This window comes from Phascolarctos cinereus, unplaced genomic scaffold, assembly GCF_003287225.1.
Source record: "Phascolarctos cinereus isolate Bilbo 61053 unplaced genomic scaffold, phaCin_HiC Scaffold_4;HRSCAF=312, whole genome shotgun sequence".
NCBI lineage: Eukaryota > Metazoa > Chordata > Mammalia > Diprotodontia > Phascolarctidae > Phascolarctos > Phascolarctos cinereus.
This window is the reverse complement of record NW_027555847.1, coordinates 362,840,076-363,416,791: the sequence shown is the minus strand read 5'-3', so window position 1 is coordinate 363,416,791 and position 576,716 is coordinate 362,840,076. Positions and strand designations below refer to the sequence as shown.

The 576,716-nt window shown below is 37.6% G+C and overlaps 1 protein-coding gene and 2 pseudogenes across 7 annotated transcripts; 2 read left to right on the top strand and 1 right to left on the bottom strand.

Annotated features, from left to right (window-relative positions):
- The first annotated feature begins 99,136 nt into the window (after nucleotides 1-99,136).
- NEDD4L (NEDD4 like E3 ubiquitin protein ligase) lies at nucleotides 99,137-552,865 on the top strand. Of its 7 annotated transcripts, XM_020994788.2 has the most exons (31): nucleotides 99,137-99,824; nucleotides 235,613-235,686; nucleotides 347,314-347,395; nucleotides 350,705-350,743; nucleotides 354,036-354,089; nucleotides 444,977-445,027; nucleotides 452,681-452,742; nucleotides 452,887-452,989; nucleotides 458,192-458,358; nucleotides 470,204-470,336; nucleotides 471,440-471,616; nucleotides 477,144-477,218; nucleotides 479,420-479,479; nucleotides 486,871-487,002; nucleotides 487,518-487,637; nucleotides 488,841-489,038; nucleotides 501,762-501,839; nucleotides 503,194-503,248; nucleotides 510,008-510,066; nucleotides 512,477-512,542; nucleotides 515,273-515,502; nucleotides 516,835-516,956; nucleotides 518,126-518,196; nucleotides 519,476-519,571; nucleotides 526,591-526,664; nucleotides 527,466-527,526; nucleotides 531,520-531,579; nucleotides 533,784-533,891; nucleotides 536,810-536,906; nucleotides 537,649-537,721; nucleotides 547,535-552,865. In XM_020994788.2, the coding sequence occupies exons 1-31, from the start codon at nucleotides 99,777-99,779 to the stop codon at nucleotides 547,635-547,637; spliced, it is 2,928 nt and encodes a 975-aa protein (XP_020850447.1). In that variant the 5' UTR covers nucleotides 99,137-99,776; the 3' UTR covers nucleotides 547,638-552,865. The 7 variants fall into 7 exon arrangements, with proteins under 7 accessions (XP_020850447.1, XP_078009367.1, XP_020850457.1 ...); XM_078153241.1 differs by lacking the exon at nucleotides 479,420-479,479; XM_020994798.2 differs by lacking the exons at nucleotides 99,137-99,824; nucleotides 235,613-235,686; nucleotides 347,314-347,395 and adding an exon at nucleotides 348,922-349,121.
- Nucleotides 242,110-242,209, bottom strand: LOC144457249 (U6 spliceosomal RNA; annotated as a pseudogene).
- Nucleotides 266,765-268,011, top strand: LOC110214115 (non-POU domain-containing octamer-binding protein-like; annotated as a pseudogene).
- Nucleotides 552,866-576,716: the final 23,851 nt, after the last annotated feature.

Below are 576,716 nucleotides of genomic sequence, written 5' to 3'. Positions count from 1 at the left end.
GATAGGACATAGGGTATCTTCTGCAGACAATAATTATCTTTTGAATAGTAACTTCCTTGTTGCCTCCACAAAACACCTCATACTGTTGTTATTGTTCCAATTCTACATGGGAATTATGGCATTCCAAAATTGTTTATGTCATTATCATGGGACTTATTTGTCCCTAAGAACACTTTGTCCTGCCTTATTTTCCAATAACCATTATCCAACAAATATTCATCAACTTGGTTGTCTTTTTTTTCTTCTAGATAGTGATGTCAATTCCATGCACCATTTGCCTTTAAGTATAAGTCATTTAGTTATGCCTCCTCTTTGTCAAGGATGGGGAGCTAAAAGGAACAGCTCACAGAGATTTTGAACTTGGGTCTTAACTTATCTTTTAGCCCACTGGCCATTTCAGTTCTAGAGACATGTGAAATTTTTACTACACTTGGTGAAAAGGAGGGAATGAATAGTAGGCAAGCCAAATAAATTGCAGTGATTCACTGGGCTGAAAGTTAGCCTGTTATTAAAAGCTAATTACTGGTCAAACTGGTCTAGAAAGGATTTTGGAATTGTTAAGAAATTGACTAAATGTTCATGATCTTTGATTTAGAGATTCCACTGGTAGATATATACCCCAAAGAGGTGAAAAAGAGAGGTCCCATAATATACCAAAATACTTGTAGCAACAATTTTCAACATCGCAAAGAACTAGAAACAAAGTAAATGCTCATTTATTGGGGTAGAGTTAAACAAGTTATGGTGCATGTATTTTGTTGTTGTTTAGTCATTCAGTCATGTCAACTCTTCATGACCCCATGGAGCATAGCATGCCCCACCCGTCTATCCTTCACTATCTCTTGAAGACTGTCCAAGTTCATGTTCATTGTTTCTTGCTTTTTTTTTTAGACAATTGGGGTTAAGTGACTTGCCCAGGGTCACACAGCTAGTAAGTGTCAAGTGTTTGGTCTGAGGACAGATTTGAACTCAGCTCCTCCTGACTTCAGGGCTGGTGCTCTATCCACTGCACCACCTAGCTGCCCCTCATTGTTTCCATGATACTAATCTATGCATCTCATCCTCTACCATGACCTTTTACTTTTGCCTTCAATTTTTCCCAACATCAAGTTCTTTTCCAACATGTCCCGTCTTCTCATTATGTGGCCAAAGTATTCAAGCTTCAGCTTTAGTATTTGACTTTCCAGTGAATAGCTTGAATTAATTTCTTTAAGTAGTGACTGATCTGGACTCCTTGCTGTCTAAGGGACTCTCAAAAATCTTCTCCAGTACTGCAATTCAAGAGTATCATTCTGTGGCACTCAGCTTTCCTTATAGTCCAACTCTCACAGCCATACATTGATACTGGAAAGACCATAAGTGAGGGGTAGTGCCCTTGAAAAGCTCTGGAACTGATGTTTCTTGGTGTGTCTTCACCTCCTAATGCCACTGCAGATACCAGTCACTTACTGCTTCTGGGACACTGCTACCAATGTCAATGGGTAGCCCAAATCTTAACACTTTTCAAATATCACAAGCTTATCCTCTGGTAAGGAGAGCCTTCCCCTGCCTTGAGTTCTCATTAGGCTGCCCTGCTATTATAATGCTGGATTCTGAATCAGCTTGCTAGTTTACCCAAACTCCACAGGGCTAAACTGAGTCTCTTCAATCTACCACAAGCAACTTCTTGTGTAATATAATTTACTTTAATCCAATGACCAAAATATTTCACTTTTATCGATTTTTTAGAGACTTGGTCTTTAACCTTTGACCGATCGATTAAATGAATAAGTGATTTGTATGCACCTTGTATGCTTATACTTTTGATTGGTTGGTTCAGTCCAGAAGGCTAGGATTTCTGTAAATTTAAGAATGGGGTATAGAATACCTCTTTTACACTAATGTTATGCCAAAGTTACACAGAATAAAGAGGGAGCAATTTTTTTCAAAAACCATTAACTTATTCATAATCTTCACAGGTAAAATCAGATAACAACTATTTTAAATGAAGAAAAATCAGATTAAAAGAGTTTTGAAATGTATTTTAAGAAAACACTCTTGAAATCAAAAGCCTTTGCTAAAAATAATAAAGTGATGATCATTACAAATAAGAATTGCGAGGCGGTTTTTTGGGTGTTTTTTAGGGAGCTGCTGGGGGGAATTTTACATATAGCAAAAAACCTAGTTAACCAAATCAACATGGAAGCGTAACTCCTCCGTAAAAGGGGGAAATTTGGGGGCAGCTAGATGGTGCAGTGGATAGAGCACTGGCCCTGAAGTCAGGAGTACCTAAGTTCAAATCCGGCCTCAGACCAAACACTTGACACTTACTACCTGTGTGACCCTGGGCAAGTCACTTAACCCCAATTACCTAAAAAAATAAAAGGGGGAAATGTTTTCATTCCTTAAATTGATAATATACAATAATATCCAGTATTCCCCTTTTACAATATTGCTTCTGGGTGTGTAACTAGCATCTCATTTTGATAAATATCCAGTTGTGAAAGTAAACAATTTACTGCAAGATATAACAGAAAATTATTTGAACATTTGCCAAATGTGGGATTTGCCTAATACTTAAGTCTGCTTGGGGAGAGATCTTCTTTCAACATGGAGCACTTAAATAAGTACAGCTACTTATTTATGTTCTGTATCAAAGCTGTTCCTTGCCACCAAAGCTTTTCAATATCAGTATTCTCCCAGTGCTGCTCAATGACTACAAGTCCTGGAACATCTTAATCTTCAAAAAAATAAAAATTGCAGATGATCCAAAGGGTAATGGAAAGACTGATGGTGGGTGTAAGTAGGCTATGGCAAATTACAAAGGATAACTTGAGTAAAATACCTTACTGAACACAGCTATAGAATAAAAAGGAGGTGGGTCAATCAAGTAATGAGAGTTAGGGATAACAGATCCAAGTGGACTATTGGATTCTTTAGGGTATGAAATGCCTGGAAGAAGGCTACCAGTATGTTAGGTATATGCAAATACATAGTCAAGAACTGAATAGGAAAAGAAGGGATAGATAGATTGCAATTGGTACTGAAAAGGGGTAAAAGAGGATGAATTTGTTAAGGAGGGCTTCCTAGCTGTCTGCTGTTGAGGCAGAAATTACTCAGCCATCCATCATTCTATGCTGTGCTATGCTGTTTGTCATTTAACGCTTTTTCACAACCTGACTCACTTCCATCCTTTCCAGTCCAGACCAACCAGATGACATATTGGTTAAACGTAAAAGAAATTTCATCAGACAGCACAGTAAAATAACTGACAAGAAAAATTCTCCCCTAACATAGAAAGATATACTATCTCACAGCCTGCCACCACCAATAAGAGGAGAACCACACAGAAAACAAGCATGTCCAGGAAACTTGGATGTATAGAGAAACTCACATCTCTGATATTACAGAGCTCCTGCTGTTATCTAGTGATACTGCTCTTCTCCTCATTGGGCATCTCCAATTGCAGTCATTCCATAATCTTCTTCTGTGATGCTGCTTCTTCTTAAAATTAATTTTTTTAATTAGCTAGAATCTTCTTTCGCCATTTCCACTTCAAGAGAGAAGAAAATAAAGCCATTGTAGCAAATATTAGAGTCAAGCAAAACAATTTCTGCATTGGCCAAATCCAAAAAAAGTCTCAATGTATACTTTGTATCTATCACCTCTCTATGAAAAAGAGGTTGTCATATTTCATCATGAGTCTTCTGGAACTGTGGTTAATTATTACAAAGATCAAAGTTCTTAATTCTTTCCATGTTGTTTATTTTTATAATATTGTTATAACTATAAATTATTCTCCTGGTTCTATTCACTTGACATAATAATTCCAATGTTTCTTTAAAATCATCTCTTTCATCATTTCTTAGAACAAAATAGCATTCCATCATATTAGTGAACCCTAACTTGTTTAGCCATTTTCTAATTGATAGATATTCTCAGTTTCCACTTTGTCACCACAAAAAGAACTGTTATAAATATTTTCTTACACAAGATCCTTTTTCTTTTTTCTTTGATCTTTTTAGAACTATAAACCTAGTAGTGGTATCACTGGGCTGAAGAGTATGCACAATTAGCTTTTGGAGTAGAGTTCCAAATTGACTTCCAGAATAGCTAGACCAGTTTACAGCCCTAAAAGGCATTAATGTACCTGTTTTCCCTGCAGCATTTGTCATTTTCCATTTTTGCCAACTGCCAATCTGATGGGTATCAAATGGAACTTCAGCATTGCCTTAATTTGTATTTCTCTAACTATTAGAGACTTAGAGCATTTTTTAAAATATGGCTATTAATAGCTTGAATTTCTTCTTCTGAAAACTGCCTGTTGCTATCCTTACATGTCTTAGAAATAAGACTTTTATCAGAGATGCTTGCTACAAATTTTTTTTTACCCCATTTACCTGTTTTGCTTTTAATTTAACTGCATTGGTTTTGTTTGTACAAAAACTTTCAAATTTCATGCAATCAAAATTGTCCATTGTATCTTCTGTAAGCCTCTATCATTTGTTTCATCATGAACTCTTCTCCTATTTGTATTGCTCCTCTAAATTGCTTATGATGGAGTCATGTACAAATTTGGAGCTTTTCTTGGCATACAATGTGAGATATTGATATATATCTAGTTTCTGCCAGACTGTTTTTCAGTTTTCCCAACTATTTGTAACAAATAGTGAGTTCTTACCCCAATGGCTGGGATCTTTAAGTTTATCAAACACTAGATTACTGTGCTCATTTGCTCCTGTATATTGAGTACCTAATCTGTTCCACTGATCAATCTCTTTATTTCTTACCTACTAGTAAATTGTTTTGATGATTATTGCTTTGTAATATAGTTTGAGATCTGGTACTCCTAGGCTACATTCCTTCCCATTTTTTCATCATTTCTCTATAGATTCTTGGTTTTTTATTCCTCCATACAAAATTTGTTATTGTTTTTTCTACCTTTTCAAAGTAATCATTTGGTAGTTTCATTCATATAGCACTCAATAAATAAATTAATTTAGCTAGCATTGTTATTTTATTTAATATTGGCTCAGTCTATCAAGAAGCAGTCAATATTTCTCCAATCATTTCTATCTGCACTTGTATTAAAAAAAAGGTTTTGTAGTTGTATTCATTATGATATAGCTTCTTCCCTGAGCCCCCTGTGACTATTCTCTGCTACTATTTGCTGACCATTAACCAGAATTTATTTTTTCTGTGAGCTGGAATTGTAAGGTATTTGCTCTGAAAAATTCACCTAAGTTCAGTTCTTTTGGTTGCTGAGCCAGTCAGCTATGCTCAAAATCTTAGTTATCAAAGCTCTTTAGCATTTAAGTACGTCTTTTGAATTCCTTTTCTCCTTTTGACACAAGTTTTTTCATTCTAAACTTTTATTCAAATGATAGGGGGAGAGGGAAATCCTTGGAACCTTTTTCCATTCCTATAATGCCTCTTACAGCAAATGACACAGAGCAGCTGGGTAAAGAACAAGGAAAGGAGCTGATAACAATTGCTCTGCAAACAACGAAATTGCTATTAACTCTACACAAACAATCTCAGATCACCTCCAACCTTTAAAAAAAAATCCAGACTCAATCCTACCATACATTGAAGATATCATGTTTTTTCATTTCATGCCAAATTCCTAGCCAAGGTCATCTGAACTAAATTGCATGACTTTCCTCAGCACCCACTTACTTCAAATCTTACAATATTATTTCTGACCTTATTTACTGGTAACCTCTCAAAGATTACTAATGATCTCTTTTTTAAAAATATTTTATTTTTTCCAATTACATGTAAAAATTTCAACATTCATTTTTGAGTTGAATTCCAATTTGAATTACAGATTCTCTCCCTCCCTCCCCTTACCTCTTATTGAGAAAGCAAGCAATTTAACATAGGTTATATACATACAGTCATTCAAAATATATTTCCACACTAGCCATGTTGCAAAAAAAAAAAATTAATAAAAAGAAAGAAGCATGAAGAAAGAGAAAAAAAGTATGCTTTAATTTATACTCAGAGTTTATCAGTTCTCTTCTGGAGATGCATAGCATTTTTCATAATAAGTCCTTTGGAATTTTCTTGGATCATTGTATTGATCAGGGTAGCCAAGTCTTTCACAGTTGATCATTGTTACAGTAGTGCTATTACTGTACATAATGTTCTCCTGGTTCTGCTCACTTCACTCTATATGAACTTTTTGTTCACATAAGTCTTTCCAGGTTTTTCTGAAGCCACCCCACTCATCATTTCTTATAGCACAAAAGTATTCCATCATAATTATATATCACAACATGTTTAGCCATTCCCCAAATGATGGGCATCCCCTCAATTTCTAGTTCTTTGCCACCACAAAAAAGCTGCTATAAATGTTTTTGTATATATAGGTTCTTTCCCTTTTTAAAAAAATCTCTTTGGTATACAGGCCTAGTAGTGGTATTGCTGGGTCAAAGGGTATGCAAAGTTTTATAGCCTTTTGGAAATAGTTCCAAATTGTTCTCCAGAATGGTCGGACTATTTCACCAATTGGACAACTCCACTAATGGTGCATTAGTGTCTCAATTTTCCCACATCCTCTCCAACATTTGTCATTTTTCTTTGCTGTCATATTAGCCAATCTGATAGGTGTGAGGGGGTACCTCAGAGTTGTTTTAATTTGCATTTCTCCAATCAATAGTGACTTAGAGCATTTTTTTCATATGACTATAGATAGCTTTGATTCTTCTGAAAACTATCTATTCATAACCTTTGACCATTTATCAAATGGGGAATGGCTTGTATTCTTAAAAATGTGACTCAGTTCTCTATATATCTGAGAAATGAGGCCTTCATCAGAGAAACTTGTTGTAAAGTTGTTTCCCAGTTTTCTGCTTTCCTTCTGATCTTGGCTGCATTGATTTTGTTTATGCAAACCCTTTTTTATTTAATGTAATCAAAATTCTCATTTTACACCATGTAATGCTTTTTACCTCTTTTTTGGCCTTAAATTATTCCCTTATCCATAGATCTGACAAGTAAACTATTCCATGCTCACCTAATTTGCTTATGGTATCATTCTTTATGTTTAAATCACGTATCTGTTTTGACCTTATCTTGGTATATGGCGTGAGAAGTTGATCTATACCTAGTTTCTACCAAACTGTTTACTAGTTATCCCAACAGTTTTTGCCAAATAGTGACTTCTTGTTCCAAAAGCTTAGATCTTTGGGTTTATCAAACACCAGATTGCTATGGTCATTACTTACTGTGTCTCATATACCTAATCTATTCCACTGATCCAGCACTCTATTTCTTAGCCAGTACTCGATTGTTTTGATGACTGCCACTTTATAATACAGTTTGAGATCTAGTACAGCTAAGCAACCTTCTTTCATCTTTTTTTTCCATTGATTCCCTTAAAACACTCTTGACATTTTGTTCTTCCAGATGAATTTTGTTATTATTTTTTCTAGTCTTATAAAATAATTTTTTGATAGTTTGATTGATATGGCTCTGAATAAGTAAACTAATTTAGGTAGAATTGTCATATTTATTATATTGGCTTGGCCCACCCATGAGCAATTAATATTTTTCCAATCATTTTATAGAAGCAGCTAGATGGCACAGTGGATAGAGTGCCAGGCCTGGAGGAAGACCTGAGTTCAAATCTGGCCTCAGACACTTATTAGTGACCCTGGGCAAGTCACTTAACCTTGTTTGCCTCAGTTCCTTATCTGTAAACTGAATTGAAGAAGGAAATGGAAAACCACTCCAGTATCTTTGCCAAAAAAACTATATATGGGGTCACAAGGAGTAGAACATGACTGAAATAACTCAACAACAATGATCTCTTAAAAGCTTAGTCTGACAACCTTTTTAAAGTATTCATCCCCTCAGCCTCTCTGAATCATCTGAAATTGTGAACATATCCTATTCTTAGACTCTCTCCATTTCCCTTCTCCTTCTTCTTCTCCTCTGTTCTCCTCCCCCAAATGTGTCTGTCTCCCAGGATTTGATAATGGGTTCTCTTATGTCTTTAAAACTTTAAAGAGCTACATAAATGTCAATTGATATTATTGTTTTGATGGTAATCATAATAATATCATACTCTTTCCCTTCCTAATTTCATCTACTTACATTGGCTTAATGATCACTTCTATGCAAAAGGTTCCTCCCCTCCTTTTTATTTTTTTGGTTTAGGCATAATATCCCTCCTCAACTATAGTTCTTCATCTGAAGCAACTGAACATAAGAGTAATATTTGACAAACCCAATTCAGCTCATCTCATTCTTCATCCATTTACAAAAATCTTCAAAAATTGTTCATTTTTTATAATGATGTTATTGTTCTTCTGGTTCTTTGATAATAATAAAATTGTAATATAAATTGTTCTTCTGGTTCTGTTTGTAAACACTGTTGCCAGTTCATACAAGTATTTTCATATCTTTTTTAAATTCTCTGTTTCTTCATGTTGTACAGCACAACAGTATTCCATCATATTCATATACCACAAAGTATTCTGTCATTTCTCAACTGATGAATATTCTTGTACACATAGGATCTTTTCCCTCTTTCTTTGATCTCTTTTGGATGTGATTTGGAGTAGGATAGCTAGGTAAAAAGGCATACATTTTTTAGGGTTTTTGTGTATATTTTCAAATTGCTTTCCAGCCCCTCTAACATTTAACATTTCCTCTTTTTTTTTGTCATCTTTGCCATTCTGACAGGTGAGAGTGAGGTAGAATCTCAGTATGGCTTTCATGTACATTTCTCTAGCTAATAGTGATATGGAACATTTTTAAAAGATGGTTATAGATAGCCAAGATTTCTTCCTCTGATTACTACCTGCTTATATGCTTAGACCATTTACCAATTGCAGAATTCTTATTTTTGTGAATATGAATCAATTTCTTATATAGCTTGAAAATTAGGCCTTTATCAGATAACTTTGCTGCAAAAATTTTTTCCTAGGTAATTATTTTTATCTTAGTTTTATTGAATTTATACAAAAAATCCTTAATTTTGTGTAATCAAAATTACTCATTTTATCTTCTATGATCCTTTCTATTCCTTGTTTGGTCATGAACTTTTATCCATAGATCTGATAGTTAAAATTTTCCATGTTTCTCTAAACTGTTTATAATGTGAACTTTTATATCTAAGCAACATATCGAGTTGGAGTGTATATTTGTAAAAGATATGAAGTGTTGGTATAAAACCATTTTTTTCAATACTGCTGTCCATTTTCCCCAGCAGTTCCTGTCAATAGTGAGTCCTTATTCCAGTAACTGGAGTGTTTATCTTTATGAAACACTAGGTATTAACTATATTTGCTTCTCTATATCATAAACCTAATCTGTTCCACCGTGTCATAGCTAATTTTTTTTAGCTGCTAACAACCCGTTTCAAGAATTTCTGTGTCATAGTACAGTTTGAGAGCTGGCACTGATAGGTCTTCTTCATTCCCCCCCTTTTCATCATTTCCCATGAGATTTTTGACGTTTTCTGACTCCATATGAATCTTGTTATTATTTTTTTTTCTAATTCTGTAAAGCAGTGGTGTCAAACTAAAATAAAAATGGATCCTTCGGGCAGTGTATTGACTCAGAAAACCAGAAATCAACATTATTTATGTTGTATTATATTTTTATTTATTTTTTTTAAATTTCTCTTATTACATTTTAATCTGTTTCAGGCCACACTCAATACTTCTGCAGGAGTATACGCAGTTGGTAAGTTTGATACCTCTTCTGTAATCTTTTGATAGTTTGATTGATATGGTACTGAAAAAAGTGAATTGATTTATTTAGGAAGTATTGTCATTTGTATTATACTTCATCCTACACACATTCTAATTCATCCAAATGTCTTGTATCTGTATCTTTATCTATCTTGGTAAGTATGTTCTGGAGTTATTTTAAATGGAATTTCTCTTTCTGTCTCTTCCTATTGCATTTTATTGGTATTATATAGAAATGCTGATGATTTGTGTGGATTTATTTTATATGCTACAAGTTTGCTAAGTTATTGGTTGTTTCAATTAATTTTGTAATATGTTATATTATCTTTTTTTAACCAATATTTCTTTTAAAATTTTTGTATCAATGCTCATTAGGAATATTTGTCTATAATTTTCTCATTCTAATTCTCCTTGGTTTATGTATCAAGACCACATAGATCATCATCATTGAAAGAACTTGAAAGGATTTATCCCCCTTTTTTAAAAACCATTTTTGCAGTTCATATAATAATAGAATTAATTGGTTTTTGAATGTTTGATAGAATTCATTTGGGACTCCATCTGTTCCTGAGGTTTTTTTTTCTTTTGAATGTTCATTCATGATTTGATCAATTTCTTCCTCTAAAACTGGGTTATTGAAATTCTTTATTTCTTGTTTTGTTATTCTAGGTATTTCATATTTTTACAATTATTCACTTATTTCATTTATGTTGCCAGTTTTTTGGCATATATTTGGAGAAAATAATTTCTAAGGGTTTCCTTTATTTCTTCTTCATCTATTATGAAATTCTACTTTTTCATTTTTGTAGTGGCAATCTGAGTCTTGTCTTTCTTGTTTTTAATCAAATTATCTAATGATTTGTCTATTTTATTCATTTAAAAACTAGACCCTAATTTATTTAGTCAATAGATTGTTTTTGCTTGCAATTTTATTAATTTCTTCTTTGGTTTTCAGGATTTCTAATTTGGTGTTACATTGGATGTTTTTAAATGTATGGTTTTCCAGCATTTTTAGTTGCATTATCAATTCATTAATCTGATCTTTCTCTTTTTTTTGTTAATAAAAATATTTAGAAATGTAAATTTTACACTGAGGACTGCTTTGACTGCATCCTAAAAATTTGGAGTATATTATCTAATTGTTATAATCATCTTTGATGAAATTATTTATTATTTGTTCTTTAACCATCCAATTCTTTTGGATTGAGTTATTTGGTCTCAGTTGGTTTTTAATACTTTCTCCCAATGGATATTTATTTGACAAGATTTTATACCATTGCAGTCAGTAAAAGATGTATGTATAATATTTCTGCTTTTCTACATTTATTTATGAGGATTTTAGGTAGTAAGAGATGATCAGTTTTGGTAAAGGTACTCCACACAGCTGAGAATATGTATATTCCTTTCTATTTCAGTTCAAAACACAGAGGTCTATCATATCTAATTTTTCTAAATTCTATTCAAGTCCTTAATTTTCATCTTGTTTATTTTTTGTCTGCATTTATCTAAGGTTGATAGGGTAGATTGAAGTTCCCCTCATTATAGTTCAGCTATTTCTCCTCATAATTAGTTTAGTTTCTCCTTTAAGTATAAGTTAGGTATTGAAATCAATTAATTGTCTGTGTTACTTTTTGGCAAAAATTATTTTCCCTCTTTATCTCTTTTAGTTAAATTTATTCAAGCTGTTGCCTTATCTGAAATTATAATTTTTACTCCCCTTTTTTGTATGTATCCAGCTGAGATATAACATATATCTCCAAATCTCTTGTATTAACTCTGTTACTTTTTGTTTCAAATATATTTTTTGTAAAAAAAAGAAAGAAAGAAAGAAAAACAAAAAAAAACATATTGTTGGATTTTGCTTTCTAATCTATTCTACTAACATCTTCCATTTTATGGGTGATTATATCCCATTTAAATTCAGAGTTATAATAACTGTTTTCCTACATTCTATTCTCTTATACTTTTTCTTCTCTATATGCTTCCCATTTATTTCAAGTTATTACCTTTTAGTTTTATCTTTTTATTATCTCCTCTCCAGGCTTAGGATTTCTTTTTTTTTTTTTGCTTATGACTAGTCATAAGCAACTTTACTCAATTTACTTTTCTTATAATTCCCTTTCCTCTTTTTTTGTTCCCATCTGTATTCTTTTTGAGTTGAGTATATCCCTACAACAAACTCTGTGTGTGTGTGTTCTGCCTTGTTTTGACCAATTTAGATGAATGAAAAGTTCATATGACACCCACTCCCCTCTTTCCTTCCACATTTGTATTTGCACAACCTGATTTTGTATGTCAATAATTTCCTCCATCTTTCTTTTCATTCCCCCCAATGCACCCTTCCTCTCTACTTTTTCTTTTTCTTACATCATCTTCAAAACATAAGAAAACTATTTGTATTTTCTATGTCAACCAACTACTTCTATGATCCTTTGTGGCATTAGGATTCTAAATAACCTTTTTAATGTGCCCCCCCCACATTAGAATGTAAATAGTTCATCCTTCTAAAGTTCGTTCTGCTTGCTAATTTGTATTGACTTTTTTATTTTTCTCTTGATTTTTTTTTAGGCAACTGGGGTTAAGTGACATGCCCAGGGTCACACAGCTAGTAAGTGTCAAGTGTTTGGTCTGAGGCCAGATTTGAACTCAGGTCCTCCTGACTTCATGTCCAGAGCTCTATCCACTACGTCACCTAGCTGCCCCTTCTCTTGATTCTTCTATTTGCCTTTCAAAGTTCCTTTTTGTACATATTTTGTGGGAATGGGATTATTGTTTCATTCTTATGTCCCCTGTGCCTAGCACAGTTCTTGTGACATAGTAGACCCTTTTAAAAATGCGTATAGATTGTCTCTTTTTTAGTATATATATTATTGATGTGGATAGCATATAAGCTCCTTGAGGGCAGAAGCCATTTCATTTAGCTCTGTATCCCCAATGCCTATTGCATGATCCTTGATTATTTCCTTTATCTTCCTACTTATAAGCCCTGTCTACTACCATAATATCTCTTGTATCCATCCCCTTTTCTCTACTTGTACAAACATGACCTTAATTGAGTTCCCCATCATCTCTCACCTGGACTCCTGTAGCAACTTCTATTCTGATTTCCCTCTAATTTCCTCTAATTCATTCCCCACATTGCTGCCAAAATAAAATCTTTTGAGGCACAGGCCTTACTATACAGTTTCCATGCTCAAAAACTTCCAGTGGATTTCCATTTGTTTATAAGATAAAATATAAACTCATCTTGGCTTTTAAAGCTCTCTATAATGTGGCTGCAACTTACCTTTCCAGTTTTACTTGTTATTACTATACTTCATGCAGGCTCCATTACAGCCAAACTGAACACCTAGATGTTTCTGAATTCTACTTTTTGCTTCCACCTACATGCTTTCATACAAGCTGTCTGCTATATATGGAATACATTACCTCTTCACCGCCTTTCAAAATCTTTGTCTTCAAGACTCAGCTTATTTCTCAGATTCATCCCAGGTGTTATTCTCTCTTTTGTCTCAATTTCCCTTGTCCTATGAATATTTGTGTATAAAAAATTGTGTGTCCCTTCTGGGAGGAATAAGATCCTTCAGCAAGAACTGTTTTGCTTTTGTCTCTTTATCTTTAGTACCTTCCGCAATATTTTGTAGTGTCAAAGATTACTAGATGCTTGGTGAATTGAATTCAATTGCACTTTTGGAGGGAGTGCCCACAGCACATTACATTCGGAAATATTAAAAAAAAAAGTATGAAACAGCCTTTGTTTTGGTACCAATGGCTATAAAGACATTACAGTTACAGCACAACTAAGGTACTTACCACTTGAAGAACATTTCAGTATTTTAATTAAACAAAAAAATTCTTCAAGTTTATTTCTTTGAGGATTACATTTTTATAGTAAATGCATTTCTGGATTGTATTTAAAGAGCATATCTTTCTTTTGGAAAATGATCTCAAGGCTTTTTATTTGCAATACATCGTGTACTGTTAAAGGCACTTAGAGTGGAGAGGCTTAATTTCATCTCAGTAGTAATTGCTTTGGTGTGAAGGAAAGCTCAGTTCAATCTGAGAAATGGACTAGTGAGTTATTCTCTTGTTTCTTATAGTCCCAGGCTTCTTAATTAGCTGAAGCTGAAGTAAGTAAATACAGAGCAGATGAGCCCCACTCCAAGGAGAAAACATAACTAAAACCTCATTGTTACATAAAACCTCAATACCCAAGGTCTGGGAACCAGTAGCCTTTTGAACTATCTATAGATGAAGGGTTTGCTAAGTAAATTAATGGCATAAAAAAAGAGCATAAGATAAAGATACTAAGTACTGAAGATAATCAGATTTTTTAGGACAATCCATTTATAATTATCACTGAATTGCTTATTAAAATTAGTTTTAAATAATTTTAATATGCTCATGAGATTAAATAGCTTGAAGATAATCTAGACCAATTCTCACTTTACAGATGAAAATACTAAGGCAGGAAGAGTGGGAGTAGTTTACTTGAGGTCATACATGTAGTAAATATCAGGGTTGCATTTGAACCTATGTCTTCCAAGTCCAAATCCATGACTTTTTTCTCCACTATTTTACATTACCTTCATTAGGAGATATTTTTATATCAGAAAAAAGTCTTCAGTTTACAAAGGGTTCATGGCAGGGAACTTTTAAGTTGCTGCTCTCTAGAGCATTTAAAAGATGATCTGATTAGGAAAAAATAAACAATATCCATAGGCAACTTTTGTTCAACTATTGTGTAAAGTAAAAATACCTGCATCACTGCGGAGATTATAGCCAACCTGAAAGTAAAGAGAAGCATTTCTAGAGCTGTCTGGGTAGAGAACTGAGAGGCAAAATGGATGGGAAAGATATCGTATGTCTGGTTGAAAGGGTCTCTTGGAAGAGAATCAAGGAATAGGAGTCCTTTCCTACACGTATTAGGAGGGTCAAGAAGTCCATTTAAGTACCTCCCTGATTGTTTTTGGTACATTTTGTGGTACTCAGCCAATTCTGACAGGGAGCATGTTATGTCATGACTTCTTTCCACATCTCATTGTCCCATCCATGTTATGGAGGGCAGATAAGGTTATTGCAACAGGTAATATGATTGGGGCCTAGTACTAGAGACGAATAACTTAATGACAAAAGGAGTAGCTACCCTAAGGCTCTTAGGTTGAAGAGTACACAAAACTTTATTTGGCATTACAAAATGCGTTATGAATGTGACTCCAGTCTCCAAACCCGTTGGTACTAGACTCTTTCCTCATTGGTGGAGAGCAGTACCTTGCACCTGTACAAGGGGTAGTGTGGAGTTTCAGTTGCAGCCAGGTTCTCCTGGCTTTGAGCTTCAAGAGGGGAGATGGAAGAGGCCATCCGAACTTCAGGTTACTGAAGGAAAATATTCTGGGAAGACATAAGAAGAGCTGGAAATCTCCATCATGTCCTGATCCCAAACTTGCTATACCAGAGACTTTGGAGAACTTCCCCTTGAGTAAGATCGAGGGTCCTGTCTCTTAGGTGAACTGAGTTATTTTGTTCCTAATGGGAGAGCTCCTTTTCTTTGTATTGCCGGGCATATATTCTCTATATACCTTCTATGATTTCTGTTTTGCTATGACTTGGATAAATTGGTTTTTATTCACTCATTCATTTATTTTTACTAAATGCTATATGTGTTATTTGTAGAACTAATACTTGGTGAGACAGGGGTCAAGACTTTGACATAAAGCTTGGGGTCTTCCTTCTCCTCCCAATAATTAAACAATGATCAGAAGTTAGTGCGAACATGATCATATCCTCTAAACCAGGGTAGGGAACCTGCAGTCTTGAGGCCACATATGATAAGATGATTGAATTTGACTAGGAAAAATCTTTTTATTAAGGGGATTTGTTCTGTGAAGTTTGGATTCAGTCAAAGGGCTGAACTTGAGGACCTAGAGGGCCACATGCAGCCTGAAGGGTATAGGTTCTCCACCCACACTCTAAGTTGTCTCTTGGTTCTTCCCCACTCCATGAAAGAGGTAAGAGGAAGTACCATACAGCAGCACTTAAAACATACTCTACCTTAATTATTTTAACACTCAGGAAGCAATCTGCAAATTCTAGACTGTCAGTGGGGAGTTTGGGGCTTGTCTTTTTCCACTACAGCATCATAGCAACCTCACCTGTGTGAGGTTAATCAACTAGATTAAGTTCCACCTGGGTCACAGGCTGCCTTTTCTGCTTTTGTGTTTGCTTTTTTCTTGATGTTAGGTGAACAAATATCTATCTCAAGAAATATATGTCTAGACTTGAAGGTGAGTTTGAATTTGACATGGAGTAGGTACAGAACCCCCACCCCTGTAGGCCCAGCAGGAGTTACTCTATGTTAAAGTGAGATTCAAAAGGTTAGGAACTTGTCCAAGGACACATGGCTATTTACATTTTTAAGTGCGTGAAAAGAATCAACAGGATGATAAGAGGATAAAACCTCACTAACTGGACCCCCGTCATTACTTTAAGGGCTTTTATTGTCCAGATCTATGATTTTACTGGGGTATGATCTAATTCCACTGATAAGTTATGAGCAATTCATTTTTAAATGCCTGAAGCATTAAGAGATTAAGTGACCTGTAGTCACCCAGACAATGAGTCAGAGGCAAGAATTCATGTGTTCTTGGCTGCAAGGTTTCTGAACTACATTGCCCATCCAATTTACATGTAAGCATAAAGTTCTAGGCAACTCAACCTGGGCCAAAACAGAACACATTATCTTTCTTCTCCTCCCCCCCCAAAAAAATCCATCCTTCTTAGAAATGTTCTTATTTCTGTTCAGATATCTCCTTTCTTTCAGTATTCTACTTTGCTAACCTCATTAATTGTCCGGTCTTCATTTTCTCTCCTCCCACATATCCAATCAGTTGCCAAATCTTGCCATTTCCATCTTCATAACATGTTTGGCAACCAACTCCTTTTCTCTAATCACACAAGCACTACCTTGATTCAAGTATTCATTATCTCTTGTCTGGACTATTGCAATGGCTTCCTAATTTGTCGTCCTCCAACCAGACTCTTCCTATTCCATTCCATTCTCCACACAACTGCCAACATTATCTTCCTTAAATACAAATCAGACCATGTTACACCCCTACTCAATAAACTCCTATGCCTCACTACTGCCTCCAGGAAAAAAAATCTATTTGACTTTTAAAAGCCTTCACAATCTGGACACAAAGCATCTAGCAAACTTCATTAAACATTATTCCTATCCCTCAACCTTACAATCCAACCAAACTGATTTTGTCTTGATTACTCACACATAGAACTCCACCTCCTGGACTTGTTCCTGACCTTTTAGATTTAAAAATCATGTCTCTATCTCTCTCTTCTCCTACAACTTCTGTCATTACCTGTGCTCTCCTTGCCATGAAATGTCCTATCACCCTTGCAGTCTGCTCACCATGAGATTTCCTTCCACAAGTCCTTTCTGCCTTCTCCCATTGGTGAGTTTCTTCTATAGCCCCCATTTTGTAAAAGTGCCCAGGCTGACCTATCTTCATTTCTCACTTGTCCCTGCTCCTAACTTTCTGAACTTCAAAGTCATGCCCCCATGCTGAGTATCTTCATCAACCCCCATTCTCTCCCTGATTTTTAGCTCTCTTTTGTGTTTTCTCCTCTCATTAGAATGTAAGCTGCTTGAAGGCAGGGACTATCTTTCTTTTTACTTGTATTTGTATCCCCAGCACTTAGCACAATGCCTGGAACATAATGTGTTTAACAAATACTTGTTTCCTTTTTTTCTTCCTTCCGTCCATCTCCATGCCTTTTTATTTTCCATTCTCCATATTTGGTATGTGTTCCCTCTTCACCTCCACCTCAAAGAATGTCTCTCTTCCTTCAAGAAGAAGCTCCAACACCAACTTCTGCATAAAACTTTGCATTGAGTAGTTTGTATGTATTTTGCATTTGTTCTGTAGATATTTGATTCAAATTCAACAAGCATTTTTTAAAGCAATTACTATATGCCAGGCACTGAGCTAAGCACTAAGGATATAAAGAAAAGTCCTCAAGGGGTATGTATTCTGATGGTACAGACAACATATTAATAAGGAAATATAGATAAGCTGCATAGAGAGTAGATATAAGATCATCTGGAAAGGGAGACTCAAGGGACAGGTAAAGGACCCTGCAGAAGACAAGTGTTCAGCTGACTTGAAGGAAATTGAGAAACTAGGAGGTGAAGGTGAGAGGGCAAAGAATTCCAGATACAGTGGTATAGTCAGTACCAAACCACAGAAACAGGATAAGAGGATGCCAGTGACCTCAACAGGAATAAGGAAGTTGGGAAGAAAGGAAGTTTGGGCAGAAAGATGATGAATTCTGTTTTAATATGTGAGTATGAGGTGTTTAAAAGGCATTTGGAGGTGTATAAGTTTATCTCAGGAGAGAGACTAGGGGTGAATATATAGATAGACATTATCTTTATAGACTAATAATTGAATCCAAGGGAACTGAGGAAATAACAAAATGAGACTGTATGAATTGGAAAGAGAATGGGCCCAGGACAGACCCTTAGGAGGCATCATCCATGCTTAGAGGGTGGGGTTTGGCTGAGGAACCAGCAAAGGTGACAGAGAAATGGTAGAGTAGATAGGAAGAGAGTCTGGAGAGCACTTGAGAATACCTTGAGTGGAGAGAATATCAAGAAGAAGAGGGTTACCAAGGCTGCAGAGAGGTCAAGAACTGGGATTTAGAAAAGACCATTAGCTTTGGCAAACAGATTATTTAGTAACTTTGCAGATGGCACTATCAGTTGAATGACAAAGGTGAGAGCCAGATCCAAGGACTTTCAAGAGGGGGAGATGAGCGAAACTGGAGGAACCAAATGGAGATTGTGTTTTCAAGGAGTTTAGGGTTGCTATTTTCCCTAATATAACATAGGTTGATTAAGAATAGGGGTATCATTAGTATTTGTATTTGTATACCTAGTACCTAATACAGTGTACAGCAGTGGTGTCTTTGCCCATTAGAATGTAGAGCTTAATAAATGCTTGTTAATTGACTAATAGGCAAAACTGTGAAGTAGGAAAGTTTGTCTTTAATACTTCCATAGCACCCCCTCCCAATTCCATTCTGTTTTCATCCCTCAGAATGCCAAGTTCCTCTACCATTCTCAGGATTAAAACATCTATCTTCAGGGCAAGAGTAGATTTTGAATGGTTATCAAAGCCTTAAGCTAACTATATGAAGTTTCTATGTTAAAATATCAAGGAACAGGAAGGGATTATTCTCCCTGTTCACCACCTGCCTGCGCCTTTGAGATTATACCACAGAAATCACCTGTTTGCCTCTGCATAAGGCCAGCCTTCATTTGTATAGTAGTATTCTTATATTTTTCAATATATTTTCACACAAATGATCTCATTTCTTAACCTTTTTTCCTAAAGGTATGGAAATCCTGGTCCAGAGAGGTTAAGAAATTTATACCAAGTCAAACAGTGAGTTAGGGGTAGTCTGACTAGAGTCCTAGGACTCTTCCTTCCCTACCACCCTATGAAAGCTTTAGCTTTCTTTCTTTTCTTTTTCTTTAGCTTCTTGGTAGGTGTTAACAGTGGCTTCTAGATGCTAAAGAGGGGCAAGAGCTCTTTAGGGCCTGGGAAGGAAACAGGGTAGCTGAGGGCTTGGAGAAAGGAAGAGTTAAATTAATAGGGCAATTGCAGTAGAGGAAAGAGAACTGGAAATCAAGGAGAAGTTAAAGGGGGCAAGAGGAGACTGAGTTGTCTTTATCAAAGTATTCAGTGCAAGGTGATAGGGCTCAGAATGAACTGACTAGTTTTTAGCGCTTGTAGTTTAAGTCATTATGAGCCAGACAAAACTGGCTTCCAACCAGCACTATGGGAAACCTCTGCACCTAAAAATAAAGAAATTTCATTATGAAATGATGCCAACTGCTTCTTTTCTAACTGCACGGTCTACACAGGCTTTTCCTGTGTTTGAGCTACAGAAAGAATATTTAAATAGTATTTTCTGCCTCTTCCCTAAGTATTAAAGATCTTCAGCACTAAATCTATTGGTGGGTCAATCAGTAAGCATTTATCAAGCACCTACTATGTGCCTGACAGGCATCATGCTAAGCACTAGGAATACAAAGATAAAAGTCTTTGTCCTCCAGCAGTTTACAGTATATTGTGAGAGATAGGTACATATGTAACTATGCACAAAATTTATGCAAAATTTATATTTACAAAATACAAGATAATTTAAAGGAGGAAAAGACACTAGCATCTGGGGGAACGAAAGAAAGGCACATGTACAAGGTGGCATTTGAATTGAATTTTGAAAGAAGTCAGAGATTCTAAGGGGAGGAGTGGAGGAGGGAATGCATTCCAAGAAGAGGAGACAACCTGTGCAAAGGCCTGGAAATGAGACATGGAGGATCATGAAGAATAGTAATAAGGTCAGTTTAGCCGGACTGTGAGGTGTATGAATGAAAGGAATGTATAATAAGTTTGGAAAAGAAGGTAAGAACCAAATCATGCAGGATTTTAAATGTCAGAGTCATTTACAGTTGATCCTAGAAGTAAGAAGGAGCCACTGGAATTTACTGAGTAGGGCAATGTGCAAAGCATTATGCTCATACAACTAACATTACATGCATTTCTCTCTGGGGTTGAGAGGTATCAATTAAATGGTATAGGATCCTCAGTAAAACCGCAGCTTTTCCATCACCAATTCAGAGCTCAAGTATCAGCTTAGAGCAGCAAAGAACACTTAAGGCAGCTGTCATTTGGATGGGGTGACCAGTACTCTTTCCCCCAGGGCACTGATCTATAGTACTGGCAGTCTCTGAAGTCCTTTCCAAAGCTTAGCACATAGTTAGCAAGAATAATTAGTTAAAATGGATGCTGTCAGATATTGGACCGGGGAAAATTCCTCCCTCACATTAGCCTGCTTCCCACCCATATGGAAGTGAACCCCAAAGCAGCCTCCCACCTCTGGCTGGTGTCCCAGAACCTCACTCTCACCCTACCCCCATTAGTTGATATTGTCCTCTCCTTTCTCTATATATGGCTTATGGTATTTGCTCCAGGAATAAACATTTCCAGACATGGCTCTGATTTCCAACATTAGTTATATGTCTTTCATTCTCCCAAAACGAAGAAAAATGAAGAAATCAAAGAAATAGTATAAATCACAATTTCATTTGTCATTTGTAATTCTATTCGACTATCTTTCAATGGAATAATGTTGAGTTAACTCTTTCCCTAGAATAGTTATGTAAGAACTTTTCCTTTCATATACTTCATGTTCATTCATACTTCATCAATGCTATGTTCTAGGCACTTAATGTTGCCAGCCTGCCCTCATTTTCTGCAGTTACATCACTATGTCAAGGTTACGAAGATGGGGCAGGTGATGGAGAGTGAAGCAGGGGTGGGGAACCTGCAGCCTTGAGGCCGCATGTGGCCCTCTAGGTCCTCAAGTGTGGCCTTTTGATTGACTCCAGACTTCACAGAAGTAATTCTTTTCCTTTGATCGCTTTGGGATACAGACGTAGCAGTGGTATTGCTGAGTCAAAGGGTATGCAGTTTTATAACCCTTTGGACATAGTTCCAAATTGTTCTCCAGAATGGTTGCAATCTCTGAAATTTACTAGACCATGTGCAATCCACTTAACCTCCATGAATTGAATTTTAGTTTCCTCATCTACAAATGAAAAAGAGTAGCATCAGATCGGCATAGATGACCAAAAAAGGGGAAGTGTGCAAATGCTGGAGAGGATGTGGAAAAATAGGGAAACTGATCATTAGGGGATTTGTTCTGTGAAGTTTGGATTAAGTTAAAGGGCTGCACTTGGGGACCTAGAGGGCCACATGTGGCCTCGAGGCCACAGGTTCCCTACCCCTGATGGAACTTCTAAAATTGAAAATCTGAGTAACGGGATGATGGTATTCTAAATGGAGGTAGGGAAGTTTGGAAGTGGTCTGCTTGTCATGTACAATGTCTATTGATTCTTTTTATTTAGAAAATATTCATGATACATGTGAGACTCTCATGTGGTTTACAAAGTTTTGACATTTATCATTTCATTTTCCTCAACTCATGTTTCCCAATAAATACCTTCCCGTCTTTACTTTTTCCCACTTCCTCTTTGAAGTCACCAAGTAGCAAAGTACATGTTGATTTAATTTGGAGGGTTTTATGGAGTTGTTAGTCAAATTTGTCTGCTTCTTTATTCTCAGCAACAGATGTTGGGACTCAAACTTGGAATTATTCTCATGGTGATGTTTTTTTAAAAAATACTCATAATGAGTATGCTGCAATGTGCAATGACTAAATGTACCATAAAGGGATGTTTCTTATTGCCTTTGGGTGCAAAATAAAATCAACTTCATGGGTTCCTTTATTTGCCTTTCCAAGCAGTACCTGGGAGTCATCCTTCCATTTAGCTGTAACTTCCATCTTTCTGCTGGTTTTGTTCACTGCAAGAATGTTAGGATTGCAATGATTCAGCTCCTCTAGTACAATTTGTACTCGTTCAGTCAATAATGATCCCACATTTAACATACCAACAAGTTAGAATTTACAAATGGTCTGAAACTACGATTCTTAGGATCCTCTCCCTGTTTTTTGTTACTATCACGGTCCCTTAAGAAGCAGAATGTGGAAAGCACCTAAGAATAAGGGTCATTTCATATTTTCCCCCCATAAGTTGTCGCAGTCATTTAATAATTTATCACCAAGTAAACCACCCTCCTGGCTCTGAGTCTCTTTACTTAGCTATGTGGTTCCTCAAAAAGCAGATTTAATCTGTTCTTGAGACCAGTATGACATAGTGACTAGAGAGCTATACTTCAAGTCAGGGAGACTTTAAGTTAAGTCCCATCTCTAAAATTCACTATATTATGGGAAAGTCACCCAACCTTCCTAGACTTTGGTTTCCTCATCTATAAAATGAAAGGAGTGGCATCATATTAGCATAGTTGACCAAAAGAGGAAAATGACAGATGTTGGAAGGGATGTGGAAAAATAGGAACACTAATGTATTGTTAGTGAAGTTGCGAACTGATCCAACCATTCTGGAGAATAATTTGGAATTATATCCAAAGGGCTCTCAAACTGCATATCCTTTGCCCCAGCAATATCACTAACTAGGTCTGTATCCTAAAGAGATCAAAGGAAAAGGAAAAGGACATGAAGGTACAAAAATATTTATAATAGCTATTTTTGTGGTGGCAAGGAATTGGAAATTGGATGCCCATTAATTGGGGAATGGCTGAACAAATTGTGGTATATGATTTTGATGGAATATTATTGTGCTGTAAGAAATGATGAAGGGAAAGGTTCTAGAAAAAACAAGACTTAGACGACCTTATGCAAAGTAAAATAAGCAGAACCAGGAAAACATTGTACAATGTAACAGCAACATTGTAAAAATAATTAACTGTGAAAGATTTAGCTATTCTGATCAATACAATGATCTAAGACAATTCCAAAGTACTAGTGATGAAAAATGCTATCCACCTCCAGACAAAAACTAATTAACTCTAAATACAGATTGAAGTATATTTATTTTTACTTTATTTTTCTTGGGCTTTTTTTTGGCAATATGAATAATATGAAAATGTGTTTTGTATGACTTCACATGTATAATGGATATTGTATTTCTTGCCTTCTCAATGGGTAAGGGAGGGACTGGAGATGGGAGAGAATTTAAAACTCAAAATTTAAAATGAATATAAAAAATTTTTAAATTTAAAAAATTAAAAACACTTTTAAAAACAGATTTAATCTGTTTCTGGGATTATTCTTAGATATGATGCAGCCTGACCTAGTCACTCAAGTGCTGGACTTCAAGTCAGAAAGACTTCAGGCCAAGTCCCATCTCTAAAACTTACTAGACCATGTACAAATCATTTAATTTCTTTGAACTTTGGTTTCCTCATTTGCAAACAAAAAAGATTAGCATCAGATTGGCATAGATGACCAAAAAAGGAAAGTGACAAATGCTAGAGGAGATGTGGAAAAGTAAGGAAACTAATGCATCATTAGTGGAGATATGAAGTGGTCCAACCATTCCAGAAAGCAATTTGGAACTAAGGCTCCAAAGTTATTAAACTGTGCATACCCTTTGATCTGGTGATACCATGATTAGGTCTATATCCTGAAGAGATTAAAGAAAAGGACTCATCTGGGGGAAAGAAATTATAGCAGCTCTTTTTTTGCAGTGACAAGGAATTGGACTCTGAGAGGATATCCTTCAATTGGGAATGGCTGAATAAGTTATGATATATGAATGTATTGAATGTTATTGTGCTGTAAGAAATGATGAAGGGGATGCAACCTGAGAAGATTGTTATGCACAGATGCAAAGCAAAATGAATGGAATCAGGAGAACAATTCATATGATAACAATACTATTGTAAAGACAAAGAACTTCGAAAGGCTTGGAAATTCTGATCAACATAATAACCTGCCATAAGTCCAGAGGACTCATGGTGACTCAGGCTATCCAATTCCTGATGAGCTGAAAGTGCAAACTGAGATATGCTTTTGAGGGGGTTGTTGGAGAACATAGCCAATGTAGGCATGCTGCTTAACTCTACATGTTCTGATAGAGATTTTGTTGTTGCTGTTGTTTTCTTTCTTAAAAGGGTAAGGGGAGGTAGGAGGGAGAGAATGCAGATTTTTGTTGATTTAAAAAATGTAATTTCAAAAATTAATGAAATGAAACAAGAGATTGAACTAAACCAGACGTGTTAAATATGGCTGCAAAATTCCTGAGTGGGTCTGAACAAGACTAAAATGTAACTGGAAAATGTTTAACAAAATAAATAAAAATATAATGCAACGTAGATAATGTTCTTTTGTGGTTTTCTAAGTCAATATGCAGCCGCAGAGATCTTCTATTTGAGTTTGATGCTACTGGACTAGATGATCTCTAGAGGTCCCTTTCTGCTCTGAATCTATGCTTCTGTGGGTCTATCATCTGGTTCAAATGCCTCATTTTACAAATGAGGAGAGGCCCAAAGAGCTAAATAACCTGGCTAAAGATGTGCAGCTAATTTAATTGTGGCTCTGGAATGCAAATGTCCTAGCTTCTAGCCCACAGTTCTTTCCATTTCACAATATTGTCTGTCTTCTATAATCAGGAAGCTCACTGATAAGCCAAGAATGACCCATGGATTTCAGAATTAGAGAATAAGCTTGATTAGAGGAGAGACAGTAGAAGACAGAAGAAAGAGTATTTCTTCTGTAGTTAGATAATGATGACACTTCTGTAACCTGAGGCAAATCATTTATCTGGGTCTCAGTTTCTTTATCTATAAAATGATTTGTAGGGTTACATCTAACTCTGAATTTAGGATCCCATGATTCGACATAATCAGGATGGAGATATTAAAAAATCATTAGGAAAAAAAAATCAGTGGGGGAGGAAGGGGCAGTACGTCGTCTACATTTTAGGCACAAGTCTGCTGGAAACAATTTTTATTTAATTTAACATCATTCTAAACCTAAGCATTTCTAGTTTAGAGAGAGAAATATCCAAAGTGGAACAGTTCTCCCATGCCCTCCACCCTAAGACAATCTAAGGTAACTTTTATAGGAATGTCAAATAAAGAAAAGGTCACAATATCTTACAGTACAATTTTGGCTTAACATTCCAGAACATTAGTCACTTAATCTTCAACTAGAACTAGGTTTTCTTCCTAAAGATTAGAAAGGGCATCCTCCTCCCAATCATTATCATAATCCTTGAATGGAAAAGAGAAGGTTACCCTTAGATGAATGACTTAGCACCAATTACTTCAGGTGGGAGGGGAAAATTAATTATCTTAACTAGATAAAAATGAGGTTTGGTTATCACCCTTAATCTTTATTTCCACCACCTTAGCTTTTCTTGACCTTCTACCCACTTTCCTAAAGGGAAAATAATGGGAAATATTTTTGACCAAAGAAAATATTATTTAAGATTTTCAGTTGTAACTAAAAAGGAGGTTTTTAATATGCTTCCACAATTCCCTCTTTTTGTGCCCAACACAATTGTTCCTAAACAGAATTTATGTTCACCAATTCTAGTATTTCTTTGTGTGCTTCTGTTTCTCTTCAAAATGCATTACTCTATTATAAATATGAAACAATTTACATCTTCCTTTGATAAAGTGAATACAGACAAAAAGTAAGAGAAAAAGTCTTTTGCTATAGCAGTATATCAGGTAGAATAAGAAGTTTGCTAGAATTACCTTGAATTGATATACAGAATGCAATGCAGAGGATGAAGACAAGCCCTAATGTTCAAGTATACTTGAGTCTCCGCCCCCATAATCTCTTGAAGGCTCTGTATATTTACATACTGTCTGGGATCAAGTTTGTACAATTTAAATGTGTTCTGGCCTCACCAGACTCAGGTCAGTCCCATAGTAGTTAAGGTTCCATATCTGAATGAAATAACATATTGATTGATCATGCAGCAGTTATCAAAAAGAGATTTATTTAGCCATAGTAGAAGGATATTCAGTAAGGATAGGCACTGAGGACACCTTGAGTTGATGGAGCTGAGTAAAGCTCTGTTGCCAGGTGGCCCATATTACCCACTAGCCAAGCATCAAAAAGCTCCAGAGCTCCTTGTGGCTACTTTTTACTCAGGTGCCCAGGAAGTGATAACAACAGCCTAAGCCTTGAATCATACTCCAATCCAACCAAGTCTTATTTATTTAACCTAACTGGAATTATGGGTAGTATCTTTGCCATAAAAGGCAATTCCAGCTATCTACTGGTGATTCTTTTAGCTATCGCTACTACAAAAATAGATTATCTGAATCTGAACCTTCAAACTGATTCTGCGAATACAGCTATAATTCTCATCTGGATACTTTGTATTCTTTGTTCAAATTTTTTTGTTGAATATTATGCAAATTATGACTGGATGGTTGTAAAGAATAGAAAATCCACTAATTCCCTATTTCATACCAAATATCTGGTATTATTCCAGGAATACTTAACTATGTACCAAGTAGGCCCCCCGCACGTTTGAGCTCCCACATATCATGATGGACCACTCAATCCCACCTTCATATTTCTAAGGGTCCCTAAGTCAGGATATAGTAGGAGCAATATCCCAGCTCCCAGCTGAAGAACTCATTCACTCTTTCATTTTTTTCTGATATATTCTAATCAGTAGCACTTCTCTGATTTCTCTTCATTATTTGCTTGAATAAATTGGTTTACTCAATACTCATTTTTGGTGGCCATTTCTGTAATTATCATATAGTGAGGAAGAGCTGAACTGGCAACAGACAGAGGGCAGATGCTTTTTAATTGATACAAATAAAAATGTAATTTAAAAGGGAAAAAAGGCATTTTGACAAGATCAAATATATATATATATATATATATACATACACATATACATATACACATATATATGATATGCTATATAATTTATGCATATACACACATATATTTACATAAACATATGTAACATATAAATACCTATATAATACCTATTTAGTTAATCATATATATTTATACTCATATTTGTATGTGTCAGAAGAAGGCACTACAGATCTGCAATGAGCTGGATCCAGAATTAAATAGGAGAGAGAGACTGGGGGGAGTTGAATTTGAGAAACTGCACAGTGCTCTCATGATCATGAGGTACTTCTCACTATAAAATCCTCCCGCTTTTTTTTTTTTATTACCAATTACCACATCTGACCAGAAAAGGAGGTGGGTCGGCCAGATAAGAGCAAAAGATGAGCAGCCCAGTGCTGCTATGCTAGCGATGAGGTATTAAATAAATTAGCAAAAGCCCAACTACCATCTGTCAGATCCTCTGTAGAAGAATTCTGGAAAGACATCACTAGATATAAAACAGGATGAGAAGTGAGGGAGGGAGTACTCTAGCACTTCAGGTATATGAGTAATGGAAACTAATAGAAATTGCCTTTAAAATGCAATGTGTACTCTGTGATCTAGGAGGTGATATTGTAAAATAGTAACTTGAACTGGGTCCAAGAAGGGGGGAAGGGGGAGGGAGGAAGGAGGAGAAGAAAATAAGAGCTGAGACAGTTATGAGCAGATGATGCCCTGGAGATGCAATAATGCATAACCCTTTGGGCAACATAAAACCAAAAGAAACTAATGAAGGAGGAAGGCCAGGTTGTAAAACAAACAAACAAAAAAATTAAAAAGACTTTGAGGAGCAACAGAAAACAGCACCAGGGATGCAAGCTGATGGTTTAAAAGTGTATAGAGTGGAAACAGGCAAAGAATAAAGCCCATGGCACAGACCAGAGAAAGAAGAGAGAGAGATTACAAGAAAGATGAGGAAGGGGGAAGAGCAAAAGGGACTGGAGACAGGGCCTGAAAGGGACTCTGACATGGAAAACCTAAGCAGTTACCCCACTCCCCCAGCCTCCCTTCATTGGCATCAAGGTGAACTATGCCTTTAAATTTGAGCTCCGGTTGATGGAACAATGTATAACCAAAGGTTGACAGGATCTCAGAGGTTTGTCCCTCAGAGGAGTTGAGAGAATTCTCAGAGGTTGCACAGTCCTATACAAAATGTTTCTCTGCTACATACCCAACAAGTGGTCATCTAGTCTTTTCTTGAAGACCTCCAGTGAGAGGGAAGTCATTACTATCCAAGGTAATCCATTACACTTTGGGGCAGCTCTACTGGTTAAGAAGTCTTTTCAAAAATCAAGCCTAGGTCGCTCTTTGAACTTTCACCCACTTAACAGTTGAGAATGAATATAAACATCGATTGTTTTATGCTCTAGCCAGAAACTTTGAGGATCCTCTCCCTCCCTGATTGAAAATTTTTGTGATGGTAAATTAGGCCACCTTCTGTATCAATTCTTACCTGGCCCTTAGTCACTGAATGGTCATTGCCTCTGACAATTGCCTCTGAGGCTTAGGAAAGACCTTAATTTAGAAAGGCCAAGGTCATCCACTGCATCCTGGGCCATCACCAGCTGTCTTGACCTTTGTCTTGACACTGGACTTTGATGACTCTGGAGGAGAGAGTGATGCCTTTGCACAGCCCTGCCTCACCTAAATCCAAGTCAAGCAAGTCAAGACATCCCCCTCATGACCTCATTGGTCCTCTTCAGGAATGAAGGATAAACAACAGCACTGCTCCTAGGTCTGCCATCTGCCTCCAAGTAGAACAAGTCTAACCCTCTTCCATGGGGTAGCCCATCAAAAACTGCTATCGTGACACTTTGCCCCTCCCCACCCAAAAAGAACCACCCAAGTCTCCTCTTCCCCAGGTTAAACATTCCTGTCTCTTCCACTTGTGAAATAGCCTCAAATGTGCACTCACATATAATTCCCTCAAGCTCTGTGGTCAAATTTAATTGGGCACCAAAACTGGCTATGTGTTGAACTGCAATAGACAAAGGTATGTAAGCAAAATATTGCCAGACAAGACATTGAAAATGGGGACAAGGCTGGTACCCAGGAATATGAATTCCCGCTTGTATCCTTTAACTGATGGGAATCATGACATAATTGGGATAGTGAAATAAACCCTGCTACATTTAGGAATTTCATAATTTTTATTCCTTGCAAAATTTCCCCTTTATTCTATATTATTTTGTGTTACTTTAAACTGTAAATTAGCCTGACTTGCTATTTTCCCTCCAAGTCTCTCTGTGTAGATATTTCCATGTGTACTAGGCTACAACAAGTTGTCATGCTTTGGTATAGAGCCCTTCTCCCTAAGCCCTGGAATCAGATGCAGTGTTCAGGTGGTTAGATCATTGAGCTCATTATCATTAGCCTGAGGTTAGAGGCTCAGTCCCTCTGTGAGCAAGTGAATAACTCTATTTCACGGCCCTCTGGCCATCTGCAGGAAGGACAAACTATCTGCTATTGGTAATCAGTGGCTTGAGAAGAAAGTGAATGAATCAGCCACATTCTCTTCTACATAAACAACTCAGAACTCATTCTACTGAGGGTGAGTCACTAACTTAAACATCATACCAAAAAAAAAAAAGCACATTTTCATTGTTATTCTTTTGATAGAGTCCTCTATACCTGCAAGGTCTGAGGATTAACTTCATCCCCTACTGAAATTCATCAATCCATGCTACTCTTGCCACTTTTTACCCTGGGAACACCTGCTCACTTTCAAACTACTGCCTTAAGCTTTTTCTCATTTTAAACTTCTCCTGGATTTTTCTCCATCCTCCTCCAACCCCCCGCCCCAAGTGCTTTCTCATCAAGTACTATTAGTGGGTCAGTAAGTTTGATTTTTTTTCTGTCAGTTTTTATTAACCCTAATCAATCTAACCCAGAATTGATCCTGATTAATCTGTGATACCTTGAGACATTTTAATCTGGGGACTAAGTTATGCTGACATATGTACATTGATAACATCAAGCACCGGGAATAACATAGTTATATAGAGCATACTGAAGGGGTCTTCTCTGTACCATTGAAAACAGAGTTATTGACTATTCACTGAAAGGTCAGCACAGCATAAGAATCTCCATGATAAGCACAGAGCCAAGGCCATCACCCTGTATCACCATGTCCACACACAGCCCAAGTAGGAAATGCCAAAATGGACCACAGAGTCATAGAATGTTAGAGCTAAGAGAACCATTATAAACCATATGATCTATTCCCCTTATTTCACATAGCTTTAAGCAGCACCATAAATAGGGCATGGTAATCAAGACTTTGTCCCAGGGTATGGGTAGGTAGAACAGTAGGAAGCACACTTCTTTCCCCAGACTCTGTCCTTAAGCCTCATAGTCCTCCACTGACTCCATATCATGGCAAACCCCACTCTCCCAGGGTTCACCTCAGATTATCGCACCCTCACTTGCCTCTTCTTCTCCTTTTATTTCTTTTTTTAAAATTATTTATTTCATTTTTAATTTATGAAATAAAACAAGCATTTCTATAACATAGTTGAATTTTTTTTTTAAATGATGATTGCACATGAAACTGCAAATCTATTATACACAACTTGCTATTCCTTTTAAATATATTATAAAGTTATCATATAACTTTTCCCCCTTTTTTCTTCCCTGCCTCCCCACGCTAGAGATGGCTACTATTAGGCACGCATGCGCACACACACACACACACACACACACACGTGTGTGTGTGTGTGTGTGTGTATAAAATCATTCTATAACTTCTATTTATCAGCTCTTTCTCTAGATGCAAATAGTACCTTCTTTCATAGGCCCTTTGTAGTTAATCTGGGTATTTTTCATAGTCAAAATGACTTAGTGGCTCAAAGTTGTTCTTAAAACAATATTGCTGTTATTGTATGTGGTTTTCTCTTGGTTCTGATCATTTAACTCTTCATTATTTCATGCAAATCTATCCATTTTTCTAAAATCAAGGAGTTCATCATTTCTTATAGCACAGTAGTATTCCATCACAATCGTATACCACAATTTGCTCAGCCATTCCCCAATTGGTGAGCATTACCTCAATTTCTAGTTCTTTGCTACCACAAAGAGAACTGCTACAAATATTTGAGAACATGTAGATTCTTTTCCTTTTCTGCTGATCACCCTGGGAAACAAATATAATGGTGGTATTACTAGGTCAAAGGGCATAGAAGTTTAATAACTCTTTGGACATAATTCCAGATTGTTCTCCAAAATGGTTGGGGCCTTTTATTTCTTTTACAAGTTTTTTTTAGGGGGAGGAGTTGTCAAAAGTCATAATCTCTATAGCAGGGGCATGGGATAGTCTCTGTGGGGGATGAGCTACCTATCCCTTGGTGTAACTATACCTGACCAGTGTGGATTCAGCTATCTATCTAACCCATCTTGAAACATTGTCCAAATCTGGGACTTGCACAAAGGCCATGCATGCATGATAGTTGAGAAAGGATTCTGAGGCCTTTCCATACTGGGAGGACTACTCTGAGACAAAGTTGATCCTCCCCAAGAGGTAGCTTTGTGGGGTTCAAAGGGCAACTCTCTTGGGATCTCTGACTCCTAGAATCTCTCCTTATTATATAGCCTTGCTCTTAAAGTCTAAGATCTCTTCCAGGGCTCATAAGATCACATATTTGATCTAGAAAAGACATTGGAGGCTATCTAGTGTCACTTTCTTTATTGTACAGATAAGGAAACTGAGGACCAGAGAGAATAAGTGACTTGCCTGTGGTCACACAAGGCAGTATGTATCAGAGTCAGAATTTGAACCTAAGTCCTCTGATTCCAAATCCAGTGCTCTTTCCATTATACTACTCTGCCCTCCTTTATCTAAATATACCCAGGTGCCAGAATTTGCTTTGTTTTGTTCTGATAATCTTAAAAAAAAAAAGAAAGAAAAGGGAAAAAAAATGAGTATATCAGAGAGAAATGGGGAAAGGACACAGAAACTTTCTGTCTCACAAAATCTGCTTGGGTAAATAGAAGACCATATAAACAGGCAGAAAGGGATGGGATAGAGCAGGTGTCATTTAAATCTCACATTAATCAGAACACAGGTAGGGTAGAAATACACATAAACAGATAAACAGTTTGGTATAGAAATGTATTCAGCTCAATAGGGCAACAGCACAAAACTGGGAGATGGAAAAGGGAGGGTAGACTAAGGAAATGAGTAGGCATAAGCAAAACAAAGTTGAATCTCATAAGGTAAATCATGAAGAGGATTTAAAAGGAGAAAAGAGTGAGAACTTATGATTGGGGTCTGAGCAAGGAAAGAGAAGAAGGTAGGATAGGGGAAGTAGAATGCATCAACACATATCACTAGTGTTGTAAGCACCCCTCACACACCACCTTCTTCTTTATAAAGAGGAGACCGGTGACAAATAAAGAGGAGTTTGAGAATACGATGGATGGAAATACACAATTAACAATCATTAAAAAAGAAGTGAAAGGTGTTGATTAAACCATAAAATGTAAAACAGCAGAAAGGAAAACAGAGTACAATAATATATTCTTTACAAGAAACACTTAAAACATAAAGATTCCCACACAGGGTTCAAATGAGAGGCTAGAACAAAAGTTATTATGCCTCAGCTGAACTCAAAAAAACAAGGGTAGCAATCATGGTCTTTGGCAAGGCAAAAGTAAAAACAGACTTGGTTAAAAAGGTAAATGAGAAAACTACTTACACTTAAAGACACCATAGACAATGAATTAATATAAATACTTGACATGCATGTACTGAATAACATAGAACCTAATACTTAAAAGAAAAGTGAAATAAATTGTAAGAAAAATAAATAGTAAAATTGATGGGGGAGAACCTCAATTTATTCCTTTCAGAAATGGACAAACCTAGCCAAAAATAAACAAGATGAAAATTAAGGAATTGGATAGAATTTTAGAAAAGTTGACTACAAGAAATCTCTGACAATTACTGAATGGGAATAGAAAGGAATATATGGATATTTCTCAGCTGCAAATGGCATCTTTACAAAAATTGATCATGTATCAGGGTCTACAAGCAAATGTAGAAAAGTAGAATGTTAAATACATCCTGACAGACCAGAATGCAATAAAAAAAATGCCCTATAAAGTGCTTCTGAAGCACTAAACTAAATAAATTAATTGTAAAGAATTGGTATAGCAAAAAAGAAAACCAATAGAAAAATTTTGTCAAAGAAAATGACAAAAATGAGAGACAACATATCAAACTTTGTAAACTACAACCAAAGCAGTTCTTGGGGGAAAATTCTGGCTCTAAATACTTTGATCAACAAAGCAGACTAAAAGCATATCAATGAATTTAGTATGTAGATAAAAGTAGAAAATTAACAAATTAAAAACTCCAAATAAATGTCAAAATTGAAATTCTGAAACTCAATGAGATTAATAAAAGTGAAAGTAAAAAAATTAATCAGATTAGTAAGACTGGGATCTTTTTTAAAACTAGATAAAATTAGCTAATTTAACTTTATAACAACAACAACAACAAAATTACCAGCCACAAAAATAAAAAGGGATAATTTACAACAATGAAATAAAGGAAATCATTAGAAACTATTTGACACAACTATATGCCAATACAACTGACAACTTAAGTAAGATAAATAAATTCCCAAGCAAAAAAATCCAAAGATTTACATTAACATTCAAATAATAACTAATTTGATGTTATGTAAATTTTTTGCAAAAAAGGAAAAAACAGCATCCTTTTAAATTTCTTCCATAATACAAATATGGTACTGATACTTAAAGTTGAGAGTCAAAACCAAGAAAGAAAACTATACACTAATATTTCCTATGAATATTGATGCTTAAGTTTTAAACAACATATTAACAAAGAGGTTACAGTAACATATCAAAAAGATTGTACAATGTGGCCAAATTAGATTTATAATAGGAATGCAGGGTTTCTTCAAGATTAGAAAATCAATCAACTTAATAGACCATAGCAATAAAAATCAAACGATTATATCAATATATGCAACAACAACAAAAAACACCCTTTTAACAAAATGCAATGCATATTTCTAGTTTGTTTTTTTTTTACACTGACATAAAGATAACTGGATCTTTATTTAATATGGTAAGTAGTATTTATCTGAAATCAAGAGCCAATATTATATGTAATGAAGATACATTAGAGCCCTTTCCAATAAGATCAGGTAAAAAACAAAAGGATTCATTATCACCAGTACTATTTGATATAGTGCTAGAAATGCTGATTATAGCATTAAGATAAAAAATGAAGTTGAAATTATATGCATAGGCAAAGAGGAAACAAAGTGATCAGTTTTTGAAGATGCTATGATAGTTTACTTTAAAAACCCTATAGAGGGGCAGCTAGGTGGCATAGTGGATAGAGCACCAGCCCTGAAGTCAAGAGGACCTGAGTTCAAATCCAGCCTCAGACCAAACACTTGATACTTACTAGCTGTGTGACCCTGGGCAAGTCACTTAACCCCAACTGCCTAAAAACAAGAAGAAAAAAAAAGGAAAAAACCCTATAGAGTCAACTAAAAATTAATGAAAATGATTACCAACTTCAGAAAAAATTACAGGATATAAAATAAATTCACCTAAACCATCAGATTTTTTGTTTTACCTGCAAAACCCTAACAGCAAGAAACATTTAAAAAATCCATTTCAAATAACTATATACTAGAAAGTCTGCCTATCAAGATACACACAGGAACCATATGAATATAACTACAAAAATTTCTTTACAGAAATAAAGACAAATGGAAACAATTGGAGAAGTAGTAATTGCTCATGACTAGGCCAAGACTGTATAATAAAAATGACAATGCTCTCTAAATTAATTGTCCTATTCAGTTCCATAATAATAAAACTACCAAAGGATTTCTTTAAAAATCTTAAAGAATAACAAAATTTATCTAGAGGAACAAGATAAAAAATCTCCAAGAAATAATGGGGAAAAGGAGGAAAAAATGGGGACCCAGAAGCACCAGATATCAAAATATAATACAAAGAAATCATCAAAACAATTAGGTACTGGATTAAAAAATAGAGAAGCTTATCAGTGGAAAGGATTAGGTATATAAAATACAGAAGAAAATGAACCCAGTAGTTGTGTTTAATAAACTCAAATATTGCAGCTACTAGAGTGGAGAGTTACCAACAAACAAGTCTGGGAAGACAGCAATCTGGCAGAAATTGGATTTAAACCAACACTTCATACTGTATACCAAGACATAAAGATACATGCCTAAAATATAATAGATCACATAATAAACAAATTAGAGGAGCAAGGAAGAAATTTCCTTTCAAATATAAAGATAAAAGAAGTGTTCAAGACCAAACAAGAAATAGAGAGAATCACAGAAGATAAAATGGACACTTTTGATAGCTGTTCAGTCATTTCAGTCATGTCTGACTCTTCATCACTCTATTTGAGGTTTTCTTGACAAAGATACTGGGGTGGTTTGTCAGTTCCTTTTCCAGATCATTTTACAGAGGAGGAAACTGAAGCAAACTGGGTTAAGTGACTTGCCCAGGGTCATGTAGCTAATAAGTGTCTGAGGCTGGATTTTCATTTAAGTCTTCCTGACTTCAAGTCCAGAGCCAATCAACTAGAGGAAAAATCTTTGTGATAAGTTCCTTGATGAAGTTCCAATTTCCATGATACATGAGGAAGACAGCACAGCAAAGATGGTAGAGTAGGAGGATGAAGTATAGGCAAATTCTCCAATATAATTCCTCCCCCGGAAAATCTAGAAAATACACCAGATTAAGTCCTGATAAGGAAATCAAAGGAAAAAATCAAATGATTCATATTTCCAACCTAGATCATCATAGGGAGACAGATAGAGAGGTCTACAGACACTGGGTATGGGGTTTGCTGGCTGTGCACTGTCCAGAACATTCCAGTGTTGGAAGAACTGAAAGAAGACTGAGGCTATGCACCACGGCAACAAGAGGTGCCAGTTTCATACAGGGGGGCCAACCTTGTCCAAAATTCAGAACTGGTTCCAACTGACAGCTCCATTGCTCACTTTCTTGTTCTGGATCACAGATCCAGGGCAGATTAAGGAAAGAATGATCACCTAGGAGTGGCATTCCAAGGTGAGGAATGGTTGCAGGCCCTATGCAATATACTGAATGAAGAGCAACTTCAAAAGCAAGCAATAACTGTCTGGTTCTGATCCCAGAACAGAACAGGAACTCCATTCCAGTTTCTAGCCAAGTTTAAAGCCTATAGTGGAATAACCAGGGCAGCCTGACCAAAGGGGAACCTATTCTTCTCTCACTCTGAATCTGCAGTTTTTCAACTACTTGATATATTTGAGTCTACCAACAGTCTCTGGAACTACAAAACAAACAAGTCAAGAATTTGCAGAATTTGATCCAGGAAGGTAGTGATCAGACTTTGCACTGGATTAAATGACTTTGAAAGCATTGAAAACTTACCAGTCCCCAGACTGAGCTGTTCCTGTTATCTGGGAATAACACAGCATTCCATACATAAAGAAAACAACAGAAGTTTGTCCAAGAGGACAAACTCAGCCCAGATATTCCCTCTAGAATTATTCAGGGCCTAGCCCTAACATAAAGTCTGAAGTCAGAAATGGGCTGAAATAATTAGAAAATGAAAAAAATTCATTATAAAGAGCTATAATGTTGACAGGGATACTTAGGACAAAAACCAAGAAGAAGAAAATTGCTGTAAAACCTCAAAGGAAAACAAAGGTTAGCTGCAAGGTCAACTAGAATTCCTGGCAGAGATGAAGCAAGAATTAAAAAGAGAGCTATAGAAAAAAGAACTGGAAAGAAAATTAACAGCTTGGCACAAGAGGTACAAAACCTTTACCAAGCAATAAACTCCCTGAAAACTAGAATGAACCAAATAGAAGTTAATGATTCCATGAGAAACAGGAAATATTAAAATAAAGCTAGAGGACTGAAAAAATAGAAGAAAATATAAGATATCTCATAGCAAAAACAACTGACCTGGAAAACAGATTAAGGAGAGAAAATTTAAGAATCATTGGTGTACTTGAAAGCCATGACCAAAAAGAAAGCCTATATATCATGTTTCCAGAAATCATAAAAGAAAACAACCCAAATCTCTTAGAACAAGGGAAGGCAAATGGAAATAGAATCTACTGGTCATCCACTGAAAGAAACCTCAGAATAAAAAGTCTCAGAAACATCAGAGCCAAAATCCAGAGATTCCAGATCAAATAAAAAGTACTGCCAGCAGCTAGAAAGAATTCAAATACTATGGAGCCACAGTCAAACACGTGCATGATGTAGCATCTATCACATGAAGGATCAAAGAACATGGAATTCAATATTTCAGAAGGCAAAGGATATAGACTTACATCCAAAAATAACTTACCCAGCAAAACTGAGTATATAATGCAATATATATGAAATGTGGACTTGCTTTGCACATGCTTAGGGAACCCAAAGTGGGATTGAATTGGGCTTAGAACCAAGTCTCTGCTCTATAGAAAATAAACTAAACTGTCAACCTAATCTCCTTCCCTTCCTTGGAGACTGAGATGGTACAGAGGGAGTGAATTCAGCCCCCCACATCTTAGGGAAGTAAATTTGTGTATTTATCATTATTTCTTTGAAGAAAATATTCCTTTGTAAATAATAATAATAATCTGACTGTGGTTGAATGGAACTGGAGTGTAAGGGACTCACCCCCAAAGAATACAATTGGTGGGGGCTTGGAGCTATTGGCAGAGAGCCTAGATACTCCAAACCCTTTAAGAGTACTGGAGAACCTTGGAATGGGGTGAATGTAATGGAATATTATTCCACGTAATATGGTATAGTATGTGGAATATATTCCATGTAACATACCTGGACTTTAGACAGTGGAAGTCAAGGTGGAAAGATGTTTTATGTGTATAAAGAACTTATTCAAATTTATGAGAATAAGAGCCGCCCAAGGGATAAGTGGCCAAAAATTTATAAAAGGAAGTGTTTCTCTTTTCTTCTCTCATTTTCTCTTGGCCAATGTGGAAATTTGTTTAGGTTGACTATGCATATTTATTACAAGAGTTTTGTTTTCCTCTTTTTTCCCAACGGAATGGTGGTGGTGGAGGGAAGGTAGGAAGAAAATAAAATGAATGTTTGTCAATTGAAAAAAAAAGTACAAAAATATGTAAACCAAAAGTCATTTGCCCAAATTCAATTTGATTAGCATTTATTAAGTGCCTCTTGTGTTCAAGGCATTATGTCAGTCCTAGCATCACACAAGTAGTTCAGTATCATCAGTATTTGAACTCAGGTCTTCTGATTCCAAATCTCATGTTCTTCCTGCTACATCACACTCCCTCCTCTTCCTAGTCTTCATATTAATTGAATTATGGTGACTAAACTTTTGAACAGTTCTTCTGTAAGGAAGAACCAGTTGAACAAGAGAGCAAAGAGTAGAAGCTGTGCTAAGTTGAGGATGCCTCAGTACCCCTTGGAGAAGATTCACCCCTTTGAACTGTATACATGTCATAAGTGCTCTTTGTGTCTGTCCTATATTAATAAATTATCTTTCTTTTAGTTAGTCTCCAAGTGAGTTGGAGGTAAACAACAGAGAAAGAACAATAAACAAAAGACAAGTTAGAAGTAGTAGGAAGCCTGTGTTGCAGAGGAAAGCAAAATTACTTTGGAGTCATAGCACCTGACCTGGAATCCCATCCTTAGCACTGTTTTCTGTGTGACCTTTGGTAAGTCACTAAGCTTCTCTTTAATTCAGTTGGCTCATCTATGAAATGAGGAGATTGAACTGGATGACCTCTAAGGTCTCTAACTGCACTAAATGCATCTTTAAAATTACCTTGAAGATGTAAAAGCCCAGAGTGAGGAGAGGTTTCTGTGAAAGCCACTGCTCAGGCAGGAGCAGCGTGGGGCCAAGCCAGGGAGTTCACCTGCTTTGTGACTTCAAAATACAGGTTAGAGAGAAACATCGGTGCCATTTGATAGCTTCCTCCTTGAACTAATTATTTGCGCTGATTAGTTTCTATACTGTTGATGAAGTCAAGTTGACATCAAAATATAAAGGTAATCACAGAAAAATTGAACACTCTTTAAAAATCATTACTTAAAATTATTTATCCTCTAAAATTTTGTACTCTGGGCAAAACTTTGGTTTCCCCATTTTAGTTATGGCTCACTTAATAGGTTTGTATGAAAGTCACCACTTTGCCTGATGAGATCTCTAAGGATGCACTGGGATGAATGTATCCAGGCTCACTGATGGCCTCATTTCCTTTCCTATCTCATCAGACATGGTGATTTAAATTCCATAATAGGTGTTATATAATCTTAACAGCCAAATCTTTTTGTTGTCACAGTCAATTCAGCTGCTTATTTTGCTCACTTAGCACATTCTGGTGAGGTCAGATCTACTAGCTTCGTAATACCTTAGATTATATAAATCTTGAATCCCAAGAGGTATGGGAAGCCTTTAGTCATGTATGTGCCTTTAATTTGTTTGGAAAACTTCCTGAATCTTAATAAATCTATCTGAATGCTCTGACTTGTTCATGTCCTCTTTAATTTGGTCATAATTCATTCATCTACCTAATTTTCCATGTCAAATAAATCTGCTCTGATGGATTTAAGTTTTACATCTCATTTAGTTTTGATTGATTTATGTAATATGTACTTGGCAATCTAACAACATGGAGGAGGAAATCAGAAACACAGCAGTTTACTCTTGAGTTCAGTGAAAAATCTATGTCTTCATCAAAGAGATATTGATGCAGGGATGGGGGTGGGGAGGTTGGACAATCTTGAAAAGGAGACAAGGAAAATTACCAAATTAGATGACTTTGGCATTCTCTTGTGCATTATTGGCCAGGCAAAGAGAAGACTTGAGAAGAAGCAAGCCATTCATGCTTATCCCCCTTTCTGTAAAAAGGCAAGAAGGCACTATCTTCCAAAATGCTATACCCATTCTTATCTTTTTGATCAAATGAGATAACATAGGTAAAATGCTTTACAAATCTTAAAATGCCATGTAAATACTATTGCCATTGTTATTACCATTATTATTATTGTCATTGTTATTACTTTTATTGTCATTGTTATCACTTTTATTCCTTTCTCCTTTCTGCCAATTCAATTCTTTCAGGCCCAATTTAAGAACCATTTCTTCCATGAAGTCTTCCTGGATTATAGAGATGTTAACAACTTATAGTACTTACTCTCTTTACAATTCATTTGGCCATCTGATTATGAGTTATCTTGTTCTTGGTTTTATTTCCTCAGTAAGATGAAAAGTTCCTAGAAGGCAAATGGGAGGCATGATCTGCAATACTTTCACTTCCCAATCCAACAAATGGCATGGTGCCAAGTACATATTAAGCAGCCTCTCACTATATACCTGTTGAAGGAATGTGCTGCCTCTTCAGGAATGTAAATTTTGATTGCAGAAACCTTGAAAGATATCTTGGGGTTTACCCGCTAGACTTTTTCTTAAGGACCACACCTCATTTCTTTGCCTCATTTCTTATCTAGCCTTAATTACTGAATGGGAAACTGAGACATGGGAAAGACCTTAGCTTAAAAGGGCCAACGTCTCCCACTGACTCCAGGGCCATCTCCAGTCATCCTGTATTTTGCCTTTGGATCTAGATGGCTCCAGAGGAGAAAGTGAGGCTGGTGACTTTGCACACAGCCTTCCCTCACTTAAATACAATTCACTTGCGAGTCCTAATATCACCTTCCTGATGTCGTGGTCCCTTTGAGAATGAAGGACAAACAATAGAGCCTAGATAAGTCACCAGACATCTTAAGAAGTTTCTAAGATTCATTTTTGGTTGAGAGATGGGAAGTTGAATGTGACAAAGCACTTGGACTTGCTATTCAAAGCACATGCATTTCTTAGCAGATTTTGCCTCAGGAAATCTTCCAGAAGAATACCTTGCAGTGGAAGCCAGAGATGGAACAGTGGGTGGCCAAAATTACCACTCTATTCCATCTTTGTGGATACAACTTAAGAGAGTGTATTTCATTTTCTGGGAAATTACAGGTCTTAGCAAAGCCAGCCATATGTGAAACTGTGATATAGGAAAAGTTAATCTCCAATCTCCTCTGCCTGTGCCTTTTTGGCAGTTCCCCTCTCATTACTCCTTTTTTTCCCTTCTATTCTCTATAAAAACCTGCTCTCAAGGAAATATCTTAAATCCATTCACATTATTATATGAATAATAAAATATTAAGACTTCTTGGATCACTTGCATTTTAATGTATTGTTGTTCAGTCATGTCTGACTCCACTGGGGGTTCTATTGGCAAAGATAATGGAGTGGTTTGCCATTTCCTTCTCCAGCTCATTTTACAGGTCAGGAACTGAGGCCAACAGGGTTAAGTGACTTGCCCAGGGTCACCCAGTAAGGTCCAATTTGAACTCATGAAGATAAGTCTTCCTGACTTCAGGTCCAGCACTCTATCCACTGTGCCACCTAGCTACCCATTTTAATGCACACCTAAGCCTAAAGCCAATCAAATAACCTCCATATCAGCTAGATGAGGTAATGGGATTTGGGGAAAGAGTGGCAAGGGTAGGCTTTTCTTTTACCTTTGAATTCATGCTATCTAGAGACAATGCCCTATTATACTTATTCATACACTGGCACTAATTTTGATGATAAAACTTTTCCTGTGTTTTTGCATCTATATGCTTCATTTCCCTACCTTTTCCAAGTCAGACCCAGGGAATAACACTTAGCAAGTGAATGAATAATGTTGTGTTCATACCTCTAAGAACTAATTGTTTACCTAAAATGTGGTCCTTTGATAATAGGCCTATGCTGACTATAAGTGAATGAAACTAGATCTTCAATTCACATAAGATACACAACTCCAGAAAGTCTCCTTCCACAATATCATCTAGTAAAAATACTAAATAGGAAGTTGAACATGGAGTCAGGAAAACCTCATTCAAATCCCCCTTCCACTTACTAACTCTATGACCATAAGCAAGTTACTTAATATTCCTCAGCCTCAGTTTCCTCCTCTGTAAATGTCAAATGAAGTTGTTTTGAGGCTCAAGGGAAATTACAGATGCAAATTCTTTGCAAACTTTAAAGCCATATATAAATCTCAGCTTTTAGTAATATTATAAATACCTCTGGTCAAGGTACTCAATGCATGATGGCCTAAAGTTTAGCTTTGAAATAGAAGGAAGAGGCTTATTTTGAGGATTTGGAATTGGGGAGAATCTTAAAGGTCATAGTTCAGCCCTTTTATTTTATCAGTGAGAAAACTGAGGCACTAAGGGGTTAAATGGCTTGATGAAAAAAGAGATTCCATATACACCAAAATATTAATAACAGCATTTTTTGTAATCACTAAGAACTGGAAACAAAGTTGATGGCCAGCAAATTGGTAAATGGCCAAACAAACTGTGGCACATAAGTGTAATGGAATATTACACAAACTGTAAGAAATGAGGAATGTGATGGATACAGTGAAGCATGGAAAGACCTTCATGAATGGATGCAAAGTGAAGTAAGTAGAGCCAAGGAGATGATATTCACAATAACTACAGCTATGCCAATGATGGATTCTTAACCTGGGGTCCATGAACTTTAAAAAATGTCTAGATAAGTCTATTTCAATATAATTTTTTTCCCTTGATAGTCTTTTGCATTTAAAAATATTATTCTGATTAGGGGTCCATAGGCTTCACTAGACTGTCAAAGGAATTCTTGACACACAAAAAATGTTTAAGAACCCTTGTTATAAATGGAAAAAACAATAACCACAAATGAATAAAAAGTGAATGTTGCAAAACCTAGGCAGTTAGTCAGCTTCTTAGATATTGTGTTAGACCTGGAGATAGAAAGACCTGAGTTTGAATCCTGCCTCAGGCACTTGCTAGCTATGTGCCCCTGGGTAACTCATGTAGCTTTTCTGTGTTCCAATTTCTCAATCCATAAAATGGAGATAATAAAAGTACTTACCTCATAGAGTTGTTGCAGAGATCACATATAACAATATACTTAAAGTACTTTGCAGTAGCAGCAGCAGCAATAGTAGCAAGTACAACAGTAGCAGTAGGAGGAGGAGGCACTAGTAATAGGAGTAACAATAGCAGGAGCAACAGTAGTAGTAACAGTAGCAGAAGCAGTAATAGTAGTAGATGGAAAAGCTTTCATTAAGCATTTACTATTAACTATTACTGTTAATGTGCTAAAAAATTTTAGGGTTAAAAATAAAAAAGGGGTTAAACTTTTTGTTTTTGGGGTTAAAATAGAAAAGCAAAAAAGTCCCTCTTCCCAAGTAGTTCATATCCTAATTGGAGAGGACAATACATCTAGGAAGTTTAAGCTGCAAGCCAGATGAAAAGGCTCCATGGTCCTTAGGGTACAGCATCAAAGTAAATGGTAATGCATCATCTTTAATGTCCCTTCCAGTAATAAAGCCATATCCATTTCTGATGTTGAACCATTTGATAGAATCAAATATGTTAGTGGTGAGATCAACATGAGGTCCTTCAGGGCAGGAATAGTTTCTGCCTTTCTTTTTATCCCCAGTGGTACATGGATTGGCACTTTATAAGGATTTAATAATTACTTGTTGACTTGACTTGGGTCTTCAGTAGCTGTGGCTACTGAGGAGGTGGGGCTACAGCACCTACAGAGGCAGTAGCCAGGTCAAATTTCACAAGGGTTGCTTCCTTGGATGATGGCTTGGGGGGCTAGGCAGGTCTAGCGGTCTGGAGTATGTGTAGGGGGGGAGTGCTATTACTTCTGAGGCTCCTGGGCTTACTCACTCAAATCAAAGCAAATACTAGAGAAATGATTAGTAATAAGCAATGCTTTGGGGACATTCAGATTTTCCCTTTTTCCTATTATCCTCACTTCAAGACCTGTCTCTGAAGGTTAAGCTAACCTTCTCTATCTGATCCCATCCAACTTTACAAGGAATCTCTAATCTAAGGTGAAACTACCTTCTGCTCAGGCTTGGGTGGGGCATAAATCCTTCAATCTATTATTCTATTATTCAGTAGATTGCCAAGGCTGGGGGGAGAGGAGGACTTAGAAGTGGATGGCATAAGAAAAGTTCAGGTCTACCCCTCATTGAAATATTCATTCTCTCATTAATTATTAACCAATCAGAGTTGATTGTCACCCTTTTGAACACTCCTCTTCCAAAAGAACATATAATCTGTGAGTCTACCACCATGATTGTCTTTGCTCTGAGAGAGAGGCTGAATGACCATCCTTTTACTAAAATGCTGGCATTATTAATAAACTTATTAAATTACTCAGAAATCATGCCTCTCAAACTTTTTAAACACCACAATAACATAAGAAAAGCATTTTGCAAACTTTAAAGCATTATACAAATGTTGCGATGATGATGATGATGATGATGATGATGTTGATCCCATCAGTGACTGCTGATCAGTGGTAATGGTGATGATAAAAATGACTGTAAGAGCCAAGGTGAAACCAAGTCCTGTGTAAATTTTATTGTAATGGGAAACATTGCCCATTTGCAGTGTTTTTAGGTTCAGGGTCCTTGGCTCCTCCATCAGGGTATGAGAGGAAGTTTTGGTCAAAGTGGTCATAGTGTTTTGACATGTTTAGCACATACCACTTCCTGTCTCCTCCTCAGGGTGCCCTGCTCTTTAAGCTAGGCTGACCTGCCAGCATCGAGGATGGCATGGTTGGTAGATGGTGTTCATGGAAGGGGTTGTCCCCCTCCATAGTAGTTGTCGGGAACAGGCTGAAAGTAGGACTTGTCATTTGGGGTCAGGGAGGATTGTCATTTTTAGGACTCAAGTTCAGGCTGACTCCATCAGACATTTACATATTGCTTTAAAGTTTGAAAAGTCCTTTATGTAATCAGGATATACATGTAAAGCTTTAATAGCTTTAAACTGCACTAAAACTTTTGGGACAATGTATTGTCACATTTGAGTCTCACAACAATCCTGTGAAGTAGATACCACAGTTATTATCTTTATTTTACAGATGAGAAAACTGAGGGTCAGAGAGGTTGAATTACTCAACCATGGTTATACAATTAATGAGTGTCAAATGTAGGATTTAATTCAGGTGACTCCAAGTCAATTACCTTATCACACTCAGTCATGTATTGAATTAAGCCACTACTGACAAGTTAATTTGAGTGAACCCATGATTTCCTTCCCCCTTTCCTAGTTGTTTATGCCATTCTCTCTTATAAGTGGTGACCACAATGAGTGCCAATCCAAAAGCAGGAAAGGGCAGTCTCGCGAGCTTTGATACCATTTTAGAAATGTGCATCTACCAGGATAGTAAACCCATCTCTGAGGACGCTAGCCCACCCCCTTTTAGCAATTCGTACCTCTCAGCATTGTCTTCTCTTATTATGAAATTCATCTATAAAAATAGCACAGGGCTTGAATTTAGGTCCTGGCTGAATTCAACACGCTTTTGTCTTGGGTGCTACAATAAACTTTAAAAATAATTTTTTTCCTGCTTTGCTTCATTATTGAAGGCAAGGCCCAAACAAAGATTTTCTTTTAACAATTTTTGGCAAACTCAGCTAGAAGGATCACTGTACCCAGGGGCTGTCGCTGGAGAATTTTACTCAGATTCACAGCCAGCACTGGGGTTTTTGCCCTATCTCAGTCCAGAGTGGACTTCTTTAGCAGTTAATCAGACATGAAGTTATTGGAAGGATAAGGAGAAATAGGTCTGCAAATCTAAATTTTGATTTTTTTCTCATTTGTGCATAAAGGAGTGGCACAGGAAAGAAGCAGGTAAGAAAATGGGCTTGCAGGCACCACTCATTTGCAAGGGAATGCCAGCTTCCTGTGGGCTCCTGGGTAAACAAGCTGTTAAAGTTTGGGGTAAGGAAATCCCACCAGTTGTGTCCACAATTGAGTGATTGAGGCTCAGTAAGGACTAGGGAAATTATGGGAAGAAAATTAGGCCAGATAAAAGTTGGAACCTTGAATACTTAAAATAATATTTAAAAATCAATAGACTAGGCAAAAATGAGATTTTTTAATGCATCAAGAAGGACTTTGAAACAGAATCTGCCTTCATCATACAACAAAGATCAGAATACCTCAAGGGAAAAGATAGAAGAGAAGGGATTAAAGAATGGAAAGGGAGATTTAGAAAACAGAAAGGGGCTTGTGAAGAAACAGCCAACACATGGAATTGACAACCCCACTCCCATCATGGCCTGGGCCCCAATCTTGTTGTGAACAATGGGGATAAATAGTCATTCACGACAGGAAGACTGAGGTGGTTAGGAACTAGAGGTGTCTTTTGGGAAAGCTGACGTATAATACCTCCTCATCACCCATAAAAACTTCTGTAAGACACCACAGAAAGAGAACTGAGAATCAGAGGAGATTAATGAAATCTCAAAACAGATGTATTTACTCTCACTGACCTTTGATCAGACTCTCAGTAGAGGATAAGGAGGAAACCTGTGAGAGTCTTTCTTCTTTTACAACCCCTGGCCAGGTTGGAGACAGCAGAGATAAAGAATGATGAGAAAAGCAAGGAATGTTTTGTTCCTTTTTCTCTCTTTTTCTCCTGGTTTGTGGAAACCAATTGGAAACGGTTCAGCAGAATGTAATGCTTTAGGTAAATTAGTAGGCTCTAATCTAAGTCTACTGGAGGGTTATAAAAAGAAAGGAAGAGAGAAAGTTTAAGCAAGTAAGGGTAAGAGGAAATAGGTAGAAAGTTAAAGTCAGTTTTGTACTGACTATGTGACTGGAGGTTTGAGGGTAAGAGAGTTTGGAGTTAGGAGAGAGGTTGCAAAAGGGTTTTTGATTCCATTAAAAAGGATTTGAGAAAACTTTTAAAGAAATGCCTGTTAGCAATTTCAGACGGACAATATCCTATCTAATTATAATGTTTACTAACTGAAAGCCATGGGCTCTAAAACTTGAGGTGCAGGAAGTTTACGGCCTTTGGATGAAAATTGAAGTTCTAAATATTACCATAAACCCAAATTTGATTTGTTTGAAGTTTTGTCCTGAAACTAAATTGTGCAGTGTTTTTTATAAAGAGATGTGTTCTCCTATTAGGATAATCATGGTAAATTAGAACTTAATGCAAAATACATTTTATATTTGGCGATAAGGAGATATGTTCAGAAACTACATGGATTAGAAAGCCTGAGTTCAAATCCAGTCTCAGAAATTTATTAGCTATGTGATCTTTAGCAAGCCATTTCACCTGTTTGCCTTAGTTTTCTCATGTGTAAAATGGGATAACAACTACCTCCCAGGGTTGTTGTATCAAATGATATAATAATTGTGAAGTGCTTAACACAGTGCCTGGTGCATGGTAAGCACTATAGAAATGTTAACCATAGGGAGCAGCTAGGTGGTGCAGTAGATAGAGCACCGGCCCTAGAATCTGGCCTCAAATGCATAACATTCACTAGCTGTGTGACTCTGAGCAAATCACTTAACCCCAATTGCCACACCAAAAAAAAAAAGAAAGAAAGAAAGAGAGAGAGAAATATTAACCATTATTATTATTTTTTAAAAATTTAATGTAATTTCTCCTTACTGTATTAATCTATCCTGGGTTTTAGATGTGACTAATATAGAAAGCCAAAAGTGATAAAATGAATGATTTTCTATGTACGATAATTTGGAATGCATTCAACTGAATAATGTCATCTGACCAATAATAAGTTTTTGTTTCATGTTTCAAATACACAATACTGTGCACGTTACCATTGTGTTAGTAAATTTTTCCTTATATTATGAAATTTGGGGAACCATTATATCAGAAATGCTGTCAGAAAAATAACTTTTTTTCTAGATGCTGTTAGATTATGAATTGAGCTGTTAAAAGAATCTGGTCAAAATATTTAAAAACTGTTAAATATTTAATTGGATATATTTTGCTTTAAAAACCTAACTATAACAAATATGTATAATATATAACTTAAATATAGCTGATAACTTACTATTGAGAGAAAAAGTAGCAAAGGCCTCTTTAAGTTATTCTTATCTGTGAGGTTCCTTGGAACTTTCTTCCTGGGCAAGGTCGTAAGATCTTATCAGCCCTTATCAGTATTGTAAAGTACTGAGAAAGCTAACTTTATAGCAATAGACTTTAGATTCAAAGAATTTATTTTGCCTTAGATGTCAACAAGCAGTAAAAAATTGGTGGCTTGCTGTACTCAGCATTTGTCTGGGGTTTGGAGTCAACTATTGTGTTTTCAATGTATGTATGAAACTCCAGAATGTAGTTGTTCTTATATTATAAACGAAGGGTAAATGAGATGTGCTTATTGAGAACTATTCTTGCAACATGAGAAAAAAATATCATACCCTGGCCCTATGCTATGACTTGTTGCCTAATTAAATTTACCATTTGAGGTAAACTCTCATGGGACAATAGTTTGATATTGTTCTGAGTTTGATTTCAGGTATGATTGTCTGAAATGCTTGTAAGCCAATAGTTCACCATTCACAAGGAATACTATGTGAGGTTTGGGAACTGTTACAGGTGAATGTGTGTCCCTGGGGAAAGTTAAGTGGACAACCTTGCATAAACAAAGGTAGGATCCTCTTGACTCATTTCCCATTGTGTTATTTCCTTTCTGAGAAAGAAATTTTCTGACCCTGGCTGTCATACCCTGTGAGTAATGTGGAACTTGGCTACACAATTGGCTGTTAAATATAACTCATGCCTGGAATCAAACAAAGCTAAGAGAGCTTTTTTTCCCCTGTTATGTCAGGCTTATGTCAGGTCAGTTTGTGTCCTTAAATTGACATTGTCTCGAATTGACATTGTCATAAGCATGTTCCTCTTTTGTGCTTTTGTAGCAAATTTCTATTATCAGGGCAGGTAAACAGTGACAATTTTGTCATTGTAATACAAAATCTATAAATTAGCATGTTAATACTAAAATATCTGAGTTACTATAATAGGATGTATATATGAAAGTTCTTACTGCTTTGATCTGAATTTGTGGTCAATTCCATATCCTGAGCAACTAAGTAAATGAATTCTTAGACTTGCTATCCCCTTGCTGACAGTTATGTATATTCATACAGCAGATTAAGCTCTTGAATTATATCATTCTTTCTGGATGATATGAGGAATATATATCTTTATCCTCAAAAGAGGAATAGGATAAAGATGTAAAATTATTTTTTAAAATTTGCTAGAGTAGTAAACTTTGAGAAAGCAATAAGATTAAACTGTTAGAAATCTAAGGACTAGGAGATACATATATATATATATATATATATATATATATATATATATATATATACACACACACATACACATATATATGTATGTATACACACACACACACACACACAGAGCTTTTAAAATGTTTCAAAATGGAACACACTGGCTTTGAGCATGGTTGGAAAGGACCTCTCAAAATATTTTGATTAAGGGTTTTATGGTAAAATTGCATTAATAATTATAAAGAATTTATAAGTCATGGGTTCCCCTCCCTTATTTTGAAGTATTTATATATTACTAAGAGAAAGAAGTGCTCATTTCCCAAGTCATTACCTTATGGATCCCTTTCAAGAATAGGATTAGATCCATAGTGTCTAATTAGGTTTTCATCACATGAAATAATTACTATAAAACCAATCTGATTAGATGTTGTCATAATTTACTAAATTACGAAAAATCTTATCCCTAGCAGATTTTAGCGATATTATCTAGAGAATCTCCACAAGTGACATGGAGCCTAGAGATGGTCAAGAAAATGCCTGTACACACATGCCCTGATCTATATGCAGCTGTTGGAGAGATGCACAGAAAGTGCTTGCCAGACATCTGAAGATCATGGACTCTGCAAAAGGACTTGACACCCTAAAGCTGCTGCTAAGTTGGGGTTCTTTATCACCCTATTGCAACCTTACTTGTTATGTTAGTCCTATGCTTGTTAAGGATTGGTTACTTATTCTGTACCCTGCTTATTATTTCTGCTTATGTGCCAATGTAGGAACTGAGGCCCTTGTACTGCATGTTTACAGGTCTTGGTTTGCCCACAGTGTTTATGCAAAGGCTTTTCATGTGGTTTCTAGCTGCCTTTCCAGTCAAGAGTGTAGGAATATTACTGTGCTATAAGAAATGATGAGCTCACTGATTTTAGAAAAACATGAAAAGACCTGCAGGAAATAGTGAAGAGCAAATGAGCAGAACCAAGAGAACATTGTATGTATTGTTTTAAGAACAACTTTGAGTGAATAAATTATTTTGTATGTTATAAATATCTAAATTAAATATAAAAGATATATGAAGACAGATACTATCTGCATCCAGAGAAAGAACCAATAAATAGAAGTATATACAGAATAATTTTAAACATATATACCTATTTGTATCTAATAGTAGCCATCTCTAGGATGGGGGGGGGGAAGAGAAAAAAGAAATTTACATGATAATTTTGTTCTATATTTGAAAGGAATAGCAAGTTGTACATGGTAGATTTACAGTTTCATAAGCAATCATCTGTTTTATCGTACTATGTTATGGAAATATTCATTTTATTGCATAAATTAAAAATAAAAAATTCTAAATCCTCATGGAAGAAAACTGTGATAAAAGGGTGGTAAAAGTACGTACCCCACCATTTGAACACCAGAAAAGTGACAGTAGTGAACTGCTAGAATCTATGGGCTACAAATACGTTTTGGTGTATAGAAACAAATTAAATCACTGGGTAGAAGACTTTCCAGCAACACATGACACAGCAAACATAGTAGCAAGAAGTCTGACAAAAGACATAATCAAAATTTGGCCTGCCATGTACTATTGACTGTAATCAAGGACCACTTTTTTTTTGTAAATAGTATTTTTTTCCAATCACATGTAAAGATATTTTTTAACATTCATTTTTGTAAGATTTTGAGTTCCATTTTTTTTCTCCCTCCCTTCCTTCATTCTTCTCCAAAATGGCAAGCAATGTGATATAGGACATATATGTGCACTCATGTGAAACATATTTCCATATTAGTCATGTTGTGAAAGAAGAAATAGAACAAAAGGGGAAAAGCATGAAAACAAAAACAAAAAAGTGAAAATAGTGTGCTTTGATCTGCATTTCAGACCCTATAGTTCTTTCTCTGAATGTGGTTGGCATTTTCCATCATGAGCAAGGAACACTTTTTTTTACCACAGAAATACCTAGACAAGTCTCGAAGTGTTTGGGGATAAACTTGAGCTTACTCACTTCACCCTTTATCACTCACAATCATCAGGGGGAATTGATTTGGCTAAATAGGGTAGTTGGGACCCTTTGGGGAAAATTGTGCTGGGGAACACAGTTAAAATGGCCTCAGGTACTTCTCCTGGCTTTGTTCCAACTTAGAAATCACGGTAGGTAGGATTGTGGTTTATCACCCTTTGAAATTCTATTTGGTAAACCACCGACTACTACTGGGGGCTAGACCCTCAGAGCCTGAGCCTGGCCACAGGGGATGAAAGACTGCTAAGACATCTGATCTCTCTGTCTAGTTCTCTTTTACAGGTCTGGAAGGAGGCAACCTTGACACAAACTCCACCTTTTGGAAGAGTTGGTGCATTCATTTGGGCCACGGGACTACATGTGGATCCAAATTTCAAGAAGACATCTAGCTTCCAGCCATCCTGGAATGGACCTTTTCAGATCCTGCTGACCAGTCATCCTGCCATCAAGATTGCTGAGAGGATTACTTGGATACGTCATTCATACGTGAAGCCTGCAGTGATTGACCTCAGCCTGGCAGAGGAAACAACTCCTGATTAACATTTAAAACCAACTAGGCTGAGAAAGGACCCTAACACCAATCAGTGGTTTTTGGTTACTGGTTTATTTGACCTTGATAATTAGGATCCAATCCCTCATGTGATCTTTATCTAGTGCCTTTGTTATTTGTACTTCACACTCTGTTTTGTTCCTTTGGGAACATGGGAAAACCCAACACAGGGATAGGGAACGTGTGGCCTTGAGGCCACATGTGGCCCTCTAGGTCCTCAAGTGGGGCCCTTTGACAGAATCCAAACTTCAATTGTTCTGTGAAGTTTGGATTCAAAGGACTGCATTTGAGGCCACAGATTCCTCAGCCTTGGCCCAACACATATATGTGTCTGATCCAACATGCCAATCATGCCTTTAACTGGACTGACTACTGGGTATGTGCACATGACCCTTGTCCTCAGGGGAAACAATCTCCCTGTTGTTGCTAGGGGAAGACATTCAAGACTTGTATGTTCTTTTGCAATCAATAAGGCTAACTTAAATACAGCACCAAATTGTACTGCCACAGGCTATAAAAGGGAGTCTTCCCACTCATTCACTTTCAATTGGGAAAAGATCACTAACCTTTCACGATTCTCACCTCCTTTAACCTTACAACATATTATCAGGCCACCAGTTCTGTGTCATTAGCAAAGTGGGACACAAGGTCAGACAACTCAGTGACTAATGGGATGTAATTACATATACCCTGTTCCTGAGACAGAATGTAACTATTTGAGAAGGAAAGAGCCTTCTGAGAATTGGTATTAAACTAGGGGACCAGGTATATACAAGGAGGATTTTAGATAGCCCCATAGGGGGTTTTTTCCAGTGTTACAAAAAGTTGGATTACTGGCTCCCCCTCCAACTGGATGGGCAGATGTGAATTAGGACAGGTGCTTTTTACCTTCCCTGTTCTGCCTCCTACCACACACTTAACAAAGTAAGTGTTCAGGCATCCAAGCTTCTGCTACACTTAGCCCTTCAGTGATTGAAACTAATCACATTTTTTCCCCTCATACTGCCCATGTATGGGACCAGATACAATATGACACTTCTGAATAAAATGAACAAATTTTTGCAAGTATTTGTTAATGAAACAAAGGCCTTACAAAATAGTATAGCTCTGAATTTCCTCCCAGGAGAGAGGGGAGGGGTATGTACACTTATAGGTCAGGAGTGCTGCATCTAGGTTCCTGAAAACTTCAATGACGTATGAATTCATATGGAATCAATTTGGAATGCATGGAACAAGTTCCAGGAGTAGGGGAGGGAACCCTGGTCCCCATAAGAATAGCAAACCTCTTGGCTCCCAAATCTTCCATGGCTAAAGTATCTGTGGGGTTTCTCAAAGGTGTCCTCAAAGGTGTTGAGTGCTGTTTGTGTTTATAGTGCTTCCCCTGGTGCAAGAAACTGATTCCCAAGTTAATTCCCAAAGTACATGAAGCAGAGATTAGGACGATGATGTTGAGCATAGAAGAGTGATGGAAGTTCAATTGTGATGCCACACCATGAGTATGGGTTAGCACCAAATGGAGGAATAATAATAGAATATAAATATAGAATACAGAATATAGCCACCACTGCCAAGTTAATTTGAGAGAACCCATAATTTCCCATTCCCATTTCCTACTTATACATGTCAGCCCTCTCATAAGGAGTGGCCGCACACAGTATGTGCCAATCCGAAAGTAGAGTAGCCTCAGCACATGCCAACCCAAGTGAGGGAAAGGGCAGCCACATGAGCTTTGGTCCCCTTTTAGAAACATACATCTACCAGGATTGTAAACTCTTTTCTCTGAGAAGACATTAGCCCCTCCCCTTTCAGAAATGTGCTCTTTTAGGATTATCTTTTCTTATTATGAAATTCATCTATAAAAACTTTGGGGCCTGGGCACCACAATAAACGCCATTAAATTTTCTCTTCCTGTGTTTGCCTCATTATCGAGGGCAAGACCCAAACAAAGATTTTCTTTTAACAGTCAACCAGCAATTATATAACACCTACTATGTGCTAAACTCTGAGGATACAAAGAAAGGCAAAAAACAAACAACAGTAACAATAACAACAACAATAACAAAAGTCTCCTCTAGAGGAGCTTACAGCCTAATGGGAGAGACAACAGGCAAGCAATTTTTGCATAGAGATATGTAACGAGCTTTCGCTGTGGGGTCAGAGGACTTTGGTTCAATACTTACCCCTGATGCTTACTACTTGTGTGATCTTAGCTTTTCTTTGATAATTCCCTTAATATCCCTGGGCCATAGCTTCCTTATCTGTCAAATAATTGGGTTGGAGCAGGTGGCCTTTGAGTCCCCTTACAGCCCTGGATCTCTGATCCTCACCTTAAAAAATTCTAATCCAACTCCCTCACTTCACAGATAAAGGACCTGTAACACAGAGAAGTTACATTACTGGTTCCAAGTCACATAGTTAATTAGCTAGTTAGTAGCAATACCCAGATTAGCACCAAAGGTTTCCTCACTACAAATTCAATTAACTTCCTAATCTCCTATATCACAGCTCTGGGCCTACAGATAAGCAACAGCAATAACAACAAACTGAGTAGAGAGGCTTCTGCTTCCCCACACAACAACAACCACCACAAAACTTTTCTACAAATTTTCATATAAAAATTCCACAGACATTGTTTTTGCTCATAAACACGGAATGTATTTAGCTGCAGACATAATTCAGTAACACAGGAGCTAATAGAAAATAAAACATTAGCAAATGTGGACAAAGATGATTTTTAAAAAAAAATCTCTGGAAGGATGCTCTAGCTGCTTCTTGACATGACTCAGAGCAAGGAATGAGGAGGTAGAAATCGAATATATATGTAATGGCGTGTCACAGAGCAATGAGCCCAGAACCAAGCACTCAAGAAGACAAGAATGAATATTGCTGATAACCATGGTGATAACTACACTTTGGGCTACCCCAAAAAGAGCTGCAGACCAACACATGATGTCTTTTCTTTTCCAGGCACTAGGCTCATCTAGGGATCCTCTGAGGGTTCTGCGGTTGAGCTGGTGGGGTATCTTGTTCTAAACTGTACCCTGGCAACCAGTTCAGGTCACAGCCCTTGACAAATGACTTCACCTTTTCAATACACCCATTTCCTCAAGTGTAATGGGGGTGGTGGATGAGTGGTTAATGAAACTGATTTAATTGGCTAGGTAATTTTGAAAAGCATTCTAAAGAACTTTGCCAAGAGAAATATCTTTAGAAAATATCTGGGCAATAGAAGATCAATTAATATCACGTATTAGTTAGCTTTGAGGTTGTCACTAGAAATTGATGGATGCTAATAAATGATTAATACATTACACAATCAGAAATTGTAATCCTATTTACTTTATATAAGATATATTTATATATTCGGACGCAAATGGAGATACATACATGTGCACATACATGCACATGTGTAAATATGTGTGTATATGTATATACACCTTATTAACCCTCTCTCCCAGAGAATATAAAGCTTCTCTTAGGCAGGGACTATTTCATTTTTTTGGTTTTTGTATCCCCAGTCCCTGCACCTGGCACATAGTGGGCTCTTTATCAATGCCTGTGGATTGATTACTATGATGGGTTAACCTCAGGGGTCTGTTTGCAAAGCTTGCTTCAGTTGGAGATGAAAGTGGCCCGTGGGCTTTGAGAGGTTGGCACCAGCCTCCAGTGCCCAGACTGCCCCTGAGAGGCTTGGAGCTCTTTGGCTCTGCTCAAAGGCTACAGGTGATTTTTGTGTTTTTTCCTGGCATTGCTAGTGTGCTCCTCCGCCCTCTTTCTAAAGCCTTGTTAATCTGCAGCTTTCCAACTCCACCTTTCAGGTTTGGGCTCCGGCTTTATTGATCCCAGAGTAAACACTGAAGGAGGTGGAGGCAGTGTCAATACTGTTTTAAAGTGCAGTTAATCTCAGGAATGAATTAAATCAGATACCAACGACACCCACATTGTTCTTCCATTCCTTCAGTTAGCCACGCTCGAAATTCCGTTCTCCCGGCCTGTAAATCAGTGTATTGTGGCAATTATCCTGGGAGAGGACGAGCCAAACCTGAGTCTGGCATGGAGCAGAGACTATTTGACTTTATAAATCAATAACTCTCGTCAAAGCCATTATTAACCTCTAAGCAGCCAATCAAGTGCCGGGGAAAGGTTAAGGTAAAAACGTGGCCGGCAAAATGCAAACCTGTTGGTTAAACATTGGCTGAAAACCCTGTAACCAGCCTCAGATAACTACTCTAGCCCCTTGTCCTTCTCTGTCTAGCCCTGGAACTTGTGGGAAGAAATCACTACCCAGCCCAATCAATTCAATCTCAGAGGTATAACAATGAACCGATTCTTTGGGGTGGGGGAAGGGGTGGGTGGATAGCATTCTTTTGCTGTTGGTAGGTCCTTTCCTCCTGGAGATTTGTGCTTGTCATCCCACCCGAGAGTCTTTGTTTTCCTTGAGCCCTCTAGGCTCTGGCTAGGCTTCAAAAAGAAAGGGAGAGGTGAGGTTGGATTGTATTTGGTGGCAAATTTGATAACAACCCTTTTGCAGACTTCCAATTCTGAGCAAAGCCGGGTAGAGGCGGATTGAAACTCATTTATAAATATCTTCCTCCAAATTTCTCCCAATGGGAAAATCATGTAGTAAGCCCAGCCTACAAAAAGGAAACACCTTAGGGGCAGCATTATATCTCATTCATACCTTACTTTGATCATAAAATCTTTTAGGCACCTCTGAGTTTGGAGTTCTCAGAAACAGGACCAGTAAGAAGAAGGAAGGCATTTGGAAGGGGAAGCACCTGGACTTTAAAAAGCCAGGATATGCTTAATGGCAGTACTAGAGGGAAATTAATAATAGTTAATAATAATAGTAATAGCTAACATTTATATGGGGGTAGCTAGGTGGCAGTGGATAAAGCACTGGGCTTGGAATCAGGAAGACTAATGCTCATGAGTCCAAATCCAGCCTCAGATGTTTAGTAGTTGTATGACCCTGGGCAAGCCACTTAACCCTGTTCGCTTCAGTTTCCCCATCTGTAAAATGAGCTGGAGAAGGAAATGGCAAACCATACTAATATCTCTTCCAAGAACCAACACCCTCAAAAACAAAAAGGGGGGGATGTGTCATGAAGAGTCAAAAATGACTGAACAACAATACAGCCCTTACAATGTGCTAGGCACTGTGCTAAATGCTTTGCAATTATTGCCTTACTTACATAGAAAAAAATGGCAGAATCAAATTATGAATTGCCCGGTATCCTAATGGGTTGCTTTGGAAGACTACAAACCTCAGCTCTACTGTGTGCTGTGAGAAGCAGAATAATGCGGAGGATAGCAAGCCTAGCCTCAAAATCAAAAAGTCAGTCAATAAACTATATACCAGGTGCTGTGCTAAGTGCTGGAGATCCAAATAAATACAAAAAAGACTCTCATTCCTCATGAAGAAAGATTACAAAACAGGTGCATACAGTGGCTGTGATCACTTATTAGAAAATCACCCTGATGAAATAGCAGATCTTATTAAAAATATTGAAGAATGTACAAAACTGGGGAAGAGTCAAAGATGACTAATACAGGGTCCTGCCTCTAAGGAGGATAGATAGATAAATAGATAGATAGATAGATAGATAGATAGATAGATAGATAGATAGATAGATAGACGGACGGACGGACAGACGGACGGACGGATGGACAGAGACAGACAGACAGACAGATAGATAGATAGATAGATAGATAGATAGATAGATAGATAGATAGATAGATAGATAAAACATTAAGTGCTTACTATGTGCCAGGCACTATGCTAAGTGCTGAGGATATAAATACATGAGCAAAAATGATAGCCCTTACCTTCAAGGAATTCATATTCTAATGGAGGAGCTGGAAAGCTGTTTGAGGTAGAGGTAGAAGGGAGAAAGACTATGTGAGGACAAGTCTAGTGGGGAGGAGGTGGAAAAGTCCAGAGAGTGAGGACTGGAGCCAGGAGTGAAGTAAACATGGCCTAATGGTGGTCCAGACCAAGGACTGACTCATTAATCAAAAGACAAGACTGCAGAGTAGAGGCATCTCCAACATGAGAAAGCAGCTGGTGAGAATGTGGGAAAGTCTGGAGAATAAGGAATGCAATCTATAGTCTAGTAAGAAACCTACAACTGTGCACACGTATTTACAATACAGGTAAATACAAATTAGATTGTAATGGTAGGTGGGTAGCCCAAGGTATTTTGAGAAATTCAACAAATATCCAAGGAGAGAATTTTATCTCCTTAGGTGGGGTAGATCAGGGAAAGCTTCATGGTGACATATAAACTGGGTCTTAATGGATGAGGATTACAGCAAGCCTAGGTTGAGGTGTACAGGAGATGGTTAATAAAATGATGGGTTACATTTTCACAAAGGGATCAGAATAAGCAAGAGCATGCATGAGGAGTTTGAGAAATGGCGAAAAATCTGAAACCCCAAAATGTGGGTGAGATGGTGTTTAGATGAAAACAAACTCTTCCGTGTACCTTTGCTGAGCACTCACTTTATTCTCCTGTGTTTAACGTTAGCACATAAATGAGAGAAGCAAGTCCAAAGTGAAAGATGCAGAGTTATAGAAAGCACTTTAAGGTTCCCAGTGTGCCATTGTGAAGGGTTATCTGATTTAGATTGGCTTAAGTTGGTGATAAATTTTTAGAAAAGTCACACTGGTCACTGAAGTGTTCCTCTTGGGCATACGCACTTTGTGGTTATTTCCTACAATGAGTGGCCATAGTGGAATGGAAAGCACACAGGAGCTGAAGCCAGAAAGCCTGGGCTCTCAAATCCTGACTTGATTACTGTTACTGTTGTTACTGCTGCTTGTCCTTCTTTCTCAAAGAGGACCTGTGACATCAGGAAGGTGATTTCTAGCTACAATGGACAGAACAGTCTAGTAGAGTGTTAGATTCCACTTGGAATCAAGTGGAAACATTACCTGTCATTTACTAGCTGTGTGAACATGGAACCCATCTAAAATAAAGTGTTAATCCACAGGGTTCTTGCAAGGCTCAAATGGGAGAATGTATATGAAGCACTTTGCAAACTTATAAAGCACTGTACCATAGGTAGGGTGGGTATGTTGTGTCTTTTGCCTGTGTAAGTTACGTGTGTCCACTTGGGGCTGTTTGGAGAAACAGACATCTCTAGATTCTTCTCCTCCCACCATTCTCCAAGACAGATGTCAACTCCTGTCAGGAAAGGAACAAGAGGTTGAAACTAGAGGCTGGCTATTATATCCAAAGCTTGACTCTTCTCCCAGCAAATGTCAGTTCAACAAGGAACACCCATAGCAAAGAGGAAATCAACCCATTTATCCAACCTTATAGCAAACCAAAATTAGAGAAAGTATATGGATGAGGATATATACCAGACAATTCAAAGAGTGAATGAGTTCTCCCACTGGGAGCAAAATATCTTAGTTCAATAGGAACAGGGAAAGAGAGAGAGAGAGGGAGAGAAAGGTCCCAGATTTCACCCAGAGAGAAATTTCCCAGATTCTCTAGGGTAGTAAGCCAGAGGCAGAGACATGATCAAGGTGCTGTCTTTTTTTAAATGTTGGCTTCTCCCTAGAGTCTTCCTCTCCTTTTAGGGATCTGAAGAAAATCTAGAACCACCCATCTTCTTTCCCAAAGCTGGAAGTCAGCTTTCTTTTTTTCCAAGTTCTCACTAACTCAGTCCCACCGGTAGGCATGGAACATTCAGTAATCAGTCTCCACAAATGAAGTGAGTATTATGCAAATAGACTTGGAGCCAATGGTTAAATTCATCCTTCGGGCCAAAACTTTTGTAGTCCTTTGCAAAGCTCAGCAGTAGTGAGCTTGAAACCTGTAACTAACTATACAATATTAACACAAATATTATAATTTTAAAATATGGGTGATTTTCTTAGCATCCCAGGTAACCAACCTATGGTACTGTTGAAAGAAAATTAAAACAAATACACATTATCAGTACATACAATAGACATGATACTATATAGAGCATTACCTGAAAGGTGCTACAGTGATAATATTCCTAACTATACACATGACATAATATATTCACATTTGAAAAGTATTCACATATCCATAGTACACAGCAATTAATTATAAGCCACAAATTTGTTAACTAACAAATCAAAGCTAGCTAGCTATAAACAATGAAATTATCAATAGGCCTATATCAAAAATACAGCTTAAAACATAGTGTTAGCATATAAGCAAAATGATTAATAGACATTGTCGTAGTATGAACATAACACAAAACATACTCAAAAGAGCACAGATTAAGCAATAAGCATACTCAAGGATTCAATCATTCACACATGTAGCAATAAGCATGCAATTATGTGAAGATACATTTCAATCTCTAGTATTGTTACTTAGATACACATATAACTATATCTTCAGGTTTACCTGTAATATTATATAACTTAGCCTAGTGACTGGTCTGTTGGATCTTATTTTCTTAATTTGTTGGATTCTTCTGTTCCTATACCTGAGCTAGTAGTTGACATGAGTTGACCATCAGGATCATTACAGTCTTATTTGTCTACGCCTGAGCTAGCAGCCTTGTCAGGTTGGTTATCTGTATGTCTTGCTTGATGAATCTGTGCCCTGTGTCTCTGTAGCAGTTTTGGGCAGGAAAGGAGTTGCCTCAGGGTTCAATTCTCATGCCCTGTAATAAGACACATAGCCTCCTTCACTAGATGGGTCGTTTTCAGTGCTCACATCTGGGTCTTTGCATAGCTGGTGGACAGCCTCTTTTTTCAGCCTTTGTGTAGATGAGTGTCCATCAGTTCTCTCCACCTGCTTGTGAGAAAGTTCATCTAACCCTCACATGGGCAATAGGTGGCTATGGTGAACAGCACTGATAAGACCAACCCCACTATCTGGGACTTTTTTTATAAACAGGAAAGTTGACCAGTGTCTCAATAATGTTACATGGATTAGTTTTCCATTGGTCAGCTAAATTGTGAGTCCCCTGAATATCATGATTTCTCAATAGAATTCTATCTCCTTGTTGCTTGCATCATCTCACTAGAATTTTTAAAAGACTAGGATTAGTTCCAATCAGCTCTGATACTCCAGGTTGTTGTTGGAAGGTCTGGACTTCCCAGAATCATAGTGTCCACTATTTTGTTGATGACAACTTCCTTTGGAGAATTCAAGCCATCTTGATGAATCCCAAGTCCAAGCCCTGTCCTAGGCTTTAAAGGAATTTTAGCCAAATATCTATCATAAAGAGATTGGAAGGGGGGCGGAGCCAAGATGGCGGAGTGAAAGCAGTGACTTGCTTGAGCTCTCTCCCAAACCCCTCCAAATACTCATAAAAAATGGCTCTAAACAAATTCTGAAGCAGCAGAACCCAAAAAAAGACAGAGTGAAACAAATTTCCAGCCCAAGACAACCTGGATAATTGATCAGAAAGGTGTATCGCACTGGGCTGGGAGCACAGTGCAGCGTGGGCATGCAGGCCACAGCAAACCTGGAGCAGGCCTCAGAGGACTGAATTGCGGGCATCTGTGGAGGTTTTCAGACCCCTCAATCCACGAATGCCAAAGACAACTTAGAAGGTCAATGGGAAAAGTCTGTTTCTGTCGATGGTCAGAGAGGAAGGCGGGGTTTCAGCTCCACTCCCCAAGAGCGTGGCCCTGGGGGGGCGGGCAGCTGCTTCCCGAGCTTCTGGCCCACAGACTGAAGGGGAATCCAGTGGCTGATCAGAGAGGGGCTGCAAGGATCTCTTTGACAGTGCTGAGGCAGGAATCTCTTGCTTTGCCCGTGTGTGGATCTAGGTCACAGTTCTGGGCGGCAGTGCTGGGATGAGGAGGAGCCAGCGGCTGGCGTGGTGGAGCTTGTAGTGGCTGTGGAGAGGAGCCCCTCCTCACAGTTATGGGACAGAAAGGAATACTTGTGGTCACAGGCCAGGAAAGGAGTAAACACCTCACCCCTTATCATACCACCTTGGAAGAACTGAAAATTTACAGGTCCCTACAAGTATCTCTGAAAACAGCTACGCAAACCCCTGAAGCTTGGGACAGTACACTCTCCACATTGGAAGCAGACTCTTACCTTAACAAAGAGTTTACAACTCAAGTAATTGGCTGGGATCATGAGCAAGCAGCACAAAAAGAGCCAGACTATATTATCTTACTTTGGTGATAAAGAAGATCAAAATATACAACCAGAAGAAGACAACAAAATCAAAGCTCCTACATCCAAAGCCTCCAAGAAAAATATGAATCAGTCCCAGGCCTTGGAAGAGCTCAAAAGGGATTTTGAGAAGCAGTAAGGGAAGTAGAGGAAAAACTGGGAAGAGAAATGAGAGTGATGCAAGAAAATCATGAAAAACAAGTCAACAGCTTGCTAAAGGAGACCCAAAAAATACTGAAGAAAATAACACCTTAAGAAACAGCCTAACCCAAATGTCAAAAGAGGTCCAAAAAGCCAATGAGGAGAAAAATGCCATAAAAAGAAAAATTGGCCAAATGGAAAAGGAAGTCCAAAAGATTACTGAAGAAAATACTTCCTTAAAAATTAGAATAGAGCAATTGGAAGACAGTGACTTTATGAGAAATCAAGACACTGTAAAACAAATCCAAAAGAATGAAAAATTAGAAAGCAATGTGAAATATCTCACTGGAAAAACAACTGACCTGGAAAATAGAACCAGGAGAGAGAATTTAAAAATTATTGGACTATCTGAAAGCCATGATCAAAAAAAGAGCCTAGACATCATTTTTCAAGAAATTATCAAGGAAAACTGCCCTGATATAGTAGAACCAGAGGGCAAAATGGGAAATTGAAAGAATCCACAGATCTCTTCCTGAAAGAGATCCCCAAAGGAAAACTCCTAGGAATATTGTAGCCAAATTCCAGAGTTCCCAGGTCAAGGAGAAAATATTACAAGCTGCCAGAAGGAAACAATTCAAGTACTGTGGAAACACAATCAGGATAACACAAGATTTAGCAGCTTCTACATTAAAGGTCCGCAGTGCATGGAATATAATATTCCGGAGGGCAAAGGAGATAGGGTTACAACCAAGAATCACCTACCCAGCAAAACTGAGTATAATCCTTCAGGGGAGAAAAATGGTCATTCAGTGAAACAGAGGACTTTCAAGCATTCCTGATGAAAAGACCAGAGCTAAACAGAAAATTTGACTTTCAAATACAGGACTGCAGTGGAACTTGAAGAGGTAAACAGGAAAGAGAAATCATAAGAGACTTATTAAGATTGAACTGTTTATATTCCTGCATGGAAAGATGATATTTATAACTCATGAGAACTTTGTCAGTATTAGGGTAGTTGAAGGAAAAAAATTGTATGTATGTATGTATATATAGATAGATAGAGGGCACAGGGTGAGTTGAAGATGAAGGGGTCATATCTGGAGAATAAAATTAAGGGATGAGAGAGGATGATACTTGGAGAAGAAAGGGAGAGGTAGAATGGGGTAAATTATCTCACACAAAAAAAGAAAAGTCTCTCACAGTGGAGGGGAAACAGGGGAAGGTGAGAGGGAATGAGAGAATCTTATTCTCATAGGATTTGGCTTAAGGAGAGAATAACATACACATTCAATTGGGTATGGAAATCTGTCTTACCCTACAGGAAAATAGGTGTAGAAGGGGCCAAGAGAGCAGGGGGGTGATAGAGAGGAGGGCAGATTGGGAAAGAAGGTAATCAGAAGCAAATACTTCTGAAGAGGGACAGGGTCAAAAGAAAGAATAGAATAAATGGGAGGGCAGGATAGGATTAAGGGAAATAGAGTTAGTTTTTCACAACATGTCTACTAAGGAAGTGTTTTGCATAACTGCACATATACAACCTATATTAAAGTCGCTTGCCTTTTCAATGAGGGTGGGTGGGGAGGGAGGGAGGGAGAAAATTTGGAACTCAAAGTTTTAAAAACACATGTTTTAAAAAAAATGTTTTCACATGCAACTGGGAAATAAGAAATACAGGAAATGGGGTACAGAAGTCTATCCTGCTCTACAGGAAAATAGAAGAGGAAGGGGATAAGAGAAGGGAGGGGGGAGAGACAGAAAAGAAGGCAGACCAGGGGAAGGGGTATTCAGAATGCATGTCATCTTGGGGTGGGGGGAGGGGTGAGAAATTTGGAACTCAAAAACTTGTGGAAGTGAATGTTGAAAACTAAAAATAAATAAATAAAGATTGGAAAACGATGATAACGAGATCCACTGTTCAGGACAGCATTGCAATCCACATTTGCAACTTTTACTATCACTTCTGCATGAGTTCCAGTCTGATGAGTCCAGGCAGAACAGATCCCAAAAGAATTAAGGCCAAGGTCAATGTCACTCTCCTTGGGCCCCATGATGACTTCATTCCCTGACCCCAACCTGGCTTCCTAAAGATAAATCAGAAGATTTTAGTTCCTGCATGAATAGTGCCAGACTCTGTTAGAACATCCAACATAACTGTGGTTGTCTAATCTATAATTATAACAGAAGGTGGATCCATTATTCTGATGATTATTTGACAGATATGTTCTTATGTCAACATTTTGTGGTGCCCTCTATTCCCTTGTTCCTCTACTTCTCCTGGTTGTGCCTACAGCTCAGTGCCAGTGGAGCTGCTGTTCTGCTTTGTTTCTGTGGCCCACCCTCAAGATAGCCAAGGTACTGAGGCTGAGTCCTGCAAGTTACATTGACCTCTGAAGTTCAGGAATATTTGTTTTACTCAGACATCGGTGGCAATAGTTTCTGTGTCTGCATAGCTGTGATGACATTGAATACACAAATATCATGTACAAAGCAATGGCTTTTTACTTGCATTTTTAGGCTCTATAGTTCTATCTGTATCAGTTCTCTGCACATGTTTTTCTACCCTGAGTAGGAACTCGACAGACTTTTGTCCTTTGTGTCAAAGTCTCCACTGTAGTAAGTTGGGAATAGAAACGTGACCTTGGCGTTAGCTCCTCTACATGTTGGCTAATTCCCAGAGTCTTTCTCTCCCTAAATAGAAGATGGAACCATATGTCTAGTTTATTTTTTTAATATTTAATTTATTTATTTTGGTACATCTTGAGTTCTGAGTTGTCTCCTTCCCTCCCTGCCTCCCAACACTGCATTGGAGAAGGCCAACATTTGATATAGATATTTTTGTGGAACCATAAATACATACTTCCATGTATTAGTCTTTTCTCTGGAGAGGGATAGCATTTTCTTTCATAGTTGATTTGAATGTCATATTACTCAGAATAGATTAGTCATTCGTAGTCACTCTTTGAACAATATTGCTGTTACAATGTTCTCTTGGTTCTTCTCATTCCACTCTGAATTATTTCATGCAAGTCTTTCCATGTTTTTCTAAAATCAACCAGCTCATCATTTCTTATGACATTGCAGCATTCCATCACAATAATATACCACAACTTATTCAGCCATTCTCCAATTAGTGGGCAACCCCTCAGTTTCCAGTTATTTGCCACCACAGAGAGGGGTACTATAAATATTTTAGAACATCTAGGGGTTTTTTTGCTTTTTCCCTGATCACCTTGGGAAACAAGCATAATAGTGGTATTGCTGGGTCAAAGGGTATGCACAGTTTTATTATAACTCTTTGGGCAGAATTCTAGATCGCTCTCCAAAATGGTCAGATTAATTCAGTTCCACCAACAGTATATTGGTGTCCCAGTTCTTCCACAACCCCTCTAACATTTGTCATTTTTCCCCTCTATCATTTCAGCTAATCTGATGGGTGTGAGATGGTACCTCAAAGTTGTCTTAATTTATATTTCTTTAATCAATAATGATTTGGAGTATTTTTTTCACATGACTGTGTATATCTTTGATTTCTTCTTCTGAAAACTGCTTGTTCATATCCTTTGACCATTTATCAATTGAGGAATGACTTATATTCTTTATCCAAGAAATTACCTATAAAAAATTTTCCCCAGTGTTCTATTTTCCTTCTAATCTTGACCATATTGGCTTTATTTGTATAACACCTTTTTAATATAATCAAAATTATCCATTTTACATCCCACAATACTTTCTATCTCTTATTTATTCATAAATTATTTTCCTATGCACAAATCTATTAGGTAATATGTTCCATATTCTTCTAATTTACTTACGACATCTCCCTTTATGTCTAGGTCATGTATCCATTTTAACCTTATCTTGGTAGATGGTATAAGATGTTGACCTATACTTAGTTTCTGCCAGACTGCTTTCCAGTTTTCCCAGAAATTTTTACCAAATAGTGAGTCCTTATCTCAAAAGCTTAGATGTTTACATTTATTAAACACAAGTTTACTATAATCATTTACTATTACGTTTTGCATGCCTACTTGGTTCCACTAATTCATCATTCTATTTCTTAACCTATACCAGATGATTTTTATAATTACTATCTTATAATATAGTTTTAAGATCTGTTACTACTAAATCTCCTTCCTTTAAATTTTTTTCATTAATTCCTTTGATATTCTTGACCTTTTGTTTTTCCAAATGAATTTTGTCATTATTTTTTCTAGCTCAATAAAATAATTTTTTGTTAGTTTAATTGGGATGGAATGGAATAAATAGATTTGTTTAGAACTGTCACTTTTATTGTATTGGCTCAACCCACCCATGAACAATTAGTACTTCTCCGATTGTTTAAATCTGACTTTATTTGTATAAAAACTGTTCAATAATTATGTTCATATGGTTCCCAGGCTTTTCTTAGCAGGTATACTCCCTGGCATTTTATATTATTTGTGATTATTTCAAATGAAATATCTATTATTCTCTCCTTGCAGGTCTTTGTTAGTGATATACAGAAATGCTAATGATTTATATGAGTTTATTTTATGTACTGCTACTTTCCTAAAATTGTTGTTTCAACTAATGTTTCAGTTAAATCTTCAGGATTTTCCAAGTATACCATCACATCATCTGCAAAAAGAGAGTTTTATTTTCTCATTGCCCATTCTGATTCCTTCAATTTCTGTTTTTTCTCTTATTGATATTGCTAGTATTTCTAATGCAATGCCAAATAATATTGGCGATAAAGGGCATCCTTGTTTCACTCCTGATCTTATTGGGAAGGCTTCTAGATTATCCCTGTTACAAATAATGCTCGCTGATGATTTTAGGTAGATGCTTCTTATGACTTTAAGGAAAAATCCATTTATACCTGTGCTTTCAAGTGTTTTTAATAAGAATAAGTTTTGTGTTTTGTCAAAAGCTTTTTTTGCATCTATTGATATAATCATATGATTTTTGTTGCCTCTGTTATTGATATAATCAGTTATGTTAGTGTTGTTCCTTATTACATATCTTCTTTCAAAGCTGGAAGCCAGAAGACCAGGATCTCTCTTCTGTAAAGTTCTAACCAACTATGCACCTCACACAAATGTGAATAATTCAGTAATTAAACATTGAGTAATTAATCTCCACCAAAGAGGAGAGTCTTATGCAAGTGGGCTTTGAGCCACAGGTTACATGTGCAAGATTCAGTTATTATTACTATTACTTCTAGTAGAATGATTATTGTCATATTGCATGTAAACAGATCTTGGGGAAGTAAGTTGGTTTCTCTGGGCCTTAATTTCTACATCTCTAAATACTGGGAAGATTAGGGCAGATGATCTCTAGGTTTTCTTTTGGTTATAGGTCTCATGATCCAATGCATTTTCTCAAGCACTTGCTGGTCCTACCTCTTATCCAGCACCAGGAACCATGACTGGCAACATCTTGGGAATCACTGTTACCTTTCCAGCTTCCTCCCTATCTTGATTCCCTTACCAATACTTCTGTATTTCTGACTTAGTCCTGGGTCTGCAAGTCACCTCAACTCTCTGAGCTTCAATTTCTTCTTCTAGAAAACTAGTAACTATTACATCAATTAGACATAATCATGATATTAGCTCACATTTGTATTGCAATCTAGAATTTGCAAAGTGCTTTTATCTTGTTCAATTCTCACAACAAACCAATGAGTTCAATGCTATTATTATCCCCATTTTACAGATGAGAAAACTAAGGTTGAGTGAAGTGACTTTCCCATGGTCATATCACTAGTAAGTATCTCAGGAAGGATTTGAACTGAGGTCTTTCTGACATTCAGGTCAGTATTCCATTCACTGTCTCACTTAACTGCAGGCAGCAGAAAGAACAATAACTCATCACAAGTGAGTGCTCTTTTGGTCATCATTCAATTAGACCTACTTTCTCCTTACTACTTTTGTTATTTTTTAGTTGTTTCAGTTATGTCTGACTATTCATGATCTCATTTGGGGGTTTTCTTGGCAGAGATACTAGAATGATTTGCCATTTCCTTCCCCAGCTAATTTTACAGATGAGGAAACTGAGACAAACAGGGTTAAGTGACATGCCCAGGATGACACAGCTAGTAAGTATCTGAGGCCAGTTTAAACTCAGGAAGATGAGTCTTCCTGACTCCAGACCTGGTGCTCTATCTACTGCACCATCTAGCTCTTCCTTCCTACTAGCAGATAGAAATCTGATGACAGAATTATGGAGTGGGTGTAATTTAAGGATCAAGCAATTCTTTTGCTCCTCACTGAATAACTACTTTGATCTTTTCAATATATTTAGTATTTATGATTACTCCCTCTATCAGTGCATATTGCAGCCTATCTATATGTTCTCTTCTTGTACCCTCTTGTCCATTTCCTCCTGTAAATCCTCTACAGGGTTGATTTTGACATGTGAGGAGGCTTGCCTCTAGACCTCTTGACATAGTATGAATTCCCCAAGATCTGTCATAAATGTTACTCAATAAAAACCTATCTGAAACCTTTGGTGACTTCTGTCCCATTACATGGGACATTACACAGTTATGTCCTTGCCAGCCTTGATCTGATGCAAAGAGGTGAAATCAATCTTGTAGATTCTGAGACTTGATGGAATGTGGTTCATGATTCATAAAAGGGCTTACTTTACTCAAAAGGAATAGGTTAACTAGAAGTAGTAGTGAAAGAGCATCGTACATTAAGAACCTATGCTTGTGTGAAGAGAGCATGGTACATTGAATTTGGTGATAAGGATCAATGGAAGAAGAAATAAAACTACTATTGCTGTGAGAGTATTCTGTCATCAACTCAGCTAGAAGTGGGAAACAAATGATGAATCTAAAAAATAAATCAAAATCCTATCACAGTGGCATGCTTTATTGGTGATGGGAAACTTCAATCACTGAAGTATTTTCTGAGGTTATTTTTACTACTAAAAGTAGAGCAGCTGATAAATTCTTAAATTTCCTTAATAACTCCATTCTTCAAATGGTAGAGGAAGCAATGGATTGTTACTTTGGACCTAATTCTGATAAATGGAGAGGAATTGGTTGTCAAAGAAGAAATTATGGGAATCTTGGGAGCAAGAGACCATTCCATCTTTGAATTCTTGATAGATAAGAAGGAGAAAGCTAGGTATAGCCTGTCATGCAACCTAGATTTGGATGGAAAGATTTCAAAGGGTTCAGAGAAGGGAAAGGTAGAAAGTTAGACCAAAAGGGAGGAGACATTCTCAAGAGTGAAATTTTGACAAAACTACAATTTAACAAACATTTATTAAAGGCCTCCAACGTGCAAGGCACTAGGCTAAGCAATGGGGGTACAAGAAAATACAGGTGTTCCATCAGCCACCACCACACCATCCATATGTGGAACCATTGGTTACAGCAAATGGAGAAGCTTTAAATGCTGTGAATAAGTTCACTTACCTTGGTAGTGTACTTTTCCAGGGATGCACACATTGATAATGAGGTTGACATACATGTTGCCAGAGCTACTTCCGTGTTTGGGAGGCTCTGAAGGAAAGTATGGGAGAGAAGAGGTATTAGATTGACTACTAAACTAAAGATCTACAGAGCCATTATGCTGACCTCATCGTTATATGCCTATGAAACCTGGACAGTCTACCAGCGCCATGCCAGGAAACTGAATTGCTTCCATTTGAATTGTTTTAGGAAGACTCTGAAGATCATCTGGCAGGATAAGATAGCAGACACTGAGGTCCTTTCTCAAACTAAACTGCCAGGCATTCAAACTTTGCTTCAGAGAGCACAACTCTGATGGGTTGTTCAAATGCCAAATGTACGCTTGCCAAAAAGATTATTTTATGGAGAACTCACACAGGGAAAGCATTCACATGGTGGTCAGAAGAAATGATGCAAGGACACTCTCAAGGTCTCTCTTAAGAACTTTGGAATTGATTTGTGACATGGGAGATACTGGCACAGGACTGCTCAGCATGGCATGCCCACATCAAAGAAGGTGCTGTGCTTTATGAGCAAAGCAGAATTGAAATAGCTCTAAAGAAATAAAGGATGCACAAATTTAGAGAATCTACTCCAAATACTCACATGGACTATTTGTGCCTGAGCTGTGGTCGAACATTCCGAGCTCATATTGTTCTGATCAGCCACAGTCAGACACACTGAAACTTGACTCTAGCATAGTGATGTCATTTTGGTCCTCTTCCAGAATGAAGGACAGCAACCAGAGGTACAAAGACAAAAGCCAAACAGTTTTTTTTCTGCAGGAGCTTTTAGTCTCCTGAGGAAGCTGCAGTACGTACACAGAGAAGCCAATGCAAAATAATTAGAGGAGGGGGAGAGCACTAACCAACTGGACCATCATGAAAGACCTTTGCTGGCAGTGGTATGTAAGTTGAACCTTGAATGAAGCTATAGATGCTAAGAGGGGAAGTGAGGATGGAATACATTCCAGATCCAAGCAAAGCTAAGGAGATGTGAAATGTCAAATGTGGGGAACAGTCAGTTAGTAGACCAGTTTGACTGAATCATTGAACATATAAAGTTAAATAATATGAAGTCCAATCCAATAAATATTAAGTGCCTACTATATGGCATACATGGTGCCAAACACTGGGAGTACAATTAATAAAAAGGACAGCTCCTGCCTTTAAGAAGCTTACAATCTAAAGGAAGAGACAATGCACAGAAAGAAGTAAGAAAGTGCACTGGGGGATACCAAGGGGTACCCAGCATGGAAATGTCTTCAAGGAGTTGAAACCAGGCAGAGCAGCAGATGCAAAGTGGAGTGAGCTGAGTCCAGTTTCTACTTTCCGTAAAAGAAAACATTGGAAAGAGTTAGGTACTCTCCAGCCTTCCAGAAAGGAGAGAACTGTTTGGAAAAGTGATAGGTTAGCCAGATTGTGGGATACTTTGTATGTCAGGCTGAATTTATATTTTACCTAGAGGCAATAATAAGGAACCACTGAATAGTTCTGAGCAAAGGAGTATCATGATCAGACCTGTGTCTTAATATGGCAAATATGTGAAAGATCATTTCAGGGGGGAAAAGACTGGAAGCAACAAAAATATAGAAGAATCCAGTAAGGAAGAAAAGAAGGAATGGCATAAATAATAGAGTGGTTCTCCAAAAGGGACTTTAGCTAGCAGATTTTTTAAAGATTCATGCTGGTCTTAGAAGCAAAAGCAGATAACAATACAAAAGTGGTAAATGTTTTCTGTGGCATAGAGAATTGTTAGCTACTTATTTTACTTGTCTTTTCAACTCTAAATATCATTCAAAAGTTAAAACACAAACAATTCTAAATAACCCCATAGCTATTAAATTATTTTTTCAAATTCTCTTTATATTTATTTACCTTTATGATGCATTTAACTAACACTAAATAAAATGGGCATTTCTGTGTGTGTATATATATATATATATATATATATATATATATATATATATATATATATGAAACAGAACAGAACAGAAAAAGAGTATTGTAGGTGGTACAGTGGATAGAGCACCAGGCTTGGAATTAGGAAAACCTAAGTTCAAATATGGCCTCAGACACTTACTAGCTGTGTGACCCTGGGCAAGTCACTTAACTCTGCCTCAGTTTCCCCATCTGTAAAATAAGCTGAAGAAGAAAATGGCAAATCACTTCAGTATAACTGCCAAGAAAACCCCAAATGAAGTCATGAAGAGTCAGATATGACTGAACAACAATAACGTGTACCACAGATCTCTATTATGTACAGGTTTTCTTTTTAAGCATATCATGAATTCAACCTATAGCTTTCAAAGTTGTCTTACTTGTCTGTGCTTCTTTTTATTCTCTTCTGTTGATTTTTAAAATAGGTAACTCAATGATCTTCTTTGCTTCCTTTTTTTTCCTTTTTGCTTTCCTATCCCTAAGCCTTTTTGCCTTCCCAGTCTCCTCCTCCCTGCTTTCACTGGAAAAAGAAAAAGAAAAACCTAGTAATAAATGTGTGGTCAAGCAAAACAAATTCCCACATAGGTTATATTAAAATATGTCTACCTTATTCTGCATCTTGAGTCCATTAGCTCTCTGTCAGGACATGGATATCATGCTTTATCATCAGTACTCTGGAATTATAGTTAATCATTCATTGAATTGATCAGATTTCTCAAGCCTTTATAATATTGTTATTGTAGAAATTACTGTCCTGGTTCCACTCCCTTCACTTTGCATCAGTTCATGCAGGTCTTCATAGCTTTCTCTGAAACTGTTCATTTTGTCATTTCTATGCTGCAATAGCATTCCATTAAATTAATATATCTTAATTTGTTTAGCCATTCTGCAATATATGGGTACTTCCTTAGTTTCCAGTTCTCTGCTTCTACAAAATGAGCTGCTGTAAAAATTTTTGTATGCATAGATACTTTATCTTCTTTGTTCTCTTCAAGGGTGTAGGTCTAGTAGTGCTATAGCTGGATCCAAAGGTATAGTATGCAGGTTTTCATTATTTGGGGGGGCATAGTCTTCAAATAGTTACCATTCATTGTAGCTTTAAGATTTTCAAAGTGCTTTACATATGCTATCTCCTTTGATCTTCACAACAACCTTCTAAGGTAGATGCTGTTATTGGTCTCATTTTGCAGATGAGGAAACTGAGGCTGAAAGAAGTTAACTTGCTCAGGGACAGACAGGTAGTATTTGAGGTCAAATTTAAACTCAGATCTATTTGTCTCTAAGTCTAGAATTTTACCCAGTGAGGCACCTTGCTGGCTTAATTGCTTTACAGAATGTCTGGACAAATTTACAGCAAATTTCCCTCCGCCTCTCCTACAATTATCATTTGCATCTTTACCAATATAACAGGGATGAGATGGAAAATCCAAGTTGTCTTAATTTGTATTCCTCTAATTATTACTCATTTGAAGCATTTTTTATACAGTTATTGATAACTTGTATTTCTATTTTTGAAAACTGCTGGTTCATATCCTTTGATCATTTATCAATAGGGGAATGGCCCCAAGGATCTGAAAACTATACACTTCAGGCATATTAGAGACAAAATTCACTTGACTAAATTAGGTAAAACTATGACACCATAATCAAATATATTTATAGTATTTTTCATTTTACTCTTAATGTGCTTCATATATATGTGATAATTAATCTTCAAAATACCCACATATGATATTAACCACCGTGACTTTTGTTTTCCATCAAGCTGTACAGTAATTATTGGAAATCTTTAATTAGGAACCAGGAGTTCTGGATATTTGTTCTCAACTCTAGCCAATCTCAGAAATCTAATTTGAGTTGGAGACTAATGAATATACCTTTCAAGCAAAGATTCATTTTGGGCAACTAGGTGTCTCAGTAGATAATTCCTGGCCTAAAGCCAGGAGAATGTGAGTTCTAATGTAGCCTCAGACACTTACTAGCTGTGGGACCCTGGGCAAGTCACTTACCTCTGTTAGCCTCAGTTTCCTCATCTGAAAATAATAATAATAATATCATCCACCTCCCAGGGTTGGTGTAAGGATCAAGTGAGATAATAATTGGAAAGTGCTCAGTCCAGTGCTGCACTGTATAAGTATTAGCTACAATTATTAATTTCAGAATATTCTATATAGAAAATTACTTCTAGCATCCCCCCCCAATAAAAGGTGTTGTCATGGAGATCCTTGGCTTGCCTGCATTCTTCAATTTCCTTCATTTGAGCAGGTCCATAAGCAAGAAGATTATCTGAGGAACAGCACAGGTCATTATGGTGAAAGTAATGTTTTTAATGAGCTATATTACAAAACAGTTCACCTGCTAGGATCAAGAGAGAGTCAAAGGCATGAAAATGATGCTATACTCGATAATTGCCATCTCCCATTCTAGCTGGCTTAAATCAGACCTCCCTCCAAAATCAAATAAACTCAATTTATTTCAATTTCCCTTGGGATGGACAATGATGACATTTTCCTTCTTATTTGGAATTTGAAAATTGAAATCCCTTTTGCTAACTAGCGTTTTTGAGAGTCTGTTTGCAAAAAATCGAGAATGAAGGTAGTTATAGCCCTGTGACTCCATGTTACAGGGTTATAGGGAAGAGAAGAGCAAATGATGATAGATGGCAAAAGTACTTTTAAAACTGTAAAACACTTTTGTTATCATACAGAAATTTTAGATTTCAAAGCTCAGTGTCTTTTTTAGTCCAAAACAGTTGGACAGCTGCCATTACCCTTCCTGTCACTCAGGCTGCAGAGAGCTAGTCAGGGTGTGATTTAATATCTGTGGCCAAAATGTTCCACAAAATTGCAGGAGCAGAAGATTTTGCATTTTGTTCTCTGAATTTCTCTAAATACAGACAGGAAAATCAAGGACTATATTTGTATTTGAGGCAAAAAGAGCAATTATGTAACTAAGTATTTTTTGAAACTGTAGGCATGAATAATATTGGAGGAGAGGGAAGGTACCACTTTAATCACTGACTAGACCTATGATTCCCAATTATTGCCCCGTTTTGCCACCTATTCCTGTTTGTTGGATGTCGAGACATTTCCAGGCCTCAAAGTGCTATTATATATATATACATATATACACACATATACATGTACATGTACACACATATATAGAAATACAGATATACATGTATATGTGTGTATATATATATATATATATACATATATATATATATATATATATATATACATACATATCTAAAATGAATTAAGCTTGGGGTATCTCACAACATGTCCCCTAACATTTATGACATCCTTGGAGTACTATAGAACCATTATTGGAAATCCTATATTCAAGGTCTAGATCAGTGAACCAAGTAGTTTTCTCTCTCTGGTGAGAAAAGAGAATGAGAAAAAAACAGGAAAACCATATACACAGTGACTACAACAATGTAAATGGAAAGAACTATAATAACAAAATTGAAATTCAATCTGTTATTATAATGACAAAGGGCAGCTGGGTGGCACCATAGTACACAGAGTGCTGGGCCTCTGAGTTCGGATCTGGCCTCAGACACTTAACTAGCTGTGTGACCCTGAGCAAGTCATTTAATCCTGGTTGCCTCAGTTTCCCTATCTGGAAAATGAGCTGTAGAGGGATATAGCAAACCACTCCAGTATCTCTGCCACAAAAACACCAAATAGGGTTAGGAAGAGGCCAATTGGACTGAAAGAGCCTCAACAGCAACCACAGCATTATAATGACAAAGTTCGGACCTGAAGGAGAGATAAGAAAATACACCTCCCTCTCTCCTTTGTAGAAGTTGTTGAGTCTGAAGCTGAAGAACAGAATGGGACAAGCATAGTTAGGAAGTACTTTGTCTGGAAAAAGATTAAGAGGTTTTAGTGGACTGCAAGCACAGTGTGAGTCAGCAGTGTGATGCTGCTGCCCAAGGAACTAATGCAATCCTTGGCTACAGAGAGGAGCATCAGTTCCAGAATGAAGGAAATGGTAGCCCTTTGAATGCTGCCCTTATCAGACTTCATCCCAAGTCTTGTTCAAGGAGGTCACAGTTTAAGAAGGACATTGATAAACTAGCGAGTGTCCAGAGAGGAATCATGGGGATGGTTAAGGGCCTTGAGTCTATGTCATAGCAGCATATGTTGAAGGGAACAGGGTAATTTAGCCTAGAAAGAAAGGAGATTCAAAGGGAGTATGAAAGCAGGGACTTCCTACTTGTATCCCCAGCTTTTTTGCACATGCCTTTGTATACAAGAAACAATAAATGTTATTTTTCATCCATTCATTCCTTCATTTATTCCTTCACATACTTGAAGGGATTTTACATGAATTAGACTTGTATTGTGGCCCCAGAGGGGAGAATCAGAAGCAGTGGGTGAAGGTTGCAAAGAGCCTCATTTAGGTTTCAATCTAGGAAAAAATTTCCTAGCAAGTAAGTGCCATTGAAGAGTAGAGACCATTGCCTTGTAGGTGATGAGGTTCCCCTCACTGAAGGTCTTAAATCAGGAGTTCAATTACCAACTGTTAAGTCTGGTTTGTACCAGATGTCCCCAGAAGTTCTTTCTCTCAGAATCCTGGGAGATTTGTGGCTGAGTGTGGAACACTGTCAGACTTCATTGATGTGTTGGCACCGAGAGGGTAAGTGCAGTCACCCAGAGTCTAGTAGCCAGTATGTGTCAAGAGATAGGACTGCACCCCAGGTGCTCCTGATCCTTAGGTTAGCTGTCTCTCTCTATTACTCCTCTCATTTCTTAAGATATAATACTATTGTATTACTTTCATATACCATTGTTTTTTCAGCTCTTACCCAATTAATGACCACCCACTTTGTTCCCAGTTATTTGTTACCGTGCTACGAATATTTTGATACATATTGAAGCTTTGTTTGGCTTCTTTGGTGTATATGCCCAAGAATGGGATTGCTCTGGTTAAAATGTTTGGACAGTATAGTCACTTTTCATGTGCGTTTCCAAAATTGATATCCAGAGAGTGGGATCACTACGATCACCTTTATTTTTGAAGGATAAAGTCAGAATATGCAAAAAACAAAAAAAAATGTGATCAGAGCTTCTCTGATCTGAATCACAGCTTTAATAAAATGATGAGACCCATTTATAATGCTGGTGTTAAAGGACAATAATTGGCACAAGGATCATACTGGCTATTCTTTACATAGGAAAACTGTATCTTTGCACTAAGGGTCTTCCATACCTGGAATTCTCTTTCTTCCCTCAGACTCTGAATCCCTGGCTTCCTGCAAGATTCTCCTCTAGTGCCACCTTCTTTCTTGGTCCTACCTGTTGTCCTCTCTAAAGTTCCATTGTATTTATTTTATACATACCTAGAATGTATCTATGTGTATACATGTTATGTCCCCTATTAGAGCAGGAGGTCCTTGAGAATAGGAACTGTTTTCCATTCTCATTTCTATTTCTGGTGCCCAGCACCCAGGAGGCACTTACTAAATACTTGCTGATTGAGAAGGATGCCATACTGGCTTAGACCTGTGATCAATATTCTGACAATGACACAAAGGGTCATTTGTGGGAAAGTACTATTGCCTTCCATTTCTTTAACTTCAGGAGGTTAATAATCCCTATCCAGTGCCTGACAGCAAAGTAGGTGCTTTAAAAAATATTCCAATTGTGGCACAGAGGTTTCTTTGGGTCCTCAGAGGATGCACAAGCCCAGTAAAGGGCTAGTTGTCACCTGAAATACGAACAACCCAAGTTCAGAAAGGCACATCACCAGGTGATGGTATTGTCTGAAGATGGTATTGCCATGAAGACTGTCTGCTGAGGCATAAAGGGATCACCATCTTGAAGGGAGCCCCCCTGTCAGTGAAAGTGTTTGAAGATCTTTAGGAGTATTTGAAGTTGATGATCATTAATAATACAGTGTCTATATGAAATTGTACTCTACAGATCTATCTCTGACTTTCTTAGCTCTCTTTTGACCAGTACAACCTTGCGGAATAATGAGTTTCATACATTTGATACTTACCATATATGCTTTTTCAAGCTTCCAGGTGATATCTACTAGTGCTAGCATCCAAAGATTTGATATGAACATTAGTTTATCCTTCCAGTGAATTTTGTCATCTCTATGCTGGGGTCCCAATTTTCCAAGTCCATTCTTACATGGAAACACTTGCCTTATATTAAGCTTTTATTTCTTGGGATAAAGTATACAAGCCGTATATAGATTTGAGTCTATTAGTAAATAAGCTTCCCTCTCATTCCCATTCACAAACCCAGATCAAAGCCTTTCATATTTATATTCTTTGTGAGGCTGGAAAGGCTAGGTTAATCAGATTTGCTTCCCCCTGTCCCTAAAACAATTCAGCCTTGGGGGAAAGCCCTGTCTTTAAGGAGATTTCCCTTTGTAGATAAGGACCTTAGAGCCACAAAAGGGTCATCTTAGCCCAGGGGGCTGCCCATTCCCTGCTGAGCTGAGGCTGTGATTTGTCTACTACATAGGAGAGGAAGCTCATTTACTTTAGCTGACGGTATAGTCCTATTACCGTTGCCCTAATGGCGGGGAGAGGGGGAAGGACGGGTTTAACAATGCAAGGATCCAAGCTCCATTCTCATCTTCAGAAGGAACTGAGGAGGGCTTTAAAACCTTTGCATCCTCAGCTGGTTTGAGAGCAAAGAGAACCCTCTGTATTTTTGTTTGCACTCACAGTAAGACTGATTTTAAACCTGCGAAAGGAAATTAGTTCAATACAACAACCAAGAAGGATCGATATTATTAATACAAGATTAACACAGGAAATTTGTTGTCATAAATTGATAGCAATCAATAAACAAGCAAAGTGCTTACTATATGCCAGACATGTACTGAAGACAAAAGTGAAACAGTACCTACTCTCAAAGAGCTTATAATCTAGCAGGAGGGATAATACATGTATAGGCATAAAGGCTATTTAAAATGGACACCAGATCCTTTGGAAGGGGACTGAGGAAAGTATCAGCAGTTGGTAGCATCAGGAAAGACTTCATATGGAAATAAGCTAAGCCTTGAAGGAACCGGAATTCTAAGAAAAGGAGGTGGGGAGGGCGTACATTCCAAGCCTAAAAGATAGCCAATGAGATGGTATAGAGGTGATTGGGGGAATGCATTGCTGTGAATCAGCAATAGTAAGCAGGCCAGTTTGGTTGGTCCATGATGTGAAGGGGGGTAATATGTAATAAGGCTGGAAAGGTAGGGGGTAAGGGGTTTTCAATGATGGAAGAGTTTTTATTTATCTTAGAAGCAATAATAGGGAACCACTAGAGTTTATGAGTGGGGTGGTAGTAGTGGTGGTGATGGTGGTGGTGGCATAGGTAGAGAGACTAAAATGATTCAATTTATTTCAACACACATTTTATAAAGTATCTTTAACATGCAGGTTGCTAAGCTAGGTGAATTGGTAATTTATGAAGTTATGAAATAGGGTCAGGCATGCCCTGTTCTTTAGGCACCAGGGGAAAGATCACAATTGGCAGCAGAAAACAGCAATATAAAATACAGAGGGGGGCGGGCCAAAAAGCCCAAAAAAGCAGAGACAAATGGTGAAAAGTGGTGCAGATACAGACATGGGGACAGGGAATGGGATGGTGAAAGAAAGACAGCAGTGTGGAGATGAGAATGGGGAGGGGGAGAGGCAGAGAATATCACTCCAATAACTGTGGACTAGAGTTGGGAGCACTAGGCAGCATGGGTGTGATAGAGATGGAAAAGGGCTTAGGAAGCAGGGTTTGACGTCTCATTTTACAGAGTTCTTTTTCTGGAAACAGGTCAACTCCTATTTGTGCCACCTTGGGGTTAATTCATTAACATATCCAAATCATCTCAAAGTTATAGATAAAACTTCAAAGTTACATCTTAAATTTATCAGCAGCTGTTCTGTTGGTCCGGAATTCTGGGAGTCTGGATTTTATCTGAAATTTATACATCATAGGACCAGTGCCTAGATGGCTTCCCTTGATTCAGCACATATTACCAAGATGTGAATTTAGGCTAATTTTTGTTACCATTTGTAACACATCATCTTTGGGATGGTTTATATGGGACTTCCAGTTTCCCCTTTACAATCCTATTTCCTGCTTCTTCTTGTTCAGTCATTTCAGTTGTGTCTGACTCTTCATGAGCTCGTTTAAGATTTTCTTGGCAAAGATACTAAAATGGTTTGCTATTTCCTTCTCTAACTCATTTTACAGATGAGGAAACTGAGGCCAACAGGCTTAAGTGACTTGCCCAGGGACACATTGCTAGGAAGTGTCTGAGGCCAGATTTGAACTCAGGTCTTCCAGACTCCAGGCTCAGTGCACTATCCACTGTACCACCTAGCTTTCCCTTTATACTGGCTACCTATAAACTTACTATACTGACCAAAAAGGGGAAAATGGCCAGGGGAACCAGAGCAAGATAGAATTTTGGCACAATAGGGATAAAAAGAAAAAGCATTCCATGACTCGAGGGCGCTTACATTTTGATGGGAGGAAAGATGTTAATACCTTTTACAGGTCAGTAATACAGTGAATAAAGACCTAGGCCTGGAATTAGGAAGACAAGTTCAAATCCAGCCTCAGACACTTAATAACTGTGTGACTCTGGGCAAGTCACTTCATCTCTGTTTGCCTCTGTTTCCTCAACTGTAAAATGGTGATCATAATAGCACCTATCTCCCAGCATTGTTGTGAGGATCAAATGAGATAGTATTTGCAAAGTGTTTAACATAGTGCCTGGCACGTAGTAGATGCTTAATGAATGCTTGCTTTCTTCCCTTTCTTTCCCTAATTTGATTCCTACCACTAACAACTAGGAGATTGTCCTGTGAGCCAAACTTGAAGGAGTCATTTTAGCCTGATTGGGAGCACTATTATTACAAAAGCACTTAATACTAACAATTAAAGTTCATGAGAGACCAACTGGAATAGATCTGTGAAATACTAAGAGGATGTTGACAACTATAGACTGTGAATTACTGGAATCCTTAAGAGGTGTCAGGGCCTTGCCCCAGCCTAGAATTTGACAGTGGAAAGTTGAAGCCTTCTCTATCCCAAATCTGAGGACAGGTGGAGCAGGGAAAGGGAAGGTAGAAGGAAGAAGGGAAACTATTTTTACTGGGACTCAGAGTAAATAGCCTTTTTGTTTTTGTTTTTTTGCTTTTTGATGAGGCAATCAGGGTTAAGTGACTTGCCTGGAGTCACACAGCTGGTAAGTGTCAAGTGTTTGAGGTCAGATTTGAACTCAGGTCCTCCTGACTCCAAGGTTGGAGCTCTATGCACTGCACTACCTACTTGCCCCAGTAAATAGCCTTTTATAAAGTTCTTATGGATTAGTCCTAGGGATTTTCATGATAGAAATCAGATAGTATTGTCTCATTCTCTAGACTAGTAGTCCTCAAACTTTTTGGCCTCAGAATCCCTTTACACTCATAAAAATTGAGGCCCTCAAATAACTTTTATTTATATGGGGTTATATCTATCAATATTTACTACATTAGAAGACAAAACCGATAAATTTTAAAAATCAGTTATTAATTCATCTAAAATAATAATAAACCCATTATGTGTTAAATAAAGAACGCTGAATATTTTATTTTTTACTATTTTAAATATATTTTCCAAAACAAAAAAATAGTGAAGAGTAGCATTATTTTATACATTTTTATAAATCTCTTTAAAATCTGACTTAATAGAGACAGATGGATTTTCATGTCTGCTTCTGCATTTAATCCATTGTGATATGTTGTTTTGGTTGCAGAAGGTAAAGAGATTCCAACCTCATACAGATGTGTCATTAAAAAAAGGAGTATTTTAATAGCCAAATACTTTCTTTGTATTATCATGAAAATAGTTTTGACCTGGAGACCCCCTGGAAAGGTCTCAGGGATTATACTTTGAGAGCTTCCTGCATAAGCCAACACAGAGATTCTAGGTGCCTGTTTACCCTCTTTATATTGGGCTTTTCTTTGTCTTCTGTCAGTAAACTGTTAGCATACTTCAGCTTCTGCACATGAAGAATGATTCAAGACTCTCTGCAAGCTTTGCTGCTTGTTTTCAAGTGCTAGAATTGTGCTCTGGAGATGTGTGAGGTCATTAACCTCCTTCAAGTAAGCAACACACTCCTGCTTCCTCACAGCGATCCATTATCCTCCACGTGATGCTGTCCCAAGACGATCCCACAGGTCATCAATACAAAAAATGAAGCTAGAGATCTCAGTGAGAAACCTGAGGGAAAAGCACTCTCTGTCCTAGTGCCAGTCTTGATTTAAAAAAAAAAATCCTGGCTCTGCCTCCTGCTTGACTTCTGTGGGGAAAGTTCTGATTCCATCAAAAAGCCAGCAAGTAAGCTGTCAAACCTGGAAACCCTTGCTTTGGATTTTGAAATACCTTTCCTTCTTCCAAAGTGAATCTGAGGTTACATTCCACTTTCTGAAAGGAAATAAAAAGGTCTTTGAGGTCCCCATGATGAGTCACAAACTCAAGTTCTTCAGCTATACCCCTACATTTGTCATAGGTTGTTAGAGCTAGAAAGGGCCTTAGAGATGATTGAATGCAACTCATTTATTTTACAAATAAGGAAACTAATACCCAGAGAAGGCTCAAGCTTCACTTTACCCACTACTCACAACCTGGCCAACTGTCTTGTCATCTATATTACCCTATGCCTCCCTATGCTCCTCTACTTCTGGAACCATGAACCATGATCAAATCAGTTCTGACATTTTTCTTGAATGGAGAGTACCCATCTATTCCCCAATGGCCCCACTTTACATCCCTATAATTTCCTAGACCAAAGTACCCTTCTTGGGTTTCAGGAAAATAGGCATATTAATGGATTGTTGGTGGAGTTAAAAATTGATGCATCCATTCTAGAAAGTAATTTGCAATTATACCCCCCAAGATCACTGAACTCCTCCAAAAAGATCAAAGAAAAAAGGACCCATATGTACAACAATATTTTAAATAATATTTTATTTTTTTCCAACTACATATGAAGACAATTTTTAACATTCATTTTTATAAGATTTTGAGTTCCAAATTTTTCCCCTTCCTCTCCTTTTCCCTCCCTAAGGAATTTATCATAGGTTATATATATGTAATCATGTAAAACATATTTCCATATTAGTCATGTTGTGAGAGAAGAAACAAACAAAAAGGAAAAAAAACATGAAAAAAATAAAGTGAAAATAGTATGCTTCAATCTGCATTTAGACTCCATCAACTTTTTCTCTGGATTTGGATAGTATTTACCATCATGAGTCCTTTGGAATTGTCTCGGATCATTGTATTGCTGAGAAGAGCACAGTCCTTCATAGTTGATCATTGCACAATGTTGTTGTTACTGTTTGCACATCTGTTTTTGTTATGGCAAAGAACTGGAAACTAAGGTTGTTACCATTAAATGAAAAATAGTATCATGGTGTATGAATATAATGGAATATCATTGTAAGAAATTATGAAATGACAAATTATCAAAACCAAGAGAATAATTTATATTATAACAACTAATAAAAAGAAAAGATTTTGAAAGATTTAAGAGCTATGCTCAATGCAATGGCCAGCTATAATTCCAGAGAACCAAGCATACTATTCAACTCTTGACATAAAGGTGGTGGACTCAATAAGCAGAATAAAATATGTGTATATGCACACACACATATATAGATATACATATACATATATACACACGTGTGTGTTTTTCATTTTTCAGTTGTGTCTGACTCTTTGTGACCCCATTTGGGATTTTCTTGGCAAAGATACTGGCATTCTATCCATTGCTCCACCTAGCTACCATATATATACGTACATATATACATACAAATATGTACACATATACATATACACATATATACAGGTGCATTAAATTTATATTTATGTTATATGTATATTTTTAGATATACTTATCTTCTAATGAGAAAGTAGGCTCATTGTGAACAGGGATTCTTTCATTCATTGTACTTATGATCTCCAGTGCCTACCACAGTTCTTGGTATATAACAGGTGCTTAATAAATACCTGTTGGTTGATTGAAAGATAGATTAGGGCCAGGTTGTATGGGACTTTAAAAGTTAAGCAGAGGAGTTTATATTTTATCCTAAAGGCAATAGGAAACCCTGGAGTTGGTTGAATAGAGGAGTCATATGGTCAAATCTATTCATGGAAAATTACTTTGGCAACAGTGTTTAGGGTAGAGTGGAGGGGAAAGTCACTTGAAATAGGGAGACCAATCAGAAGACAATTACAATAATCTAGGCAAAAGGTGATGAAGGCCTGAATCTAGTTACCTGAGTGAATGGAAAGAGAGGATTGTATGTGAGAAATATTGAAGGTAGAAGTGGCAAGACTCTATTTGCTAGTATACTTTGTTCTTCTGAGCCTTCAAAGTCCCAAAGATCATTCTGTCTTCCATCCTCTTTCCCTTAAGAATAGGAAAGCCAAGATATAACAAGGAGAGAAGGAACAGCAGGTTCATACATTGAAAATAGAGTATTGGTACTACTTCTCTCCTCACCTGAAGACTTACAGTACCCCTTCCCTAGATTGCATCAGGAAAAAAATAGGGATCCAATCTACCAACTTGTGTTTACATACTCAAGTCCAGCTCAGTGGCCAATCAAAAGTCTTTTCTTCACTATTTATTAAGTGGACAAGAAGCAGTCACAGAAAGCATGCTTAGATCCTACCCTTCCATTCCTTATCATCATGAACTCTCCCAGAAGTAGTCACCCAACATCCACATAATGATTCCTCAGCACATGCTCGAAGGACTGTGTCCTTACTGGCCACTCTGTTGTTAGGCATGTTTTTTTTAAAGCAAGATGTATATAACAAAGATTTGGTTTCATTTCCCCCTTCTTTCCCCCTCTTCTATAATGTTTATGAAAATACTGATTTTATGAAATATTTTATTCAAAATGCTGTTAAAATTAAGGGAAAAATTACTACATATTTTGCACCTTTTAAAAAAAGGACATTTCCAGCCTCCACTCTCCTTTATGTGGTCTCCCTCCATTAGAATGTAAATTACTTGTCTTTGCATTTGCATTTGAATGCCCTGTGACTAGCAAGCACTTAATAGGTGCTTTTCAAAGAATTAACTATCTTGCCCTTGGACTGACAGATCTTCAGAGGTAGAGTCTGAACAAAAATTCAGGCCACCTAATAAATACTCTTTGTACTTGAGAGAACAATAACAAATTGGACACCTCTTTAGCCTTATTTAGTGATGCTGGCAGTAAATTTGAATATGGTTTATGCTACCAGCATGTATTGAGTGCCTATAGTGTTCAGCACATTGACTTTGAGCAGAATATCAAACCTTCCATGCTTTGTGTTTAGATAGTATTGGCTCAGATTTCTATAGCACTTCCCCCAAGAGAAACCTGTGAGACAGGTAGAGCAAGGCAAGTGTTATCGCCCATAGTTTACAGATCAGAGAGTTAAGTAGTATCAGCCTGAAGTCAAGCAGCTACAATGCATTTGTTGGGGTAGGGTTTTGCTCCTGATCCTTGGTCGAGTCCCCTACTATTTCTATTACACTATGTGGCAGCATTTCACCCTTTTCCCCAGGGTTTACTGCACTGGCATCCACTAGGATTAGTTCCTAGACTCCCTCCTCTAAATATCCCCAATTCTCTGCCTCCTTGGTAGGCTGGAAGATCCATTTTTAGTCATTGGCTCTTGAATCTACGTAAATCTCTCCTTCCCACTGTTGATATGGCCTCTATGTAGGGATTTTGTGTGTGTGTGTGGTGTGTGTGTGTGTGTGTGTGTGTGTGTGTGTGTGCTGGGCTGTATCTGGTCCACTCCTGGTTTTTCACTTCTCCAATCTAAAAAGTTGGTTTTTAAAAAGTAAATAATTATGCATAATCATGCTGTTAAACACAACTCTGAGATAGCTCAGACAAAGGCAAGCATAACTATATGGAATTTCCCTTCTAGCTATGTAGACTCACTGAGGGGAGGGGTAAGGAAATTGGAATACTCCCTTTACCTCTGTGGAGCACTACACCATCCTAAAGGTTGAGTATGTATATGTGGATAAAGTGCTTGCTTCTTAAGTTCATTTCATAGTCTTGGGTCATAACTATTAGCTGGGTGTCACCTTGACTGTTCCTTAGATATCCAACGAAATCACTCTGGCTGAATTACTCCTTGCTTCCTAGGCATATTCCATACTATGGAAAATATTATCCCACTAGACACAAGTGAAGGGCAGCTAGGTGGTGCAGTAGATAGAATGCTGGGCCTGGAGCCAGGAACTCATCTTCCTGAGTTCAAATCCAGCCTCAGACACTTCCTAGCTATGTGACCCTGTGCAAATCACTTAACCTCTAATTGCCTGACAAAATGGATCCATTGGGAGAAGGAAATGGCAAACTACTTCAGTATCTTTGCCAAGAAAATCCCAAATGAGGTCACAAAGGGTTGGATACAATTGAAACAACGGGACAGCAACAACAATGAAGATTTCATTCAGTGGAGATTTCTTCCAGTGATCCCTATAAAATGTGACGCTCAGAAATATTGTACAGTACTTACATTAGGTAGAGAGATTCCTTTAGCTATAGACCAGGAGTTTACGACTTTTTTTAAAAAAATCACTTCACTCCTAGATTTCTCACATTAGAAGTGATAGGGTTGGGATCTAGACCCCAGAAAGGAAAAACCCTGGACTTTCCCCACTTGGCCAAATCTCTGGCATTGGCCTGAGGCTATAATCCCATCAATTGGCCTTTCCTTGTGGCTACATCCAATCTCCCCTCCATTGTCTTGCCTCCCTATGGCCACAGGCCACTTCCCACCCTTGGTAATTCTATTACCTCATGGACTACTTGGCCAGGCCTAGATCCCTCCCACAGTCTTTCTGTACATGAGGTCCATCTTGTCTCCACTAAAACGCTTAGATTCTTATAATCTAGCCAATAGCTTACTAATGTTCAGACTCTTTAAGAGTCTGCCCAATATGATGAATGTTCTAACAAACCTTGTCTTTGGCTGAAAGAAGGCTTAGGTCGAATTCATTTAGGTAGGACCTGCGTGTTGTGATTTTGGGGTCCCAGGACTCCTGAATCCCTAAACCGCATCAGAAGAACCCTCCACCACAGAATCTCTCTTTTAAGGAAGCTTCATTCCTTTCTAGGCTGTACTTCTGAATCTTTGGATTTTCTCTACAATGTTCCCAAGTGGATACGTTTTCATATCTTACCCCTTCCTGATTTCTTTCAGCTTCCTTTAATGTGATCTTCCCCTATTAGAATATAAGGTCTTTGAGGGCAGAGACTGTCTTTGTGCTTGCTTTTGTATTCCTAGGACAGCATTGCCTGACATAAAGTAAGTGTTTAATAAATGCTTGTTGACTTGACTTGTTAAAATGACTACTCTTTGAGCACTCTGGTGAAATCTGTGGACTTCTTAGAATGTTTCAAAATGCATAGGATTATGGGGAAAATACATTATACTGAAATAGTCATCAAAATTTGTGTATATAGATAGATAGATAGATAGATAGATATGTGTATGTATTTATATAAAGTTCCACAGACCCAAGATTATGAACTCCTGCCAAGCAATAAGAATTGAAAAGCCTGTTCTCATTATTGAAAGGGGGAACTTATAGAAAATACATACTTTATTTGTAGAATGACCTGGAGAAGTTAGTGTGATATACAGGAAACCATGAATCTTGAAACTGCCAATCAGGAGTACTTCCTCCTTTGTTTTTTTCCCAGAATACTCTTCTCTAGATTATTTCCCACATTCCCCCAGGACTTTTGGGATCTTTTTTATTTAGGGACTGAAACCCATGAAAGATGAAAGTAAGGACTTAAACTATCAAGGAAAAAATCCAAGAGTGCCACAGACTTGTTAAAGAAGAGTGGCAGAGAGGATAAAGATCAGAATGAACTGAAGCTTGAGATAAAATTCTAAGGACCACAAAGAGGACTTTTCAAACTACTGTCTAGTAGAGAAGTGACCAAAGGATGGATCTATGGCCTGGGGCTGTTGTGATATTATTGGACAAAACAGAGGAAGTGGAACCATGTTCTACCACTATGATCTTCAAACTGGAAAGAGCAAATTAAACCAGATTAAGAAGGAACTGGAACACAGGAAAGCTGAGGAAATAGCAGAAGTCATAGCAATTGTAAGGTAGTGCAAGTCTCCTCACTCAGGAGAATTTACATTTCATCATGCTGAAAGAGTTTGCAGAGGGGATTGCTTAACTGCTGACACTATTGTTGATTATCTTTGCAGAATACTAGAAAATATGATGGGTGGTAGAAGCTTGAGAGGAGCAAATATTCTAGTCTTCAAAATGGCGTCTGATGTTGAGGCAGTGTGGTTTTCTGGGAAAAGTACTGAGTTTGGAGGTAGACCTCTACCTTCGAATCCCATTTTTACTATTTCCTGTCTGTTCAACCTTGGGCAAATCATTTAACCTGTCTGTCTAATGTAAATGTATCTGTAAAATGAAAAGATTAGAACTAATGACCTTTAAGTTCCCTTCTACCTTTAAATCAATGGTCTTACTATTCTACCATCATAAGATATTATTTATCCTTTTAAGCATCATGTAATCTGCACATTTGATAAGCATGTCACCAATGCCTTGAAGGCAGATCCTTAAAAAAGCTATAGAATGGTGAGCTTGCTATCCTGTCAATATTCTAGAACCAATGATTAAGTAGATTATCTATGAACACTACAAAAAGATATGGGTGATTCCTAAGAACCAAGATGGATGTCAAGAACAAGTTATGTCAGATTAACCTTATTGGTTTTTTTTGTTTTAAACAAGATTACTAGATATCTCAATTGGGAGAATGTCATAAACATAGAGTATCCAGATTTCAATAAAGAATTCAGAAACTCCTTGTGCTATCCTTGTGGACAAGATGGAGAGCTGTGGGATGGATAACAGAACAATCATGTTAATTTGGAACTAAGTAAATGGCCATATAAATATGGTTGATTAATATAACACAGGAAGGTCTCTAGTGGTACACTAGAGACTTTGTCCTTCATATTTTGATACTCAACATTTTAAATCTGTGATTTGGATCAAGACATTGGCAGCATACTTAATCAAATCTGTGAAGAATATGAAGATGGGAAGGAGAAGGAAAATGGTATCTCAATGCAAACTTATGTTAAGAGACTAGAACAATGGACTGAATCTCACAAGATTAAATCCAGTAGGGATAAATATAAAATTCTCTATGAGGTTTTAAAAAGCCACAATCAAATAATCAACCCAAGATAATCATGTGGCTTAAAAGGCAATTCAGGTAAAAAAAAAAGATGTGATTAAATGAATGCATTCTCAGTTTGAGTAAACAGCACAATGTGGCTGCCCCGAAATATTGTCCGCAGAACAAGGGGACAGGAGGACAGGCCCACTAGACCCTAATCTGGTCATAAGACATTTTCAGTATTCCATTAATTCAGTTCTTGGCATTAGATTTTAAGAGAGACATTGACAAACTATAGCATGTCCACAGGAGGGTGACCAGATCACAATGGGACTTGAAACTATGCCACATGAAGAAAGGAATACATTCCTTCTGAAAAAGGAATTTGTCTTATCTTATATAACTTCAAAGTTTCAAGGGGATGGCATGGGAGCAGAAGGGAATAAGCATTTATTAAGCACCTACTACATTGTGCCAGTCACTGTACCTTAGCATAACAAATATCTTAGTGCAGCAAAACACTTTACAAATATCCTATTTGACCCTCACCATAATCCTATGAGGTAGGTGCTATTATAATTCATATTTTATACTTGAGGAAACTGAGGTAGACAGAGGTTAAGTGACTTGTCCAGGGTCACATAGCTAGTAATTATCTAAATACAGATTTGAATTCAGGTCTTCCTGACTCTATACCCAGCATTCTACTCACCAAGCCACTTAGATTAGAACCTAGGAATAATGAAAGAAGTATGAGCGAGGCAGATTTCAGATCACTCTAAGGAAGAGCTTCCTAACTTAAATCTACACCTCAAATGGATTGACCAGCTTGGGGAGATTTAGCAAGTTCCACATAATCAAATATCTTTAAGTAGAGGATAGACTTGTTGGGGATGGTGGAGGTGATTGATCCTTCAGGGTATAAAGGCTGTAGATCCTGACAGTTTTAGGAATGTGTGAACCTATGATTTAATGCTAGCCTTAATCAAATCATGTAACACTCTTGCCTGAGTGGTTTTATTACTATTTTCTATTCCTAGATCTGTGATTTCCTTAGATTAGGGAGCTTCCTGATGAGGACATTCCTTCTGTCAATGTAGATTGGTGGCCCTGCTACAGATTTAGACAGATTTTAGACATTTAGAGTTTTATACAGTTGCTAGAGGCACTAAGAAGTCAGGGGTCTTGCTCTTGGTCCCTCAACCACTGTATAATTAAGTACTGATAATATAGTAAAAGAGAAATATATACACATGTGCTTATTCTTTAAATTCGCTTATTAAATGAGATAGTCTTAAGATGAAAACAGAACATGTTAACTTTCAAAATAAAGTATAAACTTTGAGGCACCTAGTGGAGGTATTTTCTTTAGCGTACAAGTGATAAAATGTACTTGTAGAAAGTTAATTTAAAAAGCTATTTTTGAGATTCCACCACCAAGATGAAAGCATGCCCTTGAAAAGATGAAAATTATTGTTTAAAAAATCATTATTCCTTATTGTTACTTTAATTTGAACCATAATAATTGGTCATTGTGGCAATTCAGATAAGGGTTTTCTGATGAAGTTTACCTTTGACTTTTTTGATATTCAAAAGATTGAAAGATTCAAAAGTCAAGGTTTTGACTGCTTACTTATTCTCTACACTATAGTTGTTCATCCTTTCTCGAAGAGGACTGATGACATAGGGAAGGTGATATCTTAACTTGCAAGTGAACTGGATATAAATGAGGCAGGGCTGTGCAAAATCATCAGCTCCCCCCCCCCCCCAGTCATCAGAGTCCAAGACATAGGTCAGGATGACTGGCAATAGCCCCAGAGGCAATGGGAGATCTTGGCTTTTTAAGCTAAGGTCTTTCTCAGGTCTCAGTTTGTCTGAGGCAATGCCCATTCATTGATTAAAGATGAGGTAAGAACTGAGGCAAAAGATGGCCTAGTTTGCCTTCATAAAATAATCAATCTGGGAGGGAAAGACCCTCAGAGTTTCTCTCTACACTATAGTAAATGTTCTTTAGTAGTCAATGGGGCCGTAAAAATTAAGTGCCAGGTGGCTGAATGATGAACTTCTCCACACTTAGTCAAGATAATCTGCCTAGGCCCATAGGAGTTGGGTGTGTGTGTGTGTGTGTGTGTGTGTGTGTGTGTGTGTGTGTGTGAGTGAGAGAGAGAGAGAGAGAGAGAGAGAGAGAGAGAGAGAGAGAGAGAGAGAGACTGAGAGACAGAGATAGCGACAGAGACTGAGACCTTCAGGGAAAGGTCTGGAATCATGGAAAAGAGTGGAATCTCCAAGGACCTGGGTTGTCCTGGTGGTGGTAATGACTTTTGAGATTTAGGAAGGAACTAGAGGAGGGGGTGGCAGCTTCATATTGGCCTTTTGGAAGCACCAGAGCAACGGATTTGCCAGAATGGAGTTGCCTTTTTTGAAGATCTGATACTGGCATTTGTTAGTGTCTAGTTCATTGTATTGATAAAGTTGACAGCTGTGTCATCACATATCCATTGCTGTGTTCTCCAGAACTCAGCACAGTGCCTGGCAAATAAGTGCTTAATAAATTCTTGTTGATCTACTGAACTCCCAGATACAGTAGCCTTACCTTCAAATGTCCCCTTGCTCCAAAATTAACCATGTCTTCTCTCTCCACCAAAACTATTATTTTACCAGTGCAGCATTCTTTACTAGGGTTTGGATGGAAAATCAGTCTGATAAAACTGTCTCACACTAATGCAGGGAACCTATGACCTCCAAAGTGGGTGTTCAGTGGACTTCAGTAGAAAGCATCAGAAAACAACAAACATCTGGACAAAGAGGCATTCATTTAGTCGAAGGGTAATTTTCCTCTTGAATTTGTTTTGCCTAAATATACATAATGCTTACTCCTGAAGCCCTACAGAGACAGGGCACCTGTAGGACACCAGCCTGGGGTGTCTTCTCCAGTTGTGAGATGATGCAGTGAGCCGCACAGATTTGAAAGAAAAAAAAAATGGGAGGCACCAGGGACCACCCTGACTACTTCTGTTCACTGTGTCTAGATCCCTTCATACTCCCTCGCCATTGTACTGTTCTTCAGGAGCCCAGAGGCCCAGAACCAACAACAGGTAACACCCCCAGAATCAGGTCTCTGTGCAACTCATTGCTCTGCTTCCATAGTTCCAAGCCTAGCTGCTATTGACAATTTAAATATGAATGACCAGAGTACCTCCCAGTAACTCCCCCATTGGTTTGGGCAATCCCAAAGGAGGATGCCTTTGGTGGGTTTTAGGCAGTATAACAAATTCAAGGGGACAAATTTCAGGTATTGAGAGAGAAAAAGAGTTTTGGGGCAGTATGCCTGGTTTAAGAATTCTCTTCCTTCCTTAAGCTGTTTTTTGCTTTTTTTCCATCTTCTTCTCTCTTCTGAGCCCATAGATGCTCCAAAAGTTCCAAGTGTTTTAACCTACATTACATCCAACAGTGAAGGAAGGAAAGAAGACAGAAGGAAAGGGGGCAAGGGCAGTTACATGTATACATTTATATGTGTTATATATGATATATGTTTTATAACTGTTTTTATATATCTATATTTCATATATAACCATATTTATGTATTTATGTATAAATGGTTTTTTCAGACAGTATTTTTAAATCAGTGATTATCTGTATTTAATTTTTTAAAGTTGTTTTATTGATATCTTTCAGTTTTACATTAAAGTCATTTCCTATTTCCAGTTCTTTTCTCAGATTGAAGAGGCAGTGTGACCTGTTTGAGATGTAGCACTGGACTTGGAGTCCACCAGACCTGGGTTCAAACTGACACCATTTTTAAAGAAAGCATGGTTGTTTTCCTTGAATTGTTAATTATCTTTGCCCTAAAAGATTCCATTTCATCACCAAGAACTTGTGAGACAATTTAATATTACTTACGTGTAATATACACAAATAAGTGATGTACACTAATTCAGTCTTTAGGTACTTTCCGGAGGTGGTTAAGAAAAAAATTACTTCTCCTAAACTAAGTCTGGGATTAATGAAGTGACTTGGCATTACATTGTTCCTTCTTTGTCATTGCAAAATTGTGCTTCAAAGAATCATGAGGCTTTCTTGCTGTTTGGCATAGTAGAAGGAGAACTAGAATAGGAATGAGGAGAGCTGTTCCTAGTTTTGGCTTTGCCTGTGTGCGTGACCTTGGGAAAGTCACTTAAACCTCTTTGGACCTCAGTTTCCCTCACTATAAAATGAGGGAATTGGACTTTATCTTTCTAGTGTGAGTTCTGTGTCAAAGGTTAATACCTCTAGCAATTTAGAAGATAAAGCTTGAATTTAAAATGAAACCAAAATAAAGACAAAATAAACAGATGAAATTCATTTAGGGCATAGAGAAGGGAGTTTAATATTTAAAAAACAAAATATCAACACAAGTACATGTTTACATTTTGTTTCTAATTATATTGAGCTACTTTGAGTTCAAGGATGGTGCCTTCTGCTTCTTCTGTATCCTCTCATTCTGACTAATACATTGCTGTGCAAACAACAGGTAATTTTAAAAATGCTTAATGAATGAATGAATGAATGAATGATGTGGGGGTGGGTAGGAAAGGAAGGCTTGAAAAGACCGATGGGATATAGCAGGACATGAGCTAATTCTTAGTTTCTGTAAACTTTTTTTTTAAAAAAAGCTTGTGAAATTCCATTATTTGTCAAAAGGACTAGCATTTGCTTCAATATTTATTAAACACTTACAATGTGGAAGGTGATTTACTAGGTACTGGAGGAATAATAAAGACAAAACTAAAACAGTCCCTGCCTTTGAGGTCAAATTTGATAGTGTTTGTAAAGTGATTAGCGATTCCTGGCACATAGTAGGAGCTTAGTAAGTGCTTGTTTCCTTCCTCCCTTTCTTGAGCAGCTTACATTTATGGGGAAAGGGAAGGGAAGGGAAGGGAAGGAGGCACTGGGTACAATGCAAACATAAATTAACACAAAGTAATACAAAGAAACTTTTTTAGAAGCTTTCTTATTTGCTAATTCTAATTAGTCAAACCTTTATTAGACTGCACTAAGTTTTGTTTTGGGTATTTGAGATAGGTGTGGAGAAACTGGAAAAGGTCCAAAAAAAGTAATGAATGATGGAGATTGAAAATGCAACTGATGTGTGAATGTTTAAGAGGGTTTTGTTGTTGCTGTTGGCTTTTTTGTTTGTTTTAAAGCAAAAGACAGGTTGAAAAGTGATTTTAAATGTTTGAGGGGTTTGAGGAAGAGAGAGATGAACAATTGAGAGGAAAAGGAGAAAGGAATTTTTTTTGAAGTCTTATTGGTGCGTTTCATTTTTGCCTGTAAAAGCCATTTCCCAGCATAGACCCTTGCTCCCACCCTTTCCCTTTTAACTAAAAAAGGTATATGCAGCACTTTGAACCCTTTGTACTCTCACTTCTTTATTAAGAGGAGGGAAGAGTGTTTCAGCATCTGGCACCAATACTAGTCATTGCTTTTAATCCTAATCCAGCTGCATTTTAATGTTGTTTTTATTTGCATTAATGTAGGCATTGTGTATATTGTTCCCATGGTTGCTTTTTTTCACTGAATCAGCTCATGTATTTCTTCTAAAGTTTTTCTAAAATTTGTTCTTTCCTTATTTCTTATAGTATCACTTAAAGTGATCTTAAACTGTGGGTCGTGACTACATATGAGGTTGTGAAAAATTTGGCAACAATAAAAGGTTTCTGAAAGCAATAGCCAAAAATTAACTAAAAATCAAAGGCTAAATGAATCCAAGGTGTTTCTGGCAGCACTTGCCCGTGTTTCATCGAACAACTTTACTTCAGCCTTGGTTCTGAACACAAAGTGTGGGCACTTTTCACTCAGGCCACACAACACCAATGGAAGCTGCCAAAATGTGAAAAGGGGTCACATGGGGAAAAAGTTTAAGAAGCCCTGGTGTAGAGCAAGGGGTTCTTAACTTGTGTTTTCTGAACTTTTTTTTAAATAACTATTTCAGCACAATTGATTTCCTATGTATTACCCTATGTATTTTATGCATTTAAACATATTCATTCTTAAGGAGTCCATAGGTTTCACCAGCCTGCCAAAAGTTAGTGACATATAAAAAGGTGAAGAACCCCTGAATCCTTTATAATCCACCTTAGAGAAATGAATTCAAATATGCATTCAATTCGATAAAGTCCTATTTAGATACTTCATGGTGGTATGGGACTGACCATAGGTGGGTGAACTTGGAGCAGGAGAATGTCTGTTCCAGCAATGCTTACCAGATTGGATGGGACTGAACCTGGGATTTCTTTGGTATAGAGTATTGGCAGGTGGGGGAGCTACTTGTATGAATGCAGGTCACATTATGAGCAATTTACAGTTTTAGTTCAGGAGTTGTTCACCTTTTTTAATATGATAGACACTCATCACCCCCCTTTTTTTTGGCAATGTGATGGAAGACATGGACCTCTCCTCAAAATAAAGTTTTTAAGTGCATAAAATAAAATATATAGAATTTCAAAGGAAACCAATTTTACTTAAATAAAATGATCAAAATATTTTTTAAAAGACAAGCTTATTGATCTAAGAATAAGAACTCCTTTCATAAAGAGTTGTCTGAGGGTATTGGGAATTTAAGTAACTTTTTGTTGTTGTTCAGTCATTTTTCAGTTATGTCTTACTCTTTGTGACCCCATTTGGGGTTTTCTTGACAAAGATATCAGAGTAGTTTGCCATTCCCTTCTCCAGCTCATTCTGCAGATGAGGAAACTAAGGCAAATAGGATTAAGTGATTGCCCAGGGTCACTCAGCTAGTAAGTATCTGAGGCTGGATTTGAGCTTAAGTCTTCCTGACTCCAGGCCTACCATCCCATCCACTGAACCATCTAGTTGCCTAAGTAACTTTACTAGGGTCATGAAACCAATATGCATCAGGGGCAGGCCTTTGAGCTCTCTATCCTTTATACTATTCTGCCTCTCGATTAAGTTACTAAGGTTTCAAGTGCAGGTTTTGTGGTGGACTCAAGCTCTTGTCCACGGACTTGCGTAATTAAGTTTTTAAGAGTTGGCTATGGATTGATGCATTTCTCAGCCACAGAAATTCTCAAAGACCATTAGAAAAATTTTTGATGAAAGGGCCTGGTGTAGTGGAATGTTTGCTGGATTTAAAGTCAAAAGACCTATGTTCAAATCTCAGTTCTGTTACTACCTGTGTGACCTTAGGTAAATCATTTAACTTTTCTGGACCTCAGTTTTTTCATCTATAAAATGAAAGGTATAGTCTTGTGATTTTGAGCATAATATGGATATATGATATAAATATATAACCAGGAATCAGGAGATAGGACTTTTAGTCCTTCATTAACTATTTTGTAACCTTAGGCATGTGATTCAACTCCTCCGGTTTTAATTCCTTCTCTGAAAAATGATATTGTACTAAATAATATTTCATGTTTCTACAAGTTCTGTGATAGTAAATAACTATCCTTTATTTCTGCTGAAGCCAGAACAAAAAGAAATGAGTTAAGAAGAGTTTTATGTTCCTAGAAAGTGTTTTTGGATAATCAGTTATTAAATATACGAATGTTGTTGTTGATCATCCTTCATTTTTGAAAAGGACCAGTGACCACAGGTGACATCTTGACTTGTGTGAAAATTGGACTGAAGTGGGGCAGAGTTGGACAAAATCCTCAGCCTCACTCTCTCTTGCAGAGTCATCAAAGTCCAGCGGCAAGACAAAAGTTAAGGCACCTGGCAATGGTCTGGGATATAATGGATGACCTTAACTTCTTCCAGAACTAACCAAGCTCTAAGCACTCCACAGCTTCTGTTTCTGCCACCTTTGTGGTCATTGAGACAAATTGTTGTCATCTGCCCATTCTGCTGAGGGAAGTCATAGTGTGCTTGGGGTAGGCATCTCTCTAACTCACCAAAGGTTTCGCCCATCTGCTGAGACAGTTTAGCGGGGTGTGGCTGCTGTGCTTGCTACAGCTTTTTGGAGCTACAGGTGACAGGTGGACACCTACAAGAATTACAGAATTTCTATCCTGAAAAATAAGATAGACGGTCATGTGAAGTAGATGATTTAGTTATAGGAGAGACAACAGGACATAGTGAGCAAGACATTATTTAGAGTCAGTTGCACTTGAGTTCAAATCCTGACTCATTTTCTCATTAGTGTAACCCTTACATTTAACTTCCTTATAAAATGAGAGGACTGAGTTCCATGGCCTGCCAAGTCTCTTTTAGCTCATAATCTATGATTCTATGATCCTAGGAAGCTGGAGACTGTAGCTAGATGATTGCACAATACCCATTGACTTAGGGTTCTCTTCTATTGGAATCACTTTTAAAGAAAAGAAATAATAAGCAGGAAGTGTATTTTGAATATTCCTACAAAAAATTCTTTAAGAAAAATGCAGAATTTTCACCTTTTTTATATTCTTGAGGTCTGCAGTGTATCTTTTCTATTGCTTTCATGATAAATTGGGGTCTGTTCATTTTCCAAGTTCTATTCTGTTGCATATCCATTTAGATAGTCGTGAAACAAAAGGATCCAGAAAAATCAGATTGATCCTTTCAATCTTTAAGTGAAGAAGGAATGCTAGGAATGTAACTTAAACTGTTTTTCAGGACTCCTTTTAAATTATCCAGTAAAAGGATCCTTGGACTTTAGGGAAGGGGGGGTGCACACTCTCTAGCCATTTAAAAATCAGTTGCTTAAATGTTTCCCAATTCTCTGAGTGAATGATATTCATTTCATGGGGCTGTCTGAAAGACACCATATATCAATTAGTGTTTGTGAAACCATCACAATAGTGAGGTACAAGAGAGCTCAAGTTGGGATCAGCACTTACAGGGTTTAAGACCTTGATACTTTTTTTTTCCTTGAAAAAGATGTGGCCCTATTTTAATGGATGATTGGGGAAAGTATTCTTTGAGGCTATCCTAGAGACAGCAATGTGGTTATTCCAGTCTCACTAAACTTCCTCTGGGGAAACAATAGGATCCTCCCCTAAACAACTGGTCTTTTTATTTGCATTAATGTAGTCGTTGTGTACATTGTTCTTGTGGTTCTTTCTTCACTGCATCAATTCATATAAGTCTTTCAAAGTTTTTCTGAATTTCTCTCATTCCTTATTTCTTAGAGTATACATCTAGGGGTTCTTAACCTGGGTTCTCTGAACTTGTTTAAAAAAATTTTTTTAATAACTGTATTTAAAGAGCATAGTTGGTTTCCTGGTATCAAGAATCATAACCAGTATCAGCAATCTAAAGTTTAGTATGTTAATACCTCAGAAGGCACGATTCTGTTCACTTTCCAAAGGTGAGGGGCATGTTCTTACTGTTAATTTTATCTACATCAGTATTTATTGCCTAAAAGCATGCCTTTTTGAGAAGAAAAGGGCACCTGAAAAATTCGTGCGCCATGTTTGTTTTTAGTTACTCGTCAAAGTCTTATATCGTCCCTTGCATTTTTATAAATCCCGAAGAATTAAATGAATTGCTTTGCTAGGCAGCAGTCCAAGTTCTTTCTTTTAGTAGGTGTGCTGTGGGAGAGCCCCACATTACCAAAGAATGTCTTAACCATTTGCTCGTGCAAACGGAAAACCTGGAGTTAAGATTTGGTATTTAAGGTCGAGGTTTGAGAGATGATTTCCTTGGGATATGGAGCACCCAACAACTGTTTTTAAGTGGATGGGTGAGTAGCTTTGGGTCCTCAGCCTTTCACTTCGCCAGGGTTGACACCGGCACTGGCGATTCTTGGCCACACCGGGGCAGCCTCTCCCTGGCTGGGGGCTGGGGAAAGAAATCTGTTCCAGCAAAGCTGACAATGTAGCCAAGTCCGTATTTACCGTGGCTGCCAAGAATCATTTAAAGGGGAAAAGAATACCAATTTTTAACAAAATTAGCCCAAACCCAGGGCTGTAAATAAAACAAACGAAAAGCAACAGGCCAAGGAGATGGACATCTCAGCGTTCTCTTGGAAGGAAATCCTTTCATCCCGCAGTCTCAAAGGTCTATCCAGCTCCTTTACCCCTCACCGCCACCCCCCCAACACAAGGGAGCCCCGGAGTACAGGTTGGTTCCCAAAAGGAAGCCCCACACGTCCACGCCCCTTTAGACTCATTCCAACACCCCATCCCCTAGGGTAACAGGATTGCACTCAAACCAGGGGAATGGGGGTGGGGGGCGAACCAAACCAACCTACCCTGACCGCCTATCCTCCCCCAAAGGCTGAAGCCTGTGATTGGCTTGGTGGGCTCTTCTTCCCGCCCCGGTGAGACTGGGAGGAGAGAATGAGAGGGAGGGAGGGTCCCCTCACTGGCCTCGGGTGGAAGTAGGAGGAGGAGGAGGAGGAGGAGAGAACTGAGAGGAAGGGGGTTGTGGTGGGGAGGATGTGAGCCGGGTTAATGTGAACTGAAAGCCAGCTAGGAGAGGGGGGCGGAGAAGGGAAGGAAGGAAGGGAGGAAGAAGGAGGAAGAGGAGGAGGAGGAGGAAAAAGAGGAGGAGGAGGAGGAGGAGGAGGAGAGAAAGCCAAACGGCTCAGAGTAGCAGCACAGTCTCCGCAGCAGCAGCAGCGGCAGCTGGGAAAGCCGCGGGGAGGCAAGCGGCCCCGCGTGTGCGTGCCGGGCAGGCGCTCACTCCAGAGTTGGGCAGCTGTAGCAGCAGGAAGAAGGGACAGCAGCACCGGAGCCAGGGCTCTCTTAGGAGAGCCGGCGAGAGTAGCAGTAGGAAGAAAGAGCCTAGGGACTTGCTTTAGAGCTTTTCACATCCCTCCTTTCTCTAGCCTTCTTTCCCTTCGAGTCTCATCGCCAGCCCGCATTTCCCCGCAGCCTTCCGGCTTCAACAGCCGCCCCAGGAAGGAAGCGGCCCCGGCTCGAGTGGGGGAGGAGGTCGGACTGGACCGTAGGGGACTTCCCTTACCTGCTTTGCACTGACCCCAACTGCGTTGGCGTTCCCTCGGGCTACAACTTCCCCAAGGGACTAGAGTGCATTCCGGGGGCGGCCAGGAAGAAAAGTGAAGTCCGAAGAGTAGCTCTCGCATCCGCTGCGGGCTCGCCTTAGCATTCCGGAGAGGGGAGAGGGCTGCAACCGCCTCGTCTCCCCCGACCCCAAAAGTTGGGGGTGCTCTTACCCCCAGGCTCCATGGCGACCGGGCTGGGGGAACCAGTCTATGGACTTTCCGAAGATGAAGTAAGTGATTTACTCCCCCATATCGCTCGTGAGTTGGTATGCTTGCCCTGAGTCCATCTGTCACCGTCGCCCCACCCCCACTCTCTTCCACTTCCCGGGGAGCGAGGGAGTTTCGCGTACGCGGGAGGGTTGAATCCTCCGAGGGTCAGGTTAGAGGGTAGGGGTCTGGGAGCTCTTTGTCTGTTCTCACTCTCCTTTATAAAGGGGCTAGGAGGGCGCTAATGCTGGAGCATGTGTACCTAGGACTCCGAGTGAGGGGCGCAGTGGCAAGTGAGTGAAGAAGGGTCGCGAGAGTGCCGGGTAACTGCACCGGGGCCACCCGGCAGCTCGGATTTCCCGGAGCTGGACGCAGTCGTCCTGGCTGCTTCTCTTCTCTTCCTGCCGGCTGCTCTCAGTCTTTGCTGCTGTCTTTTTCTCCCCGCCCAGAGCGCGCGTTGTTTGTAAATAAAACGGCGGAACTCCTGCGCACTGGCCGGGGCACTGGGGCCCAAACACTTCTTTGTACTGGGAAGGAGAAGTAATATGCGCATGGTGCCCTTGTCCCACTATAACGGTCTTAAAGAGGAGTCCCCGGGGCATAGGGGAGAAAGGGACCTTGGGGCTCTCAGCAAACTTTCCCTCTTGTTTCAGGCTTTATTATCAAGTGTCTCCTCCGTCTTAGGGGCCAGTGGCAGGCTCTCGGTGCGCCGGGGTTGGGCAATTAAACAAATGGATTCTTTAGAGAACTTCCCAGTTAATGTTACCTGTTTTAGAACCCTTCGACGTGTGTGTGAGTGTGTGTGTGTGTGTGTGTGTGTGTGTGTGTGAGAGAGAGAGAGAGAGAGAGAAAGAGAGAGAGAGATTCATCAGTGAACATGAGTGAAGAGGTTTGGCTGTGTATGCATATGAATACACAGATTTATGATACACAGTTTGGTTGGAGGACTGATATTGTTTATGTATGAGCGCGTATATGCGAGGGTGGAAGTGAGGAGGATAGCAGGTGCTTTTAGGAAACTTGGATGGGTGGTTGCCGCCCAGCCATTTTTCTTCCTAAGGATCCAGAGGCTAAGATCTCAAGAGGTGGATGGATTAAGAGTAAAGGAAGATCATTGGATTCCTTTTTTTTTTAGTTAATAAAACATACAGACAAATCCACAACCCAAACAATGTTTATTTAAATGAAAAAGGCTTTGTTTTTATCCTTAGGAAACCTCCCCTCACCCCCACCCCTCCGTTTCCCAACAAGCCTGGTAAATCACAGCTCAGCCCTCTTAGCAAGCTGTATACTCGGTTCTTATTGGTGTATTTCCATGCCAAAAAGGGGAGTGGGAGGAATATCACCCTGGAAGCCGGAGTGACAGAGAAGCTGTATGGAGCAGGTAGGAGTGGTTTCCCCATCTGGCTGTGTTTGCGTGTTCAGGTTTGTTTCTCTGGAGAGGTGAATTTACAATCCATGAAGCATTACTCAGCAGGGAGGTATTTCCTATCCTAGTCGGTTGTGCATTTCATGAAAAGTTGATGCCTGGAAATTCAGGCTTTCTTGGTTTCTCTTTCTTCCCTCTTTCTCCTTTCATTCTCCGGGGGAAGGGGTGGGGTTCAGAGAGAGGCTATTATCCGGGATATGCCCACATTATGGCTTCTCTCACAGAGATGTAGGCATCTGTTACCCACCTACTGTTGGCACCCTACATGTATATGTGTGTGAGTAGACTGGGGAAATGTGTATGGGCATATGAACCTGTATGCAGAAATGTGTAAGGTGTATAAATCTATCTGGTAATTCTTGGTACGGATGGATTGCACTTTATTCTTAAGGATGGTTTAGGAAACACCTGTGATTTCCTTTATCTGATGATAATGCAGAAATCCATGGATTTGTGTGTTGGAATACTGTGTTTAAAACAATTTCACCTTTTTTGAAATTAATTGCATAATATTGTTACTTGATGAAGCTGTGGAATTCCAGAATCTTTGGACCCGTCACTCCTTCCTTCCAGTCTGTCTTCCTTTTATTCTTCCTCCTCCTTATTTATTAATATCAGTAGAAAGAAGACAGCCTCCAGGGCTGGTAAGATAAAGACATTTCCAAACAAAGAGACTGGGGCTTGGCTGAGGTATTGTGGGTGAGAGTCAGCTGCAGTTCTGTCTCATTAAGATTATTAACATAACATGATTGTTGGAAAAAACTGTGTGAAAATATACTTTTAAAAATACTCTAGTAATGTGTAGAGTGGTTTATTTTAGATCATGCTTGGCTTTCAGGAGGGCAGTAGATGAGTAGATTTCTTAGCTGTGGTTTTTATGTGCTAATGTGCTTTGTTGATATCTAGAACCAGCTTAAGAATTCAGTGTGCTCTTGAGAGATTGTCTTATCACCTTTTTTTTTCTAGGTTGGTTAATAATGTTCTTAACTCGACTAGAGCAAAAGGAAAGGCCGAACATATATCTATATTTATAAACTGTATAAATACATATATATGATATATATCTATATCCATTTTTCTATACCTATTACTTCACAAGAGTATTCTGGGGCTTTGTACATATAAATAACTAACATACTATGACTAACAGGCTATGAAGAAATTGAATTTATTTTCCATTGTGGACATTTCCATCTACTGCTACACTGTTTTTGAATGGATCAACAGGATAAATCTCATCAGTCTTCTCTTTTCTGAGCAATGCTATTTTGATGAGTCTTTATTTCTTTGGCATTTTGTTTGGAGGAGAGATTTTTATACTGTCACACTTTGGCCATTGGAAAGCCAAGGAATGCTTCTGCAAAATATTAACAGCAAATTGTAGTGGTATTAGAGTTAGTTTAGTTCTCTAGATTCCTTGCAGTTAGTCTGGAAGAAAAACAGATACAGTTTTTGAAAGAATAGTGTCTAATGAAATTTAGTTCTGGGCCCTATTTGGTGTCCATTCACAACATGGTCCAAGTGTATGTACTACATCTGATAATCTGAGTAATGGGCATAAATCATCTAAGTAGCTTTTCCAGTGTAGATTGTTAGTCCAGTCTTTTTTTTTTTAATTGAGGAGGCCCTGCAGTGTCCTGGGGCTTAATAGAATGTGTACTGTGTTATCCTCCAACCTCTCATATCTATTAAAATGTTTTCCTAATTGCACTGCTCAGAAGTGTGAAAGCCATTTTCCATGGCAGTGGTGAACACTTCTCTCACTTGCTTTCTTTCATATTGGTAAGCTGAGAATCTTAACAGAGTTTTTTCAGTGGTTGAATCCATCAAGAAATCATATATCATCCATATTGGTGGAATTTTTGGAGAGTCTTGAAGACTGCATTTTATTCTACCAAGTCAATTTACCCCTCTCTATCACAAACAATAAACAGGGTGGGATATTGTATTCTTCATACCTTTCAGTCAGTTATATAATAATAAAGATGGAGACTACTGTAGAAAAATCATGAATGGATACCTGTCTGTACCTTAAAGTAGCTGTTTTTCAAAGGCATTTTAAATACAAGACTTTCTCATTTTTATAAAATAGATTTGAATAAATGAAATTTTATTCTTAAGTTGGGAGTAAATCAATTTTGTAAATCAAACTAATTATATTTTAAATGAGCTTTGTAGTAAAACAGAACTATGTCTAACTTATCTTTTAAGTAAATCTGGATGTTTATATATTAGTTTTATGTAACCCTTCATTCCTCTTTGTTTCTTTCCCTCCTCTTTTTTTGTGTGTGTGTGTGTGTCTCTACTTCCTAGCCCAGTGCTTGGAACATAATACATGCTTAATAAATGCTTATTGATTAAATAACTGATTCTTGAAGTCTATTACTGTCATAAATACACTAGGTAGTCCATTAACATCAGGTGATAAGACTGCTTTGCTTGAACCTGTAAAAATAGGTGCTGGAAGGGGTGGGGTCAGAGGGCAGTGCCACCCAGTGCTTTGGTTTTACTATACTTACTGTAGTAAGAAAAGGGGAGAGTAGGTTGGACAGGATCAGTTTATATTTATGGTAGGTGAGTTCACATCTGTTCTAGTTAAAATTGAGCATGATTAGAATCTGTTCAATTTGAGTTAGAAAATGCCATCAGCTTATATTTTGGCAGGGAGGAAATGGGTGTGGTTAGACATTTGTTGGACGTTCAATAAAGACTTAGAAAGATCAGTTTAGTTTGAAAGAATCCATTTGGAACAATTTTTGCAATTGGCTTGAGTCCTTGACATTTTTTGGCAGTCATTGGCACTTTGGGGCATGTTTTTCTCATGAATATAACACAATATTAACTGTAATTCTTTGCTTATTGACCAACTGACTTCAAAAACCTAAGTAAGATATTTGAGGAGAATGATATATCTATCAGGCAAAATTTCTGTGGTTTCACTGGAATAAGGATTTCAGAATGCTAGATTTAGTATCTTTTTTTGGTGGCTACAATGATATGAGCCTTGGGCTGACCATGGGGTGGCCTGCTGGTTTCTCTCTTTTCTCCCGCTCTTAATACAACTCATCCATGCCTTGAACTGAGCAGTTAGTAGCCATTTTGGCAAGCAGCACAGATGCCTCCTAAAATCCACAGAAACCCTGGGATTCTGGTCCCCTGTGTGTAGAAAGAGCTCAGGATACTGAAAAATTGATGCGTAGGAGGCTGTTTGTGGGGTTGGGGGTAGTTGGTAGGTGGGAAGGGGAAGCAGGATGAGGGCAAGCCTAGAGAGAGCTTGCAAGCCTATTTGGTAAACACATATTTTAACCAATCTTGCTAAGTTCAGGTGTTTCTATGATGCTGAAGGATTCTATTATCAGCATCCTGGGGCAAAGCTCCAATAGCCCTCTCTACTTAGATGGGGCAGACCAGATGACCAGAACTTTGCATGTTAATACCAAATTACCCATGTGTTACAAGCATAGAGTTGAATAGAATTCATATGTGATAATGATACTTCATTTTATCAGTGCTTTAAAAAAAAATGTAAGTACCTGCTCAACTCATATATTGGAAGTTATTCATATTTCTTATCCTATGTTCTTGTATATGTGCTGGAGGCCTTTTTCTAGTTCTTTTTATCTTTTATATCTGTTATGTTGAGTTCCCATTATATGACAGGCTCATCTGCTTTTCTAATTGTACATGTCCTGGATGACATCTCCTATTTTCAGTTATTGCATATACTACATCATTAGAAGTATTCTACAGCCAGCTTTTGCCCACCATGTCTTTCCTGTTGCCTTTTTGGGTTGTCTACAACCTTTATTCCTTGCATATTAGGGGTTTGAAAGATTTGTGACCAATCCAGCAAATAAATGAGAAAGCAGGTTAGGATCATTAAAAAGCATTGGGCAATTTTCCAAAAAGAAGTGTTATTACTGAACCTGTGATTTCATTGGTACAGGTGAAGAAGGTCCCTCTATCAATACAGGTTTCTACCTTTTCTATAATTTATAGGCTTGGATAGTTGTCTGGGGGATGTTGAGAGGTTGAGTGACTAGCTCAGGGTCACACAGCCAGCATGTCTCAAAGCTGAGACTTGAGTCCATCTGTTCCTGGTTTCCATGGCAGCCAGCTGCAATGCAATGCCATGCAGGTGCATTTATTAATATGCAAATATTTTAATGCCCATTGTGGAAATTGTTTGCCATCAGTTTTAGTGACACTTTCATTCAAAACTTTTGTCAGAGGTGCAAATCTCATTGGATTTCCACTTTCCCTTGTTAACCAAGACTATCCTAGGAAAGGGAACTGGTAAACTATGAAATGATATAAATATTTTACAAAGGACAGAAAAATAAAGAATAATACACAAACTGGCCACTTTGTAGGTTTTTTCTTATATCTTTGGCTGTGTATGCATTTATATATCTCAGTTTTGTTGATGCATATTATGAAGTTTAAATTAAATTACATGTGCCTCATGAAAGGAAGTATAGTTTAGTGGAAAGCCTTGGACTTCGAATCAGGCAACACTGGAGTTCAGATTCTGCTGCTGAAAATTAATAACAACCTTATGACTTTGGTTAACTCATTTAACCTGTCAGTTTCTGTAAATCAGGGATGATATTTATAGAACCTACCTCATAACCCTTTTTTAAAGTGGAGATTAAATGAGATAATGAACGTAATGTATTCCGTAAGCATTAACTACTAACATTAGTTACTAGGGCTGTTATGAGTATTATCACTTGAAAACTACTCAGTTGGTAAGACAAAGTTGAATTTTGTGGTTTTATTTGAGAACTTATCAAATTGAGCTCAATGATTTCACTGAATAATCATTTAATCTAATGCCTGTTGTATACACATAAATGAATCATAGAAAGTAGAGTACATAAGCTCATAGTATGTGCCATAATTTGCTACAGTTAACCCCCCCCCCAAAACTCAAAGAGGCTACATGTTTGGTATCTCACTTATTAAGTACTTATGTAAAGGCCAAACTCCTTTGAGCGGTTACAGTTCTTTTCAGCATTCGGGTGTAACCAGCATGATGTCACCTGCAAACAGGACCATCTAGAGGACTTCACCATCCATAGAGAATCTCTTTTTAGCTTAAAATTGTGCCCTGGATGTCTTCCACCAGTGGTGAAGCATCCATTGTTTTGTGCTATGACTTGCCTGATATAATTATCAGAGGGTTGAACAAGGTTATATCATTTATGGAATCTTTTAAAAAAATTTTATTGATTTTGTTTGTATGTCATCTACATTTCCCACCATATCCCTCCCCCATGCCATCTCCCAGAGCCATTCCTTATAATAAAGAATTTTTGAAAGGAAGAAAGGAAAAGAAGTTTTGAAAAACTAACCTGAATATCAGAAAAGTATGATATCATACGCAGTTGTTCCACACCTCTGGTCCCCTGCTTTGTAGAATCTTGCATAATTTTGATGTTGAGAGCCTTTAAAGCAGGTTTTTGCCCTTGCAGATCAACTAAGTCAATAAAGAATGCTTTTTGTGCAGTTTATAACATGCAGTTAGGTGGACAGTCCATGTCACTTGTCTGTCTCCACATATGTACATTTATATATGGATAGAGAGTTGGGCCCAGAATCAAACAGGAGGAGGAGAGAGGGCTGGGTTGTCTTTGATTGGTCAATGCTTCTTTAATGACTCCAAACTTCTTTCAGAAACAAAAGCCCATTTTTAAAATGCTGTTATTCTACCTATGCTGAATGGCTGGAAGTCATGGAATACCACAGTCTCCAAAGAATTAAAAATGAGTTATGTGGAGGGCAATGAAGAAGTGCATGGTGGATGGAAACAGGCTGGGATACCTAACAAATTAGGGGTTATGATCAGGACCTAGAAAAAAGGATGTTCTCAGGAAAATGTCTGCACAAAAAAGAAGACGGTCTAATCCTGGGGGAGGGGTCAGAGGGATAATCATTGCATAGCGGCTGTGCTTCACTGACATCCTGTGATGTCAGGAGGCAGTGAAGATAGGATCCCAACCATATTGTATGGAGGAACCCCGTGTGGTGAACTGAGGAAAATCATGGACAAGAGTTCTAAGTGATGGGCAGTCTTGAAAATTGAACTGTGCCATTTTTAGAAGATGATATTTTGTTGGTAAACAATTACCATGAGAACCAGGGCGAGGATGTGTGGGAAGATGTGCAATGAGTTTGAAACTTCAGTTTTGGTGAATTTTTCTTTTGAACGCTCAAGTGTTACTACAACTTGCAAAATGAATATCATGTAAATAAATAGATGTAGATATCAGATGTCTGGGATGTAGTGGAAAGAGCACTGGATTTGGAGCTGAGATCCGAGTTCAAATGTGGCACACTGACTAGAGTGCTGGGCTTGGACTGAGAATGCTCTTGTCCAGTTGTGGCAAACTCTTTGTGACCCCCCATTTGGGGTTTTCTTGGCAAAGATACTGGAGTGGTTTGCCATTTCCTTCTCCAGCTCATTTTACAATGAGGAAATTGAGGCAAGCAGGGTTAAGTGACTTGCCCAGGGCCACACAGCTAGTAAGCATCCGAAGCCAAATTTGAATTCAGGTCTTCCTGACTCCAGGCTGGGCCCTCTATCCACTGTGCCACCTAGCTGTCCTGCCTAGCTGAGGAAGAACTGAATTCAAATCCTGCCTCAGACACTCTTTCTGTGACCCTGGGTAAGTCAACTTAACTCTCAGCCTCAATTTCTGTATCTCTGAAGTGAAGGGATTAGATTTCGTGGCTTCCAAGGTCCCATCCAACTCTAAACCTTACGGTCCTATGAAATTGTCATGGCCTATTTAAAAGATATGACAGTACTAAATGATAACTGATGTGAAGCTCATTGTCTTGCTTGATTCTTACAACATCCCTATGGGATGGTAGCTACCACTGATATTATCCTCATTTTGTAGAAGACAAAAGTGAGACTAGAGAGGTTAACTGATTTAGGAACATTTTAGGGAAGGTTCAGGGTCCAGAATTTTTCTGTAGTAATTTTTTGACTCTTGTTATTCAGAAATTAACTCGACTCAGAAATTATTCAACTCAGAGATGGAAGGGGCCAGAGTCTAGGGTGAGAGGGCAGAGACAGAAGCAGACTCAAAGGCAAAAGAAGGAATTAATATCAAAGCAGACCATAGGAGAGATATTGAGCAGTGTCAGAGAGCTGATTGTCAGTTGCTGTGTTAGGCTTCCATGGATATAATTTGAAAGATCCCTCTTTTTACTGAGCATATAAACGGACTGGCATCTGAGATGACTCTGCAGTACACTTCTACCTTTATTAGCTACAAGTGGTGTGACCTTAATTAAAGGTGGCTAGTGACACTTAACTTTAACAAGTTAAATCTTGTGGATAACTCTAATGAGAAAGTGATGGTGGTCATTCCTCAGGCTTAAACCCTGCCTTGATTCAAGGCAGAAAGATTAATTAGAAAGAGTAAAGACAAAAGACAAATCCCAAAGGTCAGGCACTTTAAATAGTGGACATAATTGAAAAATCAGACTTTAGTCAAGGGCTGGTGTTTTTAAGTACATAAGTCTAGGATAGGTAGCAAAATCCCCTAAGGCTAGTGTTCTTAACCTGGAGTCCTCTTTGTGGGTGGATTTCCTTGGTCCATGAACTTAGATGAGAAAAAAAAAATTACATCTTTATTTATTTAGCTATCAATTTATTATTTGCCTCCAAAATTTAATATTTTCTTTCATTATGAATATAGGCAATAAAAATTATTCTGAGCAGTCGGTTGGCTTCACCAGATTACCTAAGGGGTCCATGATTTAAAAAGATCAAGAACTCATGCCCTGAGGCTCCTTCTACAGGCAATCTTGGTAGAGCAAACTACATTGTACTTAGATTCAGCAATGAATTTGGACCAAGATTCAAATACAACTTCTGATATTTGCTAACTGTGAGGTAAGGGCAAGATCAATTTCTTCATCCCTAAAATGGATTTAATAATACTTCCTTTCCTACCTCTTATGGTTGTGGTGAGTGCTGTATAATTGTGAACTAGTACCACTAGCTTAATTTTCACACTTTTTGGTCCACTGTCTGACAGCACCAGGACTTCCCAAGTTTAATATCTTTGCTATCCAGTTACTTTGTGGTAACTTTGTACAGTACATGGTGAATTCTTTGGCAAATAGGTTTCCATTGAAAGATGAATTCTAGTTCTTTTTAACCTACTTTCTCTACAAGAGAATTTGCATTTGAAAATCAGGACCCATGGATCTTTTAAAATGTTGCTGACCTGTGTTGTTGAAGCACAATCATCTAGAGTTTAAGACATGTAGAAAGAAGCCTCATAGAACTAAGAAACTTCTCAAGGAAAGGAAAAGGATTTGTTATCTCTTAGGATTCAGAGTTTCTGTCAGCTGCCATAGTTGCCTGGCCACTCAAATTACCTTCCTTTTTTGCAGCCTCCTAAGTCATTCAGTAGTGTGCTCATTCTTTGTTCAGTGAGCAGGGAAGACAATGCAGCCCTCTGCCTTTTGCTTTGTTTGGTCTCGTAAGGTATTGTGCAGAATCATGTGACGTTTCTCAGTGGAAGAATAAAGTTTTGTGCTGCATTGCATTTTTTCCTGTATTCTTGCAAATTGCCTTGGATCATAATATCACCTCTTTCAGTAAGATGATTCTTGCTCCCGCTCTCCTACCCCTTTCTGCCTAGGTCATTAGACAACACACCTGTAAAGTGGATGGCAGAGCAAGAATTTCAGCTTTGGGGTAAATAGTGGCAGTGGAATAACATTCCACAGTAAAACATCAATTCAGGAGTTAGGCAGAGGAGCCAATGCCCCCTCTCCCTCTGACAGGGAGATCCAGTTAAAGTCAATAGGTATATACGGTATTAAGTGCTTTGCTATGTGGAAGGACACCACCAAGCTTGGTACTGGCACAAGTAGGTGGCGAAGTGGATAGAGTGCTGGGCCTAGAGTCAGGAAGACTCATCTTCCCAAGTTCAAATCCGGCCTCAGGCACTAGCTCTGTGACCTAGGCAAGTCACTTAACCTACTTGCCTCAGTTTCCTCATCTGTGTAATGAACTGGAGGAGGAAATGACAAATCACTGCAGTATCTTTGCCAAGAAAACCTCAAATGGGGTCAACCAAGAGTCAGACACGGCTGAACATTGGCAATACTTTGTCTCTTGGGAATTTGCAAAGTGTTTCCATAATGATTTCTGCTCTCTCCCTATCTTCAACCGCATTTCTCCCCAGTTTATTTGTACTAGATGGTATTTTTAAGGGAGGTGGCCTGTATTTCTTCAGTCTAGGGGTTTGGGATCCTCATCTTATGGGCTCACTTCTTTGTCAGTCGACAGGCTGTATGTCACCAGAAACCAGGTGGGATAGATTTAAATGCCAAGCTATGCATAGCTGTGATTACCCTTTCCAAAAAAGGGTCAAAATGAAGGCAGCAGGTGCTTTGTTCTGCTGAAAGCTGTCTGACTGCAGTTTGAATGTTCTGGAGGCTTCAGGAATGCCAGTAGCCTGGAGGGAGCTGTTTCCTCCTGCTTGTTTAAACGGGAGGCCACAATTATAGCTGTAGTATTGTTCATTTGGATTTTCTTCTTACTAGTTTGTTTCTAGTAAGTAAAAATGCAACAGTATAAACAATTCACTCAGAGTTGCCTCCCTAAAATGCAAGGTGTTCAGTAAATATGAATGAATTTTCTTTGTAGATGGCTGTGGATAGAGAGAGGGCTGGACCCTGGAATCAGGAAGACCTGAATTCAAAACTTGGGCTCAGATACCTATTCAGAGCAGCTAGGTGGTACAGTGGATTGAGTGCTGGGTCTGGAGTCAGGAAGACAAGTTCAAATGCGGCGTCAGACAGTTAGTAGCTGTGTGACCCTGGGCAAGTCACTTAACCTGTTTGCCTCAGTTTCCTCATCTGCAAAATGAGGATAAAAATAGTAACAACCTCCCAGGGTTGTTGGGAGTACCAGATGATATAATAATTGTGAAGTGCTTAGCACAGTGCCTGGCATATAGTAAACACTATATAAATGTTAGCTGTTATTATTGTTACATATCTCAAGTGGTATTTGGCTCTATGAGATGATTTGGAAGTGTATTTTCTAAATATATTTATGTGTAACACATCATTAGAAGTTGATAACCTCAGCGAAGTGGGTGATGTTCCAGAGAGGAATGTGCATTGAAATATTTTTCTGGAAAGTAAAGAGAACAGGCCAATTCAACAAAATTGCCACCAAAGCTCAACTTTGTCACTCATCCTCTCCTGGTTCTCCTTGTCTATTGGACTTCTCTTTAGTTGTTTGCTGTGTCCTTATCCTCTGGGCAGGGAGGTGGGAGATCTTCATCCCTAGATGCAGATGTTGTCCAAAGCTTTGTCTGGGGTGCCTTTCTTTTCTTTCTGCTTTTTCCCTTGGTGATCATATTGGTACCTCTGGATTCAATTACCATCTCTATTCAGTTGACTCCAAAGTATATATTCTGCCCTAATCTCTCTCCTAAACTCTAATCTTGGTGTCCCAGTACTTGCTGGATATTTCCACTTGAATATCATATTGGCATCTTGAATTTAGGGGCAGCTAGGTGGTACAGTGGATAGAGTACTGGGTCTGGAGTCAGAAGGACCTGAGTTTAAAACCAACCTTCAGACACTTACTGTGTGACCCTGGGCAAGTCACTTAACTGGTTTACCTCAGTTTCCTCATCTGTAAAATGAGCTGGAGAAGGAAATGGCAAACCACTCTAGTATCTTTGCCAAGTAAACCTCAAAAGGGGTCTTGAAGAGTGGGACGTGACTGAATAACAATAACCTTGAACTTAAAATGTCCCAAATTAAACTCATAATGGGAGATGTTGTGTTGGAGTGGGCTGGATTTGAACTCAGGTCCTCCTGACTTCAAGGCCAGAGCTCTATTCACTGCACCATCTAGCTGCCCCTTAAACATCTTTTAAAGCTTAAAACTGCACTAAGATTTTTTGGGGACACTTGATATAAGGTGCTATTTAAACAAAAGATTAATATACAAATGTAAACTATTATTATTAATAGTTATAATAAGAGAAAACAACATTGATCATAAGCCATTAGTTCATGCATGCATATGTATACACACACATATGTATGTGTATGCTGATGAGGAAAATGATGGCAGAATTAATACCTGCTACAAATCGGGTCTCTGAAGGTGGCAACTGGGAAGTGGGAATAATAATAGGGCCCATCCCATAGGGTGGTTTGTGAAGCTTTGAGCCCAGTTCCTGGCATATCATACATGCTTGGTCTCTCCTCCCCCACTACCAATCTACCGTAGTCTAAGCGGGTCATAGATTTTGAACCAGTGGTGTTGACCCTGTGTGACCCAGTGAACTGTAGCACGCTAATACTGTCCATGGAGTTTTCTTGGCAAAGGTACTGGAGTAGTTTGCCCTTTTCTTCTCCTCCTAGAAGGAATCTCAAAGTTCTTCTAGTCCATTCTTGGTTTTACACATATAGAAACTGAGGACCAGAGATGTTAAGTGCCTTGCCCTGAGGTTGCACATGTAAGAGGCAGAGCACAGATTCCAGCCCAGGTTTTCTGTCTCCAAATCTCACACTCTTCCAGGTATTTATGCCCTGGGGAGGTACCTGTTTGGTGTGACCTAGACCTAATGTTGATTCTTTTTGGAGTCTTGGTAACCAGTAATACAAAGAGTCTTGAGGGAGATCGGTCATGAGATTTTAGATCTCAGAAGAAATAGAAGGCAGTTTGCTTTGTGCTTAAGGATAGAGGAGTTACTATTTAAACTATAGTATAATTTGGACAGAGCCAGAGAAAGGTGAAAACCCCTCCACACTTTGCTTAGTGGGTTGATGATCTAAGAACATAGGTATTGGTGAGCCTGGATTAGACTGTGGAACTTTCTTGAAATCAGGCATGTGGTCATTCCTGTCTCTTTACCTTGGAGGTACTGATAAACATACCACTGATAAAAGGAGGATTCTGGAATTGCAAAGTGTTTATAGAGGGGGAAGGTATTGACAGAGAAATGAAAGGGTTGTGAAATACTTAGAATTCGACCCACTTACTGATCAGGCAGAGTAAGTATTAGAAAAGAGCTAGGTGTTACCCATTATATTGATGTATGCGGTTAAATTCTTTATCTCTCACTCCAAGGATTGCCAGAAAAAGATTATTCAAAATGAGAATTGCCATCTTGGACCCTGATGCATGCTGACTGTGTGACCCCTGGGCAAATCACTTATGAACTCAGTGGCAAGCAATTCTTATAAGATTTTAAGTTGTTGGAGAACAATTACTCATCAGTGTTGATAGGGTAGGTGTCCTGTGTAGGGAAAAAAAGAAGAAAAAAGTTAACTATGTTAATGTGATTTCACCACCTGAAGAGTGCCCCCTAATGGCTAGATCTTGAAAGCAACTTCATGCCAAATTCCATTGGTCTACCAATGAAATAACAGATCTGGGGGAGCACTGGGGTGGATATGGGTGAATCATCATACAAAGTCTCCTAGTCTTAGTGTACTTTTAAGCTACTGAAGCTGTTAGTAGAGTTTTAAACTATTAAAGCTCAAAATATTAAAATTATTGAAGTTTACACTAAGAAGTTCCCCCAGTCTTAGTGTAGTGTTAACTCCTAAAGCACAATACCACATTAAGATTTTTGGGAAATTCTGTATTAGATAAGACTCATCCAACAAATATTCTCTTTCCCATAGTGGCACTCAGGATTTCCTTTTTTGGGGGATGGGGAGGGAAGTAAAGAGGTTTGTTATATGTGTATATATATGTATATACATACATATATGTATATACATACATTCATACATACATATAGGATATCAGTCTCAAAAAGGGAGACAGATTTTCCCAAATATTTTTCTTTTTAGGGATATCCAGGAATTTTTATAAGTTTTTAAAAAAAATCTTTTTAATCTTTTCAAAGTATAATACCTTTTGGGCCAATGATTCTATAATACTTTTCCTCCCTTAAATTTAACTCTAGCAATCTGTGAGAACTCTTAGCTGAAATATAGGAAATCCACAAAGTTTGAGTGGTCTGTTCCAAAAATCCATAGTATCATCAATTTAGATCTGAAAGGAATGTGTGATATCATTTGGTCTTCTCTCTCTCTCTCTCTCTCTCTCTCTCTCTCTCTCTCTCTCTCTCTCTCTCTCTCTCTCTCTTTCTCTCTCTTTCTCTCTCTCTCTCTCTCTCTTTCTCTTTCTGCAAGGCAGTTGGGGTTAAGTGACTTGCCCAGACTCACACAGCTAGTGTTATGTATCTGAGGCTGGATTTGAAGTCAGGTCCTCCTGAGTTCAGAGCCATCTAGCTGTCTCTCTAATCTTATTTTACAGATGAGGTTACAGAGACCCTTAAAGGCTAAACAGCTTGTCCAAGGTGATACAAGGTCTATAGAGTGGAGCCAGGGATTAAAACTCGGGTCCTCTGAGTCCAAGTTCTGCAGTCTTTCATTGTTTGCAACATTATATGTGGTTTCCCAGGCTAGACCGTAGAAATCTATTTAAGCCACTCTCATGATGTCATCTATCATTTTCAATTCAGTTCAGGTGTTTGTGTTGTTGAATCTATTGAAACAAATTTCAGTACATCACCCCTTCCAGTAGAGAGACTTTTTATGTCAGTGGTAATGAAATTCAACCAGTACTTACTATGTGCTGGGCTCTGTGCTAGGCTGGGGAAAGAGACATAAATAAAGTAGTCCCTGCCCTGCAGGAGCCCACATTCCATCCTCCAAATTAGTAAACATCAAATAAATATGACATTATGCAAAATACTTTGAAGAGGGAGAGGCAGTCTTTTTTTTCTAAGTGATTATTTCCCAAGTGCCAGCTCCTAATACTAATAAAAACCTTCTGAGGCATTCACATTAGATGGACCTAGCAGATTCTTACTGTCTTATGTACAGAATACCCAGGACAATGGAATAAAATTCTGCTTGAGTGACTAATAATCAAAGGGAACAGAAATGTGACTTATAAATCCACTTTGACTGTCAACAGTATTTTGCATCTCATGTCAGTATAATGAATTGGGTAAGACAGTCCCAGATAACATGGTGGCATTGATGGCTGCCTGTTGGCAGTCTAAGTGAGATTCATTGGTTCCATCCCAGTAGTCTGTAAAGAAGGCAGACTGGCAATGCAATACTTGGGAATTCTTGTCCTCTAGTTAATTATACACTAGAGCTGATTTTTAACATTTCCTACATCATTGATGGAAAGTCAATTCAATTCAATAAGCATTTTTTGAGTGCCTTTTATAGTCAAGGTATTCTAGGTGCTGTGGGACAGAGACAAGGGTATGACACATGATCCCTACCTTGAAGGAGCTGAGAATCCAGTAGGAAAGGAAGGATGCACAGAGATAACTTCATTAGTGGTAGTGGAAGCAATGTTCTGATGTAATACTTTTTCCCTAACCTTCTGTATTTCATAGATGGACAGCCTGTGGCCATAGAACTATGTGCAGCTCTTCAAAGCTCCATGTGTGGTACTTGAAACAAGCATGTAGGTCTAAAAAAAATTAATCAGAGAAGCTATGTTGAAAATCTCTGCTGCTTATAACCAGTGGTGGCCTTGGACAGACAAGCTATTTTATAACTCGCTGGGTCTCAGTTTCCCTCTCTGTAAAATGAGGTGCTTGACAGCCTCTAAAGTTTATTTCAGTCTTAAATCTGTGTTTCTGTAACGTATAAGGTGCTGTTCCAAACAAAAATAAAAATAAAACAATAAAAATGAACAAAACAAAAATGAAAAAAGTCCTTTCCTTTAAGCTGCTTGTGTTTACTGGGGTGGTACAACATGTAGACAGAGCTAAATGTAAACCCATATCCAAAGTAGTATGTGACAATTTTAAGAGAAAGGGAATTCTACCAACTGAAGGAAGGGGCTTAAGAAACACCTAGGAAGTGGCAAGTTTTTTATACTTTAAAGATATCTAGGAGTTTCTGTGAGGTATCAGTGGGGATCATAGTGTGTTATAGATGTGGTCCCAGAAGCAAGGGCTGCCTAATAAATATCCCACCACTGGCTAGAAGCCTTCATCACTGAATTATGATACTTAAGAAATCCCCCTTCTGTGGCTAGAAGGATGGATTCCAGAACTCTTAAACTTGACATTTGTTCCAGGCAAGTTCTGCCCAAGAAATCTTCTTTCTTTGGCTAGAAGATGTGATTCTGTGTCATGATGCCTTGGGAAATCCCTTCTTTAACTGGGAGGCAGATGTTTAGCAACTATTTGGTTCTAGAACTCCCTTCTCAGACCATTATCTGAAAAATAAAAATTTCTCTCTATTCTTCCTTCTCTCCTGGAATTTGGAGTTCCAGGACCTGAGTTCAAGTTCTGACTCTTCTTTTTACTACTTACGTGACCTGGATTATAACATTTAACTCCTCTGTTAAGTTTCCTCTTCTATAAAATCAGGGATGGTGGGGGAGGGTGAGATTTGTTTTAGATAACTGCTGATGTTTTTTCTAGGTCTGGTTCTATGATCGGATGATCTTTTCTTCCCTACCCTTCTCAAAATATCACTTGTTCTTAGTGGTTCAACTATTTCCTGTATGCAGAAGGCTCTCAGATCTACGCTTCAATACCAACTTCCCTATGCTTCTTTGATGTTTTTATAAGGCTGGCCCTCCAGCAACTCCAGTTTAATATTGGAAAAAATTGAACTCATCTCCTTCCTACCCAACCCTAACCCCCGTACTTACTATGTCTCCTTCTCCTGACTCCCTATTTCTGTCAATATTGGTACCAGGCTAGCAGGGAGAATTGCAGTGCCATTGACAGAAATAGGAAACTAGCTTGCAGATAGTATTCAGTATAAATTTAGTAACACACTAAAAATTCATAGGTTAAAAAAGATACCCCCTTTTTATTCCTGGCTGTTGGAAAGCAGTGTTGGATATATCTTCAATGTAAACTTTTAAGTGGCTATAAGTTGGTGGTGTGAATGTTCTAGCCAAGTAATTCTTGGTGAGGACACACTTGCTTACAGAACAGTCAGGTCTCAATTGTTTAACTTTCAAACAGGAAGTGTTTCCTGTTGTATCAAACATCAGTACTGCTTTTAAAATGGTGGTAGATATCCTATTGAATTTATACTTTTAAGATTAATCCAGATAAGAATAACAACAGTATGCAAGAGATAAGTAAGAAGTCTTTGATGTGATCTGCCAATGGAGCTGTGGTTGTTTTGGTTTCCCACATTTCATGAGGGACTTGGAGGCTCTCTGGGGGACTTGGATGGCTAACTCGGATATCCAGAAGGTGCATTTATAGAAAAAGAGGGATCTCAGAGGGATGCCACTAGTTAGCCTGCCTGGAACTGTGCAGGCGTTGTCGGGACCTTTGCAGTAATATTAAGGGAAAAAGTCAGTGAATATCCTATATATGTTCCCCCTCCACATCCAGTCATTTGCTTTTCTCTAGGGCAATAGCCAGGATGAATTTGTCAGGTCTCTGATACCATCAAGAGTTCTTCAACAATTTAGTTAAAATTGGTCAGTATATGACAGCACCTTGATGAAAAACTACAGAAAAATAAGAAGAAACACAGAGAACTAGAGTCTTAGGTAGAATGGTGGTAATGACAGGCAAGGAAGAGAGTGAGAAACAGAGGAAAAGCTATGAAGAGAAGGAAATGTTAAAGCCTTGTGTCATGATGGAACCACTCCCATTCTATTCCTCTGTGCTGTTACCTCCAAGGAACTCCTGCTTTATTATAAAAAAAACCCTCCTGTATCTTCCATTTTTTCCTTGAATATGCCTTCTTACTTCTGACCATAATTTGAAACTAGGTTTCTCCCCTAATGAGAACATTTCCTCAAAACTCTATCCTGGCCAAAGGCCATTTATTCATGGACTCTGAGAGAAACAAATATACACACATTTCTACTGCCATTTTTAGACTATTGTTCCCTCCATCATTGTTTTTTTTTCTTTTTAAATGTTTATTGCTTTTTTGTTTTTCCCATTACCTTCATTTCCCGATATATTCCATTCCTCTAGCCCACCCTTTGAACAAGGAATAAAAATTAAGGATGGAGAAAAGAAGCAGTTTAGTTAAACAAACTAATACATAAACTAAGTCCAGCATTATATGTAGTGTTGCACACCCACAGGTCCCTCACATCTGCAAAGAATCTGCATTCTTATCACTCTTCTTTTGAGCGAATTTCATTACAATTGCACAACATTCAGTTTTAATTTTGTTGTTTCCATTTACATCATTGCATCATTGTGTGTTTTGTTCTTCTGGTTTCGCTTATTTCAATTTCTGTAAGCTCATATAAGCATTTCCGTGCTTCTCTATATTCATAATTTTCATCATTCTTTTATGTCATAGCAATATTTCATGTAAGTCACATATCAAAAATTGTTTAGCCTTTCCCTAATCCATGGCCATCCATTGTAGTTCCATACAATGTGCTTCTATAAATAGTTAGTTTGTTGCCTTTCAACAACCTCTTCTTTTTAAAAGTCCAGTCCTTCAAATCCCAGTTCAAATGTCAGATTCTCCAAAATTGCTTCTATGATTCACTTAGGTAGAAGTGTTATTTCCTTTTTCTGAGTATATTACATGGTACATGATAAATTTTATCCCAAATTGTACCTATTTTTATATATGTCCTATTCATCTGAAGTACTCAACTCCTTTGACTTCCATGACACTACTCTTTCTGGGTTCTCTTCCTTCTAGTTTGACTGTGCCTACTCATCTTTCTGTGCTGGATCACCATCTGCAGCTAGATTTCAATTAGTGCAAATAATGAATCCTGTTGCATGTGTTTGAATTCACATCATTTGAAGTTATAATTGTATAAAATATGGTAATTGGTTCCAACCCAATGTCAATATGCAGAACAAAATTGAAGAAGAATAACTTCATGAAATGTATTATTAGCACTAATGGGGACCTAGCTGTATGCTTATCCTCCTAAGCCTTAGGTTCCTAAGGTTCTGTGCTGGACTCCTCTTCCCTCTGTTTTCAGTCCTCTTCAAGGGATCAACTAACACCTGCATTTCTACATAGAGGACTACGAATTTTGTATGTCTCACTCTGCTTTTAGTCTCTCCCTTGTGCAATACACTTTTTACTCAGTGGTCAAAATCTTCTTAAAGTGCAGGTTTCACCATCTCACTCTCCTTTTCTTAAATCTTCATATGGCTTCCTCTTTCTTCAAAGATAAAATATAAACTTCTCTTAGCCTGACATTAGAGGCCTTCCACAGTCTGACCCCAACTTATGTTTCCAATCTTATTTCATTTTAATCTCCTTTGTATACACTGAATTCCAGGAAAATAGTCTAAATACTATTCCTCAAACTTCCCTTGTCTTCTCCCACCTCTGTGCAAATAGAAGCTTTCCCTGTGCCTGATATTCCCCTAAAATCTTTGCTTTTCATAATCCTTGAACTTCCTTTGGGACTCAGTTTACCTGATCTTCCTAGTCATTAGTACTATCTTTCCAATTACCTTGTATTTTCTTATCTTTGTACAGCTTATATTTTCTTAGCTTCTTCAAACCAGAGACTGATTTTCTCATTGTGTCCCAAACACCAATCAGGTGATAGGCCTTTTTTACTGATGTTTGCTGAATTATGGTTGAATTTTTAAGTCCAAAGTACCTACATAATATCTCATATATAGGCATACACTAAATTTTTGTTGAGAAAACAAGCTTCTAACCTTTGGACAAAAGGAATTTAGAAACTAAGATAAAGATAATACTAGTAGAGAAAAATTGCTAAAAAAGCAACTTAGTATAAAGAGGGTAAGAAATATCCTGGATGATGGATACATCAAGATGTATGTTTGTGAATTCCTTGAGATTCTTATTTGGCAAATGATGGCACAAATGGATGGGAATAAAATATATGAAATATTGAGGAGGAGATAGAACAAAGTAGGTCTTCTAAGATAGGGAGATGGAAACCATATGGAAAATAGAAGAAAAACCCCCACTGTTGGCTAACTTAGAAAAGGGCAGTTGTGGAAGTAAGAAGGCAAAGAAGTAAAACATGCTAATTCAAAGAAGACAAATAGGACCAAATAATAGGTTGGATGGAAATAGACTTAACCACAGCTGATAAATGAAAGTGTAACAAATACAAGGGTGAAAGGTTAGGAGAGAAAACACTATTAGAATAGACTCAAAAGAGTCTTTCTAATCAGCTTCACCAAGGTTCCACACCTTCTGTCTATCCAACATGCATATTCCTGCCAAGGCTTCACTTGATTCAACAGATCCAAAAGAAGCCAGCCCCAATGTGACACCAAACATTTTTTAATAGATGAAGAAATGGTACATTCTCAGCCTGCTTTATCTTACTCTAATTTGAGTCATTAGTGGTTAACATGAACATTTTTTTTAATCTAAAGGTATTTATCATGATGGTATAGTAAGAGATGACACAGAACACCCCCCCAATCAATCAGTAATTATTTATTAAGTACCTGCTATGTGCCAGACACTCTGCTAAGCACTGAGCATACAAAAAAAAAAAAGGCACGAGACAGCCCCTGCCCTCAAAGAGCTCACAGTTTAATGGAGGTAACAATAAGCAAACAAATACGAACAAGTTATCTACAGGATAAATAGGAAATGATTAAGAGAGGAAAGGCACTAGAATTAAGAGGGATTGGGAAAAGTGCCCAGAGCTGAGAGATGGAGTGTCTTGTTCCAGGCATAGCCAGGAGGCCAGTGTAACTGGATGGAATAATATGTGGTAAAGAATAAGGTGTGAGAAGACTGGAAATGGAGGAGGAGGAGGCTAGGTTATGAAGGACTTTGAATGCCGAGCAGAGAATTTTGCATTTGATCCTGGAGGTGATAGGGCGCCACTAGAGTTTATTGAGTAGGGGGATAATATTAGGAAAATCACTTTAGAGGCTGAATGGAGAATGGATTGGTATGAGAAACAGACCCACTAGCAGGCTATTGCAGTAGTCTCAGTGTGAGGGGATGAGGATCTGTTGGCAATTGTTTGGATGTGGGGAGTGAGAGATAGTTAGGAGTCAAAGATGACTCCTAGGTTGTGAGCCTGAGGGACTGACAGGATGGTGATGCCCTCTACAGTAATATGGGAAGTTATGAGGGGGCACATAGTTTAGGGGAAAAGAGAAATTCTGTTTTGGACATGTTGAGTTTAAGATGTCTCCTGGACAACCAGTTTGAGATGTCCGAAAGGCAGTTGGAGATGCAAGATTGGAATTCAGCGGAAAGGTTGGGGCAGGGTAGGTAGATCTGAGAATCATAAGCATAGAGATGGTAATTAAGTCCATAGGAGCTGATGAGATCATCGAGTGAAGTAGTATAGAGAGAAGAGAAGAGAAGAGCATCCAGCACAGAACTCTGAGGGACACCTGCAGTTAGAGAGCATGATCTGGAGGACGATCCAGCAAAGGAGACTGAGAAGAAGAGAGCAAATAGGCAGGAGGACAACCAGGAAAATACCTTGTCACGAAAACCTAGAAAGAAGGAAGTATCAAAGCAGAGAGGGTGATCAGCAATATCAGAGCCAACAGAGAGAAAGGAGAATGAGGATTAAGAAAAGGCCATTGTATTCGGGAATGAAAATATCATTGGTAACTTTAGAGAGAGCAATTTCAATGGAATGATAAAACATAAATCCAGGGGCATACTCCTGCAAATCCAAACAGGTTCATGGGAAGAATGGGCTCAGTAATAATAGCTATCATTAATGTTGTCGTTTAAGGTTTACAAAATGCTTTACAAATATCTCATTTTATTCTTACAACAACCCTGGGAAATTAGTAATATTATAATCCCAGTTTTACAGAAGAAGAAGAAACTGAGGTAGCCAGAAGTTAAATGACTTTCCTGGTAAGTAACTGAGGCAGGACTTGAACTTGAGTTTTTCTGACTCCAGATCCAATACTCTATCCCAGGGGTAGGGAATCTGTGGCCTTCTAGGCCCTCAGGTAAGGCCTTTTGACTGACAAATTTTGACTTGACAAATTGACAACAAATTTTCTAGAACAAATCCTTTTATTAGGGAGATTTGTTCTGTGAAGTTTGGATTCAGTCAAAGGGTTGAACTGGAGGACCTAGAGGGCCACATATGGCTTCGAGGCCTCAGGTTCCCCACCCTTGCTCTATCTACTGTACCATTTAGCTACTTCAAACTTAGAGCAAAATGGTAGTGAGGCATAAGTATAGGGTATACTTGTGGCAAAGAGCTAACTCACTGCTCTTGGTGTTTAATGTCCTAGCAGTCTTTTCTTGAGTATATCTGGCATTCTTCTTAAATGCAAGGGGTCATGCTCCTCGAAGCCACCTTTCCTCTGGTGAGTATTGCTCTCAGCTGAATGTGTTGCAGAAGCCCAAATTTGATACAGGCCAAGCCTATTTGTACTACAGAATGAAAGGAAAGAAATCTGAGTATTCAGGAAGTAGCTTTATCAGCAAGTTTTGAAGAAGTGGTTAGAGATCCAGTGTTGTCCCCAGTACTGACTAAGCATTTCATTTGGCAAAAAAATAGTGTAGAGAGAGCAGTCCTTTCTTTTTCCGAGAGAAAGTTACTCAGTTTAATAAACATGAACTGACCAGACTACTAGAGAATATTTTTCTTTGTTACTTTGGAGCGTGCTTGAGTGGAAATGTTACCTGTGCTAGTGTTCTGTGGCCTGGATCTGTAGAATAGTTCCTTTGTTGATGATACATACCACAAGAATTGCAAGCAGAAAGTTGGATTCATGGCCAGGCAGGGCAGCATATGAAGGTTTCATAATCTGAGTCATGGACACTTTGATTTAGGCTGGCAGAATTTGCTTTATACATCAACTAAGTGGTTTAACATGGCAGACCTTTAGATTTATTGCTTGATGGCTTGTAGTACACCTACTTTTTATTATAGGGTATAGTATATAAAGAAAGCTGGCATTGTTTTAATAGCCTAGAAACTTGTTAACTTTTATTTGGGTATTGGTGATTTGAAGTTAATGTGATCTGGTGGAAAGAACACTGGTTTTGAGGGCTTAATCTGAGTTCTGACGCTGACTCTGTCTCTTAGGAGGACCTGAGTTCCAGTCTGGCCTCAGACACTTACTAGCTCTGTGACTCTGGGCAAGTTACTTGACTTCTTTTTGCCTTAGCATCCTCAAATATAAAATGAGGATGATAATAATAGCACCTTCCTCTCTGGGTTTTTGTGAGGATCAAAGGAGATAATAATTGTTAAGTGCTTAGCACAGTGCCTGGCACATAATAAGCACTAGATAAATGCTTATTCTCTCTCCTTCCCTTAGAGGATCATAAATGTGGTACTAGAAGGGACCTTAGAGGTCATGTAGTTCAATGCTCTCATTTTACAGATGGCAGAATGAGGCCCAGAGAGGGGAAGTGATTTGCCCAAGGTCACACAGCTAGTCAGTGGCAAAGCTAGCATTCTGACCGAGGTGTTCTTATTCTAAATCTAGTGTTCTCTCCACTAAACCATGCTGATTTCTAATAATAAAGTGTTTCCAGAGTTGTGCTGGTAAAAGTTTAACAGCCTACTCTCTGAAAAAATTTTTACACATGACACACTTAAAAATTATTTATATAAGCATTCTTTTAAAAAATTTTGAGTTCCTTTCCTCAGGCCCCTCTTCCCACACGTTGAGAAGGCAATCAATCACTATGATATCAATTATACATGTTGAGTCATGCAAGACATATTTCCAAATTAGCCATGTTGCAAAGAAAAAGGCAAGAAAAATAAAGTGAAGAAAATATACTTCAATCTGTACTCAGAGTACATCAGTTCTCTCTCTAGAAGTATATAGCATTTTAAATCTTGAGTCCTTTAGAAATGTTTTAGATCATTGTAAATAGCCAAGTCTTTCGCTGTGGATCATTGTTACAATATTGTTGTTTCTGTGTACAGTGTTCTTCTGGTTCTGCTCACTTCACTTTGCATCAGTCAGTTCATTTAAGCCTTAGCAGATTTTTTTTCTGAAACCATCCCTTTTGTCATTTCTTAGAGTACGATAGTGTTCCATCACAATCATATACTATAACTTTTCAGCCATTCCCCAATGATGGGCATCCCCATAATTTCCAAATTTTTGCCACTAGGAAAAAGGGTTGCTATAAAAAAAATTTCTTTCTTTGATCTATTTGGGATACAGACCTAGTGCTGGTATTGCTTGGTCAAAGAGGATGTATGCAGTTTTATAGCCCTTTGGACATAGTTCTAAATTGTTTTCCACAATGGTTGGACTAGTTCGCAAATCCCTGAACATTGCATTAGTGTCCCGATTTTTCCACAGCCCCTCCAGCATTTGTCATTTTCTTTTTCTGTCATGTTAGCCAATCTGTTAGGTATGAGGCAGTACCTCAGAGTTGTTTTAATTTTCATTTCTCTAATCAATAATGATTTAGAGAATGTTTTCGTATGGCTATTGATAATTTTGATTTCTTCTTCTGAAGACTGCCTGTTCATATCATTTGAACATTTATCAATTGGGGAATGACTCTTATTTTTATAATTTTCTTTATCTATTTTAGAAATGAGGCCTTTATGAGAGAAACTTTCTGTAATGTGACACACTTTAAAAAAATTCAATCTGCATCATTAATATTTTCTCCATCACTTTTTAAAATCTAGACAATCAATAAAACAATACATGAAGCCATGATTTATAGAGTCTGCCAATTTATGAGATGGTTGCTCATACTGAAAATTTTACCGTTGTCTCAAGCTAGCTATAACACACCCCTGTGTGTTTCCCATGCTGGGAAGTGAATGCCTAGGTGAACAAGGAACTATAAATGTTATATTGGAAGTCATTTAACCTCTCTGGGCATGTCAGTTTCTTCATCTATGAAATGAAGGCATTGGATTAAATGTCCTCTAAGGTGTCTTCCAGGTCTATTTTCCTTTCCTCTTATTACAACCCTAACAATACAAGTAATGCATCATTTCTGAAATTCAGTGAGAGTTGGGGTGTAGGTATGGGAATGGAATGGTGAAAAATTCACTTTTCCTCTCCATCTTTTTAAATACTGTCAGGACTTCTGTTCTTAGCATATCCCAAGTCATCTTTTGGCTAATGAGGTTCATAGACTGCTACAGCTACATTCAAAGAACTTTCAGTGATTCTGGAAGGCAGAAGATTAAATTCTGTATCTTCTGAGTCCTATCTAGTCCATTGTTTTTCCCAGGGAATACCTCCCCTCCAACCCCGACATAATAGGGAAGATGAGAATCAAACTTAGACAAGACCATTTTCTCCCAACTTGAATATGAGTAATATGTATTAAGTACCTACTATGTGCCACTCTGTTAGGTTCTAGGAATACAAAGTTAAAAATGAAACATTCCCCAGTCACAAGGAATTTATAACCTATTGGGGGGTGATGTTTACATGCATATGTACATACATAATATGTGCAAAAAAATGGGAGGTGGGTAAGAGAAGGGATTTATATAGTACCTACTGTATGCAAAATACGGTGTTAAGCCCTTTTTACAAATATCTCATTTTAGATATGAGGTAACCTTGATGGAAGGTTCAGCAAACAGCTTTGTGTGAGGGGAAGTGCTTGAGCCAAACTTTTGAAGGAAACCAGGCATTCTAATTCTAAGGTGAAAAGGGGGAGTGGGCCAGGTGAAACGGCTGTGGGTTAGTTTGGTGGCCTTGGGAGTAGAGAGAAGGGGAGAGATGGAGGTAGACATCACAGAAATTATAAACTGATTGAATATGGGCTGGGGGAAGGAAGTGCAGAATTGAGGGTGACTGCCAAGTTGTGAACCTCAAATGGAAGGATGGTGATACCCTAGGCAGAAGAAAGGCAAAGATCGTGAATTCTTTTTTTTTTTTTTGCTTTTCTGGTGAGGCATTTGGGGTTAAATGACTTGCTCAGGGTCACACAGCTAGTAAGTGTTAAGTGTCTGAGACTGGATTTGAACTCAGGTCTTCCTGACTCCAAGGCCAGAGCTCTACTCACTGCGCCACCTAGCTGCCCCTCGTGAACTTATTTGTAAGCTTGAGATACAAATTCATTGAATTGAAAGCATTCCATTGGAGTAGGGCAATGTTGATCTAACGCTCAGGAGAGAAACTAATGTTGGATATCTGGATCTGGGATATATGTGTATGTATTCTAATGCCTTATGCATTCTTGATAATTATTAAGTAAAAACTAAAATTAATGACTTCTTCATCTTCCCTGGACATCTTTATCAGTTTAATGGGATGTGCTTTGTAAGGAATAGCATTAGTATTCATTTGAAAAAAGGATGTAATAGGAAATTAAACTGGTTGTATTTCAGAAGGTATGTTTTTGGAATTTGAAATGAATTTTTTTCCCTAAAGAAAAATTATCAAATATTGTGTATTTTACCTCTTTATCAGGGGTTCTTAACCTGAATCCTACAAATCCCAAAGATGGCCAAGGATAGATTTTAGGTGGTCCAAGAATTTGGATGGGAAAAAAAAATATTTATTGTCTCCAACCTTTGGTTTCTTTTGTTAATCCTATGTATTTATTTTACACATGTAAAAACATTATTCCAAGAAGTCTGTAGGATTTACCAAACTGCCAAAAGGATCCATGATGCAGAAAAAGTTAAGAACCTCTGCTCTGTAATATCTCTTCCATCTGTCTTCTTCCATTATCCTAGTTTATACCCTCCCTCACTACTTTAAGGCACCTACCATGTATTATGTTGGTATTTCTTATTTCCCTACTAGATAGTAAATTTCATGAAGGCAGATACCCTGGTTTATCTCAATTGTTTGTGTTTCTTCTGTTGCCACGTTTAGGACTTTCCAACCTGGGGTACATGTTCCCCTGGGAGTATGAGAAGCTTGTTAAGGGGCTATAGAGAATATTTGGTAAATAAGTATATTATCAAATTAAAATACTCCATATTTAATAGAGTTAGTGGAAAGCTGAGGGCTAAAACAAGAATGGTGAAGAGGCAGGAGTAGGATGGGGAAAAAATAGTATTGTAGTACATCTGAAAAATTTGAAGTGACACGTTGAAGGAATAATTTCTAGTGACTGAAACCAAATGAGTGAAGTTTGCGTATTAAGCTAGGAAAAAAAGTCATCAACAACCCAGTGAAAGATGACTTGATTGATTACCAGAATAATTAGAAACTCTAAACTGATTTCCAATATGAAGTTAGAAAGTTTTTGGAGTACCTTTGGAGAAGCCTCTCCCATTGTTGAATGCAGCTAGGTGGCACAGTGGATAGAGTGCCAGGTCTGGAGTCAGGAAGACTCATCTTCCTGCGTTCTAATCTGATCTCAGGCACTTACTAGCTGTGTGACCCTGGGCAAGTCACTTCATCCTGTTTGCCTCAGTTACCTCATCTGTAAAATGAGCTGGAGAAGAAAATAGCAAACCACTCCAGTATCTTTGTCAAGAATACCCCAAATGGGGTCATGAAGAGTAGGACACGAGTGAAAAAAGACTGAACAGCAAATTCAGTTGTTAATAAGCAAACATAAATCAGGATTCTCAGTCCAACAACTGGAGGCTGAACATGATACATAAATATCTCTTTGAAAAACTACACTGAGTATAATACTATGGGTTAATAAGAAACAGGATGAAGGGTCTTATTTATTTGACTTTTGATAAAAAAAATTTAGTAATGTATAGTATTTAACATGTACACAGTATAGAGTTTTCTTAGTGAAAAATTCATCATTTTTACTTTTTAAGTGCATTTTTGGGGTAGACTGTAGAATTTATTTCCTTTTCTATTGAATAGAGTATACTTGAAGGTCTACTGGAAGCTGAGGGCTATGGACTGAAAAAAGTTGGAGGCCCATGGCTTAGTGCAGTGCTCTTTATAAAGCAGATGCTTGATATAGGGTTCATAGGAGAGCATCCTAGTTCTGGAGTTGGAGGGGATCTCAGAGGCCATCACTTCCTCATTTTACTGATGAGAAAAGTAAGGCACAGAAAGGTGAAATGACATTCCCATTGTCACCCAGACGGTAAACATCTGAGGTAAGATTTGTACTCAGGTCCTCTGACTTCAAGGCTAATGATCTTTTGTTTAATGAATGTGTGGGTGTTGGTGTTTAGTTGTTTCAGTCACGTCTGACTCTTTGTGACCTCATTTGGGGTTTTCTTGGCAAAGATCCTGGAGTGGTTTGCCATTTCCTTCTCTAGCTTATTTTACAGATAAGGAAACTGAGGCCAACAGAGTTAAGTGACTTGTCTAGGGTCACACAGCTAGTAAGCGTCTGAGGCTGGATTTGAACTCAGGAAGATGAGTCTTTACTTGCACCACCTAGCTGCCCTGAATGAATGTAGAATACTACTTTAAGAACTTCTGACCAAGTTTGCTTTAAAACTCTTGTACTTTTAAAAATTGTAACATTCAATAACCAACCTATAATATTTTTTCTCTATGATGTGGAAGACATATAGAACTGGACAAATATTGTAGAAAGAACATTGAATTTGGAGCTAGAGACCCTGGATTTGAATCTTGGTTTTGCTATTTATTCATCATGTGATCATAGGCAAACCACTTAATCTCTAGGTTTCAGTTTCTTCATTCTTGATGAATGAGGGTATTGGCCCAACTAATCTCTAAGGTCCCTTCTTAGGTCTCTAAATCCTGTGATCCAAAGGCTTAATCCTCAAGGCTAAGCCCTTCACAAAGACAAGCTACCATTGTGCCTTTGACACAAATTCACTTTCTCTTGTTTTTCATATCCTTCCTATTTTCTTTTAGTGATCTCTGTGCTATTCAATTATCTTCTGAATTTTATTTAGAATTTACATTTTATTTAGAGTTCCTGGTGCTGAATCAATATTTGTGTTATAGCCTACTTTGTGAATCACACACACATGAAAACATATGCTCTGGAGTGTTAGGTGGGAACAAGTTTATTAGCTGCTTCTCATTTATACAGTCTATTGTTACCCTCCTTTGACAGACCAGTTATAATTCTCCCTACTACTGAAAGTAAATACAGTCAACTTGAGTGGTTAGGAAGAGGGCATCCCATTGATGTATTATCCAGGCCTTTTGCTGCAGTTTCTACTTCTCCTTGTCTAGTTTTTGGCTTTACATTATTATATTCTATTGTTTATTGTCTCTCTCAGTGGGGGAGCATGGGAACTAAAAGTAGACAAAGGTCAAATCACTGCGCTCTGGTTTAACGCTGACATTTTGATTATCTATGAACTTTAGCTGCTAAATCTACTTTATGTCATCCTTTTGAAGAATTCGATTCAACTACAATTCACAATATGTGCTTGATTTGGGGGTTAGGAAAACAACAGATAGCCGTCCCTGCCTACAATGAGCTTACATTGTACTAGAAGGGAACACTATAGAAAAAGAGTAAGTGCAAAATCAATGATGTAGGTAACTGAGTTGACATACTTGGGTGGTTTGATGTATATAAGGTTACCACAATAAGCTTTTCAGTCCAATTTCATTAAATACCTACAAAACCTTCCTATAAGACTTACCTTTTATTTGGCTATGAGTCTGCATCTAATGAAACTTGCTAATTGATAGACTTAAATGGACCCATGAAGTACCTTATTTCTTGTTGCTTGAGGTGATTTTTAAAAATATATTGTTGCTTAAAGTTTTATATAGATAAAGACTCTTGAATATCCTTATTTTCAGAAGACAATTCCTTCTGCTCTTTGCTGCAGCTTAACCTTCCACCTGCCAAGGTCCAAAATTATAGGATTGATATTTACTATCTAATCATAAAGGGTGACTAGGACACCAGGCAAGTGTTAGTTCTGTTTTCCTCACCTTGTGGGGAAATGAGGGAAGCAGGATATTGACGGTATAAAGAAGGTGGGTACCACGTTCTTTAAAGCCAAAAATTCAATTATTTATTGTCCATTCATGTGTTACTATCTGCTGGATGGACTTTAGCATTTTGAGTTGTTTCCATGGGGAAAATTCTTTTTTCTCCTTTTTTTTTGTGTGAAAGTTTGTTTATTGAGGACTAAGATTGTACAAGGTAAGGGTAGCTAAGTGACACAGTGGATAGAGCACAGCCCTGGATTCAAGAGGACCTGAGTTCAAATCCAGCCTCAGATACATAACGCTTACCAGCTGTGTGACCCTGGGCAAGTCACTTAATTAACCCCATTGCCTAGCAAAAAAACAAAACAAACAAACAAAGATTGTACAAGATAATTGATATGAATCTTAGGTGTCAAAGTTAAGGCAGGGAAGATATTGTTATACTTACTCTTTATTCTTATCATCTTCATTTCTAAATGTATTCCTTCCTTTTCCCCTACCCAGAGGACAATCTCTTTTAAGAAAGAATAAAAAAGAGAGGGGAAAATACCTCAGTAAAACTAGATATAGGACATCAGCTGACTGTCATATTTAATATTTCACACCCATACCCCACCTCTGCAAAAGAGAATAAGTTCATTTTCTTGTCTCTCTTTTGGGAACAAATCTGGTCATTTTAATTATATAGCATTAAATTTGGAAGGTTTTGTTCTTCCATTTGCATTATAATCATTGAATCACATTTAGTATTAATGAGACAATTCTAAATGTTAGGCAAAAAATATAAAGGTAGGAATTTGGTTCATTTGTCATAGTTTCTCCCAAGTCCTAGGATTCTCAGACTCTGACATACATAGGGATACAGATGTCATTGCAGTATTCACCAGATGGTCAGTGACCATTGTGTACAGATGACCCCTGCCAAGATAACCCAGGGGGTGTATGTAAGTGCAGACTTTTCATATAGTTGACAGCATGAATCAGCACAAACCCTCCATCAGTCAGAGCATATTGGTGGCTGAAAAATCAAATGCCGATAGAACACTGCAACACAGCCATTCATAGGTAAACATGAAGTCTTGGCCAATCTGAGTTATACCAATACTACAAGACCCAAAATGGGGGCCAATTATATCTGCCTCTTCTGCTTATGCCAGCTAGATCCTCTGGACCAGTTGAGGGGTGGGGAGTGGGAAGCTGTAGACAAGGGTGAGGGGGACCCCTGTTTCCTTCTCTGCCTTTTCCCGTTGTGAGTGACAGGAATATACTGAAGAGTCAGGAGCAAAACAAGTAGGCCAAAGCTACTCTACTAGAGCTTAGGAAATGTTGACAATAAAGGGCCCATACTGTGAAAGTTGGTAGGAACTGAGGACATAATGCACAGTGTGAGACAATAGAGTTTCTAAATAAATCCTCTTTTTCCCAAGTACAGCTATTCAAGTTGAACTAACACACACACACACACACACACACACACACACACACACACACACACACACAGACACACACACCCCTTCAATCACTTTTTTTTGCTTGATTTTTTAGTATCACAAAAATGTTTTCCTTTATTTTTTCATTGCAATTATAGTGTTTCAGCAACTTTCTGGAATTTAAACATACGGAATAAGGATACAAGGGATATTTTTGTCACTGCTGTTCATTCAGGGTAGGTAGAGACTTCAGAAGAGAATGGAGAATTTGGTTAAGAAAATGGTGTTAGAGAATGGGATTTGTATTTTCTGGGCCTTGGCTTCACATATAGGAATGGTAGAGAATATATTGGACTGTAGACTTATAGTTCTGATTAAGAGGTCTGAAAATGGAGAAGGACATTTGTATGTAAAATTACCAGACTGGACATAACAAGTAGCAGCAAATTTGATAGGGAAAAATTAATTGTGATGTTTATTGCATCAAGTGCCTACTGTATGCCAGGCACTGCGCTAAAATGAAGATTAAAATCTGGAGATTAAAAATGTCGAAAGTCACACAGTCTTTGCTCTTGAGGGATTTACATTCTACTGGGGGAGACAGCATGAAGAAGACTTATACAAATCTATTAAAAAGTAATTTTAAGAACAAGCACCAGTGGTTGAGGAAGGAGATGACCAGGAAAGGTCTCCCACAGGAGTTACTGCTTCCCTTGAGTCTTTTTTTTTTTAGGCAGTTGGGGTTAAGTCACACAGCTAATAGGTGTCAAATGTTTGGTCTGAGGTGGGATTTGAACTCAGGTCCCCCTAACTTCAGGGCCAGTGATCTATCTACTGCACCACCTAGCTCCCCGTGCTTTCCTGGAGTCTTAAAAGAAACCAGGAATTCCAGAAGCCCTAGGTATGAAGGGAGAGCGTTTGATGTATGAGACACTATCAGTGCAAAGTGATTGGAGAAGAGAGCATTGTGGGTGAGGAAGAGCAAGTAGACCAGGGTGGCTAGATTGTAGAGGTTGTGGAGGTGAGTAATGTGTAAGAAGACTAGAAATTTAGGAGGAACAAGGTTGTGAAGAGCTTTAAATACCAAATGAAGTTATATTTACTCCTAGGAGCTGCTTGAGTTTGAGTAGGGAACATGACATGATCAGATCTGCACTCTGGAAATTCACTTTGGCAGCTATGTGAAAGACAGATGGGAGTCTGGAGAGACATTAATTTTTTAAAATATTTAACCTAATTTTGTTCATGCTTGCTTTGGGATAGGGAATAGGTTGTTCAATGAAAACATACAGTAAAAACAAAATATGTCTTACCATATACAACTTGTAACCTACAATAATGATGTCCCTTAATTATGTCCAGGCACACAAGTATAACATTGCAACTAAAAAAGAAAATAGGCATGACTAAGACTTGTAGGAACATTTTATTATTCTGGAGAGACTTTAAAGAAGGAGATTGAACAGAATGCTATTGCAGTAGCCAAAGTGTGAAGTGATAAGAGCTTGAACTAGGATGGTGTCTCAACCTAGAGAAGAGAACATATCTGAAAAATGTAGAGATAGAATCAGCAAGATTTTTCAACTGATTGGCTCTGTGGAATGAGTAAGAGTGAAGAATTGAATATGATGCCTGGGTTGCTAACCTTTTTGATTGGAAGCATGGCAGTGTCTTTGATAGCAGTTAGGAAGTAAGGAAGAATGATGGTTTAAGATGTCATCTGGTTTGAAATGTCTAATAGACAATTTATAATTTTTCACTGTAGCTTAGGTGATAGAGTAGCACTGTATATATAGCTTTGGGAGTCATCTGTGTAGGGATGATAAATAAACCTGTGGGAGTTAATGGATGCCGAATGGCAAAAGAGAACCAAATCCTCGTATGCAAAAGGCACACCACTTGTCCAGATAAGCTGTTTGAATGGTAAATAATAAATTACTTCTTAATATCCCCATAGGAATTACTTTTCAAGTTTTGTGTTAACTTAAGCCTTAAGTTGGATGTAACTCACCTGAAGGGCTTGTCTTAGGTGTTGGCTAGGGAGTAGACCTTGGAATTAGCCAATCTGTGTTCAGTTCTTGCCTCAGACACCAGCTGTGTGAACATGGTCATGTCACTTCAAGTGTTAAAGGCTTAGTTTCTTCATCTGTAAAATGAGGTTAATAATACTTATGCTAAGTACTTCACAGGGTCATTGTGAAGAAATCTCTTTGCAAATCTTGAAACATTGTAACAATGTTAGAAGTTATTTTTTTTCTGTAATTAATGTAATTTTATTATAATATAAATTACAATTGTTCTCTTCTTCCTCACACCCCAAACGGGAACTCTGCTACTGTTTCTTTTGGGCAATCCCAGTTAACTTTTAATGCTTTTAAGAATAACGAATCCAGAATCATCAAGATATCAGAGAAGTAATGCACTGTATAACTGATAAGGGAGTACGTCTCAGGCATTTTCTCCCTTGTGCAAGATTCAATCATCTGTGGGCTGGTAAACTTGATACACACTCTTGGCAAAATTCTAGAATAGATTGTTAAAAGTTTGGTTCAATCAACCAATCAACAAGCTTGCTTAGCGCTGAGGATGGAGCAGGCACTTTCCTTATCTGTAAAATGAAGGGGTTGGGCTAGATGATCTCATTTCCAGGTCTAAATCTGTGAATTGTGCTAGAAATGGTGCTGGTCACACTTTTCTTTTATAGAGAAAGCAATTTTTCTTTCTCAAAGACTCAAGTATCAAGTCATTACAAAACTTACTATAATCCAAAATCATTTTGACAGTTTATGTGAACATGGGAAAGTGGTTTTGGCTTTTTCTGGTAGAACTGCTTTTATTCATTCATGTCATACTGATTAACATTACATTCTGTTTTCCAATTTTAACATTACACCTTTCTTATGAGTCATTTTCTGCTCCTCCTTGTTAATATGTAATCCTTTGTTAGAAATAAGATTTCTTGAGTAAGGGTCATAAGTGTAAGTTAATTTGTGTTCTGTTTCTTTTTTAAAGAAATATATTTTATTTTATTTTATTATTTTATTTTATTTTATTTTTAGAGAGATTCAACTTTTCTCCTCCCCACTTCTCTTCCTTCCCCTCCTCATTGAGAAAGCAAGAAAACTGGCTGCAAACATATATAGTTAATTTAAACTAATTCCTGAATTGACCAAGTTAAAAATGTCTTATTTTGCACTTTCAGTATTTTGGTGATTGTCATGTTTCATTGTGAGTTCTCTGGAATCATGGTTGATCATTATGTTGATTGGAGCTCCTAAGTCTTTCAAAGTTGTTTGTCTTTGTGATATTGTCTGTTATTATATAAATTATTCTCTGTGTTCTTCTCACTTCTCTCTTCATCAGTTCAAAAAAGTCTTCTCAGGTTTCTCTGAAACCATCTCCTCATTTCTTACAGTACAGTAGCATTCCATCACATTCATATAACATAACTTGTTCAGCTGTTCCCCAATTGATGCATGCTCCCTCAGTTTCCAGTTCTTTGCCACTGTAAAAAGAGCTACTATAAATATTTTTGCATCATTGAGTTCTTTTCCTCTTTCTTTGATCTCATTGGGTTATAGACCTAGTAGTAGTATCCCTACATCAAAAGGCATGCACAGTTTACATGCTTTTGAGTGACAGTTCCAAATTACTTTCCAGAATAACTGGACCAGTACACAGCTCTACCAACAATTCATTAATGTACCTGTTTTCCGATAGCCTCTCAGCATTTGTCATTTTCCTTTTTTGTCAACTTTGACGATTTGGTGGATGTGGAGTCGCATACTTGTTTTAATTTGAATTTATCAAGTTATTAGTGTTTTAGAGCATTTTTCATATGGTTACAGCTTGAATTTCTTCTTCTGAAAAGTATTAGTCTACCTTGCTTATTTTACAAATTTACTGAGGCCAAGGAAAGTTAAGTAACTTTCTCACTGGCTCTCATTTAGTAAGTGACCCAACTTGGATTTGAAATTTAATAGATTTTAATAGATTTTAATTAGATTTTAATAGATTTAATAGATTTTTCCCTACTTTGTACCATGCTGATAATTACCAAACTAATTAAATAATTAAGTTCACCAAACATTATCAAACATATGTTTGCTTTGTATAAGGCACAAGCCAGCTGCTGTGAATACAAAAGCATGAAGGAAAGAGTCACATACAGATCTAGAAGAGACCTCAGAGGCCAGTTAACTCAGTCTTGTCATTTTGTAGGAAATTTAGGCCCAAAGTTAGTAAGTGGCAGAGTGGAGATTAACACTTTTCGCCTCTAACTTCAGATCTAGTGCTTTCAGTACTATTATAACATACAGGAGGGGCAGCTAAGTGACGCAATGGATAGAGCACTGAGCTTGGAATCAGGAAGACTCAACTTCATGAGTTCAGACTAGCCCCAAACACTTAGTAACTGTGTGACCCTGGGCAAGTCGCTTAACCCTGTTTGCCCCAGTTTCCCATTTATAAAATGAGCTGGAGAAGGAAATAGCAAACTACTCCAGTATCTTTGCCAAGAAAATCCCAAATGGGATCAAAAAAAGTCAACAACTCAACAACAATAACATATAGGCAAGGAGAGACCACTTCTGTTTGAGGGCCTTCAAGGGAAGGCTTTGTAGGCAAGGTAGAACTGGAATCACTTCTTGAAGTATGGGAGGGTATAATAGAGTAGAAGGATGTGAGCCAAGGTATGGGATAGGAAATTCGGAAGGTACTTCTGTGAATTGGGAATTAGAATATGGAATAATAAGAGATGAGGCAGGGGTTGAATTGTGGATGTTCTGCAGGGCCAGCTGAAGGATCTGGATTTACTTCATAATCACTGGGAAGCCATTGACAATTTTTGAACAAATTTTGGAGCAATTTTGGAGTGACATGATCACTTCAGAATTTTTTAGTAGGGTTCTGGTGTTGGCACAAGAAAATTGGTTGGGAAGGGGAGAAACTGAAGCCAGGGAAATCAGTTTAGAAATGATTCAGGTGTGAACAAAAAGCCTACATCACATTTGAATTAGTGGGAGTGAACAAGAAGAAACTGGGCCAGGAGAGGAATTACGGTGAAAAAATTAGCAAGGGTTGATGATGTGACGGTGGTGAGCACCTGCCAGCATGAAAAAATAAAAGATGACAGATTTTAAACCTAAATGACAAGAAGAATGATGGTTTTGAATAAGAAAATCAAGAGGAAGAACAGTCTTTTCAGGTACATTGAAGAATTTCCTTTTTTTTTTTAATTCTTCCCCTTTCCCCCCTCCCCTCCACCTTTTTTTTTGTTTGGATTTGTGATTTCAATAATGTAGGGAATTCCTAGTCTTGGGACTCCTACCACAACTCGTCTGTAATTTATAATCTTAGGAAAGTTGCCTGGGGGCACTGAAAGGCTAAATGAGTTACCCAGAGTCAAATAGCTGGTGTGCAGCAAAGGCCAGACATAAATTAGAGCTTCCTGACTCCAAGGCACTGCACCTCACTCTTATGAACTGGATTTTTGAACCTGTTGAGTTTAAGATGGTGTTTGGACTCTCCTAATAGAAATGCAGAGAGTGCAAAGGAAGTGAAAACTGGGCATGTAGGAGTCCAGGCTTAGAGATGTAGTTGTGGGCACTTTTTCCTCAAGGTGATAGTCAAATGAAGGAAGATGGATGTTCAGTAATGAGTCTTGGAGAGTGCATATAAGGAGGAAGAGGAGCTGTGGAGGAAAAGGGTCAGAGCTGTAGGAGTAAGGCCAGTATGGAGGCATATTGCAGAAAGTAAGGCAGCATTCTGAAGGGGGAGTGGTCATCAGCATTAAGTGAGGTGGAGAAGTTATAAAGAATGAGGGCTGGGAAGGAGCCATTGAATTGATTTATTTTTGACTTGGAAAAGAAATTTAGTCTGGATGATTTCTGTCTTTCTGGAGTGCCATTTCAATAGACTACTGAAGACAGAATCCAGATTGAGTCAGTGGTGAGAAAATGGAGGCAGTGAGTACAGACCACATATTTGAGGTTTGGCTGGGAAATTTGGCAATAGAAATTATTTAATAATTTTTTAAAATGGACTTATTTTGCCCACCATAAGTAGCCATAAATTTATCTACATTCAGAACCTCTCAGCCTCAGTTACCTACTCTGTAAAATGAAACAATTGGCCTGTCTGTGGTACTAGGGTCTTGTATAACTCTGCAAACCATGATCTGATGGGAATTGCTGAAGAGATCACGAGATCTCTATTGGATAAAAGCATTCTTCTTTCTTAGCCCAGGTTGCTAGCAGTTAGGTATTTCCTAAAGAGTCACAGTTTTAGCATGGGGTGGGGACCTGAGTGAAGCCTCCAGTTCAGGTGCTTCATTTTGTAGACAAGAAAGCTGAGGAGAAGAAGCTTGCCCTAAGACCCAACACCAAAATCCCAGGCCTACTTTATTCTATTCACCAGCCTTTTTCCCACTGTACCATAGTAACTTGCCTGATTTGAAAGCCCCAACCATTATGGGTAGGGGAGGAGGGAAGTACAGTTACCCTTCCATATCTCAAGAGTTATGGGAACAGTGCCCCTGCGATGTGGAAAATTCATATAAAAATTTTTGTCCCTATGATCCTATGAGAGAAGTCTGAATTTGTTCTTTTTCTTTCAGGGGGTGTTTGCAAAACCTTATTGTAAAATTTGGGTTAAGTGTTTGGTCATAGGCTCTATGTCATCTGCTGGTCTTCATGTGTTGACTGTGGCTTCTGCAAAACTCCCCAAATTTCCCCTTTAATTTTTTATGCCAATATAGTGGAGTTATGATGGGCAAAATTGTGATGTGGAAGGGATAACTATAGATATGTTCTCTCTGTCCTTGAAAGGTCTAAGAACCATACCTTTCAGTATTCTGAAGGACAAGATAGGAAAGCTCACTTTGGTGGGTTGCATCCCCTTTTCCCCCTCTAATATGACAAGGTAGCCAGTATTCACAAGGAATAAAATAGTCCCTTTGGTTTGATTTCATCATCTATTATTTTCTGTTTTTGATAATTTAAGAAAGGGTTCATTTTAATACCCTATCAACATCCTTCTGTCTCTCCCCAAGGCTCTTTAGCTTCCAGCCATATTTGAAATAACCATTAATTGAGAAGTCACAATCTGCTTTCAGTCCTATGGAACCTAATTTAACATTCAGTCTAATACAGAAATGATGGCTCTTAAGGACTGTGATTGCAGTCGAGAGAGCCACATGAGAAACTGTTGTCTTTGTAATTTCTCTGAATTCTGCTTTCTGCACTTAGAGAAAAGTTGATTAAGGTCACTGATAATAACCAGTGATACTGGTAGTGGTACATACTAGTGATACCAGTATGTTTTTCCTTATTTGGGTATTGTAGTAATTCTTCTCTGAAGGTGAGCTAGGTGAATTTAGCTCCCTTTCTTACCTCAACCCTGCCTAATAAAAGAGAGGGAAACCCTCATTTCCATCCAGAAGCCTCAAAGCCACCATCCAAAGCTTGAAATGCTTTCTTTGAGGCACTGAACAAGGAAGGCACGTATATGCAAGTGGGTGGTTGATGTGACTAGGAAATGCCATCAGCCTCTACCACTCCCTACTCAAGGCTCCATGGAGAGGTACCACCAACAACCTTCTATAGTTATCCCTTTTACGTCATGGGGGTTAGAGGTGCAGCGACCCTGTAATCTGGAAAATCCCCATAAAATTTTTTGGCCCTCCCTTTGTACCAGAGAATAAATCTGAATTTTTTTCATTTTCTTTTATGGAATGTCTACAGTACCTTATTGTAAAATTTGGGTTGATATTATACAATACTGCACATATATTTTATGCATTTCTGAGTTTCTAAACATTTTCTGTATCATTTGCTGGACTTCATGGTCATCTGCAGCTTCACAAAAGTCCCAAAAAATTCCCATTTAATTTCTTACGCCAACCCATGATATAGTGAAACTACGATGGGAAAAGTTGCAATGTGGACATGATAATTGTCCTTCCTGTCTCAGTAACTTATATTGTTAATGCACTTCCCCCTTCTTTTCTCCCTCACCCCCTATTAATACTAAATCTTTGTGAAGATTGGAGGATCTTCTGGGGGAGTGGCTGCAGTTCCTTGCTATGAGCACTTAAATGCTTGGTGAATTAAAGGCAGTTTTTTCAGAAGTACAGATGGGTTGTTCTAAGCCATCTGTGTTCTTCCTGGTCTGTTCTCCCTTACTGGTAAACATTTGTGAGACAGCGACTGGGGTGTTGCTTGTGGTCATGCAACAGAGTTTTTCTAGAGTTCATGAAACATTAATGGACTCGTGGGAAATTGTTCATCTGTGGCTTTGGTCTTGTTAATCATAATAGTCCTGGCGATGGAGATGAGGTTGGAAGGGACTCATGCATTACTGCACTTCAGTTGCACTTTGCAAACATATTTGTAGCTGATCTTGGACTCTTTGGATAGCAGGAGTCACTAATTCCATTTCTATTTATGTTTTAGGCAGTGTAGTAGAATGAAAACAGTGCTCCATTTGGATTCAGAGGGGCTTGGGCTTAAATCCTAGACTTACTCTCTGTGTGAACCCGGGCAAGTCACTTCCTTTTTCTGGACCTCATTTTCCTTATCTCTAATAAGAGAGAATTGGACTAGATTTGTTTCTTACAGCTCTAAATCTATCATCTGATGAGTGTTAGCTCAGAACTGGAAGACCTAGGCTCAAATCCTTGCTATCAATCTCACTGAGCTGTATAATTGTGGGTAAGTTACTTAGCTCTTCATTCCCTGTCTGTAAAATGGGGGTGGTACTTAATATTCCAACTTTATAGGGTTGTTGTGAGGAAAATGCTTTGCAAACATTAAAGTACTATCTATCTATCTGACCTCCCTAATATATCTATATCTATTTAAAAATATCTTAGTATCATGTCACCCATGAGATATTGCAGCTGGCATTCTACATACCATTACTATGCAATGTTTCACTAAGGTCATTTGAATTACCAATGAATACAACAAGAATATTGGGGGGGGGAATAGGGATATTGTTTAATTGCTTGGAAATTGGTTAGATTTTGATGCTTATGAGACTAAGCCTGAGTTTGTGTTAGATGGGACAGTTAGCTATATACTTTTGGATCATATGTTTCCTATGCATGTGATCTTGGGCACAGGAGTGTCCAGATGAATGAATCATTTTTAAACCCATGATGACCAGAAAGACAGCTCAAAGCATATGCTGTCCAAATAGTTAGTGGTTTGATATTTTTGTGTAAGAAAGGATAGCACAGTTTTTTGTTTGTTTAGCAGCAATGGTAGGTTGTTGTCTTTTGCTCTCAGAGGACCAAAATGACATCACTGTGTTAGAGTCAAGTTATAGTGTGTCCAATTATGGCTGATCAGACCAATATGAGTTTGGAATGCTCTACCACAGGTTGGGCACAAATAGTCCATGGGAACATTTGGGGCAGATTCTCTAAATCTGTGCATCTCACGTTTCTTTTGAGCTACTTCAATTCTGCTTTGCTCACAGAGCACAGCACCTTCTCTGACGAGGGGCATGCCATGCTGAGCAGTCCTGTGCCAATGTCTCCTATGTCAAAATCAATTCCAAAGTTCATAAGAGAGACACTGAGTGTCCTTGTATTGCTTTTTCTGACAATCATGTGAGCTCTTGCCCTGTATGAGTTCTCCATAAAATAGTCTTTTTGGCAAGTGTACATTTGGCATTCAAACATTGTGGCCAGCCCAATGGAGTTGCTCTCTGAAGCAGTTTGAATGTTTGGCATTTTAGTTCAAGAAAGGATCTCTGTGTCTGGTATCTTATCCTGCCAGGTGATCTTCAGAATCTTCCTAAGACAATTCAAATGGAAGTGATTCAGTTTCCTGGCATGGCGCTGGTATACTCTCCAGGTTTCACAGGCATACAACAATTAGGTCAGCACAATGGCTCTGTAGACCTTCAGTCTGGTAGTCAGTCTAAGTACCTCTTCTCTCCCACACTTTCCTTTGGAGCTTCCCAAACACCGAGATGGCTCTGGCAATGCGTGTGTCAACCTCATTATCAATGTGTACATCCCTGGAAAGTATACTACCAAGGTAAGTGAAGTTATCCACAGTATTCAAAACTTCTCCATTTGCTGTAACCGATGGTTTCACATATGATGGTGTGGTGCTGGCTGATGCAGCACCTGTGTTTTCCTGGTGTTAGTTGTTAGGCCAAATTTGGCACAAGCAGCAGAGAATCGATCCATACATTGTTGCATCTTAGCTTCAGAGGCTGCATTGAGTGCACAATCATCTGCAAACAAAAAATCATGCACCAACACTCCCTGCACTTTGGTCTAAGGCCCACAAAGAAGAAATGTGGCCATCACATGACCATTTTGGGTGCCATTTGCTTCCACATATAAAACAATGGAAATGATCTTAATTTTTTAAAAATTAAAAATACTTTTACAGTTTTTGTTGATGATATTCATGTTTATGTCAGTCATTTCCTGGTATGCTTGTACCATTGAGCCCCACATTATAGCAAAGAAAAAGTTTAGGCAAAAATACCCAACACCACAATTTCATATGAAGCTAGCTCCCTCCTTCTTTCTTCTTCTCTTCTCCTCTCTCTGCACCTCAGATATCTATATCTATAATAATATATCTCTATTTCTGTCATCTATCACTATTTCTATAGTCTTGACCTTTCCACTCTACCAAGAGAAGGAAAGTCTTATTTTACCATCTGGAATGAGATTGGTCATTACAATTAAGTAGAATTTGTATTCTTTTTTTGTTGTTTTCTTTTACATTAAAACGGATATGGTTTTTATAATTCTACTAGTTCTACTTCCTTCACTCTGCATCAGTTAATCTAACTCTTCCCTTGAGTCTCTGAATTTCTCATATTTTGTGAGTGGCAACATAGAGTGGTGCATAGAACACTGGAGTTGGAGTCAGGAGACGCCTCTGGTTTCATATCCTGACTCTGATAGTTACTAGCTTTGTGACCATGAGCAAGTCACTGAGTCTCTCCATGCCTCAGTTTTCTTGTCTGTAAAATAAGGGTTTTGGACTTGATGTCCTTTAAGGTCCCTTTTAGCCCTAAATTTATGATCTTATGTTCATAGTTTCTTCATAATGTAATATTATTCCATTATATTCATAGACCACGGTTTCTTCAGCCTAATCATTCAATGGATACATACTTTATTTCCAATGGTTTTAACTTTTTAAATTTAACTTCCTTGATCCTATTTTTATGACACTTTTCACTAAACATGAGATTTCATGGCCTTGCCCCATACTGGTCAAATTACTACTTGAATTCTTATTATTGACCTTATACTTTAATATCAGTTTCTCTGTGGAAGGTCCATGATGTCTAAAATTTGGAGTCACATCTAAATTTAACAAAGTCTGTTTATGACCTTTAGAGCATAGCATAGGACCTTTCTTACCCTGTGTTGATGACAGAATTTTTAGCTGTTGGATGTAATAAGCATTTTATTTTGACTTTTAACTCACTGCTCAGAATTATCCTTCAGTGAAGCTTGAATTAATTAAAAACAGTGTCTACTGCCCACATTTACTTATTTTTGTGTTCTAAAATTCATTGGGTCAATCTTTGACCTACAGAGAGAAATTATTGGGATGGAATTAATACAAGTCATTGGTTTTGAAGCTGGCTTTTAAAAAATATGATGATCAGATAACAGCACTAGCTGAAAGGAGTGAAAGTGGAGGTTTGAAATGCTGGCACCTGAATTCTCTGATATCTTGGCTTTTAATTACATCTCAGAATGGTGAAAGGTTAATGGAATAACTGTGGTCTGTGGGGGCTAGAATTAGAAATACTGGGCTTTTAGACAAAATCATCAAACTGAAGGTTTGCAGTGGTATGCAGTTTGGCTCCTGATCTACATGGGTAAGTTTACTTCTTAGAAAATATAGCTTTTCCTTTCTCTCTTTTTCTAACTGCATTTTTTTAAACTTTTAGTGATTGCCTAATTAATCAGGTAGTCTGCTACCTCTACTGACATACATCAGAGCTCTTTCCTCCCTATGTAGTTCTCATGTTTTACCATAGACCAGTCACCAATTTTGTTAGAGGCTTTCCTCATATTTGAAATTTTTTTCCTGGGGGAAGGTGGTTCATATTTCTTGAAGGACAACTTAACGTTTTGATGAATACCATCTATCATCTCTAATTCTTTCTTTTCTAGTCATACTGACCATTGGTGAAACATCCTTCTTGCATGCAAACTGTCTTTGAAAAGCTGTAGCCCCAGTGCATGTCTCTGTATTTGCCTTTGGGGTTTGTGATGTTAGTTCTTTGAGAGCTTTGTATTCCCTGATTCACAGCCATATATCACCAGGGGAAAGACATTGGCGTTGAAAACATCAGTTGTTGTAGCATTGTGAAGTTTGTGGACATCAAAAGAGCATCATTTACCTTCTGATACTCAATTCTGTCTCTTCCTGCTATTCCATTTTGGGCCAAGGATGTCATTGTTATAGCTCACACTGAGCCTTAAGAAACAATTTATGTTTATTAGCTGATTTGATTCTCACAAAAACCCAGTAGGCAGTAATAGGAATTACCACTACTTTGTAGATGAAGCAACTCAAGCTTGGAAAGTTCATGGTTATTGTTGTTGTTGGTCTTTTCTTCTCCAAGAGGATCATTGATGTCAGGAGGGTGATATCTTGACTTGCAAGTGAATTGGATTTAAATGAGGCAGTGTGCAAAGCCATCAGCCTCACTCTGTCCTCCAGAGTCATTTGGAGTCCCATGGCAGGATATAGGTCAAGATGATTGGTGATGGATAGTCAATAAGTGTCAGAAACAAGATTGGAATGTAGGTCTTTGCTAATTCCTAAAGTAAGGACTCTTTTAACCAAGTCACGCTGCCTTGGATTGTCCATAGTATGTGTTCATGCAAAGTTCTATTCCAGGGCCTCCAGTTATGGCTGTGATCCTGGATTCCCTAAGGCTATGACCCTGGAGTACAAGCTCTGGCAGATCCTACCATACTGGCAAGGCTTTGAATATGGTCTCAGGAAGAGATGGCATCTACCTTCTGAGGGAGAGTCAAGCTAAGTCTGAGGAAGAGTCCAGCTAAGTATAGAGAGGCCCATCTCCAATTGTCTGGTGGCTTGGTGATAAATTCTTTGGCTTTGGCCAACCATGAAACCAAGAAAAATACAAAATGGCCCTTAATCTTGGGTGGTCACTTTCTGCTTCTGCAGTGATGGTAGCAGAGTGTGCTAAGAATTATCACAGTTTTTAGTTGATCTAAAAATATTAACTTAGCTGTTGGTGCTCTAAATGTGACACCTTCATCCAATAAACAAAAGGACAAAGAACTGTAATTCTTATATGAATCTTGATATTCTTGCCATAAATGAACTTTTAAGACAATCAGAAGTTACGGCTAAATGGAGGGATGGCTCATGGGCTCTAATTGCCTTGAAGAAGCAAATAGAGAAGTTGTCAAGAGTTAGTTTTATTATATGTCCAAAAGTGAGAAGAAACATAATTTCATAAGACAGTTACTCATCTCATATTGAAGTGCTATTCATTGGCTTTTACAAGGAGATAAAAACGAAATACATGGATATGTGAGTATTTATATGTGAAACCCAAATGAGGTATTATATGTAAACTGCTTTGTAAACCTTAAAGTCCTAAGTGTCAGAGATTTTTATATTATGTATATTTGGTCTGGACCTGTGATTTCACAGGTGGAGGGATCTCTCTCAAGGAGAAAACTCCCTCTAAAAATAGTAAAAATATCTAACATATCAATAAAAATCCATTAAAATTAAATTGAGGAATTTTAAAATAGTTAACACACATGTATACACATTAAGTTTTGCAAGATATTTTACATCTATCAACTCATTTAACCCCCCAGTGACCCTGTGGGGTAGATGATCTTATTATCCTCATTTTACAGATGTTGATTGGCCAATGGGCAATTGTCCTTAACAGTCATGGAGAGTTTTCTGGGGGGTGGAGTAGGACCAAGAGGTTAAGTGACTTCCTCAATTACTGTCAGAAGTGGAACTTGAACCCAGGTCATCATAAGTCCAATTCAAATCCATAGTAATTATGTAACTCTGCCTCTTCTACATAGATACATTCATACCAAATATAGGGTATATTTCTAAAATGAGATCTCATTAAAAGGAAAATTGTATACACACATATTGTAAAATAACTGATTATAAGCCATGCTTAGGTTTTGCTGAGGCCATATTTGGAAGAAAAAAAATGAAGCCTAGATTTGAACCAGTTCTATTGACTATGAATTAATTTCAATGTATTATTCATCTGGCTGCACATTTATCCAGATAATGTTTATTTAAAAATTTTATTTTTCTAGTATTGGTGGTTTGACAAATTCCTTTCATATGACTGATTTTAGCTGAGGAGACTTGGTAAGGTCCTGGGTTTGATGTGTTAATTGGAGCATACTCAAGGTCACACAGTTAAGAAATAGCAGCTGGGTTATCAATGAACTCTAATCCTTTGACTTGAAATCCATTCTGCTTTGCAGTTTACCACACTGTCTTTTATCTTTTGTGACTGGAGAGTATCTTTGAAGGACATTATATCACCCTGTTTAATACCTTGCCTGATGTCAATGCCCAGCTGCTGGTGTCTTCTATGAATGTTGATTATTGTCTGTAACATTAGAGGCAGGTTTGTTGCTGCTATATGTAAATAGTTTAAAGTCCTATGTGGGACCTTCCCAAAGTTGAAGGTCTATTTTAAAATAGAGGATTGTGCTGAAATTCCTTCTGGCTGGCTCCTGTGGGTCAGTGCAAGAACAGTTGTCTGACTATTTTTTTTTTTTGGCAAATGTTTCTGTGTAAGACTATTTTGATAGCCTTTGGTTCTCTGATGCATTATCTTTGTCTCTATGGGTCATTATCTAAGACAGCAGTGATCATTTATTTCCTCCGTGACTTTCATACTTCCTAAAGTGTTTGTGTGTTAAGGACGAGTTATCTAAAAGAACGATACCCTGTGGTGCCATTGGGCCACTGGAGAAGTCAATGGCTTTGCAGTACTTTGGGAAGATTTTTGAATACCATGTGAACAAAACCTAGATGAAGCAGAAGACTGGTGAAGTCTTTACACTCACCTGAAAAAGAAGAAACGTGGTAAATATTTAAATATGGTGAGTGCTGCTGAGCACTTGACTTAGGAACACATAATATGTTAGAAAGTTCTCTTTCCTCCTCTCACCAAAAGGATAAAATGATGAGAGAATGGGTGAAAAGCTACCAAAGACATTTTTCCTTGTACCTGCTCTTCATTCACAACCACCAATTAGTAGAATCAGGTAGAAATGACTTTACCATTTATTCACTGATTCAACAAGCCTACTCTCTGCAGATCTATACCAGCATCGGTGAAGATAGGTTTCATTTCAGAAGACATAGCTCTTCCCACAGATGGATTTACCAAGAGCAGCTATACATAGTTGCATTAATAAGGAGAATGATATAGAAATTTAAAACTCAGACAAAATTTAATTTATTTGGAAATTTGGGAGTGCATAAATTTTTCTTTAAAATGAGAGAGTGGTCAGTGAGATACTGTGTATCCCCAAAACTATTTCATTAGTGTGTGAGTAGTTTTTATTCAATAGTTATAGTAGCAGTTTTTTATTTCAAGAGTTGATTACTCAAAAAGATACTTAGCACCTATCATATTATTGTGCCTGTCATTTAATCAATCAACAAGCTTTTGTGCTTTCTATGTCTTAGAGATTGTGCTAGACTCCACACAAAGAAAAGCAAAACACCCTGTCCCTTCGCTCGAGAAATTAACATTGTAATGGGAGAGACAATATGTAAACAGCTAAGCAAGTACGTGATATACAGTGTGAATTTCAGGTAGATAATCTCAGAGAGAAGCAAGTCCAACAGTGGGGATCAGGACTCATATGGAATGTGGGATTTGAGCTGAGTCTTAAAGGAAGCCCTGGAAGCCACGAAGCAGATATTAGAATGGAAAGTGTTCTAGGCATTGGAGACAGCCCAAGGCAAGGAGTTGGGGGATGGTGTGTCATGGGAGAGGAATAGCAAGGTCAATTTTAACCGAATTGTAGAGTTTGGGAAAAGGGATAAAGTATAAAAAAAACTGGAAAGCTAGGAAGAAGTCTAGGTTGGGAAAGGATTTAAAAGCCAAACAAGAAAGGTCCTTAATAAATGCCTGTTGATTGATTAAATGACGCAGGGGGCACATCTTCACACACTGTGAATAGCAAGTAGAAGGTTTTATTTCTTGGACTGAATTGTAAACCTCTTGAGGGCAGTGACTTTGTCTTAGACATTTCTGCATCACCCAAAGTTCCTTGTATTCATTCAGCAAATGAGTGAACAGGAACTTAAGGCTATTGACTTGGTAATAAGTTTATAGCAGAGAAGATAGAGTCAATTTTCAACTTTTGTGGGGCTAATGTGCCTAGAAAATGGTGTGATAGTAAAAAAAGGGGAATGTTGATATACTGAACCTATGAGAAATAGGGGTTAAGTTCCCACAACCACCAAAAACTGTAATCTTTTGATAGAGATTGCTGAAAATGCACTTTTCTGAATAAAATTCTTTATAACAAAACATTAATTCTGGCATGTGCTTTTCCTAAAACAGTAACCATGAAATAACCCATGAAATGCAATACACAAAATGAAATTGGTAACATGCAAAACATTTTTTCTTACTAGTGATTCCCTAGGATTCTGTGACCTTTTGTGCTAACATCTCAATAAAATAAACATTGATTTGAGACAGTGTTCACTTTTCATAACACATGAAATCTACAGTACCATAAGTATTGTATAGAAAATAGAATTCTTAAAACTAAAGCATTTTTAAACCTGAATCTTACCTTTCTCTATGCGAGATGGCAGTGTGAGGTCATCATATGGTATGCTGTATTGCTATAGCCCTTTCTACCTAGGCCGTCCTCTGAAAACCAAGGGAGAAATTATTGGGACTTTAGTCGCTGCTGTCAGAGACAATCTTGACCTCACTTCTAGCACTCCAAAACTCTATCTCTACATCTCATTGTGTAGTAGATGGAATATTACTGTGCTGTAAAAAATGTTGAGCTCACTGATCTTAGAAAGTCATAGAAAGACTTGCACAAAATGATGAAGAGTAAAGTGAGCAGAACCAAGAGAAGATTGCATACAGTAACAATAATATTGTTTTAAGAACAACTTTGTGCAACTAAGTCATTTTGACTATTATAAATGCACAAATTAACAATAAAGGACCTGTGAAGAAAGCCACTGTCTGCACCCAGAGAAATAACTGATAAATTGAAGTATTTATAGAATAATTTTACATATATCTATGCTTATTTGTGTCTAATGGTAGCCATCTCGGGTGAGTGGGAGGAGGAAAGGAAAAAAGGGGAAAAAAAGAAATTTACACGATAACTTTGTTGTATATTTGGAGAGAATAGCAAATTGTACATGGCAGATTTGCAATTTCGTGTACAATCATCTTTTTTATTTTACTGTGTTATGGAAAAGCTTGTTTTGTTCTATGAATTGAAAATAAATCTTAAAAAGTGAAAGTAAAAATGAGGTTACTAATAAAATTGTGCCAATGCTTGAAGTCAGAAAGTTAAAAGGGGGAATGTTGAAGATCAACATTTCATGGTTTTGTTTTTGTTTTTGTTTTCTTTTGTTATTTGACAAAAGGTTAGAAAAATGTGTGGTGAGATATCAATATTTTTGTGATCCCTCTAAAGTTCTCTGAAGAATTCAGTATTCTCACTGGGGATGAGTACTATCTCTGGGTCAAAGGGAGATGTACGCTAAATTGCCTGAGGCTACATTTGCCCATCATTTAGCAGCAGAGTTTGGATCGAAACTGGTGAGTTTTCAGTCCTGTGTCTAACTCACAGTGGCCATTGTTCCTTCTGTTAGGCAGCAGCAAAGAAGCATCTGTCTCATTCCTATTCCCAGTATTACCCACCCAGGAAAGCCAAACTAAAGTCTCCCAACTTCTCCATGAGGCTTTCCCTAAGGACGGGAGTCAAACAACATTTATTAATATCCAGCTATATTAATGGCATTGTCCTAGGACCTAGGACCTCCTTTTTTGAAGGGGATTTGTTCTGTGAAATTTGGAGTCAGTCAAAGGGCCGCACTTGAGGACCTAGAAACACATGTGGCCTCAAGGCCGCAAGCTCCCCACCCCTGTCCTAGGTGGTATGCAATTTAACTATGGCACAGTCTCTTCCCTCGTCGACCTTGTAATCTGAAAAGAAAAGAAAGGAGATATCCTGGTCCTGCCCTCATGTAAGGGGAGGCTGAGAAAATATCTAGGATCTTGTAGATTGGATGAATCTAAGATCTTACGGTCTGGAGGCTGCTTGGGATCCAAAAATGATACTGGTGGGGAAGCTAGATGGCGCTGTGGATAGAGTACCAGCCCTGAAGCCAGGAGGACCAGAGTTTAAATCTGACCTCAGACAGATAACACTTGCTAGCTGTGTGACCCTGGGCAAGTCACTTAACCCCGATTGCCTTGCCAAAAAAACCCAAAACAAAAGCAACAAAAAAATGATGCTGGGATGAAAATAGTCCTTCCAGCTTATATAACCTTTACCCATCATGCTCTCAAAATTGCTGTCCATGTTGAGGATGTGGAGAAATTACTTAGTCCTTGGAGCTGTAGTGACCAGGCTTCTCCACTCAGACTGAGTGCCTGCCCCTGCAGGCCTGGGACTGAGTGATCAGTGACTGGGAAGCAGGCATATTGTCAGGGAAGGAGGGCTGGGCTCAGAGGCTCCAGCCTCAGCTCTGACACATCCTTCTTATTTGTGTGACTGTGAATAAGTCATTTGACTTCTCCAAGGCTTGATTTCTTCCATAAAATGAGAAGTTTGGATTAGATAATGTCTATGATTCTTTCTAGCTATAAATCCTATGTTCTACTTGTTGCCTGTGTTTCTGGTAATTAATAATGGATTTCTTTATAACATTTCTCATAGTTAACTGATCTGTCACAAACATAAATAAAAATAATGAATCATAAAATTTTAGATTGAATTCTGATTTCCTAACTAGCTAGATCTGCAGTCCTAATCAGGATTTGACTAATGCTGGACAGAAAGGAAAAGTGTTATTTCCCAACTTTAGCCTCTTTTAGACTATATACTTAATATGCTGCCCTCAAGAAACTTATGACTCAGTCCAATCATTAATATCTACCACTTGCTCTTTATAATGTGTGAATATTTTATCAATAAATAAGGTTTTATTAAGCAACTATTATGTTTGGCTTTTAAGTCAAGTAAGGACACTGTGTTGCCCAGAAATCTATCTATCAGGTGGGCCATTTTGACTTTCAGGTTCTTTGTTGTCATGCATGTGCATCTGAACATACTCTTATATTTATCCTCACTGAATTCCAGGTCTTGGATCAGTTACTAGATGTTGGAAATATTTGGGAAGACTCCCTTACAAAGTATTGGTGTCATAGCATTCTTACTCACATTTTAAATCTAGAATAATTGATTGGTCAGACAATTGAAAAAATTATCCCTTAGGCTAGCCTGTATTGCAGCTGGACAGGTTTTTCTTGAAAAACTAGTACTGTAAAGTATCTGCTGGCTGGGTAAAGGTACAGGCCCCCCCCCCCCATTGATGTTCCTTTTTTTCACATTCATTATCTTTCAGAAACTTCTCATAATAAAGATATTTGACTGATATGCTAAACAAAAAAGGCAGGGCATTCTTTTCTACTCTATGTTCTTGTCTTTTCGAAACCTAAGAATTAAAAGTTTATTCAGAAGTGCTGCTTTCTTTCACATCCCCTACCCCCCACAGCTCCATCTTTTGTCCAGGATAACACTTGTATGAGTGATGTGGTTGTAACTTACCAAATGAAGATAATTTCATCAATGAGCTTTCTTACAATAATGAAACCATTTGAATCTTAAAGCATTAAGGAAATTTATTTGAATTTTGAAGGGGAATGGTATATATTATCATCAGTTGATTGATACATTTCTATTTGGGGGAATCAACAAGTATTGATTATTTACTGTGTACCTAGTTACATGCCATGGGGTGGGAGGAGTGGGAAACACAGTATAAGCATCAGACTTGGTTTCTGTGCTAAAGGAGCTTGCCAGTATAGTTTTGTAAATCTTAACTAGAAGCGATTGCTCCTTTCTTTTAACCTCTTCTACCAACATGATCTCTCCTGTGCATATAATATTATTCCAAGTTGTGTCATATTTGCATGTGTGTACTCTGCTTAATAAGTGTTGGTTGAATTCATTGAATGAAAGATTTATAGTTTAGAGGGCTCTTACAGTTTATCTAGTCCAACCCTCCAATTTTCAGATGAGAAAACTAAGGCCCAGAGAAGTGAAGTTGCTTGCCTAAGGCCTCAGAGGAAAAGGAAGTAGCAGAGCCAGATTTCAAGCCCTGTGCTTTTGCTCTAAATCCCAGTGTGTTTCATAATACTAGCTGGCTTCTTGTTGTATGAAACTATTTTTCTCATTTAGAGAATAATTCATAATAGTGTGTGATGAAGTAATAGATTTTCTGGTACATAATAAGAAATATGATCCTGAGAAGGCTTTATGATAGAAGACACAAAACTGAAACTGGGCTTTAATGGAAGGTTAGCGCATAGGACATTCAAGACCATTGGGACTGGAGTGCTTAGAGTGTTGTTAGGAAAGAATGCAAAATAAGGTCCTGTTGATAAGATGAGGCAGATGTGTGGAGGGCCTTCCCAGCTGGGCAGAGGAGCTTGGAGAGCAGATAGGCCATGAGTGCACACTTGGACAGATGATGGACTTACTTTGGCTAGATTTGAAGACAGATGAGGCATCAGGAGCATTTTCCTTGAAATAAAATTGCTGTGTTCTGAGGATAGTTTCAGTGTTTTGTATTCAAAAGAAAAAGTTGTGGTTTTTTTATTGTCTGATTTAAATCAGTGTAGAATGTGTGGCATCTATAATATCATTGTGTTTTCCCTGAGGGTCATATCTAGATATTTAAACTCATTAGTCATTAGTGTGTATGGTTAAAAATGTACTTAATTCATCTAATGTGAATTGTTTTTACTGTTGGTCTTATCTATCCTGATGTGGTTTTATGTGAAAATTTTAATTTTCTCCTGAGGTTTGCCATTTTTCTGTTTTCCTTGTTTAATTTCTCATAATCCATACACAGAACCATTGCATCTTAGCTAGGTGATCCATAGATCAAGGGTCCTTAACCTTTTTTGTACCATAGACCTCTTTGGCTGTCTAGTGAAGCTTGTGGATCTTTTCTCAGAATAATATTTTTAAATGCATAAAATAAAATAGGGTTACAAAGGAAACCAATTAAATAGAAATTTTCCCCATCTAGGTCCATGGACCCTTTGAAATCTGCCCACAAATTATGGTCCCTAGGTTAAGAATACCTATGTTAGATAATGTAGTCCAACCCCTTTATTTTCTAGATAGGGCAACTGAGTCCAAAAGAGATGAAACAACATATTGAAGTTACAGAGCTAATAAGTGGCAGAGTTGAGACAACAGGCCTTCTGAACCTAAATTCAGTGGTCTTGCCTACTAGAATGGACTCAACATCATTCTTTCCAGAATTAATCAACCATCTACAAGCATTTAATGAGTATGTGCTATGTGACATATAGAAGTATAATAAATGTTTCAACTTAAAATATTTCTGTGCAAGGCACTGTACTGGCTTAGATGATCTATAGGACATAGAATAACAAAATATATTATCTGTTCCCCCAAGCTGGAAATAAGACATGCACAAATAGCTACAGTACCTAGTATTACCTTGGTGCTAGAGAAGCATAAAAGAAAAATCACCAGTGGTGTGGGAGTCAAGAGACCTAGGTTTGAATCCCAGCTTTGTCCTACTTCTGGGATGGTGAACAAGTCAGTTAATCTCTTTCAGGTTTTCTGAGTTTTCTCGCTTGATAAAATGAAATGGGTAGGCAACATCAGTGGGAAAGTATTATCTGCAGACTCCTAGGGGTCCTCCCAGTGATCCTTAGAGGGCATCCTTGAGGTCAAAAACTATTTTCATAATAATACCAGAATACTATTTGTCTTTTAAAATACTCTTCCTTTTTCCAATGACTTGTCTGTGTAAGGATGGATTTTCTTTCTATACTTCAACCAAAACAACATATTGCAACAGGTTAAATGCATAAATAGATGTGAGCATCCAGCTGTCTTCTATTAAATCAGGCATTAAGGAGATCTTCAAAAATATATAAAATGATGTCACTTCTCACCAGTTTTTTTTTGTTTGGCAAAATAAGTTATTTTTCATAAAATGTTATGTTAATATGTAATGGGTTTATTATTGTTGTTTTCATATGAATAAAATAGCTTTTAAATTATTGGTTTTAATTTCTAATTTGGTAAATTTTGATAGATATAATCCACATAAACAGAAGTTCTTTGGGTCTCTCAATAATTTTTAAAAGTGTAAAGGAGTCCTCAATTTTTAAGATTGTAAAGCTTTTTGGGCCAGAGACCAAAAAGTTTAAGAACCATTGCACTAGACCATCCCGAAGGTCCATTCTACCTCTAAATCCTACCATCCCTTTGGAAAGGGGACAAGAGAAACTCAGGGAGAAAAGAATAGAAGGATTGCTCCCAGATAGGATGATCTAAGAGAGTATCTCAGAGAATGTAGCATTTAAGCTGTGTTATGAAACAGGGGAGACTTTTGATAGGTGGTAGATGGATCATACCAGGTGGAGGAAAATAGAAGTGATAAGGAGTAGTGGTTAATGGCAACTAATTCAGATTGGATCTTATATTTTAAAGTCCATATTGTTTTTCGATCTGCCCTGAATGCCAGTAGGCTAGGAAATAATCCTCTGTGATGATGGCAATACTACTTAATCTTAAACCTTACAATAACTTTGTCACTTTTGAGAAATGTATTGAGGAAAATGTCACTTTTACTCATAGGATGTTTTCTGTTTAGCTTTTTCTCCTTTACATATTCTACATTCAGGATGGTTGGAGGTAGCCATGTAGGAATTCTGCCATCAGTGATTGACTCTTTTGTTTCAGGCAGTTTGAGATCAAATTGACATCTGAAGGGTTCACCAGTTCAGTTGTAGTGCTAAAAGAGTGAGAACTGCTAACAACGAAAACCTGGTGGTTTGTTCGTGATATTCATTACTCAGTTCCTCTACTAGCAACTTTTTTATTTTTTGGAGGAAGGAAATGCAACTATTGTGGCATAAACGACATTTGAGTGTCAAATATGTGACTGACTCATGCAGTTAAGTAATAGTATCTAATGAAACTATTGAATTTCACAAAGAAATCTTTCTGAACCATAGGGTTATTGTTTTATAAGTTTAGAGTGAAAAGTAACCTTAGAAGTCATCTAGGTGAATTATCTCACTTACAGATAAGGAAACTGAAGCTAGAGAAGGGAAGTTACTTGTGCAAGCTCACGCAGGTAACAAAGGGCTATGATCTGAACAAGAGCTTTGATGCCGTCATTCAGAGTCAAGTAGTGTTTTGAATAGGCAAAACATTCTTTTTCTATGATGAACCAAAAGAAAACCTTTGAAAAGATATGCATTTTTTCCAGACAGTCTAGTTCTAAACAGTAAGAAGTAGAGGAGGGAAAACTGATTAAGAGAAAATTTGGCATCAGATCCAATTAAGAAAGAATATCTCAAGAGCATTTAAGAATGATTTTAAAGAGGACACCATAGAGATGAAAACCAGAAAAGATCTATCAAATTTTCATTTACGAACTTTTATTCAAATATGGTGTAGAATCACAGAATTTGGACTCTAGCCTCTCAGTTTCCAATATGTTATATGAGGAAATGAAAATGGCATTAAAGAAAACTAAAGTGGGAAGAATAGCTGGATCAGAACGAGGATAGACTGAGAAGGCGTGTGCTGGGGCCATCAAATTCTGATGGCAATAGAGGGAGCAATTCACAAGTTTATCTGAAAAATAGGAAGATATCAAACAACTGGAGAAAATTGCAGTGTGTATTATTACTGAAAAAGTGATGAAGAGTACGTCAGTATCCATCTGCTTGTTTTCTCATCTCTACAAAACATTTGAGAGGAATTTGCACATTTGTAAGGGTATTCTTCCTGAAAATATGAGAAGGGAAAAGGCAAATTTTCACAAATGATCATCTACAGCAGACCAAAACTTTATAATCAGTGATTGACTGAAAGGTACAGAACAATATGAGAGCTTTCTATATTTATTGTTCACTACTTTAAAAATTGAACAGCCAGGTGCTGCAATGGATGGAGTTCTGGGCCCAGAGCCAGGAAGACTCATCTTCTTGAGTTCAAGTCTGGCCTCAGATGCTTACTAGCTGTGTGACCCTGGGCAAGTCACTTGACCCTGTTTGCCTCAGTTCTTTATCAGTAAAATGAGCTAGAGAAGGAAATGGCTGACCATTCCAGTGTCTTTCCCAAGACAACTCCAAATGGGGTCACAAAGAGTCGGACATGAATGAAACAACAATTTAAAAAATCATTGACTGTCAAATGCAGTCCATTGACTTTTCCTATGAATATATATTTCTTTGATGGACAGCATATATGCATTATAAACCAGGCTTAGTTTTAACTAGAAGGAAGATCATAAGCTAGATTTATTTTCAGAAATTGCATAGTGCTTTCAGCAATTCCAGCTGTCTTACTGAGACCCAAAACCCATTATTATAAAAACTACAGTATTCTTTTGATATTGCGAAATAGCTGTGAGTCATGGGATACTACAGATTGTAAGCTCCTTGAGGGCAGGAACTGCCTTTTGCCTTTTATTTTTTTAGCACAATGCCTGATTGAAAGTAGGTATTTAATAAATGTTTATTGATTGATTGAATAAAAACTCCTGATCACTCAACGAGCCATGGTGAAACAGGTGGTAGGCATAAATAGGCTGTTGCATATCACTAATTATAACTTGTATACAAACGGTGGCGTGGAAACATTACCAAAGAGATCAAGAATAGTAGATGGACATACTGAATAACTCACTTATACCCAAGAAATGTTAAGGATCTAGCGGAATGTTTCTCCTTCTCCCACAGAGGGAGTTGGACCACTTATGGATAAAAGGATGTGGACAAAAATGGCTGGGTTGTGATCTGTGGCATTTAAGGGGGATGGCAGCACCGAACTGATGAGCTTACAGGTCCATTGAAGAATTGGAGAAAGACTCTGTTTCTACCTAGTAAGGAACACTGGAAACATATGCTAATGTCCTATGGTGGCCCGAGTCCTCGATTATCTGTAGGGAGTCAGAGAGATAGGGTGGTTTTTGGTGATTGAATGTAAGGTGTAGGCCTGAGAACCTAAAGTCATTTCTTAGGAGGGTGTTTGGTGTGTTGTGTGATGGTGTTGTTTCACACGTAATGTTGGACTACAAATTAGCAAGGGGAGTGGGTAAGAGCAGGGTTTGGGTGGAGAGCACATGTTAACAGCTAGGACCCAGCTGAGGAAAGCAATTTTTAGTTGAGGGAAAATTTTTGACTTAAAAAAAAATAGGAGAGAGGGTAAAGAAAGGTCAGAATAGACCATGTGGGAAAAGTGAAAATAGGGATACAGTGGTATCTTTAGAGAATCCTAGAGAATCAAGAAAAAAATTAATTGAAACAATTAACTTCAGCAAAGTTGCAGGATATAAAACAAATCCACATAAATCATTAACATTGGTATATTACCCAACCCAACAATATTTGTTGGTATATTACCGACAAAACTCAGCAACAATATCTAGAGAGAGAGAGATTCCTTTCACAATGACTATAGAAGCTATAAAATATTTGGGAGGGTACCTACCAAGATTTATTCAAGGACCATATGAATACAACTATAAAAAACACATCGTAGGAATGAAGAGAGAACTAAATAATGGTAGAAACATTAATTGCTCATAGGTAGGTTGAGGCAGTATAATTAAAATGACAATAACTACCAATGATAATTTACTTAATCAAGCTACCAAAAGAATGTTTTATAGAGTTAGAAAAAAAAACCCAACACAGTTCATATGGAGGAAGAAAAGGTCAAGAATCTCAAGGGTACTAATAGAAAACCTGGGAAGGAAGGTAGCAGTAGCAGATCTCAAATTGTACTAGTTTTTATCACTAAGTCTTTATTGCTAAGATGATTTGATAATGAATGGTCAATTAGAAAAGAGAGCTTAATGGGTGGGTTAGGTATACAATATACAGAAGCAAACAAAACACTGTAGCATAGTGGTCAATAAACCCAAAGATCCCAGTTATAGGGGGAAGGACTTACTGTAGGACAGAGACGACTAGGAAAACTGGATAGCAGTATGACCGAAGTTAAATTTAGACCAAGCTGTCACACCATACACTGAGATAAGCCCCACATAGATATGACATGTAAAGGATCACATTATAAACAAATTAGAGGAAGAAGGAAGAAATTACTTTTTCAGACTTATGCATAGGGGAAGAGTTCATAACAGAGAGGAATAGACAACAGAAAATGAACAGTTTTGGTTATGTAAACAAATTTTAAATTTTTACATGAATAAATCTAATGTATTAAAAATTAAAAGATAAATAGATAACTGGGGGGAAATTTTTTGTGGTAAGTTTCTCTGGTAAAGGTCTCATATCTAAGATATATAAGGAACTGGTTGCAATTTATAAGACAAAGACATTCTCCAAAAGATTTATTTTCAAAGGAAAAACTACAATCTATCAACAACTACATAAAAAAACACTAAATCACTATTAATTAGAGAAATGCAAGTTAAAGTAACTGAGATTTCACCTCACATCAGACGGGCAAAGATGACAAAAGAGGAAAATGACAAATGTTGGAGGCACTGTGGCAAACAGGTACACAAGTACATTATTGGGGGAGCTGTAGATTGGTTCAGCCATTCTGGAAAGTAATTTGGAATTATGCCCCCCAGATGTCTAAATGATTCATACTCTTTGACCCAGCTATCCCACTACTAGCTCTTTACCACAAAGAAATCAATGAAAGAGGAAAAGGACCTGTATGTACAGAAATATTTTTAGCAGCACTTTTTGAGGCAGCCACAATTGTAAATTATGGTAGTTTGGGAAAATGGCTAAATAAATCATGATATATGAATGTAGTGGAATAGTGTAGTGGGCATAAGAAATGACAAAATGGATAGTTTAAGAGAAAACTGAAAAGACTTCTATGAACTGATGCTAACCAAAGTAGACAGAACCAGAACAGTTTACACAATGGTAACATAATAGAGAAAAAGAACTTTGGAGTACTTTAGAACTTTGAGCTAATGATAGACCACCACTACAAAACAACAACAAAAGCCATGAAATGTACCATTCTCCTTCTACCAGAGAAGAGAAGAACTTAAAATGTCCAATATGGGAAAGTTTTGCTGGACTATACAGTTATATATTGAGGGCTTTATTTTTTGTGCATATGTGCTTTCTTTCTTTTAAAAACAATTATCAATGGTAATAGGAACAGATGAATTTTTTTAAAAAGGTATTTATGTTATGAAGCATCATATTTATTTCAAAATGATTTAATACTGTGCAGTGGTGTTGCTCTGAATTAATACTTAGGCATTGTACGACACTACCAAGGAGACATGCCAAAAATACACTGCAACACCTTTTAAAAAATATTTCAGTGTTCTACTTCGGTGGAGAACTGCTACTGATATTATTGCTATTTGGAATGAATGAGGAATGTTTATTGAAAAAATGTGTTAAGTGAAGGATTTAAAGTGAACAATATTTGCATTTTTAAATTATTGCATTGCTAAGAGACATACCATGTATTTAATTAAATTCTTGTGCTTAAACACTTGTATTTACTAAATGCACTTTTACTAAAATTCAAATGTGATAATATGAAAACTTATTAAATTCTGTCTAGTAAGATTACAGCATATAGCTTATTACTCACCCATTGAATCTATTCCAGTATTCAAGTGGATACCAAGAAAAGGTGCGTGAAAGGCTGATAGGAACATTTGAATTCCAGTGCGTTGCATCCTCTTAGGATAATGCCCTGTTTCTAACAGGTACAACAATTCTTTTGTGACACTAGGTGATTATTTGGCTCACAAGTGAAGGCCTTGATTCCATGTAATTCTAAATTCTAAATCAAGCCAATAGTGCATTAAATGTTCCTTTCATGTACTTCATAGCAACTGCCCTAGATCTTTTTCTCTTTCCTTAAGAGGCTCTATATTAAGTGCCACCCTACCCCACTTGCCTTTCAGTAGACCACCTCATCTTCTTTGGTTTTGGGACACATCTCTCCTGATTCTCTTACTGGTCTGACTATTCCTTATGAAGGTCTTTTGTTGCATCCTCGTCTCCTAAATGTAGGTATCCACCTCTAAGACTCAGTCCTAGTCTCTTTTCATTTTCTCTGTATTGTTGTTGGTCTCCTCAGCTCCCATAGGTTTTATTATCACCTCTATGTTATAGAACCTCTTATCTCCAGCCCTAATTTCTCCAGAACTCCAGTACCATGTCTGCAAGTGACTCCTGGATCTCCATTGAAATGTCTCACTGCTACTTCAAACCTCCTCTAAACTTCCCTGGTTTTGTTGAGAATATTGTCATATCTAGTTATTGAGGTATGAACATCTCAGTGTTAACTTTGATTCTTTTCTGTCTCCGTTTTACCCCTTCTATACAATTAGCTGTCAAGTCCTGTATATTCTACCACAATAAATCTTGTAATTGGCCCTTTCTATCCACTCATTGGACCAGTCTTCCTTTTTACCTTGATTGCTGTATTAGGCCCCACATTGGTCTTTCTCTTTTATGCCCTATGTCTGTCAAAATCACAAATTACTCTAGAATTAAATTTATACTCCTTCGCCTGGCATTTAAGACCATCCATAATTTGTCTCCAAATTACCTCTCCTGGTTTGTTTAATATTACGGTGCTTCAAGCTGTGTATGTTTCAGCCAGATTTAAGTATTAAGCTGAAGAGAGACTTTGAAAGTGTCCTTTGGAATTGATGGTGTGACATGCCAGCCACTGGCACAGAACCACTCAGCATGGTGTGCCCTTGTCAGAGAAGGTGCAGTGCCCAATGAGCAAAGCAGAATTGAAGTAGCTCAAAAGAAATATGAGATGTGCAAATTTAGAGAATCCACCCCAAATGTTCACATGGAATATACGTACCTAACCTGTGGTAGAACATTCCAAGCTCATATTGGTCTGAGCAGCCACAGTCAGACACACTGTAACTTGACTCTAGCATAGTGATGTCATTTTAGTCCCCTTGGAGAATGAAGGACAACAGCCATACCAAACTATTAAGGTTGACATCTCATCCTGATTTTTTACATTTATGTAGGCCTAGAATGTACTTCTTACTCAATTTTGCCTTTCACAAGCCTTAGGCAAGGCTTATCTGCTTTCAGGGCTAGGTTCAAGTGCTACCTGCTCAGGGCTGCCTTTTTTAGTTTTCCCAGCTGAAAGACTTCTCTTCCCCCTCAAATATTCCCACCTGGACATTGCTTATCCAAACTCTTACATCTTTCTATTAATACTATTCATGTTTTTCAGTGTTGGTAACAAGAACTTCAATAAAAACCATAGAAAGATATGGCCAATTTAGTAAATTCTCTAATTTCCTTTCATTTTCATTACCTTCAAATGACCACTTTATCACTTTGATTTTGTCTTTGCCTTGGAGGGGTGAGCATGTCATTTGCCAGGTCATCTGTAGTAGAATATCAACTCATTTGGGGTGGGGACTCGGTCATATTTATCTCTGTATCCTTAGGACTTATAAAATAACTTGCATTGAAGTGCTTAATCAATGTTTGGATTGACTTGGATTATATTTGGTGATATTCATATTATCCATGAGACATTAGCTTTGCAGAAGAAACTGAGGTGCAAACTTTATCACAACACTTGTATTCTCAACTCTCTCTTTTGTTTTAGTTTTTAGGCAATTAGGGTTAAGTGACTTGCCCAGGGTCACACAGCTAGGAAGTGTCAAGTGTTTGGTCTGAGGCCAGATTTGAACTCAGGTCCTCCTGACTTCAGGGCAAGTGCTCTATCCACTGCACCACCTAGCTGCCCCCTCAGCTCTCTTAAAAGAAGTCATCTCCTTGTCTCCACATGGAATAACCTCAAACAAAAAGCTTAATGTTGGTTTTCTGAATATTCTGTTTTTCTTTGTTGTGTTTTTTTTGTTTGTTTATTTGCTTTTACCTCTGGCTAAAGCCAAACTGAATGCAAAGTCATTTTGAAATGTTTAGCCCAATTTTTCTCAACACTTTGGACAATGCGTGTGTACTTGGATTTTGCTTATTCTAATCTGTTGCATTTCCCTCGTAGTGTCATTAACATGTTTCAGCATTTGGAGCAAGAATGCCTATAAAAACCATAGAAAGGCAACATGACAATTATTAGCTCTCATTTTTATGATCTTCAGTTCAGTTTACTCTCTGATGTCTTTGTGTGTGTGTGTCCAAATTGATAGATATTATACAAACTGTTTTAAGAGTACATCTTTTCATCATGCAATTTAGTATATATATATATAAAGATTTATGGTTTCCCTTGTCAACAGTGCAGTACTATTTCCTCTAAATATTCAAGGGGCATTTCCTCCCATTTGTGTGACCTCTGGGCACCCACCCCCAATACAATAAAAAACATTACCCATATAATTCAAGGTAGGAAGTAACTTCGATTTTGTTTTGGTTTTGTATTCACCCTTTGCCCTATAGTAGCTACTTAAAAAATGTTTACCAGAAGTTGAGGGTGTGAGTGGTTTTAAGCAGAGTGTGAATACTGTTTTTCTGAAGGTGAGAGCTAGTGCTGACTTCAGCATGAAGACCAGAGCATCTTTTGGCATTCTAAGTTATAGTTCAACTATATCTATAGGTAGAGTTCTATAGTTATAGTTCAACTGACTAGTCTGAAAGCCAATATCTGTAGATAAAGGGCATCAAAAATTGAGTGGTGTGAAGTAGTCTAGGAGTATGTCAGGACCGAAGTCCATTGGGAATTAATTGTCTCATGACAAAAGCTCCCAAGACCCCTCTTCTTCCTCCTCCTCATTATCCCTTAGATTCTTGATTTTCATTTTTTTTTGGATGGATGGGTCTAAATATATCATTATAATTAAAGCATTTAATAATTTGATTTCCAAATTTTCAGATTTTTCTGTTCCAGATGGTGAAGGAAGCACCAATCCTTGCCTTGCTTGTGGTTTTGTGAATATTGTTCTAGCTAATGAAATTAAAATTGCATCTATGATTAGTGAGGTAGAATTGTAGAGATTTAGAGCTTCCAGGTGGGACTTAGAGAATATGTAGTCCAACCATTCCTCCTCATTTTACAGATCAAGAAACTGAGGCATGAAAAATGAAAATGGCTGATCCAAAGTTGAGTGACTAATTGGTCATGAAATTAGGAGTTCATGTCAATTCTGTTGATTCTTGAGACAGGGGTCTTTCCATCATAGTACCATCATCCACGAAACTAAATAGAGCCTCATCATTCAAAAAAACCAAAAAAGACGATGTGAATACTTAGGCAGCTAGATATTCAGTGTTAAAATACTAGAGTTGGAGTCAGAAATATCTGAATTCTAAACCTTACTCAGACTCTAGCTGTTTGACCCCTGGACAGGTTACTCAGAAGCCTCTTTAAGGCTCTATTTCCTCATCTGTATAATGAGGGAGTTGGACTTCATGGCCTTTAAGGCCCCTTCCATCTCTAACTCTGTGATACTGTGACCGTACATATTTGACCCTTGCTAAAATGAGAGCATTTTTTCATAAAATTATTCTTTCAGGATGTGCCTGGCACTGTGTTCAGCACTACAGAGACAAAAAGAGAGCAATCTTTGCTGTTATATTGGGGAAACAAAGCACATGTATAAGAAAATAGAAAAGATTATCAATTAATTATCAATCAAATATTTATTAAGTACCTACTGTGTGGCAGGCACTGTGCTAAGTGCTGGGGATAACATAAAGAGTCAAAAAGACAGTCCCTACCCTCAAGGAGCATACAAGCACATTACAAAGTCCACCAGTTCTCAATATTCTATAATTAATACATCAGTCATAATTTTGAAATTACTGATTACAGTTCTAGTCTCTAGCAAGATGGGCAGTTCTTATGAATTGGGGAGAGAGTATTATAAATGGGGAGCTAAGAGAGGGGCACCGGACTCTTCTTTTGGATGGCTGTCTCCATTATTGGTTAGTGGAAAAGGCCACCAGGATCTCTTAGCTCCAGTTTGCTGAGCAAAGTCTGAGAACCAATAATGTTTTCGTAACTATGTGGAGTGAAAGATTAATGAAAATGGATTTTATGTGAAGTTTTAAAGTTCCATGGAAGGTGTCAAAGGAAATTTTTTAAAAAATTAATCTTATTAAAGAAAGAAATCTTGATATTGCTTTGAAAATGCTTGTTAGAGATGAAGAAAACTGCCCTTTTTTCACTCATTGATCTTAATTTAACATAGTTTACTTAACTAGCAAGACACAAAAGTTTTAAAACAGGTTGTTCTGAAAACTGAGCTATTGAATGTTTCCTTCTCAACAGGCTTAGTGCTGTACAGCTGTATTTCTTTGGAGGGGTGTTAGCATCCTTTAGATACTGTGAATGATTGAACGTATTACATGCCTTCTATAATATGTTGTTTCTGAATACAGGTTTTGTTCAGTTTGGATAATTTGCATTTGAGATCCAGTGAGAATAGTCATGGAAAGAGCAGGTTTTTGTTTTGCCTGATGAATGAGGAGGTTTTGAAGTATTTCTCAGTCTAGTCAGTGTCAAGTACCATTTGAGTAATAAGGGACTTATTACTCATTGATCTTCTTTAGTAAATGTCCACTTAAAATTAAAATTTTGCATTCCCCAATCAGTTTGCTCTGTGATGACATTGTGGAAAAAGGGGGAAAAAAACCCTTCTTCTCATAGATGCATATATTATGTAGTTTTTACTTGTTAGATTTCAAAGGCAGATTCTCACGTCTTCTGTTATGATGGTTAAATTCTGTCTTTGCTCACTTTTCTTAACAACACAGAAAGGTTTTTCAAATGAAATAGTTGCAGTGGGTTGATATGGTATACATGCATGCATACATACATATAAATAGATTAAGAGAGAGAGAATGTGTCAAACTTTGCTTTTACTATCTAATTTTGTTGTGTATCAGCATAGTTAAAGAGTATTTAATAATTGTGATAGAGCATCTGACTTTAGAAGCCTAGACTCCAGTCACCTTTCCTAGGCAGGCAGACCTTAGGTATTTGGCAGCCTGGCTGAGCTTCCTTCCAAGAAAGGGGAAGAAAAAAAAAAAGACTAGTTCTTGCCTGGACTGTTGAGCTTGCCCTCTGAAGGGGCCCTGCCTAAGCCAAGGGGAGATTGGAGAAGGAGGACATGAGTGTGCTGGCCTGGGGCATGGGTCCAATAGTACCATTGCTGTGGGTACCCAGTGCAGGGGTTAGCTTATGAATACCTCAAGTTGCTGACAGCCCATAAGAGGGAGGTCTGGAACTTCTTCGTGGCAGAGGGGACAATGTCAGCAATGAGTATTTTTGTGAGGGACAAGACCAGGATTGTCTGTCTTGCAGACCATTAGATTTGACTCAGCTTCCCACCATCTAGTTGGCTGATCATATACCCTTTGAAGCTGCACCAAAGTCCATGCTTTGGGGGATGGTGGATGCTTTAAGTATTTGAATGGAATTATCTCTGGTGAATGGGTACTAGCCCCCCCAGGCCCTTTCTTCTTTTAGTCTGGTAGTACAGTTGTTTGCTAATGCTAGGGAAAATGCATTATTTGCCTTCAGGGCTTAAAGGGTGGTCTCTTTTGAAAATGGACAAATGCTAAAGGATATCTTGAATTTTCCTCCTGAATGGATGTTAATACCTGAGGAAAGTCCAGGTCAAAGCACTAGTGAACTCAACAGTCAACTGTAAATTGTGCAGAGAATTGGGAGATCACAGCTTTCAGTGACAGATGCTTTGTGTGTGGGGGCGTAGGGATGTGTATGTGTGGGTATGTGAACATATTCCTAACAAAGAAAGAGAAATTGGGGATTTTGGGGCTTTTGAAAGCACAAGGTGACCTTTCATTGTGGAGTTCTCTTTAATAGCTGTACATATGGATGGAATGTGCATTCTGGCTGTATTGTGTAACAATGCAGTTAAGACAACCTGGACCTGAACTTCATAAATGGCGTTGTTGCAATAGAAGATACAAAGTTAACAGACTTTTTTGTTTTTAATTTTACCGGGCCTACAACCTTGCACTTTAAATAAATTTTTTTCTTATTTTTCCTTTCAAACCTTTCTAATATAATAGCAAAAAAAGTGGAATGTGTGAACATGGCCGTAGAATATGCTCTGGCACAGTTGTGGGGGACCTGTGGCCTTCAGGTCACATATATGGCCCTCTAGGTCCTTGAGTGCAGCCCTTTGACTGAATCCAAACTTCATAAATCCTAGTCTTGTTGAACTGGAACTTATGTGAGAGATAGCAGTGGTGTGGCTGGATGCTCTAGGCTTCAAGTCAAGGTAGATTTTCTTAGATGGAGATTTGAATCCTGGGAATTCTGGTTTAATCACTTCAGTGAGCTATGCTTGTTTAGCCTTTTTTTTTTAAGTTGTATCTGACTCTTCATGACCCCATTTGGGGTTTTCTTGGTGAAGATATTGGAATGGTTTTCCATTTCCTCCTCCAGCTCATTTGTTATAAATGAGGAACTGAGACAGAGTTAAGTGACTTGCCTGGAGTCTGAGGCCCAATTTCAACTCAGGAAGATAGGTCTTCCTGACTCCAGGTTGGGCACTCTACCTTCATCACCACCTTGATGCCCTAAATGCTTGCTCCCTTGAGCCAATTATTGGGAGACTAATGTGTGAGGGAAATGATTTGAGAATTTTTAAGCCTATATAAATGCAAGTTGTTGTTAGACATAGGGATAGAGAAATTAGAGGGCAGAAATTCAGAAGTAGGAGGGAAAAAAGTGTATTGAACTACAATCCTGATATCTTTCCTATTCTTCATTCAGTATTTCCAAAATTCCCTCTAGACCAAGTCTTGCTTATTTTTGAGACTGGGTTTCCCTGTTTCAGCCAGGATTGGAAGTACAGTGGCCACTCATGGACCTAATCCCAATTCTGATCAGCATGAAAGTTTTAATCTGTTGCTTCTTCCGTTTTTTCTTTCTTTCTTTCTTTCTTTTTTTTTTGACCTGAGCCTGTTTACTTTTCTTTAGGCAGACTGATGACCCTTTGCTGGGAGTAGGAAGGAAGGTCTCACTATATTTGTACAGCACTTAGTGAAGACATCCAATTGGCTTTTGTCCTGCTGTAACTCATAAATGGCACTGTTACAAAAGAGAATTGAAAGTTAACAGATGGTCACTTGAGTGACCATCAGGCTTTCAGTGGCAGCAACAGGGAATATGGGGCTGGACCACCACATTCAGCCAGACCAGGAATTCTTAACATGGTGGTCCATAAATTTCCTTAAAAACTTCTTTTGATAACTGAATTTCAGTATCATGTTTATTTCACAATCACGTGTGCTTTATTTATGCATTTAAAAGCATTGTTGTAAGAAGAGAGCTGTAGCTTTCACCAGACTGTCAAAGGGGTCTAGGATATTAAAAAAAAAAAGGTCAAGAACCTTATTTTGGTGTTGTAATACTCTAAGAGGTTGGCCTAATCAATCAATCAATCAACATTTATTAAGTAAGCACTAGGTACCAGGGACTTTGCTATATGCTTGGAATGCAGAAAAGTGACAAAAAACAGTCCCTGCCCTTAAGAAGCTTATAGTATAAGGGGGAGCCAATAAGCAAACAAATAAATACAGGGCAAGCTAAATACAGGACAAATGGGAAGTAATTAACAGAGGAAAGGCACCAGAATTAAGAGGGATTGGAGAAAGTTTCCTGTAGAAAGTGGGATTTTAACCACCACTCTCTTAGTTCACATGCCATTTTGGGATGAAATGAGAAGGCTTTTATTTCACCCCTAACACAGCAATATGCATCAAAAACACAGTAACATTTAGCTTCAACTTTGGAAGGTGTGGCCTCCCTTGCCTTCTTATAGAAACCCATCTGGTCAGTAGGTCACCAGGGAAGGGTATGGAGACTCAAATGGTCTCAGGCACCCACCAAGTCTGAGAGACTTCCAGTCTGCCTTCCTTTATTGATTAGAGGAATGCAAATTAAAACAACCTTGGAATGTCGTTTTACACCTATCAGATTGACTAAAATGATTGAAAGGGAAAACACAAATACTGGAGGTGATGTGGAAAAATTGGGATGCTAATTCATTGTTGGTGGAATTGTAAACTCATCCAACCATTTTGGAGAGCAATCTGGAATTATGCCCCAAAAATTATTAAACTGCCTATATGCCCTTTGACCTAGCAATACCACTACTAGGTCTGTTTCCCAAAATGGTTAGGAAAAAAAGAAAAGGAGCTATATGTTCTAAAATATTTATTTCAACTCTTTTTGTGGTGACAAAGAACTGGAAATTGTGGGGATGCCCATCAATTGGAGAATGGCTGAACAGGTGGTATATGATTGTAATGGAATAGTACTGTGCTGTAAGAAACAAGGAGCTCAGTGATCTTTAGAAAAATGTAGATAGGCTTGCATGAAATAATGGAGAGCAAAATGAGCAGAACTGAGAGAACACTGTATACAGTAACAGCAATATTTTTTTAAGAACACCTTTGAGCCACTAAATCATTTTGCCTATTATAAATACCCAAATTAACTACAAAGGACATATGAAGGAAGACACTATCTGCATCCAGAGAAAGAATGGATAAATAGAAGTATGTATAGAATGATTTTACATACACACACACACACACACACACACACGTACGTACATTTGTGTCTAATGGTGGCCATCTCTAGGGCAGAGCAGGGGGAAGAAAAAAAAGGGAAAATTTATATGATAATTTTATTTTATATTTAAAAAGGATAGCAATTTGTACATTACAGATTTGCAATTTCATATGTAATCATCTTTTAAAAATTATACCATATTTTGGAAATACTTGTTTTATTCCATAAATTAAAAAAGAAATATCATTTTCTTCAAAAAGCTTTTGTCCTACCACATAATGTTTTGTGTTTGAGTTATTTTTATGTATCTTTTCTTCCCTCTTTCCCTGTGACCTGTCTGAGAGTAAGGGCTATGAATTTTGTGTTGTAGTTAGTGCCTAGGACTTTATAAGTGCTCAATATGTATTTGTTGAATGGATGAATGAATACTTAGGAAAATGTGCTGTAGTCTAAACATAGACATACAAAATGCTTAAAGGCCTAGCTCCAGACATTTTCACATATGCTGTACATCCAGAAGACCTTGGGCATTTAATTCAGGAACTAGTAGAGAATTACTGGAGCCAGAGAAGCTTCATCTGATGCTTAATGAAATAGGCACAACTTGAAGCAGGAGGGAATTAGTAGGTCATTCCACATGGAAGGGGTGGGGTTCATGCAAAGTGGAAAAGTATAGAGAGAGCACAATGGGTTTTGGAGATGACAGGTTTCTTTTTCTATAATAAGACCAGAGTCAGGGCAGTGGGCATGAAGCCCTTTTGATGGGACTTTCCAGTCTCTGTTGCCCTGTTAAAAATAAAATGTGGCTTATTCTTTGTGCTTAACAGAGCACATGTCTTTATGAAAACTCAGGTGATTAGACCATCAGACAGGAAAGAAACATAACCGAGGTGTGATCAGATTGTCCTCTTCAAAACATGTGGCTGCTTTAGGTACAAACTGACATTTTTGTCCTTTGAGGGCTGGGACAACTCCCAAGAAGCTTGTTGTACATCCCCCTAAGCCAGACTATGTCCTCTGTTTGCTATACCATCAGATAGAATGGTGTTCCTCTTTTGAATTGGACAGTTCATCCCACTATAGTAGTTGTGGGCTTAATATTAGAACTTGACAGCTAAAAATATTTAAGGAAATATAATATCAGGATGATTTATATACATGTGTGAGTAGATAATCAAATATTTTGTATAATAATACAAATTAATTTATGGTAGCATAAATAAATTAAACAATATCAGAAAGAGCCAACCAGAACAAAATGCATAGAAGCCAAGTGCCAAAATTTACATTTAATTAGGAATAAATGAGAAGGCTTATATTTAGGTTTAAAAATATTGTCCAAGTACAGGCTGGGAGGACAACTGGCATGGTGATAGTTCAAGTAGAAATCATCTGGAGGCTTTGCTTTCACTGTAAACAATATGAATATACAGGACGCTGGGGTTGTTGGGTGAAAAAGCTGTGCTAGTGGAAATATAGCATCCAGGTCATGAGAAACAACAGTCCCACTGTCCTCTGTACTTATCAGAACATGTTTAGACAGTCGTGTTCAGTTTTTGGCATGATGATTTAAGGAGAGGCTGATAAATTAGAGAATTTCTAGAGGAGGGCAATCTGAATAGTGAGGAGTCTGGAGACTGTCTTAAGAGGAATGGTTAAAGGAATGGTCATGTTTAGCCTGGAGAAGAGCAGACTGTGAAGTGTGAGTTAAGGGGAGGTACTGTGGTTCCTGTTTATTGATTCCTTTCACATGGCATGACTCCTCATCCAGCTGGGGCAGTTAAACAGATGTGCCCTTGAAAGTTCTGTCCTTGGCTTTTTTCTCTTGAGTTTAGGGCGTCTTACAGCAGTGGTTGGAATGAGGGCTCTGGGTGCATTGGAGGAGATTTAAAGTGAAAAGACGTATTCTTTTCTTCCTACCCTAAATTTGCCTCTCTAAGTGAGTGATTATGTGGTAACCCAGTCTCTGCCGTAGTGAGGGAGAAAGGAGAAATCCCACAGTAAGGCACATTAGAGGATAATCTTTATAGCCCACTGGAGATGAGAGAATCCCCAACTTCCTCAGCTGCCATTGCTACCTGAGCCCCAATTCTTACCACTAGAGTCTGCCACTGTCAAATGACTCAGAATATAAAGGGTTTTATCAATGGAAATGATACTGAAGAAAGACCTATGATCATCTGCCTTGCTATTACCACTAAGCCTTTCTTTCTTTCTTCCCTGAGGCCAAACCCTCCTCTGTGTGTTGTCTCTTCCATATTTGAATGTGAACTCTTAAAGTGGAAGAGCCCTCTCACTTTTCTGTCTGTATCCTCAGTGCTTGGAACCTAGGAAGTTCTACCAACTCTCCCAAAATTCTGGAAGTTGAAGAAGGGTCTAAAGAAAAGAGTTCACATAACTCTCCAAATAGAACTGAAAAAAATCATTTCATGAAACAGGTATGGGTCAAAGAGCACTGAGGACCAGTGAGTACCTGCTTTTAGTCACATGGTCATGTTAGTTTCTTGGTCATGTGACTGAGCCTTGGTTTCTCCATCCATAAAATGGCCATCATGCTTGTATTATCTAAGGAAAGTGCTCAGTAAGAACTCTACTGCTGGGAGTTACTCAGGGTGGTGCTTGGGAAAGCATTGAATTAGGAATCAACCTGTGTCTTTTTTTTAAATTGTCATTCATTTGTTCATTTATATCCCCTAGAGGAAAGATAGCACTTACAGTTACAAAATTCTAAGAAGCAAGTGTATCCTTATACACATAATAAAAAAAGCTTCATAGAAATCACAAATCAGACACAATGAAACCAGTCATGGTTTCATAGGTTCTACTATGCCCACTCTGGACTTTCTGCTTTGGTGATACATTCATACTGTTTCAAGTGATAACCTTGCTTTGTAGATGGGCCAGTGGATAGAGCAACCAGCCTGGAGTTTGGAAGACTTATCTTCCTGAGTTCAAATATGGCCTCAGATACTTACTAGGTATGTGACCATGAGCAAGTCACTTAATCCTGTTTCCCATCTGGAAAATGAGCTGGAGAAGGAAATGGCAAACCACTTTAGTAACTTTGCCAAGAAAATCCTAGATGGGGTCACAAAGAGTCAGACATGACTGACATGACTGAACAGCAGCACCACATTAGTGCATTTCCATTTCCAAAACGGCATAGCGCCATCATCTCCCCAAATCTGGCCCCTGCCCTTCACATCTCAATTTCTATAGAAGGAAATCTCACTTTTAGCTTTCAATCTTTCCTCTGATCTCACCCCACATATCTATTCATTTGCTAAGTTTTATTGGTTTTACATCAGCAATACTTTTCCTATTTGTAATCTCATTTTCAAAACCATTGTTACTATGCTAGTCTAAATGCCTTGTCATTTCACTTGAACTTTTGTTAAAGGTATCCTAATTGGTCTTTCAGTCTTTCTATAATCTTTCTACTGAACCACTCTGATATATTAATCCTCTACTCAATGCCATTAAGTGACTCATCCTTGCCTGCTGGACAGAGCTTCCTATCCTGGCATTCAGGGCCTATCACAATCTAACTCTAACTTACCTGTCTAATTTTTTCATTTACAAAGCCCCTTCCAGTAAACTATATTCTGGTTAAGCTAAATTACCCTTCATTCTTGTTCTGTTCTTTTCCATCTGCTAATTCTGCCCTTTTGTGGCATACTTGAAATAGCCTTTCTTTTCCCTTCCCCTTCCCCCATCCCATTTTCCACCTTTTTGAAATCCCACCGTTCCTTGAAGGCCCAACTTGGCTGGCTGCCATCTCTTCCAGGAAGTTTTCTGTAACACCTATTCTTCCTGTGAAAGATGAAAGTATTCTCTTTTTCCTCTGATTTCTTGAGGATTTTGCCTGAACCTCTCCTTTGCCTTTACTATTTTTTAAATCTTGTTTTGTAATTAATTGTATACATATCTTTTTTTCCATTAGATTGTAAGTCCCTTGAAAACAGGATTGTGTCTTCTTTGCATTTCCAGTGTCTAGCAGAATGCATAGTTGGTGCTTAATAAATTCTAATTGGAGATAGAATGATGGAGTTGGAAGGGAAGTCAGAGATCTGTCAGCTCTAACCTTCCTCATGTTTGTGATGAGAAAGCTGAGGCTGGGGGCAGGGGGGAGGTAAGTGGCTTCTCCAAGATGACGCAGGTAGACAGCCAGTGGTAAAGCCAAAGACTTGAACTTGGGTCAGTCCCAAAGTCAAGAATTGTCTTCCTAGTTACAGCTTCATGTTGCTACTCCCTTTTCCAAGGATTGGTCTGACTATATGTTAGCAATGTTATATAAGGGAATTCCTGCCTGCCTGGAAGGTGAACAAAATGACCTCTGGGGGCCCTTCTGAATCAGAGTCCTGTGATTCTAATTTCCCCTCATGGTGCCCTTAAAAATATCCTTGTGATTTTTATGGGTCATGTACATGGGATAAATTTTGGCTTGACAATTTGTGATCCAATTCAGCTATATGCCATCCCCCTGGCCGAACACCAAGCACAGCTGACTCAATCATCTTTTCACCCAAATAACCATATGTAATTTCTTCAGGAGATAAGGCTACTAAATTAGATCTTTATTTTTCAATCTGGCTAATTATTAGGTGATCTACTAGCCCTTGTATACCTGCCTGCCTGAACTGTTGAACAGATAGCCAGATATAATTTTCAGAAGCTGATTGGGAAAATGAAAAATGAGAGTATTATGCTTTATTATTTATAAGATTTGAATTTTACAACAAATGGTAAATAAAGGCATGGGAGCGAAGAAGCATTTATGATTCACATGGTCCAAAGTGCTTAGTGAAAATGTCTTGTCCTGTTCTGAGAGCCAAATTCAAAATTCTAGACATTTAAACTTGACCAGGGTTCTGGAGGATACCCAGTCTCTATCTCTATCTAGCAGACAAGTAACCAAGCTTTACTGCAGCCTAAGGTACTGATGAAGGCAGCATGGTATAGTGGAATGAATGTTGGATTTTGAGTCAAGGGATCTAGGTCTGAATACAAGTTGTGACATTTAACTAACCATGTGATCTTAGGTCCCTTCCCCTTTTGTTGCTGGTTAGTTGTTTCTCAGTCCTGACTCTTTGTCAGATTTTTGACAATTTGGAGTATTTGTTGGTATTTTTTTTGGTGAGGGCAGTTGGGGTTAAGTGACTTGCCCAGGGTCACACAGCTAGTGTTATGTGTCTGAGGCCACATTTGAACTCAGGTCCTCCTGGCTCCAGGGCTGGCGCTCTATCCACTGCGCCACCTAGCTGCTCCATTGGGGTATTTTTTGGCAAAAATACTGGTCACAAAAATACTCAGGGTCACACAACTAGGAAGTGTTTGAGGCTAGATTTGAACTCAGGAAGATGAGTCTTACTGACTCCAGGCCAGGCACTCTATACACCGTGACACTTGACGGCGTCCCTTCATCTTAGGTGTCTTCATCTAGATAATTTGGGTGTTGGAGTTGGTGGCCTCGATGTCCCTTCGACCTATATATCTACGATCCTGTATTCTATTCCTAAGCCTCTGTTTCCTCAACTATAAAATGAGCCGGTTAAACTAAGTGACTTTGGAAGTCCCTTTCCAGCTATAAATCTATAGCAATTTATGTTTTAGCAGGTATGTATATTAAAATTTATGCTTGGTTGTTGACCACACATATCCTATAGATTTATCTGTTTTAAGGGCAGACAGCTATTTCTCACTCATTATTTTCTGGGCATAGATTGTATGTTGTGACTCTGAAGTAATGAAACTCATTCTACTTGTGGCATATAAAAGTTAGTCTAATAAAGTTATAGTGTCCCAGATTTACCAGCAGTTTATTTGGGCAGTAAAGATATTAAACTGTCTCTTTCCATCACCCTGGCACTTATTTACATGTCCATTGCTTTAAATGACCATCTAAAGATGTTTTGGTGATATTTAATGTCTAAAGTAAGTTCACATTGAATTTTTGCACGTGTCTAATGCATTAATTGGGCATTTTTAAATTATTTGATGTTAGTTTTGTATAGGTTATCCAATTTCTAGTCTGTAAATTTCTATAACATTAGGATTCAGGATTTTCTTCTTTGGACTTGGGTAGTGATTGACAACTAGGTGGCATAATTGGTAGAATGCTGGACTTGAATTCAAATCTCCCTTGTTCCAGATCTTGACTTGAACTCTTAGGACCTTAGGAAAGTCACATATTCTCTCAGCCTCAATTTCCTCATCTATGAAATGAGGATATTAACAGTACCTATCTCTAGGGTTGTTGTGAGAGTCAAGTAAGATAATATAATAATATATGTAAAGTACTTTGCAGACCTTAAAGTACTATATAAATGTTAGTTATTTGGTATAAGTCTCTGGACACAGTAGTAGCTTTGGTGAATGAAGAGATGTATGAAATAATTTTTAAAAATTATAGGTAAATTTCCCACTGAGTCATTTGACTCCAGTACCACAGGGTCACAAAATTTAGAGCTGGAAAGTACTTTCCAAATCTTCTAATCTGGTGTTTACAGATGAGGGGACAAAAGCCAAGAGGCAGGCTGAGTGCACATCAAGTAACTATGGGAGCAAGGATTCAGAAATGCTTCCCTTTGTTGCTCTACTTTCTCTTCTGTAAGATGCCATCTATCTCTTTTTTGTAAAATGCAATATTTGGTGAAGGAATCATTATTTAGAGTTTTAGAACTCTAATACAAGCTTTTCTGGGTCAATTAAAAATCTAGATGGTATTTTACTAGTTGTCTATCTTCTCATGAAAGAGTAAAAGGAAAACCAGAAAGGACCACTGAGTCTTGTGTTCTTATCTAGTAGGTAAATAACTTGCCAGAAAAACAAAGGGGAGACCCCTCCTGCTTTTCCTGTCTTCTCACACCTTTCTCATTGACATGTACCCTTCAATCTAGTGACACTGGCCTCCTGGCTATTCTGAGAACAAGACACTCCATCTGTCAACTTGGGCATTTTCTCTGGCTCTCCCCTAGGCTTGGAATGCTCTCTGTCTTCAACTTCACCTACTGACTTTCCTGGCTTCCTTTAAGTCCTAACTAAAATCCCATTTTTTACAGAATTCCTCTCTTAACTCTTCTTAATTCTAGTGTCCTCCGTCTGTTAATTATTTCTTATTTATTTTGTACATGGTTGGCTTTGTATGTATCTGCACATTGTCTCCTCTATTAGATTTAAGCTCCTAGAGAGCAGGGACAGATTTTTTTTTTGTATACCTAGTGTTTAACACAGTGCCTGGCATGTAATAGACACTTAATAAATGCTTTTGACTGATTTGAAAAGAAACTCCTTGACAACAGTGTTGGCCAGGTTAAAAACAAAATTTGAAAATGCTTTTGTTGTTGAGTGACTTTGGGCATAGAGTGAGGTTGAGGAGTGTGGCTGATATAAAGAAAAAGTTACCAACAATTACAACACTAAAACAGAGTGGATAGAATTCTGGACTTGGAGTCAGGAAGATCTGGGTTCAAATCCTACCTTGTATGCTTATTTAAGCAGCTGTGTTATCTTGGGTAAGTCACCCAATCTCTCTAGGCTTTATTCTCAATCATCTATAAAATGAGACCGCTGAGGCCCTTTCCCTATAGATCTATGAACCTATGAAAGAGAAGAATGGGCAGCTGTAGCCATAGGAGGTAGTAGAAAATCTCAAACAAAGGCTGGATAATGCTGGCAACTTGGAGGGAGTGGTTCAGGTAAGAGTTAGAGTAAATGAGCCTTTAAGTCTGACACTGAGACTCTTGGAAGAGACAAAGCCTTGATCTTCTTATCATTGTTGTATGCAGGACATTGTGGAGTTAGAGAACTAATATTTCTATGAAAACTTCACAAGGAGTTGAATGAAGGCCTTTCTTGTAGTCCTGGCCCAAGAGGCAACAATCAACATTTATGAAGCTGCTAAGAGTTTGAAAAGCCATGTGTTAGACTTCAGAGAGGCCCAGTTCCCAAAGTTGCTGATAATCTTGTCAGGGAAGGATGGGTACACAGCCCTGTTGTGTGAATTAGAATATAACAAGTAAAGTGTAGAACATGATTTGAACAATTGGACTCGAGAGATTCAAGGGGAAAAAATGTTTCCTGGAAGGGGAGAGGAGTGGAAATCAGAGAAGGTTTCAGGAAAGAAGAGGTAACTCTGAGCTGGGCTCAAAAGATGGGAAGGATTTCAACAGGCTAATGAACCCACTTGACACCTCTGGGTCTCATTTTATCATCTGCAAAATGAGATGCTTAGATCTGATCATTCTGGTTCCCTTCTGGCTCTGAATTTCTGTGAAAAGTAGCATTAAAAAGGTGTTATTTGGTTCTGTCTTTTTTGGAGGGGAGGCAATTGGGGTTAAATGACTTGCCTAGGGTCACACAGCTAGTGTCAAGTGTCTGAGGCCAGACTTGAACTCAGATCCTCCTCACTCCAGGGATGCTCTTATACACTGTGCCACCTAGCTGCCCCAAACATTAGCTCCCCCCCCTTTTGGTGAGGCAACTGGCATTAAGTGACTTGCCCAAGGTCACACAGCTAGTAAGTGTTAAGTGTCTGAGGCTGGATTTGAACTCATGTCCTTCTGACTCTAAGGCTAGCGCTCTATCCACTGTGCCACCTACTGCCCTTTGTTTTTTTTTTTTACTAATCTATTTAAAGTGCTATTTATGTCTGCAGTATAGATTCTCAATCTTCATAGTACTTTTAAAAATTTCATTTTGAAATGAATTGGGTTTTTGGAAGATTGTAAGACTCAAGAGAAAAAAGATTTTGATCTGAGTTCAATCCTGTCCTTGCATTGCCTTGTGTAATATGTAGCTGACCCACTCAAGTGTTTATGAAATGTCCCCCTCTAGTGGCAGCTAGATGATCCCAAACCATAAAACATACAATTAGACACAAATTGGAAGTATTTCAAACCAATTTCACTCAGCTGATGAACATGTGATCATCCCTCAGTTGCTGATAGGTGCTGAAAAATATAATTGGGCTCAGGCCTTGGTCTGACTTTTATACACCAGGCCTTCCCTAGTGGAATTGTAATTTCATTTTATGAAGACTTTTCAAATGGAAAACTATGTCCCTTTATAGACCGCTTTCTTTTGTGTGCGTGTGTGATTCTCAAAATTAAATATTTTATTTGAAATGTAACATTGAATATCAATATAACTAATTAAATTTGCTTAATGTAAATTACTTAAATTAATTTCAATGTACAAAATTTCATAACAGTTTTCCCATCATTTCCTCTTATGTTCCTATCAGGATTCTTTGTCTATTCATTTACATACACATTTCCTCTCGTGTGGTCATAATTAGTGTGTACTCCTTTCTTTTACTTTTTTTTTCACTTTACGTTATTCCATAAAGGTCTTTCAAGATTTCTTTTATATTCCCTACACTTGTCATTCTTAATTTTTTTCCTTTTTTAAATCACTTCAAATTTTATCGATGTTTTGTTTTTTACATTACATGCATTTACAGATTGTTCACACTTCAAACGATCTTTTGTAACAAAGTAAAACAGTTAAGTAAAGCTAATAATACAGTGAAAATGCTTGCAACATTTTATATCTGTAGCATTCCCCTACCTCTCTATTAAAAAAAAATGAATAGAAATCCATTTTCTCTCCCTCTCACCTTTCACCTCATTGAAGAAAAGAAAAAGAAAAAAATTCCTGTAAAAAAAAAATTGTCAAGCAAAACATTTTCCCTCAGTGGACATACACAAAAATATGTGTTTCATTCTGTAAACTACATATATCACCTTGCTGTCATGGATGGCATGTTTCATCATAAATCCACTGAGAATCCCTGTTGTGATGCAGGTATTCCCTCAACCAGGGGTGGGGAGCCTGCAGCCCCCAGGCCACATATGGCCCTCTAGGTCTTCGAGTGCAGTCCTTTGACTGAATCCAAACTTCACAGAACAAATCCCCTTAATAAAAGGATTTGTTCTATAAAACTTGGACTCAGAAAGACTAGAAGGCCACATGGGGCCTCAGGGCAGCAAGTTCCTCACCCCTGCTGGCCTCAACTGATATTGAGTGGATATTCCCTTGAGTGGTGCAGTTCACCATCCAACCATGCCTGCCTATCCCCAGGACTCTCATCTGTAACCTCCCATAAATACAACTTCCACCATCTGTCTCCTGACATTTTGTGGATTCCGGTGGAGCTCATGAGATGATTATCTGTAGTTCTTGCTGCATGACCAGCCCATTTCCCCCCTCTTCGTACATTGATCTGAAAACTTCTTATGCACAACCCCTCCTTTGTATTGTTTTGTTGCCTATTCATACCCCCCATGTGGCTCTCCATTATCCTTAGGGTGCACTTCTTTTCTTTTTTAAATTTCCATATTAGTCATATTGTGAAAGAAGAAACAGACCAAAAGGGAAAAAATTTAAATGAAAATAGTATACTTTGATCTGCATTCAGCCTCCATCATTTCTTTCTCTGGATGTGGATGGCATTTTCCATCATGAGACCTTTGGAATTGTCTTGGATCATTGTAGTGCACTTCATTTCTATGCTATTCCATAATTGGAAGCTCTATGTTGCTACTGGAAGAACATTGTAAATTATAAAGCAGCATGAGCTTTTGTTGTTCTTTATTTACCTTACTTTATTTCCCAGCGTAAAATTTATTAGAAATTTCATGATTCAAGCGGCAGCTAGGTGGCACAGTGGATAGAGCATCAGCCCTGGATTCAGGATGAACTGAGTTAAAATCCGGCCTCAGACACATAACGCTTACTAGCTGTGTGACCCTGGGCAAGTCACTTAGCCCCATTGCCAAGAAAGAAAGAGAGGAAGGAAGGAAGGAAGGAAGGAAAGAAGGGAGAGAGAGAGAGAGAGAGAGAGAGAGAGAGAGAGAGAGAGAGAGAGAGAGAGAGAGAGAGAGAGAGAAAGAGACAGAGAGAGAGAGGGAGAGAGAGAGAGAGAGAGAGAGAGAGAGAGAGAGAGAGAGAGAGAGAGAGAGAGAGAGAGAGAGAGAGAGAGGAGAGAGAGAGAGAGAGAGAGAGAGAGAGAGAGAGAGAGAGAGAGAGAGAGAGAGAGAGAGAGAGGGAGAGAGAGAGAGAGAGAGAGAGAGAGAGAGAGAGAGAGGGAGAGAGAGAGAAAAATTTCATGATTCTTTCCTGGTTTTTGAGAAAGATAAATCTGACCCCTTTTATTTTACAGTGGAAGAAACTGAGGGCCTGGGAGGTATAAAAAAATGGATTGTCCAAAGTCACAAAGCTAGTCTGAGGTTGATTCCCTCTTCTGACTTTTGTCCTTAACCTCAGTTTGAGGTTTTAAAGAATTAGTCATTCAACTTATTAGAAAACATGCAGAATGGGGAGTCATATCAAAGGCTTGTTTCTTGTAGCTGTGTGTAAAATGAAGGGCTATTGATGTGTTTTTGTTTTTCTGGTGAAGTTGGCCTTTGGTTAATGAGAGAGCTCTCCTTACTGTACTTAGTTAATGATTTCCTATCTACAGTAAGGCTTTCTGCTGTCTGCACAGTGTGTGGCATGCTTAGTTCAAAGCCATAGGACTTTGGTTAAACATGCATACAAAGCTGCCCTTATGAAACAAGGGCCATGCTTTAGGTAAGAAATTTGCAGCATCATTTCCTCAGAACTCTTAAATCCAAATGTATGGTTGAAGGAGATTTTTATTGGTGTTGCACTTTATCATTTTATTTAAGGCACGTAAATGTTGTGGGTCTCAAAGTTGTTCTACTAGTTGCTTATAGCTTCTCACGCCTCAGAACAACTTAGGAGTAGCTAAACCTTTTCTGTTGCAGCTATTAAAACCTTATTGTGTCTAGTCAGTTTTCAATTTATTCACTCTGAGCAGAATGTGCAGAGACATGGATAATTCAAAATGACAGAAAATCCAAAAATCCCATCTGTATTTGTCTTTGGAGTGTGATTTTATATGAAAATTTGAGTGTAGGTGTGTTGGATTGATGTTCTGAGAATTCTTTTTTTTTTTAAGATGGAAACCGTGTTGTATGGACTTGACTCAAGAATCTTTTCCTAGGCCCCATCCTTCTCCTCCTCCTTCTCTCATTCTGGAAATAGGCAGTATCATGCCTCACACATGCAAAGCACCAGAGTGTGGGTCATTAAGTGGTTTGGTTCCTAAGCCATTTCTTGCTTCCTATTTGACGTGAAGAAGCAATACAACCTATGAGGTCAAGATTTAGACCTAGAAGTGTGGTTAAAAATAATCTAGTCTGAAAAATGCTATCTAACTGAACTGATGTTATCTGAATACAGACTGAATCATACTATTTTCTATTTCTTTTTCTTTCTTTGTCTCTCTTTTTCCTTTCTTCCTCCTTCCCTCCCCTTCTCTCTCTCTCTTTATTTTCTTTTAAGCTTTCTTTTACAAAATGACTAATGTGGAAATGTTTTACATGATTATACATGTACAATATATCTGATTGCTTACTGTCTCAGGGAAGGAAGATGGGAAGTAGGGACTTGAAACTTTAAAAAATACTAAAAATTCTTTTTACATGTAATTGGGGAAATATTATTTTAAAAAATGCAACCAATAAACAAAAATAATCTAGTTCAACTTTTCTCATTTTAGAAATAAAGGAACTGAGACCCCAAAAGATTAAGTGACTTGTCCAAGGTCTACAGATAACCAGTCACAGAGCAGGGATTTACACTAACTGCAAATTCACTTATCAGATGTCAGCCAAAAAAATAAATAAATAAGTAGAAGAAATTCTGTTTACAAGTACTTGTAAGAAAGCAAAAATGTCCACAGATAGCCCAAGTGTAGGTGGTGGGACCTTGTAATTAAGAATTGAGTAAGCCTTTGATTGGGCTTATTGAATATTTTAAGAGTTTCTTATGCCTCAACAAATGTTTCCTACACTCATATTGATATTTAACTAACAGCTTTTTATATTAAACACAATTATCCCTTGATATACTGAGGTTGGTATCTTCCTGAACTTTTATGCAAAGTGAGATTTAGCATATTGAACCCAGCTTTCCCACTGGCTTCTGTTGTCTCATTCAGAATGTGTTCTTTTTTCCCAAAGTGGTGAAGGAAAGAAATCCAAGCTATCAGTATCCATGCAAAAATGCTCTAAATTAGTTATAAGTACAGAAATGCACATTAAAACAACTTTGAGGCTTCACTCCACATACTTCAGATTGACAAAGCTGACAGAAAATAAAAATGGTGAATGCTGCATGGGCTATAAGTAATCTAGCACCATTGGTGAATTAGTTGAGCAGTTCTGTAAACCATGTCCTAAAAGCTATTAAGCTGCATACATCCAGCAATACCATTACTAGATCTATGCCCTGAAGACATCAAAGAAAGAAGAAAAGAACCCATGTGTTCAAAGAGATCAAAGAAAGAGGGGAAAAAGCTTCTATTTAAATATATGTGTATATATGTGCATGTGTATAAATATAAATAAATGAATGAACGTGTGTGTGTGTGTGTGTGTGTGTGTGTGTGTGTGTGTGTGTGTGTGTAATATATTAGCAGTGGCAAAGAGTTGGAAACTGAGAGGTTGCTTTTCATTTGGGGAATGGCCGAAAAAGTTATGGTCTATGAATGTGATGGAATACTATTGTACCATAAGAGGATGAAAGGGATGGTTTCAGAGAAACTTGGAAGGACTTGTATGAACTGAAATAGAGTAAAGTGAACAAAACCAGGAGATGATAAACTAGTTCTCATTAAAAGACATGGTGAGAGAGGTCACATTCTAATTGTAACTTGAAGTAACTTTTGCAAAAAATGAGGAGGTGAGATGTGGACAGGTTTGAACTTGGGCCCTTTCTCTTGCTGTTGTTATGTAATGAAGAATAAAACTCATTGCAATTTCCCAAACCTAAGAGTAGAGGGTGAACTACCAATAGTCAGACAGTAGTCTTCAGTCTATTGCAACAGTCATCGGCTTTCTAAGAGCAATTTGTACTTGCAGATTTCAAGGAATTGATTAGAATTCAGAAGTTTTATCTTAGATAAGACGTGTCCATCTCTGGCAATCCTTTTCCTTCTCTGATGTGGGCTGGGTGGGTATGGTGAGTAGACAGGTAACATTTGTCTTTAACCCATAGTCAACTCAATTATCCAGTTACCAACTTCCCAGTTTTTGCTTATTTAGCATCTTCCCCAAAATGAATAGTGAAGGTTGAATGAGAAGGACTCAAAGCTTAAATTAAGATGGCTGCTTCTTATTGAAGTTTGCAGGAGAGGAGTTTTGTGCCTTTGAGCCAATGAGTTTTCATATTGATTCTTCAGGTTTTTTTTAAAAATACAATTGAATGGACATTTAGTGAGATACTTTGTCATGACACCCTGGTATGTACCTGGCATACAGAATTGGAATCATTGGCATCCTGAGTTAGAATGGATCCAAGACCGTCTTGTTTCAACTTGTAGATGAAAAAGCACACGCGCATGCGCACACACACACACACACACACACACACACACACACACACCCCACAATCATATCTGGCAAATAATAATTTAACCTTCTCTTGAAAACCTCCTTTGAGGGGAAGCCCCTTACGTCCCAAGGCATCCTTTTACTCTCTTGAACACCTCTGATTATCAGTATGCTTTCTTTATCTCAGGACAGAATCAAACTTCTTTAAAATTTCAATTCAGTTGAGTATTCATTTATCAAACACTTGTTAAAAGCAAGACACTGCATAAGCATTTGTTTATGTGAGTTTGCAGAGAGGTGCCTTTAATTTTTATAATATAATTATTTCTAGATAAACATTCCCTACCCCTAGTTGAATCCCTGTAACTTGGAAAACCAGATTAACAAAACTAACCAATTCAGTGACTGTCTGACAGTGTATACAGCATCCTCCCCCTGTAAGTCCTTCATCTCTTCGGAGAAGTAGAAGTTCTGCTTCACCTAATGAGTTTCTGTTTTGTTTTGATTTTTAGATGCTCTCTGGTTTTCAGGCAGTGTGGCTTTATGGGTGTGTTAGGTAGCTTCAGAGTCAGAAAGATTTGTGTTCAAGTCTGCCTCTGATGCATATTAGCAGTGTGATCCTGGGTAAGTCTCTCAACATCTCAGTACCCTTGTCAGCTCTCTAAAACTGCAAGAGATGAGGTCAGCCTCTGTTTTTGAAGGGCCTTTCCTCATTCAAAATTCCATATACTGATTGAGATCAGTCTTGTCCAATCCACCAAGAAAAAAAAATCCCTGATCACTATTATTCTGGCTAGTGGAAAGAAAATCGCCTATAACATAACTGTAAACCAAATGCAATGGTCAACCACTAACAAAGAAATAATCCATTTTCCAATTTGGAGTCTGCAGCTAGTTAACACAGTTGACTAGACATGATGCTGATGAGGCCAAAGTCATAGGTTCCATCCTAGTGTTGACTAATCATTAGCTTTGCTCTGTCCCATAGTCACTGATTACCTCCATATTCAGCCAGTGATAACTCCCATTTATATAGCTTAAAGATTTACAAAATGCTTTATATATGTTATTCCATTTGAGAGCATAAATGTGTGCCCTTGATTACATAGGGGACAGGTGAGTGGTGTTTCATAAGTCCATTTTCCTAATGGAAGAATGAACAAGTGCCAACCCATTCATTCCCTGCTACTGGTGAATAGAAGATGAGTGAGCCTTGGGTAGCATGGTGGGGATAGTATTTGTTTTACAACTCTTTAAGGCAGCAGGGAGTTGGTCCAGGGGAAAAGGGATATAAAAATCCCAGCTTGTCTGGGGGTTGAGCTGAAGTTTTACTGCCTTGCAAGGGAGGCTTTTTTTTACCTAGCAGTTGCTATTTCCATGCCCTGGTGAATTTAGTATACTGCATTAACTAGGAATTGTATCCTTTTAAACCTTATTCTAAATAACTTTGTTTTCATTGCATTTTATGGTCTGCAAGTGTTACATTACATTCCAATCCTGACCCTGACCTGGCCTAGGGTAGGTAGCACATGTTTAGCCTCTCTGCCCACACCCCTTCCTGATACATCAAGAGCTTGAAACTGTCAAGACTTTTGAACCATGAAATCATTGTGGCCTTTTTCTTTTGAATGGTGAACACTATTAAAATGAAAACTTCTTCTTTTTGGATGATGCTATAAAAAGCAAATTAAAAAAAAAAAGAATAAATGTTGAGAACCAGGATCTCTCTTGTCTTGCTCTGCTGAAAGTAAGACTAGTTCAAAGCTAGAGTCACTTAGGTGTAATAAGGAAGGGCATGTTTTATGAGCCCTCCTTGTGTCAGGCAGACATACCTTAGTTATGGGCTAACCTAAGGATGAGGGCATGGAATTCATAATTCCTTAAGGATCCTTCCAGACATAAGATTCTGTGATTTATTTTAGAAGAGGCACTCAGTTTTCCTCTCCGTTGCTGCTGCCTCTCCTGTTTAGCTCCCGTATGACAGAGATGGTAAGGCAGTGTTGAAGAGGCTATGTCCTGGTGCTCTTCATAGAGTCACTGCTCAGAGCTGAATTCGTGTTTGTGTGGTTTGCATTCTGTCCTGCTCCATTTCATACTTTGTAACTGATGACCTCACATCCTTGGTCCAACAAACCTTTGCCCACTACACATAAGTAGTATTTTTTAGATGAGTAAATTAAAATTATTTAATCAAATTCTATATAGTTTTGAAAAATAATACATCTGGATAATTAGCTGTGATATAAAAGAACTAGTAAGTAGAAGTATGTATAGAATAATTTTACACATATATACTTATTTGTGTCTAATGGTAGTCAGTTGTAGGGCGGGGAGGAGAGAATAAAAGGGGAAAAAAAGAAATTTACATGATAACTTTGTTGTATATTTGGAGGGAATAGCAAGTTGCATGTGGTAGACTTGAAGTTTCATGCGCAGTCATCTTTTTAATTGTACTATGTTATGGAAATGCTTGTTTGGTTCCATGAATTGAAAATAAAATAAATTTTAAAAATAAATAGCTGTGATTCTACCGTGTGTAAATTAATTTTTTATGTACAGACACAACTTGATTAACTCTGAAAAATCTATGACATTTTATCTTACAGTGGAAATTAAAGTATTAGGGACTTAGGTACCACATTCCCTTCCATAATGTAAACAAAACTGGGATGAAATTCCTCTTACATAGAAATAATGCGTACATTATTTTTAAAATGTTCATTCATTTTGTATGTATTTTGGCAATCATAGAATTTGAGTTGTTAGGGACCTCAGATATGTTTCCAATCCATACTTGAAAAGAATCTCCACTATAATATACTTGTTAAGTGGTCATCCACCTTCTCTTTAAAGTCTCCAAAGAAGAAGAATCCAACACTTTTCTTCCTTGATCTCATCTCACCCATATCTGACCTGTTTCCAGGTCTTGTTGATTCTGTCTTTGCAACATTTTCTATATACACTCCCTTCTTTCCTCTGACACTACTTCAATCCTGGGGCAGGCACTACTTCACACTTGGACTATTGCAATAGATTCTCAGTTGGACTCCCTTCTCCTGAGTCTCTGTATTTCAGTCCATCCTCCACTCAGCTACCAAAATCATCTTCCTTAAGCCCAGGTCTAACTATGTCACCCTGCTATTCAGTAGGCTCCAGTGGTTCCCTATCACTTTCAGGATCAATTGTAAAATTTTCTGTCATTTAAAGACCTTCATAACCTAGCCCCTTCCTGCTTTTCCACTCTTTTTACACCTTATGCCACTCTATGTCTTCTACAGTCCAATGACAGTGGCCTTTTTACTGTTCTTGGGGCAAGATACTCCATGTTCTGCGTCAATGCATTTTCACTGGCTGCAATTTTCTCTTGCTTCTTTTCCACCTCTTGGCTTCCATCAAGTCTCATTTAAAGACCCATCTTCTGCAAGAAGCTTCCTCTTTATCTTAGTCTTCTTTATCTTAGTGCCTTCCCTCTGAAATCATCTCTAACTCATCCCATATACATCTAGTTTGTACATAGTTGTTTGAATGATATCTCCTGCATTAGATAGTGATCTCTGTGAGGGCCTGGTCTGTTTTTGCCTTTGTTTCCTTAGTGCTCAGCATAATGCCTGACCCCTACTAGGCACTCAGTACTTGTGGACTGGACCTCTTTCCAGCCCCTTCCTCTTTTGGACAGCTCTAGTTGTTAGCCTTTTTACTACTTCTAATCATTGTTCTAGAGGGTTCTACCCTCCAAAGTCAATGATAACAATAATAATCATAATCATAATAAATAAATAATAGCTGACATTTATATAGCACTTACTGTGTGCCTGGCACTATGCTAAGCAGTTTAGAATTATTATCTTATTTGATTCTTACAACAGCCCTGGGAGGTAGGTGCTATTGCTATTCACAATTTACAAATAAGGAAACTGAGGCAAAAAGAAGTTAAGTGACTTGCTCAGGATCCCACAGCTAGCTAATGACTAAGACAGGATTTGAACTTGGGTCTTCCTGACTCCAAGCTCATCCCTGTATCCTAGCCACCTAGTTACCTGATTGTTGTTGTTCAGTTGTTTTCAGTCATGCCTGACTCTTCAAAACCCTGTTTGGGATTTTCTTTGCAAAGATCCTGGAATGGTTTGCCGTTGCCTTCTCCAGCTCATTTGACAGCTGAGGAAACTGAGGCCAACAGGGTTAAGTGACTTGCCCAGGGTCATAAAGATCAGTCTTGTCCAGTCCACCAGGAAAAAAAAATCCCTGATCACTATTATTCTTGCTAGTGAAAGGAAAATTGCCTATAACATGACTGTAAACCAAATGCAATGGTCAACCACTAACAAAGAAATTTAGATTTGAATTTAGAAAGGTGAGTCTTCCTGATTCCAGGCCCAGCATTTTATTCATTGTACCACCTAGCTGCATTATAGAACAAGTCTGATCCCTCCTCCACATATATGTTTGAAGGTAGCTATCATATTGCCTCAGAGGCTTCTCTTCAGATTAAGCATGCCTAATTCTTTCATCTCATCCTCACATGACCTGCACTAATGGTTCTTAACCATCTAGATTTACATCCTTTCGATACTCTAGTTATCAGTTCTCTTCTTAAACTATGATGGGTAGAACTGAACATACCACTCTGATTGTGTCTGACAAGAGCAGAGTATAGTGGCAAGATCACCAATAGATTCCTTTACCTACACACTTTCTCTCTTTTTTTTAATGAAGCATAATATCATATTCATCTCCTTGGTTGTTGCATTATGCTGCTAACTCATTGGGTCTGCAGTCTACTTAACCCTCAGAAGAAAATCTTATTTTTTTAGAACCATTGTTTAAGTGTGTTTTGTTCAGCTTGTATTTGCCGTGAAGTTAACTGTTTTTACCCAAGACTTTACATTTGTCTCTGTTGGATCCCTTAACTGCTTGTACCCTCTCTACCAAAATGCCTTGTATCTTGTATTTATTTGCTTTGTGTTCATAACATACAGGAGTATTTATACATATGTGTATGTGTACATGTATACACACAAACACATATGCTTTCTTCTTCATTAGAGTGTAAGCTCCTTTGGAGTAGGGATAGTTTCATTCTTTGTTCTTTATCCCTAGAACCTAGCACAGTGCCTGGCACATAGGAAATGCTTAATAAATACTTTTTAATTGTTTTATTGATCTTATCAGATTCAGTCCAATTTTCAAATACATTTGGATCCTGACTCTGTTGTCCTGTATATTAACTCTTCTTCCTAGTTTTTATCATCTGTAAATTTCCTGAGTATGCCACTATGCTTTTTATCTGAGTTATTAATAAAATAAATAGAAATAAACACAAGGTCAAACATAGATCCTTGATGATCTCCACTAGAGCCTTCCTGCCATGTTAACATTTGTGCCACTGACAATGATTAGTAGTTACTCATTGAGTCTAGACATCCAACCAGTTTGGCATGCATTCAATCCCATTACTCTCTAACCCATATTGCTCCATCTTCTCTACAAGAAGTATCTGAGATGATTCATGTAGGTAAAGTACTTATAGGCATAGCATTAACTTTCACTTACTAGCTTAGTAATCCTTTTCAAAAAGGAAATGAAATTATTCTTATATGAATTGTTCTTGATTAAGCCGTTGTTGGCTTCTTATAATCATCACTTCTCTCTAGATGTTCAGTAACTGTCTTTAATCATTCGTTCTAGAATTTTCTCAGGAATTGAAGTCAAACTCACTGACCCAACTCTGTACTTTCATTCAAAAAAATTGGAACATTTTCCCATCTCCAATAGTTGATACCTCCCGTTTTGAATGATCTTTCAGATATCACTGACCGTGACTCACCTGTCATCTCTGCCAATTCTTTCAGGCACGTGATGATGCAGTTAATTTGAACCAGGTGACTTTAATTCATCAAGGGAGGCTAAGTACACTCTTTCTATCCCCTTACTTATCTTGGGTATTAACTCTCTGTTAGTCATTGTTCTGTCATTTCTAGTGCAAAGGTCTAACTGCTAGGTAGAGAAAATAAGCAAAAGAAAATTTTACCAGCTCTGTCTTCTCTCCCAGGTCTGTTATCATCATCCTATACACTCCAAGCAAAGGTTCTCTCCCTTCATGTATCTTCTTTTTTCCACCTACGTAGTTTAGCCTTCTCCTCCTCCTCTTTGATTTGTCCTTTGACAATAGCCTCAGCTAATTCTGAACTTTAGCATTCCAACACTATCATATCACATCTTACATATTTATTCTCTGTTGCTGGCCTTGCTTCCATCTTCTGCACATATCTTTAAAAAACATTTAAGTTACTTGGCAAGTTCTTGGAGAGGGAAAGGTTGAGTAGATGTCTGGATAATAGAAGTCCTCCTTTATTATATCATGCCTCTGCTCCAGGAATGATCTGTTTCCCAAACACTCATCATTACCTTTCCTTCCAGATTGCCTGTAGTAATACTCCAGTGGAAATTACTTGTATTTCTTTAGCCAATGACCTTCTGTCAATCTTCGGCTTCCCCTTTCTAGTTCCTGGATTTCCTCACATGAGTATATCTTCTTAATATATGGTGCTCCTCATCCCCAGGTTCACTTATCGTCATCATCAGTACCCCCTTCCTTAACTCCCTGTTTCTTCTGAATAAACTATAATACTCTTTAAGAGCCTTGGTCCAGTAATGAGTTTCATCCCACCAAGTCTCAATTGTATCTATGAAATAAAATTCACCTTCTTGCACTTTAGGACCAACCTTGGATTTTTGTATATAGACAGCAAAGCTATGGTTGTTGCTATTGGTTCCTTTCTTAGATCTTGTCTATTGTAAAATTTGGGGTATTTCATCTGTTACCATTTTCAACATGAAGTTTTTGTACGTGCTTCATAGTACTCATTTTGTGAAGTAGGTGCATAGTAAATAGTTAAGTTACATGACATTTTAGGAGGAGGCATTTTGCCCTGTGTCCATGTCCAACCACCAGAGATGCATTCCCTAAGGAATAAGCTAATTTTTTTTCCTTGTTGTTTTTTTCTTTTGTTAACTTTGTGGACTGGTTGTTTTGGTGTTAGTTTTTTTTCCACCTTCTTTTTTTAATCTAAATAGCTCAGTCTGTCAAACATAAGTGGAACACTTGAATTAGGTGTTTGGGGCTACTGAGCTGGATATCAACAGTACTGAAGTATTAAAAAAATATACTTCCATCTCCCAGTTTCATAAACCTGTTGAATTGAAGGCAGATTGGATGATTATAATATTTTAATTTTGTGGGATGTCTTCAAACTTTTTTAGCAAGTTACTTTCTCATTGTTACTGTCTTGGAGAAATGACTAAGTATCATGTGCTGCATATTCAGACTATTGATCACTTCCTTCAACATCTTTAATCTGTTTATTGGCATTTGTGAAGTGTTCCCCTGCAAAACGTTTTTTTTTAAAGCAAGACCTCCTTAAGAATGAGGTTATGCTTACTTTAAAAAGAAACAAAAGTAAAAACAAAAAAAAATCTAAAGCCAAAAAAAAAAGATATTTCATTAAAAGTCAGCTAGAGAGTTTGAGGTTCTTTTCTTGCAGTTTTATATTGTCAGTGTTAGTAATATGCTGGTATTATGAATTACCAAAAGTTTAGATAATGCTTGCTATGTTCATTGTAGATTTGGAGCTGGAAGGGACGTTCAGAAGTCATATTATCCAACTCCTTCTTTTTACAGATTAAAAATCTCAAATCCAGAAAGGTTAAATGTCATATCCAAGGTCTCACAGGGAATAAGCAGCACAACTAGGTTCTGAATCCAGGTCTTCTGTCTGTAAATCTGTCTCTCTTTCTGCTTGGGAATGCGATAATGATAGTAATGAAATGCAAGTAACCTTTTTATTCCTGCAGGTCAAGGTCTGTGTTAAATGGTCAGCAGGGCAGGCACATTTCACAAAATAATCTTACAGAATGCCATTGAGAAAGGTACCTGTGATAGAGTGTTAACAGTAAAAGTCTTTTGCGGAAGAAGCTTTTGAAACCTAAAATAGGCAAGAGTTTTTTCTTGGTTTGTTATAATGCTCATTTATAGTATTTAGAAAGGTATTGTTTCCCTTTGTAGACACAATGGCTTGCTTTGGTTATATTTGCAGATAGCATTAAAAGATGATTCAGAATGAATGCTTAAAGAAAAACATGTACATGTGCACAAACGTGTACACATCAGTGGCAGAAGAATATTTTAGCAAAATGCTCCCAGCAATACCAATGAAGAAAATCTGTAAATGTGTTAATTACATGAGTAAAACCAATAAGCAGTAAGTAGGGAATTTATTAGAGCACAAACAAACTTTATATTTGCTTTTCTTATCTTCCATCTAACTGACCAGGTCATTCCTATTAGTATATTGCTCTCTGATGCTTGATTAAATAGCTTCATCCCTGTTTTTAGGAATTGTAGAGTTAATTTAATGACGATCTGATATTGTGTATGAGTCTCTTGTGTGTCTGTGGCTTATGCAAGGCTGGACTAGATACAAGCTCATAAATATGACACCTTTATTTGATTTGCCTTCATATCTGATTGTAACTTATCATTTGAATGGAGACCATCTGGGCTAGAACACATAGATACAAATCATGTTTGTCTTTCTAGGAGCTATGCAAGTGTAAACCATGAGATTCCCAGTAGTGATCTAAATCTTTCTACAAAAACAGACCTTTGGTATACTTTGGCTGAAAGCAAATTCTTTCTAATAAATTCCCTACTTACCGCTTATTGGCTTTACTCATGTAATAAACACATTTACAAATTTTCTTCGTTGGTATTGCTGGGAGCATTTGGCTAAGATATTCTTCTGCCACTGATGTGTATACGTTTGTGAACATGTGTGTGTTTTTCTTTAAGCATGCTTTATCAGGGAAAAGTCAAAAGCAGGACTGGGTGTGGGGAGAACCAAAGCAGATCTCTAAGGAGGAAGGGATCCCTGGGAATAAAGAAAATATATAAGGTTTCTAACAGTTTTCACCTCTTTGTTGTGCTCTGTGATGTTAATGCCCTTGTAGTTAGCCAGGAAGTTAAACGCTTTCTCCCCCAAGTGGATAAAAATGAGTAGTTCTATTTTAAAGCTTACTAAAAAGTTTACTTACTTTAAACTCTCTCTCTCTCTCTCTCTCTCTCTCTCTCTCTCTCTCTCTATATATATATATATATATATATATATACACACACACATATTTGTTAGGGAATAAAACAGATAGAAATTGTTTGTGCCGCATCAGTAGGTCCTGTAAGCAATGAAGACCACACCCACCTCATGTATTTGATTCGTTCTTATTAATCATTTTGTCATGCTTTGAAGAGCAGGTTCCTATATTCAGATTTAGAGATAAGTAGAGTGTTTAAGGAAACATATTGGTTTGGTGAATAGAGGCCTGAGTTTCAACCCAGAAGCTAAAGCAAGCCTATGCTTGCCCCTAACTGGAGAGGGATAGCTTTCATAGTTTTGGTTTCTCAAACACCTACTGTTAATTATGGTCAATTTACTCAAACAGCAATATTGTGAGAATTTTAATATCATGTGTTCAGTCTTACAATTAGGACTTCTCCATCATGCCCCCACTTAAGGCATCCTCTGCCTCACTTTTTTTTTTAATTTTATTTTTAAATTATGGAACAAAACAAGCTTTTTTATAACATAGTATAATTAAAAAGATGATTACATGTGAAACTACAAATCTGTTAAGTACAATTTGCTATTTCTTTTAAATATATAATAAAGTTATCCTGTAAATTTCTTTTTCTTTTTTTTCTTTTTCCTTTCCTTCTTTCCTTACCCCCTCCCCCCCAGAGATGGCTGCCATTAGACACACAGATACATATATGTACATACACACATTTGCCTATTTGTGTGTGTGTGTATATGTATGTGTGTGTATATATATATATATATATATATATATATATATATATATATATATACGTGTGTGTGTGTGTGTAAATAATTCTATACATACTGTTATTTATCAGTTCTTTCTCTGGACGCAGATAGCATCCTTCATCATATGTCCTTTGTAATTAATTTGGATATTTATCATAGTCAAAATTACTTATTTGCTCAGAGTCATTCTTAGAACAATATTACTGATACTGTATACAGTGTTCTCTTGGTCTTGTTCATTACTTCATGAAAGTCTTTCCAGGTCACTCCTTTTCAACTTACTGCAGTGTGTTATCTTCCTCCATTAGATTTTAAGCTCCTGGAGGGCAGAGGCTGCTTTTATTTTATTCATTTTTATCCCCAGTACACTTGGCACAATGCCTGGCATGTATTAGACCTTTAATAAATATTTATTGACTTACTGACTGAAAAAAAAAACAATCCTTAATGCATCTATCCTCTGCAAAGTGCTATGGTAGGATGGTGTGATAAAAATATAAAACATGACCTAGTTTTTCTCAAAGAGTTTCTTTCTATGTTAGGGGAAAGAAGAATATTTGGGAGATATATTAGAAAAAACAATGGCCCTGAATGACTTGAGTTCGAGTGTTCACTATGTCCCTTTGACCTTGAACAAGTCTCTTCAATTACACTGGGCCTTACTTTTCTCCTGTAAAAAGAAGAGGGCTTGGCTAAGCGATTGCCTAAAGCCTCAGGTTCTAGCTCTGTTACTTGCTAGCCATGTGACATTGGGCATATCATTTAACTTTTCTGAACTTAGTTTCTTCAACTGTAAAATGAGGTCTTGGAGCGCAATGATCTCAAAGTACTCTTCCTTCTCTAAATTTATGGTTCTATGATTATTCCAACTCTAACTAAACTCAACTAAATACTTTCTCAACTAAAATAACACAGTTTATGTGTTGTACTGCCATGAGTGCAGCTGGAGTTGAGAAAAAGACTAGATGAGCTAGTTTGATGGGAGATAAGATTTCAGTTAGGCTATGAATATTAGTTAGGGGTTAGAGGGTAGAAAAGAGCAAACCTGAACAAAAGCATTTAAAGAGAGAAAAAGAAAATTAGAGAGTGGAATTTAATCAGAACAGTGGAACTGGGTAGGAGTCAGTAGTTCCTTAAACCCCATTATCTGAAGGAGTTACGCTTTCATGCACTGTTGGAAAGAATGAAGATTTCTTCCAGCTTAACTTTCTGTAAAATCAAAAAAGGTGGCTTTGTTTAGAAGCAACCATGAGTTTTTTGAATGGGAATATTTATTTTTATTATCCTAGCAACTCTGTGCAGAGTATTTTCATGAGCAATTCACTGAAAAATACTGGGTGGTTAATACTTCCACCTCCATTTTGTATTTGATGACTATGGGAAAGCACAGAGGCATTGTGTTTTGATCAAATGTAGAGCCTCTAGATAATTTTGTGAAACTGGAATTAGAGTCAGGACTTTGCTGCTTACCTTCCTGAGTCACTTTCTTTATATGACCTCAGAGCTACGGAGGAGATCTTTTAATGTTAAGTGTTTTAAAACATAATAAACATGGTTAAATACTATCCTGAGGTTCCTTTCTTGATTACTCATTCTCTCTCCTACTTTTCTCTGTCCACCATTTATCTGACTCTCTCCCAATCTCCTTGCCTGTTCATTGAGTAGTGGATATAGTGCTAGACTAGGAGTATGGAAAACTTGAGTTCGAATTTTACCTTAGATATTTACTAGCTGGGTGACCTCGGGCAAGTTTCTGAATTTTCTTGTCCCTCATTTTCCTCATCTGTAAAAAAGGAAGGAGTTGGACTCCATGGCCTCCACAAAAGAGCTGCTATAAATATTTTTTGGATTTCCGGGTTCTTTTTTTCTTTCTTTGGGTCTAGGTTTACTAGTAGTATCTCTGGGTCAAAGAGTGTGCACAATTATTAACTTTTGGGACATAATTCAAATTTTCTTTCCACAGTAGCTTTACCAATATGCAATTCCAATAACAGTATATTCATATGCCTATTTCCTGTAACCTTTCCAATATTTTTTCCTTTTCTTCTTTTTGTCAAGTTTACCAATCAGATGGGTATGAGATGAAACCTCAGAGCTGTTTTAATTGAAATTTCTCTGTTAGTGCTTTGGAGCATTTTTGTATAAGGCCTGGATTTCTTCTCTTGAGAACTACCTTTTCCTTTCCATGATTCATGGCCACAAGGATATTAGGAAACTGCTAGTCTTGAAAAGAGGGACCTTCACTTGAGCAATAGCAAAACACACACTGCTGGAGTTGCCCAAACTTGTCCCACCTCAGTCTTCTTCCTTTTATTCATTTTGGGCTCAGTTGGTTTGTCTCTCTGGGACACATTTGAAATTAGATGTCCTGATGAACTAACTCAGAGGATTACCTATCCAGGTTCATGTCCTAAACTACAATTATCAGCCTTTTTTTTTTTAAGGAATGATAGATTTGGTTCTAACAGAGAAGGCCTTTTAAGCTTGATGCAGTCAGCACAATATACTCCTGAAGCAGGAGAACAACCTTATCTATTAAAAAAAATGAATGAATGAATAAATAATGTGTGTATACATATCTACACATACATACAAACATACATACACACATATGTATATGCCTTTTTTTTTTTACTTTCCACTGAATATCGTCCATGATGCTGGTGATTATCTTTGGCAAAACTGTTTCTTGTTTGATGTTGACACTCCTCTGAGTGTCAACAGTGCTGAACAGTGATACTTCTGTCATGTCTTCTTGTCTGATTTTAGCCTAACTCATTCTCTCAGCTGCTTGTCCAACCACTTAGTCATTTTTTATTTCCTAGGTCATGTTATAATATGGCTAAATAACATCAACCCCCCACCCACATCTACTAATTTTAAATTAAAACAAAGGTGTTTGTTTCTACATCACTTTCATTTCCAAATACACACTTCCAGCGCCCCTACCCAGAGCATCCTTAAAACGCAGAATGAAAATGAAAAGAGAAAAAAACAACCAAACAAAACTAATGCACACATCAACCAAGTCTGACGGACTTCCATATCCAGAATCTTTCACCTCTGCAAAGAAGGAAGGTTCATTTTAGCTTCCTTTTTGGGAGGGCCAAACATTGTCATTAAATTTCCCTTTTTTGTTTCCATTTCCTTTGTATAGTGTTTCTTAGTTCAGTCAATCAGTAAATATTTGTTAAGCACCTATCTTGTGTAGGGCACTATGCTAAACACAAAAGAGGCAAAAGGCATTAGATCTCAAGATCTAATGGGAGAGACAACAAGCAAATAAAAATGTACAAATAAGCTGTATATAGGAAAAATAGGAAATAATTAAGAGGGATTGGGAAAGACTTCTTGTAAAAGATAGGTTTTAGTTGGGCCTTAAAGGCGTCCAGGGAAGCCAATAGGCATAGATGGGGAGGGAGAGTATTCCAGATATGGGAGACAGCCAGAGAAAATGCCTGGAGGTGAGAGAAGGAGTGTCTTGTGCATGCAACAGCCAGGTAAGTGTCACTGGATGGAAGAGTTTGTGGTGGTGAGGTATAAGAAGACTATAAAGATAGAAGGGGGCTAGGTTATAGAGGACTTGGAATGATAGAGATATTGTATTTGATCCTGGAGGCAACAGGGAGCCATTGCAGCTTATTGAGCAGGATAACGACAAAGTTGGGAGCCTATGGAACTGAGAGGAATTGTTGTGCCTTCTACAGTAATAGGGAAAGTAGGGGAGTGAGAGAGTTTAGGGGGAGATAACTTTTTTTCCAAAAATCTGTACAGTTCTCACAGAATGACTTACATTGAAATGTGTTTTGCAAGACTACACATGTGTAACCTATGTTAGATTGCTTGTCTTCTCAATGAGGGGGGGAGGAAAAAGAGGGAGAGCATTTGGAACTCAAAATTAGGGGAAAAAAAGAATGTTGAAATTGTTTCTACATGTAATTGAGAAAAAATAAAATATCAAATAAAAAATTTAGCTAAATAAAAAAAATCTGTACAGCTCTAAAGAAGAACTGACATTTATTGATTTCTCTAGGTTTTGGAACAATGATTCAAAAACTTTGTCTCATTAATGATCATATATGTTTTAAAACAAGAGTAATCTGAGCAATTAAAATTATAATGCCTGTAAGTAATAAAAACAATAATCTAGGATAAAATGCCACTTATAGAACTTACATGACATGCATGGTGGAGAAAGTCTGAAGAGTTGTGAGTGGAGCCCAGATAGGAAAGGAAAAAATTCTGGACCAGGAAACCTGTCATGAAGTAGAATGGATTGCCTTAGGGGGTAACTCGTTCCTCATCATTCAAGGCCTTCACCCGGAGGCTGGAGGACTCCTTACTGCAACTGCTGTTGTAGAAGTAATTGCTATCGAGTTATATATTGGACTTGATACCTATAGAAGTCCCATCCAGCTCTGTGATTCTGTAGGATCAGAGTGGTCATGGAGCTCTGGTAAGAGGAGAAAGAGGAGGAAACTGGAGTTAGAAAAAGGAAAGGAAGCCGAGGACTGATTAAAAAAAAAAGAATTAACGATTTTATGGGGAGCATGGTGCCAGCCAAAATTCTGTCTACCTAAGACAGAACTTTGATTATCTTGTATTTTGTTTTTTCCTTTATTCAACTAAAAATTCTTATTAGACTAGCACAGCACATTGAATAGAGTGCTATATTTGGAGTGAGGAAGATAAGAGTTTGGAATCTACCTCAAACACTTCCTAGTTGAGTTACCGTGGGCATGTCATTTAACTTACCTGATCCCTAGTTACCTCATCAGTAAAACAAGGATAATAAGACCTGTAGTACCTGCCTCTTTGGGTTATCATGAGGCTCAAATGAGATTGTAAGATGTTTTGTGAACCTTAGTACTTTATAAATGTCAGCCATTATTACTGAGCATTTATTCTGTGTCCAGAACCTGGGTAGATGTTGTGAGGGATTCAGAAGAAGTAAAAGGCACAGCCTGTACTTTTTAGAAACTCATGGGTCAGTAAGAAAAGAAAAAGAAAGTGTGAATAACACTAACAATTTAAAATGCTTTGTTGTTATCTTTTGTTTTACATTAATCAATATACTGTCTCACCTCCAACCCAATAAGCCCTCTCTTATAGCAAAGAAAAACTGGCAGCCAAAAGCATCCAATAAATCTAAAGACTGCATCTTATACTATATCTTACATTTTATGTCATTAACCTTTTGCCTGAGAGCAGCTAGATGGCACAATGGATAGAGTACTGGGCCTTGGATCAGAAAGAGTCATCTTCCTGAGTTCAGATCTAGCTTCAGACACTTACTAGCTGTGTTACCCTGGGCAAGTCACTTAACCCTGTTTGCTTCAGTTCTTCATCTGTAAAATGAGCTACAAAGTAGATGGCAAACTATTCCAGTATATTTGCCAAGGAAACCTCAAATGGGGTCATGAAGAGTCAGATGTGGCTAAAACAATTGAACATGTCAGTTAAACCATACATATAAATAGAAAGTACATATTTACATACTGATACATATAAAAAATGTCCAGCAGCTAACTTAACCTCAATATATCCAAATTGGTACTCTGTCTTTCCCCCTAAATCCTTCCTGGGTCCTACCTTCCTTATTACTGTAGAGGGTAACACCATCCTTCCAATCCCTCAGGCTCACAATCTAAGAATCATCCTGGGCTCCTCACTCTCACCCCTAATATCCAGTCTGTTGCCAAGGCTTATAATAGCCTGCTGGTAGGTCCCCCTGCCTCTTTTCCAACTCCAGTCCATTCTTCATTTGGACACCAAAGTGATTTTCCTGAAGTGCAAATCTGATAATGTCTGTCTGTCTGTCTGTCTGTCTGTCTCTCACACAACACACACACACACACATACACACACACACACACACACCCTCCACTCAATAAATTCCTGAGCCCTTTTAAAGCGCTTTTTAACTTAACACTCTCCTACCTTTCTAGTCTTCTTATACCTTACTCCCCAGCACATACTTTTTTTGTTGTTGTTTTTTGGTTTTTGTCTAGGCAATGGGGTTAAATGACTTGCCCAGGGTTACACAGCTAGTAAGTGTTATGTGTCTGAGGCCGGATTTGAACTCAAGTCCTCCTGAATCCAGGGCCCATGCTCTATCCACTGCACCACCTAGCTGCCCCCAGCACATACTTCTTGATGTAGTGACACTGTTCTTCTGGTTGTTCCAAGGGACAAGACACTCCATCTTTTGCCTCTGGATTTTTCTCTGGCTGTTCCCCATGCCTGAACTTTCTCCTTCCTCTGCTCTGACTACTGCCCTCCTGACTTCCTTCAAGTTCTAACCTACCTAAATCCCACTTTTTTACAGGAAGTCTTTCCCAACCCCTTTTAATTCTAGAGCCTTCCCTCTGTTAAGTATTTCCTATTTATATATACATACATTTATGTATATGTATAATGTATGTGTGTGTTTGGTTTATATATATTTGTTTGCATGTTGTCTCACCTGTTAGTTTGTAAGATCCTTTAGGACAGGAACTGTATTTTGCCTCTTTTTGTGTCTCCAGCACTTAGCACAGTGCCTGGCACATAGTAGGTATTTACTAAATGTTAATTAATTAATTGAAAAAGGAAGATTCCATTCTATTTAATATGTAAGTTTGTTCAGTCATTTGTCTGCTTGGCTTCCCAAGTAGATGAATTCTAAAGCAATAAACAAGTAAATGCAAGCTAGTGTGTTGGATTTGGGATTAGGACCTGGGTTTATAAGGTATCCTTGTATCACTTAATGTCTTGATATGCAAAGTGAGACAATTGGACTAGATGGACTTCTGAGCTTCTTTCCAGTTCTAAATCTGTGTCTATGATTCCACCTATTAGAAGATCATTTTTAAAAGGTGACATGAAATAACTTGTCAAAGTTTTGACTAAAATTAGTGGTAGGATCAAAATCCAACCTTCCAAATCATATTAAAGTTCATTGCATGGCCCATAAGTTTGAATGAATGAAAAAAGGAAAACCACTTACTGAACACTTGGTATGTGTCAGACAATACGCTAAACACTGGGGATAAAAATACAAAAGTAAGACAGTTCCTGCCTTCAAAGAACTTGCCTTCTATAGAGGGAGAAAGCACATATGTAAGAATGAAAACACATCTGTTAAATACTTCCTATGTGCCAAGCATGGTACCAAGTACTAGGGATACAAATAGAAAATGTTAGCATCTCTTCCTTCAAGGTTCTCCTACGTTACTTGAAAGAGACTACAAATAAAAGAAAATTCAGCTGCAACGTAGATGGAAAAGCCCAGAAGTCCTAAAGGTGCAAGTAGGTCAGTTGCACATACTAGGAATCTCAGGGCATGGAGGCAGGGCAGACAATAGGGCCAGGTGATCCTCATTGGAAGGAATAGAGTTGGTATCTCTCATCTGATCCAAGTCATCTGAAGAGTCAAGCCCCTGGATGACTCTTCCCTGATTAGTGGGGGAACTCAAGTGGGCAAAGGCATTCTCAAAGGCATTTGCTCCTTTCAGGAGGAATGTTTTTGGAAAGTTATAGGTACTGGTAAGTGGAACCACATAGAAATAGATTGACACTCCTTTTCCAGTAGTTGTGGTGGTATTGATTTAATCTGATTATGGTTCCAGAGCTGGAAAGGAAGGTATACATCTGACAGATAGCAGGGTAGAAAATGTCTCCTGTGTAAAGTGAAGCATAGTTGGGGGCTGGTTAGATACAGAAGACCATGCGAGACACAGATCAAAATGGGAGGAAGGGAAAGTTCTAGAGCTTAAAGAGTTGTCCTCTAAGCATGCAGTGTGGATGATAAGATGTCCAACTATAAATTGAAGCCCTAGATATTTGGTGCCATTAGAGATGAACCTGTTTCCCAGTGTTCCAGAGTCATTATAAAAATATATTTCCGTGCTGAATGATGTCAGAATTCCATTTACCTTGATGCTTTTCAGCAGTAGTCAATGGAATTTTCTGTTCATTCTAACTAAAGCACTCCTTTACATTTCTAGTGAAATATTACAAGGATTTCTATCAAAGCAGAACCACTTTCTTTTGAGCTATCAAAGCTTTGTGCTGGTTGTATTCTTTCAGTGAATTAGTGCTCTCTTCTACACCTAGCCAGTGCCATTTCTCCTTTGGCTGAGTGACAAGCAGAATCCAGCACTGCTTAGAATCATGGATTGCTTTTTTTTTTTTTGGCGGGGGGAGGTAATTGGGGTTAAGTGACTTGCCCAGGGTCCCACAGCTAGTAAGTGTCAAGTGTCTGAGGCTACATTTGAATTCAGGTCCTTCTGACTCCAGAGCTGGTACTCTATCCACTACGCCACCTAGCTGCCCTATGGATTATTTTCCAAAGATTACTAAAGGACTCTGGAGGGAGTGTTTTGGCTCACTTTTCCTTGAGGATATTATGAAACTTAACTAGTTTCAAAGATGTGATACCCATTCTTCACAAATCATCCCATTTTCTTTCTCTTCAAATCATTGTTCATCCACAATGTATGTCTCATTTGTGTACACACACACACCACGTATATGTATGTGTATACACACATTGATAAATCAGCTTTGAAACACATGTAGTTATCAGTATAGAATCATAGCATTTTGGAGCTAAAATGACCTTTATGAGCCTTAATCCAACATTCCTATTTTACACGAGGCTCAGAAGTTAAGTGACTTGTTCAAGGTTATGCCACTATTTGCCAGGCAAGTGGGAACTAAAATTCCTAGAGCAAGTAGTCAAATACCCTTTCTACCAAAAACAATGCCTCCTTGCCATATAGGATGCCAGACAGCATGTACTAAAAAGACTAAGGATTTGTTGACTCAAGTTAGATATAGTACCCGACTGTAGTGGGGAATCATAGAATCTTAGCTTTGTAAAAGACCTTTGAAACCAATACAATTAAACTCCACATTTCATCAGTTAGAAGCAATGATAAATCTAGATAAGAAATATTTGTAAGACATAGAAAACAGATGAGAGAATAAGGCACAGTTTTTTTTCCAAGAAGTGAGGATTAATATGTTTTTTGGAAATAACATGAAATGTTAACAGAGGCAGGGGTACTAGAATGGAGCTGGAGGACCTGGATTAAGATTTTGGCTCTACATCTATGATCTAATAATTAGTTGTTTTGAGTTCATCAGGAAAGGACCCCTGAAGAGAATCAATTTTGACCTCATGTCATCAGACCATGGAATCATAGGTTTAGAGCTAGACAGGAACTTAGAAACCTAGTCCAGCCTCTTCATTTTACAGATGAGGAAACTGAGACCCTCAGGAAAAGTGAATTGCTCAAGGTCATACAGATAACAATTGGCAGGGTTGAGATTTGAACCATGATCCTCTCATTCAAAATCTACCTCCTTTGCCATACTGTACTGTGTGATGTGTCACACATCTGTCAGCTGGAAAGGGTAGAAAAAAAATGAAATATTTACTCTCTTATCAGCTGGATCTTACCAGCAAACTGGTGCTACTAAATCCAACATCAGAACAGTGTGACAGCCTCCTCTGGAGAGGATGGACAAGGGATGCAGAGAGAGGGTATACAACAGCAAGTTATTTTTACCTTCTAGTTTTAGTTCATATGCTTGATAGTGAGGTGTTCTTTAGACCAGAATTCTTCATTTTGTGTGTGTGTGTCACAGAGCCCTTTTGGAAGTCTGCTGAAGCCTGTGAATCACTTCTCAGAATAATATTTTAAAATTCATAAAATAAAATATGTAGGATAACCAAAGAAACTACTTATTAAAATATAGTTATCAGAATATTTTAAAAAGATAAGCTAATGGACCCCAGATAGAGAACTAATAATACATTCTAACATATCAAGAAGCTTAAATAAAGTTGAGCAAAGTGCATGAATGTCTATATTTAATATGAAAGAGTAAAATGTTTTCAATTCAACAAAAATTATATTGGTTTTTTTTCCTTAAAACTTCAGTCTAAGTAAATTTTATGGGAAAGTAAATATGAGACATTTCTATTATAGATAAAGTCAGTGTTTGCAAATTACCCCCTTTTCCCATGCCCCCTTTCCAATTTTCAAATAAAAATCTTAGAATAATCCCAGAACTAATGCCTGTGGTTAGGAGACTTGGCAATCTTCTCACATTCCAGACAATTGGCTGATGAAACTTGAATTGCTTGTGAAAACAATGAGACACTGTTTTATGAAAGTGAAATATGAGGTTATCATGGTGATGAATTTCAGTTAAATTTGAACGTGACCAACTAGTGGTTTTGTCTTTCTCCTTTAAAATATTTCTAATTGATTTCAAATGACCTACTTTTTGATTCTTATGACTATTTAATGGCTATATAATTTTTCCTAAGGAATCAGAAATCTCGGACATTTAAGTGTTTATCTGAAACCAATACTGACCCATAAAGCTATTTTGCCCACATTTCATAACCTTAGAAATGAAATCACGTGTGTTAGATCTTGGATGTATTCTGAAGGAATTGTGGTGTCGTGGGAGCCAGGAAGAGCTGAGTTCAAGTCCTGCTTCTGACATTTACTGGCTGTGTGACCAAGGTCAAGACCTTTAACCTCTTAGTTCCCCAACCAACTGTAATTTGCAGTGAAAGGTATTGATAAGCATTACTAAAGAAGTTCCTGGAGCAGCTAGGTGGTCCAGTAGGTAGAGCACAGGCATTGGAGTCAGGAGGATCTGAGTTAAAATCTAGCCTCAGACGCTTACTAACTGTGTGATCCCGGCAAGTCACTTAACTCTGATTGCCTCCGAAGGGGAGGGAAGGAGGTGAGGAGAGGTCCTTCCTCCCTGGGAGCTCCCTACACTGGTGAAATCACAGGCCTGATTCCCTCCAAAATGTATTAAACTAAACTTAGCCTGTAAAAATCTTGTTAGAATCCTTTCTTGCTATACATTTGTTTGACTCTGCTTTGTAGAAATTTGACTTACTGTATTTCTCATCCATTTGTTTGCTTAACCACCTCCCATGTTGAGAGAAGAGACCTATTCTTTCTCTTTTAGTAATAAACAGTGGCTTATTACTAAACTGTCCAGACAAATTCCCAAACCAGATAATTCAGTGTCTCGTCTCCTGTTCAGCAACAAAAATGTAATTTGAGAACTGCCCATGTAAAGCTGATCCTTTCACCTGCATTTGTGATTCCAAGTGGGATTGTGTGTGTGTGTGTGTGTGTGTGTGTGTGTGTGTGTGTGTGTGTTGGTAAATTTAGGAAGTGATGAGAAGTCTTAGTAATGGATAATGACTTGGATGATGAAATTAAAAACTGGCTTATAAAATGTCACTCATGAATATTGCAGAAGAGTTTGGGGGGGGTAGGGGGTACAGGGAAAGGAAGGTTGTGAGCCAGACTGAGCCTCACTTGGGAATATAATATTGGGATTATTTGAGAAGGTGAAATGAGCACTGATTTAAGAGATCAAAAAGATTGGATATGAGTCAAGGCTCTTCCGCTTAGTTGTAGCTGTCTGTTTGGGCACTTTGTTTCACATAAGGGACTTCTCTGTAAAATGAGGGGCTTGGACTTAAGAGGTTCTTAACCTAGTGTCTGTGAGTTTGTTTTCTTTCTTTTTTTTAAATTTATTTTCAATTCACAGAGCAAAACAAGTGTTGTGGTTTGGGATGCTAGGAACCCTGAAATGCAAGGGTACAGGGCAGGCCTGCCTCAAAAGAATTTGACCACTCAAGCCTTCTTTCAGTCAAAGTAGCGAGATTTTAGTATAACACTAGCATGGCAGGCAGATTCCTAGTAAGTCTGCAAAATTGATGAAAATGGGACTGATACTTTCATATAGAAAAAGAGTGTGAGAAGATCTGGATGGGATTAAGGAGTGGCAAGTAGCTTGGGGTGGGATAGGTGCAGAAAATGAAAGGCTAGACTGGATCAGAGAGCCACAATGAAAGGACAGTTGAAAGGATTATTGAGTATCTAGGTAGAAATGTGTGGGAAAGTTCAGGGGCAAAGACATGGTCTTTTCCTTTTAGGAGCCCAGGTCCTATCCCCTATCACAAGCATTTCCAAAACATAGTAAAATTTAAAAATTTGCACATGAAACTGCAAGTCTATTATGTACAACTTGCTCTTCCCTACAAATGTACAACAAAGTTATCATATAAATTTCTTTTTTTCCTTCCCTGCTCCTACCTTCTCTGTAGAGATGACTACCATGACTACACAAATAGGGGTGCATGTGTGTGTGTATAAAATATGTGTGTGTGTGTATAGATAGGTCGATAGATATATTATTCTATACACACTTCTATTTATCAGTTCTTTCTCTGGATGCAAATAGTGTTTTTCTTCATATATCTCTTATTTTTAATTTGTGTATTTATGTTACTCAAAATTACTTAGTTCAAAGTCATTTTTAAAACTATTGCTCTTATTGTATGTGATGTTCTCTTGATTTTGCTCACTTCATTCTTCATCATTTTGTGTCTTTCCATGCCTTTTTAAAATCATTGTGCTCATGATTTCTTGTAGCCCAGTAGTATTCCATCACAACCACAACCACAGCCTTTCCTCAATTAATGGAGATCCCTGCAATTTCCAGTTCTTTGCCACAGCAAAAAGAGCTTCTATAAACATCCCATTCACATTCAAAATTATAATTACTATTTGTGATGGTAATTGATAGTTTTCTTAAGAAATAGTTTGATAACTGTACCTCAATATAATTGGTTTCCTTTGTAATTCTATATATTTTATTTTACTCATTTAAAAACGCTATTCTGAGGAGGGGTTCATAGGGTTCACCAGACTATCAAAGCAGTATGTAACATACAGAAAGTTAAGAACCCTTGCCCGAAGTCCCCTTCCATATTCAGTGCCCCCAAAATGCAAGTTTAGGCAATGTAAAGACTTAGGGACTGGTCCAGGCTTTATCACTAGCTAGGTAGCTCTGAGACAAATCATTTTACCTCTCCAGGCCTCTTATTCCTCAAGGGATAGGCTCTTCCAGACTCATACTAAGAGTAAAGATAATAATATATACTAAGTGTACCAAGCACAAGGTTAATGATAACAAATTAAGCTAGCATTTATATAGCACTTTAAGGTACAGAAAATACTTCAGAAATATTTTATTTTATCCTCGCAACAATGGTGGGCAGTAGCACTGGGAATTATTATCCCTTTTTTTTTTTTTTGGGTGAGGCAGTCAGGGTTGAGTGACTTGCCCGGAGTCACACAGTTAGTGAGTGTTATGTGTCTGAGGCCAGATTTGAACTCAGGTCCTCCTGACAAGCTGGTGCTTGATCCACTGCGCCACCTAGCTGCTCCTATCCCTATTTTTACATATGAGGGAACTGAGGCAGGCAGTGGCTAACTGCCTGGTTGGATTCAAACTCATCCTCCTGATTCTAGGCCCAGGGCTGTATCCATTGAGCCACCTATTTGACAACCTGTGGCCTTGAGGCTACTTCCCCACCCCTGGCCTAGGCAAACAGAGGTTAAGTGACTTGCCCAAGGTCACATATCTATTAAGTATCTGAGTCTGGATTTGAATTCAGCTAGGTCTTGATTAATATAAATATCAGATCCCTTGAAATGGTCACATGTATTTTAATTCATACTCTTTGAAGTAATAATTAGGTAAAGTATGGTATTAAGTTTCAGTCCAATGGAAATATGCAGTGAGAATTTGAATAATACAACCAAGTCAGGGAGCTGATTATATATACTAATTGAATCCCTACTGTACATCTTGGCCGTTTCTACTGTAAAGAAAGAAATAATGGTTGAATGAAAGTATAACTCAGAGGACAATGTCAGGGTTATAGCATACAGCAAAACAACGTGCAAGAAAACAAATCTACTCCTATTCGAAACTTCCCTGTTTCTGTTGAGGTCCCACCATTCTTCAAGTTACCCAGGTGCAAAACCTAAGAGTCATCTGTTCTCGGTCCTCTCGTACAACCTTTCCTTCCCCCAACCCCTGCCATTTCTGATCAGTTACCAAGTCTTCTTGATTCTATTCCCTTGATACCTCTTACATCCATCCACCTTCCTCTACTCATACTACGACTATTCTAGTCCAGATCCATGTCACCTCCTGCTTGGGCTATTGCAGTAGCTTGCTGATCCAAGCTCTTTGTTCTTCAACCCATTATCCACCCAGCAGTCAAACTGATATTCCTAAAAATGAATGTCTGATTGTCCTTCCCTAGGAAGCTCCAGTAGCTTGCTTTTGCTGTTAGGATGAACTACAGATTTCTCTGTTTGGTATTTCAAGCCCATATGCTTTTTCTCTGGCCAAAGTGGAGGGAGTGGTGGGGATGTAACCTAGGCCTGGCTCAAATGCTGTCTTCTCCCCCAAGTGACTACTCAAGAGATGAAACTGGAATGTTCTATACTAATTTACCACTTGGTGTAATCTATCCTTGATTCTAACTAGCTGAATGCTTTTATACAGGACCCAGAGGATATGACAAAAAACCTTCTCTAGTTGGAACAGATTTCCTATCTGGTATCCTTTCACTTCATCAGAAGACTTTCTTTCTAAAAAGTGTTTCAGACTCTATTAATGAAGTCCATCTTTAACCTTATATGGCTAGGCTCAGATTTACAGGATAGGTCACTCTGGGATGCATCCTGAGCTCCTGTGCTCTTCAGAACACATTATTCCATCTTTCCTCCTTTTTCTAGTTGGCATGGAATAGTTTTGTGTTATTCAACTGTCTTTTCCTTTGTATTTGAAAGTCTTTCTCTTGATGTCTTGAAGAACTTAAAGTTTCCAAATTGAATTGTTGAATTTAACTGCTATGTGTCTTGGAGTTTGCAGCCTTGGGGTTTTTTTTTCCCTCCAGGCAGTTTTTTAATTCTTAAATTGGTATTTAATTTTCTGTGTTGGGAATTTCTAGACAATTCTCTTTTATTTCTTTCATTATGATGTTAAAATTTTGTCCTGCCATGTTCTTCTGGGAGATCTTTTTATTTATTTTTTAATTTAATTTTTTTGTGAGGCAGTGGGGTGAAGTGACTTGCCCAGGGTCACACAGCTAGTAAGTGTCAAGTGTTAGAGGTCAGATTTGAACTCAGGTCTTCCCAAATCCAGGGCAGGTTCTCTTATCTACTGCACCATTTAGCTGCCCCGGGACATCTTTAGGCTTTCTCTATGCACCCTGTTTCCAAAAAACGTATATTTTGTTTACGCAGTGAACATATCTCCCCCCACTAATATATTTCAATTTCATTAAATATTTGTCAGTGATATGTAAAAATTTTTAACATTCTTTTTTAAAGTTTGAGTTCCAAATTCTCTCTCCCTCTTCTCCCCCTCCCCCATTCTTAAGAAGGAAAACAATTTGATATCAATTATACATGTGAAGTCATGCAAAACATATTTTTGTATTAGCCATGTTGCAAAAGAAAACACAGATCCCCTCAAAACAAAAAACCAAGAAAAATAAAGCAAAAAAACCCAAAGCAACCATGCTTCAATCTTCATTCAGACTCCATCACTTCTTTCTCAGGAGGTGGATAGCATTTTTCATCATAAGTCCTTCAGAATTATCTTGGATCATTGTATTGATCAGCTAAGTCATTCACAGTTGATCATTGATTAATATTGCCATTACTGTGTACAATGACCTGGCTCTGGTGAGCATTTATTCTTTTAATGTCCTGTTTTAATTTTAATTTTTTTTTTTGCTTCTCTTCTAGGTTGTCTTTCACTTCTGTATTTGCATTTCCAATTTATTATTTTCTTATTGCTTTCATGAGGCTTGCCATTACAGATGAAAGTTTTTCCATTCTGCTCATTATTTTTGCTACATAGGACACAAATTCTGCTCTCATAATGTTCATTTCTCTTTTAAACCACTCAGGAACAGGATGTTATGGTTTCATGTTTTCCTCAACTTCCACAGAGTCCTCTCTCATTAAGTGTTGGGTCATTTTCCTTTATTTTATATTTTTTATTCATAGATGCTTGAACTCATTTACTAGATCTGGAGGCCATATTTCCTTGGCTTCTTTCCTGTTTCTTTCCTTCCTATCTAACTTTCGGGTGGTCAGAAGTGGTCTCAGTTGAATGCTGTGTTCTTTCCTCAGTCTCGGTGGAATGCTGCCCAGCTCCTCACAAGCACAATGTCCTGCCCCAGTGAACTGTCCCACTTACTCTGTTCCTTATTTCTTTGGCCTGGCACTAGCAGTTCACACCCTGCTTTCCTTGGCACTGGCAGTTCAGAGTTTTGCAGAGTTGGTACTTCCGGGTTGCAGCCCCAGCAGGCTTTTGCTCCTGAAGGGCTGTGGCCAAGCTGGCTGTGGATTCCTAAGAAAATATCCATACACTGGAGCTGGGGTCTCTAATGCACTGGAAGGAGGAAGGTGAGGACCAGGAAAGGTGGATTTTGTTGTAAACCTGTGTTGTGTCCTTGGGTCTGCTAGTGAGGCCTTCCTGCAGGTAGCTTGCAAGGCGGGAAAAGGTTGCTGAGTGAGCTCACGGTCACTGAGCATTCATTCCTGAGGTTGGAGAGAAAGTTAGCCTTTTCCCTTTTTTGTGTATTTTTTTCTTCTTTCCTTCCTTTTTTTCCCCTTTCTTTCCTTCTTTCCTTCCTTCCTTCATTTTTTTTTATTCTTGATGTCTTAGCCCATGGAAACAGCTGAACTTGCTTTATCTTTGGTGCATAATTTTTGGGAAGGTTTGAGAGGTCATGGTGACGAGAGAAAATGTCTAGTCTAATATCTTGATACTTATGTTACCAATAAGTCCCTCCAATAGCTTTCAAAGATTTTGCATCCTTAATCAAAAACTTATGATTGAGATTGGGCAACTTATTACCCCTTACTTTTGAGAGAAATGATTATTTCTTTCATATATTAATAGCTAATTATTGAATTAGGACCACTTTCCCCCCTTTTCTACTTCCTCATCCAGAAATCAACTAGTATGAGAAATCTTGGGCAGAGACTTAACCAGGCTAAAATCTAAGCAAAAACAGTAAAGAAATTCTAAGTCTAGGCAAATGAGTAGATTTCCTGCTCATTGTGTTTACTTGGACAGGCCTGGGAAAATGTGGATTCTCCCATTTGTCAGACTGGTGATATAGGCATTGATAAATCTTTTTTGACCAAGATTTGAGTGCTCAATGCCATGTACCCTAAGACCCTCATTGAAATAAGCCCACCTCACATTATAATATTCATTTTCTCATTAATTGTTAACCAATTAGAGTTGATTACAACCCTCAGGACTGTATCACAAAGGACAAACAACAACAATAACATTAATAATAACAATAATATTACAATAGCTAACATTTATATAGCACTTTATAAATATTATCTCATTTGACCCTCACAAGAACTTTGTGAAGTAGTTGCTATTATAATCCCCATTTTACAGATGGGGAAACTGAGGCAGATAGAGGTTAAGTAGCTTTCCCAGGATCACACAGCTAGTAAGTGTACAAGGACAGATTTGAACTTAGGTTTATCTGATTCCAGTCCCAGTGCCTCTATCCACTGTGCCACCCAATTGTTTAAGGACCTCTTCATTTACAGCACTTTCCTAGGTTGTCTTGGGCCATGTGACATTGGCTTCCTTGGAACTTGGGATTGTTGGTCGCTCCTTTTTGACAGTTATACCTGTTTTCCTCATGACATCTGAAATGTGAAGATAGTTCACCCTGATAAATATTTACTCAGGGAGCTGAGACTGTGGTAGTTGATGAGACCTTGTTCTGCCTGTTTCTTGTGTATTGGAGGGAAAAAAATCACCTTTTCAGGTCTCTCTGACCTGGTTTCCAGTGGAAAATTACTGAGCTCACCTTGGATTTGAAGGGAGAAAGGGGTGGAGAGGTAAGATTTCCTGAAGAGAAAACTGCCCCAGTGTAGTGAGAATAACATTTTCTTGGGAGAAGAGTTACCTGGTTACCCGGACAATGGAAATTTACTGTTCAAGTCAGCCGACAACTTCCGCATACTGTTCAGTACTGCTTGAATTTTCCAGATACTTAGCTGCCTTTTATGGTGTATAGTCTTAAAATCGACATCATGCCTTAAGAAATGCCATTTGGTAAGACTTTTCTTGCTTGGGAGGGAGAATTTAATTTATAATTTTTTTAAAGAGCTCTTACAATTCAAATGTAGCTGTAATAGTTTTATTATACTAAACTTAAAACTTGAAATATATTTCTCTAATTTTCGAAGTGATATAACAAAGGCTTTTTTCCCTTTGAGAGTGATTTTTGTTGGGATTGCAATGTAATAAAATGTGTCTTCTTAGAACCAAGCTCAAATTCTTCCTATGTAGATATTTGCTTAAGTGGTGAGGGGTTTTGTCTCTCCTCATTTTTTCTTTTTTAATGAAAAAAGGAAAAACTTGATAGGAATTTTTTTCAGTGTTTGTGTGAGTGATAGGAAAATACTCTTTTGAGTCCAGACCTGTGATTTCATTGCTGTAAGGGCCAACCCCTTTCCTCAAACTCTTTCCACAGATACAGATCATCCTTGTCTGTGATTTACAATCCTAGAGAACTGCCTGGGATTTTTGACCATGGTCACCAGACTAGTATGTGTTAGAGACAGGGCTTGAAACAAGGTCTTCAACTCTTGTTTTCCTGACTCCAAGGCAAACACTCTATCGACTCTCTCTTTGCTGTTCCACAAAAAGAAAACTAATATTTTGCTAAGATTCTCCTTTGTATTGTGTAGAGGAGAATGGGTATGGGTAGGTGGGGTGTGAGGGATGACCTCCTGCCTCTGAGCATGTTGCTTATTTTTGTGGGTTTATTTTTTTGTTTAATATCAAGTTTAGTGGATTTATTAGATGAATGAATACAAAAGCATTTCTTAAGCCTTTATGGTGTGCCAAAACTGTGCTTTGAAGAAAAGTAGCTCTTCATTTGGAGACTTTATAATGGCTTATACTGGATTGCTTTAAGAATTACTAAAAATGTAAATGTCCCTCATCTGAATTACATAATACTTATATGAATTAGTGATGCCATCTTAACAGTCTATAGAATTATTATATCAATTTAATAGCTATTTAGGTTGCTGGGATGTCTCATGATTGTTTTCTTTCTTGATAAATATTAACTACTTCTCTAGAATTTTTGTTTTCAATGGCTAAGGAAGAAAATTAAGAACACCTATCATTTGGATCCAGAAATATGTTTTATATATTAGACAACTAGATATTTCCTAGGTTGCTTCCCTAAGATTTATTTTGGTCCTAATAGGGAAGAGGAGGGTAATTTTGGAATTGGGAATTTTTAATCAAGAAGAGTATTTTACTAGGATACCACTTTTCCATGTAAATATGATTCTGCTTTACATCCTCAGCATTTAAGATGACATGTGGTATATAGAAGATGCTTTAAAATGCTTGTTTGATGACTGGCTGACCTTCTGCATACTCTCTGCTCTCTGGGTTTTCATTACATTGTTCTCTCTTGGTTCTCCTATTTTTCTAACTTTTCAGTATACTTAGCTAGTTCTTTATCCATATCACACTCACTAACTCTGAGTGTTCCTCAAGACCCTCTTCCTGTGCTCTTTATTTTTCTCCTTCTATACCATGGGTTCAATTATCATCTCTTTGCAGATAATTCCAAAATTTATATATCTAGCCCTAACTTCCCTCCTGAGCTCACCAACTGAGCAGTTCCACATCACTAACTGCCTTTTGCACATCTTGAACAAAATATCCCACAGGCATCTCAAATGTAACACATACAGAGGAGAGCTCACTATCTTTTCCCCTGAACTCTACCAATTCTTTACTCTCCAATTAGTCTAGAAAGCATTACTAATGAACCAGGCTCACAGTCTTGGTGTCTTTCTTGATTCCTCACTTGCACTTCATCTACACATCCAGTCCTTTGCTAAATGTTGTCTGTCTTCACAACATCTCTCACATATCTTCTTTTTTCTTCCCTAACACAGCCACAAACCTGGTATGTCACCTGGACTATTCTAGTTGCCTTCTATTTGGTTTCCCAGCCTCAAGTCTCTCCTTACTCTAATCCAGCACTCCTTAAACTGTGGGTTGCAACCTAAAGTTTAAGAAGCACTGAGGGGGTCGTGAGTGGGAGAAGTTTAAGAAGCCAAAGTGATTTTCCTAAAGATAATATGATCTGATCACATCATCCCTCTCTACTTAAACTCCAGTGGTTCTTTATTACCTGCAGAGTTGTTGGGCATTTAAGGTTCTTTATAACCTTACCCCTTCTTACCTTTCCAGTCTTTTTATACACACACACACACACACACACACACACACACACACACACACACACACACACACACACACACATACACACACACATTTCTCCTCCACATACTCTAGGATTCAGTTAAAACTGCCCATTTGCTGTTCTTGCAACATAACACTTCAATCCCCTCACACTGTGCCCTTGTATTAGCAGTTCCCATGCCTGGAACATGCTACCTCTTTACGTGTACCTTTTACCTTCGCTAAGCATCCCATTATATCTATTCTCCATGCATGTGGTATGGTCATAGTTACTTAATGACTTCCCCATTAAAATAGAAACATAGATTTCAATCTAGAAGAAACTTAGAGGCCATTGAGTACAACATATTCATTTTATGGATGAAAGAAATTGAAGTCCAGAAAGATTGTGAGAATTTTTAATCCATAAAATTAAGAAAGATTTTGCATGAATAAAATCAATACAAATAGAAGAGAAACTGTCAGCTGAGAAAGTTTTTAAACAAATATTTTTCATACAAGTATGACATACTAGATATATAGGGAATAAACATAAATTAATAAAAGCAAGAGCCATTCCCAATGAATAGGCAAAGAATATGGATGGTTTTCCAAGCAAGAATTGCAAAACATGAACAGCCACATTTTTTTAGAAAAGCTCCAGATCTCTAAGAAGAAATGCAAATTAAAATAACTTGTATATAGCAAATTGGCAAAGATGGAACAGATAGTACTATTCAATGTTGGAGGTGCAGGAATGTAAGTATACTAATGCAGTTGGTGGGAGTTGTGAATTTATTTATCCATTCTGGAAAATGATTTGTAATTATGTAAGAAATGTAACTGAACCGTTCAAATCCTTTAACCCAGGGATCCTACTGTTGAGTTTATTTCTAGAGGAAGTCAAAGGCAGAAAGAAATGGTACATACAGATCAATATTTCATTGCAGCCATTTTTGATGTAGTAAAAATAAGCTAACTTGGAAAACACAGAGAGCAAAAAGCAAGAAAAGTGCTCAAAACAGAGCCTTACAAAACACTCATGCTTAGGGACTGTGAAACAGAAGAAGAGAACTAAAATGGAGGAATGGGCCAGATAGGAGGAGGACCAGGATAAATAACAGAGTGACAAAAATCAAGTGAAGTGCTATCCAAAAGATGATTATAGAGATGGTGATCAACTGTCAGTGTAGTCAATATGGCAAAGAAGTCAAGAAGGATGAGGACTGACAAAGAGGAGACTCAAACTCAGGTCTGCAGAACACCAATTCCAGCTCTCATATTCCCTGTACTCCTCTGCTTCTCAGCCTTTATTTTCTATAAAGTGTTACTTTGTAATTGTATTTATATAATGTGTCCTGGTAGTTTAATTTCCTCCAACATTCTTAGCATTTTGTAGTTATTTTGAATGCTATTTCTCTTTACATTATACATTGTTAACTTTTGCTATCACTTCGTAAAATGCTGATGGTTTTTATTTATTTATTGTTTATCCTGTTATTCAAGTGAAGCTATTAATGATCTTAATTTATTTCTTTGTTGATTCTCTTGGGGTTTCTAAATAAGCCATCATGTTACCTGCAAATGGAGATAAATTTATCTTCACTTTGCAGATGTTTATGCCTTTAATCTCTTACTCTGATATGAATATTATTTCTAGTACTATGTAAATAATAAAGAGAAGAAGGGCATTTTTGCTTTATCTAATATTTATCAGGGAAGCTTTTAGTACTTCTCCATAAACCATGCTAGCCATTTTATTTTTTAAACATATTTATTATTAATTTATTTTAAAGCATTTGCTTCCAAAAAATTTGTGTTCTAAATTCTCCACTTCCTTTCCCTCCCTCTCCCACCTATTGAGAAGGCAAGAAATTGATAGCAATTATACATATGATATCACAAAGGGAAACGAGTCCACCAGCTATTTTATTTAGAAATGTACTTTTTTCATAATATTAAAAACAGCCCTTCCATTATTGCATTTTTATCATTTTTAGTATAAATGATTACTGTTTTGTCAAGTTATTTCTGTATTGATAAAGTTGTGCATTTTAAAATGATTAAATATGCTAATTATTTTCATAATATTGAACATGGTTTCATAGTATAAATTCAACTGTCATGAATACCTTTTTGAATGTATCTACTCATCATCTATCTTTACAGAAGATACCTAGGATTTAATTTGTTTGTTTTTTGCACTACTATTCATGAATTAACTGATTATGCATTTCTTTATCTGCTTTATTTTTCCTTGGTTTATGTATTAAGATCTTATGTAACTTTGGTTTTATTTGCTTTTTAAATGCTTGAAATTCCCTTGTAAATCCATTTGGACTTGGGTTTTGTTTCTCTGGTAATTTATTTATGACTCATTCAGTTACACTTTCTGAGATTGGGTGAAGATCAATCTTGTTTTATTACCTTGGATATTTTTATATTTAGCTAGCTATCTTTTTCTTTTAAATTCTCAGTGTTGATAGCATATGATTGTGTACAATAGATTCTGATAATTTTTTTAAATGCCCGCAGTTTTAAATTTATTTTTTCATTTGTGAGTTTATTAATTTGATTTCTTTCATTAGCTAAAGGTTTGTTGGCTTTATTGTCTTTTTTATAAAAAGCTCATTTTGTTTCTCATTTATTGACTCATTCATTGTTTGGGATGTCATTATTTAGTTTTCATTTAGACCTATATCTTTTACTTGTGTTCCCTATATTTAATTACTGTTTTAATTATATTATGATATATAAAGTATCAGTTTGCTATTTCTGTTTTTTGTGCTTATAATTTTTCCTGTACTGTAGCACATACTAAATATGGTATGATCCATATATATATATATATATATATTCCTTAATGTTTTAATGCATTAACAAAATGCATGAGTTTCAAATTAATTTTTTCCAACAGTCTGTTTCTATATTTTACTTTTTATTTTTGTTACATTTATAATAATTATTGCATTATCTATGTCTTTTCCAATTCATGTAACATAACATAATGTAAAGATGTTTTCTTGTGTAACAGTATGAGCTATCAGATGAAAACTGCTGGACTCGGAGCAGGGAAGACATGTTCAAATCCTTCTTCTGGTCCTTACTCGTTATGTGACCCTTAGGAAATCCTTAAATATCTGAGTTTCAAAGTCCTCATCTGTAAAATCAGGGAATTGGAATAGAATACCTCTCTTCCACCTTTAAAGTTATGATCCTATATTTTCTCTTGACATTATTTTTATAGCAGGACTTGAACTACTTTTTTTTTAATGTCTGATGCTTCAATAATTTCTGTTTCAGCTTGTCAGTTTTTCATTCTATGTGTCTTTATTTTCTGTTTTTTTAATGTTGAATTTCATGATCTTATTCATTCTGACATTGTCTCTGTCTTTTTTCCTCTGTCTCTTTTGTGTACTTTTTGTCTCTCTCTATCTCACCATGGTCTCTCTTGTTGAAGCCATTCCCTTGCATTATAATGGTCAGGTTTGCATTTTATACACACACACACACACACACACACACACACACACACACACACCCTTCTTTTTTGCTTATTCTAATTTGATTCCAGTTTGTTCACACAGCCTCTTCATCATCCCCCTTGCCATTCTCATTCACCTATTTTGTTCCAAGTTCCTTGACTTTACTCAAATTGTTGGTTTAGTTTTCTTTTATTCCCTTTACTTCCTCTCCACCCTCCTTCTTCAAAATCTTTTAACTTTATTTATTAAAGTGTCCATTAACCTTATTTCTGTCTCCATCTAACTTATTTTGAATCATACTGTCCTTCCCCTGTAACTGATCTCTAGTACTGCTTTCTACTCCCTGACCATTTATACCTTTTCCTTTGGTGCCAGAGATTCTACCCCACACTCATGCTTCTCTTATCTCTGTAATGGTTCTTTCATTGCCTCATTCACTGGCCCCTTGACCATCTCATTCAGTCTCACAAATTGCCACTTCACAGATGACTCCGTTATCTCTCTAAGTCTAGTGCTGAACTTTCTTTCCAAGTTTTCTCCCACTTTCCATTTTTACCATTGGCTATAGGACATTCCCATATGGACGTCACATCACACTCAACCTGTTCAAAACCGAACTTAATATTTCCCATATTGGTACCACTATTCACTGAATCTCCATGCTTGAAATATCAGTGTTGTCTTTGATTCTTCACTCTTGCTCATTTGTCACAATCAACTGCTTACCAAATATTGTCAATCCTGTTTTAATATCTTTTCCATCTATACCCTGTTTTTTTCTATTTCTCTTTCACCACCGTAGTAAAGATCCTCATTTGTACTGTTTGTCCAATGTGGTAATATTCTAATAGATGGTCTTTTATCTACCATCTTTTCCTTCTGCCTTCAGTTTAATTCATACTAAGAACAAGGTATTGTTCTAGGTATTAGGGAAGGCAAAGAAAAAAAAAAGCAATCCTAGCCCTCAAGAAGGTTGCATTCTAATTTATATCTTTATAATCTATTCTTAATTTTTCTGCCAGGAAAGTCTTCCTTATGGATAGACGTTGCTGAGACATTCTTCTACTCAAAAATGTTAAGTAGTTTCCCATTACTTTTGGAATAAAGTTAACCTTCCTTCCTTCCTTCCTTCCTTCCTTCCTTCCTTCCTTCCTTCCTTCCTTCCTTCCTTCCTTCCTTCCTTCCTTTCTTTCTTTCTTTTTTTTTCTTTCTTTCTTTCTTTCTTTCTTTCTTTCTTTCTTTCTTTCTTTCTTTTTCTTTCTTTCTTTCTTTCTTTCTTTCTTTCTTTCTTTCTTTCTTTCTTTTCTTTCTTTCTTTCTCTTCCTTCTTCCTTCCTTCCTTCCTTCCTTCCTTCCTTCCTTCCTTCCTTCCTTCCTTCCTTCCTTCCTTCCTTCCTTCCTTCCTTCCTTCCTTCCTTCCTTCCTTCCTTCCTTCCTTCCTTCCTTCCTTCCTTCCTTCCTTCCATTCTTTTGCCATCAAGGTCCTCCACAATTTAGAGTCACCCTACTTGTCATGATGCTTGTGAGCTGGTATGTTTTCTGGACAACGTGTGTAGTGAGAGCATACTAGATTTGCTCTTTTTCAATTTCTCTGACAACAATGATTCTGAACTCTTCTTTGATTGAAGGGATTCAAAATCATATTGTGTGATGAGTGGTTGAAGGAACTCAAGATCAAATGTTTTAAAAGAGCTTATGATATCTGTTTTCAAGTGGCTGAAGGATCATCACTCAAATTTAAGAGCTCCTGTACAACTTCAGAAGCCAAGTCTAGGATCAGTGGGCAAACGTAAGTGACAGATTTCAGTTTAATGTAAGGAAGAACTTCCTAACGATTAGAATTTTTTTAAAAAACTTACTTTGGAAAGGAAAAGTGTTCTCCATCCTTAGAGACATTTCAGTGTATGGTACCTTCAGGAAAACACTGTGGTATAACAGAAAGGGTAGGGGATTCTGAGTCAAAAGACTTCAGTTTGGGGCAGCTAGGTGGCACGGTGGATACAGCTCTGGCCTTGGAATCAGGAGGACCTGAGTTCAAATCCAGCCTCAGACACATAACACTAGCTGTGTGACTCTGGGCAAGTCACATGATTGCCTCACCAAAAACAAAACAAACAAACAGACATACAAAAGAAAAAGGACTTCAGTTTGCATCCTACTTCCCTTACTAAGTAGTCACTAACTGTGGTCTTGATTGAGCCACTTAGTGCCTCTGGGCCTTAATTTCCTTTTTTATAAATATGAGTGGGCTGGATGAGATGTGCTCTAATGTCTCTTCCAGCTTCAGACAGGTGACTTATGAAAATTTGATCTGGTATGTTATGGAATGATTTCATGTATTGCTCATGCTGTTGGGCTAGTAGACCGATTCTAGGATTCTACAAATGCCCAGGTTCTTGGAGGTTGGCAAAGTGTGGGAAGTTACACAGGAAGCATTGTGGCATATTTTAAAGAGATTTGGTAGTCTAAAGACTCAGACTTAGAGCCAGGCTTTGCAGGTTAGTTATGCCACCTTGGGCAAGTCACTTATCCTTGTTTGGCCTGGTCATTTAGATAGAATTCTAGGCTTAGTAAATGCATAGCACTGGTTTGTGTAGCAAGGAGTTTGGATGTTCAATTGCGTGTCAGTCCTAAAGCATGGATTTAAGAAAAAGTGAAGTAGATGAAAACTAAGAGTGGCAATTTGAAAACTGTGTAATAAGAAATAAGAGTATGTTGTATAACAAAGAAAAACTAAAACTCCTCATTCTCAAAGTGTGACAGCTTATGCTTCTTTTCATCTAAGATGATGAACTCAGAAAATAGGGTTAACAGCCTGTAGTAGGGGCCGGGGAGGTGGGGGAGAAGGTTGTGTCATTAATGTACTGAAGAAATCCCAGGTAGAACTGAGCTGTGGAATGCCTGCATTGTTTTGTTTAAATGGAACCAGATATCAAAACCCCAAGGAAAAATTCCTCAATGCTTGCTTCAGGAACAGAAAGGATTTCATGCAATCCTGGACCTAGAGTTAGAATGAACTGCAAAGGCTAGTGACTCCAGATCATTTATTCTACAGATGAGGAAATTGATACTTACAGAGATTCAATGACTGATCCCAAATCACACAGGAATTGAATCCCAGAGGTGTGCTATACACTCAGAACCAATGAATGCTCTTTCTACAGTACCAACCACTCTTCCCACAAATACTGTGGATAATGAGAGAAAAACAGAAAGAAAAACCCTAAGCCATCAATCATTTTGAAGGAATTCCTGACTTGTATTTCTTTTAAGAGTATCCTTCTGTATAGATAAATTCATTTAAAATGAAGAGTATTAGACTCTTAAAAAGTGAAAGAATTTATTTCAAACTTAGAAAAATACTAAAAGGCACTTTGTCATATTTTTAAAAAGCCAGTAAGTAAGCTATCATAATCTAGCATCTTGCAGCTGTCACCAGAAAGGATATCTTTAATTTCCTTGTTTCCCCCCTCCCCTCTCCCCCAACATATCTCCTTTTCTGTTTGAAACAGTCTGTGGTCTTTTGGTACAGGAATTTCTTTCATGAGATTTTCTTAAGCAGGACACACCCATGCTTAGAATGAAATTAGCTTTTGTAAAAGCTAGATTTGGTCTCCTAGAGCCTTCAATTTTAAGAGACCAAAGAGACTGTTTAGTAGGTAGGGCAATATTATTGTGCCTTAGTTTCATCTATATTTCCATGTGAGAATAGAAACAGAAATATATTAAAATAGTTTTTATTGAAATCTTTTGTTTTTACATTATGTATTCACTTAAAACCTCTCCTTCTCAAAGAGGTTTTTTTCAAAGATAGAAAAAAGGAAGATTAAAACATTCTTAAAAACTAATCAGTACACCAAAAAAAGATTCACATTAAAAGCAATGTTCTACATTTGTGACTCTCCCCCCCCAAAAAAAAAGTAGTGGGGGGAGCATGTCTTCTCATATTTCTTCTTTGGGGCAAAATCTTGTTCTTCATAATTTTGCCACATTCATTCCCCCCAAAAAATCAGTCAACAGATATTAAATGCCTACTATGCACAAGGCACAGTGATAAGCTCTTGGGTATTCAGAGACACAAATAAAATCATCCCCCTACCATTTAAAAATATACATTTTATTGATATATTTATTTTTTGTATCACCTAGATTTCCTTCTATATGCTTCCCTCTCCTCAGGGTCATCTCATAAAAAAGACATTTTAAAAAGAAAAAGTGGAAGAACAAAACCATCAAAATTTATCAAATATATAGAAAAAAAAAATCTGACATTACAGGCATCTCTGCAAACAGATGGAGGGGGAGGTGTGTTTTCTTCCTGGGGGCCAAGATTGTTCTCTGTCATTTTGTGCCGTTCATTTCCATTAATATTGTTATAAGCATCGTATACATTGAAAAATAGAAATATTTTTAAATGATCTTTCCTATCTTGTTGGTCATTTCTTTTGACTCAATGCACTCAAGGCACCCTTTACAAAACTGGTAAGTTAGGCAGTGCTGTTTTTCAACATTATTAGTTTGTTAATGAGTTGTTGATAGTCATCACCATTGTCGGTTGAACCTTCATGCTTTGCAATAACAAATTGGCATTTCTGAGTAATGAGACTGACCAGAAATGTTAAATCTGATTATGTATGTTTTCACATTTGAAGCAAGTGAAGCTGCAGTGAACCATGTCTCCTGTGGAGTCATAACTAACACTAATAATGTATTCCTGTACCTCCATGTGGTGTCCTAACTTGAGTCTTTCCCCTCTGCACCAACCATTGGACCCAACTGTCTTAACACATGAAAAACGCTGCGTTAGTTGGTTAACAATATTTAGTTATGCCTAACTATAACTATAATACCAACAAACATTCTGAATTTTGGCGAAACATTTCTGATTTTAGGAAAGAATGTACGCTTTTAAAAGACTTAAGAAAGAATTATCCCGTGCAAGAGCACATGTCCTGATTTTTAGCTTAGAAACAGCCAGAACCTACTCGTAATTCATTTAGAAGAGAAAAAAGGATAAAGGGGTTGGGGGAAGAGGATAAGAGACTTGTTTGTAATTTTATATCAAGTGGATATAGCTGTTGTCAAATACACCTCTGGCTGTCCTTTGTGGTTGGAGAACATAGCTACTCTAACTTTGTAGGATACTGTTTTATTAATGATCTATTGATGCTTAGGAACATGCAAACACATTATCATCATTCTCAATTCACCCCCTACCCAATAAAACTGTTTGTAATAAAGAGGAAACAGTTAAGCCAAACAAACCACATATCCTCCGGGCTGAAAAGCCTATAGCTTTCAAACTGGTGATCCACCAACTACCTCTCTATCAGGAAGAGATAAATATACTTAATTATTGGCCCTCAGGAATCAAGAATGGTCATTACATCAGTCTGAATCCTGATGGCTTTTAATTTTGTTTTCCTTTATGTTACAGGCACAGTTTATTTCCGATTGCCTAGATAACTCGGTTCCCTCCCATTTGGGTAGCCTGGGGCTTTCCCTGCTCTGAAGGACTTGTTCTTTTACGTTGTTTCAAGCAGTGCTTTTCAGGTTCCCTTGAGGAACTCTGTGTACCTTCCTGTGTCCATTACCTTCCTTCAGTTTCCCTCTTAGCTTCTGTGCTCTTCTGACACCACTGCTTGTGGTTATAAGGGAATAAAGCCCCTTGCTGCTGAATGAATGCTATGCTTCCTAAGAAGCTTTTCGAAACATTACTTCTGTGGTTTATATTTACACAGGGACTTAACTGTCAGTTCTTTCACTTTCAGTAATTGTTGAAGTGGCTGGGTTTTTCCCCCCCCTCTACAAATAAGGAAACATTCTAACAAATGAATAGACCCTTTGTTTCTGTTTCTCTGAGATGGATGAGAAATTGTCACCTCTATTCTGATTTTGTGCATCTAAAAGGATGCTATTCTAGATGATGAGTGTCTTTGTTCTCAAAGAAATCTACAGTTCCCTCAAAGTGCAGGTGGATTTTATACTTGATCTTCCACTGCAGTAATAGAAAATAGCTTCTTAATTTGAGGTCCTATCTTGGCTCACTGGGTTTGACTTAAAAAAGAGTTTGGGGGAGATAGAATAAGTGTAGAAGGCACATTTTATTAGGTCTATTGATAAGTTATGCATGCACTCCAAAACATCTGCATTTAAAGCAGCGTCTAAGCAAAATTGTGAAGTAGCTAATATTTATTTCTTTTGTGGTCCCTAGGCTGGTCCTCTTCAGATTCCTTCTTTCTGGCAATCTTCAAGGAACCAGCTACCACCAACTGCTCCCTTATTAAAATTTGGTCTCTGGAAAGAAGCCGATTTTAACCATTAATGGTTTAGAGTGAATTTAAGTTTACTAAGTCATAGATTCTGCACTTAAACCTTATCTTTAATTCTAAGAAGGAAGGTTTTGTCACCTCTTAAGAAATTCCTTGTAGTAGTTGTAGTAGTAGTAGTAGTAGTAGTAGTAGTAGTGGTAGTAGTAGTAGTAGTAGTAGTGGTGGTGGTGGTGGTGGTGGTGGTAGTGGTAGTAGCAGCCGCAGCAGTAGTAGCAGTAGTCGTAATAGTCGTCGTAGTTAGTGGTGGTGGTGGTGGTACTAGTTAGTTGTAGTAGTAGTATGTGAAGAAGAAGAAATGGGGGCTTTTTCTTCTTGGTCTCAGTCTGGCTCACTCTCCTCTTCACCTGCGTCTGTACTTTCCATGGCAAACCGCCTCAAGGTCTGGGGGGGGGGGGAGAACAGCACTGTAACTTTTAAGCCAACAATAGTGTACTTCCTATGTAAACAAGTCATCCAAAATAACCATTTGTCTTAATCATGGAACATTTAATAACAGAAGATGAAGAGGTAATAATCACAACCTAATGGTTCCCACATAAATCTGGGTTGTTTTCCAATCAATGCACATGGTGTTTGTGGAGGAGACTGGGAACAAACATGTAGTAATCTATCTGTGAGCCACATGATTAGGGAAAGTCATAGGCCCAAGGCAAAGCACAACCCTCTGTTGTAGGCCTTGATGTCCTTTGCCTCAATAGGGAATAGTCTACTTTATATAGTCTTTCTTCTTTGGGGCCTCTACACTCTTGTCTTTGGGAAAACGTCTTCTTTTCTACTCTTGGACTGTGGAAGTGATGTTAAACTCTTAGCAAATGACAGCCTTAAGCATGGGATCTACTGAGCTTCCCAGGGATACTGCCTTGGTTGGGCACTGAGGAGAAATTAAACTCTGTCATTGAAAAGCAGTTCTGTTAACCTTGAGACCTTCAAAGCTATTTGGGCCCACATTTCTGGGCTTGGAGAGGATTCTTCCTCTTTAGTCATAGAGGGGAGTAAAGGACATAAGCCATAAAACATTGGCTCTCCTTCAAAATGTAGGTAGTGCCAGAGAGCAAGGCAGCCTTTCCCCAGTCAGCTTTTCAAATAGAGGATTCTGCTTTTCCTAATCAGTTGCTAGCATCAAAACTTTCCTCCAGTCAGATTAGCTCCTTGCATCAATTGCAAAGCCTGACTGTCTCTAGTCAGGAAGTCTCAGATATGCTGTACATCCGTCAGCTTCTCAGCTCTGTTGGCTTCAATCACCTTTTGTGTTCCATCTTACAGTTCACAGTCTAGCTTCTACTCTGGCTTTTCATGCCTCAAATACAAAATCCTCGTGTGTAATAAGCCACCCCTCTGTCACCTTGAGAAATCCCAAATGCACATTTTTGTCAGGTCACACAAATAGTTAATATACTATTATCCCACAATACTGAAACAGTTCTTTGATTTAGTGTTTCTTAGCAGTAAAATTCCATTTCCTAAATAAGAGCTGGGATAAAAGGCATTGCAGCGAACAGTCAGTACTTTTGCCTCAAAAAGGTGCTGCTTTCACTCAGAACTGTCTTTCCTTAAGCTATTTTTCTCTGTTTCTCATATGAATGTAATTTTTCCGACCCTTTCAGTAAATAAAATGTTCATGTAGAAAAGAGGGAGTACTTTCCAGTATTATATGTAATACTGCATATCAGTCAAACGCTGCCAAGATTTTTCTTTTAGCCTTTTTGTGCTGTTCATGAACTGGCATCCTAGACGTTAGAAAGTGATGGGTGTTTTTTTTTAAGTAATTGTTTATAAGTATCCTTAAATTATCAAAGAGATGTCAGTGCTTTCTGACTTTGTTTTCATGGTCATTGTTTACTAGGGCCATTTTTAGAATCAAAAACAGAATATAATTCATTCTGCCCTGGTGGTCCAAGAGGAATTTAAAAATGCTTCCTGTCCTGTGATTAGAGGTTCAGAACAATAGAAACATTTATAAAAAGATTCTTTGATGACCTTTTCCATGCAGCTTTAGCCATAATTCTGGTGGAAAAGGAACCTTTAATTGAGTAGAAATGAGTGACTCTACCCTTTGAGTTAAAATTTATGTCAGTTCATTGATTTAATGGGTTTTGCTTTCACTAATTCAGACTAATTGTGGGGAGGGTAATCAGAATTACTGGATGAAACAGTCAGAAAATATTTATTAAATACTCAAGGCTCTGTGCCAGGTGCTTATCATACAAATGCAAAAGTGAGACAGCCCCAGCCTATCCACTTGCATTTTAAAATGTCTGTATTATTGATTTTTTTAAAGATAGAGCTTTATTACTTTAAAGCACACATAGCAGCAAAGGCTAATTGAATTACTCAACAAAGCTAAAGATATGTGAATGTCCAGCTTTAGTGACTCAGAAACTTTTCTGTTTAGCACCTTGATTCTTTGCTGATTGTGTCATTGAAGTATTTTACAGATATTTGTAGGAGAAGATCTTGGTGGGGGAAGTTGAGATTGTGTGTGTGTCATCTCATTTAAGCTCTCATTTATATAAGAATTTAATGTTTCTCACAGGTTGTCATTTATCTTTTGCCTCAACACTTCTAGTAATAAGAAGGCAATCTCTTATGTCATTCAGCTTAAGGTTTTCCTTACAAATAGAAGTCCCTTTGCAGCCACATAGATCAAGACAATCCCTTCTTTGACATGATAGGCCTCCAAATATCTGAAAACATTGACCTTCCCTAAACTACCACTGCTATCTTTTCTTCCTCAGGCTCCAAACCCTCAGAACACCCCAACTTTTTGTCATAGGATTTGTCTTCACATGGACCCTCTTCAAGCATACTAGAGTTTATCAGTTAGCACAATGCAGTGTTCCAAGTATATTCTGAACAGTGCAACTACTTGCCCTCGGTGTAGACACTACACTCTTCTAATGAAATGTGAAGGCTGCTCTAGATAACAAAGTTTTAACTGTAAAGGAAGCATCAGTAGGCTCTGCATTTAGCGCAGCTTTATTATTTAAAAAAAACTTAAATCTTAGACTAAATTTAGAAGTGAAAAAAACATCCACAGTTATTTGCACATGTTATCTACTGTATATATAAACGCTGTCTTATGCATGGAGGAGAAATGAACTGAGTCTTGAGAAAGTCAGGAGGTGAAGATGAGGAGGGATGGAGAGTAGTCTAGTCTGGGAATGGGGGATAGACAGTAAAAAGGCACAGAGTTAGCACAGAGTACATGAAAGACAGTAAATCATAGGAAGTCTTGAAAAATAGGAAAGCACCTTGAAAAATAGGAAGGATTTTTGTAATTTCTTTTCCACCTAATGGTTAGTACTATGTATTGCACATCCTAGGTACTTAATAAATGTCTTAATGAATTCTAGTGAATTCTTAAATGCAAGATGTGTGGTACAGAAAAAGGGTGATATAAGTGCTTCTAAGTGGGTAAAATCTTTTAGGCTGGAGCTAGACTTTAAGGGAAGTATATTAATTAGGTGGTGCAGTGGATAGAGTTCCAGGCCTGGAGTCAGGAAGACTCATCTCCCTGAGTTCAAATCCAGCCTCACACACTTACTAGCTGTGTGACCCTGGCAAGTAACTTAACCCTGTTTGCCTCAGTTTCCTCATCTGTAAAATGAGCTAGAAAAGGAAATGGTACATTACTCCAGTATCTTTGCAAAGAAGACCCTCAAATGGGATCATGAAGAGACACACATGACTGAAATGACTGAACAACAACAGTTCAAATAGGAGATCAATGGAAGTGAAGGCTTAAAGATGGGACAGTGAGCCTGGCATTTTGCAATCATGGTAAGGAGACTGATTTGGCTAGAGAGTATTATTTTTGCTAGAGAGTAGTGGGAAGACAGTGTTGTACAGGTAGTCAGAGGCCATGTTATGGAGATCCTTGAATGCCAAGTCAAATAATTATCAAATTATTGGGTATTTTTATTGTTGTAACTCTTCTATAAAATGTATTTATAATATAGGGGAAAAAAAGATGATATGCCACAAGATCCATTTAAATAGCAAGTGCCCCTTGTACATTTAAAAGATAATTCAGGAAACTGGACAATAATAAGTAACCTGTTAATCATCTGGTGGCCTGTACTTTCTGGCTTTAGTTCATCAGCTTGTCACTTGGTTATAGAGATTTCAAATTCTGAAGTCGCACAGAAACGATTTGTTTTTGAAAATTTGTGGAATGTGACAAAGTTTTTTTAAAATACAGATTCATAGAAGGGACCCTGGTGACCATCTAGTCCACCCCTCCCCCTTCCATTTAACAGATGAGAAAATTAAGCCTTGGAGAAGTTAAAGTGAATTGCCAGAGTGCTCCCTGACACTTATGAGTGGCAGAATTTGAGTTTGAGCTTAGATCGTGTGCCACATTCTTGGTATTACTTACCCTTTTTGAAAGCAGGGTTTGTGCCTTAGTAAATCTTTGTTCTCTTAGCATGTGGCATAATGCTTTGATCAATAAAGATGAACGCATTCGATAAACAATTGTTGGCTGAATGATTGTTCTGTTTCTGGTATGGTTCTTTCTTATAAACATAACATCAATAAACATGGTACTACAAACTTAAAGATAAGATGATACTTTGAATATAAAAAATCATAAGTGTCTTAGATTTAGAACGGGAAAGGACCTCAGAAGCCAATCTTCTCATTTTACAGATGAGGAAACTGAGGCCCAGAAGAGTTAGGTGACTTGCTATGAAGCCATACAGGTAGTATGTATGAATGAATATATTTTAAACATTATGCACATATTTTATGCAAAGCATTGTGCCACCAGAGATGCAAGGAGATAGAAAGATAATTCTTGCTCTAGAGAAAAGCTCACTCTCTTATAGGAGGAGATGATACATTTAGGGCTACTTGAATGGAAAGGCCAGTGGTTATTAGGATGCTGTAGCAAAGCAAAAGGTAAACACGTCTTCTTTAGTGTTAATATCACTGCTAAAATAATCTCTGGAGAGCCCTTTGACAGTGCCTAGGACTTTGGTTATGAGATATTACTTTCTGATTGTTCAGTAGGTATGACTGCTGAGGAGGTAGGGGCTATAGCACCTTCAGAGCCATTCACTGTATCTCATCTCCACAATGGTCGTTTCCCTGAATGATGTCTATGAAGACTAAGCTGGATGCAGAGCCTATCATCTGCTGATACTATTGTTTGGGGACTCAGCTGAAGTTTTTGGTGATGGGAGCTGACATTGCAAACCCTTTCTCTAGGAATTGGTCTCCTGGATGATGGCTGCAGGGGCCTTATTGGAAATAGAATAGATGGTCTGAAGGGTACAGCCTCTGACTCCCAATCCAGCATCCTTTCCTTTGTACCTACCACTTTACCTCTTCTCCTTGGGGCAAGCATAAGCCATACCCCTAAAGCTTAATCTCTTGGAAAGAAAAACATGCAGATTAAAAAGGCATACACTGAAAAATAATATCAGTTATGCATTGTGCTCAAGTATCATATAAATGAGATTTAGGAATAAAGTACATCATATATTCCAAGCAATGCCGTAGTAAGCTCATGAATATTCCAAATAGGAAGAAAATCAGGAGTTTCATGAAGACACCAAAATCTACACCACTACCACCCCTTTTTAAAATGCCTCCTGAGAACTCGAGGAGGCTTCTTTAGAATCCCAGTCTCTTTGCTTTCTGCTTTGTGGATTGTTCTAGAATTAGACCCAGTACACAGAGAATTGTGGAACAGATGGAATGGGGGAAATTATTAAGTGCCGATACACCAAGCACTATTGGGCATTGGGACTACAAATAATCTCTGCTTTCAAAAAGATCACATTCCAGCTGAGGGAAACACCATATATAGGAGAGTTCAGCCCCACGCTAAATGGAAAGGTCTGGTGGTACTTGGGAGCAGTGGCAGATGGCAATTCCTGGGGCACTTGGAGGCTGCAGTGGCAGAGTAGTCCTCCATCATATTAGATACAATGTAAAGGTGGCTTTCTGCTCATTGAAACAGTGTGAACAGCTCCTCCTTTTCTCTATTCCCCTTCTACCAGCATCATGAAAGGCGGTAAGATGCAATAAGGCTGATAAGATATAGTGAAGTGAGTTTGGGAAGGACTTTAAATATTGACACTGTTCTGTACTATGTACATCTTAAGTTAGGCTTGTCTGTCTTATGTTTGTCAAGAAGCATTATGGGTAGACCAAAAATACAGGATAATGGGAACAGTAGAACATGGCTGTAGAAAGCCACAGATATTATACTATTAAAAACCTCAGAGGAGCCTTAGTTAAGTAATTTTTGTCTTAATTCTTTTTCATGCCTTTAGGATAGGTGCTAATACTAGAAGTATCTGTGATTTCCCCCCCCCCCCAACTGGGGAGGCTTGTAAAAATTTCCTCTACCGGTGGAATTTGAAACAGGCCTATGACTAGGAAATGATTCCCAGGAAGTTACAGGAGACATAGAGTTTAAGAAATTTGCCCACAGTCACATGCCTAGAAAGTGTCAAAGTAGAATTTGAACCCAGCCTTTTTGACTGCAAGCCCGCTACCATGGGCTACCTCAGATCCTAATAGTGTTAGGTTATTTCACCAAAGTAAGACTATAAGGGGAAAGAATGAATTATCTTGAGTCGCCATCATCTTGGTCTCTCCTAAGCTCTTAATCATAGTATATAAATTTATATTATATTTATTTGTATGTCTCATTCCCACCAGTAGATGGTAAGCTTCTTGAGAACAGGAGTTCTGTTCTACTTATCATTATGTCACCAGTGTGCTTAGTAAGTATTTTTTTTAGTCAATGTTTGATGAATTGGTGAATTTCAGGGTAGTCTGGTTGACTCAAAAAGTGGAAAATTAGCTGCAGTATTATGGAGTGTCTATTGCTATTATTAAAATCAGCATGTAGTGTCTTAAGTCTATATTTCTGGGAAATGCACAGTAGGGACTTGTGATTCTCTGTGGCTAAACTCAGAGTGAATGGGGTGGGACTTGAAGTTGAGCTGAGATAGTAATGCCAGATAAGGGAGAAAAAGTAGGAACAGTGGGAAAATGAGGTGGGGGGGGAGGGAGGGAGGATTAGATGAGGCTGGGTGGTATAGTCAGTAGAGCAGGTGGACATAGAATCAGGATGACTTGAGTTCAAATTTGGCCTTAAACACTTACTAGCTGTGTGACCCTGAGCAAGTCACTTATCTTCAGCTTGCTTCAGTTTCTTCAACTGTAAAATGGAGATAATATTAACACCTACTTTCCAAGGTTGTTGTTAGGATCAAATGAGATAATATTTGTAGAGTGCTCAGCACAGCTTCTGGCACATCATAATCAATAAATACTTGTTTTCCTTCCAAGTAGTGAAGAGAGGTGGAAGACAAAAGCATTGTAGTCATTGGGTTGAGGGCAAGGCCAAAGAGATTCAGAAAGAAAAGATGAGTAGTCAGGTCAGAAATCTAGGTGGAGGGTACATTATATAGGTATAATGATCATGGAGAGAGAGGGAGCAAGGGAGGTGAGGGTTAGATGGATTACGAGTGGATAGAACAACAGACAATTGAGAGGGTCAGTCAAGGGAAGAAGGACCAGGTGAAATGCAGAGGAAACAGTGAAGAGGGTAAGAAGTGACTATAGATGGAGTGGGACATAAATGTGATGCTCTGATCATAGCTTGTGACTGCCGTGATAGGCTTGGGACCTGGGTCTTCTATTCCCTTAGTTTAATTCTATTTTTATTGTATGCAAGTATTTTCTGGTGCAATATTTTGGATTGTAGGTTATTCTCTAGGGAGTTGAAAGGAGAGGGGAGATGGTTAGATATCCTTTCATGAATAAAATACTAAATACAATTTGTACACTCACTGTGGAATTGGAGTATACACAAAAGTGTTTTGGTCTTATCTTGATTTCCCGAAAGTAAAAAGTCTAAAGAAAGATAAGGAGTGAGCGTCATACTATAAGGAAGCATGTGACAAAATGTGTGATTATCAAAACAATTTATCAGTATCAGTTGTGTGTAGTAGAAAGAAGGAGACAATGAAAAATAGGCCGTGGTAAAGAAATGCACCAGGTCAGAACTTGAAAATTCACAGGTATTTAGGGCAAGCAGAAGGAATGTATATGCAACATAGGTGATTCAATGTTTGACACAATATTCCTTTAAATTCAGGAAGTATTTATTGAAAACTTACTGTGTACTTGGCACTGAGCAAATATTTCGTAGGTTGTAGCTAGTAATATAAATATAGACTTTAGAATATAAAGAGTAAAATGTGTGTATGGGGTTGGCAAATGGCTAACACAGTGACACTCCCTAGCTTGCAAATACTCATTCATAGGAATGATTTGCTTAGCACCATGTTAGGGTGAGGGTAAGAAATGGTCTTTCTGCCAATATAGTCTTCAATGTTTTCTTGCTTCTGGTAGGCTATTGAATCTGGTAGTGGTGGTGTGAGGAGTAGTTAATACTCTTCTAGGAGAGGAGTTGCAAGGATGACAGAGCAAAAAGTGGTAAGAGCCACATTCCTGGTATCCAGAGTTTTGAATTAGAAACAGTACTTGAGAGTTGTGAGGAACCGTCGGAATCATCTACTTCAAATCCCTACTTAACAACTGAGAAAACTGTGGCCCAGAGAAGTGAAAGGACTTAGAATACATTTTTCAATAGAGACATGCTACACTTTGGATTAAGTTGATTTTAGGGCTTGGACTGTAACTAATAATTATAATTATTTTGGGCCTGGGACTAGTGATCGTATTCTATTTTTTAAATAATTTTAAAATAATTTAATAATTGTATTTATAGGGGGAAATGTTCTGGGGTCCAAACAACCAACAAAAAAGAAATATAATAATCTGCTTCTAATTTGGAGACGTCCTATACTTTAGTACCATTTGTTTTTAAGCCCTTTGATGAAGAATTAGAGAATAAAATAAAGTGGACTAAGAAGCATGAAAACAGACAAATAGACCAAGCCAGTTGTTTTCTAGCCTTGAACAAGCCAATATGTAAAATGGGACCCATGAGTGAGAAATGTTTTAATCACTTGAGCCACCTTAGTTAAATATTTAGTTCTTCTGAAGTCACAACCAGGGTCCAAAGTGTCATGCTATGATTTCATGAAAGTAATAAAATGCTTCAGAAAGTACAGATATTCAGCTTGGGACTGTATCTGATAAACTGTTAACGATAATCACACATCTTGTCATGTGCTTCCTTACAGTATGACGGTCATTCCTTATCTTTATTTAGACTTTTCACTTTCGGGAAATCAAGATAAGACCAAAACACTTTTGTGTATATTCCAATTCTACAGTGTGTGTACAAATTATATTTAGTATCTTATTTATGGAGGGATATCTGACCATCTCCCCTTTCCTTTCAACTCCCTAGAGAATAACCTACAATCCAAAATACTGCATCAGAAACTTGCATACAATAAAAATAGAAATAAACTAAGGGATTAGAAGACCCAGGTCCCCACCGTACCATGCCAGTTACAAGCTATGATCAGAGCATTAGAGAATTTTAACAAGGCTATTATTGTGAATCTCCATGTGAAGATTTATATTCAGTCCAGTTTAACAAATATTAAATGCCTACTACATGTCAAACACTGTGCTAGGTGCTGGGAATACAAAGACAAAAATGAAACAATCCTTGCCTTGAAAGAGCACATCCCTAAATTAATGTGCTTATTCAATGTCATACCAATCAAATTACCAAAGAATTATTTTATTTTGCTAGAAATAAATAACAAAATTCATCTGGAAGAACAAAAGGTCAGGAATACCAATGGAATCAGTGAAAAAAAATGTGAAGAAAGGCAGCCTAGCCATACCTGATTTCAAACTACATTACAAAGCAGTAACCATCAAAACAAATCTAGTACTGGCTGAGAAATAGAGTAGTGGATCAGTGAAATAGGTTAGTTGCATGGTACACAATAGTAAATGACCATAGTAGTCTGTTTGATAAACCCAATGATCCAAGCTTTTGGGATAAGAACTCACTATTTGACAAATTGCTGAGAATACCGGAAAGCAGTCTGGCAGAAGCTACGTATGACCAACATTTCACACTGTATACCAAGATAAGGTCAAAATGAGCACATGATTTAGACGTAAAGGATGATATCATAAGAAATTAGGGGAGCATGGAAAATTTTACTTGTCAGATCTATGGATAATGGAAGAATTTATCAACAAACAAGAGATAGAGAAAACCACAGGAAGTAAATAAATAATTTTTTTGCACAAAAAACCAATACAGCCAGTGTTAGAGGGAAATCAGAAAACTACAAGGGGGAGGACTTACAGCAAATTTCTCTGATAAAGGCCTCATTTCTCAAATATATAGGAAACTAAGTAAAATTTATAAAAATAAGACATCTCTCAAATAATAAATGGTCAAAGGATGCAAACAAGCAGTTTTCAGAAAAAGAAATCAAAGTTATCTATAGTCACATGAAAAAATTCTCTAAATCACTATTGATTAGAGAAATATAAATTTGAACAACTCAATTTGAGGTACCACTTCAAATCTATCAGATTGGCTAACATGATAGAAAAGGAAAATGACAAATGGTAGAGGAATGTGGAAAAATTGGGGCACTAATACACTGTTGGTGGAATTATGAACTGGTCCAACAATCTGGAACTCTACCCAAAGGGCTACAAAACTGTATACTCTTTGACTCATCAGTGTCACTACTAGGTTTTTTTATTCCAAAGAAATCAAAGGAAAAAGACCATTATGTACAAAAATATTCGTAACAGCTCTTTTTGTGGTGTCAAAGAATTAGAAATTGAGGGGATACCCAACATTTGGGAACTGGCTGAATAAGTTGTGACATGTGATTGTGATAGAATGCTATAAGAAATGATGAGCAGGATGGTTTCAGAAAAAAAACCAAGGAAGAATTATATGAACTGATGCAAAGTGAAGTGAAGAGAACCAGGAGAACATTATACATAGTAACTGCAATATTGTAATGATGATCAACTGTGAAAGATTTAGCTCTCTGATCTATAAAATGATCTGAGACAATTCCAAAGGACTCATGATGAAAAATGCTGAACATCTCCAGAGAGAGCAGTGATGGAGGCTGAGTGCAGATTGAAGAATATTTTTTTTCCTACTTATGTTTCTTGCTTTTTTTTTTTTGCAACATAGCTAATGTGAAAATGTTTTGCATGATTTCACATCTATAATGGATATTATATTGCATGCTTTTTCAGTGGTTAGGAGAGTGACTGGAGGGAGGGAGACAATTTGGATCTCAAAATTAAAAAAGCCTGAATGCTAAAAATAAATAATAAATTTAATTTAAAAAAAAAGAAAGCTTATTTTCTTCTGGAGCTATTCAATATAGTCAGATTAATAAATACAAAGTGTTTATATACACACATACCCATATGAATCATAATATAAAGTAATTTAGTGTGTTGGGGAGAGTACTAAAAATTGGTGGGGGCCCATACATCCTTTTTTATCTTATTGACTCTTGTCATGTCCTCCTGTAATTCCTTCACAGGAGATCCACCTGATATGGTGGGGAAATTCTTCCATTGTATGCCATATAGATACCAGTACAACATTTGGGATTTCTTTTTCTCTTGCTACATGACCAGCCCATCTCCTAATGGTCATGCATTTCTTTGATGTTATTGAGTGGAAAGAGCAGGGGTTCTGGAGTCAGCAGAGCAGTCAATCAAACAATGAGTATTATTAAGCACCTACCATGTACTAGGTACTATGCTAGGTGCTGGGGATACAAGTGTAAAGAATGAAGCAGTCCCTATTATCAATAAGTTTGCATTTTGGTGGAGGAGACAAAGAGTTCATATAAAATATATCTGAGTTCTAATCTTGTCTCTGACACTCTCAACACCTTTGTTACCTTTTGCAAGTCACTTAACTACCCTAGTCATCAGTTTCCACATTTGTAAAATAAAGAAGTTTTATTTATATAGCTTTTGAGATCCCTTATGGATCTATATCTATGATCCATTGATGTTACTTGGATTCATTCATTATAATATCCTGAAGTCATTTTGCACTCTATAAAAATTATAATAGAAGCAATATCTTTAAAAAGAGTAAATAAAAACTTAGTATTCTCTCTCCCTCTCCCTTTCCCTCTGCCTCTGTCTCTGCCTCTCCTTCTCTTTACCTTTGGTTAACATGAGATCTCATTCCCATTCAACTTGTTATTTTGGTGTCCTGACTGAATACAGGAGGATTATGTGGCTAGATTATTTGATGATTCTTGGGGATATGATGGGCTTAGGGGTTGTGGAGACAGAAATAGATTCTTCTTGGGGATGATGATGGTTTCTTTGACAATAAGGCACCTTATGACTTTTTCAGTTTTTCTAGCAAAGTAGGTCCATTGTTGAGAAAGTTTTCAAGGAGATAGTATGCTTGGTCAGATTCCTGTAACCTGGGCTATTCACTCGTGAGGATGGGATTCTCTTAGGGGAGAGAAGTGTTAAATGGGTGGGGCTTTATACTATTTTTCACTTTTTTCTTTCTTTTTTTTCTTTTATTCAAGTCTTGTATAAAATGACTAATATGGAAGTGTGTTACATGATTGCACACGTATAACCTATATCTAATTGCTTACCATCTTAGGGAGAGAGGAGGAACAGGAGGGATAGAATTTGGAATGCAAAACTATTTTAAAAAAGCTAAAAATTCTTTTAACATGCAATTGGGAAAAAATAAAATATATTAAATACAAAAAATAAGTGGAACTTTGATCACTGAGGAATTGAAATGAGGTCCAAAAAAGGGCAATTTATGTTTTGATTTAAAAACTAGAGCTTAAATTAAGAGCATATCTATAGTAGAACAGCTTTATTTCTCTGCTATTAATGAAGCAACTTGAGTTAAATTTATGTGTAATACTGATAGCTATTACAAACATAGACTTTCTGGAATAGTGCCTCTAGTTTCAGGTGAAGGAAGCCTCAGTTGTCAATTTTTCAAGGCAGTTAATCCTGGGTCAATGATCGCATTCATGTATGGTGGTGTGATGGGGCTGGGTTATCTCCTTACTGAAGGTCATTTGACTACATTAGCTTCTAAAGTTAAGACATCCTTTCTCTTGTGTTTTTCCCCTTAAACAGGGAGAGTCACGCATCCTCAGAGTGAAAGTTGTTTCTGGAATTGATCTTGCAAAAAAAGACATCTTTGGAGCAAGGTATGTGCCATTTTTAATTATTCATAAAGCAAGGAAAACCAAACTCAAGAAGGGAGTGGGGGGTGGGGAAGGCATATTCTCCCTTTACTTGTAAAGTGGTTCTAAAGAGTCCCACAGTTTGCAGCTTCAGAATTTAGCAGTGTTTGTGAGTGTTTGGGACTCTGGCTTTTTTGGGGGAGGAGGAGGGGAAATGCCAAAAGGAACATGGCTGTTGTATATACTGTTTATTATAAATGTGAGAATGTTGCCATTATGGGGGGAAAAAAGCATTATGTTTGATATTAGAAGTGTTTGAAGTTAGTTGAAGAGTAAAATTTGTTTGGAAATGTTATTATTTTAGTTTATTTTGCTAGAAGTTTTCCTAAAAGAATTTTGAAGAAGGGTGTATAGCTTGTAATGTCCATCTGCTTCTTATTTAATAGATCTGCAATAATTAGTATATATCTTTTAATCTAGTGAATTAAATTAACTAAATTAATGGTAGAAAAAGTTTGAATCTGATTTGCATTAGATTTCTAACCAGATTTCATAGAACACAGAATTTTGCCTTTTTAAAAGCTTTGAGGAAACCTTAGGGATGATCCATTTCAGAGAAAAATATTTTAGGTGAAAGAGATGGAGAAGTTAATCTAATTTAACCAGCAAGATTATATTAACTTGCACAAATTACTGTAGAAGGCCTTGAATAGCCAGGAAAAGTTTTGATTTGACTTAACAGAGAAAATAGGGATCCATTAAAGCTTCTTGAATGAAAAGCCTTTGACATTATGTTAAATGAAACATTGCCAGATTAATCTTCCTGAAATATTGACTTTATTGCATTTTTTTCCTCTTTTCTTTTCCTTGGTCACCTCATTTACTCCCATGGCAGTACAATTTCTAAATCTCTACATCCAGCTATAGTCTTACCTTTGCACTGCAGGCCTGAAGCTCTATTTGTTGTAGCTACTGGGTACCGCACATCCCCGGCATCCTACACACTGCTGCCAAAGTAATTTTCTTTAACTACAGATCTGACCATTTAACTCCCCTACTCATTCAGCTGTCTGTTGAGCATGAGACCTGGTGTCAAGAATACTTGACTTCAAATCCTGCCTCAGACATTTACTAGTTGTGTGTTTCTGGGCAAATTGTTTATGCTACGTTTGCCTCCAATTCCTTATCTGTAAAATGGGGATAATAATAGCACCTACTTCCCAGGGTTGTTGGGAGGCTAAAATTAGATAATATTTTAAAAGTACTTTGCAAACCTTAAAATACTAGGCTAGCTATTTTCATCATCTTCATCTTCATCATCATCATCATCATCATTGTCAACATCATCATCATCATCATCATCCAAGATAAAATAAAACTCCTCTGGCTTTGAAAGCCCTCTGCATCCTGTTCCCAACTGGTCATTCCAGCTTCATTTCATATTACTCCCCTTCCTGTACCCTGTGACTGGCCAGTCTTTACTCCCTAATATAGCTATGTATAAATGTGTATGTGAAAGTATATTTTCAATAGCCAGTGATATTGATTCATTTTTGCTTCTCAAAGTGAGGGAAGATGACCTGAGTTACAGAATTCTAAAAAGCAAAACCATATCCTTGTACATATAATAAGAAGGAGTCATAGAAACTTTAGAGACCAAAAATAAAAAGCATTGCAGTAATTCAAGATTTGTTGGCTCTGCCACATAACATGTCAATTAGTCTCTGGAAGGAAGGAAGGAAGGAAAGAAGGAAGGAAGGAAGGAAGGAAGGAAGGAAGGAAGGAAGGAAGGAAGGAAGGAAGGAAGGAAGGAAGGAAGGAAGGAAGGAAGGAAGGAAGGAAGGAAGGAACAATAGAAATTGGCAACTAACTGAATATAGAAGATGAGAGAGCATGAGTGAAGAGGTGGCTGAGGGCAGCACATAACTGGGAGGTTGGTGATACCTTCCACAGTAATAGGGAAGTCAGCAGGAGAGGAGGATTTTGGAAGGAGCAGTAACAAGTTAAACATTTTTGAGATGTTGAAGACGTCCATGACATGCCTGGTATGAAATGGCCAATAGGCAGTTAGAGATGTGAGATTAGAGGTTTGGAGAAAGGCTAAATCTGGACAAATAAATCTGAATCATCTGCATAATGATAATAGTTGAAACCATGGGAGCTGATGAATTCAAGTGAAATAGTACAGAGGGAGAAGAAGGAATAGTATATAACAATAATATAATAAAATAGTATACTGTCATCCAATTCATAGATGAAAAATATTAAACATCCCACAGCCAATCAAAAATTCCTGGATCTGTAGTTTCCCATTTTGCAGAAGAGGATTCTGAGGCTTATAAAGACAAAGCATCATAGAAGAACTAAACATCAGAATAGCCTAGTGCAGAGGTGGGGAACTTAAGGCCTCAAGACCTCATATGCCCTTCTAGGTCTTCAAGTGCAGCCTTTTACTGCATCCAAACTTCACAGAACAAATCCTCTTAATAATAGTATTTGTTCTGTAAAACTTGGACTCAGTCAAAAGGCCATACCTAAGGACCTAGGAGGGCCACATGTGGCTTTGAAGTAGCAGGTTCCCCAACCCTTGCCTAGTGCAGCTTGTGTTTGTGAGAGAGATAAAAGTTTATCCATAAAAGCATAAATATAGATTATAAGAGCTTACAATAAATAACTAAATAGAAGAGAGCATTTGATCATAATTAAGAGACTGCTTCCCCCCCCCCCAAACCTATCTCTAATTGGGACAATAAATTATTTATAATGTAAAGACATATGTTTGGCGTTTTCCTTGTTCAAGTCGTTTGGTTAGCATATGGTAGCATATGCCATGGTTTTAAGCTCAATCCTGCCCTGCATGGGCCACCAGCTTTTGGGAGGCATCATGGTACAGTGAAAAATGTGTTGAATTTGGAATGTGAAGACTTGACTGGGTTTGAATATCTTTGACTTAGTACCTATGTAATATTGGGCAAGATATTTAATATCTCTAAGTTTTAGTTTCCTCATTTATAAAATTTAGAAATTGGAGTAGATAGATGGTGTCTGAGGTCCCTTTGTTCTCTTAACCCAATATGATGATATAATTCCTTTTTTCTAAAAAGAAACTATTAGGATGAATTTATCTCAAAGATTGAACTTTCTGTGATTTCATGTTAATAGAGAATATTTTTGTGAAAAAAAGCCTAAATGATTAAATTGTATGTTATGTCTGTCCTACTCTGTTATACATTCTTGTTTGATTAAGCTTACCCCTGATTCCATCCTACTAGGCATCGTCATTCCACTGTTGGCAGCTACACCAAGTATAGGGATTGGGGAAGGAATATTAGAGAAAGGGAGTTCTCTTCTATAAGACTTTCTTTTTGGGTATTGTTGTTGTTGTTCAGTCACTTCAGCCCTTCATGATCCCATTTGGGGTTTTCGTGGCAAAGAGGCTGGAGTGGTTTGCCATTTCCTTCTCTATTGTATCGCGTGGAGTCATTTTCCTCATTCTGATGCTGATTGTAGTGACTAAAATGACATCACACATTTAAACTCAGAAAACAGGTATGAATAATGGACAGACTTAATTTGATTTTTTTATTCTAAAGTTTCAAAGTTAAGCAAAAATAAGACCTCATTAGACCTTGGGCTCCTAGAGAAGATACACTGTTTTTGTTTTCTGTACATCATGCTAGGAATTTATTCATCCCTTATTTATGAAGCATCTATAAGAGCCACCCACTTACCCCCTTCCTCATTAAAAGATTATGCCTTGTTTTGCTGTGGGGAGAAGGTGGATGGCACTTTTCCCCTCCCTGTAAGTATACATCTCTGATTTTACAATGGAACCCTGAAGTAAATTGGATTCATTTGGCACAGGTATATTGTGTGGTTAACTGTAATGCAACGTTTTTTGGTGAGGGCACAGACCTGTGATTCCATTAAATATGGAGAATTCTCTATATAGAATCTGCCTCCATTGATGTTGATTGGCAACCTTGGCATATTGAGAGAGACTCAGTGGCTTTTCCATGATCACGAAGCCAATATGTTGAAGAGGCAGAACTTGAACCCAGATCTTTCTGATTGTAAGACCAGTTCTCTATCAATTACATTATGTCCTGTCTCAATGGAATATATCTGTCCCAGAAAATGAAGGATATCTATTGAATATAGAAAAATGGATAAATTACCCTACATAGCTGTAGAATGTTTCCATATGTATACTATACACAGTGACATGTGCAGCAGATTCATTCAGAGAAATTCACTTGCCTTTACTCATGTCTGGCCCCATCTTCTCTTGATTTGACTCATATTAAGAATCATTGGAACCTTTGGCAGAGGAGTGGGAATAAGGCAGGTAAGTAGGAATTGGGACACAAATTTCACTGTTGGTGGAGTGAATAACTCTGGAGAACAATTTGGAATTATGCCCAAAGGGCAATCAAACTATGCATACGCTTTGATCCAGTAATACCACAACCAGGTCTATATCACAAAGAGATCATAAAAAAGGGAAAGGGACCTACCTGTACAAAAATATTTATAGCAACACTTTTTGTGGTGGCAAAGAATTGGAAATTGTGGGGATGCCCATCAGTTGGGGAATGGTTGAAGAAATTGTGGTATGTGAAATATAATGGAATACTATTATGCTATAAGGCATGTAGGAGGAGCATATAGAAATTCAAGATCAGGACCATGGTGTCTTGTGGAAGTTAGCTTTGAGACTGGGCCGTTTGATAAGTGGAGAAAGGCTTAGTGCTTTGATGATAATCCTGTTATAAACAATTTGATACTGAGTTGCTGTACTATATATGGACAGATGGTCTTAAAGTGTTAAATCTGGGCGTTGTATCACAAGAAGAGGGATGGGAATCTGGGAGTGGGACAGAAAGGTACTCAATAGGCATGGGAGGGACTGGACCCAGGATATGTTGTGAAATGGTGTCATAAACCAGGCAGGTAGGCTGGCAGTAAGTTTATAGGTACTCAAGGAGATAAAGTTAATGCCTTTGACTTGCCCATCAGAAATCATGTGAACAATTAAAATAATAAGACATTAGTAACAAAAGAGACCTTGAAACTAAGCCATAAATGACTAAGAGATTAGACTGTTATAGAAAGAACAAAATAATGATGTGGAGCTCCAAAGGCCCCTTTTTATGTCTGACTGGTGGAAAATGATGGTCATCTCAGTAATGGTGTTTGCTTAGGTGAATCAATTAGGAATTTAACTGGATTTTCCTCTTTAATATTGAGGGATTGTGATGAAGAATCCTACATTATTCAAATAATTGCCCATATTCTCTTCTTGACCTTTTCTGAAGATTTTTACCTTTCATTTTAACTGGAGCAAATGTTTTATTATTAAATTTGGGGAAAAGAAGAAAGGCAGATAATAATGAGATAAAAGAATGAAATAGTTGTACGTGTCTCTTTGAAAGTTTCCTTTAAAAAAAAATACATAGGCTCATGGGATCATAGCTTTAGAGCTGGAAAGGACTTAAAGTCTGACACCTCATTTTACAGATGATGGTAGTGAAGCCTTAAGAGGTTAGGTGACATGCCCAAGGTCGCATAGCCAGTGAGTGTCAGAATATTTTTGTCCTGTTGTTTAGACCTGGTTGACAACCTTGACTTTCTTTGTTTTCAGCATAAGATATTGCCATTCAGAACTTGGAGAGAAGTGTATACACAATGCTGGTGTTATTTCTAAAGTGAATTTGCCCAATGGGATAGTTTTGAGGTTTTAGAAACTGCTTTACCTTGAAGGATTTGGGGGCCTGAGTTCTAATTTTTTCATGTGATTCTACTTCCTATGTGACTTTAGACAAATCATTTCACTTCCCTGATACTCAGTTTCCTTATAAGTATAATGAAAGGGTTAGATCAGATGCTGTCTTTCAGTTCTGCCTGTAATCTTATTAGATCAGATGAGGAAGAAGGAGGTTTAATTCTTACCTTCACAAAAACCAACACATTTCCTTTAAAAATACTTTGAATGGTATTACATTTTCCCAAGGTACATAGACTATCTGCCATGATTTTCTCATTTATAGTATCATAGGACTTGGAACTGGAAGAGACCACGGAGATCATCTAGCCCCAAGGACCCATTTGTTTATATAGCTGAGAGCTAGAGCTTAAGATATTGACACACCTAAGTTAAAGAAGCCTATTTGTTAATAGTAGAATTTGGTTCAGTCTGTGTCTCTTGATTCATTGTACATTTTACTAAACTAAAATCTAAGGTAGTTTCTGCTGATAAATAGGTCATGTCTTCCAACAATGTCTTACTCTACAGATACTTCTGAAAACCTGGCATGTCTTCCATGTTATCAAATATGCACTACCATGCCAAGAAGTACAGAGATATGTGTCACATTTTCCCCTTTCCCTCTCCAAAAGTAAAGTCTTGACTTAGAAGCAGACACCATGACTTCAACCCTTCTCAGCCAAAATATGGAACACTTCACAAATTTGCTTGTCATCTTAGCACAGAGGCCATGCTAATCTCTGTATTGTTCCAAGTTTAGTACATCTGCTGCCGAAGCAAGCACGGTAGTTTCTGTATATATATGTTCTGTCTCCCTAGTTGGGCTGTAGATTCTTGGACTGCAGAGAACATATGTGTTTTTTATTTTTTTTGAATTTTTCACCTTCCCACCACTGTCCCTCCTCCTCCTACTCCAACAGTATAGTATAATGTAATACTCACTTATCTGGAGATTATTTGTTGAACTCAGCCATATGAAAGTAAGCAAGCAACTGAGTTGCTTTGGTGAAATTACCACTGTTGTGGAATCTTCATCTTCTCATTTGTAAAATGAGAGGATAGCTCTGTATAATTTCTTAGCTCCTTCAAGCTTTCAGACCTATGTGACATTCAAAACCCATACACTTAACTGATAAGAGAACTACTTAGAGCCCATTTACTCTTATTTTAAAACGTATAGTTGTAATAAATAGGCTCTCCTAGGCTATAGCAGAATAGAAGCTGTTGTTCCCACTGAAAAATCATTACAAAAAGTTATGTAAAAGACATTTTTCTACTTAGGAGAAACTAATTTTTTTTTCTAAAAATAAGCAAATAATACCCTCAATCCTTAGGGCAACAACACAAGTTAAAGAGAACCAGCCATTTTGGAAAACAGTTTGGAAGTATGGCCAGCAGATTACCAAGATGTGCAAGTCCTTCGACCCAGCCATACAGCTACTATATCTATAGCCCAAAGAAATCAAAGAAAAGAGGAAAAGGTTCTATATGTACAGGAATATTTATAGCAATTCCTTTTGTTGAGGACCTAAGTGGTGTAACACATAAAGCACTGGATTTGGAGTCAGGAAGACCCGTGTTCAAATCTTGCTGTAGTCATTTACTGGCTGTTTGCCTCTGAGCAAGTCACTTAATCTCTCTCAGCCTCAGTTGTTATCATCTGTAAAATGGGACTATGTCACAGAGTTGTTGTGAAAATCAAATGAAATAATTTATATAGACTGTTTTGCAAACCTTAAAGCACTCTAGAAATCTTAACTATTATTTTGTTTCTTTGTAGGCCCTAATTGGATGCTAACAGGGTGTCCTCTTCTTAACTAATGGCTAAACCAATTGTGGTATATGAATGAAATGGAATATTATTGTGCCATAAGAAATAATGAAATGGACAATTTCATAAGGACATGGGAAGACTTCTGAATTTACTCTGCAAAGTGAGAACTAGGATAACAATTTACAGGAGAACATTATAGATAAAAACCAATTTTGAAAGACTTTAGCACTCTGATTAACACAATGATAAACCATGAGTTCAAAAGAATGAAGATGAAACACCCCATTCACCTCCTAGCAGAGAAAGAGAAATGATGGATCTCTACACTGAGACATACATTTTCAGATGTTACTAATGTGGAAATTTATTTTGGTCAACTAAGTCATTAAAATGCTCTTAGTGGAAGATAGGGACAGTGGGACAATTTTTTAAAAAAATATTTGTTCTTTGAAAAATAGAAAAACACCCTCCCATACCTCCAAGAGTAGATATTTTGATTGACAAATGTGAAAAAAAAATTGCTTTTCAGGGCAGATGAGGGGACCAAAAGAAATGGGTTGCTTTCACTTACTTCTCTCCTGTAATATTGTATTTAATAAGACACAAAGTTCAGAGACCTCACCGTCACAAGAGATCTACCCCCTACTGCCCTGCACCACCAACTTGTCTTCTCTGTAACACCAAACCCATGAACCAGTTCTGAAGTTTGATGTTAAAATTTTTTGGTGAGGGGGATCTCCAAGAGATGCTTTCCCATCATTCTTCTTGAGCAGCTCTTTCCAAAGTTTTGGGATGCAGGAGGGGGAATAAAAAGCTTAACAATGAGGTCCATATCTCTAAGAGACAAAGAGCAGGTGGTGATGCAATGAGTCAGTGGGAATAAGGAAAGCAAAACCTACTTTACCTTACTTTATACCCCCAGCAGGGATTTCCATCATGGACAGATCTGGAACTAGAAATTCCTTGTCTAGGTCAAGAAAAAAGTCACTTGGGAAATGTTGGGGCAGAGGTAGAGGTACCCCAGGGCATGAGGTTTTGCAGGAGGAGAAGCCCTGCCAGGGATACTGGATGCAGCTGTTTGGGAGGCCAATACAGGGGGAAGGAGTGTGCCCAGTTAGAAGATTCCTATTTTAATTATTGTTAAACCAGGGGCAGAGGTGGCGCAGTGGATAGAGTGCTGAGCTTGGAGTCAGGAAGACTCTTCTTCCCGAGTTAAAATCTGGCCTCAGATATTTGCTAGTTGTGTGACTCTGGACAAGTCACTTAACCCTATTTGCCTTAGTTTTCTCATCTGTAAAATGAACTAGAGAAGGAAATGGCAAACCACTTCAGTATCTTTGCCAAGAAAACTCCAGATAGGGTCACACAACTGAAACAACTTAACAGCAAAAACCAAATGCCAAGTTAGTTGTTTTTTTTTCCCCCTCCCATCCAACAGTGTCCTCTAAACTTTGATGCCCTGTGAGCAAAGCCCTAGATAACATTCTGAGCACGTGTATTTTCCAGCCTTTATGTGTGTCATCCATAGGAAAGCAATTGCTACCGATTTTGCTTCTGGTAGGAACGCTTAAGCTTTATCTATAACAGTAAGAACTTGATTATAGGCTGCCTTCAGGTTTGATATAAGTCAGATATTTGGGGAAAGCGTGGTCTGTATTTGGATTGATATAATACAAGGAAGTTGTTTCTAGATGCCTGCATACTGCTAACAGCTCAGACTGATGATGATAGTTGACTGCCTGATGGGGGATGGATGGATAGGGAGAGAGAAGAAAAAGGCAGAAAAAGAACTTGGAAAGCTTGGCAGGCAGGAGCCACGCAGTGTAGGACATTACTGTACTATGTATAGCACAGCATATAGTGTGTATTGTAGTGGAGGGCAAACTGTTTCCTTTACTGGTTCCTTGAGGTTTCAGTGTGCTATGGTACTGGACAATACTCGTCTCCCTCCCTTCTCCTTTGTCCTGCCAAGACTTTAATGCTTTCTCTCTTTTCTTTCCTTGCTCTTTCCCCTCCCTTTTACACACACTCAATCTCTACCCTCCCCTTTTGGCCTTTCTCTGTGATCCCCGCGTGTCTATTTTGGGTTCATTCGCTAAAAAACAAAACAAAAATCTGCTCACACCTTTTGTTTTTAACATGTTCATCTCTGGGTAGATTTTCTTCCACTATCCCCATAGAATTTTCCCTCCTCAAGAAGAAAAGCAATGAGTAAAACAAGCTGGATACAACATTCTCTATCTGTAGTCCACCACCGAGGAAGTATATTTTTCAGCATCATGTTTTTGTGATGTTGTTCTCCCTCTCCCCACCCCCAACCTATTTTATTTTTCTCTTCCAGGCCCTGCCTTGCCCCCACCCCCATTTTCCCCTTTTGTGTCTCCTAGATGGTTTTTTAAGAGCTATAATATTAAAGTGTGTTTTTTAAAGTCTCTCTCTCTGTTGGTTTGGGTTTTTTTTTTTAACCAATTGGGGTTAAGTGACCTGCCCAGGGTCACACAGCTAGTAAGTGGCAAGTACCTGAGGCAGGATTTGAACTCAGGTCCTCCTGACTCCAGAGCCAGTGCTCTATCCACTGTGCCACCTAGCTGCCCTTTAAGTCTCTCTTAAAAAAAGTGGACTTGTGACTTCATCTATTTGGGGAGTTCCAGAGGAGAGAAAAGGTGGTGATAGAGAAGGACAGGAAACATCAGGTTTGTTAGGTGCCTTTGCCAATTAGAAATAACCCTGTGACCTTCAGGAACCTAGAAATCGTAGCCCAAGATTTACACATCCTTACTAGCAAAGCTGTGAAGTGACTTGAATCATATTGTGCAAGGTAGAAGCTAGGTCCAAGACTATCAAAATAATGGTACTATTATTGTGGAAGGTGAAATTCAGTTCTTTATAAAAGTGAGATTGTCAAAAAATGAATGAGTCTAGAGCCCTTTTTTTTTAAAGAAAAGAATTTCCTATTGACAATGCTATTGCTTTGCATTTTCTCAATAGATAGGCTGCATTTTTAATCTTTTATCAAACAAAATTCCATAGATTCAAAGACCTACTGCAGACAACTTAATTAATATTCTATTCTGAGAGCCAGGAGCCAATGTTGGGGGTATAAGGTTGAGGGGGAGTGGATTTTTAAAACAGATGCAATTGCTAACATATATTCCTTGGTGAAAAACATCTTGAGAACGACCCATGAAAAATAGAGAAATTTAGAGTCAGGACTGCCATTTGTGTTTGACCTTGAGCAGTCAGCCATTAAGGTCTGGTTCCACAGAGCTGTTGTAACCATTAGGTTACCCATCTGGGGACTGTGGCATCTTTGGTGTTCCATCCTTTTTCAGTCTGTTCAGTGCTATGCACTTAAAAAAAGATACCAATGCAATATCATTCATATGATACTAACTTCTAATACTGCAAGTTGAATACAGTTGATAAAACATTGTTGTCTTGTAGGAAAATAATTATTCCCACTATATTGTGTAAAAAGGATTATTAATTGCTATAAATAATTTTAAATTAGTATGTGTGAATAGAGGAAACACTTATAATTTAAGATATGGTAGTGTATTCCACTTAAAAACATGGTGATTTGTTTTTCTTTTAATAAATCTTCCTCTCCCTTTAAATTTATTGCTCTATAGCAAGAAATGTTTTTGTAATGAGGAATATATGTTTTAAACACTCATTAAAGCTGCAGAAAGAATTCACACTCCTATTGTGTAACATCAGCACTAGGGATATAAAACACACCTAACCCATAAATGATGAGGCGCTACCATTTTCCTTCTAGCATATAGAGGACGTCAGAATGGGTGATAAATGCGCCTCAAAGGTTGTTTGTATTTTTGTCTTTTGGTGACATAGGTAAGTTAATATGTGCCCTCTATAAAGAAGTCATGATTATTTAAAATCCTCATTCATATTCTTATTCTGTAGCACTCATATTTGTAGCAGAAAGCCCCAGAAAATGTTGAATTGAATACTCATTTTTTTTCCCTAGTCTGAACTAATAGTAAGAGTTGAGGTTACATATTGATGCATGTGTTGCTGCTTTGGCTGCCCCTCAGTTTTATTGTTGCTCAGTCAGTCACCTGAATCCTTCAAAAGATAGATGATTTCATCATTGTGGAGTATTTCCTCACAAGGCAGGTATTGCAGATTTTGCTGATCTCTGCCTTAGTAGACTTTCGCCCATAGCTGGAGTCAAGCAGGATCTGCCTTGAGACAACCTTCTGGTGATAACCTAGACATGTCTGAAGATAGTATCCTGTCACTGGGCCCATGCTTGAAGGCCTTCCAGCTTGGTACCACCTGCCAGAGATTTTGCTTGTGGGCATGGTCTTAGAGAATTCAGAATCACTTCCAAGGCAGTGATGAAATCAGAAGACTTTAGTGGAGAGAGCAGTTCGTGGCTTATGAAATGTTCAAAATCCATTTTGTTATTTGGAAAACAAACAACTAGATTTCTTGCTTAGAGTAGGATATTAGTATGGCATAGACTTGCAGCGCTTCTTAAACTGTGGGTTGCGACCCTACAAAAATTTGGCAGCAGTAAAAGGTTTCTGAATGTGCAATGACCAAAATTTAATTCAAAATCAAATGTGTAACGAATGCCAGGTGTTCCTGGCAATGCTTACCCGTATTACATCGGCAACTTCACTGCAGCCTTGGTTCTGAACAGAGAGCATGAGCACTTGGCACTGCACATGCCCTCAGGCCATGCAGCTAATGCTGTGAAATGGGAAAAGGGGTCACCAGTGGAAAAAGTTTAAGAAGCCCTGGAGAAGAAAGGTTAGAGGATCTTAGAGTCAGAGGACCTGGGTTCAAATCTAACTTCTGAATCTTACTAACCTATGTGACCTCCATGATCCACTATTCTCTTCATAAGACACTCGGTCTTCTGACTCCAGGCATTTTCACTGATGGCCCCCCCATTCTGGAATGTTCTCTCTCCTCATCTCTGATTCCTTGTTTCCTTCAGGTCCCAGCTAAAATCCCATCTTCTACAGGAAAGCTTTCCTAATTTATCCTGTACATAACTTGTTTTTACATAAGTTGTTTGCATGTTGTCTCCTCTATTTGACTGTGAGCTTGAGAGCAGAGATGTTTTACCTTTCTTTTTATTTTATGTGATTAGCACACAGTAAATGCTTAATAAATGTTTATTGTCTAACCGACCTAGTACCCTCATTTATGAAAGAAGGAGTTAGATTGGCTGATCTCTGAGGTTCCTTTCGGCTTCAGACCTATGATCTTTTGATCCTCAGATATTATCCTATGAAAGCGTGCTATATTCATTTGTTAGAAGAAACCTGGAGCAGTGAATTGGGCTTAAGTAAATTTAGAACAGTGATAATTAAAAACTGTCCAGAGCATATAGTCAATTAAAGAGTTTTATCTCCCTAAATGTTTATTAACTTGCTGTGATGTTAGCTTATTTTCCTTTGTCTTGCTTTCTGTGGCCATAAGTATGTTTGTGAAGCTATAGACTTAGAAGTAAGAAGAGACGAGTGACCAGATCAATTACCTTGGGTCCTCTGGCTCTCTAGCACCAGACGTGGTGCTCCCACCATGAGTCTTCAGATAGTAATAATTTTATCTTTTCCCTCCACTGAAATCACCACAGAGTGATTTAAAAAAAATATCACTCTCACCTTAATAAAGTTCTTTAAAGAGAAAGAACTATAAAGTACCCTTTAACTCTGAAATGGCATGCCTTTCCATTGTGTTATGTATGAGGGAATTGGAGCTCCCTCTGGTGGCCAAATCATCAGGTGCATTTTTGTTTATTGGTACTCAAATCTGATGACTGGATAGTAACTGATTTTAGTCATTTTTTAATTCAGATATTTATTTTGGGAGGGATTCTGGTTTATATTGTTGTGGAAAGAACGGCTCATTCTATATGAGTGCTAATGCATTTTTGTTGATGAAGATGCTAATCCTTATTTGTTGTTCTTCAGTCACTTAATGACCTGGTGGACCATACTGTCCTTGGGGTTTTCTTTTCTTTTCTTTTTCTTTTTGCTAGGCAATTGGGACTAAGTGACTTGCCTAAGGTCACACAGCTAGTAAGTGTCATGTGTTGTGTGTCTGAGGCCGGATTTGAACTCAGATCCTCCTGACTCCAAGGCTGGAACCCTATCCACTGTGCCGCCTAGCTGCCCTTATCCTTGGGGTTTTCTTGGCAAATATACTGGAGTGGTTTGCCATTTCCTTCTCCATTGGATTAAGGCAGCAGAGGCTAAGTGATATGCCTAAGGTCACATAACTAGTAAGTATCTAAGCCTGGATTTGATCTCAGGTCTTCATGACCCTATGCCCAGTACCCTATCCACTGTGCCACCTACTGGCTCCTGCCACTTTTTATAAGTTACTTTTAATACTACTACCACCACGCCCAGAAACCTCTTCAATAACAAAAACATCAAAGCATAATGCAATATTGATTTGGTGTTGGACAAAGATGAAATTCTTCATTAGAATTGTACCAATTTTCAGCTAAATCCATGATCCAGAAAAATCTTGATTAACTATAATGATTGGCTAAATTTATTAATATTAAGTTTATTAAAATTTTCAAACATATGCTTTGGTTCAAAAAATCAACTTAAATATAGTGTGGAGGAGATTTAGGTTTTGTTACAAAGATAAATGCAATATGAGTTAACCATGTGACATGGCCACCAAGGAAGCTAATGTCATCCTAGTTTACATGAAAAACAAAATGGCATTTAAAACAAGATAGATCATAGCTCTGTTACATTCCGTTCTGGTCAGGTCACATATGGAGTATTTCACCATTTTAGAAAATCACGGGCAAGCTGGAGTATGTTCAGAAGACTTAAGAAAGTGATGGCAAAAATGTTAGTAATGCAGGTTAAACTTATAAGCATGTACATCTTTTTGGGCCAGAGAGCTGGTTGTTAAACATATACCAGCCACATCCCTGTGTATATATTTATATCCTTGCACACATATAGGGCTTCCAGGATGATAACAATTAAAAAAAAAAGAAATTGCATTTAACTCTTTCTATGCAAATAGAGGGGAAGATGAGCATGAATAATTCAGTAGTCATGTTTTGGTTTTGGAACGACTTCGATACTCTTATCCATGAATATTTATATTTCAGATATTCTGGAAATCCATAACACTTCAAACAAAATAAGACATAATGCATCTTAAATAAATGAGGAGGCACTATAGAAGATCACAAGCTTATATCTCCATTTCAGATTCCATCCTGTAATTAATCCCTTGCTGGAAATAGATAATATCATCATTCAAGTGGATAATAAGCACTAATACATGCTGACCCACCCCTTCTAAGTTTGCTAGTTCTTTGGCACAAATTACAGAGTTAGATAAGGTATAATTATTGTTGTTACAATTAGCTCAAATTTATATATGGGTTTTTAGAGTCACAAAATGTTTTATAGCCATGGCATTTGATTCTCACAACTGTCCTATGGAGGAATAAAGTTATTGGTTTTTATTCCCATTTTATAGATGAGAAAACTGAGGCACAGAGTGGTTAAGTGAATTGCTTAGAGTAGTACAAGTGTTTCATGAAAGAGCCTGAGTTCTTGAACCTGGTTCTTTTGAGCCTTAAGTCTAGTATTTTTGCTGTATTACTGTTCAGGTGATGATGTTATCAATCAATCAGTGTTTATTAACCCCTCCTGTGTGCCAGGTACTCTGCTATCCATGCAAGATGCAAAGAAAAAAACTGAAATAATCCCTGTCTTCAAGTTGCTTCTATATTTACAAATATATATAAATGTAAAGTAGTTGGTGGGGGGAGGAGGGAGGTAATAGTAGCAAGGGGCATCAGGAAAGATCTCAGGAGGTGGTTCCCGAGCTGAATTATAAAGGAAGTAAAGGATTCTAAGAGGTGAAGGCGAGGAAGCATTTCAGGTTTGGGGGACAGCCCTTTCAAAGGAATAGAGATGAGAGAGAGAACTTTGTACACTGAGAAACAGACAACTTTAGAAGACTTTGAAAACCCTCTTAAAATAAGAAGTGTTTGAGTAGGGAGTCAGGACTTCATAGCATAGCAATGGTGGGAAAAAGAACCAGGAAGCAGGGTGGTTAATAAATCTAATGATTTTTAAGTAAGGTATAGTCGTTAAACATTTTGTAATTTTCTCTCTTCTTCAAGTACTAACTGGAATCCCATCTTTTACTGGAAGCCTTTCCCAACCCCTTTAATTCTAATGCCTTCCTTCTGTTGATTACAAACCTACTTCATTTTATTGTGCTTCCCTTTTTTGCCCTTTGCAGATAATGTGGTTTTTTTTTTAAACAAATTGAAGATTAGTGGCTATCTTGCATCGACCAAGTCTACCAGCACCATTTTTCCAGCAGCATGTGCTTACTTTTTGGTAATTGTCGTAATATTTCAAATTTTTTCATTATTATTACATCTGTGATGATGATCTCTAATCAGTGATCATTGATATCAATATTTGTTTTGGGGCAACACAAACTGTGACCATATAAGGCAGGAACTTAATTGATAAATGTTATGTGTGTTCTGACTGCCTCTCCTTGGGCCTCCCCATTGCCTGAGGCACGGCAATACTGAAATTAGGGCAGTTAGTAACTTTATAATGGCCTCTAAGTGTTCCAGTGAAAGTTAGAGTCAATTGATAGGGCAAACTTCATTGTTCTCTTATTTTAAGAAATTGCCAAAGCCACCCCAATCTTCAGCAACCACCACCCTGCTCAGTTAGCAGCCATCAACATCCAGGGAAGACCCTCCACCAGTAAAAAGATTATGACTCACTGAAGGCACAGATGACGGTTAACATTTTTTAGAAATAAAGTATTTTTGAATTAAGATGTACATTGGTGGGTTTTTTTGGACTTAATACTGTTGCACACTTAATAGACTACAGTATAGTATAAACATAACTTTTCTGTGTACTGGGAAATTTTTTTAAAATTATGAGATTTGCTTTATTGTGATATTTGCTTCATTTCGGTCATCTGTAACTGAACCCCCAATACCTCCAAGGTTTGCCTATATTTTCTATTTTTCCTGTAAATAGGCCAGCTACTTTATGCAGTAGATAGAATGCTAGACCTGTAGTCAAGAAGACCTGAGTTCAAATTTGACCTCAGACACTTACTAGCTGTGTGACCCTGAGTAGATCGCTTAATCCTGTTTTCCTCAGTTTCCTCATTTATTAAATAAGCTGGAGAAGGAAATGGCAAACCACTCTAGTATCTTTGCCAAAAACATATAGCTTCCTTTGTCATATGTTTGCTTGCACATTGTCTCCTTCATTAGAGTGTACACTCCTTACATCCAGGGATGTCATGCCTCTTTTTGTATCCCCCACACTTGGCATAGTGCCTGGCTGCCATTAGGTGCAATGTAGCAGGTGTTTAATGAATGCTTATCTGTTGATTATTAACATTCATTTCCCACCTCTATTAGGACAAGATTAGGAAAGAAGGACTTCTTTCTTTGTTGCCTCATGAAGTTATTGATATGTTAAGCACCTGCTTTTGGAGTGGGGACTGAGGGTAGAGAGAAAGGGTGTAAAGGCATATGAAAGCAGGAATGTTTCTTAGAATCTGAAAATCATAGACCATTCAAATAGGAATGTACCTTAGGTAGCATGTAATCTAACATTCTCGTTTTATACTTGTTTTTTTCTTACCCCCTCCAAATAATTTTATTTGTGAAAGAACAATCATATTTAATACGCATCTAGTTTCTATACTGCATCTTAATAATAATAGCTAGCATTTATATAGTGCTTTAAGGTTTGCAAAGAGTTTAACAAATATCTCATACTTAAAGCAACCATGGGAGGCCTGCTATTGTTATTCCCATTTTGCAGATATGGTAACACAGAGTCACACTGAGGTTAAGTGACTTGTCCAGGATTACACAACTAGTAAGTGTCCTATGTTCTATCCACCTAGCTGCCTAACATGCATATTACTCGAGCTACAAAACCCAGAAATCTTAGCTTAAAATATGTCCAGGACATGTTCTGGGCATTTCTTCTTCTTCTTCTTCTCCTCCTCCTCCTCCTCCTCCTCCTCCTCCTTCTTCTTCTTCTTCTCCTCCTCTTCCTCCTCCTCCTCCTCCTCCTTCTCCTCCTTCTCCTCCTCCTCCTCCTTCTCCTCCTCCTTCTTCTTCTCCTCCTCCTCCTTCTTCTTCTTCTCCTTCTCCTTCTTCTCCTCCTCCTCCTCCTTCTCCTCCTCCTTCTCCTTCTCCTCCTCCTCCTCCTCCTCCTCCTCCTCCTCCTTCTTCTCCTTCTTCTTCTTCTTCTCTTCTTCTTCTTCTCCTTCTCCTTCTCCTCCTCCTCCTCCTCCTCCTCCTCCTCCTCCTCCTCCTCCTCCTCCTCCTTCTCCTCCTCCTCCTCCTCCTCCTCTCTCTCTCTCTCTGCATGTTGTTTTGATGACCTCATCAGCTCACATGAGTTTAATTATTATCTCTGTGTAGATGATTCCTAGATCTATATATCCAGTCCTAGTCTCTCAACTAAATTCCAGCCCTTCACATAGGATCACAGATACAGAACTGGAAGGATCTTGGAGGTCATCTAGTCTGAGTGCCTTATTTTACAGATAAGGAAAATGAGGTCCAGAGTATAAGAAACTTACCCAAATTCACACAGATGTAGGATTTGAACCTGTGTCCCTTGACTTTGAAGCTATGGCTTTTTCCCACTATAACCAGTTGTTTCTCAGTTCACCAGCTGCTTGTTAGACATTTTGAACTGGTGGGTGCAGTGGATAGACCACTGGGCCTTGGAATCAGGAAGACCTGAGTTCAAATCCAGCCTCAAATATTCACTACCTGTGTGATCTGGGACAAGTCACTTCTCTTCTATTTGCCTCAGTTTCCTCAATGATAAAATGGGGATAATACTAACACCTACCTCCCTGCATTGTTGTGAGAATCAAATGAGATAATATTTGTAAAGGATTTAAAAGCACAGTGGCTAGCACATAGGAGGTATTATATAAATACTAGCTATGATGATGATGATGATGTCATCCTATAGGCAGTTCAATTACAATATGTATAAAACAGAACAAGAGCACTACCATCTTTCTAGTCACTCATGTCTACAACCTTGGTGTGATCCTCAACTACTCACCAGCTCAACTGGTCTTCCTCTTCCAGCAATCCATTTCCCAACTCTGTGCCTTTCCAATGCTTGGAATATACTCTCCTCACCTTTGCCTCTCAGAATTAAGAGTTTCCTTAAAGGCTTAGCTCAAGCACTGTTTACATGAAGCCTTTCCTCATCACCTTCCCAGTTGTCTGCATTTTCCCTAAATAACCTTATATATCTATTTTGTACATTCCTCTGTATGTCCACATGTTATCTCCTCTCATTATAGTGTAAGTTACTTGTGGGAAGAGGCTATTTATTCTATGTTTTGGTATCCTCAATCTAGCACAGTAGGAGAGGTAACAAATGCTTGGTTAATTGATTGCTTGAATCAGGAAATTATGCAGGCGGAGTCAGATTTTTCCCCTGTCTTCTCTCTCTCATGTCCCTTTCACTATTAACTGACTTTCTTTTATTTTGATGGACACTCCTGGTGAGAGGGTCTGTTCTTTTATTTTGGGATATTGTTGTTGTTTGTCCTTCCTTCTCAAAGAGGACCATGACTTCAGAAAGGTGATACCATGACTTGCAAGTGAATTGGATTTAAGTGAGAGAGAGCTATGCAAAGTCACCAGCTTCACTTTCTCCTCCGGAGACATCTGGGTCCAGTGGCAAGATATAGAACAGGAGGACTGGAGATGGCCCAGGATGCAGTGGGGACATTGGCCTTTTTAAGCTAAGGTCTTTCCCAGGTCTCAGTTTGACTGTGGCAGCACCCATTCAATGATTAAGGCTAGGTAAGAAATGAGGCAAAGAATGGCCTCTTTTACCTAGTTGGGGAAAAAAAAATCAATCTGGGAGGGGAAGACCCTCAGAGTTTCTGGCCAAAATAAAAACAATGGCTATTTACATTCATTTGGAGCCATCCCCCAAAAAATGACCAAGGGGAGCATGGGCTGGGACCTATTGAAGTAGTGATAAAAGAAGATGGGCTGGTCAAATGGGAAGAGCAATCAACTGAGAGAGAGAATTTGTGGACAACCCTACACTGATATCCTTGTGGTGTCAGGTGAAAGCAAAGAAAGCCCCCAGCATGTGCTCCTGTTGGCAAACTCACTGGAAGCTGGTACATAGGCAAAGTTTGCCCAGAATTGGTAAGCCTAAATAGGTTGCTAATTCATCCCAGAGGGAATATTTACATTGATGAATTCACAGATCCATTTGAGTGTAAAGTGATGTTCCTAATTGAAGTGAGGTCATAATGCACTTGGTCTTAAGGAAGTTATTCATCAATACTGCAGGCAGATATGTGATATCCCAAAATGCTAACAAATACTTAGAGAGGAAATGAAGTACTTTGGTGTTCTTTTGAAGAAATCAGTTCATTGAAGAAAAAAAAAAGAAATCAGTTAATTGACAAGAATACGTATTTATGGTTTTTCGGTCCTTGCCCTCAAGGAACTTACATTCTAACAAGAGCCAACACACAAATAATGAGATACATACAAGTTGTATACAGAATAGAATAGCTTGCAATGGGTAATTGATCGAAGTAATAGATGGAAGGTAATCTGAGAGGGGAAGGCATTAGCAACCAGGAAGATTAGGAAAGCCCTCTTGGAGTTGATGAGATTTTAGCTGAGCATTGAAGGAAACTAAGGAAACCAAAAAGTGGAGGTGAAAGGGTAGAGCATTTTAGTCATGGAGGATAGCTATGCCAAGGCATAAAGCTGGGATACAGAAAATCTTAATCCAGCTGTAGTTAGAGGAAATACAAGTAAGCCAGTGTTGTTGAATCATAAAGTATGAATGGTACCTGGGAGAGCTAGGTAGCACCATAGTGCATAGAGAGCACTGGGCTTGGAATCAGGAATTCTAATCATCATGAGTTCAAATTTGGCTTCAGACCCTTACTAGTTGTATGACTTGGGACAAGTTATTTAACCCTGCTTGCCTCAGTTGCTCATCTGTAAAATGAACTGGAGAGGGAAATTGCAAACCACTCCAGTATCTTTACCAAGAAATCTCCAAATAGGACCACAATGAATCAGACATGACTAAAATAATTTAACAGCAACAACATGGTGGCACAATGGATAGAAACTTGGACATGTAGTCAGGAAGACATAAAATTCTAATCCAGCCTCATTCACTGTCTAACCCCTATCTCAGTTTTCTTATTTGTAAAATGGGGATAATAGCACCTACCCTGCAAGGTTGTTGTATGGGTGAGACAGTATTTATAAAGTACTTTGGAAACCTTAAATCACTATATAGATGTTACTTATCATTGTCATTACCATCATTGTTAATGAAGGAGTGTTAAATAAAAGAAAGTTGGGAAGATAGGAAGGGGCCAGGCTATGAAAACATTCTAAGTGCCAAACAGAAGAGTTTTTATTTCATTCTGGGGGTAATAGGGAGCCACTAGGACTCATTGAAAAAGGGGTGGGTTAATAGTCCAGGTGAGAAGAGATTAGGGCATAAATTAGGATAGTGGTGGTGTGATTGGAGAAAATGGGGTATGTACAAGAAATCTGAAGATAGCAAGGACAAGATTTGGTGTAGTGAGAGTGAAACGTCAAGGATGACATCTGTTGTCCACCTGTGTGCGTGGGAGGATGGTGGTACTCTTGATTATAATAGAGGAATTAGGCATGGAAAAGGGTTTGAGGGAAAGTTAATGTGATCTGTTTTTGACATGTTGAGTTCCAGATGTCTCTGGGACATCCAGTTCGAGATGGCCAAAGAGCAGTTGGCCTGTTCTTTGTAATTTTGGAACATTCACTTTTGAATTTTTTTTGTGTGGTTGTTTTTCCCATTCATATTGTAGTCACTGTGTTTGTTTCATAAAAATCCATGCTTCTCTGTGTTCGTCACATTTATAATTTCTTCGAATCAAGGTAATATTCCATTACATTCATGCACCACAGATTGCTTAGCCATTCAATTCATGAGCATCTCTTTGGTTTCCAATTCTTTGCTGTAAATATTTGGACATATGAGGATTTGTTTTCATTGGACTCCTTCAGGTATAATCGTAGTAACTAGAATCTCCAGGTCAAAGGGTAGGTATGGACATTTTAGTCCCTTTATTAGCATGATTCTAAATTGGTTTCCCAAATAGTTATAACTGATTCACAGCTCTACCAACAGTGCATTAGAATGCCTGTTTTCCCACAGCCCTTTGAACACTGATGATTGCCACTTTTTGTCATCTTTGCCAATTGACACAGCTGTTTTGATGTTCATTTCTCTTGCTGTTAGTGATTTGGAGCATTCTTTCATATGGCTTTTAATATTTTGTAATTCTTCCTTTCTGAACTGGTTGTTCATATTATTGGACTATTTATCTGTTGGGGATCGTCACACAGCATACTCCTTCTCTTCTCTGTGCCTTTGCACTAATCATCCCCCATGCCTCAAATGCCTCCTCATCTCTTAGAATCCTTTGCTTGCTTCAAGACTCAGCTCAAAAGCCACTTTCCATGAGTACTTCCTTGTGCCTTCCCAATCTCCCCACCCCCAGGTGTTAGTTCCTTCTCCTATAAGATTACCTCCCATCTATTTATCTTGGATAGATAGATAGATAGATAGATAGATAGATAGATAGATAGATAGATAGATAGATAGATGATCTCTACCATTATTTGAATGTGCTGTTTTTACTTTTTCTTCATGTCCCCAGTGCCCAGCACAGTGCCAGCCACACAGTAAGTACTTAATAAATGCCTGTTGACCAGTTTCAGGGCATGCCTTCCCATACACCATGGCCACAACAGTAAACAAAAATTGCTACCTTGAAAGGCTCTGAAGACAGGATTCATTTCCTTGAGTCAATATTTGAAATTAGCAAGCAAAGTAGAGTGGCATTCATGTTGTTTGGAGATTTTGGCCAGAGAGCTTAGTGCCCTAGTTTTATTTCAGTAGCTCAGTTTGATAGAAAAAGGTAGCAGTTTGTTCTCCAGTGAGGTAGTCCTTCAGTATCCAAGCTTTGTGTTTCTGGAAATCTAACCTTTAAGTGTCAGAAGAAATGCTTTTAATTTCTTCCCTGGAAACCTTCCATCTACTCATATTAGTATCAGAGATTCTCAGGCTGTTCCAAAACAAGAGCACCTCTTAGCTGCTTGGCACACATGCTCACTGAGGCACCAGGGGTTAGCTCTGCCATAATGCATGGCAGCTGATATAAATGCCACTGTCAGTACATAGGTTATTTGTACCTGTATCCAGCCATCCAGATGTATACAGAGCCTTTCTTTTTAGTATGCCTAGCATTTTATTTATGGAAATTTTAAAGGTAGAAGTTGGAAATGGAATTTAAAAAGAACCCAGAAGGTAGAGTTATAGGGCCAGGTAGGTATTGGGGAAAGCATGGTGGAATTTTCTATAGGATGTGACTATTCCATTTATATACCCTCATCCCCATAGATTTTTATCTTTCACCCTACAGTGTTCTATCTCCCTGCCTTCCTGTCCCTTTTGTTCTCTAAGAGAGTCTAAATTAAATCTTAACTCATTGATTGAGCATTTTTAAGTTTAAACATCAATGTTCTGCTGTTCCATAGGGTTTCTTTCGGATTGAGTATAATGGGATGGTTTAATGGGATCTGAGTGAGAAGGCTTCTGGAAGAGATGGGTTTTTAACTGGGGCTTAGTGGACGAGGAGCAGTTTGAGTAGATGATTCTTGTCTTAAGGAGTAACAATTGACTCAAGTAGATGGAAATTGAGAGTGGTACTTCTAGGCAGAGTAGGGAAAAATGATAGATAAGAGTTCCTTGAAATTTTCCAGTGATAACTTGGTCTACTAGATAGCTGTAAGCTAGAGCAAGGTTTTGAGGATGGGTAGTATTTAGATAATCATAGAGAGAGAAGGGATGGTATTTGAGGCTAAGTGAGCATAGGCAGGAAGGGCAGCTAGGTAGCACAGTGGATATAATGCCTATTCTGGAGTCAGGAAGACTCATCTCCCTGAGTTCGCCCTCAAACATTCACTAGCTATGTGACCCTGGGTGAGTCACTTAACCCTTTTTACCTCAGTTTCCTCATCTGTAAAATGAGCTGAAGAAGGAAATGTCAAACCATGCCAGTATCTTCACCAAGAAAACCCCAAATGGAGTCAGGAAGAGTCAGACACAACTGAAGAACAACACAACAGAGCATAGGCAGGAGTAGGGACATTGGTGTATTGAACAGTGTTGTATTTGGAGTCATGATCCATGTTCAGATGTCATTGTGGGACATATACTAGATATTCTACCATAGGCAAATCATTTAGCAACTTTGGAGCCTCAGTTTCCTCATCTGTAAAATGCAGTCATATTTGTACTATCTACCTCACAGAGTTATTGTCTGGAAGGCATTCCTTATGAATGACATGCTAAATATTTTGAAATGGGGACTGTTTAGGAATTTCATGATTGTTGTTGTTGCCATTGCATCCTCCAGCTTATTTTACAGGTGAGGAAACTGAGGCAAATAGGGCTAAGTGACTTGCCTAGGGTCACAGAACTAGTAAGTGTCTGAGGCAAAATTTGACCTCAGGAAGAGGAGTCTTCCTGACTCCAGGCCTAGCACTCTGTGCACTATGGCGCCACCTAGCTGTTCTTCATTCTAATTCTACTGTCTACCAAATTCAATCTACTTCTGTAGACCCATTTCAGGAAGAGATGATCAGTTTTTGTTTTTTGTTTTTTTTAATTCTAAAGAGTAGTACTTTCTTTGGGCAGAATGGTTGCCCCAGTCTTAGCCTCCAGCTTAAATGCCCAGGCCCTTCTAGAGTAAGTGAATATAGAGTTGAGGCAGGAAGAAAAGAAAGGTGGCTGATTAGTTGAATTGACCTATGTTTCTCTTGCTCAATTAGGAATTTCTTTTAAGAATAGACAGGAATTGAAGACTCACCTACCAACAATTCAGAGACCCATATATTTCATCCACTTAGTAGACTTATTGAAATTTTTTAATGAGTTTAAATCTGAAAGGGTCCTCAGAGGCTGTCCTCAGTTTATACATACAGATAAGACCCTAAGAGTTGTAGCATATAGGTAGTAAGTATCAGAACTAGGATTTAAACCCAGATCCTCTAATTTCAAACCAAATGCTCTTTCCACTCAACCATGCTTGCCCAGGCTAGTGGGATAGGCCCAACTTTCTCTTGGAGGGGAGGGGTACACCACATACATGTTGCTCAAATATGGACAAAACATTTCTCAGTTATATTTTGGAACTCCAATGCCAGTCCAACATTGTTTAATGGCCTTGAAGAAAGATTTTTCTTTTACTGTCAAAAAAAATGGGATTTTGTCCAACTATGGGTTGAAGTAGATTTCTACAAAGCTCTTTTCTGGTTCTGAATGTCTGGGAGTCTACAAAAGGCTCGTCTTAGGCGCCTAAGTTTAGATTTGCAAGGGGCTGTGATCTAGTCTAACCTGGTATCACAGATGAAGGAATTGAGACCCAGAAAGGTGAAAAAAAAAAAAGAAGAAGAAAAGAAAGGTGAAGTGAATTGCCCAGAGTCAACCCAGGTCTTCCAGTGTCAAGTCCAGAATTGTTTCCCGTGCACCATTTTTCTTTTGTCCTAAATCCTTAAGGTAAAGAATTCCTGCAAAGGATAATTATTAAAATCTCTTGAGTCAATGGTGCCCTTTCATTTTCTATCTCATCATGCTCTTTATAGTGAAAGTTGCCATTTCATGAGGTTATTCAGGAAGTGAAAGAAGAATATGGTAGATTCTGTTGCTAGATTGGTGCTAGATAAATTTGAAGTGACCACTAAGGAGTGGGAATTAAGGAAAAAAGGAGGGAAGCAACTTAGTGTGTCTTGAAACCAAGAAAAAAAATAGGGCTGTTGTGGGGAGTTACCTGGTTAAAAAATATATGTATTTATTTTAGAACTTTGTAAGCCAAGAGAATAGTGCAGCTATATGGCACAGTAGATAGAGTGCCAGGTCTGAAGTCAGAGAGACCTATCTTTGTGAGTTCAAATGTGGCCTCAGATACTTACTAGCTGTATAATCTTGGGCAAGTCACTTAACCCTGTTTGCCTCTATTCCTCATCTGTAAAATGAGCTGCGGAACAAAATGTCAAACCACTTAAGAATCTTTGCCAAGAAAACCCTGAAAGGGGTCAGTCAGGAAGAGAGTTGGACATGACTGAAATGGCTGAACAACAACAGACTAAGAGAGTAGTAAGAAGAAAGTTGAAATGGATTTAAGTTCAATAAACTTCATTATTGCCAATTGTTCTTTATTCCTTATTTTCCAATGTAGACAATTAACTAATTGGGACCACTTGTTTTCCCCTGTCTCTAAAGGGAGGCACAAAAGGGGAGATTTTATGTAAGTGCTATTAAATAATATTTTCAAGCAAATGGTATTAAAGTCAGTAGTCCTTGAAGATAGTGCCTGGGGAAAAAATGTACTTTAATAGTCATTAGTGAGTTCCTATTAGGCTGATAAAAGCCTGTCAGCCTGAGACACTGAATCAGAGAACATTATTATATTTTTAAAAGAAGCTGTAATGATGCCCTTAGTTTTGACACCACAGCCATTTCCAGACTTTTTTTCCCTTCTCCACTCCCTGTCTTACTTAGCAAAGAAAAATAGCTAGGCAAAACCAGGTGATCTATTGACCACATCTGAAATCATTTATCACTTTTTGCTGCGAAACATATGGTGTCATCATCTGTTCTCAAACAAAGAAATTGTTCGCAATTAATCTCATCTTAGCTATCTTATTTTAGCAATAATTTCATTTACATTTTTATAGTTATGGTATATTTTGTTTACCTGGTTCACTCTTATGAATTCTTATAAGTCTTCCCATGTATCCCTGAATTCCTTAGCCATCTTTTTTTAAAGTATAATAAACTGCTACCTCATTCTTATACCATAATTTGATTATCTGGTCCCCAACCAATAGGCATCAATGTTGGGTAACATCTTCTGTTCAAAAAAGATTCCCACACTTTATGTGAAAATAACTTTTGAAGTCCCTAAACACGAGACATTGTTATGCTCACCATTCATTTCAGTTGTCATTAGTTGAAAACTTTCTATTTGTACTAATGTAGCTGTCAATATCTACTTTATTGAAATTTAACCAGCAAAATGATTTCTATTTCATTGGTGATGGAGAGGATATCCATGCTTACAGGAGGGTGCTTTGCTATTCTAGTGAAGTTGTTTCTGCTTATTTGAAAGTGGAACCCTCACCTATTTCAAACCTCAATCCTACAGTGGATTTGTCACCTTCTCCTTTTTTCTTACATTTTCTTTGAGGGAGTGGGGGGAGGGTAAATTACACTAGTAGTGTAATCATGGAAACTTCCATGGAGTAATTGAGATTTGAGAAGAATCTTGGTGGACAGAGTAAGATAATTTGATAGATATGTAATATAATATTGCTTAAAATGTAAAAACTAGTGTGGGGAAACAGGCAAAAAATTGTAGCCTGCCAAAAGTATAGACTTAATGATGTCATTGGGAGAGGCAGTAGGGTGTCATGAAATTAACACTAGTTGTAGAATTTTGACCACCACTTTATTGCCTCTAGACCTCAATTTCATTATCTCTGAAATGAAGGGGTTAGACTAACTTACCTCCAAGTTCCCTATAGTCCTTAGACTAGAATGAAGCAACCTTGAGCTATTTCCATTAAACTATACAATGATCATTCCCATGTTCTTTCACAGTAGGGATGATATGAGTATATGTTTTGTTTTGTTTTGCTTTTTTTAGTGAGGCAATTGGGGTTAAGTGGCTTGCTCAGGGTCACACAGCTAGTACGTGTCAAGTGTCTGAGGTCAGATTTGAACTCGGGTCCTCCTGACCCAAGGCCGGAGCTCTATCCACTGCATTATCTAACTGTGCCTGTATGAGTATATGTTAATAAGAATCCTAAGATCTTAAAACCGAAAAGGACTTCTATAATCTAGCCCAAGCAAATCATTTTATAGATGAGGAAACTGGCATTAGAGAGAGTTGAAGGGACTTGACCAAAGCTCTGTAGTTTGTTAGTACTAGAGCTAGCAGTTTGACCTAAGATTTCGACTCATAATCACTGACCACTGATCTTTTCATTGTTACCACACTGTCCCATGTTAATAAATATTTATACTTACATTCATGGAATCATAGATTTAGAACTGGAAGGACCCCATTGTCCACCCTATTTTTTTTTCTGTTGTTGTTACTACTAAGCTTTCCTTCCTTCTTAAGGATCTATGGATATTAGCTACTCTTCTGGTTGATAGTATTTTTGCATTTCTTTTAATTACATCTGATTTTAGACAGATATTTTCCCATGAAAACCTTTATGTGACTATTTTTCATAAACACAACTGCAAATAGGACCTTAACCAAATGAACAAGACAGTCTTTGTTGCTGCATGGACTATTAGGAGTATGAAAAAGAATGTTACACTTGGAGTCAGGAATCTGGGCTTAAATTCTGCCTCAGAAATAAGCTGTATGGTGACAGGAAAGTCAAACTCTCAGTGGCTCAGTTTCCTCATCTATAAGATGGGGATAATATTCATACCACCTCCCTCACAAGATTGTTTTGAGGAAGTGTTTTGCAAACCTTACAACACTACATAAATAAAAGGCATTGTTATTAACTCTTTATCAGTTGTGACATGTATGTAATGAAACAACCCAAACAAGTAACAGGTTAAGATGACTATAGCAGGTGGGCAGAAGGAAAGATGGGAGCAATGATTTGGGGGCAGATGGGATGAGACAGGATACTCTAGCATCATTATGCCGTTCTTAACTTGACCATCTAATTTGATCTTACTTTTCCCTTGATGGTATTTTTTCCTTTAAATACCAAATATAATCTTAGTTGTTGTTGTTGTGGAACATGATTTTCTTCTCAGTGGAATTAAAGGGGGAATAGAAATGTGGGTTTCCTAGAGAACCAGAAAGGGACTTCATCACCAATAAGACTGGTACTGGCCAATTAGAAAGGAAATGATATGCTCTCTGAGAAGGGTTCAACTGTGAATTCTTTCTTCTTTTCCTAATTCTTACATCAGTTGAGGACATGGTCACCTATGAAAAAACAGAGTGTATTTGTATTTCAGGATCTGAAAGTGGGGGTTGTTTAGGGATTTGTGGGCACTCAATAAATGCTAGTCACTCACATTCAGCTGTGTTGTATAATTTTTAAAAACTGTGCTAATTGTAAACTAAGCTTCCTGGTATCTGTTTACATTGCTTCCCAGCAAGAGGGCCCATCTGAACTTCCTCTAAACTACAAACTCCCACTGTGAGAAATGAGCATCTTTTTTATTGAGCAGGGATATGGAAACGGGGATGATGTAAACTGTAAAGAGCTCTAGGGAACCATGTAATCTCTCATGAGAACTCACAGTGGGCCACCTAAATTTCACTAGCTTCATGTGAACTGTCATTAGAAACTGAATCAGTTGCCCTCTGAATGGACCTTGGAGTGAATGTGTTCCAAAACCTCATTTTCTTCCTTCCTTCCCTTCCATCCCTTCCTTCCCTCCCTTCTTCCCATCCATCCTTCCTTTTTCTTTCTCTCTCTTCCTCTCTTTTCTCTCTCTTTCTCTCTTCCTTTCTTCTCCCTGCTCTGTCCCTCAGCCTCCCTCCCTCCTTGGAGCCCAATAAATAGCATTCTAGCATTACAGTGATATTGATAACCTCTGTGGTATTGTAATAGAGAAGGCAAGAGCAAATACATTATTTTTCTTCATAAGGAGCTTATAGAAATGCACAGAAAATGGAGCAAACACAAACATGACAGAAACATATTAAATTAATACAACTTTTGCAGATGAAGTGTGGTACTTTAGGGCACAAATTTTCTGGACAAGAATGAAGTTAACTCCTGAGAACACTGTAGTAGGGAACAGGGAAAGGAAGAAGTGAGCCAAGATTTGGCGATAAACAGATTCTAGGTAGCAATAAAGAGGGAGAAGTCAAATATGACTCCAAAGTTACATACCTGGGGTTATTGCAATTAATGGTAGTAAAGGTGAAAGGGTCGGTGAAGGAAATGTGGTTTTTGACATATTTAAATGACTAATAAAAATAACAGCTGATATTTTATTGGACTTTAAGATTTGTTAAGCACTTTACAAACATTATCTCATTGGATTTTGTATGCTGTTGAGGTAGAAAATGTCCTGTGGACAATGAGAATTTTGGAAATTGGTTAGGAGGTCAAGGTATCAGATTAATAGCAAGGCCCAAGGGCTAGAGCTAGAGACTTGAATTACAATCCTAACTCTGCCATTAGCTTGCTGTAGGATCCTAAACAAGCCATTTTTTTTCTCCCTTTGTAAAAGGAGGAAGCTAGACTGGATTGTCCCTAAATCCTGTCCTTACCCCTTCTCTCCCATGCATGACTATGACCTCTCTTAAAATGTATTCAGAAATGGGTTGTGGTAGGATAAATAAATGCATTTAATGCTTTGTTTTGGTCTGGACTCCTGATTAGAAAAGTAGATCGGTAATTACTCTGAACTTTATTTGTCCCAGAGAGTTGGGGGGGGGGGGATAATTGAGAGGTTTAAGTGACTTGCCCACGGGCTGCCTGTACTTGGTGTAGAGACTGCTTTGCTTCTGTGTGGGGAAATGCAGAATAAAAAGGCTTGACCTGGATCAACTGAATATTATTAAATCAATCAATAAAAGTTCACTGAGCTCCAACAGTATACCAGGCACTGTGCTAAGCCCTGGCTATACTAAGAAGACAAAAGACAGTCCCAACCCTTAAAGAGTTTACAGTCTAATGGAAGAGATAACATGTAAACAAGCATATAAAAAGTAGTTATATACAGGATAAATAGGAAATAATTAACAGAGGGAAGGCACTAGAATTAAGAGGGGAAAAGAACCTACATATTCTAAAATGTTTATAGCAGCTCTCTTTGTGGTGGCAAAGAACTGGAAATTGCAGGGATGCCCGTTGATTTAGGGAATAGTTGAACAAATTTGTGATATGTGATTGTGATGGAATACTACTGTGCTATAAGAAATAATGAGCTTAATGATTTTAGAAAAACATGGAAAGACTTGCAGGAAGTAATAAAGAGTGAAATGAGTAGAGCCAAGAGAACGTTGTGTACAGTAACAGCAATATTGTTTTGAGAACAACTTTGAGTGAATAAGTTTTGTCTATTATAGATACCCAAATTAACTATAAAAGACATATAAGAAAGATGCTATCTACATCCAGAGGAAGAATTGATAAATAGAAGTATGTATAGAATAATTTTACATACATACATATATATCTGCATATATCTATTTGTGACTCATGGTAGCCATGGGGAAGGGGTAAAGAGAAAAAAAGGGGAAAAAAGAAAAAAATTTACATGATAACTTTAACTATATATTTAAAAGGAATAGCAAGTTGTCCATAATAGAGCAATCTTTTTTTTTTTTTTTACTATACTATACTATGTTATGGAAATGCTTGTTTAATTTCATAAATCAAAAATAAAATTATTTTTTTAAAAGAAAAAAAAAGAGGAATTGAATATGGCTTCCTATAAAAGATACTCCAAGGAAGTGGCACCAGCAACAACAACAGCAGGAGCTGCCACCAGCAACATCTGCACCTTGACAACAGGCCAACAGTCTGAATGAAGGCTTGACCAGATTGAGAGTGGGGAGAGAGAAGAAGAGGGGAAGATATGATGTAGTCATGATGGAGAGGTCTGAAGAGGGCCAAATGGGCTTGCCTTGCAGTCAGAGGGTCCAATCAGAGGGCAGAGGGCAGAGGGCGCTGATGAGATATGATTCAATCTGATCATTTGAATAGATATGATTCAATCTGAGGAGGCAGGTTTAGCCTTGCAGGACAATGAAATTTCCCAATGATGAAGTTCCTGGGGAAGGAAGGCATGATGGAGATGCCCTGGAGAATTCTGAAAAATGTCCAGAAGCCAGAGAAGACTCTGATCCTGTGTCACCGCCTAGTTGTCAGCAATCTCCCTCCTGACATCACTGAAGAGGAGGGAGGAAACTTTGAGAAACAGGGAAAGGCAGAAGAGGACAGGTCTTCATACACAAGGACAAAAGCTTTGGGAACTTGGGAAGCTGGACTGTAGCAGAGATGGCTAAAGTGGAGATGGACAATATTCCCCTGTATAGAAAGCAGGGTGTGTGTGTGTGTGTGTGTGTGTGTGTGTGTGTGTGTGTGTGTTTGCCATGGCTCATCCCTGATAGTTGAGAACTTGCTTCAGTTTGTGTCCAGTGAACTGTAAGAGGAGGCATTTCCTGTATTTGGCCAGGGGGAGGGCTATCATGATTGTGAATGATTGAGGGCATTGTGGAATTATCAGGGAAGCCAGCTATCAGAAAGCTTTGGGCAGATTCAGTAAACGGTCCTCCCTGTTAATCACATTTCCCAGGCCTGTGACATTTCCTAGGCCTAATGACCAGCCAGATCGATGAAGAAGCTCTCCCAGAGAAGTTGGTCTTCCAGAGCTAGCAGTTTCGTAAGCAACAAGAACTCCCACCTCTATTTGCACAGCCTCACTCTTTTGAGTGTAAGGATGCCATGCCCTGGAAATCCCTGATTGAGATGAGAAGCAGTGGCTGAAATATCCAGGAAACCAGGGAGAAGCTGGAGATGGAGAGTCATACAGATGAGACATCAGAAGAGTCTCAAGGGATGGGGAAGCTACATAATGAGGAGGTGCAGAATCCAAGCAACTGAGCTCAAGCAGAGAAGGAGCGTAGACTTGTGAGGAGGAGATGAAGGGGCAGCTGCAGAAATGGACAGAGGCAGCAGGATGGCTTCAAAGCAAACTTCCTCCTTTAAAAGAGCAGGAGGTCAGATAGGTCAGATGGATTTAGGAGTCTACAATAGAAGATCCTTGTGAGGTGCAAAGCTCATGCCCCAAGGGATCCAGGACCCGGTCCAATGATGCCAGATAGACCCATAGGAATGACTCCATTACTCAGGGACCACTTTGGCCAGCATGGTGCAACGGAAGGCTTTGGGGTAATAGGTGGAAGCAGCCCAAATTTAACTGAGGAACTCTTGGAGACAGTTTTGGCTAGAGTTACAGTGTTGAGTTTCTCCAAACCCTGCAGAAAAGGATCCTTTTTGGCAGCTTGGTAGTGTCTGAAGTCAGGAAGACCTGAATTCAAACCTAGCCTCAGACACTTACTGTGACCTTGGACAAGTCACTTAATTTCTTCCTGCCTTAGTTTCCTCAATTTTAACATGGGGATAAAAATAATACCTCCTTGCCAGGGTCGTTGTGAGGATGAAATAAAATAATGTTTGTAAAGCACTTAGCACCGTATCTGGCATGTAGTAGGCATTTAATAAACATTTATTCCCTTCTCTTTCTCTTCCCCTTCACCTTGAACTAGCAAAGATTCCACGGAGGGTTCTATTCCTCCTACTCATTAGGCCTTCACACTTACACTACTACAGGTAGGAATTTTGCCGCAGGCAGAGAGGAGTTAGGGAGGGGCAATTAGGGAACCAGTTCTGTGTGATGCCTTCCTAAAATTTCAATATGAAGGCTATACAGGCCCTGGGGGAAGGCCATGCCACTGGCAGACCCAGCTATGTTTCTGTCCCCTTGACAAAGGGTGGGGAACCTTCATCCCTGAGGCCACATGAGGTCCTTAAGTTGGGCCCTTTGACTGAATCCAAACTGTGAAGTCAGTCAAAGGGCTGCATTTGAGGACCTAGAGGGCCACATGTGGCCTCCAGGTCGCAGGTGCCCCACCCCTGCCCTTGACCATCCACCTTTCTCCCCTCACTGGTCTGTCAGTAACTTAGCTTCGTTCCTTCTCTGGTTAGGATGCAAATATGTCCATAAAGTTCAGGCAACAATACTAGAAAACCCTTTTCATCTCCCTAACCCCAGGTTTCTTTATATCCTGGGGGGGGGGGAAGGTATTGCTATTTACTTTTAGGTTCCCATTATCCATCTATATATTTTTTTTCAAATTCTGTGTTTCTTGGATGGGAGAGGAGGGGCGGCGGCCCAGAACTTGGGAGCTTTCCCTCCTACTTGGAGGTGTCATGGGGTTAGTGTGCACATCCTTTCTTGTTACTCCAAGTACAAGCTTGGGGACAGGGGCAGGGGTGGGGGCACTGTGTATTGATGCTCTATCAATTCATGTAGCTCTTAGCCTTACTTGTTTTCCTGGAACTGAGCTGCACAACCTTCGCTGATGTGTGTAATCTTTGACCCTCTCACAGTCTGGAGTTTGAGAAATGGGGACATTACTATTATGAAAAACGGATTTTTAAAACAAAGTGACTTTTCTCAAGGATCACGCACAGTTAACATGTGTGAGAAGTAGGACTTGAAACCAGCTGATTTTGACTCTGAGGCTGACTCATATGTACTGCATGCTGTTGTCTTTTTATTTAAAAACAAACAAAACTAATTCAGCTCAAGTGGTACTTGCTTACATTTGGCTATTGCCAGTGGCTAATGTTGCCTTCCTCCCTTTGAATACCAAATTATTTTGACTATGTTTTGTATTTCACTTTATACATAAGTATTGTTCCTTCCCTCTCCCCCTTAAAGCTAATGTTCCTTGAAGGCAGACGCTTTCATTTTTGCCTCTGTGTTTCCACAACCTAATACTATGCCTGGCATATAGTAGGTGCTTAAATACTTATTGAATTGTTCTTGAATTGAGTGAAATGTAAATATTATTTAGCAAAAACTCCTTTTTAGTGGTAGTTCTGTTATGTGTAAAATTGGACTTATGTATAGAATGGATTTTTTTCTTTGTTTTTTGCAAGGCGATTGGGGTTAAGTGACTTAGTGACTTGCCCAGGGCCACACTGCTAGTAAGTGTCTAGTGTCTGAACTGAGATTTGAACTCTGGTCCTTTTTCCATTGCACCATCTAGCTGTCCCTAGAGTGTTTTTTGAAAAATTGGTTTAGAGCAGGAAGGTGCTTTATAGGTCATCCAGTACAACCTGCTTATTTTAGAGATGAGGAAATCCAGCACCACTCTTCTCCACCCCACTCCCAGCTCCCCTGAATTGGCATTCCCAAGGTCATATAATGGGAGTAATTATCTGAGGTGGCATTTGAACCCAGGTCTTCTGACTCTACTCCTTTAAGCATCAGGCACCTTCTGAATTGAAGTGGTTGCAAGCTATAATGTTTTTTGCTTTCTGTCTCTGCTGAGAATTACTGAATCCTGAATCTTTATTTGGAAGTACTCTTCTAAATTAGAGGCAGAGAGCTAACCTTTTCTCATAAACCCTTTTGTCATGCTCTGAGCCTAATGAACAAAAGGTATTTCTTTCACCTGTCCACATCTCCCTCCTGAGTTTGAAATTCAAATACAGTTGAAAATTCTTTATGCCAGCCAGATATCTAACAAGCAGCTGACACCACCTGGGAAATGCAGGAGCTGTTCACCCAGGAAGTCTTTCTGTTTGAGGTGCCTATTTTTAAACCTCTTTACAAAGCCTCTAGCTTAAGGTCTCTTCATTTTCTCTATTATTAAGCATTCTTTTTGAAGACTGACAGAATCTCTTCTCCTGAAAGATCAGCAATTCTGGGATACTTACTGTCTTCCTCTAAACTGAAGGCCCTGGAAGACTTAAAATTTCCCAGGTAATCAGCTGTAATGGAACATATTTTTCTTTCTGACACTACCCTCCCTGACACCCTCCCTCTACAAAAATGCTCACCAAAAACAACCCATTTAAAAATAGTCTTTTAACACTAAAAGAACCAGACTTGTAAATTAGTACAAATTTTAATAATAATTTTACTCTCCTATTAGTTGTTTGTTTTATGAGTCAAAATACTAATGTGTAATCAGCTTATCAAATGCATATATTTATAATTATTCCATCTGGTATTACATTGAAATAAAGTATCTAAAAACTAAGGAACCAGATTTTCTTGTCTTGGTCTCTCTCTTCTATATTGAGTAATTTCAGGGATTTTTTAAATAGATTTATATGTAGGTAGGAAACATGGTAATGGTGAAGATGATAAATCCAGTTTTACCATTGGAAGTGGCACTATTTCCTTTCTTTTAAGGTATCTTTAATTTTTTTTCCCTTTCAAACTTCTGAAATAATCTACTTACCTGTCAAACCATCAAATTATCTCTTTCTCTTCTCATTGAAACAGTCCCTCTGATTCCCCACTCACTCCATAAAGACTTCCTGCGTTGATTACAGAATGGCTAGAACCTGAGTCTTCCCTTTGTGGTATTAATACTCTCTCCCTACACTAAAAATGCTCTCCACCGATCAGTCATTCCAGAAGTATTAAATATTTCCTAGACTTGTATATTTTAGCATGGCAGAAACAGAAAAGAATACAATCATGACTCATTTACCTGGTATTATCAGAGATTCCACATAAGTAAATTTCCAGATAACTGAAGTTTTCCCCATACAAGCAAAAACTGTATCTTAAAAAAATTATAGGTGGCAGCTAGGTGGCATAGTGGATAGAGAACTGGCCCTGGAGTCAAGTGGACCTGAGTTCAAATCCGGCCTCAGACACATGACACTTACTAGCTGTGTGACCCTGAGCAAGGTCACTTGACCCCACTGCCTACCCCCCCCCAAAAAAAAATTATAGTCAGTTTAAATGGCAATGTTTCTAAAATGCTTTAGACACCACCACCACTACCCCCACCTTCTTTGTGAATATTGATCGCCATGAAATTTCATTGTTCTATAGTGGACAATTGATTTTGCTCCTACTATTGAATTTTACTGTGTTCTTCTTCCTTGTCTGACTGCTGTCACCTCCCTTTGTTTTGTAGTAATTGTTTCTACCTTCTACAACTCTCCTTATGTCCAAATCCCATCTCTGCTTTGTTGCTTTTAATTTTTGGTGGGCTGGATTCAGATAAACAATCTTGTAAAGAGTAGTAATTTAAATATGTGCTAGTGAGGCTCATGTGTAGGGATTTTGTGACAATTATTTGAGTGCCCAGAGGACCTTTTCTACTTAGTTCAGATTTTGAAACTTTGTTCTGGAGGGTTGACATTGTTGCCAAAAATTTTCCTTCAAATGAGTACAGTATTCTATTATAGTATGCAAATCTTTCCTCTGGTGGAAACAGACAAAGATAATGATCTGCATCATCCTATAGAACACCTAGTTATATACTATGGGTGTTGTAAGAATTTAGAAAAGGGAGGCTTCCCTGTAGGTCCTTGGGTGCAGCCTTTTGACTGAGTCCAAGTTTTACAGAACAAATCATTTTGTTAAGGGGATTTGTTCTGTGTTGGATTCAGGCAGAAGACTACACTTGAGGACCTAGAGGGCCTCATGTGTCCTCAAGGCTCCAGGTTCCCCACTCCTGGTAGACAATTCAATCCAATAAATACTTGTTATCTAGTGACTGCTATGTACAGGCATGGGAATGCAAAGACAGAAGGAGCTGATATTCTAGTAGAGGGAAACATGTATACAGAGAAATAAATATAAAATAATTTCAGAATTGAGGGGCTAATAATGGCAAGATTCAGGAATGGCCTCTTGTGGGTAGTGGCATTTGGTATTATGGAATCAAATTTTAAAGCTAAAGGGAACTTCACTATCATTCAGTCCCATCCCTTCCTCTTGTATTCATGGGGACTGAGGACCAGAGAGCCCTCTAGCCTTGGTGGTTGTAGATCCTACTGACCCGCTTGGCATAACTTTAGATACACACACACACACACACACACACACACACACACACACACACACACACATTTTTGGCTTGGATTTGTGATTTCTTTTATGTGGAGAACTCCTAGCAACTCATCTCTAATTTATAATCTTTTTTTGTTTGTTTTCTCGCCAGCAATGGGGTTAAGTGACTTGCCCAGGGTCACATAGCTAGTAAATGTCAAGTGTCTGAGGTCAGATTTGAACTCGGGTCCTCCTGACTCCAGGACCAGTACTCTATCCACTGTGCCACCCAGCTGCTCCTCTAATATATAATCTTAGAGATTGATTTGGGGATCCTGATAGGTTAGGTGACCCATTGCCTTCTATTTGTTGGACCCCAGTGTCCCTCACAGAGACATGCCTGTTTATGTGCCTCTACATAGTGACATACATACAGATATCTTTTGGATTAATGATTTGCTCTGCTACCTGTTGCAAGAAATGAATTTTTTGGGGGGTGATGTATTATTAGTATGTCGTGATAAAGCTATTTAGATACATCTGTCATATCTTTTTGTAACCCAGATTACAAATTGAATTTAGAATGTAGATTCCAGATTTTTAAAGTTGATTCTTAAATTTCTAATGTTTGCTCTTCCCTCTGTCTACCTGTTGCGTTGCCAAATATTTTAAAAACTAATTTGACTGAACGCTGTCACATTATAATAAGCTGTATCAGCATTTAGTGGTGTGTGTGTGTGTATATGTGTGTTAATTGGAGTAATGTCTGAGGTAAATATCAGGGAATGGAGAATTGTTAGAGCCATCTCTGCACAGGAAAACTCACTCTGGCTGTGTGGCTGTCAATGTGATGTATGAGTTGTATATATTCCCTTGAAGGTAGGCATATTCCTCAAGCTATCTCTTATATGTCTGATTTTTAAAAAAAGACAAGGCAATATAAAATTTGCCTCTTCAGTTATTTTGCTACAAAACTGCTGAGAATACACACCCACCCCACCCATAATATATTGGGGAAAGGGGCAGGGAATTTTATATAGTGTCAGTCTTGTTCAGTTCCTATGTTTTCATCATCTGAAAGCAGATTTTCCATTCTCCTCCATGGTTTGAAGTTTCTCTCCTATTTTTCTTTTTATGTGGCTCTTTTTCTATAAAAAAGCCTCCATCCAGTTCACCTGCTAGGTTTAATGAAGAGTGCTTTTGTCCATGGTAGGCACCTGAATGAGATTGGTCCATACAAGTGTTTTAGTGTGGGCATGGGAGGCTGGGGAACTGCTTTGGAGTACTTTTTCTATTATTTCTATTACTCTAATATTATTTCTATTCTATTATTTAATATTTCTATTTTTCTATTATTTGAAGCACTCTTTATTCCTCTTACTGTCATTACAAACACCTTTATTACACAGGTGGTTTTTATAGAGAGATTTCCTTCAGTATTTTGATTTGGAACCATGTTTATTAGCTAGTAAGTATTCTTTAGGACTTTGGAAATGAGATACTGCTATAGGTGAATAAGTTTTCCTAATCTGGCAGACCATTTGATTATTTCTTGCTTGTGAGATGGCTAGCATAGAAGTAGCCTCTTCACTGACGGGTGTGGGATGAGTAGAATCAGGGTTGTACTTGAGGATACTTAGTAGCTGTGTGGCCATGGGCAAGTTTTTTAACCACTCTGAATATTGTCTGCTTCAAAATGCTCTGGGTAGGGGCAGCTAGGTGGCACAGTGGAAGGGGCAGTTAGGTGGCGCAGTGGATAGAGCACTGGCCTTGGAGTCAGGAGGACCTGAGTTCAAATCCAGCCTTAGACACATAACACTCACTAGCTGTATGACTCTGGGCAAGTCACTTAACCCCAATTGCCTCACCAAAAAAATAAAAAAAATTAAAAAGTAAAATAAAAAATAAAAACAAGATGCTCTGGGCAAATGTAGAGTACTCTCTACTATTTAAATGTTAAACTCTGGCTCTACAACTCCCTGTGATTATTACTGCTACTGATCATTATTGTTGTTTGAATGTATCACCGTTGCAGGCATCATCACTGTGAGCTAGAAAGGGCTAGTATCTTTTTTCAGAGTTTCATTTTCCTTCATCTTCACACCTACTCTGTACCATTTCTCCAAGCTATTACACCTGGCTCATTTCTCTTTTCTATAATCAGCTATTGATTATTTAGGAAGCCAGTTTTCTAGATTCTTTAGGTTCGCTATTTTCTTTCTCTTCTAGTGTTTACAAACTGGAAACTTAATTGGGAATTTAAATAATTTTGATTTCTCTGCTAAGGAGAATAGTATTTAGACCAGAGAAGACAGAATGAAGTTGGCTAATAAGAAGTTGAAACTTAGTGTTAGGGGTATGGTGAGAGCATTTAATTGCCTATGAGTCCAGGTCACCAAATTCAGATGAAGTTCATTCCAGGATACTGAAAGAATTGACTTTCTGAGTCACTCTCTGGAAGATTGAAGAGAACAGAAGGACTGAAGAAAACCAAAAGTAGACTTGATTTTCAAAAAAAGGGAAAAGAAAGGAATCTACAAAGTATAGGTTAGTGAGTTTGATATGGATTTCTAGGAAAATTCTAGAACTAGTTTTGCAAATAGATGGTTAATGAATAGACAATGAATATACAATAGAAAAAGGAAGCTCTGGGTATCATCCAATAGAACTTCTAGTTATATACTATCAGGGCTACAAGAATTTAGAAAAGAGAGACCTCACTTCAGCCTGCAGAAAGTTGAGAAAGATTTTGGGGAAAAGATGGGCTCAGAACCTGTCTACATTAGTACTATGTGAAGCATTGCTTCATCAAGAATAGATCATGCTAGACCAGGGGTGGGGAACCAGTCCCGAGGCCACATGTGGCCCTCTAGGCCCTCAAGTATGGCACTTTGACTGAGTCCAAACTTCACAGAACAAATCCCCTTAATAAAAGCATTTATTCTGTAAATCTTGGACTCCATCAAAAGGCTGCACCCAAGGACCTAGACCATATGTGGCCATATGCAGCAGGTTCCCCACCCCTGTGCTAGACTGACCTCATTTAATTTTTTTTTTGACAATTTACTGGACTAATAGATGAAAGAAATGCTTTAAGTAAAGTCAATTTAAGTTTTAGCAAAACATTTGAAGAAGTCTCTCTAACACTGTAACAAAAGATGTCAATATGTCTGCTCCACAAGTGTACTATTTGCAGTTAGAGAATCTGAATTTAAAATTTATCTCTGTCATTGTGTGACCTTGGACAAGTCACTTAACCTTTTTGGGTCTCAGCTTTCTCACTTGTAAAATGGGGTAGGGTATTGATAGATTACTTTTGAGAGTCCTTAAAGCTATACACATTCTATCTTGTCATGGTTAGGTTGATTCAGAACCAGTTGAATTCTCAGATCAAAAGAGTAGGATCATATATAATAGGACCTTAGAAGTCACTCAGTTAAAACTTTTGTTTTAGAATCCCTACTAAAATCTTTCTCTGCTATTCTGTATAGTGCTAGGGCTGCTAAAATATCAAATGATGATAATTTATTTCCCAAAATTGTTAGTTTAATGGATACTAATGCATAGATTCTTGCATACTCTGGGTTTAGATTTCTCCCTAACTCTGGATAAATATGAGCATAAGTAGCATTTGTAATATTTCCATGTAGATACATGGGAGTATTAATAATAATGGATCTTGAAGCATCCTGGGATTTGGAAAGAAAAATGGAACATCTTTTTAATGCATGTGGTATTTCTTTTTCTGCTTTTCTAAACAGTACAATGGAAAGAGCACTGGGCTTGAAATTATCAAACTTTGGGGCAGTGAGGTGGCACAGTGGATAAAGCACCGGCCTTGGAGGCAGGAGGACCTGAGTTCAGATACGACCTCAGACACTTACTAACTGTGTGACCCTGGGCGAGTCTCTTAACCCTGTGTGCCTGCCCCCTCCCCCAAAAAAGAAAGAAATTAGCGAATTTCGGTTCAAGCCACGGTTCTGCCATTACCAACTTCTGTGACATTGGTTATGCCATTTCACATCTATGAGCCTTAGTTACTTCATCTGTAAAACGAGAAGCCTGCGTTAGATGGCTTCTTGACTCTAGATAGATGACTGTAAGGTTTTGAAGGGGCAATGAGAATTGTCAGTGAGTTGCTACGCAGAACAGGGATTGTCCTTGTTCTTCTTGGCCCCAGAAGGCAAGATCTAGGAACAGTGGGGTGGAAACTGAAGTCAGTCACTCAACAAATATTTATTAACTGTCTCTGATTGCCTGGCACAATGCCAGGTGCTTGGCAGTGAGGAATATTTGGACTTGGTTCCCAGAAAAAACTTGCTATCAATTAGAGTTATGAAAAAGGAGTAGAGACTGCCTCAGGAGGTTGTGGGTTTTTCTGTCATTGGAGATTTTCACCCAAAGACTGGCTAATCACTTGTTCAATATGTTATTGATCAGAATGGATGGTCTCCCGGTTTTGAGATTCGGCAACCCCTCTCCATCTTATCCAACAAGTGGCCATCTAGAGTTTTCGAAGACCTCAGATGAGGGGAAATTTCTGTTATTGTTTAATTACTCCATAGCACCTTCACCAAACATTAAGCAAGGAGAAGAGATTAGGGGCAGCTAGATGGCACAGTGGATAGAGTATTGGCCCTGGAGGCAAGAGGACCTGAGTTCAAATCCAGCCTCAGACATATGATATTCACTAGCTGTGTGACCCTGGGCAAGTCACTTAACCCCATAGCCTCGCCAAAAAAAAAAAAAAAGAAAAAAGAACTGAGGTCCCATCTCCTTTTGGGGCAGCTAGGTGGCACAGTGGATAGAGCATTTACAAAAGAAGAAATGTGGTTTATATGGATATAGAAAGCACCTGCTGTGTGCCAGATACCCTGTTAAGTATTGGTGATAACAAGCCCAAAGTTAAAATGGTCCCTGGCCTCAAGGAGCCTCTGATATGCATAGAATGATACAAGGCAATTTTGAGTGGAGGTGGGGAATCACATACCTGAGAAATTCAGGAAAGGCCTCGTGTAGAATGTAGCACCTGAGATGAGTTTTGAAGGAAACTATGGATTCATTGACCTAGAAGTGAGAAGGGAGTGTATTCTAAGCTTGGTAGATGGCCTGTACGAAGGTTGTGTCCCTCCTGAGGAAGTGGGAGATGGAATGCTGTGTATGAACAGTAGGACAAAGGCCCATTTGGTGGAACTTCAGGGTGCATAAAGGGGAATGATGTGTACTGAAAGAAAGGGAGGTTCAGGCCAGACTGTGAAGAGCTTTAAATGCTAAACAGAGAAATTTCTATTTGATCTTAGAGATAATATCAGATAAGGCAGTTTATTGAGTAGGAGAGAGTGACATGGTTGGATTTTTGCTTTAGGAAAATTTGTCAGCTGTGTGATAGTTGGATTGAAGCAGACTAGTCTGCGGCAATGAATGGGCAAAGGTTAGATATCAAGAGCAGCCCCACCAGTTTAGGTGAAGTTGACAGTAAGAGGAGGAGATGGCAATAGGCCAACATGTACAGCCAGACTGCTGGACACCGCCCATCATGTGCTTTTTGAGTTCAAGAGGAATTCTGATGGGTAAAGTTTAATTTTGACAATGCAAAGTGCCCCAGTGAAGTATGACACTAACTTAATTTTGATTTATCAGGTCCTTGCCTAGGGTTAGCATGAAAAGGTTAAATTACTTTCAGGCTATTCTTAGAAAGCAGGGAAGCATGACATTCATTTTAGAAAGCTTTCCACCCAAAAGAGAAGAAATTCACACAGGATGAGGATGTCTTGTGATCAGTCCCCATAGAGGGAACACCCACATAGATGAGGTCACATCAAAAACTTATCAAAGTCTCCATCCAAAATAGTTAACATTTTGAAAATTTGGGTATTTGAAAGGATAAGATTTAGTCATCAGGAAAATCCATTTACATGGAAGCCCCTTTTTATCCTGATATGGCTGGGAAGGGAGCTAACCTCCAACTGATTAAAAAAAAGTTTATGATTTTATTTTATATTTGTTCAACTAGCAACCATTTATTTTCTCTCCCTCTTGCCACCCCCAGTGGGAAAAGAAAAGAACGTTCTTGTAACAAATATGCATCAATTGACCTCCTTCTTCTAGCACTGTCTCTGCCTTCTACACTTTTAACATCCTTTGATTTACTTCCTGAGTGAATTTGCATTCCTTTTGGCTCCTGTTTTTAACCCATGATCATCTGTCTGGTACATAGGTTTTTAATGGTAATCATGCCACTCAAATTTGTGTGTGTGTATGTGTGTGTGTGTGTGTGTGTGTGTGTGTGTGTGTGTGTGTGTGTATGTCTCTATCTATCTATCTAAGAGAGAGATGTCTCTTTCACTCTCTCTCTCTACACACACACATACACACACACACAGAGTGTGTTTTCAGTGGTGTAAAGGCGCTTTCTGCTGTGATGGTTGCTTTACATTTCTCTTTCTGTTTATAGATCTCTGTAAGTATTTATTAAAATTGAGAATCTGATTACTGAATTCCTAGTTCAAAAGATTTTATTTTTATGAAAATTCTGATGGTGATGGTGATAGGGTAAGGGGTGTTTTACAGACTCCTGTAATGTGAACTCTGTTGATCGAGGAATCTTAATGGTTCATTAGAATGCCAATGTGTATATTATTTTAATAATTTGCAGTAAATTATTAAAACATACTGAGATTTATTTTATTGCCATACAATACATAAACTATCATTTGAACGAGTATAAATGACAGGAAGCCACCAGTTGATTTTTTTGGCCCTTGCCTCAAACACAAGTTTTTGGCCCTATTGTGCTCAGTGGTAGTAGCATTGAAGGCCTTGTAGATTTTCTTAAGTATTCATTTATAAAAGCTTTTCAGATAAATACATAATATTTACTATGTTATAAAATAGTCTAATCACATACTCCCCATAGATTTCATAAAATATTGCTCAAAATGTTCATTATATTTAGTGTTGTGAGAATTTTGTATGGAAGAGATGGTGGTAAATTCCTTTGACTGGTACTTCTCCCTGGCTTCCTGCTTCATTTGATTATGACAATCAGAGAACTGTTAAGTGAAGCTCTCTCTGTGGTGGCTTCTGTCAAACAACTTCATATAATCTTGACATGCTCAGGTGACCCTTTATTGGAAGAGGGCTTCAAAAGCTTCCTTTTTCTCTCTTTGGTCAAATAGTCAGTTTTTATTAAATGCTCACTGAGTACATGCATTGTTAAGCACTTGGGTGTCAAATCCTTTTTTGTAATCAATGAACATTAAGCACAGAAGGATTTTGTATTCCCTGCACCTTTCAGTCAGTTGTGTCACTTTGAGTAGTGGTACCCTCTAGAATAACAGTGCAAGAACCTGTGTTGTTTTTGTTCAGTTGTGTCCATCTCTTCATGACCACATTTGGGTTTTTTTAATTTGTTTTTTGGACAAAGATACTGGAATAGTTTGCCATTTCCTTCTCTAGCTCATTTTACAGATGAGCAAACTTAGGCAAATAGGGTTAAGTGACTTGCCCAGGATCCCACAGCAAGTAAGAGTCTGAAGCCAGATTTGAACTCCAGGCCAGGCATTCTACCCACTGTGCCACCTAGCTGCCCTGCAAGAACCTATGACCCTTTCTAACTTTCATCCAGGATATCTTCAATAGATGTGTAGACCATTCTCTATAAAGATCTCCTGGAGATGAGAACATAGGAACAAAGGTCAGTAGTTGGTAATATTCTCTCAATTGCCCTCTCTCTTTTAGTTTTATTTTTGCTAATAATATGTATGTAAAATTTCCACTTCTTTGGTATCTTTTCCTTCTTTGAAATATCTTGAAAATTGATCCAACCATGTTTTCACAATTGTTTTGCCTCTAGAATGAATTTCTTTCATTTTCTCATAAACAAAATTGGGTACTGAGATAGAATTGAAGTATACTGTCTTGATCATAGACGATGAAGCGTAAAAGTGGCATAAATGATATCATTCAAGAGATATAAAGCCAGAAAAGGAGATGGGGTAGGCCATGTAACAAAAGTAAGGGATGATATGAGCTGAACAGCCCCAAAATTGTGCTGGTACCCAAGAAAAACTGAGAGATTCAAAGAAGGCCATAAACACATTGGGTAGATCCTCACTGGAGGATTTATGAGAAGATCTTGATAAGAATTTAATAACTGGAGGGTTTTTGGTTTGTTTTTTTTTTCTTTGTGTGCTCAGTACTTAACATGATTCCTGGCATATAGTACATGCTAAAGATTATTGGGCAGCTAGACAGTGCACTGGATAGAGTGCCAGACCTGGAGAGGAAGACCTGAGTTCAAATGTGACCTCAGACACTTACTAGCTGTGTGAGCTCAGGCAAGTCATTTAACCCTGCTTGCCTCAGTTTCCTCATCTGTAAAATGAGCCAGAGAAGAAATTGGGAAACCACTCCAGTATCTTTGCCAAGAAAACCCCAAATAGGGTCATGAAGAGTCAGACATAACTGAATAAACTGAACAACAACAAAGATTATTGACTGATTGATGGTTTTGCTGTCTCTACCATTGGAAATGATTTTCACTTTGATGAGATTGCAGATCCACTGAATTATAAGAAATGGTAACTAGTCCTATTACCTCCAGGAATTATATAATCATTAAGCGCCTCATCACAAGAACAGAGATGATAAAAGTATTATATAATCACAGGCTTTTAAAAATGTAATTATTTTCAAATATTAATCAAATTAGATTAAATGAGAAAGTTTCTAGGAAATGAGGTAGCACTTAAAAGCAAGAATTAGAGAGAGGAAAGTCTAACTTTAATTTGGAGTCTATTATCTTTCCAAGCTTTTAAAATTGAGTTCAGTTTAACAAATATTTATTAAATATCCACTGTATTTGCCACTCTGACCTAAACTTTGGGTATTCTTTCAGGAGTTAAGAGATGCATTTGTAGTGGCTGGACCTCATGCTTCTTGGACAGAAGCCTTCTGGGAGCAGTTGTACTGCCTTAAGATTCTGACATTATCTGGGCTATACTTTCTCTCTTTAGACTTAATCAGATGTTCTTATTAAAATAGGAGTTTCTGTTTATTCTCACCAGAATTTAAAAGGAAAAAAGATATTTCCCCAACAGATACTTTTTAACTGACTGACTGACGAAAGACATGGTGGTTGTGCCTACTCTGCCTGCCTTCCCGGTCCCCGACTTATATTGTATGGGATCACAGGAGTTCGCATATGATTTTTTGTCTATAACTGATGTGCAGTTATTTTTAAATGGACTTTCCTGGATGACTAAGAAAGGTGTTAACGAATGGAGTGGAAGGAATGTAATTTCCACTAAACAATTAGTCATACTCATATGTTTTAGAGCTGGAAGAGAGGCCTTCCATATCCTTTAGTTTAGTAATTCTTCACCTGTTTTATGTCATGGACCCCTTTGGCAGTCCATGGTATATGGACCCCTTCTCAGAATGAGGTTTTCAAATGCGCAAAATAAAATACAGCTGCAATTATCAAAAGCAATTATCAAAATATTAAAAAGTTCATGAACCCAGATTAAGAATCCTGGATTTAGTGCAGCTCCCCTCATTTTACAGGTAAAGTGAATAAGATCCAGAGAGAAGTCACTTGCATGAGGTCACATTAGTATTAAGTAGCAGAACTCAAGTCGTCTGATTTCAAAGGCATCTGTCATACTTGGTCACTTCCTAGAAGAGAAAAGAAGACACATTTGCTGCAAGTGGTTATGATTAGTGGTGAGGAATAGGGAGATCCTATCAATAGGTAAGATCTGTTATAGGATGGGTGAGTACAGATAAGAGAAGATATCAGTAGTTATTAATGGAAACAAATGTATCCAAGTATTTCTTATTATTTCTCTAGGAGAAGTTAGCTTTTCAATCTACTCGGTTTGAATGCTGTTTGATATTTGGATAGCTGTGTTGTATGCCATAATCCTTTCCCTTTGTAGGTCATTCACTCCTTCTTACCTTCTTTAGTTCCTATTCATCTGTCTCTTACAGAGGACCTATCTCTCCAACGTGTTGGAAGCTTTATTCTTGTTCTTATTGGCTCTCAAAAGAGTACCGTATGCTATTTGAGTGGGTACTTTGCCTTTTTTTTTAAAGGGAAAACTCTCCCCAGGGGATTGTTTCACAGTCAGTCAGTCAACTAGCAGTTCTTACACATAGAACTAGGGTCACTGAGTTACTGTCAAGCTATGCCTGCAGACTTCTTACCTGAAAAGACTGAAGTATTTGTAGTCTGACATTTAACTTTATAATGCTGTTTGCTGCTGGGGTAGTGGTGGCAAAGCTGTGTTTTCTGCTGCCTTTTTTGCCTCTAGAATCTACAAAATTCCTCATATGGTAGTTGGCCCTGGAGCCTCTGAAAATGCTGCTTTCCTCTTCCCCACATTTGAATTTTCACTCTGTTCCAGATTCCAGCTCGGTAAGCAGCAGCTTCTAGCCTAGACAAGCATAGCGCAGCACCACCTGGCACACAGCTAGGGGGTGGCTGGGGGTGGCTCGCAGTTCACTTACCTGGGCTATGTGCTGCTCACATACCAAGGGAGGCTGCCTACATGCCACACTGCTCTCCTCGTGTTCCGGGCGATGCCACTGAGAAGAGAGCTTGTGGAGCCAGGTCTCACTGTGGAGGATCTCTCTGACTACCTGGCTGAAGAAACAGGCAGGGGACTGCAGGTTTACCTTGAGCTTTGCCACTGTGGCTAACTAACTCATCTCCTGCATCTGTAGAGCCAGCTCCCTAAGCCTTTTTATTCTTTTAACCAAGAGTCTTCCTCCTGCCATCTGGTAAGTGGCCCTCTAAATGTTCAGTTCTTCTTGGTTATGCAATCCGTGCATATTTTAAACATTAAGATGTGATTCTTATAATATCGATTTATTCAGCTTTGATCTAAATTCCCTATGATTTAGGGGGTTATTTTTAACTGTAGGAAAAGGGAAGGAATTATGTGTGTGCACAAACTGTCATGTTACTTGGAAATGATTTCTCTTCAGAATGACATTATGAATCCTTCCATGCACAAATCCTTCCATGCCTTTGTTGCCCTCCCCACCCCTAGATGAATATATGGTGACATTTGTCATTTGTGTTCTTGAATTATTTTAAATGGACATTGTGAAAAGATCTATCATTCCATGTCTTGAAGTCTTATGGTACCTAATTAGCACCAAGTGAACTGAGGAGAGATGTTTTATTTTTTATTCTCTTATTTTTACCTGTTTATAAGCTTAGTCTTATTTTATTTAAGTGGGACTAAAACTTTAGAGTTTGGAAAAATTAAGCCTTTCTCCATTCTTGTTTTCTTCACTGCAGCTTAATCCTCTAGAAAACATAAAAAGTCCCCTCCCTCCCCTTATGCTTTGCTGCTCTCAGGCAGAGGTGGCTGAAATTTGTTTCATATGGCTTACATGTAGCCTCACATAAGCTTTCCTCTGTGTGCATGGACAGGTGAGATCCCTGTGATGTAGCTGCTGGGTTGAGGTCTGGTATTTAGTAAAGAGTTTTCGAATTTGGAGATGACTTATATTGTGAAGAGGTCTTTTGGGTAGAAGCAAGTGTTGATTCATGTACATATGCAGTCTAATAGTTTTCCTGCCCAATTCTCAACCCAAACTGGTCAACTTTTACTCCTTTTGGAACCTAACTTTGGTCTTTAATCTTTAATGTGATAAAAGGGGTATGGATTGAAAATTCTAAGGTGACCCCACTGAGAAGCAGTCGTGGTAATAAGTTGTTCACTTACTCTGTGGAGTTTGTATTTCTTTCCTCTCCCTCCACAGTGAAGGTGTACAGGCTTGTGGAAGTATGTTTTCTGGACACCTGCTCACCTCACACTTATTTGAACAGAAGTAGTGATTTTTCGGTTTTACACTGGAATTGCCCTGTGGATACAGGGCATTCAAAAAGACTGAATTAATACTCAAGTGGAACATATCTTCACAGGTTTTTCCTCCTTTTTATATAATGCTATAAACAGTGAGGAAACTATTCCCCGAGTTTACCCTCAAGGTTATAAAACCACTTCATTATTCAGTTAGCATTATTTCTACTTCTCCCTTGCTGCTGAATGGAAGAGGAGGATATTGGAAAAAAGGTCAGGCTGTACATGTAGCAGCTTGAAGCATGACTAGAGATGGATTTGTCAGAAATCTTGAAAACTGGGGCAGTCAGACTAGGTTGGCAACATGTTGTTTTTGCTCTTCTGCCTGAATTTGAGAAGGTACTTATGACTAAGTAGGTGGTGGGAAGAGTTAGCAAAAATGGAGATAACTCTTGGACTGATTGAGTCAGAGACTTTGTGGGGCTCTGGAAAAGTTACCTGAAATGTTGCCCATAGTGAACAAAAATGAAAAGAATAAATAAGATTACATTAAAATACTTTTAAAAAATAAAGAAACGAATGTTTTCAGTTGTGTCTAACTGTTTGTGACCCTATTTGGGGTTTTCTTGGCAAAGATCCTGGAATGGTTTGCCATTTCCTTCTCTAGCTCATTTTCAGGTGGAGAAACTGAGGCAAACAGGGTCCAGTGACTTGCCCAGGATCACGCAGTTAGGTAGTATCTGAGGTTAAATTTGAACTCAGATCCTCCTTACTCCAGGCCAGGCGCAATATCCACTGTACCACCTGGCTGCCCAAAAAGATACAAATACTTATACCAATAAGCTGTTTCTTCTAAATTTGTGTTTATGAATTAAATTTCCTATAGAAAAATAGACTTTAATACATAAAGCGCAATTGTATCTCTAACAAAAAAAAACCATGAGAGTAATTATTTTCAACAAAGAAGAAAAATCCAACTATTGACAAGTTAAAGAGTCATAAAAGATGACAGAAGAAAAGGAAAAAATCTACCATGCTTCTGATATCAGGGACAATGCCCTTCTCCTGAAATGACCCAAACACTTTTTGGCAACAAAAAGCTGCTACTTTATCTGAATGCATTTTTCTGCTAGTGAACTCTGATCTGTTCCCAAAGGGCCACTCAGCCTGGTTAATGATCCTTAATGTAAATGATTCCAATGCACTTAACCAGGCCAGTTGCTAATCATTACAGCCCAGGTTGAACTCTGTGTTTCTTCTCTATGATTTCATTTCTGCCAGCCATCCACCAACCAGTGAGAACTGGTTAGCTTGCTGATGCCTTGTGCTTGCCCTGTCTCTTGGGGTAATTTAGAGTCAGATGAGGTAACACAGCAGAGGGTGCTGTAGTTCAGGTTGCCCTGTGCCAGCAGGGCCTTGTCAAAATCTCAGGTTCCTAAAATTATCTAGTATTTCATTCCCTACTTTGTGCCTCCCCAGGCTTTTTTCCTTAAAAACAAATAATAAAACCAGTCTTTTATTTTATTTAAAAAATAACAAACTTTTATTTCTTCCATATCCCCCTTCCCAAGTGAAAAAAGAAAAGAACAGGAAAACCTTTGTAAAAAAAAAAACTACATGCATAGTAAAGCAAAAGAAATTCCTGTATTATCAATGTCCAAAAATATACATTGTTTTCTGCATTACGAGTACATCAGTCCTCTGTCAGGAGGTGGGTAACATTCTTCATCGTTGACCAACTAGCATTATATGGTTAGTCATTACTTTGAACAGGGTTCTGAAAGTCCTTCAAAGTTGTTTTTCTTTACAGTATTGTTGTTACTGTTACCGGTTTTGCTCAGTTTGTACAAATCTTCCCTAGTTTCTCTGAAACCAATGCTTTCATAATTTCTTATGGAACAGTAATAGTATTCATTTACTCTAATTTGTTCAGTGCTTTTCCAGCTAATGAATCCCCCACCCTTAGTTTCCAGTTCTTTGCTATTACAAAAAAGGGCTTCTACAAATATTTTGTATGTGTGGGTCCTCTTTTTGTTTTTATATTTCCTAGGGGTATTGGTATGGCTGAATCAAAGGGTATGTTTTAATTAGAATTGGCATAGAATAGAGACCATCTAATCAAATGTTCTTATTTTTTAAAAAAAGTGAGGAAATTTATACTAAGAACCTAGGTGCCCTGAGTCTGAATCCAGCTGGCTTTCCACAAGGCATATTTTCTACTTAGAAGTCAAAGTCAAAAGACTTGTAGAACATAGTTGTAGAACATTGAAGCTGGAAGGCCCTTAGAATTCATCTAATACAACCCTTCATTTTACAAATTGATGTGAAGGGATGCAGAATGACTTGTCTGATAATCACACAGCTAGTGAGTAAAGCACAGAGCTATAACTTAGTTTTCCTATAGTCTGGGCCAGGTTTTTTTCCACTACAATTTTTTCCCCCTAGCATATCATTGTTTCCTTCATCCTTCTCCCCTTTTAATCTGGGTAAAGGCAATAACAGCTTCCATGAGTGCTTTGCAACCCCATGGAATGACTTAGTTATTGTATGTCCATTGGGCAAAAATAAAAAATATTACAAGAAACCTGAGGCATCAACTCTTTCTTGGAGAATCCATTTCATATGTGCCTTACCAACTCTGTTTTTTTTTAAACTTGTATTTCCCATTGGATATTTTTAAATTATTTTCTTGTGCCTTAATAATCCTCAGATTGGGCTCATAGTTTTATTTGTACATATCAAAGTGATACTGGAGTGAATTAGCCAGTGTATCCTCTGAGGTGGACTCACCCTTTGTTGGATAATTAGAAAGGTCACACGAATCTTGAATTGGTCTTTTTCACAGTATTTTGTCTTAAGCTCGTTGTGTTAGGCTACCTTTACAGAATCTGCAGTTTTGCTGTCAGCCATAGAGTGTAAGGAATTTCAGAAGAAACTCTAATCATCTGACACCCTTTATTCCTAGACAGGATTTCCTGGCCCTTCATCTTTATGAAGAGCTCACTTTGTGCTTGCTGTGGGAATACACAAAGAAGCCATAATGAAAGACTGGAGAGTATATTCTAATGGGGGAAGACAACATATAAAAGGGAGCTGAAAAGGGGGGGGATTACAAATCTAGAGGGGCATAGCGAGAAAGAAGAGAGAAGAGCAGATAGTGGAGCCCAGAGAGGAATGAAGGACAGTAAATAGACCATTTTGGTTGTTACTCTAAAAGTTTATTAATTCACGTTAACCAGAGGAAGACCATGCCTGACAGTTCTCTTGTGTTTTCCACAATGCGTAGTATAGTTCTCAAAGTGTAAGATCCAGCCATATAGCAGGTGCCCTGTAAAACTCATTGAATAGAGTAGTGAAAAGTCAGTAGACTTTTTTCTAGCTTTGTAGGCATTAGGTTTTAATTAATTTAACAATGTATCTACCTCAAGCAAGGAAAAAACTATCTTTTCTGAAGCAGTACTTAAAAAAACCCTACTATGATAAATAGGCAAATCATAAGTAAAAGAGTACTTTTGTATTGTTTGAGCATATTTGAAAAATTTGTATTCTAAAATTATCCATCAATTTGTGCTATCTATGAAGAAAAGACTTCCTAAGCTCAACTCTTGCTTTGTAAAAAATATTAGTGTAGTCTGAAATAGATATAGATATTGTCATTCTAGAGATGTCACTGTCAAGCTAAAGGTACATCAGATTTTTTTGAGTTTATTGAAATGCTACTTGTCATTTTCTGTTAAGACTACAATAAAACATCTGTAATGATTGAGTATATCAAATATTCATTTCAAGTAAAAGATTAAAAGTATGACCAAACAGCAGTTTGACTAAAGGTCTGGAGATTTTAGGGAATTGCAACCCCCAGAAGAGCCATCAGTATCATATGGCAACTGAAGGAAATAATGCAGTTTTGGGCTGATTTTAGAGAAGTTTTGCTTCCAGGAATTAGGAGGTGGTAGGCCCACCACACACTGCTCTGCTCAGACAACATATGTACACTGTATTCTGTTTGGGTTACTGCATTTTAGTAGAAATGCTGATAGATTGAGGGGGCTGGGTGGCAACTAGGGTCCAAAGGAAGGAAATCGGGATGTCAAAGAGATTAAAATTAGAGTTCATGTGGACAGTTTGAAAGAACTCAGTCATGTCCTGACTTTGTCACCGCATTTGAGGTTTTCTTAGCACAGATACTGGAGGGGTTTGCTATTTCTGTCTCCAGCTCATTTTACAGATGAGAAACTGAGGCAAACAGAGTTAAGTGAGTTGCCCAGGGTCATGCAACTAATAAGTATCTGAGCCCTGATTTGAACTCAGGAAGATGAGTCTTCCTGACTCCAGGGCAGGCACTCTATGCACTATGGTGCCACCTCCCTGTCCCAGAGGGAGGATAGCTGTCTTCAAATATTTCATGGACTATCATATGAAGAAGAGAGACTGGATCTGTTACATTTGGTTCCAGTGGGCAGAACTAATAGCCGTGGGGGTAAATTACCAAAAGGCAAATTTAGCCTTGAAATGGGGGAAATTTCCTAACAATTAGAGTTATCAAAAATTGACCTGGCTAATTCAGTGGTTTATGAGTTCTCTATCACTGAAGTCAAGCAAAGGCTGTATTAACCCTGCTGATGACCACTTGCTGGGTTATCAATCAGTACTAGATTAGAAGCAATTATTAAACTCCTGTGTGCCAGGCACATAGGCTCTGAGAGAAATGCTTATTAAATAATCAGTTATTGGCGAGATCCAGGTTTTTTTTCCCCCTTTTTAGATCTTCATTCTCTACTAGGCCAAGCCAGCATCTGAAGGACATTGCTGATAATGAGACTGGATTGACTTTCTCTTCAATCTTGTTCAGATCTCACCCAAATGGGAAAGCCCATTGTATTCTACTCAGGTTTGGGGAGGGGGATCTTTTGTCTAGATTGCGCAAAACTTGGGGTGATTTGGAAGTAAATGACATAATCAAAGTCACATTCCCCCAGCCCCTCATTAGAATAGGTCCACCTCTCATCATTACTTGTTGACCAGAGTTGATTGACACCCACTCTTTCAAGGGCATTATAAGCATTAAGTGGGTTCCACGAGGAGTCTTTGGAATTCAAGAGGACCACTGACCCCTTTTATTAATTATTGTTAGCATGCTTAATAAAATGATTAATTACCCAGAAACTGTGTCTCTCAAACATCTCATACATCATGGGATAGAAAGGCAAAAATTAAACCATGTCTCTTTCTTGCTGGGGGAGACCACATGTGTGTGTGTGTATTGTAATTTATTTGCAAAATGTATACAAGATGTGTGAGAGAGGGAAAGAGAGAGAGAGAGAGAGAGAGAGAGAGAGAGAGAGAGAGAGAGAGAGAGAGAGAGAGAGAGAGAGAGAGAGAGAGAGAGGGAGGGAGGGAGGGAGGGGCAGGCATTAGAAAGTGAGTAGGTGAGGGGCAGCTAGGTGGCGCAGTGGATAGAGCACCGGCCCTGAAGTCAGGAGGACCTGAGTTCAAATCTGGCCTCAGACCAAACACTTGACAGACACTAGCTGTGTGACCTTGGGCAAGTCACTTAACCCCAACTGCCTAAAAATTAAAAAAAAAAGAAACTGAGTAGGTGGGAGGTGGTTAAAAGGAAGCTTCTTATAGAAGAAGGTCATTCTACCTATCAGAGGTGAGTGCTTTCTAGGCACATTGTAAAGGTACCTAAGAAGGAAGATGGTATTGTTGTGTGCAAGGAGGAGCAAGCAGACTAATTTGAGTGGATAATAAAGAGCATGATTGGGTATTCCCCTTGTAAAACTGGAAAAATCAGTGGGAGCCTAATATATTTAAAGAGGAGTTTATTTCTCTGGTATAGATTAGTCTACTAGAAGGTTACTGAGGTCCCTTTCAGCTCTGAAATTTTGTGGTTCTTCTCTGTGACAGTTTTATAATTATTTTTTGTCTTCATAATACTCACCTTGAGCTCAAATTATTTTCTGAAGAAGTAGTGAGAATTTTGTGGACTTTATAGATATATAAGAAACTACATCATCTTATATGAGACCCTGCTGGAAAAGATGGGAAGGTCTCCTCTCTCAGAGAAAAGCACTAGGAGAGTACTTCTTGTAACTAATTGGTAATACCTTATACTTTAATCTTTAAAAAGCTGTCCATATGGATGGGAGGTTCCTTTGCATGGAAAAAATTAGACTCGGCTATGATATGGAGATTTTGCTCCTTGAGAGCAAGGACTTTTTAATTTGTGTTTTTTCACCCACCTAGCTAAACCTTACACATAGTAGGTGCTTTAATAAGTTTGTTGAATTCAATTGAATGGACTTGAAGTACCTAATTCTAGTCTTGTTCTCTCAGGAGCTGTGCAACCTTGGAGAAGATGTGACTTGGAATGTCACTTCACCTCTCTAAGCCTCTGTTTCCTCATCTGTAAAATGAATAGTTTAGGAGACAATCCCTATGATCTATTCCAATTTTAACAATCTGTAATTCTATGCTTAAAAATTACTTTTTTTAATCGCCTCCATATTACCATACATAGGGCATAATCTGCCCAAATCCTATACTTCCCTACTTATATGAATGATTTATGTTGCATTGTGATGTTTTGGTAAATTTTAAGAGATCAAGAATTCACAGAAGCATGTTGTAGAAATGCCTTTACATGATATTTTCTGTTGATGTGTCTAACAAAATGCTACACATGGAAATGATTAATGTTTGTTGATTTGGATTTGGGGATGTGATCTCTTTTCCTAAAATATGTTAGCACCTAAATTAATACATATTATCATACTGGTGATGGGGGGGTACCATTACCTTTATACCTTTAATATATTTTAATCAAATTTTCTGTATGTTAGCTAATTTGGGGGTTTGGGGTTGGAAGAGGTTAAATGATTAAATTTATGATTAAATATATGAGGGAGGGACTCAGTCTTCTTGTGGAAACTTTCTCCACTGGGAAAGTCTTTAATGCATTCATTGCCTTAGAATTTTGTGGGGGAGGAGACAGAACCTGCTAAGTTGTGTCAGAAGCAGGATTTAAACCCACGTTTTCCAAATCCAAAGCCACCTTATAACCAGTATGCTACAACTAACCATGAGACATAATGCTGTCACACTCCCTGAGAATACAACTAGCAATGCAGATCCTGAAAGCCTGCACTGCTGGAATAATATTTATGCACTGTAACATATCATCATAGTTTATTTTTAACAAGAAGATGCCTCTCCCCCATATTGCAAGCTTTGTATTAGTGACTCTCATTAGCCTAATTTAAATGATTCTTCTTAGGTTAAAAATCAGCTGCTTGATATTGGAGCATCATGGCTATTACCAGTGAAATGATTTATGATTTAAATATAGCCTTTTGGAATTGTGGGGCCTAGCCATCCTTATTTATTATCATACTTGTCATGGTATCCTTTAGCTTGTCCCTTAAGAGGTTATTAACCCATTCACAAAATATAGAACTTATTCTAGGTATCTCTTCATTATGATTCATTTAATGGTCTCAGCTATCTAGGTCATTAATCCACATAAGCTGCCTAAGTTACTAATGTGGTGTTAAGGTCAACAGTTTCAGCAAGTAATGGAGGTTGGGGGTGGTGGTGAATGTTAAACTCAACAGTTCTGAACAAGACCTAAAGCAACTGTTTCATTGGACCTTCAGCAGGGGAAAAGCTATGGACCAGCATTCCTTGGCCTTGCTCTTATTCACAGATACCCAAAGAGAATATGAAATTGAACAAAAGGCAAATGGGATCACCTGACTCCTCCCCTCCCACCAAAAATGCTTCTCAAACATATGCATGTTATTTTTAGAAGAATTGTTTTTAATACAAACATAGTATTTTGTTTTATAATCACAAGGAGTGTTTGGGAGAAGAAATAATAAGCAGCTGATAGAGATTCAATGACTTGTAGGATTGGGGGAAGGAAGTAAAAGAAGAAAGATGTAAGTGATTAGGCTCTTTCATCTTGTTCTAGAAGTACAAAAAATAAGAATTAGGCTCTAGACTCCGGTAGTTACAGGACCATAATATTTGATGACTTGCCGAGAAATGATGAGATCACAAATGACTAAGAAAAGGAAAATGTAATTTGTTTGCTTTACTCTTAATGGAAATAATGAGGTATTAATGGAAATAATGCCCCATTGTGGTGGAAAGGTCACCCTAGTTCAGCTCCAGGCAGGTCCCTACCAAGCTGGAAAGGCATCAAGTATGGCAGACAACAGACTGTGTGTCTGTCATCGGAAGACCAGATTACTAAATTCCAATAAGCTAATTACCATAAAGTCAGTCACCAGATTATCAGCTCATAAGGCTGTTTACCAAGGCATGAAAAGTTTTCAGTTTGTGGTAGTAGTAGATGACTGGTGAAATTAGGCCTCTTTTGAAGTATGTAAATTAATTGAAATAATGAGGTACTTACATTATGCTCAGCTGTCTAACTAGCACTCTTAACAATGTGGACCAGCTACAAACCTGAATGAAAGCAGTTACAAAAAACCTCCAAGAATCCTTAAAGATGGGAAAATCACTTAAAATATGAGCGCTCAGAAGAAAGGAGTAGTTTATTTGACTGGTGATGACAGTAAAGGCTAGTCTCACTGCCCAGAGAATCCTGGGAGTAGCAACAGGAAAGGGAGAGAGGAGTCAGAATTAAGAAAGTCAAGGGATTATGAGGAGGTAAGAGTGATATAACATCAGCAATGGAGAAACTGGTTTCTGATGCACTAATGGGGAAAAAAGGGAATAGTTGCATATGAGAGGAGAAGAAAGAAACAATATAGAAGTAAGCAGCATTTTGCCACCAATTCAATTTAATGACAAAAGGCCCCATATGCCCCAGCAACCTCTGAGGACAAAATCTGTATTACAGCTCCATGTAATTGCTAATCTTGATAATCTCAAGTCATCAAAATATTTAAATTAATTTCAATAATATGTTGACTAAGGTTGAGTTTTGGTGTTTTTTTTTGTTTGTTTGTTTGTTTTTAGGCAATTGGAGTTAAGTGACTTGCTCAGGGTCTCACAGCTAGTGAATGTCAAGTGTCTGGTCTGAGGCCAGATTTGAACACAGGTCCTCCTGACTTCAGAGCCGGTGCTCTATCCACCGCGCCACCTAGCTGCCCCCAAAGGTTGAGATTTGTGTGATGACTTTTTAGAAAGTTTAATATTAAAAAAAATAATGGTAATAAGTATTTTAGTGTTTAAGTGGCTAATTTTACATCTCTTGGAATTCTCACTTGTCCAAACCTCTCTTTTCTTAGGATCAGAGATTCCAAACCTGGTATCTCAGAGCCCATGTAGTACAACTCCCTCATTTCACAGATAAAGAAACTGAGGGCCAGGGTGGTTAAGTGACCTTTCTAAGGTCGTACAATAAGTGTCAAAGACAGGATTTGAACTGTGTTCTTCACTCTGTACTTCACTGCTTCCTACCTATAGTACCTGTATAACTAATATGTCATCATACCATAATAATAATAATAACTTTAGGGTTTTAAGACCATCTTACTTTCTTTATCTTCTTAATCCTCACAACAACCCCTTAAGGCCTTGTTATTTAGTCATCTCAGTTGTGTCTGACTCTTCTTGACCCAAATTTGGGGTTTCTTAGCACAGAAACGGGAGTGATTTGCTAATTCCTTCTAGAGCTCATTTTACAAATGAGGAAACTGAGGCAAACAGTGTTTTCTCAAGGGTCCAACAACTAATAAGTGTCTGAGGCTGGATTTGAACTCAGGAGGGTGTCTTCCTGACTCCATGCTCTATGGTGCCACCTGGCAGCCTCTATGAGAGGTTCTGTTATCATCCCTATTTCACAGTTAAGGAAATTGAGACTCAGAGGCTTAAGGGACAAAGGTCACACAGGAAGTACTGAAAATAGAATTCAAATCTCGGATGATTAAGTTGAAGTCACTATGAAATTTTAAACCATAAATGGTCTTGCCGGAAGATTTGTGTGAGCCGAAACAAACTAATCAACCCTGCTTTGGGTTGTAACTGTAAGAAGAGAGACTAACATACGGAATAAGAAACATAATTTTAGGCATGAACAATTTGAGAATTTGTTTTTCTTGACTGCTTATGTGATGCAGGGGTTCTGTAACCTTTTTCTTTTCTAACTTTTTTTTCCCCCAGTAGTAGGAGAGTTGGGAGGGAAGGAAAAAAAATAATGTTTTTTAAATTGTTGGTTAGTTTTCCTCTACTGATTTTGTTCTCTCTTTTAAAATATTTATTACAAAAGATAGCTTGTTTGGTAAAAGAGTGAGGAGAAGCATATAAAAATTAATATGATTTAAAAGTAAAACATATCAACAAAATACAACAAACATTTTAAAAGAGTGATATTCTCCAGTGTAGAAATAAATTATTCCTAACCACTGGAAAAGCTGTTCAAATTCTCTACTAATCAGAGAAACACGAATTTAAAAATCGCATTGTATATATCATCATCCCCATCAAATTGGCAAAATAGCTAAAAATGCTAATGCTAAAAGTCAGAGTCACAGATGCAGGAAAACAAACCCAATCCTTACATTATTGGTTGGATCATACACTATGGCCAGCTCTTTTTGAGAGCAGCTTGGCAGTGTACACTACGAATCACAATATTTGACCATACTGTACCATATATGTAAGTAATATTGTTTCCCTCAAGGATAGCAAGCATCTTGAGTGCAGGAACTGTTTCATATCACATATATACATACATATATAGGTATATGTATTTGCGTATGTATGCATGTGCACATGCGTGTATGCACAGGTATGTGTGTATGCATGTGTGTGTGTGTGTGTGTGTGTGTGTGTGTGTGTGTGTGTGTGTGTGTGTGTGTGTATCTATCTCTTGGGTACCTCACATAGTGCCTGATACATAGTTGGCACTTAATAATGCTTGTTAATTGATTGTTTGACACTCTTCACTCATTGAATTAAGTACAGTGTAAGGTCAACAGAATAGAAACAACAACCTTCACATTGGCTACCACAAAAAAACAAAAAAGCAAAGATGGCATCATTTTAAATAAACAGAAGGAGAAGAAATGTGAAAAGGCCATAGAATAGAATTAGCCATTCAGCAACCATTAAGACCTACTGTGGGTCTGCTAGGAGCTGGGGAAGATACAAAATTAAAATATTGTTCCTGTGCTTGTGAACCTCATAGTTTAATGTAGAATTGTTGCATAAGATATAACACGACAGAAGGGTATTCAAGGGTTTCAAAATAAAATATGAGGCCTAAGGGAAATGATTTTTTTCTTGATCAAAATATAAATAGTTCTGATTATAAGATTTTATTTGAAGGTTTATCCTCTGTTTTTAATAAGGGTTTTTTTTGTTTTGTTTTGTTTTGTTTCAGTTTTTTGGTATTTGTTGAGAAAAATGGCTGGTGAGTTTCAGGCAGATTGAACTTGACTGAACATGACATCCCATCTCCTGTCTGAACATTTCCACAAGCCCATCACCATGCCCAGAACACACCCTTCTGGCCCATACTGTTGCCATAGCTCAGGTTCCACTTCTTCAACAAAGCCCTTCCTTGACTTGATGCAGGTCTTCCTTCCTCTTTGTCAGTGCTCTTTCCCTCCTCATGTTACCTTGTATTCTTGCTTATGTAACATTGCATGATACAGAATATTTTTAAATGCATAAAGCACAGTACATAGGATTACAAGAAAAATCAATTATATTAAAATATAGTTATAAAATATGTTTTAAAAATTCACAGACTACAGGTTAAAAACCCCTGGTGCAGGAGAAGGTATTATATGCATGGACTAGAGGGAGACACTTCATTGAGATGAGTATTTAGATTCCAATTTAACAAATGCATATTGAGTTTCTACTATGATCAGGTGAAACAAAGAAGACCAAGAAAACAGTCTTTTTCCTCTAGGAGTTTATTATCTCTGTGAAAAATGGGAATTATCAAGTGTATAGTGTATGGATAAACACACACCCTATCCCCACATACACGCATGCATACACACACATAGGGACACATGCATGAGTACATACAGGGGAGAGAGAGGACCTAAGACTTCCTGGATATAGAAAATCTCTTCTGGGAAGCAGAAATGGAATTCATCTGTAATTTAAGGTCTTAGAGAGTTGCCTGAGGGGCAGCTAGGTGGCTAGTGAGTAGAGTACTGGACTTGGAATCAGGAAGACTCATCTTCCCTGGGTTCAAATTCAGCCTCAGACACTGACTAGCTGTGTGACCCTAGGCAAGTCACTTAACCCTGTTTGCCTCAGTTTCCTCATCTGTAAATTGAGCTGGAGAGGGAAACGGCAAACCACTCCAGTATCTTTGCCAAGAAGACCCCAAATGGGGTCACAAAGAGTTGGACCTGACTGAAATGACTCAACAACTAAATAAGCATAATGAGTTTCCTGGAGCACTGAAACTTAACGGGGAGTAAGCTGGGAAGAAAAGGAAATTATCGTTTATTTAAATGCCTACTATGTGTCAGGTGTTATGCTAAGTGATTGACAGAGATTGTCTCAGCTGATACTCACAACAACCCTATGAGGTAAGTGCTACTATTATTCCCATTTTATAGTTGAGGAAACTGAGGAGATAGAGGTTGTGACTTGTCCAAATAGTAAATGTCTGAAGTAGGGTTTAAATTCAGGGCTTCCTAACTCCAGACCTAGCCATTGTATCACTTAGCTGCCTTGCTCATCCCTATGCAGCTAACGTGCAGCCAGAGATAGAGCTTGAACCTAAGTCTTCCTGATTCCAGGGCCGGATCTTTATCCACTGAAACATGTTGCATTATATCATAACACAAAGAGCTATAATAAAAGGGGAAAAATGAGGAGTGTCCTAAGATAGATACTGACCCAGTCACATGTCAACAGGTATTTATTAAGAGGGATAAGACGCAATGCTTTGAGGATTCAAGGGAATAAATTGTCATGCCCCTTTAGTAGGTGATGACGAGGAGGGTTCAGTAAGGGCTTTGCTGAACAGGCAGCATTTGGGATGGTCTTTGAAGGCTTTGTCCTTACAAGGTCATGCTGGGGTCCTGGAGGCTGCTAAGACTTTAGAAAACAAGCCAATAATACCTTGGAGGCATGCTAACCTAAAGGCTTCTGGGCCTTCTCTATCTAGTTCACCGATGTTTCTGAATGGTCCATAATTTGGCAGGAGTAGCAGTATCCCCAAATCTAACCTAGGGAATGATCATACTCTTGTCCTTGATCCAAACAGGCATTGAATGGGATGTTTTGGAAAGGTTAGTCTTCTTGAATCTAGGTAGGGTAATAGTTGTCAACCCTTGGCATAATTCATTCTTTTCCTAAGTGAGGGCTAGGGATGCTGAGGCTGTTACCTAATTTAATGGGATTAGAATTGTAGAATTGGTTTGAGGCTAGAATATGCTTTAAATGGGTGAATTTTCTTCATCCTTTTGAGTGTGAAGGGGGAGGAGATCTACTATGGGAAGGTTAAGAACAAGAGGAGGGAATGTTTTCAAAGGAAAGGAGTGGCTTAGTTTCTTGATTATTTTGGAAATTTGGGGAAACTATTTATCATCAAAAAGTTTATTTGGGATAATTTGAGAAAGTTTCACTTTTGAGATATAGTATATGTGTGTATATGTATAGATATGTTTATAGAAATACTTTGTTTTACATTACTTTCATTACCAAATATATCACTCTTCTTTATCCTGTGAGCCATCCCTTGTAAGAAAATGGAAAAAAGAGATGGAAAAAATGGTAGTTCAGCAAAAACCAATCACCAAATCATTTGAATCTGAGAATGTATGAGATGTTCTGGTCCTATGGTTACACCTTTGCAAAGAAGGACAGTAGGATGTTTGTTTATAAAGAACTTCTATAACAAAGTAAAGAAGTATTTTATTGCTTCCAAATGCCTATGTAATGAGGCATCGAGGTGGCTCAGAGAATAGAGTACTGGACCTGGAGTCAGGAATACCTGTGTTCAAATAGGGCATCAGTTGCTCAGTAACTGTGTGACCCTGGGCAAGTTACTTAATCTTTGTTTGCCTTAATCCACTTGAGAAAGAAAATGGTAAACCACTCTTAAGTATCTTTGCCAAGAAAATGTCAAACAGGGTCACAAAGAGTTGGACATGACTGAGTGACTGAACAAAAGCCTATATGTTATCAACTATTCTAACTCCTGGTTCAATAGAAAGAAACACTACAAATTATAAATACAGTTCTAGATTTTAGAGCCTACTTCAAATGAAGGGGTTAGAGTAGACACATGTCAATTTCTCTTCCAACTCTGTTTTTGTTAACTGGGACTAAGTAAAATAATTACATTTACTGACTAATATATTAAACCTTACATATTTTAACATCTTTAAAAAACTTTCAATATATATTTTAATGTAATTGTATAAAATGAGTGATTTGACACCAAGTTTACAAGGTTTTGATATTCTCTATCTTTTCATTATGAAATTGCATTTTTATCATTGGATATGCATACCTTTGATAAATTAGTCCATTTTTCAATTCTATCCTTGATTATAACATTTAGATTCTCAATAGGATTTAAATCAAGACGGTTTTCAGACCACTGAAACATATTTATCTTCATTTCTTGGATTAATTTCTTACCTCTTCGTGGGGTATACCATGGTGCCAAGGTCCCACTTCATGTCTATTTGAAAATCCCTGTAATTCTTGAATAATTCTGCTTCTCATTGTAACAATGTATCTGTAAGAGTTCATAATTCCCTCAGTGGGAAAAAGACTTCCAAGGCCACTAAAAGTAAAAAAAAGTATATTTTTAAGATGGATGTTTTATGATCTGATGAAGATGCCTATGTCTTACAAGTTCACATGAACTTATAACAATGTTTTGGCATAGCTTTGAATGAAAAAATTAGTTTTGTCAGTAAAAAATTACCTTTTAAAATAAAATCATCAGTATTCCAGAGTTGAATTGCCTTGCTCACAACAGGCATTCCCCCCCCCATAGCAGTGGTTACCAGCTGTTTTTCTTCCCTTTTATTTGGTTTCTTGCTCTTCTTCCAGCTTTAAGAATAATGTATTGCATTGTAGAAGAGTCAGTAACAACCCTTACAGCTGCCAGCTCCCACTGAAATCTTTGTTTATTATCTGAATATTATTATGTCACTCTGCATTGTTTTCAGTTTTCCTTTGCTTTGTGTTTTGGTGCAACTGATCCTGTTTCTTTGTGGGCTTGAATGATTTTTGAAAATTCTTTACTTTCCCAAGCCAACAGCCATTACTCCATTTCGAACAGGCATTGAAGCGTACTCTTTGAGTATTATCTTTTTTTATGTTTCCATTTTAAAGAAAGACTAAATTAAAAATATAACAAAATAGAGCAATGAACATACGTGGTATGAAATGCGTAATCCAAATGAGAAAGAACTAACTGAACTTAGAGAAACTAGCTCAATTAGTTTCATCTGATCGAGGGCAGGTTTTTAGCTTAGTGTTGATAGAAGCATACATACTGCCATTGCTATTAACAAATAAAACTATATCAAAATTATCATTTGTCCCAAGTAATTCACACAATACCAGATGATTCTCTGAACCAAAAGTTGGCAAGTAAAGGCTTATGGAACTTGTTTTAGCTCATTTATAAAAATAATTTATAATGATTCCATATTACTTGTTTGTAAATAGGTTCTAAGTACAGATGAGCCTGTAATATCTGCACATTGGACAGAGAAAGAAAAAGAAATTGCTTTAGAGATTTTTTTTTATTTCGATGGACTGAGTTTTTCATTCCCTCTTTCCTGTTGCTTTCATTAGATGTATAAAGCTAGTCTTGAGGTCAAACTCCATGCAAGGTGTCATAGATTCTGAGTATTGAGCACCAATTAAGGGGGGGGGGTTTACTGTGTTTTTAATATGAGATCCTTGAGTACCTTTGAAAGTCCCTACATATAACTTAATACTTGCTCCAGGAAAATAGGGAAAGTGCCATATTCCTCTAGCTTTTGAGACTACAGAAAAGTCTATGACCTTCCAGGTCAATAGCTCTTCATCTTAGTTTAAGAGCATAACCCCTACTCAACTTGGGCTTCCTTGCTTTCTAGAAGAACATTATTTTGGTATGTTACCTGTCCATTATAGTAGTACTAATTAATTGGAATTTATTGTTTCAACCTAATCTTGTGCATCTTTTTTTTTTTTACCAGTCTTATAATTCCATTAGTATAGGGAACTTCCAAGCAGGAAATTTCTTCTACCAAGTAATGTGATCAACTGCCCTGTAAGTTTGTCTTTGGAGAGTTGTCTAAATACACTGAAAAGTTAAGTGACTTGCCCTCATTCTTGCCACCTGTATATGTCAGAAGTAGGATTTCAATCCAGGTCTTCCTAACTCAAGAGGCTGGCTCTTTATCCATTAAACTTTGCTATCTCTGACATGTATTGGTGTTTATTTAAGCAAAATCTAACTAAACCACTGGTCTACCTTTCAGCATTAGTAAGTATATGCTAGGAATAAAGTTGGATCTTTATTCAGAATCTTGTTATACTTCAGATTCTGAATATCAGATGTCACTGTCTAGTGAGAAACTACTCTGACATCTTTGCCAAGAAAATCCCATGGACAGCGGTCCATGGGTCACAAAGAGGTGGATACAACTGAATGACTAGACAACAACAGCTATGGGGCTTGTTCTCAAATTATGGAATTCCCTGTGAGTTTGGACTATTTGACTTCTGAGGTTTCTTCTAGCTCTGAGATTCCATGGTGTTGAGACCTGATTCCAAGGTACACTGTGGAAATAATGTTATGGTTTGTTTGATCTTTGTTTGATTGTGAAATTTTTTCCCATTAGGATTTACTGCTTTCTCCACAAAGTGAAGTACAAAACTAAAAAATTAATTTTTAAAAGATTTTTGTTAGCTGGGCTCTGATTAATTGAAGGTTTTTTTTTTCCTCTACAGACCATTCCTGGTTTATAAGTGACTCATACTTACAACAGCTGTCCCTGCTCTGTTTTTTCCATTTCTGCTACTGCTTTTGGGAGCCACTGTGGAAAATAATGTGGATCTTTATAAAATCTGTGGGTTCAAAAGTAGGCAAAAGGAAGTAGCTGTGAAAAATGGAATCATTTTAGGGGGAATTTGACCTCTGGTAAAGATTTCTAGGCAAGGCAAGCCTATAGTATATGGTGGCATTCCAAAAATATCTTTATCTAAATTGTCCAATTTCTCCTGCTTTGCATGGTTTTAATACCAAATTCCATCAATTAAAGATATGTATTAATAAGCATAATTTAAAAATGTAGACATCTTTGGGATGTTTGTCATATATATACTAGTGTGAATTAGCTCAGTCCTGTTAGAGTAATGGGATCTTAGAATTCCACAGCTAGAAGGATCTTAGAGATCATTCAGATTTAGCCTTTTATTTTACATATGGGATAAATTTGTGTTGTATCTCAGTATACCTGGAAAATTAGGGTCAGGGTCGGAATTCACTTCTCTAGAGTCCCAGTATAGTGATTTTTCCACTATATCACCTCTAAATATCTAATGGAAATGGGCTGTCCTGAGGTGACAGGATTATTGATTAGTGTGGAAAAATAGTTAGGTCTCTCATTTTGGGGACTGGGCCCACCTGTTCCAAGTGGAGGCTTAGAGAAAATTTGGCATTGAGGACTTTTGGGCAGCTGGAAGGAATTTGGAGCCTAGAGAAAGACAGGCACCAGTAGGTGAAAGATCTGGAATGGGAAATGGTAATCCAACTGTATGTATTTCAAGATATTCCTTAGTTTAGCTCATAGCTGAGAGAAAGTGAAGAAAAGTCACTTTCTTCTCCTCTTCCCTCTCTTCCCCATCCCTCTTTTTCTTCTCTTCATCCTCCTTCCTCTTCACCTAGGTACTATATGATTCTATACTCCCAGCATGCCAAACTTAGGATTTTATGGCTATAATTCAACTGTTTTATTGGCTAAATAGTCCTAAAAACCAACTTTTAAACAAACTCCTAGAATCCAGTCCCTTTATAAGTAGAAGGCTGCCTTTATAGTGGAAGACTCCACCTGCAGCACTCCCCTTGGCAAGTAAAATTGCAGTTTCCTCTTGAAGACCTTTTGTAAGATCACTGCTTCATTCATGTGCGACTGCTCTGAAGAATGGAACCAGCCAATGCTTTCTATAATGCATATAAACTGAGAGCTTCCTAAAGTTAGAAAAAGTCAGTGTTAGACCCACAAGGAAATTCAGAACTTTGTGTTCTAATCACCAGGCCTTGCCTCTGCTATTATATAAAGAAATTGTCTGTGTCATGTCATCACTGTTTTGTTCAATTTATTCCTCCTCCTCTAACTGTCCTAGTTTCTCTTTTACTGTAACTGATGTTAAACACAACAGGGAAACTTGTTCATTCCCAGCATTTTTATTCTGTTTTTCCTTTTGATCAAATATATAACACCAGGTTGCAGACAAGGAAAAGAGCCCTGGCTATGGACTCAAGAAATCCCACCTTAGAATTCTGGTTCCAACACTTGTGATCCTAAGCACATTGCTTAATTTCTACTCTAAGACTTGGTTTCTTTATCTGTAAGATGGGGGTAATTATATTTGTTCTTGTATGTCTGTCCCAGAGTGTTTTCAGAATGAAATTTTTTTCCCCCAGTATTTTACTTTAGATTTTAAAAACACAATCTTCCATCTGGAACACTTTGCTGTCCACTTTAACTTAAACTTCTATTTCAAGGATTTTTAAAAAATCAATTATGTGCTCACAAATTTTCATCTTCCCCCCCCCCAGGAGATATCTTGATTGGATGGTTTTACCACTTTTTTTCCCCCCAGTTCATTAGCCTTTCCTTAGGACACATCATTTCAATATGGCCCTCAGGACTATTAAATCAACTTGGTAACACTATAGGCTTTTACTTTTCTCAAGGATCTTTTGTGATTCAGAATATTAAAAATTCCTAAATTTCTTTTAAAAAACAGATTTAATTGAATTATTGATTTAAATATGAATTAAAAAGCAAATGTGTTTGTGACAAAAGGAAATTATTAGCATAGAATTAAAAATGAGTTAACATGAAATTTTATTTTTTGTTCCTAGGCAAAACCTAGTCAACATTAGGTATTCATAAAATAATGGTATGACAGAGGATATGGAGGGTAAAACTTTTTTTCTCTCCTTACTCCAGGTGTCTGATAAGCCAGCCCACAACTTGCCATGAATGTTTTTTGTTGTTTTTTTTTAAAACCTTCTTGGCGTTCTCTCTGGGTTGTTCAGACAAGTATACAACAGATATTTGTCCAGTGCCTAGAAAATGTCTAGCACTCCAAAGGATTTGTCTTGGTGGGACTGAGAACATGCTTATGCTCTGAAAACAGCCAGAGAACAATAAAAGGGACCTTTCCTCCTTTTTTTTTTCAGGTGCTAGAGGAATATAATTAGAGTGGTAGATCACAGGGGACATGAGGAGCATAGGGAGGCAGCCTGAAGTGTAAGAACTCCTGTCTGGCATTACCACGTTATTCTTACCCCTCTTTGTTGACAGGCACTTGTGGTGTAGTACAAAAGCAATTTGTATGCTTAATACAGATTTTTCTCAGGGTGCTGGTCCTTTTTTTTATCTGCACTCTTTCTGGGAGACCTCACCAGGTCTCACTGGTTCAATGATCTTTAGATATAGATATAGATATAGACATAGATATAGATATAGATATAGATATATCCATATCCAGCCTAGTTTTACTTCTGAGTCTAACATTGTCAATTTGCTTCAAACTATCTCTTACTGGAAATCCCTTAGTCCTCTGAAACACCATGTTCAAAATGGAACTAATTATCATCCCCCTTACTGCAAATTTTCTATTTCTGTTGGGGAAACCATAACCTTTCCAGTTACATCATTCATACTATTGTAGAGTTATCTCACACTTATTAGCTTATTCTTGTTATTATCATTGGGAATAATAATAGCACTTCTCGTTATTGTAGTGATCAAAAGACATAATTTATGCATTCTGCTTTACAAGCCTTACAGGGTCTTAATGTCTTAGATTTGAAGTTGGAAGGGACCTTACAGGTAATCAGGGCCTCATTATACAGATGAAGAAACTGAAGCTTAGAGAGCTGAGATGACTTTTCACTGTTACAGTGCAAGTTAGTGTCAGAGGTAGGATTTGAACAGAGTTCTTCCTGATTCCAAATCTGTAATATATTCTACTGTTATTTCATATATCTTCACCATCACCATCACATCTTCATCTTCATCATCATCATCATCATCATCATCTTGTCCTTGACTTTTTCTTTTTCCTCATCTCTAAACAGTTGTCAGATCTTGTTTATTCAATTCCCATAGCCATCACCCTAGTTCAGATATTCACATCTCTCCTAGACTATTATTAATATTATTAATTGATCTCCCTGCTTCTAATCTCTCTCTGTCTTTCTCTGTCTCTCTCCTTTCCCCAGCCATTCTTTCCTCTCCTCTCCTTTCTCTCACCCTTTCACTCTCTGTGTGCACCCTCTCTCTCTCTCTGTTCATCTGTGTCTCTCTCTGTCTCTATCTCTGTCTCTCCCTCCCTCTTCTATATAATTGCCAAAATAACTTTCCTAATACATAACTGAGCAGGTTCCCTCTTGAAATAACATCTTTTCCAACCTCATTTCCTACTTCTTTCTTTCTCTAACTGTATATTCCACCAAGCTCAAATACTAGCTTTGGTCTCTTATCTCCTCCAGACTTTTGAGGAACCTATCCTGTCACACCCCCATACCCTCAGCCCTCCTTTTTTTAATCTCCATTTATCAGAATCTTTATCTTCTTCAGAAGTCAGTGCAGATGCCCCTCTTCTATGAAGCCTTCTCTGATTTTCCCAGTTGTTGGTTCACTCTCTCTCCTCAGTTGCATTATATTTATTTATAAATATGCTTTATCCTCTTCTCCACCACACCCTGCACTTAAACTCAGGTTCTGTTTTATTTATTTTCTTTCTACCTTAGCTGCAGGCTTGGTGCCTTTCATATAGTAGTCACTTAATGAATGTTTGTTGAATTGAATTGCCTCTGAGTAAGAAAACCTTAGTCTGGATCTTGCTTGTTCTTTGCTGAAGGTCAAGTCATTTAATGTCACTGAGCTTGGGTTCTAAAATAGAAGTGGGGTATAATCCTTAGGTTGTGATCTCATAGGCATGTTGAGAGGAAAACATTTTGTGAATCTGAAAGGCTGTACAAATATGAGCTATAATTCTTATCATTATTTTCTTTACCACTGTTCTCTTTAATCTAACTCAGCCCTATAATAATCATAACTTATTGTCAACTTGCTCTCTGAAGTGGATACCCATTGTCGGCTAAAGTCAGATTTACCTCAGTTCCCTGTCATCTTGCCATCATTTTCTTTGTTTTTTTCATGTCAGTATTTTTCTTCCAGTAATTTCACTTTGTATAAAACTAAAATGTTTATGGAAAATAAATTTCATTTTGTAAAACTTTCGGTGACTAGGTAGGTTGCATCAGATAGGTTCTTTCAGTGTTAAATCCAGTTGAATGCCTTTGGTTTTGGAATTATCTTGAAGTTATTGCAGAAATCCTGAGACAAGTGTTTAATGAGGTTAACCATTTAGGAAGTGGTGGAGACCCAGAAGTCTTTTTATTCTTCTCATCACTCAATGTTGGAGGTCTCAGGAAACACATCTACATTAAGGAAGGTTACGTTTTTAAAATTATTATTATTTCTGCCTAAACAGTTTTATAAAAGGGAGGATAGATGGACAGCCTTTTATTTGAAAGCAACTTATCTTTGTCTATAGTTCAGACTGGAAGTGGTGATAAACTATCAGTGATATTACCTGATACTCACCTGCCACAACAGGGGGCACCATAACACATGATTTTAATCTTCTCTGATAGATCTCTATATTTCAAAAGCTTTTTGTATTACATAGCTTGGAAATTGATTTTTGGTTACATCTATTAAAAACGTTGTTTTTTAGTTTTTATGGATGAGTGTTAGGGACACAGTCAGGATTCTGATAATGGTCAAGTCTGGCTTGATCCAAGTGTATTTCTGCCAGTCTTTGACCTGTTTTTCATGTGCTCTTTCTGTAGCTCCATTACATTGATTAGCCTTCTGTTTCATTAATATTGAGTGGGTTTTTGTGAGGATACTTTCCAAATCTTTCACGTACATTTTACAGTTCCAAAAGTATATATTGATTAGGATTACATAGGTGTTAATTGCTTTAAATGTGTTTTTATTTAGCTTTAATTTCAGAATATCACTAAGTCTTTTAAGGTATTCATCTATAGCCTTTGATATCTTTATGCTTGATGTGACTTTTATAGAGGAAAGAGACAAACACCTCACACATTGGTTCTTAGTCTGACTATGCTAGAAAGCAGTTTGGAATTATGCTAACAAAGTGGCTAAAAAGGCTATGACTTGGGGCAGCTAGGTGGCCAGTGGATAGAGCGCTGGTCCTGGATTCAGGAGGACCTGAGTTCAAATGTGACCTCAGATACATAACACTTAGTTGCTATGTGACCCTGGGCAAGTCACTTAACCCCATTGCCTAGCCAAAAAAAAAAAAAGCTATGCCTTTGACCCAAAGATGGCACAATGGATATTTTTATTTCAGGGGTCAGGTACAATGTTCATTTCACCACCACTTAATTTCAAGGGTCAGTTACATTGTATGTGGAATAGGGTATACACTGTCAGATAAGGTAAATGCTGGTTAGTTTTGCTGAACTGTTTTCCCCTCCCATCTCTCGTCTTCCTCCCCCGCTTAACCTTTGTGAAAAGAGGTGGCCAACTGGGCTGTATTCATAAATGCATGTGTTTTAAAAAGAAAAGGCATAAACAAAAAGAAAATGAAAAAGAAAAAAAGACACGCCCCCCCTTCTCCACCCAACCAATCAAATTCATATATAGACCTTTGGAGCTCTTCCTAGTCCATTATGTTTACAGCCATTATAGTCCATTATTGAGCAAAGAGATGGCCAGTCTTTTGCCAAAGATACCTATAGTTACGTTGTTCAGTTCGGTTTATTCGTCACCACACGATTTAAAAAAAAACTAATTGCCAAGAAGGGTGGAGATATTTAATCTTTATTGTAGGGGTGGAGTTTGACTCAACTCCTTTTCCAGCAACAACTATTTCTCTCTAGCTGACTTTTATGTGAGTCACCTGTATAAGTAGCAGCTCTTGGAATTCCTTCTCAGTTGTGTTAAAACTTGCTGTATTTCCTGGAGTATCTGTGGAGGTGTGCCGTAAGACAGACTCAGAACAAGAAAGGAACAAAACAAAGAAAGTGATCAGGTGGCTGAGGAAGGCCGATTTTTCGGGGGCTTTTTTGAAGTAGAGAAGGACTTAAATCGAGGGTGTCCTGGGCAGGAGAGGTTGCTGATACCTGCTGAACCCTGAGAAAAATTACAGGTAAGAACAAAGACGCTGCTGTATTCATTTGTCCTGGGAACGTGTGGCAACTCTTTGTGAGCTGGTGCGAAGAAGTTTTGATTTGTTTTTAGAGCTCTTTAAATAGCAATGGGCTGAAACAGTCTAGTCTGACCCAAATCTGATCTCTCTGTATACACAACTGTAAAATAGTCTGTTTATTTTTCCTTAATTATGTCATCTGTAGTTGATAAATTTGGCTCTGCTAATAGCGAGTATGACCAAGAGGTGAGCTTTGTGTGCTTCTAAAAATTTCAGATATGAGTTCTTTCTGTGGTAGTATTTACAATTCTTGCCTTACCTCTGCATGGATTCTTTTCCCTATTTAAAAAAAAGAAAGAAAGAAATCTAAAGGAACAAATTCTGTGCATGTCAGAATGGCACAAAGCCACCTTTGTGGCTATTTAACACCTGAAAATCAGGGAATTTGAAGGCTGTTATATTCAATTAATGATTCCTTTAATTTAAAAGTGAGTTAGGCACTTTGCTTCCTCTTCCGTTTTTTATCTCTTTGTAAATTACTCTTCTTTACCTGTAGACCAGGAAAGTTAGAAGAAAAATTAGTTCCTTCACAGACTTAATTACTGAGGAAATGCTATTATTTCTTTTGAGAGTTAAGCCTGGATTTTTGAAAGCCATAGAATCTCCCCTTCCAACAACCCTCACCCTCATGAGATGACTTACGTAATATAAAGTAATGCATGTTATACTGAGGAACTACAAGTTTTCCCCTAGGAATTTGTTTGGGCTAACAGGTTTTTTTTCCCCCTAAATTTCTCCTCTAATTTTCTCACCTCTACTACTTATTATTCTTGAAGTAAAATTGAATAACAGCTAAGTGTCTGTTTAGTATCGATGAAACCTATTTTCAGTAGAGCATTCCTTATGTGATCTTATTTTAGAAAGGCAAAAATGTGCCAGCAACCTGTGATTAAAATATAGTAAAACCTAAACTAAGTTTAAGCTATAATGTATTAAAGAGTTGACTTCACATTACATTATGATAAATAGCCACATGTATGTTTAAATTGAATTCCTCCATGATTTAAAAACAAAACAAAATGAAGTTGTAACTCTAGAACTTAATGCCATACCTGGATGCTGTCCCCACATTGGTAAGGTTTGTTGGTAATGCACAGGAAAAGAAACAACTGCTGTGATGCCTTTGCAAGAAAGTTTTCTTTGAGCAAGGAAGGCATAGTGAGCTTTCATCTTTGATGAAAAGTTGAATTACTTGAGGGGCAAGCTTTTTGCTTAACAAGAAAAGAAGGTAAGGTTTTGAATGTTCCATTTTCACTTACTATGGTAGTTTAAGTATTAAATATATAGTGTAGTGGTTTGTACAGAAGCATTTGTGTAATAAATCCTATAAATGCTAGGGAATTTGTTAAAGCACATTTATTTATTTTTCATTTTAAGAATAATTTAAAAAGCTGAAAAAGCTATTCTTAATGCCTTTTTTTGCTACTGCATGCTTACAGTTTCATCTACTAATTTGTTCACTTAAGTATTTTAAAGATTTTTAACAAAAGTAGGTATTTTTACCCACTTTTTGTAAAAGAAAACAGGCAGAAATGAATGCTTAGGATACAAAGAGACCTCTGCAGAGGTTTGTTTACCTGGCCTTGATGCTTGTTCTGTCTCTGAGTCCATTAATAGGCAAAATTCATAATGACTTTGTCTCTAAACATGAAAGCAGCCTTTTTTTTTAAATTGTAAATTTCGGGGGTATATAAAATCCATAACCAGTTGCAGTAATTTAATTGGCCTCTGCTTTCAATTCTTGGATAGGCAGGTAGAGATGGGGGTCTTTGTGTGTATGTGCATGTCCAGGAAGTAGAAAATGCAAAGCTTGCTACCATACACATTCCTTCATGGCTGGCAAGTGATTCTGAATTGCCGACTAGGGATACAGGTGACTCATCTCACTTCCAGAAATTCTCATGGGTTCAATTGGTGTCTTGTGCTTATAGAAACACATTTGAAATATCTTCCTGGTGGCTCAAAATTCCACACCAGATTACTTGACATCACATTGTCCATAATAAATATTTGTGCTTGTTGTATATTCCATGGCTACACTTGTGCCACACAAGAGCCCCCTGACATCAGCAACGTGTCACTTGAGGCTAGAAAAAGCTTTCATAACTTCAATTTAGCTTGTGTAACAACTTTCATAAAACTACAGGTTCCAAATGCTGAACATTCACACAGATCATACATCCTGTGCAGCTATTGTCACCAGAGGTGATAGCACACAGAACAGCCTGGGATGTTTCTCAGTGATCATGAGTTGTCCTCTGTCAACCAGGTGAATGCTTGAATTCTTAATAGTTCAAAATATAGCTCCTCCTTTACCTCTTTCCTAGATATATAAACTCTTTCCTCTCCCCTCCCCTCCCTCATCCTAGACGAAGGATTAATCAATTGAAGGTTTCTTTGGTATTAGGACTTTACCAAGATGCAGAATGCTTGACTTCAGAAACAGAAATAGTAACTAGTTTGAATACAAGAGCAAATTGAATTTAATGAGAAACACAGATAGAAGTCAATCACCTCCCTTAATTCTTGACTATGTAAGCAAAGTTGTTCGTTTTATTATTGTTGTTATTTAGTCATCTCAGTCCCGTCAACACTCCATGATCTTATCTGGGGTTTTCTTAGCAAAGATGCTGGAGTAGTTTGCTATTTCCTTATCCAGCTCATTATACAGATGAGGAAACAGAGGCAATCAGAGTTAAGTGACTTGCCCAAGATCACCCAGCCAGTACGTGTCAGAGGCTGGATTTGAACTCCAGTCTTCCTGACTCCAGACTTGAGATTATCCACTGAGCATCCTGTCTGCCCTATTTGATTATTAGCCAACCTATTACTGCAAACATAAAGACTAAGGAAGGTGAATGACTCACTCTCCTGTCATATCAGCATAGGGCATTTGGTCATAGAGTTCATGAGTACAGGTACACATTCCCTTGTGGGAATGTGGTTTGTTTAAAAAAAAAAAGGATGCCAATAAGATAACTTAAAAACTTTGGTTTTAATGACAAGATTATGGCAATAAACTTATTTGAGATTTATCATAGTAGCCAGCTCCTCAGACCCAAAGGTAACCAACCAAGTGTTAAGTTTGAAGACATTTAGTAAAAATCTGCTTTAATAAAGATTTTTTTAATGGAAATTCATTTCTAAATTGTTTCTGCTTAGCAGATGTTTGTTGTTCAGCCCTAATGATGTGGGAAGAGAAATGATCCTACTTTTAGTGTGGGTATGATACGTATACATTTCGTGGGACTGAAAATTTTTATTTTACTCTATCTACAAGGGCTGTTGTGGACTTGGCTGGCTACCATTTATAACTTCTCTTTCTCTTATCTAGTTGTGTGCTTAGCACTCAGTGAGGCTTTATCTTTGATCCCCAAATCCATATGAATGCCTTTTTCTTACCTTCTCTCACCCCTATTTTGAATCTTCTTCTGATTTGAATGTTGGATTTTTTTTTCCCTCCCCCACCTGAGTTCATTTGATTCCTATTTCCTTTCTTTCATAGATGGGAACAGTTCCTGCAGCATTTTGGAGAAGTGGCAGTATTTTTGACTGCTAATAATTTGGCAGCTTGTATTATGTCAGACAAATGTAGTGGAAAAAACTCAGGTAGTTCTATTCCCTATTTATATTAAAAATGAAATACTCCTTTTGAAATCTTTGATCTTTAGTATAAAACCGTACATCTGAATCTGAGGAGGCTTTTCTGCATTTGAGCACTTGTGCTCAGGTAGGCAGTATCTCAGTTTCTGAAGGAAATAGAGGGTTATGTAAAGTATGTGTATGAGAAGAGACAATCAGTGCAATGAAGAATGAGGTCAGCACTCTGTCATCCTTATTTAACTGTAAATCTAGGGAGATTCATTGTCCTAGGGCGATTGTATTACTGTACAAATTCATTTTATAATATGACAGGAGGCAAAAAATATCTCATGATCTAAGCTGGTATCCCTATTTTTGCAATATCCTAGGAAAAACTATGAAGCAGCTAGAGAGATGTGTAATGATACCATGTCTACCCACGGATGTGAGGCTATGACTTTCTGTCCTGTACCAAATGAACTTCTATGACTGCAGTGTGAGGTTTGATGAACACCCCAGTGCTTGCTTAATCAAGTTATTACCCTGTGTCTTAGTTGAACAGCCTTCTTTGATATGTATACTGGTGCTTTAGAAAAAGAAGGGGGAGTTATTATTGCTGTTAATTTTTTTAGTTCTCACCCCACCACCTCATTTGTGTATATGTCTATACGTGTGTATTTTGGCAACAGCATTAAAACACCAGAGTTTACAGCACCTCAGATACTCTTAAAGAAATGACCTTGAAAATGTTAAATATTCATAAATAAGCTTTTAGGAGTCAGGAAAAAGCTGAAGAACATGAAGAGTTGCTGGGGGGGAGAAGGGGGTGGTGTAGAAAAAGTAGGTCAAAGCCATGCTTTCACAGGGAACAAGGTGGAAATTCATGTAATTCAGCTTTTAGGTTACATGGTTTCTTATCTTTTCGGGACTACAGTAGTTTGTTATTCTGAAACCAGATCTTTGTTGCAGGGAGAGGGCAGGCAGGGAAAATGGAAAGAAGAGATTGGTTGTTACTTTAGGTCATTTGTTCAGTATGCTGTAATAATCTCTTAAGCACAGGACAACAGATAATAATTTTCTTATAAAAATTGCAAATAGCAGAGACTAAAGAGAAATAGAAAATCTAGGTAATCCCAGGCTTTTGGTTGTAGTTGGTTTGTAGTAGTCTCTGAGGTTGTATATTTGTTGTTTAAAAGCACATGTTAAAGTGGTATTTAAGGCAAAGTGTAAAATTTGCCGCAAAATGGTATTCACTCAAATGGATCTTTGCTCTTATTCATGGGAGCATTCCCTCTCAGTGTGCAAAATGCAACCCATCCTTGGCATCTCAGCCTATCTGAGTCTTGTCCGTGTTACTGGCCCAGAGGCCTTGCTGACTTTTTCCTGAGGATATCAGTGGAATATACGGATTGGCCCCTGCTCAGCAAATTGGGTATACAGATAATTGGATAATATGAGAAGTGTGGCTGATGTTATGATAACAGCGATAGAAAAATTTGGCCTTGCCGAAAAATGGACGTCTTGTTAGGTTTTCTTTTTCTGCACTTGAAATCAGGAGAGATTGAGTTTGAATAATGGCTTTGAAAGCTTGGGTCAGTGCACAAATATCTGCTCATCCCACTTGCTTTTTTTCCCCTCCCAGGAACTCTGTAGGTGCCCCATGGCTGCTACCATATCTTGAACTAGGAAAGTACCATTGCAGGAATTCCAGTTTCTAGCTTATGCTCAGAAGCTGTGGGCTTCAGTAACTTTCTAGGAGTTTCAGTAGTTAAAAACAAAACCTCATGTCAGGGGGAAAGTGTGTCCCTGTGTCAGTTAGAAAGAGATTTCTCAGAGCCTTTCCTGTGTTAAGCATTAGTTATTCTAGTTACTAAGATTTGGAAGTTAATTATTCACTGTGTTAATTATGAAGGTCATTATTGTGTCTGCACATAAAAGGGTGTCTTGTTTGTCGTGAATGTGTGTTAATTTGCTGAGTTTTCAATGCGTCTTGAGTAGTTTGAGTTATCAAACTACTTCAGTATGATTCAGTGACGGGGTGTCAAATAGGACATCTGGTTCAAGGCCTCATCTATATTCAGGCCTCCCACAGACCAGTTTAGATTCTGTAGGCTGACCCATAAGGTTTATTTTCTCTCTTTGACTTGTTGCCCTCACCTCCAGGAAAATTTCTAAATGTAGCTGATAATAGGCATAAAAGGTACAGTAGACATGGCAGGGCAGCTTTTATTTCACCTCATACAAAATGAAGATATAGAAGATTCACAGGAACCCATAAATGGATACAGAAACACACCAAACATTCCAATTTCACTGGCTCGACATGGACCTAAATTTGGGGTTTCCTTTGAGGGGCAGCCCTTTAATATTCTGGTGGATCTCTCATTCTTCTAAACAGGGTCTGATTAAATTCCTCCCTGGCTGTAATGCTACCCTGTGGTTTGGCTGCTCATCCCTAGAAGGCAGCCACCCTTTGGAGCTGCTGAATAATTGATCCCTCTCCCATCAGACTTCCATTTTTCCAAATAACTCCCTGGCTTTGCTCTTCAAGTGGGATGTTACTTATGAACTAAGTGGGTAATTGTCTTCTTTCTTCAAGGAATATGCCACTTCAGGAAATTTCCTTCTCCCTACAGAAGAACATTGATCTTTTTTTCTTTTTTAAATAATATTTACAGTTATTTACAAAATGAGAAAATTTTTAGCATTCATTTTTACAAGATTTAGAGTTTCAAATTTTTCTCCTTCCCTCCCTCCCTCTCCCTTCCTCTGAAAACAGTAGGCAGTTTGATATAATTTATACATATGCCATCATGTAAAACATATTTCCATATTCATCATGGTTGTGGAAGAAGAAACACATCTAAAGTATTTAAAAAAACATGAGAAAGAATAAAGTAAGTAGAAAACATATGCTTTGATCTGCCTTCAGAGTCCATCAGTTCTTTATCTGAATGTGGATAGCATTTTCCTTAGTGAATCCTTTGTACTTGTCTTGGATCATTGTATTGCTGAGAAAAGCTGAGTCATTCATAGATGATCTTCACATGATGTTGCTGATACTGTCTACAGTTAGAACATTGATCTTGAAATGTTTTTGATCACACAACCCCATCAGGAAAAAAAATTTTTGAGTACTCCCCAATATATGTACATTTACTTATTTATAAGTCATGTTTACTATTGTGCTATATTCAATATTATGAAAATTAGAAATTTAAAGGGATGAGATAAAGTTGAAAAACAATTTTGATCTCAGAGTCAATATGTATTTATTGAGAAGGAGTGACAGGGTCAGATCTGCTCTTTAGGAAAATCACTTTTGGAGCTGGGAGAAGGATAGGAGAGATTTGTGGAAGGGGAAATAATTAGAAGGCTTTTATTATTGTAGTTCAGGAAAGAAGTGATGAGGGACTAGACGAGAGTATAGGCTAACTGAGTGACTAGAGAGAGGGATAAGTTTGAGAGATTTTGTGGAGGGGGAAATGACAAGATTTGGTAACTGATTAGATATCTGGGGTAATTAGAATGAAGGGTAAAAAATGACACTTCCTTGAATGTCGAGGAGAATGGCAGTACCCTCAACAGAAACAAGAAAGTTCAGAGGAGTCAGTTTTTAGTGACAAGAAAAGCTAATTAAATCTGAGATACAAATCACAGTCCATCCATTTCTACTTTATCTGTGCAATACCATCTGACCTAAAATAAGGAGGGAGTAGGGCCCTTACCAATCAGTTTAGCCTGGGGTACCTGACGAAGCAACAAGATGATGGGAAGACCCAGTTGGCACCTACTGTTGATAATGCTTATGTAATGACTGACTCAATACTCTTCCTGAGGAGCTGATGACCTGCTTTGGAAAGGAGAAGTTTGGGGGTTTGTATAATTCAGAGGTGGCAAAGTATGAATGTTGGGGGATAATGGTACGTGTGGTTGTGTTGTAGGTAAGCCCCACCATTGGATAATTGGGGGGTGGGGGTGAAGGTTCAACCCGTCTTCCTATTATCCAGTTGGTTAATCCCACTCCCAATGGAGGTCAAGTCATGGCCCCCACTTCAGAGGCCACTGCTCTACAATGTGAAATTGCCAAACTAACACTTTGGAACTTGTGGACCCAGTTAGGTTACATGTAGACAGGTGCTGCCTGTGAAACCTCTTTGTAGAAGTCTATATTCTGAAATTCTGTTGCCTAGAAATTTGAAATCCATACCCTGCCCTCCCCTTCTACACATGAATTTGATGTTCACAAACCTCATCCATGAACTATGGCTTTGAACTGAATAGCCAAGCTCACATTTATCTCTGCCATGGGTTTCTATAGGAAATCGATTACCTTGTATGATTATCAAATTGATCTGAGACTAATAATGCACAGTTAGTGAAAGCCTATTTATCATTTTCTTGTCATGTACAATATATCCCAACAGCACCAATTTGAGAGATGAGGATGGTATACTATTTAAGCTGGAAAAAACTGTAAGCCCTGTAACTCCATTCTCAAGATTCCTACAGGTAACTGCATTTCATGTCCACCCTAGAATCTGAGCAGATCAACTTAGAAAGCTCTGGAGGCCATCTTGAAAAGTTCCACCTCACACCTCTAACATCCTAGGTTCTAATGTAGTGACACTTTCTATCTTATCTTATAGTGAACAAGAAATCAGGAACAGAGGCATGCTGTGGTCCTGATAGCCAGGGTTCCACATTATATGCTGTCATTCCAAGGGGAAAGAATAATGAAGTTGGAGTGAGAAGATCTGAGTTTTAATTTCATCTCTAACTTTTATCAGCCATTTGACCTTCAGGGAATTACTTATTTCGTATTTTTGAAGATTAGTTTTCTCATAAGTAAAATGGGCATGGTGATATTTTCACCACCTCACAGTATGGCTGGGAGGAACATGATTTGGAAACTTTAAAGTTCTTTATAAATGTGAGTGGTTGTTATCCTTGACTGTTCCTGCTTTACCTAAGATGAAGACATTTAATAAGTTTCTGAATATGTTCTTATTGGAACCATTAATCATCTTCAGAGGCTTATATTTCATATTTTTAATCAATAGCCTGATGAGACTATTACTGCATCTTTTTTTTCATATTAAACCTATTTTCACATTAGTCATGTTGTGAAGAAGAATTAGAACCAATGGGAGAAACCACAAGAAAGAAGAAACAAACAAGAGAAAGAGAGAGAGCAAATAATATGCTTCGATCTACATTCAGACTTCATAGTTCTTTTTGTGAATGTGGGTAGCATTTTCCATCATGAGTCTTTTGGAGTTGTCTTAGATCCTTGCATTGCTAAGAAGAGATAAGTCTATCAAAGTTAGTCACTGTGCAATGTGGCTGTTACTGTGTACATTGTTCTCCTGGTTCTGCTCACTTCACTCAGCATCAGACCATATAAGTCTTTCCAGGTTTTTCTGAAGTCAGCCTGTTAATCATTTCTTACAGCACAATAGTATTTCATTACATTCATATACCACAACTTGCTCAGCCATTCCCCAATTGATGGGCATCCCCTCAATTTCCATTTCTTTGTCACCACAAAAAGAGCTGCTATGAATATTTTTGTACATGTGGGTCCTTTTCCCATTTGTATTACTGCATCTTTTTCAGAGCTATGCCATCTTTTCCAACACCACAATTTTTAATATTTCTTCAATAATGTTACAGAATTACCTGATGTGGAGTGATGAATTCCTCCAGTGCTACCTTTTAACTTAATTAACTTTAACACTTAGAGGAGCCCTGAGCAGGTTTTGAACAATGATACTATATCATTTCAAGTTACAGAAATTAAAGGATCAGCTGCTATTCATAATACAGAGGGAACTTCCCAGTAGGGTTTACAGAACACAAGACATTCATGCATCATGTTATCTGTAGATTGGTTGAGATGTCTTGACCTCTTGTTCAGGTTTTGGAAGGTATATGCCAACACTCTGCTTGGCAATTGAAGATATAGAGTACTTATTCTGCAAACAGAACCAACTTAAGAACACATGTTATTCAATTGACATTAAAAAGAAAAAGCAAGCTCTAAACAATAGAGATTTCTATTTTACTTTGATGTTTCAGTTCAGAACATTTTAAAAATTATGTAAATTTGTGGAAAACCAAATTCCAGTTAGAAGGAAGACCAGAAACTAAGATAGCACTTCATATCATGTGTTATTAGGTGGTTTGAGTATTCACATGGCAATAATAATAGTAATAATAACCACTTAGTTTATATGGCCTTTTATAGTTTACAAAGAGCTTAGGTCACATCATATCAGCCTTAAGTGATAGTCATTTTAAATATTGTCATTCCTATTTTACAGATAAGTACACCAAGTTCTATTGTAAAACAACTGGGTAGTGGCAAAGCTGGGATTCAAGTGGAACTCTCCAAATTCTAAGATCATTCATCTTTCCACTACACCACGGTGTCCAGCAAACTCTGGAGTTGTATCATATTCAGGTGATACCCACAAAAGTTAGGAGTGTGGTCTTGTGTAGGGGTCAGTAAATTAGTATTATACCATTTTAATTCTACAGTGTTTTGAAATCATGCTGTTTTAACATATCTTTTTTCACAGGATAGAGTTCTCTGTTATGAAGGGGTTTTTTTGTTATAGAGAACCTTTTTCATTTATGGGTAGACACAGTATTCATTACTGGAACTAAAAAGGCTTCACAGAAGAAATAGAGGAGCCTAGGTAAGGCTGAAAGCAATTTTATTTGGTGTGATGAAGGGCCTGAGGCTTAGCTAGAGACAACTCAGGAAGCCAGGGGTAGATGCCGTAAAGGAAAAAAGTACAGCATCCCAATGACACTCTACTAACATTAGAACCAGGGCTGACACCTCTAAATTAGAACTGCCTCTTGATGCTTTATGGAGCCGAGATTGATACCACCAAACGTATCCTACTTACCTTTGTTAACCTGGGATGGAACCAATACCTCCAAAGAAATACTGGGAAATGATGGAAAAGGCATATAACCAGAGCTATCCCTACTGGGAATCTCAGACACAAGAGGCCATGGCAACAAGGATAAGTCTACAATGGTTTAGGACTTCTGGGCCCATGCTTTAGGGCAGCTGCTCAGAGCATGATGGTTTGACTGTCATGGCCAGTTCTGGTTAGTAGCCATGTAAATATTTTTTTTAATAGAGATCCTGGTCATCAGTGTCTCATGCCCAAAATCCAGGCCAGGGAACACCAATCAACTAGGACACAGGAAGCTTCTAGCTTGGAATATTCCAAATAGAGAAACTTTTAGATATGGAGAAATTCTCTAGAAAAGTTACAGCAGGGGCAGCTAGGTGGTACAATGGATAGAGCACCGGCCCTGAAGTCAGGAAGACCTGAGTTCAAATCCGGCCTCAGACCAAACACTTGACACATACTAGCTGTGTGACCCTGGGCAAGTCACTTAACCCCAATTGCCTTTAAAAAAAAAGAAGTTACAGCAAAATGGAAGCTGGTACAGGCAAGAAGAAGCTTATTCTCATTGAGGCAGAACCAGAGATTTGATGGAAAAGAGCATTAGGTCTGGAAGGTCAAGATAGATTAGTTTGAGTCCTAGCCATATCACTTACTACCTATGAGTCCGGAATAATTTCTCTCTTCTCTGATATGTAGCTAGCAATGCTTTCATTATCTGCCTTACAGGGTTGATGAAAAAGGTTTGTAAAGCACTATATAAATTGGAACTTATGTGAGTCATTGCTATGTTAAAGCAGAGACCTGCCTTCTGCCCCTCCTGATTTTTTTCCATTTGACCCTCTCCTTCAAATTCAAGTACACACAATCGCTATATAGTAGCTGATCCTTGATAGCCATCAAGAATATGAATATTTGCCAGTGGTTTTGACACATTTTTTCACAGCTCTATTTGTGAATTCCATCTAATTTTAAGGGATTTATTTTTCCCCATTGTAGAAGAGCAAATGTTAAGGGCACTGAAATATAATATGGAACACCCACACTTCAGAAATAATTATGTTTAAAATGTACTTAAAACCACTTACTTGAAAGGGAAATACAGATTAAAGGGTATGAGAATGTATTAAGAGTATCATCTCTGGCAGTTAGAGGACAGGATTGCTGGTGTCAATGTTAATGCCAGATGTGATAGTCCCTGAGGGTTCCAGTTAAAGATACAGAACTTTAAAAATAAACTTTTCAGACCTCATAAAAGTAGCTTGCAGAAAATTTGTTCTATAGAAATTCCAGTGAACCTTCTTAAGATTTTGTTAAATATTGAATTAGACCTAGATATTTAATAATTTTTGTTAAGAATACTTTTTGTCTTTATGTCTCCTATGCCAAAGTGAAATATTTAGCACATGGTGGGCATTTATTGTCATTCTGGGATCATATTTTGTTGTTTACATCAAGACCTCCAACGTTGCAGAGCCATCTGAATGAGATCCACAATCACTCATGTGTTCACCCTAACCACCCATGCAGGGAAAACCCAATGGATAAAGAAATTATCTTGTTCAGATTCCGATAATGTAAATTTGGAGAAGTAACCCTAGAGCTTATCCATCATTTTATATAACTTGTATAAACGCTGAACAGGAGAAAGGGAGCAGACTAGACTGCCTTTGGGAAATTTCAAAGTCCTTTCGGTGATTACATATCTCACCCTGAAATAAAGTTGCATTATTTAATTTAATTTAATTTCAAAACTAGGTTTCCCAGTCTCATCCAGGGTGAAAGTGCATTGGCCACCCAGGTCCAATCTCAACACTAATTGACATTGACTCTTTAACCTGTTACATTATTCTGGCCTGGGCTAGTTTGCTTTTTCTTAGGCAGGTAGACAGTCAATGATCATTTATTATGTACCTACCGTGTTCTAGGCACTATGTAAGCACTGAGGATACAAAAGAAGGCAAAAAACGAAATCAAAACCAATCTCTGCTCAAAGAGCTCACAATCTAATGGGGGGAGATAATAAACAAATATGTGTAGATGAGCTATATGCAAGATAAATAGGTAATAACTAACATAGAGAAGGCACTAGAATTAAGAGGGACTGGAAAAGGCTTCCTGTTAAAGGTGGAATTTTAGTTGAGATTTGAAATAAGCCAGGGAAGTTGGGAGGCAGATAATGAGGGAGAACATTCCAGGCATGGGGGACAGCCAGAGAAAATGCTCAGAGCCAAGAGATGGGGTATGTCTTTCATGGAACAGCAAGGAGCCTAATGTCATTGGATCAACCTGGTGCAGGGGTGTCTAAGTCCTACATAACCTAGGGATGGCTAGGTTATATAGGACTTTGAATATCAAATGGAAGGTTTTACATTTGATACTGTAGGTGATAGGGAATCTCTGAAGTATATTAAGTAGAGGGGATATATAGTTGGATTTGTGCTTTATGAAAAACACTTTGGGAGCTGAATGGAGGTTGGACTGTGGTGAGAAGAGAACTGTAGCAGGCAGCCCAACCAACAGGCTATTGCTATAGTCCAGGAATGAGTTGATGAGGGCCTGTACCAAGATGGCGGTAGGGTCAGAGGGGTTTTGTGAGAGATGTTGTCAAGGTGAAATCTATAATTCTTGGCAAGAAGTTGAATATGGGAGAGATGAAAGACAGTGAGGAGGTAAGGATGACTCCTAAGTTGTAGAGCCTGGGAAACTAGGAGTATAGCCATGTTCTCCACAGTAATAAGAAACTTTGAAAGGGGGAATGATGTAGAGGGAAAGATAATTAGTTCTCTTTTGGACATATTGAGTTTAAGATGTCTAGTGGACATCCAGTTTGAGTTATCTGAACTGCAGTTGGAGGTGTAAGATTAGAGGTTAGCATAGCGTTTAAGGCAGGATAAGTAGATGTAAAAATCATCAGCACATAAATAGTAATTAAATCCATGTGAGCTAATGAGATCTCCATGTGAAATAGTATAGAGGGAGTATAGCAGTAGTATAAAAGGTCTAGACAGAGCTCTATAGGACACCTATAGTTAGTGGATGTAACCTGGATGAGGATCCAGCAAAGAGACAGACAAAGAAAGAGTGGTCAGATGGGTAAAAGGAGAACCAGGGGAGAGTGGTGTCCCCAAAACCTAGAAAGTTGTTGTTTGTCCTCTGTTTTTGAAGAGGACCAATGACATTATAGGGTGACAAAGAGAAGAGTGTGATTGACAGGTCAAAAGCTTAACGAAAGTTAAAAAAAAAAAAGAATGAGAATTGAGCAAAGCCCGTTGGATTTGGTAGTCAGGAGATAATTGGTAACTTAGGAGAGTACTTTCAATAGGATGATGAGGTTGGAAGTCAAATTTTAGGGGGCTAAAAGTGAGAGGAGAGAAGTGGAGCTTTCTATTGCAAATTGTCTTTTCAAGGAATTTTGTCACAAAGATCAAAAGATAGGATAATAGTTAATGGAAAAGGGAAGGATCAAGTGAAGAATCTGCTGGAGGAAACAATATTCTGAGGTCCTCTGCTCCCAGGGGGTCACAACATTCATGATGACTTAGTTCAGATACTTGATTGGCTTTAGCCTACTGTAGCTCAGAACTCCCAAACTCAGGTGATCCACCAACCTTAGCCTCCCCAGTAGTAGAGACCACAAACATGTGCACTAACTACCTTGCCTGGATCCATCAATATCCAGAAAGTTAGAGAAAGCATGTTGAGTGGCCTTGCTGTGGTGAACCTATGAGGGGCCAGAGCAGAGAAGGGTTACATAGAATGAGAAGGGATGAATGGGTGGTGGTCTGCGTAGCTGGAGAGAATCCTCATATGGAGGAGAAAATAGAACCATCAGTGCACCATAAGGTTTTGTGGTTTTTTTAATGGATTTAAAAATTTTATAAACCAAGGTATATCTTACAAAACCAGTTTTGATGGCAGATTCTTCTGAGTACCTACTTGTTATGGGCTGCACAGTCCATAGTCCAAATCCTTTTAAGGTAATATTTGTTTTGAAAAATTGACCAATGCAAAATGGCTGTATGTTGAAGACTAACATTATATATAGATTTCTATATTTTCTAATTTCTGATTTCAAGATTTTTTAATCTTGACTTTAATCTCCGTTCTGATTATCAATATCTTGTTTAATGTGGTTGTGTTGCATGCATATGTGTCAATTGTGTGTGTGAATGAGAGTTCAAAAAAGATAATTTTTGTTTTCCATCAAGTTTGCTTATGGTGCACTTATTATTGCATGTCTACATTATTACATCTGCATATGTAGTGCTTATTTTCTACATTAGTAATTTGACAGTGTTTTTATTGGTTTTTTCAGGAAAAAAATTTGTATTTTAGATTCACCCTATAGGTTGACTTTCACAGTGTGGTATATATGTTATAGTAATGGCAGTAGAAAAGCACATTTTTCTAAAATAAAAAATTATAGTTCAGCAATGGAAATCATCTGGGTATTAACCCTTTAGGACCTCCAGTTGTTGATCATATCTAATTGCAAATTGGAAAATAAGAATACAATATAAAGCATGATATGCACTAGTACAAAGAAGGGGAGGGGGAAAGGGCCATCAACTCTTACTATTATTGCTCAATCTAATGTAACTTTTTCTGTACTTATTTATTATTCTTAATGGATCCCAAAGTCCGGGTGCTGGAGCTGTGCCTCCCTTTGACCTAGCAGTTAGCCTCCAGCAGGTTTTTCTTCTGCTTCTCCTTTAACTGGGAATGGTTCATAGCCTGGGCAATTTATTTTGCTAGCTGCTGCTCTGCTGTCTAGCTAGTCGTTCTCTCCAAACAGAGAACTGTCTTGCCAGTCTCATGGGAGCCTTTAAACTACCAGCCCCTGTACTGCTCATTGTTTCTTTCCTCATCCCTCTCAGAAGACTAAAAAGATAGAAGAAAATGTCGTGCTACAAGACTTGACTCTTGGTTTGGGTAAAAGCCCATTGCAAGCCTCTCCCCCCTTCCCCAATCAGAAGAGGATTTCCCTAACAACCAAGTCACTAACTTCCTCTTTCCCTAAATGATGTGCTCAGCTTTGGTTTAAATCTTCTTTAGCATAAAATACAAAGATTACTCATTAAAATGCTACAGTTGGCTTTTCTCAGCCTATTTCAGCCCTGAAAATTCTTAAAGGAAACTGGTGACTCTTTTAAAATTTTTAAAAAAAATTTAACATTTTTAAATGCATTTGAACACACAGGATGTAACAGCATTAAGAAAATTATTGTTTTCTCATATCCATTTTCTAATGTAAGTATATAAGTGCTTAGTAACCATGGGGATACAAAATTATATTTATAGGAATTCATAAAGAATATACACATTCACATATATAGGCATGTATCTTTGTATAGTTGATGAAGTACTGTTGTGCATTACTTTTGCTGTTTCTTTAACATTGAAAATCAAGTCAGTATTAATTCTTTTTTTGTTTCTTAATGGATATAAACTTTTAAAAAAATCTAAACCCTGATTTTTAACCTCCATGTAGTAGTATTGGTTGATTATTTTGGATTCTACATTTAAATAGTATTTGGTCCCAGAGCTTTTTCTGAAGAAAGAAAAATATTGCTGTGTCCTATCATATTTCATTGTGTTACAGAGATAATCCTAGGTTCTTGAAGGTTGTGTCAGTTTTAGGGAGGTCCTTGTTAAGCTAGAAAAGGCCTCCAATGCTGCCCTGATGAAATCCAAAGATAAGCTTACCTCAGTTTGGAAGGACTCATTGCAAGAAGGCTGCCCAATAGCCATTACTCATGAAACTATTTACAAAGGTGTGGAGGGACTGTACTCTGGATTAGAAGAACTCCCAGGGATGAATTATCAATGTTTTAAAATATTTTAAGTGCTTCATTTAAGAATTCAGTGATGTCATCAATTTGAGACTCTCTTTCATCAATGCAAATTGGGACCTAGCTTAGCCTTCTCTTCCTGTACTGTTCTTAGCTATGGCTTTTAATAAATTCCCGCAGGGTTCTACCCATGGTGCATTTCACAGCAATTGAAGTGAAGCAATATAAATTCCCTTCTTTACCATTCAATACTAAGTAAAAAATGGATGACTCCTAGAAAAAGTTAAAATATAATTTAAAAAGTGATTTAATAACTAACATTTAAATAGTGTTTTAGGATTTCAGAATACTTTAATCAACTAACCACCATTTATTAACTGCCTACTATGTGCCAGGCACCATGCTAGGTGCTGCAGATAACCAAAAAAAAGATGATCCTTGCCCTCAAGGAGCTTACAGTCTATGGGGGAGAAAACATGCAAACAAATGTAGACAAAGCAAGCTATGTACAAAATAAATTTGGGAAAGAATATGAGATAAATCATAATTATATATGATAAATACAGAAAATAATTACCAGGGAAAGCACTGGATCTAAGAGTTGTTGGGGAAAGCGTCTAGTAAAAGACGGGATTTTTACGTACTATATTATCTCATTTGATCCTCACAATAACCCTGTGAGTTTGGTGCTCTTATTATTGATATTTTACAGATGAAGAAACAGAAAAAGGGAGAAGTTAAATGATTCACCCAGGGTGATACAGCTAGTGAGTGTCTGGAGAAAAATTAAAATCCAGGTCTTTCTGTTATTAGTATTTTTTTTCCAATTACATGTAAAGATAGTTTTCAACATTCACTTTTATAAGATTTAGAGTTCTAAAATTTTTTTCTCCCTCCCCTCCTTCCTCCACAAGATGGCGTGTAACCTGATATAGGCTATACATGTACAATCATATTAAACATATTTACACATTAGTCATGCTGAGAAAGAAGAATCAGAACAAAAGGGAAAAATCATGAGAAAGAAAAAAAGAGAGAAAATAGCATGCTTCCATCTGCATTCAAACTCCATAGCTCTTTCTCTGGATGTGGATAGCATTTTCCATCAGGAGTCTTTTGGAGTTGTCTTAGATTGTTGTGCTGCTGAGAAGAGCTAAGTCTAAACTAAATTGATAATCCCACAATGTTGCAAGTCTAGGTATTTCTGATTCTAAGTCTAGTACTCTATCTACCGTGACACTGAGTAGCTTCTTGGTTTCTAGGGGATGTTCTGACACTCTGACCGAGGTAGAGAGGGTTCCATAACCTCATTAGTTGAATGATTGTGCTGCCTATGTATTAAAAGTGAATTGAAGCAAATGTGGAAGGTTAATTTAGTCCGTAGAACCATAGGATGCTACTGAAGGTTGGGAGGGTTGGGGAGAATATTAAATCCTCTAATCCACACTCTTCATTTTGTAGATGAGGAAATCTGAGACCCATAGAGATTATTGACTTGCCGAAATTCATAAAGCTATTTTCGCAGCAGAGCTAGCACTTAAATTCCTAGTTCCTGATCTAGTGATTGTCCCATTACAACATATTAACTCCCTGAGATGTGAAATGTTTTATTTATCTCCCATTGGTCCACCAGTTAGGTGGTTAGTAATATAGTTTTGTGTCTCGGTTTTTTTCCCCCTCCCGTTTCTCACTTTAAACTGCAAGATTAAACTTTATGCTCCTTTTTATATAGCTATTCTTTGTTTCTATCTTCCTGGTAGAAGTTAAATGATGCAACTCTTCTACTGTGTTTTTATGGCTTTTGATAAAAGAGACTATGTAAACTAATGGTTATTTTTAAAGCCTGCTATTCAAACTTGATACATTTATACTTTCCCCAAGGCCCTTATTTCTTCACCTTCCATTTTTCTAAGAAAAAGCTCCTTTTATTAGAAAGGATAGGTGAATGCCCAGTAATAATATAATGAAAAAAAAGTTTAGGTTTTTTTTAAAGTCACTTAGCCATAGTATTTTAGCATAGACTATATCTAGACCTTTTCTGTGGGACAAATTGATGAAAAAGAGAAGGTACGGTGCTCCTTTTGGAAAATAGGATCATATATCTTACCTAGAGGTCATAAGTGTAGAACACTTAATCCAATCACTTTATTTTGCAAATATGGAATCCAAGGCCTATTTATCTGCTATTATTAAGCAATTGGGTTTACTTAAATTTGTTGTATGACTGGGCTATAAACTTATATACAACCAAACTACTTTTTAAAACATGTTTTTATTTAGAAGTCCTTCTGAAGTATATTATGTCTTAGTTAACCTTGTCTTGATGATTCATAGTTGTTATTATGAACATTAGTTATTATCTTCTATTTTAGACTAAAAGGGAAGTAATAGAAGGCTATAAAATAGTGATTCTCTCAGGGGATCCCATGTGCCTGGGTTTGTTTATCCTTATACCAAGTGGCCTACGACTGCTAAGAATTTAGTGCATACCCTTTGACCCAGCAATAGCACTTCTAGGGCTATATCCCAAAGAGATCATACAGATGGGAAAGGGACCCATATGTACAAAAATATTTATAGCAGCTTTCTGTGGTGGCAAAGAATTGGAAATTGAGGGAATGCCCATCAATTGGGGAATGGCTGAACAAGTTGTGGTATATGAATGTAATGGAATACTATTGTGCTATAAAAAATGATGAGCAGGAAGACTTCAGAAAAACCTGGAAAGACTTGTATGAACTGATGCTGAGTGAAGTGAGTAGAACCAGAAGAATGTTGTACGCAGTAATAGCCATATTGTGTGATGATTAACTTTGATAGACTTAGCTCTTCTCAGCAATGCAAGGATCTAAGACATCTCCAAAAGTCTCATGATGGAAAATACTGTCCACATACAGAGAAAGAACTATGGAGTTGGAATTCAGATCAGAGCATACTATTTGTGCTTTTTTTTTCCCTCTTCTGTTTTGTTTCTTCTTTCTGGTGGTTCCTTCTATTGGTTCTAATTGTTCTTTACAACATGACTAATATGCAAATATGTTTAATAGGAATGTAAAAAAAATTAGGCTTTACAAACACAAGATGAGGTAGACACGAGTAGCCATCAGTCTGACAAAATCTGAAGGGTTCCATGCGCTACTTGTTCAGTATGTTAGCTATGTTCTATGATAGACAAGAAACTAATGCTGCTTTGAGAGAGGCAAAGTGTCTGACTGAAGATGTGATAGTTTATAAGCTGCCTGGGTCAGACCTCATCTGGAGTCTGGTGTTCTGTTCTGGCCATCACAACCTAGGTAACATATGGATAAACTGGTGAGTGTCCCGAGTAGGGCAATCTGCTTGGTGAAGGCTCAGGTTGGGGATTGGTTGAAGATACTAAGGAGAAGATGGCAGTTGTCTCTATTTCTAGGGCCTTCAAATGGGAAAGGGTGTAAGGGAATAAGCATGTATATAGTGACTACTTTTTATGAGTGTTATCTCAATTGATCCTCACAACAATCCTGCAAAATAGGTACTATTTTTATCCCAATTTTACAGTTAAGACAACTGAGGAAAATAGAGATTTAACTGACTTACCCAGGGTCACACAGTTAATAAGTGTCTAAGACCAAATTTGAACTCAGGTCTTCCTTACTCCTGGCCCAGCTCTATATATTGTATCCCTGCTGCCTCAGTGGAAGAGTGGTTAGAAAGATTTGTTTTACTTGACCCTAGAGGAAGATTTAGGCTTGATGTGAGCATAAACTTCCTAACAAGTAGAGCCATGCAGGGGTGGAATAGGCTGTTTTGGAAGGTAAGGGGTTTCCCTTCACAAGGAGATCTTCAAGTAGAGATTGAATGATGACTTGTTGGTTATTTGGTAGAGAGATTCTTGTTCTGATGTGGTTGGATTAGGTGACCCTTGGGAACCATTCCAGCTCTGAAATTCAGTGATTCTGAGTTTTCTGGATAAATGACCTCTGAAGAACTGAGGTGATAGAACTGGGTTAAAGGCAAGAAAGGTTGAAGGTAGATCACCCATTTCTCAAGATAAGCTCTTGCTGAGAGTCAGTTTATCCTCCTTAATTCTGTTTTACATAGAGAGCTTTAAGCATGATCATATCTGTGTGACTTCCCTCATATCCATTCATTGATGTAACTAATGTCTCCCGCCCCCTCCCCCTATGGATTTTTTCCTACCTAATAGCCTTTCTGGTTCTCTGCCTTCAATGTGCTGGCAGTTACATGTTCAGCTGTGGTTTTACTTAGCCTTAATCCTCTATTAATTGCCTCTTGTTCAAATCCCCATAAGACCAGATTATCATTGGTTTAGGGTTTTTGCTCCATGGCTGTTGGTTTTCTTTGTTTCAATTCTAACATCTGCAAAAAATAACCAGGAAATTGATATTAGGCCGTTTTATTTCTAGCCAGTGCTCCGCTGTTTTCAGAAATTAAAAAGAAAGAGGAATTTCTTCAAAAAAACTGACGAGCCATGTAGAACCTTCCACGATCTTGTTAGTAACTTTTTTCTAAAATCTAACAATATCTGAAGCAGAGGTTGATACGCTTTTGGGGGAATTCAATGACATGCATATAAATATGACCAAGAGGTATATATTTATTCTTGGCATAAAGGATTTCAGCCAATAATGTGGTGAAAAATGAGGCATAACATTAGAGAAGCCAAATAAAGGGTCGTAATGGCATCCGTAAAAGGAAAAGCATTGGAGTGCTTTGTTGAATAGATCCTCTCTCTGTGTAGGATCATAGCTAGATCACAGATTTAGACCTAAAAGAGTCCTTAGACACTTTTCAGATAAAGAAGCTGAGGGCCAGAGTGATCAGGCCAAGCCATACAGGGAATAAGTGACAAAGGTAGGATTTGAACTAGGATTTGGGACTCCCAAGCCAAGGCACTTTCCATTGCACACTGCTGAGTTAGACTGGATACCTTAGAGACAACTATCCACCTATTTAATTTTACATTTGAGAAAACTGAGGCCCAGAGAAGCTAGGTGACTTGTCAGTGATCACATAGCATGTTAGTGACACAACCAAAGCCCCAGGTTTTCTGACTCTCAGTCTGAGCTCTTTCCATTGTATCACACTATTTCTGTTACTCAAGATCCATTCAAACCTGTATCTAGAGGACTGTGCTCAGTTTTGGACTTTGCTTTTAGAGCAACATATGTAATTTTGCAACTTAGGAGAAAGTCAGTATGTTTCAAAACAAACTAAAAATACTGCTTTGACAATATGATAGATTTATATCAGGGAGAGATCTTAGACATCATGTAGTTCTCTCTGCTCCCCCCCCCAGCCATTTTACAAATGAGGGAACCGGCCCAAAAAGCATAAGTGACCCACTCAAGGTCACAGAGATACTAAACTGTGAGAGTTCAGACCCAGACCCTCTGGCTCCCAGGGCTAGCACTTTGCACTCCACCATGCTTCCTTTGATAGTTCAGATGCTTGACATGGAAATTTTCAGTTTCCACAGCTGATGTTTTTTGGCCTGGCTGTTGAGGTTGAAGTGCGTTTAATGGATGCCAGGTGCCAGCCCTTATCTTTCCCATAGTTTTGTTTCCATAATCATGTGATGTTCTAACACTGGACAAAGGGACTAGGTTTGTGGCAGTGGATTGCTTACAAGCCAGAACCCATAGTGGATAGATACCCTTTAGAATCCTCACATTTATATATTTCCCATATGTGTCAGCCTCATCTTTATGCTATATTCTGTTTTCTCTTTTTGCTTTAGTGCCTGTCTTCCTAATTTTTAACAATGGGCCCAGAAGCTCAGTTAGTCCAACCTACTCTTTTTACAAAAGAAGAAACACACAGAGAGAAAATCTTGGAGCCACCATGTCTTCCAGTGTCACTATAAATTAGATAAAGTACCCTGAAAAGTGTCAAGTGTCATAGTTGGAGCTTAGAAATTATCTTGTTTCTCCTGTTCAGTTACTTCTTGACCTATACTATATAACTTACAAATAATAGTCTCTAGTTAAAAAGAACTTTACTGCAGAATATGACAAAAAACCAGTGTACTGGAATCAGAAGTAAGCCTATAAGAAGGGTTTACTCTGAAACAAAATTTGATACTGAAAACTGAAAAATTTGCTTAGCTTTCATTTTCTGTGATTGTTGAACTTCTGTCAAGGAGTAGTATGTCCATGCAAAGACGTTTGTCTTATGTAAATGCTGTGAGGTAAACCTTTTCTTAATATAGCAACTGTTAATTGTTTTCACGTTTGGCATGATCTGCATTGCTTATAAAACTTTGGTCCATGGTGGCTCAAGAGAAAGGGCCCATCTTAGCTAGATCTATGTTCTGATCACTTCGTTCTCATTGTTTGTCACTAGCATGCAGCAAAGGGAAAAGACATCTAAGGTCTATCAGAAGATAAAGATGGTGTCACCTTGCGTTTAAGAAGATAAAGATGGTGTCATTTTGACGTTCAAGTAAATACATACCAGATTCAGGTTTATAATGTGTAATGCAAATCTTCATCTCTTTCTGGGATTGAGTTAATGAACATAAATGACAATTACAGTGAGATTTAGGTGAAGAAGGTTTTGATAACTCATCAGGGTGCCAAAAGGTTATACAATAGGGGGAAAACCCAATCACTTCAAAGCCATCCTAGAGAGAATGGCCCATCTTTGTAACCTGCGTTTTAGCCAAAAGATTTATTCGGGTTATTTTTAATGCCTCTATTTCTCACATATTCTTTTATCCACCGCAAATGCTTTATTAGGCTACTCATGCTGCTCCAATGGAACCATCACTGGGGTTAGTCACAGTGGATTGTATCAGACTATTTATTTCACTCTGTACCAGTGTTACAAATATTTGCACACTATATTGTCATTATGCTCTTAAGTTGTCTAAAATTTACCACAAGTGGAAATTAAACCAAACAGTGCTCTCTTTGATAGGCAACTTACTGCCATAGAGGTCAGTGCTTCCTTCCAGGGAACAGGCCTTACAGGGGCCAGCTGTCATAGTGATTTCTAGTGAGACTGGAGGACTAGATGATTTCTTTTTTCTTTTTTTCTTTTTTTTTTTAACAATAACTTTTTTTTTTTTGTGGATACAGCTAATCACACATATACCCATGGTATGTACATGTACTTCTTAAGTAACCTGCTAGGTTCCCCCTACCCTACATAGAATCTAAATCAAACTTTCCTGAGATAGAATTGTATGTAATTTCTTATATACTTATATACCTTTTCGGTCACTTAGCCTTTGGTAACTGTTTTAAAGCTTACAAAGTGCTTTCCTCATTATAACTCTGTGAGATTCTAGGTTGTCCTCATTTTACAGATTTGTTTGAAGTGATGCTGCTATTAAAACATGTCAAACTAAAGTGTTCTGATTTGGCTTCCAGTGCTCTCTGTCTTGTTTTCATCTAGGCTAGTGATGAGTTCAGGTGGAGACTGAAGCATGAAGTATGCTACCTTCTAACCACTTGTGAGGGGATGTGTGATCACACAAGTAATTTTGTTGATCACATGTTTCATACCTGCTAGTCACTTCAAGCTTTCAGACAATGGTGGTATATTCCAAATAATTTTTGACATTGCCTCTCAAAATAGGAACAATTGGCAGTGATTTGAAAGGCTTCTGCCAATCTCCGTAATCATGGTGTAACATGAGGACAGTAAAGTATATATTTTTTGAATTTTCATGTTATTTATTTTCAAATTATTTAAAATTTAATAATTTTTTAACATAGCTGTTTTCATTCTTTATTTTTTCCACTTAATAGTATTTTTATTTTTTACATGGTAAAGATAGTTTTCAGCATTCATTTTTGTAAGATTTTGAGTTCCAAATTTTTCTCCATTCCTTTCTTCCCATCCCCCCTCCCCAAGACAGCAAGCAATCTGATATAGGTTATACATGTACAGTCATATTAAACATATTTCAACATTGGACTAGATGATTTCTAAGATTTCTTCAGGTCCAAAGTTTTGTGATTGTTTTGAATTTACCAGAGTGAGACCTTTTTTTTGGTTACCTCTATGTTTTGAGGCCAAAACATTGTCCCTCACACTTAAAAAAATTTGTTGGCTGCTCTGTATCTCTACATTCACAGCTCAGTCTTACTGTAACGACTGTTTTTTGTAGATTGAAGATGACATTTCTGTCTGTCCAAGTGTTACTGAAAGGACCCAAGTGTGACGGGGCAAGCCTTCTTATACTGTTTTGCTCTTCAAGGATGGATATTCTTCTTTGATTTGCAATTGTAACTTTTAAAAATAAAAAAGTTTTACTGATATTCTTTGTTTCTGTATTATTTAAATTTTCCTGGCTGTAACGTTCTTCCGAAAACCTGGCCCTCCTTTGCTATGTTTCTTCTAAAGCCTTCCTTCAAAAGTAACTGCTGATTATTTTATGTCAGGCCGGTCTGTGTCAGTCCCTTGTTTCCCAGCTGCTCCCTGCTGTGTCATATCCTCTGGATCTCTGCTTCAGAACATCCTTGATACAACTCCATAATCTTCCGTAACAGGGACAGGCAGAGTGTGGATAAAATGAACAACTGTCCATAATCCAAAAACCTTAGTTTAGCCAACAGTTTCTATCTCCTTCCTCACCCAGACCTTTTTAAGAAGGGCAAATTGAGATTCAGTTTCTATCCTTTTCCTTCGCTAGCCCAATTTCATAGAGAAGCTTAGAAACAATAAAATATGGGCATTGTTGGGCAGGCAGGCTTGTTGATGCTCAGTCATGTCTGACTCTTCGTGACCCCATTTGGAGTTTTCTTGACAAAGATACTGGAGTGGTTTGCTATCTCCTTTGCTAGCTCATTTTACAGATGAGGAATCTGAGGCAAACAGGGGTAAGTGACTTGCTCAGGGTCACACAACTAGAAGTGTCTGTGGCCGGATTTGAACTCAGGAAGATGAGTCAGGTTCTCTATCCACTTTGCCACCTAGCTACCCAAAGCAGGTAGAAGGAGAAAGGAAATTCTAAACTAAATACTGAAGGTGGGCATCATCTTTCCTCCCTCCCCCAGTTAGAAACCCATGTCAGCATCAGTTCCTCATAACTTCTTGTCTTTGCTAAGTTGCTCAAGGGAGGCTATATATTCTGTTTATCCACTTGGCTCCAAATTGACTCAGCCAGCACAGTATCATGTATAATGTGTCTCTCCTCACAGTCATCTGTAGTGTTTATGTGTGTCTTTCTCTTTCTTGGATATGGAGACATCCTTGTTAGCGACTGTGCTGCTGTCCCTAGGGATGCTTCCCCTATAACCAATGTTTTGTGCTGATCTAGCACATCCATCCAGACACTTAAAGCAAGAGGTTTTTTGTTTTTATTGTTTTCCCCCATTGATTTTGCATCTCTTACCTGACTTCTTCTCTTTTCAGAACCTCTTTAAAGCTCAAAATATAAACTCATATATCAATTTAGTAACTGCCATTTTGCTAGGAGACGTGATATTTCCCATGGTGGTAGCATGTCCCTCGCATTTAGATTGTATGGTGCTAAGTTTGGTACATGCTAGATTATATGAAAAAGAGATTTATGCTCAAGTTTCATGCTCCTTTACATTAGAATCATAGTGCAAGCAGATATGTCAATTTTTGCTAAAACATCAAACTCCTGTTCAGTGCAACTATTTGTTTTTCCGGTGGGGGAAGGGAAACACAAAAACATTCTGAGTGCTTGTAGTAATCTCAGCATTTGAGAGCCCCACAAAATAAAAATGTTTCCCTTGTTTCTGATAATGCTTGTGAAGACTGTTGGCATTTGGCTATTGCCAAATATGCATTTGGGTGATGTAAAAGCCATCTCTTTAGCTATTGGGAATACTTCTGATTTCTTGTCCCCAGGACAAAAAAGCCAGCCCAAAAACAAAGTAAAAATATTCCTAAATTTGTTGCCTTTTGTGTGTTTTTTTTTCCTTCTCTTTTTGGTGACAGATATTTGCTCTCCCTGGTGGTCCATGTATTCATTTTGAAAATAAATTTCTTCAAGTTAGGGAAAATCTAGAACTAACTAACTATATAAGCAACAATAAAATTTAAGCCAAGGTTGGGAAGCAGAGGAGCCAAAATTATCAGCCTAAGATGAATCATATATGCTGCTATCCTGTCGAATCAATCAAAAGATGTTTTTTTAAAACTAGAATGTGTCATCTACTGTGCTAGAAATATACCAGAAATAAAAAGACAAAAATAAAACAGTTCTACCCTTCAGGACCTTAGCACTTATGGAAGGTAATTCCTAGTTCAGTTTTTTCATGTCTGAAAATTTATTAAGATTCCATTTTGAGACTTTTTTTCAATATAGACATATGTTTATTATGCATATAATTCCATATTTATCTTAGTTTAATATTATATATTTTATGTTATAGATTTCTTTCAATATGTATCCATTATTGATTCAAATCTTTAATAAGTTTGAGAGTGAAAACTGGCAGGAAATTCCACTCTTACTATAAGTAGAATCATGAGATGATTGCATTTGGAGCTGAGCAGGGACCTTGGATGTCCTCTGTCCAGCTCCTTCATTTTACTTATGAAGCTGGGGATGCCCAGACGTGATGTGATTACCAAGATGATACAGGCAGTAAAAAGGAAAGCTACGATTCAAACTCGGGTCCTCAGACAAAATGGCCAGTGTTCTTTCCATTACACCATTCTAGGATGACAGACAAGAAAGTGATTTTATAAATTTAATCCTACTAAGGGATAAATTTGGTCATGGTTGGGTGGAGTAATGAACCAGCTCATCAAGGGACACTTGTGTACCTCCCATGAGCATTCCTCTAGTGGCCATAGGGGATACACAAATAAAAATAATGACCTGAGTTTTATGAATTTATGGTCTGGTTGGAAAGATAAAAAAGACATCCATAAAAAGATAACTAAAAGTACAAAGTTTAGTATATGATTAGTTCTAGGTAACTGGTACGAGCAGTACTTTTTATGGTAATACAGAGGAAGGAAAGATAACTTCAAACTATTGCACTGAGTAGGTAACATCTGAATTGCACCAGAAGGATCTATAGGATTTAGATGGTGGAAGGGAGAAGGGGATATTAAAGCCTAAAGAATTAATTATAGTTATGAGAAGAGTGGTCAGAGCCCAAGTTAGTCAAGTGCCTTGACAAAGGAAAAACATGTTAAAAATGGATTTTGAATTGTTTAAGGTATACAGTATGGGGTTGAGGATGGGGATGATTTAGATGGTATTATAATGATGATATTGGCTAGTGTGTGTATATATATATACAGAGCCATTATCCATCATCATTTTATACACATAAATATAATGTCATATATATATTTATATACACACACATATGTATATCACTTTAAAGATTGCAGAGCACTTTACAAATATTATCTCATTTGATTCTCACTTGAGGAAACTAAGACAAACAGATTAAATGACTTCTATGCAGGTAGTGAGTGCCTAAAGCTGGATTTGAACTCAGATCTTCTTGACTCCAAGTCCAGTGATCTATCCACTGCCCCTTCTGGCTGCCTCTAGATAACATATGTATCAATATTCTTTGCAAAATGCACTACTGATTAATCATCAGGAAAAATTTTAAAATAGAACCTAGGGCAAAAATAAATGAGACCCTGGTTTTTGTGGCTATTGTTAAAACACTGAACAAAATGATAAAAGTCTTCAGTTCTGAGTGTAATGGTGAGGTACAGCACCCCAGTCAATCCCTTAAAGGCCACTGCAGCTAAAGGAAGATGATTCTGTATCAAAAGGTGCCCAGGCATATCTGGATTTAACTTCTGGCTGAAACCCAGGTATAATTATCACTGAATCAGGAATCATGAAGACTCTTAAATTGTTACAATCTGTGGAAGGAAGGGGTTGTAAACTCATCCAATTATCCCCATAAAAATAAAAGAACTTGAGAATGTGTATAGAACTTCTTACTCTGTCATCCAAATTCTCCGTGATCTCTTTTTTTTAAATAGATGGTCACATGGAAAACAAATACCTGTAGGTTGTATGGGCCACTGCAAATTCATTTCCCGTACTAGAAAAGCAATTACAAGCACATTCCTCCTCTGGGGCAAGAAAAAGCCAATATGCCTTAGTGGAAACAACACTGAAATTGAGACTAAGACATTCAGCTAGTTATGTGACCCTGGCAAATCACTTAATTTTTCTGAGCCATACTTTTCCTCATTTGAAAAATTGGAGTAATAACATCATAGTTTCACCATCCTTCCTTGTGGGATTATAAGTATCAGCTGAAATAACTGATTTAAAGTGTGGTTGGGTGATTAAATGCATCAGAAATGTTGATTTTTGTGTGCTGTGCATAGGTGTTATATGGAATGGGGAGGATTGTTTTTTTTCCCCTTGTTACCCTGTTTGTTTTCCCTCTTGAGACACTTTATGAAGCCCAAATATGCACCTTTTTAATTCAGTCTACTAAAAAAAAATTCTTTTGGTAGTAGTTACTCATTCACCAGAACTAGGAGAGTTGGTGGTCTTTTGTATGTTTGTTTACCAGCCTAGAACTTAAGAACTTTGCAAATATAATGTTTTGTGAAAGTTGATTAATAATCATTAGAATACTTTGGTCAGTGTGAAAGTTAACCTGAAGAATTTCAGGATTTCACAGGTGAAGCCATTTTGAGTGCAGATGGCTGGTCATGATTGGTCACCTGATTCTAAGTTCAGTTTAACTCTGGCAGTTTCCTGAACCTTGTACCTCAATAGCTGTCATTTCAAATGAGGTGTAACATTCAGGAACGATTTCACTTTTCCCAGGCTGGTATTTATTGTGGGGATCTGTTCAGAAGGAGCTGGGCTGTTCTTTCTTTGTTTTCATTTGTCCCTCAGGCATGTGACCTTAATCCTGTGGACTTTCTGGTGCCTCCTGGAATGTTTATAAGTGTAGCTGATGAGGCTTGTTTCTGCGTAGTATGGTGGAAAGTACTAGGCTTGGTGTCATTAGACATCTGGGTTCAAAGTCCACTCCTTATAGCTGTTAACTTCAATGACTTTTATTTTTTTGAGCCTTAGGTCCTTCATTTTGGAAAATGTGGGGGAGGGATGAGGAGGGAGATAATAATACCTACCAGGGTAGTTGTGAGGAGCAAATAAAGTAATGTGTGTAAAGGGCTTTGCAAGTCTTAAAATGGTTTATAAATATCAGTTTTTGTTATTGTTGTTATCCATCGTAGAAGTGTTCTATTTATGCCTAACTGTTTAGCATTTTAGAAGCAGTTACCTCATTCTGTAGTTGGAGTAGATCTACTAGGGCTCTAGTTTTCCTAGAGAAAAAACAATTTGGTTCTTTCATTCTAGTCAGTCACCTCCCGCATTTGTCCTCCTGAATATCGGATTGTTACAAAAGCTGAAAAAGATAATTTACATGTGAATGAGTGTTAAGCACAGATATTTTACAGTTTTTGATTTGCTGCTTCTTACACCAAATGTCTCCTTGATAATTGTTTATTGACAGTGGTCATTGGGAAAGATGGCCAAAAAAAATGTTGCAAAATGTGACTCAAATAAGAAACAAAAATCATAAATGTTATTTTTGGGAGATGTGTGACATGGCAAAGTACCAAATAACCCCATCAGAAAATGAGGAAGCACAATTCCAATAAAAAGAAATCATTGAAAAAGTAATAAAGAAATATTCTTTCCTGTTTCCTAGAAACATGCCTAATTCTCTCTCATTCTGAAAAATCCCTATCTTAAGTCATCTATCCCCTCAAGCTTTTGACCTCTCACCTCTCTTTCATAAACAGTATTAAAGTTGTTGTCTCTCTTCTTGCCTCTGCTTCCTTTCCTTTTACTTCTGAAACCCTTGAATATGACTTCTAGCTCTAACACTCAACTGAAATTTGTCTCCAAAGTGAGTCTCTTAATTGACCAATTTGATTGTCTTTTCTCAATTACTCATTCATCTTGATGTCTCTGTAGTAGCTAACTCTCCTTATACTTGCTAACTTGGGGATATCCACTATTTTTCAGTGGATCCCCTCCTTTTTCAGACTTTTCTTGAGACTACTCTCTTGCTTCTGTGAACTACTCACCTGATTCTTCTTAATCTCCTTAATCCATGTTCTGCTCCCTTACTGTGAGTGTATCCCAGGGCTCTGTCTTGGACACACTTCTCTTCTCTCTTTGTTGTTGTTCAGTTTTATCTGACTCTCTGTGACCCCATTTGGGGTTTTCTTGGCAGAGATACTGGAGTGGTTTGCCATTTCTTTCTCCAGCTCATTTTTTTTATAATGAGGAACTGAGGTAAAGTGACTTGCCCAGGGTCACACAGGCAATGAAGGTCTGAGACTTGATTGGAACTCATGAAGATGAGTCTTCCTGATTCCAAGTCCTGTGCACTATCCAGTGTGCCACCTAGCTGCCCTTCCTCCTCTCTTCACACTATATCATTTGGTGATTTTATAAGCTCCCATGGGTTGTTACCATCTCTATGCAGATGACTCCCAGTCCTAGTATTCAGTCCTAGTCTCCCCAATTGAGGTTGGGTTTCAGACTCCCTTTTGAATATTTCAAGTATTTCCCTTAAGCACTTCAGATTCAACGTGTCTAAAACAGTATTCATGATCTTTTCCTCAAAAGTCACCCCAATTTTAACTTTCCTATTTCTATCATCCAGTTTCATAACCCCAGAGTCATTCTCAACTCCTTACTCTCCCTCAGCTAATCAATTAAGATTTATTTAAGCATCTTTTATTTGCTAGGCACTGGTGATACAAAGACAAAAACTGACTGACCAGTCCCTGCCATCAACAGAACTTATATTTGGTGGGGGGGGGGGAGGTTGAATGCATATAATAACATTAAACATAAATGCAAGTTAATTTTTGTCAGGTTAAGCACTTAAACTGGGGAGATCAGGAAAGATGTCATAGAGAAGGTGGCTCTTGAGCTTAGATCTGAAAGAAACCAGGGGTTCTAAGAGGCAAAGATGAGGAAGGAATGCAATGTGTGAAGACCAGAGATGGAATGTCGTCTATGAGAAACATCTAGAGCACCATTTTGGTTGAATGGTAGGCTATATCAAGGGGATAGACTGTGTCATAGGGCTGCAAACATAGATTGGAGCCAGGTTGTGATGGGCTTTAAATGCCAAATAGGAATTGGCACTTGATCCTAGGGTAATGAGGAGCTGATGGAGTTAGTTAACTGATGAGAAATGTGACATAGCCAGACCTACATTTTAGGAAAATCACTTTGGCTTTTTGTAGAAAATAGATTGGAGAATGGAAAGACTTGAGGCTGGAGACCAGTTAGAAGCTATTGAAATGGCCTCAGCCTACATGTCCAATTAGTTGCTTAAATCTTGACAGGCATACCTCTATAACATCTCTCACATCCCTCACCATTCTAGTTCAGGCTCTCATAATCTGTCAGGTGGACTTTTGCAAACTAAAGTTAGTATGAGACCTTCCCTTCCTGGGTGAAGGGAATCATAATCTAGGAGTAAATAAACCATGAAACCAAGTCTAGGAGTAAAATGACAGAGAGCCTCATGGTACTTACGATATCTCTAGAAATCTGAGAGGATTAGTCATCTCACTAGCCCAATTCACTGGTTCAAAGGGAAATCAGGGGTTGTATGGTGGGATCTTGGTGCCTAGGGGTCCCAGGTGGTCTTCTGCCAGTGTTAAGACTTCAACACCAACTTACACCAGATATAATAAGTATACAACACTTACGCTCCTACTGTGTGGTAGAATTTTGGGCTGAGGTCATAAACAAGGGGAATGGGAATCAGAGCTAAGACAAGAATGTCAATATACACATTCGTATAGGATTTTACAGTTTTCTAAGTATCTTCTTTCAGACTAATCTAGTTGTTCTGGTTTCTCAATCCTGGGAAACACAGAAACCCAGAGAAATCCCTTTTGCCTGAGATCATCCTTAGACCCTTTGCCTAGGAATGTTAGATTCCAGAACTCCATCTGAGAGCCCTGGTAGTGTGGAAAGAATCCTCATTCTAGGAGTTGGAAAACCTGCAGTTGTACACAGGCTCTGCCCTTCATTGTGTGATCTAGGGCAAATGAACACTTCTTGGAGGCTCAGTTCCCACATTTGTACAGTGAGGATAGTACTGCCTTCGGTTTCCAGCTCACAGAGTTGGCCTAAGGAATACCCACAGCACCCCTTCATTACCGTGTATGTTCCTGGAGAGCCAGGACTGTTTAATTTTTGGTTTTGAACCTTGCACAGTGATTGGCACATTTACTGTATGTTTACTCTGTGCCAGGCACTAGACAAAGCTCTGCAGATAAAAATACAAAAAGCAAGATGATTCCTTCTTTCAAGAAGCTTAAATTCTAATACTGAGAGATACATATAAGGGAGTGGTGGCCAAGAAGGGATGTTTTGGTCTAGGAAGTAGCTGGGGTACTAGGTGGAGTCATTCATATGGGATATACTAACCTAATCTCCTTGAGGGCAGGAGCTGTTCCTTTTTTTTTCCCCTTGTATTCTTAGCACCAACACAGTTCTTGGCACATAGGCTCTTAATAAATACTTATTAATTAATTGATTTGTAAAATATATATATATTATTATAATAATAAATAATTAAATATGTAATAATATAACAATTTATATGTTGTATATGATGAAATAATTTGTAAAAGAATTTACAACTCTAAAAATATGTGTGTATGTGTATATAAAAGTATATACACAGTGCTCAGACCATGACAAAGACATACTGTTTATTTAATGAGAATAATTCATAGCTTATATGCTTTACAGTAATAAGAATAGGTTTTTCAATTTTTCATAATTACTTAGATTTTTTTTCTTTTTTAAAATTTCCTTTAACTACCTTTTATAATTGTCAAGTATCACCAACAAACATAAACATTTCAATATATAAAGAAGATAAGAAAGAGGATCACATAAGAAACTAAATGTGTCAAATTTTAAAAAGAAATATATGTATACATTACATTGAACAAAGTAGTAACAAAATTGCTCTATTCATTTGCATAACCTTCTATACATCTATTTGTTCTTTTGTTACTTCTCAATTCTAGGGAAAATAAGCCTTCTTATTAGCTGGCTCCAAATGCAACATTCTGTCTTCCACTTCTGTGCCTTTGCCCAATAGTAAATAATAGTAGTTAAACATTTATTAAGCACCTACCATTTGCCAGGCAATGTGCTAAGCTCTCAGGCTACAAATAAGAAAAAAGAGAGTCCTTGTCTTTAGGGAGTTTATAATCTGATAGGAGAAGAAAACACAAAAGGAAGCTGAAAAGGAGGGCATCATAAAGACCCAAAGTAGTGCAGCTGTGGAAAATAAGGAGATTTCTCTTACAATGGAAGTTTTGGAGTTCATGGATCTACCCCACATCGAGAGAGGCCCAGAGGTGGTGATGAGGTGTGAGTGCCAAGACTGATTAGCTCTTGTAGTTTAATGAGGTTCCTAGGGCAGGGTGGGGAGGGAGGCCGGGTAAGAGAAATCCCCAAGTAGTGCAGCTAAATGGAAACTAAGGCACAAGTGGTCTCTCATATCTGGAATTCACTATTCCTCCCCATATCCTTCCACTCCACACCCCACCTCTGTATTTGTGCTGTCTCCTTCTTGAGATTACTTACCTTAAATTTGCTAACACAAAAACTTGCTGTATTCCCTAGTAGAATGCAAGTTTCAAAAGAATAAGGACTGATTGCTTTTTCTTTTCGTCCCCATTTCCTAGCACAGAGCCTAGTGTATACTGTTATTGGTACTTCATAAATGTTTGTTGAATTGTATACAAATCCTGATCCCTTGATATGAGACAAGTTCTCAGAATTCAAGGACAAGCAGACAAAGGTATTCACAGTTAAATGGAGAGAAGGAATCTCTGGCAGAGGTGAGCCTTCAGACAGCAAATAAAACAGTGGAGAAAAACAGAAAACTTTTTTAAAGTATATTGACTTTGATTTTTGGGATATTGTTAATAATGTCCTAATTTGTGAATTTATGGCTAAAATTATTTTATGGAATGAGTCTTTATCTTAGAGGTTTAAAGACCTGTATTTATATCTTAGTTCTGACACTTTTTAGCTTTTTTATCCTGAGCAAAGCCACTCAATCTTCATAATCTCCAGTTTCCTCATCTGTACAATGGGGATAATATTAATCATACAACCTCTGGTATTGTTGGGAGAAAAACACTTTTCAAAACTTAAAAGTATTGTGTAAATATGAGCTGTTATGTGTGTACATATATGAATAGTTTAGCAATTCAAAACATGTATGCAAAAGGATTATGTTTCAAATACTGTTACAAAGGTAAAGTTTATATCTTTGGGTCATATGAACTGATGACTGCTCTCACCTAAATTTAAAACAATTCTTTTCCCCCTCCATTTAACCAAAAAGGTTAAAATTTCTGTGGAAATCCCCACTTTCCAAATATCACTTTCCTTTTTTTTATTAGATACAGTTTAGAGGGCATTGACTTATACAGTAGAATTCTTATCCATACTTTTGTCTGGGATTTTAAAAAGTTGGATACAATTAGTCAGGGAACTAATTTTCAAGGTCTAAAGGAAGTAGTTTGTTTGGAAATTAGCTGAATACTTTTCACCTCATTTGAATATTATTTCTGCTTGTATCTGTGTGATTTTTTTTCCTGCTTGGATAAATGAATTAATAAATTGGTAACATCTCTAAAAAAATTTAAAAAACTAATTATACAAATCCACCATCATAGATTAATCAAATGCCAAAATGTCTGAGGTAATTTTTAAAAAATATGAATATAAATTCAACAACTAACCAACAATTTAATCAGATTTATTGTGACTCTCCAAAGTTCCCAATTTTGAATCATTTACATTCTAGTTAGATAAGGAGAATGAAAAAAACCCCATCATTTTATGTAATCAGAAACATTTTTTAAAAGGGAGCCAGTGAGCAAACAAACAAAAAATACATTTGTTCTGTGTCCACTTTCAGCTTAGCCCAGATTTATGTGAGGGTGGGGCAGGAGGGAACAGTAGGGAGAAGTGGATATAATGGCTAAAGAGCTGACCGTGGAGTCAAGAAGACCTGAGTTTAAGTCTCACCTCTGATTACAAACTGCTTGTATGTCCCTAGTCAATTAACTTGACCACTCATTCCAACTGAATGCTTATTTCTCTTTTGCCAAAGCAACATGTACTTCTGTTAGTTCATTAGAAATAGCCAGTGATGCAGTAAACGGAGTGGTGGCCTGGAATCAGGAAAACTTGAGTTCAAATCCAGCCTCATACACTTACTAGCTGTGTAACCTGTTGCAAATAACTTAACCTCTGTTTGCCTCAATTTCCTCACCTATAAAATGGGGATTATAATAGCACCTATCTCCTAGGGCTGTTGTAATAATAATGATAAATGTATGTATTTTTAAGTGCTTAGCACAATGCCTGGCACATAATATGGGCATCATATAAATTCTTATTCCTTTCATCTTAGATTTTTTTATTAGAATATTTTTAATTTTTGGTTTTGAGATTGGCTAAAGATAGAGTTAATAAGCCAATCAGGTCTGGCAAGGCATCTGAAAGCTTATAGTAAACTAACGGCTGATTTATATAGCACCTTAATGTTTATGAACTGTTTTTCTTACAACTGTATGATTTTATAGATAAAGAAACTGAATCTTAGAACATTTAAATGAGTTGTCCATGTCAGAGCTGAAATTTTTATCTAGGTCATCTTAATCCCAGTCTAGGTTCCTCTCCACTATACTAAGCTGTTCCATCTGACCCATAAGATTTTCTGTCTCCATAGAATCAATGAAAACTGAGATTCAAAAGATTGAGTCTTGAGGTCACATCTATGGAAATTTTTCCCGTTTTGATCAATTCTAGGACATCAACATTCGGATTATTTCAGATTATTGTGTTTCATAGGATAAGTGTAATTCATGCCAGGAATGCAAATTAAGCTAGAACTTTGTTGTATTTGCTCAGGTAGAAAGAAATTTTGGAATTTAGTTCAACTCAAAAAACATTAAGTGCCTATATGAAAGACATTTGATTATGACAAGAATCTTTAAAAACCGAATAATAAAAATTAGGAGGGTAAAAATTGACTTTGAGCTTCTTTTAGAGATGATGAACAATGATGACATTAATTCGTTTTCTCAAGTCAAGGTAGGGAAATGGATGTATGAATGGCACTTTCAGGAGATCCAGTTCCATTTTGTCAGGAAAGGTGGGATAGACCTAGACTGCAAAGAGCTTTAAAAGCCAAACAGAGGTGCTAGAGTGGTGACATAGTTACATCTATGCTTTGGGAATATTAACCTGGCACCACCTGTATGAAAGATGGATTGGCAAGGGGGAAAACTGCAGGCAGACTTACTTATTGGAAAGTTATTGCAATAGTCCAGGCAAAAGTTGAGTAAGAGGTACCAAAATGGAGGGAAGAAGAATAAACATGTTTTTGTTTATTTGTTTGTTTTATTTTGGGAGGTTTTTTGGTTTGTTTTTTTTTTTAAAGAAATTTGGCAATGAAAGGGAGGAGAGATGGCAGGAGATTTCAACGTCAAACATCAAAACAATGATTAATCACAGTAATTAACCTCCTTGGACTGGCAGTTGTTGACAAGTATTCCAGTTTGCCTCTCTCCACCCAACCCTTTAGGCAGAGTATGAATTATTCAGTAGAATGAGGCACAAAACAGCCATTGCTGACTGGCAGCAGACTGACATTTTTCCTTCATGGACAAACATCTAGCATCAAACCAGACAAGAAGCAGAGATAGTTACAGAGGTTAAAATAAATTGAATTCACAAAAGTATAGAAATAATTAAAGTAAAATGTTATTTTACTTGGTCACCAAGTGACTTTGCATTCCAAGGTTCTACTCCTACTGCACCCTTTGTGCCAATCTACCAGGAGAAGCTGAATATCAGACTCAAATTTAGAGTTTGACTTCACCCATTCATCCTCATCAGTTCCCATGAAGGCTTTGCCCTATAGTCACATTCCAAACCAGTCCTCTTCCCTACATATGTGCAAAGGATGAACTGAAATGAGATAATATGGCTCAGTAAGGGCAGAAAAACACTGAAAGGATTCACCGAAGCATAGCTGTAGGTATTGTGGCCCATCCTTGCTTGTCTGGGAAACAGCTGTAACCTACAAGGCAGCCTGATGTAGAGTTCTGGGGGTTTAAGTGGATGCTTTAGACTAAAGGATTCAACCTGAAAAGCAGTATTGGGTAGAATAGACAGGGTATTTGGAAGGCCGCTGGATGTACTCACCAGATGACAAACTTCACATGAACTCAATGTGGAAAAGACTGTGAGCCCAAGATTATTCTTGAATTTACAGCATGATTTTAATTTCTTCAGTGGTGTCATTTATGGAAATGAATACAAATGTTGAGGTCTGAGAGGTTGGGACTCCTCTAAGACCAGAGTTCAGGATGGGGTCAGTAATCTGGAATGAATTCACAAAGTCGAGCAATCTTTAAGTCAAGTTGGCAAGAAGTTTATTGTTATGCTTTACAGCGGGCAAAGATTCTTAAGGAACCCTGCAATCTTAGAGGGGTACAATTAAAGTTTATATAGGATAAAATATAATAAAACGTGTGTCAAATATACTAACTAGGTGATTCAGGGCGGGATTAGGGAGTGGTTAAGGAGTGGTCAGTTCTTAAAGTGCACTTCTTGTATCTACTGTGCAGGCGTTTTACCCAGAGTTCACTTGGAAAGGCCTACACGGGGCCACACGGAGGTGTGGTTTTAGGCCTGCTACATCACTAAGTTAACTGGTGGTCAGGAGTAACTGAGAGTTGTCCAGTCTGCCACCAGTCAGTGTCTTGTTTGACAAGATAGTTGTAGGGAGTGTGCATGTGTCTTAAGTCTAGAATACAGATAATGAGGAGTCCAGGATGTAGATAATGAGATAGGGCGGTAGTATAGATAGTCCAGTGGGTAGAATATCTTTATGACCCAGTGCAAAGCCAGGTCAAACTAATAATTCCTTCAGGTGCTGTTTGTTACTGCACCAGGGAGAGAGATAAAGGTTTTGCTGGGGCCCACTCATGAGTAATTGCTAGACACAGTGTCCTAGGGCTGGGGAGAAACTGCCAGAGACAGTGTTTCTGAGGCTAGGGAGAAATTGGGGTCCAAGTACAAGCACCCCATCACATATACAGTTGTTCACATACATATCCGAGAGGTGGGCTCTGTAAAGACAGAATTCAATTCAGAAAGTTTGAATAATAATGAGGAAGGAAGGTGATAAGGGAACAGAGAAATGAATGAGGTTATGCCCAAGTCTGTATGCTAGGATATGGGGTTATGCCCAAGCTTTTATCCAGGGAATGTGCTGGATCCAACTTGTACCAGTGAGCTGATTGTCAAATTTTCAGTGTGAGCATTTACACCTCAGAAATCAGCAAACACAACACAAACTAGGACTTGATTTATTATTTTACTGATTGTTTAGACATAAGAAAATGATGGAGAAAAGATGAATCATGCATATTAAGCAGCATGCATGGTTTACAGAGAGCTGATTGGTTAACTTTTAATATCACACTCCTACATATCTCTAGCTACTTACAAATAAGTGTTTAATATACATACTTTGAGTTGAATCACCTGCTTAGAAAATTCCATAGGCCTTGGTAACCTAGAGTGGTTAGTACCTTTTATTTTTTCCCAAGTAATGTTTCTCAGTAGGTTTTTAAAAAAAAAACCAAACAGCTCCTTATTATTGCCTGGTTTACAAAATTCACATAAACCTTAAGCAATTAGCATGCGCTTTGAAATTTGTACATTAAATTACTCTCAAATGTATACACCTTGTGGGAAAAGTGTAATCATAGTAAATCTGAATTTTCTCTTCCAGTGATCCATACGTAAAACTTTCACTGTATGTAGCAGATGAGAACAGAGAACTTGCTTTGGTGCAGACAAAAACCATTAAAAAGGTAAGTAATCAATTGTTAATTGAAAGTTGTGTTACCAGTGTAAAAACCGTAACTCTTCAGCTTTTTTGAAATCAGTATGTTTTCTAAAGATTATGTCTTGAGCCGTAAAATACTGTAATTGCCTAGGTTTTTACCTTTAACTGTTCACCCAATTGTTGGCCTTCCTTCTCTCTTCTTTTTTTTATATTTCATGTATTTGCTTAAGATCCTAAGCAGCCAGTACTTAGCACAGTGCCTGGCATATATTAAGTGTATAATAAAGGCCTACTGGCTGGATTGGCTTAAAAGCCACCTAGTTCAACTCTCTTATTTTTATAACTGAGGATTTGAGGTCCAAGCACTGTCTTTCTTTTGTATTTGGACTCTCAGTGTCTAGCACGTAAGTATTTAATAAAAATTTCTGTATTGATTAAAAAGCCTTTGGGAGATGAGGGTGAAGGAGTAGGGGGGAAGAGATTGGGCAATGCTTCAGCCTTAACTTAAGAACCTGGAATTTCATGTGGGGAATTTGCAGTACAGATATTCTCTTCATTGATACAGATCAATAATTTATGTTCTTAGATTACTGCCTGGGACCTGAGAAGATAAGTGACTCCTTCATGGTCACATAGCCCTTGAGACAACCCCAAGACTGGCCCAATATACACTCTGCCACATTGCATCTAAATCCTATATAGACTAGAAAAAATTTCAGTGTTAGTCATTTTTTATGGGAGAAAAAAAATGTTCTCTTTACTTTTTTAATAGATAATAAAAACCTTGTTCTTAAATTAGGACATGTCTGTTTCAAACAAAATTAGGCAGGTGCCTTTATTTGTGTTTATCCTCAATCTGTAGCTTAAATTGCAAATATTTTAATTTTAGATATATAATTTAAAATAGTTTTTAAGTAAACTGAGCAGCACCATCTGGATTTGAGAGGTACGAGAAGAAACAATCGTCAAAGAGAATTAGCTTTATGAGTGCTAAATAAAATAAAAGAGTAATTAGGAAAAAAAATAGACTCAAACCTCTGGTTCTACCTGGCTATTTGCATGTTTTCCATTTATAGAACAGGAAACTTTAACAGTGTACCTATATTTTCTATGAAAATAACATTCTTATTTTCACTTGATTATGATTTTGAATATGATTATCATTTTTTCCTTCACTCTTTGCATTTTTTGGTTCTGTTTTTGTGTGGCGTACACTTGACCCAATCAAGTGATTTGGAGTTTGCCTGACTGCTGAATATCCTTATCCTAGCTACTGTAATGCTGACTTCCTGCTGCATGGGCAACACGAAATACGTCTCTGAGCTCCTCATAGAGGTCATTTTGTGAAAGGAAAAATGAATGTTGTGTAGCCTCTACTGTTTCATCGTGGCTGGCATTAAAAATCTGTTTTCCACATAGTAGAATGTGTTTTGATTAGTCGGGAGCCTCCCGCGGAGGACGCTGGTGGCTGGCCGTTGTTCCCCGCATTATTAGCTGTCATTTGCTCAGCCATCAGTGTAGCAGGAAGGAAGCTGGCTAGGAGTGAGTGCAGAGCTCTCCTAGCCCACTTTCTCTCAAGAGAGACAGAACAAAACAAACAAAAGCGACAATAGCTTTCTAGTATTGAGAAGTGTTTTCTGCTGTGGGGATTAAAAAAAAAATTCCTTCTCCCTGCCCCTGCACCCCTGCGTCTGCAGTGGTGGCTGCTTCCCTTTCTTTGCCTCCTGGGGTAGTCGACTGCCAACATCCTGGTTAGTATTTCTGTCCTGTTCTCACTGTTGATGAATCACTCTCATCTTCATTCTCTCCATCTCTCTGTTATTCTTCCATGCTGTGTGTTTTACTATACATGTTTATTGTTCTGTAGTTTTCCATTTACCTTTGTGCCTCGGGAATTGATAGAATGCTTGTCTCAAGGGTTGCATCCTTATGAAGGAAATGGGAGTCCTGGGCCTAGGTGACTGACATCACATCAAATCTTTTTTTTTCTTTCTCTCTCCTTCCCTGTCTTCCTTTCCTTTTGTCCTTCTTCCTCCCTTTCTCCCTATTTTTCTTCCCTCTCCCTCCCTGTCTCTCTCTTTGCCCTTCCATTCCCTTCCAGCCTCTCCCTTATATATCTCTTGCTTTCTTTCTTCGTGTATCTTTCTCATTCTTATCCCCTTGCACACTTTTCAATAAAAAATAATGCAGCTTTGTTTGTGGGGGGGGTTTAATCTTTAGTTGTAGAGTTTGTGGAGAAAAGGCAACCTTGACATTTTAATGCCAGGGCAGTGTGCTATTTGTACGACAGTCTTTTGTTTCTATATGTTACAGTGCAGAATGAGGACTTCCTGCCTTTTTCTTTTTCCATGAAACCTTACCTTAATGAAATAGGTTGGTAAAGGTAGGGGTTATCTTGTGTGAGTCTAGCTAGCTAGCATACATCAGAAGCTAAATAAGGAGTTGTAAAAACATTTTTATATTTATTTTCTTTTAAAATGCATATGTTTATGCATGTGTGTATATGTATAAAGTCTCATTCCTGTATGAGACTAAAAGTCAGACTGGCAAACTTCTTCACTAGAAATATGATCTTGGTTCATTTTGGGGAGTGCTACACATCTGGGTATGTACATTATGCTGAGCAGGCAAATTATTTTTAGTTATTTTCTGTTGTTTCACAATTAATATATGTGTTTATTAAATATGCATATATAATCCATGGAAAAAGCCACTGGTCCTATAATTTAATTTTTTCCCCCTTTGGTTTGTACCTTATGTGATTTTTTTCCTGAATTCATTAATACAAATGATCCCCTTTGTGAAAGATTCCCTCCAAGTTCAGCTGTTTTTAATTTTTAATTAGTAAATGCTAAATTTAAAACAAAACCAGTCTTCTACCCTTTCCCCCAAGCATTTTATTGCTCCATAGAGGATAGACAGTTAAGTGCATCCTCATCTTTGTATCATATTATTTCTGTTTTAATAAATGACATGGTTTTCTTCACCACAGTGTCTCCATATAGATCCCTGATGATCTCTGTTCTGGTGATAGATTTCTATTAATAGTCTAGAATCTATTTTTAGATCCTCTGCCTCATAAATGCACTCCCACACACGGTTTTCTCTGTGGAAGAATTTCAATCAATTGGCTACATGGTTGGGGTTATTTGTTGATTTTTTGTGTTTTTTTTGTTTGTGGTTTTTTGGCTCTTTTCTGGATTTCTTAGGCAGCATATTTTCTTTATAAACACAAGGATATATATGTAAGTCGTATGACTTCAATTGTATTAGAAACTTGTGACAATTCTAAAGACTATAAGACATGTTTAAAAATAAATAATTTCTCTTACAGACACTGAATCCAAAATGGAATGAAGAATTTTATTTTAGAGTAAGTTTTTTTAACTTGTTTACACCAATTTGTTCCTAATAATAACTAGTTAGACACATTTTCTTTTGATTTATTTTGGGGAGAGAAGGCGTACTACTGCTTATTTTCAATTTTGTTGGATGGTGAACATTTTGGCTGTTAAGCTTTTTTCTTTTTTAAGACTATCTAGTATCCCAATTTCTCCAAACCGGAGGCTAATAAGGAGAATTCAAGAGGCCAGGAGTGCTAAAAACAAAATATGGTACTGCTTCATTCTGGTATAAAGATTATGTGAATGGAAGAAAATATCATCACTAAAAAAATCTAAAAGCTATGAAGAAATGGAACTGCTTATTCAGTCTTAATTTGTTAATGCCGTGGTCACAGCAGTAGTACACTTTCCTCAGAGGATTCTGTAAATGGGGCTCTCTCTGTGCATGGGTGTATGTTTATGTATAATCATCTATCATAATTGTGACTGCCAAGTGGCAATTAATACCTAACATTTACTTTCTGACATTTCAGTCTCCTCTGAACAAAGTATTTAAAAGGTTAAAAACAACAACAGCAAAGTATGAGAAGAGCTGTCATATTATTTACCTCTTTGACTCATTTAAATATTAGTTAAGGTATATGGGGAAGGACCAAACAATTTATTAAAGTACTTGGATGTTGTTGTTTTTAATTCATTTTAGTAGGGATATAATGAAGGTGTTTAGAGACTGGCAAAAACTGTTCTAAAGTTCAGAATTAAAATTTTCAACTAGGAAAATCTTTGATGTTCAATCTGAATTTCTTTTTAGAAGAAAGTTATTTTTGTGTTATTAATATTATTAAATTAGGTAAAATGTCAGTAGTTCTTAATCTTTTTTAGCCAGCCCTCTGGGGAGAAGTCTGAGCTGTGAATTAACTTACAGAATCCTCTAATGTAATTAACCAGTTTTTGTTAGTTACTGCTTTAATATTTTGGAAATATTAATTGATTCAACCACTGGAATAATTGAATGGTGTTACTACTCTCAAAATAGCACAAAATCTCTAAAAATTATTTTGTAACAGAATGCCTCATTATTGCCATTTCCATCTAGTCTTAATAGTTTGTTATATGTTGCACTTGCAAAACTTTTTGACTGCTTCTCTAATACATTGAGATGTGAAGCCTGGCATAGTGAATTAAATGGCAGTTAGTTTCCTCCATACCTTTGAATAGAAAAAGGTTTTAATAGTTAAAAGCTGAAAAATCAATGAACTAAACCAAAACCACGCGCTTGTTATGAAACTCTGTGGAGCAATATTGAATTCTTAATTTTAAATTCCAAATATTTTAAGGCTCTTTTCAGTTTAATGAATTGGTCACATTTAGCAAACATTTGGACACACACCCTTTTATTCAACAAACATTGGCCAGCCCACATTTAATTCTATATTTTTTTCTTCTTAAACTTTTAATTCTTTCCCTTGACACTAAAGCTACACTAAAGAACAAAACCAGAGGAAGAAATTACCTACACTTAATGCTTTCCCAAGATTTTTAGTGTCCTCTGCAGTACTGTTATCTTGAATGTCATAGATTTCAAGCTATCAATTCTTTACTACTTTCTGATTCCATCCTGATAAAATTGTCTTGTTACTTTTGTTCAGTCTTCATTTAACCTTAGTCTTGTTAATTTAATCTGCAAACAGAAATAGTTTGTGTATTTTTTTAAAAAATTGCTACATGAGGGTTTGTATGTGTTTATTCGATTTAAAAAATAATAATAGAAATCTGAGAGATTGATTCAAATCTCTTACTAGAAGACATACAATGGCCTTGAAATTGTGGTTTTAAAAGAAATCAAAATTTTCCTCTCCACGGGTAGAAAAGAAAAAAGACAATTTCTGTCCTATTCTCTCCAATATCATAGAATTTTAGAACCAGATAAGAACTTTTGAGATGTCTACGTTTAAGAATCTCTTTATTTTACAGTCTAGGAAAACAAGATCTTGGATGGTTAAATGACTTGCGGGCACTCCCCCCCCCCCCACAGCAAGTTTGTGTCAGAGTCAGGGCCGGAAGTATTCCCTTATAATTTATAATACACTTGTTGCTCCTGGAATGTTTGAGAAGTAGATAAGAGCATTGAGGAAAAAGAGAATTTCATAATATGTATCAGTAATTCTGGATGCCTTTGTGTGTCTAGCATTTTAGGAGTTTATAAAATATAGACTGAATCTTTGATTCAGCCCCTCATTTTACAAAATGAAGAAGTTGAGACCCAGGAAGAGTGATTTGTTCAAGGATCCATGGATAGTAAATATTAGAGCTTGTAGTTGCACCTATGTCCCCTGACTCTATATCATTTCTATATCATTATGTCATGTCTCATGTGTTCTCTTTTTTAAAAATCTGGATTACTTCAAACATTTAAGAAAACATTCCATGCTATGTGCCATTTAAGGTATTTAGTACGTAGTAGGTATTTAATAAATGCTTGTTGATTGATTTATTGATTAGGAGTGAAAGAATGACGAAGAACATGAGGAAGAAAGAGTGATGCAGCTTGAGGTCAGAGGCATAGAAAACCCATTAAACAATTTAGGTGGCACAGTGCTTTGAACACTGGACCTGACTTGGGAGGACCTGAGTTCCAGTCCAGCTTCAGACAGTCACTAGCTTTGTGACCCTGGGCAAGTCACTTAACGTCTATCTGCTTCAGTTTCCTCAACTGTAAAATGATGATTACACGAGCACCCACCTCACAGAATTGTCACAAGGATTAAATGAGTTACCTGTAAAGTGCTTAACACAGTGCCTGGCATATTGTACGTAGTTAATAAGTGCTTTTTCCCTTCCTTTCCCCACTGGCTCTAGCTCTGGTCCTGGCCTAGATATTACATAGTTGTGGGAACTTCTCTCATATCTTTATAGAGCACTTATCTCTGACCTGCTTAAGAGAAAACTCTTTGGGCTTCAAGTTTCTGTAGAAAGATGAGGCTATAGATAGTCTCAAGAAATGCCTTTTATAATAGATAAAAATTAAATTTTAAAACACTTAAAATTTTATTTCTCAGAAAAAAATACATAGTAATTTTTTTCCATTCTCATTTGTTTCAGTATTGTAGCTAAAAGTCTGTAACATCCAGAAAATTAAAAATTTGTTTTAGGTGCCTTCCACTGTAGACATTAATGATATTAGACAAGTATGGTTAGATGTATCCCCAGTTTATCATTGTTTTTATTTGCTTTTGTTTTATCTTTTGAGTATATTGTTGTTATTGTTTTGAATTCTTTTTATTTTTGAGTCCCTGAAGGTGACATTTGTGTTTCTTGTAGGTAAGTCCATCCAATCATAGACTCCTGTTTGAAGTATTTGATGAAAACAGATTGGTAAGTTTTGACCTTCAACTCCCCACCATCCCCCTCCCCAAACAATTATCTTAATGTGAAAATTGCATCTTTTTTATGGTATACCAAAACATATTTGAATAGTTGTGTGTATTTGTTTATGTATTTAGAATTTTTTTTTATTTTTGGTTCTGGACCTCTGGTTTTATCAGTGTAGGAAATTGCCCGACATAGAAAATTCATCCACCAATGCAGATGGTCAATTCGTCTGTAATTTATAATCCTAAATAATTGTTTGGCTCACTGAAAGATTAAGTGGCTTGTCTATGGCTCACACAGATAATATGTGCAGAAGAAAGACTTGGACCCAGGTCTTTGGACCTAGATCATTCTGAATCTCAATGTATTCGACTTTCAGCCATCTATACTCATTAACATGTGTATGGCATGGGTCAGAGCAGTTTATATAGTAATATCCAGATATTTTTAAAAATTTAAATATTTCTCATCTATATTTGTGCTAATTATGTGTTAGAGGCACAGGAGAAGATTGATGCTATTTGTGCATGTGTGTGTTTTTTCTCCCAGTAAGTAAAAATAAAACCCCTTAATGTTAGCATAGACTCTTTATGTGCTGATGTTTGGTATACAGAATGGTGGTATAAGTTATGGTTAAGAATTACTCATTATATGTAAACTAACTTTGTGGAATTCCAAAGTATACATGTCTACATGGCTTTTCTTTATGTAAAATAGTTAAAGATGTATCTAACAATTTGAAAAGAGGGATGGATTGTCTTATGAGAGGAAAAAAAACAACTTTTTTTCATGACAGTTCTTTTAAAAGTGTTTTGTTATTGTTGTTCAGTGGTTTTTTCGTTGTGTCCAACTCTCTGTGACCGCATTTGGGATTTTCTTGGCAGAGATACTGGAGTGGTTTGCTATTTCCTTCTGCAGATCATTTTACAAACTAAAACAAACCAGGTTAAGTGACTTGCCTAGGGTCATGCAGCTAGTAAGTGTCAGGCCAGATTTGAACTCTGGAAGATGAGTCTTTCCTGACTCTAGATTTGGTACTCTATCCACTGCACCACCTAGGTCCCCCCCAAAGATGGTTAGTTGTCTCCTTTAAAGTATAGAAGGAAAACTTCTATCTGGAATGCTTAGTTAAAATAGCCTAAAGATAACAATTAGAGGGGGAAAGTGCAAAAAGAGGGCCAGCTTTTCAATTTGAGATTTTGTTTCCTCATTTTGCTTAAATGGGGAAAATACATTATACAGCTAAGTAGATCCTTTGAAAGGGGAAGAAAAGACCATTATTACAAGCATACCATGTATGGCAATCCCCACAATCATATGCCAGAAAAATCAGTTTACCAGGGTTCAAATCTAGCCATACACATTTACCTGCTATATGATCTTAGGTAAACTACCTAATCAGGAGTAGCGAACCTGGGGCCTCGAGGCCACATGTGGCCCTCTAGGTCCTCAAGTGCAGCCCTTTAACTGAATCCAAACTTCACAGAACAAATCCTCTTAATGAAAGGATTTGTTCAATAAAACTTGGACTCAGTCAAAGGGCCATACCCAAGGACCTAGAGGGCCAGATGTAGCCTCCAGGCTGCAGGTTCCCCACCCATGATGTTCTAACCTCTCTCTGCTTCAGCTTCCTTATCTATAAACTGGGGATAATAACAGTACCCACTTCCCAGAGATGTCATAATGATAAAGTGAGATAATATTTGTGAATATTTGGTAAACCTTAAAGCACTATAAAATGCTTTAGAATTGGTGACCACAGAGTTGGTGAAGGGACTTGTCTCAGATCACACTGCTTTTTAGTCAAAGGTAGAGGCAGTATTTAAGCCCAAGCCTTCTAGTTCTTGGGGGAGTATTTCTTGACCATGCTATTTTATTGAATTTAGATTAGTATGTACCTTCTCTGGCATTATGGCAATCTCTGTTTTTATAAGGCTTAATGTCATTCCCTAAACCATCTAAAACAAGTTATATTTCCTCATGTCTCTCAGAAGCTCTTAAATTTAAAAATATATGGGTCCAATGTTGGTGAATGTATAGTTTTACCCCCCAAAAATTATGAACTAGGAAATCCATAAAAACATAATATGTAGCTATATAGTATATAAATAATGCTAACATTTTTGTTGTCAGTGATCTAAATTCTGTCATGCACATATGCTTATACTCAGATAGAAATGGATGGGGGTTTATTTTGGGATGGGGGGGGAGGTTTGATGTTTGCTATGCCTTAGTTGCACATAGCCAGGAAAAGTTAGATGGAAGAGACTGTATCTTAATCCCTTAAGATAAGACAGAGCCAATTCAAGTATACTAGATCTTGATAATTAAATGAGACATAATACCTAGAAAGGAAATAAACGTGGTTTTTTTTTTTTGGTTGAACTTAATTTTGCATTTAGCATACTGTTTCTAGTCCAAAAGAATTCACTGTGAAAATAAAAGAATTTCCCTTATTTCTTTATTTAACTGTGCTACCTTTAAGATTTTCTTGTATTCTGTCTCTTGCCCCTCCAGCATTCCGTGTTAAGATGGTCTAAAATGCTTAAGACAAGTTTGGCAGTGCACTTTTGTAGAAAGAATGCTTTATCTGAAAATTATGTTTAATAATACTAACACCTGGGTTTGCACCAAGCTGTCTGCAGCACTGTTACTGTGTGACGAATAGCTGTGTTCTTTCTTGTTGGCATGGAGGCCTGTTAAAGACAATATGGGATTGTGCTGGTGCTTGGCAGTTTTAGTGTTGAACAAGCCAGATTCCATTTCTTTCATAATTGGTCATCTTGGCATTAGAAAACATGCCGCTAGAAAACAGAGTTGGATGTCTAAACATGGTGTTGAACTCCCCCCACCCCCATGCCACCACCCCATATCCATGATTCCAGTTCTGTCGTCAAAGCTATACTTTCGGATTTTAATAGAAACTTGTCTAGGCCTTTCTATTTGGGTTGTATTCCTTTCCTACCCCAGGTCAATCCATATGGTTAAATAATTGCTATTTCTGGTCTGTGAGAAAGAATTAATATGAAAGACAATGATAAATGATTGTTTTTAAAAGTGTTGTTCTGATTTAATGAAAATGATGACTTTTTATGAATTTTAAAACTCCTCTATTTTGTGAAGCATTTTGGCTCTTAGCAAGCATAAGAATATGCCATGTGGGCATCCAAATTGCACTGATTTGGGGCAACATTGCCTCTATATGGTTTCTATGTGAAATTAACCCGAATCTACATGTATACCAACCTTTTTTGGTTTTCTTCAGTCTTTCTTACCTGGCATGTACGAGGGGCAATATTTTCTTAAGCTGTGTTTCTTATTGCTCTTTTTCTTTCCTTGCGTGAGAATTCTTCTTTGTAATCTTTTTTTCTTTTTGGCAGCTGTTAAGGAGAAAGTTTTAGTGTAGTGGCAAGATTTATAGTATTAACTACAGCAGTATTTTAAATTGTCTCCCATCCCATCCCCCACATAGATATTTTCTTACTTGTTGATCATAGTCTAATTATTTAGCATTAAAGGGAGCTACTTCTGGGTAGTGTGTAATTATATTTATAGTACGTTTTTATTAGTTTGCATTCCACCGCGGTAGTCTGATGATGTCATAAATAACCCAGCAAAACAAACAAACAAACAAACAAAATCTGCTGCTGGTGAAAACCTGAAATCTGTTTCTACTTTTTAAGTTGGTCTTTCTGGTGGGGATATGGGAAAATGTGGGGTTGTTTTTTAATGGAAGGCAATTTTTGTATTCATTTTGGAAAGTGTATGAGTGTGTGTGGGGGGGAGCGTGTGCACGCGTGTTGCTTAGTTCAGAAGTATCCTGTGAATATGATGTGATTTAGATTAATAGTAGCGCTGAGAGTGTTTGCTGCCCTAGTCAGCTGTGAGAGCTCGCCCGCTGGGGCAATGCCTTTCTGATGGAAAAAGAGCAGCTGGGAAGGTGCTGTTTCAGGCTCTTACTGTTTAAAAGAGAAGGGAGAGGGAGAGGGAGGGAAAAAAAAAAACAACCCAAGTCCAGAAGCTGGCATTGGAGAGGGAGAACAAGGTCATGTGGCTCTAACCATCCTACCCTCTGTCCCAGTGTGCAGAAGCTCTGATTCCTCTTATCCAATCATGCCTGGAATGCAGCTTGCCACTTGGGTTATTTCTGCTATCTGTCGCTATCGTTGGTGCAGTGCTAACAGTTTGGCAGATGGGACGATTTTTCTTGGAGTTTATGTCTTTGATTTTTAACTTCTGGCAGTGCCTGAATTGTTGTTGTTGTTTCCCTTTCCCTTCCTGCCCTCCTGTTAAACCATGGCCCATCGGCTGCGGTTTCATTTTGGCTCTGGTCGAAGCAACACAGCCCCTGAATCAGAGATCCTAGATCGAGAGAGAGAAGACGACTTTTTTATGGCATTCCACACTTTGCCAAGGAGAAACAGTCCTCACCCATTCTCTCAAAATGGAGCAGAGTATGGTGGCGGTAGTCTACAAGAAGTGGGATCCCTCAAACGAAGCACATCCATGTTTATCCCTCAGCTGCTGAATAACATTGATGCCCGTCCAACAAGGAGCTCATCTGTGCAAATCTCCCTGCAGCGCAAAGCTGTGAACGGACATACGGATGAGTGCGGGGCACCAGACTCTCTTGATGAGGACCTTCCCTATAAATTTTCAGACCTTAGGGAGAATTTTACTACACCAGTAAGTAGACCTTCTTCATCCCAAAGCAGCTCCCAAGGAACTTCAGAAAGAGAATCCCCCAGTAATTCTCCACCAAGGTTGCTTGATGATTTAGGACAACAGGTCAATGGATCTAATAATGCTTGCAGTCACAGAGTGTTTTGTACCATTCCTTCAGATACCCAAGGTGATGCTGTCCCCTCAGTTGCTCAGGCTTTAGAAGGCAATGAAAATGCTTCAGGCTCGAACATAACTGGAGTAAGAATTCAGCATCGTGCTTCGAGCGCAGAAATGCGTCAGGTTAGACTCCTGCCCTTTGGATCAGAAGTTCAGAACAACCCTTCAGCTCCTGAGCCCAGGCGTTGGTCTTTGCAACATGTGCCAGATGTATCTTCTAGTTCTGGGAAAAGGTGTTTTGTTTTCCAGTTGCAGCAACCCCAAGCAAGTATTCCAAGCCCTGGTGGTGATTACAATTTTGGATTTACTGGAACAAAGGGGGACAGATTGGTCAGGTATCCAAGAATAAGGCTAGAAAGGAGTACCTCTTATCCAGTCCAACCTCGACCTGAACGAGTTAGCCCAATGGAAGACAGAGTGAATTCAGAGCCTCCTAACAATAGCAGGAATTGTCCTGAAATACACAGGAGTAACTCAGTAGAAAGGATTCCACAGAATAAGGGCTGCACTTTCAAGATTAGGCAAGATCAGAATTCCCGACAACAACATTTTAGAATTCTTGTCACTCGTGGTCATGAAGAACCTCACCAGACTCTTGAAGAGAGTAGTTCAGACACACCTGCTTGTACAGCAGCAAACACTCTGGTAAGTTAGCCATTGAATGTGGTATGTTCCTATTTGAACATTAGATAAAAGTAATGGGTTCAAACTGGGAATGCATTTTTGTTTTTTGTTTGTTTTTTGTTTTTTTGGCATTGCAACTAAAAGGAGCTTTCTTCTACAGCATTTGAAATTTTCCTTTTCAAAGAACCACGTTACTCATAATTTCTAACCTCAAGTCGTGTTGTTCTTATGCTCTTGATGCGTACCTGTGGGTCCAGTATTTGGTTGGAATCATAATGTTATAATAAGACTGACTGATGTTTTGCAAGAAAATACTTATCAGTTAAGAAGTTTTGTTACTTATAAGTCTTCAAGTGCCCTTACCTGACTTTGTTTGAAGCAAATATGTCCATGTCCCCATTTTGGCGAAATATAATGGTTTCCCTTTTTCAATGCTTAAAAAGCAATTCTATCCTCTCCACCTAAAAAACAAACAAACAAAAAACCTGAAACTAAAAAACCAAACCTAGCCAAAGGTCACATGCTAATGTTGGAAAATCCATAAGGAACCTATTTGCAGCTTCATCCTGTGCTGGGCCTTTTTATCAAAAGTAATTTATGCTTTAAAGTGTTAGGAAGTAAGGAAATAATGATGTAGTTTCTCTTAACTAATTAAAATGTTTACATCAATACATGTCCCAAAGTTCTTTTCTGCTGTGTTAGGACTTGGTCTAGTTCAAATACTTTTATTTGTTTGCTTTGATTAATTAAGAAGTGTACTCCATGTGAATAGTAATGCAGTGCATGTGGTATGTTACTTATTTTTGAAGCAAAATAACTTTAGGGACCAAGCATGGGTAAAACTTTTATGGGGAATCATTAATTCTCAAGTTGCATTACAGTGCAATTTAACACTGCCCACTTGAGACTCCAGGCTCAATGATGCTGTATATAGAATAGTAAGTGCCCTATCTCCAGCTGTGAAAACAGACTCACTCACACAGACTCTGGCCCTTGCTGCCTGTGTGCGTTCCTGTTCTCCTAGGCTCTCCCTTTCAGTGAAATGTAGCACAGAAAGACAGCTGCTTACTTCACCCAGGCCATATGATGACTCTGCAGCTCTCATACTTTCTATCTAGCAGAACAAGTGATATGGAAACTTTAATCAGATTGATTTCTTTTGTTTATAACCACTGAATTTCAGTGCTTTCTAAAAGAATTCATTCCCTGTGTTTTGCATTATTATTATTATTTTGTCTTTCAGCATCATGTAGCATCCTTACCTTGCTAAAAAGCTTATGTTTCTGATGGTAAATGTAAAAATCTATCCATCTATAAAATCTGTCTATCTATATTTTTTTCAATGCTTTGCTCTACAGGTGATGCTTCCTTTCTGTTTTATGAGTTGTAACGATTTGTAACGTTAGCTTCATAAATAATTATTAGGCTGGTTGATATCCCAGCTCTACTGCTAAGCTCACTGTACCACTTTTTCAAGGGTGCAGCAAATGCTATCTCCTGGACGACTTTATTCAACTCCCCATCTTTGCTCTTTTCCCTCTCAGTCCACCCCACTCCCTTGTTTTTTAGTATCTCTGACCCCTTTCCGGTAAACAGCTGTGTGTTTCATCATTGCTTTAGCCTAATGTTATCCCTCATAAAGCAGTAGAACAACTACACAGAAAAGGGTTAGGAAGCTGCTGACATTTTAGAAGTATTTCCCCCAGATATGAATGCATCAGTGTAGGTTCAAAGTCTTCATGCCTTCCACAGTCGTCTCCAGTGCACTGCTTCACTTGGGTCACTCCTATCATAAGGATTTTTTAAAAAATATCCATAATCTTACTTTGACAACTTGTTCCCTAAAAAGACAATTTTGATCATTACCGTATTTCTGGCATCCAATTTGTACTACCAAAATGTTAGCTAGTTTTATAGTTTGACTTGGGCACAAAGGCATTTAAGCATTTTTAAAAATTATAAATAGGTTTCTAATTTAAGTGTTTCCGACTAAATTTATTTTAGTATGTAATTATCTTTGAAATATTTTTAATTAGAAACATTCGGGAGAATGGAGAGCTAAAAACAAAAGAACATTCTCTGGATATCTTGGACAATTAATTCAATGAGCCACTATTGAGGTCCATTGGCATTTTCTTTGACAGAAACATAGGTTATCAAGTAGAGCATATGAATTGGTTATTGGAAGCAACAACCCAAAGAATTCTAACCCTTTTATTTTTAAATTTCTCTTTGCTTTAGAAGCAGGTTCTTCTCTCTCCTTTCTGCTGCATTGCATGTGTTTGATGTGAGCCCAGCCTTAGAGTGCAGGCAGCAGCTGCCATAGCCTTATTTATCTTGAGGGGAAGCATTCATATGGGCGTCTACAGACTGACTGCCATCAAGCGTTTGTGATCTTTCAAATATCTTCTGTTTTACTGAGAAGGTTTTTTCAATCCAAGAATGGATTTCATTATGAGGTTTCGTGAACTATTAACTAGAAATGAGACTAGTACAAGGCCAAATTTATTCCATGAAGAATGTCTGGAAACTTTTTTTCTTAATTTGGGAATGATACTCAGAATTCCATCCACACACATGTATGTACACACACACACGTATGCATATGGGCATGTCTGTGTAAATGTGTTAATACATATATATAGATAGATATGGGCATCTATTCTTATACACATACATATGTATCTGCATATAGACATATATGTAGATATGTGTGTATTTATGTGTTCCTCCAAGAATCTTGGAGCAAATATAGTCCAACCCTCTCTTAATGTTAGTTTTAGTAAAGAATTGACATTTGCCTGATCAAGCTTTGACTAATTGTTGGTAGCTATATTTCTGGGGATCCAAAGTTAACATATGTATTTGTGTAAGGAACTATGATATAATCAACTGATACTAAACCTGGTTTTTTTCAGCAGTTACTCTCCACTCAATTGTTTCTAATGATTATACGGTCTCATTAGCCCCCTAATCTGAGAGGAGATTAAGGTTTTATCAATAGCTATTGGCTTCTTTCGCTTACCTCTTGTTAAGAATGTCTTGGGGGATTTACATGTTAGTTTGGTTTATACAAGGGGAAAGGGAAAGTTTGTTTACATTTCACACGATTAAGCTTAGTGTTTTCAAAATTTATTATGTTTGACATTGGTAGTACTTTGTCAACGATACATAATTTCGTGTACACATGACCACTCATTCTTCTTCCTGTCTTTTAAAAAAATCCTGTTATGTAAGAATCTACCCAGTATATATCAGGAATAGCAGCAGCAGCCGCAAATACTTAAGGGCCTGCTCTGTGTACTGCATAATACTAAACATTTGCAGAGTTGGATAGAAGGGTGTCAGATATGATGCTGGTTCTTACCCTCAAAGAGCTCAATATGTAAGGACCATAAAAATCAACTATTTAATCAAGTCCAGACTAAGGAGAAGAGCCTTTCCAGCCTTGTCTAATGTTTCTTGCCTAATCTGTAAGAGTCAAAGTGAGCTACTCACTTTTCCTTGTTTTTTTATTACCTTTCTCAATTTCTCATCTAATTTTTTTTTTGCTAATATTATGTTCCCAATTCTCAGATTCATTACCCTTTTACCACAGTATTATCAGTTGGAATTATTCCCATCTTTCAACTTCCAACATCTATTGCACTTCCTATGAATCCTTTCCTAAATCTTCCCCACTTTTCTCCAGATAGAAGTAAATTTCCCCTCTTAGTGTCTCACATAATATTTTGTATTTCTCTTGTGTATTTATATTCCAGTTTTTACTATAAATCAAGTAATATGGTTTTACTGACTGCTTTCATACAGTGAGCAAACGTGCTCTGTTCTTCCATCTCTTAAACTTTTGTCTTTCTTTCTCTTTCTTTTCATTGCTCAGCTTTTAGGTGGAATAATGCTCTCTTGTCATTGCAATCTATTTCTTCTTTAATCTGTTATAAGTCACAAGTACTATATGTCCAAAGCTGCCACATTCATTTCCCCCCAACCCTCCCTCACCCATATACTTATTTCTGTCAAGGACACTCAGGTTCATAGCCTCAGTCATTCTCTTCTCCCCATCGTTACCAGCCCTACATGTCCAATCAGTAAATTTCTTGTCAGTTCTTCCTCCCCCAAATCTCTTGAGCTCATCTTCCTTTTTCCATAAACACAGTTACCCTAATTCAGGCCCTCAGCATTTCTTACCTTAACTGTTGCTTTAAATAAGTTTTTGTTGATGTCTTCTGGTTTTTTTTATATCTTCATAATTATCCCCACTATCCCTTCTCTCCCTCTCCCAAAGGAGTCATCCCCTGCACACACATACACACACACACACACACACACACATGCACACACATATGTAAAGCTTTTTTTTTCAAGGCAGTCAGGGTTAAGTGTCTGAGTCTGGATTGGAACTCAGGTCTTCTTGACTCAAGGGCCAGTGCTGTATCCACTGTGCCACCTGGCTACCCCAAAAAGTACTTTTTAATGACAAAAAGAAAGAAATATAAAAGGAAAAAAATAAGCATTGAATTGTGTTGCATTGAAAAAGTCAGAAAACTTGTGCAATGTGTAACACCTGTGGATCTCCCCAAGGAGTGGGTGGGGATATCCTCTTTTTTTTTTCATCCAAGTCCTGCTTGATCTTTATAATTATTTCACTTTTGATCTTTTGGTGCATCCTTCCTTCCATTTGCGTTGTTGTAGTTACTGTGTATACTGTTTTCTTGCTTCTTTTTTTATTTACTTTACTTACTCTGCTTACTTCACTCTGCATCAGTTCATGTAGATCTTTTGATGATTCTCCACATTCATCACACACATCACATTCATAACTAAAGCATTCCTTCCTTAACTGTTAACAGTAGTCCCCTAATTGTTTTATCTGCTTTAAGTTTCTCCCCTCTCTAATCTATCTTCCACACCAGTTCCAAGGAGATATTTCTAATATTTAGTCTTTCCCCTGATCAGAAAGCTTCACTTCCTGCCCATTAATTCTAATACAAGGCAAGGCATCGAGTATTCGTTATCTATGTTCTGGGGACTCAAATATAAACAAAAAGAAAGACCCTTTTTTCAAGAAGCTTATAAGGAAGGATGATACCCAAAAGGGAGCTAGAAAGGAGGATGGAGAAGGAGAGGTACCCCACACTTCAGAAAGTCAGAAATAGAAAGTTGGTTAGCCTAGGTGCCTCCCCAAAATATTGGTCCTGGGAGGGACTCATCAGTGGGAGAAAAAGGGTCCAGAATAATGGAGAGATATTTATTCTGAGGTGAGAAGGATGCAGGAGTGGGTGCCTGTCCCAGCAGGAGGAGAATGGAAGAAAAGAAATGTGAGATGCACAAATTTAGAGACATCTCCACTCTAAATGTTCATATGGACTATTCATGCCCAATGTGTGGTAGAGCCTTCTGAGTTTGTATTTGTCTGATCAGACACACTATACCTTGACCCCCAACATAGTGATGTCCTTTTGCTCCTCTTTGAGCACAAAGGACAACAAGCAGCCCATGAGGATGCCCCAGGTACTGCAGGGGATTCCAGGGTGAAATGATGGCTCAGGTATGGTGGCAAAGCTCAACAAGTCAAATTCAAAGCCAAGTGACGAACAAAGGTGGGAAATGCTCGCTGCCATTAGATCAAATACCTGCTTTGCAGCTCCACATCTTCTGCCAAATACAGCCCCTCCAGTAAATGTTCTACCTCTCTTGATGGTGTTAACATTTTCCCGATCTCTAGTCTCAGTTCCGTCCTCTATAAAATGGAGAAAATTATACCTAGTAGTAAGGAACAAATGAGATATTTTATGTAAAGTACTTTGTGAACCATAAAGCTGCTATTATTATCATCATTGCTAATAGTACTATCATAATTATCATTAATAACAAGCCAAGAATAATTATTTTCTAATTTTTGATTGCTAATCCAATCAAAATTTATTAAAACTCCCATGGTGTTCCAGGCAGGATGCTAAGTGCTAGGGATACAGTTAATAAAAACTCAGTCCGTACCCACAAAGGGCTTATAATCTAATAAGAGGAGATAACACATAAAAGGAGGTAGGAAAATGGATGAGTGGGGCAGGGGAAACTAGGGAATTCCCCACATGGGGGCATCTTGTTCTGTGTAGTTGAAACCAGGCAGATGTGGAGTGGAATGAGCCAAAAAGACCAGTTTCTGCCTTCTGTAAAGGAAGGCATTGGGAGGAGTTTGGTACTCCACTCTCCAGGCCTCCAATCAGAGAGGAGGCTGAGGGGAGATGGTATCAGTCAAAGCTTCAGTTAGTAGCATGGTAAAGAGATTAAAGGTCATGAGCTTAACCTGGGAGGGGCATCTAGAGCAGCAGATTTCATCCATGTAGGATACTCATGGTATAGATGCTTCCTCTACCTATGTGCAATTTATAGTCTCAGTTTCTTGGTGTAATGAGAGATTCTGACTTGCTTATATATATATATATATATGTATATATATATATGTGTGTATATATATATATATATATATATATAGTTTGTGCCAGAAACAGAACAAGGGCTTTCTGACTCCAAGGTTGCCCTGCTGTCCATTACCATCATATCATCTCTTGTTGTCATTGTTGTTGTTCCTTTCATCTGTTATAAATGATATTTTATCATTAGTAACATTACTAAATGAAATCAAATGCTGCTTGCTAGGAATTATTAGCATATGAGTTTGTTGATCTGTAATGAATTAAGACAACAATTCAGGATCTTTGTTTTTGCTTTGCTTGAGTTTTAAGGTAAAACAATTCTCTCTTTAGTATCTCTTGTCCTGGCCTTTGAAGATAAGAAAAAGCTTGATTGCTGTAACTTAGGTGAAACTCTTTCAGTGGAAATTTCCTTGCATTTTCTCCTAAGATAAGTGAAGAGGATTCATTATTTTTTGATAAGTGTATTGCATCTCTGAGAACAATTTGTTATGTAGGAAGAAATGATATTATGAATACTCTTTTGCTTATATGGGAGTTTTTGTGTGAATAATATCCATAGAGTTTAGATAAACTTTTGTAATTGTTTATTAATTACTTTTTGCAAATACAATTGAAAATGTTTTGATGTACTCAAGGAGACTTTAGAGACTTTGTCCAAATACCATAGCAGTTGAGCTGGTAGGAATATGGACATTGTTCTGTTTTTTAAAAAGAATTTTTTTTCATTAGAGTGAGTTTGTTGTTCTGATACTATTCCATTTGTTTTCTTTGATATTCTCAATCTTCTGGCTGCCTGGATATTTTTTTAAGCTTACTGTATTTTTTTTTAAACTGTGATTCATTTACCATCATCAAAATGACTTCAACAGAGAATTACAGGAAGATAATTTTATATATGAAACAGGAAATTTCATGTAGGTCATTGAATCGTGAATATTGCTATTGTCAGGTTATGTTGATGGCTGTTTTGGGGAATGCTTTTCATTATGGAACTTGAAAGCAACTCATTAAACCTAAACCCTAGGGTAAATGCTTTGGACCATTTTTGATGAGGCATGCTTGCTGAGAGCATTTGTAATTTTTATTATGGGGGAAGGTGTTCCCTTGGTACCCAAGGTGAAATGTATGAGTATATTGCATATTTAAATGTAAATGTATTTTCTTTAGTGCCATCCTATACAGTTAAGTACAGTATGGTTGTATATTGAGCTTTGGCATATGATAAATTTTTATATTTTTATAAAAATCTTGACAGCAATAAGTTTCCAGTTAGTACTCAACAGCTTGTTTCAATTTTGAAGTAAATATGCTTAGTACTTTAGTCTTCCTCTTCTAAAAAAAGTAGAGTAATAATCTACTGTGGCTATAGGAATAGGATAGGTTATGGTATCTTCTGTAAATCTTCATTTTTGTAGTGTTTATAAAGAAGAGCTGGGATAGCTAGGTGGTGCAATGGATAGAGTATTGGGCCTGAAGTCAGAAAGACTCATCTTCCTGAGTTCAAATCTAGCCTCAGACACTTAATAGCTGTGTGACCCTGGGCAAGTCACTTAACTGTTTGCCTCATCTGTAAAATGAGGTGGGGAAAGAAATGGCAAGAAAACAATAGATGAGGTAAATAACTATATGTGCTATATTAAGTTCCTGTTTATGGCCTCTTTAGTTGTTTTTCTTCCTCCTATTTTGGCTTATGCCACTGAACACAGCATTTAGAATTCCTAGATGTGGGAAGATACAGGAAGTTTTATAGCAGGCCATTTCTTCCCTGAATTAATATATGAGAAAGTTCTGACCTCCTTCCTTTGAGGTGTGGAGTGGAAGGGAAGTTCCAAGTTTGAATTTGGTGATCTAGAGTAGAAGTAATATAAATAGCAAACAGAGAAAGATGGTCTGGGAAATAAATCAGGATATGAAGAGATGTCAGTTATCTTTACCGGTCCCTTGCTGTATTCATGAAATGACAGTGCAGTGGACCTGGTCTTCATGCAGATGTTAGAAACAAAAAATTGAAAGTTGCTGAAAGAAAAGTAGAGTTTTCCGTTTTAAAAAGCTATCAGATGATAATCAGCTGTGTGTTGAATTTCTCAGGTGTTTTTGATGTCATGGTCCTTCATATAATGTATATTATATTCTCATCCTCCAAGTTGAAGTGTAAAAAAATATCTCGTGTCATTTTCCTTTACCAAAACTTTGTAACAAACAGTGCCATAACTGTCTCCACCCCACCCCCCCAAATTAAGAACCTATCTTTTCCCTTTAGTTGCATTTAGTATTACTTATTGCCACTTATTGAGAGAGGTCCTAAATTCAGGAAGTCTTAGAAGCAGACCCAGAAGGAACTTAACCTGGTTTAGCTGTTTGGTGTCAGGATCTGAACTAACATTACAGCCATTCCTTTAAGTGATTGAGAATGCTACTCTTTCATTTCACTTAAAGCAATTCATAAGTGCCTAGTTAGTATGTACTAGATACTGGCAATAAGAAGACAAAAATGGAAAAAAATAAGTCACTGTCCTCAAGTGTTTCCATTACATTTAAAACTCCTCCCTATTTATTTTAGCATTAAATACAGTTACAGTGACAATATTTTCTGAACCAAAAATTGGGACAGATGGCTTCTGAAAGAATAACTCCTTTCCCCAAACTTCATTGAAAGTGTACTCTCTTTATTTGAAATTGTCTTATTCTATAAAATCTAGGATATTTAGTCAAAAATATGTTGCTATTTTTTTCTATAAACATTTACTGATTAAAAAAAAACACCTGTAATGAGGAAGGCCTTAGAATTTCACAACTAAATCTCACTTTCACATGTTCTAGATTTAACTTAACCTTTGTAGTGATTTAATAAATCTCCTAGTTTCAATTTTTTTTTGTTCAAGTTGAGCAAATGTCGATTACTTCCCCACGCAATAACCTTACTCTGTAGTCAAAAGTTTATCTGCCCTTTTTCTTATCCTTTTTCTTTGGGACAAAGAACTGTAGCTTTTGTACCATCTACATTTTAGGTCAGTTTTTTTTTTGTCCTCTTTTGTAGCCTCTTCTAAGCTATTCACATCTACCTCTAAGGGTGATTTTTTTCCCCCAAAGTGGTCACAGTATTTTTGTAGTAATGTGTACAGAAATCTTTTCTGAATTCTTCATTGTTTACATGCAGTGCTATACACACACACACACACACACACACACACACACACACACACACACACACACACGGAAGGTGGGGGGAGAGACACAGAGAGAGAGAGAGAGTGTAAGTGTGAGTGTCTCATCTCCTTTGCTGAGGATACTTTCCACCCTCTAATAAAAGCTTATGTGTGGGGAAATTTTTTTTGTATTTTTTTTAATTAATTGACTAATTCTCAAAAGGAAGGACTATCTTTTGTTGGTGACTTTTCTTGATTGAACTGAATTCCTTTTTTTCCTAATTTAGAATTTTACTTGATCATGGCTGGAAGGCTAACACAAATCCAAGCCTTTGAATCTTTAATGTAGGACTACAAATAAGGCTTTACTCCTATGTGTGTAAAATGAGTTCAAGTACATCCAAAATAATGTTCCATATTGCTTCTGTAGTACATATAGCACACACAATGTCCTGTGCATAGTAGGTACACAATCACTTGATTGTATTTTTTTTCTACTTGACTATTGATAACATTACTTTGGGTTTGTCATTCTTAGTGTTTTCACTGCCTTATTTGATCATGCCTAGTAGCAGAGGTCCCTACTTGATTTTTGTCTTGTTCTGTATGCACGCACATGTATAGTTAAGGTATCCCCGTGTCTTAGCTAAGGACAGGGCATTGAAGTTTTTGTAATGAACTTGTGTTTTTGAGACTCGCCTGCACTGTGGTTGGAATAATAATTAGGAAGTAAAAATTTGACAGAGAGACCAATTGGAATGTTACTACAATAGTCTAGGTTAGAAGTTATGAGGGCATGGGCCAGGATGGTGACTGTATAAGGGGAGATACGGGATGTATGTGAAAGAACAAGAGTAAGTGACTGTTTGGCTGTGGGGGACGGGGGTCAGTGAGGAGTTCACAGTGATACCAAAGTTGCAAACCTGGATGGCTGGAAGGGTGGTAGTGTCCTTGACGTTATAAGGACGTTTGGAAGAGTGGTGAGTTTTAAGGGAAATGTCAGTTACCCTTCCACATTGTAGGGAATAGGGGTGCAGTGCCCGTGTGATCTGGGAAATCTGCATAAAATTTTTTGGCCCTACCTTTGTACCAGAGAAAAAGTCTGAACTTTTTTCTTTCTCTTTTAAGGGGCGTTTACAATATTACACATATGTTTTATGCATTTCTGAATTTCTAAACTTTTTCTGGTCATCTGCAGCTTCTGCAAAACTCTCCCTGAATTCCCATTTAGTTTCTTCACTATGTGGAAAGTTGCAATGTGATAGGAACAACTGTAGTGAGTTTTATTCTGGACATGGTGAGTTTGAGATGCCCAAGAGACATTACACTTGATCTGACTTCATCTACTGTGTAGTGATGCCTTCACTAGCATTATTTTCGTCATTGATTCTACAGTTCTGGTTCTGCTTACTTTGTTCTATATCAGTTCTTAAAAACCTCTCCCGGTTTATTGGAGTCCTTCATATTTGTTGGCAGCTAGACAGAGTGCTGTATTTGGGGTCACCAAGAGCTGACATTTACTTACCTCAGATACTCAGCTGTGTGACCCTGGGTGAAGCACTCTCTCAGAGTCAGTTTCTGCATCAGTAGATAATAACAGCACCTACCCAACAGTGTTGTTATCAAATAAGAGAACATGTATAAAGTGCTCTGTAAACTTCAGTGTGCTATATAAAAGCTAACTCTAGCTATGGGCAAGTTTACAATCTCATAATAGTATTCCCTTACTTTCGTTTGTGGCAATGTGTTCATTAATTTCCCGTCGATTAGCACCCACCTTGTTTCAACCAATTTAAAAATGCTGTGAAGAATATCACGGAATGGTTGGAACCCTTAATTCTGTCTTTGACCTCCTTGGTCAAATTATATAATTATATGTAATTAAAATCCTAGTATAACTGTTGGATCAGTGTCTAGTGACTTGCATAATTCCTCATTGTTTTCCAAAATGGTTGTGTTAATTCAGTTTCCCCCAACAGTCTGTCAGTGTGCTTGTCTTTATACAGATCCTCTGACATTGGACAATGGCAAGGATGATGAAAGCAAGAATAGTCCATTTACATGTCAGATGAAATCTGTTTTTAAAATTCTCAATTCTCTTATTAGTGAAGTGTATCTGTATGTTATTAAATGGTATTATTTTGTTATTTTTTATTTTTGAGTAGATTTATAATCATTGGATAAAACTTAAACACTCTTTTTCCGTCCTCTGTCTAAAATAAGATGAAATAATAGAGATAACTAGCTCTTTCTACCTTTTGCAATAGAAACAATCAGCCGTCTTATTTGAATTTTTAAGTATTCTAAAAGTGGCAGAACATAATATGTTGTTGTTTTCACAGTGACCTTATCCAGGTCCTAATTAACTCTTATCTGACTATTAAAATTGACTACTCCTTGATTCTATCTCTAAAATGAGGGGGTTAAACCAGATGATCTCTAAGGTCTCATCCATTTCTAGATCTATGATCTTGTGGTTTCTTTATTCCTTGATTTCTCTTAGTATTTAATTTTTAACTTCTCTTATGCAGATATTATCTTGTTGGCCATTTGTGTGGGGGGGGCAGTATTTACACAGACACACACCTACACACATAATCTGTCTTAATATTGGAGGATAGAATCACATTGTAATCATCTTTGTATCTCTCATTTTGCTTTACATTTAGAGTTCAAATGTTTGGATGAATGAATAAAAGTGAGCTCTACAAAAGCAGCAAATTTAGTCATCATCATTATGTATTAAAAATGTGGCTTTTCCTCCTTTAGTACACAACAGGACATAACATGTGTTCATTCTTTTCTTAGTATAATTTTGGGTATGTAAAGCTTTGGAATCTGCTCTTCCATTGATCAAAATTTACGATGTATTGATGGCTATACAGAGTTTTCAGTTTTGGTTCAGGTACCTGTTTGTTATGGGGATGGAGATATTTATGGTGGGGTAAAGGAAGAGAGGTGCATTAGGGATAGAAGTTCTCAGGGCACATGCTGCTATGTTATCTTTGGGTCTGATGCTAGAGTGACCAGGATGATTGGAAAATTGCCATGGTTTTGCTACTGACTTACAGAAATCTAAAGCAAGAATCCTATGTTGCTTTGTGGAGGGCTTGGTTATGGGGTGGTTAAACAGAAGAAAAGATGTTTAGGAAGGTGATTGTATCTTTTAGCTTTAATTATTAGGGCATTTTCAACAGCTAGAAACTTATGAGTAGAAAATGATGTAATAAAACCAACATTTAAGCATGTCATCTTCCTTCAGGAAGGGAAAAGCAGTGGTTCACATGGTCACACTAAGAGTAACAGTAAACTGGTCAGATTCATAAGGGAAGCAGTATTATATGCATACTTGTACCCAGATAATAAAACTAAGGGCAAAAAGTCATACAAGTTGTACGGGTGAAGATTTTGGTACAATATTAAGAAAACCTTCCTTGCAATTAGTACTATCCAAAAAACCATGGACTATCTGGAAAGATCATGAAAACCTTGTCATTGGAGGTCTTTAAACAAATATTAGATGACCAACCCCTTCTGGCATATGTTGTAGATGAATTCATTCATTGTTCTTTTATCCCTGACACAGTGCCTACCTAGCACAGGTGATCAATAAATACTTTTTAATTGATTTGATGAGATGTAAGGGTTTAAATAACACATTACCAGACAGCCTGGGAAGTCACAATTCTATGAAATTCTTGCACTTACCACAGATACTACATATCCTTTCAGGATCCTTGTCAGAAACAACAAGTACACACTACATGTAACGTCAGAACAAGGTCATTGATGATGTGCTAGAATAAGTTCTCTTCCAAATCTGAGGCTCTGTTGTTCTAAAGCAATGAAGACACATATGTGAGGAGATCTCTTCTGAAAGGGGTATGCTAAGATGTTAAATATCCTCATAATTCTTAACAAGCTCCAAAAAGGTTATGAGAAACCAAGAAATGCTGTAGAGAGCTCACAGAGGAGCAACTTTGTACAAAGTCACCAAGCCAATGTCTTTTTTTTGTCAGTCAACTAGCATTGCTAGACACTGTGCTAAGTACTGAGGATGGAATGAAAGGCAAAAGACACTCCCCCTTTTGAAGGAGCTCCCAGTCTAATTACGGAGACAACATGCAAACAATTACGTAGGAAAAGATAGATACAGGATGAAACGGAGATAATCAATAGAGCAAAGGCACTAGAATTAAAAGGGATTATATATGTATGTATGTGGGTGGGGGGTGGGGTGGGGTGTGGGTGTGTATTGGAGTCTGCAGGATTTTGTTTATACAAAGCTGAGGAATGGTCTCAGTCTTGGAGCTGGTCAGATCAAAAGAGAATAGTACCTAAGTTGTGGTACTGTGTATTGTGGTGCTGAATTTACTCTTTTCTTTTCTTTTTTTTAATTCATTTTGAATTATTAACAATCACTTCAATAAGCTTTTGAGTTTTAAATTTTTCTCCCCCTCCTTCCATACCACCCCTCCCAAGAGGCAAGCTATACATTTACATTCCTATTAAACATTTTCACATTAGTGATGTTGTAGGTAAGAATTAAAACCAATGGAAGGAATGTAGTGCTAAATTTTCAATGAAGGTAAGTCCTCACTCTTTGATCTCACTGATTAATTTTTTTTTAATAGTTTAGTGCTCCTTCATACTGGATCCTTACTCCTCCCTTGGCTACAGAGAAGTCACCTTTCCTTTGTTTTCCTTATCCCTCTATTGCAGTCCCTTCTTTTTTCTCCATTTCTTGCTTTTCATCCTATTTTCATCGTATTCACAACCTTTTCTTTTCTTTGTCCCTCTCTTACTTTTTTAGCCAATTTCTTTTGAGAAGCAACAACATATATAGCTGCTGGTTTTTCTTCTCCCCTGTGATCTAAAATGTGGTTTGATTAGGAGTGTTGCAGCTAAGTCCAAATTCCATAACTTCATTTGTGTCCAATACTAGAAAAACAGACAAATGCTACATTTGATAATATTTTCTACCCAGTTAGGCAGCATAGTATAACATGGAGAGAGAAAGACTAGAAGTTGAATATGAGTCCTTTCTTTGACAAAAACTGAGTGTGTGACTCTGGGTAACTTTCTCAACCTTGTGGCCACAAGCAACCCTTTTAGACTGTAAGTTCATAAGCAGTTGCCCATATGCATTGGTTTTTCCACTGGCAGTTCTCTAAACTAATGATGTCATGGGTCTAGGGCAACCTTAATCTGCCCCCCTACACCTCTCAAAAAATTCTACCAAATCAGCATGACCAAAGATAAACAATTTGTTAACACATTACATTTTAGGTGATGTTTCTTTGAACCCTTTTATTTTTACAAGAATTAACACTAGCCAGAGCCCTGTTAACATTAACCAACAACTGAATTTTAGCAATAGGTGTGTGTGTGCGCATACGTGTACACAGTATGGTATGAGTTTACATTTTTATATTGCATTAAGTTTTACAAATTATCTTCCTCAAAATGATCTTGAAAGGAAGGCAGTATGTTATTCCTTTCTTACAAATGAGAAAATTGAGACAAATTGAGACAAAACTGCTAAGTATGGAAGCCGAAGTTCAAACCAAGGTCTCATGACATCATGGCCAGTGCTCTTTCTGTAATACTTGTTTCTGTGTCTATCTTTTTTTCTCCTGTGTCTTTCTCTACATTTGAATCCCTGTGTCTGTTTTTACCTTACCTATAGGGAAAAAAATACAGAAAACAGCTTAGAAAAAAACCTCCCATAGAATTATAGAATTCTAGAGCTGAAGGAAGCTTAGGTATGTAGCCCTGTACCAGCCTATGAGATACTATTACTCTCCTCCTAAAACCACAATATAAATATATATAAATAGATAAATAAGTATAAATGAAACCACAATAGCCTGAGTCTGGAAAGACAGATTGTATGACTTGTACACTAGAATAAAAGGTGATTATTCATCTTATTGTTGTTTTTTTTTGGGGAAAAATCATCCATTTAAGTAGGAGGATTCTGATTTTTCAAGCCTCATGGGAATTATAGAAAGCAGGTTATAGTTTCTTAGAGGATTTTATGTTTAATGTGTTAAGCCTAAGTCTTACCATGACAGAGTATTTAGAATATTACAATAATCCTTTTGCTAGTAGATTTGGTGACTGACATATAGTAGATACTTAATAAATGTTTATCAATTTGAATTGAAGCTTTAGAAGTAAGTTCAGAAGAATACCCCTAGAAAATATCTCTTCTCTTTACTGTTACTTCTTCCCTTATGAAATTTGGTTAATTGAAGGCAAGATTCAAGGATACAAGAAATGAAGCTGCTGTTATTTTCTCTGCCAGCAAACTGTACAAATTCCTTTGCCATCAAGCTACCGTATAGAACTTAGGGCAGATGGTGATTTGATCCGATGTTCTGTGCTATCTACTAAGTGGAGCTAGATGGTTTGCCTATGCTGTTCTCCTCATGCTTATCCATCGACAAACTTTCTCTGGGCCTCAGTTTCCTCTTTTCTAGCTCTAGATATTTGATTCTGTCAACAAATCTGGAAGGAACCTTAGGGATTGATTAGCTGCTCCAACCTGTCATTTTGTAGATGGATAAGTCATGGCACAAAGAAGTTAAGGTTCTTGCCCAAGGTTATGGATGTAGTCCGGCCTAACACTGTCATTTCTGTGTCACAGTGCCACTTCAGGCTTTCAGTCTCTTAAATGGAGCATTATTTCATAATATACAAACACTGATGTGTATGTCACAGATATGGCTGGGTTTTTTTTTTTGTAATTTTGCTGTGGAAAATCTGCTCTTTTCAGATCACATTTTGTAAGGCTTATTTGTCCATTGATGAATAATGTGTGGGCCACAAAACAGATTCTCACTTTTTAAAATAGCTCATTTATACAGCAAGATTCCTACAAAATGGGACAGGCCCTTCGGAAGCATTATCCCGGACTAGGGTTTTCACATCTGTTTTGCCCAGCTTCTGATGTAATTGTTTGTGCCCTCTAGTCAAGTCATGCTCTTCCTCGCCAGGGTAAGGGCTTGAATCAGACCTAAATCTATTTATTCAGTGAGAGCATATGAATAATTATGGGGAGAGAGAATTTTTAAATCAGTCAGTTAGAATAACAGTAGCAGACACATGAAAAACTTTTATCCCAGCTGCTGGCTTTTTTCAAGTGTTACTGAATGGAGAAGGAAAGAGAATGGAAGAAGGGAATATCAGACTTTTTTCCCTCCAAGTCAAAATGTCCCAGATACAGCAGTTTTAACACTGATGGCATTTTCTTATAATCAAGGGTTATATGAGGAGAAGGTAGAACTACTAGAATTAAGATCTCTGACTTCTGGGATCTGATAGAGAATTCTTCAGTACATATTTTTCAATCTAAGAGCCATTGGGCAATGGGTAATTTGCAGTGTGGGACACATTCATAGTTCAGAGAATATATTTTCCAAAAATGTATCCTTTTTTTTTTAATGCTTTCAATGATTATGACTCTCATGCACCTCAGTGAAGAGTGTTTTTCCTTTTAAACAAGCTTCCTGTTTTGTAAGTTTTGCCATATTGCTTCAGGAGCCAGGTGACTTCTATTGGAATGCTGAGGGCTAGTGCCAACCAAAACAAATGTAGGCAGATTTGTTTGAAGGCAGGGCAGAGGATGGAATCAACAAAAAAAGTAGAGCTGAAAGAGTGAGCTGTGTGGGGAAGTAAAGTGGTGGCTTATATTTGTAGTTCTAGCTTCATTATTAATACAGCTGAGATCCAAGGTTTTTTTTAGATATTGCTTTAAAATGCTCAGAAAGGCATCCGATAGATATACCAGTATTTCCTGCCTAATACAATGGCTATTTGTTAGGATCTAAAATATTTTTAAAATAGTATACAAAAAATCCACCAGTGTTTATTGATGTCCTTCTATGTGCTTTTAACAATTGTGGCTGTGTCTGATATTATTGCTAGTGCATAGATTGACTTAATTTTCATATTTTACTTTAGACTGATACAAATCAGATAGTAAACTTAATTAATCACCTAGTAGCCAACATTAACTGTGAAGAAAGGAGCAAGTTGTAACTGGCACAACCATTCTTTCTCAAAATAGTCTTTACCCCATCTTGTTTCTCTTTCAGTTAAAAAGAAGTTCCTACATCCTCTTGTCACCCTGCTTCTTCCCCCCCAACACACACACACACACACACACACACACACACACATACTTTTTTTTTTTAGGAAAGGGGAAAACAGCAGAGATACACAGAAAGAGTATTGCTGATTGCCCACATAATTATGTATAAAGGCACCACATTTAAGAACTAAATGGAACTAAAATTTTCTGTTGATCTTTTCTTGAAGTTGTAAATTCAGTATAGTTTTTCCTAACCAGTATAATGCCTCCATTTTTGAATACTGCTGTTGGTGAAAGTGATTTGTAAATAGGTGAATTCTAAATGACCTGCCCGCAGATGCTTGATTACCCAGTAGAGTAGATGTTCATCCTGGTACAGGAATCATGTTATGTTTCATTATGGAACATGCTTATTTCTAAAGAGAGGAATTTAAATGGATAATTCATGGCTGCTTTCTATGGTGTGCAGTATATCACTGTTACTAATTTGGGCCTGGGAATGACTATGTTGACCCATTTGTTTGCTGGTGTTAATAGGACGAGGGGTAGTAATTCCAGGAGCTAGTGATTTCTTTCGGTCATGGAGAGGGCAGCATAAAAATCTTCGTGCATTATGAGTTTGTCTTTGACTACAAAGGTGCCATTGTATGAATACAGTAGATGACTAGGGTGTCTGCTAATGATGAAAAACTTAGTCTTGACTATTAGTTTAATTTGCCTGTTTGATTAGTTAATTCTAGTAAAAAACAATTTTGATAAATTCCTTATATGTATCTATAGCCTTCTTTTTCCATTCTTGTTCTTGCTTTGCATCCTAAACTGCCTCTGGCTCCTTTTTTTGGAACCAGTTAGGTTTCCAGGATGAGAGGGGTAAAGGGATTGCTCATTCTTTCCCTGACTAATCTACTTGCTGAGTATTTATTTAATATTGTTTAATTCTCACCAAGTCTTTAAATAACACATTTTGATGGAAAATCAAAACTGTACAACATCTGCATTTTAAGCTCTGTGAAATCTTCAAGGTGAAAATTTTAAAGTATACCTTTTCAAGAATTTCATTCTTGGGGCAGCTAGGTTGCACAGTGGATAGAGCACAAGCCCTGAAGTCAGGAGGACCTGAGTTCAAATGTGACCTCAGAGCAAACATTTGACACTTACTAGCTGTGTGACCCTGGGCAAGTCACTTACCCCCAATTGCCTAAAAAGTGAAAAAGGAAAAAAAAGAATTTCATTTTCAAAAGTATCTAAATGTTAGAAGACTAATTTTTAAAAATATATTTTATTGATATCTTTTGTTTCTTGTATCACTTATATTGCCCCATCACCTCTGCCCCCTCCAGGAGAGCCATCCCAGAGAAAAAATCAGAAATACCAATAAAAATACATTGAAAAAAATCTGTCAATTTATATAATAATCCACCCCCATGGACATCTCCACCATTACCACCTCTGCAAAGGAGTTGTGGGAAGAAGACTTCTTATATGTCTTCCTTGAGTCCAAGCTTGTTCTCTGTAATTTCACAACATTCATTTTGCATTGTTTTGTGGTAATTGTTTTTTCCATCTATATTTCTGAGGTCATTTTATGTGTTTTGCTGGATCTACTTATTTCATTTTATATCGATTCATGTTATAAGGACACGTTAAAGTAACTGGAAATGAGTATAGTTACACTTTGTATCCTTTGAACCAAATGAGTCTTTTCTGATCACCATCTTAAGTAACTTTAATTAGTTTGAATGGAAACTATTTTAAGCTGTTGAATATCAGATATTCTAGACCCTCTTAAATATCACAGATTTTAGGCAATTTAACAACTTCTTGTTGATTCAAGGTCATAATTGTAAGTGTCAGTTATTGTGCTTTACCTTGACAGTGATCCTCTAAGGCATGTAGGGCCATATGATCTTAAACTCTTCCTTTAAAAAAGTTTTTGTGCTTTTCAAAAATAGTTTTTCTATTGTCTATTTCTTTCCTTACTTCTATAAGTATACTCTTATAGCATCCCCTTTGCTCTTTTATTTACAGTTTCCATCCAACTGTGGGTTTAGAAACTAGATAACAATCTTATTAGAATTTAATATTATATAAATGTGTTATAAGAAGACATTCTGTAAGTAAAGTATAGGAATTTAAATTCATGAATCTGATTATATATTAATGAGTTCATATGTATATAGTTGTAGATAAATACAAAAATGTATACATGCATACATATACATAGATAGACAACGTGTGTGGAGATGGTGGGAGGGAGAGGAGATAAAGAAGAGAAAGTTATAACAGAGATCTGGTTAGCTTATTTCCTAGTTTCTAGCCACATCCAAGAAAGATGAGCTTGCCAGTTAACTGAGTTTAGAATTGATGAGCTACAAATATATTTGTTTTAAAATTCTTAGACTATTGGAGACCTTAACAGAATGTGCTAAATTTCAACAAAAATGAATTTATACACTTAGGTGCTTTCTACATTCCAAGTAATGGTCAGAAATGAGACTTAAGCCCAGGTCTTCCTGACCCCATGGCTGGTTCTTGTTAGACAATTTCTTGTTGCCTTTCTTTCTGTTAATTCCTGAATTTGCTCATAGAAATAAGAAGGTATTCTACCCCAAACTTCCAAAAGCCTATCATACAACCAGCCTCAGGAAGTTGTGGTCAACCTGAACTTACCTTCTTGTCCCTAATGTCCCCCAGGGGCCTGTGCATAGTCTATGCTTTTGTTTCCAGTCATTCCAAGATGTAACATGCCAAAAGGACCAATGACTCATATAAGTCAAATTTCTGAAATTGAAGAGATAATCAGAGAATGATGAATAGCAACAGCTCCCTCTACAATCCCACTTTATTGCAGTACAAAATCTGACCCATACCATTTTTACTATATTCATCAACTGAACTCATATTTCCTAATCATGGATATTCAGAGAATTGGAAGGTTTTTACTAGATGCAGTGGTCTGTCTGGTCTGTCTTTGAGCATGCATCATGACTCTGAATTATGCTTACTCTGTCAATGTGAAACTTAACATGCTTTCCCAGTACATAGCGTGGCATAACCCATTTAGCCTTAGCAAGCCAAGCAACATAATGGAGCAGCCAGACCAAGAAATCCTTTGCTTCCTAGGTATGCTTCAATGGCTGCAGGCATCTTGACTTATTCTGCTGTGGGGAACATGAAAGATGGTAAATTCCCAGTTCCGAAGTCCCTCTGCCACAAACCAGCCTGGTTCATACCCAGGACCCTTTCACCAAGGTAGATAATGCACAGGTGCTTTTAGGAATCAGTTAGAGAAGACCATTAGAATTTCTGGTACAATGAAAGTTTAAGAATAAAACGTAATTTATGTTCCCGGAAGAAGGATGATGCTTGGATTAATTCTAACCAAAATTCTAAGAAGCAAACATATCCTTTTAGTCAGTCAACAAACGTTTATTGAGTGCTTGGTATATGCCAGGCACTGGGCTAAGTCTCTGTGTATCATATAGCACCTCAAAACAAGACACTATGTAATGAATCTAGGCAATCCTAGTTTAATGAGCTCTTCAACGCTGGGACATAGTCCCAGGCCCCACTGAGTGATTCTAGAACTTGGGGATCATGGTGACTAAGGCTTGGCACATGTAAGGTATTTGATTTGCACACTTAGGACCTCCTGATCATCTCCCTTACTGGATAGAAGAGTTCTTCTAGTGATTGGTCTAGAGGGCCATGTGGGGGAAGGGGTGGAAAAGGAAGTCCCTTTCATTTATAGGCTGAATAAGCTGCAGAGAAAAGTAATCTAGCCCAAGAAGTCTAGTCTGTGGACTCACTACTAGTTAGTTTGCTATGGCCTTTTATTTTTTTTAAAGCAAAAAAAGGGATTTAATATTTATAATCATTTATGTAAAATCCATTCATATGATATCATTTAATTATATTAACAAATTTTATATAAATGCTGTATTGATATGATTATGTGATATAATTAATCACATTGCATATATGATTGATTATATTAATTGTATAATCATTAATTATATTATATTAGTTATATAATTAATTATATGATATAATTAATATGGCATTTTTATATGTGTATATACATACATATACATACATATATACACATATATATACACACATCTATGTATTTTTTATACACACACACACATACACATACATATACACACACACACACACATATATATATATATATATATATATATATATATATATATATATATATATATATATATATATATATATATATATATATATATATGGCAACTAGGTGTCACAAGATATGGCTCTGGACCTGGAATCAAGAAGATGGGGTTCAAACCCTGCATCAAACACTTCTAGTTGTAAGACCCTGAGCAAAGTATTTATCCTCTGCTGTCCTCAGTTTTCCCATCTGCAAAATGTATGACCTTCCTTCCAGGGATGTCATGAGAATAAAATGAGATAATATTTATAAAGTACTCCTCAAATCTTAAAGCATTATATAAATGTTAGCTATTATTGAGTAAACAAAAATGCATGCATTAAACAAACTCATTTTATTTGGGGACTGATTAAAATGGAGTAGAAGGTTTTTAAATTGATAGAAAAAATGAAATAAAACATTCCCAGTTCTCTAAAGGACGAGAGAAGACTTGCAGCAAATATGAGCCTTGATTTTTAATTATATCTGTTGCCTTTAGTTAAAAGACTGAAGCAAAAGTTCATTCAAGATCCTATGTTACAATTTCCTTACTGCTGATCATAAGAAGCCCATGTTTCTAGGGCCCTTTAAAATAGGCAAAGCAGTTTCCTCACAGTAACCTATTATAGGGTAGGTATTTTGGCTGTTATTCATTTGTAATAAATGAGGCAACTGAGGTTCAGAGAGGTTATTAACTCACCCAAAGTTAAGTTTATAAGTGCTAAACCTAGGATTAGAACCCAGGTCTTTAAGATTAGAATGAAGACTCCAAGCTCAGTCTTCTCCCCCCCCCCCCAATTGTACCAGTCCTGCCTTGGTGATTTGAAGACAGAAATGGGAATTTGATTAGTGGTATATAAACTACAACTCTGTGAAATTGTCTTTAACATATGCAGGCTTAAGTGACATTGAAGAATTTCTGGAGTAGTTTGTCATGCACATACACAAACAGAAAATATTGCCTCAACATTTTTAATAATTTAGTACGTCAATACATATCAGTAAAACATTCCAATAAAGGAAGAATGTTACATGTCAGTTTTCCCTAGCCAAACCTTGTCATAGTCTCCTTTCTTCAACAGTGAATATGGTTGCGCCCCCTGCCCTCACCCCCCCCCATATTCTTAAGGAATTTTTTTAGGTGAGGACTATCTCATTTCTAGATGCATCTAGCACCCGGCTTAGTGCCTAGTGCCTGCACCATCAATAAGTATTTAAGAAATGCTTTTAAGAATTTAAGAATGATTTGAATGTCTTGAATTGGGTTTTGTTTCCTTGACAGCACAGTGTCTAATACTATAGAAACAGACAAGAACATGAAAAATTGTACTGGCTTAAAAAATGAATAAAACAGCTTTATAGGAGACTAGCCCACATAGCAACAAGGCACAAAGCTTGAAGTCCATGGAATAATACTGACGAATGTTTTTCTTGAGTTTATAGCCTATTCTTAATATCATAGAATCACAAATTTGGTGCTAAGAAGGATCTTAGAGGAAATTAAGTCCAAATCCTTCTTTTTATAGATTTAAATACCGAGGTGCAGCACAGTTAAGTGACCTGCCCGGGTTAACAGCTAGTAAGTGCCCTAAGGGTAATTTGAACCAACGTTGTCTTGATATCTAGCGCCCTATCTACTACATAGATTACCCATTGAGTATTAGAAAGAAAGATTCAGTCCTTAACATTGGCGACCTGCAGATTAATCACTTACTTGGATTTGGAGATGTTTGAATAAAGGCCTCTCCCCTGAAGCTTTCTGCCATCCTCCTCTCTAACAACTGTTTTACCGGAACGTGGAGGAGGCAGCCGTGCACAGGATGGGCAGGCCAGATACCTCGGGGACACACTTAACATAGACAGCTGAGAAACAACTGCAGTGGACGGAATGAGAGTGCTGCACGTGGGAGTTCTGCTATCAGGAATCAGGCAATGTGCTGTTTATGAGAGGAATCAATGGAGCTGTTGAAAATAGGGCTCCTGCGGGAAGCGATATCCCGGAATGTGCATGGGATGTAGACATCCTGCTTCCCACAATAATTAATTGTGCAATTGTAGTCAAATGATTTGGTAATCAGTTCAATTCATGGGCATTTCTTAAAGATTTCTTGTGGACTAGGTACTGGGCTAGGCTCTGGGGATACAAGATAAAAATAAAACCTGTCATCAGTGATCTGTCGATGTCTTGAGAGAAAAGAGAGAAAAAGGAGAAACACGTGCACATACAAGTGTATACAAAATAAGTACAAGGTAATTTTTATGGTAATTTACTTCTTTGAGCCTCAGTTTTGTTATCTTTAAAATGGACAGATTGTGTACTACCTACCTCACTAAGCTCTTGTAAAGGAAGCCTTGAAGCTAGGTAGCTTGGTGGATAGAGCACCTGCCTTGAAGTCAGGAGGACCTGAGTTCAAATATGGCCTCAGACCAAACACATGGCACTTACTAGCTGTGTGACCCTGGGCAAGTCTTTTAACCCCAATTGGCTGAAAAAGAAGGAAGGAAGGAAGGAAGGAAAGAAAGCAAACCTTGAAATGCCATTGGTGTTGCTGGTTGTCCTTTTTTCTAGTAAATTGGATTTAAATGAGGCAGAGCTATGCAGAGTAGTCAACCCCCTCTCTCCTCCAGAGTCCACTTTAGGTTTTGAAGGCTTAGAGTGAGTATGAACAGCAGTTGTTTTGTGCTCTGGCCAGACATTTTCAGGGTCTTCCCCTCCCAGATTGAAGTACCATATAAATAGTGAGATATTATCCTCTCAGGTTAGGCCTACATTAGGAATTTAGTGATCACTGACATTTATAAAAGTATTTCCCATACATCAGCCCCTATGATTGCCATACTAGCCTTGTGAAGTAGATAGCATAAATACTAGTACTTTCATTGTTCAGATAAGGAAAATGAGGCACAGAACAGCGAAGGGACTCAGCTAAAGTCACAGAGCTAGTAAATGGGAAGAGGCTGGGCAAGCACTCAATTCTGGTACTCAAAAGCCTTTCAATCAATCAACCAATAAGCATTTGTTAGGTGCTTACTATGTGCTGGGTGGTTTATGTGCAATAAAAATGTACATTTTCTTCAGTAGTACAATAATGAATGTAATAATTCATTACATTATAAAGGTGTTAATTTTCCCCCCAGTGACAATTGTTTTTTAGTTTACTCACCCATATGTATACAGTAATTGACTGGGTGCTTAATAAATGTTTGTTGAATGTTTGTTGTTGAATAGCCTCTATCAAGGAATTCACTTTTTAAATGGGGTGGTAAGTTTGGGAGATGAACAAAAAACTAGTTCAACCAAGAAAACCCCAAGTAATACTGATTGCCATTTCATCTTTGGTTAAGATGAAACCACAATTCTGTTCTTCAGTTGGTTTTTCAGTTATGTCTGACTCTTTGTGACCCCATTTGGGGTTTTCTTGGCAGAGATACTAGAGTGGTTTGCCATTTATTTCTCTAGCTCATTTTACAGATGAAGAAACTGAGGCAAAAAAGATTAAGTGACTTGCCTAGGGTCACACAGTAAGTGTCTGAGGCCAGATTTGAATTCAGGGAGATGAATCTTCCTAATTCCAGGCCCAGCATTCTATCCACTGAGCCACCTAGCTAAGTGATACCACAATTAGTCATAGTCAAATCAGGTTAGTCTTTGAGGAGTTCTTGGAGAAACTACATTTTGATTAATCTTTGACCAAAGGTAAATACTCAGCAAATACTTGAACTGGTTTTGATGAAGGAAAGAGGCCTTCTGTTAATGAGAGAGTTAAGGGGAGTGCTGTGGCCATGTGAGTATAGTAGAAAAAACAACGTAATTGACAGTCCAGAGGCTGGAGTGAGAGAATCGTCATGATTGTTAGCAGTTGCATTGTCTGGAGACCATGAGCTCCATGTATTGTGATTGAGGAGGTTAGTTAGATTTACCATCTTTTGGTTCCTTCGACAGTAATGACTCTGGGCCCTCCTTGGATTGAGGGATTGTAAAGCTTTCATGTATGTGGATTAGTTGAATGAACAGGTGACTTTAAAAGCTTAAAAAAAAGCAGGTTTGGTAATGTTTTCAAGTACCTGAAGGGCTCTCCTGGGAAAAGAGATTTATTTTGTGTCACTGCTGAGGACAGATCTTGAACCAGCCCACTCCAGAAGTTATGGAGAGACAGATTTCAACTCTGCATGAACTAGAACTTAAAATTAGAATAATCTAAAAGCAGGCTGCTTTGAAATTGAGTTTCCTGTATGAATGCTAAGGATGGAAATGGTGTGGGGTATTGGAGAAAACATTCATGCATTAGGCATGATTTTGGACAGCCTGACCCTTAAATTCTGTTCCAGTTCCAGAATTTCATAACTTCATTACAAAGAAAATGTGTTATGTCAAAGCACTATTTCTGATTCAGTTTAATTCAGTAAGCATTTATCAAGCATCTACTTTGTGAACTAGGCACGGGGATCCCAAGGCAAAAGCAAAGTAGCCACCTTCCTCAAGGAGCTTGCAGTCTACTTGGAAAGAAGGAAATAAACATTTATTAAGTGATCTCTACATGCCAGGCATTGTGTTAAGTGCTTTGCAAATATTATCTAATTTGATCCTCACAACAACCTATGAGGTAAGAGCTATTATTATCATTCCCATTTTACAGTTGAGGAAACTGAGGCAGAGGTTAATTGACTTGTCCGAGGTCACACAGGTAGTAGGTATTTTAAGCCAGATTTGAAATCAGGTATTTCTGACTCCAGGTCCAACACTGTATCATCGAGCTATCTCTAGGGAAGATAGAACTTGTACAGAAATAAGGAAATGCAACATATATAGAGTAATTTCAATAGGGCTATAACACTAAGACCAGGAGGAGGGAGATAAACGGAAAGGACTTGTGTAGCAGGTGATGCCTTAGCTGAGCCTAGGAAGAAGGTAGGGATGTCAAGATGGTTCTTTTACTAGGCCAGGGGTGGGAAACCTGTAGCCTCAAGTACAGTCCTTTGACTGAACCCAAACTTCACAGAACAAATCCTCTTAATAAAAGGATTTGTTTTGTAAAACTTGGACTCAGTCAGAAGGCTGCACTCAAGGACCTAGAAGGCCACAGGTTCCCTACCCCTGCACTAGGCCAGTATTGACCAGGCCAATCTGGTGGCCCAGATCTGAGAGCATAATGAAATGAAACAATGATACTTCATCTAAAAGTTAACCTAATTTGGTCAGTCAATAAATATTTATTAAACACCTATTATTTGCCAGGCACTTTGCTAAGCATTGAAAGGCCAAGGGTATGAAGACAGTTACTTAGCAGTATCTTCAGGGAGAGAGGAGGGCCATTTAGGAGAAGGAAAGAATATCACTGAGGATAAAGTTGAGAGCAGTTTTCCTGTGCCACTCTTGGTCCTGCACTGGTCTGAGGCCTGAAGCCTGAGAGAGGGGCTCCAGTCTCTCTCATCCTGGCTGTTTTTGTGCTCAGGTTACCAGGAAACTGTCAAAACGCTTTAGTCCTTTGAACCAATTAAATCAGCGTACAGTTTCAGTTCCTTGTTGTGAAAAAAACTAGTCTAACCTACCTGTATCAGGACCTTGGGTTATTGTTCCCACCACAGCTTGATTTGAAATTTGGAGATAAGCTCTGAAATTATGATTACACAAGTGATTTTGTTTGGGTTTTTTTTTTTTAGGAACTTCAACAATTTTTTTATTTGGTCAATGAGACAAGTGGCATCCTTTCTTCTCTATTGCTAGGACCTTGCAGATAGGACAGACGCAGAACCAGGCAGCAGCCTTTGTGACCAGAATTCCTGTTAACGTCTTTGACATTTCTACTAACTAATTCTAGGCACAAAGGAAACAGATCTGCCAACTGGGGACAGAGTGGTTTGTTTCAGGTCCCTTCCCTGCCTTAGGGCACACTACCTTATCATCACTGAAGGTCTCAGGCAGACAATAGCTGAGCATCCTGGGAATAGCTTCCCACTCCTAGGGTTATGATCAGGGATGGGGAACCTTCGGTCTGGAGGCCACCCCTGGTTTGTGATTATGATCTTCAACAATAAACTTTTACTATGTGCCTAGGAGTCACAGGGCAATAATTCTCTGGATAAGAGGGTGATGGTAACATAGATGCTATCTTCATTCAGACTTGAAGACAGGGAATGAACTTGCCTAAAGATTTCCTTATTTTTCACCTAAAACCTCAGTAAATGAAACATATGCTCTGTTCAGTTAGTTCAGTGTTGCTAGAAATCGTCTTATTTGGACAAATACCCTTTCATTCATTTGGAATTGGAAAGAAATCCTAATACATGAAAAACAATCCATTAAAGTGGTTATTGTGGTCAGTAATTTGTATTGGTGTGTTATTATTGTTATCTCATTGCATGTAGTATATAGGAATAGTTATGCTCTCTTCAAATGTTGCAAATAACAACATTGGTTGGCATTGGAACTTGGTTGATGAATAATTCACAGTGAATGTTTTGAAAACTCAGACACCTGGGAAATTAGAGATGACCTATATTATTGATCTAGTCTTAAAAATACCATGAACGTGAAATGAAATTGGCTTTGGAGACCATGTAGTCAAGCCTATTAAAACAGTTGAGAAAACTGAGGCCCACAGAAGGTCAGATCCAGTACCACACAAGTAGCTGGAGGCAGAGCTGAGATAACCTTCTTGATTCCTAGCCCAGTCTCTTTAAGATAAGCTGGGACATTTTTGTAAAGCAATCCTGTTCTGAATAGAAATAATTCTGTGTGTCTGAGGACATCTTTTTTTCCCCTTCCTCAGGGTGTTCTTTAGTATTCTGTCATCTCTATTCTTTCTCTTTTTGACTAGTAATAATTACATTTCTAGCCAGAGATACAACTTGGCTAACATGAGGACAAGCCTCAGGAAAATTATTTGGTGAAAGGGAAAATGAAGGGTCTTGAATGTTGAATGAAAACCATTAGCCTTTGTTTCTTTTGAGTTGGCTTTGTCCTTTGGCCAGAATACTGTGTTTCTGTACTCTGCTCTATTTTGTGGTCCTTGCTATCGGGAAAAACAGAAGTCAGCCAAAAGAAGCATTTCTTTTTTTAAAGGGAAATAATGCAACAGGGAGAAAACCATAAAGAATAAATAGAAGTGAAGAAATAATAATGCTATAATCTCTTTTCTCCATCAAAAAACAAACAAGAGCAAACCAGATGTACAAGAGGGCCACACAGCAAGGCAGCTGAGAAACACAGGAGGGGACATGGACAAGAAGAATGAGTAGTGATAGTCTTGGGGTGGGTGGGTAGGGTCACCAGAGTTCAGAGAGAAGACTGATAGTTGAGCTATGACTCCAAGAATTGCTGACAAGCTTGTCTGCTAATGAGAGGTAGAACCAGGCTAATTTGGAACTATGGTGGCAGAGTAGTGAACTGTGAGTAGGGAGCAAGATCTCAATCATGAAATGTGTCATTGTGTCACATGTCTGTACTTGTCTTGTTTCTCTGGAGGTATAAATGGTTTGTGCACTCTGTGTATCCTGCATGACAATGTTTTTTTAGGTAGGGGAAAAGGTTCTTAATTGCCTGGGGGGAGGGGGGGAAGAGAGGAGGGGGAGAGGTGGGAAATGATCAAGCAAATGTGGCATTCTGTATCTAAGGCCTATATTTATGGAGAGAGATGATGTTAAAACACTTCACTTTACAGGAAATAATATATAAATGTTTGTTTTTCTAAGAGACAAGGCAGAAAAACCTCCCCCTCAGAAAACATCTGCATGGTGAAATAATCTTTCCCTAGGCTTGATTTAATTTGTTATGTTTGTTTATGTTCATCTGAAGGATGTCATTAGCTTAGATTTTTCCAGGTTAGATCTCTTCCTTATAGCTTAACCTTAGATAAATGAGTTCACTTTCCTGCGCTTCATTTTCCTCATCCTCAAGATGGAGTGGGAGATGGAAGTCGGGGAGGTGGAGAGAGAGATGAGGGAGGTCATAAGATGATTGAGAAGTCTCTTGCAGCTTGAAATCTCATGCTTTGAAGAAAGGTTAAGTCCTGCAGCCAAACCTCCTAAGCAACCGCTTTCCCCTGCAAAGGCCTTTAAAGCACCTACCATGTGCCAGATACTGTGTACATGTGGATGTACAAAGAAAGGCAAAAAACAATCCCTTCTGTCATGGAGCTCCCAATCTAATAGAGGAGACAGCATACAAATAACTATATATATGAGATTTTCAGGATAAATTGGAGGTCATCCAGAGGGAAGACATTAAGATTATTATTATTCTTGCAGAATAAAGGAGAGTACCCTCCTCTACTAGAGGGTCATTTATAATGCATAGAGGAGGGCCTTTGTGAATAGTTGTTTATTTGGTTTTTTTTAATTTTATGGGAGCATCATGGCCAAAGCTGTTTCATAGCTCCAATTTGAAATACATGTATGAATGGCTTTCTTTTTCATGCCTTGGGTAGCTATATAGGAATTTTGAGATGAGCCATGATGTGTGGAGACCTTAGGAAGAGAAAACTGTTGGTTCATTGTATTTACCAACTGATTCAGTACATGGTATCCTATTGACTGTACAAGTTTTTCTGTCATAGTTTGTAGCATTGATTGTAGATTAACTGATCTACTTCTGAAAGGGGCCTCAACAGCCATCTAGTCTAGACCCCCCAATTTTAAAGATACAGAAACTGAAGCTTAACAACTGAGATTAAAAGACTTGACCATGGTTGCACAGAGAGTAAGCATCTGAAATGAGATTTGAACACAAAATCTCTAACTCTAAAGCAGGGTTCTTAACCTAGATAAATGAACTTTTTTCCTTAAATATTGTAATAACTCTAGTTCAGTATGATTGGTTTTCTTTGTAATCCTGTGTTTCATATTGTGCATTTGAAAACAATGTTTTGAAGAGTGGTCTACAGGCTTCACCAGACTGCCAGAAGGGTCCATGACTTTCAAAAGGTGAAGAATCCTTGCTCTAGGGACAATGTTCTTTTTCCACTGTTCGATGCCACCTCCAAAAGAAAGTGTCTTTTTTCCTATTAAAGGACTGTTTTTTCCCCAGTTTTCCTGTTAATATGAATTAAACAGTAAGATACTGTTTCATGCCTTAAGTGAAGTCTGTGGAGATGCTAAAATATTTTCTACCTAATTTCTATCCTTATATTTCCCAATGTAGTGATTTTAATGTCGAGTAGTCAGTAATGTTTTGTTATGGAATTTTGAGGCATTAATGAAAAAGGAGCTGGAGTAGGTTAAATTTTAAAGAATCTTATAGAAATAGTCAAATTGGAGAGGGAAGTAATATAAAGAAAAATTTACAAGGAAAGTGGAACAATATCAAGGACTAATCTTTTAAAGAAGTTATATAATAACTTATGGTTTTAGGTGATCTGTCATGTAATTAATTTCTAAAAATTGATCATGTAACTTGGTTATTCAGCAGTGAATATTTAAGCTAATAAGTGAAAGAACATATAAATGAATCTGATGAAAGTCAAAATAAGGGAATTTAGGTTCATCAGCGCATCTTAGATTTAGAGCTGGAAGCAATCTTAGAATGATATCCTAGCCCAACACCATTCATTCATTCATTCATTCATTCATTCGTTGATACTGAGGCTCAGAGGGAGAGTGACTTGTCCAGGGTCTCATAGGTAGTAAATAGCAGAATTGGTATTTGAACCTAGGTTTCCGAATCCAAATCCTTTGTATTGTACCACACATTGTATATTTTGCACATAGTTTGGATTGAAAACTTATGAATAACTCTTAGGATGTGAGAACAGTAGCAACAAAATCACTCACCAATGTGTTCCACCAAGACTGTTGTGCGTATTATTTCTTAGATGCAACTGTCTTTATGCTCTGTAAACAGCTAGACTTGGTTTTGGAGTGGTATGATAAGAAATCCTAAGAATAAAAGTAGTTATCAGTAAATTTTCCTTTATAGAACATATCCTGTTATTAATTGGAGGTCCAGTAGTTCGCTTCCTATCACAGAAATAATCATAGAAAATTAGATTTCTTTTCTGGATTCCTAATAAAGTAAATTATTAATTAATATATTAAATTAATTAAATTAATAAAGTGAATAAAAGTAAATTCTGAATTCCATGAATAAAGTATGCATATTCCAGAACTATCCAAAAACCAACCACAAAGTCTTTATCAGATTCCTGGTATATGCCTGGCAATATGCTGGTCCCTGTGGGGAATTCAAAAGTCTAAGACATTGTTAGGTCCCTAAAGATAATTCTGCTTTGTGCATAACAAGCATTTAATGAATGTTTGCTCAATTTAATTTAATAAACGTATAGTGCCTGTCACATAGTAATTGCTTAATAAATGCTTGTTGACTTGACATGTACCACTGCTAATAACACCACCAACAATAATAGCTAACATTTACATAGTACTAGGAAGACCTGTGTTCAAGTCTGCCTTGTAATCTGTCCTGGCTTTGTGACCCTAAACAAGTTAATTGACCTCCCTGTACCACCACCAACTGACTTAAATTATACTTTGGATGTCGATCTGTGTTGGTTAAGGGAACTTCCTCACCTTAACTTCCCTATACCATTGAAATCACAATGGAAAAAAAAAAGATTAGCTATGGATTGATTGATGACAACTTCAAAAGTAAGGCAAAAAAATTTCCATTTGAGTAGGCAGTAGGGGAATATTTAAGATTTTTAATAGAGAAGTGCTATAACTAAAGTAATGTTTATATTATTAATAACAATGGTAGATTGTTTACTATATCTTTGTATAAGAATCTGACCCTGAGACTTTGTCGAAACAAGATCTGGCCAGAGGCTAAGTGAAACAGGGAAGGGCAGAGGAGGGAAGAAGGGATAATGGAATGCTTGTGTGTGAGCTTAGGGGGTGGTGTTTCAGATTATATAAGGTCCTTCCAAATATGAACAAAGTCAAGTAGGGCTTGGGACATTGGTTTATCCTCTCCCTCAGTATGTGGGTTAGTGACTATAGCTATATCCAATTCTCATGCCATAAAGTATTGAAGATAAGCTACTCTGTGTCCCCAGGGCCTCAAGGGCAAGGACCATCAAATAATAACAATAATACTCTTCATTAATGTCCTATTCCAAGACCTCATTGTGCCCCTATATTTTCAAGGGCTATGCTGATCATGTGAACACAAGCTCTGACACAACCTGGTAAGCTCTTCTGTATGTGTTAACCTGGTCAAGAACTGACTAGTTCTTCGGAGCAATTCATCACGAGAAGGTTGCTTTTTGACTGCAGGAATTCATGAACTTTTATTTACTAAGGCACAGAAAAGACTATAATCAGTGTCACAGGAGAGAGTACCTACACTGATGAAATTCTAGATCCTGGGAGTAGCTTGTTCAGAAAACCTATTGGGAATGTTACTATTAGGATAGGAGAACTGTCTTGACTCAGTGCCCTATAACACATTATGTGACAGTATAGTGCATTTGGGGATTTTTAAAGCCTCTTTTAGGAGTCCTTTTTTTGTGTCTTTTATGCGTCTTTGACTGCTTTGCCTTGTAATTTCCCTCACTGTTTGGGTCTTCCCTTAACTTTTTCCTGGGTCCTTTTCTACTGCATAATTCCACCTTCCATCTTTGTATTGTGAAAGTCCTTCAATGATACATCCACTGCGTTCTGGACCATAGCCAGTCATCTTGACTTATTACCACTGGCCTTTAATGACTCTGGAAGAGAGAGTGAGGCTGACAACTTTGTGCAACTCTGCCTCTCTTAAATCCAATTCATGCTGGAGTCAAGACATCACCCCAAGATGTCATTGGTCCTCTTCTAAAACAAAGGATGAGGAGCAGCTAGGTGGTGCAGTGGATAGAATGCTGGCCCTGGAGTCAGGAGGACCTGAGTTCAAATCCAGCCTCAGACACATAACACTTAACTAGCTATGTGACTTGGGGCGAGTCACTTAACCCCAATTGCCTCACCAAAAAAATAAATAAATAAAAAGAAAAGATGAACAACAATGTGAAAGTCCTTTAGATATTGGGTAGTTACATGTCCAAAACAGAACTCGTGATCATTCCCCTCCAAACTCTCTGCTCTTGCACATATCCCTGTTATTGTTGAGGGTACTGCCATCTTCCCAATCACCCTGGTTTGCAACTTTGGTGTCATCCTCAAAATCATCAAGATTTTGACAAATCTTGTCATTTCTACCTTCATGACATCTCTCATATGTCTCTCTACTTAACTAGCCATCCCCTTAGTTTTAGGCTCTTATCATGTCTTGCCTTCATTACCCTTCTAATTGATATCCATTCCTCTAGTCTCTCTCCAGTTCAATTCATCCTCCACTAATCTGCCAAAGTGATTTTCCAAAAGTGTAGGTTTTACTCCATCAACTCACTGTTGGATAAACTCCTGGGTAAATGAAAGAATGGTGTTGTCCTTAACAATAATAGGGAATTTCAGAAGAGGGATGGGTTGGTTGGAAAAATAATCAATTCTGTTTTGGACACATGGATGTTGAGATCCTTATGGGGCATTGAGTTTGAAATGACCAACAGACAGATGGTAATGTGGAGTCAAGAGAAAGAATTAATCTGGGTTTGGCAATAATCTGTATAGAGGTGATAATTGAACCCATTGAAGCTCATGAAATCACCAAATGAGTGAGTACAGAGAGAAAAGAGAAAAGGGCCTCTGACCAAATCTTGGAGGCACACCCATAATCGGTAATAATGACCTGGATGAAGATCCAGCAAAGGAAACTGAAAAGAAGTAGCTAAAGAGATAGAAGCCAAGCTAAGAGATGATAGTGTCAACAAAAACATAGAGGAGAAAGTATCCAGGAAGAAAAACCAAATAAAACTCCTTAAAATTTGTTTTTTAATGGGTGGGGAAATTATTAGTACATGTTTCTTAATAAACTCTCCCATTAGGCATTACTTAATGAGGCTAAGAATTTTCTTCTCTGGATAAAACAAGTATAGTATTGCAGAAGTTCACTTTTTTTAAATAATGAAGTATGCAAACTGGTGGTACACATTCCATGAAAACTTGTTGTTTTCAGTGTTATGTTGTGCTGTTGTTAACCAAGAACATTTTGTTATCATGTTAAAATGATACTATTCAACCAGCTGTACCAATCATACCACTTCTGCAGAGAAGTAAGCTGTCTCTGAAAAAGGGAGTTTCTCATGTCATCATGTAACTGTCATTTATTCGTGTGTTTAATTTTAATTTAAAACCGCAATGAAATTTACACTCTAAAGAAACTCAGGCAATATATCAAATATAGGTGTTACTCTTTCACAGCATCATAACCAACAAAGTTGGAGGGGACTTCGGTCCTATCTAGCCCAACCCCCTCATTCTATGATTGAAGAATCTGATGCCTGATGCCAATATAAGTTATGACTTGTTTGTTAAACCAAAGGAATATTAGTACATTTCAAATTAATTTTGTGAAAAAATTATTTCAATCCAAATTTGGTTATCATTTTCATGAATAAAATTTTTGAGAAACTGGTAATGATTATTTGTAGTCTTAAAGACCTTTTATTTATTGTTTTGCAAATTAAATTATCCTTTTTTCCTGTTTTTAAAGAATCTGTAATAATGTGTGTGTATGCACACACATACAAATGTATGTATATATAAATGATAGGCAGGATAACATAGTGGATAGAGCCTTGGCTTTCAGCCACTCTCCACCACCATAGATTGATGATGAGTTGCCAATTTGCTTTGGAAGGATAGACTTTCCACTCTGTAAGTTCCCTACACTGAACCATGAGTTTAAAGACTGACACCACCAAAACAATTGTAATAGTAAATCTTGCATTTGTATAGCACTTAACAGCTGTGTTAAGGAAGGCAGAGTTTTGTCTTTTTATCCCCTATGGTTATTACACTTAGTCCTTAATAGAAAATGGTTATTGAATTGAATTAGCAGAATTGAATTGATCCTCACAACCACCCCACAAGGTGGAGAGGCCAAGCAGTAGAATTGGCAGTTTCTATAAATTAACTAACTAAAGTTCGGGAGAGTTGTCTAGTAAGTGCTATAACCAAGATTAAAAACTGAATCTTCTAATTCCCACTTATGTTTAAATTTTTAAGAGTTGTATATAGGATTTTTTGGGAAAGAGATCCTAGGTTATTATCATTCCAAAACTAACTAAAGCAGCTGATTGGAAACACGACAGAGGAGATCAGAGCCCTGCAATAGTGATAAAAGAAGAAAATTCATAGAAGCGTAGAAATTTGAAAGTCTATAATTTAAGCTAATTACTTACCATTTATTTGGGTCAATGGAAAGTAGCCTTGGAATGAATTGCTTAACAAAATCAAAGGCAATAACGATGGAGTGCATGTTTTAGCAGGCTCTATCATGTTGGCAAGGTTTGGAGTATGGGACTGGAGACAGACAGTCGCTCATTCCTAGTGGCAATCTAGGTGAGCTCAGAGAAGCTCACATTGAGACTGGATGCAGGTTGGTAAGTTTTTTGGTTGTCAGAATGTGAGAATTAACAATTTCTTAGCATTTGTTTTGCTTCCTGTTTCTAAGCTAAAGAGCCATCTTTCCTAAGTGTATTATTGTTCTATTTTTTATGTTTCTAAGTGTCATTTCTATATCAAGAAATTCTAGGGGCAGCTAGGTGGCACAGTGCATAGAGCTCCAGCCTTGGAGTCAGGAGAACCTGAGTTCAAATGTGACCTCAGACACTTGACACTTAACTAGCTGTGTGACCCTGGGCAAGTCACTTAACCTAATTGCCTCACCAAAAAAAAAGGCAAAAAAAAAAAGAAGAGAAAAGAAATTCTACCTCATTAGTCATTCTATCAAGAGCAAATTCCAGGGTCTTTGGTCTGGCATTCAGTCCCCTGTGCCTACTTTTCTAGCATTTTTCATCTTACTGCCGGTTGGGTATGCACAAAGCTTTCTTGTATAAACCATATCCTTTCTTACATTTATCCAGTTTTCTCTCTATTGGAACACCTTTTCCTTCTCTTCCTACCAAAGTCTTATACATCCTTTAAAGTCCAGTTTAATTTCTGTGTCACCAATGAATCTTTCCTCTATACTTTGACCCATAATGCAGTCTTCTTCCTAGGAACTCATTCTTCCTAGGAACTTGAATACATTTAGTCATGTATTGCTTTAAGAAATCTTATTGTATTTTAACCTCTTAATATTTTTGTCCTTTGTTTTTGTGTACATGTGGTTAGTTTTCTCTTCTTCCCACAAGCTTCAATTTAGTTTAAGAAATTATTTAGCACAAATTATGTGCTGTCATTGTACTAGCCCTTGGGGATAGATAGGATCGTCCAAACCCTCCTGGGTTTACAATCCAGTAGGAAGACTAAAGAAAATATATAGGTAACCAGAATACCCTATAAAGCCCATGAAGGAGAGGTCATAATAGGATGAGAAAATCAAGGAGAAGAGGAAAGAGTAGGAAGATTTTATCAAAGAATAGTCCAATATGACTGTAATATACAGTGTGTGGAGTTAAGAAATATATGGTAATGCTGACATTTGGTTTCAACCACCTTGGGGAAGGCCTTGAATGCCAGGCTAAGTCGTTGATATTTTATTTGTTAAGCATTGGGGAAGCTTTGAATGTTCCTGACAAGATTAGTCAGGTGGGTGTGAAAGATGGACCAAGAATGGAACAAAAATGATGACCTAAACTACTCTAGTCCACCTGGAAAGGTAGGAGCAGATGTAAGAGACACAATGGTTGGTTAACTGAAATGGGGGGTTGGGCAGTGAAGAAGGAAGAGGTAAAGACGACTTCCCTAATGGAAGAAAACTTGTGTTTGCCTTCTCCTTCTAATACTTACTAGCTTTGTAGCCTCATTGTTACAATTATTAACAAATTTAATACCTTTTAGTTGTTAATAGTGTCCATACCTCTCTGGAACTTCCTTCTCTGTCATTGGAATAGATTTGCCATTCAAACACTTTTTTTCCTCTCTCCCTAAATTGTCGTAATTTAGAAATTTCTGGAAGCCTCAGTTTCTTCCTGGCATAAGGTTATAAGAATCTGATGAGTTAATATGCATAAGAAGTTTTGCAAACGTTAAAATCAGATAGGAATTTCAGCCTTTATGAGTACTATCATTATCATTAGCTTATATTGAGGATATTACTGTGAAATGTTACATGTGGATATGCTACAGTGTTCTAATGTATTTCCTTCCTTAACAAACAAGTTTCTGTGGGGAAATCAAAAGTAGATTTATCTCAGCAAGCATTGAGGTTTCTATTTTTCTCTCTAGTTTGTACGTGTGACATTATCCTGAGTTTGGCCTATACTTTGACTTTAGCATATTATCATTACCATCGAGCATTTAAGTGTCTACTTTGCGCCAGGTACTGTGCTAATGAGATATAATGGAAGGCAAAAATAATCCTTACCCTCAAGCACTTCACAGTCAAATGGGGGAGACAGTGTTCAAACAATTATGTACAATGTGTTTATGTAAGTATAAATTGTAGCAATTTCAGAGGGAAGACACTAGCAGTGTGGGAAAAGACAACCAGGAAAGGCCTTGTAACAGAGCTAGTATTTGAGCTGTCTTGCAGGAAGTCCCAGAAGCTAGGAGACAGAGCAAAAGTTGTGTCTAGGTATTTATGAAACAACCAGACTGAAATTTCTAATCATTATTGGGGAATTAGAAACTGGATTTATGTATATATTTGTGAACACATATTTCAAGTGCAATGTAGAAAAAATATAATAGGACTTTTTTTTAAATGACCAAGTGAATATTTTACAGTAGAGGAATGTATGAGATGATTTATAATCCCTGATATAAATTGATCATTAATAATATTATATTCCTGGATGTCAGTGATGCCAGAGAAGCCAGTAAAGACCACGGCCTCCTCAGAGTTGTCCTGGCGGATCTCAGGTAGAAGGGCTCCCCCACCTTCTAGAAAAGCAATCACTAGTTTATGAACACATTTTTCTTACAGATAAAGTTTCCCTAATTGCTGGGCTTAATACATAAAAATGTTGCATCTGATCAGCAGACATTTCTAGTGTTTAGTTTAAGTAATTATTAAGGCCAAGGCCCCCCTGTGCATCCTGGGCCATCTGCAGTCATCCTGATCTATATCTCACCACTAGACCCATCAGATGACTGTGGAGTAGAAAGTGAGGCTGGCGACCTTGCACAGCCCTCATTCACTTAAATCCAGTTCACTTGCATGTCATACCATCATCTCCCTGATGTCATGGTCCTCTTTGAGACCAAAGGACAAATATCAACAACAACAGATTTGGGGGTTTATGCCAAGAGAGGCATGTACCCTGCCCTTACTGTCATTTCTTCAGTATCTCACGTGTCTCCTTTATAGGGATAGAATGGATGCTAGGGAACTGTATGGTAGCCAAACCCTTTCACATCTCCAGATTAAGTATGAATAACTGTAGGTTCATTTAGTATCAGTTGTTGTTATGATTCTAGGTATTCTCTAAAGTGTTGATTGGACACACCTATGTAACAGCATAATAAAATCTAGATGGACTTTTGTTGTCATTGTATGCAGTTTACTTATTCAGTATGCTAAAAGTGCTATCAACATAAATAAGTTGTATCAAAGGTAATAGCTTTTCAGATTGATAAGTGTGTTGTTACAAAAAGCTTTGTGATAAATAGCTATTATTATTGGTTTAATCCATTTTTGTTTTTCTATGTGGTGCTCAAAGAAAATAAATTTTTTTGTGCTGTTGAACATCCATGAAAATATATAGACACTGTTAAGCATAAATCTTTTTTGTTGTTTGTTGTTCAGTTGTGTCTGACTCTTCATGATCCCATTTGGGGGTTTTCTTGGTAAAGCTACTAGAGTGATTTGTCATTTCTTTCTCCAGCCCATTTTATAGATGAGGAACTGAAGCAAACAGTATTAAGTGACTTGCACAGGATCGCACAGCTAATAAGTGCCTGAGGCTGGATTTGAACTCAGGAAGATAAATCTTCCTAACTTCAGGCGTGATACTCTATCCACTGGACCACCTAGCTGCCCCAAATTTACTCTGGGCTTATTAGATGATCGCTCTTACCACAGTTCAGGAAAAGCAGGAGAAATTAGTATCATAGATTTTGAGCTGAAGCATCTATCAAAGTGTGGTCTAGATAGCCCCCTTTCAGGGGGCTTTTCATACTAATGCCGAGACATCTCAGTTTTTAACATGGCAAATATCAATAGCTATAACCCACATAAACAAGATCATTTGGTGGGGTCCTAAATAATTTCTAAGAGTATAAAGGGATTCTGAGATCAAAAAGTTTGAGAACCACTGGTCTGGTAAACCTACTAACTGAGAAAACTGAGGACCAGAAAAGTTAAATGACCTGTGACATGGTCATAGAGGTGACTAGGTGGCAGAATTGAATTTGAACTCTTACTCCAAATCTGAAATTATTTCTACTGCCAAATAATGCATTGATTCACTGCATTTGGGATTAATTGGGAATGGTGGAAGTGAAAGCTAACTTGTTCCAGAATCTTGAAATAAATGGGTTTTGGTACCCTTTTTTTTTTTTTACTTAAAAGACCACAAAATTTTATATATTTGTGTGTGTGTATATATACATGTATATGTGTGTGTGTGTGTGTGTGTGTGTGTGTATACACACACACACACATATATATATATACATATACATATATATATACATATACATACATATATATATGCGTGTGTGTATACACACATATACACACACACACATACACAATTATGGAAGCAACAGGAGAATCTGTTCCACACTAATATGGCCTATTTCTACATAAGAATCCTCCTTCCATTGCCCTCCCTCTGAATTTTCCTTTAAAATTTCCATGCCATTATTTCAGTCTTCCTGCTAGGAATAATGGCCTACTAGATATTTCTTTTCAAGTCTTATACTTTATTCCCTTCCATGCACTATCTGTTTGATAGAGCAGGAGGCAAGAAGACCTGACTTCAAATCTGGTCTTAGACACTGCTAGTAAGTGACCTTGGACAAGTCATTTAACCCTATTTGCCTCAGTTTCCTCATCTGTAAAATGAGCTAGAGAAGGAAATGCCAAACCACTCCAATATCTTTGCCAAGAAAATCCCAAGTGGGGTCTGTAGGAGTTGGACACAATTGAAACAACTTAACAACAACAACAAACTGACCTACTTGCTGTTCCTCATACATGCCACCCTTTCTACCAACGTTGTACCGTCTGTCCTGTGTTCCTAGAATGCTTTCTCTCCTTCCCCTGCCTCCTCATATCTCTTACTTTCTTCGATACTTAGCTTAAATCCCACCTTCTGTTGGAAGCTTCCTTTGCTCCTCTGCTATTAGTACCTTCCTTCTGAGATTACCTTCCGCTTAGTACTTTTTATATCTTCTATCTATATAGTTACTTTCTGTGTTGTCTCCCTTATTACAATGTGATTTTCTTCAGGGCAGTGATCATGTTGTTGTTTTTTTACCTTTTCTGTGTCTCCAGTGCTTAAAACAGTGCCTGATAAGCATTTAATAAATGCTTGTGGACTATCTGACGATCCCAAATTGGCTTTCAGATTGAACTCTTTTTTTTTTTTTTGGCCAGGCAATGGGATTAAGTGACACACAGCTAGTAAGTGTGTGTGTCTGAGGTTGGATTTGAACTCAGGTCCTCCTGAATCCAGGGCCGGTGCTTTATCCGCTGCACTACCTAGCTGCCCCAAGTTGAACTCTTTTAAGAGAAGATTTCATAGATAAATGTCACTTCTCAATTGTTAAAGTCAGTTGAAAATAATTTATAATGGAAAATCTGAGTGAAATATGGTTTTGAATTTGAGACTGTAAACTGAAATATGCTTATAGAAGCTGTTGCACCATTGATTACTTTGGGACTCATCTTTGAAGACTTTCCTCAGTAGCTAAAAGTGGCACTGTCTGTCTGGTTTGTAGTTTTGTGGTTATGAAGTGCAAGCTTGAGTGCCTGGACTGGTGAGATTTCTTTCCATACATACTGAATGACTCCGAGAAAGTTGCTTTAAATACTGTTCTTCACTTTCCTTGAATGTAATATAGGGATTGCTAAACCTGTTTGCTTGAGAAACGTGGAATTGTGCCACCTTTTAATTGTTAGAATATTTCCTCAGGTTATGATAGTATTATCCTGATTTTTTTCAAGTATGAGAAAGATAAGGAGGGCAGGGGGAGGAGAAAGGAAGAGGAGAAGAGAAAGAAAGAGAAAGAAGTTCCTATCTGTTTAATGCCACTGGCACCAATATCTAGAGTAACAATTTTTTTTCTTCCATTTGACTAAACATGGATTCTGTCACTACGTAAGGTAGTAGCAATGAAAGTGTTTATAGGCTTGTGGCTTTGCTATAAGGAAGTAAATTTTTTAGAGACATGATGACTAGTCAGAGGGAAGAAGCCTTAGGTTTTTTCTCTATTATTTATGCCCAAGAAGCTTAAGCAGGAAATGGGACTTGTTTCTATATTTTTGTTCATGCTTTTCAACATTTCCCAAATAATTTTTATCTTTAAAAAAAAAAGAATCTTTTGATTTCCCTTAATAAAAAAAAATAGTACAATGGAGAAAGAAAGGTATGAATTTGAACTCTGGTTTAAGAAATATGCTGTTGTTTCCAGCACAATGAAATGGAGCTTCATTTGAAATCTTTTATTTCTCACACAAGAAAGTTTACTTATCTAGTTACTACCAAACTATATTCAGAAAGTATTTTTGAGTTCCTATGGTGTGTTTTATGCAAGGATCTTTTTAAAATTCAAAGTTATCCTTACTTTCATGAAGAGACTACTAGAACAGGGGTGGGGAACCTGTAACCTTAAGGCCACAGGTTCTCCACTCCTGATTTGGAGTAACAAGATTTGTACCAAAAAACAAACAAACCCCATGAAAACCTAATCTCTACTTTATCCTGTTACTTTATCATGTTAGGGCAAGTTTTCTTGATGATTTTTTAAATGTTAGGAAAATTAGTTTAGGTTCTCATCTATTTTAAATCCTGTTACATGTTCAAGAAGGTGGCTCTCATCTAAAATGAGTGAGCAGAAAAATAAACTGAGCTCAGTTTAAAGTGGAAGATACTCAGCACGTTCACAAAGTCCTAGGTGTCAAATGTGTTTGAGTAATTTTACAATAAATTCTGAATGGACTGTGTGTTGTTGTGGGGGATGAGTGTGGGGGGTGTCCCTGGAGTCTCAAAGACTTAGATTCAAGTCCTTCCTCTTGCACTTACTGAAACTGTGATTCTGGCAAGACTCTTGGCTTTTTAATGATTCCCAACAACTATCTAAAATTATAAATTACAAAATAACACTGCTCCACTCCCCGCCCCCCCCAAAGTGTGTAAGTTACTTTAGGACAGCAAGAAATTTGACTACTTTTTGACAGCATAAATATGTATATATATGAAGGGTGGAATCCTTATATCGTTCTCATTGATTTATGTCTCTATCGGTTCGGCAAATTATATAAACACCTGAGTGACTCTTGTCAGTCATGGGTTATCATTATATGTCTGTGGCGTAACTCTGAGACTGGCATAGGAGATTTCAAATAAAGACAATTTACATTAAGTAGCATGCAAATACATAGTTATGTAATTATTATGTATTTTATTCCTAAATTTTGTGATATATATATATATATATATAAGATAATGCCATCTGCAAGGCCACATAAGTGTCCTCCTTCCCCTGTAGGTTTACTATTCTATCCCTCTCTTCCTGTCCCAGGAGAACTTGAAAAGCATGAATGGAAGCTGGAAGCAGCTATGTTCTGTCCCAATTTAGGATGAGCCAATTGGAACATGTAACTTTGAAGTCTGGCCTAATTGAAGAGGATGAGACAGGGTTGAGTACTGTATTACACTCTTTTTTAAAAAATAAATTAAAGTCACTTAAGTTTATGTGTTTTTATTTTTGTGCTGAAGGTAACATAATTTTGTCACTGCATAGAAACTGGTGGGAAGGACCCATCACCCCATGTGCCCTGACAAAAGTCAAGCAAGCATCATACCTTCAAGTTCCCATGCAAGGAATTAACCTCCTATTACCCCAAACATAAAATCTCTCAATACTCATATGTAAAGCAATCCTATCACTAATTTGCTTAGCTCTAGTAAATGGGTGAGGGGGTGGGGAAGAGAGAAGTAGCTCAGGTGTTCAACCACCAAGGAAATTACCTTTCCTTCTTCTGAGTTTGCATAGTACTTTGTTCCTATAGTCTTGTTATCATTCTGTACCATATTTATGCCCTATATCATAGTTTTTCATATTTGCATATGTACTTTCTTTCCCTTGTTAGATTGTCGATTCAATGAGGTCAGGGACCATGTCTTAATTATTTTTTAATCTCCCCTACCACACATAGTAGGAATTAGAAAAATAGCAAGAGAAGAAAGGATGGATAGATAGATGGATACCAGAAGTATGTTAATTAATTCCTAGTCAAAATTTTTAACTCCTTGGGATGTCCCACCTGCTTATCCCATTGACTGCCAGGCATTCCCCTCATAAACAGGATTACAGAATAAAGAGCAGCAAAGCACCCTGACCAAGAGATAGCCTAGTGGAGGCATCCCAGGACCCTGAGCCCAAACACCCTGCCAGACCACTGACACATCTTCCAACAGCCCTTTTTAGTCATCATCCAGAGGAACAACCCCTATAGAGATAGTCCAGTAATTGCTTCTGCGTGCTATAACACCACCTTCTCCTCAGTAAGATACTCACTGTATGTCTAAGAAAAAGAAAGAAGGAAGGAAGGAAGGAAGGAAGGAAGGAAGGAAGGAAGGAAGGAAAGAGAAAGAAAGAAAGAAAGAAAGAAAGAAAGAAAGAAAGAAAGAAAGAAAGAAAGAGAAAATAAATAAATTCCTGGCATTGTCCTATGGACCATCATCAAAGACTGATAAGGTTTTGTCAATGTATGTGCCTTGCTGTTATGTCCTAAGGACCACTCGGTCTTCTCTTCTGACTTCCTATATGTATTTGTCTTCCCCCAGTGGAATGTGAGCTTCTTGAGAGCAAGGACTGTCTTGATTTTCTGTTTATATCTCTAGCCCTTAGGACAGTGCTCTTAGTGCATTGTCCTAAGTGCACATAGTAGGGGCTTAAAATATGTACTTTTTCCTTCACTCATTGATATGGACTCAGAAAGACCTAAGTTCAAATTTCAGTAGGGCTTCTTTTTACTTGTACAACCTTGGACAGATTACTTAAAGTTTCTGGACCTTAATTTCTTCTTCTCTTAAGATACAGGGATTGGACTAGGTTAAGGTCCCTTAATGAATGCTCCAAATTAAGTAATACTTTGATCTATAAGTTTGTTTTAAGTCCTTAATGGGGAATGGTGGATTTTGCAATTGCCCATCTGACTCTGTGGACTTAAAATATCACCCTTCCACCTACTGTTATGCTGTGTTCTAAGAGTGTTAAAGAGATATCTTTTGTTACGGACCTTAACTAACTCTTTTCTATGACATCACAAATATGCATCTATTTCTGTTTATTCCATTGTGTGGTACAGGGATAAGATTCCTTGCAAGACATCATCCCCACTCCAGTGTCCCCACACCAGGACTTTTTTTGGCAGGGGTGTGTGTGTGTGTGTGTGTGTGTGTGTGTGTGTGTGTGTGTGTGTGTGTAACTTTCTATAACCTTTGGAATACCTCTGCCTGGGATTCAAATCTCATTACCTAATTCTAATAAAAACACAAACAAGAAAGACTATAGAGGATTATCTCAGCAAATTAGGTGTAAGTCCTGGCTGTTTCTAAGGAGCAAATTCCCTTAATCCAATTTTCTAAAAAACAGATTCAGAATATAGAAATCATTGGAAAATATCAAGTAAACTATGTTTCTAGTGAATTACCTCCTCATTTCTTGTTCAGGGCTTTGACCCTATAAATCACTTCTTACTGTTTATTCACAAAGGCCATTTTAAATGTGATACCCTATAATATGAAACTGTATGCAATAAGGGACAGCCTATTCAGTTGAATGATGAGAATATACTTTCTTTTTTTTAATTTTGTATTTATTTTACTCTGAACCTAAGAAATAAAACAAACATCTCTATAACAGAATAGGTAAAAAAAAAGATGATTGTACATGTAACTGCAAATCTATCATATATAGCTTGCTATTTCTTTTAAATATATATTAAAGTTATCATATAACTTTGTTTTTTTACTTTTTTTCTTCCCACCCCCAGAGATGGTTACCATTAAACACAAATGTGTGTGTGTGTGTGTGTGTGTGTGTGTGTGTGTGTGTGTGTAAAATGATTTCATACATATTTCTGTTTATCACCTCTTTAGATGCAGTAGTGTCTCCTTCATTGGTCCTTTGTAATTAATTTGGGTATTTGTAATAGTCAAAATGTCTTAGTTGCTCAAAGATGTTCTTAAAATAATATTCTTGTTACTATATACAACATTCTCTTGGTTCTGCTCATTTTGTTCTTCATTATTTCATTCAAGTCTCTCCATGTTTTTCTTAAATCATCAAGCTTATCATATCTCATAGCACAGTAGTATTCCATCACAATCATATACCACAACTTGTTCAGCCATTCCCCAATTGACAGACATCCCCACAATGTCCAATTTTTTGCCACCACAAAAAGAGCTGCTATAAGTAAACTGAGTCAATATATGGCTTTTGTATCTTGGACTTTTTATTGTTTATGGATATTATGGGCAGGTACCCTTGGAGCCAGACATGTGAGGTTCAAAGCTTCTTACTCTCTATATGACCTTGGAAAAATCAACTAACATCTCTAGGTTTCAAGCTCCTTATCTGTAAAATGAAAGATTGGATTGGATGACCCCCTAAGGCCTTTTCCAGCTCTGAATCTATGATTCCATGTGTATGTACTTGTATATGTGTCATCCCCAGACTTGCAAATATTCACTTATCAAAGAAGAATAACAGCATATGTTGGATATTCAGCATTTTTGTACTGGGCACCATCTTCAATAGCTTTAGAAATCAACTGCCTTTGAAGACACCAAGGTCATCCACTGCATCCTGGGCCATTACCAGTCATCCTGTTTTTTGTCTTGGCCACTGGATTTCGATGACTCTGCAAGAGAGAGTGAGGCTGACCACTTTGCGTAGCTGCGCCTCACTTAAATCCAATTCACTCAGGAGTCAAGATATCACCTGTGATGTCATTGGTCATCTTCTAAAATGAAGGATAAACAACAACAACAAATCAGTATCCATTTTTCTATGCTAATTCAAATCAGTAGACCTAAATTCTGCATTAGGAGACACTGAGGATCAAAGCATGACTCATGTAACTAGCTGTGTAATCTTGAGCAAGTCATTTAACTAGTTGAGGCTCAGTTTTCTCAGCTGTAAAATGGGGATAATAATGATACCTCTGTAGTATTTACTTCATAGGGTTGTTGTAAGGAACAAATGTGATCAAATAAGCACAAATTTTATATGATGTCAACTGCAACTCTCAAACACTGTAAGCTATTCTTATCACAATGAGCATCTATTAAACATAACTGGGAAATGATCTGAGCCAGGGGTGGGGAATCTGCAGCCTCAAGGCCACATGTGGCCCTCTAGGTCCTCAAATGTGGCCCTTTGACTGAATCCAAACTTCACAAAACAAATCCTCTTACCTAAAGGTAGAATTAGTGAGCAATTAACTGATTGCAGGCATTTATTAAGTATCTTTATATGCTAAATGCCATTCTAGGAGCTAGGAATTCAAAGAAGAAAACAGAATCCTAATCCTAAAGGTTATATTATATGGACAGTACCAAGAAATATAGTAAGATTTAGGCCATTCATTTGACTGTTTTTCCTAAAATGGTTTTGTATCCTATAGTATTTTTCAAGCCTGGCATCATGTTGTGCTTTGTGAAGAAGCCTTGTACAAATATGAAAGGATTACTCTCTTATTCTTAATTTTGCATCCCTGCTGGCAAAAGTTTTTCTGACATTTATATTTTATAGGTGTAATTCCTATGAAAAATAATATCATTTATATATATATGGAAGAGCTAGTCATGAAGAACTAGTTTATTATGTGAAACCATAAAAGTTTTCAGGAACTTGGACTAATCTCTAGTAAAATTGTAACATCATAGACTATCCCTGAAGGGAACCATCCAAGGCATATCTAGTCCAACACCTTTTTTTTTCTCTGCAGCTAGAAAACACCCTATATGTTCCAAAACAAACCATATCAATACAAACAAAACATTTTATTGTCATGATAAAAGACTTGCAATGTAGTGTGGCAAATGAAGTGCTTACCTTGGAGCTCAGAAGACTTGGGCTGAAAACCTACTTCTGAAACAAACTATACAACCATGAGTACTTAACCTCCTGGAACCTCAGTTTCCCCATTAATTAAATGGAGATAATAATACCTGTTGTATCTACCTCCCAGGGAAGTTATAAGACTCAACTGAGTTAATGAATGTAAAATATTCTGCAAACTTTGAGGTGTTACGTGTGAGTTATTTTCTCTTACCACCACCATCACCATCATTGAAACTATGGTTGCCGTTGGTATACTGTTACCAGAACCACCAGCAACCCAAATAGAGTTTTGATGAGGTAGTATGGATTCTCCCAGCAATCCAAGCATAGGTTTGACTAAGAGGAAAGAATAATTGAGTATTTCTTTCTCTTCTGTGAAGCTATCTTATTGGGGATAATGAATATATAGGGAGAAATTGGATGTACTCTCTGAAGTTCGTACTTTCATAGCCCCTAGAATGAGTGAATATATGTGTGTGTATATGTAATACATTATATATGTAATGTATAAAATATTATTTATACACACATGCACACATACACACACAGACACACAAATATATATATATCTTAGACTACCTTTAAAAAAACCCCTCTGTTCTTTCTTTGCATGTTCTTCCTCTATTGTGAAATTCAGTTTTAACTTCCTCCTTTACAAGTTCCCACATTGTGCTAAGGGAAGCTAATAAGGTCAGTGGCATTTTCAATCTGGCAAAACATTCTTTTGCTACAGATTGTTTTTGTCAGTTAAGAACTGCAAAACTTTCATTTACAGATTTGTGAGGTACATACAGAAAGATCACAAAGAAGTAGTTAATGCTTCTTTCTGAAATATGTAATTGGAATATTTTCCTGAGACAGGAAAAGAAGCAACTAGTTGAGAGAGAGAACTCATCCTTCCTTGTCTAAGCTTCCTGCTAATGTTGTCTAGAGAGGCTAGCAGGTGACAGTAATAGACCTTCAGAGCCCTATTCCATGAGGTCATGAAAAGAACTTTAGGGCACTTTTCTACTAATTGGAAAATGGCAAGTGCAACCTAATGGCCTACCTTGGTGCTGAATTTGTGCAGCCAAAATTTAGATTTCATTCTACAGTCTCAATTTATCTGAAATGACTCTTTGAGTCTGTATGTAGAATTTAATCCTGGGACTAAAAAAGGTTTTATGATAGAGATTTTTGCTTTGTTTGATTATTATGCTTTAAATTGTGTGTGTGTGTGTGTGTGTGTGTGTGTGTGTGTGTGTGTGTATTTTCTCAATCCATTTTTGGCTCTTTGAAGCCTTCAGATCCTTTCTCAGAATAATGTTCTTAAATGCATAAAATAAAACACATAACAGGGCAGCTAGGTGGCACAGTGGATAGAGCTCTGGCCTTGGAGTCAGGAGGACCTGAGTTCAAATGTGGCCTCAGACACATGATATTCACTAGCTGTGTGACCCTGGGCAAGTCACTTAACCCCAATTGCCTCACTAAAAAAAAAGAGAGAAGAAAAAATAAAACACATAAGAATACTACTTAAGGAACCAATTATATTGACATAATTGTCACAATATTATTTTTGAAAAGTTTTTGGACCCCAGGTTAAAAAATCTCTTCTTTAAATGTTTTAAAAGCACAAACTTTAAGCATAAACACAGGTTTAAATGCCCATTAACTTTCTTGTATATTAAAATCCATTTGTTTGTTGTTTAAAGTGTTTTTGCTCAGAGAGATGATGACACGTCTGAAAGGAAGGGCTGGTTTGTTCATTCTAAAGCAAACAATCTTTTGTTGGGAGATGTCCCCAAAATCTAAAAAAAAAAGGCAAAATGAAGTAATAATCATTTGTTTGGTTTAGACTCCAAATTCATTTATGAGACAAACATGGCTTTGAAAGTTACAAGGAACTATGCTTTAAAATCAAATTACAGTAGAACTTTGCTAATTCATGCCTGACTAATCTGCCCACCCAGTAGTTCTGAGTGAAATTTTACTGCTTTCCCTTCTCCACTTTGAGAAATATTCAATTGCACTTTATCAGAGGGCTCATGTTGCAGTGGCTTTAACATATCTAAGTGCACTGTGGGAAGCCTAGTAGTATAACAAAGTATTGTAAACAAACAAGACAAACAAAATGGACACACAGAATTGATTTGAGAAACTTTTCTGTGCCAATATGAGAAATATCCAGTAAAAGAACTGAGCAGCATTTGATTTTAGGGTTTTGTTGTTTTTTTAAGTCAATGCACAAAATTAAAAAATTTTTATAGGTATGCCCCTTTTTTAGGGAAATGCAGAATACAAAACCAAAAACTCTTGTATGACTTTTTGTGCTAAAAGATAACTTTTTAAAAGTAAGACTCATCATTTCTCATATTTCATGACAAATACTAAAAGGGAGCCTGTGAAAGCAGATGGAGATGACCTTAATACTAGGCCAGAAGGTTGATACTTTGGTAAAATTTTGTATTTATTACAAGGGTTTGGAAAAAATTATTTACTTTCAAAGAACAATTCTTTTTTTTGGGGGGGGGAGTTAGACAATGGGGTTAAATGACTTGCCCAGAGTCACACAGCTAGTGAGTGTCAAGTGTTTGGTCTGAGGCCAGATTTGAACTCAGGTCCTTTTGACTTCAGGGCCAGTGCTCTATCCATCCACTTCACCACCTAGCTGCCCCTCAAAGAACAACTCTTAAGCATTTATTATGTGCAAAGCGCTACAGCTGGCACTGAGAATAGATGCATGGGTTAAAAAAAAAGATGTGATCTCTGTCCTTGAGGACCATACATTATATAGGGGAAGTACACCATGGATATAAATTTAAAAATTTAAAGTAATTTCTGGAAAGGGAGGGGGTCCCAACAGTTGAGGTAGATCAGAATGGCCTTTTGCAGGAGGTGACACCTGATTTGAATCTTAAATTAATCTAGCAGGAGTTCTTAACATAGAGTCCTTGAACTTCTTTGTCATACTTGATCATTATATTTTAATGTATTTATTATATGTATTTCAACACATTTTTTTCTGAGAAGAGATTAGTAGGTTTCACCAGACTGCCAGAGGGGTACATGACACATGTTAAGGACCCCTGTTCTAGGGCTTGCCAGAGGTAGAATGAGGACGAACAGAAATTATTGCCTGGAGGCCAACCTAGGCAAAGGTGCCCTGGCAGGAGATGGCATCTGGTACACTGAGAATAGCATGTAGGCAAGTTTGACCAGAATGTAAAGGACATGAGAAGTCTTAGAAAATAGCACCAAAAGGGTACACTGAAAAACCAAATTATGAAATGGCAAAAACTAAGCTGAAGAGTTTGTATTTCAGCCTGGGGCAGTAGGGAGGCACTGCAGCTCCTTGAGCAGAGAATTGACATGGTCATTCATGAGTAACTAGGGTAACTTAGGTTTAGAATATAAATTCCCTTGCAGCTATATACATAAACATATACATATGTGTGTGTGTGTATATAGTGCCAAGAGACTATTTATGTTATGTCCTACTTCCTAGTATCTTTTTCATTTATAATCCTATGTTATATAAATTAAGGCTCATCATGTTGACCCTGAAACTTATAGCAAAGTCCTGCTTCACCATCTGAATCGTTTGAGAAAGATGAAAGTAAGTATAGTCTAGTGACAAGAGTAGTTCATTGTACTCTAAGGCTTTGAAAGTTGGTAATTCACATATGATACTTAGATGAATTCGTGATCTCATCATTGTGGGTATTCCCCTTACCAGTGTACATGGTGGTGGTAAGAGTATAGATTTAGAGATGGAAGGAACTTCACAGGCTGTCTCATTTAGACACTGCATTTTGCAGTTAAAGAAACAGAGGTCCACAGAGGTTGTGTGACCTGCCCAGGTTTACACAAGTGGACAGTCCAGTGTTGTCCAGTGTGACATGCTGCTTCCCATTCTTAGCCTTTAGGGTATAAGATGCACTGGAGGCTTTTCCTGGGTTCTTTTAATATTTTGTGGTTACTAGTATAGTACTAGAGTTTTTCAAAATATTCAGAATATTCAGTGTTTTAGAGTATTCCCATTTCATAACCTTTGGGGATAATTTTTAAATTAATAACTCCAATTACTTATTATGTTATATATTATGTGATCATTATAATATATTTACTAATTGATTCTACTTATTTTTTAAATAGAATTTTCTATATGTTTAAATTGTATTTAAAATGTATTTTGATTCACCAAAAATCAGTTTAAACAGACAGTTTCTTCTAAAGGCAGGCACACTTAGACATAAAATTCCCTATGCCTTAACAGATGATTATGGTGAAGTCAACTGATCTAGAGGTCTTAAAGGGTAATTAGGAAAAAAGGGATCCGCAATCTCACATCTCACTGAGTGACTTTAAGATACTTGGTGCTACTCTGGTCACTAGTGTCCTATATGTATTTGTTCCACTTACTTGAATGTGAGCTCTTTGAGGTCACTTTGATATTTATACACTCTGCATTTAGGACAGTGCTTGGAACGTAGTAAGGTTTTAAAAGTAAAAGCACATTATAAGGGCTTTTTCATTCATTCATTCATCCATCTATTCATTCATTCATTCTTTTAAAACCAGTAATATTCAATCTACTTACAGAATATAGGCTAGTAGAGCATAATGCTGCTGAAGTCAAGATTGTGGTTCTGCCTTAACAATGGGCTAATTTACATTGTTTTATTCCATGGTAGCTGACCTTATCTCTAACTGTAAGAAAAATTGTCTTGGTCAGTAAAACCCATTCTTGCTATTAGCAAAACAGCTCAGACCATCAGCTTTATGGGTAGGTCAGTAGATACTCTTTAAATATGAATAGGACATCGTTACTATTTATTAGCATGTTATAAAATGTGCTTAGTTAATGTTGATTCCCACCTGTATGGTTGCAGTCTCTTGCAAATACCATAAGTCAGATTTGAGTGAGAAAAATTAAATGCAAATGATCTAGAATTGTTGAGTGGTGCTAGGATTTTCAGAGATCGTTTCATAGTTTCTGTTGGATGCTTTCAAAGAATACCATCAGTGTTTTTTGTTTTACTGTTTTTTATGCATTTTTAGTCAGCACCTATGTTTTCTCCCAGCATGGAAACTCCATTCACCAATGACAGTTTACAACTCATCTCTCATTTACACTCTTAGAGAATTGCCTGGAATTCCGAGAGGCTGAATGGCTTGCCCATGGTCACTTTGCCTGTATGTATCAGAAGCTGTACTTGAGTCTTGACCTGTCAATTTCCTCTAACTCTAACAAATGAACACAAAGAAATATTACTATAATAATGTTTTTTGAGGCATATGAGATGCTTTTGTTTGTTGTAATATTTGTTTAGAGAAGATATATAAAGATAGCTAAATCTTGGAGAGTAAGCGCACACCTCTGCTATTACTAGAACTAATAATAGCTCATGTTCTGATAGCACATTCAGTTTTACAAAGCACTTCCCTCACAAACCCACATTATAATTATTTTTGTCTCCATTTGCATTTAAGCAAAGTGAATCTCAGAAAAGTTAAGTAATTTGTCTAAGGTCAAAAAGTGAGTTCTAGAGTGTGGACTTAATTCCCAAGTCTCTTCAATTCAACTCAATAAGCAATTCTTAAAGTGCCAATTATGAAGCTAAAGTTTTTGTGATAAGCCTTGGTGATACAAAAACAGACTGAAACAATCCCTGATCCTCCTCACAGGGAAATATGGTAGTTAAGTGCACAAGTGAGAATTTCTTTGGTATTCTTGTATTTTTGTTATTGTGTGGTTTTTTTTTTAATAATGCTTTCTATTATTTTAATGAGAATTTTTTTTATGGCTAAAAACCTGAAACATTCTTAACCCTAGAGTCATATTGTTTGGGATATTGTTGAAGATTTTTAAAAATTCTGGTTAATGTTACTTGAGTTATCCTGTGTGTTACCGGTTTCTGATAAATTACATTTGCTAGTGAAAAAGTATGAAGCAAGTTATTATCAAACCTCACCAGGTACTTTTTTGAGAGCTACAGTGAGAGCTACAATCATTTCTAAATGTGAAATGAACTAAACATTCCCTTTGATTAGGTACATTGTTTTTCAGCAGGTCCATTTAATAGATTGTATGCCCTTGGTGGATCCTGGGAGCCAGGAGATGAATGGTCTACTTCTCAGTAATTTCAAGCCTACTGTTATTATCTTGTTAGTAACCTTTATTAAGTACTTGTAAGGCATATGGATTCCAGGTACTTGTGTTTAAAAAAAAGCCAGCATAGCATATAAATTTACATACACCTAGAAAAATGCATATATGCACATAAGGACATCAGATCCTTGTGTTATTTGCCTACAGTTGTCCTGAGAGTGAATTCCAACTCTGCAAGACTCCCAGTTATGAATATGCTTTATAGTGATTCTCTTTAACTCAAGCATCTATGATTTGCCCTCTTAAAACTCAAATTTCCAGAGCAACTAATAGAGAACAACATGGAAGAAGGGAAGTGGGTATCTCTAAAGGTCATTTGGGGTACAGACATAGACAACTTTATGCAATCTCCCTCTCTATCTTGCTGCAGGTTTAAATTAGTGGTGAAAAAATTTCCCAATGAAATGAATTATTGCTCCTTCTCTATCTTCCTGGATGGGAAGAATTTGCATCTAAAATATAAATTGTCAAAAATAATTTGATGTCGGGCTTACAGATGTAGATTATAATATGTATAATATATTATATATTATAGTATATAACATATTATAACATAATATATAATATTATTATAAATCTCTAAACTTTTCTATTGCAAAACTGTTTGTGCCCTAGAATATTTCCCAGGTTACATGGTAGAGGAAGCCAAAGGAATGAGCAGTTTCTTATTTCAGGCCTTATCAGTGTGTTTTCTCTCATTAATATTGATTATTTGCCACATACTCTGACAGAGGGTTAATTTTCTTTTATTTTAAAAAGTCTTTTTCTGGTACCAAGAAGGAAGAACCAGTTATGATAAATATATTACCTTTTTGTTTGTGTTAAACTTCTGACCTATGTGACTAGGCGAGAAACCAGAACCTTTCCTCCTCTTCCACTCTCCCAACATACATGCTACAATATATACACCAGTTCCAGAAAATATATGTTAAAATAAGAAAGTTCTATGCTTCTTGGCATTGATTATAATTATATTTGTAAGCATATTCTCTCACTAACCAACCAGTACTTATTTTTTAATGAATTTTACTGATGTTTTATTTTTATATCACCTAATTTCCACCTGTATATCTCCCCCTCTCTTATAGCAACAACAACAACAAAGAATGCATGAGGAAGAGGGGGAAAAAAAACCCCAACAAAACTCATCAGTATATCCCAAAAAAGGAAAAATCTCACATATGCAGTATTCTGTGCCCTTAAACCCTCCTCGTCCCTCCCCCACCTACCTCTGCAAAGGAGTAAAGGAAGATAACTTCTCATTACTCTTTTTGGACTAGGTTTGTCCTTTGTAATTTGATAACATCCATTTTTTTATTATTTTGTGATGGTTCTTCCCATTTACATTATTGTAGTCTGTGTGTCTGTTGTTTTCTTCACTCTGCTTGCTTCACTTTGCATCAGTTCAAGGAAGTCTTCCAATTGCCAGCATTTATTGTGTCTTTTATGTGCTAGGCATTGTGCTGTGTGTTGTGGATATCTAGACAGAAGTGAATGGGCCCCTGCCCCCAAGGAACTCATGTTCTACAGGAGAAGATAAAGATGTATGTAGAGCAAATACAAGCTGACCTTTGAAGGGAAGACACCTTGGGGGGAACACAAAAGTCCTTCTGAAGAAGATGGTATTTTAGTCTTGAAGGGTGTCTAAGAGGTGGCAGTGAGGAGGAATAGCATTTCGGGCCATGAGGATAGTCAATGGAAAGGCAGAAGGATGGTGATGTCCTGAACAGAAATAATGAATTTTGAAAGAGGGATGATTTGGGTTCTGTTTCAAACACATTGAGTTTAAGATGTATGAGTTATGGAGTTTGAAGTGTCTAAATTAGCATGTTGTGATGTTGGACTAGAACTTAAGAGATAGGGCTGGATATATAGATCTGTGAATCATTTGCATTGAGACAATAATTGACGATAATTGCTGATCGTCAAATGAGAGCACACAACGAAAAGAGAAGCGGGTCTAGCCTTTAGGTACATCTACCATTAGTGGCATAGATAGAGATGTTGAAGATTAGAGAAAGATGGCAGATGACAATGGGGACAAAAAATAGGAGGATGTGAGAGGGGATGGATCAAGAGTAAAGATTGGCTGGGCTTCATGAAGAAATGGGACACCTCTTCATCAAAGAATAAAGGAAGAGATAGGTGGAGGAAGTGAGTGGCAGCAAGCGGGGGATGGGAGATAAAGAGAAAACGAAATTCTCAGTGAATGTCCTTGATTTTCTTTGTTAAAGTATGAATCAGGGTCTTTGGATGAAAGACTGGGAGAACAGGGTGCTATGTGAGCTTATCATAGATCTATAGCAGAAAGAGACCCCAGACACCATTTAATCCCCCTCCCTTATTTTGCAGATGAGGAAAGCGAAGGACATTCAGAAAGGTTAAGTGGCTTGCTTAGATTTCAGGAGAGAAAATAATTGATTGGTTCACTAATAGATTGTCTTCCTGAATTTTTTGTTTTGTTTTGTTTTTAACTTTACATGCGTCTTTCCATGTTTATATTTTTCATCTTTCACAATGTAGTAACATCCCACTTCATTTGGAATCATCTCTAGAGACACTCCGATGATAGGTAATTTCCTCATATACTAGTTGGTTTAGTATCATAACTCATGTCAGAGGTTCCTACAAGATATACAGATCATCCGAATACACTTTGGAGATATTCTTCCTGGAATATCTGGTTCATTTCCCCAGTCCCTTAAATCTGGGAAAGTTATGTGATACCATATATTGTCTCAAACTTCTCTTGTCAACTGCAGAATTCATAAGATTCAAAGAAGTTTTATTTGCACATCCAATAAAACAAAGTGAATAAGTAACAGAATTTATCTACAGTTACATCATTTTTCAATGAGCAACCTACTTTCTATAGTATCAGTAACTCAGTAGTCATGCATTAGGTTCTGTAGGATTTCCATCACATGTTCCTTAGGTTCCTCAGTATCTGGGGCCACTCCCTAAGCAGGCTTCTTTGCAGCAGCACCTAGCCAATAGTGTTGGTCCTGTACTGTTCTCTGTTGCCAGACGTGGCTGTACCAGTCAATGACTGGCACACTCCAAACTGAAGTGTTTTCTTTCTACACTGATTCTGGCAAATCAGCACGAGTGTCTTGAGGAGTTAAAAGCCCCCTGTGCTCCTCTCATCACGTGTGGGTTTCTCCTCTCATCACCTATACGGAGTTATACTGCGATTGCAAGGCTAACTGTCATCTTTCCTCTAGGCACCTGCATGGTTCTTCTGGCACCTAAGTCTAAGTGCTTCACAAAATATCCTCCTGCAGAATGCAATTCTCAATTGTCTAGAATCTTGCCTGTCTCCCTAAAGGCAGGGTTATTCAAATTTTCTGCCACATCTAGAATGGGGAGGATAGGGGTGGGGAATGAAGAAAGAGGCACATTCCTGTAGTAAAAGGGAAAGTTGATGGAAAGTTGGACAAAAGTCTTTAAATAAAATAAGTGACTGGATTTTAGCCTTCTCGAGGCCATATATTTATGCTGTGTATTAGGCACTTTCTAAGCATATATTGAATTGGATGTAGGAAATATAGTTTCTTGTTCCTAGGTAGTCTACATCCTGCATTCACATGGGAAGTGATATGAACATCAGTCACTTTACTTCTGTGATTCTAGCTTAATAAATGACAAAAAATACATTCATGTTTTGAGGTGGCTAATTTCATCCATACTGTACATTATTCCTCTCAAATCATAATGTTGTATTTTACCCTGTTCCTTTTGGTTGAGTCCACTGTTTTGGGGACCAACAATTTAAAGAAACTGATACAATACAGGAAAAATCATCTTTAGCCTAATTGATATAATTGGGTTTTGTCTAGCTGGTACATAATAAGTGGTAGACTTTTATGTAGCACTTAAATGTTTGCAAAAACCCTTTAGTTTCGTTATCTCCTTTATTTCAACCTGTGATGCAGGTACTACAAGTCTATTACAGGAAAATATTTCCTGTTTTACAGAAAAGGAAACTGAGGCTCAGACAGAGATGAAATGACTCCCCATGGTCATTAGCTAGTATGGGTCAAAGGTAGGATTTGTATCCAGGGCCTACTGACTCCAAGATTAACACATATTACTTGTGAGTTTTTTTCAATTGGAAGTAGTTATATGCCTGAAATCTTCATTAGCTGGTTTGAGCATGCCTTTTAATACAATTATTCTGTGAAGCTCAGCTGTGAAATAGCTTTTGTCTCCACAGCAGTATAAGGGCTGGTTTAGACTATGTACCAGTCTAACTGGTTTCTAATTTAAAATACAAATTATCTTTCAAAGTGGTAATAAAATTTCCTTTTAAAATGGCAACAAGATGTCAACTGGTGCATATCGGGTAATTATAACATGCTTTAAAAGGCAAAACAGTTTTAGCCATCCAGGAAATATACAATAAATCTCTTGTTTCTTGCCCTAAGAATATATCAGAGATGAGCTATGATAGTCCAATAATACCTCTTGTACAATTACTCATTATAAAATTGTAATTACTGGGAACTAATTTTTTTTTAAACTTAGTCTCCTCAGAGTCATTATTCACTATCTGATGTGTAATGATGGACTATGACTTAGATAAATTAATTTAGACGCTGTAGGATATCATATGTAATTTATTTATGATTTCATCTTAGTATTAAACATTTAATTGGAAGTTTTGTAGACAGCATGTATCACAATGGACATTAACACCCATTCCTTTCTAACTTTTAAGATGACCTTTCGCATTAGAAAAAGAGGAAAATCTGCTATATGTTTAACCATTAGGGAAATATATTCCATACCTTTTACTTGTTTCTTGGTCTCACTGTAGGCTAAATTCTCTTTCTAAGGTCCTCTTTCCTCACCCCACAATTAATCTGCTGCTTTGCATAAATAAGGGAGAAATATTACAGCAGGCTTTCATATTAAGCAAATTATATATAGATTGCATTGGGCTTTATAGAAAAACAAATTTTTACCTATACATATGTGTCTGTATTTGTGTTTATCTGCATTCATTCACACATATGCATAGTGGACCAATTTAGGAAGCTGCTTTTTAGAACAAGTTGCTTCTGTGGGAGAAACACTTGACCTCCTGGAAGACCAAATTCAAAGCGTCTCACATTTTAGCAAGTGGCCATTCAGAGCCTTCTTGCAGAAGTGGCTGGATGAAAGTGTTGCAATTCTGAAAAGAAAATAAAGAAGAATAATTTCATATTAGCAACAGATGCTAAGTGATTTTTGTGTCCAAAATTCTTGCAATTGACTAGACCATCTTAGCATCATTACACATTTGACATAATTTGTTTTCCATTATTTTTGAATAGACAGTAGGTGGAAGAAATTGAAGTACCTTAATGAAAACTTTCCCTAAAAGTTAATTTTTTTGTGTATACCAGCACTGTATTGGAAAGCTAGGTGGCACAGTGGTAGAGAGCCAAGCCTGGAGTCAGAAGACTCATCTTCCAGAGTTCCAATCTGGCCTCCAGAAACTTACTTGCTATGTGACCCTGGGCAAGTCACTTAACCTTATTTGCCTCAGTTTCCTCATCTGCAAATGACCTGGAGAAGGAAATGGCAAAACACTTCAGTATCTTTGTGGAGAAAACCTCAAAAAGGAGTAACAAAACTAACTCTCTCTCTCTCTCTCTCTCTCTCTCTCTCTCTCTCTCTCTCTCTAACACACACATGCATTATTAAACTCTGATCCTCACTTTCCTCATTTTAATACATCATGCTCTTGATCATACAGTCGGTCTCATCAGGCAGGTAACTATTTACCCATCCCTCCATCCCTCACTGGCACTTACCAGATTATATGGCTAGAAATATCTGTCCATCATGACATATTATTTAGGTCTCCCCCCACTCACTCACAGCCATTCCTTCCAGATCCCATGTATTGTTTCAAACACTACCCTTAATGACAGTGGTTAAACTGCTAAACTAGATTAGTTAAAAGCAAAGTAAAATTAATAAAATAATAGGCATGTCCATCATAGAGCAGAATATTTCAGATATGTTCTAGGGGTTCATCAAGACCTTCTGGCTCTTTCAGGTTGGAGTCTTTTTCTACTGTTTTTAGTGTTCTGAGCAATGACAAGTCTACTGTTATAATTGATCTCTTACACAAAAGTGAAAGTAGAACGGAGATGTTTATTTCACAGCAGGCTACCCACAGCAAGACTGTGAGATGCTATAGAAACTTTTGTTGATTTTTAGAGTTACAACTGCATGGGTGAACAGGATACTTAACTTTAATGGTTCTAAGGTCCCAGGGTCCAACTTATGGACCTGTCTAATCCTGTCACCTAACGCTAGAAAAGAGCATGTTCAAATGTACCTGGGGGGGGGTGCAGTAGGGGCAAAAAGACAGGTACGTCTGTGTATCATCCTGTTGACCATTTCTCTGTATCTGTCCTTTGCCTTCAAATCCTGCACACCCTATCTTATGTCTTGATATCACATCCTCAAGCCAAGTAATACAGATTGGGCTGGCAAACAAGCCAACCAGAAACTGGCCTGTGAAAGTACTATCCCCAAAGGACACATCCTTAAGAAAGAAAAGTGATGTGCATTTTTCATTAAAATTTGAGTTAAAATGCTGCCTCAGATGCTCACTAGCTGGGTAACCCTGAGCAAGTCACTTAATCTCTTTCTCAGACTTAGTTTCCTTATCTGTAAAATGAGGATAACTACCTCATAGGGCTGTTTTGTGGATCAAACATATAAAGCTCTTTGGAAACCTTAAAATGCTACATAAATGCTATCAGTTATAAATGCAGTTATATTTTTTAAAAGGTGTTAGGATCGTGGGAGGGACCATAATATAGTGGAAAGAGCATTGACTCTGAAGTCTGATGACCTGGATCCAATCTCCACTGCTGATACTACTTGTATTACCTTGGGCAAGTCACTTAACCTTCAAAAAGGTTGATTAGATACCTCTGAGGTCCCTCCTAGCTTTAGATCTATTATGATCAATTTATTTGCTATATGCTGCAAAAACCTATCTCTAGCACCAGTGTTACCTCAGGAATGGCAGCAAACCATGGAACATTACAATCTCAGAAGGTTCAAAATTTTGGGTTCAAAAACTAGTGCTAGGCAATATCATATTACCAACAATGGCTTGAGTGCAAAAAATGTCATAAAAGATATATCTGAAGTTGTGTGTGACCTCCAAGGAAGTGTCATGTACTAAAAATGGGGGATAATAGGAGAATAATGCCAACTGTTACGCTGGTTCCCTTGAGATATTAAAAGAACTAGAGAAAGGCATCCAATCTATTGGGTGGACCATTTCTGAAGAATTTATGGGAGGGGATTGAATAAGAACAAAACAGAAGCATGAAAGTTCTGCAACTTGTACCAGCAAAGGAAACTCATCAGTGAAATCACACCTCCATCAATGTATTTCGAAAGCTCTTGGATGATTTACAATATTAAAGCATATGTTATAGCATTGAGACAGGATGCTGAATTTAGAGGATCAGAATTAGAATACTCTCTATGCCCCTTCATTATCTATGCAACTGTGGAAACACTTCACTTAACTTTGTCTGGTTTCAGCTTCCTTAACTGAGGAATACAAGTGTGGGGAGGGAAGTTGAGGGAGACTGTGCTAATTAGATGATCCTCTTACCTCTTACACCCCCTTCCTAATTTAAATCTATGACCGAGTGATGTAACCTCTAGTCTTGGGCATTCTTACTACCTGAAGTTTTAATGAAATATATCTTGGAAAGTGCCCAGGTTAACTAGGTCACAGATCTATTTAAATATTCATAATAAGTTGAAGAAAGAATCTTGAGAACACTTAAAAGATGATACCAAAAAAAACCAAAACCTATCTAGGTATCTAGATTCTATAAAGTTTAAAATTGTATATAACCCTAGAGTCTTAGAATTTTCCCCTCCATTCTAAGATTGTGTAATTCTTTTTGGAAATTACAAGAAGACAAGTAAAAATCTGGTGTAGGCTTACTCATTAAAGTTTTTGTTTTGTTTTGTTTTTATTTCTCCTTTTTGGGGCTTTCATTTTCCAGAGATGTTTTTTGCATTAATTTCTAGGCTTCTTGAATACAGGGCAGTGACACTAACTGTCTGCATCCTCCTAAGGAATCTGATAATAGTCTATTTGTTCTACTGTTATATGATAAGGTATATGACAAAGAATTTACTTCTTAGATAGACATTTCATTTTTTGAATGAACCAAGGTTGGGCCTTAGTTTTTATGAGTGTATTTTCCTAGTTTTTAACCCTTCACCCTGTATGTTTTGACTCTTCTAAAACTGGAATGCACGCCATTTTCCCTCCAAATAAAAGTAAAATAAATAAATAAATAAATGGTTAAGTTGCTGATTGAAGCTAATAATGATTCATAACATGACTGGGGATTACTTAGCAATTACCTTTAATTGATGACAGCTGCCTTCTAAATATGATCTTTAATCATAGCATAGTGATGTCTGCATATGCTTTTCCTTCCAAGTTACAACATATATTGACAAGGTTGAGTACAGAATGTGGTTGAACCCCATATGACTCTTGTTTAAGCAGGAATTCATCATTCTACATTTCATGATTTGTTTTTATTAAAATTACAAATTGAATCAAGGTCATTTTGATATGATTACCTTCCTATAAAGCTTATAGAGCATATGCATACTGGAGAATAAGAAGTATGAGGAAGTAATGCTGAGATGGTTTTTTTTTAAAGTGGCCTGGGATATAGTGGTAATAGGATTGTAACTATGCTGTCACAAATAAATAACAGTGATTATTTTCCTACTGATGGAAACCAAGGTTCTTGTCAGCCTAATTCTAAGGCAAAAAATAAATTATTTACTAATGAATGAAAATGCAGCTTCTTATTTTTGTCTACATTGTGTTTTTCTGAGAGACAGTGTCACAATAGGGAGTGCCCTGAATTTTTAATCCTCTGGTTGAATTTCAGCTTTAAATTTGCTCAGCGATTATGGATTATGGGCAGTAATTTACTTATTCTTTTTGAGCCTCAGTTTCCTTATCTGTGAAATTGGGATAATAATATTTGCAATATTTTACCTGATAGAGTTGTTGTATAAAGTACTTTATAAATTTTGATGTGTTATATAAAAATGAGCTATTATATGATAGACCTTACATATGGAAGCATAACCTTTTGGAGATAGTTGTTTTCAGGCTTTGGCTCTTACGGTGCGAAATTTTTTTCTATACTTGGATAGGAACAGTTTGTCCATTCAAGTCTGCAGATAGGCAGGTTTTCTAAGATTAAGGGAAACTAATACAGTCATGATGTGCTGTATAAACAAACTAATAAACTCATTGCATATTGAGTAAAACCAGAAACTCTGAATTGGAATTGCTTTCTCAAAGGCCATCTACTCTAATCTAGTTGAACCCATAATAATAAAGGAAATCAGTATTCCTAGATCATATTAATTTTAGATCAGCTCATTTAACAGCTAATGATTTCAGAGTAAATCAGAGAGTTATTCTCAGAAACATTAAAAAAGTGATATCAGAATTTGAAATTTCTCAAAGTGGGGTTGAATGCTTCATGGAAGTGTTTCTGAATGACTATAGGGGTTAGTCAGAAATTAAAGTATAAGCATGCTGGGTGTTTAGGGGAAGTTTTCCAGCAAGCATAAGGAGAGAAGAGTGGGAGCTGTTTACTTTGAATAACTTTACTACTGGAAGGAAACCAATGTTATCATGAGAGCATTAGGTAGAATTACTGCCGCCAGCTTAAATCAAAAGTGACTTGCTTGGATGCCTCCTGTTCTTGATTTTGGACCAGGGTCAAGGAGTAAAGTAAGGTGTGGAGCAGGAAAAAAATGAAGGGATGGAAAGAAATAGATTAGGAAGCCTTCCTGAAGATCACACCCTATAAGCCTACTGTCTTTCCTTTGACGAATTTGACCACTTGTATCCTGGTTACATTCCTTTCCCATCCCTCCCATCCCCTATGACCTGACAAAGGTCAGGTAGCCACAGAGAAAGAAATGATTCCAAATACATTGCCCACAGAGGAACTTGATAATTTTGGGGGTGGGGGGTGGGGGAGGGCTTTGGCATATCATTGTCACTAGGGTAAATGGTCTGCTTTTTGTTCTGCTTAAATAATCTATGAATCAAAAACTTTAAGAAACACTGCTATCAGTGAAGTTAGGCCTCCAATGGTAAATTTGTTCCTCAAAATAAATGATGTTGGAAATCAAATTTTTATTTAACTTTAGGAAGCAAATTATTTCCACACAATATGCCTTTAAAAGCAATCTCCTAACACTAGTCCCACCCCCTCTCACTTTCCCAAGGAGAAAAAAAAAACCCAACAGGAAATAGTTGTAAAGCCATTTAATATACTTTAATCACATCAAGTATGGCTAATTCCTGTCATTCTCACTTTGTTTTCTATAGCCACATCTTCCAAAGGGATAAATCAGTCAGTATTTATTAAGTGCATACTGTATACCAGGTACTGTGCTAAGTTCTAGAGATACAAAGAAAGGCAAAAAGGTAGCCCCTGCCCATGAGGAGCTCACAATCTAATTAATTATACTTTAGACAAAAGTAAGGAAATCAGATAGATCATAGGTACTCTATCCAGAGATTCTGTTTTTGTGTTGGGGTGGGAGAGTAGTGTAGGAAGCAGATGGATCTAGTGGAAAGAACACCAAACTTGGAGTTAACATCTGTGGTCAGTTCTTAGCTCTGCCTTTGTGACCTCTATGTGACCTTCAGCAAGTCTTTTAATTTTTCTGTATTTCATTTTCCTCATTTAGAAAATAGGAATAATACTTGCTGCAAAACAGTTACAGCATTTATTATTCAATATTGTGATTGTCAACTTTAAAATATTACATAAATGGTAGTATTATGAAGTATTGAACAGCTAGGTGGCATAATGGGTAGAGTTTGAGGCCCGAAGTCAGTAAAACTCTTCTTTCTGAGTTCAAATGTGGCCTCAGATATTTACTAGTTGTGTGACGCTCAGCAAGTTACTTAACCCTATTTGCCTCAGTTTCCTCATCTGTAAAATAAGCTAGAGAAGGAAATGGCAAACCACTCAAGTATCTTTGCCAAGAAAAACCCAAATGGGTCATGAAGAGTCAGACACAATTGAAATGACTAAACAACACAAACACGAAGTATTATGAGGTAGTATTATGAATAATAAAAATAAACAGGGTGTTGCATTCCTAGCTGATTAAGTTCAAGGATATTTATTATTCTGTATCTTTCACTTCAATTTTTCAAGGATCCATAATTTGATAAGCCAGTTTACCTCCTCCTCCAATGAAGGTTGAATCTCTCTTATGATTTATTGTAATGTCATTGAGTGTTACTGTGGCTAAAAAACAAACAGAAAAACAAAACACCCAGTGATCAAGAACCTCTCTGAATTGACCTAGCCTAGGCCTCAGCCTAAATAGGTTCAGGCTTTTGCCTGTGCCTCAATTTTAAGCCTTTCTAGAAACAATTTCCAATTTGGTAAAACCTGGACTTTGGGCTTTCAGGTCACCCATGGCCATCTCCAAGCCACAGTGAAGCCTCAGAGATAGACTTTAGTGGAAGATTTGGTACTTTAGTTATTGTTTCTCATTTTCTGGGGTAGAATTGGATACTTTTTTGTTTAATTTACAGAGAACTATGTTTTAATTTAATTAATTTATAATTATATTTAATTTATATTTGTTATTTAAGAATTAATAATTCATTTATTTTATATATAGTATAATATATAATAATTAATAAATATTGTATGATGTAATATAAATTATTGATAATTTATATTAATATCTTGCAGACATTTTGACAGCATAAGGGAGAAAAACATGATAGCATAACTGAAGAAGCTTTAAGTAAAAGAATTATGTGAAATTAAAGTTTTCATTAACTTAGCTAGAATTATGCTACTGAGAAGCAACAAATATTTAGGCTATAAAGTTTACACAAAAACAGGTGCTTCCCTACCAGTAAAAATTCATACTGAGATGAGTTGTTGAAATTTTGAATGTTTAGTAGACAGTTCTTTTAAAGAGCATGCCAGTCTTCTGCTCAAGAGTCTTTAGTGACATGTATAACCTATATAAAATTACTGTTTCAGGGAGGGAGAGAATTTGGAACTCAAAATGTTTTTCAAAATGAATGCTAAAAATTGTTTTTCATGTAATTGGGGGGAAAAAATAAAGTATTTTTAAAAAAAGAATCTTTAGTGCCTCTCAGTTGCATCTAGTATAAAAGGTAAAGCAGCCTAGCCTTTTACAACCTGGCTGCATTATTTCTTTAGTTATCTAATTTTCCAGATGTTTCACCTTATTCCCCTTCACACGTGTTCCATTACTGTAAAACTGGCCAGTTTACCATTCCTCAAATTCTTCCCCCAAAATGCCCAGCTTTACATCACCATGAATTTGCACGGGCTGTCCTCTATGTGAAAAAAGGAGTGCCTTTCTCTCTTTTCTACCTCTAATTCTCCCTAGCTGCCTTCTAGGAAAGAAGAAATCTGCTCTCCTGTAAGGGGGCTTTCTTGAGTTCGTTGTGCTAGCTCCCTACTCAAATTATCTGCATACAAGTTGTAGCTGCTTGAGGGGAAAGTCTTTTTCTTTTCCTTCCATTTTTACCTTTGTATTCCCAACACCTAGCATGCTGACTTAAACATAAGTACTTAATAACTTATTAAGTACTTCATAAGTCTTGTTAAATTGCGTTGAATTGGATTGAATTTTATAGTATTATAGAATTATAGATCTTGAAAGAATCTTGGAGATTATCTGGCCCAACCACATCTTTTTATGGGTGATAGGTGAGCCTTCAAGTGTTTAAGTGCCATATAAAAAGTCAGACAATCAGTTAATGTCAGAACCAATACCAGAACCCAGATTTCCTGAATCCCACTTCAGTTTACTTTCCACTACAAAACAGAAAGCCAACTAAATGTAAATCAGTGGATGAATTAAAAATAGAGGACGTTCACAATTCATTTAAATGCTGCATCTCAATTTAACAGTGAATACTTAAACTATGGCGTAGCCAACTCTAGGGCATTTGCTGTGGTATGAACACTGTTGCCAATAATTGTCATTTAGCACAAGAACATGAAAATGAGGTGTTAATTTTTGTTGAAGTTCCATGCTTTGACCAATTTAGAATCAAGGAATTGTGTGGGAGGCTAATATGTATTTCCAGGTGCTTGTTCAGAAGAACTCATCTTCCTTTTCGATGAAGCATATGAGCTCACGATCTCACGAATTCAGCGTCAACGATGTGACTCTTCTCTCTTTCTTGTCTAGAGAGTACAATATGGAAAGTATTTCCATGATTACCTACAGATAATTCAAAGTGACATCCTGTGGAATACAGCAGAAGTAATCTTTTCAACAAATTGGCATACCTAGGAGTAGTATTGACCTAGACTCCAGGTATTAGCATTTAGAGATTTTTCTTTTCCAAGGAAAAAAAAGCACTTGAGTTCAGATTTATAAAATACCTTTAGCATTCCTTCATTGCAGAAGGTTAATTTCTCCAGAAATGACTGATGAAACGTGATGCCCTTCATGACCTCTCTCCTGGGCTATTGGAATGGATTCCTATTTGGTTCTCTTTATCAAGTCTCTCCTCATCCCAATTTCTCTTCCATAGAGCCAGCAGTGATTTTCCTTATGAACAGATCTGACCATATCACCCTCCTGCTCAATCGACTTTAATGGTTTCCTAGTACCTCTGGGATCAAATATCAACTCCTTTTTAAAACCCTGACTCCAACCTGTTGATCCATTTTCATTAGACATTACTCTCCTTCCTGCACTGGATGCTTCAGCCAAATGATCCTTCTCTCTGTTTCTCCTGCATAGCACCCTATCTTTGTGCTTTTGCACCATGTGCTCCCCGTGGCTGGAATGTCCTCTCCCTACTTCATTTACCCTCACACTTACCAGCTTCTACACAACAGCCTCTCTTTTATCCCTTAAGGTGAGAGTGCCCTTCACTCTGGCATTCTGTATATTCTTATAAATCTACATGCTTTCTATCACGATAAAATGTAAGTTCTTTGAGAGGATAGATTGTTTTACATTTTGCCCCTTTATTCCAACTGCCTAGCATAGTGCCTAGAGTGTGATAGGTACATAGTAAGTACTTAGTGATGTTTGTTTAACTAAAGACATTGAAAAGAAATCAGAAATAGCATGAGATATGCTCAGCCTGCTTCCCAAGATACTTATGACATGCCTAGTCTTTCTCCATGCTTTGCTTCTACCAACTCCTCCAACATAGAATTCTGACAGTCCCTAACTTGTGAATACTTCTTTAAAGAGCATGGTGTAGTGGGGAGGCTATAGAATTAGAAATCAGAGGATCTTTGTTAAAAATCTCAGCTTGACCACTTTACTATCTGTGTAACTTTGGGAAAGTTGTTTTAACATCTCTGAGCTTCAATTTCCTCAAATGAAAGCAAGATGAGATGACTTCTGAGGACCCTTCCATCTTAGATCACGTGATCCTCTGCACTTAAAAATGCCCATTTTCTATTTCAAGAGACCTCTTTTATGCTACTTCAGTATTTGAGACTGATGTAAGCATTTTGATTTGCTTGCAATTATATCTCTGTAATGGAAGTTGCCTTGGTCTGGCACAGTTTTCAGCAAGAACTATTGCTTCTTATGGATAACCAGGAAATTATGTTTGTTGTTGCTATTATGAGTTAAGTGTGTTCAATGGTGACTTCTCAAACTCTCATGAGAATTGCTGGCAGATGCATAAGGTGGTGGATCACACATAATTGCTGTTATTTATTAGGAAATAAGAGGTAATTTGATTTGAGTGACTTGTTTTCAAGTAGTTTTTCCAGTAGCATTGACTACCCCATCTTTAAAAAATGTATGCATGATGTATATCATATATATACATATATATATGATGTATATCATATATATATATTTACTTAAACAACAATAAAGAAAGAAAAGCATATAATTTATTAAATCTATTTCTTTCAAAGCTTCCCTACTTGTCTGTTTTTTTCTGAAATTCCTTCTGTTTTCTTCTCTATATTTGCTTTTAAATGCTTTAATGACTCTCTTTTTTGTCCATTGATAAGACTAGCTAGTTAGCCTCTCTCCCCTCTCAATCCTGTCCCTCTGATTGAAAAAGGAAAAGAAATAAAGAAAAGCAAAATCCTTGTAATGAAAAAGCATTTTCAATTAAAATAAATTACCATATTGGCCATGTCCAAAAATGTGTCTCATTTTGCACCTTAAGTCCATCACCTCTTTCAGGAAGCGAGCAACTCATTTCATCATCTTTCTTTGTTTATCTTGTGGAATCTTGGTCATTCATTATATTAATCAGAGTTCTTTTCACAATTGTTTTCCTTTACAATATTGTTGTTAGTGTATAAATGGTTCTTCTGATTCTGCTTCTTTTGATATCAGTTAGCAAAGATATTCCTATCCTTCCCTTCCAGAGAAAGAGAGAGTATGGAAGTGAAAGTAATCTTGTTAATCCTGTTATTAGTGTGACCCATTTCCTCGGCCACTTTTCAGTTTGAATGTTTATATTCCTGTGGAAGCCTCAAGTAGGAATTCTGACACCTAGAGCTACTTCAGGTGTGGGAATGGGGTGGCATTCTGTTGGCTAAAGGCATAGCCACTCCTTTGTGGTTGAGATAGACTCAGTACAGAAGTCTTAGTAATTGAGGAACTGAGAGACCAAGGTGTTCAAAAGGGATTTGAGTTGGGATTGAAAAGACAGAGAGGCTATTGTGGATCTTATTGGGATTGAGGGAGTGATTAAAGATGACCTCAACAAAGATCTGGACATGAAGCAAGGTGGTGGCCCATGGCAGAGAGTTTGAAAGCTGCAACAGGGGTGAAGAAGGAGGGGAAGGAGAAATTAGGCCATTCCCTCTCTTCTTGGCCTGGCATGTGAAGGGATGTGAGAGAAGCAGCACCCAACCTTGATGAAAGTTCCAAGGGAAGAAATATGGTGGGGGGGGGGAGAACTTGTTTTCAGTGAGTAGGAGGAAGAATGTGAGATTTAAGATTAAGTGAGAATTTGTTATCAATAAAGAAATGGCATTCCTTGGGGCACAATTCAGAAGGAGAGTGTAAGAGGCCAAGAATTGGGGAGGGACATTGTTTATGGGATGAAAAGAGAAAGTCTCCCATGCCCTAACCATTCAGGTGGTTGCGGAGGGGGAAATTAAATACGATGGCAGTTGCTCGATTAAGACAATGAAAAGACAGAGACTCATTTATTATAAGTATAGGCTCTGAAAGATGTTATGAATGCAAAAGGCCAGACCTGCAGAAACCTGAGGGAAGAAGCCATTACAGAGATAAAGAGACTTAGAAGCAACTGTGTCTCAAAAGGTCATTGACACCATTCCAGTTTGACTGCTTTCAACTACTCTTGCCTCAAAGGGTATCTGCCATCTCTGCTAGGAGTGGCTTTCAGTTCTGGACTTGAGCAGAAAGTTATTGGATAGTAGAAACGCAGAAAGACTCAATGAAGCTTCCAGGCATCAAAAGCAACAAGAATACAATAGGCTGCTGTGGAGGAAATTGGAAGGGGTGGGAGGTGTGGGATGGGCATGCACCATCTTCCAGCTGATTGAGGGAATGTGGCATAATTCATGCTCTTGGACCAAGCAATGTTTTGGGAATCTGAATGTAGCCAGGAGGGGGTCCTAAGGTAGCTTGGGTGCTGGCAAGCAACCTAATACCGGCTTATATTCAAAGTATAGGTCAGTATTTTCTTCTCTACTAGTGAATTATGTAGAAAAAAGTCACTGAATTTGTTTAGCCACATGTTCAGCCATATTAGCTTTATAAAGAAGTATTAATGAGGCAAAATGTTGCAGTATTGACAATAGCAGAGGGTTGTGAGAGTGCCCCAGATTCATTAGAAATAAAAACTGGTGACAAATTAGATGAGGAGGAAATTGTTAATTCTTTACCTGTTGTCATTGTGCTTTTCCTAATTGCAAACACCTTCTATCTGATGGAGCCATTGAATGGTCTCCACAAAGCAGTCCTGGCGTAGCCATATTGGCATATCACATAGCAAAATTTCCAGAGGTGGCAAGCCAACATGGTTTCTTCTCTCCTTTCCCTTTATTCTCTTCATTCATTCATTCATTCATTCATTCTCATCTTCCTAAGGATCAGAACAAACTGTTAGGCAGGGAGACACTATCCAGCAATGTTGGGGCCATGTCTTGGTCTTGGGTCATTTTACAGAAGTGTCTTTACCATGGCAGAATGATGAATTAATGAATAGTAGTAGGGCCACAAATTATGAAGACTTATGATACCATACAGTCCATAACTTTCTTGATGAACCCCATGGTAGTCCAGTGCTAAGCTCTATCAGGTTTCCATGAACTGTCTAGTTTTGTAAAATCTACTTATTAAAATGTAAATATGGAAGTAGAATAATTGTGGCACAGCATGTTCATAGCATGATAGCTCTAGAGCTGAAAGGGTTCTCAACATCCATCGAATTTATTTTTCAGACAAAGAAACAAGCTCAGAGCAGTAAAGACTTGCCCAGGGTTCCACTGATATTAAGTGTCAGAGGCAGGATTTGGATCTGGGTCATCCAGAGCCTTGCTCCTTAGACTGTACAATGCTGGCAAGTAGCCTATATGTGCTTCTAAACGAAAAGCTAAAATAGTGGGCAGCACTATTCCAGCTGCACATTGTCAACAAGTTCCCATGGTGGCTTTCTTCCATCATCTTTCACATCGCCTCCCCTCTTTATTCAAAATCCTGTAGGTGTTAGTGCTGAAAGTATCCTTAAGGATCAAAAAGTCCAGTCTTTTCATTTTTCAGACAAGGAAACAGAGCCAGAGAGTGGAAAATGTCTTGCCCATGGTCACACCTAACCAAGCAGGTGTTATTGCCACTTTTCTTCCCTCTTCATGTGATGACTGAATGAATAAAGCATTTTTAAGTACCTATTATGTGCAAAGCACTGTGCTTTGATGTAATGCACGCAGGCAAGATGTGATGAAAGTATAGTGAGATATTTCAAAAATAATGTCGGTCTTAATGAAACCTCCTGATTGCCACCTTCACACTTCCATTCACCAACAGCTTGACTTCTAAAAACATGAAGCTCTGCTCCATGAAATGTGTTGAAAGCATTGTTTAGACTATGATTTCTAGCACACCAACATTAAAGGCAGCCCTGAATGGATTGAACATGTTAATGAAGAAGTTGGCTAACAAGATTGAGGATGCTCGTATTCAGTGGATTTGACTGCCAAGGAATATGGGTATTTGCCCACATGTTGGTTTGTGCCAGGCTGAGACTTTGGTAACACTGGGAAATCTTAAGTCCTATACAAGATTCCTGAGTGCTATTGCTTCTATGACAGCAAGGTCATAGCTGCTCCTGTGCCCCTAATTGACCAGGGGTAAGCCTCTGGACTTTGGCTCTTCACTTAGGTTAGGGTAGAGCAGTTAAGGTGTGTTTTATCCCTCTCTTCATTCCCTTAGAAATTGAAAACTACAACTGTGCCTCCCAACACCCACCCAATCCCCCAATTTATGGATGGGAATTCAGTCTTAAATGTATGCATTACAGCCATAATTCACTTGCTTCCCTGGTTCCCTAATGAAAACTGTACTAAGTACAGATGCACCGGCTTACACCATACTATTAGGTTAAACCTCTGGCGGTTTTCTCCATGGTTTTGCCCAGTAGAGTAATCATTTACTTTCTTTGTTTTGTTTCTCTATAAAAATTGATTTTCTAGATCGTTGCCATAGATGACTGTGTGTGTGTGTGTGTGTACACACCACAGTGAGTGTGGATTAAGGTGTAGTTTCAGCGCTTCCTGTTGGCATGTATACATGTGCCTTTCAAAGTGCTGCGGTTTTGCTAAGACATCTTATTGAAATGGATGACTTGTTTGTTGTTACAAACAATTATATATACTTGTCCTAAATAATACTAGTGCCTCCCGCCTGTTGATTTTTTCCAGTTTATCCCGTGTATTTCTTGTTTGTATGTAGTTATTTTCATGTTATCTCCACCATTAGATTGTGAGTTCCTTGGGAGCAGCCTGTCTTTTGCTGTTCTTTGTGCATGGGAGGTGCTTGATAAATGCTTATTGACTGTCTCAATAAGAAGCCATGCCTTCAGGATAAATCTTCTACTGTAGCAGTGTAGGTCAGATTTTTTTACTCAGATTAAAAACCACAAACACAAAAAAAATCAAACCTAAAGGACAGTGAGTAAAGAAGTCAGTATATAAGAGGTATGCATGCCTTTATGAAAAGGGAGTTGGGCTTTGTTTAGATCATGTGTCTTTCAATATCATAATTTTTTATGCAAGCTATGTTCTTCCAGAAGCATATGTACACAGGCTAGCACTTCAACATCCCATTTTCCCCCTTTTCTCTCTTTCTTCCTTTCTCTCTTTCTCAAATGCCATTTTGCAATTTCATTAAGATAGCTTCAATAATGGGATTGTGAAATCATTTGCTGGGAAAGCTGGAGCTCCCAGGTAGTGAGAGATCATGTTATGCAAGACATAGTGTTCATCCAGATCCGTTGAGTTTTCTCTTTTGAAACCCTGGCAGTTGTACATTAAATAAAGAGGTTCACGTGCATGACGGTCAGATGGGGTAACAGTGAAATGCTCCCTTGTTTTTGTTCTGAGAATAAAGCTCACTTTATACTTGTCTGAGGAATGAAATGGAATTTGAAGAGGCAGTTACTTCATCTTGCCAGCAAGGTGACTTTGCTGGACAATAAATTGTAAAAGGTTAACTGTGCTTTCCAAAGCTTTAGTAGAAGTTACATGAGCTATTCATTATTTAAGTAGTGCTGAACCAGTCAGTGCTTTTGAAACCATTCCCAAAATGTGGCCCATTTCAAAGTCTTTACCTGTATGAGGCTTGCCCCTTGAATATAGGGCTGTGCTGCCCAGTGGCTGAAGCTACATGTTATGGAGAGCGTAATAGAAAAGGATAATTTCCATTTCTCAGACTTTGAGTCAGTGTTGTAATACTTGTTACTGGTGTTCACTTGAGTGACAAATGACGGTATGTATTTGTACTCAAATTTTACTCTCTGATCTTGTCATTTTCTCTAGTTGTGTTCAGACTGGACTTACTACTTTTTATTGTTGTTTTTCTGAAACAACCTCCCCACCTAGAAATTAGTACTTATTATTCTGGGTACTTCATGGTTTTATGATTTCATCAGCATGGGTACTTCTTCTACTGATACAGATCAGAACCCTTCTATGACCTAGTAAATGATCTTTGAGAGATACTATGGATTAAAGCATTCATCACCTTGTAGCCAGCTTGTTTAGCCTTAGCAAAGCTGATCTACAAATGACAGGCTTTATTGCACCCATCACTGGAACCTTTCCAGCTTGGTAGTACTTAACCATACTCTACCAGTATGATACCTATGTCACACTTTGTTGGCATAAATACAGTGACAGCAGAGTATGAAAAAAATCTTTTTTGAAAGTCTTTGAATCCTTTGGGTTATGTGATCTCTGTGTCATGATGAGACTCAAGAATATGACTTCAAGGGGCATGTAGGTGGTACAGTGGATAGAACACCAGCCCTGGAATCAGGAGGACCTGAGCTCAAATCCAGTCTCAGACATTTGACACTTAACTGTGTGACCCTGGGCAAGTCACTTAACCCTGATTGCCTTAAAAAAAATACCTTAATGGTTACCTATTCTAGTGGTGACAAACTCAAATAGAAATGAGGGCCACTAAACTGTGTATGAGGATCTTTGCGGACTGCATATTGCCTTACGAAACTATAGGAAAACTATATATTAACATTATCTATGTTGCTTATATTTTTGTTTCGTTAAATTTCTCAATTACATTTTAATTTGGTTTGGACTGTATTTGTGAGCTTTGTGTTTGACAATTCTGATCTAGTCTAACACCCTCACTTAACAAATGAGGAAAATGAAAGCTTAGATTAAGTGACTTCCCAGAGTCACACAGCTACTACTACTACTACTACTACTACTACTACTATTACTACAGTATTTCATATTATGGTGGTGGTGGTGGTAGTAGTAGTAGTAGTAGTAGTAGTAGTAGTAGTAGTAGTAGTAGTAGTAGTAGTAGTTGTAACTAAGATACATATAGTGCTTACTATGCCTGGAACTATGCTGGGTACTCTATAGTGGATAGTAAGTAGAAGAGCTGACACTGGAACCCATACCTACTAATTCTACATCCATTGCATCGTTACTTTTCACTGCTTAATTTTGAACTACTTAAGCTTTGTATAAAATTTGCCCCACATTTTTGGATTTGGTGTTGCATTTATCTTTTTCTTTAAAAAAAAAGCAGGCTATTTTTTTTTGTAGTGAATAGCTTGAGAATTCAATTTTCTCCCTTGAGTAATACTGAAAATAAAGAATAATAGGTCTGTACTATTTGGAGGGTAAGTGGGAAATTATGAATTGAATTAGTTTTGTAGGGATAGCCAAAGTTATTCTTAAGAGTCATTCTGAGACAATTCTGTAACTGAGAGTTTGGCTACTGTGTGTGTGTGTGTGTTGTGTGTGTGTGTGTGTGTGTGTGTGTAACTTCTGGCACATATTGGCTTTGTGATCTTGGGAAATCATTTAAACTCTTTGTGCTCCCAGGCACCTCTATAAGACAGAGCTTCTTAACATTTTGGGGGGTTATAAACCACTTTGGTAGTCTGGTGAAACCTATGGACCCATTCCTTCTCTGAATAATGTTTTAAGTAATTGAGGAATTTCAGTTAAAGGTTAGTGAAAATATTGTTGTAGTGTTTTTCCCATTCAACCTCCTAAAATCTATCCATGGACTCCCAAGGGGTTAAGGACTCTTTTTCTAAACCTAGAAATTTCTGAGCAGGTACCCACTTACTTTGATGAGGGAGTTTTCATGGCTAGGAATTCCATATTATAATGAAAACTCAGGCCTGATTCTCCCTACCCCACCAAAATTTAAAAAAACAAAAACAAAAACAGCCATATATGTATGCATTGATTCTATAGATTTGTTTGCTATATTGTTGAAGAGTAGTTGAATTGCTTGTTCACAAAGTCACCAACAGATGATAATTTTTAATTCCGGCATTGTTAACCATCACCAGCAGAGCTGACTTTTCTCCATTTCCCTCTTGAACTCTGCAAGTCTCTCTTCAGAGACAGACATTATTGTGGCATGGAATTTTGGCATGTAGTTTTTCGGTGTTTAGTGAATGCTTAAATAATAAGTGATTTTTTTTATTTCTACTTCTCTTATGTTTCCCCCTTACAAAAGGGGAGAGTGGATTTTTATGTCAACTAATGTGGTAAGTTTGAAGACTTGAGTTTTACATTTTTGATTGCTTGAGTCTTTGTCATATTGAAGCTAACCTGCTTGACTGGTGCATGTTTTCAGCATTGCAGATGGCGCAACAAGTGATAACTGAGGCAGGAAATTGGCAGCATTTTACCACCTTAAAAATAGCCACAAGAAATGTCAGGACTTTGTGGATAAGAGGTTAAATTAATTCAGTGTTTGTAGGTTCTAGAGGTTAACATGATGCCTTGTTTAAATAGATTCATGATGGAACTGACTCTATTAATCTGAATGAGTGGTATTTGGCCAACTCCCAATATGATTTTAATAAGGTTAATAAAGTACTGCCAGTTATTGAAAATAATCTTTCAATCCTATAAAAAAATAGCTGGTGACATTTTCCACAGGACACCCAAATACCAAGTTCAGATGCCAGACCTGCTGGCACTAAGAACCAGAGAACATTAGGATGTTCTCCAGTGTTGTTTCTTGGGGGGCTCCAGGTGTGGAGGGGAACTATCTTTTTTTCTCTGTCCTTCCCTTCCCTTCTTCCAGGTGCAGTAGCATGGAAAATGGATGTTTTCTCTGGGACTTGAGCTATTTTTACCACCCTTGTTGATTTAAGGAGATGTATTAGGTAGCACGGTGGATAGGGTGCCAGGCCTGGACTGAGGAAAGCCTGAGTTCAAATTCGGCCTCAGACACTTAATAGCAGTGTGACCTTGGACAGATCATTTAACCCTGTTTGTCTCAGTTTCCTTATCTGTAAAATGAATTGGAGAAGGAAATGGCAAACCACTCTAGTATCTTTGCCAAGAAAACCCCAAAAAGAGGTCATGAAGAGTCAGACACATTTGAAATGATTAATCAACAGTTAATCAAGTAAAGCTAGATGGCCCAGTAGATAGAGTGCTGGGCCTGGAGTCAGGAAGACTCATCTTTCCGAGTTCAAATCCAGCCTCTGACACTCACTAGCTATTGGACCCTGAGCAAGTCACTTAAACCCTGTTTGCTTCAGTTTCCCTCATCTATAAAAATGAACTAGAGAAAGAAGTGGCAAACCACTCTAGTATCTCCATCAAGAAAACTGCAAATGGGGTCACAAGGAATCAGACATGACTGAAAGTGACTGAACAAAATGATAATCAGTCAGATAGTCACCTGAACTCAGTTAAAGACTCGTTCCAAGCCCTCTTGATGTAACTCAAAATAAAATTCTCTTTGTCTTATAAACAGAGATCTTGTGATGTAGTGGATAGAATGACTTAAAGAGTCAGGAAGACCTAGTTTATTTCCTACCTCTGACACTACCTATGTGACCTATGTTTCTTAGACAACTTAAATAAGACTCATAATCACATTGAGAATTTTGTAGAGTCTTTGGAAGGAAGTATTGCAAGAGGATGTCTTCTGCTGTTGAATGTGTATTAAGGGAATTAAGGTTACTGTGGCCATTCAGATGATTTTGACACAAATATTTTGCAGTGGGTATGAGTGCAGTAGTTTTGGCAACAATGGACTGTTTTGAAACATGAATCTTTCAACCCACTCCATTCCCCCACTCACTTGTAAAGCACCTGTTTAGGGCAGCTGGTATTGTCCATTTCTTGTTCTATACATGATCAACTATTGACATGCTGAATAACTTAGTCGCCTCAGTTAATTTTGTAAACAGCTTTATTTTAATTATGCAAGAATCACCCTCCATGTAATCAGAAAAGGAATTTGCTGTTTTTAGTAGTGACATTACTCTATCATGGGCTACTTTGGAAATTCTTAAAAACTGGAATGCAGAGAACATTATATAGCAACTCTGATGTTATTACTTCAGTAGCTGTAGTATGCCTCAAGGAATTTGATGAACTTGATTTTGTTTCTAAATCCGCATAATATACCAAAGTATGAATTTGGAGTTTATTTTCAAAATAATGTAGCCAAATATGTGTGGGGTGAAGCTTTTAGCTGTCATATGAGACTGAGAAGAATATGTGTTTCATGTGTTGTACAGCAGTTGGAAATCCAACAGCCAGAAAGGAATGAATCTCAAAGTTGTTCTGAGACCCACTTTTCTTTGCCAAGTATGGACATTCATGGACATATACGTTTGTGTTTGTCTTTATGTTTTTAAAATTGGTCTGATCAGCCATAGTTGCACATACTGTACATTGACCCCAGCAAATGATGTCATTTTGGTCCTCTGAGCACAAAGGACAATAAAAACAACCAACCGAACTTCAGTTAAGTTTAGATTCTAGAGAGTGAGTCAGAAAAGCATTCAGACTTTTAGTTGGGTGATAAGGATGGTTGGAATGCATTGTCCTCTCACTGTCCAGACTAAGGATATTTTTCTTACTGATTTTTCTTTCTTTCATCAATAATTATAGTTTTTAAAGGCTCTTCCTGACACAAGAATACAATTTACACTTTGCATTGGGCTTAGTTTATTTTTATTCTCATTTAGATGGGATATGACTCAGCCTTCAGAGGAGAAAACACCTCACTAGCTCTAATAGTAATAACAATAGGATTTATATGGCACTTTGATTTGCGAAGCACTTTACAAATGCTATTTCATTTTAAGTATCTATCTCACTGCAACGTTTCGTTTTAGAGAAGAATTCAGTGTAAGTTGGATCCAAAAATGCTTCTATCCAATGTATTTTTTTATATTGTCCACAGTTATTTTAAATGGAATTTCTCTTTCTCTTCCTACTAGATTTTGTTGATAATAGAAAGGATGATTATTTACGTGGGTTTATTTTAAATTCTTGAACTTTGCTAAAAGTTGTTAATTGTTTCAGCCATTTTTTTAGTTGATTTTCTGGAGTTCTTTAGGTATACGATCATATGATCTGTATAGTTTTGTTTTCTTGTTGCCTATTCTTATTCCTTCAGGTTTTTTTTTTCTTGTCTGATTGCTATAGCTGGCATTTCTAGTAATAATGGTGATAATGGACATCCTTGCTTCACCCCTGATCTGATTGTGAAGGCTTCTAGTTTATCCTGATTGTAGATAATGCTTTCTCTTAGTTTTAGAAAGAAGCAGACTCTACAGAGCACTTAGAGCTTGGTCAGATATCAGAAATGCCAAGGTCATCCACTGCATTCCTGGACATTTCCAAGTCATCTTAACTTTTGTCTTGCCACTGTACTTGGGTAACTCTGGAAGAGAAAGAGTGAGGTTATGACTGTGCAATTCTGCCTCACTTAAATCGAATTTGCAAACAAGTCAAGACATCACCTTGTGATGATGTCAGTCTTCTTTGAAAACAAAGGATAAACAATAACAACAAAAACAAATAGCAATCATGTGAAGCAGTCACACCTACAACTTGAACCTCAACTTTAGTCAACTTCTTTTCACCCTTTTGTGATTCCCTTTTGTATCTTGTGCTTTCTCCTTCCTCAAATTACTCTGTGTTTACTTTTCCATGTGCATGTTGTAACCACCTGTTCCACCACCTCAGATCACTGAGGGGCTTGAGTGCCAGGCTGAGGATTTTGACCCTGATCTTTTGACTCTAGGCTCCAAAGTCAGAGTTAATGACCCAATACTAGTGGGTATGGGATCAGTATATCAGAGGATAAGAAGTTGGGTCTCATCCTACCCTTCCTGCAGTAGCTAATTATGGGGCTTGATTCCAACATACCCATATTCATCCTTAGCCCCCCAAATTCATTCATTCTGTCTTTGCATACTCTCACCCTTCTCTTTTCTTACTCCCTTCGGGTAGTTATAGCCTAAATGCTACTTGGGAACCCATGGTACTAGGCATATAGATGCCATCAGTAAAATCTGCCCCCTACCCATCTCTGCAGATTACCTTGGAGCGTTAGAAGGCTTAGCCCCCCAGCAGTGATCAGTAAGTAATAACTCCACACCCATCCTTTTTATTGGGCAAGACAAAGTAAGTCACCCAAGATTGAATAGACATGGGTGAGTTGTAATCTACATTAAAGATCTCATTAAACTCTATTATATATTGTGGACCAGAAAGGTCCACTTTTGGGTCTCAGATCAATCTACCTGGAGATAAACTTAGCTTAAACTACCTCAGGGATGCTCAATAATTTCTTTGCTGAAAACCATCCTACCTAGTGTCACAGGAGTGTGAGGGGATAACTCAAGGCTCCCTAGTTCTATCAATATCCCAGCCTTTACAATATTATATCACTCTCATACTCAATAAACTCCATAGGCTTGCTGTTGACTCTGGGACCAAGTGCTAACTAGTTCATCATGATCACAGTGTTTTAAAATTTCTATTTTTGGTGAAAGTTTTAAAATGCACATAATCATTAATACAATTTTACTGTGTTTACTTGATAAATGAGCAAATATACACATATTAGAGGTGCATACTCAATTTAAATGTAAAAAAAATAATTTTTTTTTTACTGATAAAACCAGTTTTAAGACCAGTGCCTGAGAGACAGTGGGAACTGAGGCAATTTGGCCAAACTGTGCCCCTTTCTCCACAGGAAGGCAGGGACAGGTAAACACTTAAGAGCTAGAAAGCCCCACCCACATAATAAAGGATTTATATCTAACTGCCTTTGTATGTGTCCTTATCTAGCTTGCTAATTGTTAGTGTACTTAAAGTGTACCTGGGTATTAAAAAGATACTGAGGGTTAGTACATTTGAATAAAAAACTACAACTGTGTTTGCCCTCTTGAATATCAAATAATGTTACCATTAACTACTACTGTTTCCTTTGGATCTCTCAGGTAATTCTGGACAACGGGTAGTTTTCCTGGGCCTACAACATATGTAGTTTTGCCTCTGTCTGATGCCACATTATGGAGGGGTTTTCATGTCCTCAATATTGTTTGTAGAAGTGAATTGGATTTTAAAATGCCATGATTATTCAAGTGAAATTTTCCTTAGACCATTGCCTTTTAATTCCATGTATTTGTTGGCCAACCAATCTTTAAAAAAAAAAAAAGACTAGTGGGATTAGAAATCAAAACTTTTAGAACATGACTTTGTTATCTTTAGATTTTAGACTTGGAAAGGGTCACTCAGAGTCACTGCTCAGTCTTCACGGCTGCATAGTTTTCAAAGCTTCCTCAGCTATGTAGTTCTTGAATGAGAGGCATGCCAAGGTCTTGGCAAATGTGGCGATGACCATGGTCTAAATGGGTCCCCTGGAAAAGCTAAGCTCCTGCTTATTTCAAGTGCCATGCTTTATTAAATAGTATTTCCTCCCATTCTGGGAAGTGTTATTTAAATGCTGATTGTCTCAAAAGACTTATCCATCATTTTAATGTATCCTAAAGAAGTTGAGAGTGAGAGGGATGTGAATTGGATAGGCAGTGTGTTTGTATATGTTTGATTCATGTCCATGAATTAATACTTCCGTAAAGATTGATTATATATCCTAGAGTGGAGCTTTTATGTGTGAAATGAAAATTATTCTCATGCCCTCTTATTGGGAAAATAAATTGATACTAATCTTTGTTAACAACTGCACATTATTTAACTAGCCTAAATCTAGGTTACCATGGAAAGACCTCAGAACTTGGAGGCAAAAGACTTGGAACTTAATTCCCAGCTCTATTGCTTGCTAACTATATAACATTGCAAAGCTTATTTAACCTCTCTGGGTCTCAATTTCCCCATCTGTAAAATCAAGACCACAATGTGGTGCCCACTTCCACAAGGCTCAGCATCAAATGAGATAACATCGAAGTTGCATGTAAATATAATCTGATGATGTTAATGTCTGTATTGCGATTACCAAATTTTTTTTGGTGAGGCAATGGGGGTTAAGTAACTTGCCCAGAGTCACACAGCTAGTAAGTGTTACATATTTGAGACTGAATTTGAACTCAGGTTCTTCTGACTCCAGGGCCAGTGCTCTGTGCACTGCGCCACCTAGCTGCCCCTGAATTTTTTATGTTAGGGTTGCTACTGTAGTCAGCTCTGCTACATTTCTTTGGGGAAGATGATTAGTACAGTCTAGGCAGGGTCTTCAGTTTTATTGTAAAAGACATCATTCATCTTAGTTGCTGCCATTAATCTGATAATATAAAGTTTAAAATCCCTTCAAAAGGAATCAGAATGGGTTGATGTTTTCCCCTTTCCACAATGGAAAACTGGTAACGTCAGGTTTTTATCCTCACTTAGGCATTTAAAAAACATAAGCAACTTTGTTTCTGCAGCTTAGATTGGTTGACAAGAACAAAATACAAGTTCCTGTTCTTTAACCTGAAACAAATTTTCTTAAAAATCTTCCTCATGCTTAGCTTCCTTTTCTTTTTTTTTTTCTTGTTTTTAATGGGAGAGGATCAGTGTAAGTCAACAGGCCATTTGATGGAAAGTCTTTCCAGCATATTTTGAACAGAACATATTTATATTCTCTAAGTGAGAAATCTGTAAGGTAAAGCATGGTTTGTTGGGGGAAATAAAAGTGCTGGGCCAGGGAGTCAAGAGATGTGAGTACTAGTTTTAACCCTGTTCCCTGGATTGAAGTCTCACTTCTGATACATGCTGACTATGTGACTGTAGCAAGTCACTGAATATTTCTGGGCTTCAGTTTCTATATATTTCAAATCAACAAAAGAGAGATTAAGTTTGTGTTTTGTGATGGATACGGAGGGCCTGTGTGTGTGTGTGTGTGTGTGTGTGTGTGTGTGTGTGTGTATGATTAGGGACTGGACCCATGATTTCATCAGTGTTAGCAACTGTAGGTGTGGAAATTCCCTTCATTGATCCAGATCAGCAATTGTTCTGCAATATCTAGTATCAGAGTTCTCTGGGTGGACTGATAGGGTCAATTCAGACTTGCCCAGAGTCACATAGTGATAAAGTATCAGAGACAGTATTTGGACTGAAGTCTTCATGACTCTGAGACCAGCTTTCTATTCACTATATCATGCCCTCCTGAAACTTAAGTGAATTAAAAGTAATTTAATGTTAAGGATATTTTTAGATCTTTCAAACCAATGGAGATGACTCATATGAGATACATACATATTACATAATTGATAATTTTATACTTTATAAATCTGAATAAATTATATTAACCTATGTTGGATTTATATTATATTATGTTATGTTATATTATTTTATATTATATTATCCAGTACTGTACTGGCTGCTAGGAAACACAAGTGGAGTATATAAATTAGCTACACAGATTAGTGATTCCTAAACCAGTTTTGTGGAGGAGTTTTTTCCACTTACGTATGTATCTCTATTGATCTGAAGCTATAGTTACAAGAATTCCAAAATATCCTTAAAATCATATCAATTTAAATTCACTTTAATTTCAGGGGGGAAATATATATACATTTATATACATATGTGCATACACACATACATATACACATATACATACATACCCATATATACATACATGTATATATACTGCCCAAAAGAGAGTATGGTATAGTGGGTAGAAAGCTGGTCCCAGAGTGATAAAGACCTTGGTCTAAGTCCTGCCTCTGACACAGTATAGTTGTGTGCCCATGGACAAGTTATGTGCCCCAGACAGGTTTATAAGGTTGTATGTAACTCACAGAACAATTGTCCATCTGAATAAGTGGAGAGACTTTTCACATTTAGAATTCCCCATAATAATGGAATCATGGGTCTGCCCTCCAGTCTTTCCCTCTGTCTCTGTCTTTCTGTCTATCTGTCTGTTTCTCTTTTATTTGCTCTTGCTTACTTTCATCCTCTTTTCTATCTGCAGTATAACATAGAATGGTGGTATGGGCAGGGAGAGAAGATGGACAAATTGAGCAAGCATCCCTAGAAAATGTAGAAATCACGACCTAAAGTGCTCAGGGGTCTGGAAAGAGTAGCAGCTGGATTGGGATTTGGGCATGTTTTCATTACTTTATGTCCTTTAGAGCTTTTAGAAAAGGATCACATTTTAACCCTCCTGTGGTGTAGTGGCTGCTTTTGAAGTTGTTTTGGAATAAAGAAAACTTTGGTTCAAGTCTCAATTCTGACACATCCTGCCTGTGTAACCTTGGTGGCTTAACTTAACCTCTCAGTCTCTCAAAGACTGTAAGTTATAGTTACAGAGAAGAATGTTGATATACACTGATAGAGGAAGTCCTTCATCAGTGGGACTTGCTTCACCTATACAAATTAAATCATGGGCCAGGGACAAAACAAATATTTTAAGATTTTTCAACCGGGTCCAGTTCTAACTCCCAACTTAATATAATCTTGAATTGGTCCATCCTAAGATTCATCCCATTTATCTCAATGCCAACCCAAGGGTTTGGTGGTATATTATGCGATGACAAACACCAAATGGAATTTCAAAAGTTTGGAAATCAGTTATAAATGTGTCTTAGAATTGTTGGAATGTGGGGGGAGCTAGGTGGCACAGTGGACAGAGCACCGGCCCTGGATTCAGGAGGACCTGAGTACCAATCCAGCCTGAGACACATAACACTTACTAGCTGTGTGACCCTGGGCAAGTCACTTAACCCCATTGCCTAGCTAAAAAAAAAAGAATTGTTGGAATGTTTGTATTCATTCCTCTTTGCATCTTACCACTTGCCCTGTAGCAATTCCAGTGCATCTGACTTTGAGTCTTCCCTCCACCTCCCTCTCTCTTTTCCTTCCTTTTTTATATCCTACTTTTTTTTTTTGTGAGGCAGTTGGGGTTAAGTGACTCACTTGCCTAGGGTCACAGAGCTAGTGAGTTATGTGTCTGAGGCTGGACTTTACCTCAGCTTCTCCTGACTCCAGGGCTGGTGCTCTATCCACTGTGCCACCAAGCTGCCCCTATATCCTACTTTTGAAGTGTTGAAATATTGCTATTTCATCAGTACATGACTTACAAGCCCAATGCTCTTTCTCTGCTTTATTAACAGACAAGAGACGACTTCCTTGGACAAGTGGACGTTCCTCTTAGTCATCTCCCGGTAAGATGGTTGTAATTGACCTGTGTTTTATGTGATGGGAAAAAGTTTTTAATTGAGGCCCTTTGATAAATTGTCTGAATTTTGGGGGAACATTTCTTATACTTTAGTGAGGAATGGAAGGTAGAATGAGAGGAAGAATCAAAGTCTTACTTCCATTTTAGAAAGGTAAGAGAAATTCTCAGCTATAAATGGAGATTTGGTTTATCAATATCAATTACTCCCAAAATTCCAGTCCAATTTTTTTTAACTGCTCTTCTGTATTTCTAGCTAGGCTGTTCTGTGTCCCAGCTATTTTTTCTTTATTATTGTCCCATTTTTCAGTAACCTCTCCCTTGATTCCCAAGAAACTGGGAGATGAGGAGAGATAATAAATTACCTGCCTTTACTCAGACTAGACAGGAAGTATACATCTCATTTTTCCTTTCTCTTGAGATTAGTTTCTCTCTCAGCCTGATTAAGAAGCATAGCAGTTGAGTCTGCATAGTGGTAAGGGATACCACTCAAAGGTTCTGTAAGAAAGAGGACAAGAAGATCTCGATGAAAGAGATGACATGTTGAATTCTAGTCTCCTTCCTCTGTCCTATTCTCCATTCTACTTGTAACACAAAATGGTAGTTTATGTAATGAAGAGTATAGTATAGGACAAAAAAGTCATTGCTTTGGGGAAGTGATGGTTTTGTTACCTTTTAACATCACTAGTCACCCATCATCTTCATTATCATTAGCATCATTTGCAATAACAAGTAAGTAGGTGTAGGTGGAATAGATTTTCCACTAATGAAATGGTTTTAAAACAGCTAATGAGACCTTAGCTACTGGGTTGACTTTGAAGCTCTTCTTACCAGACTGAACATACAGGATGGATGCTACCAATGATGGTTTCTAAAATATCTGAAAGAAATCTGATAGCAAAAACTCTATTAAGAGGCCCTGTTAAGAAAGAAAGGTTTCGTATAGATGATTCTTTTCAAGCAGCACAGCTTGTATAAAAAAAAAAAAACTAAAATGCTCAGGTACAAGCACTGAAGGGGTATGTGTACTTTTGAATATGTGGGGGTTTTTTGGTTTTTTTTTTTTAGTTAAACATATACCTCTTTGAGTGATGGCTATAAAAGGAGACATCCCATAAGAAAATGGTTTCAGTGTTTTAAAGGCCTAATTTGTACATATAATATTTATTATTTATGTATTTTTATTTTTTTTATAACCTTGGGACTACAGTGTGAGATGTAAATTTAATTGATTAAAATATGTATGAATTGATAGGTATGTAGACACAGAACTTCCTAACCTAGGCTTTTTTATTCCAAAAAAATTTTACTAACCACGTTTCGTTATGATTGGTTTCCTTTGTAGTCCTATATATTTCATTTTCTGCATTTGAAGATATTATTCTGAGAAGGGTTTCATGAGATTGCTACATGTTTCAGTGATACACAAAAAAATTTTCAGAACCCCCACTTTAAAAGATCTGTGACTTTACCAGGGTGGATATTTTTTTACTCCAGTACTAGTTGCAGCCTTTCCATGCCTTAGGCTTAGATTATGGTCTTTAGTGAGTTTTGTTATAGCTTTTTGGTGATGAGCTCCTCCTTGCTCAGTCTGGATCTTAGAGAACAGGCCTCTTCAAAGCCTGTCTGTTAAACCTAGCAAAGTTTGTATCCTACTGTGATGAAACATCAGAGTGAGACACTCATGACAGTTTTTATAAACAAACATAAAATCTCTTTGCTATGGATTAATTTGTAGTAGGAGTGGTATAGTTAAGATTGTTCAAGCTGTCCTTTTCTTGGCTAGTACCTAGATTAGGCTCGTGTACTTAGTTGGGGATGTTTAGCAATCAGTCAATTAACCAGCATTAATTGTCTGTAGTAGCAATGCTATGTGCAAAAAACTCCTGGCCCTCCCTCATGGGTCATAAATTCTAATAGGAAAGACAACATGTACATGAGTAGGTGTACACAAGACATGTACAAATCAAATGTCAAGTACCCTTATAGGAGAAGGCATTAGAAGAAGGATTTTTAACCTGCTGCAGAGTCTGTGAACCTTTTATTTATTTATTTTTTAAGTTTTAGTGACTTTCAGCATAATTGATTTTCTTAATATGCTTACATATATTATTTAACACATTCAAAAACATTATTCTGAGTGAGAGTCCACAGGCCTGCCAAAGCAGTCCATGCCACGAAGAAGGTTAAGAACCTCTGTAGTGAAAGATGGAAAGAACAGGAAATCTCTCCCATAGGAGGTGGCACTTGAGAGAAGTCTTGATGGAATCCTGGAATTCTATGAGGAGAGAGGGAGATGGAGAACATCTTTTATTAGGAACGTCAGATTTGGGGGGGGAAAGTCAGAAGAGGAGGCTGATGCTAGGGACAAGGGAGGGATGTGGAAATATGGTTTCAGGGAAAGAAGACATGAAGAAAGCACCCTAAACCTTTATTTATTTAGGAATGCTTGATTGGCCTAAGTTGCTCAGATACCAAGATTGGATCAAGTGGTTCCTGAGGAAAAGAGACATATAAATTCTAAACTAGGTTAGTGTACATTCCCCTCAATCCAAATCTCTACCCTTCTTGGAAAAGGTAAATAATCCCAAAGTAAAAAACCATAAATGCTTCAAACTTATCACCTTTCTATTACCGATTTTCATTTTATCCTGTTCCTCATCTGTAGTCTTGATCTTCATTCCCAATATGCAAAACCACTCAGAAGAGTATATATGTTTGAGGGGATCTTTTTCTTCTTAAATTGGTTTTTTTTTTTGCTTCTTGGTGAGGCAGTCAGAGTTATGTGACTTGCCCAAGGTCACACAGCTATTAAGTGTTATGTGTCTGAGACTGGATTTGAACTCATGTCCTCCTGACTTCAAGGCCAGAGCTCTATACACTGCACCACCTAGCTGCACCCTTAAATTGTTTTTTCAAATGTAAGAATGTACATCAGTGTTTGTGAATTCTGTTTCAACTAAGTAATGAGCTTATCTCTGGGCTAAAGTGATTCACTGTGATGAACGTACTCTTTTCTGAGTACCTTTTGTCTGTGTCCCCAGGGAGCCTTCCAAAGTATCTATACTTTGCCTATTTGGGTACTCACCATACCGTTTTATTTACAACATATCATAGTCTTTTGTATCATATTTCTACCAAGTTGACTGCTATTGAAATTTTAAAAAGAACAAATTATTTCAAGAAAGATAGACTTTTAATTTCTTCTTGCACAATAAAAGATCTCCACCCCCCAAAAGATAATCTAGATTCCTAGATTACTATTCCTAGTAATGAGTTACTTAAAGCATTCTATAAGACAACAGATCAAAATTCAATATTATGAATTATTTTTATTTATTTAAAAGCTTACTTTATGTTTTTTAAAAAGAAGAGTCCTAAGGTTGCAATTCATTGTCTTTTTACAAATAATAGTCAAGTAATATATTTTTCTCTCCCTTGATCAGATACCAAAATAATCTCTCATAGAAATTCTAGTAGTCCATTGGCAGAGTTAGCACTGTGTATCAGCATTTGCAATGTAAAACTCTATATTGCCATTCTTCATAATGAAAGTTTCAAGTTGAACCATGTTTACAATTATAAAGTCACTAGCCCAGAGAAACTTTTCAGAAATGCAAGTGGGACAAGGTGTTCCCACACCTTAATGGGTTCACTTGGGATTAGATTCTTTTGTGAAAGAATGCCGAGTAGTAAGCGTTTTGGCATCTCTGCAGTGGGTTACATGGGTTCTTTGTTAGCCTGCTGTACTAATCACTGGGGACCTGAAACTCATTAGATACTCTGCTAGCCCTTACATACCATTACTTGAGATTCCATTTTGGCATTCTGCCAGTAGATGAAAATGAATTTTAATCTGAAGTGTTATCTATACGTGATCTGAGCTTTGGTGATCTGGAGAGGGGAAAAGACTCACCCACATGGAAATTTATTCTATTCCCTAAACAGCAATAATACAGAGTTGGAATGAGAGGTGACTTTTTTTTCTTTATTAAGAAATTAATTCATTTATTAATAAATTTAAGACATTAGAGTTTTCAAGTGCTGGCAATAGCAGAGGATGGATTTAGAATTGTAAGGGGCCTGAGCAGTCATACAGTCCAACCTCTTTTACCAATGAGAAAACTGAGAAGAGAGGTTAAGGGACTTGCCCAAGGTCATGCAGGTAATAAATAGTAGAAACAGAATCCTGAAGCAGAACCCAGGTCCTCTCTGTACAAATTCAAATTTTTTCCACTTTACTAAGCTGCCTTCCCTCATTGAGATCTTATAATACTAGAAATAGGTCCCATCTTTCTCCTTGTTTTACTTTTCCTCATGTTCACTTTTTTTTAAAGTTATGGATAATGTTTCATTTGTTGAGATATACAGAAGCCATGATTTTGTACAGGAAAAAATCTTAACCACTTAGGTCATATAAAAATGAGAGATATAAATTAAAATTTACTTTTTAAAAAATGACCTTTTATTCTCTACCCCAATGAGATATCTTCTTTAAAATGTCTTTTCTTTTGGGGGTGGGGGTTGGTAGTAATAAGGGGTTCCTATTAGTACATTTAGTTTCTCATAAGAGTCTACAAAACCTAGAGGACAGGATTTATGTTGTGAACCACTTGAGTTTCCAAAACAGAATTGTATGTAGGGGAGATAGAAAAGAATGTGGCAATTGGAAGGTTGACATTTAAACAAACAATAAACAAAAAGGAGAGTACTAGACTGGAGTCTAGCACCAGATTGGAAACTAGTAGGCTGGGGTCTATTACTGGCTTTGCTATTGTGTGTTATGTCTGGGGCTCCCAAACTTACCCCAAGGTTGATGAGGCCTCAGAGTCTCAGTTGCCATATCAGAAATACAACCCTTGGCTGTCTCGAAAGGTCTTTTTGCCAGAAAGCTGACCCCTCCAGCCAGTAGCTACCAAGCACAGCCACAGCACACAAGACAGATGCCCACAGAGATGGAAATAAACACAGCATGTTAGACTTAGATACGATGACTAAAGTATAGTAGATGTACTGCCAACTGCAGTTTTAAACTGTAGACAAAGTTCTCTTGGCACTCTTTTCACCATCCTAAGGGTCCTTGTACTGTTAGAGGTATTCAGAGAAACCATTGTTGTTACCAGAAGAGACATACAGAGAAATCTCTAAGCTCTTGGCAATTCAGACACACTCTTCTGGAATCCCAGAGTCTACCTGTCTGAAGCGCTGTTCACAAACAACTGAAATCTGCCACAATGGTTTCATAGTAGTGACCAGGCTGTTAAGTGTCAGGATGAGTTTCCTTTTCTTCTTGTTCTTTAAACATTCCCACCAGATACTGCCCATCATGGCAGTGCAGCACAGTAGTAATGGGAGAATGTGGATGCTCTTCTTGATGAGGTCTAGAGGTTTACGGGTGCTGGGACCCTGATATCATGACACACAGGTCCTGTCCAAAAGAATTCAACCCAAGCCTTCTTTCTGCTGAAGACATGATTTATTAAAGATCTGCCATATTAGCCAGACTCTTAAGGAATCTGAGCATCTGTGAACTATTGGTTAGATTATAAAAATTTGAGCAGTGGCTAGATTTTAAGAATCTGAGCATCTTAAAGGAGACAAGATGGACCTGATATACAGAAAGACTGGGAGGGATCTAGGAGTGGCCAAGTAGTTTGGGGTGACTGGAGGAGGGGTCTAAGGAGGATCTGGATGGGAGTGGCCAGAAAGCTGGGGTGAACTGAATGCCTAGGACCCAGACCACATGCCCAAGGGAGAATGGAGCCTGTCTAGGATTAAGGATGGGAAATGGCCTGGGGCCATAGGGAGGTAAGACAATGGAGGACTAGGCTAGGTTAAGGATAACATTGGGAGATAGGGTTTAGCCACAGTGAAAGACCAGTTGATGGTATTATAGCTTCAGGTGAACACCAGAGATTTGTCCAGGTGGGAAAGGCCAGAGTTCCTTTTTGGGGTCTCGATCCCATCCTCATCATTCTTACCATATAGTGTTGATCTAGCTCCCTGCTCTGAGCTTTGTCATCCCCTGGCAGTTGTGCTAACCTGAGTGACCCTCAAATGTATGTCATTTGACCTCCTTTGGCTTTAGTTGCCTAAGAGTAAATGAGAGAATTGATCTCTATAATCTCTAGGATCATTTCCAGCTTTATAATTCTTTTATGCTATTTTATACTTCTATTTGTCAACTCTTCCACAGAATTAATTTAAATAAACAGGAAGAACTTAGTATACTTGGCTCCATATTATGTTCTAATCAGGTTCTAGCAGAGGAATACAAGAGAGATGTTAACCTAATAAATAAGTTGAATATTTGTATTTCTTATTTTGTATGTTAGCTCCTCATTTGTTTCTGATACATTGTTTTCTGCTCAAGTTTTTTTGCCCGCATTCTTTCTTTTCTTTTTTTTTTCTTTTCGGTGAGGCAGTGGAGTTAGTGACTTACCCAGGGTCACACAGCTAGGAAGTGTTAAATGTCTGAGGCTGGATTTGAACTCAGGTCCTCCTGACTCCAAGGCCAGAGCTCTATTCACTGTACCACCTAGCTGTCCCCTTTTGCTCAAATTCTAAGGAAACTATTCTGAATTCTTGTTAAATAACATTTTTTCCTTTTAGTGTTGAAGGGGCCTCGACTAAAGTCCTAGTTCTTGCTGTTTCTTCATGGAATGTGGGTGATTCTTGCTTCTCAGAGGCTATCTATTCCCATGGAGTATAACCTCTAATTGGTTCTCTTAAACTGAAAAGTCTTCATGTATAGATCTAACGGTTATCAAAGGAACAACCTACCTCAATATTAGAGGCTCGTCAACAAGACTGTCTACTGGGTCATGCATATGTTGGTCACCGTGGTTCATGGAACCATTTGCTTGGGTGTGGTGGCATTGCAATTTATTTCAGTAGAGTAACATGGTCAGACTTCAGCATTAGGAAGATTATTTTGGGAGCTGTGTGGTAGATGGATTGGAGGTGGGAGATATTGGAAACAGGGAAAGAATAGTTAGGAGGCAATTAATTATATTAGTCTAAGGCAAGAGGTGATTAGCACCTGAACTAAGGTGGAAGTATTGTAAGCGAGAGGTGTTGTAAGTTGGAGACAGATCCAAGTTTGTTAGAGGTACAATTGACAAGATTTGGCAACTGATTGGATATGAGGTATGAGGGAGAGAGGGATTATGGTTAAATTTTAGAGCCTCAGTAACAGAGGGGGTATTACAGCCATCAATAGAAAATTGGAAAGCTGGAAGTTACCCAAGGTAGCTTTAATTGCAAGTAGGCATGATGGTTTGTTATTGGCCACTAAAATGCTGAAGTTTATCAGCTATGTTATATTGAGATCTGTATCCTATTATTAAAAAATGCAGCTGGCAGTTTATGTACAATAATTAGACATTGTGTCTTTGTCTAATATCTACTGTTGGAATTAATTTTGGGGGCCTCAAATAGACAATGTCAGTAGTGATATTAATAGATCTAACTTAGGTAGTCTCCTGGTGAGGTCTTGGCTATTGTTTCTAAATGTAGGGAAATCAACCACATTTATATACTTACAATGTTTTATAATAGGAAAATTCACGATCTAGCTTAATAGGTCAAAAATGTAAAGACTGTCAATTTTCAAACCTAATTTGCTTCTCATTGTCTATAGACTGAAGACCCAACCATGGAACGACCCTATACATTTAAGGATTTCCTCCTCCGACCAAGAAGGTAAGGGCTTATTTTTGTTGTTTTACATGTATGCAGATTTCAAGTTTATTTAAATTTTACTTTTTCACACAAGTAAATATAGTCCACAAAAAGCACACTTGTACCCATACTTTTGGTAATTTGTCTTTTCTCCCTATTATATAGTCATAAATCCCGGGTAAAAGGCTTCTTACGATTGAAAATGGCATATATGCCAAAGAATGGAGGACAAGATGAAGAAAATAATGATCAGAGGGAAGATTTAGAGGTAAGACCCCTTTGCTTTATGTTTTCTCTATTGTTGTTTAATAATAATAAAATAGCTAAAGTGAATTTTAGGTTTTTTTCGGAATACCTTATTTCAGAAATATGAACAAACATATTGGCATCCATCTGTTGGAATTAATGGTGGCTACCACGTTCAGACATTTTAATGAGGATATGTTACAGTTCATTGTAGCCTGCATTGTTTATAAAATGTAAATATTCACCACAAACATTTCTAATGTTTTTCTTCTAACAAAGATAAGAAGTGTTGTTAAGTATAGAACTGGGAGTGAAGGAATTATTTTAGAATTGCTTGCATCTGCAAGTTTTTATATTGTTTTCTTGTACTATGTTACTACATTTGTGGCATAGTGGATTCAGTACTGGACTTAGAGTCACAAAGACCCAAATTCACATCTTCCTTCGCATACTTACTATGTAAACCCCTGCCAGCCTCAATCTCATCATCACCTGTAAAATGAAAATAATGACAGCTACTTCACAGGTTGTTGTGAAGATCAAGTGATATAATACATGTGTTGTTGTTCAGTCATTTCAGTGGTGTCTGACACTTCATGACCCCATTTGGAGTTTTCTTGGCAAAGATACCAGAATAGTTTGTTATTTCCTTCTCCAGCTCATTTTACAGATGAGGAAACAGAGGCAAATAGGGTTAAGTGATTTGCCCAGGGGCACAAAGTTAGTTAGTATCTGAGGCTGAAAGATGAATCTTTCTTACTCCAGGCCTGGCACTCTATCTACTGAGCCACCTAACTGCCCATATAATACATATAAAGTGCTTTTAAAGCCTTCAAGATCCATATAAATGCTAGTTGTTGTTGTTATTGAATATAAAGGGAAGATAAAAACATAATGAGCCGTGTCTGACCAAGTGACTAAATCTTGAGTTTAGGCAGTGCCCCTTTGGACATCAAATAATTTCAAAACTTTGTAGAGTTTACTCAGTTACTTGTGCCAATGAAGTTAATACATTTTTTGGTAACAAAATGTACATTTGTATCAGATAATTTTGTTGTTGTTTGCCAATCACACATTGTAATCATAAAAAGAACTTACATTTAGAGAGCTTTTTTAAATTTCAAAGCATTTTGATACATTATCTCATTAATGCCTCCTTATTGCTCTAGCTGAAATTAAATGCTATCTTGACTGTAAATACGATTTTTAAAAACCAAATAGCTCTTATATTTTATAAAGAAGAGTTAACCTTTAAATTTTAATGTAGCCTACCATGAACAATTGAATAGTTTTTCACTATGAATTTCTTTCTTTCTTTTTTAAGACAGGGTTACCCAGGTTTTGCTCCTTCTCACCCCTATAAGGGATTTGGAAAGCTACCCTTTTCGTTTAATTCCATCATGACTTGAAGATTTATCCCTTTTAAAATCCCCTCTAACCTTTGGGATTCATTCAGAGTATCTAGAAGCATTAGAAAATCTCTCCCAAGTTTCTCGTTCATTTGGCACCCACATGTGAGAATGCATTAGATGACCTTTCCCTAGAAAAAACCATTTTGGAATTAACTGTCCTGATGAATTTTTCTTTGCTTTCTCATTTTTTTGGGTGGAGAGGGGAATGAGAGGATATGATGAGGAGGAATAGGGTGGGTCCACCAATGCCTTCCCGTTATCCACTAAGAGCATTTTACCTTTTTCTATGCTTTTACATCTTGAAAAGACTCTCTGAGTCCTGTTTTGTTAGGCAATTATTCCTCTGCTTCTGACGGTGGATGTTAATCAAGGCCTAACTATTACTTGGTTTGCCATTTGTATGCAGCTGTTGTATTATGTGAATAATGTTCACATAATACAACACATTAACAGACCCCTCAGACTGAAAAGCCAAGTTTTGGGCAATATTTCACTCACAAACTTTCATCTCTATGTATAGTATATGAGGAGAAAAATGTACAAGTGGGTGGTAGACTGCTCTTAATTTCAAGACACCATAAGCAGTCAGCATATTTTCATTTATTATTTTAAATCCACTAATTTTTTACACTCTTCTACTCGTCTGATGGCAGTAACCAACATATTAATAATTTTACAGTGATTTTACTCTGGGATATTAGGAAAGGAATACTTAATGCTGAAAATATGTATTGTAAAATGTAATTTTAGCTCTAAGGCAAGGCAGCCTGATTGTATGGAGGCAATGTCATTAGAATAAAGGGAGACAAGCATCAGTTCCCGATCTACATCTGGCTCCAGGGATGAAGAGAAGCCAGCCATGAGTGTGGTAGCTCCTTACCTAGAAAAAAATAATATTAAGCCTGGAATATATCTATTCCTGGCCTTACCACTGATTCATTTTAACCCATGATAAGATTTCAGGCAAATCACTGACATCTGCAAAATGGAGATCTTTTTCATCATTTCATTCATCATTTAAAGATGTTAGAATATGTATGCCTATCATAAAACAAACCCATGGATGTCATGTTAGTGAAGCTCTGATGAAAGCCATATAGGCCTTTAAAAGAAAAATCACATACAAGGTGCAACAATGAAATAATGAGAATGATTTTTTAAACAATTACATATGATTACTTTAAAATACTTCAAAATAGTTGGAAGATTATTATTATTATTATTCCATTTATTCTAATGAAGCTGTTATTACTTAAAACATTTCTGGCATTTCCCTTTTGGGATGGCCTTCAGAATCTGTAGCAATTTATTAAAATCCTCTTTTGTTGAGATAAGTTATAAGTAAGCGCCAGAATACCTGTGGTCTTGCCTAAGGCCCTCCCCACTGCTGGCTGTGTGAGGTTGGGAAGTTATTGCTCTTTTCTATAAAATGAAAGAAGTAGATTAGATAATTCCTATGGTTCCTTGCAGCTTTAAAATTACTACAAATTTATGTTTCATAATCTCAACCGGGCCCTCACCCTCACTTCAGTAAGGCAATCATTTTTCACCTCCTTAATCAATTTATTATCCCACTCACTGCAAGAACTGTTCATCCATTCTCATCTCTCCTTGATCTCTCCTAATCAAACTTTCCTTAATACTTTCAGCAAATTGCCTTTCTTTTTTTGAGAAGTATGAATCATGATTTTCCACTACTGTCTTTGTTCTTCTCCCCTTCCATCACTTAGATGTCTTCCCCCATTGTCTTCCCTTCACCTCTGTCTTTCATGTTTTTCTTTTTTGCCAAGGCAACCCCATCTATACATACCTTTGATCCCGTTCCATCCCATCTTCTCCAACATATTGCCCCCCCCTGTCATCCTCTCAATCATTTTTTTTTGGGGGGGGTGGTTTAGGCAATTAGGGTTAAGTGACTTGCCCAGAGTCACACAGCCAGTAAGTGTCAAGTGTTTGGTCTGAGGCCGGATTATGAACTCAGGTCCTCCTGACTTCAGGGCCGGTACTCTATCCACTGCGCCACCTAGCTGCCCCCACTCTCAATCATTTTTAACCTTTCTCTACTTGCTGCTTTCAAACATGCTCGCTTCTCCTCTATCATTAAGAACCCTCACTACCATCCCTGCTAACTTCCATCCTATATCTCTTACCCTTCTTTGCTAAACTCCTTGACAAATCCATCTACAGTAGATACCTTCACTTCTCCTCTCACTTTCTTCTAAACTATCCACAATATGGTTTCTGGATTCATCATCATTCAACTGAAACTGCCCTCCACAAAATTACCAATGTTCTCTTAATTTTTTTCTTCTTTTTTTTTTGTTGGGCAATAGGGGTTAAGTGACTTGCCCAGGGTCACACAGCTAGTAAGTATTATATGTCTAAGGCCAGTTTTGAATTCAGGTCCTCCTGAATCCATGGCCGGTGCTCTATCCACTGAGTCACCTAGTTGCCGCAAACACAGCTAATGTTCTCTTAAGTGCCAGAGAAAATGGCCTTTTCCTTCATCCTCCTCCTTCTTGTTTGATCTTCAGTATTGATGTGGCTGATCACCCTCTTCTTCTGCAGATTTTATCCTTTTTAGGTTGGTGTGACTCTGCTCTTACTGGACTGACCATTCTTTCTTAGTCTCCTTTGCTGGATCTTCATGGGCTGTCCCCATACCTGGAATGTTCTCCCTTCCCACCTTCACCTCCTATTTTCCGTGGCTTCCTTCAAGACTCGGCTCATGTCCCACCTTCTGCAACAGGCCTATTCTCATCATCTTTCATTAATGCAAGTTCTTTATACCTCAACCACCCTAGTGAAGACCCTCATCACCTCCTGCCTAAACTATTGTAGTAGCCTTCTCATTGGCCTACTGACAGTCCATCCCCCAGACTGACCATCACCCTCTCTGATCAAGGTAGTTAGGGGCCAAAGTAGATAGATAGAGTGCTGGGCCTAGAGTCAGGAAGACCTGAGTCTTCACTTAACTAGCTGTGTGACCCTAGGCAAGTCACTTCACCTCTGTTTACCCCAGTTTCCTCAACTGTAAAATGGGAATAATAGCATCTACCTCTCTCTCAGAATTGTGAAGATCAAATGAGATATTTGTAAAGCCCTTAGTAGGCACCATATAAATACTCATGCTCTTTCTTCCTCCCATTCAGTAAACTCCTATTAAGAAGTGCTCAGTTTTGCATTTAAACCCTTCACAACCTCACCTTTTCCTACCTTTTCACTATTCTTACACTATTCCTCGCCAGTGACATCAGGCTTCTCGCTTTTCTTCACACACAATGCTCCATCTATTGTCTCTGTCTTTTTAGTGGCTGTCCCCCATACCTGGAATGCTCTCTCTTCTCACCTTCACCTCCTATTTTCCCCAGCTCCCTTCAAGACTTGGCTGATGTCCCACCTTCTGTAGGAGGCCTGTTCTCATTCTTCAAGACTAATGCCGACTTTCTAAATTATCTTCCACTTGCACCACACATTTTGTTTGTGGTTATTTGTGTGTCATTAGAATATGAGTTCCATGAGGGCAGGGCCCATGGTTGTTCTGTTCCTTTTATCCCCAGTGCATAGCACAATGCCTGACTCGTGGTAAGCACTTAACAAAAGCTTGTTTACCAGATGATTATCCTTAATAGCTTCTTTTAAAATTAGACCTTGTATAAAAACACCAGGTATTATTTTTAGACAGTTGGCTTAATTGTGAATTTTATGTTGTGTGTCTGTGTGTTGTTTTTTTAAGCTGTAATGTTGCTTTCTTATCCTAGAAGCAAAAATAAAATTAACCTTTTAATCACCCATTCAACTTTATTTTATAGCATGGGTGGGAAGTTGTTGATTCAAATGACTCGGCTTCTCAACACCAGGAAGAACTTCCTCCACCTCCGCTGCCACCTGGGTGGGAAGAGAAAGTCGACAATTTAGGCAGAACTTACTACGTCAACCACAACAACAGGACCACCCAGTGGCACCGACCCAGTTTAATGTAAGTCCTCTATGTCTATAGGTTAAAGAACATGCCCTTGGTTAGGACAGAAATAGAACAAAACATGGCACCTCTTTAAGAATAAGGCTGAGGCTTATATCCAAAACCAGTTATACTTACAGGTTTTTAATGCTCTGTGATCCTTTCTTGGCTCCCCAAGTTAAGGTGAAGAGCCTCGGAGCAAGTCACACTAAGTGCATTCTAAGAATAACAATTTTGGTGTCATATTCTTCTTAGGAAAACTTGAATTGGATGATAAACCCTTTGATAAATTGGCATTCCCGGATTGCTTGGCATTATTAGATTAATGGAATGGAAAATTGAGCTTATGTTTCCCAGATTTAGTAGACTATGTTGAATGATTACTTTTTCTTCCTTGACCCCACTCTTGGTGACTGACCCTTAATCCAAAGTGGCAAAACAAAATAACTTTGGAATCTTCTCCATTCATTGAGCCTGTGCTTGCCAGCATGGGGGAAGGGGAAGAGAGAGGATTTTTTGAGACCCTATCATTGCTTGATTTTTAGAAACCTTTCCAAAAAGACCCATGTAGTATATGCATATATGTGAAAGTGCATATATGTGTGTGTGTAATTAAAGAAAATTATGTTTTTGGAAATTTTTGAAAATTTTGCATTTTCCCCTTGGAGGGACACTGGATATTTCTATTCTAGGATAGTTTGCATATAGAAAGTACTTAATAAATGTTTGTTGGGTTAAATCACTGCTATAGATTAATTTCATTCTTCATTTGCCTTAGTACAATAAGTTTATCATTGTTTAGCTTACTTTGGTGCTGGTTCTGGCTCTAGATATGATGGATCATCTTAGCTGCTCAAGGTTGAGTTGAATTGACACTAAATAATATTTACTGCAAAATTTTCTTTAAAAAAAATAGATGCAAAAAATGCAAATAGTTCCATTAAAGTCCTATTTACTTTTCTCCTGTGGCTAATGGACATAGCTATTCCCATTGATGAATCATTTTCCCTTCCTTTCTACACAATCACTACTAGACAATTAGCTATTAAAACCATTTTGAGGAAATATTTATTGTTACTCAAGCCTAGCTTTGAAGTATTTTGGGCAGATGCAATAGTTAAAAGAGAAGAGGCTTAAACGGAGGATCTCCATCTTCTAACAATGGCTTTTTGTAATTGAATCAGTCTTTATGAAGCAGAAGTTATGTTAGTCGTAAAATGAGAGAGCAACACACAGAAGAACCTATTCTACTATGAAATGATGAGCTTGATTCAATAATCCATTCACCCCAGACTCCTCATCAAATATTTTAAGAACTTGAGGGCAGAAAGTTGTCATTTGTGGTCTGGAAAGGTTTGAGTTCATATTCTAGAAGATTCCCAAGTCAATACTAGTAGAAGCATGAAATGAAGACTTGTTAACCCTTTGAAGACCTTTTGGTTTAGGGATGAAATTGAGAATGGCAATAAATTTGGGAAAAAGTAACACCTCAGTCACTCAGTGTCCAGGGCAGGGGTGAGGAACTTGGAGCCTCGAGAGCACATGTGGCCCTGTAGGTCCTCAAGTGTGGCCCTTTAATGGAATCCAAGCTTGTTTGTTCTGTGAAGTTTGGATTCAGTCAAAGGGCTGTACTTGAGGACCTAGGGGACCATATGTGGCCTCAAAGCCATAAGTTTCCCACCCCCGGTCCAGGGGATTACACTGAACTGAAAGGCAGAAGGACTAGATTCTTGTCCTGGCGCACAGTAAGCACTAAATGAATGTTTATTATCTCGCCTTGTCTCTGCCTCTTAGTGTTCATATAATTTGAAGCAACTTCCTTAAATTATCAAAGTCTTGGTTTCTTCCTCTTTAAAAAAAAGAAAGAAAAGAAACGAAGATCAACGTATCCCTACATTTCCAACTTCACAGGGTTGTTATGTCAATTGAGATAATGTAGGTAAAAGGTTTTTTTTTCTAACAAAGCATTATACAAAAGTGAGGTAGTACAATTATTTTTCAACTCAGGGCTTTCTTTAGTGATTGCGAAAATTATGTTTCTAAGATCTTAATCAGCCTCAAAAGTTCTGTGTTGTGTGTGTGTGTGTTTTTTTAAAGCTACTGAAGTTTAAATGTATTAGTCAAGACTAAGAAAAATGAATTACATAGATGTAACCCCCTCACAAAACAAAACAAAATTTTACCAATCTTTGGTAGAAGCAAAGAAAAATGTATTTCTTAATTCAAGTTCAAGTTCATCATGTTTATTCATGATGTTGAGGAAAGGGGAAGGGTAGAGGAATAATTATATAGCTTGTACTATGTATCAGGCATTATGCTAAGAGTTTTACAAAAATCAACTCATTTGATCTTCATAACCACACTGTGAAGTAGAGTTTTTATTAACTCCATTTTGCAGATGAGGAAACTGAGGCAAGCAGAGATTAAGTGTCTCACCCAGAATCACACAGTCAGTAAGTGTCTGCAGTTGTGTTTGAACCCGGGTCTTCCTGACCCTGGGCCCAAGGCTCTGTCTCCTGTACCATCTAGCACACAGCTGCAGGCTCCAACAATAAAAATAAAGGGTGGGCCTGAGCGTACTGGATGGGAAATGGATAGTCCTTCCCCTTTTCCACCATTCCTGTGCAAGAGAAAACGTAAAGGATATAGGAGAAAAGAAGAGGTAACACTCAAGCCCGCTCAGCTTGCAGCCTCCCCTTGGCTTTTGTAGGAACCATCCCTAAATAATCAGGGCCCTCCCAGAAGAGAAAATATTTTCTTCCCCTATTGCGAACATGCATTACCCAACAAGCCTCTGGGCTTCCTGGAATTTTGTTGAACATACTGGCAATAATCTCCAAAAGCAGAATTCCAAGCAATAAAATGTCCTTTGGGAGAAGTTGATACAGCTGAGCACTTGGTGTCTATTGAGGGAAGACTGTCTTTGAGAAATTAAAATTAATGGGGAGTCATTAATTTGGTGTCCGTAGTATAGTGGGAAAAAAAACACTGGACTGAGAGTCAGGTGACCTAGCTTTCAATTTTGTCTCTGCCACTAACTAATTTCATGACTTTTAATGAATCACTTAATTTTTTCTGAATTTCAGCTAATCACTCCAAGCCTTTTGAGTGTGTTGCTTTTTTAATGGTCTTTAATGGTCTGAGGTCAAATTTGAACTCAGGAAGATGAGTCTTCCTGACTTGAGAACCAGCACTCTGTGTTCTATGGCGCCACCTAGCAGCCCATTTAGTTATTACATGCCCCTATTTTGAGATTTTGCTCCCTCCTGACCACCTTCTCTTTCTTAGATGGCCAGGTGGTACTGTTGGATAAAGGGCTGGGCCTCTAGCCAGGACAGCCAGAGTTCAGATTTGGCCTCAGATACTTACTAGCTGTGTGACCTTGGGCAAGTCACAACCTCTGCCTCAGTTTCGTCATCTGTAAAATGATAATGGCACCTATTGTTGTGAGGATCAATTGAGATATTTGTAAAAAGTGCTTAGCACAGTGCCTGGCATATAGCAGATGCTCAATAAATGCTTATTCTCTTCCACCTTCTTAAAATCCTTCAAGTCTCTGTTTAGGTCCTGGAGTCTTTCCTAATTATCTCAGTGGTAATTGCTGTGTTCCTCCTAAAATTACTTTGTCTTTACTAGCATCTGTGTTGTATCTCCCTAGAAGAGTGTTAGTTTATCTGAGGGTAAAGACTATTTTGTTTTTGTCTTTGAATTCTCTTGGACTCATCACAGTGCTTAATAATGCTTTTTTGAGTTAAATTGATAGTGAACCTGCCTTAGGACTAAAATTTCTGGGTTTCTGTTACCCATTATAGCCATGGGAATTAGTTATAATTTTTACTCAGCTTTCCTTAGCATACTATATAAACTCTTACATATACAAATAAATATAGTACTGATTATAATATAATTAGTATTTAAGAATATGAAATATTATGAGGTCAAATGGAGATCCCTAACTGGAATACTGATTTTATTTTAACCCTTTTTGATAGCTAGATTTCCAAAATATATCACATATTTTCCTGCCTTAGTATACAAAGTAAATTAAATATAATTAACCTTTTCTTGATAACCTAAGGTCATTATGATCTCTTATAATCTATGGATTTGGGTGATTTTGAATTTAATTTGTATTAAGCCTAGTCAAAGCTGTGGATCTTAGGCTTCTCTTATTTTGCATTATAATTACAGAGTATTACGCATTTCTGTTTGCCATTAACAACTTGCTCAACTTTAAATTCCTCAAGAGCAAGGACCATGTCTTAATTATATTTGACTCCCTTTCATACATAGCAAAGTGATTCCTACACAGCATATCCTTGAAAAATAGTTGATGTGAACTAATTCTTAGCCAGAATTTTTTCCTTTATTATTCTAAACATAAAAGCATCATCAAAAGAGCATTTCTGTATACATGTACACATATTTCCATTTTCATTTCCACATACACAAATTTTTGCAGACTTCCATAATTCACAAAAAGAATATTCTATATCAAACCATCATGAATCTCCATTTTATACTACTTACTTTAAAAAAAAAAAGTATATAACCAATTCTGCCCCTTACTTGCAAATTATATTGTAAGTACTTCTCATATTACCTTCAGTTCTCTTTTGTGCATTTAAAACATTGTTACGATGGCCTTCTTTTTTGAGGGTGAGGGCAGCCCTCTTGCTTAGCAAGAATTTTTACCGTCCTGTCCCTTCACCAAATAGCCAAGTTTTTACTGTAGAGATGGACTATTATATTGGAAGGAATGCCAAATTTGAATTCAGAAAGCCTACGTTGGAATACCAGTGCTGAGACTTATACTCGTTTTCCTCAGTGAACCTGAGCAGAGTCACTGCCTCTGTGGAGTTTTCCTCATCTGCAGAAAAGACGAGTTTCTATCATGTGTAAGGCCCATTCCAGCTCTAAGTCTTATGAATTTGCTTTCTTAATGAAATCCAGATTTCTGGTTCATTTTTTCATTTGTCTTGCTGATGAGACTGAGGAACATGTATATTCCTGACTTCCTGGGCAGTGTATAAAAGAGCTTCTTCCCCCGCCCCCCCGCTTCCCCCCCACAACCAAGTGGTTCAAAAGCTGAATTCTGTTTCTCTAAGGTATTTTATTTCCCTTAATAAAATCATCTTTATCATCTTAATCTTTCCATTTAGCAACACTCAAAATGTATCTTAATTTAATGTCATTAACTATTACAACTCATTGCTCAGGGTTAATCTATTTACTGCCTCATTGACTTGAAGGTCACAGGGAAATACCACATCTTGTAGCCATTTGGGATATTTCCACTGAAGATTGTTAAATCCAGTCTGCACTTTCCCAAGTACACATATGAGTGTAGCATTTCATCTCCAGCTAACTTTCAGTTTTGATGTTGTTTAGTTGCTTTTCAGGACTGTCTGACTCTTCATGACCCTATTGGGGGTTTTCTTGGCAAAGATATTGGAGTGGTTTGCCATTTCCTTCTCCAGCTCATTTTACAGATGAGGAAACTGAGACAAACAATGACTTGCAAAAAGTGACTTGACCAGGTTACACAGCTAGTAAGTGCCTGAGGCTAGATTTGAACTCAGGTCCTCGTGACTCTAAGCCTGGTAGTGTATCTACTGTACCACCTAGCTGCCCCATTTTCATTAAGGGACTGGATATTTGAGCATTCTGGATACCATCATAGTTTAATCATCTTTGTAAATTTTCAAAATGTACATTATTTTCTTACAGGGTTTAGGGCAACATGATTTCAGTATCTATAACTGATAGTAAAACATTGTTCACAAACTACTCAAAAATAGAATAGTTGCATATCTGCATTGGTAAAGGGAGTGTCTTGCATTGATTTCTTTTCTTATTAGAATAAGAGCTTCTTGAGAGAAAGATCTAAATTTTGTTTCTTCCTCAATGCCTAGCCTGAGGCTTTGTACATGGCACACATTTAAAGCCTTTGATCTCTGCAGATGGTATGGGATGAGACTAGTGGATGACTTGAGCATAGGGGCTCTGCTCTGCTGTGGAATAAGCCTATCTGGTGTCTGATTAAGGCTGGGGCTAATATGATGAGACCTTTGGGATCAAAGGCTAGCAGGTCTTCCTTAAGCAAAACCTGCCCAGGTGGGAAAAATAGCATTTCAAAACTTCAGTGCCTGTCAGTATTGGTTTTAGGCCTGCCCACTGCAATTCCAGCCCAGGCAGAGAAGACCTAGTTTCAAAAAAAAAAGTTTATTGAGTGAATGAATGTGAACTGAATCTTTCATCAACCTTTTGTTCAGTTGTTTCAGTAACATCTGACTATGACTCATCTGGATATTTTTTGGCAAAGATATTGGAGTGGTTTGCCACCTCCTTCTCTGGTTCATTTTAGAGATGAGGAAACTGAGGCAAACAGTGTTAAGTGACTTGCACAGGGTCACACTTCTAGTAAATGTCTGAGGCCAGAATTGAACTCTGGGTATAGTAGTCTGTCACCTAGCTGCCCTTTCATCATCCTTAAGGGGGATACAAAAATACGTCAGAGAGTTTAAACTGTGAAATCTAGAGGAACTGTTTTTCCCTTTGTATTTTTTCTGTTCTCTTATTTGGGTAATTTTTGTAATCGCAGACTATACTTAAGTCTGAAATATTATATAAATAGGCTATGACAACATAAAACTGCAAATATAATATTACATAACTAGCATAGCTTTATTTTTATTTATGTTGATTCGGTGATATAGAGGTGTAATTTGTGCATTTGAATGTTTTTGGTTTTAATTATGCATTCATTCACATGACCATAATTACACCAATTTCTGCTTCTCAGATTTCATTCATTTAGCACACTTGATTTTAGATTTGGTTGGTGGTTTAAGTTAATAGAATAATATTTTTAGGCATATTATTGATTTATTTTTGGCACAGTTATGAAAACATATGCTTTCTGTATATGTATATTTGTGTGGACCAATACTATCAGTTTTAATTAAAGTCCAATAATTGGAAAGTTATATTAATTGGAATGTGGATTGCACTTCAGTTCATCCATTTCTCTGTCTCAGAAATTGTTACTAACCAAATTAATATTTTTAAAAATATCACAGAGAAAATATATGATCTAATTAAGAGGACATATTGTTTCAAAGGATTTAAATATGTTTATGTACAAATGGCAAGCCATCGATTGTAACTTACTGATATAGGGCCCTTTCTTTTTTTAGGATTAAAATACTTTTTTTGCAGGGATTAATTAGGGTAAATATATGTGTTGGTTTTTTTTTTTTTTCAAAATTTCATTGTCAGATACTTCACTAATATGGTAGACTTGCTGTGTTCTCCTTATTGAATCATAAAATCATAGAAATTTAAAGCAAGGAGAAGCTTTAGAAGTCATATTACCTAATCTTCTCATTTTAGACATATGTAAACTGAGGCCCAGAGAGGGTAAATGACTATTAAAATCAATTAAACAATAAACATTTATTAAGCATCTACCATGTGCCAGGCAGTGTTAGCACTGGGGATACAAAAAGAAGCAAAAGATAGTCTCTATTCTGAAAGAGCTTACAATCTAATAGGGAGACAACATGCAGACAAATCCATACAATAGGATAATTAGGGAAGACTTTAGAGGTGTTAGGGAAGGCTTCCTGTAGAAGGTGGGATTTTAGTTGGGACTTAAAGGAAGCCAGGGAGTTCAGTAGCTGGAGCAGAGAAGGTAAAGCATTCGAGGCAGAGGAAACAGGCGAGCTTAAAAGCCCAGAGCAGAGAGATAGAAGAAGTGTCTTGTTTGTGGAACAACCAGGAAGCAGCATCACTGGATCAAGACATATGTATTAGGGCGTAAGATGTGAGAGGACTGGAAAGGTGGGAGTAGGGGGGTCCCTAGGTTATGAAAGGTTTTGAATGGCAGAGTGTTTTGTATTTGATCTTGGAGGGCCATAGGGAGCCACTAGAGCATATTGAGTCTGGGGCAGGGGTGGGAAACCTGTGGCCTTGAGGGGATATTAGAATTCTTGAACATGGAGATGGTACATTTGTGGGTGATGGCAAGATCAAGGGTATGCCCATCTTTGTGTGTGGCTGAGGTGGGGTGGAGGAGTAGCTCATGAGAGGTGAGTAGGTCAAGTAACTTTGAATAGTTAGGGCATTTGAAAGAAAATCAATATGTATATGAGGGGAAGAGAAAAAAAGTATAAGTCAGATACCAGGCTCCTTGAGGAAGTACAGGGAATGACTGGGGGGAAAGAGGGGTGTCTATAGGCAACAGCTACCAGGAATTTGATTGGGTGGTAGATATCAATAGCATGAACCTCAAAGGAGGATTGGTTACTGAATAATGGAGGAAGGGCGAGAACCTGGAAGTGGCAGCGGAGAACAAGGAGTATTTCAACTTTACCTGCCTTGACCAGTGAGCTGAGAATGAGTGAAAGTGAAGCCAGTACTAAGAAACTATGTCATGGGGGAAAGTGGGATTACAGTCAGAGCTTATGGACTGAAGGAGTGGGAGAGGAATAGATTTAAGATGAAGTGAAGCTTGATGCCTGTGGAATAGGCATTCCAGAAGGCATACTAGAAGGCTGGGTGGAGTTAGGTTGAAACTTTGTGATAGGGGTGCTGAAGGGGATGAGAATGAGGAATTGTTTGGAATGGGTTTTGGATGATGGTCTACAAGAGTTGAGAGCCCCTGGGATGGGAATGTTCATTACTGAGCGGAGAGCCACTACCCTCAAATTTACGGGCCAGGAAGGAGGTGAGAGGCCTGAAGTCAGAGGGAGGGTTGCTCTTGGCACTGGAAGGGCTGGCAGTAGGAAGTATGCCTGTTGCCTCTTGAATTAGTCTTTGCAATATTTTCGAATATCAAATTGAACCCACACACTACAATGGATTGTACTGGATTGAGAGTCAGAAAATCCTGGATTCAAGGCCTGTGTCTGACGTTGAGTAGTTATGTGATGATGGAAAATTCATTTAATATTTCTGAGCATCAGTATCTCCATTTCTGAAATGGGAATCATAAGATAGCACAGAGTTATTTTGAGGTTCATATGAGACAGTATATGTATTTTCAGACTTTAAATTCCTTTGTAAATATCACTTATTATTATACATCTTTGTGATTGGCCTTATAACTTTCAGATATGGTACTTTTTATTGTAAGGTGTATACAAAGAAATATACTATGATTTATGATTTCTGTTGTAGCTTTACTGATTTTTTTAGTGTCTCTTCGATGACCTGAGGCAAATTGTTTAACCTCACTTCACCTGTTTCCAAATCTGTAAATTTCCTAATCTGTAAAATTAATGTTTTTGACTCAGTGACCTCTAAGGTCCCTTCACCATTCTCTGTAAACCTGTGACCTGATGCCTTATCTTCATACTGCTCTCTAGAACATGTCCACATGTCAGCTGTTTTCCAGTTGAAAGACAATGATTGATTGAGTTTATAGTTTGAACTCGTTCTTATTAGCAAATCTAGGCTTTTGGCTTCCACTCTTTTTTAAGCTCTAAATTTTAAGTGGAATTTTCTGCATATAACTGTGATATGGGGTAATAATTCATCTTATTTGGTGACCAGCCAACTGTTAATGTTTATTTAAGATAAATAACCTGCCTTGGATAGGAGAGGAGGGAGGAATATATTCAGAAATCAAAGTGATTTTAAAACAAAAGATACCAGTAAAATTTTAGAAATAAATGAACTGAAAAGATTACCTTGAGGCAGAAAGAAAAGAGAGCAGAAGCCAACCAATTATCCCAATTGCTGTTTCTTTGTCTAATATTTTGATCTACCACCAGTAATCTGTCCAAAGAAGAAATTCAGGCACAGTGACTATTGTATCCCCAAAAAGTAAAAGGACAATCCTTTAGTCACTGAATCTTAGGATATAGGAATCAAAACCAATGATGTGCCAGAAGTATAAGGAAAAAACAAAATAGTGTATAAGAAGACATGGGTCAAATATACAAAGATATGAAAGAAGCAGAGACATTAACAAAACTCAGAAGTGTTATGGCATTTGTGCTTGCCCTTGGAATAGGATAGCAAGGTTATAGTGTGGCAAAGCCTATGAGGTGACAAGTCACCTGGGAAAAGGATATCAGAACAGCTAAGCCACAGAACAAGTGGCGAATCTCAGGAAAAAGCTGTAGGGGAACCAGTGGTGGCTACATTAAACGGATAAGGAATGGTGCCAGAGAAGGCAAGATGGAAGAAAATCTGACACTTGTAGTCAATATCCTAAGGCACATGAAAACATGGTTCTAGGGGTGGGCAATGAAACTAACTTCTAGAAAATGCAAGAACACACAAACACATCAAATCACTCAGAAGGCCGATACTAACAAAGATCATGTTAATATTGTCAACAGTAGAACAAAGAAATTAATTAATAGTTAAGGATATTGCTGCCCTCATCTAGGAATTTCTTTCATCTGCTACTTCCTCCAGTTCCTCCTAATTCATTTGCTTTTTAGAAAATGAATGAAATATGTTTTTTGCTTATTTTTGAAATTCCTTTCCCCCAACTTTCTAAGCAAAAACATTTGGAGAAAGGGTCCAAAGAATGAAATAGATCCCAGTTATTTGGTTCCCAATTCTTACTCTCTTCCTTCATGAGAAGATGGCTATATGCCAATTGAATCTTCAATGTATAATTCTTTTCATCAGTCATAGGTTGAGGAAGTATTTTTAAGGGTTTCACACCCTTAAGATTTATTTACATCTTTTTTGTCTACATGAGCCAACCCATTTGACTTTTAAGATTTTTAAGTATTGCCAAAGATAGTGATGGAGGAGGGAAAGCTGTATGTTTCTGTGACATAATTGATGCTTAATAAATATTTGTTCACTGGTTAGATTGATTATGATAACAGAAATTCCATAGGCCCAAAATTGAAAAGTTACATAGAGGAAATGGCATTCAGTCCCCTCACCCCCTTTTTAAAAGTATAATTGAGTTCATTGTCAATTGAGTTATGATTTTAAAACTAATTGCGGTCGCTTCCAATTTAAGTTAAGGGTGTTCAGGAATGGGCTGCCTCTGACATGCTGGCTTTGTAACTGTGGGCAAGTCACTTAATATTTTGGGGTCTCCAGGAACCTCCTTAAGACTGTACATTTCAGAACAGTTGTGCATCTACTTTGTTAGAGAGGGTTTATTCACAGAGAACTCTATGGAATCACAAGTCCTGACTTCCCTTCCTTCCCCCAAAACAAAAACAACCTACTCTTCCATCTAGGAACTTAAAAAGAAAGTTTTTATCATATATCAACATCTTACAACTTGTTCTTCAAAATGCTTTTTCCTGTAATATAACTTAATTTTTCTCTAAATGATTTACATGTGATCCAAATTCTTGCTATATTTCCCAGAAATATTTTGTTTCTCCCTTTTCTTTTTTAGGGCAGTTGGGGTTAAGTGACTTGCCCAGGGTCACATAGCTAGTAAGTGTCAAGTGTTTGGTCTGACACCAGATATGAACCCAGGTCCTCTTGACTTCAGGGCCACTGCTCTATCCACTGCACCACCTAGATGCCCCTTCCAGAAATATTTTGCATAAGTTCATAGTTTAAAAGAAAAAAGTATTAGTAACACCTTGTCTCCAAGGTGACAAGCCTAAAACTTCATTACCTTCCATATTTGATGCCATTTATTTGAGAGAGAAATTGCACATAATTCTTAGATTAATCGTCTTTGTTTCTTTAAAGCCAAGTTGGCAAAATAAATATGTATAAAGTAAACTTAAGTTCACCTTTAAAAGGTTATCATGATGCTTTATATACATTAGTCTCTCAATATATGTTTTATTGATGGAGATGCCACTGTTAATCCTTATTCTTTTCACCTCATGTCTTTTCTCCCTGTTTCCATACTTCCCAGTGATATGTCCTCCGAGTCGGATAACAACATCAGACAGATAAATCAAGAGGCTGCACACAGACGTTTCCGCTCCCGGCGACATATTAGTGAAGATTTAGAACCTGAGCCTGCAGAAGGTGGAGATGTCTCTGAAGTATGTAGTGCCCCTCCTGACATCTTTCATCAACTTTGTGTTTTCCACTTTTGGTGTCTTAAGGGTGGTTTTATGTTTTACACGTTTTCAGTAAAATTTGTTCGTAAATCCAAGATAAAATCCTCATAGCCAGTTGATCGCTCATGTGGTTATTAATGTTAGTAATCCAGAATTACACACTTTTATGACCTTTGTCTGACATATATGTGTTGGTGCAGTTGTTATAAAAGGGAATGATTTTCTACAACATTCATACAAAGAAAGCACAAATCTAGAGATATTTTCAGTTTTTGGTGGTATTTTTCTCAAAGTCTAGGACAATTCACCTCTTTTTAGTCAATTTAAATAAAAACATACTTTTCACTTTTGGGAGACTGAAGTTGCCAACATGAAGTAGAATGGAGACATAGATTTCTTATTCAGCTGTTTGTAATATCTTGGGAAATTTTTGTCAACAATAAATACAGTGGTTGGCCATCACTTATTTATATAACTTTATAGTTTATCTTAATGATACCTGCACCTGGAACATGTTAATTAAAAGTTAGTGACGATAAATATATGATACATTTCAGCCAAGAGCCTCTATTCTCTGTTGTCAGTTGTTTACATTATAGACAGCTACATTATTTTTAGGCATTTGCTACTTCAAAAGATGTTTTAATAAAAAGAAGAGCCAACACTTTATTAACTTAATGAGATATGTTCTTGTTTACCCTATTAATGCTTCTGTAAATATTAATATTGCTGAAGGCAGAGCTGCTAAATTTTTCTAAATATTTATGAAAAAAGTTATAGCTTTCTGAGCCATTTACTTGATCTCTTTATTTTTAAATTTGGAAATGAAAGAATTCCTTAAATTGTTCATTTCTTTTGCCAACTGCCTATGGAGTTTTCATTCAAATGATAAAATGATTCCTCTGTTACTTCAGGTTTTAAGTGGATTCTGTACTGAGGATTTTCCCCCTCAGTACTAGTATATTATGGTTAATTCAGTAAATCACCTTATAATCAAGACCTCTTAGGATTTAAAATCAATGGGGAAATAGCACAAACCAAAATCCCATCTCTAGCATTTACGATAATTTCTCATTTCTTATAAGCCTTGGGAAACCATTTCAGAGGAAGTGAATATAACCGGAGACTCTCTTAGTCTGGTCTTACCACCACCTCCTGCTTCTCCAGTATCTCGGACCAGTCCTCAAGAACTGTCAGAGGAATTGAACAGAAGACTTCAGATCACTCCGGATTCCAATGGGGAACAATTCAGTTCTTTGATTGTAAGCAGTAGTATTTATGGAAACAGAGATGGAACACATTTTTTATTTTTGCAGTTGGTTGTTTTGACTAGGTAAAACTGTGTATGTGTGACTATTTTAGACTTTAGCAATTAAATAATAGCCAGATTTCCCTATCACTAGCATTAATCTGCTGTTTGCCCAAGTTAACCTTCCTGTATGAGGGTCAGGAGCAAACTTAAATTCTTTCAGTCTTATTTCTTCACCCTTCCCTCGCCAATTAGATCTTAATAATTAAATTATATTCACTCTTAGGAATTCTTTCCCTCTGGCCTGAAATCCTTAATCTTCAGCAGTAATGAGATAGCACACCAGATTATGACTTGGGAGATAAGTGGCTAGGATCCTGAGTAATTTAGAGACATTCCATGCCCCTGTATCGCTGTCTGTTAGACAGAAATAATCAAACTTGACTAATTCACCTCTAATGATTAATGCAGATTTGCATTGCATTATCATATTTGTGTGCTTGATCTGATGAGCACTGGGTACTTTCTGTAAGCCCAAGACATCCTATCTGGATGTCACTTTTAAGATAGAGAAATTGTTACTCTAGCAGGGAAAAATAGGGAGAGATCCAGGTTGGGGGCAGAGATATAGAAAACATTCCAGTCTCCAGAGGTCAGATGTACATTTATGTATGAAGAGACCAGTGCTGCCCAAGGAGAAGAAGAAACCTCTCTCACCCTAGGAGCATAGGTAACCCTAAGGAGGCTTGCTCAGTGTGCACAGTTCTCTAGATGTGTCCTTAATGAGTAAGAATTTTTTTTAAATGATTTTATTTTTAGAATCTTGGATTTAGAGCTAAAAGTGACTTCTGAGTCCATCTAGTACAGACCTGCACAACTTGGCAGTAGGTAGGGGCCAAAATTAATATAGGCTAAACTTCTTTGGGCCACAGACAGGTTAGACTAGAAATACACTGACAATGATGGTTGGTTGCTGCAGGTCATGTGACAAACAGGAAAGAGTGCGCAGTGGCAACCCTACATTTTTCTCGGGCTCCCTGAAATCCTTTGCAAGCGGCCCACGGACTGTATGTTGTGCAGGCCTGATGTAGTATAATCCTCCAATTTTACACGTGAGGAAACTCTGGCCCATAGAGGTTAGGGGACTTGCCTAAAGTCACTCAGGTGGTAAGTGGCAGAGGTGAGCTTTGTGGCCAGCCCCTCTGTCTCCACAGCCAAATGCTCTTTCCATTGCACCACTCTGCCTCTTTTATGTCCAGTATAATTTCTCATGATTAACATAAATCATTAATTCTTTTTAATCTCAGTTTTATCTGTTATATAATATACTCACAAAATACTCAGGAGCAATTATTATATATAAATGTGGGGCCATTTGTTCTGTAGCCAGGTAGTTATTAAAAATGTTAGAGCCAAGCTTACCGTGAAGCACAGAATCCCCGCCCAAATAGCTTCAAATATTAAGAGATGGCCCATAGGCATTTAACCCTTGGGACTACAACCAACTTTGCTTGTTTTTTTTTAAATTTAGTACACCCCATTTCTGTGAAGAAGACAGACAAAAATATGAGTCTAGAAATACTGTTTCCATTGCTAGTATAGGTCTTTCTTTCAATTCAGTTCAACAGCCTGTGGTTTTTGTAAGATGCTATGCTAGGTATTGATAGAAATAGAAAAATGAATGAAACATTCTGCTTCCTCAAGTCACTTACAGTCTAGTAGGGGAGTCCATAAATGACTTCCAAAGAAATATAATTGGGAGAAGAATAGAAACTGCTGTGAGAGAGACTTCAAAGGAAGGAAGAATTTTTTGTGGCAGGGTGGGATCTGGGAAGGTTTTCCTAAGGTTGTTATGAAAATCAAGTGAGATAATAATTGTAAAGCACAGTGCCTGACACATAGTAAGTACAATGTAAATGTTAGCTATTGTTATTATTTGGAAAAGGTGGTTGGGGTTTTTGGAGGATTGAGCAGCATTTCAGAGGACAAGCATGCTGCAGAAACACAGTTCTAGCCATAAGGACCATGTGAACAAATGGATAGAGGCTAAGAGCATAGGATGTCTTTGGGAAATGGTAGATTCTCTGGTTTGACTGTTCTTTAGGGAAAGTGAAAAAGAGAAACCTGAGATACTGCTGGAAATGTTAGGTTAAAGCCAGATTATGAAGGGCATTAAATTCTTAAGAAATCTAGAATGTATATTGTAGGCACTTGGAATCATTTAACTTCTTGGTTGGTGAAGTATCATCAGCGTCTTGATTGGTGAAGCATCATGATTAGAACTTCAGTAGGAAGATTAACTTAGGAGAAATATTAGATGGGTTGGATAGAGGAGAGACAAGAGCCATAGACAGTTAGAAGACTGTTATAGTCCAGGCCAGAAAGAGATAATGAATAGAGGTTTGAATTGGGGTGGTACCAGTAGGACTTGAGAGGACTGAATAAATCCAAAGGATGTCAAAGAATTAGAATGGATTGGACTTGCAAATTGTCTGAATGTGAGGGGTAAGGAAAAGAGTGAAAGTAGTACCCTGATAGTTGGCATCTGCCATCTGGAACAGATGGTGGTACCATTAATTGAAACAGGGAAGTCAAAAGGAGGAATAGGCTTTGGCAAGTTGAGTGCCATTCTGGACATGATGAATTTGTAATGTCAGTAGGGTATCCATGTTTAGTAAGCAGTTTGAGAATGTGGGTCTAGAGCTAAAAAAAGTTTAGTGTTAGAAATGATGGATTAAGAGACATGCACATAAAGTAATAATGGGATCCAACCAGGGGGAGATATGAGATCACCTAGAGCAAATGTAGAGAGAACAGTGACTTCTCTTTCCCTAAAGTTTAACTTCCTTGGGGCACTGTCTTCTAGGACCCTACTAAGAACATTTTAACAGCAGAAGTTCCAGGGTTCACAAAGTCTATGAATTTTAGGTGGTGCTGGTCCTGGAAAGGAGAAGCAGAAGCAGGAGAGGAAATCACAATATGAGGTCCCTAAAGTGTGTGATCCTACAGTATATTCAGAAAATCCTACAGTAAGCAGCTATTTACCTTTAAAGATGAGAACAAACACAAGCCCCAGTGCAATGTAATAGAGAATGAAGATGTGCTGTTACAGATGGATGGCAGGCTGTCCACTGGAAATGGTGTTTGAGAAATGATTATTCTAGCCAAAGAACCCATTATCAAGAGAGTATCTAATTTACAGTGTAGGAGGGCTGTATAAAAATGTGGGTACAATACTGATACTCATAAATAAAAACTTTAATATGGATGATTTAAAAAAAAACTTGCCCTCCCCAATTAATGAGTTAAAATTACTCTTAATGCAGTTTCATATTGAAATTATGACTGTTTTTTATAAAAAGAGGAATGCCATTCAGATAAAAACATGCAAATTAAAATTTAGCGCCAGAGGGAGAGGGAAAGAGATATTGCATAGCTGAGAAACACAGATGAAATCGAATATTGTTGTTATGGAAACAAAATAAGTGATAAAACCATACATTAGGACCTATAAAAGATAGAAATGCCCAATCTTCTACAAAGAACCTACAGTAATTAAATACTTTTTTTGTACCTAATGCAAACATAATAGTAATTTTATGCAGTTAGTGTTAAAATAGCATTCCTTACTGATTATATTAAAACAATAACTGCATTTACTTATGTAATAACATATTGTTTAGATTTAGAGTTGCCATGTTGCTATTTTAAAGTAATCTCATCAAATATGATAAAATCATTTTCTCAAAAGAAGAGCTTTTCAAAAAAGGACATGGAGACTCACCTTCTAGCTTGCCTACTACTCTGATGCCATTTTATTTCAATCCATGTTCCAGGAATATTTGAATGGCATTTGCTCAGAAATCTACATCCTGATGCATCCCCATGAAAAATTTACCTTCACAACTATGTAGATTTATTCATAATTGTAAAAGTTATGAAGAAATGTAAGTGTTCTAGATCGCAATCAGAGATATGTCCATTTGTACTGAGACAGTTAAGTTATTCCTATATGGAAGGAAAGAACAAAATCAAGATGATGCTAAGTAAGAAGTGGGTAGTGGACATGCATCATTACTTTAAAGAATGTATGGTTTTCATTATCATGAGTACTTCTTCCAATAAAGCAAATCATGAGTTTTTCTTCATTGACTTTCATGAGTATGCTGTGACCAGATTTAACATCTCCTGGTAGTGAATCCACCGTCTGAACCTTGGATGAAAGGGCCTATTATAGCTGTTTTTCAAAGACTTATGGCTTGGTAGAACTTACTAGATTTTACTTTCTGCAGGCTTGCATTTGAGTACATAGGGTTACATCCAAGCCATGATGAAATACATGAGAGTAGGAATTAAATGGAAGGAAATAAAAATTAATGTAATATGACATACACAGAGTCAGCATGGCAGAGTGAATAGACTGCTAGATTTTGAACAAGATCGTTTTGGGGTCAAATTCTACTTTTGACACTAACTAGCTATACAAGTGTAACATCTGAGCTTCAAGCTACTCATTAGGACTTGTCTTCTAATTTATAGACAGACTGAGATCTGCATTGTTGGAAGGTGTTCCTACATCAATGAAATTGTAGCTCCTTGACTACTTAGGTATATGTACATTATACTTATATATCACACACACACATACACACACACACATATACACATCTGTATACATTGCTTGCCACTGTTTAGGTGATCAATTATTGAAATACGTTTATTCTACGAATGTAAGAGGTTCTTGTATTCATTGACCATGTGAATTTGATCAATATTTCTTTTGCCATTTTAAATTATCTTATCTTGTGAACAGAACACTACATGGCAAATTTTCAAGCATAGGCAACATTTTCCATATTATTCTGAGGGTTTTTTCCTGTTTTTTTTCTTTTTTTTCTTTTTTTTTGCTGAGATTTACTGAGTTTTCTTCCAAGACTGGATTAATAATTCTTGATTTGTGAAAGTTAAGATAAAGATATATGTGTCCCTCTTCACAAAGACTAAAATTAACCCTTTGTTTTGTCCAGTGCTTTATGTATTGTAGGCATTCATTGAATGTTATTCATCATCATACATCACTGTTTTCTTTCTCATTTTCTTTATCTTTTCTTTCCCATTATGGTTTATATCTGCCCTGAAAAGTTTGCATACCAGAATAGTGTACTACTTGATTTTCAAGTTAGTTTTAAATGTAGGATTGAAATGCAAATGTGACCTATTTATTGTCCTTTTTATTTCTTGAACTGTTTTTCCTACTTTTTTGTAGATAATTCTAACTAGGGCCCAACCATGAGGCCATCTGGATAAAAATGTTGAGAACTAAAAAAGGAAGGTGATTTTGTTTTAAATATTTTTCTTGGAAAGATGATGGTTTCTTCTTGACCGCCCTTCATGTTATAGTAGTAGCAGAAAAGTAGTGTAAAGAAAAACAAAATTCATTCTGCTTTCAGTGAATGGATTGAATGATTTTTTAATTAATCAAGCTCATTTTTTTTAAACTAATGTACTTGACAGCTTATATTTTTTTTTAATTCTTCCAGCAAAGAGAACCTTCTTCAAGACTGAGGTCCTGCAGCGTGACAGATGGAGTTGCTGAACAATCTCATCTACCACCGGTAAACTTAAAGCTAATTTTTAGTTGTTAGATACATTATAACTTATATAAAATCTTCCCTTATACCTGAAAAGCAGTTTTTCCTGGGCAGATAGATATTCTTAACCAAATGTGGGTATGCACATTTTTAAAAAATAAAAGAAAAAATTCACAAACCTATCTGTCACCAAAATACAGAAGCCTGCTTTTCTTCAATTACAGTCATACGTGAGGGGCACCAGCAACTCCCCTTTCTGCCTTCAAATTACCTTATTGTTAAGGTGAGGCATTTGGAATAAATGATCTCAACACTAAAAGCCCATGATCCTCTTAGCCCAATTTAATACCAATTCTTATTCATCTGCTTATAGTTTTTGACAAAAAGTAATTTACTGGCAATGCACATTAAGAATTTCTTTTAGTTTTAAAGAATTGCTTAGATTTTTTTTTAAAAAAAGTAGATATGGAGGAGGGGATATGCTCATGTGAACATGTGTTCTGAATAGACATTGTTATATATTACTTTCCGTGTTCCCTTTCCAAAAAAAATTATATCCATTATCTGAATTTTTTTAACCAAGAAGAACTCTTTTTTTTTCTTTTTTTTGGGGGGTAGGCAATGGGATTAAGTGACTTGCCCAGGGTCACACAGCTAGTAAGTGGCAAGTATCCTGAGGCTGGATTTCAACTCAGGTCATCCTGACTCCAGGGCTGGTGCTCTGTACCACCTAGCTTCCCCTGACCCATTATTTTTGACATGAATGAATATATTTTTGTCTTTGTAACCCCAACATCTAACATCAGTGTCTTCATATAGTAGGTGCTTAATAAAAGTTGTTTTGAATATGATTGAGGTAGAATTAGCAACATATAGTGTGTGTGTGTGTGTGTGTGTTTGTGTGTGTGTGTGTGTGTGTGTGTATGTGTATGTTTATACTTGAATTGCCTTGGGGAGTTATTTTGAGTAAGCATGAAAATAGTATGGTGCATGCAGATTTCTGCTGAAGTTAAAGTTTAATCTTTTTAATTTGTTATTTGGCCCTAAGAGAGTTTTTTTTTATACCAAACAAAAACATTATAATCTTCTGATTTTATTAAACTTGAATGAGTTCTAATACAGAAATATGAGCAATTCTGAATCTATAAAGGATGTCTTCTATTGACACATGTATTTTATGGAATTCATTAGAAATGTTTTTTAAGTAGTCCATTCACCAAAATAACAAATAATTGGCTTCACTCTTTATAGCTCCTAACTGGTGATCTGTACTCTTTGTCAGAGATTATTAACCTGTGCTCGCTGTTCTTTATTGACCTATAATTGATTCCATACAATTAAATTTGCTTTGTTCACTGTATGTTTGTTTTTGGGTCAGTTTTAATTGATTTTCGAGTCCAGAATAGACACACACACACACACACACACTCACACTCACACTGAAATAGTGACCCAGTGAAATGAAATGGCCATAATAGCAGATTAACTAGTGGCTTAAACCTCATTTGGTGAAGGATGATGAGACTGGTAAGAATACAACAGGGTGGACAAATATCTTTCTGGAATGATTTGGGCATAGGCTTGCTTTGGTGAACTTTGATGAATTCTTGGGGTTCTTTTCAACCAAATAATCCTTTGATTCTCTTTAATGAATTAACGATTCTTCTTTTCCTGTTGTAAGATCAAAGTATATTTTATTTTTGAAAAGCCTCACCTTCCTGGAAGCTGCTGTTGGGGGACTTCAAGTATACCTATACACTTGATACTTTTCTCTGCTTTCTCAAGCTCTGTACTCACTGATCATCAGTGGCCAAATACTAATAATGTTGGGACAAAGAATTCATTAATCCTTTCTGGTGGGAACTAAGAGCATTAAAAAAGAAGAATTCTTTGGAGGTAGTTGTTTGTTTAAAGGAAAAAATGAAACAACTCCATTCTGATGGAGTCATCAGTTGGGAATTTATTCATCAATACAAAAACACTATCTGCTTAGTTCTGTTTTGTTTTTGGTCATTTAAAGAGGGAAAAATTCACATTCCTCTTTCTCCACTAGTTATCAGTGATTGCTAGCTTGAATTTGCTTCTGGACAGGATTGATTTAACAGGATTCTGATATCAGGGGTTAACTGTCTCAGTGGCCCACATATACCTGTGATTCCTGATTCTTGGAATATGAGAATCCCCTATCTGAACATTTTTAACTGACTGAAACTATGATTTAACAGCAGAGTGCCCCAACTAGGAGAGCCCGTTCATCAACTGTCACTGGTGGTGAAGAACCAACGGTAATGCTATTTATCAGACACTAGCTACAAGTCTATTTGGGTTGGTTTTAATGTTTTGTATTGGGGTTGATTTTCTTTTGCCTTTTTAAACAATATTGACTTCAGTGTGCTCTTAAAATGCATATGCTTCTTATTTTTAATCCTTTGATTGACTAAATAAACCTATTCTGTCTTTAGCAAAATATAAGGTACTGTGATGCTAGGAATTTTGATTACCTTTCCATGCAACTACTCTCACTGTTTTAAAAAAATGACCATTTACTGTATCTTTATCTATTACTTTTTTTGTTGTTGTTTTTAGAGGGTTTTTGTTGTTGGATGGTTTTTTCTTTTTCATACAATTCCAATCTAATCTAGTGCCTGGCATTACTGTGTGTACTTAGTCAATATTTATTGATCTGATAATTCATCAGTGGAACTATAAATATGGAATCAGAACTTATATGGCAAACTCTTATCCACATGAGTTTTTCTCTCTCAAATTTCTGGGTTGAAATCCCTTTACTACCTAATATGTCTGTAGAAGAACTTGTTCTGACATAAGTTGTGTATTTGAGGAACACAGATTAGTTTTACCTATGAGATGTTAATGATTGGAACAACAGTGAAGTTGAATTATTAATATTCAAAGCTCACAATTTGGAAGAAAAAATTGTCAGTCAGATCAAAATAATTTATGGTGTCAAGTTCCAAACAATTTAGGAGAGATCTATATCATGAAGGAGAGAGAGAGAGAGAGAGAGAGAGAGAGAGAGAGAGAGAGAGAGAAGTCATCAGTGCATGGGCAGCCTGCTGCTTCTCAGTAGTTCTGTTGTTTTCCTCTTACAGTTGATCCTGGTTTTCCTGATGTGAATCTTGCCCAGTTTACATGCTATATATCTTGAGATGAGTGTAGCTATGTAGTTGAGATTGACTTTAGGTCACATTTTGAAATAATTTTAATGAAAATTAGTATCAGCCAGCAATATCCATTTCTTACTTGACTTTGGAAATCCCTTGTCATTGTTTGAATAGCACTATCATACCGGATTGCACTGAACAATAAATATATGTGAAGAACTGACATGCTAGAGTTTAAGTGGTAACACTTGGCAAACTAATCAAAGCAAAGAAGTATCCTGTGGGTGATTATACAGGAGTTAAACCTCTCATTCTTTCTTGATTTGACCCCTGGTGACCCATTAGACCCTGGTAAGGAAAAGGGTGAGATTTGTGTGGGTACCACTGTTTATATAAAGACTACAGTAGAGTGGTCAAGCAATTTGAAAAAAAAAAAACAAATAATGTTTTACCCACATGCTATTTGAATTCTTGTCCATGAATAGTTTCCATTTACCCAGAACCTAAACATGACAAATATTGCATTTGTTATCAACTTAAATGACGTGTTCATAGGAGACAATCCATTTAACTATTTATGTACACAAATTATCTTTTTTTTTTTAGTTTTTCTTTTAGGCAATTGGGGTTAAGTGACTTGCCCAGGGTCACACAGCTAGTAAGTGTCAAGTGTTTGGTCTGAGGCCAGATTTGAACTCAGGTCCCCCTAATTTCAGGGCCAGTGCTCTATCCACTGTGCCACCTAGCTGCCCCTACAAATTATCTTTTTAATATTCATGTTTTAACCTGTCTACGATTCATATATTCATACTATCTTTCATGTTCCTTTTTTCACTTATTCCACTTACTCCATTTGTCAGCGTAGTCCATGTAGTTGTCATTTGCAGTCACTAAATAGTGTTCCATACTGTTGTACCATAGTCTGCATAGATACCACTATTATAGAGGATGCAGATTGTTTCCAGATTTTTTAATACTGTTTTTAAAACATACCTTTTGCCCTACTTAAATACATTTATAAGGCTGCCATGTCTGTGTTTTAACCAGAATGTAATATTTTTCATGTCCAAAACGAGGATATATACTGTAACAATCTCTAGCACCTCACTTGTCCCAGCAGTGGAGTCCCAAAGTAATTTTTCTCTCTTTAATAGCTTTGTCACTAGCAGATAGTTGCTAAACCTCATTATCAGACTAGGAAAAAACTTGCTGATGTCTGTTTCTTGGAAGTGGGAGAGAGCTCTTGAAGCAAAGCGTGTAGACCAACAAAAACATTGTACCTGTTTTCCTAAAACCTATAGTGTAGTGGAAAGAGTATTGACCTTGGAGTCTGGAAAGTTCTAAAGTTGAGCCTTGGTTAAATTTATCTCTCTCTGCTTCAATTTTCTATCTGTAAAATGGGCTAAATAATAATTCTGCCACCTACCTCACAGCATTGTTGTTATTATCAAATGACATAATATATTTCATTATCATAAAGCACTATATCAACAGAAATTGACGCTTCACATTAAAAAATACTTCCTTTGAGAGTATCAGATCTGTTTTTCCCTCTTTCAATTATTTTCTTTTTTAAAGTTCATTACTCTTATTAATATTTATTCAAAATAAAAAGGGCAAAAGGAACCCTTATACCTACATAGCTAAATTGTTTTGATTTGTGGGCAAGACACAATCTTTAGTAATGTCATTTTACGACATAGAACCTTTCTATGAGATAATCGAAACGATTATTCTAAACATATGCTCTCTTATGTTTCTAAAGTGCTTCATGATCTTTCAGAATGCTTTTGGTCAGTCAATAAACGTTTATTGCTTACTATATTCTGGGCGTTGTGGATGTAAAAAGCTGTAAAAGATAGTCCCTGCCCCAAAGAAGTTCACAATGTAATGGGAGAGAAGATAGAATTTCTGCTTTGGAGTGGAAAAAAGGAAACATACATTTATTAATCTCCTATTATGTGCCAGGCCCTGTATTAAATACTTTATAAATATTAGCTCATTTGATCCTCACAACAGCCCTAAGAAGTAGGTAGTCTTATCTGCATTTTATAGTCGAGGAAACTGAGATAAATAGAGGTTAAGAGACTTGCCCAGAGTCACACAGCTAGAAAGTGTCTGTAGCTGTAGTTGAACTCAGATATTCCTCACTCCAGGCCCAGCATTTTATCCACTTTACCACCTAGCTTGCGGAAACAAGCTCACTGCAATTCTGGGAAGTAGAGATTGATTTTGTTTATTTTGTTCACATCAGCTAATTGAATTTCAAAGAAGTTTATGTCGTTTGACCAGTTAAATTGGTGAAGCTGAGTGCAGATCGCAGGTCTTTTAACTTCTTGTCTAGAGAGGCAGCATGTAATTGTGGATAGAATACTATCTTTGGAGTCAGGAAGACTTTAATTCAAATCTTTGACTGAATTTGAGACCCTGAGTAAGTCACCTTCCTCAGCCTCAGAATCTTTGCATAAAAAATAGGAATAATAATAGCACCTATACACAGGGATTGCTGTGAGAAGCAAATGAATTCATAAAGTATGTTACCGACCTTAATGTGCTCTATAAATGAGCATTCCTATTATTATTACACCATGGCACTATATGAGAGAAACAGACAGGTATTTTATCCTGCTGTGCGTGTGTAAGATGCTAGAATTTGCTTGGATGCCCGAAATGTAACAATGTGCTGGCACTTGACCCAACCTTGAAAATTTTCTGATGTGGTCAAGTAAGGACCTTAGACTTGTAAGTTTAAAAGGATTTTAAAGATCACCTCATCTAACCCCGTCATTTTACAAATGAAGAAAATAAGATTCAGAGAAATCACACTGACTTGCCTAAGAGCATGATCGGAATCTGGGCTAGTGTTCACACTCTTTCAGCATCCATTATACCAATATCTTCTTTTGGGAGCATATTGTAACTTTTATTGTTTTATATCATAATTGAGTTTTTTTTTTTCATTTTGCCTAAATTCAACTATTATGCAATTGTAATTGATGGATATGTGGCATTATCAAGCATAATAGTGAAGTATTCAGCTTGAGAGATGGAAAAATTATGAAATACTATATTGAAATCTGTTAATACTTGTTAACTTCCTTCTCAAGGATCATTTGGGGAAGTAGCTTATGAATAACAGAAGGATGAAACGTTAGCAATCATTTTGTCAAATGACGGCAACTATTCTTGCACTTATTCTACCTTTCCTGGCTTGGTTTAAAGTCTGAATCATGCATTCTTATTGACTATCTTGTGGGGAGATTATCACATGGGTTTGTGTTCTGGGTTGGCATCACAGGCTTACCCATTTCAAAGATAGCCAATTATTTCAGGAACATCATTTAATTTAAAGGAGTTAGACTCTCCAGCTTCATTTCACATCATTAGGAATATTGAGCATTTTATTAAAGGTCAGTGTTTCCAACTATCCTTTGATTTCATGCACTTTAAAATACTATATAAATATGGATTGTTATTTGTTATTCTCCGGGGGGGGGAGGGGAGAAGTCCATAAGTAACATTGTCTCATTGACTAGTCTTGTGGCTAGATTACTGAACCAGGCATCCTTAATTCATCTTCCGGTTCTGATAAAGTCAGTCAAGTGTCATAAAAAGAGTACTTGTCGTGGAATTTCAGAATCTGGGGATTTGAGTCTAAGCTCTAAGACTTCCTAAACGTGTGACTGTGGGCAAGCCATTTCATCTCCTTATCTGTAAAGTGGAGATGATTATAATCATGTTTCTTAACCTTACAATGGTGCCCAAAGTGCTGTTAATCTCACAGCCATTTGAACTCTTAGTAGTTGTTACCACTATTGTTACAGCTGCCCAAGCTATTCAAGTTACTGTATTTTTGTGCAAATTCATTTCATCAACAAACTCATTATAACTTTCACTAATCATTTAATGGATCCTTTGTGACTAGAGGCAGATCACTTCACCTCTTTTAGTTTCTTCATCTGTAAAATGAGTTGAGGGTGGACTCAATGACATCAGAGGTCCATTCCAGCTCTAAATCTTTCGTCTCATGATCACATATCCTTTGCCAGGCTATCAAAAGGACTAAAAAAACTCCCTCATAATTCAAAAAGAGTTTTATGAGAGCATATCACATTGCCTTTCCTTCTCCAATGCAGTGCTTTAGAGGAAAAGATGCCCAGCCAACAAATAATTTTATCAGTGCGACTCAGCCAGTTTTTGCTTTACTCCACTTAGCTAAAAACATTTTCAATGTGATTGATCCAGTAGGTTAAGACTCTACCACCTGTACATGCTGTGCGCTTAGTTAAGTCAGAATACATTCAAATTAATATGCCCACTAAAAAATAAAGTAGGGCTGCCATAGTTTACAAGAATCACGTCTACTAATCCTCATTATGTGTATCGTCCTTCTTTAGGAAGAATTTACAAGATCAAAATTTGCTGTGGTCCACAGAGTTATTCTTTTGGATCGAATTCCTTTTTGTCCCAACAGTTTCTGTCAGGACTAGAGAACAAGGCAGTGAAATTTTAAAGCTTTAATACTTAATGGTTTTCAACAGGTGACAGAGGATGAAGTTTACATGGATACTCTTCATTTTCATGCAATGTCATTGCTCTTATCATTGTCAAAATAGTTTTCACTGGATCTGTAATCTTACCATGTGTTAGCTGCCCCATGGGGCAAATTAATTCCCATTTGGAACATACTATATAGTACATAAAGTGAAATCTGTGACCTCTTATAAAATGTTGCCGAAGTTACATGGCAGAACCCCCTTTTAATAGGATGCTATTTCCAGCAAGTACACTATGGTCACCCACCCACATGACACCAGCTTTCTGCATGCTGTTTTGCCAAAGCTTTTAGATTCTAAACTTAATATCAAAGCGAAAGAGATTAGAGTCATCAAAGAAAGAACTTGGATTACAAATATCTTTATTCTTTTTCCTTTTAAGATTAACAAGCATTTATTTTCTCTCACCCTTTTGTCCTCCTATACCCATTAAAAAAAGAATAAAAACCTTTAAACAAATATGTGTGTAGTTAAGCAAAACATTCCTATAATGATCACGTCCAGAAGTGTTTATGTCTCATTCTGTTTCATGAGCCCGTCACCTTTCTGGCAGAAATCAGGTAGCATGCTTCCATTATTGGCCCTCCACAATCTCGGTCATTGCATTGTTCAGAGTTCTTAAATCTTTCCAACTTGTTTGTCTTCACATTATTGCTCTTGGTCCTGCTCGCTTCAGTCTGCATCAGTTCATATAAGTCTTCTCAGGTACAAACATGTGAATAAAGAGGTCAGAAGAGCATCTATTCAAGTAAACGGTGGTCTAAGAGAAGTCCCTAATCAGGGAAGATAATAGTGAAAGATCAATCTCTTCTTCCAGCTTTATATGCAAAATAGCACAGGTATCATTTTGTTCTTCAGACCTGCCAAACCTTCCAAAGTTTTTTATGTACTTGTTTTCACTAGTCCTGTCCCACCAGAGAGGAGTACTTAAGCAGCTTATACAGGATACATTCTTCACATCTAGAACCATGGATTTAAGAGAAAAACTCTACTCAGATTTCCTTAGATCAGTCTCTCTTCTCAAACTGCTAAATAATTTCAACCTGTGGCAGCATCAAACCTTGAGAAATCCGAATCATGGCAGAGAAACCTTTTTCTGCTCTTTTCTATCCTTGCTTATACATTTGTGACTTTGTGTATAATCCTGGGAAAAGAGCCCTAAAATACAGTCAGTGTTGGAGGGGCTAGCGAAAGGCTGACACACTAATATCTTGTTGGTGGAGTTATGGATTAGTCTGACCATTCTGGAAGGAAGTTGGAATTGTGCTAATAAGTAATTAAAAATTCCATGTCCTTTGACTCAGAGATCCCATGGCCAGGAATATATGTCCCAAGAAGGTAAAAGACAGAAATAAAAGTCATACATAATACCAAAATGTTTATAGTGGCACTTTTCACAGTAGCAAAGAATTAGAAAATGAGCCCCTTTTTGTTAAATAAATACTTTCTTTTCTCTAAAAGGTTTTGTGTATTTAGGAGGTTCAGAAGGTAGAATTTTGGATTAATTTGAGAAGGATGAAGGGAACATTCCTATTGCAGTTATTTGGGGATATGTATTCTCTAAAGAAGAACTAGTCAGACACTAAGGCATTGCTTTAATCAAAGATGACATTTGTATTTTATTAGATTCTTTTGAAAAATTGTTCATGACCTCAATAGACTTTTATGACCAAGCAGTCTTTTATTATTATCATTTCCAGAGCAGTGGCTGTGTATATTCAATAGATTTTAGGGCCTACAAACTATGCTCTTTCTTGTACTTGGTTCCTATAGTTGTAATCACGTAGTGATATTGCATACCTACGGGATAAGTGACTGGCAGCTTTATGTTTTGAAGATAATCCCTTTTAAAAGTTCTCCTATGGGTTTTTTCCTAAAAATAATGTTAACATGCTATGTTAAAGGGAAAGGATTCTCAAGGTGGAAATGACTTTATAAAGCTGTTCACAGAATTATTGCAAAGCATAAAATAATGCTGGTTTCTTGCATAAACAGCCATCAGTGGCCTATGTACATACTACGCCGGGCCTCCCTTCAGGCTGGGAAGAAAGGAAAGATGCTAAGGGACGTACATACTATGTCAATCATAACAATCGAACTACAACTTGGACTCGGCCCATTATGCAGGTATGAAGACTCTGTCCAACTTACAGTGGCAGGCAATAGAATTTGAAAATATGGCCCATTTTATTGTTTTTCAAAATTCATCCATTCTACCAGAGTCATGAAAAAAGTTACATTCCACCAAATATGGTATAGATTTGAGTACAGTGTTTGCCTGCAGAAACATTTCTTCTTTAGTGCCCAAGAAGAAATATAATTGGGTATATTTTTAGAATTTTAGAAGGAGATTTTTCAAAATAATAATAGTCCATTATAATGTGTTGCTAACATCTTTTTTGGTAGCTGAAGATAGTTTTGATTCTGGGGAAATGATTCACTTATATTCGCCTTGATAGTATTCCCCTGCCCCTTCTCCCCATTATTATTATGTTTAATTATTTTCTCTAAGATTTAAATATGTCAGACCTTTCATTGTTGTTATTGTTGTTGCTGTTGTGGTTGTTTGGGGGTTGCACAGCCTAATCAGAGACAGAAGAAGATCCTCACATTTAGCTAACTTGTTTTTGCCTCTAAAATAGCTTGCCGAAGATGGTGCATCTGGATCAGCTTCCAACAGTAACAACCATCTAAGTGAGCCCCAGATCCGCCGGCCTCGTAGCCTCAGTTCGCCCACAGTAACTTTATCTGCGCCGCTGGAGGTGAGAAGTCTGTCTCATCTAACCAAGGATCACTTCTCTCCCGTGACTTCTCTCTCATTCTTTCTCTCGTCTCTTAACTCTGACTCCAGTTTGCAGCCCCCTTCTCCCTTTCTCCATGGTCTGTTGTTTCCCTTCATAGCAAAGGTGTTCTTCTTGCAGCTTTTCTACATGCTTCTCTGTTTTGCCTAGCAACATCCTTTGATTCCTGTCACTTAATTCTCATACTCATTTTGCTGGGCTCTTGGTGAGTTGTGAGTTTTTCCATCTTGGTTGGGACCTCTGCCATCATTACTGTGTTTTCCTACTATCTACTGTGGACTCTCACCTAATTTCATTTTATAAACCTTCCAAAGGCTTCTGTTTGAGCTTTACAGTGTAGTTGTTGCTTTCATCACTAGGAAAGGTTGGGATTGTCATTGTATCTGCATTCATGTTTTTGAAGCAAAGATTCTGGCATAGGTATTGGTTGTTCATATAGTCTACAAATCATGGCTGGGCATTCAGCTTGTGCTATCATTTGTGTTGTTTACAACATTGTTTCTTAGGTATCATGATTGTCATAAGAAAATAAATGAGTGGAAAAAACAATCCTTTCAAGGCCTTGAACAGTTACAGTATTGGGAGAATAATTGTGTGTCACTTAAATCAAGGGATTCTTGATGCCTCATGCTTAAATTGTATGCAGACGATGAAAAAAAACCACATCATATAATAGAACAAGCTTCCTCAAAACTAGAGCTTAATTCTTAAAGTTCATGTTTATTATGTTGCACAAAAGCCACAAGACAGTAAAGTGTTTTCCTCCAATAAACAAGTTTTACATTTTGTCCTTGTAAAGATCATAAGCACCTTCCCCGTTAGATTGTGAGCTCTTAAGGGCAGGAACCAACATTCTTTGTGGTCTGTGGAATCCTCACTGAGCTTAGCACAAAAACCCTATATTTCATTTGTGCTAAATAACTAATTGGTGGAGTTTATATTTGGAAGCATTCATTGATAGCCATGGAGAAATACTAAATTAACAAATATTAAAGTGAGGTTGAAAAAAGTGAGTTAAGGCAAATGTATAGATAGGAATAAATATTATTACTAAAAATATATGCCTACTTTTCATTCTTCTCCAGTGAGAAGCTTTCCATAAGCCCACTTGGGCTTATCTAAAATGGCAATGGAGGAGTTCTAATGGATATCATTATTCCATAGGGTGCCAAGGATTCACCCATACGTCGAGCTGTGAAGGACACTCTTTCCAATCCACAATCCCCACAGCCATCACCTTACAACTCTCCAAAACCACAGCACAAAGTTACGCAGAGCTTCCTTCCACCTGGCTGGGAAATGCGGATAGCTCCAAATGGCCGTCCATTCTTCATTGATCATAATACAAAGACTACCACATGGGTATGGTGAATTTGGTCTTTTTGCTTTTACTTTACTTGTTTTTATTTACCTACAGTTTATCTAAAGTATATCAGTCAGATAAAGATATTTTCTTCTTAAGATCTTTTATTGTTTTTTCCTTATTCTATTAATCTTCATATTGAAAACAAACAAATTGATTTAGTGAGCCTGAGTGATTCTCTGACTTTTGACTTGGGCTGTATTTAGGTCTGCCTGTTTCAATATTGCTGAAGGTTTAATCTTTTTAATATCAAAAGACATCTTAAAAATCACGTGGGTATTTTTCAATTAAATCTAAGATTCTGTGCCCAAAAACTGAGTTAGTGCATCGTCTTTGAAACTGGCATTTTTGCATTGAATACGACTTCCAGATTTAGATTGGGTGCTAAGTTTTGTCATTTCTCATTTCAGAATAAAACTTGCTGTTCCATTCTATTTTTTGAAAAAGACTTATATGTTTAAAAAGGCATGTGTGGCATTCAATCATTTTCAGTCATGTTTGATTCTTCGTTACCCCATTTGGGGTTTTTTTGGCAAAGTTACTGGAGTGGTTTGCCATTTCCTTCTCCAGCTCATTTTATAAGGAGGAAATGGAAGCAAACAGGGTTAAGTGACTTGCCCAAAGTCACACAGCTAGTAAGTTGTCTGAGGTCAGATTTGAATTCAGATCCTCCAATTTCTGCTAGGTTTTGAAATTGCAGTAGGGCTGGCACTCTATTTACTGAGTCACCTAGGGGCAACCTAGCTGCCCTTAAAAAGGGGATGGATGGATAGATAGATAGATAGATAGATAGATATTGTGTCCTTTTAAAAACGACTCAGGATTTAAAACACTACCTGTAAAATCTAGTTTTAAATGTTAGCTCTTAATCCTTTTTTTGTTTGTTTGTTTGCCCAAGGTCACACAGCTGGTGAGTGTTATGTGTCTGAGGTCAGATTTGAACTCAGGTCCTCCTGACTCTGGGCCAGTGCTCTATCCACTGCACCACCTAGCTGCCCCAAAATCTAGTTTTAGTCACTTAGATTCTGCCTCAGTTGTCCTCATCTACAAAATGGCATTGTAGGCCTGTATCATCTTTTTTTTGTTTTTTGTTTTTCTGTTATTTTTAAAGAACAAAAATTGATCAGGTAGTTGAGGTTTAAATTAGGTCTTAAACTCTCTTGAGAAGTTGACTTAATTTTTAACAAATGATGTAAGTGTGTGTGTGTGTGTGTGTGTGTGTGTGTGTGTGTGTGTGTGTGTGTTTGCTCGGTTCTCTGGATAGCTTTCTCCTTATAAATATTTTTACTCACTTGTGTACCTATCTGTGTTAGAAAAAGCAACTTGTAAAATACAATTAAGAATATTGATCTAAAATAAATTATAAGAATTGTAAATACATACATACACACTTATATATACATGTAAAATACTTTGAAATCTCTTTTAAGTAGGCTTTGCAGATAAAGCATTTATTTTTACCAATATTGCAGATTTATGTAATGCCTTTTTCCTACCAAACCTAAAATCTAAAGCAAAGTGAAAAAATACACTTTCTACTGCTATCTTAAAAAAAAACCTCATTATGTGGACAATTCCTTTCATAGTTATAAATAATTTGGACTTTGTTATGTTAACATAACATATGCAGTTTTCTTTTCAGGCTGCGCAGTTCCATTTACTGTTGAACTACTATAATTTCAAAACCTAACTAGAAATTGGAGCTCTAGAAATAGGGGAGAATGTATAAAAAGGGATGGATTAGTATACAGAGCCACTGTGGCCTGCCAATATAAGCTATGATTTTAGTAATTTGAGCTGGCCTAGTAATGAAATCCTCTAACTTTTCACAGACTTTCACATCACTAGCTCAATGTAATTGCTGCTGTGTGGATTTAATTTTAAGTAGCTTGAGCTTTGTTTGTTACATGTATTGGTGCTGAGTGAAGCAGTTTTATCTTCTGTGTCTAGTTTTCTGCCCAGATAGAAATATTTGACATATTTGCTAATTTACACATTTTAAAATAGGTTTTTTGTTTTTGAGAAAGTTGATTTTGTGGTATTGTTTGGACATTTTCTAGTTAACAACTGGCAATTCCACAAGCCTCTTCCCCTCTTGTTTAGAATCAGGAGTATTCCCTGACACAGCTGCATTATGACTTTGAAACAAAAACCTATACACAGGCTCTCACTGTGGATGGACAGGGCTGCCTTGTATGTTTATTTTAACAGGGGTTGTGGGGGTGGAGGGTGCCTGTTGGGAAGATCATTTTCAGGCTGTAGTCTGGTTTTTTTTTTATTTTACAGAGAAAAAGCACAGTTATTCTTATATTTTGACCAATATTATTGGTTAAGAATATTGGGGGAGGGTAGAGAGAATCTCAACTTCCGCATTGTCATGGCCACTGAACTTCTTAAAGATTCAACAGTAACCTGCCAAGAGCAACCAAAACAAAGATGAAACCAAAACTTTACCAGGCAAATTAACTTTCTGTTAGAATATGCAAAACAAAGAAATTCTGCCAATCAGCATAGAATGAAGAGGTGTAAGATAATTGGTATGAAGTATTAAGCATCAGGGGACTGTTGCCTTGTTTTGTAGAATGTGCTCACCTCATTTGTTCATTAGCCTGTGGCTAATGGAGCCCAGATTGAGAGTTCAATGCCCTTTGCAGGCCAGTGATGTCAAAATACAGAGAGCTGAAGTGCCAACCCAGAGATCTCTCACAAAAGCTCGCCAGTACTCACAAAGGTAGAAGACAAAAGAGACTGTAGCCTTCTGCATTCCAGTCCTCATTGTTGCAGTAATAATCATTGGGTTGCCTACTTGTATTATTTCACTGGATACACAGCTGGTGGCCTATTTTCAGAGTATGAAGGACTCCTATCTTTATTAAATTAAATCGATAGTCCCAAACTTATTTATTCTTAAGGACTTTATCTAAAGCACTTGCATTTAGGACGAAGGACATCAGAGAGATCATTTGGTGGCAAAGGCCACATAATTAGAGGGTTTGTAGCCTAACTCTACTGTTTAGTATCTATGGCATAAGCCAATTCACCTCAAGGCCTTAGTTTACATTTAGAAAATGAGAAAGTTGGACTAGATGATATTTGAGGTTCCCTCCAATACTAAATCTTTTTTTTTAGTTTAACCCTTTCATTAAACAAATTAGAAAACTGAGGCCCAGGAAATCCAATCGGCTTACCCTTACTTCACACAAATGGAAAGAAGTAGAGCTAAAACTGGAATTCAGGTCTTCTGACTCCAAATACAATGCTCTTTTCCCTTCAGGATTTTACTCTGTTTGAATCTAAATCAATGAGATGTGGCATATTCAAGACCTAGTCTAGGCATTCTCTTAAATATGGAAGGGATATTTAAGAAGTATTGAATTTTCTTATGTGTGATTATATATTTAGAACCGAGAGAGACTTTTGAGGCCATTAAATCCAACCCTCTTATTTTACAGATAAGTCATTTTACAGGTAAGTTAAATGTCTTAACAGGAGTCACACAGGTAGTAAAATCAGAGATGGGATTTGAACCCATCAGAGGATTCAGAGGGGCAGCTAGGTGGTACAGTGGGTAGAGTGCCAGGCTGGGAGTACAAATCCCGCCTCATCAGTACAAATCCAACCTCAGACACTTCCTAGCTGTGTAATCCTGTGCAAGTCACTTAACCCTGTTTGCTTCAGTTCCTCAACTGTAAAATGAGCCAGAGAATGAAATGGTAATCTACTCCAGTATCTTTGCTAACAAAACCCAGATGGGGTCACAAAGAGTTGGACACGACCAAAAACAACTGAACAACAAAAAGCTTCCCATTGCAGAGCCAATTTTTCTTTCGATTAGCCATGGTTCCCATATCTCATAACTTTTGTAATTATTTCATTATAAAAAGGAAACATTTTTTATGGGTATGAGTGTATACTTATTTACTGCTTTAAAGCATTTATAACTAGTTGGGGAAACAGAGAAAAGAATAGTGAGTGAATAATTTTTATTGTGACAGGTGAGAAAGAAACAAACTCATCATTCCTTTTAATGAGATGATTTTTAAAGTATGCCAAGTCAATAAAAACCTTTCTTCAACCTCATATAGCATTTGTTTGTTATCTCTCGGATGCCTTTCTTATATAATATTATGATCTGTATTTTTATCATATACCCTTACTAGACAATGAACTGCTTGAGGGATGGTGTTGTTTCTTACCTAAATCTTGTATCTACCCAGTCCCTAGCACATTTCTCTACACACATTATGTACTTAATAAATGTTTATTGGATTAATTATTCCATGGTGTTTCCCTACAAAATGAAAGATACAGATGCAAATATTTATGATAAAATAGCCGATTTATGGGCACATATCAATGTTTTTTGCTTTGCTGCTTCTTGAGAAGAGTCTGATAATCATTTCTTTAATTTTATTTCTTCAGCTTTCATTTCTTTGTAGTAGCCACCCCTTTTTGAAAGTATGTGATTAGGGGCAGCTAGGTGGCACAATGGATAGAGCACCGGCTCTGGAGCCAGGAGGACTTGAGTTCAAATGCGGACTCAGATACTTGACACTTATTAGCTGTCTGACCCAGGGCAAGTCACTTAACCCCAATGCCTAGCCAAAAAAAAAAAAAGTACATGATTAGTTGTATTCCTAGAACTTGGGTGGCATTTCTTTATTCCCAGCATCCACTGACTCCATCGGGCTTCATGAATAGTTAACATATGTTGTAGTTAAATACATGATATAGTTAAGTGATTTATTTAGTGGGGAACACTAAGAGTCCAAAACATTAACGTTCTTGCTATAAATTAAACCAGAGGACAAAAGGTAGTTGAAGCTAGGGGCCAGGCTGTCCTTGGAGAGGCAAATAACAGATCTGACAGAGTTGATTTCACCATGAACCCAAAGGCTATAAGAAATGTCATTTAATGGAACACTTCACCATCTTGCCTTGCAGTGTTCATGACAGCATAATTTAAAAGACCACCGTGCAGGTAATTATATAGACTATGTGCCAACAGAGGGTAAAGAATTAGAGAAAGTCTACAAAGAACTTGGCAGGATCCTCCAAAGTCAGTCAGCATATGCCTTAGAACTCAGTATCTTTAATGCAAAGATGAGCATAAAGGAAAACTGAAAAATATGTTGCAAAGTGTGGTTCACAATTATGAAATGAAAGAAGTCAAAGGTGTGTAGACTGCTTAGAAGCCCAAATATTTCAAATATTCTTCAAGAAGACAGTAGGAAGGTTCTAAATGTAGAGAAAGAATATCAAACAATATCGCAAAAATGAAACTAACTGTATCCTAACAGGAAGCTGGTTTAAATAGTTGAATCACCCATTTATGTGCAGTCAGATTAAATTAGAACTGTGGTCCAAATTAACACCAAATCAAAATAAGTGACAGGGATGACAACATATGGCATGAAATGACAAAAGCCCCAGCCTAGACATTCTAGACCTTTCCCCTCAAATGGGAAATGAATAAAACAAATCATGGACCATCACCATTTCCTACAGAAGATTAACTGTTATAAAGTAGCAAGGAGGCAGGAAGAACCCTCAAATTCAATTCAACAAATGTTCTGAGTGTTTATTATGCTAGGCCCTGGGGATAATGATGATGATAATAGCTGACATTTATAGCTAGCACTTGTTACGTGTCAGGCACCATGCTAAGTGCTTCACAAGTATTATCTTATTTGTTCCTCACAATAACCTTGAGAGGTAGGTATTATTATTATCTCCATTTTACAGATGAGGAAACTGAGGCAAATCTAGGTTAATTGACTTGCCTAGGGTCACATAGCTAGGAAGTGTCTGAAGCCAGATTTGAACACTGGTCTTCCTGACTCCAGACTCAGTGCTATCTAGATAACAACAACTTAATTAATTAAAACAGTAGCAAAACAGTCACCAACCTGAAGTAGTTAGCATTCTCTGAATACAACTATGTGTATAAATAAGCAAACATATTGGTAATTTTAGGAGGGAGATAACACTAACAATTAGGGGATCAAAAAAGACTTTGCTTCAGAACACCCCAGCCAGCAAACACTTGTTCTTCTTTGCCAGCCAGAGAGACATGGCAGCAAAGTCCAAACTGGTTGAGAATAAAAACTCATTTTTGCAAAACCTTGAAGAAGGAGGTGTGTAAGTTGGTGAGTAGACTCGTTTCCTAAAACATCCAGGGGAAAAAAAAGGATACTTTCTACCGATTTTGACATTAAGTTAAACCAGGTCATCGCAAGAACATTTACAGATGAAATTGGATAGCATACAATCAGTAAACCAAAATTGGAACCAATTTGTCATTTCCACTGTAACAAACTGTTGTCAGTTACTGACAGTAGAATCACACCTCAGTCTCCTGAGATACTAGGAAATGGACATTGCAGTAAAGAAGGAAGCAGATGGGAAGAAGAGCTAGACCAGGCCAAGCATACACAAAATATTCATGCCGAAGGTGAATTAATTTTGAAAGCATAGAGATTCATTCTCAAGATATCTGCATGAAGAGAAGTTGCTGAACAATTAGGAAAGCTTCTGGATGTTATCATTCCCCCCAAGAAGTGATTGAAAGGAGATGTCAGCAACTAGTGATTCCTAAACATATTTTCTCATCTCTACAGAATTTTTATGAGAATGACCTGAACACACCCAGACACACATATCCTTGACAAAAATTAAGAAAGAAACAAACTTTTATAAATGCTTTCCTATAGCAGATTACATTTTCTTGTGGTCGAATTTTGTCTTTCCTTCTTGAAGAGGACCATGACATCAGGAAGATGACGTTGTGACTTGCAAGTGAACTGGATTTAAGAGAGGTAGCAGTGTGCAAAGTCATCAGCCTCACTTTCTCCTCAAGAACTATGTGCCTCAGATATAGATAAGAATCACTAGAGACTTAAAACAGAAAGATGTATGCTTGTCAAAAGTGTTTTCCACCATCTTGGTGGATGTTCAGTATAGAACCCAAATGGGAAAGGGATGGCTTTTAGATGGGAAGGCCTCCACATCTTCCTCTTTCTAGGAGACACTGTGGTGATGCAGTCACCTCTAGAGTCTTAGAGATGCTCCTCAGTGGAGCTCCTTCAAGGATCTCAAGCATCCTTTAAGACTGAATTCAGAGTCCACTTTCAGAACACACACCCCTTTGGTAGTGTTCTCTTTCTTATGAAATTATCTCATGTGTAGGTGTCTGTCTACATGTTGTTCCTCTGTTCTGCCCCCGATAGATTGTCTGCTTTTGGGAGGAGGTTGGTTTGTTGTTGTTTTTCTGTATATCCCAAGGACATTGCACAGTGTCATGCCCACTTTTATTTTGTAGTCTAAATCTTTGACTCTTTTAGGGAGTCCAACTCTCAGTATGGAAAATCTCTCTGCTATTCTGTAATTCATAGCCTTCCATTGGACACTGAGGTGGTAGAGTGACGTCCCTGGGTATAGTCAGTGATTTAAATTCAGGTCTTTCTGACTTTAAGGCTGTCTCCCTATCAACTATGTCATATTGTCTCTCCCCTTGTGTGTTACAGCTACTCAATAAATGTTTGTTCATTGAATTTACAACCATTCTAAAGAGTCTGGTCTAATAGTCATAACCATTTAATGTAAAGAATACCTCTGGGGGCAGCTAGGTGGCACAGTGGATAGAGCACCGGCCCTGAAGTCAGGAGGATCTGAGTTCAAATCCAGCCTCAGACCAAACACTTGACGCTTACTAGCTATGTGACCCTGGACAAGTTACTTAACCCAGTTGCCTAAAAAAAGAAAAAAAATACCTCTTATCCAGATGTGAAATGCAGGTGGAATATAGAAGCCATTGAATGAGTCTGTCTGTGTATCTATCTATCTCTCTGATATATGTACAAATGTGTGATAAATACGTATATGTAGATGAATGTATACATGTACACATGTGTATATATATGCTCATATACACGTGTGTATCTGACTATATCTGTCCATATACAATGTACATACTTGCCCAGGCTCACAAAGCTAGTAAATGTCTAAGGCCAGATTGGAACTCCAGAAGATAGATACGGGCATTCCTATGCACTGTGACACCTAGCTGCCTTTAAAGGCTAGCTTTGAGTATTTATAGATCATTCATCTAGCAGAGACCTCAGAGGCCCAGCCCTGTTATTTTTCAGATGAGTGAACTGAGGCCTAGGGAGGTTAAGTCACTTGCCTAAATATACAAATGTTTGCTATGTATATGAATGTATATTGTATAAATACATATATATATATGTGTGTGTGTATATATATCTATTTAGATGTATGTGTATATATGTGTATGTATATGTATATGTATATGTATATGTGTATGTATATGTATATGTATATATGACAAATTATATATCTGGAGAGTATCTGGGCCTAGAACAGAATTGGAGGAATAAAGTAGACTGGATTTCATTTGACAAATTTCACAATGTTTTAAACTATCTCAAAGAGTTCCATAAAACCAATCCCCCAGAAGTTCTTTGAACAATGATCTTTTTCAACAGATTCCATGTGGATGTGAATTCTAACACTGATGAATCAAAATTGAAGATCTCCAGAGAGCAGTGGAGAGACATGGTGGCCATGAATAGGTTGCAGGATAGTCCTAAAGGTGTAAATCCATGATAAAAAAAAGAAAGATACTCATAATTTTCGGTGTCATTAAGAATAGAGGCTCAAACCTTATCTCCTGTGATTTGAAAGCTTTCTTCATTCTCTATGGTTTCTTTTCTTAGTTGTAGTCTTTTCAGACTCTCCTGAAAAATTTAATATTTTTTTTAGCTCATATTCTAAAAGTGGAAGAAATTAATATTTAATCTGCAAAACCTGGTCAATCTTCTTTTTAGTATATCATTCCATATTTTAAAAGAGTGATGTAACAATGAGGAAACAGTTCTTGAAACAATCTAGGAACCCAGGCTTTTGGAAGCTAGAGCTGGCGTTCTTTTTAGGAAGCAATAATGTATAAATAAATAAAAACACATCTCTTTGTAACATTTTAGAATAGGAACAATGAATAAAAGGTGTTTATTCAGCACAGGAACAAGGTGCCAAGCATGGTGCAAAGTGCTGGGGATGCAATACAAAGCTGAGGATGTAAGTACAAAAGTCAAGCAAACCCTATTGTTAAGTAGTTCACATCCTAATAGAAGGAGATAGGTCAGATGAAAAGGCCCAGTGGTCCTTCAGATACAGCAGCAAAAGAGATGGGTGTGCTGACTTTATATGTGTAATAGGTGTTTTATTTGTTGCCTCTCAATGGGTGGAGAGGAGTAGAGGGAGGGACAGAATTCAAAAATTGTTTTTAATTTAAAAATAGAGGCAGCTAGGTGGCGCAGTGGATAGAACACCGGCCCTGGAGTCAAGAGGACCTGAGCTCAAATCCAACCTCAGACACGTAACACTAGCTATGTGACCCTGGGCAAGTCATTTAACCCTAATCACCTTGCAAAAAAAAAATTTTTTTAATAAAAAAAAAGAAAAAATAGTTGATATAAACTAGTGTTTGCATGCTGTTGGTGAATAAAGTTTGATTGTTAGCATTGAAAAAAATTAGAAAAAGAAGAGGGAGGGCAATGTTTGTTCTTTAAAATCATTTCATTTGATAAAAACCCTCTCTCTCTCTCTCTCTCTCTCTCTCTCTCTCTCTCTCTCTCTCTCTCTCTCTCTCTCTCTCTCTCTCTCTCTCTCTTTCTCTCTCTCTCTCTTTCTTTCTCTCTTTCTCTCTCTCTCGTGAGGCAATTGGGGTTAAGTGACTTGCCCAGACTCACACAGCTAGTGACTGTTATGTGTTTGAGGCAGGGTTTGAACTCAGGTCCTCCTGACTCTAGGGCCAGTGCTATATCCACTGCACCACCTCACTGCCCCCATATCTCTTTCTGATGTGGAATCATTTGACCAGTCTAAAGAATTTGTTGTTAAGAATTTTCTTTTGAGGAGGGTCTTCAATAACTATGGCTACTGAGGAAGCAGAAGCTACAATGCTTGTTGAGGGATATTTTGGGCCACATCTCCCTAATGGTTTTGGAATCATTAGCCAATAGATCTTGAAGCCACTATGACTCAGAGATCTCAATCAAGCACAAGCATGTATAAGAACCTCTTTTCTGCCAGGTGTATGTGCTGGAGATACAAGTACAATGAATGAAACCATCCCCAATCACAAGGAGTTTCCAACAGGGAAACAAGTGTGTGTGTGTGTGTGTGTGTGTGTGTGTGTGTGTGTGTGTGTGTGCGCGCGCGCATGAGTGTGTGTAGATGTATGAATGTGTGCACATGCATTATATGTGTGCATATACAGAATAAACATAAAGTGAATAAAATACAAGATAGAGTGGGAAGGCACTAGATATTGGAAGGAGGGGGCATCAGGAAAAGCTTCACATAGAAAGTGGTATATTAGCTGTGTTTTGAAGTAAGAAAATTCTGTAAGGTGAAAGTGAGGAATGTGTACTTTCCAGTCATGGAGAATGGCCAGTGGAGAGACATAGAGATGGAGGTCATAGTGTTGTGTATGTGAGGAACAGAACGTAGGCCAGTGTGGCAAGACTGGAGAAGGTGGGAGAGGGAGTAATGTACATAGAGTGAGTCTGAAAAAAGAAGTTAAGACGAGATTTTTTGAAGGGCTTTAAAAACAGTTTTATCTTCCTAGGGATTTGATCCTAGAGGCAATGGGGAGACACTTTGGGCCTTTCCACATTTTGGCTTGGCTTCCTTGTAGGGAGGGAAATGAAATCTGTAGAAGTACTCTTTCCCTTAGTAAGAGAATTCCCCGTTATCCCAGATTCTTCAGTGGGAAGGAAACTTCCAGGACATTTTGCCCAACAATGTACCTAGCCAGAAATTCCCTCTATAATATACCCAGCAAATTATCTGCTGGAAGACCTTTAATGAGGAGGAGGGACCTGTTACTTCACAGGGCAGCACAATCTAGTTTTGGACAGTTTTAATTGTTAGGAGATTTTTCCCTTATCTTGTCCACTCGTTGCAGTTTCCATTCATTCTCCCTAGTTCTGCCCCTCTGGAACCAAGAACAGGTTTGATACTTCTTCCATATGATAGCACTTCATTGTAAGGTAGTGAGAAGAGCACTGGCTGCAGAGCCAGAATTTGGGGGTTCGGATCTCACCTGCATATGCGACCTTGGGCAAGTCACCTAACCTCCCTAGGCAGTTCACTCACCTGAAAAATAACAGGGCTGGGCCTCTGAGGTCTCTGCTAGATGAATGATCTATAAATACTCAAAGCTAGCCTTTAAAGGCAGCTAGGTGTCACAGTGGATAGAAGTGCCAGTATCTTCTGGAGTTCCAATCTGGCCTTAGACATTTACTAGCTTTGTGACCCTGGGCAAGTCACTTACCCTGTTTGCCTCAGTTTCCTCATCTGTAAAATTAGCTGGGGAAGGAAATGGCAAACCACTCCAGTATGGTTGCTGAGAAAGCCCCAAGTGGGGTCACAAAGAGTTGGACATGATGGAACAATGACAACAAGCCTTAGATGGCGAAGGGGTTTTCCTTGATGGAAGTTTTTTTTAATTAATTTATTTTGATTTATCAACAATTGCTTCCATAAGCTTTTGTGTTTTAAATTTTTCTCCCCCTACTTCCCTGCCTCCCTCCCCAAAATGGTGTGCAATCAGGCTCTACATATACGTTCCTATTAAACATATTTTCACATTGGTCATGTTGTATGTAAGAGTTAGAACCAATAAGAGGAACCACAAGAAAGGGAAAACAAAACAAAACAGAAGAAAAAAATAGCGAATAGTATGCTTTGATCTGCATTCAGACTCCATAGTTCTTTCTCGGGGTGTGGATAACATTTTCCATCATGAGACCTTTGGAGATGTCTTAGATCCTTGCATTGCTGAGAAGAGCTAAATCTAACAACGTTAGTCATCGCACAACATGGCTGTTAATGTGTACAATGTTCTCTGGTTCTGCTCACTTCACTCAGCATCCCTTGATGGGAGTTTTTTAAGAAGAAACTGTATGAGTTGATCTGAGCTGTTGTCAAGGAGGTTCCTGTTCAGGTATGGATTCTATTAGACAATGCATCGGGATCCAGCCACTCTAAAATTCCATGATTATGTGAATTCCTCCTCCTCCTCTGCCTGCTCATTTAGACTAGGCAGGAATAAGTTGTTCCAAAATACTGATGCTACCTTGCACATTGTAAGTGAATAAATCAAATAAGTGATGCTCAGTTTATTTAAGGACTGCCAGGTATCAGGCACCGTGATATGTACATAAAATACAGAGACAAAAGTGAAACAATGCCTACTCTCAAAGAACTTACATTCTAATAGGACAGACAGATGTACGTAGATAATGTGTACAAAATGAATAGGAGGTAGTTTGGGAAGAGAATACATAGTGGGGAGGGTGGAATCAGGAAAGGTTTTCTGTGGCACTTGAGCTGAGTTTTGAAGAATATCAAGGATTCTGAGACAGAAATGAGAATGAATCCCATCCTAGCGGAATATGATAGAAGCTGGAGATAGAAGATGAAATATTTTGTGTGTGAAACAGGGACCTAAAGGTGAGGAAGAGGAGAGATTCTCCATCCCATTCCCAAACAGGGATGATGCAGCACTGATACAAAATATACCTTCATTACCCTGGACTTCATATCCCCAAATAGGAACGGCCAGTGACCACGTCCAAGTAATGCTTTGCCCTGTTCATTAACGTAAACTTCCTTTCACATTCTCATTCCAGGAAGATCCACGACTGAAATTTCCAGTACATTTGCGCTCAAAGGCATCTTTGAATCCTAATGATCTGGGTCCTCTTCCTGTGAGTGTTGGTTCTACTAACTAGAATAAGTATCCTTTTCATGTTCCTTTAAACACATGCATTGCTCTCATTCTTCCCCCAGCCTACTCTTCTCCGGTGCTATTTATTTTTTGGTCTTCATTCTTAACAGAATTCAGTGTCTAGCTGTGATCTGTCTCTAGAAGTCGTGTGACAGGATTAGAATTATAGTACATGTACCCCAGTGTAGCTGAAAAGACATTCCAGAATTAGCCAGCCACTTGTGAAAAGGTAGGCTTCCCTAGGTCTTTGTAAGCAGATTGTACAAAAAGACAGTCTCCCCTGCAGCTGAGGGCTTCTTTTGTTCAGCAACAGCTTCCTTCCATCTACAGCCTTGATTAAATCATTGGAACAAACTTATGGAAAGCAGTTGGGGAAAGGGTACGCATAAGAAGTAATTAAGGAAGGTTTCTTGAATTATGTAATTATGTAATGTAATTATGTAAATTAGCCTGCAGATATTTAAAGGGTTTTTAACCTTTGGTGCATGTTTATAGATTTAGCTTATTATTTTGTTCTCTTTTGGAGCCTGAGTGGGAGTTGCACTATATACTACTCTAAATTAGATTTGGAATGATGCCTTCAACATGCCCCCCTCCATCTCCCCACAACTGAAGAAAGCCACCCCTTACTGAGAGACAAATGTTTTCCGAAAACTGTGTTCTTATAACCAATAGATGCTGCTATGGTGTTTTCCAAGCTAAATGAACACTTAAAAAATTCTTCTTGGGAGCTAGCACTCTTATCTCATTGGCCAAGCATGAGGTCAGAAAAGTTCTAGGGCCTAAGCTGGATTTGAAGTGTTAGAGTTCATTAGACAAGTAACCCCAGATACAACTTTTCTGTAGTATTTTGCTAATTCCCTTTTACAGTAGTCTTTTTTTTTTCTTGGTGAGGCAATTGGGGTTAAGTGACTTGCCCGGAGTCACGCAGCTAGTAAATGTTATGTGTCTGAGGCCAAATTTAAACTCCTGACTCTGGGGCCGGTGCTCTATACACTGTTCTACCTAGCTGCCTCTGGTTTTTTTTTTTTTTAAAGAACAAGCATAGATCCTGATTTTTCCAACTTTGTGTGATCTCAAGTCCATTGCATTAAGCCTAGTGAGCAGATGATGCTTTCTTTTAGAAATACCAATTATCTAATTGAATCCTTTCATATGTCATTCATTGGTTCTTATGCAAAATATCACTTTACCAGGCCAAGAGAATAAGGATATGTTGGAATTGAGAATGGATGCTGGTAGACAGATGGGGGTTTTTTATTTTATTTTTTTAGGAGGTTCAGGATTGGGAGGACTGCCAACTAATATTTATTTTGTCTTTTCTTTTTGACTAGCCCGGTTGGGAAGAAAGGATACACTTGGATGGCCGAACTTTTTATATAGATCATAGTAAGTAATCTCTATTGATAAAATGTTTCAATTTAGACAAAAGAGAGGTAAGTTAAATATTATAGCAAGAGCTTTATGACTTTACTCTTCATTTAGGAAGCCAGGTGTTGATATGTGGAGAAAATGATACCAGAGACTTAGTGCCCTCCTACGGTATCGTATATTGACCAAAAGCTTGTGGTTAATTGGCTCATCGGCTTTGTTCCCACTTGGATCTTGTGAAGCATTAACAATTTTATCATTTATTGATTTATTTGAATTTTGTTGTTTGTTGATGACTCCATGGCTTATGTGCATTTAATATATTAAAATACGCCATAGTAATAGAAAATAAGATTAGAAATGATTTCACCACAAGTGTCTGTGTAAGCAGTGAGAGAAAAGGAGTATAGTTGAGTTTAAATGAAATCACTGCCTTAAACATTCTTGTGACATATTGCTATTTCTGACCTTATTTTCTATTTATAGCATGTTTTTTCTTGCACCCATTGTTAAGCTATATCTAGTTCTGTTACTGAAGTCCTAGTGTAAATGTAGACTTTTGTTATAGTATATTAGATTACTTATGTGATTTTTCATTTGAACTTAAAATTAAACTAATAAAAAAAGTGCTCTTGGCCCATGGCCTTTTTTTTTTTTAATTTTTTTTATTTGGTGAGGAGTCAGTCCTTTTTATGAGATAATCTTCACAAATTCCTTATTGTCTCTGAGGGGGAAAAAACTGACAAAGGAGAAAATGGATTAAATACAAAATTTGAAGTCTTCTAGCAAGTAGATAATTTTTGGTTTCCATTTTTAAGCACACATTTTCTTACCTGGAAAAAGGATGTCAAATATAGTTTTAGTGTAAAATCAAATACAGGGGATTTTTTTAAATGTAAATAGAAAGCTCCCTTTTTTTTGTGTTTTCCCAGCTGAGATGGTATTTCACCACTTGTAGTATCATCAAGGAATTTATTGGTCTATGGATAAGCCAAAAGTGCCTTTATTTAATATCTGGATGAAACCAACAAAGATCAAGAATTCTAAAATTCTGAAAACTGAAGTTTTAATTAAATTATAACTTTTAACTATTGATATTTTGGTTCAAATTGGATATCTGAAGTTTTTAAATTTTATTTTGTTGTTTTTATTTAGATGTAGGTACAAATGTTGATTTTTCTCATTTTCCAGAATTGTACAGTGAAGCTAAAACTTTTACCATGAAATTATAAATGTTTTATTAAAAAAGTGAATGTTCACCCCACACACACATCCCTATATCCTTCTAAAAATGTATTCATTTGTGATTTAATGGTTGACAGAATTTGATATAAGCTCATCTTTGCTAGCCTGGCTGGCTTCTGGAGAAAATGCGTAAGTGAAAAACAATGGAGGGCTTCCCTTGGTTGTACCACTAGTTTCCACTAAAAAATAAAAATGTTTCCCTCTAAAATTTTGCATCTGATTTGCATTATAGTTCCAGTGTTAAGAAAAAGTTAATAATAATTCCTAATATTTTAAAGAAAATTTTAAAAATATAACACAACAATAACATAACAATAATGATATATAATATATAGGTCTATAAATGACTTGATTTGCTTTATATGTATAAACTTCTTATATCCTCACAGCAATCCTGAGAGGTAGATGCTATTATGATCCCCCTCATAGAAAAGGGAACTGAAGCTAGCCAGGCCTAGTCATAGTAAATGTCCAAGGGAGAATTTGAACTTAGGTCTTCCTAACTCCTACAAAATTGCTGCTTCCATATATATATATATATATATATATATATATATATATATACTGATATGGTAGCACCAATAGAAATTCAAGTGGCACCAGTTTGGCACCCTTATGCTAAACCAACAGCTAAAGAAATTCCACATATTCTTTATCCACTACTAAAAAAATGTTTATATCACCTCAGTAATCCAGCATAGACCCATTTGTCCTTTAATCAGTTTCATCACCATTAGCCAAGTTTATAAAACGTGGAAATCATTATATGCTTTTTCTTTCTAGAGGACACATTACAGAAATCACTCCTTTTTTTCCCACTTCTTATATTCATTCATCAGAAGTAATTTTAAGATTATTTAATCAATCTACTTCGTGGCCTTTTTCTTTGGGAATAATATTCTGGTACCAACAAATAGTTTTCCATGACAAATTTCAACTAAGTAGCCCCAGAAACTTCCCCAAGACTTTCTGTTCCTCTAATGATATTGAAATACTGTTTTAACCACCCTCAAGATTTTATACCATTGTTTTGCTTTGTTGTTGTTGTTAGTCCTTCATTCTCAAGCAGGCCCAATGACATCAGGAGGGTGATGTCTTGACCTGCAACTGAATTGGATTTAAGTGAGGCAGGGCTGTGTAAAGGCATCAGCTTCACCCTCTCCCCCAAGGTCATCTGAGTCCAGTGGCAAGGCAGGTCAGGATGACTAGATATGACCCCAGATGGTCCAGGAGCCTTAAGCCTTTTTAAGCTAAGGTCTTTCCTAGGTCTCATTTTATCTGAGGCAACACCCATTTAGTGATTTAAGACTACGTAAAAAATGAGGCAAAAGGTGGCCTACTTTGCCTACTGAAAGAAAACAAAATTTCAAACTGCAAGAGAACTCTTGTGAAGAAAGTCCCTCTACCAGTACAACTTTGTAGTCTTCCTGGTGGTCATTCATTTGGATTCTGCTAATAATGCAGTTTGTGTTCAGATGGAGGTCACACTGAAATTTACTACCTATAAAAAGAAATTTTGCAAAGTGAATGAGCCATGTAAATAAATTAGAGGAGACAGTATTTAAAACTACTTTAAAAAATTGGGAACACTCTGAGTGTTTTGGTAGCATCTGATTTGTAGATTTATCATTCAGACTTGTCCCTACAAGGACTCTATTTTGCAGCATTTTTTTAGCCTGTTTTTAGTCACTATATATACTACTTTTATTCAACATTCCTTAAGGCATCTACTCTGTGTAATGTACTCTGGTAGGCACTGTACTTGAAAGTAGTAAAAGTACAGTAAATAATACAGTAATAAGGTACAGTAAAAACTATAATTTTTTTTAAAAAATTCCATAATTTAATCTCTAATTTAGACTGGCTTTCATGCCAATTAATATAAATTAACAAAGTTTTATTGTGTTACAGGAGTTGGTAATTATCTATAGTCCTGTGCTGGACTATGATGCCATATACTTGCTTGCTAAAAGTAGCTTACTTACTTACCCCTTTATGTAGCAAATGCATGAACAGATTTTCATTACCCAATAAGTGAATAGTGTGTTTTTTGTTTTTAAGAACTGTACAGCTCTCTAAATAGCCTTCCTATCTTCATCAGTGTTTTGTCCAGTGTACATTGTTTACCTTTACTTTCCTTTCTTCAGGAATGTTTTCAGAGTTATGAAAAGTTTTAGAGTTATGGAAAATCCCTAGAGGGCAAGGACCAAGTCTAAATACTTTGTTCTGTGCACAGCCTCACCTAAGCGCATACAAAATGCATTTTGATGTTGGTTAGGAAGCACTCATTTGCATGTGAACTTACTCCCATTTAATGTCTGTTTATCTTCTAGTTTTTCTGAGAGATATGACTTAAAAACATGGAATGAAAAGCACAATCCACACTACCCACTTATGACTATCCATTGCATACACATTTCTTAAGATTTAGTGCATAATGATTCTGTTACCTGTGGCATCTTTCTTCTCAAAGATGACTTGTGTGTATCAATTGAGTATTCACCCACAAATAATAATTCACATATGAGGGCAGAAAGATAACAGAAATAGTGACAGATTCAGGATCCAGACTCCCCAGAATTCATAATCAGGTCTTCTTGACTCTTAATCCAGTGATCTTTGCACTGTATTACAATAAAGGAAAATTAATGAATCCTCCTTTAGGACCCTCTACCAAATCTTTTACAAGTCTGGTTGACAAATAGGAAGATTAAGTCCAGATCATATGCCTTTACTTTTTCTTTCTTTCATTGACAGAATTAATGAACAATTTTAACAATCCAAATGCCAGAAACAAGTTGAGAAGCAAAAGTTCTAAATTAATACTGAAAATGAGAGATCAGTTTCAAATAATTAGGGACTAGCAAAGTAATTTAATTAAAGTACTTTAATTTAAATTTAATTAATCTAAATGAAATATTTTAAAATAAAGTGAATGTTGTTATAGCCTCATTAAAAACTTGAAAGCCTTTTTTATTATTATTTTCTTCGTCAGAAGTAGTATTCTGTTTGGGCCAATCCAGTTAACCATGCATGTCCAAATGGGTGATACTTTCCTTTCATGTGTTTAGTTTTGTGTTCTATCTTATTTCTTATATTGGCTGCCATTACTTTGTCAAGGCCTCTCATTCCATAAAACAAGAACCAAAAATTCCCTTCAGGAAATGTCACAGCATTACAGAAATGTCATTGCCCATGTGAAGGCAAATCAAAAGAATCAAGAATAATTAAAGATTTTATCAATTTTTGTTGACCTTTAAAATATCTATTAATTAGAAAACAATAGACCTTTTGTAAAATACATATTTATTCTAAGATTCATTGAAATCCTTTTTACCAAATAATGCTTTCAATCTGCCTATAGAATACTCAAGAAATAAAATCAATCAAATCAGCCTTTTCCCAATTAAACCTACATATCTATCAATCAGTAAGCATTTATTAATCACCTACTATGTACCCATTACTGTGGATAAAGAGTTGAAAGTGAAATAGTCCCTCTCATAAAGAAGCTTACATTCTACCAAGGGTAATAAACACACACATAAAACCATGTAGTTATATATACATATGTTACCTATGTACATACAAAAGAGATGCAAGGCCATTTTTCAGGAGGAATGCACTAGTAGGTGGGGAGAATCATGAAAGGTCTAATATAGAAACTGGCATTTAAGCTTCTGATGGAAACTAGGGATTCTGAGAGGTAGATGTGGGAAGGATATGCATGTGTTCCTGGCATGGAGAACAACCAGTGTAAAGGCATGTGGACAGGAGTTTTAAGTATTGTGTTTGAGAAACTGCAAGATAGTAATTCTGGCTGGATTTTAATATATGTGATGGGGAATCATATATAATAAAACTGAAAAGGTACATTAGGTTCAGTTTGTGAAGAACTCAGAATGCCTAACAGGTTGTAGTTGATCCCAGGTGTAAAACTGGAATTTATTGAGTAGGGTCAGTAACATGGTCAGTTCTACTATTTAGGAAGATAATTTTTGGTGGCTATATTGAGAATGTATTTGGAGAGAGGAGAGTTTGAAAGTGGGGAGACTAATTAGGAGGTTATTGAAATAGTTTAGACGAAAGGTGAGGAGCACATGGATCAGGGTGGTGGCCATGTGTAAGAAGAAAGGCAGTGTTGTGGAGATAGGAGCAGCAGTGTGGCAACTGATTGGATACACGGGGTAAGAGAGTTCAAATCCGACCTCACACACTTGACACTTACTAGCTATGTGACCCTAGGCAAGTCACTTAACCCCATTGCCTAGCAAAAAAAAAAGTTTTAAAAAAATGAGGTACATACAAATATAGTGATTAACATTTTCTATGCTGTGAGAAAGAATATGTATTGAGAAAAGGCCATTCAATAAAATATTCCTTGATAGCACAAGAAGCTAAGTATATAGCAATTCTAAATTGTGCCATGGACTGGTACAAAATCAATGCTTAATAAATACTTGGTGATTGATGCGATATGTAAATACAAACCTACCAGTACAGTTCTCAGATACAAAATACAAAAAAAAAATAGTAATATGAAAATATAAAAAAATTCACAACACATCCTATAATTTAGTATTAAGTCTTAGGACATTTCTCAAGATATCTAGAGTTTAAGTGATGCATCCAAGAGTACACACCTTTTAAGTATCAGAGGCCAGATTTCAATATGCTTCCAGACTCCAAGCCCAGCATGCTTTCAACAGCCTCTTGACAGAATTTTTACCAGCCTTTTTTGACTTGCTTGGATTTCATGGAACCTCAAGAACATCTTAATGTAATTTTTCCCCCTTCTCTATAAAGATTTATAGATCAGACCTGTCTTCCACATAACTGTCAATCTACAACACCATTGTATTAGTGCTTATACCATGGTAGAAAGAAAATGAGTCTAGATTACATCTTTTAGGAGAAATAAAGACCTTGCTAAGCTAGTCAATAGGGAAAATTTTTTGTACAGTATTAACTTAGTTCTCATTTTAGGACTGTCTGATCTGCTTTGATTTGTATATGTGTGCGCATATGTGAATGATGCATATTATGGATTGTTCAATTGTTAAACATAAGTCTCTTAACTGAAAACAGTTTTTTAAAAAATATATAAGCAAGAAAAAAAAGTGTTTGCAAATGAGTAAATGCTATGTGTGTGTTTCTTAACCTTTTTGCAATTGAGTGAAAAAGCACAATCAAGTTATAAATCCCTAAGAGAACAGGGGTTTATAACTGAAGTATTGACAGATGCTTACCCCCAAACAGTGTGAATTAGATGGTCTACCTCACCTAGTTTTGCATTTTTGATTGACTGTTTTCAACTAAACAGCGTGTTGGTGGGCAGGGTGGAAGGATGGATTATATGATTATTCCCTAAAACTGCCCTGCTCTTAGAAACTTCTGAGACTTGAGGAAATGGGCATGAATAGGGAGAAGCAGATGATTGAAGAAACCTAGTGAAACTTCTTTCTGAAAGCATTTTTAGATAGACTGGGATAGGTTCTAACTAATGCTCTCATTTATTGGGTTAATTTTCAGATAGTAAAATTACTCAGTGGGAAGATCCAAGATTGCAGAATCCTGCTATTACTGGTCCAGTGAGTATATTTCATAGTGGATTTTTCCCAGGTTATTCCTTTGTTTCTTCCTAAGCATGCATTTTTTTGTATGTGATGGCTTAACTTAATGTCACTAGGATAAGAGGATAGTTGACATTTCTCTTTACATGCACCAAGCTCTCCTCCAATTCAGTTGTATGAAGCACTGTTTGTTTTCGGGGCTTCTCTGCAGGAGTCTGAGTAATAATTTATATATGTGTAACACTTTCCATTTTTTCCAAGGTTTTTGCAGTCTTAAAGCTCTATGTAAATTTCATCCGTGTGTCATATGGTTATTTTAGAATTAAGACTAGAATTAGTATAGAATTAAAACATGAGGCAAGGTGGTCAATTTTGCACTTATACTGTAATAGAGTATGCTCACAATGGACTACTTTGACATGGACAAAGAATAGTTGACCTTTTCCACAAGGCTTCAACATTTCTCTAAGCCATTAAACCCCCCTGATGTAGGTAGACAGTGAGGTAAAATGCCCAAAGGCATGCAACAAATTAACGTCATGATCATGGCTATGACTCAAGTCTCCTAATTCCAGCCTTCTTTCTACTTGGGACCACACTGACTTTCATCAAAGTCAACTAGATATGATCCCTTTTCCCTAAGACTTTAGATTGAAGACAAACAATAATGACAGATTTATTTAGGATATTCACTATACAAAAACATTAAATAATTTAAGCATTTATATTTTGTTCAAGCAAAGGGGGAAGGGAGGTGTGTTTATTATTGAGGCAGGTGAATTCTTTAGTAGGATTTCACCATTATATGTAATAATAACTTAAAATTCACATAGGAAATCATTGTTTCAAATTGTTCTCATGGGGGGGCTATCTAATGTGAGCATTACAACAAACCTGAGACAGACAGCGCGTGTAGATTGGTCATTTGAGACTCAAAAAAGTGATTTGCCTGATGTCACAAAGTTCAAAAATGGCAAAGCCAAGACTTGAGCCTAGGCTATCTAATTTTAAATCATTAGGTCATCAACATTCTGTGGCTAATTGGTGAGCAAGAGTAAGATTGTCACTTGCCCTACCTGATGGTCAGAGTAAAATAGATTATAATCATAAGTGCATTTTTACTTCCTTAGGTGATATTTTAAAAAAGAATTCATATGGAAAGAGAACAAATGATTTGGCCCATTAAGCTATTCAATCCAAGAAAGATAATATGCTTTATACCTTCTTCTCCAGAGGCTCTAACTGTCAGGCGCTTCTGTATATCAGTAGGGCAACAGTCTCCTTCTAGGCGAAGGTGAAAATGGGTTCTTGTTCTTCCATTTGAAAAACTACCCAAGAGAGAAAAAATAATGAGTGGAGGAGGATAATGATTTTTGAACTTCCCATGCATCATTCCCGCAAGAAGAAAGAACAGAAATAGCTCAACCTCCTAGTTTCCACCCACATCTAGCCAGCGCCTACCAGGTTTACAAATGGCTTTTTTCAGTCAAACATATAGACAGCTAGAATGTGTGCATGAGGCCTGAGGCAGATTATGAGATAAAATTTCTTTTTTTTTTAATAATTTTTCTACAATTACATGTAAAAACAATTTTGAACATTCATTTTTTTTAAAATTTTGAGTTCCAAATTATTTCCCTCCCTTCTTCCCCTGCCCCTTCCCTGAGATGGCAAGCAGTTCTATATAGATTATACATTTTTGGTCATATGAAACATGTTACCATATTAGTATATGTTATAGTCGTGTTGCCTTTCGTCTTTCAATAGCAGTTTGTTCTGCACTTAATTAATAGACCTATTGGGTTCTCATGATATTATCATTGCATGTCCCAGACAAGACTGGGAGCTCCTGGAGGTCAGCAACTTTGTGTCATCCAAATGTTTTATCTCCTGGTGAGGTACCCTTTTTACAGGAACCCAGTGCTCTGCACTCTCTCTCTCCCTGCCTCCTTCCTCCCCCTCCTCTCTTTTCTCTCTCTCTCTCTCTCTCTCTCTCTCTCTCTCTCTCTCTCTCTCTCTCTCTCTCTCTCTCTCTCTCTCTCTCTCTCTCTCTCTCTCTCTCTCTCTCCCCCTTTCTCCCCTTCCTCTCTCCTCCTCTCTCTTCTCTCTCTCTCTCCTCTCTTCTTTCCTCTGTCTCTCCTCTCTCTCTCTGTCCCCCCTCCCCCTCTTTCCTTCTCTCCCTCCCTCCTCTTCTGTCTCTCTCTGTCTCACACACACAGCTATATATTCTATAGCCATAGAAAATATATGCACATGAATAGATTTTTCAAAGCCTATTTAAATAAATAGACTATGAGGAGTTATATACAAATATAGAGAGAACTTTAAGCCTTATGATTCATAGTGTTCTGAATGTTGGCTTAATAAATGTAAAAAATTTAAAGTATATTATTTTCATGATCTCTATTTATAAATATCTCTTTTTCAGGCTGTTCCTTATTCCAGAGAGTTTAAGCAGAAATATGACTACTTTAGGAAGAAGTTAAAGAAACCAGTGAGTAATCCTGTCTTTTTGTATAGCACTGTATTTGTCATTTGTCCTTTGGAAGTTACCACAGCCTCATTTAGTAAGAACAATGTGAATATGGCTTTTTTATATTATTATTACTCAAACTAAACATGTTACCACATTTTAAAAACTATACTTTGATCCACTTGGTTTTTCAGCTTCCATATTTTCTTTTCATAGTTATTGATAAATAAGGATGAGAGTGTGAACTCAGTCAAAATTTTAATTCCATTGATCTGTGAGCTCCCTGAGGGCAAAGATCATGATTTTGCCTTTGTACCCCCTTTGCTTCTGTTGATTAAGAAATCCTTGTGAACTGATTGAACAGATTGGGAAAAAATGTAGTGATTTTGATAAGCAATACAATGTTCCTATCTATTGTGAAATATAAAAATGTTTGCACCAAATACAAAGCAAAAGGAAAAAACCACCAGGATAATTAGAACTTGGGCCAAGTTCAAGGCAAGAAAAACTACCTGCTGTTCATGGTCATCTTAGTTGTAATCCTCTGCTCTTTTTCTCTAATGTTTCTATGTGACGCATTAGTTGGATTCTATGGCAGTAGTTGGACTAAATGTAAAGTTTCTATTAAAATACTAGAAGGATAAGACCTGGACTTTTGTTATTGATTTTACAAGCAGTCTTTCTCATCTTTGTTTTCTCCCTCTCTGTTGTCTCCTTTCCTGTTGGTATTACTCCCTCTTTAATTCATCCTCTCTACAGCTATCCAAATAATTTTCCTTAGGCTCATGTCTGTACCTGTTAGTATCCTGCTTAAAAGCCATCAGAGGCTGCTCATAAGCCTCTGAGGTAAAGTACAGACTCCTTAATCTGGCATTTCAGGATCTCCATAGTTAGTTTCCACCCTGCCTTTCCAGCTTCATTTAATTCTGCTTCCTTTCACGGACACTGTATTCTGACTCAACCTGACCACTCACCATTCTCCAGACTCGACATTCCATCTTTTCCCTCTGGGCATTCTCATAGTCCACCGGCCTTCTCACCTCTGCCTTTAAGAATCCTTAGGTCCTTTTATTAGTTTGTGTCCTGAATTAAATTTTATCAAAATTTTCTTTCCTTTTTCCTGTATTCATTCTCCAGTCCAGCCTTGTCTCTTCTGCCTTTCTCTACTTTGTAAATTCAGTTATGAAGTGTCACCAGAGCAGACCAGACTGACTATACCTTTTTACTTCATGCACTCAATTCTAGGTTGCCACAGCTAGGCAGGCATTGTCCAGAAATGTGCAAACTATAGCACAATTTTCATTCATCCTAAATATCTTTTTGCTGCCTTTTCTCTCTCCTGCTCTCTCTTCTGTAGCATAAACAGATATTGATGAGGATATTTTGCCTGTCCTTCAAAACACAGTTATTTAAAAGAAAATTTTGCTTTCTGTATGCATCATTATTATGTATGCATCGCCTACATTCTCTGTCATTATTTCACTTGCTGAACACTGGTGTTGAGTTTCTTGACAAGCCATATAAACTCTAAGGAGAAGGGTGGTTTCCTCTTGGGCTCTTGCTGTCAGGACTTTCTTTTTCATTTAGAGGTCTAAATGCATTTCATATTCCCAGGAGACAACTGCCTTTATAGGCAATCCCCTTTCCTTCATGATGGTTAGGTTTACCATGAATTATCTGTCAACAGTAGACACCCTTTCCCAAAGTTTGGGTTCTGTCCTCCATAATAGAAAAATTGACTTAAAATCATAGGACCATGATACAGACCCAACAAGTTTTTTTCCCTTACTTTCCCCATTGTTTTTGCTATATAAGAACTGTCTTGATTTAGGCAGATGTGTACACACTTTTGATTTAATTATTTTTAATCAACACATTTATTTTCTCAACCTCCCCCCCCTGCTCACACACATCAGACAAAACCCTTGTAACATACTCATAGTCAAGCAAAAAAAAAAACAATTCCTGCATTAACCATATCATAAAGCATATCTCATTCTGCACCCTGAGTTTATCTCCTCTCTGTCAGGCTGCAGGTAACAAGAGTCATCATCAGTCTTCCAGATTGATGGTTGGCCATTGTATTGATTAGAATTCTTGAGTCTTTCAAATGTTATCTTTTACAATGTTGTTGTTTTATTCTGCTCACTTAACTCTGTTGGCATCAGTTCATACTAGACCTCCATGTCCCTTTCATCATTTGTTATGACATAATAGTATCCCATTATGCTTATACGTCATAATTTTTTTCTGTTATTCCCCATATGAAGGAATTGTCTCAGTATCTCGTTCTTGGACACTACAAAAAGAGCTGTTATAATTTTTTGTACATATGACATTTAGCAAATTTTCTAGCAGCAGTGCCATGATTCTCACTCAGCTAGGTGGATTGTTCAGATTTTACTAAGACTCTCCTCCTCTTGTTATAGATAACTAGAGTTGACTGTCCTTGGGTACCAGATGGTAGAAAATGCCTGGTAAAGATAAAAAAAGGGACACTTTTTTCTTTCATTCATCCTTTCTTAATAGGCAGCATTTGTTAGTGATTCAGTCAGAACAGTTGTTAATGGAGGCTAAATGTTTCATATCTTGACATAGGGAAGCTTACCTTCTATGGACAGGAAAATCCCCAAAAGAGGTACTCTGAATAGGAACCATTCAATCACTGCCTGTTTAATCAGAGACTCTTCGACCATCTCCTCATTGTCATTTTTTCTCATCGATAGGTGTTTTATGTCTTCTTTTATGCAGGCCGATATTCCAAATAGGTTTGAAATGAAGCTTCACAGAAATAACATATTTGAAGAATCCTATAGGAGGATCATGTCTGTCAAGAGACCTGATGTGCTAAAAGCCAGGCTGTGGATTGAATTTGAGTCCGAAAAAGGCCTTGATTATGGAGGTGTGGCCAGAGAATGGTTCTTCTTGTTGTCCAAGGAGATGTTTAATCCTTACTATGGTCTCTTTGAATATTCTGCCACGTAAGTATATGGAGTATATCTGGAATTTTATCCTAATGCAGAGAGTCAGTGACTCAACACATTCATTCTGCTGGCATAGGCCCCTGGGCCATGAGTCTAGAAATTATTCTTAATCTACTTGGTATTTTAATGTGTTCAATGAAAGCCTAAAAGTGACTGATTCTTTTCTTGTCTGTTGCACTCATATAATTGAAATTGAAAAAAAGTTTCTGGTAATTATGGCATTCATGCAGAGAGAAGCAATTATCGTTGCTAATGTTAATTCAAGGAAAGAATTTGTCAGTGTCATGCTTCTAAAAAGGAGAAAGCATTTTTATGAGCAAGAATAGCCCCTAAAGTCAAATTATAAGGTCTTTGGGGACCCATGCTTCGGTATGCAAGTGGTGAGAAGAAACATAATTCCTTCATGATTAAGGATTTCAGAATCCCTACTTGTCATTCTAAGCAATGAAGCAATGGTCACATTAAAAAGTCAGGCATGAGTGTGTGTCAGTGAGCTTAACTAATAAAAAGATTAATACTGCTTTGAGGCCCTTGTTAGAATCATTTTTTGTCCTAGAAACTTACCTCTCTCCTCCCTGTCCTCCACTGGTATCCTTTATTTAGGCACAAAATTCTTGAGTCTTCCTTTCTTTCCAGTGGCATGGGAGTTTACCAGAGTAGCTTTGCCTTTATGGGCATCCCAATTGGATTACAGACCCTTACATGTATTTAAAATGAGGGGGTGGGATGGAACGGCTTTAATGGCTCCTCCCAGTTTTAAATGAATGCTCCAACCAGTCAAACAAAAAGCTTTTATTAAGCATCTGTTATGTGCCAAACACTGAGCTAGGTGCTTAGAATGCAAAGACAAAGAATGGAACACTGTCTCCTTCTGGGAGAAAATATTTTGTTGTATTTTGGGTACAAGTATTGTATGTACAAATATGTTGGGATATTGGGAAGAACAATTTATGTGCTCTCCCAGAAAGTCACTGGGTGAATCCCTGAAATAAAATGGAGATTGAGCTGAATTAAGTATATCATTGATTTCAAAGGCTTCTTTCTTAGTCTTGAGATAGTCTCTATCCTGTGGTGATTAGAAAATCTTGACTTCAAGTGTGTAAGCTATGTGTCATCAACCTAGCATTCTCCTCATCTTTCTAAGTCAAAGTACATATGGGCATGTCTCAGAAGTAAGGAATTAACAAACAGATACATTTTCTGTTAAATTACAGAATACATCCAGGTAGGCTGAAATTAAACAGAAAAGAAAAAAAACCTGTCAGTTGGCTTTTCTGTTCTGGCCTTTTTTATTTAAAAATTACTACATGGTTTTTTTTTTCCTCTAAGGGACAACTACACCCTTCAAATCAATCCCAATTCAGGCCTTTGTAATGAAGATCACCTGTCCTATTTCACTTTTATTGGACGGGTAGCAGGCCTAGCAGTGTTTCATGGGAAGCTCCTAGATGGTAAGTTATTAAAAATGCTAAAACAATGAAAATTGTGTTGTATTCTAATTTTGTTCCGTTAATTTTTCTGATCAGGGATCCTTTTTAAAAAAATAGTATTTTATTTTTTCCCCAATTAAATGTAAAAACAATTTTAACATTAATTTTTAAAAATTTTGAGCTCCAAATTTTCTCCCTTCTTCCCTTCCCTCTCCCCTCCCTAAGACAATAAGCAATTTCACATAGGTTATACATGTACAGTCATGTAAAACATATTTCCATGTTAGTCATGTTATGAAAGAAGATACAAGCCAAAAATACAAGCAAAAAAAACCCCCATGAAATGAAAATAAAGAAAATGAAAAATGGTATGCTTTGATCTGCCTTCAGATTCTATAAGCTCTTTTTCTGGAGGTGTGGATATCATTTTTCATCATGAGTCCTTTGGAATTATCTTGGCTGATCAGGGATCCTTAACCCAATGCTGCTCATGCAGAGCAGCAGAGTATTTTAGCCTTGTCCTACACTGGAGCTGCTTTCCCTAAAAGCCTAACTATTGGATTAAATATACAGAGTTTCAATAAGTTATACCCCCTTCCCTTCCTAGTAGGGGAATTTGGTATACAGCTATGTAATAAAAACATATATTATAAATATAGGTAAATAACTATATTACAAAATACTATACATGTGCATAAAAGAAATACAGGTATAGATATGTGTGGATGTAGGGGGGAAAGTTCTTTCATAACATTTGGGAGTTATCAGCGTAGAAGTGGTACTTACAAATCATGGAAGTGGATGAAATGGGCAATAAAGGACAAAAATAAAGCCTTGGGGAGCATCCACTTTAAGGTGTTAGAAAAATGACAAGGGGATATAGAAAGACATTTAGAGGTAGGAAGAGAACTAGGAGAGTGTGATAGTTCTGAAGCCAAAGGAAGAGAGATCAGTCAGTGGCAACTTTATTGGCAAAGGTCAACAATACTGTTGAGAAGTCAAGGATGATGAGCTCTGTCCTGTATCTTTTGGTACCCCAAACACCTGCTCTGCCCACATGTTGTGATGTTGCTGAGGCACCTATAATTATTCTCTCTACCTTTTCAATAAGAGCCTGTCTTTTATTTCATGCTTTGATGCTTAACAATAGTAAACGCTTAAAACTAAATTCAGTTATTACCTTATTTTAGGTTTCTTCATTAGACCATTTTACAAAATGATGCTGGGAAAGCAGATAACTTTGAATGATATGGAGTCAGTGGTGAGTAAACACAGATTATTCATGTTTTAAGTAATTGTGGTGTTTTTCCTTAGGAAAAAAAATAGTTGACTTTCTGATTCTTTTAGTTCGACTGGTTCTCCCCCAAGATAATAATAATAGCTGACATTTATCTAATGCTTACCATGTAACACAGTGCCTGGCACCGTGTTAAGCACTTGACAATTACTATTTCATTTGATCCTCACAACTACCCCAGGAGTTAGGTGCTATAATTATCCTCATTTTACAAATGAGAAAACGGAGGCAGAGGTTAAGTGACTTGTCCAAGAAGATATTTTAATAAAAGTAATACAATCTATTGTGGGGGAGAGGGGTGGACGTGGCATGGAATGGAACAGAGAAAAATAGGAAGGTTTCTTAGATGTTATTTTTTAAATAAGCAAAATATTTTCCATGCAATTGCCAATTATACCAATCTTAGCAGATATACCTAATGCTAAATTATTGAGGGATACTGGAGAGAGAATAATGGCTATATAGATAATTTAAATCTACATATCAATCAATCAAGATGGTTTATTCTATCCAATTTTTATTCCCTATCAAACTTCTTTCTAGAGCTTGATAAAACAAAATCACATTTATTCTTCATCCTTCACTGTTTTCCTGGCATTTCCATTCTAAAATGAAAGGAAGAATTGAGTGAATCTCTGGTTGCTGACAATATCAACCTAAGATCATGTACTGACAATTTTTATTCATCTTGATCTTTTTTTTTTTTTTGGTTAGGCAATGAGGTTAAGTGACTTGCTCAGGGTCACACAGCTAGTAAGTATTATGTGTCTGAGGCCAGATTTGAACTCAGGTGCTCCTGAATCCAGAGCTGGTGCTCTATCCACTGTGCCACCTAGCTGCCCTTGATCATATATTTTTGCCCTGTTTTCTTGAACATTAGTGATTAACGCAAAGACATACCTAAATCCAGGCAAAGTTGTTATCTATACCAATTAACATCTATCTTTCCTTTGTCATAGTTATATATTCTTGCCTAGACCACCCTACCTTGAGAACTATTCATGTATACTACTGTTTATAGGACTTTACCACTAAGCCCCAGCTGCTGCAAAACTTTTTTTTTTTAGTGTATTGTTCTTCACAGTAGGAGACAAGAGTTATGCTGGGAATGGGACAAGTTAACATCATGAAATGCCATAATTTGTAGTCATTCTAAATGTGTGTAATTGAGCAGGACACTCACCTAATTGACAAATTAAATGCTTTTGTATTGCTCATTCATAATTTTCTGTCATTCCTATAGGATAGTGAATATTACAACTCCTTGAAATGGATCTTAGAAAATGATCCTACTGAACTTGATCTCATGTTCTGCATAGATGAAGAAAACTTTGGACAGGTATATTTGGGTAACCCAATTATTGCTCTTTGTTGACTTGGAAAGTTGTATTTTTCTTTATCATGTCATAATGATGCTTTTTTCAAAAAGTAAGGAACATTCATCAGTTTTAAATGGTGAATAATTTTCATCTACTGGTATTGGGGTTAACTGATTACTTTGGTAGGGTGTCAGATTTCTGTTCCAGTCTGTTCCTAGCAAACACTAATGGAAGTTTTAAGACTGCCCTATGGGCACTAGGCCAATATCTTCTTAGGGTAAGAGCTGGCCGCCAGAGTCTTTGCTCTCTGTTTGGGAATTTAGGTACTCCCTCAAAGTAGAAACACTTTCATTGGTTAGATGACAGCTACATCAAATAAAGATTATGGTGTCATAGATGTTAAGGCTAGAAGATACTTTGGAGATCACCTAGCCCAACCCCTTATGTTGTAAATAAGGAAACTGAGAGGTAGCTTATGCAACAAATTAGAACCCAAATGTTCTAATTACCATACTATTGCTCTTTGCTGTTTCATGCTGCCTGGATCATAACCTAGCTGACCTGTTTCATATGAAACCAGTGCCTTATGTGCAGCCTTCTCCCCCCTGAAATCCACGTACTTCAATTCCCTCAAATATCCCTTGGAAAAATAACCTTTCCAATGTCTCTCGCCTTGCCCAGAAGGATTAGCAAACTACAATCTGTCTTTTGTTGCAGTAATTCTAAGAGGCAAATGTATACTCTGGAGTCACCCAAATTGACTAATTTTCATATCATCTAAAACATAATCCTCTGCTCCCTCTTCAAGTCCTTCTTTCCCAAAGGGATTATTCTCTTACACTAGAGATGTGAACAAGTCTTATGGGTTCCACTTCACAAAAACAATTGTAAGAATATTACAAGAAAACTAGTTGTGGGTTTTTCTTGTTTTATTTTTTTTTATCAAGAAATATACATAAATGTATGGCCCAGTATGTTGGTTCCTAGTATGTATCAGTTTCCAGTCCTTTGTTGACCTTGTACTGTTGGTGTAGGTTTGATATAAACAGGAAGCACAGAGAATTATACTGGGAGAAGGAAAAAGGAAGAAGTCAAATGGGGTAAATTATCTCACATCAAACAGACAGGAAAGGGCTCTTACAGTGGAGGGGAAATGGGAGAAGGGGAGAGGGAATGAGTGAATCTTATTTGCATCAGATTTGGCTTAAGGAGGGAATAATATACACATTCAATTGGGTATGGAAAGCTATCTTAATCTACAGGAAAATAGGGAGGAAGAGGATAAGAGATCAGGGGGATGATAGAGGGGAGGGGGTAATCAGAAGCAAACACTTCTGAGGAGGGACAGGGTCAAAAGAGAGAATAGAATAAATGGGGGGCAGGATAGAATAAAGGGTAATATAGGTAGTTTTTCACAACATGACTACTGTGGAAGTGTTTTGCATGACTACACATGTATAACCTGTATCAAGTTGCTTGCCTTCTCAATGAGGGTGGGTGGGGAGGGAGGAAGGGAGAAAATTTGGAACCCTAAGTTTTAAAAACATATGTTAAAAAAATTGTTTTCACATGCAACTGGGAAATAAGAAATACAGGAAAGGGGTATAGAAATCTATCCTGCTCTACGGGAAAATTGTAGAAGAAGGGCATAAGAGAATGAAGTAGAGATAGATGGGAGGGCAGATTAGGGGAAAGAATATTCAGAATACATGCTGTCTTGGGGTTGGAGGATGGGGAGAAAATTTGGAACTCAAAATCTTGTGGAAGTAAGTGTTGAAAATTAAAAATAAATTAATGAATCTTAAAAAAACAAATTAAAAAAATAAAATAAAAAGGAAGAACAAATTGTGGCAAGTGTTTTCACCTAGAGTTTCTTTGAAATTCCTTAATATCCTTCTCTTTTGAAACTTCACCTTCATTTTAGACTTACTCATTTTTTTTTACTACCTTGGGAATACCAGAAATATTCATTTCACTCTTTCTCCTGTGACACATATTCTCTTCTCCTCTTAATAAGAACATTAGGGATGTTAAGAATTGAAAAAAAAAATGTTGAGTCACACAATGAACTAATATGGAAATGTTTTACATGATTGCACATGTATAACCTATATCAGATTGCTTACTGTCTTGGGAGTGAGGAGTGGGGAAGAAGGGAGGAATAGAATTTGGAACTCAAAACTTAAAAAAAAAAAAGACCACAAATGTTAAAAATTGTTTTTACTTGTAATTGGGGAGAAATTAAAATATTATTTAAAAAAAAAAAGAAATGTTAAGAGTCATATCCTAGGACCCTCAATCCATAGAAACACTACTGTCCATCAGAAGGTCATTCAGCTTACCCAGATCTAATGTGTGACTGAGCCCTAAAAATTAAGGAGCATGTAAGATAGATTTTGCAAGGAAACCTGGCTTCTCATTCCAACTCTCCCACTATTTCTGTGATCTCAAGTAAGCCACTTAATCCTTCCAAGTATCAGTTTCTTCAGCTGTAAAATAAGGATAATCCAGTCCTATCTATCACTTGGAGGGTTTTGAATTTCAAATGTGAAAATAGATAAGAAAGCACTTCCAAAAGTTAAAAACATTATGTAAATTTAATTTGGTAGAATCTTAGAATAATAGAGTTGAAAGGTAACTAAGAAATCTTTCAGTCTAGCTTTCTAACCAATGCAAGAAACATTGTTTGAAAACATCATTGTTGTCATCCAGATTCTACTTATGCCTCCAAGAATGAAGAGTCCTTGCTGTTGCTGGATTGCTCTGGCTTTTTAAAAGAGCCTTTCTTATTTTTAGCTAATATTTGCCTTCTTCAAGCTTTCCCCCATTTGCCTACTTCATTGTGCTGTAAGTCTGCTCCCCTTTCCACGTGACACCCCTCTAACTTTTTGAAGGCATCTGTCATGTCTTCCTTTTAACCGTCCCTTCTTCATGCTAAACATTACCAATATGAGATCGTTTCTGAGCTCTTCATCCTTTCTGGAGGCTTTCTAATCTGTTAGTGTTTCTCATAAAATATGAGGTTAAACAAAAACTCAGGTCAAATACAATGGTGATGTTGGCACTGAGCTGTTAATGATAAAATGTACCTATTTCTTTTCAGGGGCAGGTAGGTGGCACAGTGGATGGAGCGCTGGGCCTGTAATCAGGAAGACTCATTTTCTTGAGTCCAAATCTGGCCTCTGACATTCACTAACTATATGATCCTGGGCAAGTCACTTAACCGCTTTTTGCCTCAATTTCCTCTACTGTAAAATGAGCTGGAGAGGGAAATGGCAAACAACTCTAGTGTCTTTGCCAAGAAAACCCCAAGTGGGATCACAAAAAGTCAGACACAACTGAACAACAACATATATTATTTCTTTTCTGTGAACAATATATAAGCTTATAGGTAAACTGTATTATAAATTATAAACGTGAAATGATACGTACTCTCAATTTCATTCAGGCAGCATCCTTAGGCATTTGAGTGCTGGCGGATCAGTGTATTGTCGAAGAAAAAATATATAGTACCCAGTCAAACATAGTAATCCAAATGGACCAGAATTCAGTGGGGCTTCCAGTGATCCAAGGAACACCTAAAACTAATGTTATTTTTACCAGTGAGGAGAAAAAAACGCTACTCATTCATAACAGCATTTATGTATCCAGCTCTGTTCTAACTAGCTAGAATTAAGAACATAGTGGCTATTTTGAGTGTAAGGGATACTGAAATATGGTGCCTTTAAGGCCGGTTGGCTACCTGAAGCACAGATTTCAACCTTTCTTCTCAATTCCAATAAGATAACACAGCCTTTGCACTTGTTTCCTAACTTCTGACATAGTGATTTATGGCTTATACAAGGCAGGAAGAGTTCATTTTCGCAAACCTGAGGATGCTTAAGATGTCAGAGACAGTTTCTACTTTTCCTACATTCCTTAAATGAGAGTAAATTCACCTATGTCTTAGATATGGGTCATAGCGTTTAAAACCCATTTCACTGATGTATGTCATCCTCTCTCTAAAGGAAGGTATTAACTATAGTCCAGGAAACAAAGGGGAAAGGAGATAAGATGTTAATCTATTTTTGTCCATCTCTGTTTCTTTTTGAGCCTTTAGAAGTGGACTTCTTTTTATGACCATTAAAAAATATTCACAAAATAGACTGTTTGTATGTTAATTGTACCATGCCAGTCAGCAATGACAAGGTCTATACCATCTGTTACCTTAAAAACTAAGACTGAGAAAAGGAATTTATAGGAGATAGACATAAAGACCATATAGGCAACAAGAAGGGAAAAAGCCTTTGAATAAGAGTGTAAATTATCTAAGTATCTAAACAGGACCATCACTTCCAGGTAGAAAAATATGAGTGTGCTTATAAAGGGCTAAGGACAACTCCTGAGACCTGCATACTTAAGCAGGATAGAACCTTGGGATCCTTGCAGCTTTCTTTCCAATTAAGTAGGCAGGCTTTTTGGCTACTTGACCATGATAAAACTCAAGCGACTATAGACAAATAGGTACCCAGTAACTTGAGTGTAGTGTAAAAAGACAGAACATTGGGTTGTGAATCAGAAACTATTTTGACCTTGCCTCTGGCATATTTATCATATGCCCTCAAAGAAGTCATTTTTAACTTTTCTGAGTTTAGATGTGGTCTTCAGAGAAAAAAAAAGGTAGAAATAACTAGTGTGCAAGGATATCCTGATGATAATGTTTAACTTAATTTTAAAGTGAATTAATGGAATAGAAACCACATTCAGTGCAAGAAGAATAAATAATTTGATCTTCAGTAATGTTGGTACCTTTAACTGAACCTGTTCATTGGACGAGCTTTACTTCTGGGCACCTGTAAGTGTAATTTGGTAGTCTTCCTGAAAATATAACTTTCTTGGGCGACAAAAGTAAAAATAAGAGAAAAATAATAATATGAAACCCCAAATACACGCATCAGATATTTCATGCTTTGTATGAATGACAGGAATACCAAGTAGCAAGAAAAACTCAAACTCCGTCCACTTATAAGAGAACATTTGACTATCATGACTTTACAGATAAGTCCTATGAAGGGGAGATAGGAAGAAAAGATGAGATAATCTCCAAGCATAACGTAACAAGCTTGGTATGAAGTGAGTTTTGCTTTGTTTTGTTTTGTTTTTTGTGAGGCAGTCGGGGTTAAGTGACTTGCCCAGGATCACACAACTAGTAAGTGTCATGTGTCTGAGGCCAGATTTGAACTCAGGTCCTCCTGACTCCAAGGCCAGAGCTCTATTTACTGCACCACCTAGCTGCCCCTTTGAAGTGAGTTTAAAATCCCATTCTTTTCCTGCTACATCTCTTTCTACCCATTGAAAAATTGTTATTTTTGTTTTGAAGGCCATAAAGAATTAGCAACTTTTCTGTCCCCTCTTCACACCTCAACAAACATGTTGATTGTATGTTTAAAATTAGTCTAACCAAGATGGAAGTTTACATTTTCCTTCTATAAAGAAAAGTTAATTAGTTGCTATTAAGGATTTGTAAGTCATTTCACTAATATAAGTGAGGCAAATGCTCTTCCCATAATGACTAGGGATGTCTGCAAGCTGTCTTTCTGATTCCTTCCCTTCCCCATTTGGAAATGTAAGAACATGACACATTTGGTTGTTGGCTCTTTCTCCATGTAATCAAGATGCAGATGTTGCCTTTATTACCTGATTTGCTTTCCTTCTCATCTGACAGAACCTGGGGCTGCTCCTTTCAGAGACCCGATTAAAGGTTTTTTCACTGAGAAAATTGAGGCATCTGAAAAGTCTCTCATTTCCAAGCATGGGGAATTATCTCATGCACAAAACACAAAAAACAAGACACTCATTAGTATGAAACTAAAAACTCCAGACTAAAGACCATATGAGGCACGATAATAAAGCGAATAATTATTCAGCTACATTAAAATGAGATACATCATAAGAAATGTCATACAAATGAAAGTAGTCATTAAAACTTTGAAAATAGAGTGATCTGAGGGGTGGAATGGTACAGTGATTCAAGAGTCAGTTTCTGAGTCAGGATAACCTGCTTTCAAATCTCAACTCTGACATATACTGACTGATTTTGGGAAAATCATTTTACCTCTCTGCGCACATTAGTCCTTCAGTCACCAAGCATTTAGTAAGTGTTTTCAGTGTGCCAGGCACTGTGCTAAGTTATGGATATGCAAAGAAAAGGCAAAAAATAGTCCTTGCCCTCAAGATGCTCCCATTCAAATGAGAGAAACAACATGTAAGTTACTCAGTACATATAAGATATTTGTGTATATACATATTATACATCTGTGTGTATGTATACATATGTGTATATGTGTGTGTGTGTGTGTGTGTAATATATTACTATAAATGAGTGGTAATCTCAGAGGAGAAGGCAATAGCAACTGGGAAGAAGGGAGGACCAGGACAGGCCTGTTGTGCAGGCCGAACTTCTTATAATGAATCTCGGAGGAAGCCAAAGTCAAAGGTGAAGTGGAAGATCATTCCAGCCATGGGAGACTACCAGTGGAAAGGCACACGGATAGGAATTCTTGTGTCATATGTGAGGAAGAGCAAGTAGACCAGCATATGTGGCTATGTGAACTAAACTGGCAACTAACCTGCTTATTTACAAGAACGTGAATTCCAGGTGTGATTCTGTAGAGCCAGAAGTGGTTTTTATATTGACACTTGGCTTTCTGTGTTCCTGCAGTACATAATGGATTCCCCTTTGTTCAGCAGAGTGAATTCCTTTGCTGTGTGCTTAGGAGCTGGGAGTTGCTGCAGCAACCTCCTCTTCTCATTCGATAATGATGTATGGGATATTATTCAGACTCATAAATAATCATAAGATAATTTGCCTTCAATGATGACATCTTTAGGTATGAAGTATCTTTGGAGTCCCATCTGAAAACCTCATTAAACATTCTAGCACATTCCATGTTAATTAATAGGTATTCAGAACATAAGAGAACCCTGTTTAAAAAAAAATCATTAAGAAAATATGCAATGTAGTTTCCTGATGATCTTTTGTTTGTCTTTGAAAATACAGACATACCAAGTGGACCTGAAGCCCAATGGGTCAGAAATCATGGTGACAAATGAAAACAAAAGGGAATATATTGAGTATGTATTCTTCTATTTTACAGCCTTTCTTAAATTAGCCATAATAACAAATTTGATGTATGCTACAGACATGAGTTTTATTGCTTCTTGTTCGATGACAAGATTTTTTTTTCCTTGAGATCAACCCCAAGATCAGAATTGCAATTTTTTTTTCTAATTTGAATTTTGTTATTTACTTGCTTCACTATGAACTAAATAGCCATGATGTTTTTGTCCAGTGAGGCACTGGAGGGTAAATTGTTGGTTACTGGAACATGTGGTACTTCCCTGGAACATTTACACAGCCAGTTTGGGGTCTCTGAACTTCAGAGACCAGGACAGAGAGAGTAACTCTTACATAATAGGGTTCTAATGCCATAGCTTAAAGTTTGATTTTTCCAATTAGATAAGAATCACATAAGAAAGTGGTCAACATAATGTACTGTACCCTTCTAGCTCTACTTTTTTTTTTAAACTAGCTATTTTTATTGAGGGTGCTCACATCCTCTCAGCCACCCAGGCTCAAAAACTCAAAGTCATCTTTGAATCCACACCTTCTCTCCTGCCCTCATATCCAATTAGGTGTCAATTCCTGGCAGTTCTATTTCTGCAATGTAATGCTATTGCCAGATTCCGTAATTATATATTGGAAAGTACATGAAAACCCTTGTACCAAGTAGAAGGCCCTTCTTCTTCTGTCATTTTTGGGTTTTATATTAATTTCACTAATTAATAAGGAATTAATGAAGTTATAAATTAATAAATAGAAAAGAATGATGGTGAAGATTTGTTTTTAATATTATCTCATCTTCCTTATATTAGCTTAGTCATCCAGTGGAGATTCGTCAACAGAGTCCAAAAACAAATGAATGCCTTTTTGGAGGTAAGTTGTGTTGGCTATCATTTGTTGCTCAAGTCTCCTTAGTCATAGTAGAGGGAGGACTTCCCTCCACAATCAGCCCCACTCCAAATTTGGTTGATATGATGGAATTGATCAATAACCTCAAAGCTGGGTCAGGAGTGGGAAAGATACAGGATAGATCCTTCAGAATTATGCAGTTTATACAGCCTTTTCTGTGTCTACAAGGAAGATATGATAATGAGCAATAGGAGCAAGGCACCTGAAAACCTCTAGGTTAGTTCCCTTTTTATGGAAATGTTGCTGTATTCTGTTTCTCTCATCTTTTTTATATTACTTTCGTGCCTTTTCAGTGAGAATATTTACATAATAATGCCCCTAAAGCTTGTCCAGTCTTTTTACTAAAGTCTAGAAGTTTAAGCCAATGTGGGACAAAAGCCCGCCATTTCTAGATTCTTCTCGAAAGTGATGTGTTCTGTACAACTTTGAAGTTAAGGAGCAAATGTCCTAAATGACATTTTCAATGATTCCATTGTCACTCTGAGTATTAACTTCTGCTATATATTTCTCCCCAACTCTCAGCTTTCTTCTATAGTAGTCTTATTAATTTCTACATCCCCTGCACAATAAATCACTCTTTATTATAGTAAAACATCATATCATTATCCTTTTGGCTGCATTGTTTTTATTGTTGTATCCACTAAGCTTTCATCCATCTCAATCGGTTAATCAATTTTTCCATTCTTTCATGACCCTATCATGTGCTGAGGAAATACAATCCTAAACCTGTCTCAGGGACCGGGGGATATGAGAATCAAAGGGAGGAGGGAAGGCCTATTTTTTTAAATTCTGAATTTGACAAATACCACCCCCATGAATATTTCCACATACTATAACAGAAAAAGATTATTTGTGAAATAATAAATCTCTGTTTTATATAAATTTTTTTTTAATGTAAATAAATTCAACATGTTACTCTTAAAGGTTTTCTCTTTTTCTCTGTTTTCTTCTATGCATTGCTTAAAGAAATGCTTCAAAGAGTATTTTTCTTAATTTTCTTCTTTTTGGGGGCAGAGAGAAATGCTAATACTAGCTCACTTTGTCCCTCAAATCTTCGCTCCCCCTCCACCATGGGGGGAAAAAAAGAAAATCTAATCTTTGTAACAAATAAACATAGTCAAGCAAAACAAACCCACACATTTGCCATGTCCAAAAAGGTATGCTTCATTTTACACCATGAGTCTTTCATCCTTCTGTCAGGATGCGTGTTTTAGTAGTATGCTTCATGTTTGATCCTTGCAATGATTAGAGTTTTTAATTCTTTCTAAGTTATTCATCTTTACAGTGTTGTGATCACTGTATATATTATTTTCCTGGTTCTGCTTACACCATTCTGCGTCAGTTCATACATCTCTGAAACTATCTTTTTCATAATTTCATAACTAATGTTCCATTATATTCATATACCACAATTTGTTTAGCTATTTGCCAATTGATGGATACCTCTTTTGTTTCCGGTTCTTTGCTACACTGAAAAGAGCCGCTGTAAATTTTTTGTTGTTGTTGTTTTGTTTTTGTTTTTTGTTTTTGTTAGGCAATGGGGTTAAGTGACCTACCCAGGGTCACACAGCTAGTAAGTGTTATGTATCTGAAACCAGATTTGAACTCAGGTCCTCCTGACTCTAGGGCCAGTGCTCTATCCACTGTGCCACTTAGCTGCCCCTATAAATTTTTTTGTATATATGGATCCTTTTCCTTTTTCTTTGAATACTTTAGGGGTATAGGCCAAGTAATGGTATTTCTGGGGCAGAGGGTGTGCACAGTATAGAATACAGTTGCAAGCTGCTTTCCAGATTGGCTAGACCAGTATACCAGCAATTGTTTATCAGTGCAGATGTCTTCCTGCATGTCTCTAACAACTGTCATCTTATTTTCCCTTTTTGTCATCTTGGCAAATCTGATAAGTATGAGGTATAACCTCAGGGTTGTTTTAATTTAATTTCTTTAATTATTCTTGATTTGGAGCATTTTTCATATAACTGTTGATAGGCTTGGATTTCTTCCTTTGAAAACTACCTATTCACTGTGTTTACCCTTTGACCTAGCAATACCACTACTAGGTCTGCATCCCAAAGAGATCAAATTCAAGGGAAAGGGACCTATGTACAAAAATATTTATAGCACCTCTTTGTGGTAAAAATGAGGGGATGCCCGCTAATTGGGAAATGACTGAACAAGTTGTGATATATAATTGTGATGGAATACTATTGTGCTATAAGAAATGATGAACAAGATGGTTTCAGAAAAAACTGAAAGACCTATATAAATTGGTGAAGAACCAGGAGATCATTATACATATAACAGCAATATTATAATGACGATCAACTATGACTTATCTACTCCGATCAAGACTATGATCCATGACAATTCCAAGGGACCCATAATGAAAAATACTATTCACCTCCAGAGAGAGAACTGATGAATTCTGAGTGTAAATTGAAGTTTAATTTTTTCACTTTATTTTTCTTCCCTTTTTTTTTTTGCTCCATGGCTAATATGGAAATATATTTTGCATGATTTCATATGTATAATTGAGATTATATTGTTTACCTTCTCAAATGGGTAGGCAAGGGACAGGAGGCAGAGAGAGCATATGGAACTCAAAAAAATTTTTTAAATGACAAAAATAAATAAAAATAAATGTTTTGAAGAGAAAAGGAAAAACTATCTGTTTTATTCTTTGACTATTAGGGAATGGCTACAATTTTTATTTTGGAATCAGTTATTTACATATCTTGAACATCAGACCTTTACTGGAGAAGCTTATTGCAAATACTTTTCCAGTTAACTTTTTTCCTTTTTAATATTAACTGCATTTTTGTTTGTGCAAAAACTTTCCAATTTTACATGATCAAAAATTGTCCTTTATATCTTCTATGCTTCTCTTTATCCCACATCTGTCATGAACTCTTCCCTAATTCATAACTGTACAAAGTTTTTTCTTCTTGTTTCTCCATGTTTTAATTATGTGACCTTTTAAATAAGAGATGTATTTCTTTGGAGCTTATTATGATATGTATGTGAGATCTTGATCTAAATCAGGGGTTTTTATAAAAATATTTTGGTAACTTCAGTTTAATTGGCTTACTTCATAATCCTATGTATTTGATTTTATCTATTTAAAAACATACTGAGAATGGGTAAGTAGACTTTATCAAGCTGACAAAAGGGTCTGTGACATACAAAAAACATCTCAAATTGAAATGTTTTTTAAGGCTTTATAAAATTTATTAGCTATTGGAAATCTAAAGTACACAACAGTAAAAAAAAATCCAAATTTTAATTCATTTTAAACTAATTAGAAAATTCTTCTGGTTCTTCTTGGCAAGGTGCCTGAAAATAATTAAAGTTTATCCCTAGATATAATAAGGAATAAAGCCCTGACCATGGGTAGAAACTCCCAAGAAATTCAGAGATTTAATATCATAAAATTTCAAAATTCATATTTTAGATCCAATCTTTAGTTTTTGGAAACTGAGGCTCGGAGAGGCTAAGAGAATTAACTCACAGCTAGTGAGATGGTCAGGGGCCAGATTCTCCTGATTTTCCTTGTCTGTTACTTTTTCTTCTATACTACATGACTGCCTTATTTTGTTTGTCTTGGTTATACATGGAATATGTGTTATTTTAAGATATTCTATTCATCATCTGTGGGCCTGTTTATTTTTAGGACTTATTGACTCACTTGAATGTATCGTGGATATGTTTTAGAATCCACATACTTGCAGTCACCCAATTTAAGGTACACTAAGTAATTAAACCATTCTAAAATCAAGGTTTTTCATTACTTATATTTGGGAGGGGAAAATGGATAACATTTTGCAATTGGAATTACACAAATGCTATCACCTACAAATAAATAACTAACCTTTAAAAATAATTTTTATTTTGTTAAGAACAAAAATCATGTTTCCTTTAAACTCAGGATTATTTATTGATTTTTCTTTTTTCCTTTAGGGATTCACAGAATTGCTTCCTATTGATTTGATTAAAATTTTTGATGAAAACGAGTTAGAGGTTTGTTGCCTTTTAAATCCTTTATAATTTTTTGAAAAGTGTATCAGAAGGTTCTTCATTTTTCTACCAGTTACACATCTTTCTTTGCTCTAGTTCATAATGTTCTACAAAGAAAGGAAAAGTGAATTATGCTGTGCATAGGTTTTATTAGTTTGGGGAAAATGAGCTGAGTCATGGCAACTAATCAGTTAGCTCTCATTTAGCAATATCAGTTAGAAATGAATGTTAATATAAGTGATTTGAATCCCAAGAAATCTACTATTCTGGGTTTCATCATGGCCCTGAGAAGTAATACAGATGCATACCATATCCAGAAGCAACATTCCCAACTACTTCCCCCAGCTGTTCCAAGGAACCCATAGGAAGGCCCAGCCCTGACGTAGATTCTCCATGTGGACTCTACTACCACACTGTTGAGTTGGGATTCCTTCTTCATTGTCTGTGGCAGCTCAGTTGTGGTAAACAGCTACATGAATAGGCAGGCAAAACTACAGTGCTAACGATCTGTATCAGATATTAGCTATACACATATCTTTTTAAAGCATCCTTCCCCTAAATCATTCAATGAACAGTGAAGTAGAAAAAGTAGGAGATGACTTCATTATCCTTTTCAACATCTTCATACTGGAGAGCTAATATGAAAATCCAAAGTCAATGAAAACCATTATCCCTTCTTTATGTGTTAAAAGAGTCTTTTGAGAAATTCACTAGTCAAGTCAAGATTAGAATCCAGAAATTTGGGGGAGGGAGGGATAGCCTATTTTTGCCTTTTAGTTAAGGATAAATAAGAGACATTAGATTCGAGCACATCTCAGTTGAGGTCCTTTCCTTAAACAGTGGAAACTGTCAATGCAATTTATGAGCTGGAAGGGAGTTTAGAAATAATCTGATTCAACTCCTTAATTTTATATATAAGGAAACCGAAGCATATGGAAGCTGGAATTGTGACTTGTACAAAGCCACATTATTAGTAAAAAGCAGAACAGCGATTATCACTCAAGGCACAGACCCTATTGTCCCAGTTTTCATGACACCATGCTGCTTCTACACTTATGTCAAATAGAATTCTAAGAGAACATCTTCTCTGGTAACAGGTTTACACAATTAAAAAAAACCTAGCCTAAATGTGTAAGTCACAACTAATAAAAACAAACAACAATATTAATAAATGACTAATTAACATAAAAGCCTTGTTCATGGATGTGCTTGAAGCTAATGAGTTGAATGCAATGCATGACCTATTCTAATTATCTGTAGTCTCTGAGTTTTAAATAAGATGGAGGATTATATGATTTTGAGCAGCCACGAATTGGGAATCATTTCCTATGGCCAGTGATCAAATATTGGTAAAAGTACCTGTTCACTGGGTGAGATTCCAGCTTCTAAGAGGAGATCGGGTTGGGATAATGGCAGTGAAGCAAGATGGTGAGAAGTACAATAATGAAAGCCTCATTAATAATGGAAACCTGGAATGGGCAAGTAAGTGGGGATGGTAGCTATGTGGAAGGGAGCCAACTTTATAAAGCTTCCGATTTTGTCTAACAAATCAGATACTTTATTGATTTTATTTTTTATTAATGACAATATTGAACATCAATACAATTTAGTACACTTGTTTAGTAAGTAAAAGCCCCAAAAAGTTAATGTGATGTATTTTTCAAATCTTTAAAGTGTTTGGGGAAGAGCAGGATGGAGATTTAATAGATTTCCTAGTTACACACAAAAACTGGAAGTCTGTCCCCTTTTTCTTTAACCAAATATGATTTTATCAATTTAGAGCATTCCCAGTAAGGAATTTCTTCTACCAAGTCAATACCTTCTCTGCCACCTGTAGTCTGAGAGAGTGCCTGGAAATGAGAATCTCACTGGCTGGCCCAGGGCTACACAACCAGTATATGTCACAGGTGGGACTTGAACCCAGGTCCTCCTGACTCTAAGGCTAGCCCTCTTTTCACTAAAGCCACAGCACCTTTTGTGTGATTCAAATTGTCATCTCTTTTGTTTGTTACAGCAGATGTAGATGGGAACTTTATTCCATTTGCTTTTATGAAAGGTGATGAATTGGGTTATGGATGTTTTTATTTAAAAAAAAAACAGCAACCATTTTTATAATAATAATGGTGATGAGAGTAGGTTGAATCATCAGTGTGATTTTCAGTTTTCAGACCTTCCACATTTAAACCTGAATTGATTTTTCTAAATAGCTGCTGATGTGCGGCCTTGGAGATGTTGATGTTAATGACTGGAGACAACATGCTATTTACAAGAACGGCTACTGCCCAAATCACCCTGTCATTCAGTGGTTCTGGAAGGTAAGCCCCTGTCCCACACTGTGGCCACATTGTTGTTCTAAGGCCAGCTGTTGTACTGACTGTTCTGTCTTTTCTGTATGTAGATTATATTTATCTCTAGTAGGAGTACTTCCTGCTATGCCTTATGCTGTTTTCATTTTAGTATTTATATTTGAAGATTAGGAAAAATTCTTTGGCTTATTATCAATGCAGAGCAAAAAGTAGTTAGAGTGGTACTTAATGGAAGGAATTAATTTTTATCATTCCTTTAATTAATGGAAAAGTAATAAGAAAGAAATTTAAAGGATGATCCTTAATGGTAAGACTATAAAGCATTCTCTTTTAATACTAGGGAATATAGATTAAGGAAAAGTTGACTTGCCTAAATAACATACGAGCACATCTTCAAAACTATTTATGTTGTCCATCAATACTGTGACAAATGTATCCTCTCCCATTGTCTTATAACTGAGATTGGAAAAAAAATTTATCCTTTTCTGAAATACCATTCTTTTTAAAGAATCTATCCCTAATTTTCTAAGGAATTCTGCAAATATTCTGGGATTATATTGCTCCAGGAATGAGTAATGTGAAATAAGACTTAATTAGCCTAGTGCCATTATCTATTTGGAATGGGGAGAAGCTGGAAAGATTTCAAAAGTGTAGTCAACAAAAGGCTGCATGTTGAATACCAAAGGAGACATAGAGGGTATGGATTGCAGAGAAACTACTTGAAATCCCAGTCTTGTGATTAGATGATGGTATAACCATAGTTTAAGTATAAAGAATTTTCCTTTCCTTTCTTTTCCTACTCTTTTGATAAACCAGAAGTATAAAGATTTCATTTCCTATATTATTCTTTGTATTTTGACCCAACTTAGCATTAGTAGCATGCACGATGAAGAGAGCAGTATTCCAACAAATGTTTGTCTCTCTCTAATATCTCTCATAGGCTCTGTTCTCTCCACTCACACAACAGCCATCCAAGCCCTCATCTTCTTTTGCATAGTCTCTCTCTACTCCAAATTACCCTTGACATAGCCATTGAAGGGATTTTCTTTCTTTCTTTCTTTCCTTTTTTTTTTTTTTTGGTGAGTCAATTGGGGTTAAGCGACTTGCCCAGGGTCACACAGCTAGTATCAAGTGTCTGAGGTCAGATTTGAACTGGGGTCCTTCTGACTCCAAGGCCAGAGCTCTATCCACTGTACCACCTAACTGCCCCAGAGGATTTTCTGTCTTTTTTTTTTTTTGGCTAGGCAGTGGGGTTAAATGACTTGCCCAGGGTCACACAGCTAGTAAGTGTTATGTGTTTGAGGCCAGATTTGAACTGAAGTCCTCCTGAATCCAGAACCGGTGCTCTATCCACTACACCACCTAGTTGCCCCCCCAAGGGATTTTCTTAAAGTGCAAATTTGATCATGTCACTCTCCTACTTGATAAACTCTGGTGTCTCCTTCTTACCTATAGGATTAAGTTGTAAACTCCACTATTTGGCATTTAATGCTCTTCAAAGCCTGGCCCCATCCTATCTTTACAGCTTCGTTTTATCTTATTACATTTTTTTATGCTCTGTTGTTTTGTTCAGTCATTTTTCAGTTGTGTCCAACTCTTCGTGACCCCATTTGGAGTTTTCTTGGCAGAGATACTGGAATTGTTTGCCATTTCCTTCTCCAGCTCATTTTACAGATGAGGAAACTGAGGCAAACGAGGTTAAGTGTCTTGCCCAGGGTCACACAGCTTTCACGTGTCTGAGGCCAGATTTGAACTCAGTGAAATGAGTGTTCCTGATTCCAGGCCCAGCCCTCTGTGCACTATGGCGCCACCTAGCTGCCATTATACTCTATTACACACTATATTATACTTATTACACCTCTATATACTCTAGTCCAATCATTCTCACCTCATTGTTATCCTTGATATGTGATGACCCCACCACCACCACCACCACCATTCTCCCATCTCCCTAACTTTGCTCTTTGATACCTGAAATGCCCTTTCTTTCAGACCTCCACCTCTTGGAATCCCTGGTTTCCCTCAGCATTTAGAAGCTCAAACACTGCATTTTACAGGAGCTTTCTTGGATCCCACACTGATAATACTCTCCATCTGTTACCTTATATCTGCTTTGTCAGTATATTATACATATCTGTTTAGGTGTGTTTTGCCTTCCCTATTAGAATGTAAGCTCCTTGAGGACAGGGGTTGTTTTGCTTTTGTCTTTATATTCTCAGCTAACTAGCACAAAGCCTAGCCCATAGTCAGGTCTTGAGAATAAATGTTGATTGACTGAGGATGGTCAGATTTTAAAGAATGTCATTCCTTTCATTTTTGTAACCATTGATTAGAGCAGGGGTTCTTAACCTGAGGTCTTTGAACTTTTTTGTTTTCATATTTTGATGATGATTTCAATAGAATTGGTTTCTTTTATTCCATATATCTTATTTTATGTATGTAAAAATATTATTTTGAGAAGGGGTCCATAGGCTTCAATAGACAGCCGAAGGGGCACAGGACACACAAAGTTTAAGGACCCTTTGATTAGAGGTTTCTCAAATAGGAAACCCAGGTTTGTACCTTGAGTTTCTGTTGCTAGTAAAATTTATGTAATATCTTATGTTTGTACTTGACCTTGGGGTGGGGGGATCTCCATGCCTTATAGGCAGAATCATAAGGGTGATGACACCATCGATGTTAGCTTTTTATATAATGCATTTTGACATATTGGCAGACAAAAGAGACATTGTGAATATTTGATCTCTTTCTAAGATTAGAAAGGCTGGTATCATGGCGACATTCAAAAATATGACTCAATTTTCAGACTCGACTGTCTAGGTCTTATATTACAGTATAAATAAAATGATTTTTTGAATGTCTGTGTTACAGCAGCAAGTGCTGCAGTACTGCATAGGAGACATAATGACCGTATGTCTCTGTTATAGGCCGTGTTATTGATGGATGCTGAGAAGCGTATCCGGTTACTGCAGTTTGTTACGGGGACATCCCGAGTGCCTATGAATGGATTTGCTGAGCTTTATGGTAAGCGAGAGAATGCATGGGGCGAAAACTCTTCCTGAAAACCCAGGCCAATGTGTTTTCCAAGATGGAGCTGCCTAAGGGTAGATGATGCCTCCTCTAGACTTCTTAATCAAGCTTAATATTTTCTGTGTTCTCAGAAATTCACTTTGTGTAGGTCTCATGTAAATGAATTTCGTTAAATAGAGGTCTTCATACATTTTAACCTAATAATTCATGCCGTCATGTATAGTGCCTTGGTTTTGTTATTAATGAAAAGAAACAGAATAATAAGACTTAAGAACCTCTCATGTGGGAGATTGAGTTCTTCATTGTTTACAATGTATTAAAATCATAAATAAGCAAAGCTCTATCTATTGCACACGGTGAGGATTTTATTACATTTATTTTTATGAAGTAGTGTTTAATTTAAAGTACTCACTTCCAACTTAAAGGTATCAGGACCATTTGTGCCTGCTTATGAGACTTTGGGAAAACTCCACACTGAAAATAATATAAATTTTTGGTTGTGAATTTATATAAGGATTTTGTTTAACCAGACATTAAATAGCATATTGCAAACAAAGAGGCAATCTAAGGAATAGGTCTGGAGGCCATAACCCTCTTATTGTTTGTTTGTTTTTTACCATGACTCTAAGTAGACTCATTTTCTCCCCTGTTCTTTCCTTCTCATGCATTTTTCACTTTTCAGATCAATTCTACTATCACTAATGCATGTTAAATTGTATTTTCTTCTTTAATCTAGGTTCAAATGGTCCTCAGCTGTTTACAATAGAGCAATGGGGAAGCCCTGAGAAATTGCCCAGAGCTCATACATGGTAAGTGAGGAAGGGGACCCAAAAAAATGAGTTATATCATAGATGAATACACATACAGTCAGCATACTTTAAGCACAAAATAAAATAGATAATTTTCACTTATGTTAATATCAAATGGAACCAAGTTGGTAGAAGGCCTGACTGACTACAACCATGTCAAAAATACTCTTTACCATCATCTTCATCATCACAGAGCATTCTAAGCACTTAATGGTTTGTCCTACTGTACTAGATGCCATAGAAAGAAAACAACAGATATTTCCTGCTGTCAAGTAGTTTTTGGCTTAGGATATGAAACGTGTCCCACAAAGGGCAGTATAATTTAAAACAGTATGTGAACGGACAGCAAAACATGTGGGCATAAGCAATCTATGCTAAAATAGCAGGCCTCTAGTATCCTAAGACAGAGGTGTTCAATTCCCCTACAGCCCAGTGCCAGAACCAATTTAAGATATAATTGGGAAATGTTTAACAAAGTCAATAAAAATACCACACAATACAGATGACGGGTGAATGACTCCTATAGACGTCATCCTTACATGTAAGCTATAGTCCATAATTTGCAGTCTTCTAAATCATAGACTACAGGGATCCATTTCTATTTGAGTTTGACATCAGTCCCTTAAGGCATCTCAAATGTCTCTGAACTGAGAAGATGCCATAGAAGGAAAAAGGCCTATGTTGGCAAAGAAGATCCTGAATGCCTAGTAACCAAAATAACTGAGAAAAGGGGAGGATCTGAAGGTTATGCCTGACCCAATTTACTCAGATTATTTGGTTCATGGAAAAAAAGGAAAAAGAGAGGCTGTTCAATGGCTGGTCTTTTCACACAAATCTTAAAGACATGGAAGTGGCATAAGACCCTAATATTGAAATGGATCTTTCATTTCATTTATATGAATACTCCCTCCAGTGGTATGGTTGAAATCCATCTGTGCCTCTCCATCCTTTGCAAATGTTCTGCAGATCGTGTCCGTGTTCTGCCATAAATATTCTATGAGGATTTCACCCAGTGTGCTCTGGGACTTTCTCTGTGTAACAACGTTATGGTGTGACCTCCCTGCTTGTTGCTTAGTTGATTCATTATCATATTCATTCTCATTATCCCAAACCCTAAGCTAATATAAGGATATGTTTGTTTCTTACTATTTAATAATATATCAACCTCTTTCTCATTAATTATCTCAGACCCTTACCCCCCACCATGGTTTGTTATATATGATTTAATAAACTGGAGAAATCTCTTAACCCATAAACAATTGTTCATATCCCTACAAAACTCCTAATTTCATATGTGTTTTATTAACAATGTAGTTAAATAACTCTGTGTCATATTTTACCTTTAAGAAAGATCACAGCTGGAATCACTGCTATTACTGTTACTATAGATGACTTCACCTTATTGCTAATTAATTGGCTCCACAGTTCAGTTCACTCAAGATACCAAGCAAAGTCTCTTCTCGAGAATTCTCTTCATTCTCTTCACCAAATATAGGTTAAAACAGTTCCATAAAGAGAGGAAGCCTTTCCATCTTCTTCCTGTCTATCTATTCCAGCTTCTCTCCGGCCGTGACAGGAAAACAGCTTCCCTCAAGGCAACTAGATGATACAGTTAATAGAACGATGGCCCGAGAGTCAGGAAAACTTGAGTTCAAATATGGCCTCAGACACTACTAGCTGTGTGTGTGACCTTGGGCAAAGTCATTTAACCTCTGTTTTCCTCAGTTTCTTCAGCTGTAAAATGGGGATGATAATAACACCTACCTCATAGGGTTGATTTGGCAAAGAAGATGGAATGCTAGAGAAGGATTATCATGATGGCCAGTGTCCAAGTCACCCTGCACCACCCCATGCCTCCAGGCCATCTTTGGCAGAAACAGAGCCCAGGAGGGAGCTCTAAAAACCCATAATTCAAATACACTATACTAAACAGAATCTGATCTTACAGCTGTTCATCATAGCTCACTCTGTATTAACATAAGCTATGTGAGTTTGGTTTGAGGTGGAACATTATTAGTAACTGGGTCACGGCCTTACCTCCTTACACAGTCACTCTTCTGACTTCTTTTTGCTGGACAAAAAGATGCTGCCTGGGCTCTTCAGCTCCACATTCTGCTCTCCTCAGGTGACTTCCACTCTGCCACTAATCCCAAGTGTAGAACCACTGTGGCCACTCTCCTTCTGAATACTTGCCCTTGTTCTATCAGTCAGTCTTGGTGGCCCTGCATGGGGTTTTCTTGGCAAAGATACTGGAGTGGTTTGCCATTTCCTTCTCCAGAAAACACCTGTCCTGCCTACATCCTAATCTCATCCCAACATATTCACGATGTGTGCTTCTTACAGTTCCTGCGTCTACTGGCAGAATACCACAGAGATAGCTCATTGACTGTCTCTCAAACCACCTATCAACACGCACAAGTCCTGAGGGTATTTCCTGGTTCTACTAAGCACCTCCCTTTGGGACCACCATCAGCTGCTTCCATATCCATTGTGTCAAGGGACAGAGTAAAACCTCCCTAATACGTTGCCTTCATTTTGTCCCCCTCTGCCTCAGATTGCTCCAAGCCCACAATCAATGTAGCTACAAGGGGAGGCAGGTGTTGGTGTTCCAAAGGGGTACTTAGAAAGACCAGGAAGTACCTTTAGAATTGCTGCATGTTGATAAGAATTTTGAAAGACAGCCCATGAGCTAGCCCTGTGTATCCTGGCAGAAGATTCAGAAACTGCAGGAAATGTCTGTACCACTTATGTGTTGGTGGGGAACTATGGATGTATAATGTTACCTGTATTATCAGATATGCTGAGTTTTTTTTTTCTTTTCAATCTTTGTTACAAGGGATGGCTTGATAGGTAAGGGGGAAGGGCTATATACAGAAATAAAGGTAATATCAAAACAAAATATGACAAAAATAAGAATTTTTTTAATTGGAAAAAGTGAATTCGAAAGAAAAGATAAAAAATATAATGTTTAAAAAAGAAATCAAACCATGCTTTATAAAGCTGCTGTGGTCACTCTTTGCTTCTCAGCTAGGATGTCGGGAGCTAGACAAGCAGGAAGGGAGTGGGACATAGCCCCTTCCTTACCCTTTCCCCAACCATACCATCCCTCTAAGCCCCAGAGAAAACCCCTCTCTGGAATTCAACCTTTTCCAAAAATACTCTGACCAGGGGCAGTGTGGTTAGAGTTGAGGGTTCCAGGCAGGCACTGGTTCCCATGAGGTAGCTATTGCTGGTGCTCCTGGGGAGGGAGCGGGGTTAATGAAAGGAAGCTGATCTTGGATTCACAGAGGCAACAATGTTGTTATTGACTTTGGGGGCTGTGGAGGAAACAGGGAGTCTCTGAGCTTGCCCTGAGTACTTGAGCATAGGTAATGTTAGAAGGCAGGGGCTAGGATCTTGGGCAGTATTCTCATTATCCTTTGTAGAATGGTGGGTTTTCCCCAGCTTGTTCAAGTCTGTTTTACAGAAGGAAGTCCAGACCATGATGAGGTAGTGTCAGAAGAGTTAAGAGGAAGCATATGTGAGTAGTGTAGAAGGATTTAAGTCTGAAGGAGATTCACCGTGGGAGTTAATTGCAGGTGGGTCTGAGATCCTAGATGCAGTCACATGGGTGAGGATGACATTGGTCCCACTGAGGAGATAAGGGTGAGAAAGAAGAGTCTTGTATATTATAAGTATTTACAGAAGTATAAAGCACCATTCAAATGTAAATATGTTACTAAAGCAGGTTATAATTGAATTTCATAAAGTTTCTTAATCACGTCTCCCCTTCCTGGCATTAGTTTTATTGCCAGGCTTTGCTTTCTCATCCTTTAGAAAGAGTGTGGAATGATCTCTCTGAAACACTGTGAGTGAGCCAAGCTGCCCCATGCCTAGAGACCTGCTTGGCTCTCGTTTGCCTGTGCTGAGCTAGAGAGTTAAGCCGAGTCTGAAGGTTTGGTTCATGTGGTTTCACAGCATGAACATACGTTCCAAACCCAAAGAGTGAAGGAAAGTTCTTGTGAAATTGTATTTGTTTAAAAAAAAAAGTAAAAATAAAAAGGAACTCCCTTAACAGAGTTGTCTAGCTTTTATGTAAGTCCTCTCTCCCTTTCAAAAAGAGGGGAATGTTGCTTTCCAGGTAATGCCTTGTCTTTCAAATCCTAAAAGCATCCTGCCCCAAGTCAGGTGGAGCAGTAGTAACTGGTATTGCTTCTCGGCAATTTATTTTAAATTTATTTAGAATTTTAAAGTTAAATTATTTAAAAAAATTTTTAGGCATCTGGATCAGCCCCCAAGGGTCATCAGAATCAAACCCAGCTTTATAGTAATAATAGCCTCAGTGTGAAAAGACAAATAGGATCAATGTGACCATTAAGCTCATATAAAGCTCCTCAGTTTTCAGAACCTTGAATATCTCACCTTTTTTCCATTTCTGGAAGTACCTTTGAGCACTATGCTTCAATCTTTAGCAGATATCCAGCAGACCTACATCCTGGCTTTCATAGGAACAGCAGCGTTGAAGTATACATACCTCGTTTCACCCCAGTCAAGTAATAACCTAGCTGATCCAGCTTTTTTTTTATTCCCGTGGTGATAAGTTAGCTAAGGCAATAAAAAAAAGTAATGAGCTTGGGAGTCACCAGACTTGAGTTAGAAGGCTGACTCTGCTTACTACTACTTGTGTGACCTTGGACAAGTCACTTAATTGATTGGGGCCTCAGGCTATGATCCCTAAGGTACCTTCCAGTTCTAGATAGAGGAATGAGTAAAGCTAATATTTTTTTAACAACACAAATTAAAACCAGGTGCAAGTTACATAAGACTGGGAACTGTTTGGTGGTTACCAATGAGTCTGCTAGTTTTTTTACTCCGGTGGGATGGCCAGCTTTGCTGTTAATCTGGACCCAGAGTAGATATATTTGCTCAAAACTCTTCTTGTGTTATAACATAGATGGCAAAAAAAAAAATAGTCCATTGACTACTTCATAGCAGTAATTCCTAGATAAAAACCAGCTGTTTAAAGCTTATTTTCCTTACTGTATTTCTAATAATGCACAAGATTTTGAGCTCTCAAAGAAAAAAAATCTGATCTAATATTTGCTGTCAGCATACTTCATTCAACTTGATTGACACGAGGAAATTTCATTCTTCACTGTACTTTTTATTATTAGTCTTAGTCACCTTTGTTGAATGATGTTCAAGAAGGCATTATTTACCTTTTTGAGAACAGAAGGCTGATTTCATTGGAATTTAAATTTGAAATCCACTAATTTAAATTAGAAATTCTGAACACAATTTAATACTTTTAAAAAGTGTTCCATAGTTGATGGTTAAGATAAATAGGTAGAACTGTACATACTTCACTGTGTGTATCATTAGAAATAAGGATTATTATTAAAAAGAACAATTCAGTTTAATTAATTGGAACAATTCTAGATAATATCCCATGTTACTGCGAAATTTCCAGATGGCTGTTCCTAGCTATTAATGAAGACATATTTACTTAGTTTATTATTCACTGAACGTAAGAACATAAAATGTGCCATATCTGTTTCATCCAGCCCAGAATTCTATTTCTGCCAATGGTACTAAAGGGCTTATTTGCTATTGTTAATGCTGGCATTTAGAGACGTTCCTATGAAACACTATATTTTTTCTGGTTTTTATTATGGATCTGTCTTCTGTGAATTTATCTAAAATTTTTTGAAACTCTTTCAAATTTTTGAAGATAAAAAGGGTAATAAAAGATAATTTGTTGCTGACTTAAGCTTGCCAAGCATCTTATATGACATATATCTCCCATTTTCAAAAGAGTTGGTTTGATACAGTTTTCAGAATTGTACTGTGTAAGTAAAATGCCATTTATGACAGACATATGATACCAATGAAGCTATCTGCTTACTCCTTCATGAAAACACTTGGATATCTCCATGAGCTCCAGAAACCAACCCACGCCTCCTATATTCCAATGGTCCAGTAAAGCTGCAGCAGCCTCCCATGTCTCTCTCTGCTGACATGACATGATCAGCATTGAAAATTAGATTGTGAGCTGCTTGAGGGATGTGTTTTTACTTTCTTGTTATCTCTGGCACTCAGCACATACCTGACTTGAGGAAATAGACATCTATCAACTTGACATGACTTCAACTCAATATAGTATGCCAAGACAGAGATAAATAGGGGGGAGGGAGAGAGAGAGAGAGAGAGAGAGAGAGAGAGAGAGAGAGAGAGAGAGAGAGAGAGAGAGAGAGAGAGAGAGAGAAAGTAAATAGTTTGCAAATTCTAGTGTGCCTTCTTAGGGAAAGTTTATATTCAAGAATTCCCTCCAGACAGAATGATTTGCAATGCAGTAAAACTGTCTAGAATTATCACTTCAGGGTAAGAAAAACTTTACTAAATCCCCTCATGTTTTAAGCAAATGACATTCAGGGAGAAAAGGCTATTAAAGCATCATCTGTTTGCCTAACTTTTCGTATTCTAACTACTGAGAAATAGTTCTCACCTTTAACTGTTACTCACACTTTTTGTCTGTGTTTGAATTGTAAAGTCTACACAATTGTAGTGTTTGCATAGGGTGTCTAACCTTATATGTTTTGTTTTCTCACTGAGATTGTTCCAAGGAGCAAATCTTAGTATAGTTGAAAGGTGCTACAGACCTATCAGAGTATTATTTGTATATAATTTACATTTGCCTCTAAAGACTTATGTAGACAGATGGTCAGTATAGGCATTTTCCAGTGGGGGGAAAAATTTGTCACTATCCCTAATATCAGCTAGTAAATGTTCTACTCTATTTCTCAATTGTTCAGTTGTTTTTCAGTCATATCCAACATAACCACATTGGGAGTTTTCTTGGCAAAGATACTAGAGTGGTTTGTCATTTCCTTCTCTAGCTCATTTTACAGATGAGGAAACTGTGGCAAACAGAGTTAAATGACTTGCTCAGGGTCACACAGCTAGGAAGTGTCTGAGGCCAGATTTGAACTCAGGAAGATGAGTCTTCCTGACTCCAGGCCTGGTGCTCTCTCCACTGTGCCACTGAGCTGCCCCTGGTTTTTATAGCTATCTTTCTTCACCTATTAATTTTTGTAAGTGTATGACAGAGATTAAGACATATAGAATAATAGAAATATTTTCTGTGCTTCACATAGCCCCTCAACCAGTTTGGAAAATACTAATTTAAATTCTTACAGTCACTGATTTCTGAGCTGGCTGTGTTCCAAAAGTTCATTTATAACACAGTTACTTGTTTCTGGGTAAAACAACATTGAGTGCCAATGCTATGAATGGTGTGCAGGCTCTCACACTACCTCACAAAAGCTTATTTGTCCATACCATCGTAGCATTAAAAATTTAAAACTTGAAAGGACCTTCTAAGTCGTCTAGTCATACCTTATGGTCTATACCAATAGTATTATAATACCTGACTGTCATTTGTAACAATATTTTATGGGAAAATTCTGTCCATAATTCCAGGAACATGTTTTCCCCTAGCTAAGGTGGAGTTTGCTTCTCTTACCTCTCTGATCTTTAGAATAATGAGCCTGAGGGATTCCTTCCACAACAAGGCAGTGGTGAGGGCTCCCGTGGCTTCAGGTTAGAATTCCAGGAGGGTTTAGGAGGAGGCAAAATGGAGGGAGGGTGGGTATGAGGGCTAGTGGAGGAGTAAGCCTCACTGACAAATAGGAATAGAAACTGAAAATCTATGGGGCTCATGCCCCAGGCATCACTGCTTGACTTAATGTTATTTAATCATTTTATCAGTGACCTGATCAAAGACATAGGTGCCACATTTATCAAATTGCAAATCACAAAAAGCTAGAAGGAATTACTAATATACTGGATAACAGGACCAGGATTCAAAAAGGTCTTAACAGGCTAGACATTTGGGCCAAATCTAATAGGATGACATTTAGGGGGAAAAAAATGTATTATATTACAGTTCAGAAAATCATCTTCACAAGGGCATGAGAAGCATGTATAGATGGCAGCTGATCTGAAAATAACTGGGAGGTTTAGTGCACTGAAGCTCAATGTGGGTCAGCAGTATGATATGGCAGCCAAAAGTACTAATACAATCTTGGGCCAAGGCATGATCTCCAGAACTAGGGAGGTATAGCTTCGCTCTACTCTGCCTTTATCTGAGTACATCTGGTATATTGTGTTACGTTCTTGGCAATACATTTTAGGAGGAAAAGCTATAGTATCCAGAGGAGAGCAGACAGGATCGTGGAGAGCCTGAGTTCATGCCTGATGACAATTGTAGTATTTAACCTGGAGAAGAGAAGAACTAGGAGGAATGTGATAGCTGTGTTCAAGTATTTGAAGGGCTGTCACATGAAATGATAATTAGGCTTGCTCTGCTTAGCCCCCAAAGAACATGGGTTGAAGTTACAAAGAGAAAAAAATCAAGTTTGAAGACAGGATATGCTTCCTAACAATTCCACTCAGTACTGGAACAGCCTGCCTTAAGAAGTGAATTCCTAATCACATGCGATCTTTAAGGAAAGACAGGGTGGCCTCTTGCTAAATCCATTGTCAAAGGCAGCTAGGTGGTACAGTGGATAGAATGCAGATGTAGAATCAAAAGACCTGAGTTCAAATCCTGCCTCAGACATTTACTAGCTGTATAACTTAGGCAAGTGACAACCTCTCCCAGCCCATCTACCTCCCAAGGGTTTTGTGAGATCTAATATTTTAAGTGCTTTACAAACCTTAAAATGCTATAGAAATACTATTATCACTATGTAAAAGGGATCCTTTTTTAGCTGTAGGTTAGACAAACTGTTCTTAAGCTTTTTAGTCTCAAGACTCCTTAATACTCTTAAAAATTATTGCGAACCACCTCCAAGGAGCTTTTGTTTATGTGGGTTATATCAATATTTGCCTTGTTAGAAATGTAAATGTCTTAGTGTTGTCATGAAAATAGTTTTGAATTTGCAGGCCCCCTGAAAGGGTCTCGGGGGCCCCCAGGGGTATCCAGACCATACTTTTGAGAACCAGTGGTCAGACTGAATAGCTTCTGAGGTTCTGTCATTTGAATTCCAAGGCTTCCACCAATGTGAAATTCTGGATTTTTTAATCCTGGTGGCTTCTTAATGATCCTCATTCCTTCCATGGGCCCTAAGAATTTACTTAACTGCTTTCCTTTTGTATTGTTACCTTCTGTTGCTTCCAAAAGGAGTCGTTTCCCCCCCCCCCACTTCTTTGACTCAGTTCTATGCTCCCAAACCTCCCCTTCTTTCTTTTTTTTAATGTAGACTCCATAGGGGTAATGGTGAGTCTGTCCTATACACAACTGATTTTGTTGAAGAGGTGACTAGCAGGATGGGACCTCTGGTGCGAAGTAGGAAGATTAGGAGCAGTGGTGGGAAGGGCTGACAGTGGGCCTTAGAGTTTAATAACCCCCTCACATTCCTCTTGCCCACACCAATCCTGACACTGCAAACCCCAGTTAGGAGCCTCCCCCCTCATCAGAAAAAAGAGCCTCTGTGGGCATTGGAGACAGTTACAGGAAGTGGTTACTAGAAATAGAAAGAGAACAATAAGGGAAAGGAAAACTTCCAATGGCAGGAAGAGGAACTGATCAGTTAGCACTTACAATGTGCCAGGCGCTATGTCTGAGATGCAAAGAAGATTCCAAAAGAGCCCTTACACTCAAGGAGCTTTGATCTGATGTATGGGGAGGGGGAAGTCTGCCCTCAGGCCACTGCCCTTTCCTAGGTGGTCGGTTGTCCTTAATAAAAGTAAGTTCGGGAGGCTGAGTCAGGGACCAGGGTGATTGGTTACCATTTTACCCAGCCGTTTTTGTTTTTGTCGTTGCCTTTTCAGCTTTAATCGCCTTGACTTACCTCCATATGAAACTTTTGAAGATTTAAGAGAGAAACTTCTCATGGCCGTTGAAAATGCTCAAGGATTTGAAGGCGTGGATTAGGCAGCTGCTACTTTTTGGATGTTGTTAATCAAGCAAGTTCTTCTTGCCCCTTTGCATTTGCCTAATGGACACCTAAGCCGCGATGGCAGAACAGTTGCACAAAGTTGGTTTCTGGAGCAAACTCTTCGACAATGCAGTTGCCTAAGGGCAGAAGTTGGAACTCTAGCCCAAGGATAGTATTTCTGCATTTTCCACCACAAATTATCAACTGGTTGATGTGTACACTAATTACATTTCAGGAGGACTTGTTCTATTTATGTTGGGCCTCTGTAGGCAAAGCCCTTAATAAATATTTTACATACTTTCTAATGACAATGAATGGAATTAATCACTCTACAGGTATAGTATTACAGCTCATGTTTACTTTTAAAAATGATTTAGACCTATTTTCAGATTTTATTTCATTACAATTAAATATATTATATACTTTGAAAAATGAGCATTTTTTTCGTATCTGAATTTCCTACTAGACTTAATGTCAGTGACATTTTTATTTTTTTTTTAGTGCATTGAATCTTCCCCTGCCCCACTGTATTCAAAATAGAGACCTAATATTTGTCCAAAAATGCTCCCCAGACAAAGACATTTAGAGAATTTCAAACAAGTCATCAAGTATAATGATATCTTTCCACACCCAGAGAGGCTAAGCACTAACTGGAGATTACATTTTTGTACAAATTTAGTATCATAGCTGCAAGACAAGAAAGAATCATGACATAGCATGAAAAATTTTGTGTTGACTTAAAAGGAATCACAGCATTGCTCCTTGGTAGCTATTCCAAGTAATAGAATCCATTTTGAGTCAGGGTGAGACTAGCATTTCTTGTAAGAGAACCGGCTTACCCCTGCCTTCTTCCTGCTGTACAGTGATGCTTTTATGATCTTTCCTCTTTACTGTTCTCTGTAGTGGAGGCATTTTGAATGAAACCTGGCACTGCTCTCGATTTGAAATTGTGGAAACCAGATCTGTTTTGTCTCCTATTTGTATGCATTTGCTAATGGTCCCTAAATAACCACTTTTGTCCTGACTGCACCAATTCTGAAGGCACTTTATGTACTACATGGAATTCATATCTGTTTTTTTTTAATATATCATAAGCGTTTTAATGTGATGATTCCTTCTCATTGCACATGTCTATCAATTGTGAATTTGGCGGCTGCTGATGTATAAAAACCCAGATGTAAAACTGAGCCCAGAGTCCTTTTCTCACCAATTGTTTATGATTTTTTATACAATCACAAAGATTAATTTAATATACACTTTACCTAACCATGTTTTCTTACCTAGGACATGTTGCATGCTTAAAAACTATATAATGCCTGAGTTGTATCTATTGTGTGGTAGATTAAAGGTAAAAGAGAGAAGACTAGTATTTGATCCACTTAAGTTGTTGGTCTAGTAGTAGAATCTGCTTGAGGGTATTTATTTGTTGAGGTCATTTGATTACCATTTGATAGCTTTGTAAGTCTTCTTCTTTGCCCATGGAGCTGAGCAGTTCATCTAGTTCTTGAGAGAGTTCTGCTATCTGTGGCCCCTTCTATACTAGTGAAGCAATTTTTAACCCTTATTTCCCACTGCCCTCCCCCTAACTCTAGGACTTGACCTTTCAGTTAATCTCTTGCCAGCAGATGATGGAGCAAAAATGTATGGGGTCATGGGTTTTATATTTATTAAGGGCAAGACAGAAATAATAGAGCCTCTTACGCAGCAACACCATGACACTCAGAAAATGTCATCTTGCTGGGCTCTGCAATGCTTGAGAAAGCAGGTGAGCAGTCCATCACTGTTCAGAGCACTACAATCTCCAGAGATTTCTGCAGCAGGAAAGCATTGACTCCTTTTTCCACATTGGCCTTTGTCTAAAAAGATAAAAATCAAAAAACCAACATTCTGAGTAATTCACAAGTAGACAATTAGTTTCTTTTTTAACCAATTGGTGAGAAACTTGATGGTTTTTTTTCAATAATAGATCTGCCTAATATCTCACTCAGTTGGTGAACATCCCTTTTGTGCAACTGCCTTATTCCAAAATTAATTATTTTTAAAGACTCAATCCAAAGGCTGAATTGTGCATTGGTTACTTTTTGAGAGCTATTACACAACTATGGTGCTGTATAATCAACCTTTTCCAAGAACCTGGATTTCTTTTGTTATTGTTTAACTATGATTACTTTTTAAAAGGGTAGATAATCACCAGTTGCAAAAAAAAAAAAGCAGAGTATTAGAAGAAAAACAATTTTATTCTGGCGAGATAATTTTTAAGTCTCTAAAAGGTAAATTAAGAATAAGAACTCCAAAAGACATTGTTATATACCATAACAAATCTCTAGAAGACATTAATTGGATAAGAGAAAACTTCAGTTTAACTCTTTCTAAATAATAACCTACTTGTCTTAATGTCGAATGATACTTTTATCAAACCAGGTTCTCTGACTCTCCAAAGGCTACCATGTTTCAATTTTTCTTTGTTAACAGTCTCATATCCTGTTTTTCTTAATCATCTTCTTGTAATCTTCAGGATATAATCTCAAAAAAACAAATGAAGTGAATTTGTTGCATGAAAAGTAGATTCTTTAGTCAAAACTCTGTGCATCCAAGTCCGCTGTCTATATGACATTATTTGTAAAGAAGTACTATGTTTCCTATTCACAGATTGTCCTTAGCAGCAAACTTTGGTCAGCAGTCTATGGTCTTTACAACCCCTCTTTGTTCCCAAACCAGAGAAGACACTTGATTCCTACAAAAGGCATAGGGCTTGAAGAGACAATCTTCCAGAAGGTATTGCAGGTTAAGGAATTTACTCCAAAGAATATATTGTTGAAGAATGATTGTTGAAGCTTCTTTAGCATCAGTTACCATGGCTGTCCCATAAAGTCTTTTGGTATTTCCATTCTTGATCCTTATAGGCCTGATTGAGGAGATTGGAATTTCCTTCTGCCTAGGATCAGCTTAGAAGTGTCAGTTTAGGAATGTGGTGATGCTTCTTGGAGTAGAGAGATGTTAAGTTATTTTGCTCCATTTCAAGCTGTATTCAATTTCAGTGCCTTTTTATTTTATTTTTTCACTTTAAACTCTTATGTTCTGATTCATTTGCCCTGGTTTATTATCTGTAGTTAGTTCCACCCTTCTTCCCTAATAAATCACAGAACAGTAAAGTCTTCATGTAATTTATTATTAGCTGGCAACTGAAATTTTCCTCTAGGGGGTCAAATAATCACTAATGTAAACAAGAAGCTATTCCTTCTATTTTAGGGTACCAGGGTAGATTGTAGCAAGTGATGAGTAAAATGTCCAAACCATTCTCCGTATCTTACTTCTGCCATTGTGGTTTCTGTCACTTGTACCACTACTCGTTGGTGTTCCCAGATCCAAAATGCCAGGCTGGAGTCAGGTCATGATATATGTTATAAATCATTTGTAGTAACTCCAGGTTTCTGCCTGCACTGGAGGAATGTTTAAGAGCTAAAACTAGCATTTTCCAAAAAGTTCTCGTATAGCTTACCACTGAAGTTTAAAATTAAACAAAAAGTGTGATCCAGTAGCTTAGCCAGTTGTCAATTTGTCACCACCCTGCAAATAGCCTCTCCTACTCTCAGGCTCTCTTCCTTCGCCTAACCCTGCACCCTGATCCTAAAGGGGACATAGGTGGTATGCTATCTTCCGCTTTCTGAGAAGCCAGTAGAGGATGCTCTAGTACAGAGTAACTGCCTAGTACCCCTCCCTCCCTCACCCCCAGGCAAAGTACACTACCTCTGTCATGTACAGGTTTTTTGCCTGTATCCTGACATGGAAGTTGTGTCAAAGCTGCCAACTTCAGGCCTGAGGTGTTTAAACAAAAAAAAAGTAAAAAAAACCCCAAAACCCTTTTCAACTCCTTGGTAGTTTAGATTTTAAAATGGTAAGAAAAATGTGACAGACTTTGGACCACTTTTTAAAAAATTTATATATAAGCCTTAACTTACATTGTGTGTGTGTGTGTGTGTGTGTATACACACACACATATATATGTGTATATATGTATACATATACACATATATATGTATATATACACATATGTATGTATATGTATATACATATATGTGTGTGTATACACATGTGTTCACACACATACACACACACACACACACACACACTCCAGAGTGTAAGAGAAAAATGCTGTAGAATTACAAGATGAGCTTGTATAACATTTTATAAGGGAAAAAAAGATGTTTCTGTTTGTATGAAATTTTGCAAGAAAATCTCATCAGACATCTTTATTTAAAGATGTTTCACTCAAAGTAATGCATGTTTAAAATGCATGGGGACTTTTTTTTTACTTTGGTTTGGAATAACAACTGGAATCTAACCATGTGTTATGTTGTCTGCAGACCTGTAGTACTGCATTCTCTACTTTAAATCAATGTTACTAAGCCGCCATCACCAACCATAGCCTTGTGTCAGCATACATTTTTATTCTTATAAGCCATTTTGCGCCTTTCAGTCAGACTAATTTTCACTTAGGATGTCATGTTTTCCTTCATGTTAACCTCATCAGATTTTGATCTTCCCTTTATTACTGTGTATGTAATATTTATATACATATATATAGTACATATGCAGTCAAAATATATATATATGTATATATTTATATAGCATTTTTTTTTACATCTTCCTTGAGTAATCTAGTTTCAAAGGGGAGTGAGAGTTTGGTCTCTACATTTTTCTCCAAGCCCAACCCTGTAAATTCCAACCTTCAAGCCTGAGCAAACCTTAAGAAGGTGACATTGATTTGCTATCCTTTACGAACCAAGGAATTCAGATTAAACATGAACAAACAATGACTTCTAAAGTGAAAAGAGTTTCAAACATTCCAAGTGAAATCCCATTTCATAACTTTTTATTGTTAAAAGAAAAAACCTCCTAATATGAGGCTAATATTTGATACAGTGGTAAACACTAAACTACCTTGATTTTTTGTTTGTTTTTTTAAAAAGAAAAGCAACTTATAAAGAATGCTCATTTTCACAATCAGAATAGTTTTAAAGTACAGTTGAATTTGATACACAATAGGGAAAGTTTTGTTCAAGAACAAAACCATTTTTTCCATTTATTTTCTTAAGAGAATTGAAGGGAAATGTAGATTGTTTGTTTTCCTGACAGCAAAAAAGATCAATGTGACACAATGAAGTTGTTGTAATGAAATGATGCAACTTGTCAAATATTTAATAAAGAATTATGGAAGCTGAAATGCTTTATGCTTCAAATATATGATTTCTTTGATTTCAAGTGTACTTTTTAATGCATCACACCAGAGGGTTTTTAACTGCCATCAGTGATGTATGAGATACTCCCCACCCGCTGTCACTCATCTCCCCCAAAACCTGTGTAGCTAAAACACTTGTCACCAATGTTTTCCCAAACAATTCCCTGATCACCTCATCCATAACTATTTGCTATACTGGGGTACCTCCTAAGGAGCTGGATATTGAGACATTGGCCTCTTACTTATAGGTGCCAGGGCCCTTTGCTGGGAGGAACTGGTGAACTTCTGATTGGTCTTTATTGACTAGGGCTTCATGATTGGTCCCTGGTCTTTGGGAAGAGGGACCCCCCCCCCACCTTGAGTCCAGCGAAAAAGGGAGTCCCCTGATTAACTCTGCTACAGCTCTTCAGTTTAAGGAGGCTAAAAGTTACTGAAGAGAAATAGGCTATTTTAATTTTTCCTTCCATCCCCGCCCCCAACTTTTTTTCTAATGTTGAGTCTTGATTTCCTTGCTGAAAGACTCTTGCTATTTAATCCCATTCCTAAAAAGGAATGGCTTTGGAACTTCCTTTGCTACTAAACTGTCCCTCCCTTATGTTAAAGGGATATGTGAGGATATGTGAAGCATGTGGAATTATATTTCTTTTACTCATCCATAATCCAAAAATCCCCTAAGCCTTCTCCTGTTGGGGCAGTTGGCCCTTTGCTTTGTAATGTCCTTGTCTATGACATCACTTTCCTTCCACAGCCCCGTCAGAGGCTGTCAGCCATTATAACTAGTTAGTTCCCTAGGACTTCTCTGAATCTTTGAGCCAGTATTTTTAAAGTCTTCAGCAATGTCTTCCTCAAGTTTTTAAACTTGAAGTTTAATTGAGAAAAAGAGACTTGGCACACTAAGAAAGGGCCACTAGAGCACATCCAAATTATTCCTTTTCCTCTAGGCTCAAAATATACCTTATACAGACAGACAAATATTTTTCCCCTTGTTATCCCTGCATTTCTGGTATTCCCTATTCTCCTTCCAAAAATCTTAGTGTTGTAGAGCTGGAAGAGATCTTAGTGGTCATCGAGTCCCAAACTCTTTTATTCTGCAGATGAGGAAACTGAGACCCAAAGAGATTAAGTGACTTGCCCAGCTAGCTAAGCATTTACTGTCTTTTTGATTCCAACTCTGATGCTATATCTGCTACACAAGTATTAATAGGAAAGAAATGAAAATTTCTTATTTGAACAAATAATTCAAACTGTAATTCATTGTGCTAAGTGTTGGAGGATACAAAGAATAACAACTGATCTCAAGGAATTTACAGTCTAATGGTACAAGGAAAGAGACAACTAATGATACAAGAGAAAAGCACAGAGATTCAAAATGCTGGGAAAACTTTAAGAAGGAAAGAAACTCTTCCAATGGGGGTGGAATGGTATTAGGAACATCTAAATGAGTACATAGTACTTGGGTCATGAGGGAAGAAGGTTAAACAGTCAAAGCTGAGAGGCATGCTAATAGAGATAATAGTCTAACAGAGATATTGAGTATCCAAAGAGGCATTGTGTAAGATAAGGAGAATAAGCTAGAGAGTGTGCAAAGGTTGGCATCCAGAATACTGAAGGGTCTTGAGTCGATGGAATATAAGTTGCTGCTGAAGGGACTGAGAATGTTTATCCTGAAGAAGAGAAGATACATGGTTGTGTATGGGATTGGGGGAGGGTAACAAGGAACTTTCCAAGTACTGGAAGGCCTGTCATGTGGAAGAAAGATGTTTGGCTCCAGGCAGCAGAACCCGGAAAATTGAGTGGAAGTTGCAAATAAACCAAATTGAGGCATGGGGTCAACTTAAACTGTCCCAAAATTAGAGCTGTCCAAAGTGGAATAAGCTGCCTCAAGAAGTGGTGGGTCCCCATCCATTAGAGGTCTTCAGAAAGATGTTGGATGTTCATCTGTCAAACGAGTTGAAGGGGAAAAGGCCTTTCTTTCAAATGTGGGTTATACTATCCAGCCACTAAGACCTCTTCCAAATGGGAAGATTGTAGGTAGGCTACATCCAGATGGTGAAGGGCAATGAATGCCAGAATAAGAAGCTAATGTTTCACTTTCTAAGCACTGGAGAAAATTATTTGAGGTCTTTGAATAGTAAAATGATGACAATAATGCCTTCGGATAATTATTAAGTGGACAACAATGCAAAAAAGAGATTGAAGAATCAATAGACTGGAGGTAGAAAAATCAGTGAAACAGGTATTAAAAGTCTTCCATATCAGTAATCACAATGGCCTTTCTAGCTTTATCCTCCTTGACCCTTTTGGTGGGATTAAGTTGTATAGTTGTATAGATCCATACAGTCAAATTCAGCAAATGCTTTTAGGTGTTTTCTACCTGCAAGATAGAAAGGTGCTGGAGAATGTGAGAACCACAACATAATCCCTGGCCCTAAGGAGCTTACTACGTTCTACTGGGGGTGATTTGACACAGGTAAGACTAATACAAAGTACAGTCCAATTGGGGGCAAAAAAGAGTCCCTGAAAAACTTTTCTAGGAAGATCTGAGAATGGAGATTCACTGACTTTTAGAGCTGAAAGGAACCATGGGGACTTTCTAATCCCACCCGTTAATTTTAGAGATGAAGGAACTGAACCCCAAGGAGATGATCATCATGAATCCAATTTCACTATTAAATCCACTCTGCCATGCTGCCTCTTGCTATCTATACTTATATAGGCATATTTAATAACATCATAATCAACACACATATATTCACACATAATATACAATAAACATGCACACCCACATGCACATACATGTATAAACACACATACCCACATGCATATACATATGCATACCCACATGTGTATACATGCGCGCACACATTTGCATATACATATGCACGCACACTTGAACAAGCACGTGCATTTGCATATACGTGCACACAAAATACGTGCACACCATCCATATACACATATAATTAGCTAGAATTTATAGTGGAGAAATATTCATGTGTGTTTAATTGCATGTACAATTACCTTGATAAAGGGATCGGGGAAAACTGCACAAGTTTGGCAAGATTAGGCTGAATTTCACTGAAAAGAGAACGAACATAAAGATTCCCATTCCAACATTCTTTATTGTGAGTGATTATAGACTAACCCAGAGCAAAACTGAAAAAGAAGTGATTTTGATTTCCAAATGAAATCGTTTGGAGGCTTGCCCTTGCTGGTCCAGCACCCTCATCCTCCACTTCCAAGTAGTCTAATAAAGAGAAAGGAACTACTAAGGGGAGAGCCTTCCTTGCTCAGTTTGTATGGCTCTTTCATCCGTGACCTTTTGGACACAGTGTCCTATTCTTTCCTTCCGCAGTGTGTCTGGGACTGGGGCTAGAGAATCACTGCCTTTCATGTCTCTGAGTAGCCTAGCCCATCCCTGCCCATAGCAAGTCCAAGGTTCAGGGTTTTCTGTGGTCGTTCACCCAGCAGAGTGTCCAATAATCCTCTGCAAAAGGATTCTGGGTAAATTTCAAGAAGTGGTTCATCAATGCTCACTCATCTCATTATTGGTTATTTTCCTTCATCCCGAAGGATCTGGCTCCTATAATTTACTCCACTTGGCAAAATGTCCTCCCACACCTGCTATTTTTACTTGGTTTACTTTGCTCAAGTTATTATGGGAGTCATGACTTGGAATTCCCAAATATTGTTTATACTTTAATAGCAAACTTAATATTGTCAATGAATAGATGTGGAAATAAGTTGCTTTTTTTTCCAGTTGGATTGAGCTAGATGATCTCTAAGTCCCTCCTATGATCTGTAAAGGTGAGCATGGAGGACTAGACTTCCTGGGGATGTTAGTGGACTTACATGGAATCAAGCAAGCAAGCAATGATTATTTATTAAATGCCTACTACGTGCTAGGAACTATTTGAGGTGTTGGAGATGCTAATACAAAGAAGGAAACAATCCCTTCTCATGAGAAGCTTCCATTCTGTCAGGGGGGAACAGCAAGGAGATACATGTACACACATATATACATGTGCATGTGTATATATGAATGTAGAGTACATGTATGTACATAGAGAAATATATCAAGGGAATAAGTGCAAAAATTGCCATTCCTGTGACTCATCGCAAGGCTGAGTCAGCTTTGGGGGATGTCAGCCCTGCTTGCAGCTCCCCCACCCCCTGACTAAATGCAGTGTGCCTGGTTTTGTTTCATTCTTCTCCTTATGGATAAGACAGTTGTGATTATAAGGACTTAGTCTGCGAACTGGACAAAAGACTGCTAGCATTTGGAAGCTGTTGATGATGGCAGGACAGGCAGCTTAGTGTTCATTCGATTCCTGGAAAGAGCAAAGAATGTGAGAGGAACGTGAAGAACTGAGAAACTTTCCCAACTTGTCTAGGTGCTTTAGCGCAAGGTAGGGTTAGTGCTTGAGGGTAGCAAGGACAGCATCTCATCATTGAACCTTTTCCTCCCATCATTCTCCAGTAATGATAGCAACATCCAATTAGCCTCCCCACAGTGCCATCTTTCCCTCAGATCCAGTGATCTCTGCTTAAGGATTCTCCATTCGGCAATCTCCAAGGAGCTGGCTGGCTGGCAGTAGGGATGACTTTTCTGATTAGGAAGAAAACATCAAATGAGACTAGAGCTCTGATGAAGGCTTGCAGGCCCACTGCAGGGAATGGATGGTGACTGTTGTTCATCAGCATACTGAAGGACATCTGGAGGAGAAATCTTCCAAAGGGCTGACAGCCTTATCTTTAAACCTTTACCACTTCCAGACCTGTAGTCCAGAAATCCAGAAGCCTAGAGCCAGGAAGTCACCCTTTCCCAACCAAGGATCTGAAGCCGCACATAGAGGCACAAGCCAAAGCATCCCCTTTCCAAATTCTATGTCATACAGTGGGGCATGCTAATTCTACAAATCCGTTTTGAGTTAGTTTTTACCGTATTGCTCCCCTCATCAAGAAGCTTCCATGGCTCCCTATTGCCTCTAGGATAAAAGCCAATTCTTTATTTAACATCCTTCACAGTCTGGCTCCAGCCTCTCTTTCCAGGCTGGTTACACATTTCTTCTTCTTTCCATTCAAATTAGCCTATTGGTTCACACCCATCATGCAGAACCCTTTGCCCCTTTCAAGGCTCGGCTCAAGTGCTGCTTCCTACAAGCAGCCTTTAATTGTTACCCCTCAGCACCACTTCCAAGTTACTTAGCATTTATTTTGTCTCTATCTTGTATTTATTTATCTGTGTAAATGTTATGGCTTTCCTTGAGTCCTTGAGAGCAGAAACTTTCTTTTATTGTCTTTGCATCCTCCTCAGAGCCTCTCACTTTCTCAGCTTCATCATCACTTCCCTTCTTCTCTCTGGCTATAAAAGATCACTATTCCTCCCTAGGACTATTGCCGCTACTTACTTACACCCTTGTTACCATTCCTTCTCAACTTTTCCAGGCCCATGTTTTTCTGTGACCATTTGCTCTCTCCTGGATTTTCCACATCTCTTTCATTCCTAGCTCTGCCCCCTGAACCTACAATCATATTCAGGTCTCCCTAATACTAAAATATCTTCCTCTGACCCTTCTGCCCTATCTGCCTACTATCTCCTTCCTTCTGGACACTCTTTGTTCTCCTCGTCACTTCTCTAGCCATTTTTCCATCTCCTTCATTAGTTTCTTATTCTCTGTTCCTCCCCTCAATTGAGAGATTTTCTTCAAAGTTCTGGTGTCAATCTTCTCTCTACGTTTTATTCCATGGCAATCTCATACATGACCACAGCTTCATCTCTTAGCTCTATGCAATTGATCCCCAAATCCATACAATCTTGACCTTTTAGCTGAACTCTAGATTTGTATCTCCAACTCCATGTGAAACATCTCCGTCTGCATATTCCATGAAGACCTCAAGCTCAATATATGAAACATCCCATTCGAATCCTATCCCAGGCACTTACTAGCTACATGACCATGGACAAATCACTTTATCTCTACACTTCCCATTTCCTCCTACACAAATTGAACTGGCTGTTCTCAATGGCCTCTAAGTGCCTTGCCTGCTCTGAATCTATGATCTTGTGAGTTTTTTTAAAATGTTTCCTATAAACCTATTTTTCTTTCTTATTTCACCATTTGTGTCTATGGCATCATCCATACACTCATGTTCCAAAGTCTGGAATGTTGGAGTTATCTTTGACCCTTCCTTCTTTATTTCTCATATTCAATCAAATCCTATTGAATGGAGGCTCTCTGCCTCCAGAGAAGGAACTGATGTTGTCTGAAAACAGACTGAAGCATACTGTTTTTTACTTTCTTTTTTTCTTGTTTTGGGTCTTCTTATACAAAATGAATAATATGGAAATGTTTTACATGATTGCACATGTATAACCTATATCTGATTGCTCACAATCTCAGATAGGAGGGAGGAGACACAGGAAGGGAGAGAGAGAATTTGGAACTCAAAGTTAAAAAAAAAAACAAATGTAAAAAATTGTTGTAACATGTAATTGGGGGGGAAATAACATATGTTTTTTAAAAAAACCAAATTATTAAGGAAAATTGCCCTGAAGTTTTAGAACTAGAGTGTAAAACAGACATTTTAAAAATCTAGTGATCACCACCTGAAAAAGATCCCAAGATGAAAACTCACAGGAATAATACAGCTAAGTTTTGAAGCTTCTAGGTCAAGAAGAAAATACTACCAGCAACTAGAAAGAAACAATTTAAATACTATGTAGGTCAGGATAACACAAGATTTAGCAGCTTCTACATTAAAAGATCAAAGGACATGAAACTCATGTTTCCTTATTACTCATTAGTACTCATTATTCGGAAGAGCAAAGGATCTGGGTATCCAACCAAGAATAACTCAGCAAAGTTGAGTGTAATCCTACATGGGAAAAAAAATGTATATTTAATGAATTAAAGGATTTTCAGGCATTTGTGAGGAAAAGACCAGAACTGAGTGGAAGAAGGTAAACCTGAAAAACTAATTATAAGAGATTTAATAAGGTCAAACTGTTTACTTCTTATATGGGAAAATGTTATCTGTTGGTCTTAAGAACAGTATCATTTCTAGGGTAGTTTGAAAAAGCATAGAAGATAGAAGGCTTGTGGTTGAGTTGAGTATGATGACAATTCTAAAAAATAAAATTGGGCAGAGAGAGGTAATTACCCCATACAAATGAGGCGTGAATGGAAGAATTGCTACAGAGGAGGGCAGGAGGGGGTGGAATGCTGGCAGTGCTAGAACCTTAATTCTCATTAGAACTAGGTTAAGGAGAGAATAACGTATGTGTTTAGAAGGATGTTAAAGTCTTCTTAACTTACAGTGAAATAGAAGGGCTAGAGGATAGGATAAGTGAAGGACTTCTAAAAGGGTGTGCAGATCAAGAAATAGGAGAGTAGTGGAGAGGATAAGGGAGAGATTCTTAGAAGGGGATCCAGTGGTCAGAAGTTAATTAGACATCTGAGGTGTGATAGGGTAAAAAGAAAATGAGAAGGATAAACAGGAAAAATAGGATGTAGGGAAATACACAACTGGTAATCATAACTTTGAATGTGATTGGAATGAACTGACCCATAAAATGGAAATGGATAGCAGAATGGATTAAAACCCAGATAAAATAGCCCAAATAATAAAGGGCTGGAGTAGAATTCATTGCTTTAGCTGATGCAAAAAAAAAAAAAGCAAGGGTAGTAATCATGATCTCAAAGTTGAAGCCAAAATAGATTTAATTAAAAGAGATAAATGAGATATCTACATCATGATAAAAGGTATCATATCTAACAAAGTAATATTAATACTAAACCTATAACTTCCAAATTTTTAAAGGAAAATCTGAGTGAATTACAGGAAAAGTTTAATATAAGTAAAACTATTAACATAATTGATTATATTAATAACAAAAGTAACAAAAATCATATGATTCTATCAATAGATGCAGAAAAAGCTTTTGATAAAACACAACACTTATTCCTATCAAAAACAAAAATGATTTTTCTTTAAAAATGATAAGAAATATCTACGTAAACCATCAGCAAAAAGCTATCTGTAATGAGGATAAGCTAGAAGCCTTCCCAGTAAGATCAGAAATCAGCAATTAGAGAAGATAAAGAAATTGAAGGAAATCAGAATAGGTGAAATGATAGTTTTATTACCTCATTCCCTAGCCTGATTCCTTCTATCTCTTTTTCTTCTCTTATTGCTATTGCTTGCACTTTTAATACAATATTGAATAATACTGGTGATAATGGGTGCTTTGTTTCACTTCTGATCTTATTGGGAAGACTTCTAGCTAGTATGGTTTTATACACATACAAACACTCACACACACACATATATATAAGTGTATACACATGTATATTTTACATGAGTGTATGCATGCATGTATATATACACATATGTGTGTATATATCTATATCTATCTACGTATACATATATACATATCTCAATGTTAAATACAAATATACATGTCTCAGTGGCATTCTCTAGTGTGGGATGGGGAGGGAAGTTTAAAATTTAAAATGTAACATTGTAAAATGTAAATATAAGTTAAATTTTCAAAAACGTTACATAAAGTTCATGCAATTCTAGATTTAGAGTCAGAAGGGACATTAATGGTCATCTAATCCAGATCCTTAACTTTATAGATGAGGAAACTGAGACTCAGAGAGCTGAGGTGATTTGCCCAATGACAGCAGGGATTTGAATGTGATCTTTTGTTTCCACTATGCCACAGTTGTCACTATTAAATATTGGACCATATTCATTTAATTTTAATTCAGTGCCTTCACTAGAAAGGGAATCCTGAAGAAAGGGCTCCCAGGTGTTTTTTTGGACTGTTGCAAATTGCAACATGGAGTGTGTGGGGATGAGGCAGACCCTTGCCAAGCCATCAACCAGAAAGGGAAAGATGAAGTTACCCTGAACTCAGGCATGCTTTTAAATGAGATTATTGAAAAAAAAAAACCCTTACATACATACCTCAGAGTGAGAAAAAATAAAGAAATACAGTAATGAAAGTATTTAGCTATACTCCATTGTAAAGAAAGAAAACACTTGCAACTAGGCAAAGTCCTAGAAACCAGGATCAGTAAATCAACAAACAGTTAAGAAATGGAGTAAAGGCAAGCACATCACTGAAACTATTTCCAAAAGAAATGCAGTGAAACAAAGGACACCAAGGGTCCTCAGAACCAGACAACATGACCTCAAGGCATACAGAGCCTCCCCTGCCTCATGACAGTCAACTACAGACTGACATGCTTGGCCATTGGGAATGGATGGATGACCCCCCAGTGAGTCAATGTCACTCCAATTGTATATTTGCTTTAAGTTTATATCACACTTCTATTTGTTCTCCTAGATAAGATGTTTCTTTTCACAAAGACTTATTAGTATGATGACTTATTCCTTCAAAGAAAGTCAAAAACCTCCATCATTTTATTGGGAGTGGTGCCCCTGGAGCCAAGCTTGACATGGAAGGCCACAATATCCCTCTTCTCTCTGTAACAGACAGGCTTTAGTAGACTCCTGCCATAGTTTCCTAATTGGTCTTCCTGCTTCAGACTTCTCCCCACTCCAGTCCACCTCCCTCCACACAGCCACCAAAGCAACTTTACTTAAGTGAAGTGACCACTTCAGTAATCAATACACTACAGTGGTTGCCTACTGCCCCTAAGAGCAAATAGAAATTCCACTGTTTTAACATTTAAAGCTCTTCAAAATATGGTACAATCCTACCTCTTTGAGTCTTCCTATACTTTGCTTCCCTTGAATTCTGAGATCTAGTCCTACTAGCCTACTCGGCATTCTTCACTCTATCTCCCCACGCTTGCTCTGACAATATGCTGCACCTGGAATGTCCTCCTTGCCTCTTCCTTGTGGTATCACTGTTGTCCTTCAAAACTCAGCTCAAGAACCACCTTCTACACAAAGCCTTTCCTAATTCCTCAGCTTCTATGAACTCTACTCCCTAAACTACCTTGTATGCATTTTGAATACATTTGGTATCTACTTATACATGTATATTCATGTTTTCTCCCACAATAGAATGTAAACTCCTTGAAGGCAGGGACTGTTTCACTTTTGCCTTGCATCCACTGTACTCACCACAGTACTTGGCACATAATAAACACTTTGATAAATGATTATTGGTTATTGATTGATTGGTGAATCAGTAAGTGTTAGCTGGAAGGGACCTTTCAGGCATTCACAAACATTCATTAAGTGCCTACTATGTACAAAGTACTGTGCTGGGTGTTAGTGGGGATACAGAGTTTATACATCATGATCACTATTTTCATGGAGTTGATTGTGTAATAAAGGAATAAGACACCAATATAGTTATCATACACAATATTACATGATGAATGCACTGGAGAGGCGCAAAATAAAAACCTGGGGGGAAGACTCTTAGAAATCTTATTTAACACTCTCATTCTAAAAATGAGGAAGTCGAAAGGTGGGTGCAGATTATGATCAGGATTTAGGGAATGAGGTCTAGATTAGAATGGTGGTCAGGCCTGGGGGTCAGGATTAGAGGTCAAAATTGTAGGAGAGGAGCTTAGTCAGGTTCAGAGAAGGGAAAAAGAGAATCAAACAGTTTGGTTTTTATCCATCTCAAATTCTGGGGTGAACTGCTTCCACAACTTAGAAGAGAAGTTTTTGTAGGCAGTCAGTCAAAAGGAGAAATAAAAGGGGCAGTTTGTCTTTAGTTCAGCACCCTTTTTGGTCATGACCTTTCTGAGACTTAATTTCTTCATTTATAAAATGAGTGGGTTGGGCCAGATAACCTCTGTGCTCTCTTAGCCAAGTGAGGTACCAGAAGTGAAATGCTTTGAAAACTTTAAAGGTCTATATAAATCTTAGGCATCATCATTGTCGCCATCATCACCAATCATTAGTCATCATCACCATTATTGTTATAACACATAAATTATACTCTCCCCCACCCCCCAAATCCTTGGTAATCTTTCATTTTCTTTTCAAAATATTTTATTGATGCTTTTTGTTTTTACCCTGCTATTATTTCTCAGTAACATCTCCCAACAGAACATTCTTAGAACTAAGAAAAAATAGTTAAGTATAAACCACTGCATCTGGCTATGGAGAGGAGGGAAATGTGCATTACCATCACATCTCCTCAGTCTAGTTTGGTCTTTGCTTTTAACATGAACTCTGATGTCCTTTAGCATAATTTTTTTTTTAGATTATCAGGGCCATTGTGTATTTAGCTCTCTTGGTTCTTTCTTGTAATTACATCAGTTCATATAAGACTTCCTATGTGTCTCTGAGCCTTGTGTTCTTCTTTCCTAGCAAAGCCTGCCCTCAGAAAGGAGCTAAGAACCTCATTCATACCAACATGTACATGACTGATAAACTTTAACCTGGGACACCATCAGGGATATTAGTTGTTCAACAGGAAGCTCTTTTTGACCCAAGGAAGAAGGAATAAAGAATAATCGTAAAATTTCTAACAGGAACAAGCTGAGTGGAAGAGGTATTTTCAGGACTCCTTGAAATAATTCTTCTTACTAGGTAAATAACACTTACCTTTAGAGAGGCAGTTTGCAGTTTGAAGAGAGAGAGAGAGAGAGAGAGAGAGAGAGAGAGAGAGAGAGAGAGAGAGAGAGAGAGAGAGAGAGAGAGAGAAGAGAAGAGAAGAGAAGAGAAGAGAAGAGAAGAGAAGAGAAAGAGAAAGAGAAGAGAGAGAGAGAGAGAGAGAGAGAGAGAGAGAGAGAAGAGTGAAGAGTGAAGAGAGGGAGAGAGAGAGCTGAATACAAATCCTAGCTCAGACACATCTCTTACAGCTTCAGTTTCCTCATCTGTGAAATGGGAATGATAATACTGATAGTATGAACCTCCTAGGGCTATTCCATGAAGTTTTTAATCCCAGAGAAATGTAAGCTCCTATTTATTTGAATCCCTGACAGTGATCACGGACTCCCTTGTGACAACAGAACTGGGTGAATCACCCCAGAGTCAATGTCCCTTATTTCCTAAGTGGTGATTTCACATGTGTTCCGCAAGGCCTGAGTTCCAGTGATGCTGAGAGTCTGCAAGGAAATTTGGACTACACGTTTTCATGTCAGATCTCTGGGCATATCGAGCCTGTATTTAATGCTTGATTGGGAAGGAAGTTTGAGACTCTTCTGACTTTCTCATTTGTTGGGTTTGTAGAATCTTTTGTGTCAAAAGAGAGCCTGCTCTGCCTTGCCCTCTCCTCCCCCCTCCCGATTTACTATGTGGCTATATTTACTTAGAAGGTCTTGGCTAGCGTACCAGTTGAGATTATCTAGAGGACATGTCCTCTCCATGAAATTCGTTTTTAAACAAAAATTAGTCCTCTGGACCTTGAAATCTGGTTAAAAAATAACAGGGCTGGCTATTGGATCAATAGGGAACAAATGTTAGCTGGGTGGAGACAGCCCTCAGAGAGAAATCGTTAGGAAACTTCCACAGGCTGGTGACAGAGAGCGATCAACGGACAAGACAGACAAGCAAGATCCCCAAGGCCGAGTCCTTGACTCACCACTGATTTCCTCCAGTGGCCCTGAGCAAGTGGCTTCTCTGTCCAATTTGGGGCTACTAACACCTAGTTCCCTGAGATGTTCAAATCTGTGTCATTCAATTCAATAAATATTTAATTAAGAGCCTACTAGGTGCAAGTTGCTGTGCTAAGCTCTGGGGGTGCCAACAACAACAACAACAAAAACAATCCCTCTCTAAGAGCTTACATTATCCATGTGCAGAATGGGGGGGTAGGCAGAGAGAGATGCCATGTGAACATGTATAAGTACAAAGTATATATGTGTGTATGTATGTGTGTGTATGCATATGTATAGTATATACATATATAATATATGTACGATAAAAAGTAATTGAGATCATTCATTCATTCAATTAGGAAAGGCCTCGTAGAGGAAGCTGCACATGAGCTGTGGTCTGAAGAAAGCCGGGCATTCTGTGAGACAGATATCAGGCAGGAGTAAATTCCAGATGTGCACCATCTATGCAAAGATATTCATATAGGAGAACTAGGAACTGATAGGAGGCCAGTTTAGCCGAAAACAGAACATCATGAAGGTGAATAATAGAAAGTGAGGCTCCAGAAGTAAATGGAAGCCAAATTGTAAGAAGTTTTAAGTGTCAGAAGAGTTTGTATTTTTTCCTAGAAGCTTCAGGGGGCCATTGGAGATTTGTGTAGGGGAGCATCATTTGTGTTTTATGAATAGCAACTTGACAGCAGTGACTGCTGGTTGACTGAAGAGGGGAGAGAGACTGGAGGCAAGGAGATAAATTAGGAGGCTATAGAAGTAGTCCAGGAAGGGCAGCTAGGTGGCGCAGTGGATAGAGCACCAGCCCTGAAGTCAGGAAGACCTGAGTTCAAATCCAGCCTCAGGCCAAACACTTGACACTTATTAGCTGTGTGACCCTGGGCAAGTCACTTAACCCCAGTTGCCTAAAAAAAAAGAAGAAGAAGAAGTAGTAGTAGTCCAGGTGAGAGGTAATAAGGGTCTAAACTGTGGTAGAGATTAGAAGAGGAGTATGGATGAAAGAGATATTATGGGCAAGATTTGGCAGCTGATTGGACACAGGGATGGAGAAAGAGGGATTCACGGGTGACTCAAAGACTGTGAACCTGGATGACTGAAAGCACTATGGCCCTTAAGAAAAATAGGAAAGTCTGAAGGAGGGATAGGTTTAGATAAACTGTAATCAATTCTATTTTAGATACATTGAGGTTAAAATGTCAATGGGAAATCCAGTAGAGTTCAAAAGAGAGACAAAGGCTAGATATGTAGATCTGGAAGCCATTTGCATAGAGATGATGAACCCATGGGAATTGATGAGATCACCAAGGAAGAGACCGTACAAAGAGAAGAGAGTAGAGGACAGAGCTTTCAGAATCACCCAAACTTGGGTGTTCAATACATGGAAATAGTAAAAAAGCAAATTTAGGTGTGACGTTTGGGTGGAAAAACTCTTAATAATTAAGGTTACCTAAACATGGAACTGACTGCCTGACTCCAGAGGTATTTGGGAGCTTTCTCCATTCCCCCAGCCCTGAAGGTCTTTAAGCAAAGGCTAGATGCTCAATAGTGGGTTATGCTGTAGCAGGGATTGCTTTGGTGTCTGGCTTGGCCTAGATAGCTGCCCAGGTCCCTTCTAACTCTCAAATTCATTGGTTCTATAGTTCTAATGGCTCTGTCTTCTGACTTCAAATCCCCTACATTTTCTACTGCAATATACTATCTGAAATAGCCTACAGTCATAATATTCTTTACACACTTTATAAGATGCATTTGATTTGGTGGCAATGGAGAGAAGTTAAAACTACACATAGCAAGCATGGGATGGACAAGGTCTTTGCCCCAGGTGCCATGGGTGAGGTTGGGGCAGGGTGAGTTATTGCAGTCCCCACCTTCCAGGCTTCCTCTGCCTATAATACTGCCAGGCACTGGCCTACCCGCTCCCATCCTGACTCTATCATAGTTCTGTATTGCAGTTGCATATTCCTACCCCAACCCAGCTAAATAGCCATCCATGTCAATCTTCCCTCCTCCCTTCCCTCAATTTTTTTTATTCCAGATGAAGTAAATCCTTGTTATGACTCTACTAAGACTCCTTCCTTATCTTGTATATGGAATCTCAAAGAATTATGTTGAGACTACTTAGCCCCTTGTAACTCTGCCTTCCTGATGCTTCGTGCTGTCTTTTCTTGTTAAGACTACTATTTGTATGTCAAGGTTGGGCAGAAGATTAAATGTATTGAGTGAGATGTCATAGCTATTCAACCTGTGCTCTTGAATTGAAAACATCTGGAGCTGACAGATATGGAGGGCCCTCATCTACACTTCCTATTGCATCATGACAGCTTCCTTTTGGTCAGTGTGAGCAATCATAGAATCATAGAGCTCCGTGAGAAATTATCAGGTTCATTGTTTCAGCTTCCCATTTTTTCTTGAAAAACAGGGCACTGCCCTGAAAAGAGCCTGCATTTGTAGTCAAGGTGTGACCTAGGCAGGCCCCCATCCTGAATGTAACATGTCATCCCTACTCTCTGGACTGGTCATCATGACTAAAGAACTTCCCCTCTTACTATATATACAGCCATACAGACATACATATACACACACACATACTTTAAATATATGTAACATAAATACACACTATATATTAATAACTTTTGTTTTTACATGACCTTTTTTTCCCCCAAAGAGAATCCTCCCCCTCCACAGAGAGCCATTGAGACCTACTCCCCTCACTTCACAGATGAGGACACTCAGGGCCCAAGGAGGTTCAATGATCTTGCACAGATCACTTAGGTAGTACGTGTTAGAGGCAAAATTTGAAGAAAAGGAGTGACTCAAAGGCGAAGGCTTTATTAATCTTATTGTGGAAGGTTCTTTAATTGGCATTATTTCCTGGTCCTCGGAGTCCTTCCTTCTCTTTGAAAATCTTGACCAAAAGGATTTTCTCTGGGGAGCCTTTCTTGATTCATCTGACCTGATTCTGATCTCACCACCATCCTCGCAGCTAAGGGAAAGGGATCGTAACTCTATGTTGTTTCAACTGAATTGGTTCCTTGCCTTCACTATCTGCCCTAGTCTTGGCTCCCCCTCAAATCATAATACCTCCAAAATTAACTATTTAATCAAAGATTAGCATAAAGATTTATCAAAGACTAGCATAGGGTCAATGGGGTTTTGTCCCAGGGCACAACATCGAGGAGGTATACATTCTTGGAGTTGGGAGAGATGATGAAGAGAAATACCTATAGTAGAAAAAATCACCACAATCCTTTAACCCATTCATTCATCTTGAGAATGTCAAATTCTCTCTCTGTCTCTGTCTTTCTCTATCTCTCTCTCTCTGTCTGTCTCTATCTCCATCTCTCTGTCCAGTGAGTTTCCTCTTGGGGTTCTCCAATGGCATGTAGGGCAGCCATCTTTGTAAGACACTCTCTCTGAAGGCCTATGTTATGTTCAAACATCCTCAGGCCCTTTCCCCCTCCTTACATACTGGAGACCCTTGCAGGGATTGTTCTCTTCACAACTGTATCCTCTCCTCCAACTGGATTTGATCCAAGCAAAGTTATAATTAGTCATGGCTCAGCTTTTAGTTTCTTTGTAGCATGCACCTACCACTCTCAGTACAGTACCTACCATTCAGTAAATGCTCACTATTGACTCAGGGTACAGAAGAGTGTCCCGATTCAGATAAGTGTAACAGAGAAACCAAAGGTCTCTAGCAGAGGTACACAAACTTTACAAAGTAATGTGCCAAGGTTTCCAGCTCCAGTCTTCTGGCACATCCGATGGTAGAGATGTTGATTCTCTCAAGTCTCCCAAGAGCAGGATGCCAGCTCTCCCATGAGTCCTGAAGTGGGATCAGAGATAAGCAATAATTTATGGTTGGGAAAAGGGGTGTGGGTAATAGGCCCCTTGAGCCACTAAATGGTCATCTTTGACACACATACCATAGGTTGCCCCTCCCCCTGGATTTATAGGGATGTATAAAAATAACCAGTGTCCAGCACAGTGCCTGGTTTATTAAATATTTGATTGATTTCTCAGAGGATCAGGATTTGCCTTTAGAAGTTAGAATGGTTTCATTAAGGAAAAGTAGAAAGAATGAGATCTGTGTATTAGAGTTAGTAGAGTTGCAATGAGTTCTTTCCTCTTCATTTCCACTCCTCTCCAGATTGGATGACCAGGTAATAAGAACAGCATGTGATTCACTTTATAATGGTTTGACTAGGTTACTTAGAGTCAGAGAGAATAATTAAAGGCTAGAGAGGACCATGTTATGGCCCTGATTCCAAGTAGCACCTGCCTTGATTCATTCTTTTTTTGGGGGGATGGGGATGGGAAGGGCCATCAGTGTGACTTGCCCGGGGCCACATAGCTAGTAAGTATCTGAGACCAGATTTGAACTCGGGTCCTCCTGATTCTAAGGCTGGTACTCTGTCCACTGTGCCACCTAACTGACTGGTTCATTCTTGAGAAATCTTCCTATCTTGTTATTAAGTGTGGCAAAATGAAAAACAAAACAAAACTTGCTCCTAGAATTTGATGGTGCTGATTAGCAGGGCAGTGAGGAGAGATGTGTGTCTAAGGATCCATCACAGGACTTACGACGGAGCTACTGAGTTTCCCTAGCTTTATAGGAGCCAAGAGCCTTGGTCAATGAGTTAACAATCATTTATCAAGCTCTTGTGATGTGCTGGACACTGTGCTAGGCACTGGAAATACAGACCCAGAAGACAACTTACACATATGAGCTAGGTCCAGGAATCGCCAAGTAGGGGCAGGGAGAAAGGGAGAGAGAGACAAAGAGACACAGAGAGAGAGAGAGAGAGAGAGAGAGAGAGAATTTGGCATCCTCAAGATGAATGAATGGGTTAAAGGATTGTGGTGATTTTTCCTACTGTAGTTATTTCTCTTCATCGTAAACTCAGGAGGTCATTGCCCTGGGTGGGCAGGACTGTTGGTCCCATTGGTTTCCTCCCTCTGCAGCTATGAATCCTGATTTTGATGAGCCCAAGTGCTCCACTGTGGTGCTCCCTGGCCAGATCTTATCTTCACTCTTGGCACGAGAGGTCTCTCGTCCCCCTAGCTAATGTTTGCACAGTATTTGCAAAGCCTTGGACCAAGGCCAAAACAAAGCCTCCTAGGCCCAGTGGACTTAACATGGGATTGGAAAGCAGACATTGTTCAAGTCTTAGCTCTGTTTTTGATGGACAGGGTGTTTGCTGAGTCAACCTCTACCTCTGCTCTTTCAATAAAGGGAAGCTGGAAGGGCTAACCTTTCTCCTGGGACTGACTAAGTGTGTGCTGTATTAAGGTCCCAACAGTTAAGGTGCATGGTATGATGGGAAGAGGATTGGAATGGGAGTCAAGAAACCTGGATTTTAGTCCCAGATCTGCCATTAACTGGCTGTGTGATATTGGACAAGCCACTTATCTTGTCTGGGCCTTGTTTCCTTCATCTCCCAAATAGAGGTAGGGCACCAGGGAGGCTGGACCAGTAGAGTATAAGTTTCTTGAATATAGGGATTATTTCTATTTTGAGGTTTTTGCTTGTTTATTTGTTTTAGTCTTTGCATCCTCAAATTAAGGCAGTGTTTTGCATATAATAAGCATTTGATAAATATTTGTTGAATTGAAATGGACTAGATTATCTCTAAGATTTCTTTTGCTTCTTACCCTCTGTGGTTTTATGATCATAGGATTTGCAGCAGGAAAGGGTCTTTGAGATCATATAGTCTAGATTTTTAAAAAACATTTATTAATTGCTTACTACGTGTTAGGTACTGTGCCAATCTAATGCCCCTCATTTTCTAGATGGGGTCACTCAAAGAGAGGTGAAGAAGCTTGCCAAAGGTGAAAGAGGTCACAAGTGGCAGGTGGGGCTCAAACCCACAGCCTATGACTCTAAAGTCAATGACTTTTCTAATATAGCACACTGTCTCTGGCCCCTGGGGTTTTCTCATCTGTTTAATGAACTACATGATTACCAAGGTCATTTCCAGTTATACTATTCTATGGTTGTTGTTATTGTCCAGTCTTTTTTTCAGTTGTGCTCAACTCTTCGTGACCCCATTTGGGGTTTTCTTGGCAGAGATGGTGGAGTTGTTTGCCATTTCCTTCTCCAGTTCATTTTACAGATGAGGAAATGAGGTAAACAGGGTTATAGAATCCCTCTATTAGTCTGTTTTCTCATCTATAAAATGGCTTCTGAGGTAATTTTCAGCTCTAAAATTCTGTGACTCCATGTTTGCTTAATAGGTTTTCCAACTCTTGGGCAAACCGTCAAAGTAAGATGTGGAGAAAGATCACAGCCCATTCTCCTTAGTGAACTTCATGGTAAAATGCAAATCTAGGACCCTTTCTGTAGTGAAGGGCAAAAAACTCTTCCTTCATTCTCTTTTCTCTCACTATTTTAAGAGAAGAGGAAAATTGCTCTCCTGGAGTCAGTGGTGTCTATCCTTGGAGGGCAATAGGGCATTGGTCCCAGTTGCTCATGGGGGAGTTTTAGCTTTTCCATTAGAACCCTGGAGAAGCAGTGCTCTCTACCTCAAGCAAACTTTGCCTAATGAGCCATCATCAAGGGAACTTCATCAGCCTGCCTGATGGAGATAGAGTTATCCTGCTCTCTTGCTTTAAGATAGCTGCCAGAGGGGGAACACAGCGGTGGCTTCTGAAGAATTTGTTTCCCTGTGACTCCATCCCATCACACCACTATGACCCAGTTAGCCAACGAATCATGTACCCTTGTGAGATGTGCACAGAGACATTCTCTCCTCTCCTCCAGACATCAGCCAATGGCAATCTCTGCAGGAACTCATGTGAGAACTCATTTCAGTTCCCACCTCCCTCCCCCAACATACTCCCATCCAAACAGGAAAATTAGCTGAAATTTTTTGCTTTACAATGCTAGCTGTCACTGAAGCAAGCAGTGAATGAAGAAAAGAATACAGTGGAACAAGAAGGTCCATGTGGTTCTGGTTCAGGCCTGGGGTGAAAGTCTAGACAGGGGCTGATCTAAAAGGGTCAATAAAATCTTTAGGAGTCCACAAAGGATCCCGAAGCTATCCTGGAATGTTGGTTTGATCCAGAGCACCTGGAGCAGCCTCCTCCCTCCCAGTTTATCCCAAATCTCTAGATTTGAGAAGCCAGAACTTTTAAGGTTAACCTGGAGTCATCGGGCTGGCTCAGAACTAAAACAGTACCCCCTGTATCTCCACTCCAAATTCTTATCCGGTACATCCAACCCAGCCAGCCTCACCCATATCAATGAGGGCAAACCTCCCCTGCTTCACAAAGGACATTCATCTTTCCCTCTAGTGGATAATAAAGCAGATTCATCAGAAAAACAGCTCAGGTAACTAGGGGAAATCAGGGGTTCCTGCCTCCAGACTTGTTGACTTCAATGTGGGGTGTGGGCTCTTTACCCAAGCCTTTGCTACCTTTCTAACCTTTTTCTACCTTCCATTCTCTGTGATCCAGCTATGCTTCCTGTTCTTCACACACAATGCTCCATCTCCTATACGCGTGGGATGGCTGTCCCTCATGCCTAGAATGCTCACGACTGCTTCTTAATTTCCCAAACTTCTTTCAAGACTTAACTCAGATCCCATCTTCTGTAGGAGGCCTTTTCCAGTCCCCCAGGCTCTAGTGCATTCTCCTCTGAGGTTACCTTCCACCTATCCTGCATATATCTTGAATGTACCTAGTTATTCACATGTCATCTCCCCAGTAGTATATAAGCTTCCTGAGGTCAGGGACTTTGTGTTTCATTTTGCTTTCTTTGTATCCTCAGTACTTAACACAGTGTCTGATAAATATTGTACTAGCTCTGCGAGTCAACCTCTCTATGTCTCAGTTTCCACACCTAGTTCCCAGGATTATTGTGGGGATTGAATGAGATAATAATTGTAAAAGCACTTAGCACAATGCCTGGCACACAGTAAATGCTATATCAATGTCAGCAGTAGTACTAATAGTGGTAGTGGTAGTAGCAGCAGTAATAGTTGTAGTAGTAGAAGTGCTTAATAAATGCACATTGCCTGACTACCTATGACCACAGCAAACCTGTAGCTTTAGCAGCCTGATTTACTGAGGAAGGCAATCTAATTGTGCCAACTGCTTTCCCTCAGACCCTTGATAAAGCTTTGTCCTATTTCATGCCATCAAGGGCTCCTGCTTCCAGCTCTGCAGCAGAAGCCATGGTATCCTGCCCATGGAGCAGGCCATGGAAGGTCCTTTCCCTTTCTCCCAAGCCTACCCTCAACACTACCATCACCACCACCACTACCCCCACCCCGAAAAAGACCTGGGGAGCAAAATTTTTTGTCTTCTACTTCCAATAAGGTAGAGACTCAAGGGAGCTGACTTGTTTGAGATAAGCCAAGCCAGTCAGCATGCAGGGTACAAAGCCCACATTGCTCTACACATTATCTATCCCAATAGTATCTGTTTAAATAGCATTTGTTTGAGGAGATGGAGCCAGAATGAAGAGGACAGGGGGTTGTAGTCTGCTGACCGAGTGGTCAGCTCTACCATTACCCATTGAAGGAAGCTCGAGCAACACGCTCTGTACTATCAGTGCCAAGACAGAGGCTGGCAATTGAGTAAACAGAGCTTTTTTTCATCTCTGGAAACATGTGCGCACGCACACACACACACACACACACACACACACACACACACACACAACACACACGCAGTGTTTGGATAGAGTTGGGCAATATCCTGGTCAGGGAGAAAGTCAATTTTTTTTTCCCGGGTGGCCACAGGTAAGCTGTTCTCTTCCTATCAACAGGCCCCAGCCTCACATCAAAAAGCAAAACCTCCAGGAGAGAGAGTCACCACAGAACTGCCAGTGCTACAGCAACATGTTCTAGAACATATTGTCTCTATTCTTCCCCCAGACACACTCCCTTGGCCTTCCCACGGCTACCGAGCAAATGCTTCAGAGGTGGTCCCTAGAGCTCTCAGATTTAGAATTGAACTCATCCTATGAAGAAGACAATGGAAGAGACAAGAGTTGGCTTATTTGTCAAGGAATATGCCCATCGTAGGAGAAGGTCACTGTAGAAGGGTGTAAGGAATGTTAGAGAAAGGAGTGACCTCATGGAGGTCATCTAACCCAACCTCTCCATTTTGGAGATGAGGAAAATGAGGCCCAGAAAAGCAAAAGGACTTGACAGACTGAGGTCACAAGTTGGGGCAGTGATGAAGCTGGAATTAAATCCAGGTCTCCTAATCTACAATCCAATGCTCTCTGCACTGCCCCCCTCTACCTCCATAGTGCTTACAATTCAAGACATTTTGACAAACAATTGTTAAGTACCTACTATGTTCAAGGCATTGCCCTAAGGCTTGATGGTATAAATTCTGAAAACTTTATAGTGCCTGTCCTCAAGAAGTTTATAATCCTACAAGAGGAATGATGTGTGAACAAATACCTATAACACAGGGGAGAGTGTGAAAGAGCACAGAACCCACCCCAAATGATTGATGAAAGATTTAAGAAGGAAGAAGCCATTCCAATGTGAGAAGGAGGGGGGTGGAATGAAGGAAAGCTTCACAGAGGATGTGGCTCTTGACTTGGGCCTTGAAGGAAGACTTCATTAATTAGTGATGAAAGAGACCCTATTCCTGAGAATTAGGATAGTGTGAGCAAAGGAATGAAGATGGCATAGGGCATGAAAATTATGGGGAATATCAAATAGTGTAGACAGATGGAACATAGAGTATGTGAAGGAGGTAGCAATAGACAAGGCTGGAGAGGCAGATTGAAGCCGTATTTTGGAAGGCTTTGAATACTAGATAGGGGGGTTACGCTTTATTCAACGGGCCATGGGAAATCACTGAAGGTTTAGATGGGGAATATCTTGATCAGCACTGTAAATTAAAAAGGATATGTGGACATCTATGTGAAGAGAAAAAGGAAAGGCTAGAGGTAAGAAGAGCATTAGCAGAATTTGATAATGTTCCAGGTAAAAGACTAGTAGTATAACCATAGGATTATAGATTTAGAGCCCATCCAGTCCAACCACCTCTTAGTTTTTTGTTTTGTTTGTTTGTTTGTTTAGAAAACTGAGGCCTAAGGAGGTTAGGTGAATAATAGCCCAAGGTCACATAAGTAGTTAGTTAATGGTTGAATCCTGGCTGTCTGATACCAAATCTAGCATACTCTATCCTGCATCACAATGAGGTGGTATTTGTGAGAATGGAAAGGGAGGGGCTGGATCTGAGAGCAATTTCAGAAGTAGAAACTACAGGAATTGGCAAGATGGGAAGTGGGAGTTGAAGGAAAGAGACAGGTTTCAGATTTCTTCCTTTTTCTAAGACTTAGCAAGGTCATAGATTCTCTCATCCTATGTGGCAGCGATGTCCTCTCTGCCTCCCTTTTTCTCCTTCCTTGAGAAATCTTCAGATTATGTGCCTCATTATAGCTTGAGCGGACAGATAAAGGCAATCTTGATTCCTTTACCTTAAAACCAGCTAAAGGTCTAGTTCTTTGGGGTCCTCTCCCAGAAGAAGAAATGCAGCACATCTATCCTATCCCCCTGAAGCCTAGGTTTTCTCTGAGCACGCTGCATGTTTTTTTGGAACAGCAGGCCATATGGTGCTATCTCTTTCTGACATGATGTCTCAGCATTCTGTGGCTAGCTTTAGATTGCTTTGGAAGAACCACATTACTCCCCCAGATCCCTGACAAAGCTCAGGTCAGCTCATAGACCAACGGCCATATATGTTGCGGTATCATCCAAGAAGGAGTGCTATAAATTGAAAGTGATAGGCTAGAAGGTCTCCAAGGTCATTCTAGGTCCTAGCCAGCATAGTAATCAGACCACACAGTAGTCTAAGATAAGGTAGAACAATCTAGAAATCATCAGATTTTTTTCTCAGACAGATGGAGAACTATAGTATTGGTTCATTCACTGCTAAATCTCCCATATTTAACCACCATTCTGGGAAGCAATTAAAGGCAATTTCCTACTTGGCCTTCAAGTAAGAAAGATCTGGGTTCAAATTGTGCCTGTAACACATACTGTCTGTGTGACCCCAGGCTTCTCTAAAACTGGAAGTTGTAGAACCATTGCCTGTGTGCGTCAATACAAGGGGTTCCCTTACTAGGACAATGAAGTCCTAATGAAGTCATAGATCAGGACAATAATCAATCAATTAACTAAAATCCACCAGGCTAGCTGATATACTACAGTGACAGCCGCCTTCCTCCCTCATGTCTCCCTTTTTTCACTTTCATTGCCACCTTTGGATTTGGTGACAGGGCCCAGCACCATCTGCTCTGCCCATCTGTCTGCTCA

Excerpts from the sequence above, each read along its gene's own strand:
- NEDD4L (XM_020994735.2), top strand. The coding sequence starts at position 358,383 with ATGGCCCATCGGCTGCGGTTTCATTTTGGCTCTGGTCGAAGCAACACA. Across the intron at positions 501,840-503,193 it reads ATGATCTGGGTCCTCTTCCT|CCCGGTTGGGAAGAAAGGAT; the intron begins GTGAGTGTTGGT and ends CTTTTTGACTAG. Across the intron at positions 503,249-510,007 it reads AACTTTTTATATAGATCATA|ATAGTAAAATTACTCAGTGG; the intron begins GTAAGTAATCTC and ends GTTAATTTTCAG.